General features: G+C 40.3%; 3 protein-coding genes and 1 long non-coding RNA gene across 5 annotated transcripts; 2 read left to right on the forward strand and 2 right to left on the reverse strand.

The window, feature by feature from the left end:
• Window positions 1-25,146: 25,146 nt before the first annotated feature.
• On the reverse strand, window positions 25,147-305,759 carry LOC133653889 (metabotropic glutamate receptor 7-like). Of its 2 annotated transcripts, XM_062053704.1 has the most exons (10): window positions 304,463-305,749; window positions 161,010-161,226; window positions 140,432-140,576; window positions 139,769-139,923; window positions 127,166-127,303; window positions 113,042-113,242; window positions 84,228-84,367; window positions 59,260-60,195; window positions 38,331-38,583; window positions 25,147-26,182 (listed from the first exon to the last, which is right to left on the reverse strand). In XM_062053704.1, exons 1-10 carry the CDS (start codon window positions 304,964-304,966, stop codon window positions 26,133-26,135), a joined length of 2,739 nt encoding a protein of 912 aa, XP_061909688.1. In that variant the 5' UTR covers window positions 304,967-305,749; the 3' UTR covers window positions 25,147-26,132. The 2 variants fall into 2 exon arrangements, with proteins under 2 accessions (XP_061909688.1, XP_061909689.1); XM_062053705.1 differs by lacking the exons at window positions 25,147-26,182; window positions 38,331-38,583; window positions 59,260-60,195 and adding an exon at window positions 78,322-78,441 and having other exon boundaries at window positions 304,463-305,759.
• An 87,397-nt stretch (window positions 305,760-393,156) lies between these two features.
• Window positions 393,157-394,029, reverse strand: LOC133653072 (uncharacterized; the record flags this gene model as incomplete). The annotated part of the gene is made up of 1 exon (XM_062052080.1): window positions 393,157-394,029. A coding segment is annotated over one exon (873 nt), but the record flags the coding sequence as incomplete, so codon positions are not given.
• Window positions 394,030-494,970: 100,941 nt separating this feature from the next.
• Window positions 494,971-502,562, forward strand: LOC133653890 (amphoterin-induced protein 3-like). Its single transcript, XM_062053706.1, has 2 exons — window positions 494,971-495,398; window positions 495,649-502,562. Exon 2 carries the CDS (start codon window positions 495,695-495,697, stop codon window positions 497,060-497,062), a length of 1,368 nt encoding a protein of 455 aa, XP_061909690.1. The 5' UTR covers window positions 494,971-495,398; window positions 495,649-495,694; the 3' UTR covers window positions 497,063-502,562.
• A 30,893-nt stretch (window positions 502,563-533,455) lies between these two features.
• LOC133653074 (uncharacterized) lies at window positions 533,456-536,217 on the forward strand. The gene is made up of 3 exons (XR_009826651.1): window positions 533,456-533,824; window positions 534,079-534,155; window positions 536,064-536,217. It is a non-coding gene; the product is annotated as an uncharacterized LOC133653074 (long non-coding RNA).
• Window positions 536,218-541,083: the final 4,866 nt, after the last annotated feature.

Consider the following 541,083-nt stretch of genomic DNA (forward strand, 5'->3'; position numbering starts at 1 on the left):
ATTATGTGGGCTCTATTGATAACCTCACTAACAACTTTAATGACGCCCTGCGCGACACCATTGATATTGTAGCACCGCTAAAGCTAAAAAGGGCCCCTAAAAGGCGTACCCCATGGTTTACAGAAGAAACTAAAGCCCAGAAATTATCATGTAGAAAGCTGGAACGCAAATGGCGTGCGACTAAACTTGAGGTTTTCCATCAAGCATGGTGTGATAGTTTAATAACTTATAAACGCATGCTTACCTCAGCTAAAGCTAAATATTACTCAAATCTCATCCACCTCAACAAAAATGATCCTAAATTTCTGTTTAGTACAGTAGCATCGCTAACCCAACAAGGGACTTCTCCCAGTAGCTCCACCCACTCAGCAGATGACTTTATGAATTTCTTTAATAAGAAAATTGAAGTCATTAGAAAAGAGATTAAAGACAATGCATCTCAGCTACGACTGGGTTCTATTAACACAGATACGACTGTATATACGACGGATACCGCCCTTCAAAATAGTTGCTCTCTCTTTGATGAAATAACATTGGAGGAATTGTCAAAATGTGTAAATGGGACAAAACAAACAACATGTTTACTTGACCCAATTCCTGGGAAACTTATCAAGGAGCTTTTTGTATTACTAGGTCCATCAGTGTTAAATATTATAAACTTATCACTTTCCTCTGGCACTGTTCCCCTAGCATTCAAAAAAGCGGTTATTCATCCTCTACTCAAAAGACCTAACCTCGATCCTGATCTCCTGGTAAACTACCGGCCGGTGTCCCACCTTCCGTTTATCTCGAAAATCCTCGAAAAAATTGTAGCACAGCAGCTAAATGAACACTTAGCGTCTAATAATCTCTGTGAACCTTTTCAGTCCGGTTTCAGGGCAAATCACTCTACGGAGACAGCCCTCGCAAAAATTACTAATGATCTATTGCTAACGATGGATTCTGATGCTTCATCTATGTTGCTGCTTCTTGATCTTAGCGCCGCTTTCGATACTGTTGATCATAATATTTTATTAGAGCGTATCAAAACGCGTATTGGGATGACAGACTTAGCCTTGTCTTGGTTTAACTCTTATCTTACTGACAGGATGCAGTGTGTCTCCCATAACAATGTTACCTCGGACTATGTTAAGGTAACGTGCGGAGTTCCCCAGGGTTCGGTTCTTGGCCCTGCACTCTTTAGTATTTACATGCTGCCGCTAGGTGACATCATACGCAAATACGGTGTTAGCTTTCACTGTTATGCTGATGACACCCAACTCTACATGCCCCTAAAGCTGACCAACACGCCGGATTGTAGTCAGCTGGAGGCGTGTCTTAATGAAATTAAACAATGGATGTCCACTAACTTTTTGCAACTCAACGCTAAGAAAACGGAAATGCTGATTATCGGTCCTGCTCAACACCGACATCTATTTAATAATACCACCTTAACATTTGACAACCAAACAATTAAACAAGGTGACTCTGTAAAGAATCTGGGTATTATCTTCGACCCAACTCTCTCGTTTGAGTCGCACATTAAGAGTGTTACTAAAACGGCCTTCTTTCATCTCCGTAATATCGCTAAAATTCGTCCCATTTTGTCCACAAGCGATGCTGAGATCATTATCCATGCGTTCGTTACATCTCGTCTCGATTACTGTAACATTTTATTTTCGGGCCTCCCTATGTCTAGCATTAAAAGATTACATTTGGTACAAAATGCGGCTGCTAGACTTTTGACAAAAACAAGAAAGTTTGATCATATTACGCCTATACTGGCTCACTTACACTGGCTTCCTGTGCACCTAAGATGCGACTTTAAGGTTTTACTACTTACGTATAAAATACTACACGGTCAAGCTCCTGCCTATCTTGACGATTGTATTGTACCATATGTCCCGGCAAGAAATTTGCGTTCAAAGAACTCCGGCTTATTAGTGATTCCCAGAGCCCAAAAAAAGTCTGCGGGCTATAGAGCGTTTTCTATTCGGGCTCCAATACTATGGAATGCCCTCCCGGTAAAAGTTAGAGATGCTACCTCAGTAGAAGCATTTAAGTCTCATCTTAAAACTCATTTGTATACTCTAGCCTTTAAATAGACTCCCTTTTTAGACCAGTTGATCTGCCGTTTCTTTTCTTTTCTTTTCTACTCTGCTCCCAACCCGGGGTGGACCGCTAGCCTGTCCATCAGATGGGGACATCTCTACGCTGCTGACCCGTCTCCACTCGGGATGGTTCCTGCTGGCCCCACAATGGACTGGACTTTCGCTGATGTGTTGGACTTTCACAATATTATGTCAGACCCACTCGATATCCATTGCTTTCGGTCTCCCCTAGACGGGGGGGTTACCCACATATGCGGTCCTCTCCAAGGTTTCTCATAGTCATTCACATTGACGTCCCACTGGGGTGAGTTTTCCTTGCCCGTATGTGGGCTCTGTACTGAGGATGTCGTTGTGGCTTGTGCAGCCCTTTGAGACACTTGTGATTTAGGGCTATATAAATAAACATTGATTGATTGATTGATTTTGAAAAACTGGCTGGTACATATTCCGTGCTCTGCAAGGTACAGCAAGTTCAAAACCAACTAATAATGAAAAGGATTTTGGATGACATCAATCTGCATAAGATGACCATATTGAATAAAGTACATAGGGTGTACATCGGGTTAAAGTTCAGATTGGTACAGTAGGTATTTTTTCCGTACTGAGCTGATCTTCTGGAGTTAAGATCAGATCAGCATAGCAGATAGCTTTGTAAAATATTAATAACGTCACATCATAGCAGTTTTACAGCTGGTATGTGACCAGTGAACAAAGAAGGAAGGTAAATAAACTCATACTGTTCGGTCGTTAGCCATGTAATCTTTTTTAACAGTGCATTTTTTTCTTGCCATTATGTAGCATCTCCAACAATAGTTAAACGAACCAAACCATGAGAACTGTGCTGCAAAGAAACAAATGACAATTATTATTAATTAGTAAAAGATGCAACAAAGAAAATCCACATTGGCAATGTCTTGCTGATGTGCAACAGCGCTCGCTCGAGTGCTCTTGTTCCGCTTCAGTTGCACTCTTCTCTTGCAGGTCTGTCTATCATAAAGTGACAGTAAGGAAACAAGCAGGGAACAATTAGTTGCGCTTCCGACTGCACTTAATTAATGATATGACCCAAGAGAAAAAGGACACAATAATACTGTAGAAACTGCCAAAATGAATTCTATTCCCATGGCAGCATCACGGTAACCAAGTGATGACTTCACGAGGGCAACACACTGTGGTTACACACTGTGGTCTACGACTAAGTTCCCATTTTCTCAGGATGGGGAATTGAAAGTGAGAGCGGAAGATACAGTGGGGGAAGGAAAGTGTCTTCATCCAGTCTGAGACATATCAGACCTCAGCTGGTCACTGATGGAAAGCAGATAAGGTTTCACTCTGGCTGCAGATGGGTAATTGGACAGTTATGGAGAGATAGGAGACCACGGGGCCCAGGAGCCATGAAACAGAGCTAATCAAGACTCGGCATCAGTAAATTGTCAGTGAAGGAGCACATCAGGAGTTCTGACAAGATAAGGGAAGTCTTGCTCAAAGGCGGAGCTTAAATAAAGTCACCCAAAAACTTGAATTGAGGAAAGACCTGAACCAGTGTAGTGTCACATGACCCTCATAGCAGAGGTTTTACATCAGGGGTGTCCAAACTTTTTCCACTGAGGGCCGCACATGGAAAAATTAAAGCATGTGGGGGCCATTTTGATATTTTTCATTTTCAAACCATAACAAAATATATGTTTTTTTTATTTATTTTACCTTTAGGGGTCCCGGGGACCAAAAAGGGTCTCAGTCATTAAAATGTTAAAAATGAGTCAGATTATTATTTTTTTTAAATTATTTAACGCTTGCAGTAAATCTCTATAGCAACTTCGAGTTGATATAAAGTAATGCAAATTAAAAAAAATGTTTTATGGCTTTTCTGTCAAAAACAACTTAGTTAAAACTGAAATATGCAGTATTTAGTAATTAGAGCCCTAAAATATCAAATATATCCCAAATATATTTGGGATCCAAAAGGTGCCCCACTCATAAGCGACACATTTTTATTAGGTTTTTCTTTTACTTTCAACACTTAAGTTACGAGATCAACTTCAGATATATTTTATGCTGGAACAATTATTTTGTTTGTTTTATGCACTTTTGTCAAAGAAAACGTTGATGTTTTTATATGGCTACTACACAATATATGCAATATTAACCACATAAAACATTTTAAAGTGAAATATTTGAAGTATTTGGAGCCCTGAAAATAATTCATTATAACATGGATTTTTTGTCATTATTATTATTTTTTGAGCAATGGCAAAAAAAGAAAAATATAGAAAGACAAAAGAAAAAAAAACAGCCTGCATGGCAGCTTTTGTGTCAACATTGCAACTTTTTCTCGTAAGATTTCACCTCATTCCACTTTTTTTTATGTTCTTTTTTATTTTTACAATAGTATTTCCAGAATGTGTGGCGGACCGGTAAACAATTAGCTGCGGGCCGCAAATGGCCCTCCGGCCGCACATTGGACACCCCTGTTTTACATCATAGCAGTTTATAAAGAAAGTAGAAGTGTTTAGATTTAGACAATGTTGTCAGAATGACTCGTAGCAACTGAAAATAATGTATTATGAATGTCAGTAGCCAGTAGCTGACGATGTAATCGGGCAGAGAAACACTGTGCATCATCTGCTTGCACTCTCAGGTCTTGTACTTAGAAAAGTGCTAGGAGAGCACAGATCTCTAAGTGATCCTTAAAAAAAATCCTAAATCCAGAAGGTGAGCCCTAAAATCCAATCGCTTGTTCCTTAGCCCATTTCTGACATTTCCTGAAAGTTGAATCAAAATCTGCTGATGACTTTGTTTCAAACAAACTTGCAGTATGTCAATGTTGCAGTTCATAGTGTAATACTGCAAACTGTGTCTGTCCTATTTGCTGTTTTATAATGATTGTTGTGAAAATGTCTGTTCAAACTATAAAATGGTTTAGGGTTTTGTCATGGATAGACTAAAGTTAAATTGGGGTTAAGGGTTAGAGTATTGTTAGGGTTTGGATTATGCTTTTGGTTCAAGTTTTGTTTTGGGTATGACGTCCGAGGGCAGGGTTGGATTTAGGGTTTGGGTTTTGGTTTGGAATGGGGTTGAGTCATGGTTAAGGGTTGGGGTTTTGGGTTAGGTTTGGGAATACAAATTGGATTTTGTTGATTTATGTTGTTGAGGTCTGGTTAAAGCAGGGGCTGCACCTGGCATTAACATTCTGTAGGCTTCTAATAAAAAATCAGGAACTTTAGGTCTCTTGAACCTGTAGTTCTTGGAACTGTAGGTTCCTGTAAACACGTGTGGTTCAAGTGTAGTTCATACAAATCAGGCTGATGACGTATGTATGAGTGGTACAGTATACTTTTTATACTGATACCCTGTAAATAAAGAGACAGTAATAGGTCAGATTGTTTTACTAAAGAGTAAGTAAATGCAAAACAAAGTAATAAGATACAAAACAATATGATTTAAAAACAAAGTGTCCTGAATTATATATAAAAGTCAGGCTGTTGTCCACAGTGTCGAACAGTCAGAAAGTCATCCCCTTAGTAAATGATGAGTTCATGAGGGTCAGGTGAGTCCTTCTGATCCATTTCAGCAGTAAATAAGAACCATACTTGCCAACCCTCCCGAATTTTCCGGGAGACTCCCGAATTTCAGTGCCTCTCCCGAAAATCTCCCGGGACCACCATTCTCCCGAATTTCTCCCGATTTCCAGCCGGACTTAAGGCACGCCCCCTCCAGGTCCATGCGGACCTAAGTGAGGACAGCCTGTCATCAGGTCAACAAGAAAGTAACCACAGAACACTATACCGTATAGTGTTCTGTGGTTACTTTTTGGTCGGCCAACGGTTTACGTTGTATTGCGCACCCTGACGGCAAGTGTGGGAGCCTTTTTAAAAAAATTTTTTATATAAACCTTTATTTATATATTTCAACATTTACAAAACAGTTGAAAATAATAATCAAAGTAAATACAAAAACAGTACAAGACAGTACAAAAACAGTACAAAGCATGGCCAGGGGGTTGTAAATTCAAAGTGACTTAAATAGAATACAAAAAAAAAAATATATATATATATATATATATATATATATATATATATATATATATATATATATATATATATATATATATATATATATATATATAATAAACAAAGTGCAAAGCCATAGGCTCAATCACTTTCAGTAAATAACTTAAATTTGGAACACAGCATCATCGTTTTCACAGCTTTTTGGTTGTTAGAGGTAGAAAGTGTTTTAATGTAGGGTTCTAAATATTTTTTAAAGGCAAGAAAAACTGGTCGGGTATTGAGAAACTTACATTTATGAATATAAAACTTAGCCAAATGTATAATGAGGTTGCAAAGGTAAAATTCCTTTTCAAATTTTTTTTCATACAGTGTAAATCCAAATAGCACATCTTTAATGCAAGTGTGGGAGTCTGTTCTGAAGGATGAAGTGAAGAGACGTAGCTTCGTCACCTCGCCTGGTTATTGACTCCAACCCAGAATATTACACTGCCCATACCTATGCTCCTTCAAAAGCTGTGCTAATGGCTGCAAAGCATTGCACTTTCAAATACAACAATGAGTAGAAAGGAGTGTTATGTGAGTATATGTGTAAATAAATGAACACTGAAATTCAAGTATTTATTTTATTTATATGTATATATATATCATAAACACTGAAAGGTATTTTTTTTATTTATATATATCAGTGACGTGCGGTGAGGTTCATGGCTGGTGAGGCACTGACTTCATCACAGTCAGATTTACAAACATATGAACCCTAAAGAGTATCTTATTCACTATTTGATTGGCAGCAGTTAACGGGTTATGTTTAAAAGCTCATACCAGCATTCTTCCCTGCTTGGCACTCAGCATCAAGGGTTGGAATTGCGGGTTAAATCACCAAAAATTATTCCCGGGCGCGGCGCCACTGCTGCCCACTGCTCCCCTCACCTCCCAGGGGGTGATCAAGGGGATGGGTCAAATGCAGAGGACAAATTTCATTACACTTAGTGTGTGTGACAATCATTGGTACTTTAACTTAACTTTAACTTTACACATACAAACTGTAGCACACAAAAAAGCACATTTAATAAAAAAAACGTTATTATGGTCTTACCTTTACTTATAAATGAAGTCCATGCGCCGCTGTTGTGCTGGATTGGTGCGCCCCCGCCATGGGGTGCGCCCCCTGACGCGAGTGTTGTATCAATTGGAGCCCACACTTGAAGTTTCCACGTGCAGGATTGCATCTATTTAGAGAAGTTGTTTGGTGGGAGGCCGGGGGGTGCAGGAACAGTGGTGTTCGTGTTGGAGGAGTTGTGAATGAATGAAATATGAAATCCGTGCTGCAGTCTGCAGGTGTACCTAATGTTGTGGCCCATCAGTCATTCGCGAGCGGCTCCTCCAGCGCGAACATTGTTGATTTTGCACTTTTTGGCTTCTTGTTGAATGACTTTTTTGGTTGGATTCGGTCTTGCACGTGGAGGGTTTGGGTGTGGGCTTTGGTTGATGTGGCACTCCCGTCGGGGGGTGCATTCTACGGCGGGGGTGCATTAACTGGCAAAAGGAGGCAGGATTACTGCGAGCCTCAGCCAGTGCGTCTTCGCAGCAGTTTTATGATTGCTCAGCACAAGAAATACGTTACACACATACAGTTGTTGACTAAATACACTGTACATTATATACCTCAGCTAACTAAACTATGGAAATGTATAATATAGTTCATATAGCAATACGGTCTCACTGCACAGCAGGCCAGCAGTTAGCCGAGTCCGCAATCCATGTTGAGGCACAATGCAGTGACGTGCCTCAACTGGCTCCTGATCACCGCACCGTCTCTTCTCAATATTTGAACGGCAAATGTGAAAATTCAGCGATTTTGAATAAAAATAATCTAAAACTGGTGAAGTTAAATGGAAAGCCTGGTAGCATTAGTATTCAGGTCACTAGGGTTGAGGCTAGGGATAATGTTTGATAATAAATGATCGAGTTTGAGCCGATTATCGAATCCTCTTATCAAACCGATTGCTTATCGATTCTCTTATCGAGTCCAGATAGGTTGTTGTATATGGAAAAAAAACACACAATATTTGGTTTAACATATCACTTCACATTCTCTACTGCTCGCTACTATAGTATTACCATATCTGAGTTATTGTGCAGAAATGTGGGGAAATAACTACAAATGTGCGCTACATTCGTTAACCGTGTTACAAAAAAAATTAATTAGACTGATACATAATGTTGGATATAGAGAACATACAAACACTTTATTTATTGAGTCAAAAATATTAAAGTTCGGTGATTTGGTAAAATTGCAAACAGCTAAAATGATGTGGAATTAAATGATGGAATGGATTAAGTAATGAAGTTAAACATTGTACTGATAAAATCCAGTTTAAGAGGCGTGGCGAAGTTGATAGAGTGGCTGTGCCAGCAATCGGAGGGTTGCTGGTTACTGGGGTTCAATTCCCACCTTCTACCTTCCTAGTCACATCCGTTGTGTCCTTGGGCAAGACACTTCACCCTTTGCCTCTGATGGCTGCTGGTTAGCGCCTTGCATGGCAGCTCCCGCCATCAGTGTGTGAATGTGTGTGTGAATGGGTAAATGTGGAAATAGTGTCAAAGCGCTTTGAGTACCTTGAAGGTAGAAAAGCGCTATACAAGTACAACCCATTTATCATTTATTATAAATGAATAGTGCTTACAAAGTACAAAGAAGAAGAATTATGAGAAATACTTTCAACCTTATTGAAAATAAGATATTCTTCATCTCAGTATATTAATAATGACTGAATTAATTAATTACATATTACAAAACTGTTGTATATACTAATTCACAGATATTTTATTATAAAAAGGTCAGTAAATGATGTATATATTTGTAAACGCTCTGAAGTGGGAAAGGGGTAGGATTAAATACGCTTTACTTCTTCCTACTCCTGTAAAGTGAAATGGTATGAAACTGTGATGTGTTATACTGTAAGTGTGTTCATGTTCCAAATAAACTAAAGAAATAAAGAAAGCACTAGTTTATTAGACAGACCTGCAAACTCTGTCGTGGTGTAGGCTACAAGATAACGTTAACGTTATCAGACACATACAAAAAGGCTAACGTTAACGTTACCGTTAGCCACTGACTATGCTGAGGTAACATTAGTCTAGCTAACATTACTGCAGTCCTGGTTGACATAAGAGGTAAAGTTACTACTAAGTGAGCAGATATGGAAATTAACGTTAGTTACTCACCGGCGTCACCGCCACTGTCGCTGGGCTGGGGCAGCTGGCAGAAGAAGAGTGGCGATCTTCGTCGTCTCTGTCGCTGCTTCAACACGTGTCGAAGACACGACACGCTTGTTGTACTCCCCCCCTTACACGAGAGCGAAGCCTGGCAATAATTGCATATTGCCGCTTCCTCGTTTTTTTTGGTGAAATGAAGCCATGCCTTGGAGCGCTTTTTCCGGTCCATTTTTTTTCTGCTTTCCCCATCTGCGCCTAATGACTGAGCTACGTGATGTCATTTCTTGTGATGTCCCACGGGGCATTACTTGTCGGGACGGGATTCGTTCTCAGGGATTCGAAAAAAAGAACCAACTCTTTTTCTTTACTATAGTGGTTTCGATAACGGGTACCGGTTCCCAAAAAAGGGATTCGAGTCCGAGGACTCGGTTCTTTTCTTATCGAACATCCGGGAAAATCGGTTTCGAGCATCATCCCTAGTTGAGGCTAATAACTTCACAAGTGGCGTGTCACTGACTACTTTTAAAGCATGGAACGAAGTAAATCGTTAATATTTGATTTCATTTACCTTTGTTCCACTCGTTTCATGCCATCTCTATTTCACATTTCACGGTGAGCAGCTGGAGTCACCACTCAGAAGTCCGGCTGAATATTTGATATTCCTTTGTAAATATGTTTAACAGAGTCCGCCCACTTCTCGTAGTTTGTAAAAATTAATAAACAAGATTAAACTGCATACAAGTTTAAAGACGAGGGCTGAGTAAAAACACAGCAAGATAGTTCCAATAGCCAGCGTTTTTCAGCACCCACGTCACACAAAAGTTCCTGCAAGTTGAAAGTTCCTTTCGTTCTTTCACTCCGTTGTCAAGTATGTTGTAATACAAATACATAATAAATAAGAAATAAAGTTGTTCTCGCATACTGTAATGGCGGCTGAAACTTTGAATACAAAATTTAAGAAACACACCAGATATATTCAACCAATCAGTGTTCAACAGCAGAGCCCGCCCATCTTAAGTTCCTAAAGAACTTTGCAAAGTACCAACTTGCTACCATCTAAATAGTTTTTGGTTGAAACACAGGGGGGTATTTCATTTACCAGGTAAATGGAAAGTCCCTGCCAAAGTTCCTTGCGGTGGAAAAAGGCCTTATGTGGCTGTCTAGGGCACAATCACCATGGATGCTGTGCTCTGCAGGTGTTTGCTTGTTCTACTTTGATGGACTGAATTGCCTCATCATGGATTAAATCATACTTTGTTTCTACTAAACTTTTATTCAGCGGTAAGTCAATGTGTCCATTCAAAAGCACATAGAGAAAATTGCAAATTTTGCATGGCTTCGAATGCTGTCATCGGGACAGATTTACGGCCGTACTTCTAAAACGACCGTACTATTTAAATTTATATTGTAATCATGGTCGCAACTACTATTGGGAACACCGAGGTCATGTCTTCTGTATTTTCAAGTGACAAAATGAAGAGGATATGACTGACAGAAAATATACTTTGTGTAAGACATCGTGTGCGCTGTACATCACCATGCGATAACATCCTCTCACAATATACGATCTTTGGCCATGTACAGCCCGCTACAACTATAGACAACGTAAGGCAGTTAAGTCCATATTTACTTTAAACATTATCCGATCAGAAATGTGCTGTCAACATAACATTAACATTTAAGTATACTGACGTCACCAATGTTGGGTTCACCTGAAAGAAATTAAAGTCACAAACTGTCAGTGTAATACCTTAACACAAAACATGTGGTGTGCTGAGGGCTTCGATGTCCGTGGGGACCCCAGTTTTGCGCGAAGAAGAGCATGTCAAATGTAAATTATTGAATAACGAGGTGTTTCATATGAAATTGATACCCCAAACGTATTCTTGGCCACGTCATGGTCTGTCACGAATTAGAATATGAAGACAGATTTCCCCTTTTACCTTCCGTTGTTTATCTGCGCATGTCACAAAGACTTGAACTTCAAAGAACAAGATCTTGGATTCGATCTCATGTTGGATATTAAATGTTACAAAGTTTTTAAACTTATGTTAAAATTGTTTTAATACGCTAAACTTCAGCATGGTAATTAAAAAAAGTGGATTATTCAGTGTTTCAGTCAAGGTAGTAACAGTATGTATATCGTGCTGAGATATACATAATTTCAGCCTTTCAAGGCTCTTCTTGGACCACCAATTTTTGACCTCGGTATTCGTCAAATCCTGGTGACGGCACTGATTGTAACCAAACGTTTTACCCTAATACATAATGTCGGAAGGAATTTAGTTTTTTCATAGTTTTTGTCCTTATATTGTGTTTTGTTTACTTTTACGTCAAAGCGGCATAAGAATTTTCTCTCCCTTCAACTTATTTTTTTACCTTTTCATATCAACTTTAAACAAATGAACACATGACAGTTTAACATATTGGATTGAAATGAATTGCAGTTAGTCTTATAGTCTCTTTGTTTATTGTTTGTGCGTGATTGTTCACAGTAAATGTTTACAAAAATGGCATTAACAATACATTATTACTTAATATGTCCTTAATAAACATACTTGACCTGCATTTTTGTTGGTTGTGTCTGTTATGCACACACTCTCATAGCCAGAGCTACATCTGGTCGCCAAGAGTAATATAGTAAACTTTTGTTTATTGCTGTTGATTGGTTCCGGGCCTGGCCATGGTAAATATATTTCCATGAAGTCGGAATTGTTCATTACAAATGGAATTTGTTTTTTAAAACGATGGGACCACAAGCAAAATCTTGTTTAGGGCCACCGGGCTAAGGTTAGGGTTATGGCAACGGTTGGGTTAGGTATAAACTAACTCTAATGTTGGAGTTAGTTTATATTGGGGGCGGCGTGGCACAGTTGGGAGAGTGGCCGTGCCAGAAACATGAGGGTTCCTGGTTCAATCCCCACCTTCTACCAACCTCGTCACGTCCGTTGTGTCCTTGAGCCATCACCCTTGCTCCTGATGGGTCGTGGTTGGGATCTTGCATGGCAGTTTCCACCATCAGTGTGTGAATGTGTGTGTGAATGGGTGAATGTGGAAATAGTGTCAACGTGCTTTGAGTACCTTGAAGGTAGAAAAGCGCTATACATGTATAACTCATTCACCATTTACATATTAGTGTTAGGTTGGGGGTAAGGGTTGGATTTAGCATCAGGTTAAAGTTGAAACTAACGCTAACATTATGCATGATTGTGTTAAAAAAGGACCCAAACTGACCACATCATTCCAAACTGAGTCATGCAGCATGCAGACTTACATCATATTTGAGAACTTTAAAATAGTCTAGACAGCTCTTAGTCTACTCTGTGTACAAAATCTACTTCAAATTTTCCATAAGTAATCATCTTCCACTGACAGTCCTGAAAGTTGAGTTAAGTCCAGCTGCTGATGGAATGAGTTTTACTTTAAGTCCACCGTGATTGGTTTTCCATCTTTGTTGCCCTGCTCACACCCACGCGATTTCCCTGGGAAGCACATTCCTACAGAACACGAGCAGGTGGGCTGTAAAGTAAAACATGGTTTGGAGCTGGAATACAAGATCCATGTCAGTATATTGTCATATGAAAACATTCCTGAAGCAGTGCCCTGCATTTCAGAAAAGGTGTTTCTGTTATATTTTAAGCACATCCCAAATATTATAAGACAGTGTGCTTAGCTCCCGATCAAAGCTGCACTCAGCCCCTACTGACTAGCTGCAAAGACACTGACACAGGCAATTAATTTAGTGTGGGAGACACTAGCCCTAATTGGTCATACAGTTAGTGGGATTTTTCTTGGCTGTGTGAAAACCAAAATGACAGAAAAGTAAAGACCATCTGGTCCCACGGGAGCGAAAAGAAAACACTTTTAAAATAGAAACAGAAACAACAAGATAGGAATCTCACTTGCTGACAAAATAGAATAAAATTAATTAAATGCAAGTCTTTGATCACTCTTGTCAGTGACCTCACTGCATAAATCAGTGAAATGATACAAACATAAGCATTAAATACAATAGCTAGGCTGCATAGGCTTGTCTGTTGCATACTTTAGACCCGTGTTTCTTAAGCATAGCTTCTTAACCCATTGTTTAGTGTATGGAGAGCGTATGGCCAAGTCGATTTCAAAGTTGGCAGCCTAGATGGTACACATACAGCCCCGCGAAGGGCTTTTGACCAATCATTCAGGAGATCCTCTGGCCTTACTGTCTCCTATTGGTCAAAAGGCCCTCACGTGACTAAAGGGTGCCATTTTGCTTTGAAACCCAGTTGGCCATTCTCTCTCTACACATGGCTATAAAGAGCCACCAAAAAAGTGGTCCGTATGGCCCGCAGCTGTGCTCAGTTGTAATACACTTCTCCACCACTTGTGGCAGTCGTGACAATATCAAACAAAGAGAAGAAGTCTGGAGCTGATGTCATAGAAAAGTTTCTTGAGCCCAACAATGATGACTAAAGTGATGCAGCTGTATTTTCATTTGCACTTTAATGTTATTAACGGTTTTGTTAAGAAATATATTCATTATCAATATTGATTATTTACTTTAGCATACATTTATTTTTTGCAAGTTATTGATGAGTCCCTTCTTAGCAGTGTATTTGGTTAGTCCTTATTTTCTTATTCAGCCTGACCAAAGTCCAATGTTTATGTGTTAAATAAACACTAATCTTTGTGATTAACACATGGTTTCCTATCAGCAAGGTTGTGAACTCTAAGCAGGTTAGATGTAATTATTAATTATGATTAAAATCAATCCCGGGCCCCTCTGTAGTGGAAAAGTTGAGCCCCAAGGTCAAAAAGGTTAAAGGCCTACTGAAATGATTTTTTAAAATTTAAACGGGGATAGCAGATCCATTCTATGTGTCATACTTGATCATTTTGCGATATTGCCATATTTTTGCTGAAAGGATTTAGTGTAGAACAACGCCGATAAAGTTCGCAACTTTTGGTCTCTGATAAAAAAAACCTTGCCCCTACCGGAAGTACCGTGATGACGTTGTCAGTTGTTCACTCCCTCATATTTTCCTATTGTTTTCAACGCAGCTAGAGCTATTCGAACCATTACCCCATTAATTTGAGCGAGGATGAAAGATTTGTGGACGAGGAACGTTAGAGTGACGGACTAGAATGCAGTGAAATACATATTTTTTTTCGCTCTGACCGTAACTTAGGTACAAGCTGGCTCATTGGATTCCACACTCTCTCCTTTTTCTATTGTGGGTCACGGATTTGTATTTTAAACCACCTCGGATACTATATCCTCTTGAAAATGAGAGTCGAGAACCCGAAATGGACATTCACAGTGACTTGTATCTCCACGACAATACATCGACGAAGCTCATTAGCATTAGCTACGAGCTAACGTGATAGCTACGAGCTAACGTGATAGCATCTGTCTCAAATGCAGATAGAAACAAAATAAATTAAACCCTGACTGGAAGGATAGACAGAAGATCAACAATAGTATTAAACCATGTACATGTAACTACACGGTTAATAGATCTCAGCCTGGCAAAGCTTAACAATGCTGTTGCTAACGACGCTAAGGCTAACTTAGCAACTTAGCAACCGGACCTCACAGAGCCATGATAAAAACATTAGCGCTCCACCTACGCCAGCCAGCCCTCATCTGCCCAGCTCATCAACACCCGTGCTCACCTGCGTTCCAGCGATTGACGGCGCGACGAAGGACTTCACCCGATCATCCGTGCGGTGGCCGGTTAGCATCGGCTAGCGCGTCTGCTATCCAAGTGAGTAATCCTTGTTGTGTTGCTACAGCCGCCGCTATACACCGATCCCACCTCCAACGTTCTTCTTTGCAGCCTCCATTGTTCATTAATCAAATTGCAAAAGATTCACCAATACAGATGTCCAGAATACTGTGGAATTATGAAATGAAAACAGAGCTTTTTTGTATTGTATTCAATGGGGTACCAATACTTCCGGTTCAATGATTGACGTCACGCGCATACTAATCCTCCGAAGGCTTTTTCAATCAGAAGTGTGGCGGGAATTTTAAAATTGCACTTTATAAGTTAACCCGGCCGTATTGGCATGTGTTGCAATGTTAAGATTTCATCATTGATATATAAACTATCAGACTGTGTGGTTGGTAGTAGTCGGTTTCAGTAGGCCTTTAAGAACCACTGTGTTAGACAGTAGTTCATTTTACCATGCACTTATAGGAGTTACAACAGTTACATTGTATTTTCTTAAATAAGGGTTTTTATTCCCTCAATTGCAGAGAGTTGCAGCTGTTTAGTGGAGGCAGAGGTCAATTTTACAAAACCCAAAACCAGTGAAGTTGGCACGTTGTGTAAATGGTAAATAAAAACAGAATAAAATGATTTGCAAATCCTTTTCAACTTATATTCAATTTAAAATACTGCAAAGACAAGATATTTAATGTTTGAACTGAGAAACTTATTTTGTTTTGGTAAATAATCGTTAACTTAGAATTTAATGGCAGCAACACAATGCACCATTGTGTTACATGGCCTTTCCTTTTAACAACACTCAGTAAATGTTTGGAAACTGAGGAGACCGACTTTTGAAGCTTTTCAGGTGGCATTCTTTCCCATTCTTGCTTGATGTACAGATGAAGATGTTCAACAGTCCGGGGTCTCCGTTGTCGTATTTTAGGCTTCATAATGCGCCACACATTTTCAATGGGAGGCAGGTCTGGACTCCAGGCAGGCCAGTCTAGTACCCGCACTCTTTTACTACTAAGCCACACTGTTTCAACACGTGCAGAATGTGGCTTGACATTGTCTTGCTGAAATAAGCAGGGGCAGCTGTGAAAAAGACGTTGCTTGGATGGCAACATATGTTGCTCCAAAACCTGTATGTACCTTTCAACATTAATGGTGCTTTCACAGATGTGTAAGTTACTCATGCCTTGGGCACTTTTACACCCCCATACCATCACAGATGCTGGCTTTTGAACTTTGCGCCTATAACAATCCGGATGGTTATTTTCCTCTTTGGTCCGGAGGACACGACATCCACAGTTTCCAAAAACAATTTGAAATGTGGACTCGTCAGAACACGGAACCCTTTTCCACTTTGCATCAGTCCATCTTTGGTGAGCTCGGGCCCAGCAAAGCCAGCGGAGTTTCTGGGTGTTGTTAATACAGTGAATGGCTTTGGTTTCGCATAGTAGAGTTTTAACTTGCACTTAAAGATGTAGCGACAAACTGTAGTCACTGTCAGTGGTTTTCTGAAGTTTTCCTGAGCCCATGTGGTGATACCTTTACACACTGATGTCGGTTTTTGATGCAGTACCGCCTGAGGGATTGAAAGTCACGGACAATCACTGCTTACGTACAGTGATTTCTCCACATTCTCTGAACCTTTTCAAATCCCTAAATTCCTTGCAATAGCTCGTTGAGAAATGTTGTTCTTAAACTGTTGGACAATTTGCTCACACATTTATTCACAAAGTGGTGACCCTCGCCCCATCCTTGTTTGTGAATGACTGAGCATTTCATGGAAGCTGCTTTTATACCCAATCATGGCACCCACCTGTTCCCAATTAGCCTGTGGGATGTTCCAAATAAGTGTTTGATGAGCATTCCTCAACTTTCTCAGTCTTTTTTGCCACTAGTGCCAGTTTTTTTTAAACATGTTGCAGGCATCAAATTGCAAATGAGCTAATATTTGCAAAAAATAACAAAGTTTACTAGTTTGAACGTTAAGTATCTTGTCTTTGCAGTGTATTCAATTGAATATACTGTAGGTTGAAAAGGATTTGCATATCTTTGTATTCTGTTTTTTTTTACGATTTACACAACGTGGAAACTTCACTGGTTTTGGATTTTGTATACAAATTCCTATTAGGATAACACAATACAAGCTGATGTTGCTTACAGTATATACAAGTATTACATTTGCATTTATAATTATTTGACCCAAATTGTAAACTACAGTTATTTTGCAAAAAACTTTAATTAGTACTGTCAAACGATTACAATTGTTTAAATCAGATTATTCACAAGGTTGCGGTTCAGGTGTCTGAACAATTACAATTACATTTGTCCAAGGTCAATAATTTTCATCAGCAGACACTGTAAAGACTAGTTTCTTTTAAAAAGATCTTAAAACTAGTGCTGTCAAACAATTAATTTTGCATCCGATTAATCACAATTTTGAACTTGAATTAATCATGATTTATTCGCTTGCATGTTTCAAATTAAATTCATGGGCGAAAAACCCATCTGCTGGCATCATATCATCTTTTGCATTTTGAGAGTTTTATTCATTTATGCTTCCTGAGCTGACTTTCAACATGATGTAGCCCCAGAGCCCCTTTCTGGACACTTTAAAATACATATTAGTAATCGGCTCACTAGGAGCACGATGGTTGAGAACTGTACATCACATCAAAGTACATTTGGACAATCTTTACAGAAATACAAATCAATCTCAGATATGAATCTGTTCACATCAAAAGTTAAGTGTTGGCTAAAGCGAAAACAAAATTGTACACATTAACTTGGTCCTGGTTGTACTTGTTTAAAAAAAAAAAAATTTCATCTCTTACCTTGTATTTTGTGTTTTATTTCACTCTGTGATTATTTAATACAATGTTTGATTGTATGGTGTATTAAGAGTATGTTATATTTTGTATAAGCTCAGCGAGGGACAAGAGTTGGAAATTAGCATTAGCTATACATTCTCTGTCTAGGATGTCAGTTGCATGAATTGTTTTGAAACTGTTGAACTGTATCGTCCCTATTCAAATAAAATTATGTTGCATTCTATTCTAATTAACTTAAAGATACCCCGCTATTTGGACACAAATACTATTTTCTGTCAAAATGCCAGCCATAAACATTTGTTTAAATGTTTTATTTGAATGCACATCATTTATTTGCCCAAAATTTGCTAACAGTTTTATCTAAAGTCCGGTCAAGGTGTATTTTTAAGTGAAATTTGCGGGCAAACACACCTAGTCTCTTCATTCACCATTGCACTGATGTATGCAATGATCTGATCATTGACCTTGTAACAAACCTGCACCCCCTTTCAGGTTTTGATTGATTGATTGAAACTTTTATTAGTAGATTGTACAGTACAGTACATATTCCGTACAATTAACCACTAAATGGTAACACCCGAATAAGTTTTTCAACTTGGTAAAGTCAGGGTCCACGTTAATCAATTCATGGTAACCATCTACAGTTACGGTAGAGTAGCATGTACAGTCAAAGTACATTTTGTGATGAATCTGTGTTTATGCAGTACATCACACATGATGCATGCAATATTTTTTTGTGATTAATCACAAGCTAATTAGTCATTTTTGGAAGCCCTACTTAAAACTAATACAAATATTATATGAATATGATTTAAGTAGTACAAATATGAATACTGTTTTAAGAAAAGCAACAATGATACATGTTACTTTTCACCCTGACTGAGATGTGAACCCGGATACCCCCCTGCAAATGCCAGTATCCTTAAAAATTAAAAAAAAAAAAAAAGAAAAACAAGGAGAAAACTGATACAAACACACTAGAAATGTAATTGAAACACAAATCTAATTACAGTATGTTACTATTCACCCTGACTGAGATTCAAACCCTGGTGCGCTTGTTAAGTAAACTTAATTAACCATTCAGCTATTTAACTTCTCCTCCTCCATTCATGAGCAGTTTGCCAGAAAACAGTATCATCGTAATATTCATGGTAATGTTTGACAGGCTTTGGTTGCCTATTGAGGACCACTGGTTTGGGGCTAGAAATCAGGGGTTCTAGTTAAAGTAGGGTTTTGAAATTAGGATTGTGGATTGAATTTAAACAAATCTATCTGCAATTAGGCTTCCAAAGAGTTTTGTTTCTGCAGCATGTAACTAAATAAATAAATGATAAATGGGTTATACTTGTATAGCGCTTTTCTACCTTCAAGGTACTCAAAGCGCTTTGACAGTATTTCCACATTCACCCATTCACACACACATTCACACACTGATGGAGGGAGCTGCCATGCAAGGCGCTACCAGCACCCATCAGGAGCAAGGGTGAAGTGTCTTGCCCAAGGACACAACGGACGTGACTAGGATGGTAGAAGGTGGCGATTGAACCCCAGTAACCAGCAACCCTCCGATTGTTGGCACGGCCACTCTACCAACTTCGCCACGCCGTCCCTACAACTACTGGTTTATTTACCCATTGGCGCTTGTGTTATGGTAACACCACTTGGACAAAACTTGGATATTGAGTCATTCAACGATTCGGTGCATTTGCAAACAGCTAAAATGATGTACAAAGCAAACTATAACCTGCTACCCAAGAATGTACAACAATTCTTAGAGGAAAATCTAATTTAAAACATGTGTATGCTCGTACAGCACTTAAAACCTTTAGCATATCCGTTTGTGGAATGCAATTATGGAATGGATTAACCAAAGAAGTCAAACAAAGCACCAATATGATTCACTTTAAGAGACTGTTCAAACTACAAGTGTTCACAAAGTACACAAAACAATAATTATGATGAACATCTTGAACACTTTTTTTGTTTTAGATAAAGATTATTTATGTATTTAATATTTGTTTACTTACTATGGTATATTCATTATTTATTCTTTATTTATTTGCTGTTCTGTTACAGAGAACAAGGAAATGGGATACAATTGCTATGGTATGAAAAAGGGTAGGATTAAATAAACTCTGCTTCTTCCTACTCCACAGGCTGTAATGAAACAACTGGAAATATGTGATGCATTACATTGTATCGTATGCATGTTAGAAATAAACTGAACTGAACTGAACTGAACTGACTAATGCTCTACAGGTAGGTTGATTGTTTTGAAATATGTAATTGGATGAATGATGGATGATGATGGATTATTCAGCATTAATGCTTTATTTTGGCAGCCCTAGTTTTAATAGATGACACATTTCCCAAAATAGTGACTGTTATAATATTCGCTCGGTTTGGCTATTTCTATAATTTTTTCATTTTGTTGGCTTAGTACAACTGCAAGAGTATACAAAGTGCAAATACAGCAGCACATCAACCTACGAGTACATTGTGTTTCACAGCCAAGCTCGAAACTTGTAACGCTCGTATCTTAAATCTGCACCTCCTATTAAAATGAATTGAAATCAACTTAATCCTTGCTTGGCCCTCCAAGAACAATTGTAACATTTAATATGACTTTTAAAAAGAAAAACAAACTTTTACACATGAAATATTGTAATACAGTAAGAATACAAACTACTCAGAAGTGTGCGAAGGTGGCTCCGTCCCGTCTTCCAGAAACCAAGCACTGGAACAAAAACATCATGAGAAACAAAGGTATCGAAATATGGGGCCATGAAACGTGACTTTTTGCCAGGTGGCCGCTTCCCTCTGGGAGCATCTTATTTGGAGCCTCGCAAAAACGAGGCACTGATGGTCAGACATGGGGCGTGGTCTTGGTCTCAAGATATCGAAATATGGGCGCCATGATGAGGAGTACTATAAAAACTCTGATTGAACCATCAGATTTATCAGATAGACTGGTGAGTTTTGTTGTAGGGCTGTTGTATGGCTGCATGTGTGCGCGGGCCGTGCTGGGACATTGGGCATTTGGACATTCGGGAGCTCGGATTTGCCTGTCGAGGTGAGGGTGTGTTTTTCTGTCTCATTCCAAGGTCTCACCTGTGGGCCTGACGTCAATAGCTCATTTGAGTTGTGTACATTGAACACAGGAAGTGAACACATTATTTGGTGATTGTTGCCATTTGTAAAAGTAGTAGGATTAAATCAACTCTGCTTCTTCCGACACGTCTTCGGACATGTTGAATTGTGTAACTGTGAACATTTGACATAATCCTGTGTAACCTTGTACAGTACAGCATGTTCAAAATGAACTCAAACACACTCAAAACTCAAATTGAGCAGGAAATATTTCTAATAAAAAATATATTACTGATATATATTTGTATATTGATTCATTTTGGGTGATACTTGAAGCCATCATGGGCTACCATAACTTCCTGTGCACACAGACACGCCCATTTTGAATACGTGGGGCCCCCTACGTCACATCCTGTACACACGAGCGCGACAGTTTCGAAGAGCTTCAAAGGCTAGCGGCCCTTCTGACGTGTTTATTTCCACAATTGTCGTACCTTGCAGCTATGTCAGCCTGTCTTAGAGATCACTTTATGTGATCAGAAACGCTTTAAATGTGTCCAAACTCTCACAGTTATGCTGTATAGCTTTAGGTTGCTAAACAACCGCTTTGAGCTAGTTAACCTCCGAGTTAAGGCACCTTCAGTTCGAGGATTTTATCAGTGAAGGGGGCTTTCTTCCACATGAATTCTCTTTTTGTGATGAGACCGAAAAAGATGCAACAGCGGACTTTTTATAACACAAACGAGAAGGTACTACCGAGACACGAGCCGATGAAGGAACACCTTAAACTGCTAATTTGGGCTAACGCTAGCGGTGACTCCGTGAAGCCACTGCTCGTTTATCACTCCGAAACTCCAAGAGTGTTCAATATTGCCGCAAGCATTCCCGGCCACCAGGTAAAATTATTTTTCTTTTATGGTTTGAAGTGCCCCAACGAGACTTTTGTGTGTGTGTGTGTGTGTGATAGTTGAAACTCAACCTTGCTATTGTTTGGATAAAACATAGATTTTCGAGCCATTACCACCAGTTATATATATATATATATATATATATATATATATATATATATATATATATATATATATCGTTGCACAGACATACAGAATGGCAAAAAAGATGTTCGGGTCGACTGACTCTTATTTATTATTTAGGGACTTTAATTTGATCTCAGGGCAGGCACTATTTTGTTATGATCCGTTGCCCGGATCATGTTTTGTTCTGTTAGTTTGACTACCTCAGTCCTGTTTTCAGTACCCCCTGGGTTTGTGTTTTAGTTGCCATGACTGCAGATTAGGTTCACCTGCCTCTGATTAGTGTTCCAGACGCTCACCTGCTCCTGGGCACTAATCAGAGAGCTACTTATTCCCGTTTCTCGCCACAATCTTCTTTGTTTGCACTAGGCAACACGACGACATTTTGTATTTTCTTGCATGTAACCCGTTACGTTAAGTATTTTCTACGGTCTTTGATTTCTGTTCCTGTGGTAAGCTTCGTCATTGCTCCCACGCTATCGGCACACTTTTCGGGCTTTTTGCATGATTTCATGGACAAAAAATCATTGTCTCACCTGCACGTCGCCTGCGGAGTTCCCACTGCATCTTGGGAGAACGATCCGCGCAGTAAAATGCGACCCCGTCGTTATATATTTGAGGTTATATGGTAATTACCAGTGGTGTGCCGTCAGGGCCAGCAAGGCCTTCTCTGCTGGCCTAACACAACCAGAAATCGTGATCATAATTAAAGATAAAACATTATTTTAATTTACTTTCCCTAAATATCTAAAAATGTTCATATTCTCTTCATGTCATATCATACTTGCCAACCCTCCCGGATTTTCCGGGAGACTCCCGGAATTCAGCGCCTCTCCCGAAAACCTCCCGGAAGAAATTTTCTCCCGAAAATCTCCCAGAATTCAGCCGGAGCTGGAGGGGGCGTGGCCTCCAGCTCCATGCGGACCTGAGTGGGGACAGCGGCGACAGTCTGTTTTCACGTCCGCTTTCCCACGATATAAACAGCGTGCCTGCCCAATCACGTTATAACTGTAGAATGATTGAGGGCGAGTTCTTGGTTTCTTATGTGGGTTTATTGTTAGGCAGTTTTATTAACGTCCTCCCAACGCGGTAACAATACACAACAGCAGTCACGTTTTCGTCTACAGTAAAGCAGTTTGTCTGCCGTAAACAGCAATGTTGTGACACTCTTAAACAGGACAATACTGCCATCTACTGGATAGCCTCCGGGACACTGAAATTCAAGTTTTTCTTTTATTTATATGTATAATGAAATAAATAAATATATATATATATATATATATATATATATATATATATATATATATATATATATATATATATAGCTAGAATTCACTGAACGTCAAGTATTTCATACATATATATATATATATATATATATATATATATATATATATATATATATATATATATATATATATATATATATATATATATATATATATATATATATATAGCTAGAATTCACTGAAAGTCAAGTATTTCATACATATATATATATATATATATATATATATATATATATATATATATATATATATATATATATATATATATATATATATATATATGAAATACTCGAGTTGGTGAATTCTAGCTGTAAATATACTCCTCCCCTCTTAACCACGCCCCCCGCCCCTTACCACTCCCCACCCCCCACCTCCCGGAATCGGAGGTGTCAAGGTTGGCAAGTATGTGTCATATTATGCTCATTCCAGCGCTGTTGTTTTTAGTTTTAGTTTGTATCCAATCAGAATTCAGCTAGTTTATGTTGCCATGCTGTACCAAATCTGCCAGACGCCTTTAGAATCAACAATGCGGGCGTCCATGCACTGTAAGTGAACGGGGACATACAGTTGACAGACAGTTGCGATAGCCAATCAGATCACGAGTTGTCAGTAAGGTATTCTAGATGGCCTCACGTTGAACATGACATTTACGCGTCCTGTGATTGGATACCCATCGGCGCCGTTAGCGAATTAATTTGAAACACATAGAGTTGAGAGACAGTTGCGATAGCCAATCAGATCACATGTTGTTGACAGTAGCTGTTCTGTTACAACTAGAAGTTGTAAACTCTTTTTGTTAAAGTGTGTCATGCTTGTTATTTAATTAACTTTGTTACATGTGTATTTGTCGCCATCATGTGGTCAGGGCAGTTAATAAATATTTGAGAAGTGTGTACTTTGAATCAAACTTTATTGACCGGAAGTTGCATAAGCCAAGCAGAGAAATGTACGGTATATGCTTTTATTACTGATGCGTTTTAATTGATTTTTAAATGCACCAGAAAATAACTCGTTTTGTATACTGTTGATGTGATTCCATGCCCGTAATGGCGTAAATGTGTTCCTGTATAGTATTTCTCCAGCAATGATCATGTGGACCCCAGGAAGACTAGTGGGTTGTTGTGGCAACCAGCTAATGGGGATCCTTAATAAAAATCCAAAAAATCAAATCAAATGTGGTGACATCAATTATGGTATTTTGAGAGGTAATCATTGAAGTCGGAGATCACAGAAGGCCTAGGTGGGAAACGCACAGCCCGCCACTGGTAATTGCAATATACAATATAAAGCAGAGGCCCTAATGAATACTTGACAAGTTAGCCTTTTATCATTTTGTGTTTTCTAAGAAAATAATCAAACGGGTCGTGAAAGTGTGACCAAAACTACAAATTCACAGATTTTGTAAAACGTTAGCAGAGTGCTGTAATTCACATCATAGGGAGATGTTTATCTATCGATATCTTACATATCAAAATCAATACAGAAAGCAGGCAGGGCGATGGAGTGAAAGGAGCTTAGCGGGCGCAAAGGCTCAGACTTCAGCAGGGACAAACTGATCCGACACGGCTGCTGGAACTTGGAAGGCGTATCAGCTGTGGTGGATGAAGATGGGCTGAGACAGAAAAGAGCAGAAGGGTGAGTAAAGGAGTGTGACTGTAGACTTCTCTTGCTAGGTCTCATCTTCACTGCATGACTGACAGCACTGCTCTGGTTAGAGGAGTAGGGGTGGGTGGGGGGGGGGGGGGTGGTAGAGACAATGACATCTGCATCTGTTAACGTTGCAGTGATTAACAACACTTATTATGTTCATGCATCAGTTTAGACGTCTCATGAAACCCACTCACACGTGCACTGAAAGAACTGTGATATGCTGTGTGCTTTCATTGTATAAAAGATAACAAACGCATTTATTACATGTTCATAATTTGACAGACATCACAACAAACTTGCACGTTCGCTCTGATATTCATAGTTTCTCACAAGGTTGCTAGGTACCAGAACGGAGGGTTACGAAAAACAAACATGCTTGCACATACAGGAGGGAGGGAGTCAATGCATCACCAAATTAAAGCCATATTCTGTCCTTTGAACGAGTTCAGGTAAAGAAAACAAGGCGTCGAAGTGCCAAAGCTCATTATCATTATTATCATTTATTTTTTTTAATTGTTTTTGCTTACATCAAATAGAACAGACATACATTGGCACATGCAAAGTCAACACTTTGTGGTGCTTTTCTTAACCATCCAACTCCCACTGAACACTGACTGTTATCTATTTTTGTACTCCAAACATGAAAATACTCTCAAATATTTACAAAAAAAATATATGTACGTACAACGCCCATCACTCAAATATACTTGCCATATGGGACTGACTTTTTTCCTTTAAGTTGATTTGTGGCAAAGAAAACTATTGTGTGTGGCAGAGCTCGCTGTTCAAGGTAATTCGATGTACTTGGAGCAATAGAGGCACAGAAGAAAAATCACTTAGAAACAGTACAGGAGAGAAATCAGATAATGAGAACCCCAAGAGAATATGGCTTTAATGACATTTTAAAAGAAAGTATCTTGAAAGTAGATCCACTGTCCTTGGTGACCCTTTTAGTGGGCGGCTTGTTCTCCGCCAGGGTCGGCCGGGTCAATAACTTCAACACTTTGCTTCAACAGGAGGCCTCAGCAGCCCACAGCACGGCTAGTCTCTTTCAAGTCTGGATGGGGGTGGGATGCGGTCCACCATCCCGTTATGAGTGCACTGGTGCTGCAGGTGGTGCTGGGATGCCTGCGCTCGCCTCCCGTTTCTGTGGAGCTTCTCTAGCATTCTTTTCAATCACAAATGACAGACAAGCAGTGTTTCTCCCCTCCGGCACATCAGATCCTGAGGTTGTTGTAGCTCACGTATGTCTTCTTGGTTGCTTGACCTGAACAAGAAGGAAACAACAACTTTGAGCAATGCAAAAGTAATTTGCCGGCCAATATGTACCTTCATGTCGTAGTGCATTCTTGTCACCAGCTGTGATCAATCACATTTAGCCATGCTCATAATTTCCATGTAAATGCTATACCTTTCTATTTTCACTAACAATCAAAACAAACAACACACAAAAGGGCACCGAACAAAGGCTAGGGCAAGCAATGTGTTCCCAGTGAGGATTGCCATGGAAACGTGGCTGAGCGCATTCATGTGGGACCTCACCTCGCCGTTCAAGGTGCCTGCCCTCTTGCCGACTCATCACAACTTCCACCAGGTGGGGCGGGATTTGAAATTTTTAAGGTTCAAAAGGATGGTGGTGGATTTATTTTGGGGTGGCGCTTCACTGGCACACATGTCAGGCAGTCAGTCAGCAAGGACACGTGAGTCACATCTGTCATTCTCTCCGCACAACGAAAAAAGGTTACCGTATGCTGCCTTAATTAAACACATTGCAATAGATTCTCATTCTACGGCTTTAATGTTGCCATGGTAACCAACTCTCCAAGGCTATGCAATTAAAGTCCTTTCTAGCATTTTGTGTTCTAGGGCTGCGAGTATGATGAATAAAACATCACTGAGTGTACAACAGAGTTTTGCTATTAACTAAAAACAGCAGGAAGGCCAGGCAGCCATTCCCAGCAAGTGTAGGTCAATTTGTGCTTATTATAATCTGTAGCAGCGACAGCATGACTTGCATTATACCGTTTCGATATTTTATACAGATATATTTCTATTTTAGTTGTTGAAATACATACATCCTGTAAAGCATCGGATATGTATTCATTACATAAAAAGTTATTTTGCAATGTTTGTTTTGGCTTCAGGGCTCTGCAATTACTATGTGTGTTAAATATGTTTATTCAAATACTCCAATGCAGAGATATTCAACTAAACTGTTTTGGGGGCCACATTTCCAGAAAACTAATGACCTCGTGTACGCTGAAAAAAACCTGCCATAAGCCCTTTTTCACTGCAAAGTTGAGATGTATCAAAACTGTCGATGTGGAAATGTGCGAAGCCTCACGCAGACTCCAAAGCTGCCGTACGTACATTTCTACAGGTTGTGGGTACTTGAGCGACGCACAGAGGTGAAAAAATAGTGCCGACTTTTACACCTCAGACTGATTGATGTGCCCATCAGAGACTTGAACAATTACCCCCTCGGCTACATTTGACTTTAACAATGTATAAAAGATCGAGACAAGGACACAAAATTCACATTTTTGCCAATGCATTTAATGATCCATATTCATATTTGTGAGGACATCTATCAGTTTATACAGGCGATCATTTTGCCATCTATTGCTGGTACAATGCGTTTCTCTTACTCCAGCGGGCAGCAGAAGATGGAACCGCTGGGGCATGTGAAAGATGGGGCTGACTCGGTCACGTACTGTACGGCTGCTACAGTTCTCTCCTGTATTGTACTAATACATTGAGGGCCTGATTTACTAAAGGTCGGTTTGTACTTAAACATGTGCAAACCTGGTAGCACATGCAAAGCTGATCTAAAATGTGTGAACAGTGGATTGCATCTGTTAAGTGAGCAAAATAAAAAGTGCAATCTATTCTGCAACTTTGTCTTCATTATTATGCAAAAATATGCTGATCATCAAAACGCCCACAATACTGGGAGGAGAAAATGCAATAATAAATATTTAGCATTGCGCAATGTGATTCATTAACTCTCATCACCGTTTTGCGAGCACTATTTTTATTATTATTTTTATTTTATTTAGCACGTGTCAGAAGGACGTGCAAACTGACAGTTCCACACACGGCTGCAGACACATGTAGGACAGACGAGAATGCTCGTCCTACGTGTGTGTCAACATTTTGGGCGGTCAGAAATTAAATTATTAAGACATATTGTCCATTCAGCAACAACGTTTTATTATTTTATAGCTGCTAGGAGACTTAAAGGGCTAATTAAGACAAATTGTTGTTGTCCTTTGGTATTTCTTTCATGACGTTTGTTTTTTCAGATAGAATGCATGTACTGAACCAAAATATAAATGCAACATTATTGTTTTTGCTTCCATTTTCCATGAATTGAACTCAAAAATGTAAAATTTTGACTAAACAAAAAATACCTATTCTTCTTCTTTGCCAAGATAATCCATCCCACCTCACAGATGTGGCATATCAAGATGCTGATTGAACAGCATGATTGTTGCGCAGGTGTGCCTTAGGCTGCCCACAACAAAAGGCCACTCTGAAATGTGCAGTTGATTTTAGCTTTTTAAAGGGTACTTCAACACTAAACAGTACAGTACTGTTTATTATCATATATGTAACTCTTTTATGGGTATAGAAGTTACTTCAAAACGTTAACAGTGCAGTATATGTACTTCATTATCATATATGTAACTCTCTTATAGGTATTAAGGGAACTTTAAAACATAAACAGTACAGTACTTTAAGTACATTATTATCATATATATAACTATTTTATGGGTATAGAAGTTACTTCAAAACGTTAACAGAGCAGTATATGTACTTCATTGCCATATATGCAACTCTCTTGAATGAATATATCCAAACACTTGAATAATATTTACTATGTGCATGAATAAATATCACTTATTTTTGTATGTAGCTTCTATACAAAAAATGTTTTAGCACATTAACATCGGATCCTTTACAATCTCATTATTACCATAGGAATGTCTATCATTTTTTGGACAAGTTGAAGGCTTAAATAATTTCAAACCCATATCCTTACGATAACCACAACTATAAGTGTTTGTCCTACATGCAGTTAGTAATTAGTTGTGGACAGAAGAAGCCCGGCGCGGCGGCGGGAATCGATTTTTGACTACGGAATCAGTTTTTGGCGCAACAGTGATAGCAAGAAATAATAGATTTGACTTACAGTTGTGTCTAATCGATACCTGGCATGGCATAATAGCAGTAAATATGAAATGTGTCCTGTACACTATCACCCTGCAAATATTACATGTTAAAGCCACACATATTGGTTTTGGCAGTGACTTCCTTATTCCGCAAAGAAAAGCATCTGATTGGCTCTCGCTTATACCTAATTCCCACCCCTCTTTCAATGAACGCCATTTAAGAGCTGCGATTTGATATATTCCAAATGTGTTCCACCCATCGACAAGACAAAATTAAATATGATTGGATTTTGTTTCTGTCAACTTCTTTGTCTCGTATTTATACTTTTACTAACATGTCAGTTACTTGTTTTATCATCTTAGTCAATGTGCCTTTGTTTTGATTACTGACCATCTTATTTTACCTGCTCTGATTTCAAAATTAAATAAATAAAAAAAAATGAACAGCTTCCAGCCCAGGCCAGCTCATAGAGTAAGCCGTGCCCGCCCATGACTGCCCGGGTCTGGGCAGTCTGCACCTCTTTTCACGCAACACACCCACCAAAAGTACACACTATTTTATAGATTGCACACACTGTTTCACACGTTGTATTCTAAGTTCTTAGTAAATCAGGCTATTTGTGTTAATTATATTTATTTAAATACTCTAAGTCAGAGATAATCAAACAAATTGTTTTAGGGCACACATTTCCAGAAAACTAAGGGCCAAAGTGCTGGATTTCTCCCTTCACTATTATTCTTATTTGATATATTCCGGAGAACCAGCATCCACTACAGTATACGTTTGATTTTGGTCGAATTATATAGTTATTTTGTCAGAGTTACAGCAACATTCTGCTGTTTTAAAGGACATTCTGCAAAAAAAGAATGTTCAACAATCATCTCTATGACAGCACTCAACTGTTTTAACAATCTGCTTGCAACAATGTGAGTCTCACAGGTTTTTTTTAACTAAACTCATGAGCCACCAGTTGAAAAGCCCAAATGATGAAAAAGAGAGGACCTAAAGTAGAACCTTGAGGAACATCACTAGTATAACTAAAGAGGCTGAACAAATGACTACTGACTGCATCTGAAGTAAACAAGATACAACAATAAGACCCTACTTACATAAATCCCATTACGCACAAAATGTTGTAACTCCAAAAAAGAGGACTTAAAGGAGTGCCTTGAGGAATACATCAGTTATGTAAATCACAAGTTTGGACCCCAGTGTTATATGTTCGCTATTGAGGTTAAAATGTCGATGCAAAGATCCACCAATGTCTTTGCAGTGGTCCAAATTCCTTTACAGAGCAGGAGCACTCTAGTCTTTTAAGGAATTTGCTGCAAAAATGTTTGCCTGATTTGGCCGACAGACCAAAGGTTTTACGATGTCAGTGTCAGTTCCAAACAGCCCTTTTAGTTTTTGCTTGACTCACACAAAAACATCTGAGAGAAATCGTAAAAAATAACACACTTGAGATACCGTCGTCTTCTTTAATATCAGTAACAAGTGGACACAACACTGTGAGTTACCCCAACTTTACCACTGGAGAATAAAGATTGGAATAAATACGTTGCGTTCATATGCATTGTGATTGCAGTGTAAGTAGAGGACAGTGAGTGATGAGCGTTGATGAATGAAAGAAAATCCCACTTTTTCTGTGAGGCTATTAAACCACATCAATAGCAGTGCAAAGCTGCAGAACTGCTCATCTTCATAATCCTATAAATCACTCCGAGTCGTCTCCTCCAGGGCTGTCAGGCGCTGAAAGCGAGGTATTTGGCGCTCTGATGGTTACGGGCATTGACGGACAGTCTCCGGGGATGGTGGCGCCACAATTCAGGTTTCGGGCAGTCATGCACATAAATTCGCCATTAATGAATGTCACTTCCACTGCTGCAAAAAAAAAGGTCAAGAGGGACGAAAGGGTGCGCAGGCAGTGGAGAGATGAGGCGAGAAGACATTCATGGAGGTGAAAGGCCCACAGAGCAGATGACACGATGCACTTTTGGGATGGCATCCTGGAGACCGGATGACTCGCTTGGGAACTTGTGATGCGCCGCAGTGACAGTTGTAGGGGATGGTTTGGACCACCCCCTATGGAGAATATATCTGCTCCATCAGCCGTGTGTACATACTGTATAAGCTTATTCCACTCCTGACAGATGAGTGTGACAACTGTTGGTGCTCTTTGGAGAGATTCCCAGGAAAATCAGTCATTCCGTAGACATCATTCAAAGATGGCTTTTGAGGAGCTGCTGCACCTGTGGGCGCCGTGATCCCTCCGTGTGATTAGACACGATGCGGGAGAGGAGGCGTTCAGAGTCTTGTGATGTGAGATTTGCATGAGCTGTCAGTCATCTTTCTCTTCATACTAACAAGAAAGATAATCAGCTAGTGATAGATGTACAGTTAACTACGATGACAAAATTCTATATGCACAGAGAAAAGCCAAAATTCACCAAGGTCAAAGATCTTTATTTTTTTTACATTAGACCAGGGATCCCCAACCTTTTTTTGCACCAGGGGACAATTTAATGTAGGCATGATTATCATAGACTGGCCTTTCACGTGTGGCATATAAATACAGCAAAAATAAGTGCATGAAAAGTAATGCTGAATTAGTGAGAGCCCAAGCTTTTACCCTTTTGCAAAAAAGCTCTCCAAATACTTGTATTATTTTTTGGCTAACATATCTTATGTATTAAACGTCATTGTCAAGGAAATTAGCATAGCTATACTTGCCATTAGTTCCAATTAATTTCTATTGATTTCTATTTATATTCTAAAGTTATGTAGTCATATTTTGCGCAATATTTCATACATATATACATTTATGTATGCTGTTGTTGGTGCAAATTCCCATGCGTAAACACATCTGTTAATGTAACTACTTGTGCAATAAAGCTACGTGCAATAATATCAGCACTTTAACTTACTCAGCCAAGTGAGACGTGTATTTTCTTCCTTCAGTGCACTAATTATATGCAACAATTTAGCACACTTGCTCTTTAGCACTTCTCCAACTACTATGGTCCGAGAGCCAGCTCCAGCTCGTGGTGCCCAGGACGAGACTTAAAACCAGGGGAGACAGGGCCTTCTCTGTGGTCGGCCCTAAACTCTGGAACACTCTGCCCCTCCATGTTCAAACTGCTCCCACAGTGGAGTGTTTTAAGTCTCGTCTAAAGACCCACTTTTATTCTTTGGCTTTTAACACTACGTGAGTTGTGTGGTCTTCTGTCCTCTGTTGTCCTGTGTGGTTAGGGTTAGGGTTATAAATTTTGATGTCTATTTTACTGTTTTAATTGGTTTCACCCTTTAAAATCGTTTTTAATCATATTTATTTTTTATATTGTCTCTGTATTGGTTTTCTATTCATTTATTCTTTGTTTTTATTCAGTCATTGGTGTAGCATAATATTGTTTTTAATATAGTTTTTAATATTGTTTTTAATATTGTTTTTAATATTGTTTTTAACATGGCTGTGCAGCACTTTGGAAACATTCTTGTTGTGTAAATGTGCTATATAAATAAAGTGGATTGGATTGGATTGGATGGTGTCTTTATTCCTGATCTGTCCTTTTATGTGGGTCTCCATTTTATGTTATTCTTATTATTATATCTGAGTCGGTGTATTTTATTGTACTGTTTATGTATGATGTTGGTGCTTTCTAATTTAACTGTTTATGGACCTTGTACACACTATCAACCGGCCGGGGACCGCAGATTGAAATAAGCCTTTGGCTACAATCTGGCAAATTTACATGTTTATGTTCATTAAAGGCCTACTGAAACCCACCACTACCGACCACGCAGTCTGATAGTTTATATATCAATGATGAAATCTTAACATTGCAACACATGCCAATACGGCCGGGTTAACTTATGAAGTGACATTTTAAATTTGCCGCTAAACTTCCGGTTCGAAACGCCTCTGAGGATGACGTATGCGCGTGACGTAGCCCGGGGAACACGGGTATGCCTTCCACATTGAAGCCAATACGAAAAAGCTCTGTTTTCATTTCATAATTCCACAGTATTCTGGACATCTGTGTTCGTGAATCTGTTGCAATTATGTTCATTGCATTATGGAGAAAGAAGCTGAGCAAGCAAAGAAGAAAGTTGTCGGTGCGAAACGGACGTATTTTTCGAACGAAGTCAGCAACAACAGTACACAGCCGGCGCGTCTTTGTTTACATTCCCGAAAGATGCAGTCAAGATGGAAGAACTCGGATAACAGAGACTCTAACCAGGAGGACTTTTGACTTCGATACACAGACGCCTGTAGAAAACTGGGACAACACAGACTCTTACCAGGATTACTTTGATTTGGATGACAAAGACGCAGACGTGCTACCGTGAGTATGCAGCTTTGGCTTCTAAACATTTGATCGCTTGACCGTATGTGCGCAACTTTTTTTTTGCGTATGTACGTAACTTTTTTTTAAATATATAAGCTTTATGAACCTTGGGTTAGGTGAACGGTCTTTTGGGCTGAGTGATTGTGTGTGTTGATCAGGTGTTTGAATTGTATTGGCGTGTTCTATGGAGCTAGGAGCTAGCATAGGAGCTAGGAGTTAGCATAACAAAGATGTAGGTGTTTTTATGCAGGATTAATTTGTGTCATATTAAATATAAGCCTGGTTGTGTTGTGGCTAATAGAGTAAATATATGTCTTGTGTTTATTTACTGTTTTAGTCATTCCCAGCTGAATACCAGGTACCGTGAGTATGCAGCCTTGGCTGCTAAACATTTGATAGCTTGACCGTATGTGCGCGTCACGTACGAAACTTTTAAAAAATATATAAGCTTTATGAACATTGGGTTAGGTGAACTGTCTTTTGGGCTGAGTGATTGTGTGTGTTGATCAGGTGTTTGAATTGTATTGGCGTGTTCTATGGAGCTAGGAGCTAGCAGAGGAGCTAGGAGCTAGCATAACAAACACGTAGGTGTTTTTATGCAGGATTAATTTGTGGCATATTAAATATAAGCCTGGTTGTGTTGTGGCTAATAGAGTATATATATGTCTTGTGTTTATATACTGTTGTAGTCATTCCCAGCTGAATATCAGGTACCGTGAGTATGCAGCCTTGGCTGCTAAACATTTGATAGCTTGACCGTATGTGCGCGTCACGTACGTAACTTTTTAAAAATATATAAGCTTTATGAACCTTGGGTTAGGTGAACGGTCTTTTGGGCTGAGTGATTGTGTGTGTTGATCAGGTGTTTGAATTGTATTGGCGTGTTCTATGGAGCTAGGAGCTAGCAGAGGAGCTAGGAGCTAGCATAACAAACACATAGGTGTTTTTATGCAGGATTAATTTGTGGCATATTAAATATAAGCCTGGTTGTGTTGTGGCTAATAGAGTATATATATGTCTTGTGTTTATTTACTGTTGTAGTCATTCCCAGCTGAATATCAGGTACCGTGAGTATGCAGCCTTGGCTGCTAAACATTTGATAGCTTGACCGTATGTGCGCGTCACGTACGTAACTTTTTAAAAATATATAAGCTTTATTAACCTTGGGTTAGGTGAACGGTCTTTTGGGCTGAGTGATTGTGTGTGTTGATCAGGTGTTTGAATTGTATTGGCGCGTTCTATGGAGCTAGGAGCTAGCAGAGGAGCTAGGAGCTAGCATAACAAACACGTAGGTGTTTTTATGCAGGATTAATTTCTGGCATATTAAATATAAGCCTGGTTGTGTTGTGGCTAATAGAGTATATATATGTCTTGTGTGTATATACTGTTGTAGTCATTCCCAGCTGAATATCAGGTCACCCCCGGCTCTCACAGCATCTTCCCTATCTGAATAGCTTCAACTCCCCACTAGTCCTTCACTTGCACTTTACTCATCCACAAATCTTTCATCCTCGCTCAAATTAATGGGGAAATTGTCGCTTTCTCGGTCCGAATCTCTCTCACTTCATGCGGCCATCATTGTAAACAATAGGGAACTTTGCGTATATGTTCAATTGACTACGTCACGCTACTTCCGGTAGGGGCAAGCCTTTTTTTATCAGATACCAAAAGTTGCGATCTTTATCGTCGTTGTTCTATACTAAATCCTTTCAGCAAAAATATGGCAATATCGCGAAATGATCAAGTATGACACATAGAATAGATCTGCTATCCCCGTTTAAATAAAAAAAATTCATTTCAGTAGGCCTTTAATGTGTATTGTCCCATGTAACAAAGATATTACAAATATAACAAATGGTGACTTCCTATCAGGATTTTTACTATACATCTATGAACACATTTGTTGGTGTGTCTAGTGGGAAAGGTAAAAGTTAAGTTAGAGAAAATGCGGTTGTATATAAATTATTTAATGTTTCTGTTTGGCCCTGTAGCAAATGTGTCACAGACTGGTGGATGGGGACTACTGCATTAGACCAACTTGCTCATCTTAGGAAAGTAATGCAATAAGCACTAAAATCAAAGATACCTTAAATTACTTTAAAATAAACTAAATAATCTGGCAAAAAGAAAAACAAATCTGACTTGCCGAATTGATTTTGCTAATTTCATAATAATACATCTCTGATTTTAAAAAATCCCAAATTCCTACATACATTTGCTACATTACTTAATCAAGCAAATTATTTTCAGCAGAATTTGTGACACATAATCATTAACCGTCAGGAGACAAAAGCTGTCTTTTTTTTCTCCTTTTCAGTACATTTTTGCTGTATTTTTTTATATAAATGTCCAATTCGTTCACAGGTGTACGGCCCACTGGCATTTATTTGAAAATACCACAGAGCCAGAAAAAACATCTACTGTAAGGCCTTCCTTTTTCAAAAGTTGAATCCAAAATATTTTACGCCCTTCAAAAACTCAAGGACTTGTATTTCCTGTTTGGATTTGAAGATAATTAAAATTGAATATCCCTGAGGTTTAATGCACCAAAACTCAATGAAAAAAAATAAAAATCCAATTTGTCAGTCATACAGTAGCCACTATTTAAATGGCATACTAGTCACTGACAGCAATTCGCCTTGGCGGATTACAAAATAACAAGTTTGTCAATAAACATTAATACAGCACCATCTGGTCCGACCCTGCCTTTCTACTGGACACTTTACCATAACCCCTACACGAGTTGTAAATTACAACAAATATAGAGGTGTTTCCTGTTTGCCACATTATAATGGTTTTCACTTTCATTTCAGAGGCCAGAGGGCTTTTATGCATTGTCCAAAAAGGTCTTGGCAAGATGCAATAATGAATATTGTGTTGGCTCAGCTAGAAGCTACTTGCCTCTGTTTACGGGGAGTGGGTGGTTTTAAAATAGTGCTGCAGGTAAAACAGCACAACCACAAAGTTATAATGAGACGAAGAAACAAACGACGACACTGAAGAACAAGGGTAAGCAAACGTCCGGGTTTAGGGCTAGTGGTGTTGAACAGATGACTGCAAAGTGGAGAGTGTGGAGTATGTGTGGTTCAGTGCCCAGCGGTAAGAACTAATGAGTTTTTTCATTTCCAGCTATTAATCATCAAAGTTTGCAACAATGTGGAGATGATGAATCCACCAATCAGTGAGCTACTAGCAGTGGTGTATGTCACTAATATAGCTCAACTTGGAACCACATCAGACTACTAGCAAAGTACTTGATTTGATTTTGCCAATGGAAAAAAAGTAAATTGGTTTGAACAGCAATTAACTGTTAATAGTCATCAACCCCAAATCAGCCAACAAACAGTTACCACAGCTTTCTGCAGTGCCATGCACTACCCTCTGGTACAGTATGCACCTTGTTGGTCAGGGGTTCATCCTACAGTAAGATTAATACCTAAAACACAAGTCCAAGTACTGACAGAAGTGCCGCAGGAAAAAAGAACAAGAGGGTTAAATTCAGGGCAGTCTCCCCACGTAAACCCCATTGAGCTGGTCTGTTGAATATCTGATTTGCGTTGTAGTTGTGTGTTGGTCTATCTCTAAGGCAGGGATATTCAACTATATAGTTTTGGGGGCCATATTTCCAGAAATGTAAGGACAGAGGTTGGACTTCTTATTAATATTCTTATGTTGTATAGTCCAAGGAACCAGCATCCTCTACAGTAGACATTTAATTTCAGTCTATTTATTTTGTCAGAGTTACAGGAGCGCTCTACTGTTTTTAAGGATCTTCTGCAAAAAAATGGTCAATGATCATCTCCATGATAGCACTCTAATGTTTTTAAGAATTTGCTGAAAAAAAGTGAGTCCCTCACAAGTTTTTTTGAACTGAACTCACGGGCCACCAGTTGAATAGCCAACATGAGGAAAAAGAGAGAACCTAAAATGGAACATTGACTAACACTACTAGTAAAACTAAAGTATACCTGTACATTCTGAAGTAAACAAGCTACAGTAACACCTTAGTTACATGAAACACATTACAAAAACAATTATGATTGCCAAAGAGAAGAGGACTTAAGGGGTGCTTTGTGTAATGCCTCAATTGTGTAAATAACAAGTTTGGACCCCAATGTTCTATGTTTGCTAGCAAAGTTAAACTGTAAATGCAAGCATCTGCCAATGTGTTCACAGTGGTCCAAGTTTCTCTGTATAACAGGAGAACTTTAGTGATTTTAGGAATTTATTGCAACAATGTTTGTCTCCCAGGTTTTCAACTGAACCCAGGGTCTGATATGGTTTCAGTCTCAGGTCGGATTTGGGGCCACCAGTTGAATAGCCCTGGTCTAAGGTGTTGTGATCAGCTGTGCATGTCCAGATACTTTTGTCACATTATTGGATTTGGACCCCACAGACTATTACCCTAAATAATCATACAGACTGCTGAGTCAGATGAGTGGTGGTGTGAGTAACACTGTTCTAAAGACATTATTTCCTCCACTTCATTAATAGAACTCTCCTTCTTCAAATCTTTCTGTCCCACTTCCTCATCCAGCACACTTAGGTTACAGGCCTTGCAGATAACCACCGACCTCTTCTATAAAGCATTAAAAATACTTTTTACCGCGGCACACAACCAATTAAATTGACCAAATGGGATTTTCTAGTGCAGGAAAGGAACTCTAAGATAGATACGAGAAGTAGCAGAAAGACACACCACTCAACCCTCCTGGGAAAACCATTAAAAAACCTCAATAGCACAGATATAAATGTAGATCCTAAAGAAGTCCAACAGTACAGGCTTTGACAACTAAAGGAGAATACAGATAAACTTATCAGTTTTTAGCTTATGTATGAATGTTTCTATATACATTTGTGAAAAGTTAACATGATATTATAAGGAGTACTCACTCATGGGGTCAGTGGCAGGGTTCTCACACAGCTCAGTCTTGGCTTCTCCATTGGGTCTTTCACTGGGCTTCTGGGACAGACGTGATGACATCGTAGCGGCTGTGACCACCGCCTTGAAGCTACGTTTCCTCTTCTGTACGTTGAGCTCAGGGTGGAAAATAATGATGTACACCTTGGGCATATAGAGCATGCCCAGTGCTACTGAGGCACTCAGGTTCATGGAGATGGTAAGGGTAGTTGTCTGAATGTAGAGCTGAAAGAAAGGACATAGAGGGAAACAATATTTTAACTAACAAAAAGTGGTAGGAAATGGACCTTAATAGGTCTTTTCAACTTTGGTTAGGCAGCACAATGACGCAAATAGAGGCTAAACATTGCTGGTCATCATTTTAGAAACTGTTAACACCAGAAACTGAAGTAAATTGGCTGTTGTCTCCCGGTCATTCCAAAGCAGAGAAAATGTCCAGAGTAGAGGTAGCGGATACTACAAATGTTGGTATTCATACCAAGTAAATAAAGGTATGGTATCTGATACTTTTTACTTGAAGAGTTTGCAAGATCATTGAATTATTTTGTGATTTTTTAATTTCAATTGTTGATCATGATTTTAATCGGATTACACACCACAGAGATGTTGGGAAAACAAAACCAATATTTGTATAAACAAACTTTTTTTAACAGTTTGATACATGCAGATTAATTCAGATTATCTATAATAACTGTTTTTCTGATAGAAAAATGTATCGCGATTCACCCTTCTGCAGCGCAGAATGATACAAAAATTCCTGAAATGTCTGTAGCAACACATTTGTACCGTATCTTAAATGACCAAAGTAATATTACAAAATGAGGAGCAGGTCCACATTGGTGTTGTTAAATGTTTGTCTCAAAAAACAAACTTTATTATGATGAACAAGATGTTAAAGGTGTTTAATGAACAAAATAAGTGCATATACAATATATTCCTTTCTTTAATGACAGTTTTTGCTCATGCAACATGGAACACAATTATAGAAATTAAAAATGAATGATATTTAATAGCGAATAATCAAACTAATCCACATCAACCCTGTGATAAATCTGACGGAAATTGTTAATTGATTGACAGCACTATTGTTAATATAAGACCATTTTACAACATAAACAGAATTATATATTTTTTCCTTATTCTCTTTAGTTACATATAATTGTGTGAGCAAAATGAAGTCAACAGTAAAATTAAATAAACATAAATTGACAGTTTGACCCCAAAGCTCTCCTGTGTCCAAGGACTATATGCTGTCAAAGTTACGCGACAATAACGCGTTAACTATAAATTTAAATATCGGCACCCATTTTTTTTAAGGCCGATTAACGTGAACTATTCCTTTTTGACACTTGGGCCATGCCGTAGCGGGGAGAACTTGGCTGCAGTTCACAAGCGATGAGCCACAAGCGAACAGAAATGGACAAAGGAAAGTCAACCTTATGGAAATATTGCATTCAAAGCCATGGCAAGTCGTTCTCCCGACAAGAAAGGACTATTTTTTGCCATAAGAAAAGGCGACATCCCTGCAGCAAATACCTGCTGCACGCGTCGAAAGAGGTGGGTGGTGCTTCACTTCCGTGTTTAAATTATGGTTAAGGTGCAGTGATAACATAACATTTAGATTGTTACTGCGACTGATTTGGTAAGTAAGATGACATAAAAGCTCAACAGAAATAAAAGACGGTCGGCAGGACGTGAAAGTAGACTTTTTTTTATTGCTGTCAATCCGACATCAAAACATGTCAAGACACTTTCGCAAACCAATCACACGCTTTTACGGCTTCAAAATAACATTTAGGGTTTCATATTAGCCGCCACAAATAAAGTAATATAATGTATTGTAGCGTCCAGGAAAAAACAACGTTTGACTTTCTTTTTAGCTTTTCTTGCCAATTATATGCTAACAACAGGCCCGATAGTATTTCCTCCGCACACACGTCTACCTCCGCGCTTCACTCCTAGACACACAACACTTCTTCATTCTTCGCCAACACGGTGTGCTCACAGACCATGGAAAAATGGCCATCATAGCACATTAGTAGTTGTTGTAGTTACAGTATGAATGGTTATATATAGTTTATTATATGCGCACTATTGACTAATGATGCACCAAAAATTGGGCCGGAAAAAGACGTACTTTAATTACTGGAAGTGTGCTCCCGAAACCAATGTTGTGATGACGCAAGCTATACGCACGGGGTTGTCTGTAGTGGAGGCAGCGTGTCCGCACTGTGGAAGTACTTTAATATATTCGAGACATACCCGCGGACAGCGACCTTCACAATTTAAGATGACACTGGTGGCTTTTAATGAGAGAAAGGCTCCCAGCAACACAAAGCAAGTGTGACGTCAGGTTCGCTTTTCGTCACGGACATGGCGCGACACAAATATCCAAACAGAGTCTCCAAACACGAGTACAGTCTTCAATAACACCAGAAATAAATGCTAGATTTGTTGCCCGTCCTTTTTATTAAAGAAAAAGTGACTTAAAGGATTAGAGAAATCTCTACAAGAAAATAGAATAATTCTCAAGCAACAATTTAAAAATGGAACAAAATGATGTAAGAAAAAATGTATATGTTAATACTATACTTCAGGGGTCACCAACGCGGTGCCCGCGGGCACCAGGTAGCCCGTAAGGACCAGATGAGTAGCCCGCTGGCCTGTTCTAAAAATAGCTGAAATAGCAGCACTTACCAGTGAGCTGCCTCTATTTTTTAAATTGTATTTATTTACTAGCAAGATGGTCTCGCTTTGCCCGACATTTTTAATTCTAAGAGAGACAAAACTCAAATAGAATTTGAAAATCCAAGAAAATATTTTAAAGACTTGGTCTTCACTTGTTTAAATAAATTCATAATTTTTTTTACTTTGCTTCTTATAACTTTCAGAAAGACAATTTTAGAGAAAAAATACAACCTTAAAAATGATTTTAGGATTTTTAAACACATATACCTTTTTACCTTTTAAATTCCTTCCTCTTCTTTACTGACAATTTAAATCAATGTTCAAGTAAAACATTGTTTTAATTGTAAAGAATAATAAATAAATTTAAATTTGATTCTTCATTTTAGCTTCTGTTTTTTCAACAAAAAATATTTGTGAAATATTTCTTCAAACTTAAGATTAAAATTCAAAAAAAGTATTCTGGCAAATCTAGAAAATCTGTAGAATCAAATTGAAATCTTATTTCAAAGTCTTTTGAATTTCTTTTAAAATTTTTGTTCTGGAAAATCTAGAAGAAATAATGATTTGTCTTTGTTAGAAATATAGCTTGGTCCAATTTGTTATACCGGTATATTCTAACAAAGTGCAGATTGGATTTTAACCTATTTAAAACATGTCATCAAAATTCTAAAATTAATCTTAATCAGGAAAAATGACTAATGATGTTCCATAAATTATTTTTTTTATTTTTTCAAAAAGATTCGAATTAGCTAGTTTTTCTCTTCTTTTTTTCGGTTGAATTTTGAATTTTAAAGAGTCGAAATTGAAGATAAACTATGTTTCAAAATTTAATTGTATTTTTTTTTCGTGTTTTCTCCTCTTTTAAACCGTTCAATTAAGTGTAAATATCATTAATTATTAATAATAACATAGAGTTAAAGGTAAATTGAGCAAATTGGCTATTTCTGGCAATTTATTTACAGTAAGTGTGTATCAAACTGGTAGCCCTTCGCATTAATCAGTACCCAAGAAGTAGCTCTTGGTTTCAAAAAGGTTGGTGACTCCTGCTATACTTAATAATAACAGATTTGTTTTTAATGTATATTCACATGTTTTTGCTTTTTTTTTAAATAGTTGCATCATAGCAAATCATGCGATGATGTCATATTGACCAGGCTCCCACCACCACAGGTATTTTGGCAATTTAGGGGAAACCCTGACATTAACAAAAAAAAAATCTTAGTGTGTTCTAATTTATGTTGATACTATAATTATCATGTCAAAAAAGCATTGATTCATAAATATGTTTGTTCTTGCAGGGAGTGGCGCAGAACTGTACTAACACAAACTGAAAAGTGTTTCTATCAATTCAACCCACTGAAGTAGCTAAGAATGGCAGCCAAAATAGGATTCAGTGCAGGTCTGCACCATACACAATCATGTTAGATAAATACCTCTCTCACAATTTCAATATAAATTGAGTATTTTATCTTCAAAAGGACATAATGGTGTACAGCTCTTGTGCTGGATCTCATTGGATCAGCGGCGTCCAAACCAAGGCCCGTGAGCCAAATGCGACCCGCCGGGATCTTCAATTTGCCCCGCGAGAAAACGGCACAGTGCAATTTCAATAAGCAACCTGGTTGTGCAGGGGGTTTTCATATTAAAATGTAAACACCTAGTCTGCCAGGTGCCAATTTGTTGTAATCTTGTGGACAACGTTGGAAACTCAGGTCAGTGACCATGATATGTACTTTCTTAAACTCCCGAGCACCAATTACTTATATGACTCAATCCAAACAACCTTTCTTAGTCATGGTGCAGAAAAAAATTCTACCAGCACAAAAAAAATTCTACTATGCAGATATTATAAAAAAAAATGTCTAATCAACATAAAATTCGAAATTACACCCATTTAAATCCATAAAATAAAATCCGTAAATGTGTTTCTGTATAGTATTTCTCCAGCAATGGTAATGTGGAGACATCAATGATGGTATTGTGAGAGAAGTCGGACATCACTGAAGGCCTAGGTGGGAAACGACCGGCCCGCCACTGATATACTGCACATACATACATACATACATGCATATATATATATATATATATATATATATATATATATATATATATATATATATATATATATATATATATATATATATATATATATATATATATATATATGTATATAATATATATATATATATATATATATATATATATATATATATATATATATATATATATATATATATATATATATATATATATATATATATATATATATATATATATATAAGACATGCACCTGGGGATAGGTTGATTGGCAACACTAAAATTGGCCCTAGTGTGTGAATGTGAGTGTGAATGTTGTCTGTCTATCTGTGTTGGCCTTGCGATGAGGTGGCGACTTGTCCAGGGTGTTCCCCACCTTCCGCCCGATTGTAGCTGAGATAGGCTCCAGCACCCCCCGCGACCCCGAAGGGAATAAGCGGTAGAAAATGGATGGATGGATGGATATATATATATATATATATATATATATATATATATATATATATATATATATATATATATATATATATATATATATCGGCCAATTTTTTTTTGCCCAATGCGGCCCCCAGTCAAAAAGCTTGGACACCCCTGCATTAGATTGTGACGGTGCACCTAATATTGCGGCCTGAGTTTCACCACCAAAACCAAGCTGCAAGTTATTATTGGGAAATTAGCAATACATCATAGAAGAACACCATCCAATCCAAACAGCAGGTGAAAAACCGAGACAATAGCTGTTCAAGGACGTAAATGTCAACCGCTGAAGTGTCACATGACTTCATCTAAATGTCCTTCTGCAGCCTCGTTCACCCCACCAGAACGCCCCACTCCCACTCCTGAGGAGATTGATAGACTTGGGCCGAGTCCTTCCACCTCACGTTTCTTGGTGTCAAGTCGGTTTTTTGTTGTTGTTTTTTTTTGCCTTTCGAGCAGCCGCCACAACGATGTGAACCAGCTGAGCTACAGCGGTCTGAATGTGAATGAGATTTCAATGAATGGCAATGGTCCCTGCAGTTTTGACAGCGTCTTCATTTGTCTTCCTGCAGCGGCACACTCAGCCGCCTGTGAAAGGCTTTCAGCGCGATTCGTGTTAAAATCATTCACAGGATAGCCATTCATGTGTGCAGCACAGCAACATTCTTCCACGACATGTCACTTACATAACAACTTTCACATTCTCTACTCGCAATTGGGATCTTACGTAACCTGCATCACACGTTACTTTAACTGTTTTTTTTATTCCCTAGAGGGATGGTTCGCTTCATCTGAAGATCACCTAAGATAGGGTACATGATCGTTTCAGGAGCACATCCCTAATCTACTGCGCTTAAATGCATCAGATGTCATCTGTACTGATGCTCAGTCTGCCACTGGTAGGCGGATGGCACCGTAAACACATTAGCTCCCACAGTGGATCTGCAGGGCGGCGAGACGGAATCACAGAGTAAAGGAAATGAAGAAATGTCACTATTTGCATACACTTTTGGTAAACAGCATGACTAATAGTAATTTCTTTGAGAGAACACATGCCTATTTGCATAGTCACCGTGCGTTTGTCTTCCGATTCCCACCAATAATTCAGATACAAGCTCATCATCCCGCCCGCCTTTTTTCTCTTCAACCCTTCCTGCTTCTAGGCGGGGGGCAGCATCCAGCCTGCACACCATGCATTAATAACAGCGTGAGTATCTCAATGATCTCTGCGCATGCTGTTCTCCAGAGCTGTGCAAATGTGTCATTTTTATGTGGCTGATATGTGGCTTTCTGATGAGATATTAGGGCAACCAATCAAACCAGAGCAAGCGCATGGCGTCGGATAATCACTAGAGATTCCCCACCTTGTGTTTCTATGTTTGGTTTTAGCCGGTATCCATAGCAACACTCCAGAGTTTAGTGCGCAGCTCAACACAAATGGAAGAAGCTTTTAATGAGATTTTGATACCTTGGATGCTGCAACAATCACCCTTTTACGGCTGATTTATTGACCGTGCAGCGGTTTTGTTGGCGAGCATTCGGTGTTCGCTAACAGTCATCACATCCAAGTAAAACACTGAAGTGTAGCAATGCAGGCTGCCATTCCCTCAAATAAAGCAGCAAATTTCTCAGTGTATTTAATCACCACCATTGTGCCTTCGTTTGAGCTTGACCCAATTTCATCGCCCTCTCACCCACCCCTCAAATGTCACAAAACATCTATAATTAATTCCTGTTGCTTTAACATAAATAAATACATGAAGTCATTTTCACAGCTGCTTGGCAACTCTCTATTTTTAGCCGCTATAATGATTTATTAACACCCTCATCAGGAATCAAGCGCTCGCTTTTGAACGTTACATCTCATTGACAAGCCTGAACGGCAACATCCAGCCACAAAAAACGACAACGTCTCCCTTTTAGACTGAAGGCTGTTGAGGGTAATTCACATAATTATAGCCACAAGGGACACACTTTGTGTAAATGCAATTTAGTTTGCTATGGCTGAGTAGCACGGAGGCACACGGTGATGAGGACTTGATTCAGTGAGTGACAATCAGGATGGTCTCTGCCCAGCCACACAAGGCCTTCAATAATGGATCTGGGGGATTTCGTTTTCCCCTCAACTACCTGCATCTCTTTGTTGTTTGGCGATGGCCTACTTTCTAGCCTAGCTCATGTCATGAATAACTCTCTCTTGCTATGTGCTAGGAAGCCTGATTCCAGATTGGAGGCACTCCTTTGACTTTACTTCATGAGATCTTGTCAATGAAGGTCTGAATTGCTAAAAGAAAGAGACCCATAGTAGAGCACTTTAAGATGGAGTACAGGAAACAGTGCTTCATCAACTTCTAAAATAATTCATACAAAAGGGAGTCTGCTTTAAACGATACCACTTGAGTAAATTATATACAAAAAAACCTGAAAAGGGTTTAGAGTGCAGTGAATACACCTGCAAAAACACAGAAAATGCGTTCATGTTCAGTTGAAGCTAATAAATGACATTGGAAACCATTGTTAGAAGTAGCGGAGATAGACAGCGCATGCTTCTGAAGGAGGAGCGATGTTTAAGAAACACACGGCATGTTGACACTGTGCTTAATAAAAGATAGTGCTTTGGTGGAAACCGCGTCTTTTGTAAGTATTTGATGTGGTGAGATTGAAAAACGAAGTTCCTTAGAGAGACTCAGGGCCTGATCTACTAAAGGTTTGCGTGTACTAAAACATGTGCAAACTTGATGGCACACGCAAAGCTGATCTTCTAAACGTGTGGAAAGTGGATTGCGTCTTTCGAATGAGCAGAATAAGGAGCGCAATCCATTTTGCGTCTCTGTCTTCATGAAAATGTAAAGTTAAAAGTTAAAGTTAAAGTTGCAACGATAGTCACACACAGACTAGGAGTGGTGAAATTATCCTCTGCATTTGACCCATCCCCTTGTTCCAGCCCCTTGGAGGTGAGGGGAGCAGTGAGCAGCAGCGGTGACCACACTCTGGAATCATTTTGGTGATTTAACCCCCAATTCCAACCCTTGATGCGGAGTGCCAAGCAGGGAGGCAATGGGTCCCATTTTTTCTAGTCTTTGGTATGACTCGGCCGGGGTTTTTGAACTCACGACCTTCCAGTCTCAGGTCGGACACTCTAACCACAAGGCCTTGGCAGGTGTAGACTATATGCTGATCATCAAGACACCCACAAAACTGTGAGAAGAAGATGCAAATATATTATACAGAACGCACAATGTGATTTGTTAACACTCATCACCGTTTTGCAAGAACTATTTTTAGCACCTCTGAAAAATATGTGCAAACTGCCAGTTGCGCACACGTCTGTGAGAAAAAATAAGGATCGCGCTGCAAATACAGACGATGGACAGAGACTTATGTGTGTGTGTCAACATATTTGGACTGTCAGAAATCAAAAACATTATATATATTACCGGTAGACATATAGTCTATTCAGCAATTTCAGCATTTATAGCTGCATGCTGCGTGTCTTATAGGGCTGATTAAAACTAATTCAATTTATAATTTTTAGTGTCCTATAGTGTTTTTTTTCATGGCGTTAGTTTTTTCCACATAGAATGTATATCATTAACGTATCTCCCATATGAAAAAAAATATCTTTGAACTATGCATTTATTTGGGGTCTTGAGCTTAGTAAGTGCAGCTCCTCTCCAATTCGCATTTGAAGTGCACAAAAAATGGTGGTTTTCATTGTAGATGCATTGCAGGACTGCTTCTAAAAAGCCTATAATATAGGCTGACCATATTCTGAAATCCCAAAAAGAGGACACATATATGCGTGCCAAGGCGGACAGCACGCCAAGGCCGGGGCTAGGTGAAAATTTGCCAATGATACTTGAACTTGCTTTATAAATAATATATTTATTTAAATAAAGCATTTTTCTCCTCTGTTGACAATATAACAAAATAAGTCACACTTATATTCTGTAACATTCACAGTTTTAGAAAAAGTACAGAGGTAGCAATATTCAAAATAACCTCTTGTATATAATATAAACATAAATAATGCCTCAAAACAGGTTAATTATATTTAAACAAAAAACAGGTAACAGCCCATTCTTTAAAATGTCTCTTCTCAGTCTAGTGGACCATTCTAATGTAAAAAATATAAATAATGCCTCAAAACATTTGAAACAAAAACAGATGTTTTCAGAGAATACACCATAGGTGAAGAGTATTTCACAAATCAGTTAAAACAACAAAAACAGAGGTAGCATTTCTGAGCCAATTATTTTAGGCTTCTGTAAAACAAATTAAAAAAATAATGCAGAGTCAACATTTAAAACAAAAAGAAGGAGAAGTAGTGTATTGCGTTTCTTCTTATTTAGTCGTCTTGGCCTTATCTCCTTGGTTTTCCTCTTCATCTCCCGGGTCTTCATCCCCGTCTCCCTGGCCTTCCTTGTTTGCCCATGCATATTTAGCTGAAGAGCTTATTTTCCCCAGCAGTTTCCGGTTGCTCATCAAATAAGCATGGAAGTCCGTGCAGGATGTTTCTTTGAAGTTGTATTGTACAAATAGAAGCCCTTTCAATGACTCAACAGACAACCTGCTCTTTTCCTTGGTCCACTGGCTCTGCATCAGTGAGAAAACCCTCTCAACATTTGCATTGTGAGAAGGACGGGCAAAGACAAACTGTGCAATCTTCAGCAGCTCTGAGTAACATGCAATGCTTTTGGCCTTCTCAAAATATTTGCACCACTTCTGGTGCACTTGCAGGCCATTGAACTCTCCATCACTGTTGCTACTCTCAGTGAATTTCTTGAGATTGGTGACCTGATCAAAACACTTGGCATCATCAATTGGCACCCACTTTTCTCCGAGGTACTTGATGCAGGCTTCCACATCATTCCAACTAGGTGTCTGACTCAGATCCATCCACATGAATGGGGTGAATTCTTCCATGGGTGTCATCCACTTCTGGAGATACTGCAGGCATGCACTGTAGAGACCCTGCACATCAGCATAGAACTGTTCACAATCTTTTCCATGCCCATCTGTGCGCTTCTGTCCCAGGAGTCCCTTAACTTTCAGGGACATGAAGTTGTTTCTCTGCCGTTCCTCAAGTGTTGTGTGGACTCTCTGCAAGATGTTACGCACTTCAACAATGGAATTATTTTCCTTTTCCATTTCTTTAATGGGTGAGTGGAACACACACATGAGTGAATGCATGTGCCAGAGGTAAATTTCACTGAATTCATTTTCAAAAAACCTCTTGATCATTACAGGTGTTTTTTCCTGTGACATAAAATACCGGTATCCCTTTAATGCTGGAAACATCTGCAGCAGCCTCTCGATTCCAGGGAATAATGACAGCCATCGTGTCTTGCTGTGGGAAAGGAGCTTTCTGTATTCAACATCTACAAAGTCACAGTACTCCTTCAAACTCTCAGTGCGCGCAGTGTAAATGTGGAAGTACTGGTAGATTTTGAACATGATATTCTCAATTTCAATATCAAGTGTGTCTGCACCATGATGGACACAATTGTTCATTATGTGTGCTGGGCAACCCACACCGATCAGCGTCTTATTCTGGAGCAGCTTCTTCAAATTTGCATACACATTCTTCTCCCCTTCATCACGTCTGATTCCTCCGAAGTTTGTGTTGCAGTTGTCACCAGTAAATGCTATACATTTTTTCTCAGTGTTTCAATCAACAAGTTTGCAATGGTGTCCGCTGTCTCATTAGGTGTGTCTTTGACCTCAAGCAATGTTGATTGTACACCACCTTTCTTCCAGTCAAAATACTGGATTATGATTGGGAATATTTTCACTGCACCATGGTTACTCCCATCTGTAGCGATGCCACAGTACTTTATTTCTTTGAGCGCCTCTAGCGCAATGTCGATGCTGTGGGGCGCTATAACACTGTTGACAATCGCCTCTGTTTTGGTGCGTGCACTTGAAAACTTTTTTGCCGTGTCTGAGTCTGGGAATGCTTTTTTCAGCAAAGCACTGGTGCAATCCATCGACCTGTAATTGCTATGGTGTTTGACTGTGTGGAATGCTAAACCACCCTCTGCTGCGTTTACACCGTCTTCTCCTTTTCCAGGTCGCACAAAGTACTCTGTCAATTTAGTAGACGAGCTCTCTTCCTGCACAGCTGTTTTGTGCTTTTTAGTGTCAATATGGGCTTGTAGATCTTTAGCCCCTTTATTTGCCAAAGATGCGTACGTTCCTGCTTTGCACACGGTGCATTCTGCTTCCCATGTGTCACGGCCAGTACGAAAACATGAATACTTTTTTCGCAAATCCTCCGTGAAATTGCATTTACGTTTCGGCATGTTTGTCTGTCTCTTGTCTGCCGGGAGGTTATCGGGAGAGGCGCTGAATACCGGGAGTCTTCCGCTAAAAACGGGAAGGTTGGCAAGTATGGTCTCTGAATTCACTCACTCTCTCGCTCTGTGTCTCTGCCCCTCCCTCACAAATTTTTCTGCGTGCGCACACCTTCAGTTTGTTTTGTTTAAGTTACCCTGTTGTAGTTGGACTAAGGGAGGTGACGGCTCAGACACCAGAGGGAAGTATATACAAAGATTTATTATGTAGGCAGCTCCTTCCTTACAGGCAAGTGTGCCGATTGCCGGTAAATGATTGCAGCTGGTGGCAGCTGCAGGGCGGAGACGCGCGTCCCTGGATGTGCGCCGCGGCCGTTGGCGTGTCCCGAGGTGCGTTCGTCAGGACGAACAGATGAGGTTCCCTGGCCGTGACAAACCCTGGACGTACAATGAAAAGACACGCAACCCTAATTCAAAATGCCGGACATTTGAGGCATTTAAAAAACCCCGCCCGGACACCCCGGACACGCCCTCAAAAGAACAAAAGAAGACATGTCCGGGGAAAAGAGGACGTATGGTCAGCCTACTATAATAAAAAGGTACGGTCTGCTGCTTGTTTAAACACATAAGACAACACAGGTCAGCATGATAGGATGAATGTGCAATAAACGATCGAGTGTCTCCATGGTGAAAGCTGCGTAGTGCAAGCAAAAACTGCACCAGTAATGAGTAAATGATAAATGATAAATGGGTTATACTTGTATAGCGCTTTTCTACCTTCAAGGTACTCAAAGCGCTTTGACAGTATTTCCACATTCACCCATTCACACACACATTAACACACTGATGGCGGGAGCTGCCATGCAAGGCGCTAACCAGCAGCCATCAGGAGCAAGGGTGAAGTGTCTTGCCCAAGGACACAACGGACGTGACTAGGAAGGTAGAAGGTGGGGATTGAACCCCAGTAACACGTAACACGTGCAATGTTAGTAGACCGCATCCAACGCATTCCACTAACAGTACATGCTATTTTAAAAGTTTCACACGCTGTTTAGCAGGTGGTATTTGGATCTTAGTAAATCAGGCCCTCTCAGCTTAACCTCTTACTGCATGCTAACCACTTCAAATAAAGGTTACAGTACGTTCTCCGATTTTATCCAACAAGGACTAATTTCAGATTAGAGCTCAGCAACAATATCAAACGTAAAATATTAGATTTGCTTCCCACAACTGAGTGACATTAAATAAACACTGAAAGTAGCACTTTTCCAGCGTGCACGCATCAGATGTCAACTCAATCAATGTGACTGGACTGTGCTGATATCTTCAAGCTCAATTCTGCCTTCATTTGTGTATAATTACTAATAACATGTGACATCACTGTCAGCGACTTGAGGGTGAAACCTGCTTTTAAGCCAGATGAGTGTCTTGTCAGTGATTAGAGTTCTGTTCTCTCACTTGCATCTTGGAGTTTTGCAGTTCATAAAAGTGCTTCACGATTACCCGCACAGATTTCACTTTGCTATAATTAAAGCTGAGCTTTCAGCTTGAAAACATGATTCCCATCTTCCCAAAACAACAGAGCTTAGTCAATAACAGATCATTTGAAAACCTTTGTACTCATGTTTGACCAATGTTGTTAGATGAGAAATGACACATTGTCTTTGCCTAAAAGTATATTATATTGAGGAAAATTATCATAGATTCCTAATTTGGTGTTGCTCAGATCCATCTGCTACAGTAAAACATGACTACGTACTGGGTCTGATCTACTAAGATTCAAAGAAGTGATAAACAGCAATTGCAAACTATACAATTGCGCGTACTATTTGTGGCCGTGTTGCAGGTGATCTACTAAGACTGCCTGTACGATTGATAACAAGTGCAAAGGTGGTGCAGATCGCCATTTTTAAATTAGGGTTCAGTGTGTACTGTGCCAGTTGTCACCATGGAGACACTCATTTCCCTCCACATTCATGTTATCATGCTCTCCAACCTGAGCTGTTTCATAATGTTGTCGAACATGCAGCACACAACTCTAATCTGTATCACACTTTCTGAAATATAGAATCACAATTTAGACAACAAAATCTATTTTTAGCACGCCAAAAGTGTTTCCTGGGACACCGCACGAACGATGTTTATGCAACAACACCGGCAATAACTGCGATGGTCTACTGGAATGATCTAGATGCAAACAATGCATGTTACAAGAAGTTGTTCAAATATAGGAGATATATTACAAAAGCATTTAAAAAATAAACACTTTTTGTTTCGGTGTTCGTTAGTCTCCAAAGCAGCCATTAAGTCATTTCCCGCTCAAAGATGGACGTGTTGCAAGGATGATCTGTTTGATCATTTTATTTCTGACAGATATGTTGATTGTTGACACGATCACAGTAGAGTCTCTTTCTCGATGGTCTATCATATTTCTGATCGCGGGAAGACCATTTGTGTGTAACTGTGCCAGTTTGCACACACATTCTAGTCGTGCTAAATATAGACGCAAACCGTCAGCCACAGAACAGTTATAGGCTTGATAAATCACAATGTGAGTGTAATTTGAAGATGAGATGCAAATAGCATCTCTTCCTCCTACTATTGTGGGTGTTCTAATTAGCATATATTCTGCATATACATAAAGACATACACGCTTAATGGATTGCACTCTCTATGTTGCTCATTTCAGTGACACAATCTTGTGCGTAGGATCTCAAAAGATCAGCTTTGCATGAGCTATCAAGTTTGCATGTGATTTAAAACACACCAACCTTCAGTAGATCAGGCCCTATATGGTCAGAAAAAGTAAATCAGATACAATGCAGGATGTGTCCGGTTTGTGTTTGTTAATAGCCATGTATTGAAGGGGTCAAAATATTATGCATTTCGGGATTTTTTTAAATTATTGATCCTACACGGTACACAAAGCAAACAATACTTTTATTATTATCGTGCGTTTGGCAACCTGAAGTCTGACTGACGCACTTATTTTAAAGAACAATTGTGTTCTTTGTGTGTGTTCTTACAAAGAAGAATATTCTTCGGCCAATTTTAGAGCCACATAAAGAGGCTAAAATAGTTGTATAACAGTTTAGAAAAGGCAAAGTCAGATTGATAAAGAGTTGTTTAACTTTCCTTACAGGTCACTGATAATGTTGGACTTCACATGGTTGACTTTCACACAACCAGTGGGGATCAATTCCCACTCAGTGACTGTAGGTGTGGATGCGAGTGTGATTTGTTTTCTGTCTGCATGTGTCAATCCTGTGATTGACTGGTGACTCTCGTCAGCTGGTGTAGACTCTGGCTTTCCTATAAGCTTAACCAGGATGGACAGTTGATCTACCTACTTCTCCACTGTATCTGAAGAGTGAAAACATAGAGATATCAATATGATACAGGCAGTCATTGCAAACTACAACCACAAAAAGCTTATTATGTATTCTATAAACCCCTTAAGTATCGCTAATGAAATGTCCTGTGAGAGTATATCTTTCCACTACAGAAGAAACCAAGGGTAAATGGAGCTTGAAACTAAATATATTTTAATTTCAAGTCATTTATTACTTTTGAAACCATAACCAGGTTATCCAGTGTACCAAAGCTTTCAGTAAAAAACAGCATTTTACTTTAATCACATTATATATCCTCATCTAAAAGCCAAATAAAAAGTAGTGTCATCCATCCTTGTGAGCCTTGTTATCTTAGAGGGAGTTGTACCGTACATGTATTATTGCAATAAAAACTCTTCAGCCGGCATAAATCACTGGACAATTAATGGGATTATTACTTGGAAGGTTGTCACGCAAAGTGTCACAGAAAATTATTTGCTTTCTCCAGTGGCTGAAAACGGAATGGACGAGTAAAAAAAAAAAGTACTGTAAGTACAGTTAGTAATTCCTAATGATAGTGTGTACCTTTGTCTTTTCCAAAGTTACATGAAGCATATTACAAGTGCCTAAGAGCTTTTCAGACATGTTTCCAAGAATGTTTAGTTCTTGGCACTCTCGCTCTCCTTTTCTTTCGTGACTCGCGACTCCAGTGGGGGTTTCACTCTGAGGACTTTGTGCCTGGGGGTGGAAACGTATCATCGCATTGCAGAGAAATGTGGCCGTGTTCTGTAGACATCGATGGCGAGAATTGTCAGATTCAAAACCCAGCCTCCTATATCTGTCTGCACGTCAGTCTCCATACTGTGATTTAGCAAAAGTTAGTGACATTCAGGCCTTTTTTTTTCTTTCTAGAAGTCATGAGTCAGCTGATTTGAGGATGCTGGTGATTCTCAGCATCATTACCTGACTGTGCTGAGTAGCTGCAGGTGCACAAGAGAGGAAAGGGGATGCTCTCTGATCCTTTGTTGCTATATTCATATGACATCCCTCGACATGAGTTTAAATGAGCCAAACAAAAGAGGTGAGAGAGGAGGGATGGGGTCGCAGGTGTGGAAAACAAGGACATGCGACTGTAACAGAAACACTAGCCTGTATACAGTATATACTAGGGTTGTACGGTATACCGGTATTAGCATAGCACCGCGATACTAATTAATCATTTTTGGTACTATACCGTCTCTGAAACGTATTGGTGACACACCCCCCACCCACCCGCGCCCGCGTCAAAGTCACGTAATGACGTTGCTGGTTTACGAGCAGAACAGCATGTTCAGCAGCACACAATCAAGGAGTACTTACAAGCAGACACAGTATGTAGACAGAAAAGGGAGAACGGACCCATTTTGGCTTAAAAACTAACAATAAAGAAACTAAAGCCCAGAAATGATCATGTAGAAAGCTGGAACGCAAATGGCGTGCGACTAAACTTGAGGTTTTCCATCAAGCATGGTGTGATAGTTTAATAACTTATAAACGCATGCTTACCTCAGCTAAAGCTAAATATTACTCAAATCTCATCCACCTCAACAAAAATGATCCTAAATTTCTGTTTAGTACAGTAACATCGCTAACCCAACAAGGGACTCCTCCCAGTAGCTCCACCCACTCAGCAGATGACTTTATGAATTTCTTTAATAAGAAAATTGAAGTCATTAGAAAAGAGATTAAAGACAATGCATCTCAGCTACAACTGGGCTCTATTAACACAAATACGACTGCATATACGACGGACACTGCCCTCCAAAATAGTTTCTCTCTCTTTGATGAAATAACATTGGAGGAATTGTCAAAATGTGTAAATGGGACAAAACAAACAACATGTTTACTTGACCCAATTCCTGGGAAACTTATCAAGGAGCTTTTTGTATTATTAGGTCCATCAGTGTTAAATATTATAAACTTATCACTTTCCTCTGGCACTGTTCCCCTAGCATTCAAAAAAGCGGTTATTCATCCTCTACTCAAAAGACCTAACCTCGATCCTGACCTCATGGTAAACTACCGGCCGGTGTCCCACCTTCCGTTTATCTCGAAAATCCTCGAAAAAATTGTAGCACAGCAGCTAAATGAACACTTAGCGTCTAACAATCTCTGTGAACCTTTTCAATCCGGTTTCAGGGCAAATCACTCTACGGAGACAGCCCTCGCAAAAATGAATAATGATCTATTGCTAACGATGGATTCTGATGCGTCATCTATGTTGCTGCTTCTTGATCTTAGCGCCGCTTTCGATACTGTTGATCATAATATTTGATTAGAGCGTATCAAAACGCGTATTGGGATGACAGACTTAGCCTTGTCTTGGTTTAACTCTTATCTTACTGACAGGATGCAGTGTGTCTCCCATAACAATGTGACCTCGGACTATGTTAAGGTAACGTGCGGAGTTCCCCAGGGTTCGGTTCTTGGCCCTGCACTCTTTAGTATTTACATGCTGCCGCTAGGTGACATCATACGCAAATACGGTGTTAGCTTTCACTGTTATGCTGATGACACCCAACTCTACATGCCCCTAAAGCTGACCAACACGCCGGATTGTAGTCAGCTGGAGGCGTGTCTTAATGAAATTAAACAATGGATGTCCGCTAACTTTTTGCAACTCAACGCTAAGAAAACGGAAATGCTGATTATCGGTCCTGCTCAACACCGACATCTATTTAATAATACCACCTTAACATTTGACAACCAAACAATTAAACAAGGCGACTCTGTAAAGAATCTGGGTATTATCTTCGACCCAACTCTCTCGTTTGAGTCACACATTAAGAGTGTTACTAAAACGGCCTTCTTTCATCTCCGTAATATCGCTAAAATTCGTTCCATTTTGTCCACAAGCGATGCTGAGATCATTATCCATGCGTTCGTTACATCTCGTCTCGATTACTGTAACGTTTTGTTTTCGGGCCTCCCTATGTCTAGCATTAAAAGTTTACAGATGGTACAAAATGCGGCTGCTAGACTTTTGACAAAAACAAGAAAGTTTGATCATATTACACCTATACTGGCTCACTTGCACTGGCTTCCTGTGCACCTAAGATGCGACTTTAAGGTTTTACTACTTACGTATAAAATACTACACGGTCAAGCTCCTGCCTATCTTGACGATTGTATTGTACCATATGTCCCGGCAAGAAATCTGCGTTCAAAGAACTCCGGCTTATTAGTGATTCCCAGAGCCCAAAAAAAGTCTGCGGGCTATAGAGCGTTTTCTATTCGGGCTCCAATACTATGGAATGCCCTCCCGGTAAAAGTTAGAGATGCTACCTCAGTAGAAGCATTTAAGTCTCATCTTAAAACTCATTTGTATACTCTAGCCTTTAAATAGACTCCCTTTTTAGACCAGTTGATCTGCCGTTTCTTTTCTTTTCTTTTCTACTCTGCTCCGGGGTGGACCGCTAGCCTGTTCATCGGATGGGGACATCTCTACGCTGCTGACCCGTCTCTGCTCGGGATGGTTCCTGCTGGCCCCACCATGCATGGACTGGACTTTCGCTGATGTGTTGGACTTTCACAATATTATGTCAGACCCACTCGACATCCATTGCTTTCGGTCTCCCCTAGAGGGGGTGGGGGGGGGGGGGGGTTACCCACATATGCGGTCCTCTCCAAGGTTTCTCATATTCATTCACATTGACGTCCCACTGGGGTGAGTTTTCCTTGCCCGTATGTGGGCTCTGTACCGAGGATGTCGTTGTGGCTTGTACAGCCCTTTGAGACACTTGTGATTTAGGGCTATATAAATAAACATTGATTGATTGATTGAAGTTATAACACTGAAATGCCCTCAGGAAGAGGTGCTTTAAGACATGGCTAGCTAGCTAGCGGCTAACGTCCATCCGCCATCGGCAGTGTTTTAGCTACTTTTAAATCACTAATTCTCGCCTCCATGGCGACAAATAAATTACTTTTCCGACAAGGATCATCCCTGCAGGACGAGGAATAACTAAACATGTTTCACTACACACCGTAGCTCACCGGCATCACAATGTAAACAAACGCCATTGGTGGATCTACACCTGACATCCACTGTAATGATATCAAATACAGGCAAGTATCTAGTCAATACTACTATGATTACGTCAATATTTTTTGGCATCACAACATCTAATTTCATTTTTTCAAAATGTATATTATGTTTAGAAACTCAGGAAATATGTCCCTGGACACATGCGGACTTTGAATATGACCAATGTATGATCCTGTAACTACTTGGTATCGGATTGAAACCCAAATTTGTGGTATCATCCAAAACTAATGTAAAGTATCAAACAACAGAAGAATAAGTGATTATTACATTTTAACAGAAGTGTAGACAGCACATGTTAAAAGAGAAAGTAAGCAGATATTAACAGTAAATGAACAAGTAAATTAATAATTCATTTTCTACCACATAATAAATGACACAATATTTTACTGCATATGTCAGCAGACTAATTAAGAGCCTTTGTTTGTTTACTTACTAATAAATTCAAGTTGTCTAGTATGTTCACTATTTTATTTAAGGACTTACAGTAACTGCAATAAGAAACATATGTTTAATGTACCCTAAGATTTTTTGTTAAAATAAAGCTAAAAATGCAATTTTTTCGTGGTCCCCTTTATTTAGAAAAGTACCAAAAACTACCGAAAAGTATCGAAATAATTTTAGTAAAATATTGGTATCGTTACAACACTAATTTATATACTGTAGATATACATCATACCATCTTGTCTTTGTCTCAACTGGCCATATTATTTTCAAGATACACGTTTTGCACACTCGTTTTTTTTTCTCATCCGGTTCATCCAAGACAAGAGAGTCCCGTTTTAAACAAGCAAACATTTGTTCATGTTGAAAACGTTGGCATGGCTTGAAAATGAATAAGGAAGCGCATCCCCTTAACTACACTGGCATCGATGCGAAGGCTGCTTTCAGGACATGCAAAGGCACTTCTCACTTTCTGCAGCTGGGGAGCAAGCAGACATGCAGCCACAGAGGCCATTAAACTAGGCCGCTGTGGTGCGAAGTGACAGGCAAAGGAGGAGTTAACTGCATAAGAGGAAAGGAAAACACATTAGTGCTTCGCTGCTCTCTGTGAGTAACATAATGAACTCCTAATCGCTGCTGAGGGTGTAATTCGTCTATGAAATCAGCACCAAATTGAGGTGGGGAAAATCGGTTTCTGATCCATCTGAAGCAGTTGCTTAGCAGGACTAATATCGAGTGTTGTCCTTCTCAAAAGGTTTGGAATAAGTAACGCTTGCCTGTCAGCATTGATATTCTGTCGGGAGGAAACTTTCCCTCCACTCTGTTTTTGTGCACACGCCTCGGCGAGCCGCACGCGCAGCTCATGAGTGGGCTCGATGAATGCATCTGTATTCTGGCGGCTGCTGGCCAGATAAGCAGTAACTCACCCAGAAGGTCAAAATGTCAAATTCTCAATCAACTCCAGGAGCGCTCAATGTCAAATGCTTTCGTTGGGTAGAGAACAGCTGTCAAGAGATGGAATGTGTCGAATCAAACTTCTATTTACCCGTCCTGTTCCTTGGTGCCTTCCTCCTACACTCGTTCCTCTTCCTCCTCCACCTGCTTGTCTCCTTTCCCAGAATGCTACATAATGGTGTAAACGAAGCCCTAAGCGTGAAAGCTGAAATAATGGGATCTGGAGCAGCCAACTCCCCTATTCACGACACTCCACGGGCATTTCAGGATTCGGGCCCCCTAACATCAACCCCTTCTCTGCCTTTGGTGTGCTTTCTGTCTGTGTTGGGACAAGTGTGGACCCCCATGCAAAATGGCGTGATGAGAAATGAAACGCAAATGAGCCTGTAAGTTATACAGTTGTGAAATGATTGCACAAGCTCTCTGCATGCACTGTTTATCATATTGTGTCTCACAAATATGCATGTGTGCATGTGTTTGGACAAGATAAACGCAGGGCTGAAGGGCTGACTGTAAATTAATGAGTTGAAGGAAACAGAGAAACAAAGCAAAGGGGCCTTGACACAGACAAGGAGAGTCATTGACTAACCTTCTCAGCAGACTGGGCCGTGCCAAAGAAAATAGGGATGAAGGCCAGCCAGACGATACAGGTGGTGTACATGGTGAAGCCGATGGGTTTGGCTTCGTTGAAGTCTTCTGGTACGTCTCTGGTCTTGATGGCGTAGATGGTGCAGGTCACCATCAGCAGGATGCTGTAGCCCAGTGAGCAGATGATCTGGAGGTCTGTAATGTCACACTTCAGTACGCCACGGGCCAGCATGGGGTTGATGGTTTTCTGCTCATCATAGTCTATAATGGTGTTGGGAGGGTCCACGGCAAACCACACGAGCACACCCAGCAGCTGGACGCAGATCAAACTGGAAGTGATGGCGATTTGAGAGGTTGGGCTGATGAAGCGGGGGGCTGTGACCGTCTGCTTTCCTTGCTCGAAAATCCGATAAATGCGGTTGGTCTTGGTGAGCAGCGCTGCGTAGCTGATGCACATACCCAGACCCAGGAAGATCCTCCTGAAGGCGCATACGCCTACGTCAGGCTTGGCGATCATGAGAAAGGTTGTGATGTAACACAGAAAGATGCCGGTCAGCAGCACGTAGCTCAGCTCTCGGCCCGATGCGCGCACAATGGGTGTGTCATTGTAGCGCACAAATGTAGCCATGACGAAAATGGTGGCAATGATTCCGAGCATGGCCAGGAAGACGGGGATGACTGCCCAGGGGGAGTGCCACTCCAGCTTGATGATAGGGATGGGCTGGCAGGCAGTTCTGTTCGGGTCGGGCCTCATGTTATATGCACACAGTCTGCAGGAGGTTTCGTCATACTGGTACTGGTAGCCATCACAGAGCTCACAGTGCCAGCAGCATGGCATCCCCTTGACCCTCTTCTTCCTCTCTCCGGTCTTACAAGGCAGACTGCACACAGAGATGGGCACCTCCTGCTCGCCATCGGGCCACTGAAGCTCCTCCAGCTGCAAGAGTAAAGACAAACCAGATGAGACTGTTGGACATGACCAAGGTATTACAACATTCACTTTATAGACGTGACAAATACCCACAAGCACAGGGAAATCAAAAGCCTATGCGGTTTTAGATGAGATTCAAATCCAAATCGTGTAGCTGTGCAGAAGTGCTGATTCATCACGACTTACATTGTTTATAATAAGGAGCACAATATTACAGTAGCATCTGCTTATTATATGCTATCACCAAATGACTCCGTTCTCTTTAAGACACCAATGCACCTGAAGTTGCCTTTGTTTGTTAAATTGAAAATAATGGAAAATACCATGAACCTGTTCTAATAATGGAGCAAGTGAGGTGTGAAATATGAGCAAGCAAAGAAGTTAAGGTTGGGACAATGTCCACTTTAGTTGTTGCAGAACTATTTGTATGTAGTAAAGTGTAAACTGATCTTGTTAGTGTACAAACATGGTGCAGAGATATCTTATATTCTAATCCTGAAGGCTCAAAGAGCGTTAAATATTTAATATCCAAGCCTTAAACATACACATCAGCCTTCAAAAATCCATACAAAAAGGGTAATTTCATCTGTTCAGGGAGATTGAAAAAAAAAAGATGATGTTAACATTGATTTGATGATGCTTTCAGAGGCTTTGCTGATTTACCATGAACGTTTACTTATTTTCTAATACTTTATACTTCCTGTAATGTTTCTATTGCTGCAAAAGCACTACAAGATTAATAGTGGCAAAGTTATAGAATGTGGACACACATTTCAATGTTAGTTCATCTCCACTAAATATGGACTATATACTAAATATAGGTATCTAAAAAGTCATATTTTCTTTTTTCCCAGTATGTCCACATCCATGAATGACTTGGCAATAAATGTCAAGAATTCAAAGCCACTGACTCTGTCATAAACTCTGTGACACTGTTTTAGTTACTCTCTAGGCTCCTTGGCATTATACATCCTTGAGGGCCGGCTTTCCTGACAGGCGAACCAGGTGGCCGCCAGGGGCACCATCCTTTGGAGGGGGCACCAAATTGAAGAATGTAAAACAACAAATAAATTTTTTTTATTAAAACAATTTTAATAATAATACAAATACGTAAATACAAATTGTATGTATAATGCACACTCTGTACACTTAATTGGAACGCTTTCTTTAAAAAATAACAATCTAACGTATGACCTATGATGTGCTGCTACTAGCGCCATGAACCTGACTGATAATGCTGCTACTGCTGGTGGAGGGTGACGTCACGTTGGATCATGATCGAAGAAGGGTAGTGGAGCAATTTTATCTGATTGATACTATTTTACAACAAAAAGGGGGGCATCAAAGTTATCCGGTGCAGCCTATAAAGCAAAGGAAGGAGGAGGAAATACAGGGTTGAAGGCCTACTGAAACCCACTACTACCGACCACGCAGTCTGATAGTTTATATATCAATGATGAAATCTTAACATTATAACACATGCCAATACGGCCGGGTTAACTTATAAAGTGACATTTTAAATTTGCCGCTAAACTTCCGGTTCGAAACGCCTCTGAGGATGACGTATGCGCGTGACGTAGGGTATGCCTTCCACATTGAAGCCAATACGAAAAAGCTCTGTTTTCATTTCATAATTCCACAGTATTCTGGACATCTGTGTTCGTGAATCTGTTGCAATCATGTTCATTGCATTATGGAGAAGGAAGCTGAGCAAGCAAAGAAGAAAGTTGTCGGTGCGGAATGGACGTATTTTTCGAACGTAGTCAGCAACAACAGTACACAGCCGGCGCTTCTTTGTTTACATTCCCGAAAGATGCAGTCAAGATGGAAGAACTCGGATAACAGAGACTCTAACCAGGAGGACTTTTGACTTCGATACACAGACGCCTGTAGAGAACTGGGACAACACAGACTCTTACCAGGATTACTTTGATTTGGATGACAAAGACGCAGACGTGCTACTGTGAGTATGCAGCTTTGGCTTCTAAACATTTGATCGCTTGACCGTATGTGCGCAACTTTTTTTTGCGTATGTACGTAACTTTTTTAAAATATATAAGCTTTATGAACCTTGGGTTAGGTGAACGGTCTTTTGGGCTGAGTGATTGTGTGTGTTGATCAGGTGTTTGAATTGTATTGGCGTGTTCTATGGAGCTACGAGCTAGCATAGGAGCTAGGAGCTAGCATAACAAACACGCAGGTGTTTTTATGCAGGATTAATTTGTGGCATATTAAATATAAGCCTGGTTGTGTTGTGGCTAATAGAGTATATATATGTCTTGTGTTTATTTACTGTTGTAGTCATTCCCAGCTGAATATCAGGTACCGTGAGTATGCAGCCTTGGCTGCTAAACATTTGATAGCTTGACCGTATGTGCGCGTCACGTACGTAACTTTTTAAAAATATATAAGCTTTATGAACCTTGGGATAGGTGAACGGTCTTTTGGGCTGAGTGATTGTGTGTGTTGATCAGGTGTTTGAATTGTATTGGCGTGTTCTATGGAGCTAGGAGCTAGCAGAGGAGCTAGGAGCTAGCATAACAAACACGCAGGTGTTTTTATGCAGGATTAATTTGTGGCATATTAAATATAAGCCTGGTTGTGTTGTGGCTAATAGAGTATATATATGTCTTGTGTTTATTTACTGTTGTAGTCATTCCCAGCTGAATATCAGGTCACCCCCGGCTCTCACAGCATCTTCCCTATCTGAATAGCTTCAACTCCCCACTAGTCCTTCACTTGCACTTTACTCATCCACAAATCTTTCATCCTCGCTCAAATTAATGGGGAAATTGTCGCTTTCTCGGTCCGAATCTCTCTCACTTCATGCGGCCATCATTGTAAACAATAGGGAACTTTGCGTATATGTTCAACTGACTACGTCACGCTACTTCCGGTAGGGGCAAGACTTTTTTTTTATCAGATACCAAAAGTTGCAATCTTTATCGTCGTTGTTCTATACTAAATCCTTTCAGCAAAAATATGGCAATATCGCGAAATGATCAAGTATGACACATAGAATAGATCTGCTATCCCCGTTTAAATAAAAAACATTCATTTCAGTAGGCCTTTAAAGCAGAGGTTTGTATGTACACTCAGCAAATTAATATTTAGCGTTAGCATCATGACTTTTATTATAGGGGCTAAGAGCAACAGGCTGTTGTTGCTGTTCTTCCTATTCAGAGGCCAGCGAGAATAGTTTGCGTACGGTATAAACTAAATTGGGTGAAATTCTTAAGTAAACATAAAGTAAATAAACAACATTTGTAAAGCAGAAAATCGAGAAATGCACGGAGGGTAAAACAGTCGATAACCCAAACTTAAACTGAATATAATGTAAGCTCGGCTATTGGCTCATTTGGCTGCAACGTAAGCTATTATTTAAATGAAATCATGGATGCTATGTGCTATGATATAGATGCAATCAGAACTTATTGACAGCCACGACAGGCACATAGAGAGGCTGCTACAGAGGAGGTGTTGTTACTGTATTCACCTGAGCCTTGCCGTGAAGAAACATGTAAGGTTTTCAGTTTTGGAATTTGATTAAAGGGCAATTTCTTCCTGTTATAAATGTTTTAGTTATCAATAAATACAAAACCCAAAACCAGTAAAGATGGCATGTTGTGTATATTACACTGCAAGATACTTAACGTTCAAACTGATAAACTTTGTTATTTTTTGCAAATATTAAGTCATTTGGAAATTGATGCCTGCAACATGTTTCAAAAAAGCTGGCACAAGTGGCAAAATAGACTGAGAAAGTTGAGGAATGCTCATCAAACACTTATTTAGAACATCCCACGGGTGAACGGGCTAATTGGGAACAGGTAGGTGCCATGATTGGGTATAAAAGCAGCTTCCAGTCATTCACAAACAAGGATGGGGCGAGAGTCACCACTTTGTGAACAAATGCGTGAGCAAATTGTCCAATAGTTTAGGAACAACATTTCTCAATTAGCTATTGCAAGGAATTTAGGCATTTCACCATCTACGGTCCGTAATGTCATCAAAAGGTTCAGAGAATCTGGAGAAATCACTGTACGGAAGCGGCAATGCCCGTGACCTTCGATCCCTCAGGCGGTACTGCATCAGTGTGTAAAGGATATCAGAAAACCACTGTCAGTAACTACAGTTTGTCGCTACATCTGTAAGTGCAAGTTAAAACTCTACTATGCAAAGTGAAAGCCATTTATCAACAACACCTAGAAACGCAGCCGGCTTCGCTGGGCCTGAGCTCATCTAAGATGGACTGATGCAAAGTGGAAAAGTGTTCTGTAGTCTGACGAGTCCACATTTCAAATTGTTTTTGGAAACTTTGGACATCGTGTCCACCGGACCAAGAGGAAAAGAACCATCTGGACTGTTATAGGCGCACAGTTCAAAAGCCAGCATCTGTGATGGTATGGGGGTGTATTAGTGCCCAAGACCTGGGTAACTTACACATCTGTGAAGACACCATTAATGCTGAAAGGTACATACAGGTTTTGGAGCAACATATGTTGCCATCCAAGCAACATCTTTTTCATGGACGCCCCTGCTTATTTCAGCAAGACAATGCCAAGCCACATTCTGCATGTGTTACAACATCGTGGCTTCGTAGACTGGCCTGCCTGTAGTCTAGACCTGTCTCCCTTCGAAAGTGTGTGGTGCATTATGAAGCATCAAATACGACAACGGAGACCCCGGACTGTTGAACAACTTAAGCTGTACAACGTAGTGGTAAAAATGCTCCTGTGCCAACATTTTTGCAATGTGTTGCTGCCATTAAATTCTAAGTTAATGATTATTTAAAAAAAAAAAAAAGTTTCTCAGTTCGAACATTAAATATCTTGTCTTTGCAGTGTATTCAATTGAGTGTAAGTTGAAAAGGATTTGCAAATCATTGTATTCTGTTTTTATTTACGATTTACACAACGTGCCAACTTCACTGGTTTTGGTTTTGTACAATATGAAAGTATTTTAGAGTTACAATGCATGAAGCAATGCCATTTGTGCCATTTTGTGTTTTATACTACAGCATCTATTCAGACAGCAAGCAGCCGCCCTTTGCTGCTGAGAGACAGACTCAACATGTAGATCCAGGTGTTATTATTTGTAACATACTATATGACCACTTTTTTCAAGTAAAACGTATACAACATACAGTCATGGTCAAAAGTGTACATACACTTGTAAAGAACATAATGTCATGGCTGTCTTGAGTTTCCAATAATTTCTACAACTCTTATTTTTTTGTGATAGAGTGATTAGAGCACATACTTGTTTGTCACAAAAAACATTCATGACAAAATAAGAGTTGTAGAAATTATTGGAAACTCAAGACAGCCATGACATTATGTTCTTTACAAGTGTATGTAAACTTTTGATCGCGACTGTATATGGTCAACAATAATACATCTAAATCAATATCAGACTAATTTTTGACACAGTCATTTTTAAATGATCTCAAGCCCATCCATCCATCCATCCATTTTCTTCCGCTTATCCGAGGTCGGGTCACACGGGCAGCAGCCTAAGCAGAGAAGCCCAGACTTCCCTCTCTCCAGCCACTTCGTCCAGCTCCTCCCGGGGGATCCCGAGGTGTTCCCAGGCCAGCCGGGAGACATAGTCTTCCCAACGTGTCCTGGGTCTTCCCCGTAGCCTCCTACCGGTCGGACGTGCCCGAAACACCTCCCTAGGGAGGCGTTCGGGTGACATTCTGACCAGATGCCCGAACCACCTCATCTGGCTCCTCTTGATGTGGAGGAGCAGCGGCTTTACTTTGAGCTCCTCCCGGATGGCAGAGCTTCTCACCCTATCTCTAAGGGAAAGACCCGCCACCCGGCAGAGGAAACTCATTTCAGCCGCTTGTACCCGTGATCTTGTCCTTTCGGTCATAACCCAAAGCTCATGACCATAGGTGAGGATGGGAACGTAGATCGACCGGTAAATTGAGAGCTTTGCCTTTCGGCTCAGCTCCATCTTCACTCTAATGGATCGATACAGCGTCCGAATTACTGAAGACGCCGCACCGATCCGCCTGTCGATCTCACGATCCACTCTTCCCTCACTCGTGAACAAGACTCCAAGGTACTTGAACTCCTCCACTTGGGGCAAGATCTCCTCCCCAACCCAGGGACGGCACTCCACCCTTTTCCGGGCGAGAACCATGGACTTGGACTTAAAGGTGCTGATTCCCATCCCAGTCACTTCACACTCGGCTGCAAACTGATCCAGTGAGAGCTGAAGATCCTGGCCAGATGAAGCCATCCGGACCACATCATCTGCAAAAAGCAGAGACCTAATCCTGCAGCCACCAAACCAGATCCCCTCAACACCCTGACTGCACCTAGAAATTCTGTCCATAAAAGTTATGAACAGAATCAGTGACAAAGGGCAGCCTTGGCGGAGTCCAACCCTCACTGGAAACGGGTTGTACTTACAAGCTCTGACACTGATCATACAGGGAGCCGGCCGCCACGAGCAGACAGTCCGATACCCCATACTCTCTGAGCACTCCCCACAGGTCGAATGCCTTCTCCAAGTCCACAAAGCGCATGTAGACTGGTTGGACAAACTCCCATGCACCCTCAAGGACCCTGCCGAGAGTATATAGTTGGTCCAGAGTTCCACGACCAGGACGAAAACCACACTGTTCCTCCTGAATCCGAGGTTCGACTATCCGGCCTAGCCTCCTCTCCAGTACACCTGAATAGACCTTACCGGGAAGGCTGAGGAGTGTGATCCCACGATAGTTGGAACACACCCTCCGGTTCCCCTTCTTAAAGAGAGGAACCACCACCCTGGTCTGCCAATCCAGAGGTACCGCCCCCGATGTCCACGCAATGTTGCAGAGTCTTGTCCACCAAGACAGCCCCACAGTGTCCAGAGCCTTAAGGAACTCCAGGAGGATCTCATCCACCCCCGGGGCCTTGCCACGGAGGAGCTTTTTAACTACCTCGGCAACCTCGGCCCCAGAAATAGGAGAGCCCATTACAGATTCCCCAGGGACTGCTTCCTCATAGGAAGACGTGTTAGTGGGATTGAGGAGGTCTTCAAAGTATTCCCTCCACCGATCCACAACATCTGCAGTCGAGGTCAGCAGAACACCATCCCCACCATACACGGTGTTGACAGTGCACTGTTTCCCCTCCGTGAGGCGGCGGATGGTGGTCCAGAATCGCTTCGAAGCCGTCTGGAAGTCGTTTTCCATGACTTCCCCGAACTCCTCCCATGTCCGAGTTTTTGCCTCTGCGACCACTGAAGCCGCACACCACTTGGCCTGTCAGTAACTGTCCGCTGCTTCCTGAGTCCCATGAGCCAGAAGGACTCGATAGGACTCTTTCTTCAGCTTGACGGCATCCCTCACCGCTGGTGGACACCAGCGGGTTCTAGGATTACCGCCACGACAGGCACCAACCACCTTGCGATCATAGCTCCAATCGGCCGCCTCAACAATAGAGGTACGGAACATGGTCCACTCGGACTCAATGTCCAGCGCCTCCCTTGTGACATATTCAAAGTTCTTCCGTTTGTGGGAATTGAAACTATTTCTGACAAGAGACTCTGGCAGACGTTCCCAGAAGAGCCTCACAATGCGTTTGGGCCTGCCAGGTCTATCCGGCATTCTCCCCCACCATCGCAGCTAACTCACCACCAGGTGGTGATCGGTAGAAAGCTCCGCCCCTCTCTTTACCCGAGTGTCCAAAACATGAGGCCGCAAATCTGATGACCCAACTACAAAGTCGATCATGGAACTGCGGCCTAGGGTGTCCTGGTGCCAAGTGCACATATGGACACCCTTATGTTTGAACATGGTGTTTGTTATGGACAATCTCTGACGAGCACAAAAGTCCAATAACAAAACACCACTCGGGTTCAGTTCCGGGCGGCCATTCTTCCCAATCACGCCTCTCCAGGTTTCACTGTCGTTGCCAATATGAGCGTTGAAGTCCCCCAGTAGAACAAGGGAATTACCCGGGAGAGTACTCTCCAGTACTCCCTCGAGTAAATCCAAAAAGGGTGGGTACTCTGAGCAGCTGTTTTGTGCGTAAGCACAAACAACAGTCAGGACCCGTCCCCCCACTCGAAGGCGGAGGGAAGCTACCCTCTCGTCCACTGGGTTGAACTCCAACGTGCAGGCTTGCCACCCTAGCCCGTCGCCTTTAACTGCGTGCAACGCCAGAGTGAAAGAGAGTCCAGCTCCTCTTGAGAGAACTGGTTCCAGAGCTCTTGCTGTGAGTCAAAGTGAGTCCGACTAGATCTAACCGGAACTTCTCCACCTGGCGCACTAGCTCAGGCTCCTTCCCCCCACCGAGGTGACGTTCCACGTCCCAAGAGCTAGCTTATGTAGCCGAGGATCGGACTGCCAAGTGCCCTGCCTTCGGCTGCCGCCCAGCTCACATCGCACCCGACCCCTATGGCCCCTGCTATGGGTGATCTTAAGCCACTCAGGCCTATTCATCTGAAAATAGTTGTCTTACTTTGGCTGCATTAAAATGAGTGCTTAAATGTATTTTATTACTAAAAACATGATTCTGCAAGAGAAAATAATTGATATTAATAATGGATATTAGCTTGCCTGCTCACACTAAAGTAGCTTTCAGTGCTGTTATATGGCCTTTTAAGCAATAGAAAAGTATAGTTACCACAACTACATTACTGGAATAAGAAGTAAAAAGTTATACTGTACATATAATATGGACTGTACCCAATCATTATATTATACTCATATATTCTATATACTTTGGCTACATGCTTTGATTTATAATTACAGTATATTATATATACGCATTATATTAACAGGGAATAGTGAACACTCAAAACAGAGTCAAAATTGAAAATGTTGGTCTTGTAATTTAACTAAAATTATCATTATTAATTCATCCATCCATCCATCGTCCTCCATTTATCCGAAGTCGGGTCGCAGGGGCAGCAGCCTAAACAGAGATGCCCAGACTTCCCTCTCCCCATCTACTTCATCCAGCTCTTCTCTGGGGATATCGAGGCGTTTCCAGGCCAGCTGGGAGATATAGTCTCTTCACTGTGTCTTAGGTCTTTCCCGTGGCCTCTTACCGGTCGGACACACCTTAAACACCTCCCCAGGGAGGCGTTCGGGGGGCATTCTGAGCAGATGCCCAAACATATGGCTCCTCTCGATGTGGAGGAGCATTGGCTTTACTCTGAGCTCCTCCCTAATGACAGAGCTTCTCACCCTATCTCTGAGGGAGAGTTCCGCAACCCGACGGAGTAAACTCGTTTCGGCCACTTATACCCGTGATCTTGTCCTTTCTGTCATAACCCAAAACTCATGACCATAGGTGAGGATAGGGATGTAGATCGATTAATACACTTACATATATATTTCAAAGTTGTTCTGTGTGTTTAGATTTCTTGCAGGATAATGAAGTAGTAGCAGCTGACTCAATGTTACTAACCAACAACCTGAAGACACATCCTCAGCTTCAACAGATGCCTTTGAATCTATTAAAGCTGCCCCCATTGATCCTGCTGACTGGCCACACTATTTGATTGATACACACTAAGAACTGAATTGCTTAGCCGAGGACCTTAACATAAGCACATATAAGCACACACATTTTACATGCAAACTTACAATGGGGTATGGGGGATCGGGGTGTTACAGTGCAGTAGGTAGATCTGTGGTCAGCACACCGCACTGGGAGGGAGGTGGGGCGTGAAGCGGCGAAGGCTTTGGATGGGGTTAGGGTGCGTGTTTGTGTAATAACATAATGTTTATGAAGTTTATTTTCGACCGTATCTGCAAAAAAAATATCGGTACTGACTTCAAGATATATATTTAAACAGTGTACATTTAAAAAAAAAAAAATCTGATACTTTTGGAGAGTGTGAGGCATGGTTTCATTTGCAATCTGGGAACACATTTATTTTAAATCACGCACAATGTATATCAAAGCATATCTAATACATGTAATCTAGACCAGTGTTTTTCAACCTTTTTTGAGCCAAGGCACATTTTTTTCATTAAAAAAATACGCAGGCAAACCACCAGCAGAAAAGGTTAAAAAACGAAACTCCACCAGGTTGTAATGCCTTGTTTTGAGTTTGTTGTTGTTTCCTGTGTGTAGGGCTTTAGTTCCTGTCTTGCGCTGTTATTTTGGTGACCCTTCCTGTTTTGTTTGTGTTCTCCTATAGCAGCTTCACACCTTCCATTGCCACCCCAGCCCGCACCTGCTTTGTTTTCGCAATCAAGACTATTTAAGTTGTGCGTACGCTATCCTTCTTTGTGGGGACATTGTTGATTGTCATGTCATGTACGGATGTACTTTGTGGACGCCGTATCTGCTCCACACGCTGTAAGTTTTTGCTGTCGTCCAGCATTCTGTTTTTGTTTACTTTGTAGCCAGTTCAGTTTTACTTTTGTTTTGCATAGCAATCCCTATGCTTCAGTGCCTTTTCCTAGCGTGACTTGCCTTTTTGTTCATTTTTGGTTTAAGCGTTACATACCTTTTTACCTGCACGCTGTCTCCCGCTGTGCTCTGCATATTGGGATCACGACAAACCATCCTCGACGCGTTCCCACTTCTACAAAGCAATGAACTACCTGCTGCCACCTACTGATATGGAGTATTACAAGGTTACCCTGCCAAGCTCTACACAGCACATGCACTAGACTAGACAACGGCACATTATTATATTTATTGATTTGCAAAAAATATTTTTTGGACCAATTAGGTGAAGTTGCATAATTTCCCACGGCACACCAGACAATATCTCACGGCACACTAGTGTGCCGCGGCACATTGGTTGAAAAACACTGATCTAGACCACAAGGAAGTGTTTTAAATGTAGATTAAAATCCTCGTAAACTATCAAGGTTCAGCAGCTTACATTGATTTGAGAATACTTTGGTTTTATATATATGGTTATTTGGAGCTCTGAGACATATTGTAAGTGTGGCAACGACATGCAGATGCCATTTAAATATTAAATCTTAATTCCATTGGAAAAACATAACAGGATATAGCTTTAGCTAAAACCATCTAACAATTCAAAAAAATGTGTTGACAAGTGAGAAGTTGTTAAGGCACTGCAACTTTTTTGCAAACCCCTTTAGCACAACCAGCTAGACACTAGTACCACACACACACGCACACACACACACACACACACACACACACACACACACACACACACACACACACACACACACACACACACACACACACAAACATATATACGTATGTACAGTGCGATTGTGTGCTCCTGCATGACAAATGTGGGCTGTTGTGGTGTGTGGCTAGATTATCATCTGCCATTTATCTGAGGGCGCCAATGTACCATTTGTTATTTGGACAATGAAGGGTGCTCTCTGGAAAACCTCCTGATTACACACTGTGTGGAAACCGTAATGAGCCCAACAGCTCTGTTGCTATGGATACCAGAAGCAAGAATGTTGACACCTTGGACTCTCTTGTCTGTTCTACTTCTCATTTGTGTTGCGATGATTGTTAATTTAGCAGTTGATGTGAGTGTCCATCAGATGGAAAAGCGTCATATAGCAACCAAGTGTGCTGGTTTGCACAATAACCTTTCAATAGGATGCTTCTTCAGCATTACTAGTCAGAGTCATCGCCTCAATATTGCACGGGAAGTAATTGCACTGCAATATTTGATTTGGAATCCCTGCAAAACAAGCCTAAATATCCATCACCAGAAGTTGTTCCACCTGTGCTGTCAAATGCATTGAGTTAAGTTTAATTCTTGTGACCCAGACAGAAATTATGCAAATGTTATCTCATCTGTATGTAAATGCCGTGTTGTTTGTAATCTCAGTTACGTGGCGATACAACGACATTTCAGCTCAGCGTTCCTCCCTTCATGTAGGAAATTTTATACCGTGTTTGCCTTGAGAACAACATCGGGAAAAAAATATATTTTATCAGGTTCTTTATGGTCCGCATGAATCACCAAAGTCAATTCTTGTATTGTGTCAGTGAACACCGGCTAACATTTTGCACGGCAGCTATCTCTGCACCACTGCACTCATATCAGACTGGAGGTCTTTTGGGGTAAATGAAAGATATTTTAAAGTTCCCATAAAATAAAATGTTCTCTATAGTTATCTTTTGGATACAAGGCAAATAATTACTTCACATAAAATCTCATATCAAGATCGGTTCATACTTTTTATTATCTTGTTCATTTATATCTCCAGTTCCATCTCATGCAACGCTATCATAGATTTGGAGTGTCATCATGCTCAATAAAACCTGCAGCAGAGCCATTGAGTAACATGGCAAGTGCATATTTAGGTGCCAGTTCTCCACATGAGAGACATGCTTGGCAACCCTCAGCTGCCAAACTCTGAACTGATAAAGACTGACACCTGGCTTAAAAGCATCTTCCTCCTACTCTCCGCCTCCCTCCTTCAACCTATACACCAGCAGCACTTATTATTACTGCCATGAAAAAAATATTTCTAAAGTGGTGTTAGTCTCCTTCTTGTCGATCTTGTCAGCCCACCTTAGCATCCATTTAGATTAGATTCAACTTCAGTGTCATTGTGCAGAGTGTAGGTAGTCAACCAATAAAAAATATACATATTTTTGGTGAATAGATATTTCTAGACAGAAAAGGCCAGCACTTTCTGTTTGCTTTATGAAAAGCAGCTCAAGCAGACTAACATGCAGGAGTAATCTAGGTAGAGGCAGTAAGACCTTGCAATGTGAATATGTAGCCATGTTGGCCTTGACTAGGGATGCTCCATTCTGATAGTCAGCACTGCAGTGATATTTAATTCCTGTAAATAGTTTTGGGGCCATATTTCCAGAAAGCTTAGGACCGCGGGGACAAAGGTGTCCCTTTACTTTTGTCTCATTTTGTATATTCCACGGGTTCTCAATTTCTCTTCCCCAAGTACCACCTCAGAAAACACTTGGCTCTCCAAGTATCACCATAATGACCAACATTAAAATACAGTAGTGTAGTAGGCCTACACATTCATTAAAACAAGGCAGATGTTTTATTTAACAGGTATATTTAATATTTTTGGCCACACAGTTTGAACAGTATCACTGTGTTCCTATTAGGGTTGTATGGTACGCCGGTACTAGTAAAGTACAGCGGAACTAATGAATAAAACAACGGTACTATACTACCTTTGAAAAATACCGGTTCCCTTTCCCATTGCTGGTTTTACGAGAAGAGGAGCATGTTCGGCAGCGCACAATCACGGGGTACGACAGAAAAGAGAGAATGGATGCATTTTGGCTTAAAAACTAACGATAAAGAAGAAGCTATAACACTGAAATGCCGCTCTACATGAGGTGCTTTAAAACTTGGCTATCTAGCTAGCGGGTAAGGTCCATCGGCAGTCTGCAGTGTTTTAGCTACTTCTAGATCACTAATCCTCGCTTCCATGGCGACAAATGAAGTAAGTTTCTTATAAGTATCATCCCTGCAGGACGAGGAATAGCTAAACATGTTTCACTACACACCGTAGGAGGATGCTGTAGCTCACTGGCGTCACCGCTAACAATAGCTTGCACTCCTCAATGTAAACAAATGCCATGGGTGGATCTACTGTAATGATACCAAGTACACGAGCGTATCTAGTCGATACTACTATGATTACAGCGATATTTCAATATTTTTCATTTAAAAACAATGTATATTATGTTTATGAACTCAGGAAATACGTACCTGGACACATGAGGACTTTGAATATGACCAATGTATGATCCTGTAACTACTTGGTATCGGATCGATACCCAAATTTGTGGTATCATCCAAAACTAATGTAAAGCATCTAAACAACCGAACATTAAGTGTTTATTACATTTTAACACAAGTGTAAATAGAACATGGTAAAAAAGAAACTAAGCTGATATTAAAGGTAAATGAAGAAGTAGATTAATAATGAATTATGTACCGCTTGTCTTTCATAATTTTGACAAAATAATAGAATGGGAAATGACACAATATGTAACTGCACACGTCAGCACCCAAATTAGGAGCCTTTGTGTCACAGACTCGCATGGCTGCGGTAGTTGTGACCCCAAGATGCAGGAGACAGGAGGACGACGTACAGGTAAGAGTCGTTTAATGTCCACAAAAAGGCACGAGGTGCAGCAGGGAAGTGCACAAAAGCAATAAACAGCATATAAGGAGAGCCAGACAGTATGTGGCATTTAACACAAAATAATCCACGAGCCCTGACGAAAGGGCGAGGTCGGCATTTACAAAAGCCAACTGATTGACAATCACTACCAGGTGTGGCCAGGTGAGGGGAAAGAGCGCTCAGGGAAACATGCAGAGAAAGGAACCGAAAATAAGATCACTACACAGGAAATAAACACAAACTAAGGAAGACGTGATGTAACACATCGTCACACTTTGTTTGCTTACTTAATCCTAAAAGATTAAGTATGGTCACTATTTTATTTAAGGCCAAAATTGTTCTTCGATTGCAATAAGAAACATATGTTTAATGTACCGTAAAACATTTTTTAAAAATAAAGCCAATAATGCCATTTTCGTGGTCCTCTTTATTTAGAAAAGTATCAAAGTATCGAAATACATTTTGGTACCGGTACCAAAATATTGGTATCGAGACAAGTGCATCGGGTTTGTCCAATGCGGCTCCCAAACTCTGGAACGATCTCCCTCTCCATGTGAGACATGGCTATTTTTAAGACCCTTCTTAAAACCCATTTTTATTCACTGGCTTTTAACCCAGCATGAGACTTTAAACTGTTTTTAACTTTTTTTTAACTGTTTTTAACTTTTTAACTGCTTTTTATCTAACAAATTGTCTTTAGGGTAATTTGTATTTGTTTTTTCAATGTGTATTTTACTTCTGTTTTAAATGTTATTTTTTAGTCTGTCCTTTGCCTGTATTTCTTTGTGGTGTACAGCCCTTTGTTCTTCAACTGTGGTTGTTTTTAAAGGGCTTTATAAATAAAGTTGGTATGATATGGTATGGTAATGTAACTGTTATGTCCATATCCAAAAAATAAATACCAAACCCCAGTTTGTATATCGAACAATTTAAAAACGGTACTTTAATCGAGTGATTCTTTGGCGTACCACTAGATGAAGCCCGCATAGCACTAGTGGCAGAGTGGTGTATGAAGAGAGTGTGGCCACATAAACAACAGGCGCAATGACTGCGACTGAGAAAGTGCGCGGCTATGCAATTTCTGTTGTTTTGATGTTAGTTTTTCTGACGAATAAACCAAAATAATACATCTATATATAGTTGTAAACAAACTCCAGCTCCTAAACTTACAAGAAAACATGCTTCATTTAGTGAAAATATAACTTTGTGGCCGTATTTGACGCACTCTGCTGCTACATTCCTGAAGTGTTTTGTGACCAGCAGGCACTCTAACACGCCTGCACGGTGCAATAAACATAAAAAAATACACAGAGCGACCATAAAACATACTAGCCTCATTTTTCGAAAATCCTAATTAGCTTTGGACCAATAATCATGGATATATGATGACTTTTGTCTGAACTTTGTCAACTGTGGTGTCTGCCTTCAATGTATTTGCCATCACTATATGCATCACTCGTTATGTATTATTATAACTGAGCTTTCTTTTTTGTAACATAGTAAGTGAATAAGTGTACTTTTGCAGTTATTTCTCCATATTTCTGCACAATAACTCAGATATTTGTAACACTGGCAAGCAGTAGAGAATATGGAGAAATGTTTGTCCAGAGAATATTTTGCTTTAGTCATTATTGACGTATTTATTGCCACTTTATGCTGTATATTTTTCATGAGTTTTCCAGTTCACTTTCTCATCTATTATCACACCCAAATTTTGGTGACTTTTATTCTTTCAATGTCTGTCCATTTGTATTTGTGTTTGACTTTCTCTTCTGCTGTTACCGAATTGCAATATTATACTTTTACTGAGATTCAAACTATATTCTGTTTTTGTGGAACCATCTCTTAAATGCAATCATTTATTCTGTTAATTTTTTGTGTTGGCCTGTGTGTGTTCCTCTTGAACAAAACGCCAATGTTGTGTAATCAGTGGCTCTCCAGTGTTGATGGTGAACCTTCTTTCCCATACTTAACTTATTTCTCGGTTGTAGGGAAAGCAATGTAAAAAAAAAAAACTTTCCACAATTCTTGCAGGTGGAGCAGCCCCATTCTGCACAAAAGGGCATTTTTACACATTGATAAACTAACCAGGAAGCACCGCAAACAAATAGCATCAGCTCAAAGTTAGTAGCAATTCTTTAGTCACGTGAGTGCCTTTTGACCAATCATTGAGGAGATCGCTTGAAACCGAGTTGGCCATACTCTCTTTATACACGTACCACAGTTTGAGAATCACTGGTATATTCAGTAGAACCAGCAGTAGACCTCTGATGTTGGTCTATTTATTTTACAGTCACAACATGGTGAGGAGTTACTTCAGACTTACAGGAGAGCTCTGCTGTTTTTAAGGACCTTCCGCAATAAAGCGAGTCAAAGATCATTTATGACAGCACTCTTGTGCTTTTAAGAATCCTCTGCAAAAATTACAGCCTCTCACAAATTTGTTTTAACTGAACACCCGCGCTACCAGTTAAATAGCCCAAATGGTGAAAAAGAGAGGACCTAAAATGGAACCTACAGAATTACTATTAGTATGACTTAAGATGGGCAGCACAGTGATAGAGGGGTTAGTGCATCTGCCTCACAATACGAAGGTCCTGAGTAGTCTTTCTGTTTGCATGTCCTCCCCGTGACTGCATGGGTTCCCTCTGGGTACTCTGGCTTCCTCCCACCTCCAAAGACATGTACCCGGGGGTAGGTTGATTGGCCACACTAAATTGGCCATAGTGTGTGAATGTGAGTGTGAATGTTGTCTGTCTATCTGTGTTGGCTCTGCGATGAGGTGGTGACTTGTCCAGGGTGTACCCCGCCTTCCGCCCGATTGTAGCTGAGATAGGCTCCTGCGCCCCCCGCGACCCCAAAGGGAATAAGCGGTAGAAAATGGATGGATGGATGACTTAAGATGTGAAACAAATAACTACTGACTGCATCTGAAGTCAACAACTACAACAGTTCTTCTCAAATAGTAAGGCGGGCCCACTCTTGGGGGGAAGGGTGCTGTGGGATGCCGGGGGCCGCGTGTGACATGCTTTATCAGTATCATGCAGTATCGTGCTTCAAACCCTGCTTCGAAAACCTGTGCACGACAAAACGTGCTCAATGTAGCCAGTAATCCGGACTTTCTCATTTTGATAAAAAAAAAAAAAAATCAGCATATGTTGCTGTATTTTTTATTTTTTTGTAGGTTAAAGTGTTAAATGTATTGTCCTCCCGAGTTAATGTTGGTGATCGTTTTTAATGTATTATTATTAGGGCTGTCAAGTGATACATTTTTTAATCAGATTAATCACACTCTAAACCTGTGATTAGTCATGAATAATCACAGGTTATTTTTTGCTTGCATAAATACAATTTGCTGAAGAAAATACCCCAATATTTGGATACAGATGCAATTTAGTAGTCAGAATGTCATTCAGGAAAGTTTTTTCTTATGTTTTACTGAACAGCAAGTCATTGATTTGCTCAAAACCTGGTGACAGAAAGTATAGTAAGAATTGGGAGCACATTTTGAAAGTCTTTGCAATAATCTTGCAAACAAGGTCCAGTTACTAATCGATAATGTAGTAAACACACTCATAAACAACTTAACATAGTGCACCATATACTGTTCTTTAATTCAAACATTAGTCAAAACAAACAAGCTTGTTTACCTTTTTCAGATGACAATGCTGATGTATTTTTTGGTACAATGTGACCCCAGCTTGTTATGGTTACTTACAGATGTCCAACGCTCTCCAGAAAGCAACATATATTCACATTCAGTCTGTAGTTGCAACTTGACTGTCTTGTTTCTGCAGTACAGTTGGTTCATCCTTACTGTAATTGTGCCTCTTCAAGGTATCATTCGACAGATCAGCTGTGGTGATATGAATCACATCTTCTTGCAGGACTTGGTCTTCACAGATGTAGATGTCTTACATGGGGTGGCTGTCCGTTGAGCAAGGCCTATGTTTAACTTAACTGGGCTACTTTTGTTGACAACATTGAATCAGTAAACTTTGCCAATGTAGCATTCTCCTCTGCTTCTTGTAGATGTAGCTAGCATTCATGCTAGCACGTATCTATTGGCACAACAGCACGAGCTGACCGGCAGCAGCCGTATCTGCTTGCTGAGGACGGTGACTGCTGCTTGCTTTCACCTCAGAGGCTCCAAAACACAAACAAGTCTGCAAGAGACAAAAAAGTCTCCAATATCACCGGGAAAAGTCGCTAAATTTGTCACAAGTAGCCGCTTACAGAAGAAGTCGCCAAGAGGATTGGCAACACTGTTGGCGTCATCCTTGAGTATGTGTTTCGCTTTAAGATGGTATTTTAAACTTGATGTGCGTCAATGATAATAACGTATGTCGTTGCAATACCAACAAGTTACCTCAGTTTTATCCAAAGTTCTGTTTTGAAGCAAAATTGGCCACCTCTCATCGTCATCACAGACTGTGTAACAAATGTGTGTCTTCCGGGTTAGACCTTAATGCGGATGTGATTAATCTTCATTCATATTTTTAAATAATGTAAATAATGTAAATAATTCAATGTATATACTCTGATGTTTATCTTGTGTGATGACTGTATTATGATGTTAGTATATATTTGATAGTATATATCTGTATCATCAATCAACCCCGACTTAAACAAGTTGAAAAACGTATTCGGGTGTTACCATTTACTGGTCAATTGTACGGAATATGTACTTCACTGTGCAATCTTCTAATAAAGTTTCAATCAAAAAAGCACACTAACTTATTCTTATTAATCACATGCCTTAACATGTTAACGTTGACAGCCCTAAATATTATGTATTGACTTTATTACATTTTATTTTTCAGTATCAAATGGTTCAAGTCGGTGAACAAATTATAAAAGAATTTACAAAATGTAAGCATTTCTGGCACTTTTAATATTTTCTATTAAAGACTAAAAAACTACATTAATACAGTTATTCTTTATTGTAAGTTGATCTATTTTTCTTTTTTCATTAATGTTAATAAGGATACAATGTTATGCAGAGGTGTACCTACAACAATTTTATACACACATTATACTATCTATACTTGCAGGGGGAGTGGGAGCGTGTAACAGAAAATAATTGAGAAGCACTGAGCTATAGCAACACCATAGTTCCATAAATCACATTACATAAACATGGCTTCCAAAAGAGGAGATGAATTAAAAGGGTGCCTTGAGGAATGCCAAGTTTGAATGTTTGCTAGCAATGTTAAAGGTCAATGCAAGGATGTTTTTACAATGGTCCAAGTTCCTCAATACGACATGAGCACTCGCTACATGTCATGTTCGTGTTTGAAGGATGAGGCTGTTGATAGCAAGTGACTTAACTTTTAATGCTCCATGTTCTCAACAACATACATGTGTCTTTTATGCAGTCTTGTTCTACCACTTTATGTGGTACGGTAAGCAGCATACTAACCAGTACTGACCCCTAGCGGTCATACCTGTAATAACATCTGATCACAACACTACAAACACTCACTAGTGTTTTCAGGAATTTGCAACACAATGTTTGTCTCACAAGTTTAGAACTGAACTCGGGGGCCGGTATGGTGTAGCCCTACCATATCGGATAGTGGATCAGATATTGGGGGTTTAAAATAAAAACCTCTCCGATCCAATCCAAAGACCCAAACACAGTTTGACTTTGCCTGACATGCCATAAAAGGAGACACAGCAGCTGCAACACACTGTAGCAATTAGACACATTACAAAGGCGAGAGTCAATGGCTGTTTTCATCTTTGCAGTGTGGAGTTACTTTACTTGCAAGGAAGAGAGAAGCTGCTCAAAGCAATTTGTGCCACACAAGTGTCTCAAGTGACGGAAGCAGAGTTGAACCACCACAAATTTGATCAAACATTTGCAAAATAATTACGAAAAGTATGCAGACTTTTTACAGTCAACTAGTGCTTGAGTTAGGGCTGGGCGATATACTCGATATATCGCGGGTTTGTCTCTGTGCGATATAGAAAATGACTATATTGTGATATTCGAGTGTATGTTCTCACACAGTTGCTTTTAGCTGCGGGCATTACACTGCATGCGTTTCCCACTCTTTCTTGTCTCTCCTTCTCACAGAGACATAAACAAGCGCACCTTCTTACATACGTCACATACTGTCACGCGTGCAACGTCACACGCCCTCCCCGAGCAGAGAGGTAGCTACATGGGTAACATTAGTTGTGATGCCAACGGTGCGTTGCGAGTGGTAATATGAGAGAGAGAAGGTGCAAATCTGGTAACAAATGGAGGAAGAATTAATTCCCAAGAAAAACAGCACGGGGTCCATCATCTGGCGGTGGTTTGGCTTCAAGCGGGAATATGTTGAACAATTATGCGGCAAAAGCGTTGCTACAAAAAGTAGCAGCACTGCTCATTTGTAGCATTATTTGAAAAGTCACCCGCTAGAGAATGAAGAGTGCTTTATACTGCATGTCAACATCTCCATTCGGTGCCACACCAACAAAATGCCGAAGCAACAATTTGCAGATCAACACCGTATGAAAAAAAAATCAACAACAGAAGGAGATAACGTCCGCAGGAACCTACCACATAGCGAAGGACATACACTATTTGATTTCCTATTATGCAGCTCATTTTTATTTGACAGTTATTGAAATATCTTGTGTGACATCATGCACAAAAGTGCACGTTATTTATTTTTAACTATTGTAGTGGCGTTCTGTACAAAAAGTTGCTTTTTAATTTAGTGTTGTTTTAAAATGTCATCTTAGTGACATCATGCACAAAAGTGCACTAATAGCTTGTTTTAAAATGTCTCAGACAATCTTGCACTTTCTGTTTTGGAAATGACATGAATGTTTGTGCCACTGCTTAATAAGTGTTTAATAAATACAGATTTGCTAAATTGACTTAGTTGTGATTTCCCTCTCTGCATGAAAGTTTAAAATGAGCATATATTAATGCAGTATGAACAAGAATGTTTTAATGTAGACACATAGAATCATCATACTGCTGTGATTATATGCATCAAGTGTTCATCCAAGGCTAAGGCAAAATATCGTGATATATATATCGTATATCGTGACATGGCCCAAAAATATTGAGATATTACGGTAACAAAAGGCCATATCGCCCAGCCCTAGCTTGTGTATTCAAAGGGCAAACAACCCAGATTGCCGTCCTAAACTAGTGTTGAGATCAAGGGGCTGTTCAGCATAACCTCGATAATAACCCATTATCGAAAGTTGGAGAGAGCATGTACTGGGTCATTGTACATTTTCAAGCACAGTTGGAAAATGGCATGCAGGCACATACATGTATATTTCGTGAATCCATTTTTTATGCCAATTTTACCTGCAGGTAGTTTTATGTGGACTTAGGCTTGCAGGTAAACACATACAAGAGCAGGAGGACTTAAGGGATCTAAATCAAGTTCAAGTTATGAGAAATCTTTGTTTTAACCTACCCAAATAAGGTACAATCACTTTCATCAAACATATATAAACGTAGTTATATTAAAGCTGAACCTATTTTTATTATAACAATCTACAAGGTTAATATTGACCACTTCTCTTTCTTCCCCTCCCTTTGTCTGCTTTCTTTTGTATTTGAAGTTATCATCACATATATGTAGTGTTGCATTTGAAACAACTGTATCGTTAATAATAGAGGTAATTATTATTATTAATTATTATCAATCGTGCTATTTCTATTGGTATTTTTATTTCTCCATTTGTAGTGCAATATTGTTCATAGTCATTTTTCTGTTATTTATATTTACTTCACTAACTGCTTTTTTGCTATAATTTTTCATATAATGTTTGTAAATCTTGTGTTTGCTGATGTTGTTCTGTTGTTGTTGTCTCTCTGTCTTATCACCCTCTTGTCCCCGCAATTTCTGTATTCTTTTTTTATCTTCTTTCTAGAGCGGCCGTGTCAGCAACTTCAGGGTTGCAGGTTCGATCCCCGCTTCCGCCATCCTAGTCACTGCCGTTGTGTCCTTGGGCAAGACACTTTACCCACCTGCTCTCAGTGCCACCCACACTGGTTTAAAAATGTAACTTAGATATTGGGTTTCACTATGTAAAAGCGCTTTGAGTCACTTGAGAAAAGCGCTATATAAATATAATTCACTTCACTTCACACTTCACTATCCCCTGGATGCGCCAAATATTAAATAAATGTATTTAATAAAGTCAAATACAAACAAGGCAACAAGAGAAGTATCCCACACTTCTCTTGTGTAAAGTAAATCTGTACAGAAGATATGGGCATCTACATCAACAATATGATTTGCCTGAGTGGCTGGACAGGACAAAATAAAAAAATAAAATATAATTATATTGTACTTTCTAAAGAAAATGCTGTGACAGTTGAAAACCGCAAGATGAACGCTGGCAGAAAATCACACACGTTAATACATTACCTTCACACCATTAATAAACACATATTCACGCACATGTACAGTATACATACTGCAATACTAATACATTTTATTGGTGTAGTTGTGTTCTCTCAACTCAAGTGGTGTCAGGCCGCCGTGGTAAAAAGCAAATATGAAAATAGAATTAAAAGTGGTAAATCATGTCATAGGAGTAGCAGTGCTTTTCAACCACTGTGCCGTGGCACACAAGTGCGATGTGAGAGATAGTAAGGTGTAATGTTGGGATTTTGCATTTCTTTTAAGTGATAAAAAAAATCACACAGATTACGTCTGTTGACTGTTTCTGCCTCTGAGCGCAGTTCAATAATCTGCCACTAGGTGACAGCAGGTCGCTAATAACTTTTTATTAGTCACACAATATAATAAGTGACTGCAGAATCATAGAGGTATAGCAGTGACAAATATAGATCTGAAAAAAAAGAACAATTCTGCACTGGGCCGCTAAAAGGGTGTTTATTTCAATCTTTTTATGAGGAAATGGCAGCACAACATAACGTCTTGTTTCATACATAGTTTTGCTGGATATCGCAACTATGTCCACGCAGACATGTATATTTTAAAAATACGTAATTTTCTATTTTCGTGCACCTTCTACGTTTTGTACACCAAATCGGAAAACAGAAAAACTATATATATACATATGCGTGTTTGTGTTTTGGGTCTGGTAACAAATATTTAAAAAGCGAGTCATTTAGTTTTTTTCTTTAGTTTTGGTTTTATTTTGAAAAATGAACGATCACATTTTTGTATGTTAAGTTGCACTCATGATAAACAATGCAACTCCTGCAATGTCATTGAGGTATAGTCTCTCATTTTACACTGAAACTATATTTTCATTTATAATTCATTTTAAGATTCAGATTTAAACTTTTGAACAAAGTTTCACATTATTTAATTTTACACTAATATAACAAAAAAGGTGAGAATAGAAGAATGTTGGTATTGGTGTCGGACATCAGACCATCCCTGTATACTGATAAAGAGGTTATGTGATTGGTTGTGTTTGTGTGTGCGTGTGTGTGTGTGTGCGTGTGTGTGTGTGTGTGTGTGTGTGTGTGTGTGTGTGTGTGTTTTAGCAGAATTTATATGACGTTTACAGCTTTACACAAAACTAAGTAGAGGGGAGGGATACAAGCGAGCAAAAACCAATTAAAACAAAATAATTCGGCCTTTGCATAGGTTTGCACCCTAATGAGTTCTTTTAGGATAATTTTATGATGAGAGGAAAACACAGCCGTGTGTGTGTTTCAGTGTGTGTGTGTGTGTGTGTGTGCATGAGACCTCTTATCTGCTACTAGGAGAAGAGTAATGTCCTTTTTGTTTTTGTAAGAGTAATCAGGTAATTCTCGCCCCAAAAGACATCAATTACATTGAAAGTAAAATCTGTTTGCAACAGCATCACTCCCTCTGTATTTTAGATGCAGAGAACAGCCTCTCATTTCACAAAAGCAGTCTTTTCTTTGAGAAAAAAAGCCATAAATATTCATCTCTGCAACTACATAGATGTGTTTCACATTTGCATTATCAGTAAAAAGTCGTACCCTGAGCTGGAGGGTCTCCACCCATTGTCCTACCCCCTTATACTCGGGCATGGAGGAGTTGGTCATCTGGAACTGGAACAGGTCATAGCGTCCTGGAGCATCACCGTTCTTATTAAAGACCACCGGGGTGGCAGCACTGCCTGTACAGAGAGAGAAGAGGCGGCCATTGGTGTGACAAGGTGCTACATCGCTTCCAAAAAGAGAGAAAAATATGAACTTTTAACCCGGCGCCTCTTGGCGCCCAACATGGACATAGAATGTCTGAGTTTTTTCTGGTTAAAACCTCCCAACGCCACTGTGACCTACATGATGTGTGACCGTAATCAGAAGCGAGAACGCCAGCTCCCTGCTGACCGCCGTTGCTGCTCCTCACCTGCTTCCTATTCATCATCAGACCTCCACGGGAGCCGCGGGGAAAATAGAATTGTACCTTCAATACATGGTTACATTACACCGGTTGGCTCTCAGCTGCTCTAATAGTGAACACTGACCACTGTTAAAAAGATGAGCGCACACTTGGGGTTAAAGGTGATGCATGGCATTCACACAGCGCGCCACAATAGGAGATGGAAGCAGGCTAAAGAGGTCAGCCAAGGCGTCATCTGGCCTCCATCTGCTCACTGTGCGTTAACAGCCTGTTCTCAAGCAGAATCCTGAAGATTGTACTAATTAGCATCACGAGGACAACCCATATTTGCTTTTTTTGTTGTTTCTCATTTAATTCTTGTTTGAGCGGCAGCCTTTATACACCTGCAAAGGACATTCTCTCTGCAGAAGTGAATGTGGAATGGATGAAAAAGGTTGCACTTCATTTGATGCATACGGTCTAAATTGTTGACGAGGTCATTTTTAGCATCCCAGAGTGAGGAGAGATAATAAAAAAGAGCAGCGTGTCTGCAGGTTCAGTCACCTTGGCAGTGTTCAGTGGGCCATAAGCACAAATGGAGATAGTATTTTAGAAATAGGACACAGGGAGTCTGATGACACCTGGCAAGGGAATTAAGGACTTTAATAGCTCTGGCTATAAAAAAAAATAAAAAAAAGTAAAGCGAAATGACCAAAAGCATATGTCCCAAACACTTTTGGGAGCATGTTGTCTTTTTATCTAGAACAGAGCTTGTGGCTCTGAGGCCACCGCACCCTTTCCTTCGTTTTAAGCCAGAGGGGAATTTCATCTCCCTCCAGTTTCCTTTCCAAGGACATTTGTCACTGAACATTCTACAAAAGTTTCTGCCAGAAAGACTCTTGTAAAACACAACAGGACAAGAAAAGTCTGTTTCTGGTGAAAGAACCCTGGTAGTGTCCATAAATTGCTTGGTAATACACCTGATTTCCCTTTTTTAATGTTTTTAAAGCATTGCTGAGTGTAATGAATGTCACTTCATAACATTTATTTTCCATTTGCCCGTAGGCAGACCTGCAAAACCAGCTGTTATAAAAAGTGGCTTTCACATATGGTATTCAATATTTTAAAGTTAAAGTTAAAGTACCCATGATTGTCACACACACACTAGGTGTGGCCAATTTATTCTCTGCATTTGACCCATCACCCTTGATCACCCCCTGGGAGGTTAGGGGAGCAGTGAGCAGCAGCGGTGGCCGCGCCCGGGAATCATTTTTGGTGATTTAACCTCCAATTCCAACCCTTGATGCTGAGTGTCAAGCAGGGAGGTAATGGGTCCCATTTTTATAGTCTTTGGTATTACTCGGCCGGGGTTTTAACTCATGACCTATTGATCTCAGGGTGGACACTGTAACCACTAGGCCACTGAGATTTAACATACAGTGATGAGAATAAATTAACATTCTATACTTTGTTAATATATATAGTTTAACAACAAGAGACAATATAAACAAAAAATCCTGGAAAACATATTGTCGTAATTTCCAAACTATAAGCCGCCACTTTTTACCCACACTTTGGCCTGTGCGCTTTATACTGTAAAATTCTAAATTATTTTCCAGGTTCACAAGCTTCATATGCTGCCAATAAATTTAGTCTCGTCACCTCAGACCAGTGAAATTGCCAATGAATTTGTTCATATTAGACCAAACACACCCTCATCCTGGGGACGACGCAACAAAACGCACACAGCGGAGCCCCAAAGTCGAAGATGACCGGCGTGGCCATGGAAAAAAGAAACAGCTGCTGCATGGAACGAAACTCCACCACAACTAACAGCACCCGCAAGGACGTAAGGATGACTTCAGCGGTTTTAGTGCACAGGAGGAGGAGTACGATGACCTGTGTAAATATTTAATGTTCCAATGCGTATACCTGCTGCTTATCGACTTGTGCAGCCAATATATGTACAATACAAAATTTGTCCATAAAATAGGTGGGTGTAGCTTTTATTTAGGTGCGCTCTATAGCCTGGAAATTACAGTAAATAAAGGTGAAAAATGAAAGGGGCTGTTTGCAAACTGCTCAAAGTTAAAAAATGTTCAACCAAAAAATATAACAAGTACACCACCGGTTAGCTTTTGTTACCATTAGTGGATTAAAATAAATTTTTTAAAATAATTTTCACAATTAATAATTCTATTAAAAAAAAAAAAAAAATTTCTGGTCTTCCAGCTGTCACTCACCACTGTGTCGTCCACACATACACGCCCGTGCACACATATTCTAAAAACAGTCCCAGAGAAGCAACTAACAATTTGCAGTCATGTTGTTGTTACGATACATTCAATGATAGCTAACATTAGCAGCTAAACTTTGTTAAATCGCTATTTGTTTTTGTGCTTTTTTTTTTTAGCTTTTGTACAGCATTTTTCCATTTTTGCTCACTTAAAATGAGTCAAGCAATGTATGGTTTGAAGCATCCAGGAAGTATCCACAGCCACTTCCCTCCTCCCCCTCTACCCTTTTCTTTAACTGCACAATAAGAAGATTAACCAACCAGGTAAAGTAGATGTGTTTTTTTATTCCCAATCATTGTAGCAACCTGGGTGTTAAAAAACTGCAAGTGCACCACAAACTGTGAGTGCACCGCAGGGCTAGTGACAGTGTATGTGTGCGTGTAGGCAGGGTGGCTGCAAATTAATACAGTTCAACTTTGGCTTGTTGTTTTTTTATTTTATTATGAAATAGAAAGGTAATCCATCACCCCCCTGATATGTTTGTTTGGTATACAGTAGTGTATAGCATTTTATATTATATTCAAATAAAAAAAGTGTATAGCATTTTATATTATGTTCAAAGTGTACAAACTTTTACTAAAATATGGACTTGTTGAGGCTGCAACCCATTATTCATATTTACATTGTTTCTTATGGATAACTTTGCTTCAACATATGAACTTTTGTATTTACAAACCCTGTTCAAGAACCAATTATGAGGATGGGAATAGATAAAGTTGTTTCGATTCTTTTCGATTCTGCTTAACGATTCGGTTCCTTAACGGTTCTCTTATCGGTTCTTATTTGGGGAAAAAAAAGAGAAACAAGGGTGGATTAGCATCAATTGTGTTTAGTTTAGAGGTAACATGACCTTACAAAGCCTACAGTGAGGTCTCAAGAGGCGCATACATAACATAGAAGAAAAACTCACTTTTTTGTAAAAAAAAAAAAAAAGAAATTATTGTAATATTCATGTGCAAATTACACAAGAATGTAACATTTGGTAACATGTGATATTAACTTATCATGGCTAACTGAGTAGGCCTAGTGGTTAGAGTGTCCGCCCTGAGGAGGTAGGTAGTGAGTTCAAACCCCGGCCGAGTCATACCAAAGACTATAAAAATGGGACACTTTACCTCCCTGCTTGGCACCCAGCATCAAGGGTTGGAATTGGGGGTTAAATAACCAAAAATGGTTCCCGGGCGCGGCCACCGCTGCTGCTCACTACTCCCTTCACCTCCCAGGGGGTGTACAAGGGGATGGGTCAAATGCAGAGGACAAATTTCACCACACCTGGTGTGTGTGTGACAATCACTTTAACTTAACTTAAAGTTTATGAACAGTTAGAATTGAAAATCTCTGAAAATGTAAGGTTTCAAAAACTGTTAGCCATGATGATCAACATAATAACAAATAAAGGCTTGACATAAATCACTTTGCATGTAACGAGTTAATGCCACAGATTTGTTTCACATTTGAAGTCAATTGGTGACATGAATGTACTTTTACACCATATTCTAATTTTATGAGTTTCACCTGTATAATATAATCAGGTTTTCTACAAGTATCAGCAAATATAATTTAATGCTTTTTAATGCCATTTTTAATGCCACTTAAATGAAATTGAATGCCAATGTTCGACCACATATGGTTATTCTATATAGCCAAAAGCTTACAATTGTCTGTATATACAAAGTCGTTAGCATTTGAGCATAATAATGGGACAGATTAAAACAAATAATTTTTTTTTTTTTACTTGGTATTACCCGCGGGTCGGATTTTGGATGCTGGCGTGCCTTATCTGCCTAGGAGACCCAGTAACAAGCGGTAGAGAATGGATTGTAGGATGGGCGAAAAAGGACAGATTAAAAAAAATTATAATCAAAAAATAAATAAATACAATTTTTATTTACTTTTTAGCCAGGACTACTCGCGGGCCGGATTTTGGATGCTGGCATGCCGTATCTGCCTAGGAGACTCAGTAAAAAGCGGTGGAAAATGGATTGATGGATGGGTGAAAAAGAACAGATTAAAATAATAATAATTTATTAAAAAAAAAAAAAAAAACTTTTTTTTTTTTTTTTTTTACTTGGTACTACCCGCGGGCCGGATTTTGGACGCTGGCAGACCATATTTGGCCCGCGGGCCGTAGTTTGGGGACCCCTACTCTAACCACTAGGCCACTGAGTAGGAAATAAAGGAGGTATGAAACAATTTCAGCAATTAAAAACGCGACTTTCATTTATAATTATTGCATGCTGTGTGTTCAAATGTTTCAGTGTATTGCTCGTATGTCTTCTTGATGAACTAGCAGCCTTATAATTATTACAAGTAACGCTGATGCAGTCTTTTCTTGTAAATTGTAATTAACTGTAGAGCGTTTGTTGCGGCCGTGCTCCGCCATTTTGAGATCTGACATCACTACGCGACGTCATCCCCACCCGGAAGGATCGATAAGAGAACCGTTTGATAAAATGGCATGCGATTCCTAATAATTGATCCACTGGGAACCAGTTCTGAACAACAAACGGTTTTCGATTCCCATCCTTAACCAATCTGTAAATTGAGGTTTTATTCCTTGAATTCCTTCTAAGTCTATAACAAGATCTGACAGCTCAGTTACAGCTCTTTTTATTACCAAATATGTGCTATATGTGTTTTATGTTGCACGATTGCACCAAGAAAAATTCCTAGTTTGTGAACCCCTTCTCAAACAATGGCAATAAAAACTATTCTGATTCTGATTCTGAATCTTCTGATTTATTTATATTACCGTATTTTATCGGACCATAGGGCACACCGCCGATGAGCGGGTCTATTGAGGTATTCATACAGAAAATGCACCAGATTATAAGGTGCATTAAAGGAGGCATGTTATGATGTGTTTTATCTACATTTAAAACACTTCCTTTTGGTCTACATAACATGTAATGGAGGTTTTTAGTCAAAACGTTGGATGGATAATGTTTTACAGACTATCTTCAAGTTGCTTTCTGACCGTCTCTTCAGTATGTGCCATTTTGTAGGCGGTCTTATTTGCGTGGCTCCATTTCAACAGCGTCTTCTTCTCGTCATCTTTGTTGTACCGGTAGTTTTTAGCGCTTCCATAGTGAGTCTCCTGACAGATGTAAGTCAGATTTATACACTACTTTGTATGAATGGACGGCGTGGCGAAGTTGGTAGAGTGGCCGTGCCAGCAATCGGAGGGTTGCTGGTTACTGGGGTTCAATCCCCACCTTCTACCATCCTAGTCACGTCCGTTGTGTCCTTGGGCAAGACACTTCACCCTTGCTCCTGATGGCTGCTGGTTAGCGCCTTGCATGGCAGCTCCCGCCATCAGTGTGTGAATGTGTGTGTGAATGGGTGAATGTGGAAATACTGTCAAAGCGCTTTGAGTACCTTGAAGGTAGAAAAGCGCTATACAAGTATAACCCATTTATCATTTATTATCATTTAATGCCCCACAACAAGAAAATGGAGAAAAATAAGCTTTTTGCTAAAACGTCGGACGCGCGCAAATTTTTGGGACTTATGCAGATCCCAAATACACATCAGCGGGTACCAATAGGTGGGAAAAGTTGGTTTTGCATAATATCGCAAAACAAAACGGCAGATATTATGTCTCCTAAAAGGTGCAATTTTGGTGTCCTTGTACACACATCATCGTAAAACCCGTATGTTGAAGTACATATAACTACGGTAGCCATAATGCACCTACAATCCATCAAGCAGTGCACTTCGGAGCTTACCAAAGTCATACTAAAGCATTTTGACAGATTTTTGAGCGCCGTGTGTAATGTTCTATATTCTCAATGGAACATCAAAGTTTGGGCTTACTTGCTAGAGTCAGCCTGCAGTCCACACTTATCTCTTTTGTGTGGCTGCCATCTGCTGGTCACACTTATCATTACACTGTGTACCAAATAGAATTGCTTCGAGGTCGGTAAGCACAACCAGAATGAATGCGTACATTAGGCGCACTGTCGAGTTTTGAGATTTTAGTGCGCCTTATAGTGCGAAAAAAATATGCTAATAATATATCGTCATCGTTTGATTACATTATATTGTCCTTTGTCATTAATTTCTTCACCGCTTTGACAAAAAGTCCAACTGTGAGGTGAGTGGTAACTATTTCATTAATCGATTGTGGTTTCCTGTCTTATAACACAATGTGTTGTCTGCGAATGCATGCAGGAAATCACTCCAAGTGAATTCCATTAGAAAACAAAATGTCATAAGAAGAAATCCAATGTGTGTCAGTCACCTCCATGTCTCTTCTGCCCCCACCAAAATAGACTTGTTAAAACAGCATGTAAGATGTTGACTAATGTGGGCAAAATCTGTGACAGAAGCTACATTGGTACTGAGCGCCCCAGCAGAACAATTGAGCACGCACAAATGCACAAACACAGTCAGTCAGAAATATGACACGCGCCATCAGGACCTTGGCGCGCTTCCGCTTTACAGCAAATAATTAAGTGGCATTTCTGCGCATGCAGATAAAGAAGGTATTAAAAAAAATGTGCCCAATATTTTCAAGGGAACAAAATGCTCTTTCTCAACTCCAAAGCAAGAGCACGGTCTAAGATGAAAGATTTATGCATTTGCATGTGGCTCTGAACTAAGACTTAACAAAAGTGCACAGCTGCTCTGCTGCGTGGAGCAGTGTGGGTGGACCGGGGATCCACTGCTGTGTTTTTCTCGCATCATTATTCTCGCTTTTTTTCTCCCTGCCTCTCACTCCTCAGCTCTGTCACTCGGGCGCAGTGGGGAGATAAACAAAGGAGGTTTGCACTCCTTCACTCTCAAATATACATTAGCAGCGGCACGTACATATGATAATGTTATCGGTTACAGGCTAAATGCACTAAGCCGCAACAGAACCACCTTCAGTCACTGAAGAAAATAACAATACAACAGAAAAGACGACGAGGCGCACCGGAATGGTACATGTTTTTAAAAAGGGGCCTTCCTTCTTTAGCACCCTGAGGTGAAAAATTCTTGCCAAGCACAAATCCATAAAAAAATGCCCAGATGGTTCCTGAGATTGGACAACCAATTCTGAATCAATTAAATGTGTCTTCACTTGGATAATGGCTCCCTGCAATGTTAGCATCACTGAGGCCATTCAGTGCACACAGACAGTCCTGCTCCTAAAATCCTAGGACATCTATGCCTGCTGGAAATGCTGCTGCCATAGCGACCATGTTGGAGGCTTTTTAGCCTTTATCTCATTGACAGAAGTTTGTTTTCACACTTTTTGAGAGGAATTTGCCCTGTTGAGTCCGATCACTGTGCTGCTACGGTGGACTAATATACACACATGACAAGTCAACATTCTCTGATTTTGAATATTAATATCGACCAATCAAAGTTTATTTATATAGCCCTAAATCACGAGTGTCTCAAAGGGCTGCACAAGCCACAACGACATCCTCGGCTCAGATCCCACATCAGGGCAAGGAAAAACTCAACCCAATGGGCTACAATGAGAAACCTTGGAGGCGACCGCATATGTGGGACACCCCGGGGGACCGGTGCAATGGACATCGAGTGGATCTAGTTAATAGTGTGAGAATCCAGTCTATAGTACTAATATGGAAAACAAGTATATTTGGAATAAAACATATGCAACATATGTTTTTGTTTACTGCAAATACACGTCTACAGTAGACCCTCTGAAGTTATAGGTTATGCAATCCAAGAGCAATTAAACATTTCTGGAAAAAACTTCTTTAAAGTTGCATAAAACTGCAGAATTCAAAGCATCATCATCGGTGAACATACCTACTGCAAAAATGTTTATTGTTTGAACTATTTTAAACTATGGAATTAGAGAACATGAGGCAAGGGCATCTGCAAAATAACCACACATTACAATCAATATATATATATTGATGATTTACATAAAATAAGTAATAATACAATATTTTTTAAAGATATTTTAATATATATATATAATTTAAAAAAAATATATTGTATAACACTTAGTGTATTTTAATTGTTACTTTTATAATTGACTGCACAGTTGATAAAGGTTTTATGATGGCAACTGTAACACACTTTTAAAAAAAATATTATCTCGGGAAAATTCTGAAGAAATCAGACCAGCACCTGGACCGTGTTGTGTTCAGAACTTCCATGTAAACAAACGTTACTGTATAAACATATTTGGAATCATTTTATTCGCCTGACACAGGAGTTGGTTTGTTTCACCAACAACACCAAATATATGTGCAGATGGGAAAGAGCTGATATAAATGATTTGGTCAAGGGCATGCACTAAATCCAGTTCTTGAAAAGAGATTGGATGAAGGTTCATACATATATATAATCGAGGTGTAACTGTACATATATTCGTATTTAATTTTTTTTAGTACGGCTGGTAAACATTCCATTAATACAACGGACAGGAAGTGTGCTTCCCGTCAAGCGTCTACATGGTAAACAAATAAAGTGCAGCCCAACCCCTGGCTAACAGCAATTAAAGCTAGCGAACCATTGACCCTCTTCTGTCAAAGTCTTCTGTTCGGGAACACTTAGCCTTCTGGTGAAATACTCAAACGGACTAACAAACGGATACAATGAAATCAGAACAAGAACAGCGTTACAAATCCAAACTATTAATGCGGCACATAGAATATAATTGTTCACACTGTTAAACTGTTGCTGTTGCACTTTGTCTGCATTGTTGCGCTTTCATAAAATTATAGTTGTAAAGCGCAGTTCATTTTTTTGGATTGTCCCTCAGCATAATCTAAACTAAATAAATGTATTATTGATGAGCTATATTGTTATACATTACACTAATCAGTTTCGTCACACAAAAATTAAAGCTCATATACAGTCGCAAATAAAAAAATATGGTATCTTTAATGTATATGTTTGCTATATCTATATCTTTTTCGAGAATTATATTTTTGGGAGAATTAGCTGCCAGCAGTTTGTATTTTTGTAAACCATCAATCCACCGCTTGTCCCTCTCGGGGTAGAGGGGGTGCTGGAGCCTATCCCAGCTGCACCCGGTCGGAAGGCAAGTCCTTTATTTGAAAAAATCATAAAAGCTAAACAGTTTTATGTTATGACATGTAGTTCCATTACTGCACTTGACTTCACTACAAGCAAGATGGCGCCAGTGTGTATTGGCCGCAGTCTGCCTGCTCTGCTCGAACTATTGTTTATTGTTGCTTTGCTTTGTATTTCGTGCCAAAATATCAATGGCTTAATAGTGTATGACCGTCAGGCACTCGTCGATCTAAATCAACCGTATGAGATGTATCAGAATCAACACTTTGGGGATCAGGCGTCTAAAATGCCTTCCCACCTAGCCTCGGTACCTTCCTACCTGCTACACTCACCTGTCTTGCGTAGGAAGCGCGCCAAAAAGCCGGGGAGACACGGAGGTCTTCTGGCGTAAATCAAGGCGTGCTGGAGGTCTCATTCTGGGACTGTTCCTGTCCTCTCTTCAACCTGGACACCCGGACACACATGGATTGCGGTGGATCCAGCCCGTGACCCCTGTGCGTCCGGCCACCTGCCTCCGTCGTCTACCGCTGCATGGATGTCTTCCCCGACATCGCGGTGTGGACCACGGATGCCTGCGGCCACTGTGCCGCGACACTCCTCTAACTTGCGAGGAAACAACTCTACACTTGTGCCTGCAAAATGCTAGGTCGATAGCTAACAAAATACATCTCCTGAATGACCTAATCGAGTCCAGCAAGTTGGATTTGATGTGCCTCACGGAAACTTGGCAGTGGGGAACGAGTTATTTTTTCTTAAGGAGCTGTGTCCTCCGGACTGTCATGTGTTTGGGACGCCTCGGCGGCTCCAGACTGATGGACACGAACCCGTACAACTCATTGGAGCTTCAGACGTGCAAGGTTGGAAACGAACACTCTTTTTACTGTGTTTTAATCTACCGACCGCCTGGTCCTGCTCGTTTATTTTTAGACGAATTTACGGATTTTATGTCATCTATTGTTAAGCTGGAGAATGTATTAATTATTGGGGATTTCAATATCCATGTTGATAACTCCTTTTGTCCCTTGGTAGCCGAACTGGTATCTCTTATGGACTCATTCCACTTTTTACAGCATGTGTGGGGTCCTACTCACACAAAAGTCATACTTTAGATTTGGTCTTTTCTTTTGGAGTAAAAAGTTACCAATTAAGTTTTGAAGACCTTCAAATAAGTGACCACCATTGCATTGTTTTTAATCCGCTTTTCTCACTGACTCAGTCTCCTTCCAAAGTGAGGAAACAGACACACATTCTAAATGACTCTGCAATCAGTAGGTTTTCTGTTCTTTTTGACCCAACAACTTTTGCGAGCTGTGATGATGTTGATACATTTATGACTAACTTCAATCATTATTGTCTGACTGTTTTGAACACAGTAGCACCAGCTAAAAAAACTCTAGGCTCTTATAAAAAACTTTGTACCATGGATGAATGAAGCCGATTCCAGCTTTAGGAAAAGCTGTCGAAAAGGGCAATGTTTGTGGAAAGCCACATAATTAGAGGTTCATAGACACCATTTTAAAGAAATGATAATGGAGCTAAATTAAATGCTCGGCTTTCTTTTCAAATCTTGTTTTGCATAATAAGAAAAACCCGGAAATCTTATTTGACACTATTGAAAATCTTGTTGCACCTCCATCTCCTCAGGTGCCTGTGTACACACAGGATGATTTTTGAACTTTTTTGTGAACAAAGTGCAGGACATAAGGGCCAATATTAGTCCTCCCTTGGATGGTTTGTGCAATACACCAGCCCCTGTGTGCTCATCATGGTCTTCCTTTACTCCTGCCAGCCTACAGGATGTTCAGGTTTGAGTGGGCAAAATGAAACCCACATCGAGCCCTGCGGACACTGTTTCTACTTCACTGTTGTTAAATGTTTTTGATGTTGTTGGTCCTTGGGTGGTAAATTTGATAAACCTTTCACTTCAGTCTGGCTCGATCCCCAGCTTTTTTAAAAATGCCGTGGTGAATCCCATTCCTAAAAAAACTAATCTTGATCAGGTGGAGCCTATAAATTACCGGCCCATATCAAAACTTTCCTCCATGTCAAAAATCATTGAAAAAGTGGCAGATAAGCAGCTAACCTAATTTTTGGAACAGCATGATTTTTATGATAAATACCAATCTGACTTTAGGTAATTTCACTCCACCGAAACTGTTCTTTTGAAAGTTTCCAGTGACGTGATGATGGCCGCTGACTCTGGTCGCTACACAGTTTTGGCTTTACTCGATTTGACATCTGCTTTTGATACTGTGGATGGCAGTATACTGATAGATCGCCTCAAATCTGAGATGGAGTTTTATGGTGCTGTTCTTCAGTGGTTTACTTCTTATATACATGGAATAACTTGTAATGATGTAATGTCTAATGTGCCCAACCTGGCATGTGGTGTGGCCCAGGGTTCTGTTCTGGGGTCTGTTTTATTTTTGTTGATGCCGCTTGGGAGTTTGATCAGTAGTGTCAACATTTTTTATCATTTCTATACAGATGATATTTAACTGTTATGCTACTTCAATGAATCAGAGTCTCACTTTTTATCCGAGTTTTTGGAATGCGCATCCTGTATCAAAAACTGTTTGTCTTTAAATTTCCTCCAGATAAATTCTAACAAAACGGAAACTCTGATAATTGTTCCTGATAAAAAGATCCCCCAATTAAGAACTCACTTGGTGATCTGGGTGCATCTGTTCAAAGCAACCTCAGAAACCTTGGGGTTGTGTTTGATCAGTCCACGTCTTTGGAGGGTCCTTGCCGAAAACTGACCAAAAACTGTTTTTATAATCTCAAAAATATTTCTAAAGTGAGAAATTTTCTGCAAAATTGGATCTGGAAATGATCATTCACACGTTCATTTCATCTCGTATTGACTATTGCAATACTCCCTTCACTCTTTTCAACAAGTCAACGCTAAAGAGACTTCAGACGGTACAAAATGCAGCTGCCAGACATCTGACCGGTGCACCCAGAACAACCCATATCACCCACATTTTATGCAGTCTTCAATGGCTTCCAGTCAAATTCCGCAGTGAGTTTAAGATTTTAATAATAATAATAATAATAATGGATTAGATTTATATCGCGCTTTTTCTATTGTTAGATACTCAAAGCGCTCACAGAGAAGTGGGAACCCATCATTCATTCACACCTGGTGGTGGTAAGCTACATTTGTAGCCACAGCTGCCCTGGGGTAGACTGACGGAAGCGAGGCTGCCAGTTTGCGCCTACGGCCCCTCCGACCACCACCTACCATTCATTCATCATTCATTTCACCGGTGTGAGCGGCACCGGGGGAAAAGGGTGAAGTGTCCTGCCCAAGGACACAACGGCAGCGATTTTTTGGATGGTAAGAGGCGGGGAGCGAACCTGCAACCCTCAGGTTTCTGGCACGGTTGCTCTACCCACTACGCCACGCCGTCCTGATTTTAGTCCTGACTTTCCATGTGTTGCATGGTGGGCACTCTCAGTACATCATTGACTTGTTATGCTCCTATTCTTCAGGGTGCAGCCTTCGGTCTTCAGGCCAGAGTCTTCTAAAGATCCCAAAAACTCATTTTAAAACCAGTGAAGACCTGGCATTCCAGGCTATAGCTCCTAGACCATGGAACAATTTACACCAGTCCCTCCGTAATCTTGACTGTGTTGACACTTTTAAGAAACATTTGAAAACTTCACTTTTTAGTAAAGCTTTTAGTTAATGCATCTAATTTTTAATCCACTTTGTATCTTTTTTATGATGTTGCCCATGTTGTTTTAATTGAATTGTTGTTTTACTTTACCTATGTTTTGTATATCACTTTGTGATTTTATCTGTGAAAAGCGCTTTATAAATAAAATGTACTTACTTACTTACTGTACCGAATACAAACCACACCACCAAACAGGGGATATATAAACCCAACCCTGAGGATGCAGTACCGTTACAGCCCTAAAAAATACCTCAAGTTGAGGGTTTTTCCCAGCATTCTTTGAATGTGAGATTAAAAAAAGAGATTATTTCGATGAATTAATTACAGATCATAATTAATTAATCGTTATAGGTTTTACAGTATGGCCAAATGAAACAGTAACTCTACTCTCATAGTTTTAGCTTGAAAACGTTTCCTTAACGGCAGCCAAGAAAACAATGACTCTTTCCATCTTTTCCATCACTGTGAAGTTCCGATAAAACTGCTAATCTTTCTAGGGAAGGTATTTGTTTATAAGTATAGCTTATGTTACATTTAAACCACACCCTGAGCTACCGCCTTTATCTCCTTAAATACTGCTAATTCCTATTTCTACATTATGATTGAAAGATTATCAGTCCACTATAAGATGCTTCTCACTCATGTTCCTCACCGATACAGCTAAACAGGTGCTATAGTTCTACATAAAATGGAAGCGTGGCAATGCATTCTCCACTAATGTTATTTGACTGTCTATGACATTTTAATAATCAGGTAAAGCACCAATAATTTAGTCCATCCAGTCTTGTTTGTAATACATACTGAGAACATTTTGCCATATACTTATCCCAACTTACATATATCATAGGGAAGATATATTTTAATGCAAGGCACAGTTGAGCTACTTTGTGCTCCCCAGAAAGTAGGGCAGTTTTGGGAAAATAATTCACGTGTTCCTTTTTCAAAAGAGCTAAGTCTGATATAGAAGATTTTCTAAGGACACTGTGTTCTTTAGAAGGGCCTCTAATGATCACTTGCTGACATGCCAGCACATCTGTAAAGTTTGAAGTGTCTCTTGTTTCAAACCAAATTGGCCCTCTTCTTCCGCTCACTGTTGCCCTGCAGTGCAGATGTCATGAATAGCCACTGACATTAATTGTTAAGTGCATCACTTTCTGTACAGGCCTAAATAATACAGAGGTTTAAAGCAAGCAACCGTACCGCATTAAATAATACCAGATATTATACAGGGACACAGCTATTCAGATATCTTTATAAAATGCAATAGATGGAATGTTTTCAATCAATTTGCCTGATACCTATCCTTCTACTATTATGTTTTACTAATTTTTGCTGACTAATACAAGTTAATGGTGTGATGAAACTGATATACTCTAGATCAGGGGTCCCCAAACTACCGCCTGCGGGCCAACGTCCAAAATCAGGCCCGCGGGAAGTCCCAAGTATAACATTTCTTATTTATTTTTTTCTGTCTTTTCTTATCCACTTTGCACCACTTGCTACTCACGGTGTCTCCTAGCCGCTCAGGCAAATCATATTATCTAAAAATGCATTTTCTCATCGATAACGTGACATCATCGCGCTCGCGGAAAGTGTGCTATATATATCTAATATATATATATGTATATATCTATATATATACTGTATATATATATATATATATATATATATATATATATATCTATATATATACTGTATATATATATATATATATATATATATAAATATATATATATATATATATATATATATAATATATATATATATATATAATATATATATATATATATATATATATATATATATATACCTATATATATATATATATATATATATATATATATATATATATATATATATATATATATATATATATATATATATATATATATATATATATATATATATATAGGTATATATATATATATATATATATATATATATATATATATATATATATATATTATATATATATATATATATATATATATTTATATATATATATCTAATATATATATATGTATATATCTATATATATACTGTATATATATATATATATATATATATATATATATATATATATATATATATCTATATATATACTGTATATATATATATATATATATATATATATATAAATATATATATATATATATATATATATAATATATATATATATATATATATATATATATATATATATATATATATATATATACCTATATATATATATATATATATATATATATATATATATATATATATATATATATATATATATATATATATATATATATATATATAGGTATATATATATATATATATATAACAATTTTTGATATGTATTCATTTCAATTGAACAAGAGAGCACAACCTACCAAGTCAAATTCCTTGTGTGTTAGGCATACTTGGCCAATAAAGCAGATTCTGATTCTGAACCATTGGCAATAAGTGTAATTAATTATTTTACAGCTTTATTTAGCCCTTCTCTAACACATTTAGTAGTCTTATCGGACTTACAATGCACCCACTCTCTCTGTTTTACCGCTCCAGTTTCAGCTAGCTAGCTGCTAGGCTAGTAAAGCTAAGATGGATAGCAAGAACTTGACTCGGTGAAAGAAAAAACGTGAGTATGGCTTCCTGTTCTTCGTGCACCTTTGTCATGGATACGTTGTCCCTACACGAGGGCCGTGTCAGCCAGTTTCAGCAGAGTAACTTTTTTACTTTAGACGCCACGGACACGCTTGCTAGCGTTAGCTGTAGCGAGCTGACTAGCCCAGCTTGTATTAGCCCTAAACGGCTTACAAGCAACAGTGAACCGGTTAAGACGCATAACAGATTTAGCCCTTTAGCTAGTCCTACAACCCAGTCTACCAGACACCACACCTTAGTAATAGGGGACTCCAACACCCAGAACATACAATTTAGTAAACCAGCAAAAATTAAGTGTATTCCCGGGGGCCCGAGCATCTGACATTGAACCTAACCTTAGGGAACTGACTCGCAACAGGTCAAGCAAACATGTTTGACAGGCTAATTGCACCACTTGCTACTCGGACATACAGTAGTTGTACAGGTTGGCTCCATTGACACTAGGATGAGGCAGTCAGAGATTACAGTTCAATTCAGATTATTTATTTGAGCTCAAAAATAAAATCCTTACATACATATTCATACTCAGCATAAGCAACAACAATATTGCGTGTACATAGTTATTAGCGGAAGCACTGTGCGCTCAAAAGGAGTAAGCAGAAGAAAAACTATTTATAATCGCCTACCCCTTTTTTATATAGTCAAATTTCATTACAGCTGTTGATTAATTGCATTGAGAATGAATACCGCATGTTTTTGAAGAAATCAATATTAATTTCACACTAACTGTGATTGTGTAGTGTACATCCATGTGCATGCTCCTACACCTCCAGTGCGTGTGCACGTGCATGGATCCTGCCGATACGAGTGTGTGTACAGAACAGCATAACATACAAAATGTTGTCAAAGGGAAGTTGATACATTACAGAGGTACCTGCGTCAGAGTGATACTTAATCACCAAAAATGATTCCCGGGCGCGGCACCGCTGCTGCCCACTGCTCCCCTCACCTCCCAGGGGGTGAACAAGGGGATGGGTCAAATGCAGAGGACAAATTTCACCACACCTAGTGTGTGTGTGACAATCATTGGTACTTTAACTTTAACTTTAAATAAGTCATCGTCATCATTGTCATTATTAAAATAGCAGTATTTTATTAAGGATAGCAGTTTTTCCAGTACAATCATGTTATTTGTGATCCCTGTTTGTTGGCATATTTTCTAAGTACACTTATTTTATACAATCTTTAAAGTTAGGAATTGCAGTAATAGTTTTTAGACCCTCTTCAAGTTCATTCCACAGGTCAACACGTGTCTCTAATAGTGAACATATTGGGGATATTAATTTGAAGCAAATCATTTTTTACCTCATATTTTATTTGTAGGGTTTTGAATCTTATTAGGTTTTAAAATGTCAGTATTTTAGATTTGAGAAAAAAAGTGTTTGTGTGTTCCAAATACCCTGTATTATGAATAACTCTCATAGCTTTTTTTCATGATAGAAATGTCATTAAGATTAGTTTTATAAATATCCATCCATCCACTTTTTCCGCTTATCTGAGGTTGGGTTGCGGGCGCAGCAGCCTAAGCAGAGAAGCCCATACTTCCCTTTCATCAGCCACTTTGTCCAGCTCCTCCCTGGGGATCCCTGGGCGTTCCCAGGTCAGCCGGGAGACATAGTCTTCCCAACGTGTCTTGGGTCTTCCCCGTGGCCTCCTACCGGTCAGACGTGCCCTAAACACCTCCCTAGGGAGGCTTTCGGGTGGCATCCTGACCAGATGCCCGAACAACCTCATCTGGTTCCTCTCGATGTGGAGGAGCAGCGTCTTTACTTTGAGCTCCTCCTGGATGACAGAGCTTCTCACCCTATCTCTGAGGGAGAGCCCCGCCACCTGACGAAGGAAACTCATTTCGGCCGCTTGTACCCGTGATCTTGTCCTTTCAGTCATAAACCAAAGCTCATGACCATAGGTGAGGATGGGAATGTAGATTGACCGGTAAATTGAGAGCTTTGCCTTCCAGTTCAGCTCCTTCTTTACCACAACGGATCAATACGTTGCACCGATCCGCCTGTCGATCTCACAATCCACTCTTCCCTCACTCGTAAACAAGACTCCGAGGTACTTGAGCTCCTCCACTTGGGGCAAGATCTCTTCCCTAACCGGATGGCACTCCACCCTTTCACGGGTGAGAACCATGGACTCGGACTTGGACTTGTTTTTTGTAGTTTTATAAGTATTACCCCAGATTTCTACACAGTAGCTCATGTATGGCAAGACAAGAGTACAATAAACGGTGAAAAGTGCTTTTTCTGAGCAGGTGCTTTAAATTTCTCATGACTGATATTGATTTAGCCATCTTGTTTTAAACACGTCAGTTGGGGCTTCCAGCACAGTTTATGATTGATGTGTACAACAATTTTATCATTTGTTGTCACAATCCTTTTTTTTCTGATAACCATGAACTTTGTTTTTTTTTTTTCAAATTGAGTGACAATTTATTGTTTTAAAACCATTCTTTCATTTTTCCAATTTTAATAGTACTTGTTCATTAACTGTTGGAGGTTTTTCCCCAAGGACAGAATTGTTGTGTCATCTGCAACGGGTACTAACTTGAGCCTTTTGGAGAGGAACATAACTAGGACTTGTAATCTCGCCAGAAAGATTCCTTGGAAGAGCCCTAGACATGTACCTAAATATGACTGCCGACGTTTCAGGCCTTGAAATGCTGCTTCTACAGTGTGTTTCAGTTTTCAATTACTTTGTCTCAAGAGCCTTGTATTGAACTTTTATTTTTTATTTACTCTGGGTACTTTTGTACTCTTACTTTTGTTTTTTGTTTTTGTTTTGAGTGACAGCAGGGGTAGGGGATGAAGAGGGTTTGAATTTGTTGTTAATGTGAATGTGAAATCAATAAAAAGAACTATGAAAGAAAGAAAGATTCCTTGGCTAGTTTTTGTAGAGAACAGGGACTAACGTTTATTGATAATTGGCCCTTTTTCTGGGGCAAACCGAGCTTGCTGAGGAGAGACGGCCTTTACCCTAACCGGGAAGACGCCATCACTCAAAAAAATAGATCACTGTTTGAGTCACACTTGACTAACTATACTAGGAGTCCGTTCCCCTTTAACTGACTCCTCACCCTGCCTAACAGGCACTGTACTGATGACGTTATGCTATTCTTTAGTAAGAAAATTGTTCTCATTAGAAAGGAGATGAAAGATAACAACTGGGTTCTGTTAACGCAGGTACGAATGTATGTACGACAGATTAAGCTCTCCACAATAATCTCTCTCTTTTTTGGAAAAGTAACATTCGAGGAACTCCTGCAACTCGTAAATGGGACAAAACACACAAAATGTTTACTTGACCCACTTCCTGGGACACCTGTAATATGAGGACCCATCCATCCATCCATTTTCTACCGCTTGTCCCTTTCGGGGTCGCGGGGGGTGCTGGAGCCTGTCTCAGCTGCATTCACCATCAGTGCAAAATATTTTTAACTTATCACTTTCCCCTGGCACTGTTCCCCTAACATTCAAAAAAGCGGTTATTCATCCTCTGTTCAAAAGACCTAACCTCCATTCTGACCTCATAGTAAACTACCGGCCGGTGGTCCCCTTTATCTAAAAAATCCTCCAAAAAATTGCTGCACAGCAACTAAATGAATACTTAGCATCCAAAAATCTCTGTAAACCTTTTCAGTCCGGTTTCAGGGTAAATCACTGAAAAAACTCTTGCAAAAGTGATTAATGATCTATTGCTAACTATGGATGCTGATACGTCATCAATGTTGCTACTACTTGGTTTCTGTGCTGCTTTTGATACCGTCGATCATAACATTCAAATGGCCATGGATCAGTTTCCACGGAGGACGCGCTAGCTGTTCCAAGTCGGGACACAGGGTGGACCAATGCTCTGTGCATCTGTTGGTGACGTCTCTGCGCTGCTGAATTGTCTACATACAAGAGGATCCCCCTGCTGGCCTTCCTATGGACTAGATTCTTGCATTATTAACCATATCCACTCGGTTAATAACATATGCGGTTCTTTCCAAGCTTTCTCATTATCCCATTGGGTTGAGTTTTTTCTGGAAAGCCTATCTCACAATGAAAACAAACTTATTCAATTTTCTCTATTGGCCCAAATCAATTAAATCCTTTATTTTATTATACAGTTTTGGCATGCATTTGTCAGCTGTCGACATAGTATCTTGTACAATGGCTGCAATGTATTTAAACCCTTACTTTCCACAACACTATACTGTCTCAAGTCTTTAAAAATTAAACTGACCATTGAAGACTTTATTACCCCGGCTTGAGCTGAATCTACTTGAAAGAGGCCTTGAATACCTGTGTCTTTGAGCTAGCTGTACTAGTGTTCTCATCGCTGGTTTCTTCATGTCTTCTCAGCAGGTGGGTGTTGAGATTCGTTGTGCTTCTGCTGTGGTGCTGTTTTGCAGTCAACCATTATTCTTAAACAATCCAAATCTCTTCCAAACTTTTGACTTAATCATGTCACAGGCACACATTTTGTTTTTCTTTCTGGTTTGATTACATTACTGTGACAATTCTCGCAAGAGTTTTACGGGAAGCAAGAGAGGGAAATGTTCATCAATCAATCAATCAAAGTTTATTTATATAGCCCTAAATCACGAGTGTCTCAAAGGGCTGCACAAGCCACAACGACATCCTCGGCTCAGAACCCACATCAGGGCAAGAAAAAACTCAACCCAATGGGATGACAATGAGAAACCTTGGAGGGGACCGCAGTTTACAATGAAGCACATAGACATAACCCCTCGATCTCTGAAATGATTTGCCACAAAAATACAAGAAACAAATGTTGTCAGGCAAAAGTTAACTAGGCTAATGCTTTAACACAAACCCCTAAAATAATTCAGGTATGCTGTGAATTTAAATGTACTATGTGAACAATCTTTAATTTAGACAGAATACTACTGTCAATTTTAGAGTATTTGTATGATTGTGACATTACAGTATTTGCAAATTGATTGTACAATTTTTCATTATTTTCTCAGTAACGTCATGGGGTTTCTACGTATTGTAACCATTGTAATTTAGGTTAGCTACTGTTTCATGGTTTGCAGGAACCCACTGCACTTACTACCAGTGTTGGGACTAACGCGTTACAAAGTAACACGTTACTGTAACGCCGTTAGTTTCGGCGGTAACTAGTAATCTAACGCGTTATTTTTTATATTCAGTAACTCAGTTACCGTTACTACATGATGCGTTACTGCGTTATTTTACGTAATTTTTTATGTAGTATCGGCAGAAACTGAAGATCTGAGTGTGTTTTGTGGCAGCGCTGCGGTGGAAAAAAAAAAGGCGTACGTGCTTTGTGTGGGTGGGGGGGGGGGGGGGACGGGGACTCCCATACCGTAGTTGAGGAGCGCAGGGGAGACGTTCCTTCGGGGCTAACAACCTTCACTTTACCCGGAAGTGGTCTTTACAGCTGAGGGTGAATGACGAGGCCGGCGGTTTGTTGCAACTTTGTGACTTTATTGGACGTAGCCATCCAGCAAGCTAGAGAGAGCACCTGCACGCACTCACTGTCCCGCTCGCTCACTTCTCTCGCCCACTCACTCACTGACGTCCTTCACCCACACGCTGTCATATCTTAAAGGGCCACACACACACACACACACGCACACACATAAACGCTACTATCATAACAACTAACAAGACATCAAGGCGAAGCCAAGAGTCGATTTTGTTAACAAGGAGAAATTCTCAATACTTTTCTTCTGTCGAGCACAAAGAAAATAACATTTTAGTTAAATGTAAGTTGTGTCTTGGATCAAATATCCTATCTACTTCAAGTTCAAGTTAAAGTGCCATTATGTTGCAGCTATTTAAAATAGTTTTGTCAATTTGTTCTGGCCAGAAACAAATTGGCCTTTGAAACATATCTTTGTCTTTGTGTGTTGTATGTAGAGCACATTGCTTAGCAGAGTTCAGTGATGCAAATGCATGTCAAGTTGATCAACACATTGTATTATTCTCCAGTGCAATAACAGTACTGAAATGAAGGCTAAAGGGCATAAATGGGGGAGCTTTTAAAAAAGAAAAGAAAAAAAGAAGTAACTAAATAGTTACTTTTCAAAGTAACACATTACTTTTTGGTGTAAGTAACTGAGTTAGTAACTGAGTTACTTTTGAAATGAAGTAACTAGTAACTATAACTCATTACTGGTTTTCAGTAACTAACCCAACACTGCTTACTACTGTGATAAACTATTTTAGATTTGACTGTGTTTCACTGTTGCTATTTTACAACTGCTTGCCGTAGTTTTTAAAGTAATGTTTTACAGTGGTACACATGGAGAGAGTGAGAGAAAGAGAGAGAGCGCTGAGCAGACAAAGTTTCCAGTAGTAGCAGATAGATTAAGCGGATTCATAATTTTGCAATTGGTCGGTTAATTCTTGAAACGATCAGGGGACTTGTGTACTGATGCACTCCCATTTTAATTAAAACTAATTTCCGCCTCATATTGGTTATTCGTTACACCCCTACTACCTGGAGATACATGCCGTATACATTTGTATAGTACTCAAACAGACATCACATTTTATATTTATTTGTTATTTATTTATTTGATATGGACATAACAGTTGCATTGGAAAAAAAACATACATAGTGTTATAGTCCACAGGAAGCAGTTAGGATACAGAATAGGTGTTAAAATGTTACAAATATACAATGAATCCAACGCACAATACATGAATCATGTGTACAACTTTGCTCTGATTTCTGCCACAGTTTAAGATGTCTAGTGAAGATGTTGAATCATATAGAAACCAACTAAAGTGTTGAATGGCATTAAACCTCTGCAATAATGTGGCTCTGTCCGTTTTGAGTTGTACTTTGTTTTTTTGGGTTTTTTTTTCCACTCCTTGTGAGTGCTTTGTGTTGTTAAAATTGTAATAAAGCTTCTCCAGTCTGTCTCTGCTTTGAGGTCGTACTTCCAGCTAAACCAATTGTAACAACATTGTATTATAATTTTAATTTTAAAAAACGTGTTCAGTTTCTCTTTTTAAATTACAACATGCATCCACTCTTTCCCGTTTGTGTTAAAAATGTAGACTATATTATCATGCAAAGGGAGTTTGTTTCTTCTCTGCAAAGTCAATTTTCAGTGTTTACGAACTGGAGACTTCAGTGTCTACATATAATTTGGGAAAGTTATGTTACGGACCACGGTTGGCTGCTCCATTTGTTATTGTATGACAATATTTTTTACAGGTAGACTCCTTTTAAACAGAAGATGAGTACATGGTGGATGAATGTTGTCATAATCCAACTACTTAAACATCATTATGTAAGCTAAAGCCTTTTGTAGGAGCATTAAGGACCACACTCTTTAAGAGGAGGGGAATGTAACGTGATTAGCAATTAATGAGTCGTTAACAATTTTAAGCTGCTCAGTGTCTTTCTTAGAAGTAATCAGGAACGAGTCAAGAGGAAAGTGGTCAGAAAGTTGCTTCATGAATAATCATGATGCGATTACTGAGCATGGATTCATTAATTCTGTCTATTCCAGGGTTTTTAGACGAAAAGACTGAAGTAATATAACCTGAATTCCATTCAGCTGTAGATGTGTAGTTAATAATAAAGTGTTTAATACTAACAAACACATCCGTCTTAACATCCTATTATAAAATAAGCATTGTTTGGACTGGTGTTTTGTTAACAAAGTGGTGGCCCACCAACCACAAAACAGACCACAAAACAGCCAAACTACAGTACTATCTCTTACTGTCTAAGCAGCAATAACAAGAGAGATCATTAAAAAGCATCATTTATTCAGTAGGGCTGTGAATCTTTGGGTGTCCCACGATTCGATTCAATATCGATTCTTGGGGTCACGATTCGATTCAAAATCGATTTTTTTCGATTCAACGCGATTTTCGATTCAAAAACTATATTTTTCCGATTCAAAACAATTCTCTATTCATTCAATACATAGGATTTCAGCAGGATCTACCCCAGTCTGCTGACATGCAAGCAGAGTAGTAGATTTTTGTAAAAAGCTTTTATAATTGTAAAGGACAATGTTTTATCAACTGATTGCAATAATGTAAATTTGTTTTAACTATTAAATGAACCAAAAATATGACTTATTTTATATTTGTGAAAATATTGGACACAGTGTGTTGTCAAGCTTATGAGATGCGATGCAAGTGTAAGCCACTGTGACACTATTGTTCATTTATTTTTATTTTTATAAATGTCTAATGATAATGTCAATGAGGGATTTTTAATCACTGCTATGTTGAAATTGTAACTAATATTGATACTGTTGTTGATAATATTCATTTTTGTTTCACTACTTTTGGTTTGTTCTGTGTCGTGTTTGTGTCTCCTCTCAATTGCTCTGTTTATTGCAGTTCTGAGTGTTGCTGGGTCGGGTTTGCTTTTGGAATTGGATTGCATTGTTATGGTATTGCTGTGTATTGTTTTGTTGGATTGATTAATTAAAAAAATAGAAATACAAAATAAAAATATAAAACAATAAATAAAATAATAAAAAATAAAAATGTTAAAAATGAGAATCGATTCTGAATCGCACGACGTGACAATCGTGATTCGAATTCGAATCGATTTTTTCCCACACCCCTATGCTTAATTGTTTCTAAAAAAGTCACGCCTCCAAACTCTTGCATTATTGAAATGCACCTTTTATGGTCTCAAGAACGTAAAAACTGCATGTACAGAATTAACTAAGTACAATAATAGCGAAGGCTGTACAATATAATTTTTTTCAAGCAGATACTGATACAATTCTGCTTCCCAAGACCGATACCAATGACTAGTGTCTTTAGCGGTGATGGGGGGCTGGCTGTCCAGCGTCATCATTTCCATGAGGAAGTTGCATATCACTTTTTGGCACTAGGATCGTCTCTGGCTGGCCTTTTTGCACTTTTCGGACGCAGCAGCAGAGGGAACAGCCAACAAAACGTTCTTTGCCTTTGAGCAGCTTCTTTAGCAGCAGGTGTTTTCATCGGCTTTCGAGGAAAGGTTGTGGTGATCCTTCCAGCAATTTGGGTGGCTGATCAGGTTTGAGTTGTTAAAGCCTGTTGATTTTTCCTTTTTTTGCAGATTGTTTACAGAGCATTGAGTGCAGGTGACACACATAATGTATTTCTATGACGGAGTCCCGCACAGTTGCCGCCATGTTTGTTTACACTGTGAGCTGTAGGCTCCAGTGAGCTCAGGGGGAGTTTACAACCATGTTCAGGACCTCCTACGAGGTACACACAAAGTCCGATATAACGAAGTCGTTGGGGTTCATAAAATACAGATCACGTTATTTCTGAGATCGCGTAATTTAGAAATCCTTGTCTACCCTTTTCTTTTCGAAATAATACAATAAAATGATCCCCAAATCAGACCTGACATGAATGGTGGATTGGGCTCCCACATCACAGAATGGAGCAGGCCCTATCCACAGTTGGACATCACTGGGTTGATAATTTGTTAATTTATTTATCATTATTTATTTAGTAACTTACAGTTTCTTCCGACAAAGAAAAAACAATGTTTACACAGCTGCTGGTTTAGCTGTACTTTGTCGTCGTCAATGTTCAGTGCAATCTTTCTATTTTGTGTGCTTCTAAATATTTTGTAGCCTTCTTTAGCCCTTCTCCAACACATTTTATAGTCTTAGCGAATCTACAAAGCACTTTTTCTCTGTTTCACCGCTTCACTTTCAGCTAAATAGCTGCTAAGCTACCGGAGATAAGCCAGCCCCGGTCCAAAGCCCCCCCCCTCCGAAGACAGCAAAAACGCGACTCGGTGAAGGAAAAAGCAAAAAAGTAGGGCTTCTCACGGAGAGAATGTCCCTGTGAGAGGGACGTGTCCGCCAGTTAGAGCAGGGTAACTTCATAACTGTAGATGTCATTGGACACGCTTGCTAGCATTAGCCGTATTGAGATAACTAGCCCAGTTTGTAGCAGCCCTAAAAGACCTACAAGCTACGGTGAGCCGGCTAAGATGCATAACAGATTTTGCTTGTTAGCGAATACTACTCCAAGTCTCCCAGCCACCACACCAACTTGCCAAAATTCGTAGTCCACGACCGCGTTTTATAAAATAAGGCATTATATTGGGCCGCACTATATCGAACTTTGAGTGTAGTAGCACTTGATTTGTTCATCCCAACCCACCTAGAGCACCGTATGGGTAATCTCTCATTGGAGCGTTTTTTCAATTGAATTACTGTATCTGCTTTTGAAGTTATTTAATTTTGTCAGATTTATCAGTGTAACGTCATGATTCTGAATATTCACTCGTTTGGTGCACCTCTAATAGTGACCCCCTTTCTTCCATTGATAATAATATCCAGGCTGCTGGGGAGTTGTTCTAACATACTGTATAATAACCATGAAGACATACAAATTGAAAGGCAGTGTTTGGTGTATAAATGAATCTTTTACTCTGAAAACCAAGACCAAACTACAGAAACAGATTGTGATCTTTTGATTGATTGATTTAAACTTGTATTAGTAGATTGCACAGTTCGGTACATATTCCGTACAATTGACCACTAAATGGTAACACCCGAATAAGTTTTTCAACTTGTTTAAGTCGGGGTCCACATAAATCAATTCATGGTAGTGTTGTATTTCATTAAATATTTCTGTCATTATAACAAATGCAACGGTGGCTATTTTTAATCTACATAGACTTTCTCACTTTAACCGTTGAGTCACTTTTGACCAAAAAACTGATTTTATTTGACAAATCAGTTAAATGTAAAAGTTTGACGACTGAAATTTGACCACATAGTTTTGAACACGTTCATCTTTAAAAAGGTTTTATAACACTTTTTGCAAAGATATTCCAAATAGGAGATATCTATTTACAATACATTTACCCCCTTTGCCCATTTTGGTCACCCATTAACTACCATTGAAACACATATTTTTCTATACACTGAAAACCTGACCTTTCACCACACATAGTAAATTAATCTAAGCATTCAGAATACAGGGAAACATAGATTTAGGAGTAATTACACTTCTCTACCACGAGTTAATATATATTTTTTTTATAAGTACCAATGATTGTCACACACACACACTAGGTGTGGCAAAATTATTCTCTGCATTTGACCCACCACCCTTGATCACCCCCTGGGAGGTGAGGAGAGCAGTGAGCAGCAGCGGTGGCCGAGCCCGGGAATAATTTTCTGTGTTTTAACCCCCAATTCCAACCCTTAATGCTGAGTGCCAAGCAGGGAGGTAATGGGTTCCATTTTTATAGTCTTTATTCATTCATATGCATTGTATTTTGTGAGTTGTACATTCAAATAGAAAAATCTGACAAAAAAGGATTTAAATGCAATAAACAATGATCGTGGTGGGTTGTTATTGCTACAGAGGTGTGAAAATGTGGTTTTGAAGACATTGTGTGTCCATTGTCAGTGTGTATATGTGCAATGGCACAACTAAACCACTAGATCACAACATACTATGTGGTTATGTAACATCAACGTTTTTTACGTTAAAACAAATGCTCAGTTTTAGCAACAATAGGTGTTGATGCCTGCCATCCATCCATTTTCTAACACCTGCCCTGCAGTGAGGGCTGGACTACTTGGGCGTAAGGCAGGGTAAATCTAATGGTAAATGTTGCTTTGAAATACCTGGCATGATACCAAAGTGCTTTACATTAGACATCATACATTGATTCACACATAAATTGATGCCGGAAGCTGCCATGCAAGGCACTATGCACGACCCATCAGGAGCAAGGGTGACAACAGCCGTGACTACAAATGCTGAAATCGAACCAGGGGTTGCTGGCACAGCCGCTCTCCCTTCTGCGCCACGCCACCGCAGACAAGTCGCCACCTCATCACAGGGCCAACAGACAGACAAGAAATCGCACTCACCTCCACACACTAGGGCCAATTTAGTGTTGCCATGCAGCTGAGATAGGCTACAGCACCCTCCGCGACCCTGAACGGGACAGGCGGTAGAAAATGGATGGATGGATGTATCCCCATGTGCATGTCTTTGGAGGTGGGAAGAAGCCGGACTACCCTGAGAGAACCCCAGCAGTCCTATGTAGAACATGCAAGCTCCACACAGAAAGACCTCGAGCCCGGAATTAGAATCTGGGACCTTCTTGCAGTGAGGCACGAGCACTAAACATTGCGCCACCATTCAACCCCGTTTTGAAACCTAATATGTAATATTCGACTTTGAAACACATTTTTGCAAAATATGACATATTTTCCGTTTTTTTCATGAAAATGTTTAAATTTTTTTTCTTTACAAAAAAGAAAAAAATTTAAAAGACATGAAAAAGTAATAACTTAGTATTTATGGATAGGTCTGAAGCTGCTGAAAGAGTTCCATTCATTTTCTACCGCTTGTCCCTTTCGGGGTCGCGGGGTTGAAGTGTTTAAAATTAAAAACAATATCATATATTACCATTTTCAAATAATAGGGCAACAATATCAGTGTTCTTATGAATTATTGACCTATTAAAGGCTGTAATTACCTCATCGAAAGTATTCCACTTTGCAACTCGTTTTTTGGAAATTATACATATTTTGTGTTTTTTCCCCATCATAAAAAATGTTGGATTTTACAAAATGAGCATAGAATATAAACAACTTACAAATATATAAAAACATGTATGGATAGGTCTGGATCTGTTGAAGAATGTAAAGCATTGGAAGTAAAAAAAAAAAATGTATGACTTACTTTTAACACTTTTTTGAGAACGTCTGTTTTTGTAAAAGGCTTACCGTAGTTTTGAAGTAAGTCGATTCAAGGATTAAAAACATTTTATAGTGATATTCAAACAAACTCTCCAAGAAATAACGCACTTCCGCTTTGTAACTTGACTCACCGTTGAAGCTGGAATTCCGGATGTACTTGAGCAAATTTTTTCCCTCAGCAGACTCCATTTGTGGACAAACGCCAGGATGGTCGGGACACAGGTCCCTCTGCATGTTGTGCAGCGCGTGGGCCATGGCGTACACCGCATCAATCACAAACTGCACTTTTCCTTCCTGCTCATACTTGGAGTCGATCCCGATGCGCTCTTGGCCTGAGGGAAGAGGAGGAAGACGACTAAGAGCCAAATGCACCACAAGCCATTAGACGTTACATCAGCACTCACTATCATCTCCACTTCCAATTCCTTCCTCCATTTATCATTTGCTGGCAGTTAGTTAAAGTCGGATTTTGAGGGAATTACACCTGAAGGGACAATGTGGTAAACAAAATAAACAAGAGGACATGTTTAATTCCCAAAAGCCAAAATTGCAAAATATCAGGCTTTGCTGTCTGTGACAAAGCCAACAGATTGCATTAATATGCTGATGTACAAAGTAACGGTCGGCTAAAAATGAGCCTCATTGGCCTCATCCACAAGGTGATAAAATCACCATGAACTTTAGAGACACACTCCTCTGCACTGGCTTCGTGTTCTTTTATATCCTCCTCACAGTGCACTGCCCTTTCACTATGGGTTGCTGTAAAGGTTTTGCCTCCTGCCGCTCATACACGCCACGAATACATAATGTACAACCCGCTTTTGAATTCTGGTTGTTTTTCACTCAGAATGATGGAAACTGCGGGCGAATCCAATGATAGAATGGAAATGACATCAACACAAAGATTACTAGTGCCACTAGCCATCAGTTGTAATATTCAACTGTCTGTGACAAACAAAGAAAGGCAGCACTGAGAAAATAAGAACAACTACACAATTTAGTCTCATGTCTAGCAGTGGCGAAGCGGGAAATGCTAAGGGGACATATTTAACATAAGATTGTGGCAGATTACCTAAGTGGAGGGAGGTCAAAAACAATCAATATTGACATTTCAGTCCATTTTTCACAGCTTAACATATATTACAGCCCAACCTTTGCATCAAAACATATGCATAAGGTAACCTGTGTGTACAATATTTCAATGGAAAAGCCTTTTGTCAGTGTCATAAAAATAAAATAAATTGAAATGTGAAGAAGGAAAAGATTCAAAAAGCAGTAGCATGGCCTTCACAGTCATAAAAGGCATTCTGAGTGGAGATTGAGGGAAGAATGAAAGTCATTTACAACAATTTCACGGAGTGTTTGTGGGGTGCACATCATGGACGATCATCTTTTTATCTTTGACGTACGATAAAATATACAAAGCAGCTGAAAAGAAAGGAAACCAAGTCCTTGGGCAAACAGTCATTTGTGTCACGCTGCCGTTACCATCAACGTGCATGCAGGCAAGATTAATACAGCATCCCACATCACCAGCATCACCCACGTAGAAAATGAATGCGGCGTGATGCCTGTCAAACTGTGGGCACCTGGTGTTTGAGAAATACGAGCACCCATCACTGTTAGCAACAACACCATCATTATAGCAACCACAAACATGGTAATGCAACAAAAATGGGGTCATAAAAGCATTAATTTTGTTGTCACTTTCACTGTAATTACAAACCTACTGTAAGTAAAACGGACTCTCTTTGCAGTTCTGAGCTGACTCGGTCATTAAGGGACGCAGGGAATAGGATGTTTGCGACTTAGAACTTCAAGACGGATGTTAAGGAAGTAGGTCCGCAGGCGTTAACCAAAATATTAATGAAATAGAGGCACGGATATACCCTGGGAAATTCAACAGGAATATCTTAAATGAGGCAAAGGAACAAACAGCCTGCTGCCTCACAGTCGACTGGCCTGTATACAGAACATAGTTTGCAGGCGGTGTAATGTTCTCATTATTGCAGCCATATGAAGTCATGTTACTTCATTACTAACAAGCAGCTTCAAAGTTAAGTATAAGGTAGGCTGGCTTTTAATAAAGAGAATATAATCTCTCATTGTCATTGTGGACTCTAGCTGTACTACTTCAGTTGTTTCATGACCAAATTGCATTGCCTTGTTGAGCATTGTAGTCAGTGTTTAGCATGTTTACTCATCGGCATATTTTCTTTAGCTTTGCTGGTTATCGAATGCCTTTTACTAAAAATTTAGAATCCGAAATACTTTGATAATCTCAGAATATTTTAATTTAACACAGTGGATTTGAAGAAAATGATTCTTCACAACTATAGTTGCAGCCTATAAAATGTTTACTGCAACCCTTACTATTACTTTTTTGCTGTAGACTTAGGGTCCAAAATTCAAAGCACTCTTTAGATCGCACGCCAAACAGGATAAACATTTGTTTACCCCCTTTTCACGGGCATGCAGGTATCCTATAACACATACAGGCAATTAGACCAAAAAAATATATCACTATGCTGATGGACATGTGCCAATCATCTGTGGTTGTTTTTTATGGCTTGGACAAAATGTGCATGACAGCCCAGTGAATGTGTTTTTATGTGGGCAGACATTTTTTTTACATTCCACATGTGTAGATGGACATTTTGTTAACACCGGTGTAGGGGCAATGTGCATTTTAGAAAATGCGTGTTCAGTTGTTTCTGCTTGAAGAGTTCTAGTATTTTCCGACAGTCTGAGAGTTCATAAATGTGTTCTGACTGGTGATCGGACGAGTGCAAGGAAGAACAGGAACAGGGAGGGTAGAGGCAAGCCGCTGTGTGTGCTCGTTTTTAGAAAGACAGCTATAGATGTTGATTTGGCGTGGTCTTTAGTTTTAAGAAAGTAATTGTTGAACACCTCCTTGTCATCTTTTCAAAAGCTGGGCAAATGCTACAATATTTTATACACAAAAAAAACCCATCAGATCTGGGAATTCGTAACTTCATTCGGGATGTTGACGGACAAGAGTAATTTCCGGGAGTTTTCGGCATAATTCACAGCATGGTTTGGTGTACTTACAATCATCACTTTTGACTGTAATGTATCTTTAATGTGTTATTTTGTACAAACAGTGTTTAATAGTTAAAGTGGTGTCGCTTTTAGTCTTGTAGAGTTAAATTATTGCTACTCTTGGTGGTCTGATCTGGCAGCCTTAGAAATAATGTTTAGTGCAGGGGTGTTCAAACTTTTTGACTGGCCGGCCACATTGGGCTTAAAAAAATTGAGCTGCGGGCGAAAGTCGACTGCATGCAAACAAATATATATATATATATATATATATATATATATATATATATATATATATATATATATATATATATATATATATATATACATTTCGTTAACAGATAACTCGAAATTAATTGCACTGTCGTAGATAGGTATAATTTAGAGCTGCAGCTATCGAATACTTTAGTAATCGAGTATTCTATGGAATATCCAGATCGATTAATCGAGTAATCGAATAAATCATTCATTTTTTGTATTTATGTATTTTTGTCCTGTCCAGCTTCCCAGGCAAATCATATTGTTGATGTAGGTGCCCATATCGGCTGTACAAATTTACTTTACAAAAGAGAAGTGTGGGATACTTCTCTTGTTGCCTTATTTGTATTTTGACTTTATTAAATAGATGTATATCATTATTTGGTGCAGCCGGGCCGGAGCAATATTTTTGCTTAAATAAGGTTTAATTATACATGTTAAGATGTGCCCTCAATTATTGCGTTTGGCCTAATTGTCTTTTATTTCCTAAACGCCTGTTTTCATTATTGAAGGCTGACACGCACAGCTGAAATGCGTCCGTGGTTGATTGTGCCAATTTGTGTGTGCTAATAAAAACAGATGGCTCACAGCCATATGTGCTGTGTGGTGTGACCGCATAAACAAAGTTTTGTCTCTCGTGCGTTTTTGATGATTATTATACGCTGCCGTTTAAATGGTGGTTTTTCCACGCAAATCCACTGAGCTGTTTTCAACCTGCCAACAATACATAAACAATATAAAAAGACAAACCAGTTAGTAATGACAACAACAGTTTTAAATTTTAAGAATGCAATACAGTTCATTGCATTCTTTGTGTATATATATATATATATATATATATATATATATATATATATATATATATATATATATATATATATATATATATATATATATATATATATATATATATATATATATATATATTTAATTACTTCAAAATTAATGTTATTTGAGAAAGTTAAAATAAAACAATAAAAACAGTTTTTATTATAACAAACATACAAGTGGATTAGGTAGTGCCTTTAAGGCCATGTCCACACGAACATGGAGAGTTTCAAAAACACATATTTGGGGTTAAAACGATCTCCAGCCACACAAGTGTAGTTTCAAAACTGTCTATGTCTACACACAAACATACACCTGCTGTCATGCACATGTGGTCCAATCAGAAGCCTGAAAAAAGCAGTTATAGCTGACTTGGTGCAGCATTACAACTCTTATTATGTTTATTTTGATATACTTTAGATGTACAATAACACGTACATTATATTTAAAACCAGCCTGCACGTACACATAATCCTGGGAACATTATTAAAGACCGAATGCACGCCTTTGCTGCTGAAACCCAATACTCATAGAATTATAACGTGTTCAGCAACATGGTGATATATTACACGTGCAGTGAAGTGTACATTATTTGTAAAATCAGCACGCACTAACGAGCCATCCATCCGTCCATTTTGTACTGCTTGTCCCTTTCGGGGTTGCAGAGGGTGCTGGAGCCTATCTCAGCTGCATTCAGGCGGAAGGCGGGGTACACCCTGGACAAGTCGCCACCTCATCACAGGGCTAACACAGATTGACAGACAACATTCACACTCACTTTCACACACTAGGGCCGATTTAGTGTTGCCAATCAACCTATGCATGTTTTTGGAACCAATGAAACCATTTTGCATGTTCAAGTGTCTGTATAAAGCACACAGACGTCCGTGTACCGCTGCAGAACTCTTGTGGAATTATAAAGCATTTAATCATGGATATAGTGATATGGTACATGTGTAATGAAGTGTATGTTGTCTTTAACATCAGTACACACTACAAGGAAGACACTACATCATGTTTTTTTTAGTTGCTTGGTCGTTTTTTACGCGCGAGCACAGTTGCGCCCGGCTCATGGGAGCAAGACATGTAAGTTAACTTCAAGATTTGTCGTTAAACAAGGACTAAAAACAAAAGATAATGTTGCATCTTTCTTATGACACTCAGAGCAAAAAGTCTTGCTTGTCAAAGTTGTCCTATCAGGTGGAGGTTCCACAGCGATCGTATCTAAAACAGCTGACTGTCATTTGCGCCGGCGGGAGTGTCGTAAAGCCCTTTTTGATGTGTCTTTTTTATTAATGTTGAGTGAAAAGAGCAGCATGTTTATGTTCAAACATACAGTAAGTCCTCTTCTAGTGTGTTAAAGGGTAGCAAGGCAGTGTTGTTGAGTTTGGAAATGACAGCGTACAACCGTGACGTCATCATAAGTCTCCGTTTGTGCCGTGTACACGCATACGCTAAGCAGAGAGTTTTGGATCTCTACACTTTGGCCTGCGTTTGTAATAGTCTGAGTTTTTAAAGACAAAAGTATGCATCTGCGTGTGGACAAGAGGCCGAAACGTGAGCCTTGACTACTTAAAAAACCTTCACAAGCACATGCCAATGCCCATTCCTCAAGGAGCACCGCGGAGCACACCTCGGGACACGGCCACGGCGGCTCCTCTCCTGCCCGTGTTACGCAGCCGGCAGCTGCATTCAATATGCAATCAGCACACCTGTCGGTGATGATCTGGCTGGGCTTCTTAAGCCAATGCAGACGTGCGTTACTGGCCAGAACATAACCATCTGTTCCCGTACAGTAAGCCTGATACCTGCTTAATGCAATCCTGCTCTCTCTCTGTTTTCCCCTCTGTGTTTCATTGTCGTGTCGTGTCGATCCTGCAGCAGATCCCCGTTCCCGTTTTCGTGCTGTGCGTCTCGTCTCACCCCGCGTTTCCTTTGCTTCCCGGACTGCCTGTTGGATCTCGACCACCCGCTTGCACACGGACCTTCTTCGCCCCGCGTTGCCCCCGACTTTCTGCTCGCCTCACGGACCTCCGAGCTCCCTTGTCTTCCTGATCTTCTGCCTCTCATTCATCACTTCTGGTAAACACTCAGCAATGAATTCCTACACGTAGTCTTACACCATACGCACTCTTGAATTTAGTCACACTCAATTTCCTCAATTGGTTATTATATATATATATATATATATATATATATATATATATATATATATATATATATATATATATATATATATATATATATATATATATATATACATATATATATATATATATAATACATCATAGTGCAACTACTCCCTCTTGTGGAACTGTGCCGTCACTACTCCTCCTGCATACACAACAGTACGTTCTGGCCAAATTATTTATAAAGACCTGACAGCACAGTTTTTTCCTTAGACCCCACTCCCAGTGTCTTTAGCCGTGACTGTTCCTCGTTCGACAGGACGCGTCTGGCATCCGCTTTTGGAGGAAGGGGGAAGGGGCGCAGTACTGGTGGCTGTGTTGATGTGGTAGCACAGCTGCGCCCAGCCAGGCTATCCCCTGCTAGACCTTCACCACCTGTTCTCCGGCAGGCCAAACCACAACCACCCGCAAGCCCGTCTTTCGGTTTGCCTGGCCGCACCCACCAACCACACTACCAGCACCAGCACCCAGGCTGGTCCCCGAGTCAGCACCAGCTTCCAGGCTGTCCCCCGAGTCAGCACCAGCTCCCAGGCTGGTCCCCGAGTCAGCACCAGCTTCCAGGCTGTCCCCCGAGCCAGCACCAGCTCCCAGGCTGGTCCCAGAGTCAGCACCAGCACCCAGGCTGTCCCCCGAGCTAGCACCAGCTCCCAGGCTGGCCCCCGCATCAGCACCTGTACCACGGCTAGCAGGACCATGGCCAGCAGCGCCGGCTAGCAGCACCACGGCTAGCAGCACCACGGCCAGCAGCGCCAACTTCAGCACCACGGCCGGCCCCCGCGTCAGCATCACGTCTAGCAGCACCACGGCCAGCAGCGCCGGCTTCAGCACCACGGCCAGCAGCGCCGGCTTCAGCTCCACGGCCAGCGCCCGCTTCTGCACCTCAGCCAGCTCCTCAGCCTGTGTCTTCCACGTATCCGGCTCTGACGACATCGTCTTCCACGTCTCCGGCTCGGACGACATCGTCCTCCAAGTCTCCGGCTCCGAGGGTATCGTCCTCCACGTCTCCGGCTCCGACGGCATTGTCCTCCACGTCTCCAGCATCGTTGCCCCTGTGACCTCCGGCTGGCCGGCCGCACTTTGCGGCCATCAGGCGCCCGCACACATCGCCCTCTGTGGCCAGGCATGGACACTTTCTGCGCCAACAGCAGCGATGCCCTGGACATGGACAGGTATCTAGTAGGCTGCTGTGGTTCTGGTGCCACTCACGTCCGCCTTCCCAACGGCCAAGAAGGTGGCCATTCCTTGGTCTCCCACCTCACCGGCCGCAGCGGCATTCTACTTGCCGCCGCCACCAGACTCGTCCCCGGGGACACTTGGGCTGGCGACCTACCCCCAGTTCACCCCTCCACCTTCCCTTGTCTCTTGATCTTTTTGTTCTGCTCTCAGCCCTAGGACATCTGGAATCTGTCCGTAAGGAGGGGGGTACTGTCACGGCCCGGGCGCATGCCATCGCCCATTCGTCAAGGAGCCCCGCGGAGCGCACCTCGGGACGCGCCCACGGCCGCTCCTCTCCTGCACACGTCACGTAGCCGGCAGCTGCATTCAATATGCAATCAACGCACCTGTCGGTGATGATCTGGCTGGGCTTCTTAAGCCAATGCAGACCTGCGTTCCTGGCCAGAACGTAACCATCCGTTCCCGTACAGTAAGCCTGATACCTGCTTGATGCAATCCTGCTCTCTCTCTGTTTTCCCCTCCATGTTTCATTGTCGTGTCGCGTCGTTCCTGCAGCAGATCCCCGTTCCTGTTTTCGTGCTGTGCATCTCGCGTTTCCTTTGCTTCCCTGAGTTCTTGTTGGATCTCGACCACCCGCTTGGACACGGACCTTCTTCACCCCGCGTTGCCCCCGACTTCCTGCTCGCCTCACGGACCTCCGAAATCCCTTGTCCTCTTGATCTTCCGCCTCTCACTCAATTAATTCCTACACATAGTCTTACACCATACACACTCTTGAATTTAGTCACACTCCATTTCCTTAGTTTAAGTATAATTGGTTGTTATTATATATATATAGTATATATATATATATATATATATGTGTTATAAATTTAAAAAAAAAATAAATATATATATATATATATATATATATATATATATATATATATATATATATATATATATATATATATATAACATAGCTCCATCCAATTTATACCGCTTATCCCTAGCAATTATTTATGAGTACATATTATATTATAATAGCATAATAGATATATAATGAATCATTATTATAATTGGATATTAACAGTATGTGAAAGTTCAACCCCTACCTTGTTTACTTCTGTGACGACCTCCTAAAGGTTTTTTAATCAATCAGAAATATAAATCAGCTAAAATGCGCCTAACATGGATAACTGTGGGGAAAGTGTTTGCATTTTTCCCATCATCCCTTGTAATGGATATAATTTGGTGTAATTTTTTATTTTTTTTTATTTATGTTGATTGGACCTTTTTATTTATTTCCACACAGTTCAATGGGCAAGCTGTGTTATGTGTGACCATGTTTGTTGAATGTTTGTGCTGGTTGATTTTTTGTTCCTACACCATGACTCAGGAAGGTTGTGTAGAATGGGTCAAAAATGTAAATTGTGGGCTTTTTATCCTTGCATGTACAATCAATGGTTGAACGACTTACATTGGCCACCAGCTAGTGACAAATGGCAGCTTTAACGCCACTGGCTTTTTGTATGTGATATGAATACACCGCTCCCGGTCAAATTGCTTTTTGAACTCTAGATGTCTCGCGGACTGTAGTTGGTTGAGTGCAATGTATCTGATTTATACCACAGTGGCCTGCAATGTCAATTGTTAAAGAAGAACTGCACTTTTATGGAATTTAGCCTGTTGCTCACAATCCTTATAAGAGACAAGTACACATATGTTTTTTTTTTTTTGCATTCTAACACGTAAATAAACGGAAATAAAAGTCTGCTTACAATGGAGTAAATGGGAGGTCCTTTATTCCGCCCATGAAGCCCTCTAAACCAGTGGTTTCCAAACTTTTTTAACAAAGTACCACCTCAGTGAATGTAAAACTGCATCAATATACATAAATTAAAGATGCATCAATGACATATTTTTAATTGAATTAAAGCTCCTGAATCATAATCATAATCAAATCAGGATGTGCCCAAAGATAGTTCTACGCCTACGTCCTAGGTGTCGCTGCTTCTTGCGCCACTGGCGCCCATTGACTCGGCGGCGTTCCGTGGTCGCCCGCCTCACCTGCGGCAGCAGCGTTCCATTCACCGCCGCCACCTGACTCATCCCCGGTGGAATCGGGGACACGTGCCCTGGCGACCCACCACCAAGTCCTCTCTCCGCCCTCCTTTGAATGATCTCTTAGTTTTTTGGGTTTTAGTTTTTTTCAAGAGACATCTGGAATCTGTCCTTTAAGGGGGGAGTACTGTTATGATCCGCTGCCCGGATCATAGTCTGTTTACATTTTCTAGTCACTTTTTGTTTTCAGCACCTCTTGGTTTTGTTTGTTTCAGTTGCCATGACGGCAGATAGCACACACTTACCTCTGGCTAGTGTTCGGGACGCTCACCTGTTGTCCGGGCCCTAATCAGAGGGCTATTTAGTCTATGCCCTGGCCTCACTCGGTCTGGCTTCCTAATTTGCTTTATTGCAACAGACGACGACTATTTTGTATTCCTGCTAGCTTCCACGCTAGGCTCTTTGCTTGCTAGCTCCCTTGCTAGCCCCTTTGTTTTTGCCTTCCGTGCTATGAGCACGTTTTTGTTTGTTCCCGTATGATTTACTTCTTAAATAAATAATTTCCTACCTGCACGCTGTGTCCGAAGCCCGTCTGCATTCATGGGAGAACAACCCTGCATCACGATGCGACCCGGTCGTCACATCAACTATTTAACAGAATTCTTCGTCATTCTTCCTCTCAGCTACAAATGAGCAGGAAGTGACACACATTGTGCGGAACTGTAAAAGTAAGTGCTCCACTGACTGCCATGATATCAACATGATATTGGTTCAAAAGGTTATACTGAATATTGTAAAACCCTTAACTTATATATGTAACATATCATTCCAGACTGGCCGCTTTCCAAGTCAAATGAAAATCGCTAAGGTAACTCCGCTCTTCAAAAGTGATAGCAAACACGCTTTCACCAATTACCGACTAATCTCTCTTTTGCCTCAGTTCTCAAAAATCTTAGAGAAACTATTTAACTCTCGACTTGAATCTTTTTTTGAGAAGCATCATATAATCAATGACGGTCAGTATGGCTTTAGGTCCAAATGAACAACCTTAATGGCGATAACTTAAGCTATTGAAGAAATTACTAATGCACTGGAGCACAAAAGATATGCAGTTGGTATCTTTATTGATCTAAAGAAAGCCTTTGATACCATTAACCATTCAATTCTACTAGATAAAATGGAAAGATATGGAATTAGGGGGCTGGCTGGTGACTGGTTAAAAAGTTATTTAACAGTGAGGGTACAGTTTGTAAAAATGGGTCAATTTTTATCTGATACTCTTGGCATTGCTTGTGGTGTCCCCCAAGGGTCCGTGTTGGGGCCAAAACTGTTTAATGTGTATATTAATGATATGTTTAATACATCCAAAGTACGGAAATGTATACTATTTGCAGACGACACAAATATATTCTACAGTAGTGATGACTATAATGAGCTCATAAATACAGTACACACAGAACTAAACATAGTAAATGGATGGATGGACACTCATAAATTATCTTTGAATATGAATACAATTAAGATAGTGATGTTTGGAAATCGCAACATAATGTCTGAACAGAAAATAAGTATTGATGGTACCCAAATTGAAATCGTAAATGAAAATAATTTTTTGGGAGTAATAATTGATAGTAAACTATCATGGAAACCTCATGTCAGACACATTAAAACAACAATCTCCAAAAGCCTCTCAATTACAAACAAAGCAAAACTATACCTCAATGAAAATGCACTCCGTACTCTATACTGCACCTTGGTACTGCCATACCTTACATACTGTGTTGAAGTATAGGGGAATACTTACCACAACACAATTCATCCTCTGATCATATTACACAAAAGAGCAGTGCGGATCATTCACAACGTTGGTTATTTAGAACATACTCATAATCTGTTTATGCAATCAAAGTTGCTCAAATTTGATGACCTTGTTAAATATAATACATTAATAATCTTATATAAAGCATTTAACAAATTATTGCCGCCTAATCTACAACGTTTTTTTTATAAGACGAGTGCAGGCTCATAACTTCTGAGGCTTTGGATATTTCTCATTGCCGAGAGCTCAAACCACTCATAGATGTTTCTGTGTGTCTGACTTACAACACAAGCAATGCCAAACTATTAATCAATTTAAGCTAGTATACAGACATGGGGTCTGGTTTAAATATAGAGATGAGGGTCTTTAATTTGACCTGCTGTTGTACTCAATGTTTCCTTACCATTATTGCTATGTTGTCTATTACCATTATTGCTATGTTGTCTATTACCATTGTTGGTACATTCATTCTTCGTACATTGTTGATACAAATTATTGTTACAGTGTAATAATTATTGTTACCTGTGGTAATGCCACTATGATACAACATTTGTATTAAAATCCTTGAACAAAGTAAGAGTGAAACTCATGTGAATAATCACTCAATGGAGAACTGGGGGTGGGATTAAATAAATGATCTTCTTCCCACTCCCTTTCAGGCTAAACTGGACAATCATGCATTACATACTATACATTACCTTTTGCACTATATTAATTTATATTATTATGTGTTGTCAACTTTGTACTTTTTTTTATTATTATTATTATTTTTGTATGTCATTGCCTGAAATAAATAAATAAATGAAATGAAAATGAATATATAACACCAGGTAATCAGGTGATTCTTTGGCAAAATTCAAGATGGCGGCCACCAACCACTTGTGGTACACGTACAACAGTTTGAGAATCCCTGCTTTGAATAACGATTCAAAAAACGGCAACAATACTCCATTTACATTTTGTGACCTAAATATTAACCAAGTATTAGTGATATTGTTATTAGAAGCGCTAAAACAGAAAAAACTATGTTTAGGGGCGCCGTGATCAAATAGAGCCAACTAGCTTGTGCTGCTATATTGACATCATCAGCTGGTGAGCTGCTTTCTCGCCTCTGAGCTTGTGAACGTTTATTCTAGATCATAAATAATCCCTCTCACCTTGATAGTCGAAAGAGGAGGACATAATCGACAAGTTCGTCAACTTTGGCATCCAATTTAGACCCGAAAATGGCGAGAGACACGAAAAGAAGCTTGGTTTCACCCCTTGTTTTGTCTTCGCGAGGATTAAGAGTCATTCTTCATCAATATGGAAATATATCAACCTCTAATAAGTCGGCATCCCAGTGACAGCAGAAATTGTACATTAAGTGATGTTTTACTATGTTTGTTGGCTCTCATGGAATCTGTAGTGAGTAGTAATCAGTGATGTTGAAGGAAAAAGCGAACGTTGTGTGAAATTAATGCACCGCTGTATGCTTAAAATGATCAAAATGCATACATATTACATGTTATTATGAATATGTGTGTTACTAACATTATATATATACTTAGAGTGTATATACAAATCCTTAATGGAGGTCTTTAGATGTTTTTGTTAAGGGCTTTATAGGCAAAATAGAGGACTCCTGTTGGCACCATTGTAAGCAGACTTTTGATTGCATTGATTTAATAGTTAGAATGCACAAAACAGAGATACTTGTCTTACATAAAGATTGTGAATGATAGGCAAAATTCCAAAAAAGTGCAGTTCCCCTTTAACCAAAGGTAAAATGTTAAAAGCTTAACACGGGTGTTGCCGAGGCTTAATAGCTCTCCATATTTGTAGAAGCCCGCCATGCTGACCGACAAAACATTGACTATCATATGATCCTGCAATCATATACAGTACATATTATCATTTGTTTGACACCAGTGCTGTAGATTGCGCAAAAGTAACAATGTTCTTTGTGTTTTATATTTCAGTGACTGGGAATTCATTTTGTAGATTTATCATAGCATTAACATTGCTAAAACAACTCTATCACAAAACTGTAGGTTTCTATGCACAGTCACGCGTACATCAAATGAAAAATGAATATGTATGTCAGGCAACATAAAAGAGGACCTGATGTGATGTTCACTCGCCTGTCTTTTGTAACGTCACATGACTAGAGAAGACACACTGAAGAATGACACCTTAAACAAATCAACTCCGGAAATCCAACGGAAACATTGATATAAATCCGACAGACATTAATTATTCAAGGCACCAAATGACGGTAATGTAGATAAACAGCCTGGTGCTGTCACAGGGGAATGGAAAGAAAATAGGTTTAAGAGTTGTAGAATATTAGTCACTGCGGCACACAGCGTAACTATAGCACCACGAGGACATGTGATGCATTATTATTATTTCAAGTAATAACTCGGCGTCAACCCACTGGGAACAAACACTTGCTATTGGACATTTTGTTGCAATGAGAAAGACTGAACAGAATATCAATGGTTTATCTGCAGCTATGTACTAATGCTAAGTAAAACAATACATAATAATAACACAGAAAGTCAATTATTTTGTGTCTTTTTTAGATGATGTTTCGGATATAGGTCCCTATTATACCGTTTGCGCTTAAGGGTTTTTCTTTGTGCTTAAAGTTACTATGCACATTTCTCCTATTCGTACTCTCCCATCCAGCTTCTGGACACACCCTGCACAAAGAGGCACAACTGTTTTAAGTTTAGAATTACTAACGAGGCGGACTTTGCCATGACGCCTTTTTTATGTGTCAAAATCATGGGACATGGAGTTTTCTTAACACTTCGCACAATTGCGCAGATTTTTTCACTTTAGCACATTGGAGAATATGGCTCATAGTGCTGTAGTAAAAAAAAAAAAAAAGGTACCTGTGCATTTACGAGTGGTGTCTTCTTTCTTGGATGTACTGAGAAGCCTGCAGTTAAAATTCTCCTCCCAGAATTCAGCAAACCAAACATTCCTTCGATTGTTCTCTAGCGTGAGTGCGGTGAAGTATTCATCAAACCCTGAGAAGAGAGAATAGAAGAGCAAGCCTCAGTTCCGGGCCAATTATGATCCATTTGGAACCTGCAGGAAATAAAGTGCAGCCCTGCGGTGATGGTGATGGTGTGGTTCTGGCCACCGTTTTTTTAAAGCTAACCAGCAAGTGCCACCTCATCAAACTTTGACCACGGTCTTTTCCTTTCAAGCGCCATGAAACTCTAACCACTTTCTTCTTCTTGGAAATTGCACTAATTAAAAAAAAACAGGCTGCATAATAAATAGGGCAGGAAGTGTTAATGGTGCCACAGCCTGTTGCCTGCGGCTGTAAAGTCCTGTTGGTTCTGAGCCCCTTCCTTCACTACATAAAAGCCGGCTGAGATGGATCGAAAGCATGGCGTATTAAAGTAAGGCCAATTTTAAACAGGGCTTTCTGTGGAGCATTTGCATGAAGGGAAACTTGCTGCGACAAAAGAAAAAGAAAGTTTCAAGTTTGTTGCTTTTATTTTTTAGCATAATGTGGGTCAGAATACTGTGCTGACAGAATCGACAATTGAAGCTTTTTTTTCCACTTGCATCAAAGAACATATTTTTCTCTTTTTAAATGTTCGTATTTTAAATTCTCTCTGTCTGCGTCCACTCATTATTTGTTGTGTATTATCTGAGTCGTGGGTGGAAACGACTAATCAGACCAGCATGACTCAGCTGCATTTCTTCTCAAAACACCACCAATGGTGCCTAGTAGATTCCTAATAATCTTTTGGCACCCCACAGTGTACATCTGTCCGGGCCAGATTTCTCCTAATTAAAAAAAAGTTTGAGGGAAAAGTCTCTAAGTTGCATTTACAGTGGCTGTTAGGGATGTAATACAATATATTGCCAAAGGTATTTGGCCACCCATCCAAATGATCAGAATTATGGTGTAGGGTTGTTTTTCAGGAGCTGAAATGTAACCTTCTTCTGATTATAAATCCTCTGCGCTATCAAGGCAGAAAGGAAAACAAATGTCAACACAATCATGGAAAACACTTAAAAAATCAATGTAAACTAAATTCTAAAATCACTATAAACACGTATCCGAACTTTAAGGTGCAAAAATAAGGAATATTTACAAAATACTTAATAAAGTGTGAAATTGTATACATAGAGAAACCTTTTTTGCAAGTTTACTGCCAGGAAGTTACATGGTCTGTGTAACATTTAAGTTAGTCTGTTATTCTTATTTAAATATATAAATGAATTTATGTTATGCAGTAATTATTATTTAAATATTATTGGACACATTATTATTTTAAAGTAGCATATTTGTTCTCCTTCATTTTTTTATTCATACAGTCCTGCACTTTAGTTCCTATCTGTTGTTTCTGTACATCCGAATAGGGAAAGGATGAAGGTTGAAAAGAAAAGATGAGTGGGGCGAAGGACTATGGTCCGTTTGAAAAACTCCCAAAACTGCCATCCTGTCAAGGTGACTTTTCCTGTTCAACCCACAATTTCTTTGTTCTCTGCAGGACTCATTTATAGTTATCTTCTCAATCAACAGAATCAACAGCGAGACAGCAAGATGGCGCAACCAAACGTGATAGTTGATACTTTAACAAAATTGGCTGTTTAGCGTGTCCCTCCCATTGCTCACTAATCACTTCCTGTTTTGCTTGGTTGCCAGACCGCGAGTACCTTTGTTCATGCAACCCACCATGCTTCAATCTTTCCTCTTTCTTCTGACATTACAAAACATATACAATATAATATATATCTAACACATTTTTTATTGATAGAGTATCTATTGCAATACAATTTTATTGGCCCAGCCCTAATCAAAACACCCACAATACTGGGAGGCGAAAATGCACATTTAATTATTTTGCACACACAGTGTGATTTATCAAGACTAAAACTGTTTTGGGGGAGCTGTTTTTCGTCTTTATTTAGCAAATGTGCATGCAAACTGGCAGTCGCCTAGAAATAGCCGTGAGAGAGGAGGCGATCACACTGCAGCTTTGTCCTATGTATGCTTGTCAACATATATGGACAGTCAAAAATTCAAATTATATACAATATAAAATTATATAATATAATTATCATTATAATACAAAATTAGACATCTAATGTCTATTCAGCAATATTATTTTACAATTGGATAGCTGCTGGATGACTTAAGGTGTGATTAAAACTAATTCAATTGATGGATTTTATTTAATGGTGTTCCTTTTTTCATATGTATAGATTGATTGATTTTTTGCAATGCACATTTACTTGCGTATGGAACATTCTAGCACACTGTCACAGTTAAAGCCTGATTCTCCCACGGCACACCTTCAGCACCATAAACAAGTGGGTTCGTTTGTAGATCGTAGGACTGCTTCTAAAATGCCCAGAAAGTGGTACATATTATACATGTCTGCTGCATGTTTCAAAACATAGCAAATCGCCATAGGTATACAGTAGGAGCATGATGACATGAAGTTAATGTGCAGTAAATTAATGTCTCCATGGTGAAAGTCACATAGTACATGCAAAATCCTCATTTTAAATAGGGCGGTCTGCACCAGTTATCAGATGTACGCGCAATCTTGATATATAATCTTGCAACACGCCCACTAATAGTATACACAATTTTGTAGTTTGCACACACTGTTTAGGGTGTGGTATTTTGATCTTAGTAGATCAGGCCCAATATATTATATTGCTTGACAACACAGAAATTAACACTGATGAACAACCATCCATCAAATACGTTACTGACCGATGCACAAATAAATCCAACATTATCTTTCATGATTTAATGCCAAATTTGTGAACACAACCAAATGTAAAGACATGTTGTGCCTCCATACTTTTGTATGTTTACCGTATTCCTTGTGAGTGTAGCAGGATGTGTGGTTGACTAGATAGCTTTAAAAGTCCACTTCCGGGGATGTTGAATCTTTGAATTCTTGTGGAAAGTATTCCTTCTTAAAGATGAACTGCACTTTTTTGGGAATTGTGCCTATTGTTCACAATCCTTATGAAAGACATGAAGACGGATGTATATATTTTTTTTAATGCATTCTAAATAATAAATAAATGCTATCAAACTTCCGCTTACAATGGATATTTTGGTAGCCTATAAAGCTCTTAAAACACATCCAAACACCTCCATTAAGGTTTCACATACTACATTACATATATACCTACACCATGTAACAGGTACATTTATTATAACTTTTCATATTTACGTATTTTGCTCATTTTAACCATATGCGATGCATTAATTTAAAAATTGCATCACACACTTTTTTTCCCAACTACATCACTGATTATTACTCACTGCAGACTTCATGAGAGCCAAAAACCATAGTAATACACCACTTACTGTACAAGGTCTGCTGTCATTAGAATGCAGACTGCAAGGATATTCATACATTCCTATTTAGATGAAGAATGACTCATTATCCTCGCGAAGAAAAGGGTAGTGGAAAGCCTTTTTGTGTCGTTCTCGCCATTTCTAGGTCTAAATTGGCTGTCCAAGTGTACCAATTTGTCGGAATACCTCCTCATCCTTCTACTATCCAGGTGGGAGGCATGAGTTATGAGCTAAAATAAAAATTGACGAGCAAGGAAACAAGGAAGCAGCTGATCATTCGATCATGTCAACATTGGCACACAAGCTCGTGATCACGGCGCCGCTATAAATAGTTTGTCTGCGTTAGCGCTCAAAAAACAATATTACTAAAACGTGGTTGATATTCAAGTCACGCAATGTAAATGGAGTATCGTTGGGGGTTGGATTGTTCACCCACTAATAGGGAACATGAGCTGGGTTTAGACAGTCATGAGACAGGTTAGTTTTACCCTACTGATGATGTGTTGTTGCAAAAGTAATCCATGATAACTTCAAGTTATCATGCTCCTATACCTGTAAAGTTTTGCTATGTGTTTTATGGGTGCAATATACATAGAGGACTTCCTATTGGCTCTGTTGTAAGCAGACTTTTGTTGACGACTATTTACCAGTTAGAATGTATTAAAAACAATGCATCCGTTGTCATGTCTTTCATAAAGATTGTGAATGATATGCAACATTCAGAAAATAGTGCACTTTTTTTTCCTTTTTTTGTGGGGGGGTGTTAAAGATGATAAAAAACACATGGAAGATGCGGCAAATGGGAATCACCAGTGCTTACCCCAAAAAAACGGAAAACCTGTTTCTGGCCAGCTTGACCAAACAGGCAAATGTCCATCGAATGAGTCACACTTGATATTGATCCTGATACATGCAGTATGACATGCGTGTATACAACATACAATGCCTGGCAAGCTGTGTACAAACAAAACATGAAATGTGGGCTAATACTTTATGATACTGTAATATGATTGTTCATGTTTTTCAGTCAGTACAGATTGGTGTCTTATCGCAATGTGTTTGTTGTGCATTTCAAACTCAAACGCGTTTCGTGCTGACGTAGAAGCTATCTTATCTCTAGCCGTGGTTAACTTTTACGGGTAATACCGTAGCACGCCGATGTGTTACTATGTTACAATAATAGTTACTCAGTGTTCACTCTTACAAGAACATTGTCGCTACAATGTGGTTATTATACAGGTTACGAAACCTAAATGAAGTATTGTTGATGGTTTTTGAATGCATTTTTAAAGTGATTAGTGGTATAATTGATTGCTCTCATTAGCTGCATTGGTAGCCACTAAGAACGAGACAATTTTTACATGTTAGAATGCAAAAAAACAACAACAAAAAAACTTTTTGTTTTCTTGTGTCTCATAAGGGTTGTAAACGATAGGCAAAGTTCCAGAAAAAGTGCAGTTCCCTTTTAAGAGAGTACAGATATATCCCTTGACATTGTTTTTCGATCACATCTGGCTTGTATACTCAGCTCTAAACCTTAACAATTCTCTGACATCTGTAGAGATTAATGTGTGCTTTTTAATAGTGTGGCCCCAAGCAAAATGTTGCATGGTTACAATGCAGCAATTTATGTAATCAGAAAATGTTAAGTCAATAGACAACATTGAAATATTTTCTTCCTTTTTGCTTCATTTTGATATTGTAGACCTAGTAACAGATGTTGGTCCACTGGTCGTGGTCTAAAAAGTAAATTGTTGAAACCTCAAGCTAAATATGCCAGGCAAACAAGATGCTGTGATGACTTCATGTATCTGATTAATCCCACAGAGAAGCAACAGTGGGCAATGTGACCTTGATCTCCCTCCTCCCAGCCAAATACATGTGTGCATCAAGGTCATTGATGCTCTCCGAGGAATGTGGAACGTCATCGAAAGAAATTGCCAGCTGAGGCAGAAATAGATGAGACAGGCTAGGAAATGAGGGCGCGCCCAGAAGGTAAATCAACATATTGTATTTTATCAAAAATTGTATCTTAAAATGCATGAAACATCTTGCATTCAATTCTAGCAAGGTAGAGTAATCATATGCTAATGTTTAAGTCAGTGGCCCATGAGAGAGATGGCAAAGAAGATATGGATGTGAAGTTGCGCACTTAAAGCAGCAATAGTCACATGTTCATGTCTTGAGAGAAGAAATGGCTTCTCATATTCACTTGAAAACATCAGCAATTGTTACATAATCTTCAGTTGCGTTCAGTGTGCTTTTAGATCCTGCATGCGACATACCGTAATTTCCGGACTATAAGCAGCACCTGACTATAAGCCGCACCAGCTAAATTTAGGGGAAAATACAGATTGCTCCATATATAAGCCGCACCCGACTATAAGCCGCAGGCGTTTTGATGTGTAATTACCGTAGTATATAGGGGTTCCTGCTACCACGGAGGGGATTGTCGGGACAGAGATGACTGTTTGGGAACGCAAAGCGTCCCATTTATTAAGAATAAATCTTTCAATCATTCAATCAAACTTTCACATGTTTGAAATGGCGAACAGCATTCGTGCAGAGTACAAATAATACAACGGTATTACCGGTAGTCAGTCTTTAATCATTGTGTCATCGTCTTCCTCCTGCTGGACCTACTCTATATTTCATGCTGCTGCTGTCATATATACTGTATATACTGTAATATTGTACATGGTCATTGGTTTATATTGTATATATGTTATAGACATAATATAATATATCTGTATATAAATTATTCTGTACACATAGTATGTATATATTCGTATCTATGTTAGATTTTTTTTATAGCTTTTTTAAATCTATTTATACCTGCATTGTCCTTTCCATCCTTACACTTTCCATCATTGTAACTGAGCTACTGTGTTGAACAATTTCCCTTGTGGATCATTAAAGTTTGTCTAAGTCTAAGTCTAAGTACTAAAACCACCGAAATCCTCTTTGTCGATGTCGGAGAAGAACAGGTCCAAAATGCCGTCGTCAGCCACTCTCTCCTTTGTTCTCACTCTCAAAACCTCCCTCTTCGTCAGTGGAATCAACGGCTCCGGCCATCTGCTTTTATTACCTCTGAAGGATTTTTTTGTCTTTTTGCATTGAATCAGTTCTTCATGCTGCTGCAGGGGCGCCGCTAGGGATTTTGGGCCCCATGAAAATAATATTTACAGGGCCCCCAACACAGCGGCAACATTTGTTTATGCTATTTTACATACAATTATGCATTTTAATGGTATTTTTGACTACCATTACCATATTTTTGAAAGAAGAACAGCATCACAGTTGACATATACAGTAGGGGAAGAACTGAGCACTCTGAATACAATGGAATTCATTTTCAGAGGGGAGATCAACTATTATTGAATAAGAACAGCTTGATAAATGTTTGACTGGATTGATTATTTAACTAATATAGCAGTAAAATGTAAAAATCCAGAGTTTTCTTGAGCTAACATGGTGAGAAAAGTGAGCTAGCTTATTACTACCACAGACAGGGACAAAGTTAATATGCATAACTTTCCACCACAACTAACAAACCCACCTTTTTTTTGGAAATATTGGGTGACATATTGTCGACCCTTCAACTCCTTCTCCTCTCTTCTTTTCTTTTCCTTTCTTTTTTGGCTGCCTGATTTTTGAGGCATACTGCTGTCTCCTCCGCTTTGCCCGCTGTGGTGCTGTCTGTGACAAATCGGGTGCTCTACCTGCAGCTGATCTAGTCGGACTGAACCATTTTACGTAAATAGAGGGGGGGAGGTGTTGATGCTTCCAAAACAAATACAAGTATTGTTACCAGGACATGGAAAATAAAACATGTGTGATTATATGTTAGTTAATAACTTAGTGTCATTATTTTTTCTGTATTATAATTTCATCATCATTAGGGGCCTCTCTGGGCCCCCCTCCATCATGGGCCCCTAGAATCCGTCTCCTTTACCCCCCCCCCCCCTTTTTTTTTTTTCGGCGCCCCTGTGCGTCTCCAACGTCTCACCATTGATTCATTGATGTCAAGGGTACGTGCAGCAGCTCTATTTCCTTCTTTGACAGCCAGATCGATTGCCTTTAACTTAAAAGCAGCATCATATGCACTTCTCCGTTTGTTTTCCATATTGAGGGTGTTTGCATGAACACTTCCTTCGCGCAAAGTGTCGCTGACGCTCTCCTACGCTTTGTTTTGCTCTCGTTACCTGGCGCCAGATGTCTGCCTCGGTCTCGCGCATCCTCTGTAGTGCGCGCCCCTGGTTACCGTAAGCCGTAAAAAAAGCCGTAAAAAAGCAGCACCGTCGTAAAAGCCGCAGGGACCAAAACGAGGGGAAAAAGTAGCGGCTTATAGTCCGGAAATTACGGTAATTAGCTACTTAAACCCCATAATGTGTGTCCAGTACCAATCACATGTACGTTGTAGTTACATTATTGCTTTGTAAAGTGTTTAACAGCCGGTGAAATCATTCAACAAGTAAAGTATTACATTTAATTTAAAGTATCAGTGCCAAAAAGGCAAGATCTTTAACAATACATTTCATGTTGCAACATGAAAAGTGTGTGCAAACAGGCCACAGCATTATGTACACTTGTGGCATCTAATGAGTCTAAGTGTTGTAATTTAAAAAAATAAAAAATGTCTTTACAAATTACCGGTAAGTATTTATATTCTGTCATATATCTGAATGAGGTAACAACAATATTTAAAACATCTATAAGTATGACTTTGTGCTGTGGCCTTACTACTAACTATAGCTAAAACAATAATCAGAATCAGAATCAGCTTTATTGTCATTACGCAGGGTAACGAGATTGAGGCCATTCCATACAGTGCGATAAAACAAGTGTACACTCTATACAGAGGGTGAAATGAATATGTACATGAATATCTACATGAAACAGGGTGGTTGGTGGAATGGGTTATTGCACTGAAGAGAAGGCAGTTATGAGGGTCAATGGGGAAGTCTGTTCAGGGTGGTTATGGCCCTGGGGCAGAAGCTGTTTTTTAGCCTGTTCGTCCTGGTTTTAATGCACCTGTAGCGCTTCCCAGAGGGCAGCAGGTGGAACAGGTCAGAGCCAGGGTGGGTGCTGTCCTTGATGATGGCTCTGGCTCTGTTGAGGCAGCGGGAGGTGTAGATGTCCATCAGAGAGGGGAGAGGGCGGCCGATGATCTTTTGAGCCGTCTTGACCACTCTTTGCAGCCTCTCCCTGTCTGCTGCAGTGCAGCTGCCATACCATACTGTAATACAGTAGGTCAGCAGCCTCTCGATGGACGAGCGGTAGAAGGTCAGCAGCAGGTCAGGCTTCAGGTTGTACTTCCCGAGGACTCTCAGGAAGTGTAGCCGCTGCTGAGCCTTCTTGATGATTGCTGTGGTGTTGACTGTCTAGGAAAAGTCGTTGGAGATGTGGACTCCAAGGTACCTGAAGGAGTGGACCCCCTCCACACGCTCGCCGTTGATGTAGAGGGGGGCAGGGTCGGTGCTGTTCCTCCTGAAGTCGACGGTGATCTCTCTGGTCTTGCTGGTGTTGAGAGCGAGGTTGTTCTCCGAAGACCAGGCCGTCAGCTTCAGGACCTCCTCCCTGTAGGCAGCCTCGTCACCCCTGGAGATGAGCCCGACCACTGTGGTATCGTCAGCAAACTTGACGATAAGGTTGTCACTGTGGGCTGGACTGCAGTCATTGGTGTAGAGGCAGTAGAGGAGGGGGCTCAGCACACAGCCCTGTGGGGAGCCGATGCTCAGCGTGCGGGTGGATGAGAGGTGGGGGCCAAGTCTCACATTCTGGGGTCGGTCCGTTAGAAGGTCCCTTATCCAGGCGTTCGTGAGAGGGGGGAGGCCAAGAGTGTCCAGTTTATTGCAGATTCTGTCAGGGATTATTGTATTGAAGGCAGAACTATAATCCACAGAGAGCATCCGGACGTAGCTCTGCTGCTGCTCCAGGTGGTTCAGAGCAGAGTGGAGAGCAACAGCGATGGCGTCCTCTGTGGATCTGTTCGCCCGGTATGCGAACTGGTGGGGGTCAAAGTCAGGAGGGATATGGTCCTTTTTGTGCTGGAGAACCAGTCTCTCGAAGCACTTCATGATTACCGGAGTGAGGGCCACTGGTCGGTAATCATTCAGGCTGGTGATGGGAGACTTCTTCGGCACCGGGATTATTGTAGATGACTTCAGGCAGGATGGGATGACTGCCTGAGCCAGGGAGAGGTTGAAGTTCCTGGTGAGGGGGGGAGCGAGCTGGTGGGCGCACGCCCTGAGCACCTTTCCAGGTACTCCGTCTGGTCCGGCAGCCTTCCTGAGCACTCGTCTGACACTGTGCTCCTGTACAGTGAGTGGAGTGGTGCCGGAGCCCGGTGGGGGCGGGGGCAGGGCTGGAGCAGATGAGTGTCGCTGGGGGGTATCGAAACGGGCAAAGAAACAGTTAAGCTCCTCTGCCAGTGTCACACTCTGATCCGCAGTTGTCACATTGCAGCCTCTGTAGTTTGTGATGTCATGAATTCCCCGCCACACCTCCCGTGAGTTATTGCTGGACAGATGGGACTCTATGCACCTCCTGTGGTCCACCTTTGCTTTTTTAATCCCTCTCTTCAGGTCGGCTCTAGCAGCACTGTACAGTGCCCTGTCCCCTGACCTGAAGGCTGCGTCGCGGGCCCTGAGGAGTGTGCGGACCTGGCTGGTCATCCAGGGTTTCTTGTTGGGGTAAACCCGGATGGTTTTTTCCACAGTCACATTCCCGATGCAGAACTGTATGTAGTCCAGCACTGTTCCTGTGGCTGTCTCCAGCTCCTGTTGTTGGAAGAGGTCCCAATTTGTGTGTTGGAAGCAGTCCTGAAGTTTGGGGAGTGCATCATCAGGCCAGGTCATAACAGTCTTTGTGATGGGCCTGGCTTGGCGTCTGATGGGGGTGTAGGTAGGAGAGAGCAGGAGGGAAAGATGGTCTGACTGTCCAAGCTGGGGGAGGGGTGTAGCTCTGTACGCGTGCTTCACGTTGGTATACACGTGGTCAAGGGTGTTCTTGCCCCTTGTAGAACACTTCACGTGCTGGTAGAACTTAGGGAGTACAGTCTTTAGATTGGCCTTATTAAAATCCCCTGCTATGATGTGAACACCATCGGGGTGGGCCCGCTGCTGTTCGTTGACGGTGTTCAGCAGAAGAGAGAGCGCTGTGTTTACTTCGGCGTCCGGTGGAATATACACAGCCGTGATGATAACAACAGACAGCTCTCTCGGGAGAAAAAAAGGCCGACATCTAACAGACATGTACTCCACGTCCGGGCAACAGTGCTGTTCAATGATTGTCCCGTTGTTGCACCAGTTCTCATGCACGTAAATACAGAGCCCCCCTCCTCTGCTCTTACCGGAGTCCTTAGTTCTGTCCCGGCGGAGCAGAGTGCAGCCGGCTAGCTGCATGCTAGCATCGGGTATTTCCGGGTGAAGCCAGGTTTCGGTGATAATCATAGCACAACAGTCCCGAACATAGCGGTTTCCAGCGAGTTGTAACTGTGATCAACAGTCTAGTATTGATCACAGTTTGCAGTGTGGTAAAAATGTTGTGAACTGTTACAAAAAAATGCAGGGTTAGCGCATATTTTTCATAAAAAGTGAAAGTAAAATTAACATAAATGTTTTCATCATTAAATACAGTGCAGTAATTTGCATTTAAAACTCTAGGATGTGTGTGAGTGTTTAATATTTGTCAAAAGATGACAAGCAGACACAAGGATGTAGATTCTGAGGATGGTGCAAACTAGGGCTGGGCGATATATCGATATATGCGATATATCGCGGGTTTGTCTGTGATATAGAAAATGACTATATCGTGATATTCGAGTATACGTTCTCACGCAGTGGCTTTTAGCTGCGGACATTACACTACAGGCTCTTCCCACTCTTTCTTTTCTGTCCTTCTCACAGACAGCGAGCGCACCATCTTACGTCACATACTGTCACGTCCTACGTCACATACGTATACGCCCTCGCGCAGCAGAGAGGTAGCAGCATGACTAAAGTTAGCTGTGGTGCGAGTGGCAATACGAGAGAAAGAAGGTGCGAATTTGGTAAGAAATGAAGGAAGAATTAATTCCCAAGAAAAACAGCACGGGGTCCATCGTCTGGCGGTGGTTTGGCTTCAAGTGGGAATATGTCGAACAGACAACCGTAATTTGTCAAGTGTGGGTAAAAAGCATTGCTACAAAAAGTAGCATTACTGCTAATATGTAGTATCATTTGAAAAGTCACCTGCTAGAGAATGAAGAGTGCTTACTCCGCATGTCAACAGCTCCGTTCGGTGCCACACCATCAAAATGCAGAGGCAAACACTTCCACATCAACACCGTATGAAAAAAATAGTCAACAACAAAAGAGATAAAGTCTGCAGGAACCTACCACATAGCGAAGGACATACACTATTTGATTTCCTATTAAGCAGCTAATTTTTATTTGACACTTATTGAAATATCTTGTGTGACATTATGCACAAAAGTGCACTTTATTTGTTTTAAACTATTGTTGTGGTGTTCTGTACAAAAAGTGCACTTTAATTTAGTGTTGTTTTGATTTGTCATCTTAGAGACATCATGCACAAAAGTGCACTAATAGCTTGTTTTAAAATGACTGACAATTTTGCACTTTCTGTTTTGGAAATGACATGAATGTTTGTGCCACTGCTTACTAAGTGTTTAATAAATACAGTGTTGGTCAATTGACTTAGTTGTGATTTCCCTCTCTGCATGAAAGTTTAAAATGAGCATATATTAATGCACTATGAACAAAAATGTTTTAATGTAGACACATAGAATCATCATACTGCTGTGATTATATGCATCAAGTGTTCATTCAAGGCTAAGGCAAAATATCGAGATATATATTGTGTATCGCGATATGGCCTAAAAATATTGAGATATTAAAAAAAGGCCATATCGCCCAGCACTAGTGCAAACCTTACACAATTATTTGAGTCAGAATATCAACAAGTTTATCATTCTAAACTTGATGTGAGTATTTCAAATCTGTTCTAATCCTTCCACATGGATACAATTAGCTATTGTTATTCATTATATGTAATTAAATAGAAATAGAAACAGCAAAAGGCCTCGTCTCAACAAAACACAGCGACAATATTGATGCACTGTGACGGCCTTTGTGTGTACCTTTGATAGAGGAGCGCTTGGGCAGTATGGTGATCGCTCCCACTGCTACATCCTCGAGCTGGTGGATGGGGCTGCTTTTGGTCCCCCAGCTGTCAGATCCAATCCAGAGGAAATGGCCCCCATGATTGGCCCTTTTAGTGGCATTCAGAACTCCCCTGCAGAATTGGGAGAAAGCACAATGCAATCTAAACTTTTATACCAAATGATGCTACTGTCTTGTCTAGACTTTTAGTTGATGTCATTGTATAGATTACTAAAAAGGGAGAACAAACTTTACAACAGTAGATATAATGATAACTGCTCGAATAATTTGTCAATACCTGACAATGTTTTGAATGTCAAATTTGACTTTTGTTCTCCACTATGATATCACAGAGAGCAGATATTCGATTCTGTGTTTCTTTGCGCAGATATTTCCCAAGGGGAGGTGTAATTGACACAATACCTGTGTCATTTACTTGCGATCTGTATTCCCTGCGTACGTCGTCTTATGTTTGTGGTGTCGAAGGCATGTGTGTGGAACAGACTTGCTGCATGCATGGTAAATCTTTGCCTGTGGCTTGTCTACAGGAGCTGCCACTCAGAGATTAAAGAGTGTAACATAGCAACACATCAGCATGCCTGAATGGCATGGAAGACGCCACCATGTGCAAGGCTGCTCACCGTATGTCTTCTTCATTGGCAAAGATGATGACTGCCCTGGAGTGTTGGGTTTCCAGTAGTTGTTGAATGGCTTTGTCGTAATCCTCCAGCTTGGGGTTGTGAGGAATTTTCAAAGACTGGGCGATGCAGATTCCACCCCGATATCCTATAGAATAGAATAAAAACAAACAACAACAGAAAGGTTCTGAATATGTGTTTTTAGTATTAAAACCTCTTAAGGCCCAAGCTGTCATGTCTGTGTGATCATGTTTTGTGTTAGTCATGTCCTGTTTGGTTTTGGTCACTTAGTTCCTGTTTTTTCACTCCCTTGTTTTGTTTCCATGGTTACCCATTAGTTTCACCTGTTCCACGTTTGGACTCACACACCTGTTACCAATCATGTCACTGTTATCTAAGCCTGTCTTTTTCTGTTGGTCGGCCTGGCGACATTACTTCTGTTCACTCTGCTCATGCCATTGTCATGCTGCCATAGTTTCATGCTGTTCGTTCTAGGAACAGTAAGTGTTATTTGTTCATGTCCATAGTTTTGCCTTTGTGCTAGTTTTTGTTTCATTAGCCAAGTTTGTACTTCCGCCTTGTGCGTGCTTTTTGTTTGTACCTTTTTATAGTTATTATTAAATAATGTCCTTACCTTCACGCCATGTCCAGTCCAACTTTACTTGCATCTCGGGAAAACAAACATTCCAAAGTCCACGTCTTGACACAAGCTGTTTGTTTACATATTTTTTGTATTTCTCTTTGCTATTTGGGCTTATTGGACCCTAATTAGAATACAAACTAAGAATCATCTTTTTATATGATGTACTTAGTCCATAAGTAACAAACGTGTACTTCATGTTTAGTGACATGCTAATTCTTATTTTTACACTTTTTTTTTTCCAAATTCCATTGTATGTTATACTCTTCTGACACCACCAGATGGCAGTATAAGTGTCCACATAAGCACATACAACCCCAATTCAGTAGTGTACACAATTTTGGAAATAAGAGCTAAAAGGTGATGTCCACGCATGTGGCCAACTAAGCCTTTATAGGTTTTTAATGATAATCTTACAGCACACACTGACTTACTACAATCGAGTGAACTCTAATGCCAACTAGCAGCCTACTGTTTATCTGTATACTATGCAATATCATTTTTCATTGCTGGGCAAAATCTAATCTGTGCAACATCGTACCAATGTGCAATAACCCAACTACTTTTTTTTTAGACTTGTATATAGCGCTCTCCTTCTTGCACTGTTTTTAAAGTCATTTTATATTACTATACTTTTTTATTTTTATATTTATGTAGCTGTAAATAATCTAGAGCAAGTCTATTTAACTGGCGGACCCGGTGCCAAATCTGGCAAGGGAATGACATCATACCAGCTCAAGAGTTCTCCACAGACAAACATTTTTTCAGCATTTTCCTAAAACACTGGACTGCTCCTGTTCTATTGAGAACATTAGGACCACTGTGAACACATTGGCAGGCCCTTGACTTTAACCTAGACAATTTAACCTTGCTAGCAAACATGGGGTCCAAACGTGTGATATACATAAGTGAGGCACCACTTTAAGTCATCTCCGTTTTGGCAGTTACCCATACACATGTTTTCGTAATGTGATTTATGTAACTAAGTAGTTGCTATAGCTGTTTTACTTCATGGAGGCAGTAGTCATGTGTTTAACTTAGTTGTACTACTAGTCTTCAAGGTTCCATTATAGGTCCTCTCTTTTTCATGATTTGGGCTTTTCAACTGGAAGTGCGTAAGTTCAAAAATCTTGTGAGACTCACATTTTTACAGCAGAGTCTTAATGTTGAAGACAGGAGCTGCTTCAACGTCATTGTACATGTGTATAATTGCAATAAAATGCTCTCTATTCTTATTGAAACTTTCAGGGAGGTTTTCATGTAACATTAATATTGTTGGAAATCACCTTGATGTACAACTCCAATCCATCATACTGAAAGACGTTGCAACTAGTTTGCCCCTCACATGTAATGCAGCTAAATAAAACACATCAGTGCAATGCAGTGCAGTTTAAAACCACAGTAAGCTACACCAAAAAACACTAATAAACATATTGATAAAAACATTATTATTAATATCTAGTGCAGGTCTACCTAATCAATCGCTAGTAAGTTCTTTTTTTACATCTTGGCAATGACCGACAAACCAGAGCAACATGCCATAAATCACATACCGCACCTGACTGAACACCAGAATCTATTTCTTAGCGTGAGAGAGTGATAAACAAAATCCGTGACAACAAATTCAATAATCTTCAACGGGTACATAAAGTTATTGATTTTATGTTATGGATTTGTCATTGCCCTTATTTAAAGACTTTATCTGACATTGAACTCTCATCTAATCAGTGTTTACATACAGTAATCACAAAGAGAATATCATTACTGACAATTAATCATTTTTAGACAGGTCACCATTAGAGATGTACGATAATCTCGGCCTGCCGATATTATCGGCCAATAAATGCTTTAAAGTGTAATATCGGAAATTATCGGTATTGTTTTTTTTATTATCGGTATCGTTTTTTTGTTTTTTGTTTTTTTTAATTAAATCAACATAAAAAACACAAGATAAACTTACAATTAGTGCACCAACCCCAAAAAAACCTCCCTCCCCCATTTACACTCTTTCACACAAAAGGGTTGTTTCTTTCTGTTATTAATATTCTGGTTCCTACATTATATATTAATATATATCAATACAGTCTGCAAGAGATACAGTCCGTAAGCACACATGATTGTGCGTGCTGCTGGTCCACTAATAGTACTAACCTTTAACAGTTAATTTTAATCATTTTCATTAAAGGCCTTCTGAAATTAATTTTTTTTATTCAAACGGGGATAGCAGATCCATTCTATGTGTCATACTTGATCAATTTGCGATAGTGCCATATTTTTGCTGAAAGGATTTAGTAGAGAACATCGACGATAAAGTTTGCAACTTTTGGTCGCTGATAAAAAAAAGCCTTGCCTGTACCGGAAGTAGCGTGACGTCAAAGGTTGAAAGGCTCCTCACATTTCCCCATTGTTTTCAATGCAGCGAGAGTGATCCAAACAGAGAAAGCCACGATTACCCCATTAATTTGAGCGAGGATGAAAGATTTGTGGATGAGGAACGTGAGAGTGAAGGACTAGAGTGCAGTGCAGGACGTATCTTTTTTCGCTCTTACCGTAACTTAGGTACAAGGGCTCATTGGATTCCACACTCTCTCCTTTTTCTATTGTGGATCACAGATTTGTGTTTTAAACCACTTCGGATACTATATCCTCTTGAAAATGAGAGTCGAGAACGCGAAATGGACATTCACAGTGACTTTTATCTCCATGACAATACATCGGCGAAACACTTTAGCTACGGAGCTAACGTGATAGCATCGGGCTTAACTGCAGATAGAAACAAAAGAAATAAACCCCTGACTGGAAGGATAGACAGAAAAACAACAATACTAATAAACCATGGACATGTAACTACACGGTCAATGCTTTCCAGCCTGGCAAAGGTTAACAATGCTGTTGCTAACGACGCCATTGAAGCTAACTTAGCAACGGGACCTCACAGAGCTATGCTAAAAACATTAGCTATCCACCTACGCCAGCCAGCCCTCATCTGCTCATCAACACCCGTGCTCACCTGCGTTCCAGCGATCGACGGTGCGACGAAGGACTTCACCCGATCACCGATGCGGTCGGCGGCCCGGAGACGGAGGAAGTCAAGGTGAGGTCCGCGGCTAGCGCGTCTGCTATCCATCTCAAAGTCCTCCTGGTTGTGTTGCTGTAGTCAGCCGCTAATACACCGATCCCACCTACAACTTTCTTCTTTGCAGTCTTCATTGTTCATTAAACATATTGCAAAAGATTCACCAACACAGATGTCCAGAATACTGTGGAATTTTGAGATGAAAAGAGAGCTTTTTGTATTGGATTCAATGGCGTCCGAATACTTCCGTTTCAACGATTGACGTCACGCGCATACGTCATCATACATAGACGTTTTCAACTGGAAGTTTAGCGGGGAATTTAAAATTGCACTTTATAAGTTAACCCGGCCGTATTGGCATGTGTTGCAATGTTAAGATTTCATCATTGATATATAAACTATCAGACTGCGTGGTCGGTAGTAGTGGGTTTCAGTAGGCTTTTAATTACTACTTTCTATGTAACTATTTTTATTTTGTTTTACTTTCTTTTTTATTCAAGAAAATGTTTTTAATTTATTGATCTTATTTTATAATTTGTTTTAAAAAGTACCTTATCTTCATTATGCCTGGTTGTCCAAATTAGGCATAATAATGTGTTAATTCCACAACTGTATATATCGGTATCGGTTGATATCGGTATCAGTAATTAAGAGTTGGACAATATCGGAATATCGTACATCGGCAAAAAGCCATTATCGGACATCCCTAGTCACCATTAATGAGTTTACACAAGATCAAAGGTCCTGACTGCGTATGTGCTTAGCTAAATAGCAGCCACACTTTTCAAACTGCATGAATCCAATTTACTTCTGATTGTGGGATAAAGGAGATATATCATATATTAAAACAGTAGAACCGGTTGAATAAACAAATAACGCTATCACCTGTGGGATTGTAACAGCAAGCCTCCTCTTGGTCAGCAGCTTGCATCCTGAATCAACAGCAAAGCTTTACCCAAACCAATTACATTTTTCTCCCACTCAAGATTTTTAATAGCCTATCCAACGACGTCTCAGTTTGCATATCTCTGAGTAGACAGATAAATGGAAGTAAACTCCTAATTGCCAGTCTCCTCTGGCTCATTACTTTGATGCAAACAGTTTTTTGGCTGGCAGAGAATGCATCTCCAAATTTGGTTTGGATGGTGGCATTTTTTGTCAAGCTAAAGAAGGACAATTGCTGAACTCTTTGCCAACTCTCTTTCTCTAAGAATCAGCAGGCATGTGAAAAACGATTCTCAAAGTGCCTGTAGACCTGTGGGATGACTTCTGTTATCCCCCCCCCCCAAGTGGACTAAACCTCAACATAAGGTGCCCACCAATGGGTTTGGCTTCTGCTAAAAGGTTTGTGGTATCTGTTAAACGGAAACAAGCTCTGTGCCATTTGTGCAGTCAAGTCAGGGTTGTAGGTCTCCTAGCGATGACGCTAAAGCTCAGCTTCTGCAAAGAGATTACAGCCTGAAAGCTTATATTATGACACCCAACGCACTTAACATCTGATACTAGCACATTAGCAGCACCTTTTTTGCAGGGGCCAATCAGTCTGCAGGTAGTTATCTCACCCATCCATTCCACAGGCTAAAAAAAAGATAATATTCTAAGAGTTTGGGCCTCATGAAAAAGCATAATGACAAACACCCTAAAGGCATGTGATGAAGAGTAATGGTGCTATAACAGCCTTGAACCACAATATATTAGGGTCTCATGTTAGTCAATAATGCAGAGAGAGCATGAGAGAAAGACCACAGGAAGGGCTGATGAAGATTAGAAGCATTGGGAGACGATTTCGTCTTCAGAGCTGGCTGTTGCTGACCAGCTGTAGCAAGATGGTGTCTGAATTATTGAATGGCTTTGGAACACCTCATCTGTCAGTCAGTCAGTCAAGTAGTCAGAAAGGCAGGCCTGATGAAAATTTGAGTGCCGTATCTGTACTTGCAGAATACCGGGGTGTGTGTCGGACCGCCTCCGCCTGTCACCGCAAAAAGAAAAGAGAAGGAGAATCTTGGGCCCAGACCGAAGGGTGGAGAGGAGAGCTGTCTGTCTTAGTTGGGGAGCGTGATGTGAAAAATGTCAACCTTACTAGCCTTACTCGTTCTTCCGCACTTTTTTTCAATGTGACAGTATTTTCACTCAGAGGGGTAAAAGAAAAATATCACAGGCAAAATGTGTGACAAATGAGACCCAGTGGGTTTTTCACATTGCCATTGCAAAGCGGGCATGGCACGCGCTATCTCACTGTCTAGCACAGTTTGTTGGGGTTCTAGCAGCAGTAACGCGTTACACTTGAGCCACTGCTATTCATTGACTGGTTGACACGGACTAGGGATAACGATGAGCAACTATGCAATAATCAGTTGTATTTACAGTTTGTACAGAAGCTGGTTAATGGGCACTGTCTGGCTACATAAATATTTGTGTTATTCTTAGAACTTAATGTAAGAAGGGTCATGCAGGCAATAAACTGAAGAGCTTGTGAAAAAAATGTGCTGTCAAACAATAATTTATTGTAAACAAATTAATCACACTTTGGAATGTTTTAAATCCTAAACCATGTGTTTGCATTATTTAAATTAACCTAAAAAAGACCCCTATATTTGAACACAAATGCAATTTTATAGTCAAATGTCACACAATAAAGTTTTAGTTGATTGCACGTTATTGTGTGTGATTAATCACATGCCTTAATGCGTGAACTTTGACAGTCCTAGTACCAATACTGTGAAACCTCTAAATTCCAACAGTTTTTTTAACCACTGCATGGTTCTCATTAGAACCACAGGTAAACAGGATTCCACCTCACCTGACTATGGGTGAAAGGTGGGGTACACCCTGGACTGGTCACCAGTCATTCATAGGACATATTGACAAACTAACAACCATACACACTCACATTCACACACTGTAAAAAAAATTAAATACAAAAAAAACAACATAATAATATCTGCAAAATTTACAGTAAAATACCTGCAGCTGCGGTTGCCCTGAATTCACCTTAACCCAAATTAGGGCAAATTTTAGCATTGCCACTCAGCCCTATCCCCAGGTGCATGTCTTTGGAGGTCGGGGGAACCAAAGTACCCAGAGAGAACCCACGCAGTCACAGGGAGAACATGCAAACTCCACACAGAAATAAACCCAACCTGAGAATCAAACCCAGGACCTTCTCACTGTGAGGCACGAGCACTAACCATTGCTCCACTTTATCTAGCGTCTGCCTGTGTTTCCGAGATATGGGAGCAGTACATGAGGATTTTAACTTGAAAGTATTTGTACAACTTTTCACTGGACAACTCATAACATGACCTTCCGCAACATGTTCCTTCAAGTGAGCTATTAAAAATGAGCCTTAAATGCTCCGTATCTTTTCAATAGCTGCTTGCAGCCAGTTCTAACACACTTAAACACACAGCGTGGTTTATTTAGACATAACCCCTCAATCTCTAAAACGACTTGCCACAAAAATACAGGAAACGGTGTTGTTAGCCACAAGTTAACTAGGCTAATGCTTTAACTCAAACCCCTAAAACAATGAAAGGTATACTGTGAATTTAAATGTAAAATATGAAAATCTTTAGTTTAGACAGAATAATACCATACATTTTAGAGTATTTGCATGCTTGTGATATTAGAGTATTTGCAAATACATTGTACAATTTGTCTTTATTTTCACAGTAAAGTCCCATGTTTTCTAGGTATTATAACCATAGTCATTTAGGTTATCTACTGTTTTTTTGGTTTGCAGGAATCCACTGCATTTATTTACTATTTTGAATTTTAAGGTGTTTTACCGTTGCTATTTAACAACTGCTTGTCACTGTCATTTTTTACAGTGCACCTATGGACACTTTAGAGTTGAATTTGCCTAACACATATATTTTTTTGGAGTACCTGGGGAAAACCCCGACAAGCAATTGACTTACCTGCTTGGACATTAAACAAATCCGAATATAATTGAAATTGGGAAAATATGCCCTTTAAGTCTCAAAACTCAGTATTAGCCAGAAGTGGATGTGGAAGATATCACACAACAGCTCAGTTCAGAAATTAGTTTTAATCATGTGTTTGTTTATTTGAATCATTATTTTCTTCTTATAACACATATTCTAAAATAAGTCCCATCCTCAAAAAGTGTTGTTAAGAGAAGCAGAATGTGAGAAACATTTTTTTTACACTAGTTATTAAGTTTAATGTGTGAGGTGCATCTCTGGTGCACTTTGCGACAAAATGCATTGTACCGTCATTATCATATGTAAAGTGAATATGTGGGTGATTAATTGCTTTAATGTATTAATAGTAATATGGCTTAACATACTTTTACAGATGTGTGACAGGTAACAGGATTAATGTTAGTAACAAACGACAGTTGAAGTCGTAAAACTTTAAAGATGGCTCTACAGTGTGTTATTAATATTTCCGGTATTCCTTATAAAATAATTAGTTTTAAAATCAGATGCTGGCCAACACATTGTGTTTGACTTTACAGGTTCCACTTAAGATGTATTACAAGCAATGTGATTTGATGATGTTTGTGTTTTTTGTCTACACATAACTTCAGCACACAGGACTTTATTGAATTGGTTGTTAAGTCACATTGTCTCACTGCTATGATATCACAATACATATGTAGTTGATCAATTGCAAAGCACCGTGTTGAGCTGAAATTAAGAGGGCTATTTTAACTGCACCTAATCACGTACGGGTGACCATCAAACAGCCTGGTGTCAACACTGTGTGTATTGAGGTGGCATTCCCCCTGCTCCCTTTGTGATTAATACACAGAAGCCAGTTTAATGATCATGATGGCTAAACGCTTGGACGTTCCTTCTTAATCTGTCAACGGGGCCATAGGTCATGCAGTGCATTAAACCGGTTCAATTATTCACCCTCACCCTCCTTTCCTCTTAGATACACTATATTGCCAAAAGTATTTGGCCACCTGCCTTTACTCACTTATGAACTTGAAGTGCCATCCCATGGAATCGTCCAAAATGTCTTGGTACCCTGGAGCATTCAACGTTCCTTTCACTGTAACTAAGGGGCCAAGCCCAAATCCTGAAAAACAAACCCCACGCCATAATTCCTCCTCCACCAAATGTCACACTCGGCACAATGCAGTCCGAAATGTAGTGTTCTCCTGGCAACCTCCAAATCCAGACTGGTCCATCAGATTGCCAGATGGAAAAGTGTGATTCATCAGTCAAGAGAAGGCATCTCCATCTAGAGTCCAGTGGCGACGTGCTTTACACCACTGCATCCGACGCTTGGCATTGGACTTGGTGATGCATGGCTTAGATACAGCTGCTCGGCCATGGAAACCCATTCCATTAAGCTCTCTGCGTACTGTATGTGGGTTAATTGGAAGGTCACATGAAGTTAGGAGCTCTGTAGCAACTGACTGTGCAGAAAGTCTTTGCACTATGGGCTTCAGCATCCGCTGACCCCTCTCTGTCAGTTTACATGGCCTACCACTTGGTGGCTGACTTGCTGTTGTTCCCAAACTCTTCACTTTTCTTATAATAAAGTTGACTTTGGAATATTTAGGAGCAAGGAAATTTCACCACTGGATTTGTTGCACAGGTGGCATCCTATGACAGCTCCACGCTGGAAATCAGTGAGAGCGGCCCATTCTTTCACAATTGTTTGTAGAAACAGTCCTCATGCCTGAGTGCTTGATTTTATACACCGGGCCAAGTGATTAGGACACCTGATTCTTATCATTTGGATGGGTGGCCGAATACTTTTGGCAATATAGTGTATGAAAATGCACTCTGTGCCAATGAATCAAGTTTCACCATTTTGCTTTCTCAAAATTGAAGGCTCTCAATGGATTTGACCTCCCACTTGTCTACTCAACACCATGCAAAGCCAAACCTCAGCGGGAGACTAAATGCTGAAAATTCCATTTATCACCTTGACAGTGAAAGAAGGCTATTTTTTTTCTCCTTCAGTCTTTGATCCTGAATAAATGGGAGCACATCAAAATGAGGTGACGTGCGGATGGCATCCGTGTTTTTCGCATCCTTCTATTTCCTGCATGCTGTTACTCTGCCAGTCTGAGGCTTGGCAATGGCATTAGGGCACGCAGAAAATATCATGCTCTATTTTACACCATTTTCAGAAGCATCAGGCTTCCTCCCCACATCGCTATGGCTGCTAACTAACACTACTCTCCAAGGGAATATTGGCAACTTGCTACAATCAATTCCACTGCGCTATTTTGTGGGAGGTTTTCTTCAAATGTCCAGACAGGCAGTGAAACAGACAAACAAGATTTATCTCTGTCAGATTCACCTGGAGCCAAACATAAGGTCCGCAGTGGAACAGTGTCTCAACCAGGCAGAGGATAGAAAGAAGAGAATAGAAAAAAACAAACAAGAGATCGATACAAGCTGACCATCACTCTACACTTGGCTCGAGGAATAGGGTAGCCATATTGCATTAGTCCACGAGATGGTTCTCCTTGAAGTGGTGAAGTGAGAATCCTACTCATGCCTTTGGCATTCAAATAGGGCAGCCACAAACAACGTCTCAAGGTCTTGTACATCACGCTGCAAAGATGCTGCAACAATAACAAAGTCTTCTATACAGTCTTGTGTGAATAGTCTAATTATAGCTCACTTGCCATTCTGGGTTCGAGTTGCTCAAAATACAACAAATCACAACTATTACACAAATAATATGCATTAAAAGTTGCAACATGGCTGTAATAGCAAAAAAAGAAGTGGATGTTTTTATGCACTCTCACTAGTAAATAAATGTGCCCAAAAATCCGCTTGCTATGGAGCATACAGGAGTCGCTCTAGTCTGCCTATAAAGCACTTAAAAATACACCCAAACACTACCATCAGGCTGTAAGTATACAGTATATGTGATGTAATAACAGGCACATAATAATGTGTAATATTTACATATGTTGCTCATTATAATCATATTGTTCCACATTAATTTCATAAATGCATCACAACAGTCACTTTTCCCTTCCACAACATCACTGATTACTCCTCACTGCAGACTTCATGAGAGTGAACAAATGTAATTTAACACCAATTACTGTACAATGTCTGCTCTCACTGGGTTGCCGACTGTCAGGATGTTGATATATTCCCGTTTAGATGAAGAATGACTGAGAAAAGAGGGGTTGACAGAGTGTTTTTTGGGGTCTTTTTTTTGCCATTTCCGGGTCTAAGTTGGCTGTCAAAGTGTACCAACAGCTCATCTTAGTAAATCGATCTTACACTAAATCAAATTGCATTGAATTGTTCTGTTCTGTGAATTAATTGTTTTTGAATCGCACCGTAACCCATGTATTGTAATTTTAGCCACCTGAATTAGAACTGCCTGCATTAATCATATTTACTTCAGAGACTATAAACCTTTATAGCCAGTAGGGCTGGGCGGTATACCGGTATTGTATGTAATACCGGTATAATTGAGAAAGCGGTATATATTTGATGTGCCTTCGTTACGGCTGTTTGCTCTTCTCTGCGACTGAGAGGCGAAACACAGGACATACCCTTTGGCTCAACCCCGCCCCTTGCGTGTTTACGTAGGCTTCTCTGACACACAACGACACATCAAAACAAACTTTTTGAAAGAATACGTCACCCCTGTGTCGACTTCTTGACTGCAGAGTGATGCAATGTTTTGGTCAGCGACTGCATTTGGTTATTGGTGAGTGACTACAACTTTATTTAAACATGCACCAATTTTCCTGAGAACCTATTTTTCTCCTTGTAGCAACTTTATCCCTAATCTCATCTGTTTATGTTGTTTACTTATGTTAGTGACTGAGCACAGCAGCTAGCAATGTCAAATGTTTAACTATTCTTCAGCTTGAATGTGCCTCTAACCAAAGCCTGTGCGGACTAAGCTACAGTAGTATAGCGGCTGGCGGGCGGAAAAGTAGTTTTAAACTTAACAGCCAGTGGCTTTCACCGCAGTTAGCATGTAGAAGCTCCATCTATCCACGTGCACAAGCGTGCGGCTATAAACCTTACGTTAATGTACAAAATGAACGAAAACTGCTTTGACATAGTAAAGGCTAACTAATTACTTTTAAGAATAAACAACACATTTCGTTACTGCTTACAACAAAAATAATCTGAGTACTGTCAACACTAGTTATCTAGCCATAAAACACTTGGGCAATCTTAAGCACTTTGCACCTTTTTTTAAGATATCGATTTATACCAAATGCCGTCATTCGGACTAAAAATACAGCTGTATCAGTTTTGGTTTGATTGGTCTGGTCTGAGCCCTAATTACCACTTCAAAACTTTGCGTTCAATATCTAAGTTTGTCATTATTTAAAATGATTGGCCTTTGTCTTGACCATGTTAGGAGTCTTTGATCAATGCAAGATGCAAATAACCCAAAACAAATTGATACTATATTGTTATTAATTTATATACTGTAAGCAGTGTTGGAAATACATGGAGTAAAATAGGACCATTCACATTAAAAGGTCAAAATCACAAATAGCGCAACAGCACATACACCATTATTTTTTATAGGACAGCAACAAAATCAATATTTACTACTCTATTATTACAGTACCCTGACACATCAAGATATGAAACATCGCAATAATTTTTCCCACTGTTACCTCTGATATAGTATAACTGGTAAATATTAACATTCAAATGTTTACTTCTTTTTTAAAGGCTTGACTGAACTTTGGTGCAAAACTGTGTGAATGAATCCTGAGATACACTCTTGCATAATTAATGTGTTTATTAAAGATATGATGCCTGGGGATCTTTGAAGGGTTTCCTTAAAGCGAATAATTCCCATTTGTATTTCAATACAAAATATGCTAAAATGATTGCTGCTTAGCTGCAAAAGGATGAGTCAACAAGCGCACTGTTATTCAATTCTCCCGGCATTGCTGGTAAAGACTCACCATAATAACAGTCTGTTTACTGCTCCGTGTAAATGTATTTAAAAAAAATCCATATGAAGTGTGTTTGAGAAATCAAACTGGAGGAAGCTGTGTTTATCAGCATCCAGGGTGAAGTAAAACTTTGAAAATAAGCCTTAAATCAGGAGAACTTCTCAGACCACACTTTAACTGTGTGCAGCTGCAAGTCAATGTATATTACACAGCCGCAAAGAGCTTCTTCAAGTTTTAATGAGTGATCACACTGGATGTGAATGCACGCAGCTAAAATATTTATGCATGCTGTACTGAAGAGCAGTGCCTGCAGGGTTTCATTGCTTCTTTTTTCCATTTTTGAGGTTTGTGCACATTAGTGTGCTGCAGGAGACAGTGATCCCTCCCTGTAGGTTTACCAAATGGATTGGGATGCACAGAGGTGCACGTGAGGAGCAACAGACTACGTGCTCTTGTTGGTTTGCATGTAAAGCAAGACTTTCATTGATGGACAATCATAGATCATTCAGGATATACATATCCAGTTTCTTTTTGAACAATAATACACTATCTTATTGCTAATGTTTGATTCAATGTGCAATAAGCTAACCTAAAGTTCAGGAAAACTATCAAGAACAATGGTGCTTTATTTGTAGGGGTGACTAAGCTGCTAAATACTGCAAATATGCTGCCAAAGCTGAAGGACGCGTCTTAGCCTTATCTCCTCCATCTATCCATCCAATTTATGCTACACTACTACCCCTAATTTTGTGCAGGAAAGAGTTCAGTAGATCCCCACCACTCGCGGAAGTTACGATATGAGTCCACCCGCAAATAGTAAATAAACGTAAGAAATTGAGACGCCCAAAATATCTTATGACAATGAATGTGATAATGGTACGAGTCGGTGTCCCTCTGTTCTTTTGTGCTGTATACTGTAGATGAGTGCTTACAAAGCTGCTATTAGCAAATAAAAGAGTGTTGCCTTCAAGCAATTGTGAGTTTGCCACTGACCATTTTCTGTGCGACTCCAGCTCACTACAGTGAGCCATATTATTATGTGGTTAAGTACAGTGGAACATTTATTTACGAGCGCCTCTGTTTGCGACCTTTACGGTATACCAACCATTACATCTGTGTGTGTGAACCATGTCTCGGCGTACGAACGCTTTATTCATTCATTCATTTTGCATGCCGCTTGAAGCCATCGTGGGATGCAATTTTGAAGAGGCGGTGCCCCCTACGTCACATCCTGTTTACATTCTGTACACATGTATACAGTACATATATAAATATATTATATATATATATATATATATATATATATATATATATATATATATATATATATATATATATATATATATATATATATATATATATATAGACTTAGACTTAGACTTAGACAAACTTTAATGATCCACAAGGGAAATTGTTCAACACAGTAGCTCAGTTACAATGATGGAAAGGACAATGCAGGTATAAATAGACTAATATAGCTATAAAAAATCTAACATATATACGAATACATACATAATATGTGTACAGAGTAATTTATATACAGATATATTATATTATGTCTATAACATATATACAATATAAACCAATGACCATGTACAATATTACAGTATATACAGTCTATATGACAGCAGCAGCATAAAATGGAGAGTAGGTCCAGCAGGAAATAGAAAATAGACATTATAAACAAAGAGAAGTAGCTAACATGTCAGGTGTCAGGTAATAGGCAGATGTCATCTATTGCTGTATGGCGAGTGATTATACAGCTGGTATATATATATATATGTATATATATATATATATATATATATATATATATATATATATATATATATATATATATATATGTAGGGGTGACTAAGCTGCTAAATACTGCATATATACAGTATATATATATATATATATTTCCCTGCGAAACAGACTGTGTATATATATATATATATATATATATATATATATATATATATATATATATATATATATATATATATATATATATATATATAATAGGGTTGTACTGTATACCGGTACTAGTACAGTATCGCAGTACTAATGGTTTACGAGTCGAGGAGCGTATTCGGCAGCGCACAATCACAAAGTACTTACAAGCAGACACGGTGTGTAGACAGAAAAGGGTGGACTGCACCCCTCGGGTCGGGAGTGAAGTTCTGCCTCAAGTGGAGAAGTTCAAGTATCTCAGGGGTCTTTTTCACGAGCGAGGGAAGAGTGGAATGCGAGATTGACATACGGATTGGTGCAGCGCTGTACTGGTCTGTTGTGGTGAAGAAGGAGCTGAGCCAGAAGGCGGAGCTCTCGATTTACCGTTCAGTCTACGTTCCTACCCTCACCTATGGTCACTAGCTTTGGGTAATGACCGAAAGGACAAGGTCGCAAATTCAAGCGGCATAAATTAATTTCCTGCTCCTTCACATCGAGAGGAGCCAGCTGAGATGGCTCGAGCATCTACTACAGATGCCTCCTGGACGCCTCCCTGGTGAGGTGTTGCGGGCATGTCCAGCCGGGAGGAGACCTTAGGGCAGACCTAGGACACGTTGGAGGGACTATGTTTCATAGCTGGCCTGGGAACGCCTCAGTATCCCCCCTGTAGAACTAGAGGAGGTGGCTCAGGACAGGGAAGTCTGGGCATCTCTGCTTAGACTGCTGCCCCCGCGTCCCGTACTCGGATAAGCGGCGGAAAATGGTTGGATGGATGGATCTAAATATACAATATACTGTATATGTATAAATGTACAATATAATGTCTTCAAAGTTTTTTTTTACTAAAATATGGACATTTTTGAGGTTACAACAAATTATTCATGTCTACATTGATTCTTATGGGGAACTATGCTTCACTATGCAAACTTTTCGGTTTGCGAACCAGGTTAAAGAATGTATTAAGTTTGTAAATCGAGGTTGTACTGTGTAATGAGGATTTTTTTTTTATGCCTGATTATCACATAATTAGTAATCTAAAAAAATGTAATATTTTTGAAGAAAAAAAGCTCAAATGGACATATTGTATTAAAAAAAAACTCAGTTTTAATCAAAATCTGCAACTTTGCGGCTTTGCAAATGCTCAAACATGCATGATGCTTGCTTTTCTGACAATCTATTAAAGGTGGCAGAACATATGAATACTGTCATACTGTACATAACTTGAAGTACAATTATATTGATGCATTAATATCAGATATCAATACTGTGTCAGTCCGACATCCAATGTACAGTGGTATTTAAACTTACAATGTGTTGAGATACAAATTATGTCACACAACCAAGAAGTTGAGGTTCTACTGGATGTCAGGGTGCACTCTAAAAGGGGAACTGCACTTTAAATGTAGCCTGTTATTCACAATCATTACGAGAGACAAGCACATACGTCTATTAAAAAAACACTTACAATATGCGGCGAATGGGAGTTCCCTATGTTGCCTTCATCCATTCACCTATTTTCTACCGCTTGTCTCTTTTAGGGTTGCAGCACCTGCAATCGGGCGGGAGGCAGGGTACACCTTGGAAAGCCCTTTAAAATAACTTTAAAACCCTGTATTAATGTTTTATGTACACGCTTTAAAGGCCTACTGAAATGATTTTTATTTATTTAAACGGGAATAGCAGATCCATTCTATGTGTCATACTTGATCATTTCGCGATATTGCCATATTTTTGCTGAAAGTATTTAGTAGAGAAAATCGACGATAAAGTTTGCAACTTTTGCTCGCTGATAAAAAAAGCCTTGCCTGTACCGGAAGTAGCGTGACGTCACAGGAGCTAGGATTCCTCACAATTCCCCGTTGTTTACAATGGAGCGAGAGAGATTCGGACCGAGAAAGTGATGATTACCCCATTAATTTGAGCGAGGATGAAAGATTCGTAGATGAGGAACGTTACAGTGAATGACTTGAGAGGCAGCGATGGACGTATCTTTTTTCGCTCTGACCGTAACTTAGGTACAAGCTGGCTCATTGGATTCCACACTCTCCTTTTTCTATTGTAGATCACAGATTTGTATTTTAAACCACCTCGGATACTATATCCTCTTGAAAATGAGGGTCGAGAACGCGAAATGGACATTCAGTGCCTTTTATCTCCACGACAATACATCGGCGAAATGCTTTAGCTACGAGCTAACGTGATAGCATCTTGCTTTAACTGCATATAGAAACAAAAGAAATAAACCCCTGACTGGAAGTATAGATAGAAAATCAACAATACTATTAATCCGTGTACATGTAAATACACGGTTAATGCTTTCCAGGCTGGCGAAGGTTAACAATGCTGTGCTAACGACGCCATTGAAGCTAACTTAGCAACCGGACTGCACAGAGCTATGCTAAAAACATTAGCTCTCCACCTACGCCAGCCAGCCCTCATTTGCTCATCAACACCCGTGCTCACCTGCGTTCCAGCGATCGGCAGAAGGACGACGGACTTCACCCGATGCGTTTGGCGGCCCGGAGACGTAGGAAGTCAAGGTGAAGTCGGCGGCTAGTGCGGCTAGCGCGGCTAGCGCTCCAACAAAGTCCTCCTGGTTGTGTTGCTGTAGTCCGCTGCTAAGACACTGATCCCACCTACAACTGTCTTCTTTGCAGCCTTCATTGTTCATTAAAAAAATTGCAAAAGATGTCCAGAATACTGTGGAATTATGAAATGAAAACAGAGCTTTTTGTATAGGATTCTACGGGGTACCATAACTTCCGTTACTCGGACTTCGTCACGCGCATACGTCATCATACCGCGATGTTTCAGCCGGATATTTCCCGGGAATTTTAAAATGTCACTTTATAAGTTAACCCGGCCGTATTGGCATGTGTTGCAATGTTAAGATTTCATCATTGATATATAAACTATCAGACTGCGTGGTCGGTAGTAGTGGCTTTCAGTAGGCCTTTAAATATATATAACATGTAGTCACAGACATTTCCATAACAATATTAAATACGTAGAATATTTCCCATATTTTGATCATTTTAAGCGTTACCAGAACTTATTTTCCTGGGCACATTTACTTCAGTGACCATAGCAATATACTTCTTACTTTCGGCAACAAACGCGTGTGTTTTCCCATCATGGCAGACTTCGTAAGAGACAACAAAGATGACTATTTTTGGCTTTTTGTATCTGGCAAGGAGGATACTGCTCAAAGAAACTTCATCACAACGAAAGACAAACTGTTTGTGCTAACAAACCCCGCTTGCCCAAAATCAACTGTAAACGTCACCGGCCAACTTGACCAAATTGAGTAAGTCACTATAATATTGATCGTGATACATGCAGCACACCATGCTATTGTTATTACAACTACATACACCGTCGAGCTAGCTGTTTACAAACAAAACATGAATTGTGGTCTAATACTTTACAGTTACTGTAATATGATTGTTCATGTTTTTCAGTCAGTACAGATTGGTGTCCTATCTCATTATGTTGTGCATTACAAACACAACAGCTGGTCTGCTGTTTATGGCTAATGCCGTAGTTTGCCGTTGCAAGGCGATGTGTTACTATTTACTATGGGGCGGTATAGCTCGGTTGGTAGAGCGGCCGTGCCAGCAACTTGAGGGTTGCAGGTTCGATCCCCGCTTCCGCCATCCTAGTCACTGCCGTTGTGTCCTTGGGCAAGACACTTTACCCACCTGCTCCCAGTGCCACCCACACTGGTTTGAATGTAACTTAGATATTGGGTTTCAATATGTAAAGCGCTTTGAGTCACTTGAGAAAAAGCGCTATATAAATGTAATTCACTTTACTAATTCACTTCACTTATTAGGGATGTTCGATAATGGCTTTTTGCCGATATCCGATATTCCGATATTGTCCAACTCTTTATTTACCGATACCGATATCAACCGATACCGATATCAACCGATACGATATATACAGTCGTGGAATTAACACATTATTATGCCTAATTTGGACAACCAGGTATGGTGAAGATAAGGTCCTTTTTTTTAAAATGTATAAAATAAAATAAGATAAATAAATTAAAAACATTTTCTTGAATAAAAAAGAAAATAAAACAATATAAAAACAGTTACATAGAAACTAGTAATGAATGAAAATTAGTAAAATTAACTGTTAAAGGTTAGTACTATTAGTGGACCAGCAGCACGCACAATCATGTGTGCTTACGGACTGTATCCCTTGCAGACTGTATTGATATATAATGTAGGAATCAGAATATTAATAACAGAAAGAAACAACCCTTTTGTGTGATTGAGTGTGAATGAGTGTGAATAAGTGTAAATGGGGGAGAGAGTTTTTTTTGGGTTGGTGCACTAATTGTAAGTGTATCTTGTGTTTTTTATGTTGATATAATAAAAAATAAATAAAAATAAAATAAATAAAAACTGATACCGATAATAAAAAAAACGATACCAATATTTTCCGATATTACATTTTAAAGCATTTATCGGCCGAAAATATCGGCAGGCCGATATTATGGACATCTCTAGTTACTATGTTAGATAAACAGTTCCTCTATGTACCCTCTTTCAATAACAATGCTGCATACAAAGATTTTTTTTTCCTTTGTGCTATGTATAAACCAGACACGCGACCCGCGAGACGTTATTTTGTGGCCTGCACCTTAATATGAAAATGTAATGTTAGTGCGGCCCGCGAGTTTTATATGAATGGCACTTGACAGCGTCATAATTGCCAACCCTCCCGATTTTTCCGGGAGACTCCCGAAATTCAGGGCAACTATTCTATCGGATGTCTGCTGGTTTTCACCCAAACAACAATAATAAGGGCGTGCCATGATGGCACTGTCTTTAGCACCCTCTACAACCTGTATTAACAGCGTGCCAGCCCAGTTACATGTTGTATGAGGCTTATGCAGACACACGTAAGTGACTGCAAGGCATACTTGGTCAACAGCCATACAGGTTACACTGTTGGTGGCCGTATAAAACAACTTTAACACTCTTACAAATATGCGCCACACTGTGAACCCATACCAAAAAAGAATGACAAACACATTTCGGGAGAACATCCGCAACGTAACACAACATAAACACAACAGAACAAATACCCAGAATCCCATGCATCCCTAACTCTTCTGGCACCGAAATTCGGAAGTCTCCCGGAAAAATCGGGGGGGTCGGCAAGTGTGCAGCTGAGCCGCATCAGAGTGATCAAAGAGCCGCATGCGGCTCCGGAGCCGCGGGTTGCCGACCCCTGTCGTAGGTAGACATTTGGAACACAATAGGTTTATTCTCTGGGTTATTGTGAATTACTTGACATTATCTTGGAATTATATAGTTAATTTTACCCACAGGACTAATTCTGGGTCTATGTTTAGAAACCGATCAGGGCTTTTGGCTGTATGTACCTGTATGGTCTCTCGAATAAATAAGACCCTTGCCAAAAGGGGTATGGATTCATTTCTAAAAGGATGAAATATCTAAAGGGCTGCTGCCTCATACAAGCAACCAAAGTGGTTTGTTCTGGCTGAGTACCAAGATGACTGAGGATCATTACCATTCTCAGTGCTGAGCACTCTCAGTAGCTGGGATACACAAAAGGAAAAAGGATGAGGATGAGTGAAACAGAAAGGAGACACTGTAACACAAAACCCATGCCAAATTCTCTTTTCTGGGTTGTCCAGAGAAAATAAATCAGACACATTCACACGATTCCTAGTGTGCTTTTGCAAATGTAAAATGCTAAAATGGTTACATAAAAAACCAAAAACAAAAAAAAAAACCTGCAATGCTCATTATTGTGATATGTTCTCTACAAGGTTCTTCTGTGTCTGTCTACATCTCCAGTAACACTCTGCTGCTCACTGGGGAGCTGAGGCAGAAGTTGCCAAACATCAATAATTCATTTTTCCAAAACAAGGAACATTAAGAGGAATTGGAAATGAAAAACAGATTTTCTGCCGGGTGGAAAAGGCCAAGTTTGTTTTAAATAACACAAATGTGTTTGAGGAAAGAAAAAACAACAACAACTTGGCTTCACTAACCTGCTTCTTTGGAGAGCTGTGTGAAGGCCTCCACTCCTTTCTCTCCATAGCTGCCTTCTGAAGCGATGGTGGAGACGTAACTCCATCCCAGCGCTCGAATTATATCCACCATGGCCTGGGCCTGAAAGGAGTCTGGAGGAACCACTCTTGAGAAGAAGTCATAGCGCCGGTCGTCACTCAACTCCGGAGCTGTCGACGCATAGCTGATCTGAGGGATCTAGAAAAGGAGAAGAAAGGGAATGTTTACGTACTCTGGAAAGGGTCATCTTGGGTTCCTGGCTGAAGATAATCAACCATGACAATTTGATAAAGGTGGGCTTATGCATTCAGCTACAGTATTTCTTGGCAGACACTTCCTGGAGTCCCCCTTGGTTGCCTGGCAACTGCACTCAGGGTGGAAAAAGTGGGTGGAGCTATTTTAGGAGAAATCCTCTATCGTCATGGTCCAGGTGTCATTCCTGCAGTGCTTCAAACATGCTCCATAATATATAACATACAATGACATGATATACAATATGATGTGATGTGATGTGATATGCTGCGGTCAAGCAATGTAAAAGAGACCGATTCATTAATTAAGATCTGTATTTAATTAATCTTAAAAAAAAAAATACTGAAAACAGCCCTCAAATTGAAGTATTTTAATTTAAATGCATGATATTATTATAAAGATGGGTATATAAAGTATACTAAGCCATGATTTTTTAACAGTAACAGATGCAGGCTATTTTTAATTATTAAGTGTTGAACTTGTTGCTTTTTCTTCAGATAATATAACATAAATAAAAGCCATAAATCATAGCGCTACCAACTCGTAGGCATGCGGAGACGGCAACTTTAGAGATAAAAACAAAATGTTAAAAAACATAATGCATACTAAATATGACTGTTATTAATTAATCACAAATAAGTTTAACTAACGCAATATTTTCACACTATAGATTGCGCATGGTTGCGACAATATAACGCACATGAGAGTGTGTGGGTGTCGTGATCTGTGTGTTGGCAAATAGTGAATATTTTTATCTTAATTGTTATAACTGCACACATGTTAAAATTGCAATTTCAACGGTAAATATGTACAATTATTAGAAAAAAGAATGACGGTAATGGCAAGCAGAATTTTTTTTTAATCATTGTTTTTCTTATAATACACTTTTTGTTTTTGTTTTTGATAAGGACAATGTTTTATGAGCACACGTTACATACTACAATATTTTAGCCAGTGCTAATTCTCAATGTCACTCCCTCGTTGGGCATGTGCACTAGGGATGATGTTTATTAAGAAATTATCGAGTTCGAGCCTATTATCGAATCCTATTATCGAATCCTCTTATCGAACCGATTCCTTATCGATTCTCTTATCGACTCCAGATAGGTTGTTGTATATGGAAAAAAAAACACATACTATTTGGTTTAACAAAAGCTCACTTTTATTATATAACAAAACAATTTAATCTAATAAATAAATAAATATTGACTGTTACCCCCCTAAAAAAATAAAATAAATAAATATTGACTGTTGTTACCCAAAGTATATTAAGTGGGATTTTTCAGAAAAACAAATACATACAGTAACACAAAAACAAGCTGTCTCTGTGATCACTATAGGTGTATAAATAATAATAAAGTGTTAAATAAAATCAGTCCCTTGGGCACAAAACTGAAAATAATACAGCTCTCCAAAAAGTGCAATTCTGCTGCTATTTGACATAACTGTTTGTTATGATGCTTTGGCATTTTTGCACTTTATTTCTTTATTGAAAGAAAATTCTATGAAAAGAAAAGTTCTTTGCAAATGTGGTTACAATGCTAAAAAATGAAAAGTTAAAGCTAAAAAAAGAAATACACTTTATTGAGTTAACATTATTTCTTTATAGGGGGAAATATGTTATGAGCTAGGGAATATAACAACTACACTACCCAGCATGCAACGGGAGTGACGAGCATGCGCGGTAGCCCCAAAAAGTGTTGCTGCATATCGTCACCCGGCAGCTAAGAATGAGGTTATGAGCACGCTGTGAAAGTAAACGTCAAGAACTCAGCCAACACGCCTCGTCTGCAATATTTATAATTAGACAGACAACACATATACAGTGTGATTTTGTTTTGTTTACAAGGTAAGAAAAACAAAAGTTAAAAAAGGGAGATGTCATATATATGTATGTGCTGCGGTTGCTTTTAGAACGTTGCGACAACTGCCGTAAACTAGGTGCGTTGCTAGCCTGGTTGCTATGTTTCCAGTTGGTCGTAAAAGTGTTCGTCATGTGTTTGTACCCTGCTCAAATCTCTCAATAAAGTTATTCATTGGATTATACCTTTTGTTTTTAACTTTATTACACCTTGGAGCGCTTTTTCCCGTCTATTTTTTTCCTGCTTTCGCTATCTGCGCCTAATGACTGAGCTACGTGACGTCATTTCTTGTGATGTCACACGGAGCATTTCTGGTCGGGACGGGATTCGTTCCGAGGGATTCGAATAAAGAACCAACTCTTTTTCTTTACTATAGTGGTCTCGATAACGGGTACCGGTTCTCAAAAAAGGATTCGAGTCCGAGGACTCGGTTCTTTTCTTATCGAACAACCGGGAAAATCGGTTTCGAGTATCATCCCTAATGTGCACACAATACAGCAATACAGTTAAAAACAGTCACAAACAATAACAGGGCAGACAACACAATACATAATACATTATATTAGATCAGGGATGGTCACATGTCTGACATGTCATTAAGAAGTCTCTAAGGCCATGTCCACACGAACACGAAGAGTTCAAAAACACATATTTGGGCTTAAAACGATCTCCATCCACACAAGTGTAGTTTCAAAACTGTCTATGTCTACACACAAACATACACCTGCTGACATGCACATGTTGTCCAATCAGAAGCCTGAACAAAGCAGCAATAGCTGACTTGGTGGCATTACACCTCCTATTATGTTTATTTTGAAATACTTTAGACCAGGGGTCACCAACGCGGTGCCCGCGGGCACCAGGTAGCCCGTAAGGACCAGATGAGTAGCCCGCCGGCCTGTTCTAAAAATAGCTGAAATAGCAGCACTAACCAGTGAGCTGCCTCTATTTTTTAAATTGTATTTATTTACTAGCAAGCTGGTCTCGCTTTGCCCGACATTTTTAATTCTAAGAGAGACAAAACTCAAATAGAATTTGAAAATCCAAGAAAATATTTTAAAGACTTGGTCTTCACTTGTTTAAATAAATTCACTAATTTTTTTACTTTGCTCCTTATAACTTTCAGAAAGACAATTTTAGAGAAAAAATACAACCTTAAAAATGATTTCAGGATTTTTAAACACATATACCTTTTTACCTTTTAAATTCCTTCGTCTTCTTTCCTGACAATTTAAATCAATGTTCAAGTAAAAAAATATATTTATATTGTAAAGAATAATAAATACATTTTAATTTAATTCTTCATTTTAGCTTCTGTTTTTTAGACGAAGAATATTTGTGAAATATTTCTTCAAACTTATTATGATTAAAATTAAAAAAAATTATTCTGGCAAATCTAAAAAATCTGTAGAATCAAATTTAAATCTTATTTCAAAGTCTTTTGATTTTCTTTTAAAATTTTTGTTCTGGAAAATCTAGAAGAAATAATGATTTGTCTTTGTTAGAAATATAGCTTTGTTTCTTATATATTGTTTGTTATATATTCTAACAAAGTGTAGATTGGATTTTAACCTATTTAAAACATTTCATCAAAATTCAAAAATTAATCTTAATCAGGAAAAATTACTAATGATGTTCCATAAATTCTTTTTTTTAAGTTTTTCTCTTCTTTTTTTCGGTTGAATTTTGAATTTTAAAGAGTCGAAATTGAAGATAAACTATGTTTCAAAATTTAATTGTCATTTTTTTCGTGTTTTCTCCTTTTTTAAACCGTTCAATTAAGTGTAAATATCATTAATTATTAATAATAACAGAGTTAAAGGTAAATTGAGCAAATTGGCTATTTCTGGCAATTTATTTAAGTGTGTATCAAAATGGTAGCCCTTCGCATTAATCAGTACCCAAGAAGGAGCTGTTGGTTTCAAAAAGGTTGGTGACCCCTGCTTTAGACGGACAATGACATGTACGTTATACTTAAAACTAGCCTGCATGTAAACAGAACCCTGGGAACATTATGTATCTTTTTTTTCCAGTGTTTAAAGCGTGCATGCACACCTGTACTGCTGAAACTCAACACTCATAGAATCATAACATGTTCAGCAACATGGTGATGTATTACATGTGCAGTGAAGTGTACATTATTTCTCAAATCAGAACACACTAACGAGCCAAGGAAACCCTTTTGCATGTTTAAGTGCCTATGTAAAACGAACGTACGTTTGTGTGCCACTGCAAAACTATCGTGAAATTATAAAGCATTTAATCATGGATATAGTGCCATGGTACATGTGTAATGAAGTGAATATTGTATATAACATTAGTACACACCACAAGGAGGACGCTACATCATGTTTTTTTTATTTGCTTGGTCGCTTTTTCTGCGTGTGCACGGTCAAAACGAAAGCAAGACACGTAAGTTAAATAAGGCCTGAAAACATAAAATAATGTTGCACCTTTTTTATGACACAGAGCAAAAAGTCTTGCTTGTCAAAGTTGTCCCATCAGGTGGAGGTCCGACAGCAATCGTATCCAAAACAGCTGACTGTCATTAACGCTGGCGGGAGTGTCGCGAAGCCCATTTTGATGTGTTTTTTTATTAATGTTGAGTGAAAATAGCAGTATGTTTACATTCAAACATACAGTTATTCCTCTTATAATGTGTTTACAGCCAGCAAGGCAAAGTTGTTGAGCTTATAAATGACAGCACACAACCGTGACGTCATCACAAGTCTCCGTTTGTGTCGTGTACATGCATACGCTAAGCAGAGAGTTTTGGAACTCTACACCTTGGCCAGCGTTTGCAAAAGTCTGCCTTTTAAAGACAAAAGTATGCGTTAGTGTGTGGACAAGTGGCCTAAACGCAGAGATAAGTATGCGTTTATTAAGTATCTGTGTTCGTGTGGACATGGCCTCAGTTTGTGTTTGAGAAGAACCCTGTTTGTTTCTCCCTTCAGCTCCACAGATAATCAGTTCCATTCTTTGGTGCCTCGTACCGTGAAGGCGGACTGACCAAAAGTTGTTCTGCGTGTCGGGACTCGACAGTTTCCACTCTGAGCTCCTCTGGTCACTGAGCCCACTGACCTGAGAGGAACTATACAGTCACAGAGAATCTTAGGGGCCCGCTGATGCAGGTATTTGTGCATATGTTCAAATGTAAGATTTGTATGTAGTTTTCAAGAATTAACACTTTCAAGTTGCTCAAACTTACACAATGATGGAACCAAAAAGGCTTCTTAACTAAAATTTTAGTGGCTCTGTTATAAATCATTTGAAGAGGTTTGGCAGCGGTAACTGTGGCCTGTGACCAAGAGCTACAACAGTAACTTAAGTGTGAAAAGATCATTGCATGCACAAAACTATGAGCAGCGTGGAATGGCAGGCAGTCCCTGATCAGTCTAAATGTGTAAAGCTTTGCTTTAGCAACTCCGGAAACCTTTTTTATGTGACTATCAAAATTAAGGTGTGATTCCAGAACAACCCCCAGATATCTAATCTCTGAGACCGTGAGTGCAATGCTGACATCGCCAAGAAAACACACGACTTGAGGAAGCAGGGGAAAATTCAAATTTTGCAGTTGAATTCAGAAAATTAATCTGCAAAATCTACATCAAGCTGAAAGGAGGTCCCAGTAGAAAGGAACGGGACAAATATTATAGTTCACAGCGCTTGGACAACAATGACAACGATAATGGAATCTGATGTAAAAAAATCTATATTCAACAACAACACTACCATGTTCCAAGGGACAACTGACTAAGAAGACCTTGATTTAGAAGCACATTCATCTACACTCACGGACATTCATAAGGAAACACAAAAGATTGCTGAACAGGAAAATATAAAACTGAAAACCACTGCATCCTTGATCATAAATGTCTAGAATTGGAAAATGATATAGGTCCAGACCCATTTTTTTTCTCACACATCAGGAATAATGGTTTTTACTAGACAGAAGTACAATGGCAACAATAAATCCGACAAACTGTAAATGATTCATTTCAACAGCAGATGCTTGTATGAAAACTACAACATGAAGCATGAATTTTTTAGAACAACTTAACAAACCCTTTAAAGTTTCATCTCAGATGTATTTAAATGTGTGCGGACTGCATTAAGGTAACCTTTACTGAACTCAGTAACAAAGTAATTTTCTTATGTGGTGACTTCAACATTGACCTCCTGAACCCCAATAAGCAAAAAATGATGACGTCAGCGATACAATGGACTGCATGAGTTTGTATCCTAAAATCACAAGACCAGGCAGAATCAGAGGACACTGTGCCCCGCTCGTAAGTAATATGTTTACTAACAATTTTGATAATAATACTACGAGTGGTCTGCTAGTAACCAACATCCGTGATTATCAGCCAGTTTTCACACTCTATGAAGAAAACATCAGAAAGAAGAACATGGACGACGAAAAAACTTTGAAAACACAGGGGACACAGGGAAAAGTATGAATACTTTTAAGAATTATCTGAGAGAGCAAAGATGGGACAATGTGTACAGTGAAAATGATGTCGATGACACATGGAAATGTTTTCAATACTTTCAATGACAAAGTGACTGAAAAATGTTTGTAACAAGAAAAATACATTATAAAGAACAGGATGTTTAAACTTTTGGGGGCCGCATTGGGCTAAAAAAATTTGGTCAAGGGCCGAAAGCAGACTGAAAGTATATATATATATATATATATATATATATATATATATATATATATATATATATATATATATATATATATATATATATGTATATATATATATATATATAATGGATACAAAATTACTATAATTGGATATTAAGAGTATGTGAAAGTTTGACTCCTAGTTTACTTCCATGACAACCTCCTTAAAGTTTTGTAATCAACCAAAAATATCAAGCAGCTAAAATATGCCAAACATAAATAAATGTAGAGAGAGTGTTTGGCATTTTTCTCATCATCCATAGTTAAGGATTTAAATGGGTGTAATTAAACATTTTGCATGGTGCGTGGAATATGTGTTATAATATCCACAAAGCTCAGTGAGTAGGTTGTGTTATCATGTGTGTTGACTTTTTGTGTTGGTTGCATTTTTTTAGCGCCATGAATAGGGAAGGTTGGCTGAATCGGGTCATATAAGTTAATGCTGTGCTGTGTTCAGTTCAACAGACAATTCATGGTTATTGACCTGAATTACTTACGTTATCTGCAAAATGGTGGCAAAGTTACAGCAATACGATTGTCAGATATTAAAAATTATTTGGAAAAACTCCTCTTGGACCAGATTCTTCATTTAACTTATGTCGTCTTGCGGGCCAAATTGAAGACGCAGGTAGTTTGGACACCCTTGATATAGAACATTTCTAACACAAGGATCTTAAGAGACAGAAAATAAGTACAAACCATACACGAACAAGCAAACCAGCATTTTACGAACATGTAGGAGGGAATATTACAGTCAAGTTATTTAACGGGAACAAAAACAACATAAGAGCAACATAGGGCATCTTAAATAGCATAATTAAAAATGGTGCTAAGAAGGATTAGTCTAAATACTTCTCGGACAGAAACGTTAAAATCGACAATAAAAAAAAATAGTTGAAAACTCTAACAACTACTTTGTAAATATTAGACCAAATATAGAGGAAATGATTCCATATACTGTACATACCAGGTAACTTAAGGACTTGAATGATACTATAGGCAGAAATCCAAACTCAATCTTCCTCACAGATATGACAGAAAAGGAAATAATCAAAATTGTGAATAAATGTAAATCAAAGACTGATTGTAACAAAACTAATATGGAAACATTACAAAAGTTTATTGAAGATATTTCATGACATTTAACATATGTCAGCAAACCATCGTTTTAAACAGGTAAATTCCCAAACAAAATGAAAATAGCAAAAGTTGTACTAGGGTTGTACGGTATAGCGGTACTAATAAAGTACCATGGTACTAATTAATTAAAAACGGTACTATAGTTACTGCCTTTGAAAAATACTAAGTGTTACCATACTGTGTTTGAGTTATTATGTAGAAATACAGGCACATAACTACAAAAGTACAATTCATTTACTAATCATGCTTCAAAAGAAGTTAGTTACAGTGTTATTTTTTAGAGCTGTTTTTAATTTAGTTTTAGTTGTATTCTTTTGATGAAAATGTATTTTAGTTTTAGTCTAATTTTAGTCATATAAATCAATTTAGTTTTAGTCCAGTTTAGTCAACAAATGACACAACATTTTGTCAGCTAAAATTACAGTAAATTCAGTCGGTTAAAATACTAAGTATAAAAAGTAAGGCCTCATTAAGGTGTATTTGAAAGCACCTCCATTTAGACAACATGCAGAGCATTTTTTAACACAAACTATTTTGTTTCTACGTCTCTGTCAAAGCAGGTATGTATGTGTGTTGAAACAGTTCAACTTAAAACATTTGTATGCATGTACAACACTTAAGACCTTTTGTAGGGATGGGCACCGAGTCCGGTATTTTTTTGGCACCGACCGAATCCTGCCAGCTAGTCACGCAAAATCCAATGGTGACTGTTTTCGGTACCTGAGTTGCACGTCACGTTGAGTTGCAGACATAGCTAGGAATGTAGCAACAAACGGTTTTAATGACAACCGCAGTAAAAATCCAGACGGTTGTTAATATTAGTGTTTTAAGTTAAAATGAGCGCAAAACCAAGATTGAAAATTCCACATTGACAAACTCATGGACTGACTGGCACAAGCTCACTGGCTTAAATGCTATCTTAAATGCTAACATGAAAACAATATTGCCTTTCCCTATTAAGAAACCACATACCTCAATCCAAACTTATATAAACACAATGCTGTTTGAACAACTAAGATATTCATTTGTGCACACTGAACCTATAAGCTGTGCTGTCATGGCACATAATCATCAATCGGAGAACTATGAGATAGTGATGTGCTGATCGATACCAAAATATCGATACCGCTGATACCAGAGCTTTATGCTCTGATAATTCTCAAATCAAAATATCGATCCTTTTTATACTTTAGTTGTTTGAGGTAATCAATAACAGGTGTATGTATATTTTTATAGTAGACTATTTGGAGACACTACATACTGAGTTGAATATAAATAAGAAAATGGCAACATTTTCTTTGCCTTCTGATTTGATATTGTTTGAAGACGAATCTTCAAGAGTAGCAACACTTGAAATATGACACTTTCTAAATTTTACCATACACATAATGTATATTTTCACAAAGTATGGGTATCGTCGATACAAGCCTTAATTTTACTTGGTATATCTACGTGGTTTTACGGTGCGTTCAATGACCGCTGAAAACAGTAAGACAACCAAAGAATAAAACACCCACCAGAAATAATCAACAATAATATATTTCATTTGCTACACACCTTTCATTTAAATAAAGCTTAACGTGCTACCGTACAAACCAATACTTAAAACAATAAACATTTAGCTAATAAAATCAATGAAATACCTAGACTAAAACACTATCTGTGAAGCATAAGAGACACAAAACATGCAAAATAGTGTTTTTTTAATAGTGTGTCTATTTATTTTAGTTATTAAAAAACAACTTAAGGCTTTCAGTGTGTGTATAAATACTTTTGAGTTCATTTAACAAAATGGCGATTATAATAATTGTGCTCATTTTCGTCAAAATAATTGTGATATAAAATGTTCAATCAATACATGATAACAGTATCATCAAGCCCCAGTGCCCTTTAAAAAATGCTTTTTTGAATGCCAACAAATAAATTGAAAGGCAACAATAAAACAATATATAACAACTGGACAGAAGTTATCATAATCAGCTCATTTTTAAATGTTCAAATAATCACTTGGATGAAGGATGAAGACATATTTCGACAAGTTGGTACACTTTGACAGTCAATTTATATCTGGGAATGGCAAGAACCCCACACGAAAAGACGCTTGGTTCCAACCCCCTTGTCTTTGCGAGGATTCTTCATCTAAAATGAGAATACAACATGATTCTATCAGTCGGATTCCTAATGACTGCAGACATTGTACAGTAAGTGATGTTTTATTATGTTTGTCTGCTCTTATGGAGTCTGCAGTGAGCATTAATCAGTGACGTTAATCAGTGATTACTTTGGATTGCATTTATTTATGATTTAAAATGCATTTAAAAAATACATTTGTTGTCATGTCTTTCATAATGATTGTGAAAGAGAGGCAACATTTCGCCCAAAAGTGCACTTCCCCTTTAAGAGCGCTTTATAGGTGAGTCCCAGTTGTTACGGTTAGATCGCATGTTTTTGCGTGGGTCGTTTTCACAGGATGCAGACGGAAACTTCGGAGGCAATATGCAGGTAGGACAATGATTTAATGTCCAATAAATCAGACTGGATACAAAAATAAACAAAACAAGCCGGCCTATAGCATGGAAAGCTAACTGAGTAGCTAACAAGAAAGCTTAGCATGAAAACCAGAAAACAAATGGCAAAGCTTAGCTCAGGAATCAAGCATACTTAGCTGTAACGTGTTGCATGGAAGCAAGCAAGGTGTCACGTGGGGGTTTACGCTTGCTGCGCGGTTGTTCTCCCAATGCACACTGACGGCTCCGGACCAAGACGTGCAGGTAGGAATGATTTATTGATCATAAATCATCCAAAAACCCAAGACAAGAAAAACGGATGCGTGCCGAACGCACGCGGAAGCTAAGGCTAAAACTTAGCGCAGGAAACAAAGAATCTAAACTTAGCATGGACTTGAAACCAGTAGTACTCACAAAACGTTACGCTGACAGGTTGCATGAAGCAAAACAATGAAGCCACACCGAGTGACCGGAAAAGACAGGCTTAAATAGAAGTCTCTGATTAGCAACAAGTGCGTGTCCGGAAAACCAGCGGCACGTGAAAATAATGAGTAACCATGGTGACAAAACAAACAAGGAAGTGCACAAAAACAACCAAGGAAGTCCAAAACTAACAGAATATAACTAAACAAAACATGATCCGGACCACGGATCATGACACACGGAAACCAGAGAGTGGTGAACAGCGGGAATAAGTAGCTCTCTGATTAGTGCCCAGGAGCAGGTGAGCATCCCAAACACTAATCAGAGGCAGGTGAAAACAATCTGCAGTCATGGCAACTAAAACACAAACCCAAGGGTGCTCAAAACAGGAAGTGAGGGAATCGAAAACTACACAAACATGATCCGGGCAGCGGATCATGACACCATTACCACCATTGTTAACTGACTTTTCCTGGCATGTATTTACGAGTTAGAATGCATAAAAAAAGAAAAATATGTGTGCTTGTCTCAAATAAGTACTGTGAATAATTAGGAACATTCCTAAATAAGTACAGTTCCCCTTTACGTGTTGCAATACTTATGTTTATTAGAAATAAGTTCTCATTCTGAGAGAATAAAGATGGATTAAACATAAAGCAGAAGTTAGTTGCAGCTTATGTTTGTTAGTGTTGTAAGCACATGTATATAATTTGAACATAAATTCATTGTGTGCTTTGATGCTCCGGTTGACATACTGGTTGGCAAATCCACTAATCAATTAATGTTTTGCTATATTAATAATTGATTACTTGAGCATGTGTAATGTATTCCTGATGTAAATATAGTGAGAGTTACCACGGCACGCGTGGTTGTTTTGTCAGCACCTCCTTTCATCACTGAAGCATTATCGAAGGGACTTGTCTTTCCTGCTTGTTAGAAAGAGAAGCTACACCGTCTCATATGCACTCACTAAATGCAGCATGTCTCTCGAGATTGGTCTTCAACAAGAGAGCGGATCTCGTTGAAAAGTGAAGGGACTCAAAGTAATGGCTGTACTGATAGACTCAGCTGGAATCTCATGCATTGAAATGTGCTCAACAAATCTGTATCTTACACAGGAATAACAACACCACAATGTAAAGACATGACTTATAATTCACAAGGCTATTTTCTTCCAGTGAGAGAAAGCCAACTGCTGTACAGAACGCGGAGATAAATCTTTATTTTTCCTCATGGAAGCTGAATCGCTTTGATCCAATACAAGGAAGTTGCACAGAACATCAAGTATGATGTCACACATGAGGAGACGCAGTACATCTTGGGAATTAAAAAAAAACATTAACCCCAAAAGTGTGTTTTTCTTTTTGCCTGTACAGTTTTGATGGCAACCCTGGAACAGATACATTTCTATTTAGTTTGTTAGTCTAATTTAGAAACATTTCAGTAAGATGTACAGTATTCCTAACAAACAATCCAATAGTATTGCCAAGGCCAATAATTGACTTTCCTCCTCCCCTCACCTTTTTCAAGCACTTTGTGAAAAAGTAGCTGTCCTCGTTAACAACAGCATTTTAATCACCCTCATTTATCATGATCAACCAACTGATGATACTGTCAACTCAGCAGTCTACATGTAAATAGCCCAAATGATCTCCTTCTGCAAAGGGTTGACTCAATCAAACTGTCAGAAATATGCAACATAGTTGTTTTTTTTCTAAACGGTCCAGCAACCTCTTAATTGTGGGTTTAGTTATTTTTCTGCCTCATAACCCCTATTTGGAGTAACCTGTTGTGCCGTTTTCCACTGATAATGCTTCCCCAATGTCTTATGTTTTAAAGAGTATCTTTTCTCATCTTCCTGCAAGCACTGTGAATCATCACTGAACCAGAACACAGCCAATGCGTAGGAGGAAGGATTGATGTCGACTTTTTCCCGCAGAGACGACAGCTGGCCAAATTTCTGATTAGAATCAATCAGGAGTTCACGTTTGATTAGGATCAAGAACACCTCCAGACCAAGTTGTCAAAGAATGGTGCACTCAAGAAGTTTAACTTTCTCTTTCACAGACTCAACTCTTTAAATGGGGACCCTTTAAAAGGGATCCATTTAAAACACTTTCCTTGTGGGCGAGATAATATGTATTGGATATGCTTTGGTGTAAATTTTGCTCTACAGTCATTGATAAGCGGTTTTTTTCAGTCTGTCTGCTAGTGTTGTCCCGATACCAATATTTTGGTACCGGTACCAACATTGTTTCGATACTTTTTGGGACTTTTTGATACTTTTCTAAATAAAGAGACCACAAAAAATTGCATTATTGCCTTTATTTTAATACATTTTTTTAGAGTACATTAAAGATATGTTTCTTATTGCAAGTTTGTCCTTAAATAAAATAGTGAACATACAAGACACCTTGGCTTTTAGTAGTAAGTAAGCCAACAAAGGCTCCTAATTAGTCTGCTGACGTTGTGTCATTAATCATTCTATTATTTTGTCAAAATTATTAAGGACAAGTGGTAGAAAATGTATTATTAATCTACTTTTTTATTTACTGTTAATATCTGCTTACTTTCACCGTTATTTTTTTCCAGATACGGTTGAAAATAAACTTTATGAACATTTAGATTCACCGGTCACAACATTAGGTACACCTGCACACACTCCAATGGATACAGAGCTTAATTAAAAACTGCTTTTTTGCAGCATGTATGTTACTCCATTCCACACGTCAATGTTATTATGCGCGTGCCATGATTAGAAGGAAACTAATACTTTATCCTACCTTTTCTGGTGTTTTCTCAAACTCAGCCGGACTGGCTCGTACAAGCACGTGCATGCTAAAATTCTCCACTGATACCATTTCTAATTCAAAGTAGCGTATAGTTCTAACTTATCTCTGTCAGTAGACTTGATATGGAACCACTAAAAGCTACAACATTATTGACGGGGTGGAGACACAGACGAAAGGGGCCTGGCCTGGAGGAGAATTTCGGCACATACTGTTCATAAAACCACAAAACGCCGTTTTCTGAAAACGGGATTGAAGATGGTGTGTAAAGAATAATCTATGCAAAGTTCTGAACCCTCGATACATGTTATGTAGACCACAAGGAAGTGTTTAGATGTAGAAAAACGTAATAATGTGACCCCTTTAATAATCAAATAAATATGTCTATCTCGCTGTGACATCACAACGTAGACAGACTGCATAACACAGTGAGCAGAGGCATCCAAAACTGCATGTAAGCTCACACCCAAACTCATGATTTGATGTATAAATAAAAAAGACACACATTATCGTAGGCCCCCTTTAAACACAGAATTTAAGCATGTAGACTAATTTCTCTTTTATTTTGAAGTACAGATTTTAAAAAAATCTAATCATTGGCATAGCAGCATGCAAGCTGTTTTATAAAGTAGAGGCTTATGTTTTAAATGATCAGAAGACCAGAGGAAAAGCTTGGCCCTTTGTTTGTTACAGCTGTAAGACTTAAAGGTGCTGTTTGCAACACGCTCACAGTTACAATTTTCAAACCAAACAATATAGCAAGAGCACCATTGGCTAGCTTATGTTACCATTTGTGGTTCGACAGAACACTGTCACTTAAAGTTCGATATAACACTGTCCAATATAACACAACGTTCTGTGTAACACAATCATGCCATGGACCCCTAATATTCACCGTTACTTTCCCACCAGAGACAGTTGTTTTTCACCAAATTATTGCATGGTTTACGCTACGCGACAGATACACGTCTTCATTGCTACACTAAGACTTTCTTGTTGTTCGCCATTAACGAACCTTTGCGTTCCAGTTAGCCTCACACTAAGCTAATGCCCTGTATGTCTTTGTGCCTCGCACTGGAATTAAACAAACATTCTTTACCTGCAAGCTGCTTTCTGTCGTACTTTGCATCCTGGGAGACACCACCTTCGCAGACATGCGACCAGATCGTAAAACTTACACAGTAAAATTTTATGAAAGTCCCCAAAAAGAAGGAATTAAAAAAATTAAAGATAAATGAATACATACAATAAAATATTGACCCAAAACTACTAGTTGAGGGTCCCTGACCCATTTTGTGATGTGGGCACCAAGCAGGTTTAGGCAGCCGAGCTACAGCACATAACTTTTTCCAGAAAAAAAGGATAAAACATAAGGATTTCCATAACGCAGTCCCAGGAATAATCTGATCAATATTGTATGGACCCCAAAGACGACGTTATATCAAACTTTGATTGTTTGTTTTAAAAACTGTCTATATTTTTCACAATTACATATGTAATAAACAATGCTACCAGCCTGAATAAAATAATTGTTGTTTACTCACCCTGATCCGTCAATACAAGAGCAGTCCAAGAGAAACAACAAACAATTTGCTAACAATCACTAGATAACAACACCTAAAGTTAATGAGCGTATTTTATACTTACGTAGTTTCATCAATATGTGCGAAAAGCCGTAAGAGGGCGGTATAAAACGCCGAAAATACATTGGAAATTTTGTGCCTTTTAGGAATTTGTGTAAATATTACAAACAGCCCTTTTACTGAATGAGCAGGTATCGGACACCTCGGTCTCCTTGGACGTATCCTCGCTCATCCATGCAGACTGGCCGAGAGTTGGTGGGCAGCCTATGGTGGAATCGGCTCTCTTAGTTGCTTTGTTGGGTCTGCTCTTGTCTCTGGCCATGCTCTCCCTAGCCCAGCAGATGATGGTGTGGAACATTGCAGAGGCCACCACAGTGTGTATGTTTATTGTTTTGTTGTTGTTATTGTTTTACTTTTGTGGCTGTGTGTAGAAATGGCTGGTTGCATCAGCTCTGCTCGTTTAATGTCTTTAATGTCCTTTGTGTTCATTGATGTTTCCCTCTTACACACGTGTGCTATGGTTATGAGGTTTTTTTTCTCCTTGGCCTCAGTCTAGACCCCCTCTCCAGGGGCCCAGGCTTAGACTGCATTTTTTTTCCTCACCCCCCTCGTTTACCTGTTTCTCACCTTTTTTGTAAGGGCCGCCGGAAGTTGGCAGACCCGTCAGCGATCCTGTTCTGTCTCCCTGTAATGTTTGTCTGCTCTTGAATGGGATTGTGCTGAAAATCTTAATTTCCCCTCGGGGATTATTAAAGTATTTCTGATTCTGATTGACGGCTTTAAACATAACATCAACAAAAAAGGAATCAACCTTGGACAAATATACGATTAACTGTCGACGCCAAGTTTTCATATTTCTAGGAGGCAATATTGAATTCTGCTGGATATTTTGTCACATGCTGGCACTTTCTGACAATATTTCAATCAAGGCTGCCAAGTAAAAGCGTCCATCCATCTCTCTTACGTCTACTTCTAGTGATGGCTAAATACGGCGGTGGACGAACAAACAGTGATTTATTAGAAGGTCATGGTACACCTGGGATCAACATGCTCACCTCCCAGTGGACGGGTGGATGCACACACATCAATTTATCTTGAACAAAGTGCGGTAACTCATCATGCAGTCTAATGAAAGTACTGTATGAAAACCATCCATTTGTGTTAGGGTGATCAAAAGCAGCCGTACACCAGAGAAACATGGGAATGAGAACACAGCAGCCGGCTGATGGGATCACTTCAACTTGCAGAGTGTGAGTTATAGCTTTGACCCGCAACCCAAAGCGGGTCAAGCGCACAAAGCTGACAAATTGAGAAGCAGACAAATCTCAAGCTAAAGATTACTCAATGTCTTTGAAGTTACCCCGTCGCAAAACATTTTTTAAAATAAAAATCACATGCAGAAACACCTTCTATAGAGACTCCTTCCTCCCCCACCAAGGACTGTTTTCAATGCTGGACTCTAGAAAGAGGTTCTGCAGCCTCCGTAGCAGAACCTTGGTTCTGTAACAGCTTCTTCCCTCAGGCCATAAGACTCTTGAACGTGTAGGAGTGTAGGCAGAGAAACGACGGAGATTTATTCCTCTTTGGAGAGCCAAGTAACACTCCGTTTATTTTCAGAGAGAACAACACAACAACCAAACTGTCGCACAGGTAATTACGTCAGCACCACAGAGGTGTGTCTCAACACTTCAAAGTAAAAGCACCTATGCACCTATGCAAGTAAACATGGGCTAGAACGCAGTGAATTATAACCGTAATAATTAATAAGTGTCCTGTGTGTGTATATCCACCACACACGTCCCCCCAGAATTCACAAGAACTGGCCCAGTGAAACGACCAGGGACCCGAATGACCCGCCCAAAGCGATTCCGAAGCTCCTGGGCAGGTGGAGGGGGGTGAAACGGGAGGGTGACAGCCGGCTGCTGACGGCGAGCAGACGTCGGTTGGCAGTGTGGGGGTCGACCGCGACGTGGTGCCTGAGCCACCTCAACTGAACGGCCCAAATCCAGGTGGGCTGGCTTCAGCCGGTCCACTGAGACGCGATCCAGTCTGCCCCCAATGTCAATGACAAATGTCTTATCCCCAGCCTCCACAACCCGATAAGGACCGTCGTATGGTGGTTGCAAGGGCCCCCTATGGGCATCGTGGCGGATGAACACGTACCCCGCTGCTCGCAGGTCAGGGGGAATGTGCACCTGGGGCAAGCAGTGGTGCGAGGTCGGGACTGGTAGGAAGGTACGGGCAGTGTCCATGAGGCTACGCCGCTGGTCAGAAGCAGACCAGGGGACTGTAGTGCGGGGTATAAATTCACCTGGGACTCTGAGGGTCTGGCCATAAACTAACTCCGCTGAGGAAGACAGGAGGTCCTCTTTAGGCGCAGTTCTAATCCCCAGCATCACCCACGGGAGCTTGTCGACCCAGCCGTCGTCTGTGAGAGAAGCCTTAAGGGCGGCCTTCATGTCCCTGTGAAAACGTTCACACATGCCGTTTGCTTGAGGGTGGTATGCTGTAGTGCGGTGGAGTGAGACACCCAACTGACAGGCAACAGTATTCCAGAGCTCGGAAGTAAACTGGGGGCCACGATCAGACGAAAGGTCAGATGGGGCACCATACCGGGCGACCCAGGTACCAATGAAGGCCCGGGCCACATCAGCTGATGTCGTTGCCGACAGTGGGACAACCTCCGGCCAACGGGTGGTCCGGTCCACCATAGTCAGAAGGTGAGTAAATCCCCTGGAGGGAGGAAGGGGTCCTACCAGGTCAACGTTGACGTGGTCAAAACGTCTTTCGGGAACTGCAAACTGCTCCAACGGGGCCTTAACATGGCGATGGATCTTAGCGCGTTGGCATGCCACACAGGTCCTGACCCAGTCGCGAATGTCCTTCTTGAGGCCATGCCAGACAAACTTTGCTGCCACGAGACGCTGTGACGGCTTGCTGCCTGGGTGCGAGAGGCCATGTATGGCGTCGAAAACTTGCCGTCTCCAGACCTGCGGCACCACAGGACGGGGCAGGTCCAGAGATACGTCGCAGAGCAGCGTTGTGCCGGCATCGCCGAACGGGACGTCCGCCAACTGGAGGCCAGTGACCGCTGTTCTGTACGCCTGAATGTCGGGGTCCGAAACTTGGTCCACAGCCATTCGGGCATAGTCTATTCCAAGGTGGACAGCACCAATGACCACACGGGAGAGGCAGTCAGCCACGGGATTGTCTTTTCCTGACACATGTTTAATGTCCGTGGTAAATTCAGAAATAAAAGCTAGGTGGCGCTGTTGCCTGGCAGACCATGGTTCCGACACCTTGGCCATGGCGAAGGTCAAAGGCTTGTGATCCACAAAGGCAGTGAACGGACGGGCTTCCAGCAGGAAACGGAAATGACGGATGGCTAAATACAGGGCGAGGAGTTCACGGTCAAAAGTGCTATATTTCTGCTCACTGGACCTAAGTTGGCGGCTGAAAAAAGCGAGAGGTTGCCAAACACTATTGACCAACTGCTGGAGAACAGCACCAACAGCATAGTCTGAGGCGTCCGTGGTCAGAGCAACAGGGGCGTCAGGCACCGGGTGAGCCAGCATAGTTGCGTCCGCGAGTGCATCCTTTGTAGCAGAGAAAGCTGCCAACATGTCCGTGGACCAAGAAAGGGCATGCTTAGAAGTTTTTTTACCCTTGAGAGCGCTGTATAGGGGGCGCATAAGGTCGGCAGCCCGAGGCACAAAACGGTGGTAAAAATTGACCATGCCGCAGAACTCTTGTAGAGCCTTGACAGTGTGAGGCTGCGGAAGCCCCAACACCGCCTCCACCTTTGACGGCAGAGGAATCGCCCCTGCTGTAGTGATGTGGTGGCCCAGGAAATCCATGGAAGACAGTCCAAACTGGCATTTCGCTGGGTTGATGATCAAGCCGTGCTGCTGGAGACGACTGAAGAGAAGACGCAGGTGTGATAGGTGCTCTGCCTCAGACGTGCTGGCCACTAGGATATCGTCCAGGTAGACAAAAACGAATGGCAAGTCACGCAGCACCGTGTCCATCAATCGCTGAAAGGTCTGGGCAGCATTTTTTAGTCCGAATGGCATCCGTAGAAACTCAAAAAGCCCGAATGGGGTAATCACCGCTGTTTTGGGAATGTCCTGAGGCTGAACTGGTACCTGGTGATAGCCCCGGACGAGGTCCACTTTAGAAAAAATAGTCGCACCCGCCAGGTGGGCAGAAAAGTCATGGATGTGTGGAATAGGGTACCGGTCCGGCGTAGTGACAGCATTAAGGCGTCGGTAGTCGCCGCACGGGCGCCAACCACCATTGGGCTTTGGCACCAGGTGAAGGGGGGAGGCCCAGGGACTGTTCGACCGGCGGACGATGCCAAGGCGTTCCATGGCGTCGAACTCAGCTCTTGCGATACTGAGCTTGTGTGGGTCAAGGCGCCGGGCTTTGGCGTGCACAGGCGGGCCATTGGTGGAGATGTAGTGCGACACACCATGTTTGGCGGAGGCGGAGGAGAAGGTAGGTGCGGTGATGTCTGAGAACTCCTTGAGGAGGTGAGAAAAGTCATCAGCGGGCGAGAGGGCACTGGACAGCTTCGTCGGGGCAGTGTCACTGTGTTCACAGGGAAATGAGCCGAATGTTTCAGCGTGGACGAGGCGGCGGTTCCTCACATCCACTAGAAGCTTGTTGGCAAACAAGAAATCAGCACCCAACAGGGGAGTGGACACCTTTGCTGACACAAAATCCCAGGTAAAACGCTGACCAGCAAAACTCACTGTCACAGTGCGTGTGCCAAAGGTGTGGATTGTGCTGCCATTTGCGGCCAGAAGGGGGGGGCCACACGGCCCTGCGCGAATGTCTGTGGCTGATGCTGGCAGCGCACTCATATGGGCACCTGTGTCACAAAGAAAGCGACGACCGGAGAGGGAGTCAGTAATAAACAGCAAGCCGCTGGTACGGCCGTCACCCACGGCTGCTAATAGGTGGCGGCCGGTGCGTTTCCCGACGCACTGAATGTACAGGGGGGAAGGCATTTCTTGGCTTTGTTGCCAAACTTGGCGTGGTAGAAACACAATCCTCCTGACTGCTTTGCACGTCGGGGCACAGTAGTGGTGGCAGAGATGGAGTATGGCTGGTGCATATGGTCATCACTGGTGGCAGTAGACGTGGAAGGGGGCGTGGCTGCAAAACATTTCTTCCCAGCTGAGAAAAATTTGTCCGCCTCCCTGGCCAACTGGCGAAAATCCGTAATAGATGAATTCGCAAGTGCCAAACGCACCTGTTCTGGAAGCTGCTGCAGGAATAGTTCTTTGAAAAGAAAACACGGCTGATGGTCTCCCAGCAGAGCCAGCATGTGATCCATCAGCTCAGAAGGCTTACTGTCGCCGAGACCGGGAAGTGAGAGGAGTTGGCGCGCACGTTCGGATTCAGAAAGTCCAAAAGTCTCCAGTAGATGCGCCTTCAGAGCGGCGTATTTGTTGCGTGCAGGAGGACGTTCTAGCAGACTCACCACTCTCCCCGCAGTCGAGCTTGTAAGGGACGCCACCACATGATAAAACTTTGTTTCGTCCGCCGTAATGTCTTTGATGGCGAATTGAGCCTCCGCCTGTGCGAACCACGCAATTGCGTTCCCTTCCCAAAAGTCGGGCAACTTTAGTGTAGCAGACATGTTCAGTAAACTCTGGAAACGTCCAAGAGTAAAAAGGGGTCACCAATGTAGGAGTGTAGGCAGAGAAACGACGGAGATTTATTCCTCTTTGGAGAGCCAAGTAACACTCCGTTTATTTTCAGAGAGAACAACACAACAACCAAACTGTCGCACAGGTAATTACGTCAGCACCACAGAGGTGTGTCTCAACACTTCAAAGTAAAAGCACCTATGCACCTATGCAAGTAAACATGGGCTAGAACGCAGTGAATTATAACCGTAATAATTAATAAGTGTCCTGTGTGTGTATATCCACCACAAACGCATCATAATAAGCCCCTCAATTCCCCTCAATAATGGATGAACTTGCTGGAATATAAAGACAATATAACATACATCCATAAACTTGAATGCATATGCAAAAGTGCAATATATTTATCTGTACAGTAATGTATTTATTTATATCTGCACCTTATTGCTTTTTTATCCTGCACTACCATGAGCTAATGCAACAAAATGTTGTTCTTATCTGTACTGTAAAGTTCAAATTTGAATGACAATAAAAAGGAAGTCTAAGTGTAAGTCTAAGTCTTTGTTGTGTTTTAGCTATTGATGGATTGATTCAAAGAGTGGTGCAATCGAGTGTTTTGCATTTAAAAGACTCAATTTTTCTACATAAATAAGACCTACTTTGTAGTAATGTTACATGTTACGAGGTCTGTTGCATCCATGCTGGCTGAGAGGGAAGTGCGTCAACAACTATCTCTCCTGAGCTTTTTATTTGCTGCAGGGAACCACGTCAGATGCTGATGTCCTTTCAATTTGTTCTAGGAATGCACCCCGTTGATATAATTTCTCCTCCTCTCACTCCCCATCCCCTGGGAATCCCACCCCAACCCACACCTCCAGCACAAACATTTATGTTATCAGTGCATGCTTTCAAATTACCGCTTTGACCTCAGGGTAATAAAAGTGGCAAACGTTGATTGTGGAAGAGCTGATATATGAGAATGAAAACTCTTGAGTAACACAATGAAAATAGATTACAATCCAACACACCTTTGTACAATTCTCTGACAGCTAATGTGCTATGGTTACTATTACTCATCAGTTTCTGTCAAATGGGGTTTAAATTGAATTTTTGTGAGTTGGGTTTTCCCATTACAATCATTATCTCTCCGGATTATTAGCAAAAAAGCTAATCACTTGTTAAAATAAATTGCCTGCAATTTGAAAATGTTTAATTGAAAGTATAGGGAGGTGAGAGTGTCTCAAATTCTGTTTGAATGGTATTTCAACAATATACAACTTTTGAGGGGCTTAACATTTGTTTTTCTTATATTTTCTATCAAGGATGATTTTTTATTTTTTGTTTGCTAGTTTCTTATTTTTTGTTTAATGTCAAAAAATAGATTCCTATTCAGTTGTGCTAACAATTCACATTTGATATGATGATGTACTACCACTGTAGAATAAATCATAAATTATTTAGGGTAAACATAATAATTCTTAGTAGAGTCAGAAGCTGAAATCTCAACTATATTCAGTTGAAATAGTTTGTGAGATATCATATTTAACATATTAATATGCTCTCATTTCTATTAAATCTGAGCACAGTATGTGCTAATTTGCTGTACATATGTGAAAAAAAATACTGCATTTAGAAAATACAGGACCTCAATAATTATACTGTGTTAGTACTTTCTACTTCACGAAGCTGTTTTTTTTTAATGTAAATACTGGTAACAGATTCATATATTTTCTATATGCTGATGTAATTATGTTGTTTTTTTTGTTGTCCCTCTTTGTCTTGTCTCCACTATACTGTCTTCTTTTTTCTTCTTTCTATCTACTCCTGCTCTGGTTCAGTTGTGCCACACACTAAATATATCCAAACATTTAATAACATTGAACACAAACAATGCAACAAGAGAGGTATCCCAGACTTCTCTTTTGTAAAGTAAATCTATAATTAGTGGCCGGACAGAACAGGATTTAAAAAATAAAAAAATAAAAAATATACCTCCTTCAAGCTATTAAACGGCTAGATGGTAGCCGTTCATTCATTGATTTCACAGGTGACAAATGTTTAAGCCTTGGGAGAGATCTGCACACTTAAATGGCACTTGTTCTTAATAATGAAAGTGAAAAAAGCAGCACTGACTCAATATTAACTGCTCCAAAAAGACAATAGAGAAAAGAGTAGAGAAAAGAGTTGCCTTATCTAGTGAGCTTGCAATGTTTCTCTTACGTTCCTGTAATTGTGCAGGTCGTCACAAGTAAAAAATTGGGATTTTTTTTTTTTTTTTTTTAAATATTGCATGTTAACACATCCCCTTTCAGGTGATATATGTGCTGCCATTTCTTTGCAATCACATTCCACGAAACGTTGACAACGATATTTGTTTTACATGCACACACGCAAAAACACACACGTACAAACACACACAAACGTACAAACACACACACAGTGCACTAATCGCCTGATGTACAAAGATCTAAATAACAAGTGCTTTTAAAAGTGCGTCCTAGGAAGCGAAAATAAGAAAATGCATATTGCAAGAATTTGTTTTGTCGTATAGGAGATATTTCATATCTTATTAAAACAATTTTTTTTTTTTAATCAACACTTTAAGTCGTCTAACAGCTATAAAATTATCAAATGTTGCAGAATAGACAATATGTTAATTCAGCAATGACAGTCCAAATATGTTGACACACAAACGGAGGACGGAGGATTCTCTCTCCATCAGCTGCTTTGCAGTGCATTCGCCTTCTTTCTCAGAGCCAGTTTGCACATAATTGCTAGAAGTGCTAAATGTAGAAACAAAACAGCAGCCACAGAAAATGTTTAGCCTTGATACATCACATTAAGAGGCCCAAATAATTATATTTGCATCTCCTCCTCCCAGTGTTGTGGGCGTTCTCATAATTAGCATATATTCTGCAAATACATGGAGAGACACGCTAAATGGATTGCACAGGCTATTTTACTCATTTAAGAGACACAACAATCTGCACACAAGCTTTGTAGATCAGCTTTGCGTGCGCAGTCAATTCTGCACATATTGTAATCTGGCTCTGAGTGCAGAGCAGCAGTCTGGCCTAGGAGTTCAACACTGTCAGTCAATATCCCTTCCCACAGTTTGGTGACTATATGTCTTTTGGTAGAATTGTTATTATATGTACATTTTATCTTGTTAAAATCTCACTTGTTTAAAGGGGAACTGCACTTTTTTGGAATGTTGCCCATCATTCACAATCCTTATGTGAGACAAGTACATATGTTTTTCTTTTTTTAAATGCATTCTAACTGATAAATAGACACTAGTAAGATTCCGCTAACAATGGAGGTAATAGGATTTGTTCTAACCCGCCTATAAAGTGTTATAAAAAACCTCCATCAATGTTTTATATACGCACAGTAAGTATATATCTAATGTAGTAACATGTAATATTTACGTATGTTTATCATTTTAAGCTTACGGCGGTTTATTAATTTCACAGACGCATCAAAACGCTCGATATTTCCTTTAACAATCACTACTAATCATGACAGACTTCATGAGAGACAACAACGACTACGTACTTTGGGACAAATGATGATCCACAACTTTACATTTTTGAGCTTGAATTTATGGAGGGTGAGCTACAAGTTTTAGAAGCCGTGTGCTAAACAGATACAGCTTTAGTGAGACAGTAAGCATCGTGCAGTAGCATTGCTAAGTGCAAAACAACAAATACAGACTATGAACATTATAAAACAATCACTTACTCTACGATCTCTCCTCTCACACTCCGGTTCAGTGGTCTAGTGGTTAGAGTGTCCGCCCTGAGATCGGTAGGTTGTGAGTTCAAACCCCGACCGAGTCATACCAAAGACTATAAAAAATGGGACTCATTACCTCCCTGCTTGGCACTCAGCATCAAGGGTTGGAATTGGGGGTTAAATCACCAAAAATGATTCCCGGGCGTGGCACCGCTGCTGCCCACTGCTCCCCTCACCTCCCAGGGGGTGATCAAGGGGATGGGTCAAATGCAGAGGACAAATTTCACCACACCTAGTGTGTGCGTGACAATCATTGGTACTTTAACTTGAACTTAACTTTAACTCACTAGGATGCAGACTAATGAGATGTTCATATCTTCCTGTTTGGATGAAGAATTAATCACATTCCTACCGCAGATTTTTTAAAAAAAGTGTCTTTCTTACCATCACTGGATTTAAGTTGAATGTTAAAGTTGACCAACTTCTCAGTTTATGGCCACAATCTTCTAATAAGTGAGAGGCATGAGTATAATATAGAATTAGTTATTACCAACTCAGAGTTGATGCAGCAGCAGCAGCTCAGTATGTCTGTGTTAGCGCTTTTAATAACAACGTCGCTAATACTTGGTAATAGTCAGGTCACGACATCTAAATGGAGTATTGTTGGCAGTTTTTGGATGTTTATGGGCACAATAGAGTACTTCCATTGGCTGCATTGCCGTTTTTTAAGAGTTTGAATATATAAAATAAGTGTTCTTGTTTTACATAGGGATTTTGAATGATAGGCAAAAATCCCCCCCCAAAAAATGTGCAGTTGCCCTTTAATGTTTGTACAAGTTTAAAACGATTGTGATGCCAAATGTTTTCATTGGCCTGTCAATGGAATCTTCCATTGTATATTAGCACTAAACCAGCGGTATAGAGCCAACGTTAATTCTGTATGGTTGCATTGCTTTTTTTCCGTTTATAACAAAGCTGTATTGTGAATTTAACACAATTCCTAAATGTACAGTATGTGCACTTCATGTGTATAACAATGTACTTTCCGCTGTGTGCTTAATTTTACAGTAACTTTATAACAAGTTGGACGTTTTTTTTTCATCTCTAATTTTAAGGACAGTTTACTATGGTTTGCATCTCTACCTTAAACGGTGATCCGATATGAATCTTGATACATGGGTTACAATACGATTCACTAACAATACTTTTTAAAACATTACGATTTGATGCGGATGGAAGCTTTGCATGCTGAATAAAAAATTAAATGTATCATTTATCATATCAGAACAATGCCATGTGTTTATCTTTTAAATAAACACATACAAAACCGGTGGTTCCTGTATTAATTATTAGCAAATAGAAATGTAAACTTCAAGACATTGCAAATCCGTAAACTTAAAAAAAAGAAAAATAAGTTATGTGAGTTAAAAAAAAATGCAAATTATGATTAGAACTATAAATCAATTTACTTCAGTTGATTATTAGTTTAGTTGTATTTGTTCTACATCATTATATGTATCAATGTATCAAATTTGATCAGAAGACTGAAGGGTTGTGATATTCATAAACGAACCAAATCTATTGACTGGCTCATTACCACGAACAATAGGTCTGTTTTTATTTGCAGCGTGACAGTGATGAAACATTTACATCTCAACCAAAGCAGAAACAGTGGCAGCTTTGCACAGTGTGAGTGTGGGTCTCTTTTTTGCTCTAATGAGAATGGAATGGACTTTATTGTCATAGCACCGAAAAATACAGCTAAATGTGTTTTCAGTACAAGCTGTCTAAGAGCAGACATTCAGTAGTCAGGGGACCGCCTGTGAGGAAAGGCTCACAGCAGCATCGCTTGTACGTTGATGACATTAAAGTGATGCGCACTTGCAGGTCTCCAAACATCCCAAAAAATGGCTAGATTTGTCGTTAGTCGCTTTTGAGAAAGGAAGTCACAAAGAGGAGTTGGAAAGATTCTAGATAAAGCGACAAAGTCGCCAAGTTGACAACACTGTGCTGAGATTTGTGTGAAAAATAAAGACGCAGAGACCGCCTTAGGTTGCTTCTGATTGGTTTACACTGCGTGTGCCTCGTGGTTGGCAAGATTTAGGCACAAGACTTTATGGATTGGTCTGTTCTTTCGGAAAGTCAATCAGAATTACTTTCTGCCATGTTGCGCTGTCGTTGTCCATCGCAAACGACAACGGTACTCTCGTGTTATGTCATCACAGAAGTCTCGCAAGATTAGGGCTGCCATATTTTGTAACAGATCTACAATCAACCGATTCATGACTTTTTAACCGCACATCGACCAATCCATATTACATATAGATCAATCAAGAGGCTCGCCAAAGGATGTGTTTATATCTCTAAATTTAAAATTGTTTATCGGTTGGTACACAATTACTTTTTACACCACTACTGTTTACCTATCTGTCAAAATAAAGTTCAACATTCAAGGATGAGACAATACAATTTGTAAATAAACCCAGGTTTTTTTAAAGTGCAGTCTGTGTTAGATTGCGGTAGTGTTGTCCCGATACCAATATGTTGGTACGGGTACTGGTTCCTAATTAGTCTGCTGACATATGCAGTAACATGTTGTGTCATTTATCATTGTATTATTTTGTTAACATCATTAAGGACAAGTGGTAGAAAATTAATTATTAATGTACTTGTTCATTTACTGTTAATATCTGCTTACTTTTTTCTGTCTATACTTTTATTAAAATGTAATAATCACTTATTCTTCTGTTGTTTGGTACTTTACATTAGTTTTGGATGATACCACACATTTGGGTATCACACCGATATTAAGTCGTTACAGGATCATACATTGGTCATATTCAAAGTCATCATGTGTCCAGGAACATATTTCCTGAATTTATAAACATAATATGAATTAAAAAAAAACGAAAGTAGATGTTGTGATGCCAAAAAATATTGACATAATCATAGTAGTATCGACTAGATACGTGCCTGTACTTGATATCATTACAGTGGACGTCAGGTATAGATCCACCAGGTGTTTGTTTACATTTTGATGCCGGTGAGCTACGGTGTGTAGTGAAACATGTTTAGTTATTCCTCGTCCTGCAGGGATGATCCTTGTAAGTGCTTACTTTATTTGTCGCCATGGAGACCAGGATTAATGATTTAGAAGTAGCTAGAACACTGCCGATGGCGGATTGACGTAAGCCGCTAGCTAGCTAGCCAGCCATGTCTTAAAGCACCTCTTCCTGAGGGCGTTTTAAGTGTTATGACTTCACCTTTATCGTTAGTTTTTAAGCCCAAATGTGTCCGTTCTCCCTTTTCTATCGACACACTGTGTCTGCTTGTAAGTACTCCATGATTGTGTGCTACCGAACACACTCCTCTGCTCGTAAACCAGCAATGAACTGACGTGACGACGACGCGGCGGTGGGGAGGTGCGGGACCGGTACGTTTCAGAGGCGGTATTGTACCGTAAATGATTCATTAGTATCACGGTACTATACTAATACCGGTACACCGTACAACCCTACATTGCAGTAATTAAATAAGCAGAAAAATTTGAAAAAAATAGCAAAACAATCTTATGTAACAAGAAAAAGATATGTTGATACGGATAACTATTTTGGGAAAGACGTATGAGCTAATAAATGCATTGAGGGAATGTGTTTGGATCAAAGCAATTGTTTACAGTACATGACTGGCAACAAGGGTCATACCAAAATGTGTTTTCAGTACAAGCTGTCTAAGAGCAGACATTCAGTAGTCAGGGGACCGCCTGTGAGGAAAGGCTCACAGCAGTATCGCTTGTACCTTTAAGACATTAAAGTGATGTGCGCTTGCAGGTCTCCAAACATCCCAAAAAATTGCTAGATTTGTCATTAGTCGCTTTTGAGAAAGGAAGTCACAAAGAAGAGTTGGAAAGATTCTAGATCAAGCGACAAAGTCGCCAAGTTGACAACACTGTGCTGAGATTTGTGTGAAAAATAAAGACGCAGAGACCGCCTTAGGTTGCTTCTGATTGGTTTACACTGCGTGTGCCTCTTGGTTGGCAAGATTTAGGCACAAGACTTTATGGATTGGTCTGTTCTTTCGGAAAGTCAATCAGAATTACTTTCTGCCATGTTGCGCTGTCGTTGTCCATCGCAAACGACAACGGTACTCTCGTGTTATGTCATCACAGAAGTCTCGCAAGATTAGGGCTGCCATATTTTGTAACAGATCTACAATCAACCGATTCATGACTTTTTAACCGCACATCGACCAATCCATATTACATATAGATCAATCAAGAGGCTCGCCAACGGATGTGTTTATATCTCTAAATTTAAAATTGTTTATCGGTTGGTACACAATTACTTTTTACACCACTACTGTTTACCTATCTGTCAAAATAAAGTTCATTTAGGCACAAGACATTATGGATTGGTCTGTTCTTTCGGAAAGTCAATCAGAATTACTTTCTGCCATGTTGCGCTGTCGTTGTCCATCGCAAACGACAACGGTACACTCCGTGATTGTGTGCTACCGAACACGCTCCTCTGCTCGTAAACCAGCAATGAAATGACGTGACGACGACGTGGCGGTGGGGAGGTGCGGGACCGGTACGTTTCAGAGGCGGTGTAGTACCGAAAATGATTCATTAGTATCACGGTACTATACTAATACCGGTACACTGTACAACCCTACATTGCAGTAATTAAATAAGCAGAAACATTTGAAAAAAATAGCAAAACAATCTTATGTAACAAGAAAAAGATATGTTGATACGGATAACTATTTTGGGAAAGACGTATGAGCTAATAAATGCATTGAGGCAATGTGTTTGGATCAAAGCAATTGTTTACAGTACATGACTGGCAACAAGGTGAAAGGCTAAAAATGCTGCCTGCAGAGAGACCACATGCACCATGCACCACTTCACTTTCTATGACCCAATGACGGGCAACCGATTAGACGCCAAGACGGAGAGATGAACAATTCCTTCTTTCAGCATCCCAATTACCAGATACTAATGTCTGGCACCTGTCATCAGCTAAATAGATCAAAGTTTGCATTGCTGAGGGTAATCGCCTGCCTTGCTTTTCGATGTATCTGCCCTGACAGGATCGATGGAAGGAAAACACAAAGGTCTCTTATAGGGGACAGTGTTTTATTGATTGACCAGCACAACATGCTGCAGCTGCTCTGACTAGAAATATTTTAGTAAAGTGGGAAAAGGAAAAAAGAAAGTATCAAGGTTGTTGGTAAGATTTGGCAATATGCTGGATGACATTAAATGGAATTTTCTACTTGGCTCTTTGCAGACAGATGACTAAGCGAGGTTGTGTAAAGGTTACATATCGCATTGAGTATGAATGCTGAGTGAAGTTAATTATTCCTTGGCCTTTCTGTCGCATTTTCACATACAGCCACCAGAAAGCACTAGGGGCCACTCTAAAAGAAGGTGAGACACAATTAATGCTTGAGTTTTAACGTCTCTGCTCTACTATTGTGGTGGTGATGCGTGTACAGAACCAATAGTCATACTTTAAGATGCAGCGAGCTGCTCCTCCTATCCCTCAAATGCTTCATGGAAAAACAAAAAACAATGTTATTTGAAGAGAAACAGGCAGCATATGGGACAACATGAGTTCTTGTTGAAGGGGCTGGCGGGCGGAGAGAGAGCGGCAACCATCTATGGTCGCCATCTGAGAGCCGGAAAGTGTGCAGATATGACAAGACAGGCTGTCTCCATAGAAAAGAAAGCACTCTGACAGAGCAAACAACAGCACAGACACCAAAAACAAGGCATATCGTTAAATGGGTGCTCTTCCCCACTAAAGCCAACACTGAGAAGACAACACCATGTCAAAAATTAGGCACAGAAAACCAGACTCTGGTTCAGCATGGGTCTGCTGTAAAACAGAGCTCCAAAGGAACCGTTGGGGGCGTAACCGAGATGTTTCCCATGATCGCTTCTAGCTGGAGCTGATCCACAATGCACCAAGCAGAGGAGGAATCTTTTTGCGTCTATTTGCTGCATGATTAGCCTCTAAGTGCAACTTTTCATCGCCTCTCGGTTTTCTTCTTTATAGCAATCTCCACAGCAGTGGTGGGAATGACAGTAGGTTCTGACAGAACCCCATGCTGTCTGTGCACAGATTGTCGTCATGACACCAACACAATGACACATACACACTGTAAGTAGGATTTTAATGATGATGCCAAGGAGCCATATTGCGAAGGCATTTATTAACGTTCACATCTCATCCATAATGAATTGCATCTTTGTGTCAGAAGATTTATTTGTAGTGGAGTTGTAAAGCAGTACAAGTCAATAGACGATAAAAATGCAGCGCTGGATGATAAATAAGCCTTTGAGGACAATGAGCAGTTAGCACATTTTACATCTTTACTGCTAAATCAAAGCAATGTCGATGAGGGAGTTTGTATAGAGTCAGCAGTTATTCGTCAGACAGACAGAGGTAATGACTGTGTCCACACTTGCAACCTTAGGCTGGGATTTGGTAATCTCTTTTCACCAGAAGACGGCACTGCCAACACATTGGAGAAGCCGGGTGAGGGGGGGGGGGGGGGGGGGTGTTGTAAGCTGACAGCTTTCCCTCCCCCTCTCCACGTCTCACCCCCTTTCATTTCTACCCATCTGTGTCTCTCACTCAAACTTACCTTTTGCTGCATTTTATCACGTAACCTATGCCTTTTAGCTTCACTCTCGCCTGATTCTCTGCCCCTCAAGGGTCCTTCTAACAGCAAAACCTTGAACAGATTTGAGAAAAAAAAATGTCTCTGTTGTTTGCTGTAAATGCTGACATTTTATACGGTCTACAAGTGCTAGTTTTGGGGGAAAACATGTTATTGTTACTGTATAACTACTTATCATTGCGTACTAAAAGCTTGATTCACTCAAACACACACACGTGGGACGAAAGATTCTCTGTTTAGCTGTCTTTGCAGCTCGATCTCGTTCTTCCTCACAGCCGTGTGTAACTGTCAGTTTGCACATACTTTTTAGACGTGCTAACAGCGGCTGCAGAACAGTTTCAGTCTTGATAAATCAATCAAGCTAAATAATTACCATATTTTTCGGACTATGGAGCACCCTTTTATACAAGCCGCACCCACTTCATATTAGAAGAAAAACATATGTTTCCAAATATTAGTCGCACCGGACTTTGAGCCACAGATATACAGAATACAATGTGCAATTATTTATATACACAGAAATATTTTGTAAATGTTTATTTACATACCGTATTGTTTCCAAATGGTGTCTGTAACACGGCAGTAAAACGACTGATCAAACAAAACAGAAGCAACCGTCATGGATCCATTAGCTGCGAAAAGTAGCTCTCCAATCAGCTAAACAGACTCAATAAGTCCATCGTGACGTTTTGGTGAATTTATGAAACTGAAACAATACCAAAAGAATGCCATTGTAAGTTAACAATACTAACACAGACACTCGTAAATGTGTTAACATACACTACATTGCCAAAAGTATGTGGCCACCTGCCTTGACTCACATATGAAGTTGAAGTGCCATCCCATTCCTAACCCATAGGGTTTAATATGATGTCGGTCCACCTTTTGCAGCTATTACAGCTTCAACTCTTCTGGGAAGGCTGTCCACGAGGTTGTAGAGTGTGTTTATAGAAATTTTCGACCATTCTTCCAAAAGCGCATTGGTGAGGTCACACACTGCAGTTGGTCGAGAAGGCCTGGCTCTCAGTCTCTGTTCTAATTCATCCCAAAGGTGTTCTATTGGGTTCAGGTCAGGACTCTGTGCAGGCCAGTCAAGTTCATCCACACCGGATTCTGTCATGTTGGAAGAGGAAGAGGTCCGCTCCAAACTGTTCTCACAAGGTTGGGAGCATGGAATTGTCCAAAATGTTTTGTTATCCTTGAGCATTCAAAGTTCCTTTCACTGGAACTAAGGGGCCAATCCCAACTTCTGAAAAACAACCCCGCACCATAATTCCTCCTCCACCAAATTTCACACTCGGCACAATGCAGTCCGAAATGTACCGTTCTCCTGGCAACCTCCAAACCCAGACTGGTCCATAAGATTACCAGATGGAAAAGCATGATTCATCACTCCAGAAAAGGCGTCTCCACTGCTCTAGAGTACAGTGGCGACGTGCTTTACACCACTGCATCTTACGTTTTGCATTGGACTTTGTGAAGTATGGCTTAGATGCAGCTGCTCGACCATAGAAACCCATTCCATGAAGCTCTCTGCGTACTGTATGTGGGCTAATTGGAAGGTCACATAAAGTTTGGAGCTCTGTAGCAACTGACTGTGCAGAAAGTCTCTGTCAGTTTACGTGGCCTACCACTTCGTGGCTGAGTTGCTGTTGTTCCCAAACTCATCCATTTTCTTATAATAAAGCCGACAGTTGACTTTGGAGCGAGGAAATTTCACGACTGGATTTGTTACACAGGTGGCATCCTATGACTGTTCCACGCTGGAAATCACTGAGAGCGGCCCATTCTTTCACAAATGTTTAGAAACTGTAGAAACAGTCTGCATGCCTAAGTGCTTGATTGTATACACCTGTGGCCAGGCCAAGTGATTAGGACACCTGATTCTCATTATTTGGATGGGTGGCCAAATACTTTTGGCAATATCGTGTATTAGCTAATGCTAACGACACAAGCTTCATCACGTTACCAAAGCAAGTACAAATATGTATGAAAACACTCCTACAGACATTACAAATGGGAGAGTTTAGCAAGTAAAAAAATGTTTTAGTTATACTGTAAAACTTACAAACGTTGCTTGTAGTGATGAATGACGAATCCATACAAGAAGAAACGCGTTTGACGGCTAGCAGAGGGAATGGCACTAGTACTTCCGGTTAAAAGCTCATTATAAACAGAAGGGCACGGCAGCACCTGCAATTAGCAAACTTGTCTAAAAAATGGCGGTATAGCACAAAAAAATAACACACCTTTTTTAGTGTTTTGCTTGTTGTTTTTTTAAACTATTTAAAATTAGGCTCACAGCAAATAATAATCCATAAATTAGCCACACCGTTTTATAAACCGCAGGGTTCAAAGCGTAGGTAAAAAGTATCGGCTTATAGTTTACAATTTACGGTATATTTGCATCTTCTTCTCCCAGTATTGTGGGCATTCTGATAATCAGCATATGTTCTGCATATTCACAAAGACAGACAAGCTAAATGGAATGCTCTCTTTATTTTGCTCATATAAGAGACACAATCCTCTTTGCACCAGTTTAGTTGATCAGCTTTGCGTGCACTATCAAGTTTGCATGTGTTTTAATAAATGCAAAACTTTAGTAGATGAGGCCCTAAGTGTTCACCGTACTTTAGGAACAAAATGAGGAACCACACCGTAGTTGTTTGTGCTGGTCAAAATAATGACTTTGTTTTTGCTTCGCCAGGAAAGTGCACATTTACTGCACCACTACTGTGACTGGCAGACACATTACTTTAACCGGATATTTACTGCGGATCATAAAACCTAATCAGTGTCTGTTTACATACCACTGTGCTTGAATTCGCTAAGACACCTGCATGTAGGGTTCTCCCAATACCAATATTTCGGTCTGTATTTAGATACTTTTCGATACTTTAAAAAATAAAGGGCACCAGAAAAAATTGCATTTTTGACTTTACTCAAACAGAAAACTTTATGATACATTAAACATGTTGTTATTACAATCAAAGAACAATGTTGGCATAAAACATTTCCCCCATCCAGGGCCCCCCTGGGTGGGGCAATGCCCAAGGGGGGCGCATGTGACCTCTGTGAACATACTTTTTTGCTGTACTTGTTTAGCTATTGTATCCTCTTACGGTCTGAAGCATATGGACCTATTCCTTGTCTAGCAGGGATGATACTTGTAAGAAACTTAGTTTATTTGTCGCCATGGTGGCGAGGATTAGTGATTTTGATCCAAAAACTGTTGAGGGACGTTAACCACTAGCTAGCTATGTTTTAGAGCACTGCTCTTTATATATTCTTAATCGTTAGTTTCAAGCCAGATTGTCCTTTTTCTGTCCAAATGCTGCCTCTGCTTGTTAGTGTTCTGTGTGTGTGATATGCGCCTCGGCTCGTATTACCACCAATGTCAGTACAAAAGTACTGGGTTTTTTTTTCAAGGCAGTATAGCAGTGGTCCCCAACCTTTTTGTTATTGCGGACCGGTCAACGCTTGACAATTTTAAAGGACAAGAACCAGCAATTCCACACTTCTTTCTTTATGAATGTTATTTTTCAACAGCTGAAATAAAGTTGCCAGTTTAAACCGTCAGATAAGCCTCCTGCATGTTTGTGTGCCAGAGACTCACAAGCTCTCCTCCTCTCTTCTCCCCTCTCCCTCACCTCCCTCTGATGGCGACCACTGCCCTAACGCTCTCTGATTTTGGTTGCTATGGTAACGTTTACATGCCTTCAAAATAAGATGCAGATACAACATTGAAAACTAAAATATAGTGCATGAGAATTTTCTGTCTGCTCTGCTCCGTTGTTTTGTTTTGGTGGCTGTCACAGCAAAAAAATCCTGCTTCCCACAGATAGGATGTCGGAACAGGGTTTTCAGTGCTGTGGTGGCGATCTCGGGGTATTCTGCCATGACCTTAATCCAGAACACCGGCAGAGTAACATAACATATCCTTATGCACATCCTCCTGATAAATATATCGCACATAGACAAGTAGTATTGCCTTGTTGTCAACATCTGTAGATTCGTAAACTTGGAGTGCGTACAACGGTGATTTATCAATCCTCTCTAACAATTGTGTCTCAATGTCTTTGGCTATTTCCTCAATGCACTGAGTCACGGTGCTAGCCGACAGAGGCACCAGTGATATATTTTTTGGGGCAGTATAGCTCGGTTGGTAGAGCGGCCGTGCCAGCAACTTGAGGGTTCCAGGTTTGAGCCCCGCTTCAGTCATCCTAGTCACTGCCGTTTTGTCTTTGGGCAAGACACTTTACCGACCTGCTCCCAGTGCCACCCACACTGGTTTAAATGCAACTTAGATATTGGGTTTCACTATGTAAAGCGCTTTGAGTCACTAGAGAAAAGCGCTATGTAAATATAATTCACTTCACTTCACTTCACTTTTTAACAGCAACCTCCCCTAGAAGTTCACGGCAAATGTCTTTAGTTTCAGGAAGGCTCAATTCTTCACCAATAGTGAATGGCTTTTTAGCCTTAGCAATACGATTAGCCATTAAGTACGATGCTCTCAGTGCATTCTCATTTACTGATGTGGTGGCCCTCAGTAATTTCTTCTGTCCTTCGTGTTCATGTTTTTTTCTTTCAAAATACTCCGGGGGCTTGTCTTTTAATACAGGGTGCTTGGTCTCTAAGTGGCAAAGCAGTTTTGAAGGCTTCATTGCCTCATTAGAGAGCCGGTCGCCGCATATTATGCAGAGCGTGCTTGGTGCGTGGGAATCACCTTTTGCGATAAATCCATATTTCAAGTAGTATTGTCTGTTAAAAACTTTCGTTTTGTTGTAAGTTGTAGGCTGTTCTTCTCTCTCTTCCCTGTGCCTTTTCCCCTTCACAAAGAAACTTTCAAAAGATGTCTGTTTTTTACTAATTTTGCTAGCTGGGTTAAATTTTGGCGCTCAAGTGACCAAGATATAACCGAGAGAATACGGTCATATTTCAAAATAAAAGATAGTTCGGGCTCAGATAATAAATACAACGGAAATAACTAAGTATTTCTTGTGCAGCCCGGTACCAATTGATCCACGGACCAGTACCGGGCTACGGGTTGGGGACCACTGCACTATAGGACTTGTATTAACACATTAGTACTGCGGTACTTCATTAATACCGGTATACCGTACAACCCTACCTGCATTTGTAAATTCCTAAACCAAAGTAAGCAACTATGCAATGCTACAGAAACGGAAATACACAATAGAAAACACGGAAATAACCAAACACTCCATTTATCATTACCCACAGTTTTGTTTGTCCCACAATGAGAAACAATAAGACTGAGGTAATTTGAAGCATGTCGTGTAAATCCAGTCTTAAATACACAGATGAAGACTATTCAACCTGACATTTAAATTACAGCTCATTTTTTTAGGTACATTTTAAAAGAGGTTGTATTGAAAACTTTACTGTGAAACTTAGAATAAACAAAGAAATCATGTTCCTGAATTGTTACCATGTAAAATACTCTCATGTCAGCCTAACTGGAGAGGGACACGTCTAATTTTCCTCCCGCCCTCCCTCGGCTCCCCCGCCATCCGTTTACATGCAGACACACCCGCACAGATGATCAGCATGCACTTCCTGCCCAGCGTGATCTTCGGACTGCCAGTTTCCCCCTAAGTCGAGACAATCTGCCCTCAGTGGTTTGGTTTCACTGCAGCCAACTTTCTGCAGTCTATGTCATTGGTCTTTTTTCCACCCTATTTTCTCTTATAGTCTCATTTCATCAATCTCTCATGACATCTCATCTGCGGACTGATTGCATTTGTGTGGAATCGAGTTTATGCTCTCATACCGCTTCCCATGCAGCCATTATTAGTAACTACAGCATGAGGGTTATGTTAGTTGCTTATTTACATAAGTAGCAGATGTGAATGGGCAATGCTATGTATTTAGAGTCAGTCCCCCCCTGTTGCCATTCGTGTTCACTTCAGGAATGTCAATTCTCACAGTCTCTAGCTACTAAATGTTCTGCTATAATCACGCAGTTGCTTTGTGTGTCTGTCTATGAAAGCGGTGCACAATTAACTTGGCATAAAAGACTAGATGTATGCACATGGCTGCACCTCCATTAAGTTTTTATTTACTTGTTGTAAGAAGATATGTAATGCAGTAACAGGCACATTAATAATAACATGTAACATTTACGTATTTTGCTCATTTTAAGCATACAACGGCAGAGAATAATTTCGCCACACCTGGTGTGTGTGTAACAAGAATTGGTACTTTAACTTTAACTTAACGTTATTTGTGAAAATGCATGACAACGTTTGCGTTTCCTTTCGACAACATCACTGATTATTACTTACTGCAGACTCACAAGAGCCAACAAACTTAACAAAATATAACTTGCTGTACAATGTCTGCTGTCACTGGGATGCCGACTGTTAGGATATTGAATGTTAGATGGTGGAATAAACTCCAAGCCCCCGTTTAAAAACAAAGTTAAAATGCAGTAAAAAAAAAATACATCTGTCATCTTGTCTCTCATAATGTTTGTGAATGATAAGCAAAATTCCCAAAAAAATGCAGTTCCACTTTAAGAGTTCCCCTAAATTGCTGCTATTTTACAGGAAGCTAGGTTCCATTCAAATAGGGTTAGGACAGTAGCAAAGCACAGCAATATGTGATTGCCAGGCCAAAATGATATTTACTAACTAAAACAGAATCCAGGCGCTATTGTTTTCACTGTGGTAAATAACAACCTTGGCAACATGTTGTTACTGTGATGGGAAGCACCACAGAGGAAGTGATGATTACCTCGGCTGGTATTGGTGCAAGGGCTTTATCACAAAGTCTGGGTCACATTCACAAAAGATGCTCTGACAAAAGCTCACAGGCAAGTAGCGGGGAAAGAAATGACCCTCGAAGGCTTAAACTGGCAATGTTGTTTTCAGTTTACTGAAGGTTTTTGTGGATCAATGTGAGCTTTTATTTCCAAAGTAATGCTGTGGGACACCTGGGCTCATGTGTCAAATCTAAGGTCTGTGAGTTGGATCAAGCCTGCCACATCAATTTCTTTATTTATTGTTTTATTTTATTGTATTTATTTATGTATTTATTTGAATTAGGACAGTACATATAACAGCTTCAACACAAAAGCACAAAAGCTAAATTGCATCCATTGTCCTAAGGCGGGTAGAAAAACAAACACACAGACACTATGAACACAATAGACAATAACACCACAAGTACAAATGATCTGAGTTTTAAAAGGGAGAGTCCAAGGAGAGGTTCATCTATGGGAGCATGACGAATATCGCTCACAAGAACCTGTAACCTGGATGCATTTTGTGTGTACCTGACAAAAAACCTAAATCGAAGAAAGAGATAATCCAAATCTAAATATTTAATCACTTTACCTTCTTCACAGCGAGGCCAGGTAGCTATCTGCATGCCGCAAATTTAGCACTTACAGTACTTTATTTGCAGTGTCTGTGGTATTTTTCTCGTAAAATATGTCATAAAACAGTCGAACAATTTAGAATATTCTATGAAGTTATCATACATCACACAAGATACCCATAAATCTCCCGAGACCTGAGTATTTTGGAACTTGAGCTCAGTAAGCAGCCAAATGATTAACTTTGGACGATTGTTTTTTTTTTTCCTTTTTGTGATACTTTTCCCAAAATACAATCACAAAGTACATACAGTAGTGCACCGTAGTAACCAAAATCTAAACAGTTATTTGGGTAGGTAAGGTTAGGTAAAACATGTACTTACACCTTAGTATTTTGATTGGGACATTAGGAGCAAGGTCTTAATTGCCCCACTTGGAGTAGTTTAAGCCTCTCTTTATCTTGTTCACGAGTGAGGGAAAGTGGGAGCGTAAAATCAGATTGGCACAGAGTCTCTGTCGTGGTTAAAATGTTGCGTATAATACACAATCCTCATGGGAGACAAAAACACTTGTATTTTTACACTACACTAAGCCGGATAACCCCTTAAACGAATAATTATTTAGCATAAGCCCCGTTTCAGCCACACTAAACCAGCGTTCAAGGTCCCCCTCCTCGGACAAATTTTTACACGGGTAAGTGTGCCGTGTGTTTCTTGAATCTCCGGCTCTTAGCTTTGTATGGACTCATTGATCTTTTACAAACTGAGTTCGTAGAGGAAGTGACGCCAGAAAGACCACGCCCCACACCGGAAGTGACGTCAGAAAGAACGCGCCACAGCCAGCTTCATAATACAGAGGTTTCATAACTTGGAGCTAACCACTGGAAATATGGAGGCGAGTCATTCAAACAAGCATTTCTCCTTCTTCTACATGTACAGACGCTTGTGGAAATCACACATGACTACCTTAAGAGAAAGCGGTTGCAGCTATTTCGGATACAACACATCTCAGAACTTTCGAATGTCGAGGTCAGCTGTGATTCTACTTACCGAAAAACTTTGTCCATTTGTCGAAGGAGAGTCAACGAGAATGCGGGCTACCGTAGATGTGATAAAAAAGGTAGCGTGTGCTTTGTATTACCTGGCCGTCGAGTGAAGACTACGGAAAACGACAAATGCTTTTGGACTGGCAAAGCAGACTGTATCAGTTGTCGCAGACTCAACATCTAGGTCCAGAGTATATAAAGTCACCAAAAAGGAATGGACAATGAAGGTGAAGGCAAAAGAGTGAGGAGTGTCCTGACCAGATATCTAGATCCCTAGACTGATTGTTGCCAAATGTTCTTTGTCACAATGTGTACTTTAGTGTCTAATAAATATTTGATTAATTTATGATGGCTCAGGTGTGATTCACTACAATAGGGCCCCACAGCACACGGGATTCCAGTTAATTGAAATACCACAACGCTGGATATTGTTCAGATAAGTTAAATTTAAGAACTTGCACACAAAGCAACACTGGAGGTGACTACGACGTGCGCATTTTCCGTGCATGTGTATTAGGTCACGTTGCGCTGGCTGACGGAGGGGGCGAGGGGGTCTTAAACAACCATGTGTGTGTGTGGACAAGGATAAGGTTAGGTGGGATTTACCCTGGGTAACCTTAGCCGGCTTAGTGTAAACAGGGCCTTAAATGCATTCTAGCTCGTAAATAAACATACATAAAAGTCTGCTTTCAATGGAGCCAATAGGAGCCATGATGCCATTGCGTCTATTGCGACCATAAAATCCAATAAATAAATTATATAATAATTTTGTGATCTAAATATTAAATATCTATTACCAGTATTGGTATTATAAGCGTTAATGTTAAGGACCTACATTTAGCGGTGCACTGCTCAGAGAGAGTTAGATTCCTTATGCTGCTGTATTGACATCATCAGCTAGTGCAGTGGTTCTCAAACTTTTTTTGTCATCCCCCACTTTGGACAAGGGGGAGTTTTCAAGCCCCACCTGCCCCCATCGCCCCAACAGAACGCTAATGCCAAGCTTAACATTTTCAAATTTATCGAACATCAAGTAACTTCAAGTTTTATACATTCAAACTCAATAACATAAAATAAAATAAAGTTCAATAAGAAATAAAATAACTGTGCAGCTGTGGTATAACTTGCATCAAGTTCAATATCAAATAAAATAACTTGCATCAATTCAATAATAAATAAAACAAAAGTGTTATAACTTGCATCAAGTTCAATAATAAATCAAAAAAAGTGTCATAACTTGCATCAAGTTCAATAATAAATCAAATAAAAGTGTTATAACTTGCATCAAGTTCAATAATAAATCAAATAACTTGCATCAAGTTCAATAATAAATAAAACAAAAGTGTTATAACTTGCATCAAGTGCAATAATAAATAAAACAAAAGTGTTATAACTTGCATCAAGTTCAATAATAAATCAAAAAAGTGTTATAACTTGCATCAAGTTCAATAATAAATCAAATAAAAGTGTTATAACTTGCATCAAGTTCAATAATAAATAAAACAAAAGTGTTATAACTTGCATCAAGTTCAATAATAAATCAAAAAAAGTGTTATAACTTGCATCAAGTTCAATAATAAATCAAATAAAAGTGTTATAACTTGCATCAAGTTCAATAATAAATCAAATAACTTGCATCAAGTTCAATAATAAATGAAAATAAAAGTGCCACTTTGCAATCTTTGCCAAAAAAAGGAGGAGAGGGCAAGTGAACATGAGTTTTACAGTACTCCAGCATTAGTGGCTGCAATGAGCCTGTTTTGCACTGCACAGCTTTTCAAATCGGGGTTGCAGGCTTGACACTGCCACTGTTAAAACCTCATTGAATTCGGGGCTGAGCTGCCTTGACGCGAGTGTTTCCCGGTGAATGACACATTGTGTCCAATGCGCATTTGGCGCAACCCTCTTTATTAGAGCCTGCAGCCCGTTTCTTGACTTTACCATGCGCGCCATCAGAGCAAAAGCCCACACAGTTTTCCCATTTAAGGTCGTGTTCTTTGAGGAAACTGTCCATTATCTTAAACAGCTCATCAGCAGTGGCTCTATTTTTTATGTATTTGCAAAACAGCAAATCATCGCACAGTGACTCGCCATTCACAAAGCTTCCGCTTAGCCCCGCCCCCATTAGTTACTGTTGCTGTCTGTGAAACTTTCGCTCCTACCTAGAAATGTAAAGCATACAGGAAAAATAAGTAATTTACATTTATCTATATAGCGGATTTCACAGACAGAATCACAAAGTGATTTCCAGTGTGTATAGAAAATGAAAGCATAGTAAAAAAAAAATCAAAGAATATAATAATAAAAAAATAAAAAAAATAAAAGTGAAATTTCCTCCCGTTCCTCGCGCCCCACTTGTCATGTCTCTATTCCCCACCAGTGGGGCGCGCCCCACACTTTGAGAAACACTGCTTTCTTGCATCGGAGCTTGTGAAAGTTAATTCTATATTGTAAATCATGTCTCTCACCTTGATAGTAAAATGATGTGGACATAAACTAAGAACTTGGTAAACTTTGACAGCCAACTTTGACCCGGAAATGGCTCCATGCCCCTTTTTTCTTTGCGAGGATTATGAGTCATTCTTCATCTAAATGGGAATATATCAAGTGAGAGCAGACATTGTACAGTAAGTGATGTTTTATTATGTTTGTTGTAGAGCTGGGTGATATATTGATATACTCGATATATCGTGGGTTTGTCTCTGTGCGATATAGAAAATGACTATATCGTGATATTCGAGTATACGCTCTCACACAGTTGCTTTTAGCTGTGGGCATTACACTACAGGCTCTCCCCACTCTTTCTTGTCTCTCCTTCTCACAGAGACTTAATACAAGCGCACCTTCTTACATACGTCACATACAACGTCATACGCCCTCGCGGAGCAGAGAGGTAGCGGCATGGTAACATTAGCTGTGATGCTAACGGAGCGGTGCGTGTGATAATACGAGAGAAAGAAGGTGCAAATCTGGTAACAAATGAAGAAATAATTAATTCCCAAGAAAAACAGCACAGGGTCCATCGTCTGGCGGTGGTTTGGCTTCAAGCGGTAATATGTCGAACATACAACCGTAATATGTCAAGTATGTGGCAAAAGCGCACAAAAAGTAGCAGCTCTACGAATGTAGCATCATTTAAAAAGTCACCTGCTAGAGAATGAAGAGTGCTTGAAACTCTGTACGTCAACATCTCCGGCCGGTGCCACACCAACAAAATGCCGAAGCAACCATTTCCAGATCAACCCTGTATGAAAAAAATAGTCAACAACAGAAGGAGATAACGTCCGCAGTAACCTACCACATAGTGATTGATTGATAGATTGATTGATTGATTGATTGAGACTTTTATTAGTAGATTGCACAGTACAGTACATATTCTGTACAATTGACCACTAAATGGTGACACCGAATACGTTTTTCAACTTGTTTAAGTCGGGGTCCACGTTAATCAATTCATTATAAGTAAGTCGGGGTCCACGTGAAGGACATACACTATTTGATTTCCCATTATGCAGCTCATTTTTATTCCACAGTTATTGAAATATCTTGTGTGACATCATGCACAAAAGTGCACTTTATTTGTTTTAAACTATTGTAGTGGCATTCTGTTAAAAAAAGTGCACTTTAATTTAGTGTTGTTTTGATATGTCATTTTAGTGACATCATGCACAAAAGTGCACTAATAGCTTGTTTTAAAATGTCTCTGACAACCTTGCCCTTTCTGCTTTGGAAATGACATGAATGTTTGTGTCAGAATGTTTAATAAATACAGTTTTGGTAAATTGACTTAGTTGTGATTTCCCTCTGCATGAAAGTTTAAAATGAGCATATATTAATGAAGTATGAAGAACAACGTTGTAATGTAGACACATAGAATCATCATACTGCTGTGATTATATGCATCAAGTGTTCATTCAAGGCTAAGGCAAAATATCGAAATATATATCGTGTATCGTGACATGGCCTAAAAATTTCGACATATTAATAAAAGGCCATATCGCCCAGCCTTAGTTTGTTGGCTCTCATGAAGTCTGTAGTGAGTAATAATCAGTGATGTTGTTGAAAAAAAAAGAAAACGTGATGCATTTGAGAAATTAATGTGCCGCTGTTTGCTTAAAATGATCAAAATACGTGAATATTACAAGTTATTATGAATGTACCTGTTACTACATTACATTTATAATTACATCCTGTATATAAAATGTTGATGGAGGTGTTTGGATGTGTTTTTAAGCTGTTTATGGGCAAAATAGAGTGACTCCCATAGTCTGCATTGCAAGCAGACTTTCACTTTCATTTATTTACTATTTAGAATGCATAAAAAAGAAGAACATGTGTGCTTCTCTTCCATAAGCACCGGGAATGATAGACACGAAAACAGTGCAGTTCCCCTTTAAGAGAGAGTTGAGGCAAAGCTCTCGATACACCTACAGTACGTTACCTATAGTCATGAGCTTTGGGTAATAACTGAAAGAGCAAAATCGTGGATACAAGTGGTTGAAATTAGCTTCTAGACATACCCAAATACATGGTGGGGAGATTATGTCTTACAGCTGACATCAGAACGCCTCACATTTCCTAAAGTGGAACTGGAAGAGTTGACTGGAGACCGGGAAGCCTGGGCTGTCTACTTAGACCGATGCCTCAGATAAGCGGCAGAAAATGAATGAGATAGAGGAATTAAGATAAGAAAAGTGCTTGGATTTCAGTTTTTGCAGGGTGAAGGCGAGATAGAGAGAAAGGCTGGGCTTATTAGGGATGACTATCGTTTACAGTTGAACCCACACAGGTACCTAATCGATACTTTTGAAATGATATCGGTGCTTCAAAGGTGTCCAAACGGGTACCTAAAAATGTGTAGAATACATATTTTCTATAAAACGATGCTTTTTAATTTTTACAGAATTTTGTGTAATTTAAGTTAAATAGGTTGATTGACAACACTAAATTGGTCCTAGTGTGTGGATGTGAGTGTGAATGTTGTCTGTCTATCTGTGTTGGCCCTGCGATAAGGTGGCGACTTGTCCAGGGTGTACCCCGCCTTCCGCCCAAATGCATCTGAGATAGGCTCCAGCACCCCCCGCGGCCCCAAAAGGGACAAGCAGTAGAAAATGGATGGATGGATGGAAGTTAAATAGAATAGTTATATGAATAAATCAATAACATAAATTAAATATGACTTGTAAATAAATCCAATAGTATAAAATAAAATCCAAAATAAATTGTCATAATAAACCTAAAAAAAATATGACTTGCTTGTGTTGTCATGTCGATGTATATAATTCCGGGGCTGGTGAATGTACCTCGCTCGCCGTGACTGTGATTGGTGCATAACAATGAAGTGTTGTGTTGCTGTTGTGGCTAGCTCTACAGCCAAAAGTCTGTGTGGTGTTGAATGAGGTCGGCAATAAAGTTTACAAAGCGTGCCAGGCCCTGTGTGCCTCTTGTTACTTACAAGACGCGACTTGCACAATATCACCTTTGAGCATCTGTAGCAGATGTCTGAGTGTGCATTATATATAGCACGGAAATGAGGGACCGGTCTAATTACTATTGTGCATGTCAGCCATTATGGGACCAAGTTTTGGTACACATCCCTACTGATGTATGGTTTTATTTATGGGAGGTTTCTCTGTCCTGTTTTTGTTGCATAACCACTGGCTTGGTAGGACTCTCAGCCGGTATCGAACAGCTTTTTGTGAAAAAAGGTTTGCGATTGATTTTTAGCCGCTATGACTCATGTTTGTGCTGTTTGACAAGAAGGAGCACTGAGTCAATGTGTACTCCAGGCTGCTGCTTGAAATTCGACAATTTTGATGACAATTTGATAATCACAGAACAGATTGTGGTTTAACTTTGAGGTATCTCTGTAATTGAATACATACAGATATTGAAGAGAGAAAATAGGGTAACACCCGCATCTACACATTGTTCAAGAATACGTATAGTATGTCGACAACAGTACAAGCGAATAGACTGCAGGGGTCACACAACTTCAGATTTTTTAAAACATCGACTAACATGAGCCAAGTCAACGTCAACTAATCGCTGATGAAGTAATTGTTTCCCCGTCACAAAATCAGCTTTAACATTAACTTAACATACACCAAGACCCTAAATTATACCAAATAAATGCACTCCCGTAGTCTACCGGATGTTGGAGCAAAGAATAAGCATTTTTGCACAGATAAGGCTAAAGCGGCACAGAAGGTACAACACAAACAAGCTACAGCTGGTTGATTTTCATAATGAAACACTCCATGTTTAACAAAAGGTTACTTAGCTATGTTAACAGCACAAAAATCAGGAAAAAATTACCAATCCAAAAATATCCGCCACTCTGCTCCTTCTTCAGTTTGATTTGCTGCCTGTTTCTTGTTGAATTGATCCCACATACAGTAATAATTTTCTTGCACAAATGCATCATTGTACATTTTAACGTGTCGGTCTCTCACTCTTGCTGTCTGGCAGAGCAAAGCTGTGCTGCAAGATGACGGTGGAATCTCGGAATGGCTACTTCATCCCACATCAGTGCAAAATAAAATACTGTGTACGGCCAAAATAATGCAATCAGCGACTCTTCGATATCAGGTTCAGACGTCATTGTGGCTTTTAAAATCCACTAGTCGACAATCTGTGCAACCCAGAGAATGTAATCTATTTGAGTCGTACCCAATCGCAACATGGTCTTTACTTTCTGCTAAACTCGGTTGTCAAAAGTATTGGTACTCAATAAAGTATCAATATTCGAACGTTGTATCAAGAAATATGCCACTTCCTCTGAATGGGAGAAGACGCACAAAAACATACAGAAAATGGTTATGCTCTTGCAACCGGGGTTTTTAATAATTGTGAAGATTTTTGACCAATGATTGTGATCACAGCCACATAAACGTTAGTTGGCATCTTCAAACTGCTTTTGGTTTATTTCAGCAGAGATTTGCTGAAATAAGGCGAGTTGGAAGAGCCGATAGCCTTAAGCGGACGGCCCCCACCACAATTCGAAGTGGTTGTCCAGCAACCAGAAGCTACAGGGAGATTGCACAGCGAGAGCTTGACGCTGTTTTAAAGTGCTTCCAATGAAACCGAGTGATATAAGTTGACAGGCTGACACCTCCAGTTGATCTCTGAATGGCACAAGGTACGAAATTGATGAGATAAATAAGTTAAAAGTGCCTCTAGTCGCCAAAGAAGAACCTGCTATCAGGGAGCTGCTACGATGTCAAACTCCAAAAGAAAAACTCAAATTCTGAAACCTTTTGTGTCATCTGGATCAAATGAGTCTCTGGATAAAGGACACAATGGGAAGCAACACTTGATGCTACAAAAAATAGCTGATGACCTGGAAAGAGTAAGAAGAGAACTTAAATAGGGAAAATCAACATCAGAAAACAAAGAATATCTGAGAAGTTTGCAGGAAAATATAGAAAGTATTCAAACTTAGAGTTAAAAGCAAGAAGGGAATTTCAGGAAATGCGTTAAGAGATAAAAATTATCCAAGTGGAAATTATTGCAGTGAAACGAGACAACATCATGCTGAGAAATACCATAGATTAAATTAATCAGGACAAACAAATAAATGATATCATCGTGACAGGGCACCGAATTAAACTATCCTACGTAAAAGCTGTGGATAAACCTGATGAAATGGATGTTGCCTCAGCTGAACAGCAAGTGGTCAACTTTCTGCAATCAAAGGAAATTGAAGTCGACATTAATACCATCGAAACATGCATAGCACTGAATGGAAGAAACAACACCACCACTCCGGTCATCCAGAAAATGTAAAATGGCACTCCTGAAACAGGGAAATAAGCTGAAGGGTATAAATGTGTACATGAATGAACACTTCATCAAACGTAATGCTGAAATTGCCAAGAAAGCATGTGACTTGAGAAAGTAGAGAAAAATTCAGGGAACTTGGAGCGCCAACTCTAAAATCGTTATCAAGCTAAATGGCGGTCCAGAATCAAGAGTACTTGTTGTGAAAGGCATAAAAGACCTGGACAGATACTAAAGTTGACACTACTTCCACAACGACGATGATATTGGAGTCCGACGGAAAACAAGCACCTAAATCCAACATCAACCTCACTAAATTCCAATGGGCCACTAAACAAGAAGATGTGGATTTAGGAGCGCATCCACCTGCACTTATAGAGATTATTGAAACAACATTAAAAATTGTTGAGCAAGAAAATATGGAACCTAAAAACTAACAATAAAGACCATAAAAACCAGGATTTGAAGAATGATATAGATACAGATACAATGCTGTTCTCTCACATCGGTAATAATTGTTTTTATTACACAGATTAACAATATATTAGCAACATTAAATCTGACAACAAATTGTCAATGAATCATTTCAACAGCAGAGGCTTGTACGCAAATTACAACAACATGAAGCACTTTTTAGAACAATTACAACAAACCGTTTAAGGTGATCGCTGTCACAGAAACATGTATTGATGATAAAAAATGAATCGATTTTGATTAGGAAGGATATGAACTAAATTACACCAACAGAACCAACAAAAACGGAGGAGGAGTAGTGGTGCATGTGGTGAAGAACCTGAACTACAAAGTGGTAAAAAACAAGTAATTTGCTATTGATAATATCTTAGAATGTATAACCATTGAAATACTGTATGTCATGAAAAAAGCAATGGCATATTAGTCAATTGTGTGTATAGATCACCTAAATCAAGTATTGAAACATTTAAAAACGGGACAAAGACACAATTGATTGGCATTGGTCAACAAGTAATTTTCTTATGTGGGTGACTTTAATATTGATGTATTGAACCCCAATAAGTAAAAGTCCATTGATGACTTTATTGATACAATCTACAGCATCAGTTTATATCCTAGAATCACAAAGCCAAGCAGAATCACAGGACACTGTGCCATGCGTATTGATATTTTTTACCAACGATTTTGATAATAATATTACAAGTGTTCTACTTGTGACAGACATCACTGATCATGTGCCAGTATTCACTATCTATGATGGAAACTACAAGAAGAGGAACATGGACGACAAAAAGAAATCACGAAGACTATGCACAGAGAAGAATATGATTGCTTTCAAAAATGAGCTAGAAAAGCAAAATTGGTACAATGTATACAGTAAAAATTATGTTGCTTAAGGATATGGTACATTTTTAAACACGATCATAATACTTTATGGCAATCATTGTCCATGGAAACAACTCAGTAGAAAGCAGAAAAAGAACAGTCTACCAAAAGGATTAAAAAATGCTTGCAATAACAAGAAGATAAAATATAGAACATTTTTAACACTAAGAACTACAGAGGCAGACAATAATTACAGAAAGTACAAAAAGAAGCTAACTAGCATATTAGGAGCATGTAAAAACAATATAACAGTCAATTAATAGACAGGGGAAAAAAATGAGAGCAACATGGGGCATCCACAATAGCATTATTAAAAATAATTCAGTACTTCTCATGTAACTAATGACAACATGAATGAAGTAGTTGAAAGCTTCAATAATTACTTTGTAATTATTGAACCAAATTTGGAAGAAAGGATTCCAGACCCTATGTGTGATTAAGAAGACACACAACAGATAAAAACATGTGCTAGTCTCTCACAATAATTGTGACTGATAGGCAAAATAAAAATTTTTTAAAAAGTGCAGCTTCTCTTTAAGGATTAATATCCTGGCATTTAAGATGAATTTTGGCAAATTAGTAAATATTTTGTTTCAAAATCAGTACTGATTTTATCGTGGCCAGTGGCCTGCATCAATGTAGGCATTTTTATTATTAGCAATCACTGTAGCTGCAGCTAACGGTTAAAGCAGGGGTAGGGAACCTATGGCTCTCGAGCCAGATGTGGCTCTTTTGATGACTGCATCTGGCTCTCAGATAAATCTTAGCTGACATCGCTTAACACGATAAGTAATGAATAATTCCGCTGGTAATCACAGTGTTAAAAATAACATTCAAAATATAAAACATACTCATGCTTTTTAATCCATCCATCCGTTTTCTACCGCACATGTTCAAAAAGTCGCATTAATGGTACGACGTATTTTATTTATTATTGGTTAGCTTCAGAATAACAATATTATTAAAAAGGAAAATAAACTTAATATACTCTAAAAATGTTGGTCTTACTTAAAAATGCACACAGTTAGTTGTATTCAGTGTCTATTCTATTCTAATTGTTGTCAGTTACTTTATTTAATACTTTGTACACTACCTCAGACAACCTGAAAGTTGTTATCATAGTTGCAGTTTCTTTTGGACTGTTTGTTTGTTTATTTTGAACTTTTTATTGTTGTTCAACATGTGGTTCCGTTAGTTGGTATATGTTGCAAAAGAGTTGCATTTTTTCTTGTAGATGTACATATTTCTATTAAATTGGCAGTCTTTCTTTTATCCCTGTGGTATCGAATATTGTTACGTTTTGTGTCGTGATTGTGTTGGCCGTGAACCCAGGATGCAGAGACCGCAGTCAAAGTGCACGTAAAATCTATATAATAACAAAAAATAGTGCTGTAGGCAAGTGCAAAAAAAAGGCAAACACTCACAGGAAGCATAGGGAAAGGTCGGTACTCGGCACAATGATCCAGCATCCAACTAGCGACAAGCAAAGTGATGGCAAATGGAGGCGAATAGGAAGTGGAAATCAAAATAAGAGCGCTGAACAGGAAACAAAAAAATAAAATAAAATGTCATGATAGATGATGACAATAAATGGTATCTCATATTGAATATTTTCCTGAATATCGGTTTTGAGTTGAACGCTTTAGTATTGTGACAACCCTAAATTCTACCAAGATAAGCACTCAGATTACAATGTTTGTTGTTTGCAGGTGCCTTTTCTTTTACGAAGAATCACATAAGAAAAATACACTTTTAAAGTTGCCTACACTATAGCTTGCCTTCGTGTTACGTGACAGTTTGTCTTTCATAATCATTTATCTAACAAAACCTTCCACTGTCTCCATCTTTCTGCCCACTTGTCTTTTCCCCTGTCAGTTCCCTCACATTCCGTCTCTCCCGCTCATTCCACAATGCTCCCCTGGGCAGCTTGGAGGCTCTGTGTTGGGCTGAGCGCCTGCATGGCTGACCTGCCAGTGTGTATTTTAGGACGACCAACATATTTCTCCATGAAGCAAGGTATGACTCACAAATCAGATATTTGACCAGGAGAGCCACGGTGTAGCGTAGAGCTGACGCGTGGGAGGAAAGCGTGGATAGCTCACAAAGGGAGCATGACCGATCTCCATCCTTCCATCTGGTAAACAGACTGCGATTTCAACTGCACTGGTATTTCAAAGAAATCATTGTTTTTCTCAGCACCAAATAGCTCCCACAGCATCTTTGGAGGAGAAGGAGTGTCTGGCAGTGTGAAGGTGCAGTGGATTTAACACAAATGCGAGTGACTTCATGTTTTTTGCATTCAAGGTGGGCCTGATAGCCAAGCTTTTATTTTGTCACTCAAGAGAGTGATTATGTAGCAACGCAGCATCTCTCCCGCTGATTTCTAAAGCCTCTTTTCCCACACAAAGCGAGTCCCTGCAGAGAACGATGCAGCTCGGTAAAAGAACCTTGAACATCCTGTCTGTGCTACAGTATGTGCGCTCTATCCAGGTATGACAAAAGCTCAACACATGGTAGGAAAAAACATTGCCGGTGTGTTTATGACTAAGTGTTACCAAAAATTTTCTTTTAGATCAGCGAGAATCTCACATTACAAATGGCTGCATTGATTTTTCCTTTCTGTTAAATGCACTATACTTCTCACCAGCGTTGACTTTACTTTTGTTCCCTGTGAAATATGTCATATCAAATATATACAAAATATAATATACATATATTAATGTGTGTATATATATATATGACATATAATATACATATATTAATGTGTGTATACACACACACACACATATATATATATATATATATATATATATATATATATATATATATATATATATATATATATATATATATATATATATATATATATATATATATATATATATATATATATATATATATATATATATATATATATATATATATATATATATATATAATATATATACAAAACAAGTTGAAATAACTGAAAACAAGTTTTATATTCTAGTTTCTTCAAAATAGCCACCCATAATCACGTTTCTTCAAACATATATTAACGTTGTTGCCCTAGGGTAAACTGGGTATAACACATGGCACACTGACAAAGCTTAACCTATTGTTACTATAACAATCTACAAGGTAAATGTAGGTTGCTTCTCTTTCTTCCCCTCCATTTTTCTGCATTCTTTCGTATCTCAAGTTATCATTACGTATATGTATTGTTGCATTTGAACAATTGTATTGCTGATAATAAAGGTAAAGTATTTGTATTGTTTATTATCAATAACACTATTTCTATTGGTATTCATATTGCTCCATTTTTAGTGTAATAATGCTCATTGTCATTTCTGTATTATTTTTTATTTTCGCTAACTGCTTATTTGCTATTACTTTTACCATCATATTTGTACATGTTGTATTTGCTGATGTTGCTCTGTTGTTGTTGTTGTTGTTGTTGTGTTTGCTGTTGTTGTTTTTGTCTCTCTGTCTAATCCCCCTCTTGTCCCCACAATTCCCCCCTCTGTCTTCCTTTTTTTATCTTTCTATCCCCTCCTGCTCCGGCCCGGCTGCACCAAATGATAATATAAATACATTTAATAAAGTCAAAATACAAAAAAAATAAATAGCCACCCTTTGCTCTAATGACTGCTTTGCAAACTCTTGGCATTCTCTTGATGAGCTTCAAGCTCTCCTGTGAAGTGAAAACCATTTTAGGTGACTACCTTTTGAAGCTCATCGAGAGAATGTCAAGAGTGTGCGAAAAAGTAATCAGACAAAGGGTGGCTATTTTGAAGAAACTATAATATAATACGTATTTTCAGTTATTTCACCTTTTTTTTTAAAGTACATAACTCCACATGTGTTCATTCATAGTTTTAATGCCTTCAGTGACAATCTACAATGTAAATAGTCATGAAAATAAAGAAAACGCATTGAATGAGAAGGTGTGTCCAAACTGTTGGCCTGTACTAATATATACAGTATATATATAGATATATATGTATATATTTATATATGTATATATATTTATGAAAATGATTCATGCCGAGGTGTTGGAGAAAAAAGCAATAATTTTTCAGAACAACCTTTAAATACAGATGTGTATGATGTCACTAGAATTGTGTGTGTGCAATGTCTTTACTGTTCTCCTTTGCCACACATTGCACTGTCTAGTTATAATCTGACTATGACATATTATTCACCAAAGTGCAAGCACCAATGCATGTCCCCCCACCCCCACCTACACCTGGAGCATAGAGGGTCTGACACATTCATTATCGGACGTGCCACTGCAACACTCTGATCTGCATCCCAATGATTCCCTCTCGTCTATCGCCTATCTTTCTCTGTGCGGGTCTCCTCTCACACTTGTCAGAGCCTCATGGCTGGGACCATTTCTCCCCTAATGGTGCAGAGAATGCGGGCGCACCTCCTCAATCCTATCTTACCTCTCAGTCTGCTCCTCACAATGAATTGTCATGTAATTAGAGACTGATCACAGCAATGGGAAGTATTGCAGATAACCTGTTTCTGTAGCTATTGTTTCTTGGTGCCTCAGAGAATAGAAATTAACATTTTGAAGGTATCTCCCTAAACTTAGAGTTGCTTTTAGGGTGTTTATAATACTACAATTTTCAATTACCGATAATCACAAAAATATTCGATACTCAATACCGTTTTTGATACCATGGGGACTAAAAAACACCTCAAAATGTAATAGAAATATTTGTGTTAACAAAACAATTAAAAAATAACCCCTATTACAACATGGAACAATCAACAGAGTCTCATGTTATGATAATAACAATATAGAAAAATTTTCAATAATCTAAAGAAAAACTGAAATTATAGTAACCAGATTCAGGTTATTTCAGGTAGTAATAGTATTACAGAATTTAGAAAAATATTTCAAAGTTGTTGGTGCAGTGTTGCAGGTTGACTTTTCTCTGCTCTATTTGAGGGCTTTAAGAAAGTAACACTTTTTAATCACCAACATTAATGTAAATTTAGTATAATGACACGTAATAGATGCAAAGGGTAGATTTATTGTTTCATGTGATGCCGGCCTTTAATCGCTAACTGCGGAATAATAAAAACAGAATAAAATGGACCACCGGCCACGATAAAACTGTAGTTGGTTTGACACAAAATATTTACTAACCTGTTGTATTCATCATAAAAGCTTGGGTGTCCATCCTTAAAATGCTTCGCCAAATTTGACATACGACATGACTTCTTGACGGTAGCATTGTTTGCGCAAAGGTTATTGACATTCTTTGACTTTCCTTGTTTTTTTGCCTCAAAGGCAGAGTACAGCGGTACTCCAACTTTCAGGTATTTTGAGATATGAGCTGTCTCTTGACTTTTTGTTACACTTTAAGTTGCAAGCATACATTTGAGTTATGAGCCTACCTGTCGTTAGTGGGTCGTTCAGATGTGGGTGGTGCTTCAATTCCAAGTTCATATTACGGTTAAGGTGCAGTGATAACATAACATTTAGATTGTTACTGTGACTGATTTAGTAAGTAAGATGACATAAAAGCTCAACATAAATGAAAGACATTCTGCTGTATGTTGAAAGGAGACTTTTTTTATTGCACACAGTTGATCCGACATCAAAACATGTCAAGACACGTTCTCAAACCAATTACACACTTTTCCGGCTTCAAAATAAAAGCACTACGCTATTCACCCGGTTAAACTACATTTAGGGTTTCTCCTTTATGTACAGGCTTCATATTAGCCACCACACCTGACAAAATGAAGTAATATAATGTATTGTAGCATCCAGAAGTAAACAAAGTCTGACTTGATTTTTAGCTTTTATGGTAAATTTGATGCTAACAACGAGCCCAATTCCAACAAGTATTTTCTCCGTGCACACACGTCTGCCTCCATGCTCCCCTTCTAGACACACAACACTTCTTCATTTTCTGCCGACACGGTGTGTTCACAGACCATGGGAAAAATGACCACCATAACAAACTAACATACACATTAACACCAGTCATACACACTGGGTTTTCTGGAAATACTTTAATATATTGAAGATATACCCGTGGACAGCAATCTTCACAATTTAAGATGACTCTGGCGGGTTATAATGAGAGAAAGGCTCCCAGTAACGCGAAGCAAATGTGATGTCAGACTCTCTGCAGCTTGCTTTTAATAGACCCCCCTTTTAGACCAGTTGATCTGCCGTTTCTTTTCTGCTCTGCCCCCCTCTCCCTCGTGGAGGGGGGTCACAGGTTCGGTGGCCATGGATGGAGTGCCGGCTGTCCAAAGTCGGGACCCGGCGTGGACCGCTCGCCTGTGCATCGGTTGGGGACGTCTCTGCACTGCTGACCTGTCTCCGCTCGGGATGGTCTCCTGCTGGCCCCACTATGGACTGGACTCTCACTGTTATGTTAGATACACTATGGACTGGACTCTCACAATATTATGCTGGATCCACTCGACGTCCATTGCACCGGTCGCCCTGGGGGGTCCCCACATCTGCGGTCCTCTCCAAGGTTTCTCATTGTCCCATTGGGTTGAGTTTTTCCTTGCCCTGATGTGAGATCTGAACCGAGGATGTTGTTGTGGCTTGTGCAGCCCTTTGAGAGACTTGTGATTTAGGGCTATATAAATAAACATTGATTGATTGATTGATTGCTTTTCGTCACGGACATGGCCGGACAAAATTTAAACAGAGTCTCTAAACATGAGTATGGTCGCCAATAACACCAACAATAGATGCTAGATTTGTTGAAAATATTTTTTTATTACAGAAAAATTCACTAAAAGGATTGGAGCAATCTCTGAAAAAAAAAAAGAAAAAGAAAATATGGCTGGCTGAAATATTGTGTAAATTGTTTTTTAACATGTTCTGGCCGAGTTCTCAATTACAGAATGATTAGCAGCCTCAATATTACATTCGATTAATTAATACAGGTTAAAACATTGTCATGCAGCAATATAAGGGCACCCCCCCTGAAAAGGGTACACTTATTAATGATGAAAAATTATACCTATCTGCGATCATCGCGATTAGTTTTGAGTTAACTATGAACAATGTGATTAATCATGATTAAATAATCGTTTGACCGCCCTAATATATATATGTATAAATATATATATGAAAAGTATTTATGCCGAGGTGTTGGAGAAAAAAAGCAATAATTTTTCGGAAAGACCTTTGAATATAATATATATGTATGTATATATATATATATATATATAAATATATATATATATATATATATATATATATATATATATATATATATATATATATATATATATATATATATATATATATATACATATATATATATATATATATATATATATATATATATAGTGGGTGTAGTAAATGTCAAATGATTGCCGTAACATTCGCTTCCTTTTTAGCATGAGCTTGTAGCTGCATATCCACAAAACTTTTTTTTTTCCACCATGGGACCGTGGAAAGTCAGTGTGATATACAATGCTGAGAAGAAGTGGAGTATATTTATCAATAACGTGAACAAATATTAAATATCATGGCTGATTGGGTGGTTCGAATCATCACCATACTAAAGAAGGAGGAACCATCTTCTGTGCCAGCAATAACGGCGGACATTTATCCATGAAAAATGGAGATGCTGCGACAGAGAAGAAGCTTAGGGGATATCCAATATATATCCAATAATATAAGTCCATTCTTCCAAGAACAAACGACCAGTGTTCTGAGGCTTTCACAAGCATATTTAAATGTGTTGGCCACTGTAACATTACAGACAGTTTGAACAGTAACACTTTGTTAGAATAATTAATTAAGTGATTATCTGCCATACCACTAGATGGAGCCCGCGTACAGTAACAACAGAAAAAGCAGGACATTTTAGTTTTTCTTTTAAGAAATTAATGTTACATTTTAAAATTGTGCTGTTTTGGAGAGGGCAAGCACATATTAAATGTATTTCAATTGATTTCAGTAGCTGCTTTGAGATACCAGTGTTTTGAGTTACAAGTTCGGTTGTGGAACCAATGAAGCCGAGTTGAGGTAGCACTGTGCTTTTCACTTTTTCACTTTTAACTAAAACTACTTTCTTCTGGCTGTCCTTCGGCCATGCTCGTGAGGGGGAGATGTGCTTGCTGCTGCTACTGTTTGATTTTGAGTTTGAGTTTGAGTTTATTTCGAACATGCAAGCATACAACATGATACATCACAATTTCCAGTTTCTCTTTTCAACATGTTCGAAAAGGAGTAGGAAGAAGCAGAGCTTATTTAATCCTACCCCTTTTCTTTTACATAACAGTTGCTAAACTTTTTTGTTCACTTCCTGTTCTCAATTTATTCACAATGTACTCCATAAGTAATCACAATACAAATAAATAGATAAATAATAATTGGTGAAGTAAGTTACATTTCATATGATGAGATAAGTAAGATTATTTTGAGAGTGAAAGAATGGATGAATTAAATAAATTCAGAATGTTTATCATGGTTCTTCTTCTTTGTACTTTGTAAACACTTTAAGTTTGAAGAGTTTCTTGAAGTGGATCATATTAGTACATTGTTTGATTGCTTTGCTTAATCCATTCCATAATTTAATTCCACATACTGATATACTGAAGGTCTTAAAGGCCTACTGAAATTATTTTTTTTAATTTAAACGGGGATAGCAGATCTATTCTATGTGTCATACTTGATCATTTCGCGATATTGCCATATTTTTGCTGAAAGGATTTAGTATAGAACAACGATGATAAAGATTGCAACTTTTGGTATCTGATAAAAAAAAGGCTTGCCCCTACCGGAAGTAGCGTGACGTAGTCAGTTGAACATATACGCAACGTTCCCTATTGTTTACAATGATGGCCGCATGAAGTGAGAGAGATTCAGACCGAGAAAGCGACAATTTCCCCATTAATTTGAGCGAGGATGAAAGATTTGTGGATGAGTAAAGTGCAAGTGAAGGACTAGTGGGGAGTGGAAGCTATTCAGATAGGGAAGATGCTGTGAGAGCCGGGGGTGACCTGATATTCAGCTGGGAATGACTACAACAGTAAATAAACACAAGACATATATATACTCTATTAGCCACAACACAACCAGGCTTATATTTAATATGCCACAAATTAATCCTGCATAAAAACACCTGCGTGTTTGTTATGCTAGCTCCTAGCTCCTATGCTAGCTCCTAGCTCCAGAGAACACGCCAATACAATTCAAACACCTGATCAACACACACAATCACTCAGCCCAAAAGACCGTTCACCTAACCCAAGGTTCATAAAGCTCATATATTTTTAAAAAGTTACGTACGTGACGCGCACGTACGGTCAAGCTATCAAATGTTTAGCAGCCAAGGCTGCATACTCACGGTACCTGGTATTCAGCTGGGGATGACTAAAACAGTAAATAAACACAAGACATATATTTACTCTATTAGCCACAACACAACCAGGCTTATATTTAATATGACACAAATTAATCCTGCATAAAAACACCTACGTCTTTGTTATGCTAACTCCTAGCTCATATGCTAGCTCCTAGCTCCATAGAACACGCCAATACAATTCAAACACCTGATCAACACACACAATCACTCAGCCCAAAAGACCGTTCACCTAACCCAAGGTTCATAAAGCTTATATATTTTAAAAAAGTTACGTACATACGCAAAAAAAAGTTGCGCACATACGGTCAAGCGATCAAATGTTTAGAAGCCAAAGCTGCATACTCACGGTAGCACGTCTGCGTCTTTGTCATCCAAATCAAAGTAATCCTGGTAAGAGTCTGTGTTGTCCCAGTTCTCTACAGGCGTCTGTGTATCGAAGTCAAAAGTCCTCCTGGTTAGAGTCTCTGTTATCCGAGTTCTTCCATCTTGACTGCATCTTTCGGGAATGTAAACAAAGAAGCGCCGGCTGTGTACTGTTGTTACTGACTACGTTCGAAAAATACGTCCATTTCGCACCGACAACTTTCTTCTTTGCTTGCTCAGCTTCTTTCTCCATAATGCAATGAACATGATTGCAACAGATTCACGAACACAGATGTCCAGAATACTGTGGAATTATGAAATGAAAACAGAGCTTTTTCGTATTGGCTTCAATGTGGAAGGCATACCCGTGTTCCCCGGTCTACGTCACGCGCATACGTCATCCTCAGAGGCGTTTCGAACCGGAAGTTTAGCGGCAAATTTAAAATGTCACTTTATAAGTTAACCCGGCCGTATTGGCATGTGTTATAATGTTAAGATTTCATCATTGATATATAAACTATCAGACTGCGTGGTCGGTAGTAGTGGGTTTCAGTAGGCCTTTAAGTGTTGTACGTGCATACAAATGTTTTAAATTACGTTTTTCTCTAAGATTATATTTCTCCTCTTTTTTTGAGAAGAATTGTTGTATATTCTTGGGTAGCAGGTTATAGTTTGCTTTGTGCATAATTTTAGCTGTTTGCAAATTCACTATGTCGTGGAATTTCAGTATTTTTGATTCAATAAATAAAGGGTTTGTATGCTCTCTATATCCAACATTATGTATTATTCTAACGGATCTTTTTTGTAACACCGTTAATGAATGAAGTGTACTTTTGTAATTATTTCCCCATATTTCTACACAGTAGCTCAGATATGGTAACACTAGTGAGCAGTAGAGAATATGAAGGGATTTTTGGTCTAGAACATGTTTTGCTTTATTCATTATTGACGTGTTTCTTGCTACTTTATGTTGTATATTTTTTATGTGAGATTTCCACTTAAATGTATCATCAATCATTATACCTAGAAATTTGGTTTCATTTACTCTTTCAATTTCTATTCCGTCTATTTGTATTTGTGTTTGACTTTCTCTTCTACTGTTACCAAGTAGCATTATTTTAGTTTTACTAAGATTCAACGATAGTCTGTTTTTGTCAAACCATCTTTTTAATTTGTTAATTTCTTCTGTTATTATTTGTATTAACTTCTGAGTGTTCTCTCCTGAACAAAACGCTGTTGTATCATCCGCAAATAATACTAACTTCAAATCTTTTGTAACTTTACAAATGTCATTTATATAGAGCTTGAATAATTTAGGTCCTAGTATTGATCCCTGAGGTACACCACAGGATATATTTAGCGTTGTAGACGTGTGTTCGCCTAGCTTCACGTATTGTTTCCTGTTCGTTAGATAACTTCTTATCCAGTTTAAGACTAACCCTCTGATGCCATATCGTTCTAGTTTTATGATTAAAATATTGTGATTAATAGTGTCAAATGCTTTAGTTAGATCCATGAACACTGCTGCTGCACATTTTTTACTATCTACTGCATTGGTAATTTCTTCTGTAATTTCAATTAAAGCCATTGAAGTTGAAACATTAGCTCTGTATCCATATTGGTTCTCTTCGAGTATTCTATTTTTATTTATGAAACTCTCTAATCTGTTATTGAACAGTTTTTCAATGATTTTAGAAAATTGTGGAAGTAAAGAACCAGGTCTATAATTTGTAAATTGATGTTTGTCTCCAGTCTTATAAATTGGTGCAACTTTAGCTATTTTCATTTTGTTTGGAAAAGTACCTGTTTGAAATGATAGATTACTAATATACATTAATGGTCCTGAGATCTCTTCTATAACCTTTTTTATCGTTTCCATATCAATTCCGTTACAATCAGTTGAAGTATTAGATTTACATTTTTTCACGATTGTAACTATTTCCTCCTGTGTCACATTACTGAGGAACATGGAGTTGGGATTTCGCTCTATGGTATCATTATAGTCCTCGATTGAAACTGGGTCTGGAATAATTTCTTCCAATGTTGGTCCAATATTTACAAAATAATTATTGAAGCTTTCAACTACTTCCTTTATGTTGTCATTTTTTTATTTCCGTCTAAGAAGTATTGGGGGTAGTCCCTCTTTGTGCCATTTTTAATAATGCTATTAAGGATGCCCCATGTTGCTCTCATGTTATTTTTGTTCCTATCCAATAATTCACTGTAATATTATTTTCTACATGATCGTATTATGTCTGTTAACTTGTATTTATACTTTTTGTACTTAATTTCTGCCTTTGTAGTTTTTTGTGCTATAAATTTCCTATATAGTGTATTCTTCTTCTTCTTACAAGCATTTTTTAATCCTTTTGTCATCCATGGTTGATTATTCTTTCTCTGCTTGTTACTGAGTTGTATCCATGGACAATGTTTGTCATAAAGTATTATGAACTTGTTTAAGAAATGTTCATATGCTTCATCAACCTCTTTTTCATTGTACACATTGTCCCAATCTTGCTTTTGTAGCTCAATTTTGAAGGCAATCATCCTCTTCTCTGTGCACAGTCTTCGAAATGTCCTTTTGTCTTCCATGTACTTCTTGTAGTGTCCATCATATATTGTAAAAACTGGCAGATGATCACTAATGTCGGTTATAAGTAGACCACTTGTAGTGTTATTATCAAAATCATTGGTAAAAATATGATCAATAAGCGTGGCACGGTGTGCTGTGATTCTGCTTGGCTTTGTGATTTTAGGATATAGACTGATGCTGTACATTGTATCAATGAAGTCATCAATAGACTTTTGCTTGTTGGGGTTCAATAAGTCAATATTAAAGTCACCACATAAGAACATTATTCTTTGACCATTGTCCATGTAAGTTGCTTTGATCCATTCTTCAAATTGTTCTATACTTGACTTAGGTGATCTATATATACAACTAATGAAAATGTTTTTGCTTTTTACCTGACATATTTCAATGGTTATACATTCTAAGATATTATCTATAGCAAATGACATGTTTTTTACCACTTTGTAGTTAAGGTTCTTCATCACGTACACAGCTACCCCTCCTCCATTTTTGTTGGTTCTGTTAATGTAGTTTAGTTCATATCCTTCCAGATCAAAATATATTCCTTTTTTATCATCAATCCATGTTTCTGTGACAGCAATCACTTTGAAGGGTTCGTTGATGTGTTCCAAAAAGTTCTTAATGTTGTTGTAATTTGCATACAAGCTTCTACTATTAAAATGAATAATTGACAATTTGTTATCACATTCAATGTTGGAGGCATCAAAGCGATATTTCTACAAATATAACTATCATATTCGGATACGTTATAGTATTAATGCTTTTTTGAGTAGCGATACTTTTGACAACCCTAGCTGCTATTACATTGTCATGAACACCTGCATTCAAAGCATGTCCAAATTATATGAATGATATCGAGAAGAGGCAGTTATAGTTAAAAGCAATCCATGCTTTTGAATCTCAATTGCATTTGAAGAGCAAAACAAATGTGGTGCCTTGTGATTTGGTTTTACTAGAATTATTTTCATAAGACGTGTGGAGAAAAACATGTGGAATATGAGGAACAACTGCCGCATGAAAAAATGACATTATATCAGATACATTCCATTAAAAGCCAAGTGTTTTAGTCAGAAATGGACGACAACTCAATGAATAAGGGGAAGCTCAAATGCATAGAGCACATTACCATAAAGCAAAACCAATTACCGTCACTGCAGCAGGTTTCGTTAATACAAATCATCCTGTGTTCAGGCTTTATACAAATATAGCCTGCTTCAGTGGGATTGACCCCCTGCTCCTCACACAGACCCGCCATAATCTAAAACAGTGTAATAGTGGAAAGTTTTGGTGATTGCACACAGCCTCGGAGGTGTCCATGGATTTCTGATGACAAAATCACTCACCTTCCTCTCTTCTGTCTACACAGAGGCCAAGCAGAGCAGCCAGGGGATTTCAGACTGTGGGTGACTCATGAGGATATAAAAGTTATGCTGGGAAACAGGCCGGAATCGCTAAAGGAAATTTATTGTCAATTATTTGTAGCTAATGAGTTGTTGCTAAAATTAATGATGTGCAGTGCCATAAACCTAAGGTTCCACATCCGCGAGTAACACAAGTCGGTCTTAAATAAATATCGGCCTCTGTAGAATGTAGATCATTTGATCAGACACTTCATTAAAAACACCTGCAATCAATGTAATATGTTTAGTATCGTGAGGTAGTGCATCATATTGAGACTTGTTTCTATATTTCCGCAACATGAGCGGCAAAATACCCTTGTGAGTATGATGCACAGCAGTTTAACACCATTGAGCATGACAAGTATAATAAGAAACATGTCCAATCAATACCTATCTGACGGTGTCAATCAAATCTAAAAACGGATCCCTATAAATTCAGTTACAATTTCAAATTCAAGTTGTATCCTACCTTTCACTTAAAATCAGCCCTACCATGAGAAAAGACCACATGAGTCAATTCCATTTTTGGAAAATAATATTCAGTTGCTATCAGACGGATCCGGTTTGGTCAATAACTGACACACAAATCTATTGTCACTAAATACATTTTGCCCATTGCATGTCTTGCTGTGTGAGATGTGTTAAAACTCATGGCATGTTTTGTTTGTAGGCAATGTTAAATCTATTCAAAACATATTAATGAATACTGTGAATATGCAGAGTGCTTTGCTGTTGAAGAGTGGGAGGACTTTTGGAACAGGACTGAATGTGATGTTGTTTGATGTTGGTTGTAATTGCTCGTCAGGAATTAAAGCTCTCATAATATCTGATTGTAAGCATGCAAGGGACCCTCGCTGGATAAAAACACATCCACCTTTAATTACAGATATTACGGGCACTCTACGATTTGCTTGTTGTCAATCTCACATTTAAAAAAAATTACTTTATTTACATATGATATAATCTAGTTACCAATGTATTAATAGGTGTCATCTAGTAATCCAATTACAAAATCAATAAGAGGAAATATGTCTTGTTCAAGGTTTGTCTGCAACAAAAAAATGTGTTTTTATTTTATATCGTTTGTTTATGGACAGTGTGCACTATACATTATGCACAAAGAATCAATGGGTGCATTGCATTTAGCTATAAGCTACAGTGGAACCACCCCCCGCGACCCCAAAAGGGACAAGTAGAAAATGGATGGACAGATACAGTGGAACCTTGATTTAAAAAACACCTCTATTTGCATCTTTTGCGAATTTACGATCGTTTACATCGAGACAATATGCCTGTGTACACAAACTATGTCTCGGCATACAAACGCTTCATTCATTCATTCAATCATTTTGCATGCTGCTTGAAGCCATTGGAGCTGCCATTTTAATGACATCACTTCCGGTACACGCGGGCAGGGCCATTTTGTAAAATATTGACGGCGAGCAACAATTCGGACGTGTTTATTTCTACAATTGTCATACCTGTGTCAGCCTGTCTAAGACATCACTTTGTGTGATAAAAAAAACTCTTTAAATGTGTACAAACTCTCAGTCTTGCTGTCCAGATTCGGGTTTCTAGTCAACAACTTTGAGCATATAGCTAGTTTAGCTAGTTAGCTTCCGGCAGGCGGCCCCTTCAATTTGAGGATTTTATCTGGGAAGGGGGGCTTTGTATTGCAGCAAGTCTTTAATTGTGATAAGACCAAAAAAGTTGCTCCAGCACACCTTTATTACTGCGGAGGAGAATGGGGACACACACGCCGATGAAGGATCGCTTCACACTGCTGGTTTGTGCTAACACTAGCATTGACTAAGTGACGCCACTGCTCTTTTATTACTCCGAAACTCTCAGAGTGTTCAACAATGCCCCAAATATGCAAACACAAGGTAAAATGAGTTTCCTTTATTTAGTTTTTTTCATTTTGGAGCAGACCAATGACACTTGTGTATGTGTGTGTGTGCCTGTGTGTGTGTGTGTGTGCGTGCGTGTGTGTGTGTGTGTGTGTGTGTGTGCATGTGTGTGTGCGTGTGTGTGTGTGTGTGTGTGCGTGTGTGTGTGTGTGTGTGTGTGTGTGTGTGTGTGTGTGCTTGCTGTACTGTTGTTGTGTTCTTTGGATAAAAAACAGATTGTTGAGCCATTACCCCTTTGTTATATTGGTTTGATATATATATATATATATATATATATATATATATATATATATATATATATATATATATATATATATATATATATATATATATATATATATATATATATATATAATTTAGAGATGTAACGGTACGCAAAAATTTGAGTTCGGTACGTACCTCGGTTTAGAGGTCACGGTTCGATTCAATTTCGGTACAGTAAGAAAACAACAAAATATAAATTTTTGGGTTATTTATTTACCAAATTTGTAAACAATGGCTTTATCCTTTTAACATTGGGAACACTATAATAATTCTGCCCACATTAATCAACATTAAACTGCTTTAAGTTGTTGCTCAGATTAAATAAAATGACAAAACTTTTCTTCTACATATAAAAAGTGCAACATTAAACAGTTTCAAGTCAACTCATCATGCTTAATTTATTACAGCATTTGGGAAGCCTGTAGTTGATTTTTATTATGTAAATGTTATATTTTTATCAACATGTGATAGCAGGGACCCTGCCATTCAAAACTAGGCTGCTACATTACTAATGATTAATGTAACTATAGCTGAAAAAATAGTACAATAGCAATAGGAGAGACTATTCATCCTTGAACACCATGGAGTTCATGTAGGCTTTATGATGCAGTTACATTATTATATCAACTATCAGAGACAGAAACTCTTCATTTAACACAATGTCCTTTTTTGCTGCTTCAACACAGCTCAATCAACACAGAAAAAGGTAAAGTGAAATAACAGACAGACAAGGCTTTGCTGTTCGTAACACACACACACACACACACACACACACACACACACACACCGCAAAATGAGTTAACGTTACGCTAAAAGCTAATTAGCCTTCACCTCAAGCCAGGACTGCGAGCGAGCTGAGCTGCAGTTTAAGTTTCTAGAACGTCAACGGGCTCATAGTGATGTTACTAGTAGTTGACTGGGAGGTGTTTATTATCATTTGGGGAGAGTCTGCTGCCTTATGCTCACCTGCTAAACACCTATCTGCTCGACGCTGAAGCATTGACTCCATGTGCTCTGAATACGCACTGCTGATTGGCTATTACCGCTCTGAATACGCACTGCTGATTGGCTATTACCGCTCTGTATGTAACCAATCCGATGGTTGTGTGGGTGGGACAATGCTGGGTGCTGAGACAGAGGCAGAAGAAGCAAAGCAGCTTGTTAAGACTTTAGCTTAGAAACTTGTTCGGTACACCCCCGTACTGAACCGAAACCCCCGTACATAAACGGTTCAATACAAATACACGTACTGTTACACCCCTAATATATATATATATATATATATATATATATATATATATATATATATATATATATATATATATATATATATATATATATATATATATATATATATATATACACACACACACACACACACTGTCATGATCCTTGGTCCGGATCATGTTTTTGTATTTTCTGTTAGTTTTGAACTCCTTCAGTTCCTGTTTGTGACACCTCTGAGTTTGGTTCGGTTACCATGGCTGCTTATTGTTTTCACCTGCCTCTGGTGTTTGGAACGTTCACCTGTTTCTCATCAGAGGTATTATTTAAGCCTGCCTTTGCCGGTCAGTCGGCCTGGCGTCATTGTTCGCTTCATGCCTGGTCCACATAAGATTTGTTTGGTTCATGCCACAGTCAACATAAGTTTTCCTTGTCCATAGTTTATGCTAAGTATTAGTTTAGCTCCAAGTGTGATCAGCGCGTTGTGCCTTCGCCTTGTTTTCCGTTTTTTGTACCTCTTTGAGTTTGGATAATTAAATCATGTTTTTACCTGCACGCCTTGTCCGGAGTAGTCTGTCTGCCTTCCTGGGAGAACGACCCCGCAGTAAGCTGCGCAAACCACGTCGTGACACACACGTAGTGTCCTCATATATATATATATATATATATATATATATATATATATATATATATATATATATATATATAAAATATATATATATATATATATATATATATATATATATATATATATATATATATATATATATATATATATATATATATATATATATATATATATATATATATATATATATATACATAGTGTCCTCAAAGTGTGTAGGTTTTTTTACTAAATAGGCTGGAACCATCTATTCATGTTTACATTGATTCTTCTGGGGAACTCTGCTTCACTATACCAACCTTTTGGTCTGCGAATTATGTACAAGAACCAATTTTTTACCTTGACTTTATTTTGATCACAACCAAAAGTACTCTCCGTCTCTGCAATTTTAAAAAAAGTATTTAAACATATATATATAATAATGGTGTGTATCCAAAAAGGAGCAGGAAGATGCAAAAGATTATAGTATCCTGCCCTATTACTCAGATATAATAGTGTGTATCTTTATTAACAACAGATTACAGATGACCTCATTTAACAAAATTCATTTAGTATATATTATAGTATGCATTAAGTTTGTAAATAGAGGTTCCACTGTAATTTTCATTTTAAAATAATAATAATAATGGATTAGATTTTATATCGTGCTTTTCTATTATTAGATACTCAAAGCGCTCACAGAGAAGTGGTAACTAGAGATGTCCGATAATATCGGGCTGCCGATATTATCGGCCGATAAATGCTTTAAAATGTAATATCGAAAATTATCGGTATCGGTTTCTTAATTATCGGTATCGGTTTCTTAAAGTACAATGTATGACGTTTTAAACGGACGTAGGGAGAAGTACAGAGTGCCAGTAAACCTTAAAGGCATTTCCTTTGCGTGCGTGCCGTCCGAGTCACATCATATCTACCGGCTGTTCTCATCACGAATTAATGCAATGCATACTTGGTCAACAGCCATACAGGTCACACTGAGGTTGGCCGTATAAACAAGTTTAACAGTGATACAAATATGCGCCACACTGTGAACCCACACCAAACAAGAAACAAACACATTTCGGGAGAACATCTGCACCGTAACACAACATAAACACAACAGAACAAATACCCAGAAACCTTTGCAGCACTAACTCTCCTGGGACATTACAATATACAGCCCCCGCTTCCCCCTGCCCTCCCCCACCTAGGGAGAAGTAAAGAGCAGTCGCGTCTCCCAGTCAGCAGACCCTCCCCTCTCTCCTCTCCCACACACAACACAGGAGTTGACGACTGCAGCATGAGAGGTTTACTGGCGACTCTTGATGACCTCATCAAACCGCCGCGAGCGGAGCATGTGTTACCGGTGCTGTAGCCGTGGCTAACAAGCGAGCTTGTTGACTGACTCACGACACCATGTCTATGGTTTGGGATCATTTTAAAGTGTGTCCGACTGATAAAAAACTGGCAATTTGCAATGACTGTAAAAAGTTGGTTATGCAAGGAGGAACCAAGACGATTTCGTTTAATACAAGCAATTTGATCTTCCACCTCTTCAAAAATCACAAGGAGATACACGATGAATACAAGCGGAAGATGGATGCAAAAACACAGAAAAAAGGTAGCACACAGTTGTCGCTTAGTCTGGACTGAGTGAAGCTGTTTTATTTATGTTTTGCGCCTTTTTTCCCCCATGCACTTTAAAGGATGGCTGTGTTATCTACTAGTCTTGACTGAAGCAGTTTTTTATTTTTGTGTCTTTCTTGTTTTTATTTGCACATTTTTGTTACTCATACGAATACGTTAAGAACAGGGCAGATTGAGCCCAGTTTATAGTATACTCTGGACTGAAGCTGTGTGCCTTCATTGTTTTTGTAGCTGTTGTTTTCAGGCATGTTTAAAAAAAAATGCACTTTGTCAAAGTCAAAGTATAGTATTTTCCATAGTTGTAGTGGGTATCAGGATTATCTCAGGGAGAGCATGTCCCACATTCCAAGCTGCTGTTTTGAGGCATGTTAAAAAAAATAATGCACTTTGTGACTTCAATAATAAATATGGCAGTGCCATGTTGGCACTTTTTTCCATAACTTGAGTTGTAAGTTGTTCTCTTATTTTGGAAAACCTTGTTACATTGTTTAATGCATCCAGCGGGGCATCACAACAAAATTAGGCATAATGTGTTAATTCCACAACTGTATATATCGGTATCGGTTGATATCGGTATCGGTAATTAAGAGATTGGACAATATCGGAATATCGGATATCGGTAAAAGGCCATTATCGGACATCCCTAGTGGTAACCCATCATTCATTCACACCTGGTGGTGGTAAGCTACATTTGTAGCCACAGCTGCCCTGGGGTAGACTGACAGAAGCGAGGTGCCAGTTTGCGCCTACGGCCCCTCCGACCACCACCTATCATTCATTCATCATTCATTCACCGGTGTGCAAGGGTGAAGTGTCCTGCCTTGCGTTTTGGATGTCAAGAGGCGGGGAACGAACCTGCAACCCTCAGGATTCTGGCATGGCCGCTCTACCCACTATGCCATACTATTTGTAGTAAACACTGGTAATGACTGATAAATGTTTGCAGGAGCAGACAAAAACATTGTTGAGTCCACTATAAATCGTATATTAAGTGATGAATTGTCTGATAATAGACTGTATAATTCATCCTAGGGCTGGGCGATATATCAATATACTCGATATATCGCGGGTTTTTCTCTGTGCGATACAGAAAATGACTATATCGTGATATTTGAGTATACGTTCTCAAGCAGTTGCTTTAAGCTGCAGGCATTACACTACAGGCGTTTCTCACTATTTCTTGTCTCTGCTTCTCACAGAGACTTAAACAAGCGCACCTTCTTACATATGTCACATATGTATACGTCCTCGCTGAGCAGAGATTGTAGCTCTATACGCTCTATACGCCTATATGGTAGCTCTATACGCCCTCGCTGAGCAGAGAGGTAGCAGCATGGCTAAAGTTAGCTGTGGTGCGAGTGGTAATACGAGAGAAAGAAGGTGCGAATCTGGTAACAAATGAAGGAAGAATTAATTACTAAGAAAAACAGCAGAGGGTCCATCGTCTGGCGGTGGTTTGGCTTCAAGTGGGAATATGTCGAACAGACTACAGTAATTTGTCAAGTGTGGGGCGAAAGCGTTGCTACAAAAAGTACCTGCACTGCTAATTTGTAGCATCATTTGAAAAGTCACACGCTAAAGAATGAAGAGTGTTTGAAGCTCTGCATGTCAACATCTCCGTTCGGTGCCACACCAACAAAATGCCCGAGCAACCATTTCCACATCAACACCGTATGAAAACAATAGTCCACGACATAAGGAGATAACGTCCGCTGGAACCTACCACATAGTGAAGGACGTACACAATTTGATTTCCTATTATGCAGCTCATTTTTATTTGACAGTTATTGAAATATCTTGTGTGACATCATGCACAGAAGTGCACTTTATTTGTTTTAAACTATTGTAGTGGCGTTCTGTACAAAAAGTGCACTTTAATTTAATGTTGTTTTGATTTGTCATCTTAGTGACATCATGCACAAAAGTGCACTAATAGCTTGTTTTAAAATGTCTCTGACAATCTTGCACGTTCTGTTTTGAAATGACATGAATGTCTGTGCACCCTGCGATGAGGTGGCGACTTGTCCAGGGTGTACCCCGCCTTCCGCCCAATTGTAGCTGAGATAGGCTCCAGCGCCCCCCGCGACCCCGAAGGGAATACGCGGTAGAAAATGTATGGATGTATGGATGTATGGATGAATGTTTGTGCCACTGCTTAATAACTGTTTAATAAATACAGTTTTGGTAAATTGACTTAGTTGTGATTTCTCTCTCTGCATGAAAGTTTAAAATGAGCATATATTAATGAAGTATGAATAAGAATGTTTTAATGTAGACACATAGAATCATCATACTGCTGTGATTATATTCATTAAGTGTTCATTCAAGGCTAAGGCAAAATATCGAGATATCACGATATGGCCTAAAAATATCGAGATATTAAAAAAAGGCCATATTGCCCAGCCGTAATTCATCCTTCAATTTTCTATATGTATCCTCTTCGGGGTCATGGAGAGAAAGGGTCCATCCTAGCTGACTAAGGGAGAAGAGGCGTACACCCCGGACGAGTTGCCAATCATTCACTGGCCTAACACATAAAGACAGGCAACCATTCATACCTACGGGTAATTTACAATCATCAGTGGATCTACCATACTGTACACACGGATACTGTGAGGCCACTGTGCTGCAGAGAAGAAAAAAAACATTAATAGAATTGCATGATGCCTAAAAAGCTTGGATCCATGTTTTAAAATCTTGCAAGGCAGCTAGACAGAAAAGAATACATGCTGCCAGGCTTGAAGCTGATACTATTGTGGTCAGTCATAAAACAATCAGTATAATTTGAAGAGGTAGTGGCGGCAGATACAGACGAAGTTTGAATATGTGAAAAGCATACAGGAGCTGCAAGCTTGTGCACAAAGATGGACCCTAAAAATATGATCAAATATGGTGGTGCCATAGGTGTAGTTTTATCAAAATGTACCATTTAATAAGCAGTAATAGGAATAACTCCCATGACTTTTTTCAGTGACGAATAATCTACGTACGCTACACTACGTTAAAGAAACGTTTGATGTAATGTGACACGCTACTTTTAAGGTGGCTTTGTTGATCAGAATCCCAGCAGGAAGTAGCTTTTGACTAGTGCAAGCAACACACACACACACACACACACACACACACACACACACACACACACACACACACACACACACACACACACATCCATCCATCAATTGTCTACCGCTTGTCCCTCTTGGGGTTGTGGGGGGTGCTGGAGCCTATCTCAGCTGCATTATCACAAAAGGAATTTTGCACATTCCTAGTTCATAAAATCATCTATTGGGCATTGTTCCATTGTGACTCAATGGGGGGGAAAAAAATAACATTTTAATTCTATCTTTATTTGAATTCAAATTTGCACCATGATTAAATGCGTTCTTCCTTGGCAGATGCCTGACTTTGTACTAACAAATGGCTGTGTTGCTTAATCCTGCTTGCAAACAAGCAAAATGGTTTAATGTAAAAATCCTTTTACTAGAGAGTAAGTCACAACTTGGCTTTAGTGGCACACAGACTCTTTGCCATGCTAGCAAATATGTAATACTTTACTCTTTGTTGATTTTATTGATCACTAATGAATGATCATTTGTATAACGGTTTCTTTTCTATAGAGATTCATGTGATATGTCAGATATTTTAGGAGGCTTTCTACAATGGCAGCATTCATTAGAGCTGCAGAAATTCCTCTGCAGCTCTAAAGTCTAGTCACAAATTACTAAAGTGATGTGTAATAAATCACAGTGAGCATTGAGTCTCTGCACAGATGTGAGAAGTGGTATAGGGTTGTATAAGCCCACCGCAGACTTTTCCACACTCATCTTTTAGATAAATTGCTCAGTCAAACACATTTGTATGGACCGTAATAGTGAAAAAAGAGGCACTTAGATTATGCTGCTACAATTACTTGAAGTATTAAGACAAGGTAATATGTTATTGTGTTCTCTAGATTAATGACACCTACAGCCAGGCGTTGTAAAGTAGAAAACCTTTAGAGTAAAGCTTATTAGAGGCTCGGTAGACTCTCACACCCTGCATCTCACTTTGATGAGAATGATCCTACGTCCCTTCATGACCCCGACACCTGTGGGCTCTCCGCTCTGCTGTCATGCATCATTGAGGCATCTGACCTGTTGGTTTCCTCGGCAACACATTGGCTCCTCTGCAGAGGCAGAACAAAAGAATATTGTCTGCTGGCTTTATAGGAGCGCCATACTGAACAAACCGAGCTAGACAAGGTATATGAAGCTGCTCTGTGTAAACGCATTCTCATTCTCCCTGAGATCATGATTCATCAGAGCAAGTGTCTCGACTAATGGGCCGAGGAGATTTATGTGCAATGTGTTTTCCCAGCACACTCATCTTGCATCTTTTCCTTTCGCACACGTTTCAGTGGCTGCACACAGACAAGTATTTCAGAGCTATCGTCAAAGACGTGCAACAGATGCCAAAGTAGACAATTAACCTCAGATGACGTTAACCAGCGGAGAGAGGAATTGGCCGGGCACAATTCAGCTGTCACATAGAACTCCAGGCATTTACTCTCTGCACTTCCCTTCACGTTTGCATATGCAGGAGATATTTCTCTCAAATGTTACATTAATGTGGATTTTAACTAGCCATGGATTTATGAGTAGAAATAATAATTAGATGTACATTCAATGGATCTTAATCTCAAACAAAAGTCATGCTGGTGCTGAAAAGCCGTATTATAACTGATAAGACTACAGTAATAAAGCCTTAAAATCAAATTTACAGCTGGTAATAGCACCGGTGCCGACGTACATGGTAGTAACCAGACCGACAAAAAAACTATCAGTGCCTCATTTTAGTGCTAAATGGTTGCAGTGACACATGCAGCGATCAGAAAGAGACACAGAGTCTGGCGCTCTTTTTAAATCGTATTGTTGCACTTTTTAAAAATTTTGCCTATCGTTCACAATCATTATAATATTTTATTTTTTAATGCATTCTAAATATTAAATAAAGGTAAATAAAAGTCAGCTTACAGCAGAGCCGAAGGGAGCTCCACTGTTTCGCCCTAAAAGTCCAATCAAAAAGCGCCATTTATATTTTGTGAGTTGAATATTAACCAATCATTAGCGATATTGTTATTATAAGCGCTAACGCAGACAAACTATTAATAGCGGCGCCATGATCACTTTCGTGTCTCTTGATATTCACATCGTCGAGTGGTCTGCTGCTTGCTCACTTCCTTGCTCCCTGTAAGTTTATTCTAGATCATAAATTATGGCTCTCACCTAGACAGAATAATTCTGAGTAGGTATTCTGACAAGTTGGTACACTTTGATAGCCATTTAGGACCCGGAACTGGCGAGGACGACACAAAAAGACGCTTGGTGCCCCAGACCCCTTTTCTTTGTGAGGATTATGAATCATTCTTCACCTAAATGTGAATATATGAACATCCTAGCAGTCAGCATCCTATTGACAGCAGGAGTTGTACAGTAAGTGATGTTTTATTATGTTTGTTGGCTCTCATAAAGTCTGCAGTGAGTCATAATCAGTGATAAAAAAAATGGGCGGTGTATGCTTAAAATGATCAAAATACGTAAATATTAAATGTTATTATACGTGTGCCCGTTACTACATTACATATATAGTTACTGTACATCATGTATATAAAACTCTAACGGAGGTATTTGGAGGTTTTCTTAAGGGCTTTTTAAGCTGAACTGCACGGCTCCCATAAGCTCCATTGTAAGCGGACCTTTGATCGCATTATACATGATACAGTAGTTGCTAAAAAAAGCACACTTCTGTACAACCACTACATTTGACCACCATATTTAGAATGCAAAAACAAATTACAAAATGACATCCACTGCCATATCTTTCATAATGACTGTGAACGATAGGCAAATTTCCAATACAAAGTGCAGTTCCCCTTTAACACGCCAACAAAAGTCATTAGATCCTCAATCGCACAAACATTTCGCCGCAGCCAATGCTCGCCATGCACAACAACATAAAATTTCCTCATTCTACATCAATCCCAGTTCAGGTCAGTGAGTCGTAATTATAGACTTCAAGAATAGAACACAAGTGTGACTGAGGGTCTTTAAAGAAACGATGATGACGTTGAGGAGACTCTATGTGAAGAAAGGACAGTAGGCAGAAACTCGACAGATACTTTTTATCTGAACACAGCCTCATCTCTTTTCCAAACACAGCAGTCATGGAGAGCCTAAAACTAACACTGCACTTCTGGACTTCACAATAAAAGAGCTGAATGCTAAATCCTGTCTGACAAAATTAGAGTCTCAGTAAAATAGCTTACATAAGTATATTTTTGTACACTCGTGTTCTGTGATTATTTTGGTTTTACTGTAATAATTATGGCAACATACTTTGTTTTGTAATCCATCCATCCATCCAACCATTTTCTACCGCTTGTCCCGTTCGGGGTGCTGGAGTTTTGTAATCCATTGTGTTGAATTTATTAATTCATGTAATTTACATTATTGAAGTATCTAAGTTACGAATTAGTTAAACTTGCATGTCACAAAATCTTTAAAAATAAAAATGCATTATTTTGTAACATTTTTTTTGTTCAGGTTTGGGCACTGTTTAAGCACCCGCACCATTTCAAAAGTGCCAACTTTGTCAGGACCCTTCACATCAGGTCTGACTTTGTTTGGTATTTCTTGTTATTTCTGTATTACCGGTAAGTTCCTTTGCAGCGCTCTTGTTTTCTATTCCAGTGGTCCCCAACCACCGGGCCACGGCCCGGTACCGGTTGGGGACCGATTGGTACTGGGCCGCGCAAGAAATTTAAAAAAAAATAAAAAAATAAAAAATAAAAAATATATATATATTTTTTTTATTTTTTTATTAAATCAACATAAAAAACACAATATATACATATTGTGTATGTGTATGCCAATATAGATCAATACAGTCTGCAGGGATACAGTCCGTAAGCACACATGATTGTATTTCTTTATGAAAAAAAATAAATAAATAAAATAAAATACCCCCCCCCCCCCCCCCCCCCCCCCCCCCCCCCCCCCGGTCCGTGGGACACATTTTCAAGCATTGACCGGTCCCCAGCTACAAAAAGGTTGGGGACCACTGTTCTATTCCATTCCTCCCATTTGCTTCCACCCCACCTCTGGCCTGAGTACTGCCTCCCTCACCTGTCTCTGATTGGCAATCTGTGCACACCTGTTTTGGGTTGGTTTCTGTCTTTCAGACATGGCTGGATTATTGCTTTGCTTGCGTTGCTTGACACGTCATAGCGATCCCTATGCTTTTTGTGCACTTCCCCGCTGCACTATAGTTGGGTATTTTTGAATATTAAATACATGTTTAACTATACTCCGTCTACTCTCTCCGCATCTTTGGTCACAACTACTGCTACCTTGCTGCAACATAACAGATTTGGTACTAGTATCAGTTTAAGTGTAAACAATGCCCATTCCTACTTATTTGTCTCTTGGCTAATGCTTTGCTTTAAAGGGGTCAGATGATGTTTTTTCTATATTTAAAACACTACCTTGTGGTCTACATAACATGGCGTGGTGGGTAGAACGGCCATGCTAACAAATTTCAGGATTTATGCAGATGTCAAATATACAAAAACAGGTACCAATAGGTAAGAAAAGACAGTATTGCATAATAGTTCCCCTTTAAGTATTATTTTAGTTACAAGCCAACTTCAGATACATTCCTAATGCTAGTTGGCGTAGCAAATGCCACAGTAAACTCACCAAGATCTGCCCAACATTCGGCATCTCACTTGCTGTCATTAGCAGACAGCGAGAGACAAAACTTAGTTTTACCGATCATGGCTTTGAAGAAAGTGATTGTGAAGGACAGTGCCAAGAAGAAGAAGCAAATTATATGCATTGAATCAAAGAAATAAACACTCTGTGGGTGTTGCCAATTTGGCAAAACAGTACATGCTTAACACTTAACAATCTATGCCACATTCAAGCAGGAGGGGTCAATAAAGGCTTACTAAACCATTCAATCAATACATTTTTATTTGTGGGCACTCGAGTAGCTGCACTCCTGAAAAAATAAAACAAAAATAGCAAAAAATAAAACACACAATACATTTTGCCTATAGTCCACGATCGGGCGAAATCGAACAAATCTGATTTGACTATGAAAATCCTTAGTTGAAGACAGCCCTACAATATGTGATACCCAGAAATTAATTTTTCTATTACAAAGATTGTTATATGTTTAAATGTTGGTGGTTTAAGTATATTTGTTATATTTTGAGTTAAAGGGAAACTGCACTTTTTTGGAATTGTGCTTATCATTCACAATCCCGAGCCAACACAAGAACACACGTGTTTTTCTCTTTTTTGTCCAGTCTAAATTGGAAAATACTGATAGTACTAGACGGCTAACAATGTAGCTAACAGGATTTATCTATTCCGCCTATAAAGCCCTCTAAAAACAAATTCAAAAACCGCCAACCATACTGCATTTACATGTCGTGAGATGTTATATTAGCGACGGTGTTGTTATAAGCGTTAATACAGAGGAACTATTTTTAGTAACACAGTGCCATGATCACGGACATAACTTAGCTACTGCAGCTATTGACATACTTAGCTGCTGCATATGATATATGTATTCCTATATCCTAACTACCCTATACTACTGAGTCTTGTGCCTGAAAGATATAAGAATCCCCTCAGTGGACATCCCAGTGAGAGCAGACATTGTTCAGTAAGAGATTGGTTTATTATGTGTTTTTGTCTGGTTTTCCTGCTTAGTAAAAATGCTACATGATGGCTTAATGTTTCACAAGAGCATGATCTGCTTAGCACCCATCTTCTAAAACTTGTAGCTCATCCTCTGTATGTCCAGGCTCAAAAAGATAAAGGTTCTTGATTGTAGTAGCTGGTGTTGTTGTTCCAAATAAAGTGCAGTTCCCCTTTAAAAAACATGTATATCAAGGCACCACTGTACTATGAACCTTTATCTTATAGCTCTTCACATTTAATTTTTTTTTTCTATTGTCAACATGTCTAAGTACATTATTAGTATGTTCCTTTTTACTTCACATTGCAGCACAAACCTCTGTGCAGCCTGTTTCTTCAAACAAAAAGGTGTAATGTGTTTCCAACTGTGCACAATAACTAGAAAATCGCTGCTGCAATGCAATGGGAGGCTTACTCGCTCGGAAACACACACACGGCCAATGGGTTTTGACACTTAAGAGGACATGGCATTGACTCATGTAAACTCCCCAAGGGTTTACTCAAACCTTAGCTGCAACCACATTTGTGCTTCACTTCAATTCTACCTAATCCTAAATGCACTAAAGCTGCAGCTGCATTCTACTGGTTAGTTTGATAAAGTTGGATGTTTTGTCTCTGAACATCTGATTTAAAGGCCTGCTGAAACCCACTACTACCGACCACGCAGTCTGATAGTTTATATATCAATGATGAAATCTTAACATTGCAACGCATGCCAATACGGCCGGGTTAACTTATAAAGTGCAATTTTAAATTTCCCGCTAAACTTCCGGTTGAAAACGCCTTTGGATGATGACGTATGCGCGTGACGTAGCCAGTGAAACAGAAGTATCGGTACTCCATTGAATCCAATACAAAATAGCTCTGTTTTCATCTCATAATTCCACAGTATTCTGGACATCTGTGTTGGTGAATCTTTTGCAATTTGTTTAATGCACAATGGAGACTGCAAAGAAGAAAGTTGTAGGTGGGATCGGTGTATTAGCGGCACACTACAGTAACACAACTAGGAAGACAGAGATGGATAGCAGACACGTTAGCCGGCGAACTCACCTTAACTTCCTCCGTCTCGCCGACCGCATCTGTGATCGGGTGAAGTCCTTCGTCACACCGTCGATCGCTGGAACGCAGGTGAGCACGGGTGTTGATGAGCAGATGAGGGCTGGCTGGCGTAGGTGGATAGCTAATGTTTTTAGCATAGCTCTGTGATGTCCGGTTGCTAAGTTAGCTTCAATGGCGTCGTTAGCAACAGCATTGTTAACCTTCGCCAGGCTGGAAAGCATTAACCGTGTATTTACATGTCCCTGGTTTAATAGTATTGTTGATCTTCTGTCTATCCTTCCAGTCAGGGATTTATTTATTTTGTTTCTATATGCAGTTAAGCACGATGCTATCACGTTAGCTCCGTAGCTAAAGTGTTTCGTCTATGTATTGTCGTGGAGATAAAAGTCACTGTGAATGTCCATTTCGCGTTCTCGACTCTCATTTTCAAGAGGAAAAAGTATCCGAGGTGGTTTAAAATACAAATCCGTGATCCACAATAGAAAAAGGAGAGAGTGTGGAATCCAATGAGCCAGCTTGTACCTAAGTTACGGTCAGAGCGAAAAAAGATACGTCTTGCACTGCATTCTAGTCCGTCACTCTAACGTTCCTCATCCACAAATCTTTCATCCTCACTCAAATTAATGGGGTAATCGTCACTTTCTCGGTCCGAATCGCTCTAGCTGTATTGAAAACAATAGGAAAATATGAGGAGGCGAACAACTGACTACGTCACGCTACTTCCGGTAGGGGCAAGGCTTTTTTTTATCAGAGACCAAAAGTTGCAATCTTTATCGTAGTTGTTCTATACTAAATCCTTTTCAGCAAAAATATGGCAATATCGCGAAATGATCAAGTATGACACATAGAATGGATCTGCTATCCCCGTTTAAATAAATAAAAAAAAATTTCAGTAGGCCTTTAAGTTGAAAGATTTATGTGTTCAACTTTAACCTTAAAGGGGAACTGAATTTTTTGGGTGAATTTTGCCTATAATTCACAATCCTAAAATCCCGCATTCAATGGAGTGAATGAAAGCCATGCGTCATTGCATCTATTCCGCACATAAAACCCAATTAATACCAATCCAAAAAGCGCCAAAAATACTCATTTTACATCTCGTGACCTGAATATTAACCAAGCGGGAGCGATTTGGTTATTATAAGCGTTAATGTTAAAGACTTATTTCTAGCAGCGCATTGCTCAGAGATAGGACACTTCCTTATGCATGAGCCGGTGAGCTGCTTTCTCACCTCGGAGCTTGTGAAAGTTAATTCTAGATTATAAATTATGCCTCTCACTTGTATAGTAGAAGGATTTGGCAATAAACCCAGAAATCGGTACACTTTGACAGCAACTTAGACCTGGAAATAGTGAATAAGACCCGAAAAGACGCCCCCTTTTTTCTTCGCAAAGATTATAAGTAATTTTTCGTCTAAACAGGAATATATCAGCGTCTTAACAGTCGGCATTCCACTGACAGCAGACATTGCACAGTAAGTGATGTTTTATCATGTATTTGGCTCTCATGAAGTCTGCAGAGAGCTGTAATCAGTTTTGTTGATTTTGTTTTGTTGAAGGATAAAGCGAACGCTGTGATGCTTTTCTGAAATTATTGTGCCGCCGTATGCTTAAAATGAGCAAATACGTAACTATTAAATGTCATTATGAATGTGCCTGTTACTAGACTAGTATATACTTACAGTGTGTATATTAAAAATATTGATGGAGGTGTTTGGATGTTTTTTTAGGTGCTTTATAGGCAGAAGACAGCGCATAGGCTCCATTGTGAGCAAACTTTTGCTTGTATTTGTTTACGAGTTAGAATGCATAAAAATAGAAAAACATGTGTGCTGGTCTTACATAAGGATTGTAAATGATAGGAAACATTTTAAACAAGTGCAGCTCCCCTTAAAAATCTAATCCAGCAGGCACCATATTACAAACCTGAAATTTGACAGACTAGTCTTGTGAGTTCCTAAAGTCTTCATAACTTCAAGATGAGAAGATTTAAAGTTAAAAGGGCCTTAATTGGGATAACCTTGCACAGCTAAGGATAACAACTCATTTAAGGTGTGAAGTCAGAACATAGACAGAGAACTGGATTTCATGACACACATTGTACATTTTCTAAAATGATGAGTAGATTTTTTTTTAACAATATTACATTTGATTGGCCTTCAACATTCAGTCTACTGGTGCATGACAGCTCTATACAAGTTATGTTGATAAATGATCAGCTTATTGATCGTCTTGGCCTCAATCAGGGCAACATGAGAGTGCTCTGACACTGATAAAGCAGTTAAAAAGCACTATATTTTGTCATGAAGAGTCCCCGTCCTGTAGTCAATTGTAGTTCAAGCAATACTATCTGAACGGAAAGAGCTTTCCTCATTTGAAAGATGTCAATTGTGGCTAGGTATTCCCCTAAATCAATGGAACTGTCAAATGCAGGCGCTTCAAAGGGCTCTTGAAATCCTACGGGATTTGCATCTGAAAACAGTAATCCTGTCAACTGTTTTTTTTGTTTGTATGTGTGCACTTGCTGCTGCAAGCTCAAAAGAATAGAGACAAGCATGCACACTCAGATAGTGCCTCATCACCACAACAGCACACAGCCAGCCACAAGAGAGGCCAAATGAAATTAAAGCTAATGAAACGTCACAATTGTTCATGAATGTTTACATTTAAAATCAACTCATACTTTAGAAATAATTGCCTAAACTCCATTCTAATTTATCCTTCAATAAAGGCCCATGCTGTTCTGGCAGATAAGATGGCTTCATTTTACAATCCATTAATGGAAAGCATTCTGATGATCCCTCAGGCCATTCTGCAATCGCTAAACTAAAGGACCAGGCCAAAGGACAGTTACTTTGACATTACAGATTATTTTGAGTATTGATGATGATATATTTTTAAAGATGATATATTTTTATTTCAAATATGCAAAAAACAAGAGCAAGCCTGATCCAATACAGTGCTATAGCCGTAACAGCCATTATAACAAAATGACAACAATGGAGAATAAAAACGAAAAAAATAAACAAAATGAGCAATGTACTCTCTTTTTTTTTTTTTTACATACCGTATTTTCCGCACTATAAGGCGCACCTTAAAACCTCCAATTTTGTCAAAAGCTGACAGTGCGCCTTTTAATCCGGTGCGCCTTATATATGGACCAACATTGAGCCTCCAACAGGTAAAAGTTTCAATCAATCAATCAATCAATTGCAACTACGGTAAGCAGCCGCCGACTTCATTTTACCCCGTAGAAGAAGAAGCGCATGGTGCATGCTGGGATATATGACTGCGCAAGGCGTGCCGTTTCATTTCCATTTGTTTGTTTATGTAAAGACCCCAAAATTACTCCTATTAAGAGACACGCTTATGACGCAGAGTTTAAACTTAAGACGAACAGTCACGCAGTAGAACACGGGAATAGAGCAACAGCGACACTGACTCGATTACTGACGACTTCGACGAGATGGAGCCGGGCATGTTGGATGCCGTATTCGCCCAACTGTTTAATTCGGACACTGAAGAAGAAGAATTTGAGGGATTTGTGGATGAGGAATAACTTCATAAAGTGAGCTTTACATGTTTATTTTGTGTGTTGTGTTGTGTGACATTAACGTTTGAGCAACGTTGAGTTGTTGATATATTGTTATTGCTCTGCACTATTTCGAGTGTTACTATATTGTGGTTGCGCTAACGTTTGATTTACCGTAACAGTATCACTGTTTTTTATGTGTTTATTGAATCAGGGAAAAGTTCCCCTCCACTATGTGATATAAATGTTGCACTACATGTTATACGTTGCTGTTGTTAAAAGATAAACAAAACACCACGTCACTGACTTTACCTCGGGGAAAATTTAAAAACAGCTGTTTATTCATTTTGGGAGTGAACAGAGTTGTCAGAAGGCTGGTTTGTCATCTATTAATAAAGTTTGACTGACCTATCTAACTGTTTTGTTGACATTCCCTTTTGCGCAGCTCCATCTAATGGATGCATAATGTAACCCCAGCCTCTACTGTAGTGTCTATTCTATGAGCCTTATAATGCGGTGCGCCTTATATATGAACAACATTTTAAAATATGCCATTCATTGAAGGTGTGCCTTATAATCCGGTGCGCCTTATAGTGCGGAAAATACAGTATTTGAAAAGGAGTGAGAAGAAGTTTACACTTATTTAATCCCACCCCTTTTCTTTAAATCATAAATTACTCTGGGCTAGAACTACCTGTTCACTCTATGTTCAAACTTAATGAACTTGTATATACATAAATTATAAATATATACATACATATGCACACTACACACATACATAGCCACATCATTACTACTAGTGATCTTGTGTACTGTCATGCTTGCCAACCCTCCCGAATTTTCCGGGAGACTCCCGAATTTCAGTGCCTCTCCCGAAAATCTCCCGGGATAACCATTCTCCCGAATTGCTCCCGATTTCCAGCCGGACAACAGGCACGCCCCTTCCAGGTCCGTCCGGACCTGAGTGAGGACAGCCTGTCGTCACGTCCGCTTGGCCAACCAAAAAGTAACCCCAGAACACTAGTGTTCTGGGGTTACTTTTTGGTTGGCCAACGCTTTACGTTGTATTGCGCACCCTGACGGCAAGTGTGGGAGTCGGTTCTGAAGTATGAAGTAAAGAGACGTAACTTCATCACCTCGCCTGGTTATTGACTCCAACCCAGAATATTACACTGCCCATACCTATGCTCCTTCAAAGGCTGTGCTACTGGCTGAAAAGCATTGCACTTTCAAGTACAACAATGAGTAGAGAGGAGTGTCATGTCTGTGTGTATATGTGTAAATAAAGGAACACTGAAATTCAAGTATTTATTTTATTTATATGTATATATATATAATAAAATACATATATACTGGTTCCCTTTTTTTTTTAATTAACGGGCATGACGGCGCGCCGTTGTCACATCGTTACATTGCTGGTTTTACAACCAGAGGAGCATGTTTGGCAACGCACACGCACGGAGTACTTACAAGCAGAAACAGTTAGAAATGAAGAATGGATGCATTTTGGCTTGAACATTTAAGAAAACGGTGAAGCTATAACCCTGAAAAGCCACTCAGCAAGAGGTGCTTTAGAACATGGCTGGCTATCTAGCAGCTAACGTCCATCCGCAGTGTTTTAGCTACTTCTAAAACACTCATTCTTGTCTCCATTGCGACAAATAAAGTGAGTGTCTTACAAGTATTATCTCTGTAGGACAAGGAATACCTAAACATGCTTTACTACACACTGTAGGAAGATAAAATAGCTCACCGCTAACAGGGAGCTAGCTCTTCTGAATGTACACAAAAAGGTGGGTCTACACAGATACCAAGTAGAAGAGAATATCTAGTTGATATTACTATGATTTGATCAAGATTTTTTATCATCACAAAATCTTTTTTTGTCCTTTTTTATTTATTTTTATCATGTTTAGAAACTCAGAAAATTTGTCCTGGACACAGGAGAATTTTAATTGCGACCAATATAAAACCATGCAACTACATGGTATTGGATCGATACCCACATTTGCGGTATCATCCAAAACTTGTGTAAAGCATCTTAACAACAGAAGAAAAGGAGTTTATTATGTTTTAACAGAGGTGTAGATAGAACATATTAAAACAAGTAACCAGATATTAACAGTAAATTAACAAGTAGATTAATAATCAATTTGTCTAGTGCTTGCTCCTCATAAATTTGACAAAATAATAGAATGAGAAATGACACAATGTTACTGCATACGTCAGCAGCCAAATTACTTACAACTAAAAGAGAAGTTGTCTAGTATGTTCATTATCATTTTTAATGCCAACATTGTTCTTTGATTGCAATAAGAAACGTAATGTACCGTAAGATTTTTTTCTTAAAATAAAGCCAATAATGCAATTTTCTGTGGTCCCCTTTATTTTAAAAGTGTTAAAATACAGTTTGGTACCGGTACCTGTAACTATAACCCTAGTGTGCCATATTGTAAGCATAGAAATACAAATAAATACAAAATAATATTACATAAAGTAACAAAATTAAATATTGAAAGTACAAAACCCAATACGGTTTCATATATGTAAACCTAGGTAAAAAGACACAAAAACAACATTTGGCCTTTAATTAGTGGAATTATCTTCACCTGTATACCAAAATACAGCCCGAAACAACTTCAGATTATTTTTTTTAGCAAGTTTTGGGTAAATGAATTAAATGCATTTAAGTGAAACATTTAAAACCATTCCTGGATGACATTCTGTACAAATGTTAGGGTCTTTTCTTAAGCAAATTTTAATGAATCATGATTAATCCAAATTCCAAAATGTGATAATACTGATTAATAAATGACTTGATTTGGGCTTGGCGTTGGGTAAGCAGCAGCAACAAGTGTCATGTTAGCATGTCTTGATGTGAGGTGCGATTCGAGTTGCTTTAGGCAGACGTGCATGAACGCGTTTTTCCTGGACATAGCGTGCATGTTACATAAGCATTGGGGCTGTGAATCTTTGGGTGTCCCATTCGATTCAATATCGATTCTTGGGGTCACCATTCGATTCAAAATCGATTTTTTTTCAATTCAACACGATTCTCGATTCAAAAACGATTTTTTCCCGATTCAAAAGGATTCTCTATTCATTCAATACATAGGATTTCAGCAAGATCTACCCCAGTCTGCTGACATGCAAGCAGAGTAGTAGATTTTTGTAAAAAGCTTTTATAATTGTAAAGGACAATGTTTTATCAACTGATTGCAATAATGTAAATTTGTTTTAACTATTAAATGAACCAAAAATATGACTTATTTTATCTTTGTGAAAATTTTGGACACAGTGTGTGGTCAAGCTTATGAGATGCGATGCAAGTGTAAGCCACTGTGACACTATTGTTCTTTTATTTTTATTTTTATAAATGTCTAAGGATAATGTCAATGAGGGATTTTTAATCACTGCTATGTTGAAATTGTAACTAATATTGATACTGTTGTTGATAATATTCATTTTTGTTTCACTACTTTTGGTTTGTTCTGTGTCGTGTTTGTGTCTCCTCTCAATTGCTCTGTTCATTGCCGTTCTGAGTGTTGCTGGGTCGGGTTTGGTTTTGGAATTGGATTTCATTGTTATGGTATTGCTGTGTATTGTTTTGTTGGATTGATTAATTTAAAAAAAATATATATATATATATATATATATATATATATATATATATATATATATATATATATATATATATATATATATATATATATATATATATATATATACTGTATATATATTTTTAAATAAATAACTAAAAAATTCAAAAATCGATTTTTTTAAACTGAAAATCGATTCTGAATCGCACAACGTGACAATCGCGATTCAAATTCGAATTGATTTTTTCCCACACTCCTAATAAGCATGCATTCCTTTAATTTCAATGAGCAAAAATTAGTGCTGATACTTGTAGTTTCAGATTGTTACCTTTAAATTCCAATGGCTGCGGCTCGTCGCAATTATCGTAGTGTTGTTGTGTATCATTCAGATTAATGATTTAACCACCCAGCCAATCATCATCATGATGTGTAGCCGAATCCTGAAACCTTGTGCTTTATTCAACTAAACTGTAGTAAGTAGCCACTTCACATTCTCAGTAACGGCAATGGGGTGGCAACAGTAATTAATTAATAATCACAAAAAAATATTGAATCGATTATTATATCGATTATTTTTTTGATTAATTGATTAATCTGTAATGTTTTTTTTTTTTTTTTAACAAATTGTTCTTGAGTGTAGTGGTGCAATAACCTTTTATAATTAAATCCCCAAACATACGCCAACAATATTTAACTTTCAATATAACTTTTTTTTATTTTTTTATTTTTTTATTTTTTATAATGTCCTGCCCAGCTTCTCGGGCAAATCATATAGCAGATGTAGATGCCCATATCGGCTGTTCAGATTTACTTTACAAAAGAGAAGTGTAGGATACTTCTCTTGTTGCCTTACTTGTATTTTGACTTTATTAAATGTATTTATATTATCATTTGGTGCAGCCGGGCCGGAGCAGGAGGGGATAGAAAGAGAGAAAAAGGAAGACAGAGGGGGGAATTGTGGGGACAAGAGGGGGATTAGACAGAGAGACAAAAACAACAACAGCAAACACAACAACAACAACAACAACAACAACAGAGCAACATCAGCAAATACGACATGTACAAATATGATGGTAAAAGTAATAGCAAATAAGCAGTTAGCGAAAATAAAAAAATAATACAGAAATGACAATGAGCATTATTACACTAAAAATGGAGCAATATGAATACCAATAGAAATAGTGCTATTGATAATAAACAATACCAATACTTTACCTTTATTATCAACAATACAATTGTTCAAATGCAACAATACATATACGTAATGATAACTTGAGATATGAAAGAATGCAGAAAAATGGAGGGGAAGAAAGAGAAGCAACCTACATTAACCTTGTAGATTGTTATAGTAACAATAGGTTAAGCTTTGTCAGTGTGCCATGTGTTATACCCAGTTTACCCTAGGGCAACAACGTTAATATATGTTTGATGAAACGTGATTATGTGCATGAGTGTATGTGTGCATATGTACCTGTATATGTACAGTATGTGTATATGTGTGCTTGTACAGTGAATGTATATATACAGTATGTGTATATGTGTGTACAGCGAATGTATATGTACAGTATGTGTATACAGTATGTGTGTTTGAACAGTGAATGTATATGTACAGTATGTGTATATGTGTGTTTGTACAGTGAATGTATATGTGTAGTATGTGTATGTGTGTGTCTGCACAGTGAGTGTATATGTACAGTATGTGCATATGTATGTTTTTACAGTGAATGTATATGTACAGTATGTGTATACAATATGTTTGTATAATGAATGTGCGTGTGGATGTACGAACTTTGAGTGTGTAAATATGTACTGTATTTATTTGTATATGTATGTGGGAGCGTAGGTACCTATGTATGTCTGTATGTATGTGTGTGAGTATATGTGAATTTGCATGTACAATACATTTGACTCCCAGTGTGTGCGGGAGCCAGAGTACGGCCCCAGCCTCCCCGAGAGCCCATCCCACAAACAGTAGGTGTGGTGCCCAGGGAACCAGGGGCCACCGCCCCCACGCAGCCAAGCCGGACAGCGACAGGAACCCCAGAGCCTGGCCCACCGCGCCGCCCACAAGGGCCAGCAGCAGGCCGCAGACAGACGCACCCGGCAGAGGACAAGGCACGAGAAAAGCAGGGGGCCGCCAGACCCCAAGCCAGCGAGAGACCACACCCCACACGGACAGAAAGGCGGGACGCCCCGCCCGAGAGGCCCGTAGACCCCCCGCAACCGGACGGGAAGACCGCCCCCGCCCCACCGGCAACCGGGCCCCCACGAGCCCCCACCCACCCCCGGAGAGCGCGGCGAGGCCAGTCCACGGCCACCCCACCCAAGCCGGCCGCCACAGGACCACCCAGCACGGGGCCACGGGAACCACCCACCCCACCCGCAGGGACCCCAACGATGGAGATGGAACAAACAGCAACCGCCCCGCCGATTCCCCCCCCTGAGGTAGGGGAAATAAATAAATAAATAAAATAAATAAATACATAATAATAATAATAATAATATTAATAAAATATATTAAAAATAAGAATAAATAAATAATTAAATCTATTTATAAAAATAAAAATAATTAAAAGAAGATCACAGACATGCTGACACACAAGGTCACTACCCCAACAACTGGCCGACTCGCAGCACCTCGGAATACCCTGCAGCACCAAGCTACCACAGTAGACGCAGGGAACAGACCCAGCAGGCCCCAACCAAGACGGGCACCCGGAAGGGATGGACGGTGGGACCCAGGAGCTCCAGACACGCATTCCGGATGCAGTAGCCTGAGGCGCCGACCCCCACCCGACAGGCAGGCCCAGAACGTACCCCCAGAAATATACGTACATATATATATACATACACATAAACATACACATGTACACATACACACACATACACATGCATACACATACACATATTTATACATACATACATACATACATACATACATACACACACACACATACACATACATATACATATACACAGTTTGTCAGCCCCGACAACCACCACGCACGCGCGCTGCCACCAGTCACAACATCAGCCACCCCCCTGCACCAGACCCAGCAGCCACGGGCGCCCACACCACAAAAAAACGGCAGCAGAAACAGCAGCCACAACACCCCCAGACAGCCAGCACCACCCAATCAAATCAAAGCGATCAAAAAAAAAACGCGACCGGCAACCACACGCCAACAGGATCACAGAGACCAGCCAGCGCCAGCCCGCCAGCAAGCCCAAACGCCAACACGCAAACAAGAGACACCAACACCGAGCCCTCCAAATCCTAAGTGTCTAATATGCAGCTAAGATTGAGGGATGGACGAGCAGGGGACAAGACAGGAGGACTGGAGCCCCATAGGAGGCATCCTCAACCCCCCGCCATGCCTCCCCGCAGGACCATCCCCCAAAGTCCTATATTTGTGTGACTGTGTGTGCTATAAATAGGAGGAGTAGAGGGCCCGGACACCCCCCCCCCCAGTCCATGCGGCCGACAACCAGGAACTACGGCCAGGAAGCCCCCCCCCCGCGGCCCGTGACCCACACCAGACCACTTTAGCGTGACGCCACGCGAGCCCACCCCCCGCCAAACAAAGCCAGCCCCCGCCCGCCCAAACCCAACCCCGCAGAGCCCATACCAGCAACCAAACGCAGAAAAACTGCACAGCCCCATGCCCAATGCAAACACCGCATCCCGGCCATCCACACAGCAACGTACCCATACGAGTTCCGGCCAGGGGATGGAAGAAGTCAATGCACCCCGTCCGCACGCCATCCCCCAAACCAGCCGGAAAGCCAACGCCAGCCAGCCCCCACAACCCCACAAGCGCACAGATACCAGCCACAGTCCCCCAACCACTCCAACCCAACACAGCGACGCCAACCGCCGGCAGTAACACAGCAACCATCACCACCACCGCCCGTCCGCAGTACAAACACCCGCGGCCGCCGAAACCGAAACAAAAAAAAAGCGACCTACCCCGTAAACCACAACAACGCACACCCCCAGCTACCACAGAGGCCACCAACCCACCTACCCCAACTCATCCACATACAGGCCAATCGATCCACCGGACATCCACACCCATACACACACCTACACATACATACACACATACACATATACATACATATATGTATATACACATACATACACATACACACATGCATGCATATACATATACACATACACACACACACACACACACACACACATATATACACCTACATACATATACATATGCACACATATACACACACATACATATACCAAAACAAAACAAAAACAAAACAAAAAAATAAAATTAAAATAAAAATAATAATAATAATAATAATAATAATAATAATAATAATAATAATAATAATAATAATAATAATAATAATAATAAATAAAATGAAATAAACCCTTTAAATAAAATAAAATAAAAATAAACATGAGACCTGGTTGCCAACAGTGTCCAGCGCCACCAAACCCCGCAGCCTTTCCCGCACGTCCAGGCCCCCCCGCCCACCACCCACCAGGCACCCCATCCGGCAAAAAGCCAATATAACTTTAAATGCATGTTGTTTGGTTTGAAAGTACAAAAGAAAGTCAGAACCATCACATGTATTAACTGTAAATAGTACTATGTATTTAAGGTGAGAGCTATTGACTATATGATCAAAAAAAGGAACCATGTGAAATAAACTAGTAGTGGGACTAACACCAATTCATTTTACTGACCAAAATCATCGTGATTTTGCTTTATCATTTTTAAACACAATAATAATAAGCAGTAAAAACATTTGGAAGCATTGTAACAATATTAAGTAAATATTTAAACTATTTCATTATTCTCTTCCATCCATCCATTTTCTACCGCTTGTCCCTTTCGGGGTCGCGGGGGGTGCTGGAGCCTATCTCTGCTGCATTCGGGCTGTAGGCGGGCTACACCCTGGACAAGTCGCCACCTCATCGAAGGGCCAACACAGATAGACAGACAACATTCACACACTAGGGCCAATTTAGTGTTGCCAATCAACCTATCCCCAGGTGCATGTCTTTGGAGGTGGGAGGAAGCCGGAGTACCCGGAGGGAACCCATGCAGTCACAGGGAGAACATGCAAACTCCACAGAGAAAGATCCTGAGCCCAGGATCGAACCCAGGACCTTCGTATTGTGAGGCACACGCACTAACCCCTGTACCACCGTGCTGACCTTCATTATTCTTGTTTAACCAATTTAAAGTCAAAGTCCTCCTGTGTCCAGGGACTTATTCACTGTTTTTTTTTAAACATTAACAAAAACAACAAAAACTGATTTTGTGACAATGCAAAATCGATCTAATCACTGGTATCGCTCATATACTGTACTACCCTTGGTATCAATAGCACCGACTTATGGATCGTTCCACCCTTCTTCGTGATCGCTGGCAGTCTGACACAGCACCTGAGCAAACACACATGCACATCTTGCTGCAATATTATCCTCTCTCTAGACTGTTGTTAATCTACCTGTTAATTTATTGGTAATATCTGCTAACTTTCTGCTGTTACGCAGTTCAATGCATGTCTGTTGAAGTGAACTAAGCACTTATTCTCATGTTTTTTTGTTTTTATCTAGTTTAGCATTATCATGTTTACTTGTCGTCTGCTGTTCTCCTGCGTGATGTGCGGCATTTTCAACCTATTTCCCTAGTTCCACCGTGATATTAAAAGTTGTAAGAAATACAGTTTATTTGCCAAAAATGTGGTGACATTAACTTAGAGTGGCCGCTCTGCATCGAGTATGGACATACACAACCAGTAGTGCTGTCCCGATACCAATATGTTGGTACCGGTACCAAAATTATGTTGATACTTTTCGGTACTTTTCTAAATAAAGGGGACCACAAAAAATTGCATTATTGGCTTTATTTTAACAAAAAATCTTAGGGTACATGAAACATATGTTTCTTTTTGCAAGTCTGTCCTTAAATAAAATAGTGAGCATACTAGACAACTTGTCTTTTAGTAGTAAGTAAACAAACAAAGGCTCTTAATTAGTCTGCTGACATATGCAGTAACATATTGTGTCATTTATCATTCTATTATTTTGTCAACATTATTAAGGACAAGTGGTAGAAAATGAATTATTAATCTACTTGTTCATTTACTGTTAATATCTGCTTACTTTCTCTGTTAACATGTTCTATCTACACTTCTGTTAAAATGTATTAATCACTTGTTATTCTGTTGTTTGATACTTTACATTAGTTTTGGATGATACCACAAATGTGGGTATCAATCCGATACCAAGTAGTTACAGAATCATACATTGGTCATATTCAAAGTCCTCATGTGTCCAGGGACATATTTCCTGAGTTTATAAACATAATATATATATTTTTTTAAACGAAAGATGTTGTGATGCCAAAAAATATCGATATAATCATAGTAGTATTCAATCAATCAATCAATCAATGTTTATTTATATAGCCCTAAATCACAAGTGTCTCAAAGGGCTGTACAAGCCACAACGACATCCTCGGTACAGAGCCCACATACGGGCAAGGAAAAACTCACCCCAGTGGGACGTCGGTGAATGACTATGAGAAACCTTGGAGAGGACCGCATATGTGGGTAACCCCCCCCCTCTAGGGGAGACCGAAAGCAACGGATGTCGAGTGGGTCTGACATAACATTGTGAAAGTCCAGTCCACAGTGGATCCAACACATCAGCGGGAGTCCAGTCCACAGCGGGGCCAACAGGAAACCATCCCGAGCGGAGACGGGTCAGCAGCGCAGAGATGTCCCCAACCGATGTACAGGCTAGTGGTCCACCCGGGGTCCCGGCTCTGGACAGCCAGCACTTCATCCATGGCCACCGGACCTATGCAACTCCCCCTCGCAAGGGACAGGGGAGAAGAGGAGAGAAGAAAAGAAACGGCAGATCAACTGGTCTAAAAAAGGGGGGGTCTATTTAAAGGCTAGATTATACAAATGAGTTTTAAGATGGGACTTAAATGCTTCTACTGAGGTAGCATCTCTAACTGTTACCGGGAGGGCATTCCAGAGTACTGGAGCCCGAATAGAAAACGCTCTATAGCCCGCAGACTTTTTTTTGGCTCTGGGAATCACTAATAAGCCGGAGTTCTTTGAACGCAGATTTCTTGTCGGGACATATGGTACAATACAATCGGCGAGATAGGCTGGAGCTAAACCGTGTAATATTTTATACGTAAGTAGTAAAACCTTAAAGTCGCATCTTAAGTGCACAGGAAGCCAGTGCAAGTGAGCCAGTATAGGCGTAATATGATCAAACTTTCTTGTTTTTGTCAAAAGCCTTGCAGCCGCATTTTGTACCAACTGTAATCTTTTAATGCTAGACATAGGGAGGCCCGAAAATAATACGTTACAGTAATCGAGACGAGACGTAACGAACGCATGAATAATGATCTCAGCGTCGCTAGTGGACAAGATGGAACGAATTTTAGCGATATTACGGAGATGAAAGAAGGCCGTTTTAGTAACACTCTTAATGTGTGACTCAAACGAGAGAGTTGGGTCGAAGATAATACCCAGATTCTTTACCGAGTCTCCTTGTTTAATTGTTTGGTTGTCAAATGTTAAGGTGGTATTATTAAATAGATGTTGGTGTCTAGCAGGACCGATAATCAGCATTTCCGTTTTCTTAGCGTTGAGTTGCAAAAAGTTAGCGGACATCCATTGTTTAATTTCTATTGAGTAGATACCCTACTGTACTTGGTATCATTACAGTGGATGTCAGGTGTAGATCCACCAATGGTGTTTGTTTACATTTTGATGCCGGTGAGCTACGGTGTGTCGTGAAGCATGTTTAGCTATTCCTCGTCCTGCAGGGATGATACTTGTGAGAAACTTACTTAGTGATTTAGAAATAGCTAAAACACTGCAGACTGGGGCTGGACTTCAGCCGCTAGCTAGCTAGCCATGTCTTGGCTAGGTACGTGGATGACCGGTACCTTTCAGAGGCGGAATAGTACTGAATATGATTCCTTAGTGTCGCATGATTCCTTAGTGTCGTATATTGTAGCTGCTAGCAGTCTTAGTAGCCTCGCCTGTCAACAAACGGACCAAACTGCTAGGATTGGCCACAAGTGATACATTTTTGTGATCAGCATTGAATTGGCATCTGGAGATCATAAAACTCTCCACAGAAATTGGCCAATAATGATAGGTGGCCGACAGATTGTAACACAGTGGCATCTTTTACTTTGTGCACGGCCATCTTTTCTCGACGCATCGACTTAACGTACATGATGTCAACGTATTTATATCATCAATGACATCGACGAATCGCTAGATTACACGTTACTGAAAAAAATACCACCATTTGTAACGCCGTTATACTCTAATGCCGTTATTACCAACACTGAATGTAATTATATACATCATCTAAATATATGTAATAGTAAAATCACTACACTAATTTTAGAACAGTTTAAAACAGTAATTTAAGTCTGCATTTGAATTGTAATACCAAATTTAATGGACAAGTTTAGCAGACACAATACACATGTACAAATACAGTACAACCTGTAATAAGGCTAGATTTTCCGAGAAAATACCAGTACGCTGTCAAACGGACTCGTGCGTACATGCACACACACGTACATACGCAAAATTCACACAAAACGCCTTTTCTCACCACGCAGCAGGGTTCAGGTCCCTGAAATTAATTAGCTGAAGCTTACAACTATTCAGTGCTCTTAAAAATGTTTAAGAAAAAAAGACAGAACTTAATCGTGACATTACTACAATTATTTGTACATTAATTAAGGATGTACGTGCCATGTGGTCACTCTTTCTTCTTGCCCTCCCCGCGTTGTGCATGTCTCTTTATCTCTGCTGCCTTCTCAGTTGAGTGTTTTCTGCCAATTACTTCTTGTTGTACTTTTACCAGTAAGTCTGGCTTTTTGTTTGCACGTTGTTTTCTTTGCTATTTTATTAGCTTCCCGGTAGCTTTTTGTCACCAGTAACGTTCCGTTGTACTTTTTACCACTCCTTGTAGTGCATGTTGTGTTATTTATTGAAATAATTGTTCATTGTTCATCTACACTGTCTCTGCTTTGGGGTTCGACTTCTGGCTTACCGCCAGCCACAACAGAATCTTCTGGCCCTGTAAAGACTGAACCAATCCAAAAGGCTCTTTATACCCATGCTCAACTTCTGGGCAGGCAGGAAAAAACGAATGGACTCCTCCAGCACCGGTTTAAAAGAGGTAGCTGAGCAACAAGAGCTGATTGAGACTCAGCTCCAAAGCTTCCTTTCCTCAATACAAGATGGCGCCTTGTCCTCCACACCTGCTGCACTCGTGGCTGGGACTCCACTCAATCTCATCCCTCCTCTGACTCATGATGTCAGCAATCCAGCTCTCTGCTCGCTGTTCTCAAGAACTGAGCGCTTCTACGGGGATTCAGGTGCAGTCCTTCTTAACTCAATGTGAATTACATCTTAAACTCCAAGCTAGGGCATTTTGCTCTGAACGAGCCCATGTAGCATTTGTGATATTGCATCTTACTGGAAAGGCAGCAGCTTGGGCCTCAGCTTAGTGGAATCACCATTCCGCCATCTCATACTCTTATACTACGTTTTCGAAGGCCACGGAAAATATATTTCAGCCAACCCCCCCTGGTCGGGAAGCTGCACACTCTTTGCTCAAGTTACGCCAAGAGGGTCTTCGGTTTTCAGACTATGCAGCATTATTGGATGCCTTCTTTTTGGGACTTGATAAACACATTAAGAGTCACATGATCACCTAACGATTTGGATGAATCAATAGCACTTGCCGTTCGCATAGAAAAACGACTCTGTGATTTGGAGGAGGATAGGAGCACGCCACCTGGATATGTTATCTCTAGCGCCAGTATGAGTTCTACATCGATCTCTCCACCATCTAAGACACAGGAGATTCCTATGCAACTTAGGGGACGTTGTGAGTACTCCATCCATCCAGAGGCAATAAAGTGGTTTTAACTGTTGTGGACAGATTCTCCAAGATGGCCTCTTTCATCGCGCTGCCAAATTTTCCAACATCTCTCAAGTCAGACACGTGTTTCGTATTCATGGCATACCCTTGGACTTGATATGTGACAGCGCCCCAGAGTTTGTCTCCCGAGTCTGGAGGGCATTTTTCATGGGCTTTCCATCTCCCCTGGATTGAGTACGCCAACAACACCCTTGTCAGCTCGGCTACAGGTATTTCTCCATTCTAGGTTGCATATGATTTCCAACCCCCTTTGTTCCTTGTTCCTTGTGTTTGACCTATCGATCCACCTACACCTGCGGCGGTCGCATCAGATTTGGCAAGATAACTGTGCAGCTTTGTCCCGGACTGCTGAACGTAACAGCCAGTTTGCAGACCGCCATAGGATTCCTGCCCTGCACTATCGCTCCGGTCAGGAAGTATGGCTGTCATCACAGAACTTATGCCTTGCTGGTGTTTCCAGGAAGTTGCCGCCGAGATTCGTAGGTCCCTAAAAGATCAACTCGGTGGCCGTGAAGCTTTAGCTACCACATTCGCTCCCCATCAAACCTAGGTTCCATGTCTCCGGTCTCAAGCCAGTTGCTACCAGCCATTTGAGCCCCCCGGTCATGCCTCCTTCTCTTCCGCGTCTGATCAATGGTCAGGAGGTTTACTGTGAAGGCCATTTTGGACTCCAGAAAAAGGGGTAGGGGTGTGCAATAGCTGCTCGACTGGGAGGGATATAGACCAGAGGAGTGCTCCTCGATCTCCCGCTCCTGGATATACAACCCCTCTCTTATTTGAGATTTCCACACCCGTCATCCGAACAACCCAGGTGGGCCGCCAGGGAGCGTCTTATGGGTGGAGGGGGGTACTATCATGTGGATAAGGAAATAATAAATGTAGACTTTTTAACCCACAGCACCTGCAGTGAGTGAACTCGTCCAAAGTGTCATAGCACAAACAATAACACACCTTTTCAGTCTCTGTGCCAGTGTTACTACTATGGAGGTTAGTTGAATACAAACCATCATGGCTGTTAACGAAGAAAAATCTATAGAGCAGCTGTACCTTTGTATTAGTCGAAGCATTCAAAGCTTGAGGAAAAAAAGTAGCGGCCTATAGTCTGGAAAATACGGTAATTAAAACAAGCTATAGCTAACAACACATAACTTTAACTGTTAACTTGTACTAACTGTTATTGACAACACTATATAATAATAATAATAATAATAATAATAGTAATAATAATAATAATAAAATAATAATAATAATATTCCATGATAACTTTTAAAAACATTTTAAACACTTTCTTGTGTTCTACATAACATGTGATGGTGGTGCTTTGGTCCAAATTTGCAAAGATTATTTTTAAAGATTAAAGATTAAAGTACCAATGATTGTCACACACACACTAGATGTGGTGAAATTTGTCCTCTGCATTTGACCCATCCCCTTGGGGAGCAGTGGGCAGCAGCGGCGCCGCGCCCGGGAATCATTTTGGTGATTTAACCCCCAACTCCAACCCTTGTTGCTGAGTGCCAAGCAGGGAGTTTTACATACCAGCTTCAAGTCTCTTTCAGAATGCACCATTTTGTAAACGGTCTTGAATTACTTGCCGAAGTCTTCCTCCTGGCCAAGTCCCCTTCAACTGTGTCATTTCTCAATTAGCCATGTTTTTGCGCTTCCATTTCGTGCCTACTGATAGATATAAGTTAGAACAGGGGTTGCCAAACTTTTTGACTCTGCATTGGTTTAAAGGAATTTGGCCGGAGGCCGGGCCGTCAAGCTTCGGCCTGACTCCCCCTAGCCAGCTGTGGCGATGTCACTCTCGCCGTTTGACTCCTTCCTGCTGGATTAGGGGTCATTTGGCCGGTGTGCAGACCAAGGATCGAGGTCACAGATTGGCGACCCACCAACAAAGTCCTCCCGACACCCTCCCTTGTTTCAGACTTGCTTTCTTGTCTTCTTTCCTTGTCATGTCTTTTGTTTGGGGGGGACATCTTGTCAAATCCTGTGACTGTTTTGGATTTACAGCATATTTGCTTTTTCTGTGTGTGTTTTTTTAGTCCTGTCCTGTTATTTTGTATATTCACTTTCTCGTTCCATGCACAGGTGTCCACAACTGCTGCTTGATTGGCAACCACAACACACGGGCACCCGGTTGCCAATCAGTGTTCTATTTGGTCTGTTGCTGTCTTACAGACAGCGTCAGTTCATTTTCATTTGCACTTCCTTGTTATGCTTTTGCCTTACTGCCAAATGCTTGTTTCTTTGCTGCGCAAAAGAAGTTCTGTGTTTTGTGTCCAGATTAGTTGCATTTGCCTTCTTTTGTTTTTTCCATTATTGGTTGTGTGTTGTCCCACTCCCTCGTGAATGCTTTTTCTTTTGTCCATATTAAAAAATACTATTTTTACTACCATCTGCCTGTCATCTGCTGCATCGTGGGGTTCCGTCGCCAAAGCAACCTTCACGCTCTTGACAGTATATTTTTTTTGTAAAATTATAATAATTAGTAATATATATTAATGTGTAAGTGTATTGCGTATAAGGTAATGTGAATTAAATGTGTAGTGTAAGTATTTTATACATTCAAACTGCACAAATACTGTGGGTGGAGGCAGGGTCAAAGAGGAGAGGGTTATATTTATATGCTTTGCCTTTTTCTCATAACATTAATACAAACATATAAACACAACACTTTTGTTTTTGCTCTCATTTTTCAGTTGAACTCAAAGATCTAAAACTTTTACAATATACATAAAATACCTAATCCTCTTGAATATTGTTCACAAATCTGTCAAAATCTATGTTAGTGAGCATTTCTTCATTGCCAAGATAATCCATCCCACCTGGCATGTGTGGCATTACAAGATGCTGGTTAAACATCATGGTTATTGCACATATATATATGTATGTATATATACATGGCCTGCAGGCCATAGATGGACACCCCTTGATTAATACTTGCATACCAGTACTTTGACAGTAGCCAAAGACATTTCACTGCAGACAGCTGAGAAAATTCAATATAATATGATCTTACTTCACATGCAACTTTAACTGGCGTGCGGTAAGACTATTCTATTTCTTGCTGCCCTTCGCTGACATGCCCATCTACATTTAGAGGCCTCACGAGGGCTTTCCGTTTAAACAGAGCTGAGCTGCAGTAGCAGAGATAAAGTCATGTGAGCAGAGATCATCCTGGCACGACTAAGTTGGGTAATGTCTTGTGGTTTCAGTGCATTTGTTTTGTTAAATACGTGCCACTGGGGCTATATTGGACAGTGAGACCACAATTTGATAAATATTTATTATATAATCATAATTGCATGTCTGCAAACCAAGATGTGATCAGAACCAACACTATTTTATTGGCTTGAAAGGATTTTACATTGCACGTAAAAAAAAAAAAAAAGATCCCTGCTTGTAACACATCATTAGTGAATCAAGCATATAAATGTGAAATGATCAAGCTTGACAGCTCACCCGAGTTACTTGGTCTATTTGGTGCCTTGCTCAAGGGCACCTCAGCATATACAGTATATTTACTAATTGAGGAAATCATCAAATATGGGAACTTCTGCTTACAAGCAAAATTTTTAACCACTCTGCTGCAGCTGCCTCGTGCAAAAAGTCAATTTCTTACAGTGCTTTGAGTCCAATTTGTTTATTCGTGTATGTGTAACCATGTTACAGAAAAGCAGGTGGATTATGTGCAGCTGCCTACATATATGGTGATAGCTGAGAAACGTATCAAAATGTAAATATATAAAAAAGTGTTTGAAATTGTGCAAGGATTTAAGTCATTAAGATGCATCCTTGTTTTAAGTAAAATACTGGTGGTACAAGGTGGTACACGGTGTATATGTTATTAACAACCCAAACAACATATCTACTAAACAGATGCAGAATTGTAGCTCCAACCATCCATCCATGTTCTACCGCTTGTCCTGTTCGGGGTGGCAGGGGGTGCTGGAGCCTATCTCAGCTGCATTCGGACGGTAGGCGGGCTACACCCTGGACAAGTCCCCACCTCATGGCAGGGCCAACACAGATAGAAAGACAACATTCACACTCACATTCACACACTAGGGCCAATTTAGTGTTGCTAATCAACCTATCCCCAGGAGCATGTCTTTGGAGGTGGGAGGAAGCCGGAGTACCCGGAGGGAACCCACGCAGTCACTGGGAGAACATGCAAACTCCACACAGAAAGATCCCGAGCCCAGGATCGAACCCAGGACCTTTTGTCATGTTCTGTGGTCTGGATTATGTTTTGTTATTTTTTGTTATTTTTTGGACTCTTTTAGTTCCTGTTTGCGCTTCCTTGTTTGTTTTGTCACCATGGCGACTCATTAGTTTCACCTGCCTCATTTGTTCAGGACACGCACCTGCTTTAATCAGGAGATGACTATTTAAACCTGTTTTTGCCAGTTAGTCGTGCTGGCGACATTGCTCTGCTCATGCCATAGTTCATGCTGATTATTTCATGCTCTGTACATGTTAATTTCTTGCTCTGTTGATGTGCTTTTCATGCTCTGTTCATACCATAGTTCATGCTGCTCGTTTTCATGCCACAGTAAGTTTGTTTTATGTCCATAGTTTACTCTAAGTGTTAGTTTTTGTTTCCTTCGCTAAGTTGTGCCTTTTTGTTTGTACCCCTTTTATAGTCATAATCAAAAATGTTCCTACCTTCTACCGTTGTCCGGAAAAGTCAGTTTGCGTCCTGGGAGAACAATCTTTGCAGTAAGCTGCGAAAACCACGTCATGACACCTTTGTATTGTGAGGCACATACACTAACCCCTGCTCAATGTAGATATTTATTTCTCAGTCATGTCAACAGTTGGTGGCCACTTGTTAGACCGAATTTACTATAATTTGTGTACCAAAGCCTAATGGAAAAAAAATGGCTTATGTAATCAACACTCAGTAGGCAGCATCATTAGCCTGGACAAAGAGCAGCCAGTAATAGAACACAAGTGAAAAAGTGTGTCCCTACATTAGATCCCCACACCAACTGCGAATAACATATATACATAAGTACAGTATAGAGACCGACATAAAAATGTCTGTTTTTACTCAAATAATAGTCTGGATTATGATGTTGCATCAAGGCACCATTTTACCCAGCTCGCCCTTCTGCCTCCAAATCCTCCTGCTAGCTGCGGTGTTGTGATGGTCCACCGACTCCAAGCAGAGCAAGCAGTTATCGTGTTTAAAATATGTTTTGTTGTCGAGATTACAATTCTGTTACCATATTTTTCGAACTATAAGGCACACTTAAAATCCTTTAAATTTATCAAAGAATAGACAGTGCGCCATATAACCTAATTTGTTTTAATTCTGGTTTCGCTTACCGACCTCAGCATTTTTATTTGGTTCATGGCGCAATGATAAGTGTGACCAGTTGATGGCAGTCACACATAAGAGATACGTGTGGACTGCAAGTTGACGCCTGGTAAACAAATGACACTAGCAAGTACCCATAAGCAAGCAATACCAAAATGTTGATGTTTCATTAGGAATATAGAACATTAGACATGGTGCGCAAAAATCTGTCCGAATGTTGTTGTACGTTTGGTACCTGCTGATGTGTACTTGTGTCCCAAAAATGTGTGCGTGTCCGCCATTATAGTCCGCGCCGACAATAAGCTCATTCTTTTCTTATCTTTCTCTATAGAATTTGCACCTGGCTCGCTGACAACAAGCTATCCATACACTTGGGTAAAACGGAATCCATCCTATTTGGGTCCCACATCAACCTTATGTAAGTCAATGACTTCACTATAAAAGTGGGTGACATTGTTATCACCAGGAAAGATGAGGTCACCTACCTAGGTTCCATTCTAGAGGCTAATCTTTCCTGTGATACAATGGCAACCAAGGTAATCAAAAAGGTCAACCAACGAACGAGATTTCTCTACAGAATCTCCTCTCTGGTCAACAAAAGCACCATGAAGATTCTAGCGGGAACTCTCGTTCAACCCTTTTTCGATTGCGCATGCACCTCCTGGTACCCTAGCACCTCCAAAACCCTCAAGTCTAGACTCCAAACATCCCAGAACAAGCTAGTCAGATTACTTCTAGACCTCCACCCCAGATCACACCTCACTCCTAACCACTTCTCCAAAGTGGGCTGGCTCAAGGTGGAGGACAGAGTAAAACAACTTGCACTGAGCCTAGTCTATAAAATTCGCTACACCTCCCTGATACCGAAGTACATGTCAAACTACTTCCTTAACGTAAATGACAGCCATAACCACAACACCAGGGGGAGCTCCACTAACCACGTTAAACCCAGATTCCGAACTAACAAAGGTCTTACTTAACTCATTCTCTTTCTATGCCACATCAAATATGGAATGCACTCCCAACAGGTGTAAAAGAAAGGGCATCTCTATCCTCCTTCAAAACCGCACTAAAAGAACACCTCCAGGCAACTACAACCCTAAACTAACACCCTCCCTTCCACATAATACCTCTTCGGATTGTAAATATTCAAATGTAGACACTTTTTCTTATACTTTCTGATCTCTCTCTCTCTCTATGTCCACTACTTGCTGTACATATCCTACCAAGTCAGTCCTACCTATTTGATAGTATATATCTGTATCATGAATCAATTTAAGTGGACCCCGACTTAAACAAGTTGAAAAACTTATTCGGGTGTTACCATTTAGTGGTCAATTGTACGGAATATGTACTTCACTGTGCAATCTACTAATGAAAGTTTCAATCAATCAATCAATCTGTCTGTAGACTCGCTATGGAAATGCTAAAAACTACCGGGACAAAAATGATGACGGGGGTAAGACGCTGTTGAAGTGGAGCCATGTAAATAAGACCGCCCACAAAACGGTGCATCCTGAAGAGACGGTCAGAAAGCGACAAATAGATGGTGTGTAAAACATAATCAATGCAACATTTTGACCAAAGAACCACCATTGCATGTTATGTAGACCACAACGAAGTGTTTTAATTGTAGAAAAAAAATCATAATATGACCCTTTAACGCACCTTATAATCTGGTGGGCCTTTGTATGAAAATAGACCTGAATAGACCCACTCATCGGCAGTGTGCCATATAATCCAGTGCGCCAAATGGACCAAAAAATATGGAACATATTATAGCTGTGTGCTGCTTGTTCACGTTGTAAAACAACACAGGTGGGAGCATGGTAACATGAATGCCGAGGGAAATGAGTGGTTTCATGGGCAGGTAATGCCGGTAGCACATGCAAAAACCTCATTTAAATAGGGCGGCCTACGTCACTTGTGCACTTGTTATCAATTGTACACACAGTTTTAGTAGCTCACACGGCACACTCCCACTAAAAGTACACACAATTGTATAGTTGGCACATGCTGTTTATCAAGTGGTATTTGAATCTTAGTAAATCAGGACCTTTGGGTTTTACAAGAAAAACTGGCACCTTTTATAAAATTAACACAATTTTCTAAATGTTCCACACTGCTGTTTAATAAAGTATCTTTAGAACTAATTTGAAATGCCAACATGGAATTAGCATCAACTTGGCAGATTTGTAATGTGATGCATTTTGATCAGGATGCAAATCATGGAATTGAATCACCAATTGATGAAGAGGTTTCTTAAGTGTATCGGATAGTTGCTTGTGAATCAAGGTGAATATCGAATCGGGTAGAGGGATGTCCATCCTTAATAAAATTAATAATCCCCTAAAAATGTACTCACCATTAATAAATGATGAATTAAGATTATCGATAGAATAGATTGGAATCAAAGTCCCAGGTAGCCTTCGGCCTGGTTGTCAGCATAGCGTAACAATCGTGTTTCCGTTTCCATCTCCCCCTAAAGCAGCCAGTTGTGTAATGCAGCACACTGTTCCACAGACCACGGCGTCATCCAGTTTACCTGTCGAAAAAGGTGTTTTTCCAAGACACGGTAACATAATCCACACAGCAGTTCCAGAAAGGACTTTTGATAATGCAGTACAATCATTTGAGTTCACTCTGCTGCAAGTTTTAAGACCTGACTGTATTAGTAGCCACATACACTCGGCACTACCATTGTGCACCGACGTCACACTGTTATATTATTATTATGCAGTAGATATTATGTTTTATTATTACATATTCATAAATTGTTACCGACTTGGGGTGAATGAGGTGTTTTCTGCAAAAAAACATTCATTTTTGGAGGTATTTTCCCCAAAGTATTAAAATGTGTAATGTAGTAAATGCAAGTTATTTCATGACTGTTCTGTATAACCTTGTCAGGCTTTTCCCTGACAGTTTGGTTAAGTTTGAGTTTTTCCTCTGTGTTTATTTCCTGTCAGCAATCTTATTTTGGTTCAGTTTCCTGTTTGTCTCTCTGAGTGCTGTATCCCCTCAGCTGTGGCTGATTGGCACCTGGCCACACCTGGTGTCAATCAGCCAGCTGCTATTTAGACCTGCTTTGCACTCCAGTCAGTGCTGGAGTATTGTCGATGTGATTGTCGATGTCATCACTACCTGTGTCATTGTAATGATTGTCGATGTGATTGTCGATGTCATCACTACCTGTGTCATTGTAATGATTGTCGATGTGATTGTCGATGTCATCACTACCTGTGTCATTGTAATGATTGTCGATGTCAGTGTAGCTAAATGCTGTAGCGGTAAGCTGTATTCTGTAGCTGTTTGAAGCGTGCTGTCTTTTTGTTCCTCGTCTCCTGTATGCTGGTTCCTGTTCCCTGTTTCTAGTGTGGCTGTTCCTGGTTCCTGGTTTGTGTATTTTCTTTATTTCATGGACATTAAATAATGTTTTCCTGTACCAAACCTGCCTTCTCTGTATCTTGGGGTTCGTCACCAACACAATGTGACAAACATATTATATTAGAATGGAGAAAAACAGTGAGATCTACCCTTAATGCAGTGTTGCCACTGCTTTAGCTTATGTCCAAATAAATGCACAGTCCATATTTTCGAAACTGTAAACTGCTACTTTTTTCCCACGCTTTGAACCCTGCGGCTAATTTAAGGATTTTTTTTTTGCTAACGGCCATAACATTTTGTATTCAAAAGTTTTCATGTAACACTGACAGAGACACTGAAAATGTGTGCTATTGTTTGTGCCATGGTGCCATCTTTTGGACAAGTTTGCTCACTGCAGGCGCTGCCGTTTGAAAATGTATTTCCTGATTAGTTCCTTGAACCGTAAGTATAACTGTCCATTGCGTGTCTGCTCAAAAGGATTCTTCATACATCACTGCAAGCAACGTTTGCAAGTTATACAAAATAACTAAAACAATTCATACCTACTAAACCGTACCATGTGTGATGTATGTACGAGTGTTTTCATGCAAATGTGTACGTGCTATCGTAATGTAATCAAGCCAGCGTTGTTGGCATTAGCAAATATGCTAACTAGGGTTGTTCAGTATACCGGTACTAATGAAGTACTGCGATTTTAATTAATTGAAATCGGTACGATACCGCCTTTGAAAAGTACCGGTACCGTTCTTTCATCTAAGTGCCGCTGTGTGGCGGTGACTACTGAGCCGAGGCGCTTGATGTTGAGTGTGTCAAAATGCACACACAAAGTGCATACAAGCAATAACATCTTGGAGAGGAGGAATGAAAAAATCGACAAATCTACTGGTTAATAAAGAGTATGTGTGAAACGCACTATGGAGGTATTTGAGCTTCAAAACTTTAAACACAGAAGCGCCGCGCTTCAAGTATTGCTTGAAAGCACGCCTCGCCAAATGTGGCGATTAGTATTACAACTTTTGCTTCAAACTTAGGTAAAGTTCAGATATGCACAAGGAGTTTAAAAGTGACAGGAAATGACGTGGTTGTTACACCTGTACTGCTGTTCGGCTCCAATGCAGACAGAAGTAGAGTAGCACAGGGCAGACATTCCCTTCAGGGTCGATGTTTTCGTCGGGTTAACACACTTCACTTTATCCCTCAATGGGTCTGCTAGGCTCCACTTTCAGGTCAGAATGACGAGGCCGCTGATGTGTTTCTGGTTGCTTTATTGTTAGTTTTGCAGGACACAACCAGACCTGTTCATCACTCGACTGCACAGTGCAGCGCTACCGCTCTCTCTCTTTGCTCGCACGCTCACTCACTGATGTCACTCAGCCAACACTTGCCATTCTCTTAAACACACATACGCTACTCTCATGAGTTAACCAGCTACTCTGTTGTGCCCATGTAGATACATAACATGTTGTGCACATGTAGATACATAACATGTAGATACGTAAACGCGCACACAGCTGCTTGGATTGCTGCCAAATATTAGCGGAGTTAAAACTGCCCAATTAGCAGTCAAGTAATACAAGTGAAATTACTATATTTGGTAACAAATTGCTACAATTTGTGTTTTATCTTTAACAAAAGTGTGTTTTACCTGTTACATGGCTTATCTGTGTACATGTATCCATAGTTTTGTTTTTATTACTTACTAATAATTGTATTTTTCCTAAAGCACAGACCCTGTGGCAACCATAAATCATGAAACATGTAATATAATGTAAATAAAGCTTTTTATTATATTCTTACCTAATCCTTGATTATGTCAGACTATATATAAAAAGGAAAATTGTAAATTGTTCTTTGGGTGCCACAAGAAAAGCCCAAAAAATCCTTGTTTGAATAGAAGTATACTAAAAGAGGACCAGAGGGGGAAAGAGGAGCTGTTATTTGTGTCTTCTAAAATTGTTATTTGAGTGCAATAGGAAACATATGTTTATTGTATTGCAAGATTTTCTGTTAAAATAAAGCCAATATTAAAATTTTTTGTAGTTCCCTTTATTTAGAAAAGTATCAAAGTATCGAATTGTATCGATATACATTTTGGTACCGGTACCAAATTATTAGTATCGGGACAACCCTAATGCTAAAAATTATTCAGGTGTCTGTGTTAGTGTTATTACCTTACAATGGCATTATTTGTGTATTGTTTCAGTTTCGTAATTAAACCAAAACGTCACCGTAGAATTAATTAATCTGTTTAGCTGATTGAAGATCTAGCTTCGACAGCTAGTGGGTCCATGACGATGACTTATTTTTTCTGTTTAATTAACCTTGTCACTGCTGTTTTACAGGCATCGTTTGGAAATAATTAAGGTATGTAAATGAACATTTACAAAATCTTTCGTACCGGTACATAGTCCGGTGCGGCTAATATATGTAAAAATATTTATTTGTTTTAAAATGTGATGGGTGCGGCTTAAACACCGGTGCACTCTATAGAACAAAGAACATGGTAATATGTGATTATTGACCTTAACTTGTGTGGTTGTACAACTCCATACTCTGTAGTGAACAATACAGATATCGAACTCCCTAAACAGATATACTATATTGCCAAAAGTATTTGGCCACCCATCCAAATGATCAGAACCAGGTGTCCTAATCACTTGGCCCAGCCACAGGTGTATTAAATCAAGCACTTAGGCATGGAGACTGTTTCTGCAAACATTTGTGAAAGAATGAGCCGCTCTCAGGAGCTCGGTGATTTCCAGCGTGGAACTGTCATAGGATGCCACCTGTGCAACAAATCCAGTCGTGAAATTTTCTTTGCTCCTAAATATTGCAAAGTCAACTGTCGGCTTTATTATAAGAAAATGGAAGAGTTTGGGAACAACAGCAACTCAGCCACTTAACCTGACAGAGAGGTGTCAGCGGATGCTGCAGCGCATAGTGCAAAGAGGTTGCTGACTTTCTGCACAGTCAGTTGCTACAGAGCTCCAAACGTCATGTGACCTTCCAATTAGCCCTTTCCTCTTCCAACATGACTGTGCACCAATGCACAAAGCAAGGTCCATAAAGACATGGATGACAGAGTCTGGTGTGGATGAACTTGACTGGCCTGCACAGAGTCCTGACCTGAACCCGATAGAACACATTTGGGATGAATTAGAGCGGAGACTGAGAGCCAGGCCTTCTCGACCAACATCAGTGTGTTACCTCACCAATGCGCTTTTGGAAGAATGGTCGAAACTTCCTATAAACACACTCTGCAACCTTGTGGACAGCCTTCCCAGAAGAGTTGAAGCTGTAATAGCTGCAAAAGGTGGACCGACATCATATGGAACCCTATGGGTTAGGAATGGGATGGCACTTCAAGTTCATATGTGAGTCAAGGCAGGTGGCCAAATACCTTTGGTAATATGGTGTATGAATGTGTTTGCATGCTAACGTTGTTTTTTTTTTCTAAAGAATGCAGTGTCTAAATGGAGCCTCAAAGAGCTGCTGGTATAGCAGTCTTACCCCTGCCCTCTCTAAATGCATCTTCTTTTCAATTGCAAGGGAATTCTCCCTGACAGGTAGATCCATGGGATTAGTCTTAAGTGCAGTATAATTTCCATGGTGCCATGTGATTTCAAGAGCTGACCCGGGAAGAGGAGTGAGCAAGAGATAAAACAGAGAACAAAGCCAAGAACAGAACCCAGATCTAAGAGGAGCCCGAATGCATGCCTATTTTTGAAGCGGTAGACCCTTGCAGGCGGCACTAAAAGCACACGTTTAACAAGTTAATTTAGTCCATTTAGCGGGATTTGAGGAACTATTACTCTAGTAAAATGGTATTCTATTGTGTAAAAAAACGATTATATTAAAGTGATTCATTTGAAGTAAAAAATATTTACTGGTACATTTTCAGCTTTATTTCGTCAAACAACAGAATTGTTTTGCTTGTTTGTGCTATGTGGTTAGTGATGCACACATCCCAGATTAGTGTGACTATAATGAGCACTATGACAATGCCTTTCAACCAACACTGTATCATTTCAGGCTGAAGCAATGGGGATCGTTTTTAAGTGAAAGCGCTATGAGCAGCCAACAGAGACCTCTACACTCATCCCTATAAGAGGATCGGACGTAATGGGGTTTCCTCTCCCTGCATCCTTCTGCTCGGCAGATCAACTGCTGAAAACTTCCGAGAAAATCTGAGAGTGCACTCCGCTTCACATTTTACAGTCATTGCGACAATGTGTTTTATTAGGGACACCGGTTGTGACCTCAGTGGGAGCCAAGCTAAGCTTTTAAGTAGCAGCCCTCGCCCTTCCCTCAAGTGCAACGGGAGAAAAATGGGAGTAATAACACAGCCTGGGAAGTAATGCAACTGCGCTTGTCGAGCAAAACCTCCAAAATCCATGTGTGAAAAAGGGATGGCACCTCATTAAAGGCTGGAAGGGTAGCATACAGTGCCTTAGGGAAACTGTTTGAACACACAAGGGTATGGGTTGTGTTTTTTTTGACAGACATGTAATCACACAGTAAGCTATTGTGTTGCTCAATAATGAAGCGCACAATCCCATCAAGCCCGTAGAAATAGGCAATACCTATATTTGAGGCATGTTTAGTTTTCTCCCAATTGTGGGATGCTGACCTCCTGACTCCATGTCAGAATCATTGACACTGGGATACTTTATTTGATTAATATTGCATCAGCTGGTCACACAGCAACACGTGAGTGTGTGTGTGCGTAAAATATCCTCCCACCGCTGAAACTGAACAGAACATCGCTGTTTATTTTCCCTGAAGGCTCACAGGCATTTTCTTCTTGTGGTTTAATTACTGCCTTTGCAGGTCTGAATCCAATTTTCCTCCAACTATTTAAAACATTCTCAAGTATGGTTGTGAAAAGGTTTGGTGGCCATAACCTCATTCCGTAAACATCCCCAGTTCAGTGCAAAAATAATGACTTCGCTGAAATGTAACACCCGTGTTTTCGCCGGCCAACTCTTGATGTGAAATCTATGCACAGTAGTGCTCAAAAAGATGTGCTGCCTTCGCCCCTCAGCATAGCCTCAGAGCACTTCTTGCCTTTCTGTCCTACCTGATATTTCAAGGCACATGCATTCACTTGCATCTCAGGTCGGTCCGATGCACCAGTCAGAATGCACTGTGCACCATTTCAGGTGGAGTCAAACACATTCTCTTCTTGACATGGATTGATCTTGCCTTGTTCCCTTCAGTTCAATCTAATTGAACTACGACCTCCAAACCGGTAAGACTCAAGTCCAGGCAATTTGACAGAGCAGGTGGGATTGACCTACCCTTAAGTAAGTATTGATTGTTTGCATCCTTGTTTGAATAGATGTATGCTAAAAGAGGACCAGAGAGGGAAAGAGGAGCTGTTATTTGTGTCTGAGAAAGAATGTATAGACAAGGTGAGGTAAAGACGACGATAAAGGGCTCAGTAAATGGGGTTTAATTCTCAGTTTATGGAATGCTACAGTGAGCCTTTTGGCCACGTTACAAACAGCAGCAGCAGTATTTTTTTTTTTTTTTTGTAGAGCTGCCCACACTACACATTTGTCCCATCTCCTTTTTGCCACAACCTGTGAATGAGTTTCACCCTGTCAGCTGTGGTCTGACCAATAAGTCAGCATCTGATTAAATGGCAAGAATGAAAGCAGGTTTCTTCCAAAGACCATGAATGAGTGGCGCTACGGAGCCACGCAAGACCTAACAAACATTAACACATTGCTTGGAAACTTACAGTATGCAACCATTTTCAGTTTAAGTTTAATTATTTCGTGTTTATTTTTTTGTAATTTAATACAGTTTAATTGTGCTATAAAGCTTTACAAGCAGGCCGCCTTTGTGTAGTTAGTGCTGAACCCCCAAGCACGAACAGTGTCAGCCTTGGTTTTGGAGGCTGACAGGGGACCTTTGGAGCATCTGTCTCCACAGTCATCTCTCCAGCAAATTAAGAGCACAAATACAGCATTGCCAAAACTATTTAATTAAAATGTTTTATCTGTTGGAATTCAATGTCGTTTGTTAGCAAAAAAAAAGACACCATTTTACTAGTTATAATCTATATATACTACTCAAAATGTCATGATATTTGTGGAAAAGGACCTTAATGTGGGCATTTTTCAGTGTACATCTAGTAGAGATTGACTGATTATCGTCCGGGTCGATTATCGCCGCTGATATATGGTATTTTGACGTATATCTGTATCAGCCTTTTAAAAAAATGTTCCAACGGTATTGCCTTTTTTTAACAACTGCAAAATAACTACATTAGCGGATACAATATATACAAATATGATACCAGTATTTCAGTTTGGTTTCAGTTTATTTCTAACATGCATACGATACAATGTAATGCATCAGATATTTCCAGTTGTTCCATAACAGCACGTCCGAAAAAGAGTAGGAAGAAGCCGAGTTTATTTAATCCTACCCCTTTTCATACCATAGCAATTGTATGCCATTTCCCTGTTCTCTGTAACAGAACAGTGAATAAATAATAAATAAATAATATACAATAGTAAGTGAACAAATATTAAATTAGTGTTGTAACTATACCAATATTTTGGTACCGGTACCGGTACTAAAATTATTTAGATACTTTTCGGTACTTGTCTAAATAAAGGGGACCGGTACTTTCTGTAACATCCAGGAAGAAATAATGTCAGCCAGCTTGAAAAATGTCTCAACTATAAGCTAAGTGAAAGAGCCCAGAACTGTTTTTATTCAAATGTTTGCAATAGTTCCTCATGAGAAACAATTACAATGTAGTAGGCCCATACACTGCTGTAAAATTGTTTAAAATTGAGTGGATGGCAAGTTATTGTGATGTAGAGAACTTTTGTTCGAGTTCAGGTCACGAACTATATATAGATTTTTTTCCATCTAATATCTACTGCTTGTTCCTCTCGGTGTTACAGGGGGGCCGGAGCCTATCCCAGTTGCACTTGGGTGGAAGGAATGGCCACACCCTGAGAAAATCAAACCCGAGACCTTCTTGCTGTGAGGCACAAGCGTTAATTACTGCTCTACTGTGCTGCTATTTTTTTGGGGGGGGTTTTATAGAAAAACTGCATATTTTTACTAATTTTCCTAGGAAATGTTCTATACTTTCAAATGCGAGTGTTGATGCTCATCTGACCCGCAGCATTAGTCACACGTAATGAAGGTGTTCGTGTGCTAAATTAACCACAACATTAGTGCCGCAAAAAACAATACTATGTCGCGACTTGATTCAACGTTACATTTTTAGTTGTGTAGACAATAATAAATTTTTCTCTACATGACCCTGGTTTCCACTTACGGGGACATTATACTGCCAATTAGTGGTGGAAGAAAAGTATACCACATCACATGTTAGATTCAAGATGGCTGAAAACACATCCAAAAGTTCAGATGGCAACTTTCAACTTTTTTTTGTTTTTATACTCACTGGGTTCCAAACAGCCCAGATAGCCAAGATAAATAAAAAATGCATGATAGAATAGAGTTCGGATCTTAGAAGGCTACATAACTTTTACTGCAAATTAGTATCTCCATATATAGATTTTTGGGCTTTTTAACAACTAATAATCAGTATCGACCGTGAAAAAAACATATCACAACATCCCGTTACATACACGTATATGCAATACAGAACACAGTAGGAGTGGGAAAAACTGTAAGGGGGAGCACGAAAGAAGAAGGAATCATTTCACGCATTAGATTTGGACACACCGGACTGAATAAGACATTGCATCTTATAAACAAACACCCAACAGAATTATGTGACAGCTGCAATGAGGTGGAGTCAGTAGAACATGCAATCATTCATTGTGGAAAATACAGTAGAGAAAGGAGAAAAGTAACATAGGAAGTTAGAAGACCTGGACATAAGGAGGTTACTCTCAAAGGTGTACTCAGCAACAACCAGAATATTTTTGTGAAGTTTCTAGAAGACATAGGTTTATGAAACATAATTTAGTGTGGGAAGATACTATAGACTCTGCAGCATTGCGTGGACATCAGGGCCGTTGCCTCTGTATTGGCAGACTGGGGTGGTGGTTTCTCAATTTTAAAAAGTGGAACCGGGAGATGTGTTCTAAATATCGTGGGATCACACTCCTCAGCCTTCCCGGTAATGTATATTCGGGTGTACTGGAGAGAAGGCTACACCGGATAGTCAAACCTCAGGTTCAGGAAGCGCAGTGTGGTTTTCGTCCTTGTCATAGAACTGTGGACCAGCTCTATACTCTCGACAGGATCCTTGCGGGTGCATAGGAGTTTCCCCAAACAGTCTACATGTGTTTTGAGGACTCAGAGAAAGCATTTGACCGTGTCCCCTGTGGAGAGTGCTCAAAGAGTATGGGGTATCGGTACCGCCTTATGTGGCGGTCCGCTACCTGTATGATCAGTGTCAGAGATTGGTCCAAATTGCCAGCGATAGCTCAGACCCATTTCCAGTGATGGTTGGACTCCGCCAGGGCTGCCCTTTGGCAACGATTCTGTTTAAAACTTTTATGTATAGACATTCTAGGCGCAGTCAGAGTTTTGAGGGGATCCGGTTTGGTGGCTTAAAGATTAGGTATGTGGTCCTACTGGCTTCATCTGGCCATGTTCTTCAGGTCTTACTGGATCGCTTCGCAGCTGAGTGGGAAGTGACTGGGATGAAAATCAGCACTTTAAAGTCAGAGTACAAGGTTCTCGCCCGAAAAAGGGTGGAGTGTCATCTCCGGGTTGGGGATGAGATCCTGCCCCAGGTGGAGGAGTTCAAGTATATTGGGGTGTTTTTCACAAGTGAGGGAAGAATGGATCGTGAGATCGACAGGCGGATTGGTACGGCATCTGAAGTGATGTGGACCCTGCATCGGTCCGTCATGGTGAAAAAGGACCTGAGCCGGAAGGCAAAGCTCTCAATTTACCAGTTGATCTATGTTCCTATCCTTACCTATGGTCATGAGCTTTGGCTTATGACCGAAAGGAAAAGATCACGTGTACAAGCGACTGAAATTAGTTTCCTCCGTCGGGTGGCGGGGCTCTCGCTTAAAGATAGGGTGAGAAACGTTGTCATTTGGGAGGAGCTCAGAGTAAAGCTGCTGCTGCTCCTCCACATCCAGATGTGGTGGTTCAGGCATCTGGTCAAAATGCCCCAGGACAGTGGCCCCCAACCTTTTTGTAGCTGTCATAAAAAAATACAATCATGTGTGCTTACAGACTGTATCCCTGCAGACTGTATTGATTTATATTGATATATAATGTAGGAACCAGAAATATTAATAACAGAAAGAAACAACCCTTTTGTGTGAATGAGTGTGGATGAGTGTAAATGGGGGAGGGAGGTTTTTTGGGTTGGTGCACTAATTGTAAGTGTATCTTGTGTTTTTTATGTTGATTTAATAAAAAATAAAAAAAATGTTTTCTTGTGCGGCCCGGTACCAATCGATCCACGGACCGGTACCGGGCCGCGGACCGGTACCGGTCCTGTTTCCCCAGGACACCTCTCTGGGGAGGTATTTAGGGTGTGTCCGACTGGTAGGAGACCACGGAAATGACCCAGGACACGGTGGACAGACTATGTCTCCCAGATGGCCTGGGAACGCCTCGGGATCCCCTGGGAAGAGCTGGACGAAGTAGCTGGGGAGAGGGAAGCCTGAGCTTCTCTTCTAAGGCTGTTGCCCCCACAACCCGACTTCGGATAAGTGAAAGAAGATGGATGGAGACGTGGAAGGTACAGTAAATATTTAAGTATGTGAGGGAGGTAGAAGCGAGGGAACTCTGGTTCACACTCCAATATAGTAGATACGTGGCGGTAATGCTCCCTTCTTCAGAAGAAGAAGAAGACTACGGGGGCTGCCATTTTGATGACAACACTTCCTGTAAAAAAAAACCTCTAAAACGCCATTTTGAAGGGGTGGGCCCCATACGTCACATCCTGTTTACGTTTTGCTCGGAGTACTAGCCTAGCAGTGCCGCCAACGGGACATGGATTGGCTCACACGTATGGAAAAAACAAGTCCACAATTGCAACAATTATCAAAAAGAATGTTGTAATGGTTGCTGACTTTGCTGAAGGAGGTAAATATATTCGCAAGAACGGAGAGAATGTGCAAGACAATGTAGATAAGCTATTCCTAGTGTAGCTAAATGAGAAGCAGCTAGATGGCGATAGCATTCCCGAGGCTATCATTCGAGAGATGGCTTGCCATTTATATGGCGACTTGATGTCCAAAAGTGAGCATGCTGGAACCAGCACGGAAGAACAATTTAGGGCGAGACGTGGGTGTTTGGAAAAGTTTAAAAAGAGGAGCCGTCTTTCTTTTTCGGGTGCAGCATTGTGAGAGTGCTCGGACAACGCTGACGCTTCAACTTGGATTTTACTTGTGAAGTGGGATTTCTACCATCCATACATCCATCCATTTTCTACTGCTTGTCCCTTTTGGGGTCGCGGGGGTGATGGAGCCCATTTCAGCTGCATTCGGGCGGAAGGCGGGGTACACCCTGGACAAATCGCCACTACCAATCTCTTTAATTGTGATACAACCTGACTTTTTTGGAATATATGCCAGAGGGGACTTTTATGACAGTGAAGGAGAATGGAATGTAGTAGTGGGACACAAGCCGATGGAGGAGCACCTCACACTGCTAGTTTGTGCTAACACTAGTGGCTATGCTTGTTTACCTCTCCCAGACTGTTCAACAAATGTCACAAATATTCAAAGTCACAAGGTAAAAGGATTTTCCTCTTTAGTTTTTTATTGTACCAACATGATTGGTAACATTTTGAAGTGCACCAAAGGGCATACTTGCCAACCTTGAGACCTCCGATTCCGGGAGGTGGGGGGCGGGGCGGGGGGGTGGTTGGGGGGAGTGGGCGTGGTTAAGAGGGGAGGAGTATATTTACAGCTAGAATTCACCAACTCGAGTATTTCATATATATTTCATATATATATATATTTCATATATATATATATATATATATATATATATATATATATATATATATATATATATATATATATATATATATATATATGAAATACTTGACTTTCAGTGAATTCTAGCTATATATATATATATATATATATATATATATATATATATATATATATATATATATATATATATATATATATATATATATATATATATATATATATATATATATATATATATATATATGAAATACTTGACTTTCAGTGAATTCTAGCTATATATATATATATATATATATATATATATATATATATATATATATATATATATATATATATATATATATATATATATATATATATATATATTTTATTATACATATAAATAAAATAAATACTTGAAATTCAGTTGTCCGGAGGCTATCCAGTAGATGGCAGTATTGTCCTGTTTAAGAGTGTCACAACATTGCTGTTTGCGGCAGACGAACTGCTTTACGGTAGACGAAAACGTGACTGCTGTTGTTGTGTGTTGTTACCGCGCTGGGAGGACGTTAATGAAACTGCCTAACAATAAACCCACATAAGAAACCAAGAACTCGCCCTCGATCATTCTACAGTTATAACGTGATTGGGCAGGCACGCTGTTTATATCGTGGGAAAGCGGACATGAAAACAGGCTGTCGCCGCTGTCCTCACTCAGGTCCGCATGGAGCTGGAGGGGGCGTGGCCTCCAGCTCCGGCTGAATTCCGGGAGATTTTCGGGAGAAAATTTCTTCCGGGAGGTTTTCGGGAGAGGCGCTGAAATCCGGGAGTCTCCCGGAAAATCCGGGAGGGTTGGTAAGTATGCCAAAGGGACTTGTGTGTGTTTGTGTGGATGATTTGACAGTTAAGCTGGCTGTTGTTGTGATGTTTTAATAAAAAAAAGAGATTGTCGAGCCATTACTCATTTTTTATGTTATTTTGAAACATATACACAATATATACACATTATAGTGTCTACAAAGTGTGCATTCTATATTATAAAATAAGGACTTTTGTCAAGGCTAGAACCAATTATTCATGTTTACATTGTTTCTTATGGGGAAATCTGTTTCACTAGACGAACATTTCGGTCGGCTAACCATGTTCAAGAACCAATTAAGTTTGTGGATCGAGGTTCCACTGTTTTAGCTGCACTCAGTAATTAACAGGCTTCCTTTTAGCACTTGGCCATTTCTGGTTTGCATCACAGTACAGTACAAAATCTTTAGAATAACAGCAATAATGATGAAACTTTCCAAAAATAAAATAAAAGGAATCAATTCCATCCATCCATGTCTACCGCTTGTCCCTTTCTGGGTCGCGGGGGGTGCTGGAGCCTACCTCAGCTGTATTCGGGCGGAAGGCGGGGTAGACCCTGAACAAGTCGCCACCTGATCGCAGGGCCAACACAGATAGACAGACAACATTCACACTCACATTCACACACTATGGCCAATTTAGTGTTGCCAATCAACCTATCCCCAGGAATCAATTGTTCATTTGAAATTGCCAACAAACAAACAGCAACAAGATAATGGGCATTATCCTGGCAGAAGGTCACATTGTTTCAAGCTACCATCCCTTCCAACATCAACCTTTACAGCTTAGCTTTCTAAATGAGCAGTTGAGGTATCATCTCTTGAGGACGTCTTAAATAGCTAGTTAGCCATAATGTCAGGGGCCTTACATAGCATGGAAGCATACCTGAAAATGGCATATTTGACCTGTTACATGGTTCTCCAGTCATTACTCTTCCAAAACATTATTTGTGTACGGCGTGTATGACCTGCTGTAAACAGTCATTTACTCACTTTGTCCTGATTTGGTTTTCAGTTGTGAAAAAAGTGTGAACTAAATATTTAAAAAAAAACTCTGTGTATGATGCAGTGCAGTTCTACATTACTGCAAACAACAAACCTAATAATAAACATTTGAGATGGGCATTAAAATCAATTGGTTTGTTGGAGTCTGTCAATTGATTGCGGATTATTGCAATTGAGGCAGCATGAACTGCAATTGTTGGCTACAACAAGCCTGTCTTTTTTATTTAGTTTCAACCAGAAGAAACAACATTACATTATTGAAATTATTTAATAGGCAATGATGACACATTTTCCTTTAAAAAGGATAATCAAATGTCACGCAAACCCTGAAAGGAAATGTTTAAACTCAAAAATAAATGATCTGCAATTGGATGCATTTCTACACTTTATTTTACCTTTAGATTTGTTCTCATCAACTCTTTTGGCTGACTTTTTGACACTTACATGTTTCATGCAATGTACCTTAGAAATGTTAGGTTTTTTTTGGTAGATAAAGACAAATAAAATGACAAAATCCTCAACCCTCAACACATTTACACAAATTAACATCAACAGTATAGCTATATAAAATGTATACATATATATAAATAAATATACAAAGTTAAGGAGATGACATAATCAGCTAAGATGCATACTGAAAGGTGGACAAATATTTCATATATATTGTATATATATACATCCATCCATCCATTTTCTACCGCTTGTCCCGTTTGGGGTGCTGGAGCCTATCTCAGCTGCATTCGGGCGGAAGGTGTATATATATATATATATATATATATATATATATATATATATATATATATATATATATATATATATATATATATATATATATATATATACATATATACATGTATATATATGCATTTATATATATATATATATATATATATATATATATATATATATATATATATATATATATATATATATATATATATATATATATATATATATATATATATATATGTGTATATATGTATGAACCAGCTCCTTGACAGCCTAACACAATTTAGCAGGACACATATACAGACAAACAATTACAACACCATTTAGATTCTCTAATGAGGCTAACATGCATATTTTTGAATAGCTAGATCATGCAAACTCCAAACAAAGATGTCCAAACGGAGGTGTGAAGACGCAAAGGGCGTAAAATTAAAGGTTCCTGTCGATAGTGATGTCAAAATTAGGGTAGGTTTCCCAGCCTTCAAATAGAAAAGCATAAATTAACTTAGAATACCTTTCTACTTAAGTTTTTTAAACACCTTTCTTTTGCCGAGTACAATCTCCGTTTCAGGGCTGATCAGGTGCGCAACCAGCGGAAGCGCTTATGCTGACAGGAGATTCAGATGCACTTTTTCCAAACAAAACATACAGCAACATGTACGGGAGATGTTGCTCAAACTAATGATGGCCAATAGTGCTTAAATAATAGACTATATAGAGCATATCAATTCATAGAATATATTGCTTAAATGTGTTTTCATGTAAAAAACCCTTATAGTGAAGGTGTGGTGTCTTTCTTTTGCCGTGGCGGTGCGTCACGATCAACTATTTGTAGGGAAAATCCTGAACCACAAAAAAAATGTTGCTACCCCACACCTATGCATTATTTTGTGCAACACAACATAGGCATTGAAACAGGAGCTCAGAACAATACACATGTAAATAATACATCAATTGCTCAATATTTTTCCACAATAAAAATACAGTTATGTCAAGCTCTCTGAATGATTAACATTTTTCATTTTTTCTTCATCCATCCATCCCTTCGAGTTAGCTTTTATGATGACGCCGGCTGGAAAGTTCTCTTTTGGCAAGGTCTTCCTTTTGAATATCACCATGGGTGGAAGTTTCTGGCCGTTAGCATGGCAAGCTAACGGATATTCACCGTACGTGCTCCCGTTATATCCACAATGCGGTTCACAGGAATATCAAAAGTCAGTGGAACCTTGTACGCGTGTCTCTTGGTAGGAGACATTTTGTGGTCTTTACAGAAACACACAAATGAAATGAAACGTAATATCCGCGCGCTTCTTCTTCTACGGGGGCGGGTGCTCACCTTGGCGGTTGCTTACAGTAGAAGAAGAAGCACTTCCTCTTCTATGGGGGCGGTTGCTTATCGTAGAAGAAGAAGCGCTTCCTCTTCTACGGGGAAAAAAGATGGCGGCTGTTTACCGTAGTTGCGAGACCTAAACTTTATGAAAATAAATATTAATATTAATCCATATATAAGGCGCACCGGGTTATTAGCCGCACTGTCAGCTTTTGAGAAAAAATTTGTTTTTTAGGTGCGGCTTATGGTGCGGAAAATACGGTAATAGGAATATATGGGAACGCAGGTTTTCCTATTGTTCTGGCCATTTGGTACGTGTAATCACATTCACACAATCACACACACATACACCATGATGCTTGACAGATAAATGTTTTTGTGCAAAAATGATATGAATGTAAGTCACTTAACAGTCTGATGCATAGAGATTTAAACTTCATGTTTGGTTCCCACATGACTTGAAGGGCTGTGTTGACTAGATGTAGTGTAGAGAAAAGTGTCAAATTAGTTGAGAGAGTGCGCTTCAACTCCCATCATTATCCATATTTTACAACTTGTGTGCCACTCTGAGAATAAATGGTAATTAGCAAGCGATGGAGAGAAAGAAACACGAGTCAAAACCACTGGTGTGTATCGTGAAAGATCCATGAGGTGCTGCGTTGTGTTTCCATTATTTCAGCCTTAGAGACAGAGCTCTTTTTTGTGTGAATGTGTGTGATGGTATTTGTATTAATCATGTTGTGGGGAACCCACGCTGCGTATCACTGATTAGGATTAGCTTTGGGTTCAAGTTAGGATTGAAGTAAAGATTGATGTGCATGGAATTAGACTAGACCTGTTTAGTGTGTGTGTTCTCTTAGGGAATACAGTCACTATATTGACAACTGAGCCATACTTGACACAGAAGGGTAGACAACAGCTATACCTCTCACTAATTAGGCTACAACATGCACAAAATAACATAAATATTATTAAAAAAACAAGAACATTAAACCTTTGATTTAGAACGCAGCACACAGACTGATTTCATATTATTTTACACATTCTCTTTGGTGTATGTCTTTACCACTGTCCTCTGAATAGATCGGAGTATGGGGTTTCAGTCTCCTTCATCAATCACAGTGATGATTCTGTGAAAAAGGAGAGATAAAAAGCCAACTGCAGCCTGTCAGGGCCATGTGAGCAGAGGACGCCAATGCCTCATTTAGACAGCGGGTCTGAAGGAGCTGTTTTCCCAGACAGGAGGACAAGAAAGAGTTCACCTGCGTTAAATACAAAGTTTTCCTTCTGTAGCAAGAGAAGGAGATGCAGGAGGACAGCAAGCATCACTCTGATGTTGTGTAGATGGATACAAGTGAGAGTGAGACTGACAAATGGACAAAGTTACATAGTTCTCTCAACTAGAGTCTATTCTGCTACAAAAACATCTCAGAGCATCAGCAATTTTTGTATCTGCAAGATGCAAAACTTTTGAAAACAATATTTGTTTACTTTTCTTGTGGTTTTGTTGTCCTTGATTCCAACACAGCGTGGACGTCAGTGAAATAAACAAATTTTAGCAGCAAATCGGCCTCACCATAGCAACAGTATTGATCAACCCGCCTGGGTACTCAAAAAATCCATCTTTCATGTCTCAGCGTAAACAGTTCAGAAGCTACTTGTGTCTTGAATAGACAGCCATGATATTTAGGGCAGGCAATATAATCTACAATCACTATTTTGCATCTCTTATGATTCATTTATCACAGGGGCGAGTCACCGAATGACCTCATCATATTCATTGAAACTACAGCTGCAAGTAGGCTAAGAGGACTGCTGGGGAGTCATCATTGTCTACACATTGGAATTCTAAACGGAGTAGATTTACATTTAAAGTTCATTCAAAGTTCATTAGCATTGACTGTATACAGTTAATCCCAAACTTATTCATACCCTGGACACATTTGTTGGATAGAAATGGCATACCAATGAAGCACAATACTTTAGAAACTGTAACATATCAATGAAAATGTTTAAATGTTGTTTTGTCTTTGAGTGTACTACTGGCTGTCACCATGGAGACAATCGTTGACTGCACATCCATGGCATCATGTGCCAACCAGTGACCTTTTGATAAATTAAAGAAGATGCAGCACACAAGTATAAGATGCATACCATTTAAAAAGTACCAATGATTGCCACACACACACTAGGTGTGGCAAAATTATTCTCTGCATTTGACCCATCACCCTTGAGCAGCGATGGCCGCCTCCGGGAATCATTTTTGGTGATTTAACCCCCAATTCCAACCCTTGATGCTGAGTGCCAAGCAGGGAGGTAATAGGTCTCATTTTTATAGTATTTGGTATGACTCGGCCGGGGTTTGAACTCACAACCTACCGATCTCAGGGCAGACACATTTCTGGGATAATATGAGCACTCTCCAATGTGATCTAAGCCAGGGGTCTTTAACCTTTATGACCTCGGGGCCCACTCAAAAATGTACACTGAATTTGTAATCTTACTCTTAATTTTATTCGTATTCAATAATTACATCCAACCTACTTACAGTGTACAACCTTGTCAAATAAGATGTAGCCACATGTTGATCATACAAAGTATTTATTCAACATATAAACTTTAGGTTCAAGTGTTGAGTTGAGTTGAGTTGAGTTTGAGTTTATTTCGAACATGCAGCATACAACATGATACATCACAATTTCCAGTTTCTCTTTTCAACATGTTCGAAAAGGAGTAGGAAGAAGCAGAGCTTATTTAATCCTACCCCTTTTCTTTACAAAACAGTTGCAATACTTTTTGTTCACTTCCTGTTCACAATTTATTCACAAGAAAACTCCATAAGTAATCACAATAAAAATAAATAAATGAATAATAGTAAGAATTTAATAATAATAAGTGATGAAGTAAGTCATATTTCATATGATGAGATAAGTAAGATTACTTTAAGAATGAATGAATGGATGGATGAAATAAATTGAGAATGTTTGATATGGTTCTTCTTCTTTGTACTTTGTAAACACTTTAAGTTTGAATAGTTTCTTGAAGTGGATCATATTAGTACATTGTTTGATTGCTTTGCTTAATCCATTCCATAATTTAATTCCACATACTGATATACTGAAGGTCTTAAGTGTTGTACGTGCATACAAATGTTTTAAATTACGTTTTTCTCTAAGATTATATTTCTCCTCTTTTTTTGAGAAGAATTGTTGTATATTCTTGGGTAGCAGGTTATAGTTTGCTTTGTGCATAATTTTAGCTGTTTGCAAATTCACTATATTGTGGAATTTCAGTATTTTTGATTCAATAAATAAAGGGTTTGTATGTTCTCTATATCCAACATTATGTATTATTCTAACGGATCTTTTTTGTAACACCGTTAATGAATGAAGTGTACTTTTGTAATTATTTCCCCATATTTCTACACAGTAGCTCAGATATGGTAACACTAGTGAGCAGTAGAGAATATGAAGGGATTTTTGGTCTAGAACATGTTTTGCTTTATTCATTATTGACGTGTTTCTTGCTACTTTATGTTGTATATTTTTTACGTGAGATTTCCACTTCAATTTATCATCAATCATTATACCTAGAAATTTGGTTTCATTTACTCTTTCAATTTCTATTCCGTCTATTTGTATTTGTGTTTGACTTTCTCTTCTACTGTTACCAAATAGCATTATTTTAGTTTTACTGAGATTCAACGATAGTCTGTTTTTGTCAAACCATCTTTTTAATTTGTTAATTTCTTCTGTTATTATTTGTATTATCTCCTGTGTGTTCTCTCCTGAACAAAACGCTGTTGTATCATCCGCAAATAATACTAACTTTAAATCTTTTGTAACTTTACAAATGTCATTTATACAGAGATTGAATAATTTAGGTCCTAGTATTGATCCCTGAGGTACACCACAGGATATATTTAGCGTTGTAGACGTGTGTTTGCCTAGCTTCACGTATTGTTTCCTGTTCGTTAGATAACTTCTTATCCAGTTTAAGACTAACCCTCTGATGTCATATCGTTCTAGTTTTTTTGATTAAAATATTGTGATTAATTGTGTCAAATGCTTTAGTTAGATCCATAAAAACCGCTGCCGCACATTTTTTACTATCTATTGCATTGGTAATTTCTTCTGTAATTTCAATTAAAGCCATTGATGTTGAAACATTAGCTCTGTATCCATATTGGTTCTCCTCGAGTATTCTATTTTTATTTATGAAACTTTCTAATCTGTTATTGAACAGTTTTTCAATGATTTTAGAAAATTGTGGAAGTAGAGAAACAGGTCTATAATTTGTAAATTGATGTTTGTCTCCAGTCTTATAAATTGGTGCAACTTTAGCTATTTTCATTTTGTTTGGAAATGTACCTGTTTGAAATGATAGGTTACTAATATACATTAATGGTCCTGAGATCTCTTCAATAACCTTTTTTATCGTTTCCATATCAATTCCATTACATTCCATTGTACATTTTTTCACGATTGTAACTATTTCCTCCTGTGTCACATTTCTTCCAATTTTGGTCCAATATTTACAAAATAATTATTGAAGCTTTCAACTACTTCCTTTATGTTGTCATTTTTTTTATTTCCGTCTAAGAAGTATTGAGGGTAGTCCCTCTTAGTTCCATTTTTAATAATGCTATTGAGGATGCCCCATGTTGCTCTCATATTATTTTTGTTCCTGTCCAATAATTGACTGTAATATTCTTTTCTACATGATCGTATTATGTCTGTTAACTTGTATGTATACTTTTTGTACTTAATTTCTGCCTCTGTAGTTTTTTGTGCTATAAATTTCCTATATAGTGTATTCTTCTTCTTACAAGCATTTTTTTATCCTTTTGTCATCCATGGTTGATTATTCTTTCTCTGCTTGTTACTGAGTTGTATCCATGGACAATGTTTGTCATAAAGTATTATGAACTGGTTTAAGAAATGTCCATATGCTTCATCAACCTCTTTTTCATTGTACACATTGTCCCAATCTTGCTTTTGTAGCTCAATTTCGAAGGCAGTCATCCTCTTCTCTGTGCATAGTCTTCGAAATGTCCTTTTGTCTTCCATGTTCTTCTTGTAGTTTCCATCATATATTGTAAAAACTGGCAGATGATCACTAACGTCGGTTATAAGTAGACCACTTGTAGTGTTATTATCAAAATCATTGGTAAAAATATGATCAATAAGCGTGGCACAGTGTGCTGTGATTCTGCTTGGCTTTGTGATTTTAGGATATAAACTGATGCTGTACATTGTATCAATGAAGTCATCAATAGACTTTTCCTTGTTGGGGTTCAAAAGGTCAATATTAAAGTCACCACATAAGAACATTATTCTTTGACCATTGTCCATGTAAGTTGCCTTAATCCATTCTTCAAATGTTTCTATACTTGACTTAGGTGATCTATATATACAACTGATGAAAATGTTTTTGCTTTTTTCCTGACATATTTCAATGGTTATACATTCTAAGATATTATCTATAGCAAATGACATGTTTTTTACCACTTTGTAGTTCAGGTTCTTCATCACGTACACAGCTACTCCTCCTCCATTTTTGTTGGTTCTGTTGATGTAGTTTAGTTCATATCCCTCCAGATCAAAATCTATTCCTTTTTTATCATCAATCCATGTTTCTGTGACAGCAATCACTTTGATGGGTTCGTTGATGTGTTCCAAAAAGTTCTTAAAGGCTTACTGAAAGCCACTACTACCGACCACGCAGTCTGATAGTTTATATATCAATGATGAAATCTTAACATTGCAACACATGCCAATACGGCCGGGTTAACTTATAAAGTGACATTTTAAAATTCCCGGGAAATATCCGGCTGAAAGAGAGTGTGGAATCCAATGAGCCAGCTTGTACCTAAGTTACAGTCAGAGCGAAAAAAGATACGTCCATCGCTGCCTCTCAAGTCATTCACTGTAACGTTCCTCATCTACGAATCTTTCATCCTCGCTCAAATTAATGGGGTAATCATCACTTTCTCGGTCCGAATCTCTCTCGCTCCATTGTAAACAATGGGGAATTGTGAGGAATCCTAGCTCCTGTGACGTCACGCTACTTCCGGTACAGGCAAGGCTTTTTTTTATCAGCGAGCAAAAGTTGCGAACTTTATCGTCGATTTTCTCTACTAAATCCTTTCAGCAAAAATATGGCAATATCGCGAAATGATCAAGTATGACACATAGAATGGATCTGCTATTCCCGTTTAAATAAAAAAAAATCATTTCAGTAGGCCTTTAATGTTGTTGTAATTTGCATACAAGCGTTTACTATTAAAATGAATAATTGACAATTTGTTATCACATTCAATGTTGCTATTATATTGATTATCTGTATAATAAAAGCAACTATTACTGATGTGGGAGAACAAACTTGTATCTGGATCTATATCATTTTCCAAATCCTGGTTTTTGTGATCTTTGTTGCAGAAATTTTTTAGTTCCATATTTTCTTGTTCAACAATCTTTGATGTTGTTTCAATAATCTCTATAAGTGTAGGTTGATGCAATCCTGAATCTAGGTCCTCTTTAGTCGTCCCTTGGAACATAGTAGTGTCGATGCTGAATTTGGGTGTTTGTTTTCTGTCAGAGTCCATTATCATCGTTGTTGTGGTAGCTGTGTAAACTTTAAAAATTGTCCAGGTCCTTGATGTCATGGACAACAATTACTCTTGCTTCTGGACTTCCATTCAGCTTAATGTAGATTTTACAGTTAGCACTCCAAGTTCCCTGTATTTTTCCCTGCTTTCTCAAGTCGCGTGCTTTCTTGGCGATTCCAGCATTACGTTTTGTGAGATGCTCATTCATGTACATATTTGTTCCCTTCAGCTTCTTTCCCTGTCTCAGCAATGCCATTTTAGATTTTCTGTTTACGAGTTTCACGAGCACGACTGGAGTGGCGTTGTTGTTTCTTCCGTTCAGTGGGATGCATGTTTGGATGGTATTAATGTCAATTTCAATTTCTTTTGATTGCAGAAAGTTGACCACTTGCTGTTCTGCTGAGACCATATCCATTTCATCTGGTTCACCTTCATTATTCACAGCTTTCGCATAGGATCTTGGTTTAATTCGGTGCCCTGTCACGATGATATCATTCATCCGTTTATCCTGATCCATTTCATCTATGATGTTCCTCAGCCTGTTGTTGTATTCTTGAAGGGTCTTCATTTGTTTGCTCATTTCAGTGGCTTCTTTATTTCTAGAGTTGTTCTCTTTTTTAATTTCTTTCATTTCTTCTTTCATTTCTTTCATATCCTCTTTCCATCCATCCATCATTTCTTCCCATTTTTCTATAATTTCTTCTTTAAATTCCTGGAATTGTTTTTGTAGTATCCCTTCTTGATTCCCATCATGTCCTGTGCCCAGCTTCAAATCAGTCTTTCCAGTCAATCCTTTAACTTTCGGCATCGCGGCAGTCGCTGACGTCAGTGCCTCTTATGTCTTAAGGGCAGTTACTTCTTTAGCGACTTGCGGCACTTTTAACTTGTTTTTTCAACACTTTCGTACCTTGCGCCGTTCAAAGATCAATTTGAGGTGTCAGCCTGTCAACTTATATCACTCTGCGACGTCGGGATCACTTTAAAACAGCTGTAAACTCGCCGTAGCTTTTGGTTGCTAGGCAACCGCTTTGAACTGCGGGAGGCGCCTTTGGTTTGAGGCTAACAGCTCTTCCAACTCGCCTTGTTTCAGCGTATCAGTGCCTCTCAACTGACCAAAATCAGATCGAAGATGCCAGGTGACTCTCCTGTGGCTGTCATCGCAAATCAGTGGTCAATATCTTCAGATTTAACAAAAACTCCGGTAGCAGGAGCGGAGCCTGTTTTCTTCGCGTCCTTTCTCATTGACAGGAAGTGAAGCTGGTTAGAAAAGTTGGTTAGAAAAATAAGTACTAACCAAATATTCGGCATAGGAAGGGACTCATAAATAACTGACGAAAAATCAATTATGAACGTATAATTTTATAAATTATGTTGTGCTAAAATAAATTAACTAAATTAACAATAAATATGTTTCTGAACTATACTGTCAATAAAATAAAGTGCAAATGAAAATTCAGCTTCACCACTGTATGCCCATAATAAATTCCTCTGTTTGTTTGAGATTGTAATTACTGCCACAAGTGGGGGAAAGGTGTATTACAACTGAGTACCGTTGTCGCCCATACAGACCACAGCTAAGAAACAGGGGGCACTTGCGGCCCAACAATGGGCCCTACGGTTAAGAAACACGGATCTAAACAAAGGAACTGACTTTTTAGCATGTGGAAGGTGTGCTCTGGGAGACGTGACTATCAGTTTTTGGCACTACACCGGCACTAACTGGGATGTTGCGCTGAAATGATCCAGATGTAAGAAAATGCAGAGTTGGATAATGTTTGGGGAAATTTCACACATATTAAAAAAAAATGCCAGCAAACACAAATATGAAACAATTGATTTGAATTGGAGTCTGCTGGTTCCAAATCAGTCTCTTAATAAATGATAAATGATAAATGTGTTATACTTGTATAGCGCTTTTCTACCTTCAAGGTACTCAAAGCACTTTGACACTATTTCCACATTCACCCATTCACACACGCATTCACACACTGATGGCGGGAGCTGCCATGCAAGGCGCTAACCAGCAGCCATCAAGAGCAAGGGTGAAGTGTCTTGCCCAAGGACACAACGGACATGACTAGGATGGTAGAAGGTGGGGATTGAACCCCAGTAACCAGCAACCCTCCGATTGCTAAGTTACGGTCAGAGCGAAAAAAGATACGTCCATCACTGCCTCTCAAGTCCTTCACTGTAACGTTCCTCATCTACGAATCTTTCATCCTCGCTCAAATTAATGGGGTAATCGTCACTTTCTCGGTCCGAATCTCTCTCGCTCCATTGTAAACAATGGGGAATTTTGAGGAATACTAGCTCCTGTGACGTCACGCTACTTCCGGTACAGGCAAAGCTTTTTTTATCAGCGAGCAAAAGTTGCGAACTTTATCGTCGATTTTCTCTACTAAATCCTTTCAGCAAAAATATGGCAATATCGCGAAATGATCAAGTATGACACATAGAATGGATCTGCTATTCCCGTTTAAATTTTAAAAAATCATTTCAGTAGGCCTTTAAATATACTTGTTAAATAAAACCTATGCTTGTTTAAATGAATACATAGGCCTACTATGCTACTGTGTTTTAATGTCGATCATTATGGTGGTACTTGGAGAACCAAGTGTTTTCTGAGGTGATACTTGATGAAAAACGTTTAAGAACCACTGCACCATGAATGTAAAATAGTAACGGTAAATTGTTCTTTGAACGCAATAAGAAAAGCCCAGTGTGTTAATGCCTTTTAATTTTAATTCCAATCTTCTAAAATTGTTCTTTGAGTGCAATAATAAACATATGTTTAATGTATTTTAAGATTTTCTGTTCAAATGAAGCCAATAATGACATTTTTGAGGTCCCCTTTATATTGAAAAAATGTAAAATAATTGACATAAATTTTGTTACCGGTACCAAAATATTGGTACTGGGGCAACCCTACTTTGCGATTACGGTATTTTTTGGACTATAAGTCGCTCCGGGGTATAAGTCGCACCGGCCGAAAATGCATAATAAAGAAGGAAAAAAACATATATAAGTCGCACTGGAGTATAAGTCACATTTTTGGGGGAAATGTATTTGATAAAACCCAACACCAAGAATAGACATTTGAAAGGCAATTTAAAATAAATAAAGAATAGTGAACAACAGGCTGAATAAGTGTACGTTATATGACGCATAAATAACCAACTGAGAACGTGCCTGGTATGTTAAAGGCCTACTGAAATGATTTTTTTTTATTTAAACGGGGATAGCAGATCTATTCTATGTGTCATACTTGATAATTTCGCGATATTGCCATATTTTTGCTGAAAGGATTTAGTAGAGAACAACGACGATAAAGATCGCAACTTTTGGTATCTGACAAAAAAAAGCCTTGCCCCTACCGGAAGAAGCGTGACATAGTCAGTTGAACATTTCCGCAAAGTTCCCTATTGTTTACAGTGATGGCGGCCAGAAGTGAGAGCGATTCGGACCGAGAAAGCGACAATTTCCCCATTAATTTGAGCGACGATGAAAGATTCGTAGATGAGGAACGTTACAGTGAAGGACTTGAGAGGCAGTGATGGACGTATCTTTTTTCGCTCTGACCGTAACTCATTGATGTATAAACTATCAGACTGCGTGGTCGGTAGTAGTGGGTTTCAGTAGGCCTTTAACGTAACATATTATGGTAAGAGTCATTCAAATAACTATAACATATAGAACATGCTATACGTTTACGAAACAATCTGTCACTCCTAATCGCTAAATCCGATGAAATCTTATACGTCTAGTCTCTTACGTAAATGAGCTAAATAATATTATTTGATATTTTACGGTAGTGTGCTAATAATTTCACACATAAGTCCCTCCTGAGTATAAGTCACACCCCCGGCCAAACTATGAAAAAAAACTGTGACTTATAATCTGAAAAATACGGTAAATGTAGTTTTTGGGAAAAATACTTCTTTATATTGCCCTTTGACAGAAGCCGGGCTCCTTGCTTCATCTCCAGGTGCAGGTCTCGCTGCGCCCCATGTCCGAGTAATTACATTGCCACGAAACACAAAATTTAAGCAGGCACTTCTTACTTCTTCATATTAGGCTGGTGGTTTGTATAGTGACCTATGCTGGTTAATACAACAAATAAGAGAGCAACAAAAAAATGGTGTTACTGTCACTTTTAACATTAACCACATACGCATAATTGAAAACAAGAGCAGAAGCGACTACACAATAAGCTGACTAAACTGACGGTTTAACAAAGTGACAACTCAACGCACTTTTTATTACAAGTAGGGATGTCACGGTATGAAAATTATTGTGACCATTGTTATCATTATTATCGCTGTATTTTTAAATGTGCTCCAAATTTCCAAAAACTACTTATAGTGAAATCTTTTAACCAAGTTTTATTTAAAAAAACACAAACAACACATTCAAAATGTATGTATGTAACTCAAGCAGGAAATTGAATGTGCATATGAAAGCTAAACAAGCATTATAAACAAAGTAATATGGCAGAAACTAAATAAAAATGTAAATAAAAATGCATGTGAAAATTGCGCAAGATGGCAACTTATGGACATAAGACGTAACTGCATTTTTTGTCCATGTTGATAAAAAATGTGTTCATGTATAAGATCTCAACGCCGTCAGAGGGGACACAAACTACGTGACGCGCGAGTGTATTCCAGCATTTAGTCTTTTGTCAGTGTCTTGAGTTGATTCCAGCTAAATGATAGCACATAATTTAAAAAAATGGCTACAGTCGAGTGTAAACACCATTGATCAGAGGTGGGTAGAGTAGCCAGAAATTGTACTCAAGTAAGAGTACTGTTACTTTAGAGATTTATTACTCAAGTAAAAGTAAGGAGTAGTCACCCAAATATTTACTTGAGTAAAAGTAAAAAGTATGTTGTGAAAAAACTACTCAAGTACTGAGTAACTGATGAGTAACCTGTTCGTTTAATGATACCATACCATACCATACCAACTTTATGACGGCAACAAATAATGCACAAAAACATAAAAATAGCAATGAGCAAATTCAGAGCCAGGAATATCTCTTAAACAACTAAAACAATAATATATTTTAAATAATAATACATTAAAATAAAAAAAATTAAGGCAAATTGAGCCACAATAATTTAACAACACCATAGGCTCAATAGGCAGAGATTACAAAGGAAAATAACAAGTTAGCTTTTACGCAAACCATAAACTGATAGGTGTGGGCTGCACCTGGGAACACACTGTGCACTTCTGATTGGTGTGTGTATGCATGCGTGGGTGTGTGTGTGCGAGAATGTGTGTGTGTGTGTGTGTGTGTGTGTGTGTGTGTGTGTGTGTGTGTGTGTGTGTGTGTTGTGTGTGTGTGTCTCTGTCTGTCTGTCTATGAGGCTGCAGTGCGTTGATAAATGTCCCCACACGATGTACATTTGACAGTGATTCATTGCAGGGAAGCTAACATCAGCCTACGGTGACAGCCAAAATATCTACTAACGTTACTTACCGCGATGCACTTCCTCAAATTTGACGTTGAGTTCATGTAAGCTGAAATGTCCACTTGTTTGGGGAGACACATATGACAACGCATTACATAACTGTTTTTTGGTTGTCTGAAGCGTGAACATCGATTTTATGTGAGTCCAGAGGTGTTTGCGTTCGTTGTTGTCTCTGCCATTGTTGTCGTTGTTTGCCGCTGAAACTTTATGTGCAGTTAATCATGTGACCGCCTGGCTCTGTTTGATTGGTGAAACGGAGTCAAACGTCACCAGTGACTGCATTTGATTGGTGAAACGCAGGCATGCGATAGATCCTACTTTGAATGTCTGTCTGACAAACCAAAACAAACAAAGTGTGCATTAACAGATCGATAAAAATCAGTAGTGAGTAGCAAGCTGAATGTAGATAAATGGAGCGGAGTAAAAGTAGTGTTTCTTCTCTATAAATATACTCAAGTAAAAGTAAAAGTATGTTGCATTAAAACTACTCTTAGAAGTACAATTTTCCCAAACGTTACTCAAGTAGATGTAAAGGAGTAAATGTAGTGCGTTACTACCCACCTCTGCCATTGATTAATAATAATTAAATAAATAACCGATAACATTTTTTAGAAGTGTGTTTCCTTCTCAGGGCATTCAATCGATTGCAACTGGACTGCTTGGTTTGTCTTAGAAGACGTTTCCCCGCTCATCCGAGTATGCTTTATCAGTTTGTGTTCATATACTTAGATTGGTCAGATCTAGTCCAGCGGCTGGTGCCAAAACCCCAAATATGCATACTCCAAAACCAGGTGGGTGTGCCTGGGCAAGGATGGTTTCGCCCTATCGTACTGAGAAAAACAACAGTTTTAATGCAAACGAGCAATCCTAACTGTCAAAGTCAATGACAGTCGTTGAAGTGTAAATCCCCCTTGTTGGCATTGATGTATTGTGTGGCAGAGCGATCACTGCGGATCGACTACTACAAGTCCAAAATAGTCGGAATCCCCCACAGAAGCATTCCATTCAGTTGTCACCTTCTGTGACCAGAATGTTTCCAACTCCTGTTATTTGTATGAGGCTAAATTGCAGAGTCTTTTAGGAATGGTTGAAAGGACAGTGTTGTATGTGGGAGATAGGTGCTGTCACAGACCACCTCCTCTGTTCAGCAATGGTTTTTCAACCTTGACATGGATGGCTTCCCTCACTCCTCCCAGTCCAGAATATGTACACTTTTGTTCTCAAAGGAGTACTGTTTCTCCCTGAGGTGCAGGTGAGTCTTGGCCTGAAGAGTTTGCGTCGGCTTAGTGGTTGTTTTGTTTCCCCAATATAAATGGTAAATGGGTAAATGGGTTATACTTGTATAGCGCTTTTCTACCTTCAAGGTACTCAAAGTGCTTTGACAGTATTTCCACATTCACCCATTCACACACACATTCACACACTGATGGCGGGAGCTGCCATGCAAGGTGCTAACCAGCACCCATCAGGAGCAAGAGTGAAGTGTCTTGCCCAAGGACACAACGGATGTGACTAGGATGGTAGAAGGTGGGGATTGAACCCCAGTAACCAGCAACCCTCCGATTGCTGGCACGGCCATTGTACCAACTTCGCCACACCGTCCCATATATAAATCAGTGCATTCATCATTACACTGGATAGCATACACCAAATTGTTTTTGTGGGTGTGGGGTGTCCAGTCTTTAGGATGCACCAGTCTCTATCTCTATCTCAGGGTGTTGCCTGGTTTGAAATGTACTGGGATGTTGTGTTGGTTAAAAATTCTTCTGACTTTCTCAAATAGACCTGATACATATGGAATGACGTGAAATCACCTTTTTCCTCCTCATCCAGTCTCTTCTTGTTATTTCTGGAACTGGATGCACTTTTCACAAACGACCAGCTGAGGTAACCACAGGTTTTGAAGGATTCCCTCAAATGCCTATGCTCTTTCTCTGTGGGCTGGTAGGAACATTATCACCTCTGTGTTGTAAGGTTGTGATAACGCTCAGTTTGTGTTCCAGTGGGTGCCGTGAGTCCAAAAAGTTGGTATACATCGGTATGTGTGGGTTTTCGGTAAACCCCAACATGGAGGCCCCTGTTTTCTCCAATGTGGACATCATAGTCCAAAAAAGGCAACTTACTGTGTTTGACATCCTCACCTCTGAAGTTGATGTTTTTGTCCACTGAGTATATGTGCTCAGTGAAGGCTTGCAGTTGTTGGTTTCTGTTTTTCACCCATGTATCATCCACATATGTGTACCAATGACTCGTTACTGTTCCCTTAAAAGAGCTCAAAGCTCTCTTTTCCATGTCCTCCATGTAAAGTTTACTACCGTTGGGGATACAGCCTGTATCCCCAACGGTAGTAAACTTTAAGGTTGGGTATCGTTTGAATTCGAACGATTCCGATTCCGATTCTTTGTTTCGATTCCGATTCCTGACGATTCTCGATTCCGATTCTTCTTGTACCATGCCGGGATCAATGTGTTTGACAGGTAGTCCCTGGAAGGTGGTATGTATTTTGGGTTGAGAGTTTTCACCATATCCCTGCAAACATAAACAAACATGTAATGTTGCTGTTACTGTTAAGCCCAGTATCAATTAGCTTAGCTCTAACGTTATTGCTTAACTAACCTAAATGTTGGAGATTCCACCTCTGAAAAGGGATGCAGTCTTTTGACTATGTGTGCAGTGACCTTTCTGTGGCACTCTTCCGTCTGTGGCACCGACATCTTCCCCATTGCCGCTACGGTGAACGGAGTTCGCTGAGCACATCGCGGAGCCTGGCTAGCAGGTTGTAAATTGTCTGTGAAAAAATATGCGGGCTAATTTGTTAGCTGCCTCGACGTTGCCGCAAAACACATTATTTATTGCATATATATTGTTTTACTTACCGGATTCGGACTGCAATGCAGTCACCGAGGTGCCAGGCTGGGCGTCGAAGCCAGAGGAAGAGGCACAGGAGGACGGTCGGCGCAGCGCGTCGAAGACGGGACACGCATTTAATTGTACTCGGAGGTGCTTCATCATGTTCGACGTGCACCCTCCTAAGCACGAAACAGTCCTGTTGCACGTGTTACATTTCGCTGATATTTCATTTTTTTTAGTAAAAAAAAAGCCACACTTCGACCGCCGACGCCCGCTATCCATGCTTGACTGACTCGCTCGGCTACATAGGCTGGGCTATGCTAACACTTCCGGCGGTGGGCGCTTCTTCGTTGGTGTTTAGCGGCTTCTTCTTCCGGTCGGCGGACTTATTCTTTTTTTCCGGTCGGCGGACTGGGTATCGAAACTAGGAATCGAAATTTAAACTTTTGAACGATTCCGGGAGAATCGGAAAGTTAGTCCCGGTTCCGATCGATACTCGATACTCGATACCAAACCCTAGATACAGGTGACCTAATGGCACAACCATGTTTTTGTCGGTGAAACGTTCCCATGAAAAGCACATTACAAAAGGTTGTCTAGTACTTTGATTCCTGATCAACTATACTTCTCAATATTAATCTGACTGAATTGTTTTGTGTTTTTTTTAAATAGAAGAAAAATGCAGGTGTTGACATGGACAAATCCACTGAGAGAAGAAGTAGAAATGGATTAAAACCACCTTCTCCTCTTTCAAGTTGCATGCATGTTAATGTTTCATAGCTGGGCTAAAAAAAAATATTTTGAGACAATGAGTGCTGCAAAGACACATCAAAGTATAACTGGAGGGTTTTGCCAACTTGTAAGTATTAACAATGTTGTTTTTTTGTTGTATGAGAACCAAAGCCCGGATGACAGTCGCCTAATTGTCCAGCCAATAGAGCCACAAAACCCCAAAGGATGAATGACTGCTGCTGACTCCCAAATGCATGTGTATGCCTGAGAAAAAAGAGGGCGTTGGGCTAAAAGCATGTTAAGCACTATGATGGTCAGTTTCAGTTAAACAGCTATTTGTAGTCAAGCCCATCACCATATTTCTAATTGAACAGAAAGAGCTAAAGAGTGCAACAACCACAAATAACAAGCAACTCTCTTGGTCCTCCCAGTAGAACATTTGTGCACTGGTTTGTGGATTTGCAAAAGCATCCATGTGATTCTTCCAGTGATTAGATATTTTGTTATATGGAGATGTGTTTTAAATAATTAATCTGTTGTGCAGGAGCCCCGCTGCGGTTCTCATTCCACTGCAGCAGTGCACTCTCAGCCAACAGGCATAAGAGATATGCTCACAAAAGCAAATGCTAACTCTTTTTTGAAATCACTGGTGCAAATCTTTTAATTTACTTGTATACTGTATTCCATACTCAGCTTGGGTGCCAAATGTTTACAGCAATGCTTGTTGCCTGCCATTTACAAGTTGATAAAAGTGAGGTGCTGTAGATAACTCATAAATCAAAGCAAGTGGTTTCAAAATATTTCATTCAAAAATCTACGGCCTTTCAGTGAAAGCAGCTCTTATAATCATTGGGGATGGCGTGGCGCGGTTGGTAGAGTGGCCGTGCCAGCAACCTTAAGGTTCCTGGTTCAATCCCCACCTTCTACCAACCTAGTCACGTCCGTTGTGACACTTCACCCTTGCTCCTGATGGGTCGTGGTAAGTGCCTTGCATGGCAGCTCCCGCCATCAGTGTGTGAATGTGTGTGTGAATGGGTGAATGTGGAAATAGTGTCAAAGCGCTTTGAGTACCTTGAAGGTAGAAAAGCGCTATACAAGTATAACCCATTTATCATTTACATGTGCAATTACATAGTAGCATTGCAACAACAAGGAAACATGACATACCACTCTAATATCTATTTTAGAATTTTACAAATTGTCCTACTGAAAGTGAAGTGAAGTGTATGAAGAGACAATGTGACGAGCTGCTGCTAGCTATCCCCGCAGCAGTTCCATTGTCATCTCCCAACAAAGGGAACTTTCTGTGCACAACTAGTCATAACTCATGTTTGATTGTAGGAGGAATGGATTAAACGTGACTGAACTCAAATATTCACTGGTGCTAAATGTCGAAAAGATTGCCTCCAACTACCAACAACTCACTCTGCAGACAAATATGGCCACATTTTAGTGCAGTCATAAAAATGCAACATAAAAGCAACCAATTGTCCCTTCTGCAAGGCAATGACTCTACATTTTACCTTTTTACCGCATTTCCAAATTGAAGGTGAAATAAACTCTATTACTTCCAACCAGCATCACTTTATGTCAATAGCTATGTGCACATGGATATATTTGATCGGATTGAAAGCCTAATCTGAATAAAAATGCTTCATGTAAACATGCCATTCGGAATATTCTGACCCGATCACTACTTTCGGATCACTACTTTCGGATCAAAATTGAATTCAGATCAAGACGGGTGGTTTATGCTGAAAGTCATTTAGATTGTAGCGCATGAAAACACATCTTCCGAAATTGGGGATAGAATTATCCTTACTGCGCATGTCTTTGATGTCAGCTATACTTTGGTGGTGGAGCCAGGACTAAATTGAATAGTCTCGGAATGAAGCGATTGTCTTGCTGCTGTCTCCCTTATTCAACATGTACAGAAGTAGCGGTATGTATTGTTAAGTTTGTTGCTTTAAAATGAGACTAGCAAAAATAAAAGTATGGTATGAAGTGTCATGTGTCGATATAACGATGAAGGAAGGGCTCCAGTTATCGTCTTAAAGAGCTGTTTTATTCACCACATTAAAGCTACTCCAAATGCTACCTGCTAGCCTGAAACACATTCACACAATGTTGAAACATAAAGACGCGCCGCAACCCGTACATAAGCACAACATAAAAAGCGCAGAACAGCTCCATTTCATAAAGAGAGGTAAAACAAAAGTAGTGAACAGAAGGAAAAAATTATACATAAACACTGCGAGAACGTCGGACAAGCAGAAATGCACAAAGTCATGTTTGTTAACAGTGGAAGACTAGTGCTTCTTCAGCACCTGGAGTGAGCAAACTCATCCAAAAGATGGCGCCATGACACAAATAATAACACACCTTTCCATTTATGTAAGGTTCTGGGCATGCTTTTTGATGCATGAAAATGCACGTCATGATCAGATCATGTTTTTTCAGTGTCCATGTACACAGTAACATTCTAATCTGAATGATGATCAGATTAAATAAATGAAGGCTAATTATGTCTTTAGCAATATTGGGCTAATTCCGGGCTTTCACATAGAGCTGCACAATTTTAGTCACAAATTAAATGTATATTTAATTCCCAGAAAAAAAATACAAATTTATATTTAATTTTTTTGGTAAAAACTTACATACAACAACAGAATAAGTATTTTAAATACCGTATTTTTCGGACTATAAGTCGCTCTGGAGTATAAGTCGCACCTGCCGAAAATGCATAATAAAGAAGGAAAATTACATATATAAGTCGCATTGGAGTATAAGTTGCATTTTTTGGCAAAATGTATTTGATAAAACCCAACGCCAAGAATAGACATATGAAAGGCAATTTAAAATAAATAAAGAATACTGAACAACAGGCTGAATAAGTGTACGTTATATGACGCATAAATAACCAACTGAGAATGTGCCTGGTATGTTAGCGTAACATATTATGGTAAGAGTCATTCAAATAACTATAACATATAGAACATGGTATACGTTTACCAAACAATCTGTCACTCCTAATCGCTAAATCCCATGAAATCTTATACGTCTAGTCTCTTACGTGAATGAGCTAAATAATATTATTTGATATTTTATGGTAATGTGTTAATAATTTCACACATAAGTCGCTCCTGAGTATAAGTCGCACCCCCGGCCAAACTATGAAAAAAACTGCAACTTATAGTCCGAAAAATACGGTACATACATTTTGGAAAATAGCAAACTAATGTTTCTATTGGGTGCAATAGAATAACAGTAACGTAAAGTGATAACCTTTACAATATCCTTGATCAAACAAAAATGATTCCCTCACTTTAAAACTTAATCTAAAAATAAACTAGATAATTATAAACAAAGATACAGTATCTTATTAAAGAATAAAGTGACAGCTACACCATATTTGACTTTACAAATAAAAGGTATTTGTACCATCTTGGACAAAGAGAAACAAAGTGCTTTTACCACATCTTCAGGGTATTGAAATGTTTGCAACAGGATTGTTTGGTTTGTCTTGTAAGATGTTTCGCCTCTCATCCAAGTAGGCTCCGTGGACTTTGCAGCAAAGATCACATCCTAAAGACCAGTCACCCCACACCCACAAAAACAAACAATCTGATGTATGCTATCCAGTGTAATAATGAATGCACTCACTCATATATTGGGGAAACAAAACAACTACTAAGCTGACGTTTGGCATAGCATAGATGGGCAAACTCTTCAGGCCAAGACTCAGCTGTCTACCTGCACATCAGGGAGAAACAGCACTCCTTTGAGAACAAAAATGTACATATTCTGGACAGGGACGACGGATTGTACGAAAGAGGAGTGAGAGAAGCCATCTAAGTCAAGGTTGAAAAACCATCCCCGAACAGAGGAGGTGGTCTGCGACACCACCTATCTCCCACATACAACACTGTGCTTGCAACGACTCCTAAAAGACTCTGTAATTTAGCCTCCAACAAATTTGTTTACAACTGAATGGAATGCTAACGTGGTTAAACAGTAACACTGTGTGTGAATATAGGAAAATAAAGCACTCTACTTCAATAAAGTGATTCTTTGGCATACCGCTAGATAGACCCCACGTACCACAAGTTACCACAGTTTGAGAACCACTGATCTAAAATAAAGTATACAATTAAAAAATGGATTAGCACACTTAATGTGTAGTTATTTTCCATAATAATGCAATACTTTGTGCTGGTTATTTTAATGACTTACTATGTTTTACCCAGATTCAACTTATATTGATGTGACAACCAAAAACTCTTGTGATGCTGTAATTGGATTCAGCCCCCCCAAATGACCTATTCACTTCTTAGTCAGCAAAACTGATGCAAAGCTGTGTAATAATTACAACAGATGAGGGTTATTTACTTCATTTGAGTACATGATGATAATAGCTAATTGTTGAAAAATAGGGCAGCACAGTTAATCAATTTTAAATCATGATCAGATATATTACTTTTGGCGATGTTAAAAAAATTATTTTCAAATCGATTTTACTCTCTATCATGTCTCCCGCCTCCAATCTATTGTAGGCTCCTGTTTCTTGCAAAAGACTTATGACGCTCCCAGTTGAAAAAGTGCAAGTGCAAGTCAGTTGTGTAAAATTGGTACAGCTTCACAGTTTTGAATGAAAAGCAAACCACGACCACCTCAAAGTCTGTCTGAAGGCTGTTTCTACTAAACAAAGCAGCACGACAGACATATTACAATACTTTGAGAATAACTACATGCCATGTAAAGTGTTGCATTACAGACTGCGCAAAAAAAACCCACTGCCAACTGCTATGAAGCAGATAACCTTAGTGGGAGAGGATTTCAGATGTGGTAATAAGTTATGGATGTTCTCATTCATCCAGGTCATTGTTATCTCAGGGCATTCAATTGATCGCAACTGGACTGCTTGGTTTGTCTTGGAAGACGTTTCGCTTCTCATCCAAGTAGACTTCATCAGTTCATGCTCATAGACTTAGATTGGTCAGCGCTAGTCTTACACTTAGATTGGTCTGATCTAGTCTAGTGGCTTGTGCCAAAACCCCAAAATCTATAATCCAACACCAAGAGGGTGTGCCTTGGCAAGGATGGTTTCTCCCTATCCTGGTGAGAAAAACAACTGTTGAGATGCAAGCAATCCTACTGTCAAAGACAGTCGTTGAAGTGTGATTTCACCTCGTTAGTATTGAGGTATTGTGTGGCAGAACAATCGCTGTGGATCAACCACTATCAGCTCAACATAGGCATAATTAAACTGTGTGTAACGTTACAGTGGCCAAAATATTAAATATGCTTGTTAAGTAAAACCTCTGCCTTGTTTTTAAAGAATACTTGGGCCTACTACGCTACTGTATTTCAATGTTGGTCATTATGGTGGTGCTTGGAGTGACAAGTTTTTTCCGAGGTGGTACTTAGTGAAAAAAGTTTGAGATGTTATAGATCATTGAAAACTGACACTTATTTTAGGGCTCTGAGCACCCCCGTATAATAGTAGCTTACAACGACACAGTTGATCAAGTCAGCAATGAAAATGTTTACGTTTAAAACAATACTAGTCCTTTTTATTGTAGAACAGGGCTTTTCAACTAGCGGCCCGAGAATGACACCACAATGGTCCCTGACTTTAATTTTTTTTTTTTATATTCAATTCAAACATTTGTGCAGCAAATTCCTAAAACTACTCGAGCACTCCCATTGTGTATAGAGGGAGTGTAAACACAATGGCAGATCCTTGCATTGACATTTTAACCTCGTAAAGGCCAGCGTCCATGCAGTGGACACTTGTATTATGCATAACAGGGCTATTTTTTTAATTTATTTGTAACTCCAAAAACAAAAGTCCACTACAAAGAACACTGGTTTTCAAAACAAGAATAATAGTGAAGGTAATAGTCCAGCACCTGAGCCTTAGCTTTCTGGAAGCATGGCCCATAGAACAATTAAGTTGGATACACCTGGTGTAGGTGGTATTATTCAAATTCTTTGGGCAGAATTTAAAGGCAAAGTATTGTTTCAATATATCACTGTGAAACCGCAGCACATCTTCACTATGCACAGCTTTTCAACATCCCCACAAATTATTTTAATATCTGCCCTCAAATGTATTATTGTGCTCTCCCTACACACTCTTAACTCGTGTGTTTAATATAGTTCAGGTTAGCTTAACAGGTTACCATGTTTCTTTATTTTCCTTAACCTTTCTCCCCTGAAGTCCTCTGGCACACCCAGGGGGAGGTAATACCTGAAAACCACAGACCTAATGCATTGGTAGTCGGTTGTGTATGTGTGTGTCACAACATTGATTAATGGCATCTTATTGTATGTTTGTGACAAATATACGGTAATTATTAATTAATTTTCAGTTTGTAAACCAGAATATACAAACTGATTTTTCCATCAAACTTTGGGGTGGGTCTTGTCAAAACAATAAGAAACCACTGAATTTTAGGGGAAGTTTCAGGAAATAATTTGCATTCTAACATAGAACTTTCTATTATCCTTTTTCCCATTGTGCAAAAAGTATATTCTTTATGACAAAATCTTGGCACCTACAGCAGGTGATTATGTTGGAAAGGTGTATATTTTGGAGGGGATCCAAACTACGCTTGTCCGGCCTTGGTCGAGGTCAGTGTTCTGCTGAGTGTCACAATTATTTTCCAAGAAACTATGCAGCACAGTATATGTTGCTTTTTTAATGCACATACATAATGAGAGTGGCCACCCCTTGAATGTCTCTCGAGAGCCGGTGTTCTGAGAAAATGTGCAACCAGTTAAAATTTGTGACCCAACGCTACTGAGCATGTGCATGCATGCGAATCAACGCTGAAAGTTTTCTTGAACAGAGTAACCATAGCAATTTAAAAAAATATAAAACGTTGCTCGATTGTGGTTATTTTTAGCATTATTTTACATATCAAGAAACAAACCAAAACAAAATATGGTAACAACCTTGATTAACCTTAAATGCACGAATCAATTTAAGTGGACCCCGACTTAAACAAGTTGAAAAACGTATTCGGGTGTTACCATTTAGTGGTCAATTGTACGGAATATGTACTTCACTGTGCAATCTACTAATAAAAGTTTCAGTCAATCAATCAGTGGTTGTTTGTCTACAGTCACTGTCAAACTTTGGTTTGTGTACTACGCTGGCTCCATCTTGTGGTACGCCAAAGAATCACTTAATTTAATATTTAAACAGTGTTACTGTTCAAACTGTGTGTGATGTTACAGCTGCCAAAACTATTAAATACAACCTCTGCCTTGTTTTTAATGAATATTTAGGCCTACTACGATACTGTATTTTAAAGTTGGTCATTACGGTGGTACTTGGAGCGCTTAAGTGTTTTCCGAGGTGGGACTTGGTGAAAAAAGTTTGAGAACCACATGGTCTACACTGTATGGTGACATTATTTAGTGTCAACAATAAGTATTTTTGACAAGCTCATATACAAATAATAATAAAAATCCACTTGTTCCAGGACCAGACCTTTTCTGAAAACGTAATCCCCTAGGGGGGGGGGGGGGGGGGTCACCCACATCTGCGGTCATCTCCAAAGTTTCTCACAGTCATTCTCATTGACATCCCACTGGGTTGTGAGTTTTTCCTTGCCCTTATGTGGGATCTGAACCGAGGATGTCGGTGTGGCTTGTGCAGCCCTTTGAGACACTTGTGATTTAGGGCTATATAAATAAACATTGATTGAGTCATTGATTGACAATCGAAATCCGCCCATTACTTATCACGCTAACTATCAGATTACGCAACTGGTTGCATTTTTTTTTTTATGAAGCAGCAAATTTTTTTCTGAACACCGGCTATGCCCAAAAAAAGTGTGTCTACATGAGTATGTGTGTGTGTGTGTGTATATATGTGTGTGTGTGTGTGTGTATGTTCTTGTATTTCTACTCTTCTTGAGACATCAACAAGGAAAAGTACCTTCCATATGTGGACCGGTGAACAAGTTAGGACCAAAATCATGGTTCCAATACGGAAAACCATTGCATCTAATACAGAATGTCTCATTTGCACTCCTGGTGGTGAAATCTATCAAAGTTAGGGTGGTCCCAAAAAGGAGGGATTTTTCAAATTGACTCGATTGATTGATTGAGAAGTTTATTGACATCTTAAAGAATTGAATCCATGTAATGCTGTAAAAAGGCAAATGGATGGCACAAAAAGCCAAAAGGTTTGTTTCCATTGTGGTCCATTATATATTCATCACTGTGTGTTGGAGCCAAAAGGTTTGTTTCCTATTGTGGTCCATTATATATTCATCACAGTGTGTTGGTTTTAAAAGTGCTTCCCCTTTGGTCAACATATGAAATAACAAGTGTGTGTAAGAAATGTAAATGCGCCCCCTTTGGCTAAAATTAATTAAAACATTTTTTTTAAAGACGTATTTAGAGACATACTGTAATAACTTGAAGTAAATAATGAAGATTAAAAACCATCCATCCATCCATCTTATTCAGCTTATCCGAGGTCGGGTCGCGGGGGCAGCAGCCTAAGCAGAGAAGCCAAGACTTCCCTCTCCCCAGCCACTTCGTTAAGCTCCTCCCGGAAGGATCCCGAGGCGTTCCCAGGCCAGCCGGGGGACATAGTCTTTCCAACATGTCCTGGGTCTTCCCCGTGACCTCCTACCGGTCGGACGTGCCCGAAACACCTCCCTAGGGAGGCGTTCGGGTGGCATCCTGACCAGATGCCCGAACCACCTCATCTGGCTCCTCTCAACAATTACAAAAAAATAATTTAAATGTACTAAAAGCTTGCCTTTTTATATTTGCATAGTATGTATATATTATTAATGTTTTAAATACAAATCTTTATATATCTAGAAAGGGTGGTCCTAAAGAGGTAGGCATTTTTCGGTGGTCTCAAGAAGGTAACACATACAAGAATACGTGTGTGTGTTAGGGGGACACCATGCAGAGAGCCTATACTAGCTGTTCTTTCAGTACCAAGGTGGACAAGCAACATTACACTCCATAATACAAAGCGTTTAAATTGCCAAATTTGCACAATACACTTTCGTTTTGCAACAATCTGATGATCCCAAACAGAAAAGTAGTGCACACTTGCCTGGAAGAGGCGCAGGATATTGGCAACCATGATCGATACCGAACCCGCCGAGGCTCCGATGACGCCCACCACTTTTTCAGGCTTGACGAAAACCGGCGGCTCCCCGTTGGTGCACCTCACATCCGAGGTGTCCTTGGTGATGAGGGCCTGGACAAAAGTTAGAGACTGCTCCAGCGCGTAGGTATCCCTTGAACAAGTGTCCAGCACCCGGGCGCCAAGGGTGATGTTGGGCAAGAGTTGCTCGTCCTGGTTGATCTGGTCCAAGGCGTACATCATGGCTTCCAGCCGCTGGATGCCGTTCTCTTTCTTCAGGTCCCCACACGGCGCACCGTCCACCCCCCTGGCGTGAACGGGGAAAAGTCCGCCGAGGGTCAACTGGCCCTCGGTCCGGACCGAATGCGGCGCGTAGGTCTCCTGAGCCCGCGTCAGGTCCAGCAGAGTCCGCGTGAGGAAAAATACTCTCCAGAGAGAGCCCAGCTTGGCGATAAGAACGGGACGAGCCATGTTTAACTTTAAAATATCGAGTGGAAGACAGAAGCGGAGGGGGGGGGGGGGGGGGGTTCTTAACGCGTAGCCATTCTCGCTCGTCACCGGGGAGGAGATTCAACAAGCTGGGCTATGCAAGAGCCGAGACGCGGTCCGTGAAGGAGGCTCGCTGCGCCCATCGCCTCGCTGCCAGCTTGTTGAATGGCGAAGCCTCGCACGGCAGTTCATAAAAAAAAAGGCTTCTGCTGTGCCCGATTGGGCTAAAATCCACAACAATAAAACAAAGTCTACACACGCAATAGATAGCGGATCAATTCTTTAGCTGAGCTCCAGCAGAAGTGGGTGACATTCTTGTTGTGGACCAACTCCACGGGGGGTGCATCTTATCCTTCCCACAGCCTGCAGACATAGAGGAGGGGGAAACAAGAACGCAACGACGAGTAAGTCATTTCTGGGCGGCGGGAAAAGAAGAGAAAAAAAATGTAGCTAATTACAGATTTCCTCTCTCTCTCTGCAACCGGTCGTGAATGAGTCACGGCGAGGGATGCACAGTTTGTATCCCCCTTTTTTCACGGAGGAGGACGTCACTCGGCTGCCTGGAAGTAATACAGGACCGTCACCTCCCGGTTTTAGGAAGTGAGCAAACAAGAGCGTCGGCTGAATAATTGCTCTTCAATTTACATACTATCTCGCTCTACTTCTCCTCGCATTGATTGCCATCAAACACACGCAGGCACAAAAAGTGTGAGAAGACGTGACCGCGACATGCGGCTCAGTGTGTCTGCGTGGCTGAGGGCTGCAGGGATGAAGGGATGACAATGAGGGGGATGCCTGCCCTGGAATAGTTTTGTATTCATTATGGTGCACCTTTAAAACGGTGTGTGTGTGTGGGGGGGGGGGGTGTTTGGAGAAGGTCCAGACTGGTTGCCCAGGCAACGCATTTTTCACAAGACAAGTCTGATTCATTTTTCACACACGCACACACACACACAAGTATATACACGTAGGGAATTAACCACGCCACAGAAGCAAGAAACCCTTACATCCCCTGAACAAAACACCCCATCTTCACCAAATACCGCACAGATGGCGCTTTTTACAAACCAACTGATTTCCCACCAATTTGCACGGGCAAAACATTAGTCAGGGAGTTTCTTGGCAGCGGTGTCCAAATCTAAAAAGCAAGATTGGTATTCAGAGTAGCACATGAATATTGTTCTTTATAGTTTCTGGGGGAAAAAGGTTGCATTGGATAAGCGGTAGAAAATGGATGGATGGATGTATCTGTAGGCTTTTGCCTGCATTCCAGAACCATGAACAATTCAAGTCGGTGGAAAATATGATATAATAATTGGGGCTGTCAAAAATAACAAGTTAACTCACGATTAATCACAAAAATAATGACATTCATCATGTTTTAGTGCAGATTTATCACATAATGTATTTTGACTGTACATGCTCTTTACCTAAACTGCACATGCGGTTACCTGAAAACCGCAATAAAAGTACACCTCCAGGTAGCTACAACCCTAAACTAACACCCTCCCCGGATTGTTAATAATCAAATGTAAACAATCAAATGCAGATATTTTTTCTTATGCCTTCTGATCTCTCTCTCTCTTTATCGCTCTGTCTCTCTCTCTCTCTCTCTCTCTATGTCAGGCCTGGGCAATTATTTTGACTCGGGGGCCACATTTAGAGAAAAAAATGTGTCTGGGGGCCGGTATATCTATTTTTAGGAACACTAATACAAAACCTCACAATAATGTCTGATTGAATGCTAAAAACGTTATGACAGACCGCCTTAAAAAAAGTAATGGAATTTTACAATTTTCTATGAACGATAAAACACTGAATATAATATATGAATGTCACACCCCCTTTCGATCGACATATTTTACAATCAAGTGAAACGCAACAAAAATGCTACAAACGGTGAAATATGAATGCGAAGGGTACAAAATAAACCCACCTACAATCTGATATATCTGATATTTGCTGAATTCCCCCCAGGGATCAATAAAGTACTTTCTATTCTATTCTATATATCACTTAGATTTAGAACTTTGTTGTGAAAATCTCCTTTCGCGTCTGTGGAAACGCTTCCCGCCCACACTGCTTGGTACCTCGTCTGAGCTGCTGTGACGTAGATGACCATAGTAACTAATTAGATGACCATAGTAACTAGGTATATCATCCATAAGCACAGATTCCAACCATCGTAATACTTTGTATAGTTGAAGACTTACGGTGATTAGAAAACATCACTGCACATCATAATGGCAGCTACAGTTTCCATCTTAAAGATCTAAAAAAATTTGGGAATGTCCGGCGGGCCAGATTGAAAAGCTCAACGGGCCGCATGTGGCCCCTGGGCCTTAATTTGCCCAGGTCTGCTCTATGTCCACTACTTGCTGTACATATCCTACCAAGTGAGACCTACACTGTTCCAATATCCATTTCTCTGTTCTCAATTGTTGATGACTGAAGATAACAACCAAACCTAACCCCCCCCCCCCCCCCCCACACACACACACACACACACACACACACCCCGGATTGTAAATAATGTAAATAATTCAATGTGATTATCTTGTGTGATGACTGTATTATGATGATAGTATATATCTGATAGTATATATCTGTATCATGAATCAATTTAAGTGGACCCCGACTTAAACAAGTTGAAAAACTTATTTGGGTTTTACCATTTAGTGGTCAATTGTACAGAATATGTACTTCACTGTGCAGCCTACTAATAAATGTCTCAATCAATCAATGAAAGACATCGTGGGTGTGGTATACTGTACGGTCAGTGATCAGGTCAATGCGTACTTCAGTGCACAGATGAATACAATATAAAATAATAGAATGCATTTTATTGTCACTATATACAGGTACAATGAGATTAAAAGCAACTCCAGTATCTGTGCGACAGTCTATAAATATGCTAAATAGTGCAAAAGGAGGTAAGGTGCACAGTCCAGTCCTGAGAACGAATGTTCTGAATGTGTTGTTTAATGTGTTGTTCCCGAGAGCGGCCATGACTGCTGCTGCCCACTGCTCCCCTCACCTCCCAGGGGGTGAACAAGGGGATGGGTCAAATGCAGAGGACCAATTTCACCACACCTAGTGTGTGTGTGACAATCCTTGGTACTTTAACATAAACTTTAAATACTATACTATATATATATATATATATATATATATATATATATATATATATATATATATATATATATATATATATATATATATATATATATATACAGAAGCATTCACACTGTGGGTGGAAAGTAACATTTGCACACTGAGAGGTGCTAAACTATAAAATCAGTGCCTATGAGAGTTCACCGTGGTTATGGCTTTAGGGAAAAAACTGTTCTTGAGTCTGTTTGAGTGAGGAGACTCGAGCTATGTCTCAATTCGGGGGATGCATCCTTCAAGGACCCAGCCCATGCGGTCGACAAAGTGTGGGTCCTGGTGGGAGTCCTTCAGCAGCGGCTGGAACGATATAAATTGGGACGTGTAGCCTACGGAACTCTCCATCCATCCATCCATTTTCCTACCGCTTGTCTCAGCTGCATTCGGGCGGAAGGCGGGGTACACCTTGGACAAGTCGCCACCTCATCGCAGGGCCAACACAGATAGACAGGCAACACTTACACTCACATTCACACACTAGGGCCAATTTAGTGTTACCATATTGTACATGGTAATTGTTATATATTGTATATATTATATAAAACAATTATATATCAGTATATATCATGTAATGTATATATAATATGTAAATATTACATATATGTTATATTTTATATTGCTACTACGGTACATTTTTTGTGTACTTTATACCTGCATTATCCTTTCCATCCTTTGTAACTGAACTACTGTGTGGCTCATTAAAGTTTGTCTAAGTCTAAGTCCAAGCCTACGTAACCCGCCCTTACATTTATGTCATGTATCTGTAGCGCAAGGTCCAATAGTGACAAACTTAAGAGAAGAATGTTGCATCGTTTTTTGTGTTCTCTTGGTCCTTTACCTAATTTTAGAGGAAGTGGCTAAGATCTACCGGCACCGCCTGTAGCTGTGGCTGAGAGGGTTTGCATGCTTTAAATATGTGTCATAAATAAATAAATAAGTTCATGATGCAGATCTCTAAAATAATATTACAAAATATGTGATTGTAAAATCTCCTGAGGAAAATGTACATGTACTGTGTTATTTGTGTTGCAAAGCAGAACGAGTGTTGTGATGTTGCGACCCTACGGACTGTAAACAAGGAATAACACGCAAGAGAGGAGGGGTCTTGAACATGTTGTCTTCAGCTCCTCGAAAGATTTAAGTGTGTTCTTTGATTTTTGCAAAACTTCAAGCAAGTGTTTATTAGAACCTCTTTTCATTACAAGCAGCCAACGAGGTATTGCATTTTTGTAATTTAATTTATTTCCGAGTGTTTATTGATGCAAAATCAAAGTCTGATGTACTTTATTGTACTGTATTTTCTAAAGTTCTCAAGGCGCATTGTCGTGTATCGAAAGGAGCTACACCGCCGCTGTCTGATTTTCCTGTGGTTAGAGCCGACCGATCATGGGAGATGGTTGTCATAAAGATGTGTCACATGTTAACAAGCATTCTAAAGCTGTTATTCCTAATTATTGGTTAATGATGGATTTATTTGTATGCTTGTTGTAGTGGGACATGTACCTATAAAACTCGCAGACAATCCAGAAGGTGTCCCAGAAAGAGTCCCCACTGTCTATTCATACTGCAACACAACATAATCTTATTGAGCAGTTACTTTATTATCATGTACACAATTAGTGTACTTTTCTAATCGTGTCAAATCTCTTACTCTATAGCCAGCCATAGTAAATATTGGGATAGCATAATATTATTATTATCATGTAATTATTTACAATGAAGGCAGAGGAAATGAACCACAGCAACTACAATTTCAGCACATTAGTTCATTAATTTATATAGGTTATGAAAATACTTTATTTTTAAATGATCATCCAAACTGGTATACGTGTTTTGTGTCATTTCTTTTTGCTCTGTTGATGTCTGAGTCGTCCTTGATTATTCTGCACAGCAAAAAAAAAAGTTGAACACAAATTCACAATAATCATTAATGGAAGTAAACATTTTCAAATAACATGCACATGTACACAAAAAACAACAACTAATATCGGTAAATTGATGCACACATTTACAGTACTTCATTATTCCGGCCACACATTAATAGAACAAAATTAAGTCAACTTCTTGCGGTCTAAAAACGTTAATAAAATATGTAAGGCTTTACTTCCAAACTTTGATAAAAACTAAGGGCATTAAGCCGTCTGCAATGGCCAGATATATGGCTCTCCCTTGGGGTAAAGAGAGGGGCAGAGCACAGAGGTCGCTCAACATTACGATAGTCGAGGTCTCATATTTTAACACAAATGTACATTACTACTGTCATCCCAGCTTGACATGTCTGCTTTTAGCTGTTTTATGACTAAATAAAGCTATACTTACATTTTAAAGTTGCTCTTTCCTCTCCGCATAGCGCCGCCATGTTGAAAATCATTTTCAAAGTTGAGCGTGCAAAAGATCTCGGGATATGAAAAGACGTGTAGTGCAGTGGTCCCCAACCACCGGGCCGCAGCTAGGTACCGGTCCGCGGCCCGGTACCGGTCCGTGGATCGATTGGTACCGGGCAGCACAAGAAAAAATAAAAAATAAAATTACAAATATATATATATATATATATATATATTTAAAAATGTTTTATTTTTTTTTGTATTTTCTTATTAAATCAACATAAAAAACACAAGATACACTTACAATTAGTGCACCAACCCAAAAAAAACTCCCTCCCCCATTTACACTCATTCACACTCATTCGCACAAAAGGGTTGTTTCTTTCTGTTATTAATATTTCTGGTTTCTACATTATATATCAATATAGATCAATACAGTCTGCAGGGATACAGTCCGTAAGCACGCATGATTGTATTTTTTTATGACAAAAAAACCCAAAAAAACATACCCCCCCCCCCCGGTCCGTGGGACACATTTTCAAGCGTTGATCGGTCCGCAGTTACAAAAAAGTTGGGGACCACTGGTGTAGTGTACATGGATACAACCTTTCTGCTAATGGAAGAATACAGGATACATGGAACTTTTTTGAATTGGGACAGCTTTTGTGCACACCAATGATGTCAGCACCCCACAAATGCACACTGCAAAGGATGCAGCCGCCGAATGGAAACACAGCTTCTGACTGGTGCTCGCGGGCAACTTCACTGCACATTATGTACTTGGTATACAAGAAACAAAAACTAGGACCACATGAACGTGCACAGAAAAAACAAAGAGTGCTGCAAGTATTTGTCATGAAGCACAAACAAACACAAGTAACGATCCAGCAGGAAGAGGGAGGTGAAGCTGGCATGTACGTTTTTAAAATCATGATAGGGGGCAGGTGTGAGTAATCAGCACTCCCATTTGACATCAATAATAACATTATTATAGATGTTGGTCTTTTCTGACTTTAAAAAGTTGTTACAATGTTGGATAATTGTGTTGAATAATGGCAAAGCCTCAAATCATAAGGTTCATGCATTTTAGCGTGAGTTTACACACTTTTAAAAACATTTACCCACAGGGTTTTCCAGTCTGGCTACGTCCTGAAGTCACAGCGAGGTGGACGTACTTATTTGGACATGAAGTATACGTTATAGGCCAGAGGTGAGGCGTTCCACCCCTTCTGCTTCAAATTCTGCAGAAACACAAGAAAAGTTAAGATAAAGTACAATTTTACTAACATTTTGGCATGTGCATAATAACACAGACTTGGAGTGACATAAATGCTGATGAGAGTATCTTTTTTTTATGCTGCTCTGTATCCATCGGAGAGTGTGTAGGTGTACCTAATGTTGTGACCTTCATACTGTTAATGAGGTTAATTTTCAACTGTTTCTGGGAAAAAAAACTTACAACTTCAAGGTGTATACTTAACAGTGTATTTTTTCGAAAGATAAATTATTATATTTATGGAGAGGGTGAGACGTGGTTTCATTTTAAATTTGGGAACACCTCCACAAACGAACATCTTGCAGAAAATAGGCTATAAAAATGACTGTGGAGCAAAATTTACACCAAACCATATCCAATACATTTTAGCTATACTAAAAAAAATGTTTTAAATGTAGATTAAAATCATCATAGTTCCATTTAAAAGTATAATGATGATTGTAGAACGTATAGATGGTGATCACAGAGACAGATTATTGGATGCAAACAGTTATTAGAGTTACGTCAGGGCGGTGACGTCACTCAAAATAAGCCAATTAAATGATTTTTTTTACCTACAAAGAAGTGAATGGGAAGCAGATGAGATGACCATGGCTTGCTTGAAAACTAAGAAGAGTTGAGATCGAAAAGCGAACATTTAAAAGTGAATCGGTGGAATATTATATATATATATATATCGATATATAATATATTAATGTTTATTCTCCCAGGATCTGGTTCTAAACTGCTGCTTTGAAACTGTAGCGCTGCCCAAAACGTGGAGCGCCATTATGAGACCAAACATGCACAGATCATTTGAGAAGTATCCACAGAAGTCTGAAGTAAGAACATGATAACCAATGCAGCTTAAAGCCCAGTATGAAAGATGTACAGGAGTCCTGACACTTTCACTTACAGCACAGCAATGTGCAAAACAGGATCATATTGATTTTGAGGAAAAACAAAAAGTCGTTCAGTGACAGGAGAATTGTGACAAATGCTTGAATGCTGCTGCTGGGACCTTACTTGAAGGTCTACAAAAAGAGGAATTGTGTGCCAAAATTCAAGCAAATCCCAATGTCAGCTACTACAATAACAAAACATTCAGAAACTTTAACAGGAGATATGCTAGACAAGAACAAGAAAGATTGATCATATTACGCCTATACTGGCTCACCTGCACTGGCTTCCTGTGCACTTAAGATGTGACTTTAAGGTTTTACTACTTACGTATAAAATACTAAGCGGTCTAGCTCAATCCTATCTTGCTGATTGTATTGCACCATATGTCCCGGCAACAAATCTGCATTCAAAGAACTCCGGCTTATTAGTGATTCCCAGAGCCCAAAAAAAGTCTGCAGGCTCTAGAGTGTTTTCTATTCAGACTCTAATACTCTGGAATGCCCTCCCTGCAACAGTTAGAGATGCTACCTCAGTAGAAGCATTTAAGTCCCTTCTTAAAACTAATTTGTATACGCTAACCTTTAGATAGACCCCCCTTTTAGACCAGTTGATCTGCCGTCTCTTTTCTGCTCTGCCCCTCTCTCCTGCGTGGAGAGGTTATTAGGTGACCACAGATGTAGCACTAGCTGTTAAAAGTCGGGACCCGAGGTGGTCCACTCATCTGTGCATCAGTTGGGGACGTCTCTGCGCTGCTGACTTGTCTCCACTCGAAATGATCCCCTGCTGGCCCCACTATGGACTGGACTCTCACACTATTAACTACATCCACTTGACGTCCATTGCACCGGTCGCATCTGCGGTCCCCTCCAAGGTTTGTCATTGTATCCCATTGGGTTGAGTTTTTTCGTGCCCTGATGTGGAATCTGAGCCAAGATTGTCTTTGTGGCTTGTGCAGCCCTTTGAAACACTGATATAAATACACTTTAATTGATTGATTGATTGATATATTGATGCGGATTGATACAGCTAATCAGAGTGCTGTATGTGTATCCTTAGCCATAGAGGAGTCGACAGCTAAACCAGACAGTAGCTGTGTTTCCATTATCCCTAAAAAATTTGCAAAACTTTAACATCGCAATAAGAAACTCGTAATGAAAACACCCATATTTCGAAAAATATCTCAAATATCGCTAGAACATTTTTACGTTCTCTGGAGGTGGATTTTCAGATGTTTCGATGTTGAACGTGTCTGTGTTTACTAACAACGGAGCCGCAGTCGAATGTCTTAAAATGGAGATATTCTCACTTCTTTTCTTTTGTCGAGCACAAAAAAAAGAACATTTTAGTTAAATGTAAGTTGTGTCTTGGATGAAACAACAATTCAAATCTGCCTGGTTAGGCTTTGTGTATGTCACGTGTGCCTTCCTTAGGTGAAGCCTTATGCATGTTATGTTGCAGCTATCTAAAATAGTTTTGTCAATTTGTTCTGGCCTGAAATAAATTGGCCCTTTGAAATACATATTTGTCTTTGTGTGTTGTATGTGGACCACATTGCTTAGCAGAGTTCAGTGATGCAAATGCATGTCAAGTTGATCAACAGATTGTATTATTCTAGAGTGCAATAACAGTACTGAAATGAAGGCTAAAAGGGCATTAATGGGAGCTTTTAAAAAAAAAAAGAAGAAAAAAAAAAGTAACTAAATAGTTACTTTTCACAGTAACGCATTACTTTTTGGTGTAAGTAACTGAGTTAGTAACTGAGTTACTTTTGAATTAAAGTATCTAGTAACTGTAACTAGTTACTGGTTTTCAGTAATTAACCCAACACTGGTCTCTACGAGCCTGCGTGTTGGCCTCTATTACCAGGAAGGGACCAGCGCGACGGCCGGTGTCGCCTCGCTCCCCTTGGTGGACCGATTGGAAGCGTGACCACAAGCAGACAGGAAATAGTCGCGTATGCCCTAAATGAGAAAACAAATAATCGGTAACGCCACGTTTGGTTTTTATGATGTATTCATTCAGTGCACGCAGGACAGGGTGCACTGCATTAAATCTGGTTAGTTTGCTTACACACTAAGCAGACAGGGACGTCTATATTTGCAATCTGGATTGCAGCACTATTGGGAGTGAGGAAAGGGCGGAGGCGGTTGATGTTGCCGAAGTGGAAATAGGCGGATCGAATATCATTTTTCTGCACTAAATCATCAGGAAATGTGCACATTCAAATATTTTTACTGAAGAAAATGTTTAAAAAAACAATTGTAATCATACCAAAATTAAATTTAAAACACTGTTTAATGACCAAATAATAAAATCCATTTTAATAATTATTTGGGTTTTTGAAAGCAGAACTAAGTAACTTTTCAACCGATATAAAATATTTTCATAACTTTTGGAATGATACATCGACTTACAACTAGTTGAATGTCCTCCTGAGGGTGTCTGTATCGCTTTTACTGGCCCTTATCAACTTTGTGGAAAAACTACAAATGTGTTTACTTGCTTTACGGCATACGTCACTCCCCCTTTCCACATTCGTTAAAAAGACGGAAGACGATGCGAGCGCCAGCGGGCTGCCAGAAAACTAAAAAAACAAGAACACCTATGTTTTGCAATCATGGCTGAAGCTGCAAAACAACCAAAGAAATGAAAATTTGTGTCTCTGAAGACAAACAAGAAAAAGAGAGGTTACCCAGATAAAAGGACAGTCAAGGATTAACATTGGCCCGGGTTTCACTTGCTGGCGTGAGCTCAAAGATGACGAGGGATTTGTGGTTGATGCTGCCTTGGCTCTGTTCCTGCTATATAAGTGACTTTCGATGGTCAAATCAAAATGATAATGCTAATGTTAGCTATCGGTAGTAAGAAATAGCCACCAACTTGATAGTTTGCAGTTCCACACTACTTCGAAAAAACTCTCCCGCCTGTCTTTCTTTGCTTCGGACCTGCATCCGCCCCGATACATTCTTGGTAGTATAGCATCATGTTTGTAGCACAGTTCAAGATAATTTATTTATAGTGTCTGCTATTTAACATCAGCATAGCCATTAGAGATGTAATAGTTGTAATCTGCGCCATTATTACAGCGGACAATATGTCACCTTGACGCTATATGGGCTAGTCATCATGGGGAATGTGGTCTTCTTCTGGCAAAACACTATCGCTTTGGTCCACTGGCACTGCCAAAATCAACCAAAACTGAAAGTTCCTAATTGGGGTTTTAATTGTTCATCACAACTAGTGAAGCTCTGCCTCACCTACCTACCATGACCGCACATCCCTGGTAAAACAATACGCACAGCTTTTTGTCTTTGGGATTTATTTTTGTGTTATTTATTTGCACACACAGAAAAAAATCTATTCATATATAATGTAAAGCAAAACACATGTGCGGGAAAGGTTAAGAAGACCCAGAGGTCTTGTAAAGCCACCTCTCTCTCCCAAACTATCTCAATTATCCCAGCAGCAAGAATAAACAAGGAATATAATGTAATACATATCATATACAACAATCAGAATCATCTTAATTCACTCCACAACAACATAGCCTTCAGGAATAAAATGTAGTTGTGGATTGAAGAGCTGGTGGTAGTTTATTCAAAAGAGAGGGTCCTCTGTATTTAAGAGTACATTGTAGACGGTCTACATAATGGTAGATACTGGAAAAGTCACCACAGTGTCATGTTGAGTATGTATATGAGAAGAATGTGTAAAAAAATATGTAAAATGATTGATAAATAGGTAGATAAATGTACATACTTATTCATAAAACATAAATATACAATATATGTACACATTAACTATTGTCATTATTTTTTTTATAAAAAGAGGAACAGATGAAGGCAATCTATTAGAAAAATGCATTATTCTCAAAAAATTATTTTTAATTAAAAGTATTTTGTAAAGGTATGATTAGGGATGATGTTCGTTAAGAAATTATCGAGTTAGAGCCCATTATCCAATTCTCTTATCGAACCGATTCTTTATCGAATCTCTTATCGAATCCAGAGTCAAACCACAGACTATAAAAATGGGACCCATTACCTCCCTGCTTGGCACTCAGCATCAAGGGTTGGAATTGGCGGTTAAATCACCAACAAGGATTCCCGTGCGCGGCCACCGCTGCTGCCCACTGCTCCCCTCACCTCCCAGGGGGTGAACAAGGAGATGGGTCCAATGCAGAGGACAAATTTCACCACACGTAGTGTGTGTGTGACTATCATTGATACTTTAACTTTAACTTAATAGGTTGTTGTGTGTGCACTGAGTTCCAAAAGATAGATGTTATATGACTGGGCCGGCACGCTGTTTATATGGATGAAAAGCGGACGTGACTGAGGACAGCATGCGGCCGTTATAGGGTGAAGGTTTCAGGTGAGAGAGGACGCTAAAGGCACGCCCCCAGTGAGCATATAGTGCTGCTATGTGCGTTGTAAATACAAAAATTGCAGACAAACACATAAGCAACATAGACGCTCACTTTCGAAATCCGGTGAAGCAATATGTGGAGAAGAAGGGGACCAGCACGGTAGCGAATCGATACTCACAACGGGGCAAGAGAAGTCGGCTTTTACTGTTGTGCTAGCTTGCTATGCTAATGGACAACGAGACTGACTTTGAAAATGAGGAGAGGGAATCTGGCGTGTTTGATGGATAACTTGCCCAGCTGTTCATTTCGGACACAGAAGATGAGGACTTTAATGTATTTGTGGATGAGGATTGATCAAAAAACAATGTGAGTACATTGATAAATACTTCAATAAAGTACAACCCAACTCAGCTGCCTTTTTAAAACAGCGTCCATGCATGCTAGCGTATGTTTTAAGATAGCGTATGTTTAACCATGCCTGCGCCCAAAAATACGCTGCGCCTTATTTATGCGTTAAATACAGAAATAACACCCGTAACTGATACGGCGTCTTTTAATACGGTGCGCCCTATGGTCGCGAAAATACGGTATAGTGGCTTCGATAACGGGAACCGGTTCTCAAAAAGTGATTCGAATCCATGGAATCGGTTCTTTTCTTATCGAACAATCGGGAGAACCGGTTTCAAACATCATCCCTAGGTATGATTGACAAGTAGCACCCCAAATAATATTGTAATACAGTATGTGTGGATATACTCAACTATCGTATATTGTCATCATACAAGAACAATCAAGAAAATAACAAACTTTATTTAAAAAAGCCATTGATTTCATCATCTTGTGAGTTGATTGTTTTTTCTAAGAAAATTTTTCACCAACAATAATTCCTAAAAATTTGGTTTGATGGACCAGGCTAATTTGCATGCCATCAATGTATAACTTCACGTTTTCTTCATTATAGCTTTTGTTTTACGTACTAAAAATGATAAAGTAAGTTCTTTGGATATTAAACAAAACAATATATTAATTTTAAACCATTCAGAAATAGTAGACAGTTATTCAGTTGCTTCGCTTGTTAAACATTCAAAATGCAATAATAAAAACAGGTATCATCTGCAAACATAAAAGGCAGTACATTCTTACATTTTTAAAAATCATTGATATAGATTATAAATAGAAGAGTTCCCTTAATGAGGAACTCCAGAAATTAATTTAGCTGTATTTGATTTTTAGAGAAGCATATTGTTCTCTTTCTTGAAAATAGTGGTGTAGACATTTTAAAACAACATTTCCAATTACATAGTTATTCATTTGTGTTAAAATAATTGTAAAATTGGCTGTATCAAATGCCTTAGAGGCGTAGACAAATCTAAAAACTGTAGCAGCGTCACTCGTGGTTCTCTCAAACCTGTACTGATGAATTTACAAAATACAATTATAAGGCAAATGTTTTACAATTCTCGTATGAACGCATTTTCCTAGCACTTTAGAAAAGACAAGTAACACAGAAATAGGCCGATAGTTATTGTATAAACTAACATACCCAGATTCAAACAAGGGTGTTACTTTGGCTACTTTTAAACTGCTCGCTAGAACACAGAAGGAGAGAACATGTACATGTAAGGGTTCAATAATGGAGGGAGCAAGTTATTTAGACTGGCACTTATGTCATCGTGGCATGGAGAATAATTGTTCATTTTCAGTATTATTTGAAATACTTCATTTAAAAGGAAACTGCACTTTGTTTTTTAATTTTGCCCATTATATAAAATACTTATGAGAGACAAGAAGACACGATTTTTTAAAAAAACTTTCTAACATGTAAGAATCGTCTTGTTCTAGGTGGGTAACAATGCAGCTAATGGTAGTAATCATTTGTAACTCTAAATCACTTTAAAAATGCATTCAAAAACCGCCAACAATACTTCATTTACGTTCCGTAACCTTTAAAAAAAACAAACTGTAGCGACATGTTTATTGTAGGTGCAAACACTGAGGAACTCTTTTTGTAGCGTACTAGCACATCGGCGTGCTACAGTATTAGCAGTAAAAGCTAACTACGGCAAGAGATAAGCCAGCTTCTACGACGACACGAAACGCGTTTGAGTTTGTAATGCCCAACACTGCGTTAAGACAATGTGGTATCGTAGATAATCTTTTATGAACCTACTTATGTATGTACACTTTTGTGCTTGCTCCCTTGAGAGATAATTACACTTGTATTAGATAGGCCAATAGAGGGCACAACCGTTGTTAGGTGGGCTCCTGTCTACGTCACCCGACATTAGAAGAAGAGTGTACTAACCGTTCTATGTGTGTGCTACAAGACGTTGAGTAAACAACAACTAAGAACAATTCCTGTGCAGTGCATTCCTTTTGGAGATATAACAGACAACAATCATGTTACAGTATCTGTAAAGTGTTAGCTCACATTTCATGTTTTGTTTGTACACAGCTAGCCAGACAATGTATGTACTGTAGTTGTACGGTGATGTGCTGCATGTATTATGAACAATAATATAGTGACTTACTCTATGGACAGTTGTCCGTTTGGTCAAGCTGGCCCGGGACGTTTCCAGTTGATTTGGGTACTCCAATAATTCGACATAGCTTGGCACAAATTTTCTAGATTTTTAGGGTGACTAAATCGCACCGACCTCACTCTCTGGTCTTCCGTCTGCTTCAACGTTTCACTCTCTTCTTCATGCTCACTTCTATATGCAGCAGTTCATCCTCCTTTCGTATATTCAGCTTAAAAAAAGATAAGGTTGTGAATCCTCATTTGTGTAAAAATAGTCGTCTTTGTTGTCTGTTACCAAGTCTGCCATGATTACAACACACTCGCATGTGTTTGTTTGCAGAAATAGGAACACACAGTAGATGTTGGAAGTCGGATGTGCGCTGCTATGGAAACGGAAATAAATGCACTAGGGAAGGAAGTCCCGCTATTGATTAAAATGACCAAAATACGGTACATATTGAACATTTTACATAATGTTATAAGTGTGTCTGTTACTACATTATATATAGACTTGCAGTGTGTATATAAAACGTTGATGGAGGGTTTTGAAATTGTTTTCGAGGGCTTTGAAGGCTAGTGGCTCCCATTAGCCGCATCTTAAAAGTGTTTTTTATCATCTTTAAAGCCAAATGGCCAATATATACACCTAAAAATGAGAGTATTCCCTTCAAACTTGCTGCAATTCGGAATTTCAAAAAAATATTAATTCTACCTCAGTTTTAATCAAATGAGCTCTAAGATTCTTATTTATACAAATATAAAATCCACCAGCCTTCTAATGTTTCTTACATAAATGTACAGCATGTTATCGAGATAATGGGTAGAATCATGCAATATTATCTTCAAGCCATGTTTCAGACAAAGTAAGCACAGAATATCGCTTTTCTTGAGTGGATAATAAATACATGTAAAAGATCAACATTTTTGGGTAAACTACTTATATTTAGAGGAAATGTGGAAAAAGTATTGACAAAGTAAGCACAGCATATCTGTTTTCTTGAGTGGATAATAAATACATGTAAATGATCAATATTTTTGGGTAAACTACTTATATTTAGAGGAAATGCGGAAAAAAAGTATAGAGACACAAACGTTGATTAAAGTACTAAAATCAGATTAATTGTAATAATTACAAGTATATTACATTTTAAATTGAGACATTATATTTGGATAAGTAGATTCATACAACATATCTTTATTATCTTGATCATATGGACTACAATCTAAATTGTCAGTTACACAGTTGGCTTTAAGAGAGATGATAAAAAAAATATTTCAACGTTAAAATTCAGACTCTTTAAGATGAACATCTGTAGATAAAAATATAACTATTTTCAGCACTTACTTGTAAAGTGGGGGTGTACAATAAGCAGTGACGGGCAGTAACAAGCTACATGTAGCTATGCTACGTTGCTTAACTCCTTTTTTTAGTAGCTAGGCGGTAGCTTAGCTACTTTTTTATTGAGTAGCTCATCCTGTAGCTTAGCTACTTTTAGACCCATGTAGTTAGGTAGCTTACATCAAAGCTACAAGCTGAAAAGAGAGAAAATGGACTGCGAATCTTGGCCCAAAAAATATGGAGAAAATACAATGACCTGTTTGAATGAGAACATCCATACATAAGGAGAAAATCCATGATTTGTTGGTGTTTGTATGATGAGTCACAGTTGGTTAAGGTTAGGGCGAAATATTACAGACTGACCAATCAGCTGCAAGATGAGGCGGGTCATCAGAACTAGTAAGCAAATTCATAACAGTCACGCACTCATGTCACATTACAACGAGGGAGTCGGAGACAGAGGGATGCTTCAAGCTGACGACAAAAAGAAACATACTTGAAAATGGCAGAGGGATTCGCTCTTGCAAATTAGACTTTTCCTTTAGTGATGAAGATGGTGTGCAGGAAACCCACAATAATGTGTGTCCTTGGCCATATTTAGACAAATGTATGCATTTAGAGAAAACCATTTAGTTGTTTACCCTGTACACCAAAATCTTTATCTAAGATGTGGTGGGTAGAGCAGCCATGCCAGAAACTTGAGGGTTGCAGATTTGCTCCCCGCCTCTTGCCATCCAAAATACTGCCATTGTGTCCTTGGGCAAGACACTTCACCCTTGCCCCCAGTGCTGCTCACACTGGTGAATGAAAGATGGGTGGTGGTCAGAGGGGCCGTAGGCGCAAACTGGCAGCCACGCTTCTGTCAGTCTACCCCAAGGCAGCTGTGGCTACAGATGTAGCTTACCACCACTACGTGTGAATGAATTATGGGTTCTCACTTTTCTGTGAAGTGCTTTAAGTGGCTATGAAAGCGCTATATAAATAAAATCCATTGTAATATTAAGACGTCCAACACAAATTTAGAAACACACATTAAGGTGAGTTGAGTTCATGAAAAGTTTTACTGCACATAACCATTACCAACTGTTCCCAAACAACACAAGTTATTGTTTTTGTCTTTTGTCAAGATATAGATAGATGCCATTTTTTACTGTAGGTCAGACCTGGGCATTCTGCGGCCCGCGGGCCGCATCCGGCCCTTTGTACGTCCCTGTCCGGCCCGCGTGAGGCCAATCATAAATTACAAAATACATTTTAAAAAAGTATCTATCTCGAGTGTGCAATACAACGGTGCTGCTTTTGTTTTGAAAAGCGTTATTTGTATGACTTCCGTGTGGACGTATGCTCGTGCGCGCAGCGGCAATCACAAATTACAAAATCAATTTAAAAAAACATCTATGTCGTGCGTGCAATACAACTGTGCTGCTTTTATTTTGAAAAGTGTCATTTATTGGGGTGTATGTCCTGTTAGTGAAGGCGCACAGCGACAAGTGATGCCCGGTTATCCTCGAGACGCTAAAAAAAGAAAAGGTGATGACGAATGGCGTGTTTTCAACAAGACATGGACTGCCAAGTAAAGGTAAAGCCGTGTGCTTAATTTGTAGTACACATGTTGCTGTGTTTGAAGAATATAGTGTAACGACCTGCTGAAGTTGATGTTGTCTTGAGTTGCGTAAATGAGGAGTGAGGATATGTGCGTGTTGAAGGAACGAGATAAGTTGAGCTGTGTTAGTATAGCTTGCTCAATAAAAGTTTAAAAAGAGCGTCAGACTTGGTGTGCACTTCTTCTGGACGCTACAATTGGTGTCAGAAGTAAAACTTTGCGCATACTGCGCTGCTTAATTGTGTGCGCAGCCTGCTACGTCATCGAGAGGTACGCGCCACGTGAGGAGCTCGCCGCAGAGAGAGAGAGAGAGACAGAGAGAGGGGCAGTGCCATGGGGGAATTCCGCCCTCAATGAAGACTCCCAGGTTTGATGGCAAGGCGAAGTGGGAGGCATTTCATCCCACTTCTGACATCAATTGTAGCGTCCAGAAGAAGTGCACACCAAGTCTGACGCTCTTTTTAAACTTTTATTGAGCAACCTATACTAACACAGCTCAACTTATCTCATTCTTTCCACACGCACAGCTATCCTCACTCCTCATTTCCGCAACAGCAACGCTTCCTCCTTCTTCGCCAATCACCTTGCAGGCGTGTTACGTTCACAACAAAGAGGATGCAGGATAAAGTGACAGAAATTAAAATTTTTGCATGGTATTACACATCAGGAAGCGTTGTGTAAGAAAGTGTTAAAAATAAAACCATCAAAAGCCATCTGCTTTTGAATAAAGATAAGTTAGGTTAAATGAAAATATTATTATTTTTTATCTTACGGTATAACAAAAATAATTTAAGCAACATTTAATTGAAATATTGTCGGTGTGGCCCTCCAGCAGTGCTCGGGTTGCTCATGCGGCCCCCGGTAAAAATGAATTGCCCACCCCTGCTGTAGGTGGTGTGTGGGGATCACCTAGAGGTAGTTGTAGGGTGCCCTCAGCTAAGTGACAGATAGTTACAGTAATAGTATTAGACCATTATTGGGTCCATTTGTACCCTCTCAGTTACATTAACATTAATATTATACATGAGGGCCCATAGATATAAATGCCGTTAAATATAGCTTTGATGTAGCAAGGTACTTTTGCCGTGTAGCTTGTAGTGTAGTTCACTACAATTCTCTGAGGATAGCTTCCCCTGTAGCTTAGTTACATTTAATCGAGAGTAACTTGTAGCTTAGCTTACTAAATTTTCCAAGTACCTTGCCCATCACTGACAATAAGTGGACCATATTTCAGAAAGGCAATAGTACCCTTCTTTTTCTCTTCTTTGAGCTGAATAAGTAGTTATTTGCCCTTCATGCCGACTTTTTAGATAAGTCGTCATCTATTAAGATGTTTGTGCCTCAAAGGGACTTGGTTGTCTTCAAAATCTCCTGTTTGTCTTGACAGCAAAGCATTTCAATACCAATCAACCTGTGTCGTCCAAATTGATCATGTTTCTAGTCAGATGTGCTCTGTCAAATTCAGTAAGTTTTGGGTCTATTCTTTAAATGATTTACAAACTATTTTTTTCATTTTGACCCCATTACATTCCCCACTTCAGATGTTTAATCAGTAATTCTATCAATCAGTATTTTTTTTTTTCTTGAGTTGTTGTCCATATTGTCCAGTTTTGCTGTCAAGTTGTTTATAGAGGCTTGAAAGTTAACACGGTTCCCATAAATAGCTTGAAGTTTTTCACCTTGGTTGACAGTAGTGGTTTTTGAAAACTGGAGGCTTGATTTTAGCTCCTAAACATCTTTGGACAGGAGTAGAACATCTTTAACCATAGTGTCCATGCGAGAAAACATGGAGTCAACAAACACTTGGAGACATGATCTGAGGCTTTTAGCTTGCTGTTCAAGTAGTTACTTAAAATATATATATTGTTGTTCCAGCAACTTATTGACCATAGGAAAGGTAACATAGTCATTGTAACCTTTTCTTGGCATTTTGATGTTTGTTGCCCAGGTGAGGCTCAGGGACTGAAACAATCAAGAACTTAGTAAACTATGTTGATACAAATATTTTTATTACTGATAAATCGTAGCATAAAAAGTATAAAATCAAGAAAAAGAGACTTGTGTAACACTTGCCGATATTCATGCATTTGGAGAAAAGTGAATGGAGAGGGAATATGAAAATGTTTTGTTGAAAATAATGTTTAATTTGCAAAGTAGCACTAATGTACGATGCACTTTTTATTACTGATAAAACGTTTTTTTTCCAGTTGCAATGTAGGTGCCGAGCTCATTTTGTTAACTCAAAATTAATTATCTAAATGATAGGGAGATGTGCAGAAATTCATTTAATTTGATATCCATATGGGTAGTTTGTTTGATGTCTTTATAGGGGAACTGCAATTTTTTTTTGGAATGTTGCCTATTGTTCACAACCATTATGAAAGACAAGAAAACTGAAGTACGTTTTAATGCATTTCAGCTCGTAAATAAACGTAAATAAAAGTCTGCTTACAATAGTGCCAATGGAAGGTCGCCTATTCATGTGACGATCGGTCACTTCCTTTCTGTTTGTCTCCTTGGTTTTTGTATTACTTCCGGTCAGTGCTCTTATTTTGTTAAATTTCCTGTTCCGCGGAGCACTGTTTTCCCTTCACCTGCCGTTGATTGGCAGCCGGTCCACACCTGCTGCCAATCAGCATATGTCTATTTATGTTTTCTCTCGAGCACTCTTCAGTGCTCGATGATAGACTTCTATGTTTGGAACAATTCTGCAAGACTGCTTTATTTTCTGTTTATGTTAATTAAAATCATCTTACCTGCACATCCACCTCCTGGTTCTTGCATCTTGGGGACACACAAACTGCAGCCATGCGAGTTCCTAACAGTCGCCAGGCCAAATGTCCTCGCAGCCAGCGAGGGAGAGTCAGGTGGCGGCGACGCGTTGAACGCCGCTGCCACTGGCGAGGTGGGCGACCGCGGAACGGCCACATTAGTGGCCGACAAGGAGGCGGAAGCGCGTGGTACCTGAGCACCAACAGCTGCAAAGGTCCACACGCAGGTTCTGCAGATCGCAGCAGACAGCGCGGAGGAAGTCCATAACACCGCCGCGTCTTTGGCGGATGAGGAGGAGGTCGCACAGCCGGCGGCGACGATGACGACAGCGCCATGGGAGGAGTCTTCGATGGCGGCACCGTGCAGTGTCCCGCCGGTGACGCGGAAGATGTCTGCGCCGTGGGAAGGCGCGCCTGGGAAGATGAAGGTGGCGGCGATGATGTCTCCGTGGGAGGAGACGATGGCGGGGATGACAGCGGCGTGTGCTTGGCTGCACTGCTGCTGGTAGTAGCCCCCCCTCCAGTAGGCGGATGCCAGACGCCGTCCACCACAGGGAGAAGGAGTTCCGGGTTGTTGATGTCCCCCGGTGCGAAAACCAGGGACGGGCGGTAGGGGGCCAGGAGGAGGGAAAAAGACACGTCCCTAGCCGAGTCCCAGCAGGAGGCCAGGAGGGACATCATGGAAGGCTCCACTGGAGCCTTCGCCGGACTGGCAGGACGAGCGGGTGCTGGAAGGGATAGCAGCCGTGGTGCAGCTGCTGGAAGCTGCCTTGGAGCAGGAACGGGTGCTGGGCGCTCAGCCGGTGTTGGTCGTTGTGGCGCCGCGACCGGCGTAAGACGCGGGGCTGCGACCGGCGTGCGACGCGGTGTGGGAACCGGAGGTCGACGCGCCGGCACAGGCGATTGCCGTGGAGCCGGGACAGGACACACAGCAGGCGACGGGGAAGATGGCGGCGGTGGCCGCGCCGGTCGGAGAGCCGGAGCCGGCGGCCTAGCCGGGAGGAGGGAAGGCGGCGGTGGCCGCGCCGGTCGGAGAGCCGAAGCCGGCGGCCTAGCCGGGAGGAAGGAAGGCGGCGGTGGCCGCGCCGGTCGGAGAGCCGGAACCGGCGGTCGAGGCGGAGGGAGAAGGTCCGAGCCTGCTGTGGGCTGGGACCGCACAAACCTGGCTTTCAAGTCCTCTATGAATTGTGCGGTCCAGAACGTCGGCTGTGCGTCGCCGACAGGGGTTCTCGCGAGGACACAGCATTCTGGCTCGATGATACTGTTAGGAACTCGCATGGCTGCAGTTTGTGTGTCCCCAAGATGCAAGAACCAGGAGGTGGATGTGCAGGTAAGATGATTTTAATTAACATAAACAGAAAATAAAGCAGTCTTGCAGAATTGTTCCAAACATAGAAGTCTATCATCGAGCACTGAAGAGTGCTCGAGAGAAAACATAAATAGACATATGCTGATTGGCAGCAGGTGTGGACCGGCTGCCAATCAACGGCAGGTGAAGGGAAAACAGTGCTCCGCGGAACAGGAAATTTAACAAAATAAGAGCACTGACCGGAAGTAATACAAAAACCAAGGAGACAAACAGAAAGGAAGTGACCGATCGTCACAATTCAGCCCATAAAACCCAATAAACCATCCATCCATCCATCTTCTTCCGCTTATCCGAGGTCGGGTCGCGGGGGCAGCAGCCTAAGCAGGGAAGCCCAGACTTTCCTCTCCCCAGCCACTTCCTCCAGCTCCTCCCGGGGGATCCCGAGGAGTTCCCAGGCCAATCGGGAGACATAGTCTTCCCAAAGTGTCCTGGGTCTTCCCCGTGGCCTCCTACCGGTTGGACGTGCTCTAAACACCTCCCTAGGGAGGGGTTCGGGTGGCATCCTGACCAGACGCCCGAACCACCCCATCTGGGTTCTCTCTATGTGGAGGAGCAGCGGCTTTACTTTGAGCTCCCCCCAGATGGCAGAGCTTCTCACCCTATCTCTAAGGGAGAGCCCCGCCACCCGGCGGAGGAAACTCATTTCGGCCGCTTGTAGCCATGATCTTGTCCTTTCGGTCATAACCCAAAGCTCATGACCATAGGCGAGGATGGGAACATAGATCGACCGGTAAATTGAGAGCTTTGCCTCCCGGCTCAGCTCCTTCTTCACCACAACGGATCGATACAGCGTCCGCATTACTGAAGAGGCCGCACAGATCCGCCTGTCGATCTCACGATCCACTCTTCCCTCACTCGTGAACAAGACTCCTAGGTACTTGAACTCCTCCACTTGGGGCAGGGTCTCCTTCCCAACCTAGAGATGGCATTCCACCCTTTTCCGGGCGAGAACCATGGACTCTGACTTGGAGGTGCTGATTCTCATCCCAGTCGCTTCACACTCGGCTGCGTACCAATCCAGTGAGAGCTGAAGATCCTGGCCAGATAAAGCCATCAGGACCACATCATCTGCAAAAAGCAGAGACCTAATCCTGCAGCCACCAAACCAGATCCCTTCAACGCCTTGACTGCGCCTAGATATTCTGTCCATAAAAGTAATGAACAGAATCGGTGACAAAGGGCAGCCTTGGCGGAGTCCAACCCTCACTGGAAACGTGTCCGACTTACTGCCGGCAATGAGGACCAAGCTCTGACACTGATCATACAGGGAGCGGACCGCCACAATCAGACAGTCCGATACCCCATACTCTCTGAGCACTCCCCACAGGACTTCCCGAGGGACACGGTCGAATGCCCTCTCCAAGTCCACAAAGCACATGTAGACTGTTTGGGCAAACTCCCATGCACCCTCAAGGACCCTGCCGAGAGTATAGAGCTGGTCCACATTTCCACGACCAGGACGAAAACCACACTGTTCCTCCTGAATCCGAGGTTCGACTATCCGGCGTAGCCTCCTCTCCAGTACACCCGAATATACCTTACCGGGAAGGATGAGGAGTGTGATCCCACGATAGTTGGAACACACCCTCCGGTTCCCCTTCTTAAAGAGAGGAACCACCACCCCGGTCTGCCAATCCAGAGGTACTGCCCCCGATGTCCACGCGATGCTGCAGAGTCTTGTCAACCAAGACAGCCCCACAGCATCCAGAGCCTTAAGGAACTCCGGCCGGATCTCATCCACCCCCGGGGCCTTGCCACCGGGGAGCTTTTTAACTACCTCAGCAACCTCAGCCCCATAAATAGGAGAGCCCACCACAAATTCCCCAGGCACTGCTTCCTCATAGGAAGACGTGTTGGTGGGATTGAAGAGGTCTTCGAAGTATTCCCTCCACCGATCCACAACATCCACAGTCGAGCTCAGCAGGACACGATCCTCACCATACACGGTTTTGACAGTGCACTGCTTCCCCTTCCTGAGGTGGCGGATGGTGGTCCAGAATCGCTTCGAAGCCGTCCGGAAGTCGTTTTCCATGGCCTCCCCGAACTCTTCCCATGTCCGAGTTTTTGCCTCCGCGACCGCTGAAGCCGCACACCGCTTGGCCTGTCGGTACCCGTCCGCTGCCTCAGAAGTCCTATGAGCCAAAAGAAGGTAGGACTCTTTCTTCAGCTTGACGGCATCCCTCACCGCCGGTGTCCACCAACGGGTTCTAGGATTACCGCCACGACAGGCACCAACTACAGTACCTTGCGGCCACAGCTCCAATCAGCCGCCTCGACAATAGAGGTGCGGAACATGGTCCACTCGGACTCAATGTCCAGCACCTCCCTTGTGACATGTTCAAAGTTCTTCCGGAGGTGGGAATTGAAACTCTCTCTGACAGGAGACTCTGCCAGACGTTCCCAGCAGACCCTCACAATGCGCTTGGGCCTGCCAGGTCTGTCCGGCATCCTCCCCCACCATCACAGCCAACTCACCACCAGGTGGTGATCGGTAGAAAGTTCCGCCCCTCTCTTCACCTGAGTGTCCAAAACATGAGGTCGCAAATCCGATGACACAACTACAAAGTCGATCATGGAACTGCGGCCTAGGGTATCCTGGTGCCAAGTGCACATATGGACACCCTTATGTTTGAACATGGTGTTTGTTATGGACAATCTGTGAAGAGCACAAAAGTCCAATAACAAAACAACACTCGGGTTCAGATCCGGGCGGCCATTCTTCCCAATCACGCCTCTCCATGTTTCACTGTCGCTGCCAACATGAGCATTGAAGTCCCCCAGCAAGGACAAGGGGGGCCCCGGTGACCCGCGTCCGGGCGAGGGAAATTTGAGTCCTTGTTGATGCATTCCCATAGAAGTCTTCGAGCTGCTCTTTGTCTGATCCCTCACCTAGGACCTGTTTGTCTTGGGAGACCCTACCAGGGAGCATGAAAGCCCCCGGACAACATAGCTCCCACCCAATAAACAACCATCCAAAAACGGCCAACAATACTCCTTTTACATTTCGCGACTTGAATATTAACCAAGTTTTACTGATATTGTCACTATAAGCGCTAACGCAGACAAGCTATTTATAGCAGCGCCGCGATCACAAGATTCTGCTGCTATGTTGACATCTCGGCTGGTGAGCTTCTTTTTCGCGTCGAAGCTTGTGGAAGGTTATTGCAGATCATAAATATTGGCTCTCACCTTGATAGTAGAAGGATGAGGACGTAATCCGACAAGTAGGTACACTTTGACATCCACTTGGTTCAACCCCCCTTTTCTTTGCGAGGATTATGAGTCATTCTTCATCTAAACGGGAATGTAACACGATTCTGTCAGTCGGCATCATAATGACAGCAGACATTGTACATTAAGTGATGTTTTATTATGTTTGTTGGCTCTCATGAAGTCTGCAGTGAGCAGTAATCAGTGATGTTGTTGACAAAAAAGCGAATGTCCTGATGCGTCTTTTAAATTAATACACCGCTTATGCTAAAAATGAGCAAAATACGAAAATATTACATTTTCTTATAAACGTGCCTGTTACTACATTACATATATATATACTTACAGCATGTATATAAAACCTTAATGGAGGTGTTCAGATGTTTTAAGGGCTGTATAGGCAAAATAGAGCGACTCCCATAGCCTCCATTGTACAAAACCCAAAACCAGTGAAGTTGGCATGTTGTGTAAATCGTAAATAAAAACAGAATACAATGATTTGCAAATCATTTTCAACTTATATTCAATGGAATACACTGCAAATACAAGATATTTAATGTTTAAACTGAGAAACTTATTTTTTTTTTTGCAAATAATCATTAACTTAGAATTTAATGGCAGCAACACATTGCAAAAAAGTTGGCACAGCAGCATTTTTACCACTGTGTTGCATGGCCTTTCCTTTGAACAATACTCAGTAAACTTTTGGGAACTGAGGAGACCTATTTTTTAAACTTTTCAGGTGGAATTCTGTCCCATTCTTGCTTGATGTACAGCTTAAGTTGTTCAACAGTCTCCGTTGTCCACTTTGCATCAGTCCATCTTAGATGAACTCGGGCCCAGCGAAGCCGGCGGCGTTTCTGAGTGTTGTTGATAAATGGCTTTCACTTTGCATAGTAGAGTTTTAACTTGCACTTACAGATGTAGCGACAAACTGTAGTTACTGACAGTGGTTTTCTTAAGTGTTCTTGAGCCCATGTGGTGATATCCTTTACACACTGATGTCGGTTTTTGATGCAATACCGCCTGAGAGATCGAAGGTCACAGGCATTCAACGTTGGTTTTCAGCGATTTCTCCACATTTGCTGAACCTTTTGATGATATTACGGACCGTAGATGGTGAAATCCTTAAATTCCTTGCAATAGCTCGTTGAGCAAGGTTGTTCTTAAACTGTTTGACAATTTGCTCACACATTTGTTCATAAAGTGGTGACCCTCGCCCCATCCTTGTTTGTAAATCACTGAGCATTTCATGGAAGCTGCTTTTATACCCAATCATGGCACCCACCTGTTCCCAATTAGCCTGTTCACCTGTGGGATTTTCCAAATAAGTGTATGATGAGCGTTCCTCAACTTTCTCAGTCTTTTTTTACATTTGTACCAGCTTTTTTGAAACATGTTGCAGGCATGAAATTCCAAATGAGCTAATATTCGCAAAAAATAACAAAGTTTAACAGTTCGGACGTTAAATATTTTTGTCTTTGCATTGTATTCAATTGAATAAGGGTTGAAAAGGATTTGCAAATCATTGTATTCTGTTTGTTACGTACAGCAGGGGAAGGAGACAACACCACAAGGAGGATCAAGTCAACAGGTTTATTTAAACCTTTGATGAGTGTGTGGGAGGTGTATGCTACTCTAAGTGTGTGGTGCCAGACGATGTGTAGAACTAATAATGTAAATGTTACCAGGGTTGTTGCAAGTGCGAGGATCGGGGGTGGTAGTCCAGAATCCAGAGGGAAGTCGAGGTACACAACTCGACCACAAGGAAACAAGAAGGACACTGTGGAGAACACAAAGGACATGAGACACAGGACAGAGAGGTAGCAAGGAGAGCAAGTACACGGGAGGGGACGCCAGAGACGGGATGCTCACTGCAAAGCTTTAGACTACGTTGCGGCGTAGGCTCCTTGGTTCTGCTGGTCTTCATACTGCTTGTTGTAATTAGTCCCAGGTCCGCTCATTGAAGATTGCCTGCAGGGCGTGTCCTGGCGTGCTGGCAGACCAGACTGCAGAAGAAAAGCCGGATCGAGTACGCGCTGTGACACTGTTTTTATTTACCATTTACACAACTTGCCAACTTCACTGGTTTCGGGTTTTGTAAGTGGACTTTTGATCGCATTTATTTAATAATTATAATGCTTAAAAATCCTACATAAAGATTACATAGGCACATTTCCAAAAAAGTGCAGTTCCCCTCTAAAGCAATACGAGGTTCGAACTTTCGCTGTAAGAAAACGTTCATAAACGGACACTACTCAATTTTAATTGAAGACACCTGCTTTAAAGGAAACCCCCTCTCTTTTAAATTTGCACAGAACATGTATCTTTCAAAAAAAGTGATTACATGTTTCACGTTTCAGTTCATTACTGTAGAAATGAAGCTTGGATATCATTTAGAGCAGTCAGTGTACATCTTGAATGGCAGTATTGGTTTACTGTCTTCTGATTGTCACTGGAATCCTCTTGTACTTGATGGCAGCTCGGTGCTTATTACCTTGCACTCCTCCAACTTCCATTTGAAGATGTCCCAAAGGTGCTCAGTTGGGTTCAGGTCTGGAGCAGACACACTTGGCCACTCTATCGCCTCCATCCTCCTCAGCATGGCATCTTCGAGGTGTGTTTCAAGTCATCATCATGCTGAAAAACGACGATACAATCCAGTACCCCATGAGAAAGATACCATGCTCTGCTTCACAATGTCACAGTACAGGTTTGAAATGCACTTTTCCCTCAATGAACCACAGCTCCCCTGTGCTGGACACTACCACTACCATGCTTGACTGTTGACAAGACACAAGTGGTCACTGTGCTGCCACCTATTTAGACTACAATAGCTGTTTGCTGAGTCATTTTCCAAGGACAGTAAATATATGCTGCTTCACAAGCTAGACACAGACTATTCTAAAGTATATTCAAGGATGTAACGATTCAATTAATTGTTATTGTCATTCATGTAAATATCTACATTAGAAAAAAACAAATATATTTACTGAGGTGCCATTAACCAGCCAAGTAAGGGAAATATTGATAGTGTTTTAAAAATGAAATTGCTGAATTAACGTTTTAAGTAACACACAATATGTTGTATGCAGGTTGCGTGGAGTCCTTTAAGACAGTGGTCCCCAACCACCGGTCCGGGGACCGGTACCAGTCCGTGACTCATTTGGTACCGGGCCGCACAGAAACATTAATTAATTTATAAACTAACGTATTTTCTCCGACTTAACTTTTGCCTGTCCCTAAACTCACCAATAAGCTTGTTAATATGTATATTACAACTCCTTTGTTATAGTACATGAACAATGCACATTAATGGGCATATAAAATGTTCATATGCCAGGCTTTTGCCAAAGGCTAATTTTTCATGCTCATTTTTTTGCTGGTTTTATCTGCCACACGTACAAAGCCGGTTCGTGAAAATAATGCATACATTAAACCGGTCCCTGGTGGAAAAAAAGGTTGAGGAACCCTGCTTAAGATGCAGGTGGCTCTTTTCCTGCAACTGCTCTTGTATATGTGGTGGTGGGAAGGGTGCTCCAAGCAATCTTCTGTGCAGCCTTCAAATACACCCTGAAGAGCTTTCCTTTCAACAGCAGAGCTGTCAGTATATCACACAGTCACTACATTTCTCTGCACTGAATTAGTCTGATTTCTCTAATAGTTTTGTATTTTAACACCTATGTGTGAAGTCCAAGTGTCTATGCACTATCTCTAATGCGACTATTGGTCCTACACACTCTGCCTCCTGTACACTAGAGGGCACTTATTTCATTTTAGCGGGGTTGAATTAATTCCTTTTCCGGTTTACCTATGACAGGGGTCGGCAACCTTTACCACTCAAAGAGCCATTTTTGAAAGTTTCACAAATTAAAGAAAACAATGGGAGCCACAAAAAAAAATTGAAAATTTAAAATGAAAAACACCGCATACAAAGCTTAAATTGCTTTGCGCTATGTTAACCAGGGGTCTCTGACACACGCACCGGCACGCATCTTAATAAGGAAATTTAATGTTAGAGCGGCCCGCGACTTTTAATTGAATGGCGCTTGATAGCGTCTTTCTTGCCAACCCTCTCAATTTTCCGGGAGACTCTCAAATTTCAGGACGTGCTGGCACTGCTTTTAGCGCCCTCTACAGCCTGCCCAAACAGCGTACCTGCTTGGCCACATGTTGAATGTAGCTTTAGCTTGATGACGTAAGTGCCAGCAAGGCATACTTGTTCAACAGCCACACAGCTTACACTGACGGTAGTCGTACAAAAACAACTTTAACACTGTTACGTTAAAAATATGCACCACACTTTGAACCCACACCAAAAAAGAATGACAAACACATTTCTGGAGAACATCTGCACTGTAACACAACATAAATACAACACAACAAATACCCAGAATCCCATGCAGCACTAACTCTTCCGCTCAACCGACGCACGGAGAGGGGGGGGGGTTGATGTGTGGGGGAGTTTGGTGGTAGCGGGGGTGTATAATGTAGACCGGAAGAGTTAGGGCTGCATGGGATTCTGGGTATTTGTTGTGTTGTGTTACGGTGCGGATGTTCTCCAGAAATGTTTTTGTCATTCTTTTTTGGTGTGGGTTCACAGTGTGGCGCATATTTGTAACGTAACAGTGTTAAAGTTAACTTTTTAACTTTAACTTATACGGCCACTGTCAGTGTAAGCTGTGTGGCTGTTGAACAAGTATGCCTTGCTGTCGCCTACGTGTGCAAGTAAAAGCAACATATAACATGTGGCCGGGCTGGCACGCTGTTTGTAAATGCTACAGATGACAATTAATGCAGTGCAATTAGGGCACGCCCTTGATTAAGTAATTAGAGTGAAAATAGGATAATATTTACCCTGGGAGATTTCTAGGAGAGGCAGTCTGCTGGGAAAATCGGGGGAGGGGGGGTGGGGGGGTGGGGGGGGGGGGTGGTTGGAAAACCGGGAGGGTCGGCAAGTATGCAGCTGAGCCGCATCAGAGTGGTCAAAGAGCCGCATGCGGCTCCGGAGCCGCGGGTTGCCGACCCCTGACCTATGACAACACACTAGCCATCTGCGGATCCTTACAACTTGTTTGAAGTAATGTCCGCTGTACAATTTGCACCGATTACAAATATTACATCTCAATGGCTATGTTGATGTTAAATAGCAGACAGCATCAATAAATGATTTTAGATTGCGCTACGAACATAACGCTACTACCAAGAATGTATCGGGGCGGATGTAGGTCTGATGCAAAGAAAGACTGGCGTAATAGTTTTTTTCTGAGGAATTTGTGGACGAAGAATCATGGATTTTTTTTTTTTTTAAAGTTTATTCATAAGGGTCTGTGGATCGATAGAGGGAGTTTTAAATCTTAAGGAAAAGACCGTTCGTGCCCCGGCTGATTACCAGAGGAAAGTTGCTATCGTTCTGGACTATCTTACCAGTTGGTTGGATTACAGAGTTATTGATAATCAGTTTGGAGTGCACAAATGCAGCGGGAAGAGGTTTGTGTGCTTGTTATTTGCCTTTAATATACCTGCTTCATTATCTTTCAGTATAACAACAAATAAGTATCCTTTTCATGACAATTGTGGCTACATTATTATTGAATGGTATTTACATTCAGGTTGTATCCTGTGCATTGAGACTGGCGCATGCACGGTATAAAGGGTCCCTTCCAGTGGCACACACCCCTTCGAGAGATCTGGTTTCCAATCGCATAATTCAGGTGTGTTAGTCCGATTTTTCAAAAACCAAACACAATCGGATTAAGTTGTTTCCATGTGTTGTAGAATGCTTATTTAGAGCCGAACTAATCTGATTTATTTAGTGCATGGACGCGTACTGTCTGATGCAGGAGTGTGGGACGATCTCCACCACGCATCTGTACAAAGACAGTACTGACCAAGGTCTGCCTTCCTTAGTCAGCTAGCCACTTTACATACTAAATGCACTTATGAGGCAGCATAGAATGATGATGGGGATGATGACGATTTGTGTAGCTATTTTATGTTTTTTTATGTATTTATTATATTGTTTTGTATAAATGTCTCTCACTGTGAGCCATCTTTACCTGCGGGTACAAATAAAACAATCTAATTTAATCTAATCTATTGTATGACCGTCCGTGGGCCTTTCTAACCAGACAGGAGATATGTTCCAGGTGGGGCCCTCGCTGAGGTGGACGCCAAAGACCGGAGATGACTTCAACAGCAGCTCCTCCGAATCAGAGTACGGAGAGGAATCTGTTCCTCCTGAACAACCCTCTCTTTTGTGTCCGTTACATTGATGCAGAGGTTGTTCTCCCTACACCATCCCACCTCCTCTCTGTGCAAGGGCTCATCATTGTGGGTGATGCATTCTACAACGGCTTTATTGTCCGCAAACTTAACAATACAGCAGTTTGGGGTTTTGGTAGATCAGTCATATTTTAGCAGGGTGAACAGGAAGGGACTTATCACACTGCCCTGTGGGTTGCCAGTGGACTTTAACAGCCTGTGATCTGTTATTTAGGAAGTCCAACACCCAGTTGCGGAGAAAGGTGCTCAATCTAAATGTGTGTAGTTTTCACATCAAGGTTATTGTGTAGATGGTGTTGAATGCGGATGCATAGTCTATAACGTGAAGGTATACAGGAGTTCTTACTCTCCAGGTGACGAAGACTGAGAGGATCATCCGTTAAGCGGTTCTGCCCATATGCATACTGCAAGAAGAGCTCCTACTGTGATGTCAATGGAGTCTTTGGTGTGGGCCATTATCAGCCTCTGAAGAACTATCCCGGTTTCATTTCCTCAGTTTGTCCCTTGAGAAGATTTATTAAATGGTTGCTGGGGTTCTCACTTTTGTGAGATGCCGTATTAGAAACAAGTCAAACCTGTAGTGAAACGGTTTTATAGTCTTGCAAAGAAGGCTTGTGAACACCTGACAGCTACTATATAGTTGGACAAGGCATTTTGAACTGACTTCAGAGTCACGGTGAGAGGGTTGAGATGCTTGGCTTGTTCAAGACACTTAAAACATGTTGCTAACTTGTCAATTTAGATGAGGAAAAAAAGCAGAAGTGCAGATTTATCACATAAAGACAAAATGCAGCAGCCTTATTGATATACATATGATATTTGTTAATTTTGCTAAGTTATTGTAGACTTACTCAGGACATGATGATCCCCTGCTGGTCTCCCAATTGACTGGACTGTCACATGAAGTCGGGACCCGGGGTGACCACTCCTTATGCATCAGTCGGTGACGTCGTCTCGACGTGTCTACATGCAAGAGGATCCCCTGCTGGCCCCACTATGGACTGGACTCTCACATTTATTAACTGTATCCACTCGGCATCCGTTGCACCGGTCACCCAGGGGGGGATCCCCACATCTGCGGTCCCTTCCAAGGTTTTTTGTTGTTCCTATTGGGTGAGTTTTTTCTTTCCCTGATGTGGATCTGAGCCGAGGATGTCGTTGTGACTTGTGCAGCCATTTGTGATTAAGGGACTATGTAAGTCAACTTTGATTGATTGATTGATTTATTGACCTAGTTGTGTAGTTCTTTCCTTTTCTACAGTAAGTTCCATCACCATCACATTTCTCATATTTCCCTTCCTTTTGCCATCACTCGTGCCCTTCCCTGGTGCATTTGAAATAAGTATCACTAAAAATGAAAAAAAAAAGAAAGAACCAAAGAACTGCAAAACACGCAGCTTTGCATTAATGTACAAACGTGTCCATGTTATCCATTCAAACATACTGCTTTGAGGACAAAAACATGGCCATCCCCAGACCCCATCCTTCTACATTTATGATAAAATGTAATTTGATGCCATGAAATATTTTTTATGCAGGATTTCAAATGAAAATAAGAAATAATGACATTTTAGTGTATTATAGGACTTGGTGTGCACAACCTTAGAGAGTGACTATGCATCATTCATGCCACAATCTACAAGGCTGCAGCACATTCACAGCACTCAGAAAACACTAAACGGATTATGGGATAAGTCAGTTGCTTGGTCTATGACCAAAACACAGTTTAAGCGTTTTTTTTTTTATAACGATGACATTGGACACTATTTTGAAAACGCGTCTCACCATTCATGTCTATTCATTAAATGATTAGAAAAGGCAATGTAGCACTAATTGAAACACGCATGTCCTATTGACATTACCAGTGTGGATGGACACATTTTTTAATTAATAAATTGACTAGAGATTAATTCAAGCTTAATCCTGTCATGCAGTGTATTTATCTCTATTAGCTCTATGAATATTTGCAACAAGCAAATCATACATGCATGCTAACCAAGTATTCTACTGTAAATCTGGGTGCATATTGTGCTCAATTGGCCAGGAATCCATGACATGCACACAGAGAAAGTGTGGGAAGAAGAGTCCTGCAAGGCGAGGGAGGCAGATGGCTCCCTCTAATGTGAGAACACTGAGACAGGCAGGCGAGGGAAAAGCAGCAAGCTTCTCCACAAGTGACAGCCAGAGAAACTGGTGTCACAATGCAGAGCACAATTTCCACTGCTCGGACTCGGCGCTCTAAGAGCTGACTCCCACTTCCACTGTCAGCTGAAAGGTTACTTTTGAAAATGGGTCCTAACCATGATTTAATTCACTGACTAACCTCAGGAAAAGGGGCCTATCCCCAGAGGAGGTTCTGTGATTTAATAATACCTGGGATTTATATAGCGCTTTTCTAAGTACCCAAAGTCGCTTTACATGTTAAAAACCCATCATTCATTCACACCTGGTGGTGGTAAGCTACTTTCGTAGCCACAGCTGCCCTGGGGTAGACTGACGGATTTAGATCGAGATTACGGTTCAGGTTGAATCTTCTCTCGCTTTCCTCACTTTTACGCAGACATACTATCACGTGTGCACCAAACAGGCTTCATTTAATGAATTACCAAGGAAACAGAAGTGTGTTGAGATAGAATGTATTCTATACATTCAAAAAAGTTAAGAAAAAACAGAACAGCAGGTATTTCCATATGCCACAGGTGTACTTCAATTCAATGCCTCCATGGCAGGATGAACAATGGTTTCCTATGAGAGGCCAGGGCTTTTGTTTCAAGCGTTCAATAACATGTCTGCTCAATACAGCCTTCTTAAAGTCTATTGCAGATCTGGCACAATGTGCCCCTTTAAAGAACATCAGGTGGAAGGAACAATAAAAAAGTCAACATTCAGGACAAGAGGCAATAGGCTTTCCTTTTAGGCTGACGCTGGCCACAATAGGGTCTGTCTGTCAAATTAATTAACCTGGAAACTTTTTAATTCCCAGTCTCAAATAAAAGGGCCGACCAATCCCAGGAACGAAATAACTCCACAGCACAAGGTAATTGCATGTCGAGTTGATTTGTTTGAAAGCATACACACCACCAGCCTGCTTGGAGTCATGTATATTCTGCATGGAGTGGGGTGAGGAGTTAATGTTGGATCAATGCAGGGGCAGTGTTAGATTAGCAACATGAAGGTCAGCGAGTTGTAGGACCCCCGCGTCTCATTTTGCACCATCTGCTCTGGAACAATAAAATAAATTAGGCTATGTTTTTATTCAATGCTGTCAGCAGGTTTGTCGACTGCGTGTGTGTATGTGGTGGGGGAGAAAAAGGTAGAAAACAAAAGATGAATATCCCTGACCAGTGGAATACTTACATCGTGTGTTGCTCATTCCAAAGACAAAGCAGATCCACTGCCGCTTGGACGCTCCATGCTCTCAGTTATGACAGTAATCCATCTGTCATACCTGCGCCGCATTAATTATGTCCCCATAACATTGCTGCTGTGAGCTCAATAGCCATTGACACACTACAATGTGAAAGACAGAATATTAATGTAGAAGTGACCAGTGGAATACAAAAATGTTCCAGAGGTTTTATCTTGCTAGTTACACAACAACAAGGGGAGGTGCTTTAACAGCGATGTGGCCTTTAAGACACAGGAAAACCAAACTGTTATTTTTTTCTACACATGTGACATCATCCTGTTTGGGAGCCTGCTAGGTAATGATCAGCTCTATTATGTGTGGCAGATTTGGACAAAAGGGTGCTGACTTCCGACCCATACAGTTGTTGAATCTTGCAGAGGGCCTATTAGCGGGTGACTGGGCCTTCGTTTCGATGGCCAAACTCACGCTCCACTGGCCTTGCATGATAAATGGAGACAGCTGTGTTAGTTAGCCAGCAAGGCTTTGCAGCCACCAATTTGATAATGATCACAAATGCTTCCCACCTTGTGCTGGTTAATTTACTGGCTGTTTGAGCAGTGTCTTCACACTACATTGTGATGGTCGGTGTCCTATCTTTAGCCTGTGTGCACGACTCATAGCAATGACACTTTACGTGTGCTTGTGTGTGTGCTTTGAGATGATTGGACATAATCTAAAAAACACCTAGAAGAAAAGCAAATGAACATATTACTTTACCCTGCAACACAGTTGTTATGCCTGAGCAAACTCCAAAAACAACTGCCAGTCATGAAGAATAACACTCCACAGCAGTGGCGTGCAGTCACTAGAGGCAGGGGAGGCGGGGCCTCACCTGCCATCATGGAAAGAAAAAAAATGTAAAAAGAAAAAAAAATTAATTAAATTGTTATATGTATCCAGTGATTATACTAAAGATATTTTCCATTTAACTTCACCAGTTTTAGATTATTTGTATTTTTATTTTCACATTTGCTGTTCAAATACTGAGAAGAGACGGTGCGGTGATCAGCAGACAGTTGAGGCACGTCACTGATTTGTGCCTCAACATGGAATGTGCACAATGACTCGGCTAACTGCTGAGCTGCTGTGCAGTGAGACTGTATTGCTATATGAATTATATTATACATTTCCATAGTTTAGTTAGCTGAGGTATATAATGTACAGTGTATTTTGTCAACAACTGTATGTGTGTAACATATTTTTTCAGCTGAGCATTCATAAAACAGCTGCCAAAGACGTCCTGTCTGAGGCTCGCAGTAATCCGGCCTCCTGGTGGTAGAGGGCGGTAGTGATCCCAGAGATCATTCCTTGCCGCAGAAGAAAAAAAAAAAAAAGTTAGCAATAATAAGTGCAGCGTTTTTTTATTTCCTCTCGCCTGAACTTTTATTAAAAACATGGAGGATTACATATGTAAAATAAAACAGTTTTCTAAACTGGACTTTCAATCGAAGCAGGAGGTAATAATTAGAGGTAGACCAACGCTGGAGCTAATAGGTTTGCTTTTGACTTCGGGACAGAAGACTCGTTCTTTTCAAACGGCGTGGTACACACGCAAAGGCTGGATGTCCAGCAAGAAAGGTAAGACCATAATCATGTTTTTTTTATTAAATGTGCTTTTTTGTGTGCTAGTTTGTATGTGTAAAGAATGCTGGTATGAGCTTTTAAACATAACCCGTTAACTGCTGCCAATCACATGGTGAATAAGATACTATTTAGGGTTCATATGTTTGTAAATCTGACTGTGATGATGCAGTTCCTCACCAGACATTAACCTCACCGCACGCCACTGCTCCACAGTCATGGCAGTAGAAAAAGTGAAATGGACAATTTTATAGGTCAAAGTACAGTATTTTGTAAGTTAAACATACCGTAAGTGAAAAAGGACTAAACTTACCTTACTGTACAAAGGACGGAATTTGGATATCAGATGTGCCCACCCACTTCTGATATCCACATTTCCAAATTTTGTCTCTTATTTTGTGTACAGGAATTAAGGGGGCGTGGTTGATTAGATGCATGTTTGGGAGTAATGTGAATGGGAAACCAATTTACAACTTACCTTTTGTATGAAATAAAAAAAATAACAGAAATAAATAAACAACTTGAATGTGGTATTTCAAGATTGCGTTGTATATACTGGGAAGCCATTGAACTACCAGGAATGGCAAACACTAAAACTGCAATTTTCTTCTTCCCTTAGTGCAAGTCAAAGTCAACACCATGAATACCATAGAGTGGAGATTTTTTATTTGTCTTACTTGTTGGTGATTCATATTGCTGTGTGGAGGCCTACTCCACACGCAGGTTTTTTTCTTGCCGTGTAAAAGGACATGCTTCAGCCTAAGTGTCCGTTTTCCACCTGGTGCTGGTGATTGACTTGTCTCCATTCAATAAAGTAACATTATTTTTGGACGTTAAAATATGCAGGCGACTGCTTTTTGAAAAAGTGCAGGGAACACTTTTTTTTAACCATTTCTGTTCAGCTACTATACATGCAGTTGGATGGACTGTATTTTATTTTTTTTGCTCGAGCGTATTTTGCTGTACAACAGGTGAGTCTGATCTACGAACTTAATTGGTTCCTCAGCATGGTTCGTGAACCGAAAAGTTTGTATACTGAAGCAGAGTTCCCCATAAGTATTATTGTAAACATGAATAATTGGTTCTAGCCTTGACAAACTACCCTATTTTAGTAAAAAACTGCACACTTTGAAGACAGTATAATATATATATATATATATATATATATATATATATATATATATATATATATATATATATATATATATATATATATATATATATATATATATATATATATATATATACACACACATATTGTATTTGGCCACCTGCCTTGACTCACATATAAACTTGAAGTGCCATCCCATTCCTAACCCATAGGGGTCAATATGATGTCGGTCCACCTTTTGCAGCTATTACAACTTAGCTTAACTTATTACAACTCTTCTGGGAAGGCTGTCCAAAAGGTTGCGGAGTGTGTTTTTAGGAATTTTCGACCATTCTTCCAAAAGCGCATTGGTGAGGTCACACACTGATGTCGGTCGAGAAGGCCTGGCTCTCAGTATCCGTTCTAATTCATTAACGTTGATTGATTGATGAATTGATTAACGTGGACCCCGACTTAAACAAGTTGAAAAACTTATTCGGGTGTTACCATTTAGTGGTCAATTGTACGGAATATGTACTGTACTGTGCAATCTACTAATAAAAGTTTCAATCAATCAATCATTCAATCAATTAATCAATCAATCAATCAATCAATCAATCATGTGTTCTATCGGGTTCAGGTCAGGACTCTGTGCAGGCCAGTCAAGTTCATCCACACCAGACTCTGTCATCCATGTCTTTATGGACCTTGCTTTGTGCAATCGTGCACAGTCATGTTGGAAGAGGAAGAGGTTCGCTCCAAACTGTTCCTACAAGGTTGGGAGCATGGAATTGTCCAAAATGTTTTGGTATCCTGGAGCATTCAAAGTTCTATTCAGTGGAACTAAGGGGACAAACCCAACTCCTGAAAAACAACCCCGCACCATAATTCCTCCTCTACCAAATGTCACACTCGGCACAATGCAGTCCAAAATGTACCGTTCTCCTGGCAACCTCCAAACCCAGATTCGTCCATCAGATTGCCAGATGGAAAACTGTGATTAATCATTAGAGAGAACGCGTCTCCACTGCTCTAGAGTCCAGTGGCAATGTGCTTTACACCACTGCATCCGACGTTTTGCATTGGACTTGGTGATGTATGGCTTAGATGCAGCTGTTCGGCCATCGAAACCCCATTCCATGAAGCTCTCTGCGTACTGTACGAGAGCTAATTGGAAGGTCACATGAAGTTTGGAGCTCTGTAGCAACTGACCGTGCAGAAAGTCTGCGACCTCTTTGCACTATGCGCTTCAGCATCCGCTGACCCCTCTCTGTCATTTTACGTGGCTCTGTCTGTCAGTTGCTGTTGTTCCCAAACTCTTCCATTTTCTTATAATAAGCCGACAGCTGACTTTGGAATATTTAGGAGCGAGGAAATTTCACGATTGGATTTGTTGCACAGGTGGCATCCTATGAAATTAAATCACTCAGCTCCTGAGAGCGGCCCATTCTTTCACAGATGTTTGTAGAAATAGTCTCCATGCCTAAGTGCTTGACTTTATACACCTGTGGCCGGGCCAAGTGATTAGGACACCTGATTCTGTTCATTTGGATGGGTGACCAATTACCTTTGGCAATATAGTGTGTATATATATGTATATATATATATATATATATATATATATATATATATATATATATATATATATATATATATATATATGTGTATTGTGGAGTCTCGCTCAAGCACCGCCTGACAGGTAGGCACCTCACAGGGGAGGACCAGGCCATGGAGGCAGAGTGGAACATGGAAGACAGCCTGGCCACATCATCGAGGTGCGGTACGTACCGCTGTGCCTACTCAATCAACCTGAAGTGCCACCAGCTCTGAGGTCGGGTGTGGCCCAGCTACAAACCCCGTTTCCATATGAGTTGGGAAATTGTGTTAGATGTAAATATGAACGGAATACAATGATTTGCAAATCATTTTCAACCCATATTCAGTTGAAAATGCTACAAAGACAACTTATTTGATGTTCAAACTGATAAACTTTTTTTTTTTGCAAATAATCATTAACTTTAGAATTTGATGCCAGCAACACGTGACAAAGAAGTTGGGAAAGGTGGCAATAAATACTGATAAAGTTGAGGAATGCTCATCAAACACTTATTTGGAACATCCCACAGGTGAACAGGCAAATTGGCAACAGGGGGGTGCCATGATTGGGTATAAAAGTAGATTCCATGAAATGCTCAGTCATTCACAAACAAGGATGGGGCGAGGGTCACCACTTTGTCAACAAATGCGTGAGCAAATTGTTGAACAGTTTAAGAAAAAACCTTTCTCAACCAGCTATTGCAAAGAATTTAGGGATTTCACCATCTACGGTCCATAATATCATCAAAGGGTTCAGAGAATCTGGAGAAATCACTGCACGTATGCAGCTAAGCCCGTGTCCTTCGATCCCTCAGGCTGTACTGCATCAAAAAGCGACATCAGTGTGTAAAGGATATCACCACATGGGCTCAGGAACACTTCAGAAAACCACTGTCAGTAACTACAGTTGGTCGCTACATCTGTAAGTGCAAGTTAAAACTCTCATATGCAAGGCGAAAACCGTTGATCAACAACACCCAGAAACGCCGTTGGCTACGCTGGGCCTGAGGTACATACAGGTTTTGGAGCAACATATGTTGCCATCCAAGCAACGTTACCATGGACGCCCCTGCTTATTTCAGCAAGACAATGCCAAGCCACGTGTTACATCAATGTGGCTTCATAGTAAAAGAGTGCGGGTACTAGACTGGCCTGCCTGTATTCCAGACCTGTCTCCCATTGAAAATGTGTGGCGCATTATGAAGCCTAAAATACCACAACGGAGACCCCCGGACTGTTGAACAACTTAAGCTGTACATCAAGCAAGAATGGGAAAGAATTCCACCTGAGGAGCTTAAAAAATGTGTCTCAAACGTTTAATGAGTGTTGTTAAAAGGAAAGGTCATGTAACACAGTGGTGAACATGCCCTTTCCCAACTACTTTGGCACATGTTGCAGCCATGAAATTCTTAGTTAATTATTATTTACAAAAAAAAAAAAAGTTTATGAGTTTGAACATCAAATACTTGTCTTTGTAGTGCTTTTAATTGGATATGGGTTGAAAAGGATTTTCAAATCATTGTATTCTGTTTATATTTACATCTAACACAATTTCCCAACTCATATGGAAACAGGGTTTGTACAATTTTTTCTTCACTCTGCCTCATTCAGGTCTGGCTCTCCTCTGTGTCAAGGCAGGTGCATCAGGCGGCAAGTCTCTAGGACATGAAAGGGAGTGTGAATTGGGAAAGATTGAGAACCACAGATGGGAGAGATTTATGTTTATTAATTGAGACTATAAGTTTGATGCTTCCACATCCTGCACTTCCTAAAAAGACTTGTTCAATAAATGCCTCGTTTCGGCTTTCTGCAAACTGTATCCCATGTCTTGGGGTGAATCAAGTGCCACAATATATACATTATATATATATATATATATATATATATATATATATATATATATATATATATATATATATATATATATATATATATATATATATATATATATATATATATATATAATATACAAATAATAATATACAAATTATATATATATATATATATATATATATATATATATATATATATATATATATATATATATATATATATATATATATATATATATATATATATATATATATATATATATATATATATATACTGGGAAGTCAAGTGATTCATTTTTTAAATCAGATTAATCACACTTTAATTTTGTGATTAATCACAATTAATCACAGGTTATTATTTGCTTACATAAATGTATTTGTATTTGACTTATTTAAATATATCTATATTTTAATGTTATGCGCCGCCTTCCCGGAGCAGGAAGGGATAGAAAGAAGAAGAAAAAAAGACAGAGGGTGAAATTGCAGGGACAAGAGGGGGATAAGACAGAGAGACAACAACAACAACAACAAAACAGCATTAGCAAATACAATATGTACACATATCAGAAAAATAGTAGCAAAGAAGCAGTTAGTGAAATGTTCAGAATGTCATACGGGAATGTTTTCTAAGTATTTTACTGAACTGCAAGTCATTTATTTGCTCAAAACCTTGTGACAGTAAGTATAGTATAGTATAGTATAGTAAGAATTAATAGTAAGAATTAAACATTTTTTGTTAACCGGGGTATGTCCAGCTTATCTTAAAACAGAATACATTTAGTGTGCAGCTTTATGATAGAGCAGGTCTTCAACTTTTATCACTATGAGAACTACTATGACAAAAAGAGAGGTGAAATATTTGTTTCACTAATATGACTAGCAAAATCTAAATTGTGCATTATTTATGAAGGAGATCTTCTCTCAGTGAGGTTATTGTCTTAATGATATATGTGTAATTTGTCATTCAATAAAAACATTGCACACACTCATAGCTCATTAAAGTGGGATAAATGATAATCCACTAATAGTTTTAAGCCGCATACCTGTCTTCTCCTACCGAAGGGTGCAAACTGGATGTGTAATATCCTCATTGAATGACGACGTGGTCTGGACCTCAGAGCAATTGCACTTGGTGACGGACCAAACAGGCTAACATAAATATTGCGCTTATTGCAACCATAAACAGTAGAACACTTGCATTTTAACTAGAGCTGTCAAAGTTAACGCGATAATAACGCGTTAACTATAAGTTCCTTTAACGACGATCGTTTTTTTAATGCACGAATAACGTTTTTGACCCCCGGCCAGTTCCGTAGTTTGGGGATATGTGTAAAGGCATCCAGTTACTGTTGAGCCACAGGCTCGAAAATAGCTTGCAGATCTGAACGGGAGACCTTATGGAAATCTCAGATCCAAAGCCATGGCAAGTCGTTCTAAGGACAAGACAAGACAATTTTACCTTTAATCGGCGTGAGACGACATCATTGGAATGAACGCTTAACGCACATTGGAGTGAGAAGAAGTTTCACGTCTGTGTTGGGATTACAGATAAGAGCATTTCTAACATAAAATGTAGATTGTTACTCGAACTGCTTTAATAAAAAGATGCAATACAAATTCAGCAGAAACAAAGACGTTAGAGAGGAAGTCTAAAGTCACTTTTATCTGAGATTTTCGTCAAAGCATGTGAAGTATTTTCTCTTACCAATCGCACACGTCTGGTTGGCGGCTTCACAATAATAATGCTACGCTTCACATCCGTTCTAACCAACAAAGCAATGAAAAATCGTCTTACTGTACAATCATGCTATTCTGTTACTCTGTGTTATTCTGTGATACTTCTACCTAAATAAATGTTTTTTGTCTGCAGCCCACATCGGGTAATTACAGTTCACTACACAATTTTACCATCGCTTTGGCATAATATTTTATAACCTGTTCTGATGGATAGTCCGCAATTGCAGAATGTTAAAAAGGTTGAATATTACATTTTATTAATAAGTAGGTAGAGAACGTTAAAACATTGTCATGCAGATATATGAATTCCATTAACTTGTACTACTGTGCAGAGGTTGGGGGCCATAATTACTTAAGCACACTATATCCACTCATCACACTGCAGAAGAAAGCAATAAACGTCCTTCATAAGGCAGGATCTAGGGATCTCATAAATAAATGTTTCTTACATTCAAAACTATTGAAATTTAAGGATCTTGTGGAACTACAAACAGTACAAATTACATGTAAAGCAAAAACAATTCACTGCCTGGGAATGTGCAAACGTGTTTCACTGAAAGGGAAGGGAGTTATAATTTAAGGGGTAATTTCAATCTTAAATTTCAGAATGTACGCACAACACGAAGAAGCTTTTGTGTTACAATATGTGGGGTTAAACTATGGATTGTTTGAATCTGAAATTAAATGATTGTCCAACCTTAACTTTGTTGAAACAAAAACGATACAAATACATGATTTTCAATATGTACAAGAACGAGGGTTGCAGGGCAACAATCACAATGCGTTTACATTATTACTATTATTGTAATTATTTGGGTAGTTATGTATTGGTTTGTGTTACCATCAATTAGTACTTGTATTCATGTGACTATATACAGTAGGTGTATATTGTACATATGTACTGTATTTTTGTGCTAAAGAAAAGTGAGTAAAATATTATTGATAATATATTGTACAAACGTTTGTAATACGACTGATACATTTATCATTGTACATATGTTACGGTACAGCGGGCGGGGGGGGGGGGGGGCGGCACAGATGCAAGGACGTAGTTTAGCTTTATTTATTATTATACAATATTATGAAGTGCGAAAACTAATCCAAAATGTGTATGCGTGCGACTATGTGTAGGGATTATATGTTTACCGGGAGTGTTGAGCGAGGTGCGGAAGTCCAAGAGGGGTAAGGCGGGCTCGAAGGTCCAGAGACAGGCAAGAGGTCAGGGGCAAGAGTCCGCGTCCGGGTGGGAGGTCGAGATCCAAAAAGGCAGCCAGGGGAACCAGAGGGAATACGGGGAGACGAGACACACTGCTTGTGATGAGGAAACGGAGGAATGCTGCTGGAAGGCGACAAAGAACACAATACAAATGAACACGGAGGGGGAGAAACACAGAGAGAGAGAGATTGCGCATAGAGCTAGAGATGTCGGCTTACTGTACGGGAACAGGTCGCTATGTTCTGGCCCGGAACGCAGGTTTGCTCTGGCTTAAGAAGCCCAGGGAGCGCACAGATGAATGCGCATTGGAGTGCGCCCGGGCCGTGACAATATAATAATAATGGACACATTTAAAGCGTTTCTGATCAGACAAAGTGATCTCTAAGACAGGGTCACACAGCTCTGACTGGCGCAAGGTACGACAATTGTGGATATAAAGTTGTCATAAGTACTGCTTGCCGTCGAGACTCTTCGAAATGGCAGCATCGGTGAGTACACGATGTAAAATGGCTGTGCCCACGACGACAGGAAGTGAAGTCATCAAAAAACCAGCCCCCATAAGGCGTCCAGCGGCACACAAAATTAATGAATTAATGAATAAATAAATTAAATATTTGTTCTCCGAGACATGGTCCGCACACAAAGGCATATCTGGCGCGATGTAAACGTTCGTAAACTAAAAGAACGCAAATAGAGGCGTTTGTGAGTCAAGGTTCCACTGTTTATATACTCCTACACTAGTATGTGCTCTTCAAGTTGTATTGCAGTTTAATTTTAGGCTACCAAACATGACATGGTTTAAAAAGGGACAGACAAATAGGAAAGAAAGAAAACGCATTGATGGGCAGTAATAGTGCAGCTGGTAACCAGAACGATCGTGCATTTTGGGATAAAAGCATGACATTTGGTACACTTATAGCCAAAGGCATTCTCAAAAGATTTGGATGTGGAGCCATCATGAATTTTCAAAATGGCGCCCATTGCAGGCATCTTTCAAAATGGCTGTCAGTAACAACTGTTCGCTTATGAATGATGGATATAATATGATGTTTCAGACTTATTTACCATACATAGTACTTGGTAAATGTATTTTAGATAATCTAAATGTGTCATTAAATATTCAAGATGGCTGACATCTTCAAGATTGCAGCCATCACTTTTATGACTGTCTGATACGGGTGATCTCGGTGTCAATTCAGTATTATTTTTTATTTCCTTTTCTTTGTGCAGAATTCAAATTTGGAACTTTACAATTGGCCAGAAGCTTCCTTCTAACTCAGAAATGGTTAAATATCTGACCAGAAAGTTTGAAACTGTGTCCAGGCTTGATCTGGTGTGGGACCACTACTTGTCTGACTCTCTCAAAGCTGCTACGAGAGCAAAGCGTGACACTGGAATTCAGAGACGTGTGGTAGGTGATGCAGCCATTCCCAGGAACTGGCAAAACTTTCTTAGAGTTGACAGCAATAAGACTGAGTTGTTTGCCTTTCTCTCAGAGGCTCTGCTCAGATGGTTTGTGCAGGAGGATAAACAGCTTGTCATCACAAGTGACATGGAAGTCCTTAGCAAACCACCTCTCCCAGATAGGACATCGATTGCTCCTTGCACGCATGAGGAAGTGGATAGTCGCATGTTATTGCACGTAGCCCATGCAGCAAGAAACGGCCACCACAAAATTATGATTCAAACAGTTGATACTGATGTTGTGGTGCTGGCTGTGGCAGTGGCTCAGACTCTACCAGAGGATGAGCTTTGGTTGGCTTTCGGTACTGGTAAGAATTTTCGATATTTGGCAGCCCGTGAAATTGCAGCAGGGCTCGGGCCCGAGAAAGCATGTGCACTACCAGTGTTCCATGCATTGACGGGTTGTGACACTGTGTCAAGCTTTGTTGGCCATGGGAAAAAGACTGCATGGGCTGTATGGTCTGTGCTTCCAGAACTTACACATGCTCTGTTGAAAGTGTCTTCAGCCCCAGATGACATACCACAGGAGGTAATGGCGACAATTGAGAGGTTTGTTATCTTAGTCTATGACCGAACCAGCACATGTACAGAAATCAATACGGCGAGGAGGAAGTTATTTGCAAAGAGGCACAATGTGCAAACAATCCCCCCTACCAAGGCTGCCCTAGAAGAGTATGTTAAGAGAGCTGTATACCAAGGAGGGCACGTGTGGGGTACAGTCCTGGTGTCAACACCAGAACTACTTTCACCGTGCGAATGGGGCTGGTCAAAGTCACCTGAGGGGGACTATGAACCCTTCTGGACATGCCTACCAGATGCAGGCCAGTCAAGTTATGAACTTGTCTCATGCAAATGCAAGAAGGGTTGTGTTGGGCAGTGTAAGTGCAAAAAATCCCACTTACAGTGCACAGACCTTTGTGTCTGTGAAGGCGAGTGTGACTAGTCTTCCCTGTGATAGACCCTAGGTTTCCTTTGCTTAACATGAGTATTTTGAGATAGAAAGAAGATTCTTAGAAATTCCAAAGTTCCCAATTCAAATTCTGCATCAAGATAAATGTATAATTAAACATAGAGATCATCCATATCCAACCAGTTGGCGGCCATTTTGAATTTTCAATGAAAATGTTCCACTATCCAAAAGACATTTACCAAGTAGTATGACTGGTAAATAAGTCTGAAATATCATATTAAATCCATCATTTATAAGAAAACAGTTGCTGCTGGTGGACATTTTGAAAAATGGCTGCCATGGGCGCCATGTTGAAAATTCATGATGGCTCCACATCCAAATCTTTTGAGAATGCCTTTGGCTATAAGTGTACCAAAGTTCATGCTTTTATCACAAAATGCACAATTCCTTTATATTCTATATATATTTATATACTATAACAAGCTACATGTAGCGAAGCTATGCATCTTAACTACATTTCCCAGTAGATTGGCGGTAGCTTCGCTACTTTTTGAACGAGTAGCAATACCTTAAGCCTCGCTACTTTTAGACCCATGTAGCGAGGTAGTTTACATGAAAGCTACAAGCTACAAAAAGAAAAAAACAGACTGCGGTTCAAGGCCCAAAAAAATATGCAGAAAATACAATGACCTGGAAGAATGAGAACATCCATACATATAGAGAAAATCCATGATGATTGGTTGGTGTTTGAATGATGAGTCACAATTGGCTAACGTCAGGGTGAAACATTACAGACTGGCCAATCAGAGGCAAGATAAGGTGGATCATCGAAACCAGGAAGCAAAATCATTACAGACTCATGTCACATGACGACAAGGGAGTCAGAAACAGAGACACACTTCTAACTAACCACTCAAAAAATATATATGTATTTACTTGAAAATGGCAGAGGGATTCTCTCCTGCAGATTAGATTTTTTCTTTAGTGATGAAGGTGACGTCCATGAAACTCACAATAATGCATGTCCTTAGACATATTTAGACAAATGTATGAAAACAATGCACAGAACATTAGTTTTTAGTTGTTTACCCTGTAAACCAACATTATAACTGCTCTCTTCATCTAACACGTCCAACACAAATTTAGAAGCACACATTAAGGTGAGTTGAGTTTATGAAAAGTTCTTTGCACATAAATAACCATTACCAACTGTTCCCAAACAACAAACAAGTCATAGTTCTTTTTTTTTCTTCATGATATAGATACATGCTGTTTTTTTATTTACTGTAGGTATAATATTAAAGGGGTGGGCCAAAGAAAAGGCAAACTAAAACTGACAGGATGCAGTGCGTCTCCCATAACAACTACGATTCTCCAGGGATAGCGTCCCCTGTAGCTTAGCTACATTTAAGCAAGAGTAATTTGTAGCTTAGCTTACTACATTTTCCAAGTAGCTTGCCCATCACTGGAAAACAGTGAAAGAGAATGGCAATGATCACGTTCACTAGAATTAGGTGGGGGCAGGGAGATAGAAGGAGGTGAAATGCAGCAAAAGATGTTGAGAGCGTCCATTTCATTGCCTACTTTTCATAATGCTGAATGGGCCAAATACTGTAAACGTTGGGTGCAGGAGTAGCAGAGAATTTTTAAAATTGTATTAGACAATCTATTTGTGTGGAGCTGATTCGGTGAAAAATGAATCCGATGCAGAAATAGCTGGTATCTGGTCATGGAACTGAGTTAGAGAACTATGGGATGGATAAGGAGAGAAGAGGGCAAAACAAACAGACAAAGCAGCAGCTGTGACAATACAACAGTAGTAGTCATGGTAATAATATGCCTGGCCAAGCAGTCAACAAGATCCAAGACCAGTTAGCCAGAGACACGCACAGAACTCTGGTGGACACCCAGCCCCTGAGAGGTCCAGTCACCCCAAACCACCCTTAGCAAAGCAGAACGGACACCGCCACCGCAAACCACCACCTTTTATGGGAGATGACAAATGCCGCTGTGCACTGCATCCCTCATCGGGCGGAACCCAGGCCGTAAATCGAGCCAGGACCGCCTGTGATCCTAGGCCACGATAGGTCATGTGACGGGAGTCACGGGGACTCGGAAGTAAGTTGCTAATCTAGTGATATTAGCTCAAGTGTGTTGGTGACTGTGAGACAACTGAAAATAAGAGTCATGTAAAATTCAGCTCAGCTTCTTGTTATAATGAATTAGATATATTTCTTAATTCCTGATTGGGGGGCACAACTTGTGTTTTGGGCTGCATAATGCGTCCTTGTCTATGGCTACATCCAGCCCTCGGTGGGACCCCAAGGAAATGCAGGCCCCCCAATCCCATCCAGCCTCCCCTGCGCAAAGGGGCACCGGAGATGCCCCGACCCCAACATCTATGCTCAGCACAGTACAGAAATGTCGGCCAGAGGTGGTCTGACCTGACTGGCTGTACCTGCGTTTACCTCATAAGACCACACTGATCAGTGTGTCTTTTGGTGTGTGCGTGTATGTGTGTGTTTGGACTAAAAAGGTGTCTAGCGAAGAAGTGGAACAAAATGCTACCAGAGCTGAAGTCAGCATCTAATGTGAACACATTTAAATCAATGCTAAAGACACTCTTCTTCACTACTGTGTATGATTGACAGGGACATTTTGGGTCATGTTGATGTAATGTGTCTATTAATGACTTTAAATTATTTTGAGACAATTTTTCTGTCTGTTACATAATGTAATGCACATTGAGCTGCCTTGGGTATGAAATGATCTATACAAATAAATGTGCCTTGCCTTGCCTTACAGTGCAATTAAATAAAGGGGGTACTAGCATGGTATCCCAGCCGGTTGGAGGTGGAAGGGTCACATGCCCAGCTCTCCCCTGCCCTCATTTTAATAAGATTATGGTGCGTTTAAAATTGGGGAGGGGGAGCAGTGTGTTGGATGACAGAGGCGAAGTGGCGCAGATTGTCCCATGGTGCCCCCTCCCCTCAACGTCCTTATGTTGTGTAAGAGGTAGTGTGGCGAGTAAAAGAGTGAGAGAGAAGAGCTCCAGCGAGGCCGCTGTTGTGTGTACAGAAGGAGGGCCGGCACAGACAGGAAGGATGGCGTATAAGTTCTATTTATTTATATATATGGAATATATATATAAATAACAAATAATAATATTAAATAAACAAGGGAAATGGAGTGTGACGAATCTAAAGTGTGTGTGTGTGAGACTATGTGTGATGATTAGCTGTTGAGTGTTACCGGTAGTGTTGAGCGAGAGGATCAAGAGAGACAAGGCAGAGCTTGGAGGTCCGTGAGCAGGCAGGAAGTCGGGGGCTATAGCGAGGCATAGAAGGTCCGTGTCCAAACGAGAGGTCGAGATCCAAGAGGGAGTCAGGGAAGCAGAGGGAACAAGGGAAGACGAGACGCACAGCTTGTCACGCTGTAACGTAGGTACAAAAATTACACAGAATCAAGAATTATGATGAACATCTTGAACCCTTTTTTTGCCTTTTTTTATTGAGACAAAGATTATTTATGTATTTAATATTTGTATGCTTACTGTGGTATATTATTTATTTATTATTTATTTGTTCACTGTTCTGTTACAGAGAACAAGGACATTGGATAAAATTGCTATGGTATGAAAAGGGGTAGGATTAAATAAGCTCAGCTTCTTCCTACTTCTTTCTGGACATGCTGTAATGAAACAACTGGAAATATGTGATGCATTACATTGTATCGTATGCATGTTCAAAATAAACTGAAACTGAACTGAACTGAACTGAACTGAGGTCTGCTGTTGGAGCGACAAGGAGGACATATACGGCATGTAAGAAAACACAGAGAGAGTAGGATTGCATATAGCGTGGAGCATTTCGGCCTATGGTACAGGACAGGTAACTACGTTCTGGTCCGGAACGCAGGTCTGCACTAGCTTAAGAAGCCCACAGAGCTCATCAGTGACAGGTGTGCAGATTGCAGATTGATTGCAGCTGCCTGCTGCAGCCAGAGTGGCGTGCGCAGGTGCACTTTTGGAGGCGCAATCAGCAGAGCGCACAAATGAGTGTGCATTGCATTGGCATGCGCCCGGGCCGTGACAGCTGCCTGCCCAACCACACACTCAACCCCGTCAGTAGGGTGGCAGGAAGAGGGCCAGGAGCCTTCACGTCACTAGGACAGAGGGGTTGAAGGCAGGGACCCTGAACCTCTGCTCCAGCCACAGAAGGGGTGACAACAAAGACAGGAAGCCAAACCCCCCAAAAGGCCCCACCAATAGGAGTAGGCTACACACCACCACCCACGATCCCCCCTCTACCTAGCAATAGACCGAGCTGGGCGACAATAAAGTTAACCATAAGTTCTAATTAACAATACAAATACAAATGATACTCATTATTTTTCAGAAGGTATTACAATATGATTATGACAAGTGATGCTCTACCTCACACTACCACAAGTCCCTGTTTGTTGTTGACACACTAGTACTGTTCTCGCTGGCAACTTCTTCGACATCGTGTTTTGCTATTGGATTGTATTTTAAACATGTTGTGCTTAGATGATAAAATTATTAATTGCTTGAATAGATGAAAATTAGCTTGGTTTTAATTAAAGTGCCATCCGGGTGTATTTTGAAGCGGTATGTGCCACCGAGGACACCAGTCCAAATCTCCTCTAATGTGTACAACATCCCAAATAATTGAAAGAAAAAGTTTAGGTTACACAATTTTCAAGCTGCTTCCTGGTAAAAACCTGCAAAAAATTAAACGTTTACCAACTCAGATTAGTTTTTTGCAAACTCAGAGAGGCTCGTGTGCAGAATGAGTTTGTAACAGGAGAGTACAAAACTCTGAAAAAAGATTGCAGCCAATCAAATAAACCTCCTCTAAAGTGGTCTAGTGTGGACCAAGCCGGACAAAACTACTCCATTTACTGATTCAGCGCTGTGCTGAAACATTGGCTATTTTTCAGAATGTGCTGATTAGACAGCTAGAGAAGCATTAGGAGCAACTCCCTGGTAAGCTGTTGGAATTACAGGGACAGACATTCTAAAAGTTGGTTTCCTTTAACAAGCCATTGATGCCAAGATATTGTGCATAGTGCTAGACTTCATGCAGCGTTGACTATTTGTTTACTCCATACTGCAATGCACCAGGCCTCACTGAAACTTTTATATTTTAAAGAGGCTGCTTTCAACATTTACACATTTATACAGCGCTGACTATCCAATGTATATTAAGCTTTATATCCCACTCTCTTACAGCTTCTAGGACAGACTTGGACAATTATTTTGACTCGGGGGCCACATTGGTGGGCAAAAATGTGTCTGGGTGCCGGTGTGTGTGTTTGTGTGTATAAATAAATATATAAATTATATATATATATATATATATACACATTTATTTGATAACAGTAGTAGGATATGTATGTGTAATAATGAATGGCTGATGATTGTGTAACAATATACATCGGTGTTATTATTCAATTACTGATTTTTTTTATTTCAGATTAATGACATTAACTTTGTCAGTTTTTCTGTGTCTACTGTATTTAGATGTAAAATGTGTCATGTAATCTGCTGTATACTGTATGTGCTTGGTCCCCTTTTAAGAACACTTTAAACATGTGGAAGTTGTTGTGCATTGATGTAAAAAAATCATACAATGCCACAAAAAGGGTTAAAAGCTGATCACACACATACAAAAACTCACATATCTGACAGAATGCTAAAACGTTAAGACAGACCGCCTCAAAGAAACTGAATGCAATTCTACAGTATTTTTACTGAATAAAACACCCAGAATGTACATGAAAATAAAGCATGTTAATATCGGCTAAGAGCTGGAGTAGCAGTGGCATGCAGTCACTAGAGGCAGGGGAGGCACGGCCTCACCTGCCATCATGGAAAGAAAAGAAAAAGTAAAAAGAAAAAAATAATAATTAAATTGTTATATGTATCCAGTGATTATACTAAAGTTATTTTCCATTTAACTTCACCAGTTTTAGATTATTTTCATTTTTATTTTCACATTTGCCGTTCAAATACTGAGAAGAGACGGTGCGGTGATCAGCAGCCAGTTGAGGCACGTCACTGCGTTGTGCCTCAACATGGATTGTGCGCAATGACTCGGTTAACTGCTGGCCTGCTGTGCAGTGAGACCGTATTGCTATATGAACTATATTATACATTTCCATAGTTTAGTTAGCTGAGGTACATAATGTCCAGTGTATTTTTTCAACAACTGTATGTGTGTAACGTATTTCTTGTGCTGAGAGATCATAAATCTGCTGCGAAGACACACTGTGTGAGGCTCGTCTCATAACCCCGCCTCCTGGTGCCAAGCACCCCCGCCGCAGAATGCACTGCCCGACGGGAGCGCCGCGGCCACACCAACCAAAGCCCACACCCAAACCCTCCACGTGCAAGACCGAATCCACCCAAAAAAAGTCACTTAACAAGAAGCCAAAAAGTGCAAAAACAACAATGCTCGCGGTGGAGGAGCCGCGAACGACCGCAGGGACACAACATTAGGTACACCTGCAGACTGCAGCACGGATTTCATATTTCATTCATTCACAACTCTTCCAACACGAACACCACAGTTCCCGCACTTATAAGTAAAGGTAAGACCATAATAACGTTTTTTTTATTAAATGTGCTTTTTTGTGTGCTACAGTTTGTAAGTGTAAAGTTAAAGTTAAGTTAAAGTACCAATGATTGTCACACACACACTAGGTGTGGTGAAATTTGTCCTCTGCATTTGACCCATCCCCTTGTTCACCCCCTGGGAGGTGAGGGGAGCAGTGGGCAGCAGCGGCGCCGCGCCCGGGAATAATTTTGGGTGATTTAACCCCCAATTCCAACCGTTGATGCTGAGTGCCAAGCAGGGAAGAATGCTGGTATGAGCTTTTGAACATAACCCGTTAACTGCTGCCAATCAAATGGTGAATAAGATACTCTTTAGGGTTCATATGTTTGTAAATCTGACTGTGATGATGCAGTGCCTCACCAGACATTGACCTCACCGCACGCCACTGTGGAGTAGGACCCCAAAGCAGAGAAGAAACACTCTGTAAAAATAAGAATGTTGGGCAACATATAACACAACTATACCAGGACAGAGCCACTCGAAAGGTAAATGTGAGGAGAGCAACAAAGGAAAATTATGTTCATCGGGAAACGCCAACCAAGTGGAAGAAGTCCTTGGAGGTGAGTACATGTTCTACAATCAACTGACACTGAGACAGGTGCCAGTGGCAAATTGGCCACGGGTGTGTGTGGGTGGCCTTGTATGGAGATTAATTTGCACATTTACTACAAAAGCTTTTTTTTGACACTGAATTTATGTAACTGAATTTTTTGCTTTTGAATTTTGTGAACTGAATTTTGTTTACATCTAATTAGACTGACATTTTCATTGAAACAAATCAGTGTTATAAAATTCAGTGTATAAAAATTCAGAGTAAATTAATTGTTTTGTATTCAAATTCAGTGTAAAAAAATTATGTGCTGAAAATTTCAGTGTGAAAAAAATTGTGTTGCTTCAAAAAGCAAGACTCACTTCCAGTAAAATAAGGCTAAAGCAATCGATCCTGTCTCAGAACCGGCCAATGAGGTATCAAGTCTGAAGTCATGTGACACGGGTCTTGCAAAACAGCATAACAAAAGCAGTTAACTGGGCTACTTTGGCAAAATACACCATAATAAACACTTCACTGCGGCCTGCTGGATGTTTTCAAACTATAGAAATGATTCCAATGTTCAGAACCTGCACTTTTGAGTGGCATACAGAGCCCTGCTTCACGCAGAAGAGGTATACGAACAGAGTGGGGCAGAGTGGGCGGGGCTTGTTTACAGAGCTGCTAGTGCCAGACGGAAGCAGAGTGCTATAGCAAAGTTCTGCAGAACTGTGATATATTATATCAAATATGTGGCTTTTTTTTACCCTTTGCATTTATGTTTCGCCATGTTTGTTGCATCTTTGTTGCTCTTGCTCGATTATAAAAGATGCCGATCAAGGAGGTGGTCTGCAGTGGAGGAGCAACATTCATAAATTCTCAATATTCAATATTTCATTGTTCATAGTTAGTTTTGTCAATCCCACATTATGTATTTCACTGCACATTGTGGGTGTCTTTTCAATAAAAAACTAAAAAGAACATCTCAAAAACGGAATGAACTTTTGTTATATTACTGAAATATACGACAGTCAGAATGTACATACAAATATGGAGTGTTGGATTTACAATATGAACTATGAATAACAAAACATTGAATATTGAGAATATATTAAAGTTGGTCATCTACTTCCCAGACTTGACAACTAAGATGCAACAAACACGACGAAAATAATAGGCAAAAAGATAAAAAAAACATCCACTTATTCGATATAATATCACTCTTCTGCAGAACAGTGTTATTACATCGAGAACTCAGGCTTTTCGCTGCCCCACCCACACTGCCCCGTACTTCGTCTGCATGAAGCAGCGCTTCCTATGGGTACCGTAGAGTTTGGTTAATCTATTAATAACCAAACTTTGTCTTGTGAACAACGAGCATACGCTCAAGCATTTATTCCGCCCTCTATGAATGCATCCAAACGTCTATATATACAGCATGTGTCTTCTTCGTTACGTTCACCTGAACATTATTATCCAGCACCATCTGCTGGTCACATTATGTATCACAGTCAGTTTAACTGCATATCATGACACGTAGTAACTCCTATGACACTCATAAGTGCAGATTTTAACAATTGGAATAATTTCTATAGTTTTAAAACATCCAGCGGGCATTGACGTTTGTTATGTTGTATTTTGCCCAGGTAGCCCAGTTAACGTTTTTGTTATGCTGTTTTGCAAGACCCGTGTCACATGACTTCAAACTTGACACCTCATTGGCTGGTTGTGAGACAGGATCTATTGCTTTATTTTTACATTGAATTTCAAAACACTGAATTTTTATACGCTGAATTTTAAAACACTGATTGTTTTTCAATGAAATTGTCAGCATAAGTGAATGTAAAAAAATTAAGTTCACAAAATTCAAACCCCAAAAATTCAGTTACATACATTTAGTGTCAAAAAAACTGCTTTCATAGTAAAGACACAAACATAACCTCCATAACTCTGCCCAGGAACTACAAAACCAAGTACTGCAAAGAAGGGCAGAAAGGAGGCAGAGCAGCCAAACAGAACAGTACTCCCCGCCACTCTTGTGTTTGTTCTCAAAGTTTGCATCAATGAAGCAATCGACAACCCCAGAGTGAATCAAAGCCACCATTTTGATGCTGTACCCACCACCCCCGACAGTGTCCCAGCAAGCTAAAGTCTCTTTTCAGGTGCAGAAGCGTGGGGGTACTCACACGAGGAATCGTAGCTAGCTGCTTGCTAGCCACGGTAGGAGGAGGAGTAGCAGGAAGAGCAAAGGGTGTTGAAGGAGCATTTGGAGACGTGATGGTCTGGATTCCCACATTAACGACAGAGGCGAAGTTTCTTCCATTGGGATCGAGCCAAGGGGGAGAGTTGTCCTCTGAGCTGCATCGGTACTTATGTAGCCTACCTCGATTGGAGAGTGGCGGTATGGGCAGGAACGATGACTGGGTCGACTACGTCTGACGGCTGACGACTGATGTCAGTATTGCCCCCACTGGCGAAGACTTTTGGTATCGTCCATCTTCTTCTGCGTCTTCTCTATCACATTTGCGCAGTCAGTCGTCTAGGCGAATACCCAGGTCAATGAGTTTGACAAGCGCGCCAGTTTCGACACGGGCAGCAAGTTCATTCTTAATGCGGAAGTTAAGCCCCTCGCAAAAAAATTCTACATCATGCTTTACCACCAAATCCCCTCTCTGCCGCTAGGATGCGGAAGTCGATAAAGTATGCTGCCAGAGCTTTCCCTTTTTTAAAGTGTAGCAGCTTCCTAGCTCTCAAGGGGATAATGAAAAATGTTCTTCATTTCAACCATGAAAAAAGAGCAGTGGGGTGCGTACAGCGAGTACATTTTTACTGGTCGCCATCGCCTTTGTCGGACAACAAGCTCATAATAAAAGTTGTTTTGGCTTGGTCAGAAGAATAGGAACTGTGCTGCTGGTAAAATACCAGCAAGCACTGATGAAGGAATTGCTCGTATAAGCTTGACTCACCGTAAAAGCGGGGGTGGTGAGGAATATTGGGTTCCGAGGTGAGACACCATATTGGCCAACAGAGCCTGAATGGCGGCTGCCATATCGTCTGTCCAAAGCCCTTGAGTGCCGAGCGAAAGTGTTCCACTTCTGCGGTGTCCATATTGACCAGTTGATTTGTTACGATCGGCTAAGCCACAGTAAGATCCCAAAACAGAGAAGATACAGTCAGCAAAAAAAATAATGTTTAATAACAAAAAGCACACTCAAGGAGTGGAAAGAAATAATGAAAAGGAGTGGGGGAAAATATTACACAACTGTATCGGGACTGAGCCACTAGAGAAGTAAGTGTGAGGAGAACCACGAAAGAAAGTCATGTTCACCGGAAAACACCAAGCGAGGTGGGTGAAACATCTACAATCAATTGGCACTGAGACGACTGGCAGGCAGCATTAAGTAGGAAGGGAATTTAACTTTTTTTGGAATTTTGCCTATCGCTCACAATCATTATGAAAGACATGACAACAGATGGATTTTTTTTTAATGCATTCAAAATATTAAATAAATTGAGTAAATTTCTGCTTACAGCGAAGCCAATGGGAGCTCCACTATTTTGCCCATAAAATCAGATAATAACCATTCAAAAAGCACCAACAAAACTCCATTTACATTTCGTGATTTAAATATTAACTAAGTATTAGTAAACATTTTATTATAAGCGCTAAGACTGATAAACTATTTATAGCGGCAAAGGGATCACTTTCTGTGTGTGGACGTTTACGTCATTGAGTGGTCTGCTGTTTCCTCGCTTCCCTTGTCCTTTGAAGTCTATTGTAGATAATGAATCATGCATCTCACCTGGACAGAAGGTGGCTGGTGATATAATCGGACAAGTTGGCACACTGACCATTTTAAATTCTCTCATATCATTACATAATCAAGCACTGAAAACCCTTGATAAAAAGCCCTAGCGATACCACCATTGTAACATACTTGAAAAATACAGTATGCTTAGCTTTGAAAACTTGATCAGGTACTCCAATATCAACTAACAAGCAAAGTGTTAAGGTCTGTATCCAGGGGCAACTGTTATGTTCCAAAAAGACTTGATCAGGTACTCCAATATCAACTAGCAAGCAGAGTGTTAAGGTCTGTATCCAAGGGTGACTGTTATGTTCCAAAAAGAAAGTCTGCCTTCTCTCAATCAGTCTTTTCCTACAAAGCCACCAAATAATGGAATGGGCTCCCAGACAATCTAAAGAACAACTCAAATTTTCATAGTTTCTCATAGGCAGTCAAAGACTGGCTTATAGACCACCAGTCCTGCTCACATTTAAAATACCAGGTGGGTATTTGGCCATCAGATGTTACCTCTAGCGGGTGCAGTCTGATGGCCACCAGAGTACCAGTCTAATCTTGTAATATCGTCATCTTGTTTACATATGCAGTACCAATGGGGTATATAGCTATGGGATGATACCCTTGTGGTTACCATCTGATGGCTACTGCACTGTATGCTGTGTTATGTGGATTTTGATAAAAACTGTTGTACTTTATATACTTCAAATGATGCTGCTAAAATACTGTAACTTGACGGCCCACTCTGATTTGTAACACACACTTTCTCTATGTGGTGCACTTGTATTATTAATTGCTTTTCATTGTGTAATTTCAATGTTATGTATTTTTAATCCTGTGTAATTTTAATTGTTGATGTTAAATTACCTTAAAAACTACTTTGCAAGGTTTGAGGCACTTAACACCACTCCAGGGAGAAAATCCATCCCTCGCCCTGGTGAGCAGCCGCTCAACCTAGACATAGCGGATGACCGGAAAACCCTGAGGAGAGTGAACCCCCGAAAAGCACAGGGACCTGATGACATTCTGGGCAAGGTGCTTAAGGGATGTGCAGACCAGCTCGCTGGGGTTCTCACAGACATCTTCAACATCTCGCTGACCCAGGCTGTGGTACCAGCATGTTTTAAGACGGCCACAATCATTCCAGTGCCTACAAAACCCAAAATCTCCTCCCTCAATGATTACCACCTTGTTGCACTCACCCCCATCATAATGAAGTGCTTCAAGAGGCTGGTAAAGGAATATATTGTCTCCAGACTACCCCCCACATTCGGCCCATACCAGTTTGCTTATCGCCCTAACCGCTCCACAGTGGACGCCATCTCCTCTGCACTCCACCTGAGCTTAGAACATCTGGAAGGAAAGGACACACACGTGCGGACTTCAACTCGGCATTCAGCACCATCATCCCACAGCACTTGGTGAGCAAAGTGGCTCCCCTTGGATTCAGTACCCCCCTATGCAACTGGCTGCTTGACTTCCTCACAGACAGACCCCAGTCTGTGAGAGTGGGCAACAACACCTCCAGTGCCATCTCCCTGAGCACCGGCTCCCCCCAGGGCTGCGTCCTGAGTCCGCTGCTGTTCATTTTGATGACCCATGACTGCTGCGCCAGGTCCACTACTAACCACATTGTGAAGTATGCCGACGACACGACAGTAGTGGGCCTCATCCGTGACAACAACGACATGGACTACAGGGAAGAGGTGAAACATCTGGTTGACTGGTGCAGAACCAAAGACCTGGTCCTGAATGTCGACAAGACCAAGGAGATCATCGTTGACTTCAGGAAGCACCAGTCCAGCCACGCTCCACTCTTCATCAACGGCACAGCGGTGGAGATGGTAAGCAGCACCAAGTTCCTGGGGGTGCAGATAACTGACAATATAACCTGGTCCCTACACACCGGAGCTCTTGTAAAAAGAGCTCAGCAGCGCATGCACTTTTTGCGTCGGATGAAAAGAGCACAGCTCCCTCCCCCTATTCTCACCACATTCTACAGAGGCACTATATAGAGTCTGCTGACCAACAGCATCTCTGTCTGGACTGGAGCCTGCAATGCCTCAGACTGGAAGTCTCTCCAAAGAGTGGTGAGGACGGCGGAAAAGATCATCAGGACTCCTCTTCCTCCTATCCAGGAGATCGCAAAAAGACGCTGCCTGACCAGGGCTCATAAAATCTGCAAAGACTCCTCCCACCCCCACCAAGGACTGTTTTCACTGCTGGACTCTAGAAAGAGGCTTCGCAGCCTCCGAAGCAGAACCTCCAGGTTCTGTAACAGCTTCTTCCCTCAGGCCGTAAGACTCTTGAACGCATCATAATTATCCCCTCAACTCCCCCCAAAATAGATTAACTCGCTGGAAAAAAAAAGCCAATATAACATACATCCATAAACATGGTTGCATATGAAAAAGTGCAATATATTTATCTGTACAGTAACCTATTTATTCATTTACAGTATATATGCACCTTATTGCTTTTTTATTCTGCACTACCATGAGCTAATGAAACAAAATGTTGTTCTTATCTGTACTGTAAAGTTCAAATTTGAATGACAGTAAAAAGGAAGTCTAAGTCTAGTCTAAGTCTAAATGTGCCATAAAAGGAATACATATGGAGCTAGCATGGTGCTTAATATGGTGCAGCCATCTTTTTAATGTAACCGCACATTGTCCTTCAAATAAACCAATACAAGCAAAAAAACTTAGGACCTGAAACTGGCGAGAACGACAGGAAAAGTGCTTGTTCCCCCAAACCACACAGTTTCTTTGCAAGGATTATGAAAAATGTTTCATCTTCATGGGAATATATATGAACATCCTAGCAGTCAGCATCCTAAAGACAGCGGACGTTGCACAGTAAGTGATGTTTTATTATGTTTGTTGGCTCTCATAAAGTCTGCAGTGAGTAATAATCAGTGACGAAGATAAAAAACAACAACGTTGTAATACGTTTTTGAAATTAATGCGTCGCATATGCTTAAAATGATCAAAATACTACATTGTATATATACTTATATCATGTACAGTATATACAACTCTAGTGGATGTGTTTTTAGGGCAGCTACCCTTTAAGTAAGACAGTAGCAAATTAGCTACAGGTGTGTGGGTGATTCTGCCCCGGAACCCCAAAACCAGGTGCTGCACAGAAGGGCAGAAAGGAGGCAGCAGAGCAGCCAAACACATAACAGATATGGGATATAAAATATTAACTATAAACGTTAAAACACTGAATAGTAGACCATATGAGCGTCGCTCCTGTTTACTTACTAGAGCACCTCCTCGATCGACGAATCTTTTACAATTAAGCAAAATGCAACAAAGATGCAAGAAACACAAATGCAGAGGATAAAAAACTCCTACAAAACCCGTTTCCATATGAGTTGGGAAATTGTGTTAGATGTAAATATCAAATCAAATCAAATCAAATCAACTTTATTTATAAAGCACATTTAAAATGTACCACAGGGGCAGCCAAAGTGCTATACAATGGGCAGGTTAAAAGATAATACGAGAACCGAGCAAACACAACACAACACAAACAGAACACAATAAAAAATAAATAAATAAAATATAAAAACATAAAAACAGATGAATATCACTCAGTGTTAAAAGCCATGGAATAAAAGTATGTTTTTAAGAGAGATTTAAAAACAGGAAGAGAGGAGGCTTGTCTAACACTCAGAGGTAGGTCGTTCCAGAGCTTGGGAGCAGCAGCAGCGAAAGCTCTGTCACCTCTAAGATTCAGCCTTGTGTCCGGGACCGTCAGTAGCAGCTGATCGGCTGATCTTAGGGATCGGGTGGGGCAGTAAGGCTTAAGGGGGTCGGAGAGATATGTTGGCGCGAGGTTGTTTAGACATTTAAAAACAAATAAAATGAATTTAAAATTGATTCTGTAACGCACAGGGAGCCAGTGAAGGGACGCTAATATAGGGGTGATGTGCGGTGTGATCTGCGGGTCTGTGTTAGCAGACGAGCAGCAGAGTTCTGCACGAGCTGCAGGCGGGCGAGGGAGGCCTGGCTAATGCCTACATACAGGGCATTGCAGTAGTCTAAATGAGTCGAGATAAAGGCGTGGATTACTTTCTCGAGATCATGTCCTGATAGAAGCGGTTTCACTTTCGCTATTTGCCGTAATTGATAAAAGCTTTTTTGTACGACGCTGCTGATTTGTTTTTCGAATTTAAAATCTGAGTCGAACTTTACCCCCAGGTTTGTGACACAGTCGCTGAGATACGGGGTCAGAGTGCCGAGGTCAACGTTGGGGTAGGTGGAGCGACTTGGACCGAACAACATAACTTCTCGTTTTGTCTTCATTTAGGCTCAGGAAGTTAGCTGAAAGCCAGGCTTTGATGTCGTGCAGGCAGTCAATAAGACGTTGAACCGTGTTATATTGTGCCATGGGAAAATAAATCTGGCAATCATCGGCATAAAAATGAAATGCAATATCGTACTTCCTAAAAATAGAACCAAGGGGGAGAAGGTAAAGCGCAAATAAGATTGGGGCAAGGATTGAGCCCTGGGGAACCCCATGTGGTAAAGGAGCTGCGGAAGACATAAAACTGTCTATTTTTACACAAAAACTCCTGTCGGTTAGGTACGACCGGAACCAGTTGAGGGCGGCGCCCTTAATGCCCACACAGTTCTCAAGATGAGTGATTAAGGTGGTGTGGTCGACGGTGTCGAATGCAGCAGACAGATCTAAAAGCACCAGGACAACATATTTACCAGAATCAGTTGACAGGAGGATGTCGTTAAAAACTTTTAGAAGCGCTGACTCTGTGCTGTGGAGGGCTTTAAAACCGGACTGGAACAACTCAGGGATACCATTATCCTCTAAGAAGGGCAACAATTGACTGTAGACAACCTTCTCTAATATTTTGGAAATGTATGGAAGATTAGAGATAGGTCTAAGGTTAGAGAGGAGAGAGGGGTCGAGGCTTGGTTTTTTAAGTAGAGGTCGTACCACTGCATGTTTAAACTCTACTGGAACTGAAATATAAACAGAATACAATGATTTGCAAATCATTTTCAACCCACTGTGGACGTCGTGTCCTCCGGAACAAAGAGGAAAAGAACCATCCGGATTGTTATAGGCGCAAAGTTGAAAATCCAGCATCTGTGATGGTATGGGGGTGTATCAGTGCCCAAGACATGGGTAACTTACACATCTGTGAAGGCGCCATTAATGCTGAAAGGTACATACAGGTTTTGGTGCAACATACTGTATGTTGCCATCCAAGCAACTCATAGTAACGTCCAAGCAACGTTACCATGGACGCCCCTGCTTATTTCAGCAAGACAATGCCAAGCCACGTGTTACATCAACGTGGCTTCATAGTAAAAGAGTGCGGGTACTAGACTGGCCTGCCTGTAGTCCAGACCTGTCTCCCATTGAAAATGTGTGGCACATTATGAAGCCTAAAATACCACAACAGAGACCCCCGGACTGTTGAACAACTTAAGCTGTACATCAAGCAAGAATGGGAAAGAATTCCACCTGAGAAGCTTAAAAAATGTGTCTCCTCAGTTTCCAAACGTTTACTGAGTGTTGTTAAAAGGAAAGGCCATGTAACACAGTGGTGAACATGCCCTTTCCCAACTACTTTGGCATGTGTTGCAGCCATGAAATTCTAAGTTAATTATTATTCACAAAAAAAAAAATTTTTTATGAGTTTGAACATCAAATATCTTGTCTTTGTTGTGCATTCAATTGAATATGGGTTGAAAAGGATTTGCAAATCATTGTATTCCGTTTATATTTACATCAAACATAATTTCCCAACTCATATGGAAACGGGGTTTGTACATATCTGGTATAATATATTTTTTTCTGCAGAACAAAACTTTTTTGTAGAAATCTGTCTGTCCCTCACGTCTGCGTCTGGTGCTAGCTGCTCTGTATACAAACCCCGCCCACTCTGCTTCATGCCTTGTCTGCCTGGAGCTGCTGTGATGTAGTCCCTACGATTACCGTAATGACCCCTATATCACTCAAAAGCGCCGATTACAACCATTGGAATACTTTCTATAGTTCAGGATTTACGGTAATCTGAAAAAGGCATTTCACATTATATTGGCAGCTATCGTTTCGATGTCAAAAGTTTAAAAATTAATTTGGAAAAATCCGGCCGGTCAAATTGAATAGTTTTATGAGCCATTTAAGGCCTGCGGGACGTATTTAGCCCAGGTCTGTTCGAGGACAAAATGATGTAACTACGTACAAACGTAACACATGTACAAGCGTTAACTTTGGGTGTTGATAGGGATTTGTATAGTTAGCGTTAGCTATCATTGAACGTATAGCCTATCAACATGACTGCAAATTTGATGTTGTTTCACTTGGACTGCTCTTGTATCAATCAATCAATCAATCAAAGTTTATTTATATAGCCCTATACAGTGTTGGGACTAACGCGTTACAAAGTACCGCGTTACTGTAACGCGTTACTGTAACGCCGTTAGTTTCGGCGATAACTAGTAATCTAACGCTTTGTTTTTTACATTCAGTAACTCAGTTTCCGTTACTACATGATGCGTTACTGCGTTATTTTACGTTATTTTTGATGGAGTATCGGCTAGAAACAGGATCTGCGTGTGTGTTATTGCAGCGCTGCTGTGACGTGCTTCTGATTCTTCCTCTGCCCTTTGTGTGTGTGTCTGGGTGTGGGTGGGAAGGGGAGGGAGGGGAGGGGGGTGCGCAATACAACGTAAACCGTTGGCCAACCAAAAAGTAACCACAGAACACTATACGACTATACGGTATAGTGTTCTGTGGTTACTTTTTGGTTGGCCAAGCGGACGTGACGACAGGCTGTCCTCACTCAGGTCTGCACGGACCTGGAGGGGGCATGCCTTAAGTCCGGCTGGAAATCGGGAGAAATTCAGAGAATGGTTGTCCCGGAGAGAGGCACTGAAATTCGGGAGGGTTGGCAAGTATGAGCTATTCTCACTTCTTTTCTTTTGTCGAGCACAAAGAAAAGAACATTTCAGTTAAATGTAAGTTGTGTCTTGGATCAAAGATCCCGTCTACTGCCCAAAACAACAATTCAAATCTGCCTGGTTAGGCTTTGTGTATGTCACGTGTGCCTTCCTTAGGTGAAGCCAGGTTTACAGCTATGTTGTTGTTTGATTGAAACTTTTATGAGTAGATTGCACAGTACAGTACATATTCCGTACAATTGACCACTAAATGGTAACACTGTGGCAAATGCAAGAAACACAGCGTTGTTTCTTTGAGGTCTTTATTGTAAGACTGCCAACATAAGAATACACAATAAAACACAATATGCACTTTTATAGTGTGCCCAAGAAGGTACATAAAACCACACCCATTCTGCTGAGTGTGAGCATGGTCCTAGTGCCCGCCACACAGCCCCCCCGAACACCCAGACAGCAAATTATGGGGAAAAAGAAAACTTGTCAGGGGGCCTCACTCGCCTGCCGTAACGGCTACAATGTCCATCCCGCGAAGCGGGTGTGCCTTGTGGAGCAGAACTCTGAGATGGCCGACAAGTGACGCTGCTGACGGGCTGACCAAAGCTCTGTGACCTTTGACATGGCAAACGTCAGGGGTTTTTGGTCAACAAAAGCCGTGAAGGACCGACCTTCCAACAGAAAACGAAAATGGCGTGTTGCAAGATACAGTGCCAACAACCCTCGGTCAAATACACTGTACTTCCGCTCGTTATCTCGCAGTTTACGACTGAAGAACGCAAGGGGCTGCCATACATTCGCCACCCGCTGCTCAACCACAGCGCCCACGGCGACATCAGACGCGTCCGTTGTCAAAGCCACGGGCGCCGCGGAAACAGGGTGGGCGAGGAGAGCAGCCTCTGCGAGCGCGGATTTCGCCCTATGAAAAGCTTGGACTCGCTGAGGAGACCATTCGAGGGAATCGCTTGCCTTTTTGTTCCCTAGGGCACCATAAAGAGGCTGCAGGAGGTGGGCAGCGCGAGGAAGGAACCGATTATAAAAATTAATCATGCCCAAAAATTCCTGCAGAGCTTTGACAGTGGAGGGGCGAGGAAAATCTGCCACCACTTGCACTTTTGAAGGCAAAGGGATCGCACCCAGCGACGAAATACGGTGACCTAAAAAATCAATCTCTGACAGCCCAAACTGACATTTAGAAGGATTGACGATCAGGCCGTGCTCGTCAAGACGTGTGAACACCTTTGTTAGGTGTGACTGGTGCTCCTCGGCTGAAGGACTCGCCACCAAAATGTCGTCCAGATAAACAAACACAAAATTGAGGCCGCACAAAACTGAGTCCATTAATCTCTGAAAGGTTTGTGCTGCCCCCTTCAGGCCAAAAGGCATACGCAGGAACTCAAAAAGCCCAAACGGGGTTATTACTGCGGTCTTGGGCACGTCCTCGGCACGCACCGGCACCTGGTGATAACCACGAACTAAGTCTACCTTCGAGAAAATGGCGGCGCCAGCCAGGCGCGCCGAAAAGTCCTGGATGTGCGGAATAGGGTAGCGATCGTGCGTTGTGATGTTGTTAAGGCGGCGAAAATCCCCACAAGGCCGCCAGGAACCGTCTGATTTGGGCACCATGTGCAAGGGCGAGGCCCACGGGCTATTAGAACGCCTAACGATGCCTAAACGCTCCATAGTAGCAAACTCCTCTTTAGCAATGGTCGATTTATTATTATTATTATTATTAGCCTTTATTTAACCAGGTAAAATCCCATTGAGATCAAAGATCTCTTTTCCAAGGGAGACCTGGCCAAGAGGGCAGCAGCAAGGTTACATTAAAAAAAGTAAACAAATACATAAAACATCACATTTACGACATTAAAACTTGCTCACATAACACATGTGCATACAGACAAGGTAGACTGCAGTCCTTTCACAGAAGCTTTAAACTCATTCAACGTAACAAGGGTTTGAAGTTTAATATTCGATTGTAGGTTATTCCAAGCCTTCGCTGCTGAAAACCTAAATGCTTTCTTGCCCAGTTCAGTTCTTACTTTGGGGACGACAAATTGCAGAACATTCATTGAACGAAGATTGTGACTTCCTTGTTTCTTTGTTAAAAGACAAGACAGATAAGATGGAGTGATACCCAGAATGGTTTTGTAGATGAAAACATACCAATGATTGAGGCGTCGAGCACATAAAGATGTCCAGTTAACCATTGAGTATAATACGCAATGGTGAGTAAGGGGAGCGCAGTTGGTGATAAATCTCAGTGCCCCGTGGTACACACTATCCAGCTTGTGGAGACAACCAGCAGTAGCATTCATGTACAACACATCTCCATAGTCAATAACAGGTAAGAAGGTTGTTTCCACCAATTTCTGTTTCACAGTAAAAGAAAAGCAAGACTTGTTTCTATAATAAAATCCCAGTAAAAGTTTCAGTTTTTTTACAACATACTTAATGTGCTCCTTAAAACTCAAGTGGTCATCAATTAAAAATCCTAAATATTTAAAAGCACATACTAACATAATTTGTTGCCCATTTCTTGTTAAAATGTTCTCACACAGTGCTGATCTTACAGTTTTTGATGTGGTAAAGAACATACACTTTGTTTTCTCTGCATTTAAAACCAGTTGAAGATAGCAAAGTTGTTCTTGTACTCTGTCAAATGCATGTTGTAGATATTTAAAGGCCTCAGCAGGAGTGGGTGCTGTACAGTATATGACAGTATCATCAGCATAGAAATGAAAAGTTGAGTTCGGAATATTCTGTCCAAGATTATTTATGTAAATAGTGAATAATAATGGGCCCAACACAGAACCTTGAGGGACACCCTTTTTCACTTGCAGTACGTCCGAGGAGGAACCTTCTATCTGAACAGCCTGAGTTCTACTTGTGAGGTAATTTGCAAACCATCCAACTGCTTGCTGAGAAAAACCAATAGCTGAAAGACGTTTGATTACAATGACATGATCAACAGTATCAAATGCCTTTGAAAAGTCAATAAAGAGGGACAGACAGCACTGCTTCTTGTCAAGAGCTTCAGTTACATCATTTATAAACTTCATAGCAGCAGTAACAGTACTGTGATTTCTGCGAAAACCTGACTGAAATGGTGACAGGATAAAGTTGGTGTCCAAAAAGTCTTTTATCTGTTCACTGATAAGGGATTCAAGCACTTTTGCCAGAACAGAGAGTTTAAAGATCGGTCTGTAATTATTTAGATTACTAGGATCACCTCCTTTTAATAGGGGGATTACAAGGGCAGATTTCCAATCCAAAGGGATTTCATTTGAAATTAGAGTAAGGTTAAAAATGTGAGTCAGTGGTTCAGCTATAATTTCAGCTGCCAACTTTAAAAAGATCGGCTCCAACTTATCTGAGCCAGCTGGCTTTCTAGGTTTAAGTTGCTTTAGAGCCCTCATGACCTCTGTTGTGGTAAAGGGCGTAAAGTTAAAAACCTGGGTATTTTCAACGGTTCTTTCCGGAGTTAGCGGAACTTCAGTAGAGTTGTCAGAATTGTAGAGAAAACCAGAGGAAATAAAATGATTATTAAAATGACTATCCATTTCTCTTCTGTCACTTACTCTGACACCATCAACAAGTATACTAGGTGGGAGATTGACTGAATTACAGCAGCCGGACAAAGATTTAGCCGCGTCAAGACGGCGCGCGCGCGCAAAAACTGGCGGGCCCACCGTGGGAATGAAATGTTCGACACCGTGCTTAGTGTCCGCGGTGGAAAAAGCGGGAGTGATTAATGACGGAAAATCCGCCAGCAAACGCTGAAAAACTTCACCAGATACCAAATAATTAGCGTGTGTTAACGGTCCAAGTCCCCCCGCCTTACATGTAAAAGTTGAAAAAGACACAGCATCAATCAATCGGCGGTTAGCAACATCAACAAGCAGTCCATTAGCACACAGAAAATCCGCGCCAATAATGGGAACCGTGATGGCGCCGATGATAAAGTCCCACTGGAATTTGCGTCCATGAAAGCACACAGTCACCAACCTGGAGCCGAAAGTGTCAATCGACGAGCCGTTGGCGGCATTCAGCAGCGGCCCGCAGCCACCTGTCGCCCTGTCCGTGTCCGTGGCAGGTAACAGGCTGACTTGCGAACTGCAGTCCACCAGGAAACGTCTCCTTGACGACGAGTCAGCGATGAAGAGCAGCTCGCTTGCTTCGCCGGCGCCCACAGCTGCTACTGAACGCTGGCGTTGGAGTTTCCCGGGGCCGTGAAGGAGCATGGAGGGACACACCGTCGAGCTTTGGCGCCAAAACGTTGATGGAAGAAGCACTGGCTCGCTTCGCGCCTTTTCCGGGTAGCGACTCCCGCCACTACCGCTGGGTCCGCGTTCTCCATCGTCTGCAGGGGGGGCGCTTCTACTCTCTGCACGGCAAACCGTCTGGAAGCCAGAAGCACCCGGTCAGCTTCTTCAGCCAAGCCCCGGTAGTCACCGGAGGCCAGAGAAGCGGAGTTAGCCAACACCGCACGGGCCGCAGGTGGTAGCTGCCACAAGAAAAGATGCGGGAAAATGAACCCGCCCTCCTCGGAGCCCAGCAGCGACAGCACACTGTCCATTAGATCCAAGGCGGTGCTATCGCCCAAACCGGGCAGGGAAAGAAGTCTATCTGCCCTCTCAGCGTCAGTTAGAGTAAATCTCCGAAGCAGAAGATTCTTGAGTGCAGCGTACTTGCCGCGCTGTGGAGGCGTTCACAACAGCTGCATGGCGCGGCGAGTGGTCGCCTGGTCGAGGGCTGTTACGACCAAGTAATACCGGCGATTTTTCGCAGGTGGAAAAGTGCCTCGATGTGCTGGAACCATGATGCCGGGTCGCTCTGCCAGAACTCCGGAAGCTTTGTCCCCGCGGGGGATGCAGGTTGCTGGAGTTGGGGCGACATGGCCGATGAAGACACAGCTTCCTCTTCTGCGTGAAACATTGTCTGGGTCACCAATGTGGCAAATGCAAGAAACACAGCGTTGTTTCTTTGAGGTCTTTATTGTAAGACTGCCAACATAAGAATACACAATAAAACACATTATGCACTTTTATTGTGTGCCCAAGAAGGTACATAAAACCACACCCATTCTGCTGAGTGTGAGCATGGTCCTAGTGCCCGCCACAACACCCTAATAAGTTTTTCAACTTGTTTAAGTCGGGGTCCACTTAAATTGATTCATGATACAGATATATACTATCAAATATATACTAACATCATAATACAGTCATCACACAAGATAATCATCAGAGTATATACATTGAATTATTTACATTATTTACAATCCGGGGTGTGGGATATGGAAGGGGGGGGGGTTAGTTTTGGTTGGTATCAATACTTCAGTCATCAACATTCAGCATCAACAATTGCATGATCAGAGAAATGGACATTGGAACAGTGTAGGACTGACTTGGTAAGATATGTACAGCAAGTAGTGGACACTTGCTTCAAGATGGCGGTGCATTGCTATGCAGCAGATTGAAGACGCTCTTGGGAGTGTAGAGCGATTTGGCAAAAAACACCCGTCATTTCTGTCAATTTCATGGCTGGCTCAAAGCGTGAACACTCTGTGATCACATACAACCGACAGACAATTCTGGATGTGGATGGATTGGGTCGTTATAGACTGAAAGATGCATGTACGGTGGACCTCCTCGCTAGCATGGGAATACTTCGCGGGCTACATCGAGCGGCCTTTGTAGCAGTGGAGTCAAGTGCTAGCGGTGACCGCCAATGGAGACGACGTAAGCGGTGTGAGCGGAAGCAGAAGCGGGGATGCCGAGCGGGGCTAACAACAAAGACAAAAAGCTAACCAAAGAAGCGTGGAGTGTCCGGGTAAGAAGCCATTTAAACTACAACTAGCCGGCGCCAGGCTGGATAGTCCCTGCACACATAGCAATTCTCTTAGAATAAAACACAACTCACATAATGTTTTTTCTTTTGTGACCGTGTCAGAGGCAGACATGCAATCTACTGAGGTGGCTAACTATGAGGCCTTCAGTTTATCGCAACATCTAGCAAACAATCGGAGAATTCCCGTCGTATCAATTCCTAGATATGGTCGAAACTATTTAAAGTGCACTACGCATAATAAACGCAACATTATTAATATTGCTACTTCGGATAATTTCAACAAACAATCCTCAAAACAGCCCACTACCTATAATATGGGCTTTTTAAACATAAGATCATTATCTTCCAAAACGTTATTAGTTAATGAGGTCATTAGAGACAACAAACTTGACGTCGTTGGTCTCGCCGAGACCTGGCTCAAACCAGACGATTTTTTTGCGCTAAATGAGGCATCTCCGCCTAACTATACCAATGTACATGTTGCCCGTCCTCGTAAAAGGGGAGGGGCTGTCGCAATAATATACAATGAAAACTATGATTTTACACCTAACCTAAATAATAAATATAACTCGTTTGAGGTGCTCACTTTGAGGTTTGTCACACCGCTGCCTCTCCACCTGGCTGTTATCTACCGCCCCCCCCTGGGCCCTATTCGGACTTCATCAGTGAATTCTCAGAGTGTTTTGCTGATCTAGTGACGCACGCCGACAATATAATCATAATGGGGGACTTTAATATCTATATGAATACCCCATCGGACCCTCCATGCGTGGCGCTCCAGACTATAATTGATAGCTGTGGTCTTACACAAATAATAAATGAACCCACGCATCGCAACGGTAATACGATAGATCTAGTGCTTGTCAGGGGTGTCACCACCTCTAAAGTTACGATACTCCCGTACACTAAAGTAATGTCCGATCATTACCTTATAAAATTCGAAGTTCTGACTCATTGTCAACAAACTAATAATAATAATAATAACTACTATAGCAGCCGCAACATTAATGCTGCCACAACGACGACTCTTACTGACCTACTGCCTTCGGTAATGGCACCATTCCCAAATTATGTGGGCTCTATTGATAACCTCACTAACAGCTTTAACGACGCCCTGCGCGACACCATTGATAGTGTAGCACCGCTAAAGCTAAAAAGGGCCCCTAAAAGGCGTACCCCATGGTTTACAGAAGAAACTAAAGCCCAGAAATTATCATGTAGAACGCTGGAACGCAAATGGCGTGCGACTAAACTTGAGGTTTTCCATCAAGCATGGTGTGATAGTTTAATAACTTATAAACGCATGCTTACCTCAGCTAAAGCTAAATATTACTCAAATCTCATCCACCTCAACAAAAATGATCCTAAATTTTTGTTTAGTACAGTAGCATCGCTAACCCAACAAGGGACTCCTCCCAGTAGCTCCACCCACTCAGCAGATGACTTTATGAATTTCTTTAATAAGAAAATTGAAGTCATTAGAAAATAGATTAAAGACAATGCATCTCAGCTACAACTGGGTTCTATTAACACAGATACGACTATATACGACGGACACTGCCCTCCAAAATAGTTTCTCTCTCTTTGATGAAATAACATTGGAGGAATTGTCAAAATGTGTAAATGGGACAAAACAAACAACATGTTTACTTGACCCAATTCCTGGGAAACTTATCAAGGAGCTTTTTGTATTATTAGGTCCATCAGTGTTAAATATTATAAACGTATCACTTTCCTCTGGCACTGTTCCCCTAGCATTCAAAAAAACGGTTATTCATCCTCTACTCAAAAGACCTAACCTCGATCCTGACCTCATGGTAAACTACCGGCCGGTGTCCCACCTTCCGTTTATCTCGAAAATCCTCGAAAAAATTGTCGCACAGCAGCTAAATGAACACTTAGCGTCTAACAATCTCTGTGAACCTTTTCAATCCGGTTTCAGGGCAAATCACTCTACGGAGACAGCCCTCGCAAAAATGACTAATGATCTATTGCTAACGATGGATTCTGATGCTTCATCTATGTTGCTGCTTCTTGATCTTAGCGCCGCTTTCGATACTGTTGATCATAATATTTTATTAGAGCGTATCAAAACGCGTATTGGGATGTCAGACTTAGCCTTGTCTTGGTTTCACTCTTATCTTACTGACAGGTTGCAGTGTGTCTCCCATAACAATGTGACCTCGGACTATGTTAAGGTAACGTGCGGAGTTCCCCAGGGTTCGGTTCTTGGCCCTGCACTCTTTAGTATTTACATGCTGCCGCTAGGTGACATCATACGCAAATACGGTGTTAGCTTTCACTGTTATGCTGATGACACTCAACTCTACATGCCCCTAAAGCTGACCAACACGCCGGATTGAGGTCAGCTGGAGGCGTGTCTTAATGAAATTAAACAATGGATGTCCGCTAACTTTTTGCAACTCAACGCTAAGACAACGGAAATGTTGATTATCGGTCCTGCTCAACACTGACATCTATTTAATAATACCACCTTAACATTTGACAACCAAACAATTAAACAAGGCGACTCGGTAAAGAATCTGGGTATTATCTTCGACCCAACTCTCTCGTTTGAGTCACACATTAAGAGTGTTACTAAAACGGCCTTCTTTCATCTCCGTAATATCGCTAAAATTCGTTCCATTTTGTCCACAAGCGATGCTGAGATCATTATCCATGCGTTCGTTACATCTCGTCTCAATTACTGTAACGTTTTATTTCCGGGCCTCCCTATGTCTAGCATTAAAAGATTACAGATGGTACAAAATGCGGCTGCTAGACTTTTGACAAAAACAAGAAAGTTTGATCATATTACGCCTATACTGGCTCACTTGCACTGGCTTCCTGTGCACCTAAGATGTGACTTTAAGGTTTTACTACTTACGTATAAAATACTACACGGTCAAGCTCCTGCCCACATATGCGGTCCTCTCCAAGGTTTCTCATAGTCATTCACATTGACGTCCCACTGGGGTGAGTTTTCCTTGCCCGTATGTGGGCTCTGTACCGAGGATGTCGTTGTGGCTTGTACAGCCCTTTGAGACACTTGTGATTTAGGGCTATATAAATAAACATTGATTGATTGATTGATTGACACAGAGAGAGAGATCAGAAAGTATAAGAAAAAGTGTCTACATTTGATTGTTTACATTTGATTATTTACAATCCGAAGAGGTATTATGTGGAAGGGAGGGTGTTAGTTTAGGGTTGTAGTTGCCTGGAGGTGTTCTTTTAGTGCGGTTTTGAAGGAGGATAGAGATTACCTTTCTTTTACACCTGTTGGGAGTGCATTCCATATTGATGTGGCATAGAAAGAGAATGAGTTAAGACCTTTGTTAGTTCGGAATCTGGGTTTAACGTGGTTAGTGTTAGTGTTAGTGTTATTATGCTGTTTGTTACTTATGTATGTTATGTTGCAGCTATTTAAAATAGTTTTGTCAATTTGTTCAAATAAATTGAAATAAATTGGCCCTTTGAAACATATCTTTGTCTTTGTGTGTTGTATGTAGACCACATTGCTTAGCAGAGTTCAGTGATGCAAATGCATGTCAAGTTGATCTACAGATTGTATTATTCTCCAGTGCAATAACAGTATTGAAATTAAGGCTAAAAGGGCAATAATGAGAGCTTTAAAAAAAAAGGTATAAGAAGTAACTAAATAGTTACTTTTCACAGTAACACATTACTTTTTGGTGTAAGTAACTGAGTTAGTAATTGAGTTACTTTTGAAATAAAGTAACTAGTAACTGTAACTAGTTACTGGTTTTCAGTAACTAACCCAACACTGGCCCTATATCACAAGTGTCTCAAATGTACAAATGTGAATAAAATATTTGTTTTAAACTTGTAAAATGTTCTTTACTAAGTTGTTGTTGCTTACATATGTACCGGTAGCTGCTTATGGAGGGGTAGACCTTTTTAATGTATATAAGTGCCCCTGCAGTCTTTACCAAAGTTGTAATAGGTTACTTTAAGGTGTGCACACGCACACACACACACACACACACACACACACACACACACACACACACACACACACACACACACACACTGCCAAATGCAAATATTTGCAACAAGGCTTTACTCAGTCATTTGCTTTGCTGCAGCTCAATTCATCATGCGAACAAATCTATCAGACCAATTATGAAGAAATTAACAAATCCCCACACATAGCGACCATATAAGACAGAACAATAAATCACTTCATCATGAATAGAAGCCATTTCCAGTGACCGCTCCTACACTACAGAACCTCCTTGGACTTGGAGCCGTATGAAATTATAAAAAGACCCAAGTGAAATCGTGCCCCATTTTGACCAAGCCTGAGGACTGTGCAGTGTGACAGTAATCCCATGGGTTTATCTGTCCAGGGAACGCAATGCTCCGTGGTGCCCCACTATCTCTCCTGCCTTTCTGTCTCCCTTTGGACTCCTAATGGCCGAGTAATCCCACAGGAGCCCTGTGGGAACCACGGGTCACTGAAGTCGCCTATTCCCCTGGGCAGTTTCAACGTAGGCACATTGGGCGCCTTTTGGAGCCTGCCCAGCTGATCTTTTGAATGCAGAGAAGATGAGGAAAAGTGTATATTCACCTATTTACTGGGCTTCAGTTTTCACGGTTTATCGTAAATACACTGAGAAGATGATGGTCATCAGGGTCAGGCCAATGATCCTATCCCCAAGTGACATCTCGTGCTGAGGGACTGAGGCTGGGAATAACATGGAAGGGGCTGCGTTTACACAGTTGGGAAGAGGCAATGACTGTATTGCAGCAGTTAATGGGGGCCTGACAGGGCTCAGTGAAAGTGAGTGTTGTCAACACAGAGCACAGCACAATGCACAGTAGAATGAGACGTCTTACGCTCAGGGAATAAAAGCCCAGCTCATTTGTTGCATGGTTTCAAACACTTTCACATATTTCAAATACAGAGGTGGTAATGGTCATTGTATATTCTTCCCACACTTTTCAGCTCACTTTAACTCCCCCACGTCATGAAGCCATTTTACCCTCATTTTGGAATTCCTCGCGTCTCGTTTTAAAAACTGAAGATAAAATCTAAAAATCAAATGCCATGGGAGAAAGACTTCAGGACAGAAGGGTGTTTACATCCTTTTCAGAGTTCCCTAAAACGTCTGTGGATTAAATAAACAGGAAACAAAATGGAGCTGGAAATGGGAGCAATCCCAGTCAGGAACTGCACCATAAAAAAATTCTTATTGCTTCCACCTGATTTGGCTTCTTCTCAGTTGGGAAGAAATCATCCCCTTCAGCAATTTCATCAATATTGTAAACAATGATCCAGGTTTTGTGTAATTGCTTTAAAATAATTTTGGACCTATTCCTAAGACTTTCTTTTGATTTTAAGCCTCCAAACAGGGAATATAAAATGCAGAAAATAGTCCTTTGTCAAGCAACACTTAAATTGTCTCCCATTTGACGATTGAGATCCAAATACCACGTGCAAACCAAACAATTGCATGTACTATTAGTAGGTGTGTTGTGTGTGATCGACGAAAACAGTGTGTACAATTGATAACAAGTGCAAAATTGGCACAGACCGCCTTATTCAAATAAGATTATTAAGAGATTTAGAGTCAATCATTTACGGCACATTCATGTTGTCATGTGATGTATTTCAATGAAACATGCAGAATAATATAATATGCACAATTTTTTCTAGGGATTGTAGAATTTGTCCTGCAGTGCATCAACAATGAAACACACATTCTTAGCGCGCTTGAAGTGCCTTAAAGGGGAACTGCACTTTTTTGGGAATTTTTCCTATCGTTCACAATCATTATGACAATGTTTTTTTTTTTCTTTTTTTCATTTTAAATATTAAATAAATGCGATCAAAAGTTAGCTTACAATGGAGCCTATGGGAGCTGCGCAATTCCGCCTGTAGAGCCCTTGGAAAAACATCCAAACACCTCCATTGAGGTTTTATATATGTGATGTAAGTACTGTATATATGTAATGTAGTAACAGGCACATTTATAATAACATTTAATATCTACGTATTTGAATCATTTTAAGCATATGCTGCATACTAATTTCAAAAACGCATCACAGCGTTTGCTTTTTTTTCTCTTTATCACTGATTATTACTCACTGGATCAGATTATATCCTCAGCCATCTACTTTTCAGGTGAGATGCATGATTTATGATCTAGAACAGTGGTCCCCAACCTTTTTGTAGCTGCGGACCGGTCAACGCTTGAAAATGTGTCCCACGGACATGAATGGTCATGTATTGGACAATATGGGCGGAATAGAGGAGCTCCCATTGGTTCCGCCGTAAGCAGACCTTTATTTATTAATTAATATTTAAAATGCATTAAAAACAATATCCATCCGTTGTCATGTCTTTCATGATGATAGTGAACGATAGGCAAAATTCCAAAAGAAGTGCAGTTCCACTTTAATTTATCCAGCAGCTAAAACAGGAGCAGGAGCCCATCTATGTAGACTTACGTTACACGTGACTGTGATTGGATACTCAGTTGTCACTCCCAAGTGAGTATCCAATCACAAGTTGTGATTTGCTAAAGCAGCAAGTGGCACCAGAGCCATACCCCGGCTAGCAGAGAAATCACCAATCACCCACATTGATTAGGTGGCAGATACATCTTTGCAAGACCATTTTCAAGAAGGACATTTAAAGAGAAAGTAAATCGTGTGAGACAAAGTCGGCCGACCCCGGAAGCTTGCTAAGCTGTCTCTGCGGTGAAATGGTTTGCCCGCCACTTCCACTCGAATCAACCATTTACGAGCAGTACCACTGATTTATACGGCGTCGGAAGGGTGCTACAAATTGGGGGTTCAAATATTTTATTTCATATTTTATCACGTTTAATTTGTTTTTTACAACTATTTTAATTTTGACAGTACCACATAAGATATGTTTTAATTGCTGATGTGGATAAATAGATTTTTAAATGCGCCGGAAAATAGCCCGTTTTGTACACTCTTGAGGTGATTCAATGACAAGTAGTGTGCACGTCTGTTTGTGTTTTGTATTTCTCTAGCCGTGGTCATGTGGTGACCTAAATTATGGTATTTTTTTAGAGGTGGTTATTGAAGTTGGACTAAGTAGGACATCACTGAAGGCCTAGGTGGGAAACGCATTTCCCACCGCTGGTTTTAATATAGGCAAACCTTCAGTAGATCAGTCCCTAAGTCTTTTTTTGTTGTCTATGTGAATGTAGTCTTCAGCTGTATATGCGTACCTGTCGCTTTTCCTTGAAATATTACTCCTGAACTAAGATATTGGCCTAACCTTAATTGAACTTAATTTGCGAAGGAGCTGATGATTGGCAAATGTGCAACAACCACTAATGAGTCTTTTATGCACTGACCACAGAAAGTGACTTAGAAACCTCAAAACCTGACAACAGAAGTTGGTCACAACATAAGCTGCTTATTTGAGCATTGTTATGAAGTCAATGCTTCTATTAGACAATGGCTAACGTTAAGCACTCTCTCTCTAACACGACCACGACGGCATTGCCAGCAAGTGCTAAAATGTCATCCCTTTCAGACTGCTTTCTAAAGCATTTACCCAACGGTATAGAGTATTACAGATTACCTAATGCTTTTCATTTATTTACTGGATGAAAAACAGTTTAAAATGTAATAATTTTGAGCATTAAAACATGACTGTGCTGTGACAATGTCAGCAGAACAGGATTGTCAATATAATGTCAAATAATAAGAGAGCTTGCAGCTGTTATGCCCATCTGGCTGTGCTTTTGGAAAATATACAGTATATAGTGTTGGCTTCACCTTAAAGTGTAACTTAATTTGCATGAAAGTCTATGATTAGACTGTAGGTTCCTAACCCCGTAGAAAATTAATCAATGCACGCTGATGCACCGACAAAAATGAATGAATTTAGCGCCAATGGCAAAAAAATGATAATAACTGGAGTTTATAAGCAGAAGAACAGATAAAATGAGCCAAACTATTTTTTTGTATGCTGGAGCTGCTGGATGGTGCAACCGAGTGTCAAACATAAGACCATCATGACAGCCTCTCAAAGTCATAAATTAATGACTAAGAAAACATTCTATTTAATGTGAGGGTAACTTTTTGGAGCCGGTCTTGTTATGAACAAAGAAGATTAAACACCAAGTAAGCTAAGGCAGGTAAATTGTATTTCATATCTTTAACATGTTTTATGCTGTGTTATCACATTTTAAACAGTGGGCGTTGTCCTACAGTATGTACGGTCATCATTGGGGCTGAGCTGTAAGTTACCAAGACAAGTGTGCAGTTATGCTTTTGGACTTGCTCATTTAAAAAATCCCCCAAAAGACTTCAAAAATATTTTAACACACATATCCAAATAGGCCTCACATTGATAGACTTTATACATGTTGAGTATGAACATGAAAACTGTAAAATATTGTGTCTTCTTTGTAAATTACCCATAAGGATTGTTTTGCTATAATAATTACCTGATCATACAAATTGTGTTTATTCTATTAAAATGGATTGCTCTAATGAACAAACAGAAGTAATTAATTTCTGTTGTGTTTCCCCATTTCAAGAAGAATACTGACAGGGCTGACACAGCACAACTGGACAAACAAAAAGCTGACTGATAAAGACAAAGGTCGACATGGCATGCGCAGCTTGCATTCTTTCATGGAAATGAAACATGAACGCTTGCTCGGAAAAATGGCTCCACATCTTGCCATATTAATTCTGGGCTTCTTGTGGAGAGACCACATCACCAACAACATAGTTCTTGAGAAAGCAGGTGTCTTCTTCTCCTCAAACAGAAATGTCTGCAATAGCTGGGACATGTTGCTCACATAGACAACGGTTGCATCCATTAAAAAAAAAAAAAAAAAAAAAAAGTTTTTCCAAGATGGCACCGCTGTTGTGGCTGCTGTTGGCAGGAGCTCTTTGCTCTTGTGTCATCCTTTTGTGTTCCCGATGTTTCCCTCTTGTTTTCATGTTTTTTTTTTGCCTTTTGGTTCGGGACCCTTTGGGACTGTGTGACAAGGGGTGGCACTTTTGTGACTTCTGCAGTGCTTTTTGTGAACTTCTGGATCTGCCTTCCAGGAGCCTTTTGGCCATGGAGACCAGCTGCTGGGTCTCTGCCACACCAGAGTCCGTTTGGAGAGACTGAAGGAGATGTGGATGAAGAGACAGGGCTGCGGAGCAGGCGCTGAGCGCCGGGACGGACAAGTTCACAGTGTCTACACCTTGGTCTCCTTGGACATATCCTCACTCATCCATGCAGACTGCACACTGGCCGAGAGTTGGTGGGCAACTCTCTTGGTTGCTTTGCTGCTCCTGTCTTTGGCCATGCTCCTCCCACCCTAGCAGACGATGGCATTGAACACCGCAGAGACCACCACAGTGTATATGTTTTTTTTTGTTTGTTTTACTTTTGTGGCTGTGTGTAGAAGTGGCCGGTATGCATCAGCTCTGCTCTTTTAATGTCTTTAATGTCCTTAGTGTTCTGTGATGATTCCCTCTTACACACATGTTTATGTGTGCTATGGCTATGAGTTTATTTTCCTTGGCCTCAGTCTGGACCCCCTCTCAAGGGGCCAAGACTTAGACTGAATTTTTATTTTCACCCACCCTAGACCTCCCCCCCTCCCAAGCGTTTACCTGTTTATCACCTTTTTTGTAAGGGGGCTGGAAGTTGGCAGACCCGTCAGCGATCCTGTTCTGTCTCCCTGTAATGTTTGTCTGCTTTTGAATGGGATTGTACTGAAAATCTTAATTTCCCCTCAGAGATTATTAAAGTATTTCCGATTCTGATTCTAGCCTTTAAATAGACTCCCTTTTTAGACCAGTTGATCTGCCGTTTCTTTTCTTTTCTTTTCTACTCTGCTCCCAACCCGGGGTGGACCGCTAGCCTGTCCATCGGATGGGGACATCTCTACGCTGCTGACCCGTCTCCGCTCGGGATGGTTCCTGCTGGCCCCACCATGGACTGGACTTTCGCTGATGTGTTGGACTTTCACAAAATTATGTCAGACCCACTCGACATCCATTGCTTTCGGTCTCCCCTAGAGGGGGGGGGGGGGTTACCCACATATGCGGTCCTCTCCAAGGTTTCTCATAGTCATTCACATTGACGTCCCACTGGGGTGAGTTTTCCTTGCCCGTATGTGGGCTCTGTACCGAGGATGTCATTGTGGCTTGTACAGCCCTTTGAGACATTTGTGATTTAGGGCTATATAAATAAACATTGATTGATTGATTGATTGATTCTGATCCTGAAGGATCACTTGTTTGGTGAACTGATGTCTGGGAAGAGGCTAATCGGTAGAACACAGCTGCGCTTTAAAGTGACCAGAAAACAGGATCTAAAGGCGCCTAATATTGACATCAATACCCGGCAGGCAGTGACCGTAAACAGATCTGCACGGAATCCTAAAGTGCGGATAGGTCTCCCGCACTTTGAGCGTTTACTGATGTGGCAGGGAGAGGAGACGCGACAAACTAGAAAGACAGAACTATGAGCAGACCGACAAGCCTCAGCATATAACTGCACATGGTGCAGTTGGTACTGCCATTCCTGTGTAGGATTTTACAGCCACAATAGATGCTCTACCCAAGTGGACATTCAGGGTATAACTTCATGATCTCTTGGGACCGACAGATGCCTACTAGTATTCTATTCGATATGATCTAGTAATATATAAGAAAGATTGAACAGGGAATAATGGACTTCACTACTATGCAGGAATCAGCCAAGTGTTTGTCGTCTAAACGGGCTACCAAAACATAAAAGCTGCCTAAAGTCCGGACACATAGGAAACTATGCCTATTTTTCTGAAATTTAATTTTCCAACAACATTTTATTCAATTGTTGTATTAACAAATGATGTCTTAAATATAACTTTCAAAAGTATAATGCAAAGTTTGATTAATTTGAACTTAATGCCACACCGCCACATTTCCTTAGTACCCTGACTGTAAAGACACCCTGTATTACACAACAAGAATCATCAGGCTAAAGTTATGTACGTTTCTACACTTGTGAACGTGAAGAGGTTTAGTTTGCAGCCTCAGGCTCAAACACGCAAATATTGCTAGCGCTGGTCGTTGTACATGGACAGAAACTCCATCGGTCTTCAGTCTTCAAAAGGCGCTTTTCTTTTGATAGACGATGTGTCAGGAAATATTTGAAGAATATCAGCTGATAAATGTAGAGCCTAGACAAGAAATATTTATGAATGCTGTTAAGCAACACAGATAAATGGATATATGTTGTTTTAGAGTAAAAAAACAAAACAGGTAATGCTGTTTTGAACTGCCTTATTTAACATCACAGTAAGTCAAATTAGTATTCAGGTGGTCTGGTCTTAACATTTCCAAAGCAATGCACAAAATATATGCACGGTGAACTAGGAATTATTTATCCCACATTCCATCACCAAGGCAAATAGACTTAATCTTCCTGATTACCGTATGGAGCTGCAAATGCAACATTACTAATGGCAATCACTCCAACACATGCAAAGAGAGGGCGCTCAATCAAAGTTGAGAGAAATAAATAATTGGAGCTGCCTTTAAATGAAGGCGCTGTACTTACAATCTTGTTTGATGAATCTTGACGGACCATTCAGTGTTCTTTCTCTTAGAAAGGTCTGAAGCAGAATCTCTCTTGATGTTTAGTTGAGCGCTGTCAGCAGAAGCAGAGGCTATCATCATCTAACATAATGAATCATGCAATTCTTGACAGTCAGTTTGATTAGGGAAATGTGTAAATGTTCATGCATATTTCACCATCCACAATCACCTAAGTAATAGTATTGATTAACACCCTGCAGATCTTTTCACATAATGTCAAAACTGATGTTGATATTCAATTTTAATTTCAAGCAACGTTTCTTAATCAAAATGGAGCCAAGAGCTCAGGGCGGCACAAATAGATTTCTTTCCTCCAGTTGTAAAGATCAATATTTTTCCTGCATTGTCTTGAGATCTGTGAATGCAAAAGCCAACACTCCGAACATAATCACATCAGAATGACTGTTGCATGAAAAATGATATGCTTGCCACTTTTCTTCACACGACTCCTATACAATAACTGGCATCCCATCACAGTGCGGTTATAAATCACAGCACCACTCCCAAGCAAAGACAAGAATGAAAGGCATGCTTTTCTTTTAAGTGGGGGCTTACATTTGAACATCAGGCACTCCAGTCCATAAATCGCAACATCAATTATTAACCCAAATCTGTTTTAATGTGCCAAAAGAACCCCCAACGGGCCAGCTAATGCAACTAGCAGGAAACGAGAAGAACAGATAACATGAGCAGGACCCTTTTTACGTTGGAGCTGGTGGAAAGTGCAGGAAAGCATCAAAGATAACACCATGCTGACAGCCACTCAGGGTCATCAGGAGCCATATTAGTGCCTGAATAATACAGGATTTCATTAATTTAAGAGAGGAAATACATAACTTAATTGAGTCTTTACAATATAATTAGGAGCTTGAGAGACATAGCAGGAGCAGCAAAGCACTAGGATCCCATGTTCATTTTCTCGATGCTTTGCAAAAAAATGTGTTCAAGTTCACAAGGTGATACAGGTGCTTTGAAAGTGCAACCTGCAAAGCATTACAAAACAACAAAGCAAACTCAGCATACCTGCAAGGATATGAGTACACTGTGATCATAGACCGAGACCAAGCAAATAGAAAGTCATTCCCTTCAGTGTCAGTCATCTCAGCAGATGTGTTTCAGTGTTTTATCAACTTGTTCTGTAAATATGTACTTTCTCAGAGCTGGAGGAATAGGAATACTACATCCCTGTTTGTCTGTTGGAGAGGGAAATCCACATACTGTTAATGCCATCTTTTACCAATCCTGACATACACAAAGATGCAGATACAAATGACAAAAAAAAACATGCAAACACACTAATGAAAGAATTTGTGTCCCAGGGCTTCAGAAAAAAAAAAAAAAACTTAAATTATTGTCTTGCATTGCCTCTGTTCACTGCACATTATGCAAACCTACTAATTGCTTTACATTGTCATACACCAAAGCCGTGCGCACAACAAAATACAACGCTGAAGCATGGAAATGTACTTTAGTCCTGTCAATGTTCTTAGTAGCCTCTGACTTCATTACTATGATCAGTGATCCTGAATGAGCACATATTTGTCGGTCTTCTCACAATGTAGACGAGTAGAACATTGAAACTGTCTCATTAGTAACTTAACTCGATGGCAGGTTGGGAGGGGGCTAATGCAAAGCCATAAACAATGGCAATGATCAATATCTGCAGTCATTTCTTACATGACTTACGTGTCATTGAACATAATAGAGGCTACCTCGAGGCATCCAAACAAAACTGCAACATTTTTGTCAGAACACAGACAACAGAGGCCATCTAAAACCATTAACATTCCTGGTAAGTGACCAGATAGTGAATAACAAAGAAGAAAACATGTTTCGACATAGCTAATGGCTGTTAGCAGCGTTGGTTATAACAGCATTAAACTATAACAGGGTTACTAATGGGGTTATTTTTGTGTGTAACGAGTAATCTAATTAAATACTGTTCCCATCATTTGCTAAGAATGTGAAGTGGCTCGTTACTACAGTTTGGTGGAATGAAGCGCAAAGTGTCAGGTTTCAGCAACAAATTAGATGCCTGGAGGGAGAAGGAGTGCGGATGATAACGCTGTTGTAAATGCGCTGATGATGATAGGGTGGGTAGGCGGGGAATGTACTGCTCACGCTCTTTCACTGCACAGGCTGACACACAACAAGACCGCGACGAGCCGCATCCAGGGAAATTCAAAGGTAGCGTTATCAAGCTAAAAGTACCCGCACAACTTTTTGCTCATTGAAATTAAAGGCACAAATGTTTATTTAACATGCACGCTATGTCCTGGAAAAAAGTGTGTAACCACGTTTGCCTCGAGGAACTCGAATCGCACTTCACATCAACACATGAAAATATGACATTTGTTGCTGCTGCAAACCCAACCCCAAATGCAGCTAATGTTTTAATCACATTCATCACATTTTGGAATTTGGATTAATCATGATTAATGCAGGTGATTACTCGCTTGCATAATTAAAATTAGCTTAAGAAAATACCCCAATATTTGTACACAAATGCAGTTCTATTGTGAAAATGTCATCCATGAATGTTTTAACACGTGTTACTTGAATGCATGTCATTTATATGCACCACACCTGCTAACAGTTTTATCTGAAGTTGTTAAAGGTTGTATTTTGGTACACAGATGCAGGGAATTGCATTACTTAAAGGCCTTTGTGCTTTTTTACACAAGTTTACATTTTTGGTACCTTATTGGGTTTTGTACTTTCAAAATTTAATGTTGTTACTTTACGGAATATTTATATATATTTTTTTAACATTTTATTTCTATGCATATCTTATGGCCCACATCAATCTATTGGGTTCAGATGAATGCAAATGTTCTAAAATACGTTATATGGTGTTTAAACTCTTTAAAGGTGCCATATGTAATAATTTCATGTCAAGTCATCATTAAATGGCCCTGATATGTCAAAAGGCATTGATAAATCATGTTTTTGGAAGACTTGCTCTTCCGGGTTCTTCAGACCACCAATTACGGACGTGACCGCCTCGTTCATCTTTCTGAACAATGATTTATTTTTCAATAAATGTTTTTTGTGTTCGTTTTCAGTCATTTCTGTCCGTCTCGCCCTCACTCTCGTTCGTGCTCGGGTTTTCTCTCCACCATCAACAACTCCTCTCCTTCCCGGCTGCTGCTCTTTAACAGAGCGACCAGCGATTAGATAAACCAGCCCAGGTGTGCCATCTACACACCTGTCGCTAATCTCGAAACCGGTCCTCGCACACCCCGCTTCGCTGCAGGTCCGCAGGCCACGCCCCCCCCCCCCCCCCCCCCACATACCTCCCCCGCCAGACGCAGGCCGGGACGCCGTCCGGCCACGCCTACTCCCCCTCCCCCCCTGAGGGAGCGGGAAAGGAAGTCTGCCACGGCCATCTGTGCATCCGGTGTGTGAATCACTTTGAAGTTGTAGGGTTGTAAAGCTAGATACCAACGGGTGATCCGCGCGTTGGCATCTTTCATGCGGTGGAGCCAACGGAGGGGTTTGTGGTCCGAGCAGAGGCTGAATGAGTGCCCCCAGGATGTAATATCGGAGGGCCCCAACCGCCCACCTGAAGGCGAGGCACTCCCTCTCCACTGTGCTATACCTGGCCTCTCTTTCGGATAGCTTTTGGCTGATATAAAGGATGGGTCGGTAGACTCCCTCCACCTGCTGGGCCAAAACAGCTCCCAGTCCTCTGCCCGACACGTCAGCCTGCAGACAAAACGGGAGAGAAAAATCAGGCATGTGCAGGACCGGCTCCTTGCAGAGGGCATTTTTAACCCTCTCAAACGCTTGCTGGCACTGCTCCGTCCACTGGACCAGATCTGGAGCAACCCTTCAGGTGAGGTCAGTTAGTAGGCTTGTCAGGTCCGCAAACCGGGGGATAAACCTCCTGTAGTAACCTGCCAGACCCAAAAACTGCCTCACCTCTTTTTTCGTCTTGTGGATTGGGCAGGCCGCAATTGCCGCTGTATTATCTACCTGCGGGCATACCTGCCCTCCTCCCAAGTGGTACCCCAAATACTGTACTTCCTTCCGGCCAACTGCACACTTCGCCGGGTTGGCGGTGAGCCCTGCCTGCCTCAGGGACTAGAGCACTGCCCCCACCCGCCGCATGTGCTCTTCCCAGCCGCTACTCTGGATGACGACGTCATCCAGGTAGGCAGCCGCGTATGCAGCGTAAGCCTCAGCACCCGGTCCATGAGGCGCTGGAACGTGGCGGGCGCACCGAACAAGCCAAATGTAAGTGTCACAAATTGGTACAAACCTTCCGGAGTGGAAAAGGACATTTTTTCCCTGGACTCTGGTGACAAAGGAATCTGCCAGTAGCCCTTGGTTGAATCTAGTGTCATAAAAAAAAACGAGCAGTGCCCAGCCGATCCAGGAGCTCATCGACCCGTGGCATTGGGTAAGCGTCAAAACATGATATTTCGTTCACCTTACGGTAATCCACAAAGAACCGCACAGACCCATCCTTCTTCCCTACCAGAACGATGGGGCTGCACCACGCTTCGTGGGATTCTTCTATTACCCCCAACTCCAGCATGGAATTTAATTTCTCCCGAACCACTTTGCGTTTGTGTTCGGGGAGCCTATAGGGCCGAGACCGCACCGTAACACCCGGGCTGGTGTCAATATGATGTTGGATGAAGTTCGTGCGTCCGGGCCACGGGAGATCACATCAGAGAAGCGCTGCTGCAGCTTGGCAACATCCGCTCTCTGCGCTAACGTGAGCTGATCGTCACAGAGGAGGGGGGAGGGCAGAACAGAGCGTGGGACCTCTGGCCCGAACTCCTCCTCCTCCTCAACCACCGTCACCATGGAAACAGGCTCCGCCCCCTTCCATGCTTTCAGGAGATTTATATGATCAATTTGGGTGGCTCCGCCCCGGTCCGAGCGCCGGACCTCGTAGTCCACATCACCCACTTGCCGTGTGACCTCAAAGGGTCCTTGCCACCGGGCGAGTAATTTCGAGCTGGATGTTGCGAGTAACACAAGCACTTTTTGTCCTGGTGAAAATTTCCTTAGCTGAGTCCCCCTGTTATACACGCGCTGATGACGTTCCTGGGTACGGAGCAAATTCTCGCGTGACAAGTGCCCCACCGTGTGGAGTTTTGCTCGTATGTCTATGACGTATTAAATTTAATTTTTGCTGGAGCTTGGACCCTCCTTTCATCTTTCCTTAATTACGTCCAAAACCTGCGCGGCTTCCTGCCGTATAATAACTCAAAAGGCGCAAAGCCTGTGGAGGCCTGAGGTACCTCCCGCATTACAAACAGTAGGGGATCCAGCCATTTATCCCAATTTGGTTTGTCCTTGTGCGTAAACTTACGGATCATGGTTTTCAGCGTCTTATTTAGCCGCTCCACCAGCCCATCTATTTGTGGGGTGTATACGCTGGTGCGGATCGCTTTAATTCCCAATAATCCGTATAGTTCCTTTATCGTGCGTGACATAAAGGATGTGCCCTGGCAGAATCTCTTTCGTGATTCCAACTCGGGAGATGACCTGAAACAGGGCATTGCAGAGATGGAGCGCAGCGGCACTGCTTCGGGATAGCGCGTTGCGTAATCCACCAGAACTAGCACAAAGCGATATCCCTGTGTGCTCGGGTGGAATGGTCCGATAAGGTCCATAGCCATTGTTTCGAAGGGGACCTCCATGAGCGGCAATTGGCGCAATGGCGCCTTGGGGGTGGCCGCCGGGTTCACCAGCTGGCAGTCCGGGCAGGCAGCACAACAGCGGCGCACGTCTGCCCGGATGCCCGGCCAATAGAATCGGACCATGACCCGATTGAGTGTTTTATCATACCCCATGTGGCCAGCCATGGGATTGTAGTGCACCACCTGGAAAACCATTTCCCGGCGGCGTTTCGGCACCAACGACTGGGTGATTTCCTCTCCTGTTTGAGTGTCATGGCTCACTCAGTATAATCTATCTCTAATAATTGAGAAATGAGGAAATACCTGCGCTGTTCCCGGGCGCACCAGCTGACCGTCGATGTAAGCCACCTGGTCCCAGGGACTGCTTGAGGGGAAAATCCTCCGTAGGGTGATAGTGGGGGGCCGGGGGTGCTTTCTTGCGAAGACCCCGCCGGTTCCCTCTCGGCAGTGTCGGATGGACCCACATCGCCACTGAGAAATGCGTGGATATTCCCCTTTCCTACGGTCCGTGAACGCACCCCCATGCATTGTGTCATTAGACTGTTAAACCCCGGCCAATTTGTGCCCAAAATTACGGTGTGCGAAAGGTGCGTACTTACAGCTACCTTGACCCTATGCTTTTGTCCCTCATACCAAATTTCCACTGGCACCATAGGGTACTCGTGCACATCCCCATGAACACACCTAATTTTTAGCCGTGTTGCCTGCTTCAAAGCGCCGGATCGAACCAGGTTCTGGTGGATCATCAATCAATCAATCAATCAATGTTTATTTATATAGCCCTAAATCACAAGTGTCTCAAAGGGCTGTACAAGCCACAACGACATCCTCGGTACAGAGCCCACATACGGGCAAGGAAAACTCACCCCAGTGGGACGTCAATGTGAATGACTATGAGAAACCTTGGAGAGGACCGCATATGTGGGTAGCCACCCCTTCTAGGGGAGACCGAAAGCAATGGATGTCGAGTGGGTCTGACATAATATTGTGAAAGTCCAACACATCAGCGAGAGTCCAGTCCATAGTGGGGCAAGCAGGAACCATCCCGAGTGGAGACGGGTCAGCAGCGTAGAGATGTCCCCATCTGATGAACAGGCTAGCGGTCCACCCCGGGTTTGGAGCAGAGTAGAAAATAAAAGAAACGGCAGATCAACTGGTCTAAACAGGGAGTCTATTTAAAGGCTGGAGTATACAAATGAGTTTTAAGATGAGACTTAAATGCTTCTACTGAGGTAGCATCTCTAACTTTTACCGGGAGGGCATTCCATAGTATTGGAGCCCGAATAGAAAACGCTCTATAGCCCGCAGACTTTTTTTGGACTCTGGGAATCACTAATAAGCCGGAGTTCTTTGAACGCAGATTTCTTGCCGGGACATATGGTACAATACAATCGGCAAGATAGGCAGGAGCTTGACCGTGTAGTATTTTATACGTAAGTAATAAAACCTTAAAGTCGCATCTTAGGTGCACAGGAAGCCAGTGCAAGTGAGCCAGTATAGGCGTAATATGATCAAACTTTCTTGTTTTTGTCAAAAGTCTAGCAGCCGCATTTTGTACCATCTGTAATCTTTTAATGCTAGACATAGGGAGGCCCGAAAATAAAACGTTACAGTAATCGAGACGAGATGTAACGAACGCACGGATAATGATCTCAGCATCGCTTGTGGACAAAATGGGACGGATTTTAGCGATATTACGGAGATGAAAGAAGGCCGTTTTAGTAACACTTTTAATGTGTGACTCAAACGAGAGAGTTGGGTCGAAGATAATACCCAGATTCTTTACAGAGTCACCTTGTTTAATTGTTTGGTTGTCAAATGTTAAGGTGGTATTTTTAAATAGATGTCGGTGTTGAGCAGGACCGATAATCAGCATTTCCGTTTTCTTAGCGTTGAGATGCAAAAAGTTAGCGGACATCCATTGTTTAATTTCATTAAGACACGCCTCCAGCTGACTACAATCCGGCGTGTTGGTCAGCTTTAGGGGCATGTAGAGTTGGGTGTCATCAGCATAACAGTGAAAGCTAATACCGTATTTGCGTATGATGTCACCTAGCGGCAGCATGTAAATACTAAAGAGTGCAGGGCCAAGAACCGAACCCTGGGGAACTCCGCACGTTACCTTAACATAGTCCGAGGTCACATTGTTATGGGAGACACACTGCATCCTGTCAGTAAGATAAGAGTTAAACCAATACAAGGCTAAGTCTGTCATCCCAATACGCGTTTTGATACGCTCTAATAAAATATTATGATCAACAGTATCGAAAGCGGCGCTAAGATCAAGAAGCAGCAACATAGATGAAGCATCAGAATCCATCGTTAGCAATAGATCATATATAATAGATCATATATCAATAGATCATGGTGTGCTCGCAGCACGAATCCACCATCACCTGGTATGTACTCCCTTGTATCCTGACCGTGATACAGTATGTCTCACCTGGGCCGGGGGAGGGCACTAAAGGGCCGGCCACTCGAGTCACGCACCCCACCACCCCCTGCGGAAGTCCCTGACGCGCGTGATCGGGCCGACCACGCCTCCAGCACGCCTGCCCAGGCGTTTGAGGGGCCGTCTGCGCGGGAGACGTTCTGAAGGCAACAGCCGGGACCTGCGGAGGGAGAGTCACACGTGTCATGTTTGGGAATTTGCAATACCCTCCTCCTTTTGTTGCCTGCTTTGTCTGCGCGCCGTGGGTGCCGGTTGCACGCTTTGTTCACGCGTTGTGGGTGCCGGTTGCACGCTTTGTCCGTGCGCTGTGGGTGCCGGTTGCGCGCTTTGTCCGCGTGCTGTGGGTGCCGGTTGCGCCTCGCGGTGAACGGCCAGGTGGTCCTCGGCGAGGGTCACCGCTGTTGCGAGGTCCTTGGGCCGGTGGTACCGGATCTAGTTTGCCGTCCGCGTCGGGATCGCCTCCAGAAACTACTCCTGAATGATCTGGTCCAAGAGTCGGCCATCTCCCTCTCCCGGCTGCAGCCAGCGCGTCACCGCCTCTTGGAGCCACTGGCCAAAGGCGAACAGGCGGTCCTCCTTCCCCAGGCGCATCGACCGGAACTGGCGATGGTACTCTTCGGTGCACACCGTCTGGTCCAGCACCGCCCTCCTCAGGTCCGGGAAGTGAACACGGGAGGCCGCCGGCAAGCTGAGCGCCGCTCGTTGCGCCTCCCTTGCTAGGAGTGCAAAAGCCGCACCCCCACTCCTCTTCTGGCCACGCACGTGCTTTTGCCGTGGCCGCAAAAATGTCCATAAAGGCATGGGGTCTTCCTTCTCCCCCATGCGCTGCACGGTGACGGCCGCTGATGTTGGCCATGCCGCTCCCACCCGTTCCACAAATGCCTTCAGGATTTGGCTCTGCTGGTGGCTGTATGCTACCACCTCGGCGAGCACGCCCGCGATAGCCGTCAGGGTGTCGTCCTCCCCCGCCTCCGGTGGTCCAGCCCCACATTGGGCGCCAAATTGTGGAAGACTTGCTCTTCCGGGTTCTTCAGACCACCAATTACGGATATGACCACCTCGTTCATCTTTCTGAACAATGATTTATTTTGCAATAAATGTTTTTTGTGTTCGTTTTCAGTCATTTCTATCCTTCTCGCCCTCACTAACGTTCGTGCTTGGGTTTTCTCTCCACCATCAACAACCCCTCTCCTTCCCGGCTGCTGCTCTTTGACAGAGCGACCGGTGATTAGATAAACCAGCCCAGGTGTGCCATCTACGCACCTGTCCCTAATCTCGAAACCGGTCCTGGCACACCCCGCTTTGCTGCAGGGCCGCAGGCCACACAGCCCTTCCCCCCCACAATGTTCATTTCGACGCCCCGCCCTACACCATTTGACCAATTAGAAAGTCTGTGAGTGTGTCACATCCAGGTTGGCAGTTACGCACCGCCATCTTCGTCTAGCTGATGCCACTGGTAAAGTTATTAAACATTTCAGACCTTAGTAAATCTAAAAGGCGTCATTAGGATTCTCAACTTATTCATGACAAAGCCAGGAACAATACAAGGATTTGTATTGGGGATGCTTTTCAAAAATGGAGACGATTGAAGGTGAAGAAGATTTTTTCATCTGACGCCAAACTTGCTAATTTCCTCCTTGATAAGTAAGTCAGGCATTTACGTTTTCTTATTACTTGTAATAAATGGAAATGGACATTTCGTATGTGACTATACTGTCCAATACAGTCTATGACCTTGTCTAACAAAGCTAATATGTTTGTGCAACGAATGCTTAGTGTAATGGTGCTCCGCTCCTAGTGTAATGCTTAGCATGCTAGCCTGGTCAATGACACATCGACATACAGGCTAACAGGGGAAATATATGCCCGTTAGCCTGTATGTTGATGTGTAATCGAACTGACAGGGCATCATATGTTTTCGACAAATAAAACCTATGCGGATGTGGGTAGTGTCAGTGCCTATTTCGTTCTCAATATGCAGATATGTTGAGGAAATGGGTTTAGCACGACTAATTGTGGTTTCTGGTACTGTATGTACATCAGGCACACATTGGGTGGTATTTGCTTGGCACAATATAATGCAATACATGTAATGATTTTCTACTTTGTGTATTGACATGGTAGTAGGCTATATGATTTATGCGTAACGTGGTTTTTGCGTAACGTGGGTTGGCTTATAGAATCGCACTCTGCACTGAAAGATGGTGATGTGCGTACATGGAAGAGAATGCGGTGTGTCAGGTTGGATGCAACATGGAGTTATGCTGATCGAAATGTGGCGGTAATTTTACTGTTGGCCTTGGCTTGCCATCAAAGTAGGCCTATGCGATATATAATATATTATATATCATTATATATAATTATTTCTATGGCGGTCGGTGCGGTCAAACTAGACATTTTAGCAGGGTAATGCCAACAATCTGTCCCGACTCCTGACGAAAATATAGCTGCGTAACTTTACAAATACATTTGGCTAATCAACATCAGCAAAATGTGGAATGATTACTTAGTAAACCATCTTGCAAGAAGCATAAACAAGAAAAACCTACAGCGTAGGACTCGATTGCCATTTGAAGTTCCTTGGAGTAGGATTCAAATTTGGCCGTGTATCTGGCAACCTCAGTCATGGAGAGTGGGAGGGTACTACAAAATGTTGACCCTGATTGCAGTACCATTTCTGGCCACATTACTACATCTGGCTCCTTTAAAGGCCTACTGAAACCCACTACTACCAACCACGCAGTCTGATAGTTTATATATCAATGATGAAATCTTAACATTGCAACACATGCCAATACGGCCGGGTTAACTTATAAAGTGCAATTTTAAAATTCCCGCCACACTTCCGGTTGAAAAACTCCTCTGCATATGATTTATGCGCGTGACGTCACAAAAGCAACGGACGTGGTTGGACCCCATCGGACCCGATAGAAAAGCTTCTTGTTTTCTTCGACAAAATTCCACAGTATTCTGGACATCTGTGTTGGTGAATCTTTTGCAATTTGTTTAATGAACAATGGAGACTGCAAAGAAGAACGTTGTAGGTGGGATCGATTGGTGTCTTAGCGGCTAAATACAATACTGTAATATCTGTGATATTTGCATTAGTGTACTGTGTCTTTAAGGGTTTGGGGAACGCGCATGCGCGAGTGAGTTGGCGGAGAACTTGAGTGTTTGTGAGCGTGAGTTTTGGCTAACAGCAGCTCGTGTATGTGTGTGCGTTACTTTTTGAACTACAACCAGTTACCGCTTGTTAATAAAGCGATTGAGCAATTTGTTTAATGGACAATGGAGACTGCAAATAAGAAAGTTGTAGGTGCGATCGGTGGAGCGGCGGACTACAGCAACACCAACACCAGGAGGTTGTGTTGTGTTTTGAGCAGGATAACAGACGCACTACGGTGAGTCTAGCTTTGGATTCCAAACATTTGATCGCTTGCCTGTATGTGCGTGTCGATATGTGCATGTGACGTACGTAACTTTGGGGAAATATATGTTTCTTGCCGAGTCTGATGGCGGCCGGGGTGTCGTCAAAAGCGTACAACGCCCGCCGCCGCATCTAAGTTAGCTACGCAGCTAGGTTAGCTTCTGTTTTTTTAGCTTTGCCAAGCGGAATATTATTAATCGTGTATTTACATGTTCATGGTTTAATAGTATTATTGATCTTCTGTCTATCCATCCAGTCAGGGTTTTTTTAAATTTAGTTTCTATCTGCATTTGAGACTGCTATGATATCGCGTTGGCTACGCAGCTAGGTTAGCTTCTGTTTTTTTAGCTTCGCCAAGCGGAATATTATTAATCATGTATTTACATGTTCATGGTTTAATAGTATTATTGATCTTCTGTCTATCCATCCAGTCAGGGTTTTTTTTAATTTAGTTTCTATCTGCATTTGAGACTGCTATGCTATCGCGTTGGCTACGCAGCTAGGGTAGCTTCTGTTTTTTTTTTTAGCTTCGCCAAGCAGAATATTATTAATCGTGTATTTACATGTTCATGGTTTAATACTATTATTGATCTTCTGTCTATCCATCCAGTCAGGGTTTTTTTTATTTAGTTTCTATCTGCATTTGAGACTGCTATGCTATCGCGCTGGCTATGCAGCTAGGTTAGCTTATGTTTTTTTAGCTTCGCCAAGCGGAATATTATTAATCGTGTATTTACATGTTCATGGTTTAATAGTATTATTGATCTTCTGTCTATCCATCCAGTCAGGTTTTTTTTTATTTAGTTTCCAGCTGCATTTGAGACTGCTGCTATCACGTTGGCTACGTAGCTAGGTTAGCTTCTATTTTTTTTTAGCTTCACAAAGCTGAATTATTAAACGTGTATTTACATGTTCAGTCACTGTGAATGTCCATTTCGCGTTCTCGACTCTCATTTTCAAGAGGATATAGTATCTGAGATGGTTTAAAATACAAATCTGTGATACACAATAGAAAAAGGAGAGAGTGTGGAATCCAATGAGCCAGCTTGTACCTAAGTTACGGTCAGAGCGAAAAAAGATACGTCCATCACTGCCTCTCAAGTCCTTCACTGTAACGTTCCTCATCTACGAATCTTTCATCCTCGCTCAAATTAATGGGGTAATCGTCACTTTCTCGGTCCGAATCTCTCTCGCTCCATTGTAAACAACGGGGAATTGTGAGCAGCACTACCGCTTGTGACGTCACGCTACTTCCGGTACAGGCAAGGCTTTTTTTATCAGCGAGCAAAAGTTGCGAACTTTATCGTCGATTTTCTCTACTAAATCCTTTCAGCAAAAATATGGCAATATCGTGAAATGATCAAGTATGACACATAGAATGGATCTGCTATTCCCGTTTAAATAAAAAAAATTCATTTCAGCAGGCCTTTAATTAGTTAATATAAACACATTTGATGTTGAAGATGTTATCAAACGTAATAGCGTATAAAATAAAAAAAAAAAAAAATAACATTACAGTTACTGAGTAACTAATTACTCTTACAATGAGGTAACTGAGTTAGTACAGTTGCTTACTGTTATTAGTACAATTGCTTACTGTTGGCCCGTGACAGCATCAGATAACCACCAGTCGACTTACACACCAGTCTAATGAATTGTGAAAATGAAAGTAAAGATGTTGGACAGAGAACCTATATCATTAAACCGGAAGACATATTGACCAGACAACGCACTCTATTGGCTATAAACTAACCAACATAGATTGACCCCAAAGCACAGTCAGCCTTCGAACTAGAGACATTTGTGTTATGGTATGCAGAGGGAGGTGACGGCAACTGACAGCAGAGGCTAGTAATGTTCAAAGATGTATCCGTTCAATTTTAGGACTAGATGGAACAATCCCATGATACAAAATAATCTGAGTAGAGTGGTAACAGTAGGCTACCTCCTTCGGAGCTGCTTCAAAGTGGTTATGGTGTTGGACCTAGTTGGGTGAGATTGCAAAATGGGGGACAGAGGAGATGGGGGGATGGTTGACAGCTTCATTGGGGTCATCAGGTGGGCACCCTCCTTCACCGGTGTTTCAATAATAGGCCCACGACACCTCCAGAGGGCTCATCGGCAACACCTGGCGTCCCAGGTGAGCCCCCCTCTGCTTTTAACCATTATATGATGCAGGTCTTACTAGAGCTCCAGATGGTGTCTCTCCTCTTCACCCACAGCCACCGACTGGCTGTTTCTGCTGCTCCTGAGAGGGCTTTGATGGTGTTTCGCAGGGTTTGGCCTCGAACTCCAATGTCCTTAAGCAGCCTGATGGTTGTCCGGCCCACAAAACCTCTGCAGCCAACTTCCACTGGGCAGATCTTGGCTTTCCATCCATTCTGCTCAGCATCAGCTGCCAGTTCGGTGTACATAAGGCTTTTGCATTCAAATGCCTCCTCCACAGCAGCCTCCCAGGGAACCGTGAGTTCTATTATGTACACGATATGCAGTGAGGAGGACCAGAGCTCAAGATCTGGTCTGAGGTTTGATCTGGCTATCTCTGAAGGAAAGCAGAGCTTTTGATTGAGATCCACCGCCATTTTCCAGTCGCGAGCCCTTCCGAGCTGGCCTATGTCTTGTATATGGCCTTTGGTTGACTCTGCACCTTCTCGGATGAACTCTCTTGTGGATGTATATATATAGACTATATATATACATAATAATAAACAATACTAATAAACTATAGAATGGTGTGTGTGACAAAATCCAAAAGGGAATGGGTGACAGACTATGTATAGTATTTAACTGGAGGGTTTTACCGTAAATGTTGGAGGTGCATGTTTAGAGGAGCAGTGCTGTCCGACAAGGGCAAGGCAGGCAGGGTTGTCCAGGGGCGGAAGCGGGGTCGAGGGCAGGAGCGAGTCGTCGTAGTCCGGGGGCAAGCGGGGAGTCGAGAATCGGGAAGCGCGAAGGAGGCAGGGAAGAGTCCAGAGGGAGAACCAGGGAAAAGTGAGACGCACAGCTCACTTTCAAGACGACAGAGGGTACTGTGGGGAGGACACGAGAAAATGCACACTGAAAACACAAAGGGAAAACAGACAGAGAGCAAGGTTGCATCAAGCATTAGATGATCGCTTACTGTACGCCAACAGAAGACTATATTCTGGCGCCGGCATGCCAGGTTGTGCAGGCTTATAAAGGCAGCTCCTTCATTACAGGCAGGTGCGCTGATTGCCAGTAAATGATTGCAGCTGGCGGCTGCTGCAGGGCAGAAACGCAAGCGGCGCGTCCCTGGATGTGCGCGGCCGTGGGCGTGTCCCGAGGTGCGACAAGCAGAGCGCAAGGATGAGGGCACATTCCAATGCGCCCTGGCCGTGACAATTTGGCTAACAAAACATAAGCCAAAATTAAACAGAAATTGAACTTACAAAGTGTTAGCTCTATGCGTGTGTGTGTATATATAGTGTGTATATATATACCCTTTTACAAATGTATCAGTGGTGAGGCTAACGGTAAATACAACAGAATTTAGTGCACTTAGATGACAATCAACCACACCAAAAAGGTTACACAAAAATATTAGTAGTGTCTGGAATAATGTTTATGACAGCATGTGTTTGGCCCCTGGAATCTCCAACTATTTCTAAAGGAAAAAAATGTATTGTTCATCAAACTTTGTTCAAAACGTTAAGGTTCCTACAGGTGTCCATTTTTCACACATGGAAGTTCATGACCTTTGCAACACGTGTGACAATCATTCCAATCAAATTTAGACAAAACAGACATTTTAGTAGTTGCTGATGCTGTGTTGCCATGGTTACATTAATAGAAGGAACAGAACATGAAGAGGTGTCTCACGTTCCACAATCTTGTGTTTTGTTTTGGGTACGTGATGTGCAAATGAAATATCCAACTTGGTTGCAAATATCATGATTGTCCAAATCCCACAGCCACATCTTGAACGTGGGATATGATTCACCTGTATTTCCAAAAAACTATTTTATTTTTGTATTCAGAACGTTTTTTCTGTGCATGCTCATGTGCCGCTTTCCTCAAACACATGTAAATGACCAGGATTATAGTTGTAAATTACCAGCAGGTGCAAGTGCTACTTATGTCTGTGATCGCTCTGTGATAAACAGCCAGTCCGTGCAAGACATTTGTCAGCTTTTAAACAAGACTTAATGGCGAGTGATCATGAATCTGAATGAGCAAAAAGACAATAAATTAATTCAAGGCATTTAATTTGCATTTTACTCATCACTAATGTAGAAATGGAGGAGTGCCAGGCTCACTGTTGCCATTAATTATCAACAATCAATGGCAATCAAGGATTAGAAGTCTTACAAATCATAAACACATTTGAACAAAGTGCATTCCAGGAAAAAAAATATAAAGCATGAATTATAAATACATTGGAATTCAAACTTTTTAACTCATTAATTATATTAGCTTGTTATTGACAATATTAATCAAAACCAGAAAAATAATTCTAAATTCCCACTTTTTACAGAAGTGAACGAATATTGAGAACCCTGGAGGAACATTACTATTTCACAGCATTTACATGTTATACCTGATGTGTGGCTTTACAAGATTGACTAGAGCTACTTCAGTCTTCTCCTGTTTTGGTAACATTCCTGCATTTTGAAATGTAAAATAATATTGAATATTGATGAATAGTTTTCACTGATTGGATTTTTGTAAATTATTTACTTTACAGGTTTGCATTTGAGTGAGAGCAACTGGTTCTTAATCCCTACGTTTCCATGCACTAAATTAGTCTGATTTCTCAAATAGTTCGGATTTTTGTAATTTCACACTTACGTGTAAAGTCTAAGTGTCCATGCACTTTCTCTAATGCAACTATTGGTCATACGCCATGTGCCTCCCGTACACTGGGGGGCACTTATTTAATTATATCGTGGATAACTGAATTATTTTTCCCGTTGACCTATGACATCACACTTGGATTTGCGGACGCTTACAACTTGTTTTAAGTAATGTCAGCTGTAATATTGGCACACATTACAAACATTATGTCTCTAATGGCTATGCTGATGTCAAATAGCAGACAGCATCAAGAAATTATCTCGGATTGCGCTACGAACATGACGCTACTACCAAAAATGTGGAAGACATTTTCGGACGAAAATCATGGAAGCGAAACTTTTGAATGTCTCTAAGTTCATTCATAAGGCTCTTTCGATTGATGGAAGGAGTTTTAAATCCGAAGAAAAAGACGTTTGTTCGTGCTCCGACTGATTTCCAGAGGAAGGTTGCTATTGTACTGGACTATCTTACCAGTTGTGTGGAAAGTTAATCAGTTTGGAGTGCACAAATGCAGCGTGAAGAAGTTTGTGTACGCTATATTCTTCACCTTTAATATACCAGCTTCATTATCTTTCAACTCATTCGTATTTTGTTCGGGGGTCCGAATTAAGCCGGCATTTTACATTTCCTTATCTACCTCCTGAAATAAATCTCTGCTTTTATTTTTTACTATCAATGCACTTCAAAATGTTCTGTTCTTTTCATTTGTGAAGCAAATAAAGTAAACTCTTAATGACAAATGTTGCTATGTTTTTATTGAATGGTTTCTGCTTCCAGGTTATATATATCCCGTGTGTTGAGACTAGCGCATACGCGTTACAAAGGGTCCTCTCCGGCCACACACACACCCTCGAAAGATCTGTTTTCCAATTGCATAATCCAGGTGTGTTAGTCCGATTTTTCAAAAACCGAACAGGATCAGATTAAGGTGTTTCCATTGGTTGTAGGTGTCTTATTTAGAGCCCAACTATTTGAGAAATCGGACTAATTTAGTGCACTAAATTGTGGGACATAGGGTCCGCTGTGGCACAAACACCCTATGCAGTTGTTTAGGGGCACAGCCACTAGGGGATATGTAACACTAATTACACCCTCTTGTAAAAATGCAAAATTCCTCTTGGTAGCAGAAACATAGCATGGAACATTTCACTGTTCACTCGACACAAATTTCATAACATCATCAAAGTTAACATTAATGTATTGACACACAGCGCTGCCATGTGGGAACCAGGATGAGGTAAAAGATGAAAGGTAAAAATATAATACATCTGTTTTTGGCAGCATTGGACAAAATGATGCTTAATTGTCACTTTTTGCAACACATAGCACATACATATGGTGCATTCAAGGACCCTAGAATAAAGTTAAAAACAGAGGGGTCACTAGTTTTTAAAGACAGAGGAGACTTAACCCCCAGTAGATACACTACTAATAATCATAATTAAAATAATGATGTATTGTTATAATTATTATTATTCACTAATGATAATCCTACATGAACAAGCTAATCTCTACCTTTCATTATGAAGTTAAGATAAATTTAATGAATGTGGTCAGATTTCATAGAATAATGACAGATTGTATGATTATTTGAAATTGACATTGTGGCTACTTTTTTTTAATTTGTTGGCACTTATTGGTAGAAAACAAATAAACATACATATATATATATATATATATATATATATATATCTATATATATATATATATATATATATCTATATATATATATATATATATATATATATATATATATATATATATATATATATATATATATATATATATATAGATATATATATATATATATATATATATATATTTATATATATATATATATATATATATATATATATATATATATATATAATTTTTATTTAATTTTTAATAAAACAACACCAAATAATCGAAAGTGGGATGTTGGGCGGGGCTTAAGGATATTTTACAGAACGATTGATTAAACACGTTCTTAAAAAACCCCAAAGACAAACATGTAAATATATATTTTTTTTTTTATCATGGAGTGTGTCAATGTGCTTTTACATTCTCTTTGGCTGTCCATCGATTACGATGATGACGTTGCTCCAGTAATGGGTTATTGAGGGGGGTTTCGTATATGCCATTGCATGTAGCTGTGCAGGCCAATGCGCGACCCGCATGGTTTGCCACATGTGGGGCAGATGTAGTCCACGCTTGAGAGGGGGGCCCCTGCAGCGCGCTGAAGTAGCTGTAAACGTTGTTGTTTTCTCCTCTCAGTGGTCTGCTCCTGGAGATGAGCAATGCCGGTGTGACTGCAGTTGCACCAGGTGTGGCGATCAGCAGCCAAGACTTCCAGTGCGGAAGGCTGGATAGCACAGCGCTTCAGGAGGGTTTTTATGTGGTCCTTGTAGCGTTTCCGCTGACCCCCAGGAGACCTACAGCCTTCCTGGAGTTGGCCGTAGAGGATCTGTCGGGGGAGCCTCTGGGCGGGCATGCGGATTACATGCCCCACCCAGCGCAGATGTCTTTGCGCAAGGAACACTTGGATGCTGGGTGTTTGGGTCCGGTCATAAATATCCACATGTGGGACTCTGTCCTCCCAGGTCAGACCCAGGATCCGTTGCAGGCAGCGGATGTGGTATCTCTCCAGGATTCTGACGTGCCTTTGGTAAGGGGTCCAGGCTTCCGAGCCGTATAGCAGTGTGGACAGACAAACTGCTTTGTAAACAGCTGCTTTGGTGGAAACTATCAGGTTTCTGTTCAGGAAGACCCTGGTTTTGAGCCTACCGAAGGCAGCAGACGCTAAACCAACACGGACCTGGATGTCATTATCGATGTTACAGGTGGGGGACAGGACACTTCCGAGGTAGGTGAAATGTGGAACGATAGTGAGCTGCTGACCATCAATGTTGAAGACAGGCACTTCTGACTGGTGGGTAGAGTGTTGCGCAATGATCTGTGTTTTTGAAATGTTGACCTTGAGTCCTAGGGCACTGTATGTGGATGAGACCACGTTAAGTGCACGTTGTCGAGATTCTGGTGTGTGGGCAAGGAGAGCACAATCGTCAGCATACTGAAGTTCTAGGATCTGTTGTTTTGTAATTTTAGTGAAGGCCTGGAGGCGCCGGATGTTGAAGAGACTGCCGTCCAGCCGGAACTGTATGTGGATGCCATCTGTGGTTCCCAGAGCTTTGTGTGTGAGGAGGGTGACTGCTGAGAGAAAGAGGTTGAATATGACAGGGGCTAGGACACATCCCTGCCTGACCCCGACTTTCACATTAAAAGAGGGGGATTGCTGGCCTCCAATGCGGACACAGGCTCACATTCTATCGTGTAGTTGTCTCAGGATGTTGAGGAACTTTGGCGGAATCCCCAGCCTTCCCAGTAAGTCCCAGAGGAGATTCCGGTTTACAGTGTCAAATGCCTTGGACAGGTCGATGAAGGCGATGTACAGATCCTGGTGGTGTTCCCGGCACTTTTCTTGTACCTGCCTGGCTACAAAGATCATGTCAGTAGTACTGCGATCTCTTCTGAATCCACACTGTGATTCAGGCAGGATGTTCTCAGAGATGTGAGTAACTAAACGAGAGAGCATGACCCGGGCAAGAACTTTCCCAGCAACCGAGAGCAGGGAAATTCCTCTGCTGTTTCCACAGTCGGCTTTTTCACCTTTCCTCTTAAAGATGGTTATTATAACAGCATCTTTCCATTCCTGGGGGATGGCTTCAGAGGACCAGATGGAATCAATCAATTGGTGAAGCCGGCGGGTGAGGAGATAGCCACCAAACTTCAGCACCTCAGCTGGGATACCGTCAGGGCCTGAGCTTTTGTTGTTTTTTAGGCCCTTGATGGCTTTTAGGACCTCAGCAAAGGTAGGCGGGGAGTCCAGGTGGTCGACAGGGGGAGTGGTTGGGAAATTGGTAAAAATGTCCTGGTCAGAGGGATTTTCGGAGTTAAGGAGAGTGTTGAAATGTTCAGCCCATCTATTTAGGATCTGGGGTGTGTCCTTATAGAGGGTGACTCCGTCTGACGATCTGACTGGGGTTATGTTTTTTCTCTGTGGACCATATATGGATTTGACGGCATCATAAAATCCATGGGAATTGTTCGTGTCAGCATAAAGTTGGATCTCGCTGGCTTTCTTGATCCACCAGTCATTTTCCATGGCTCTGAGGGTACGCTGGACTTCGGCTCTTATGGAGGAGAGTCGAGTCTTTAGTGTGATGGATTGTGGGTTGGCCAGGTAAGCAGCATGGGCTTTGTGTTTTGCCTGGAGAAGTTTATGGATATCCGGTGCACTGTTGTCAAACCAGTCCTGATGTTTACGCCTGGTGTACCCAAGGGACTCCTCTGCTGCCTGACGGATGGCAGTTCTTAGGGAGTTCCAGCAGATGTTGATGTCAGGGTCCAGGTGGGTATCAGGGATTGCAGAAAAATGTTCTGCAAGCTGTGCTCTGAGCTGGTCTACAGAGTGCTTGGATTTGAGTGCTTCACAGTTGAGTCTCTTGTTTCGTGATGTTTTCTTCAGTTGGGGGCGGACTTCCATCTGAAATTTGGCTCTGATCATTCGATGGTCAGTCCAGCAGTCCGCTCCATGCATCGCTCTGGAGATTATGACCTCCTTCCTGTCTCTACGACGGGTGATAATATAGTCGAGGAGGTGCCAATGTTTGGAGCGAGGATGTTGCCAGGAGGTCTTGAATTTATCCTTGAGCTGGAACAGGGTGTTGGTGATGATCAACTGATGTTCAGAGCAGAGTGTAAGGAGGCGAAGCCCATTATCATTAAGCCTACCAACCCCGTGCTGACCAAGTGTTCCGGTCCAGAGCCCACTGTCAGAGCCCACCCTCGCGTTAAAATCCCAGAGGAGTATGAGCTTGTCGGTGGGAGGCGTTTCCTCAATGCCGGAGTTTAGTGAGGCATAGAATGTGTCCTTGCTCTCAAGGTCTGCATCCAGGGTTGGGGCGTAGGTGCTGATAAGGGTGACATGGCGATTTTTGGTGAGTGGTACATGCCACGTCATGAGCCTTTCGCTTATACCCACTGGAGATTCTGGGATATTGTGAAGAAGGCTTGTCCTGGCGGAAAAACCCACTCCATGTAGACGACAGGAGCCTTCTGGATGACCCTTCCAGAAGAAAGTGTAGCCTTCTCCCGCCTCCGTAATTGAGTCTTCCCCATGTAAGCGGGTTTCGCTCAGGGCGGCTATGTCAATGCCGTATCGGTTTAGTTCATGCGCAACGAGTGCTGTTCTTCGCTGCGGGCGGCAGGAGAGATCACGCATATCCAAAAGTGTGCGGACATTCCATGACGCTATTGTGAAGGGAATTTTGTTTGTCTTGTACGATTGTTTTCGACCGCATGAAGGGATGGCCCGGCAGCTGCGGTAGGCTGCCCGGGCGATGAGGAACAGACCATTTTTAGGCCACCTTTTCTAGGCCCTTCACATTTCAGGGTGAGCAGAGCGGTGCTGCTCAGTCACGTGCGAAGCTGCCGGGGAGGCATGCTGTTCCATCCCATGCCACAGCGACCTTCACTCGCACGCCGCCTACGTGCAGGGTTGGGCTAGGTACTGCCAGTCACATCCTTGACCTGTACCAGCCACCCTTCCCCATCGCCGCAGAACTTGAGGGCGGGGAGTTTGGGGGTAGTGCTGAGGAGGCGCAAAACACCTGCGCAGTGAATTGATTTAAGTGGTGGTAGAAGTGCGCAATCTCTACCCGCACTGTTTTGTCTTGGCCCCATGTGGTGTCCTCCAGTGGCATGAAAAGCTCATGACGACCTTCTGCCGCATGGTGTTGCAGAGGACTGCCAGAGCACCGGTCTGTTGGTGACTGCCTAATGCGGGTCCTCGCCACAGATTTTTCGTTAGGGGTTTTCTCCCGTAGCCTATAACCAAGTGGTTAGCCAGTAGGCACTGGTCAATGAGGCAGAGACTTTTGAGGCGGTCTCTGCAAGCTATTTTAACCCATAGCTGGGACCCTGACAGGTACTACCACCCCGGGTCAGAGTGGACCTGGGAGTAATGATGACTGAGGTGTAACTCCACCTTCCCCAAAACTACAGAACTCCCGAACTGAAGCCTCATCACCGGATGCAGTTTTGAGTCATACCCAGGACTTAAATTATTAATTATTATGATTATTACATTATCACGTTGGGAAGAGCATGATTGATTAATAGTAGTGTATACATGCAAGAGGGAACTGGTTTACAGTCATCTCGATATGTTAATTCCATTTAAAAAAAATCTAAAACCTGATCAAAGTCCATACAAAGTCTTGGAGACTTTACAAGGTTAATACTGCATGCAAAAACATGTGTTTTAAAAAGCTAGTCTCAATCCAAGTAAGTCAATAATTTGTTTTTTAGTGCATGTAAATATACAGAGTGTCTATGTGTGGTGCTGATGTTAGGTCACAGGTGGGGTGGGAACCTTTAAGGGGTCTAAGGACAAAAGGTGACCACAAACAAAATTGGGTTTAGGGCTACAAAAAGCCTGATGGGATACATACAAACCTGCTGATACACAGCACAAACTCTTCAAGAAATAAAACATTTTGAATTCACCAAGATCCATTCAAACATTTCCACGACTGAAGCAGAATAATAACCCTATAATCCCAATTCTTTAAAAAGCGAAAGTAAGCAAGCGCTCCTGCATGCAATTTTCCCTTTGTTTATTGAAAACCTGCCAAGTGGCAAAAAAAACAGCTGCTATCTCAGTAGTCTCAAGGGCCCAGTTAAGTTTAGAAAGATAATCTCCTGCAATATGCTGGGGATTAAGACGTTAAAAATCCTTCCATGGGAAGGCAATAAAGCTGTGTAGCCACTGACTGTGCGAAGCATCAAGTGCATTTTAGGAACGCTAATCTGTGTACCAATCAGCAAAAACAAAACACAGTTGTTTAATGAAATTTCTATGCAATTTGCCACTACCCCTTTACTGAAAGCCATAAATGATGATTGTGGTGCTCAGTAGATAATCCTTGACTCTATTAGTATCATCTCCTTAGGCTCTTTTGCAGCACCTTCTCAAATTGCCCGCAAGAAAGCAATGCCACCATCATGCAGGAGAAGCACAGTGGAAGGCTTAATCAATGCCATTTGCATATGCAGCACAAAACTAATCCTCATCAGAGGGCGGTTCTTCACCTGAAGCCCTTTTCTTGTCCTTTCCAAGCAATCCCGCATTTACTAAATGATCCCTTGACAATATTCACCTTACCATATAGAGAACAAAAACACACCATCTATGTCTATGTAGAGGGAAGAAATTATTCTGGGTGTTTGGACTGAGCATGAAAGTGAGAATGCGGTAAGAAAGACACGGGCAAGCTGAATGTTTGAGCGTACAGCCTGGAAGGCAACCAAAAAGTATGTTAGAGGCGCAAAACAAAATGCTGATTTGCACGGATCAGGTTCTAAGTCCACAGGACCTCAGTTGGCTTAATCATTTTCATACGCTCACTTGGGGGGGAAACAGTTGGGTTCCCTTATTTATTTCTGTTTACTTAGCATTCATTGCAACATGCCGCCCAGCGCAAACAAAAACAAACCACTGTAGCTGACGTTAATCTGGTGATGCAGAGTGAAAACGAACTGGGTTTCAAACAACCCCATATTGTGGGGACCATATTTCGATTCTCACAACTCATTTCAGTAAAAGATGAGCAAATTTCCATATAAAAAAAAAAACGGTGACATTTTCCCGATGCTGCATAGGTGGGAAAGGCTGATAAGATGACAGCCGGGATTGGAAAGACCAGAAACCACACTGTGAAATGAAGATGACAGAAATCAGCAAGGAAGAAATTTCTTCTCCCCACTCCTTTTCAAACATCTCTTGCGAAAACATCCACAAACAAGATGAGGTTTAAACAGGAGTGACCCGCCTGCATTAGACTGCTGTTCCTCTTCATGCAGCTTTCTTTATGGTAATTTCTACCCCTGGGTGCTGTTTGGCAGCCTTTCTTGGCTGGGGTTCATAAGAATCTCACCCTGTTTATAGACTCAAATGGATTAAAGACTCATTAGAAGCAGTGTCATGTGGCAATGGAGCCCTGTCGCTTACGCCACATTTTTACTGTGCCATCCACATGCCGAGGTGTTTTGTGCATGTTCAACTGTGTGTGTGTGTGTGTGTGTGCCATGCAAATATATTGCATGGCTAATCCTGTTTAACACACTGTCTCATTTCTAAAGTTGGAGCAAAGTGATTGGTCATTGAGTTTACCAAGTGACTGCAACTTCACCAAGGCAAGAAATTCCCCTGAAAAGGATGGTGACAATGGATTTGCTAGCATCTTCCGTCTCTGCTATATCGTACATTCCCCGCATGGCTGCACAGTACCTGGCAAAGGTTTGTTGTTGTGATGTAATGTGACAAGAAATTCTGAAGGTCTTGGCTCAGCGACGCCAAATATGAGACAGTTCAACGTCAGCAGCCATTATGAATCTACCTGCGGAAGATGATGGGAAAAGAAAGTAGTGTTATTCTGCTCGGAAATGACAGCATTGACCAGAGCCTGGCTAAGTCAGATTGATGATCCATTTTTCCCGCCTCGGGGCCACAGTAATGTAAGGGTCTGGGATCCACCAGGGCTCGGAGACAGATGGGACCTTGTCTGCTATGACCTTGCTGAGCTAATATTTCTCACAGACCTTGTCTGTTGCTTCATCATTAAAGGTGCCGTGGTTATTAACGTTGAAGGAATACTTCAAAGACAGTTCAAGCAGATAAGACACAAGCAAGGCAAAGACAAATTACAGCAATGAGTAATTCCTTTTAACACTAATAAACTATTAGTCATAATTTTGATAAAAAATGGTATGATTGAAAAATTACTGGAACAATACAATTAGTACAGTCAAGAACAGAAACATCTGTCACAGTGGCATATATCGGCTGATGAAGTGACCAAAGGATGCAGAGACAGAAAGCGGGCGTGAGGGTAAAGGAAAGTAATTATTTACTTAAAGGGCAAAAAGAGGCAGAAAAAAAGGCTTGTGCAAGGCACGTAGCGGCAGCAGAGTTACACGTGCACACCGACAAAAGGCAATAATTCAGGTGAACCTAAATAGACTTGATTAATCAGTAGCAAATAGGGGCGCTGGCAGGAAACAAAGCAAACAACGTAGGTGCAGCAAAGCAAGGAGTACAACAGGAAATAGAACTAAAATGTATTTATTTATTTATGTATTTATTTGACAGGGACAGTACAATTTAAACATTGCTACCCACAGGTAACCGATGTCAAAGTACATAAGACTTCTCGCCACAGGCTAATTTGCAACCCTTGTCCCTGGTTAGGCTTTTTTTTTTAAAGTTGAGAAAAGTGTAAAACACATATAAAAGGATTTAGACAAGTACAAAAATAAAAATACATTGGCAGAGGGGTTAGTGCGTCTGCCTCACAATACGAAGGTCCTGAGTAGTCGTGAGTTCAATCCCGGCCTCGGGATCTTTCTGTGTGGAGTTTGCATGTTCTCCCCGTGACTGCGTGGGTTCCCTCCGGGTACTCCGGCTTCCTCCCACCTCCAAAGACATGCACCTGGGGATAGGTTGATTGGCAACACTAAATTGGCCCTAGTGTGTGAATGTGAGTGTGAATATTGTTTGTCTATCTGTGTTGGCCCTGTGATGAGGTGGCGACTTGTCCAGGGTGTACCCCGCCTCCCGCACGATTGTAGCTGAGATAGGCTCCAGCGCCCCCCGCGACCCCGAAGGGAATAAGCGGTAGAAAATGGATGGATTTGATGGATGAAAATAATTGGCCCGATTTGTCCATACTACATCCGGTTCTAGAGCTCACACTTCTGATTTTCCTTAAGCCACTTTTTCAGTTTTGTGGAGAAAAGTTTAATGTCCGACTATGACTGTAACTCCAGTGGCAAAGAGTTCCACAAATGTGAGGCCTTCACTGAGAACGCAGACTGACCCAGAGTCACTTTTCACTCTACAGCTCCCAGATGTTTCTTGACACATTACATCAGGGGCTAATCCATTAAGACACTTAAAAATAGCTTTTAAAAATGAGAAATTTATAAAATTATCGAAACTCGTCATGTTATATTTTTGAGTAATAAGGCAGTGATGATGCTTCATTGGTTTTTGATCAAATGTCTTTAGTGTTTGTTTATATAACGACAACAGAGGCTTCACTACACGTTTCGTGGTTTGTCCCCAGACATATGGGATACAATCATTGTATGCATGTAAACTTGTGCAGCTTAAATAAGAGCACCAGGACAGGAAATGATAGCAAATTAAATTTTCAATTTTAATTTCTTTAGAACATGTTAAAACTTTGCAAGCACACATTTTGCTCATGTGATCAACCGTCCTAAAGGAGTGGGAATAAGCAGCGATTGCCTGGTTCCACCCCTGAACTATAATCAGCATGGAAAAAAATAAAAAGAAAGAAAGAAAAAAGAAAGAACCAACTGAAGCCCACACAAGCAAGCACTTGGTAATGGAGGCAAGGAAAAAGTCCCTAATGGGAAGGAAGCTCAGACAAACAAAGTCCAAACTGTCATTTGGGATCATGACAACATCAGAAAAATATGGCATCATATTTTTGGTACACTGGAAGTTACAGAGTCAAATAACAGTTGAACAATTTGGATTTCAACCCAAATGTTCTTGCAAAATATGCTTCTAAAGTCAAACAAAAGTCTTAAGTTATTATTGAACAGCAAGATCTAGAACTTTAATCATGGCATCACATTGACCACAAGCAGCTGGATTTAGAGAAAAACATGACTGGAAACATTATTTTTTATGCTTTTACTACTCAGAGGAACAATAAATCAGCAACATAATTTGAAATGTATTAATACTCAATCTCAACACCAGAAGTCATCAATTGAATTCATTGATCATTATGAATAAGGTATTGCTTCATCTGTGTATTTATGCATTACACTGTTTTTGTCAGTTTTACTGTATTTTTCATTAATGCATTTATTTGTATATATTAATTGTTACTTCATTTTTCGCTCTGCTTATTTTTATTCTTGATTTATCTGGTCTTATCAGTATCTTCTTACATTTTTTTTTTCTTTTTCTTTTTCTTTTCCTTTCCAACTGCATGAACCAGAGGTCGGATCAGACCTTTTTTCTTCTAAGATGCTACTTTGACAAAACACAGAGAGCTAATAATTGTGTAACATTCATTTTCTTAGCTTATTTCCAACCAAACAAAGGGAATATGCTTGTTTTGCCACAACATTAATACAATGTTGGTATCCACAACTCACATTTGTATTACAGAATGTGTCCATTTGCATCTTATATTTCAGTATGCTCTTATTTCTCGTGCAAGATTGTTTAGTTCCTATCACTATTCAAGCTACTTTGACTGAGAGAATGGAGTTAGAGTTTTATTTATATGACTGACAACATTGACATTGTACTTTATTTAGGAAGCAGCTCACAGTGCTATTTTGCGGTAATTTGTCATTAAAAATGTCTGAATTGAACAGTCACAAGATACTGAGAGTTTAAGCAAAAATACTTTGAGCCTTTGGCGAGTTACTCAAAATCACTGGTTGGAGACCCCTGGCATAAACTATTTTGTAATATAACCTTTTCTGTATTTTTTCCAAAATATTGACACCTGAAGGCAGGAAGTGAACTAATGTGTGACACAAACATTGTGAAACTAATGACAACAAGTAAAAAAATTGAAATATTCTAAGTGTCAACATGTTATGTGAACTGTGAACAAATGATCAGTGATTACTCAGAACGAGCATGGAAAAATCGCAATAATAATTAAGCTTGAGTTCTTCCTATTCCTTTTCGGACATGTTAAAGTGTGATCATGTAATGTAGGCGCCACATCTAAAATGTTTTCTTTGTGGTTTTTACATAGGGGTCCACGAGTGGCAGTAAAGCTGTGTCTATATAAGCACAGGTGTAGAGGCATTGGTCTGGGGATCATGTGCTTTTTACTGCTGACTGGCTTGCTCGTCAACCCCCCCCCCCCCCCCACACTTAAGCCTCTTCTTCTTTTTTTACAGCAGAAATAGATTATTTGTTTATTCAATTGCCCGAGTCATATTTTAGTTTTCAGCCCTTGTTCTTAATAAACAGGAACCTCACACAACCGTGCATCATCGTCTGGACAATTGTTTATAAGAGTGTGTCAAAAACGTCTACCACACCTCATGCCCCAGTGACTACAGGAGGACAGGATAATTGCTACATATGATATTTCCACCATGTTAATTTGTTTAGCATGTCTGGAAAAAAATATTATAAACTATGACCAACATACCAAACATCCATCCACCTGGACAGGTGAACATTTACCATTACAATCTTAAAACATTGTGGTCAGTGTAATTATAACTGCTGTGAAAGAGAAAATGTATATTGGAAGGAGGTCAAGTTGAATGGAGGACTTAATAAAACACTGCAATATGAGATTACCTTTTTTTTCTTTTCAAAATCAAATACTGCCGACACAGTAGTCTAAAACTCCTAACAAAGCAGACTTGTCAAGGTGCTTTAGAATTTTCAACCATTTTGGCGTACACATTATCTGACATGATTCCTGCAACAAGAGGAGTAAATGGTTTCACTTTCAGGTGTGAAAGTAAGAGTTCTGTACAAATTCACCGCAATACACTATCACAAAGCATTTCCAATAAAACATTCAAAGGGTGATTGAAGTGTAGGCTTTCATCTTTATCTAAAAGGTTTCACACAATTTTAGCATTCTCTCTTAAATGCAGAGTAAGTACATTGTTAGGAGCACAGTAGTAGGTCAAAATTGACTGTCAATAAACACATTCATGAATGAAAACCCCTGGTAAGTGACAGTTAAGTGGGTTGAAAACAGAGCATGTTTCTTGGTGTTTATTGATGATGAGGTATTTATTTTATTTTTTTTTTTTGTCATAAAAAAATACAATCATGTGTGCTTACGGACTGTATCCCTGCAGACTGTATTGTTCTATATTGATGTATAATGTAGGAACCAGAAATATTAATAACAGAAAGAAACAACCCTTTTGTGCGAATGAGTGTGAATGAGTGTAAATGGGGGAGGGAGGTTTTTTGGGTTGGTGCACTAATTGTAAGTGTCTTTTGTTTTTTATGTTGATTTAATTTTTTTTAAAAAACAATTTTTATTTTTTTTATTTCTTGTGCGGCCCGGTACCAATCGATCCACGGACCGGTACCGGGCCCGGCCCGGTGGTTGGGGACCACTGCATTAGAGCATATTTGTTTCCTTTTTACCCATAAACAAGTAACATATACAATATATTGAGAATTTATTTACAACCAATTGTCTGAATACTACTAAAACCCTGAAAATGTATGTTATATGCTAAAATGGTAAACAGTAAATTCAGCGGTACCTTTGTGTTTATACACCCAGGTTTAAGTATGTTTTGGTTTTTCACCCATAATATATCTCGTTTTTTATACACTGTCTCAGTTTTGGTATAATTAAACACATATTGGTGACTCAGTCTCTACTTTTTATAATTGAGTGCGGCTGATAAATAAGCCATCATGGAACCAAAAAAAGTAGCGATTAACCACACATTGATAAAAGAAAGAGAGAAACATAATTGCATTCAAGAAATATCTAATAGCAAAATACCAATGTACTGTATTTTTCTCACTTAAAATCCTATAATTTTCTCAAAAACCGACAGTGCGTCTTGTAACGCGGTGCGCCTAATGTACAGAATAATTCTGGTTGTATTTACAGACTTCGAAGCTATTTCATTTGATACATGGTGTAATAATAAGTGTGACCAGTAGATGGCAGTCACACTTAGGAAATTCGTGTCGACTGCAAGTTGACGGCAGCAAGCAACACCAAAACTTCAAATGTTCCATTGAGAATATAGAACATTAGACACTGCGCTCAAATATCTGTCAAAATGTTTTTTAGTACAACTTTGGTAAGATATGACATCGCACCGCTTGATCGATTGTCGGAGCATTACGGCTACCCTACTAAGATGTACTGCTTCAACATACACTATTATGGTGTGTGTGTATAAGGACAAAAAAATGGCACCTATTAGCAGACATATTATCTGGATTTTTGTTTTGCAATATTATGCATAATCAACTTTTCTTACCTTCTGGTACCTGTTGATGTGTATTTGGAATTTGCATAAGTCCTGACAATTTGCGCACGACTGCCATTATAGTTTGTGCCGACTCCGTAGTCGATAAACTTCTTCATTTCTTCTATCTTCTTGTTATGGGGCATTCATCCTTTTCTAATATAAAAATACGGTATGTCCGTGTGGATCTCCCTTCCTTTCTCCCTTGCTGCTCTTTTCCGTCCTCGTCATAAAGTCTTGAATAAAGTTAAAAGTTATGTTAAATGTTCATTTATTCATGTTATTCATCTTTTATATGCATTTTGCATTGGTGCTGTAAAACTATAATTATTTTCTATGAAAAGTGTTTTATGTTCATATTTTTGAGTGTCTGCAACAGAACATTTTTTTGCTACGGGAATATTTGTTTCGGTTCCCTTTCGATTTGTTATTTGACAACATCTATCTTTTTTTTACGTCCTGTTTAAGGCATTGACACAAAGTTACTTGACTCCAGTGATGAACTGGTAGGTTCAAGGCAGGTGAAGCACTTTGTATCTTTTTTAGCAAATTATATATGCTCTGATCCATGTTAAAACAGGCTTGTCATTAAGATAAGAAAAAACAAGAGATTAATTCACTTTCATTAAAACAATATCAAATATTTCTTAGTCACATGTATTTTACTTTTATGAAATTAAAAAGTTAGTTTCTTCCCATGTGTTTCCATTTGTTTGCTGTGCATTTTTTGTTTTCAAGACATATTGCTTTAAGATCGTTCCATTGTTGTTTTTACTTTGTTGAGATTTTAGACACAATTGACTGTAAACAATAAACATTTTTCCAACATTGTGTGTTGATTTCTTTTTTTGAAGAAGTTTAATAATCCTCTCCTTTGTTTCAATTGACATCTCTCGTGTAAAAGCCATGCATGATTCATGTCAATCCACCTGCTGCAATAGCTTTTCAAGGTGTGAGCATTGTTTTTTAACTGCAGACTAATGAACAGATTTAATCTAATGCAGGTGTTAACTTTGGAAAATAAAATTTCCAGAGTGGTTCCATATTTTTTTCCTCAGAATTGAGTGATTTCATAATAAATTAATTACGTTTGATCTAAAAATGAAACTCTTACTGATTACCACAATTTATATTTTTGATTTATTTGAGTGATTCAAAGCCAGAAAGTGTCACGTCTGGGTCGCATGGTGTCGCGCGGATCGTTCTCCCAAGATGCAGACCAAACTCCGGAGTAAGGAAATTATTTATTTTCCATAAATCATGCGGGATACAAACAAAACAAGCGTGTCTATAGCACGGGAAGCTAACAGAATAACTAACAAGGAAAGCTAAGCATATGAACAAGAAAACAAAAGGCAAAGCTTAGATCAGGAATCAAGAATACTCAACGTGACCTGTTGCACAAAGCAAATAAGGAAGCCAGACTGAGTGTGGCAAACAACGGGAATAAGTAGCTCTCTGATTAGTGCCCAGGAGCAGGTGAGCGTCCCGAACACTAATCAGAGGCAGGTGAAAACAATCTGCAGTCATGGCAACTAAAACACAAACCCAGGATTGCTCAAAAACAAGAACTGAGGGAGTCCAACACTAAACAAAACATGATCTGAGCAACGGATCATGACAGAAAGTTGCCATTTGAAATGAGTATAGTTTTGTGTCATGTCTGTTATCTGTTTTGTTTTTGTCAAAATAAACAACTGAATGAACATCCGCCATGACAGGAAATTCCATAATTTTGGTTAACAAGTTCAATTTGTAGATGTTTTTGTGCTTTTATATAAGATTCTCCATCTTGGTAGTCACATTTATTATTTCTGAAGAGCATTAAAATGTATTTGGTTTTTAAGTTTGTGTAAATACATTTTAAACAACATTGCCTGGCTTCTTCTGTAAAAAAAAACGATGGTATGCTAATATACAGAGGTGCGGACAAGAGTCACATGACTTGGACTCGAGTCAGACTCGAGTCATGAATGAATTTGATGACTTTAGACTCGACTTGACAAAATGTAAAGAGACTTGGACTTTAACATCAATGACTTTACTTGTGACTTCACTTGGACTTGAGCCTTTTGACTTGACAAGACTTGCTACTTTCCCCAAAACCCAACGATTAAAAAGTTATTCAGGAGCGCTCCGTATCTTCCATTGTGTACGTGTGTCTGTCTGTTAGCGTGTGTGCTGCCTGTCAGTACAATAGCCAATCAAATTAGATCCACGTTGTTTTCGTCCCACAGCGTTCATCCAATCAAGTTGCAGAACAACCAATGAAGAAGCGCTCTCAAACAACGCGCCAGGGAGGAAAAATGACGACAAAGATAGTTTCGTTTGGGTATTAAAACTACGACTTGGTCAACAAAAAACGAATTGCAACAACTTCCAACTTCATTCGACATTTGAAGTTGCACAAAGAACGGTAAGTTTTGAATGTAAGCTAACGTTTATTGGCTAAGTAACGTGACTTTTATTTGCTGTGGAGTTAAATCAGTGAGGCTGTAAACTCACTGCTAACGTTATAACCATAGACATCTTTTAAGGGTACGCAGCATCGAGTGCTACTGCCTACTGGCGCTGACGAGACGCGGGGCCGCCATCTTGGAGTGGTGATCCGTTCCACTCAGTGCGATTCATTTGGCAAGAGCAATGAACTGTCAGCGCATTTAATTCATTTTACCTTACTGAATACCACTGATTTTCACGCGCTTTTTGTCATACGTGTAGCTATGATAAAGGACACATGTTTTATTATTCATAGTTTGCTTAACAGTAATAGAATATTCTTATATGCTATAAGTGACCAGACGTCCGAGATCAAAACTGGGAATATAATCCCAGAGAAGGGGGAAAAAAACAGTCAGCTATTTTTAAATTCAAGAAACAATATGATTAGGTTATATATACATGCGTATATCCTACATAAACAATGTATGCATACATTAGATATCTATATATCTTAGGGACCTTTAGACTGTATTTCTGTTGCTGCAGCAGCAGAGAGTTTATTCTGTCTTGACACTTTGTATTGATATTTTGTATTACATTCTTCCCTTAAATGATAATGTTTACAGTGATTTTTTTATATGTGTTTTTTATGTATGTCGCTTTGGATAAAAGTGTCTGCCATATACTTAAACATAAACATACAGTATATAAACACCTGAAAGTCTTTATATCAGCTAAAACCACCAATCTGTTTCACTGGATTCAGAATAAAACCAAATTATGTCTTACCCAACAATGTTAGTATTTGAATATTGTTACTTGAAGATTTATTCCTGGTTACAATTATACTGTTAAGAAAGTATTGTCTTATATTTTGCCTAAAATGAGAATGCATCATAACCAGTGGCGACTGGTGAATTTTGTTTTAGGTGGGGCAGAAAGTTTGTAAACCAAACCCCTGTTGGAGGGTCATCATCCCCCAGAAGATTTCTTTGTGATTTTCACATACAAATATTGACAATCTTTGCTCCTTCTCAACTCTGTGCCAATATTATTTTCACAAAATACAACCAATAGTACATTAATGTTAAATCTTACTTGTGAAAAGTAATCCCCCGATTCCTATTTTCAACAGTCCGCTCATTTGAGCAGGAAAACGCTGAACACCAGCCCGGCAGTCACTATCTATATTAGGCAGCCTAAACTGCCTAATATAGATGGCAGTTTAGGCTGCTCGCCGGCTCCTCATCACCACTTCCATATGGCGGCCAAATTGCTCGCATCACAGCAGCCAATGCTGCGTCTACTTATAAGATGTCTATGGTTATAACGTCATTGCAAACACGGCAATCTGTTGCGTCCACTGCAGTTCGCTACCTACTTTTTGTCAAGTGATTTTTTTTAAGCTGGGTCTCATGAGGTACCTACACATAACGTTACGTTAATCAATGTATCACACACAGTAACGTAACGTTAGACGGTGGTCAGCAGCACCGCATATTTTAACCACCTACAAAAAGACAAACAGTCAAATAAAGGTCAGTTAAAATGCATACTATATTAAGAATATGTGTACATATTGCATAGGGCCCTGACATCTAAGAAGTACAACTCTGTTCATTGTTATGTTTATGTATTTGTTATGTTTTTCATGTGTACGCACACATAAACACACATACAGTATGAGATGAGATCAATGAGATAAGGTAAGAACAGGACAGAAACTGCTGTGGAACTAGTTACAATGCAATATGCCATGGAAATACAATGTTAACACTTTTGTGCAAATAAGTACAGTTGCACTTTTTTTTTCAAATGTGTTTTATTCTGTAAAGGAATGAGTTAAATGTTTAAAATGACTGGTTAATAATGCTATTATGAAGTGCAATGTCAGCACTATTTTTTTCCCTGCTATTTCAAATGCACTTGTTTTAATAAATAAATACAGCATTTCAAAAGCATACACAATCTGTGTAAATATATTAGTCTGTGGTTAAAAGGACTTGAAAGGACTCAAAACTCAAAATGCAGGACTTGGGACTTGACTTGAGACTTTCTAGTCTTGACTTTGGACTTGACTCGAGACTTGCCTGTCTTGACTTGGGACTTGACTCGAGACTTGAGGGCAAATACTTGAGACTTACTTGTGACTTGCAAAACAATGACTTGGTCCCACCTCTGCTAATATCCAACGGTTGCTCGCTCACGTACGCCAACCCAATTCATACTGACTCAGTGTGTGAGGTCTCAGAGTACTACAGCGTCTCTTAGTACTTAGCGTCTCTTATGGTTCTGTATTCATAGTCCGATTAGCAGACATAAATACTTGCTTATGCATTATGAGAAAACAATACTCTGCACTGCCTCATCTGGTTTTTATGATGTATTTAAGATTAAAGAGATTAAAGTACCAATGATTGTCACACACACACTAGATGTGGTGAAATTTGTCCTCTGCATTTGACCCATCCCCTTGGGGAGCAGTGGGCAGCAGCGGCGCCGCACCCGGGAATCATTTTGGTGATTTAACCCCCAACTCCAACCCTTGATGCTGAGTGCCAAGCAGGGAGGTAATGGGTCCCATTTTTATAGTCTTTGGTATGACTCGGCTGGGATTTGAACTCCAACCTACCGATCTCAGGGCGGACACTCTATTCAGTGCACTTAGGACAGAGCGCACTAAAATCGGTAGTTTGCTTATTAAGTCTATTGCAGCAACCCCTTATCAGCTTCCTGCACTCTGTATGATCAGAATATGTGCAAATTTGAAATTTGTAACTGAAGAAAATGCAAAAAAAAGCTATTATAATCATACCGAAAATACATATATACAGTATAGCAGTTTAATGAAAGATTCATTCAAATATATTTGCCTCAGCTCATGATACATGCAAGATCTTGTGATATTTTTATGTATTTGCTATACAAACACCTTGCCAGAAGCCTGAGCATTTAGATTGTATGTTGAATGTTTTTTTCACTTGTATTGGTGTTTATTTTACACACTGACAGAATATTTGCAATTGTGCTGTGCTTTCAACATGTTTTGTTATTGTACAATTAAAATAAAAGCTTTCATTTTGTAGTTAAGTAGACGTCTTATTTATTTTAGCTTTAGTTTACAGGCAATTAACAACAAGCTTGTGATGTTTGGCATCCAATCCATCATTAAACTTATTGAGCATGATTGAGATGGCAGTTTATTCTATTACGTTGCCTTTATTGACGAGTCATCCTTTTCCTCCATTGTGAGGTTTTATGACCAAGAATAAATCTACTGACACTTGGAATTGATAACGATGCCGAAGTGAGACCAGGAAATATGGCCGACGAAGCAATCCAGTGGGTCACTGTTACTCATCCCCAGTAGCTAAAAAAGCGATAAGGATATAATCAAAACAGTGAGGCGAAGGCCAACTACAGCGAGACTGTGATGACAGATGGGCTCCCACTTTCCTTCTTTGGGAGCTCTTCTCTATTATTTCATACATACCAACTCTTCTCCAGAGACTGAACGAAATAAGAACTTCCCACAAGCCCAACGTCATGTAAGGGAATTCATCTGTTGCCATGTGGTTCCATTTTAAAATAATTTTTGTTCTTTAAACAGCTATGTAACTGTTGCTACTAATACTTATTATAATTTGTTTTATTTATCTAAAAACAGAATAATAAGTTAAGTTCATAAAAGGGAATTCAAATCAAAATGCATAAAAGTTCATTAGAAGGATATATTTAAGTTACTATGGTTAAAAATGTAATTGCATGCCTTTTTGTTAAGTTTGTGAGCATACTTTTATTTTGAAGTGTCTCGTTTGGTCTGTCGTCTGATGTAAGGAAGCTACTTCCTGGTATAAGTAAACATTGTTGATGCCATGTGAAGGCAGAAAGAGAGAGACTGGCTGTCACAAAGACTAAAAAGTGTCACAAGGACTCTAAGCGTTTGGGCTATAAGAGCCTGAAGATCACAATTTCCTCCTAAAAGAAGCATGCAGGCCAACAAGGTATTTGTTTGTCATTTCTGCTTGTATTTACTTCGGTAAAATGTTTGATCCACATGCTGTGCATGTTGTTATTTTTACGTTTATAACATGCTTTATTTTATTTCAGTTTTCATGGTGAATTTGAGGGGAAAGGAAGCCTTCAAATAAATCAGTTCAAGAAAGCCATTGTGTCTGTGCTATTTGGAGGGAGTTACAAGCTATGTATTTTTGATAAACACAGTAAAGCCCCCCAATGTACCACAGTGTAGATAACGTTCAGTGGGTGGTAACAGTTGGGTGATCATTCAAAACAGAAGAAATCCAAGCCCCGAGCCCCCGGCGGCTCCCCAGGCAGACTCAGTTCAGTCCCTGTTGTTTGCTGAGTTTATGATTTGTTCTGGAATGTAAGCAATAAGTAAAGCCTCCCTGTGGCCTTGTAGTCAGATTGGATTGCAAAAACATGTTGCACCTGATGTAACTCGAGTGGGAAGCAGCAACATTGTCTGTGTTCACTATCCAGTAGCTGTATCGAAAATGTGTTTATGACGTTTAGTGAATAATATAATAATAATAATGCATTAGATTTTATATCGTGCTTTTCTATTATTAGATACTCAAAGCGCTCTCACAGAAGTGGGAACCCATCATTCATTCACACCTGGTCGTGGTAAGCTACATTCGGGGGTCGGTATAGCTCGGGTGGTATAGCGGCCGTGCCAGCAACTTGAGGGATCCAGGTTCGATCCCCACTTCTGCCATCCTAGTCACTGCCGTTGTGTCCTTGGGCAAGACACTTTACCCACCTGCTCCCAGTGCCACCCACACTGGTTTAAAAATGTAACTTAGATATTGGGTTTCACAATGTAAAGCGCTTTGAGTCACTGGAGAAAAGCGCTATATAAATATAATTCACTTCACTTCACTAGCCACAGCTGCCCTGGGGTAGACTGATGGAAGCAAGGCTGCCAGTTTGCACCTACGGCCCCTCCGACCACCACCTATCATTCATTCATCATTCATTCACCAGTGTGAGCAGCACCGGGGGCAAGGGTGAAGTGTCCTGCCAAAGGACACAACGGCAGCGATTTGTATGTCAAGAGGCGGGGAGCGAACTTGCAACCCTCAGGTTTCTGGCACGGCCGCACTACCCACTACGCCATACCGGCCCTAATATAGTGGCATTAATGAGTTGAAATGCTTGATTATTTTATCATTTTAGATTAAATTGAAAGCTCTACAAGAGGGGTCTCAAACTCAATCTTACTGGTGGCTTCTGATGGCAGAGTCGGGATAAGGCTGGGACTCAAGAAGTATTCACTTTCACTTCAGAATCACGTTTGTACTGTTTGACCATTGTGACCGTCAGCTATGGTAGACCTTAAAGGGGATTTATGATGATTTCAGTCTACATTTAACACACTTCCTTGAGGCCTAGATAATATGTGTTGGATATGCTTTGATGTACATTTTACACCACATTTACATTTTTAACTCGTTTTTGTCTGCGAGATGTTCCTTTGTGGAGGCATTCCCAGATTGCAAATGATACCCCGCCCCAACCCCAACACTCTCCGATCGATTCTGAGCTGCATAAAAAGTTGCTTTTTGGAGCATTTATGTCACTGCATGTCGCACGTCAGTGTTGCTATGCGCTTGCCAAGATTAGATACAAATAACACCAGCCTCTACCTTGTTGTATTTTCCGATAGCCTGAAGCATAGGGGGGGGGCGCTGAGAGCTTAACTTCAAAGGGTCATGCCATGATTTTATATCTACATTTAAAACACTTCTACATAACATTTAATGGCGGTTCTTTGGTGTAAAATGTTAAAAGATTTAGTTTTACAGAGCCATTTTCAAGCCATTTGTTTTTCTTCTTTTCAAAACAGTTTGTTTTGAGAGGCGGAGTTGTTAGATGCAAATTAACCTCTTTTCACCACGCCCCCTCACGCTCAATGAGTATACGCCTCGCAAATGTTTTGTAGTTCTTTATTTTTCTTGCTTTTATTGTGCACTATGGACATCGGTGACCGCCACAATTGATCTGTTTTAAGTGACTTTTACCACAACACATACTTACATGAACTATACACACTGGCTAAAGTTATATTTCTACCGAGTGTAACATTATAGATCTGGGTATACACGTATTTTCTATTCTGTATCATGGAAATAACTCCATTGCACGGCTACTTCGAGTTGTAAACATTTTGTGGTCTAAATTACAGATGCACACGCAAAAACTCAAATTGGGGGACGCGCGCAAGGCAGTTTGGGTAGATTTATACCATATACTGTATGGATAATCCACTGACGATGTTCCCAATTTGTGACTTCAACAATTGTGCACATTCTAAACAGACGCAAGTAGAAAGGAAGGCATAATTGTATTATAAATATCTCCGCAATGCCTCCACGCTTTGATTTTAAATTTTCGGGACAACAGCGGGTACCAAGAGGTAAGAAAAAATGGTCTTCCATGATAGGGTCCCTTCAATATCTAAATAAGTAGGTCCACCTCGCTGTAACATCACTACGAAATATCACTACGTAGTCAGACTCCAAAACCCCACGAACAGTGGCATCTAAAACTGTTTGCAAGCTCACACCAAAATGCATGAAGTTCCATTGTCTTTCATGCCTGTTTTGGTTTTGTGTTGTATTCTTCCTGTGTTTAGAGTTTGTTTCCGTGTTCACCGTTCCTTTCAGTCTTGTTTTCTACTTCCTGTGGGAGAGTTGATTCCTCACACCTGTCCCCTATTGTAATTAGGAGGGTTTATTAGCCAGCTCTGCATGCCAGATGAGGCTGGATAAATTATGTTTAGTGTGCATGTGTACCTTACTGCTGGTACGGATTGTGTTTTTATAATTGAATTATTTTACCTGAAAACCCATTTCTGTCTTTGCATCCTGGGGTCATGCCTTCAGCGAACAAGCCCTACCATTATGATTTGATGCTTCGGCATTGTTTAACACGAGTATCCAACATTGCAACAACACTTATAAGTTAGAATTTATAAAATTGTGTCTATGTTTAGAATTATATATATATATAGCTGTAAAATATATGCTGTATATTATGTGTGCTTGGGTCGCCAATACAAAAGATCACACATAAATGTCTGATAGAATGCTAAAAACGTTATGTTACACCACCTAAAAAAGGGAATGGAACTTTACTTTTTTTTTTACTGAATGAGACACCCAGAATGTATATGAAAATAAAGAATGTGGGATTTTCAATTTCTAACTATGAACGTTAAAACACTGAATATGAACGTCGCTCCTTTTTTTACTTTGATCTTTTTAAATCACGCAAAAACGCAACAAAAATGCAACAAAAATGCAACAAAAATGCAACAAACAGTTCCGTGTCTTTCACTGACACCCGCATATCAGACTGGCCGCTCTGTAAACATACCCCGCCAACTCTGCTTTGTGCCTCGTCTGCCTGAAAGGGCTGTGGCGTAGATTACCGTAATAACTCGTATATCACTCAAACTATTGAACCATTTTTATCATTCAAGACTTATGGTGTTTTGAAAACAGCACTGCATATCACAACGGCAGCTACAGTTTCAATGTTAAAGGTCTAAAAAACATTTTTGGGGAAACATCTGGCGGACCGGGTTGAAAATGTTAACGACCTGTATGCGGACGGCAGGCCGTTATTTGCCGTTATTTCTAGATCATAAATAATGCCTCTCACCTCAATAGTAGAAGAATGTGGTGGTAATCCGACAAGTTGGTCAACTTTGGCATGATATTTACACCCGGAAATGGCGAAGAAGACACGAAAATACGTACTGTATGTTTACAACCCCCTTTTTCTTGACCTGGATTATGAGACAATCTTCATCTAAACAGGAATATATCAACATCTTATCAGTCAGCATCCAAGTGACAGCAGACACTGTACAGTAAGTGATGTTTTATTATGTTTGTTGGCTCTCATAAAGTCTGCATTGAGCAGTAATCAGTGATGAGTAAAAAGTGGATGTTGTGATGCGTTTGTGAAATGAATGCACTGCCTAATGCTTAAAATTAGCAAAATCAGCAAATATTGCATGTTTTTATGAATGTGCATGTTACTACATTACATATACTTGTGTACTTACAACATGTATATAAAACCTTGATGGGGGTGTTTGAATGTTTTTTTTTAAGTGCTTTATAAGCGGAGTAGTGTGCATTCTAAGCCAAGTTTTGCTCACATTTATAAACAAGCTACAATGCATAAAAAAAAGAAAAATATATGTGTCTGTGCCTTACATAAGTATTGTGTATGACAGGTAAAATTTCTGAAAATGTGCAGTTCCCCTTTAAGAATTAGGAAACCTTCAAAAATATGAACGTAATTTTTTTATATTTTAACATTGTTGAGTTCCCCAAGAGATGGTCAGAGACACTTCAGCTCGCCAAAAAGAAGTTGCTCTTTGTGTTGCCCAATGTGTGTTTGTTGTGCTGTAATTTTTGTTTGCATCGTTATTGTAGTGTTCTTTCTAGTGAATATAAAAAATTGCCTTAATAAATATAATTAGGTGTGTGGGCCGCAACAACACTAAACTATGAAGTTAAGTTGAGGGCCACACAGTCTGGGTGTTTGGCAATTTGTGACCCCTTTTCTACAACAATTCAATCAACAGAATGCCTTTATCAATATGCCTTGAACAATAATGTAACCACAAATGCAATCAGTGATGCTTTGTGCCACTTTGCCATTACAGCTAAACACAAATATATTAAGACACATCACATTATATTACCACTGAAGCTGTGGTCACAGAGTTTAACTGTCCGTAGCACTTTGGACAGCAAACACATCTCTCCTGTTGCTGAACTTTCAAGATGGAAAATCCTGAATCACAAATTGTTGCCATGATGATAAATTAAGTTTTAAGAGTGATATAAAAATGCATCAATTTTCTGCAGCGTGTAGTTTTCTACTGGTAAGACTCTGTGAACCGTGAAAATGTTTGAAACTGACTATGGAAAAATTAAACACTGTATAAGGATATTCTGAGTTCATGTACAAACCCCGTTTCCATATGAGTTGGGAAATTGTGTTAGATGTACTGTAAATATAAACGAAATACAATGATTTGCAAATCATTTTCAACCCATATTCAGTTGAATATGCTACAAAGACAACATATTTGATGTTCAAACTGATAAACTTTTTTTTTTTTTGCCGATAATCATTAACTTTAGAATTTGATGCCAGCAACACGTGACAAAGAAGTGGGGAAAGGTGGCAATAAATACTGATAAAGTTGAGGAATGCTCATCAAACACTTATTTGGAACATCCCACAGGTGAACAGGCAAATTGGCAACAAGTGGGTGCCATGATTGGGTATAAAAGTAGATTCCATGAAATGCTCAGTCATTCACAAACAAGGATGGGGCGAGGGTCACCACTTTGTCAACAAATGCGTGAGCAAATTGTTGAACAGTTTAAGAAAAACCTTTCTCAACCAGCTATTGCAAGAAATTTAGGGATTTCACCATCTACGGTCCGTAATATCATCAAAGGGTTCAGAGAATCTGGAGAAATCACTGCACGTAAGCAGCTAAGCCTGTGACCTTCGATCCCTCAGGCTGTACTGCATCAACAAGTGACATCAGTGTGTAAAGGATATCACCACATGGGCTCAGGAACACTTCAGAAACCCACTGTCAGTAATTACAGTTGGTCGCTACATCTGTAAGTGCAAGTTAAAACTCTCCTATGAAAGGCCAAAACCGTTTATCAACAACACCCAGAAACGCCGTCGGCTTCGCTGGGCCTGAGCTCATCTAAGATGGACTGATACAAAGTGGAAAAGTGTTCTGTGGTCTGACGAGTCCACATTTCAAATTGTTTTTGGAAACTGTGGACGTCGTGTACTCCGGACCAAAGAGGAAAAGAACCATCCGGATTGTTATAGGCGCAAAGTTGAAAAGCCAGCATCTGTGATGGTATGGGGTGTATTAGTGCTCAAGACATGGGTAACGTACACATCTGTGAAGGCACCATTAATGCTGAAAGGTACATACAGGTTTTGGAGCAACATATGTTGCCATCCAAGCAACGTTACCATGGACGCCCCTGCTTATTTCAGCAAGACAATGCCAAGCCACGTGTTACATCAACGTGGCTTCATAGTAAAAGAGTGCGGGTACTAGACTGGCCTGCCTGTAGTCCAGACCTGTCTCCCATTGAAAATGTGTGAAGCCTAAAATACCACAACAGAGACCCCCGGACTGTTGAACAACTTAAGCTGTACATCAAGCAAGAATGGGAAAGAATTCCACTTGAGAAACTTAAAAAATGTGTCTCCTCAGTTCCCAAAAGTTTACTGAGTGTTGTTAAAAGGAAAGGCCATGTAACACAGTGGTGAACATGCCCTTTCCCAACTACTTTGGCACGTGTTGCAGCCATGAAATTCTAAGTTAATGATTTTTTTTTCCAAAAAAAAAAATAAAGTTTATGAGTTTGAACATCAAATATCTTGTCTTTGTCGTGCATTCAATTGAATATGGGTTGAAAAGGATTTGCAAATCTTTGTATTCCGTTTATATTTACATCTAACACAATTTCCCAACTCATATGGAAACAGGGTTTGTAAGACTCTGCAATGTATCTTATAAAAACCACAACATGCCTCAGATATGTTCCAGGCTTCCCACTTACATGATAGTGTCATGACCTACAGTAGTAAACCCACATGGAATATTAAAATGTAATCTAATGTGTTCTTCTGGAACCTTTACAGGCTCGACTGAAGGAGCGTGCAAGCCAGTTATTGAGATGGATTCTTAGTAGTTCCTTTAAAAATGTCTGCCAAATACATCACTTCCTCAGAGCTTGCTTGAGGCATTGAAGACACATCTGCAATTTCATTATAGCACATTTGCAATAATAAACGGAGCTAACTTATTTTTTTTAAATTGAGATTCATTATGAACAGAATTTTTGAACCATGCATTGAATTGCACTCGTTAAATTGACTTTCCTGAGCGTGTCAACTCAAATTGCTCAGCAGGACTGAGGAAAGGTCAACCTAATCATTATATCATTTAGCAGAAGAACAATTATGAGATGGTTTAATACAAACATTTTTCTCATTAATTAATACATTTCTCAGTGATATCATCTGTTCTGTGGTGGTAATTTCTTGTAACATGATTTGTTAATCACTTTTTTTTTAAAAAGGCTAAATATAAAAAGTAAAACTGACAAATCCATGTATAATATATTCATATGCCTTATTAGCCTCTCTGCAAATGTAGTCAAAACAGAGTCCAATTCCATTCTCACTCAATGTTGTGTTGAAAGCATGGGTAGACTTGGGAATTGCTCCAAAGGACTGACTCTCAATCTTGCAAGCTTCAGCCCTGAATAGCACCATGATTAAAGTCAGTCTATTTTATTGATTGAAAAGGAGGGAGAGACAACCCTGCACCTTTCTGCTCTTCACACTCTACTTCTCCATCTGTAAAAGCGGGGAAAAACCTCCCTTGACCATGTCCAGGCAATTTGGGCGGATCGGGCCTCTCCTGTTGCACTTGGCCACTCAAGCCATGCTCGGTTACCTCCTCTCATCAGTTGGGAAAGTGTTTGTACATGTTGCGCCAGAGAAGGCAGCCGCAAGTTAAATTGAGTTACCTCGTTCAGAGATGGTTTCATTTTCCTCAGCTTGCCCTGGAGATTCTTGATGGAACTGCTAACTGCTCGTCACTCTTCTTGTCCCCTTGTGTCCACCTGTGCGGAGAGCGGAGACATGACGACAGCCGCTAGGAACAGACTGCCCGAGGTTATTTATACCAACTCATCAGTGGAGTGTGATCAGATCCATCTTGGTTAACATTTTCTTTCATATACTGTATATGTTTACTAATAGATTCATTTGGCATACAAAAACCCTGCGGTGGCCAACAGGAGGCAAATTTGTAGCAACATCCAAACACTCCAAACAGATATGATTCATAACCAAAGACACATAAGCATCAGAAAACACATACTGTACAACATAAGGAGAATTGTTATGGGTCACACTTCTGCTGCCTCTCATCCTGCTGTGCGCTCTGCTGAGCGCGCCGCGAGCTATGCCCACGGGCATGGCCTCCGTGCACCGCGAGCCATGCCCACGGGCATGGCCTCCGTGCGGCTGCAAGAAATCAGCAATCAACACACCTGTCCGTGATGAGCAACCAGCCTTCATTAGCCAGCGTGTCTTGAGATCCAGTGCCAGAACGTAGCTTCTCGTACCCCGTACAGTAAGCCAACACGTCTCCTGCCTTCTCGCATGTGCTATCTCTCTGCCTGTGCTCCCTTCCCGTCGTGTTCATTGTCTCTCGTGTTTTGTCATCCTCCAGCTTCCTGTCGCCCTTCCTCGTTGTCAAGCTGTGTGTCTCGTCTTCCTGGACCCCCTCTGGATTTTCCCTTGCCTCTCTGGACTTCGACCTTACGCCTGCCCACTGGCCACGACGCCTCGCTCCTGTCCTTGACCATCCGCCTGTCTTACGACTTCTGAGCCTGCTTTGCCCTCTTTGGACTTCCGCCTCGATCCCAACACGCACCTTCAACACCCGCTGGTAACCACTCTCAGATAATTCACACACACAGTCACACTCCGTGTATTTGGATTACACACACACATCAAATACATAACTTGTCAATAAACACGCTGACAGCTCACAATCTCACTGCTGTCTTCTTTTCCCGCTGCACCGTCACAAGAATGCTGCAAATATAAGAAAACTCTTGCATGCCCCCAAAAGAAGATGAGCAGTGGCGATTGCTGGAAGACTGCAAGGAAAGCTCAACTTCCCAAAAAATGTAAAAAAAAAAGTGGTCAAATAGATATTTTTGTGTTTACATTCCATTGACTTTTGTTCAGAATCCGCTACTTTGGCAACAGATGACATAACTTTATTTTCATTAATTGTGGTAGCGTCACAGTGCATTAAACAGTCTTGAAGCTGAGAGTCCATTGACTTCAATGGAGGAGCATGGATCGGGTTGTTCCACTGTGGCGAAACAAGACAGTCAGTGGATAAATGCTCGACTTTGATCTGCCCATCCAACGCTCGGTGTCTCTGGAAGTGTATGGACAGTGGGCTTTGCCTCGGCTGGCTTGGACTCTGAGCTTCTGCATGATGATTTGAGGATTGGTCTGAGGCTGAATCTCTTTTTGATTGACAGCGAATAGAACAAATCAACAATCTTGCAACATAAACCACCGCCAGAGCATTGTTCAAGTTTAATTGTGTTGTTCGGAGTTGACAGGGAGAATTTCACAACCCTCTGAGTGACATTTTCTTTGTAAAATCTAGGATCTTTATAAATTGTATCTGTTATTGGAGACTGTATTCGTGTTTACAAAATAGCTGAACATGAGTTTCCCCCACTTGAAAGACTAGCAGCTGCCACTGATGAAGAGAGATGCAGCAACTTCTAGGCTCTATGCATGCTACCAGAAAGTCAGCCGGGCTACAAGCTATGCTAGCCAGGGCCACCTTGGGCTAAATTGGGGCCGTAAGCAGAATATTTGTAAGCGTCCACGCGCCCAAATACAAAAAAAAATGTCTGTACTTTTTAAAAAATTTGAACATTTTAGTTTTTTTTACTTTTTCAATCAAACTTTAATTTATAAATCTTCCTAAATCAACTGCAACCAGGATTCACACAAAGTACCTCTGACAAAACAAGCACGAGTGTTGTATGTGGCAGGAGTCAGTGTGACTGTGTGTGGAAAGGTGCCATGAAGTGGGAAGTGGTTAGGAATACATTTTCAGTAAGAAAAAAAATCATATGAAGTGCCCTGTCATTCATTAATTGACAATGTATATACAATATACACACAGGGCCCAGAAAAACATTGGAGTATTGTTATATTGTTTTCTCCCAATGTATGTATCCAATGTTAGCCTGAACATTGCCAATGTTCCATTCTGTACAAAATTCCGTTTACACTAATCACTTACAATTTTACTGTGTTGCATTACTCAACAAGAGGCTCCTTCATGGCCAAGTGACCTGCTGCAGAGAACAGGGAAAGAACCTGCTGCTGTGTGTTTGTGCTAATTGTACCTCCTTGCCACTTTTGTCACAGAAAATAACCATACAGATTCTGATTGTGGAGATCTTCAAACCTGAAATTCGTTAGTATTTATTCATTATTTGTGCACACACACACACACACACACACACACACACACACACACACACACACACACACACACACACACACACACACACACACACACACACAGGTTGACAGGCTGTTTCCTGTGATCACGACACGATGGATTACGGGCGTCCCATCCCAGTGAGCTTGGAGGCGGGGCTTTGGAGCTCAGATGAGGATCCGGTGCTGGACCCTGACTCGCCCAAAACGTTGAAGACCGGGGTGACCCAGTCTTGTCCACAACTACCTGTGATGATCCTCCGATCCAGCAGAGGGCAGTACCCACACAGCAGAAGACTGCTATACGGATCCGCCTTCAAGTCGCCCAACCCGCGTTACTGTCACATTCGTTTTGGCTCCGCCTAGAGGATACAGCTCCGCCTCTGAAAATTGTATGGTCAGATAGCTGATCCTGAGCGGACTTGTGTCTGATTCGCATATGCGGACGCGACAAACTAAACCGGCGTGCGGCGCCTAGAGTTATAGGCTCCGCCTACGCGCGCTGAGCCGACCAATGTTTGCACCCGCAGATGTGGACGCGCCTACTAGCGTGTACGCGCATGAGCCAAGATCTCTGGACTTTCTTTGCTGGAACACGAACGTAAGTATAGATTTATTGATTTATTGCTACATTTGCAGTAAAGATCGGCCTTTGTGTTTCCATCATCATTTATGTATGATTGTAATGACGTTGTTTGATATTAGGACTAAACCTAAACCTAAACTTTATATTCTGTAAAAAAAATACTTTTATTTCCAGCGCCGCCTCCCAGAATGCTTTGCATGGGGACGTGCGTCTGACGTCACGTATCCAGAAAATTCGAAATGGCTGCACGCGGGAGGTGAGGCCCGAGCGAAGAAAAGTGGAAACGAGTGTTATTCGTCAAAAAACCCACACGACGGTCATTTTTTCGCCGTGCTATTGTAAAATTGTCTTTTATCTGTGTTTTGTGTTCCGGGGGACCCTGACTCCAGAATGTGAAAGTTTCCCGCGTGAAGCCGGTGAGTAAAAAGTTCAATACAGTTAACTTAGGCTATCTTTTGTTAGAGGCTGTGAATGTGTGTAGGTTACATGCTACGATATTCCACATATTTCCAACTGCTTAAAAACGAAAGCGTATTACTTTATTGTCAGTGTTGTTTAGGCCCAGGTCGCTACGTTACTTAGTTAGTCAACAACGTAACGTTAACGGAGTGGAAACAGCCGTTCTTTGCTATTAATATGAGTGTGTATTATTTCTTTCTTTGTTCTTTAGTGGAGCTCGAGATCCTGTTTACTGTGGACTAGCTGTGTGTGACGCCCTGTTGTTTTTGTTTCCATTACACAAAAAAGGTATGTCTATGTGTTTTTTGGCATAGTTAATTGTAGAAAAAAATATAAAATGAGGTGATGTGAGTGGGAAAAATTGCTGCACATATTAAGGATCCTTTTTCTTGATCTATATTTTTGTTATTTGCTGATGTATATATTTTATATGCTGTTTTTTATTTAATTAATTTATTAGAGACTATTTTATGCTTTATTTACCTTTTATTATTATTTTATTTACTATTATTATTATTATTTCCACATGTAAGCATAAATAATTGATCATATTAGTACATTGTTTGATTGCTTTGCTTAATGCATTCCATAATTTAATTCCACATACTGATATACTGAAGGTCTTAAGTGTTGTACGTGCGTACAAATGTTTTAAATTACATTTCTCTCTAAGATTATTTTTCTCCTCTTTTTTTGAGAAGAATTGTTGTATATTCTTGGGTAGCAGGTTATAGTTTGCTTTGTTTATAATTTTAGCTGTTTGCAAATTCACTATGTCGTGGAATTTCAGTATCTTTGATTCAATAAATAAAAGATTTGTGTGTTGTCTATATCCAACATTATATATTATTCTAACTGATCTTTTTTGTAACACCGTTAATGAATGAAGTGTACTTTTGTAATTATTTCCCCATATTTCTACACAATAACTCAGATATGTAACCCTAGTGAACAGTAGAGAATATGAAGTGATTTTTTGTCTAGAACATGTTTTGCTTTATTCATTATTGACGTGTTTCTTGCTACTTTATGTTGTACATTTTTTACTTGAGATTTCCAGTTCAATTTATCATCAATCATTATACCTAGAAATTTGGTTTCATTTACTCTTTCAATTTCTATTCCATCTATTTGTATTTGTGTTTGACTTTCTCTTCTACTGTTACCAAATAGCATTATTTTAGTTTTACTGAGATTCAAAGATAGTCTGTTTTTGTCAAACCATCTTTTTAATTTGTTAATTTCTTCTGTTATTATTTGTATTATCTTCTGTGTGTTCTCTCCTGAACAAAACGCTGTTGTATCATCCGCAAATAATACTAACTATAAATATTTTGTAAGTTTACAAATGTCATTTATCTAGACATTGAATAATTTAGGTCCTATATTGATCCCTGAGGTACACAACAGGATATATTTAGCGTTGTAGACGAAACCACCACATTAATATTAAAGATATGGTTAACATTCTTAGTGCTAAAGATATTCCCCTCTCCTTGTATCCCTTCTCCCAGCTCCACCGTCTCGCCGAGTGCCAGCAAGAGTCATGAGTACTTGTCAACTCGACTCCTCAACTGGTGATAACTTTCTAGGTAAAAACTGATCTCCAAAATAATATCTCAGCATCTAGTAACCATGGTTAACAGATCACAACCATTTAATACCAATGTATCTCCCTTAGCACCTCACCATGGGGAAGGATGTATTCATATGCCTTCACCAGCACCTGCATTAAACATGCAGAGAGTTACACAAGGTAGGGACTGATCTCTGTATACACTACACCCATAATTTCAAACCCTACTTTACGATTGAGCTGAAGTTCTGACTATTATGACCTGTACTTTTACCTTTCTTATAGTTCTTACCACCTTGGGGCACCATTCAGGTAAAATCTCAGCTCATCTTACTTGCTTATTTGTATACACTAACACCTGTGCACGCTTTTGTCCACGTTGTTCCTTTGACAATGAATAAATACCCATTTTCTTTCTTTCTACATTAAGGGTGCCTTTTCATCTGATTAAATTTATAATGAACAGGGACATTGCGGTTGTCCCAAGTGGATGGTATGATGATAGGATGGTTTTCTGGCCCAGCTATAAAAACACCGACAGAATTGAAAGGGCCGCTTTAAATGAGGAGCAGCATGAGCCAAACTGGCCAAGATTTGACGTTTCTGTTGTCCGAACTTGTGGTATGCAAATTCATAATCTTCTTGTTTAAAAATAACGTCATAGTTGCTTCTCTTTATGCTTGGAATAACCTATTGTGTCTATGTTCTGACCAGGTCTCTTGTAAGAGAGACACCTGATTTATCATCATCAATAATAATAATATTCTGTTCAGCTCTACAGCTAATTTGAAACTCATGTTCATTTTAACATATTCAATTTTAGACAACTACAAAGATGCATTAAAAATAATGCAACAATATGGAAAGGGCTGCGACACCTCAGACCTGCAATCTGAGGCAGAGAACGAGGAGCTGCCAGAAAAAAGGAACAGGAAGCCAGTGTAAGTGTGTTCCGTCTTGTTTTTGTCATGTTTCTACAGTAATAGGAAGGTTATTTCCGGTAGCATTCAAAAATAGACCAGAGATGCTTGTACTATATGTATATTTGGCAATTTTGGTATTGCAATAATCCTAATGATATGGTTACCCAACAGCCATCGTCTCGGGGACTCAGATGATAGCGAAGAAGACCCGGGAAATAGTGACCTCACATCTCTGGGGTTGGCAAGCCAATTGCACAGGCAGAGTAAGGAATAATCTCTCAACATCGAAAACAACAAAACCACCACATAAAGATATGGTTAACATTCTTAGTGCTAAAGATATTCCCCTCTCCTTGTATCCCTTCTCCCAGCTCCACCGTCTCGCCGAGTGCCAGCAAGAGTCATGAGTACTTGTCAACTCGACTCCTTAACTGGAGATAACTTTCTAGGTAAAGACTGATCTCTGAAATATCTCAGCATCCAGTAATCATGGTTAACAGATCACAACCATTTAATACCAATGTATCTCCCTTAGCACCTCACCATGGGGAATGAAGCATTCATATGCCTTCACCAGCACCTGCATTAAACATGCAGAGAGTTACACAAGGTAGGGACTGATCTCTGAAATATTAGTGTATAGATAGGCCCCTTGGGTATTACCAGTCATGGTTAACTGATGGCTCTCTCACAATGCCCACCTCACTAGGAACGGCAGTCCCTCCTCGACTCCCTCCACCCCCCTCACCAGCAGCCCTCAACATGTGGCAGACATCGGAGCCTGGATCCAGCCTGGCCTACAGGCCAATATGGCGAGGGGGAAGAATGGCTGACAACATTTCCTGCTCTGGTGAGCAATAACTGACAAATACCGGATGGTCATTCTGTGCCACAAATTTTGGAAAAAAATCAAATTCACAGGCAATCACATATTTTCTTCAAACTTTGTCAATAACTTTTTTCATTAACTAAGGTCAATAGCTAATGTCAGGATTATGAGTAATGAGGATAAACACTGAAACATGTTAATTTTATACTGCTGTTTGTCAACAGCGCCTGAGGTAATCCAGATCCTTAGCCTGCTGGAAACTATTAAGCACAACCAAGACCAGCTGATTGCGAAGGTAAACTTCTTAAGCCTTGAATAGGTCAATAATTCATAATGACATTGATTTTGATTCATTATTATTTTTTAAAGAAAGAAACAGCCTACATGGCAGCTTTGTGTGATTAGAGTAAACATTGCTAAAAAATTTTGTTACATTTCACCTGTTTTCTCTTTAAATACCACTTTTAATGTTTTTTATTTATTTTGTTCGTATTTTTTAAAAATGTGCCCTGGGGCCGTTAAAAAAAGACCTGCAGGCCGCAAATTGCCCCCGGGCCGCACTTTGGACACCCCTGGCCTACACGAATACAAACATAGAATGATAGTACAAATATAATAAGAAAACAATGTCAACCTCCCAAAGTTGGGTTATGGATATTTATTCATGCCCCCCACCCCCAACCCCCCGCCGCCGTCATCCAACAGAGCCAAACAAGTACTCTGATCAAGGAACCAAATAACGATATTGTTTGAACATTTTGGATGTCTTGCACACCTATACCCTGATCACAATTTCATAGTTTACGCACCTTATTTTAACCACCTCCAGTAACTTTAAGTCATGTTTTTTTTTCAAATGTAATCTCCTTAATACCTATCACATATTTTGTATTGTGTAAGCATACTTGGCTTTGGATGCTACATACCGTAAACATAAACGTATCTGTCTTGTAATCTTGTTTGATTACAGGTGCTGTGAGTAAAAATGTGTTGACACGCCATCAGGTGGTTCAACTTGGCGGGGGATCGGGCAACGAGGAGACGAGTCCCGCTTCCACCTCCTCAGGAGGAATAGAGATGTATATGTATAAATAAACAACCTTTTATTGGACTTCTTGTTATTCACCAGTTATTCATTTTCTGATATGTTAGCTTAGCTGTGCATGGAGCAGCTTCTCCTTGAAGTTGTAGCCTAATAGATTAAATACGTATATTTACTTTTTAAATATCTATTATATATATTTGCTTTATAGAGTGAATTGACCATTTTCTGTTTCTGCCTATTGACAATATTGTTAGTTTAAAAATACAAGGCACTGCATATGTAAGCCTATATTGCTGTAGTAGGGCTTAGTGAATTTTTTAGTTTCCTATTTTATCCTACAGCAAGAACAGAAGGGATTTTGAAAATAAGATAAAGGGGTCCAAAACGGCCAGATGAGCCAGGGTTTTTATGAGTCCGTTGCTGGTCCGCGGCGGGAGGTTAGGCTTTGATCTTGGGTGCGGAGCCGTGGCGGATACGTTCCTGAGAGCAAGTGGACGCCCATGCGGGTCCGTTTCGCGGTTCCGTTCCGGAAAGCGCGATACCTCCGCGGGGGATCCGCCGCGGAGTGTTTTTGCTGTGTGGGTACATTCTCTTGGTCCCAGCTAAACTGAGCGTGCTAATATTTGTAACCCCCGCGGTTCGGTCCCTGCCTTTTCCGTTTCGCACGGGACTCAAACCTGGCTCGTCTGCATTAGAGGCGAGCGGGCAAACTACAGCGCTAAAAGCCCGGGTTGTCCACTTTGATAGCTCTTGAGGTTGTCTGAGAGTGAGGTTGTTATGTTCGGTGGGGAAGGAGACGAAACAGCAACAAGAATAAGCTCAACAGTTTATTTTGAGCTTGATGATTTGGTGGAGTGTGTATGCTACTGTGTATGTTTGCAGGACTATGTGAAGCGTTACAATGAATATTTACCAGTGGTTGTTGTAAGTGCGTGTTGAGTGAGAAGGTGACCAGTTCAGTAGGGCGAGGCAGGTAGGAGAGTCCGTGAAACAAGCGGGGGTCCGTGGGGCTGAGAGGGGCGTCCAGAGGTCCAAGTCCAAAATGGGGGTCGAGGATCGAGGGACGCAAATCAGAATCCAGAGGGGTCCAGAGAAGTGAGGGGCACTGCTCACTTCCAAGGCGACGGAGGGAATACTGGGGAACACAAGAGACAAATGAGCACAAGGGTCGAAGGTCACAAGGAGCGAGCAAACAAAGGTGAGGAGCCAGAGACGAAAGCTTACTGCAAGCAGAGACTACGTTCCAGCGTTGGTTCTCTGGACACGCTGGCTTTTATGGGGAGTGATGTCATCAGCAGCAGGTGTGTCGATAGATGATTGCGCACAGCTGTGCTGGTGTGTGGCAGCAGAAGCAGAGTGTGTATGGGCGTGTCCTGCGGCACGTGCAGACGAAGGAGCAGCTGATTGTGCACGCCCCATGACAGTGCCCCCCTCCTTATGCGAGGCTCCTGACGAGCTACGGGGAGCCTCAGGGTGAGCCCGGTAGAAATCCTCCAACAGAGAGGGGTCCGCAAGATAGGACCCATGATCGGTCCTCTGGTCCATAGCCCTCCCAGTCTACTAGGTCCACTAGTCCCCTACCTTGCCGACGAACCCTGAGGATCTCCTTGACTGACCATACTGGGTCACCACTCTCGAGGATCCTAGGAGTGGGAGGGGTAGGGGAAGGGGGTGAAAAAGAGCTCTCTGCTACAGGTTTGATCTGTGACACATGGAACACAGGATGCCTCTTAAGAGAAGGCGGGAGAGACAGTCTAATGGAGGCAGGATTGATAATGGCCTCCACAGAAAAAGGCCCGACATATCGAGGTGCCAATTTCCGGGAGGGTACCTGGAGATGGAGGTCCTTGGCGCGTAACATCACCTGTTGTCCAGGTTGGTATGATGGTGCCGGGATGCGGCGCCTGTTAGCACTATGGCGCATCCTTTCGGAGGCTTTCAAGAGTGCATCCCGGGCGGTCCTCCAAATTTTATGGCAGCGTTTGATGTGGGCTCGAGTGGACGGAACTGCTGCTTCGACCTCCTGTTGGGAAAACATAGGAGGCTGATATCCTAGGGAACACTCAAAGGGAGATATGCCGGTGGCCGAGCTCTTCATGGAGTTATAAGCGTACTCGACCCATGGCAAGTACTTGCTCCAGGAGGCAGGCTGGCGAGCGGCAACACAACGCAACATGGTCTCCACGCATTGGTTGGCCCTCTCCGCTTGACCGTTGCTCTGGGGATGATACCCAGAGGTGAGACTGACCATAGCCCCAATCCCCTTGCAAAACGATTGCCACACCCGGGAAGTGAACTGGGGACCACGATCTGAAACAATATCCACCGGGATACCGTGTTGTTTTACAATGTGCAGAGCAAGAAGGTCAGCAGTCTCTGAGGAGGAGGGAAGCTTGGGGAGGGGAACAAAATGTGCAGCCTTCGAGAATCGATCGACAATGGTAAGGATAGTAGTGTTACCTCGGGACACTGGGAATCCTGTCACGAAGTCCAATGAGATGTGGGACCAGGGACGGCCGGGGACAGGTAGTGGGCACAGGAGGCCCGCTGGAGGTCTGTGGGAAGCCTTATTGCGGGAGCATGTTGTACAAGCGGCGATAAACTCACGGGTGTCTGAAGACATAGACGGCCACCAAAACCGTCGTCGGATGAAGGATAGCGAGCGTTGAAACCCCGGATGGCAGGAGAAGATGCTGGAATGCCCCCAATCCAGCACCTTAGATCGGAACTCACGGGGAACAAACAGCTTGTTGGGCGGGCCGCCACCTGGTGCCGGATTAGACCGCAGGGCGGTCTTTATCTGTTCTTCCGCCTCCCAAGTGACCATGCCCACTATCCGGGCAGGAGGAAGGATGGGTTCTGCCGTAGGCGAACAAGTTGGCTCCTCCGAGAACTGCCGGGAGAGGGCGTCGGCCTTTGTGTTCCTGGAGCCTGGCCTAAACGAGAGCGTATAATCAAAACGGCTAAAAAAAATTGGCCCAGCGAGCCTGACGGTCGTTAAGCCTCCTGGCGGAACGAATGTGGAGCAGGTTGCGATGGTCCGTCAAGACCTGAAACTGGTGTTTCGCTCCCTCCAACCAGTTTCTCCACTCTGCCAAGGCCTCATGAACAGCTAGTAGTTCTCGGTTACCGGCATCGTAATTCCGTTCAGCTGGAGAGAGGCGCCTAGAAAAGAATGCACAAGGGTGTACAAGATTGTCCTTACGGGAGCGTTGGGAGAGCACTGCTCCAATCCCAGAATCCGACGCGTCCACCTCCACGATGAAGGAGTTGTCCGTGTCAGGATGGACGAGGACCGGGGCAGAGACAAAAACTCCTCTTCAATCTTCTAAAAGCCTCACTGGCCTCCCTGGTCCACAGAAAAGGAATACTGGTAGAAGTGTGTGTGGAGAGGTGCAGCTACCTTGCTGAAATCCCTGATGAAACGTCAATAAAATCCGGCAAATCCCAGGAACCATCTTAGTTCCGTACGGGTGGTGGGTTGGGGCCACTCCAGTACCGCCTCAATCTTCTTAGGGTCCGCTCTTATGTGGCCCTTCTCAACAACAAAACCCAAGAATCCCACTGAAGGTGCGTGAAACTCACACTTCTCTGCTTTGACGAACAACCTGTTCTCCAGCAGGCGTTGGAGGATCAGGCGGACATGTCGTTGGTGCTCCTGCAGGTTCTGGGAAAAAATCAAAATGTCATCAAGGTACACGACAACGAAATGGTCCAACATGTCCCGTAAAACGTCATTGACGAGGGCCTGGAAAACAGCTGGTGCATTAGTAAGGCCGAATGGCATCACCCTGTACTCGAAGTGTCCGAGATGGGTGTTGAAGGCTGTCTTCCATTCATCACCCTCTTTGATTCGCACCAGGTGATAGGCATTTCGGAGATCAAGCTTGGTGAAAATAGTGGCAGGAGCAAGGGGCTCAAAAGAGGAGCTCAGCAGAGGTGGGGGATATTTATTCTTGATGGTAATGCAGTTTAATTGTCTGTAGTCAATGCAAGGCCTCAAGGAACCGTCTTTCTTTCCCACGAAGAAGAAGTCTGCTGCCACCGGGGACTTGGAGGGGGTGATGATGCCTGAGGCAAGGGATTCAGTGATGTAGTCCTTCATGGCCTTCTTCTCTGGTAAAGACAGATTGTAAAGTCTGCTGGAGGGAAGGACAGCGTTGGGAATCAGGTCAATAGCGCAGTCATAAGGTCTATGCGGGGGAAGAGACAGCGCACGTACCTTGTCAAATACCGCTGAAAGGTCATGATAAGCAGCGGGAACACAGGAGAGATCAGTGGGAGGTGAGGTGGGCTTGGCCCTGCAGGCTGGGGGAACTGCCGACCTTAGGCAGTTAGCGTGACAGGCAGTGCTCCATGCAAGGACCTTGCCCGTGGACCAAGATATGTGAGGGTCGTGCTGTCGAAGCCAAGATCGCCCGAGGACAAGCGGGGCGACAGGAGCGTCGAGCACCCAGAGCCTGATGGTCTCTGTGTGATTTCCCGAGAGGGTCAGAGACAGGGGTTCGGTGCGGTGCTTGATGGGCCCGAGGGGATGTCCATCCAGAGCTTGTGCCGGCAGGAAAGTCTCCAGTGGAATGAGGGTTATTCCTCCTTGGCGAGCAAACTTGTGATCCATGAAACTTTCGTCTGCTCCTGAATCCAGGTAGGCCCCCACGGTCAGAGTCCTAGAGCTCCATGACAGGGATGCAGGAAAGAGAATGCCTGGGTCTCTCTTGATTTGGGGAATAGTTGTGTGGCTCACCAGGAACCCCCTTGGTGGCGAGCCTGGTCTTTTGGCCTCGTCGGGCAGCTCCGGATGGGGTGACCAGCCAGTCCGCAGTAGAGGCAGAGATGCTGCCTGAATCTCCTTTCCCTCTCTGCTGCCGCTAGGCGTGACCTGCCCAACTGCATGGGTTCCACAGTTGCTGCTGGCATGTACGGAGGTGTAGGCTGAAACACGGCGGCGTGGTCGACAGGTCGAAACTTGGGTCTCGGAGATGAGCTAGCTGGAAAACTAGCAGAAGCCTGCGCTCTCTCTGCTGCTCGTTCAATGAGTCTTTGGTCAAATAAGAGAGCCAGGTCGATGAGGGCTCGACACGAGGTAGGTCGGTCTCTCAGCAAACCGTCCTTGATCTCGTCACTCAGTCCTCTCCTGAATGCACTCTGGAGCGCCTTGTCTCCCCACTCGCTGTCGGCCGCCAGAGTGCGGAACTCAAGAGTGTAGGCCGCAACCGAGCGGGAACCCTGTCGGATGGAGTGCAGTCGTGAAGCAGCATCCCCCCGTCCACGGGGTGATCGAACACAGCCTGGAACTCCGCTCGAAAAGCAGCATAGTTGGTGCTCAGCCCCAAAGTCTTGTCTACTGCTGCGGTGGCCCACTTGAGAGCCTGTCCAGAGAGTAATGAAAACACAAATGCAATCTTCGCTCCATCAGATGCATAGCGAGATGGTTGGTGCTTAAAAATGAGTTCACACTGAACCAGAAAACCCCGACAAAGTTCAAAATCCCCCTCAAAGGGACTGGGGCTGGAGATCTTGGGTTGCCGGGGGTTGGAGGGGCTCCAGGAGGTGGCGGCTGCCGGAGCACTGTAATTCGGCACAGGTGGAGGAGCAGGGCTTGGACTAAGGCTTTCCAGTCTAGCCAGCAGGCTAGCGAAGGCGACATCAAGCTTGTTCTCTAGGCTCGAAAATCGAGCGTGGTGTGCCTGAATCTCAGCGTGCATGGCCGTGAGGTTAGGAGCCGTGGGGGGTCGAGGAAGGGACGCGGACTTGGGTCTGCTTGTGCCGTCCGGTTCCGACATGGCTGGAACGTACTGTTATGTTCGGCGGGGAAGGAGACGACACAGCAACAAGAATAAGCTCAACAGTTTATTTTGAGCTTGATGATTTGGTGGAGTGTGTATGCTACTGTGTATGTTTGCAGGACAATGTGAAGCATTACAATGAATATTTACCAGTGGTTGTTGTAAGTGCTGTTGAGTGAGAAGGTGACCAGTTCAGTAGGGCGAGGCAGGTAGGAGAGTCCGTGAAACAAGCGGGGGTCCGTGGGGCTGAGAGGGGCGTCCAGAGGTCCAAGTCCAAAATGGGGGTCGAGGATCGAGGGAGGAAAATCAGAATCCAGAGGGGTCCAGAGAAGTGAGGGGCACTGCTCACTTCCAAGGCGACGGAGGGAATACTGGGGAACACAAGAGACAAATGAGCACAAGGGTCGAAGGTCACAAGGAGCGAGAAAACAAAGGTGAGGAGCCAGAGACGAAAGCTTACTGCAAGCGGAGGCTACGTTCCAGCGTTGGTTCTCTGGACATGCTGGCTTTTATGGGGAGTGATGTCATCAGCAGCAGGTGTGTCGATAGATGATTGCGCACAGCTGTGCTGGTGTGTGGCAGCAGAAGCAGAGTGTGTATGGGCGTGTCCTGCGGCACGTGCAGACGAAGGAGCAGCTGATTGTGCACGCCCCATGACAGAGGTTTACTAAAGTGCGCGTGGCCTGACCACACTGGCTGGCTTCCGTTACATATGTTAGCATGAACAGAGTAGCATTTAGCTAGATAGCATAGCAGCTAACAGAAAACCATGTCCTTTATGCAGCTTCCATTCTGGAACGGATGTGCGCAAGAAGACGTCTACGTTACCGACCTCATGGACGCTAAGTGAGTCTCTCTCTCACACACACACACACACACACACACACACACACACACACACACACACACACACACACACACACACACACACACACACACACACACACACACACACACACACACACACGCGCGCACACACACACGCATTCCTATATTTGTTACCTTCTTGAAACCTCTGAAAAATAGATAGTACTTTATTGATTCCTTCAGGAGAGTGAAAAATGCCTACTTCTTTAGGACCACCCTTTCTAGATATATACAAATTTGGTATTTTCAAAATTAATAATATATACATACTATGTAAATATAAAAAAAGGTAAGCTTTTAGTTATTTTTCTTTTAAATGTGTTGTTTGTAATTGGTTTTTAATCTTTCTTATTTACTTCAAGTTATTACATTATGTCCCTTTATACTTTTTTTTTTAATTATCATTAATTTTGGCCAAAGGGAGCACATTTAATTTTTTTAAACACACTCGTTATTTCATATGTTGACCAGAGGGGGAGCACTTTTAAAACCGACACACAGTCAATTTGAAAAATCCCTCCTTTTTGGGACCACCCTAATTTTAATAGTTTTTCCCACCAGGAGTGCAAATGAGACATTTTCTATTAGATGCAATGGTTTTCCGTATTGGGACCATGATTTCGGTCCTACCTTGTTTAGCGGTCCTCATATGGAAGATACTTTTCCTTGTTGATGTCTCAAGAAGGGTATAAATACAAGAACACACACACACACACACACACACACACAGACAGGCGTATGTGAAAGGTTAAGAAAACAGTATTTGAGTGTAAACATTTATAAAAAATCTATTTAAATAAAATGCCTTTTGAACAAAAATATTGTACTGGCCTTCAATTTTGGATCTGTACAAGAATATACACTTCGAAGACAATGTGTGACTGTGCTCCTCGCTGAAAATGTGTTCTCTGGTTCTCCATTGTTGATTGATCAGCATTGGAGACAAAAACGGATCTGACTCCAAGTACTTCCATGATGGCTACATGTAAAAATTCACAATATTAAAATCTGTCCTTACTCCCTAAAGGGTAAAGACTTTCCTCTTGTTGTGGTCGGCGCTGCAATGGAAGAAGTGCTGATACTGCACCACAAGTACTTTTCAGAAGATGCTCAGATGAGCACTGAGGCCTCTCTTGCGGGAGACACCTGTATCCTCATAACTAACATGAATCCCTCAACATGAATCTCACTCTTTTATTGCTAGAAATGTTGCTCTATACTTGTAACATGACTCTCGCCAGATCCTTGTACAAACACCGTTTCCATATGAGTTGGGAAATTGTGTTAGATGTAAATATAAACGGAATACAATGATTTGCAAATCATTTTCAACCCATATTCAGTTGAATATGCTACAAAGACAACATATTTGATGTTCAAACTGATCAACTTTTTTTTTTGTGCAAATAATCATTAACTTTACAATTTGATGCCAGCAACAGGTGACAAAGAAGTTGAGAAAGGTGGCAATAAATACTGTTAAAGTTGCTCATCAAACACTTATTTGGAACATCCCACAGGTCAACAGGCAAATTGGGAACAGGTGGGTGCCATGATTAGGTATAAAAGTAGATTCCATGAAATGCTCAGTCATTCACAAACAAGGATGGGGCGAGGGTCACTACTTTGACAAGAAATGCGTGAGCAAATTGTTGAACAGTTTAAGAAAAACCTTTCTCAACCAGCTATTGCAAGGAATTTAGGGATTTCACCATCTACGGTCCGTAATATCATCAAAGGGTTCAGAGAATCTGGAGAAATCACTGCACGTAAACAGCTAAGCCCGTGACCTTCGATCCTTCAGGCTGTACTGCATCAACAAGCGACATCATTGTGTAAAGGATATCACCACATGGGCTCAGGAACACTTCAGAAACCCACTGTCAGTAACTATAGTTGGTCGCTACATCTGTAAGTGCAAGTTAAAACTCTCCTATGCGAGGCGAAAACCGTTTATCAACAACACCCAGAAACGCTGTCGGCTTCGCTGGGCCTGAGCTCATCTAAGATGGACTGATAAAAAGTGGAAAAGTGTTCTGTGGTCTGACGAGTCCACGTTTCAAATTGTTTTTGGAAACTGTGGACGTCGTGTCCTCTGGACCAAAGAGGAAAAGAACCATCCAGATTGTTATAGGCACAAAGTTGAAAAGCCAGCATCTGTGATGGTATGGGGGTGTATTAGTTCCCAAGACATGGGTAACTTACACATCTGTGAAGGTGCCATTAAAACTGAAAGGTACATACAGGTTTTGGAGCAACATATGTTGCCATCCAAGCAACGTTACCATGGACGCCCCTGCTTATTTCAGCAAGACAATGCCAAGCCACGTGTTACATCAATGTGGCTTCATAGTAAAAGAGTGCTGGTACTAGACTCGCCTGCCTGTAGTCCAGACCTGTCTCCCATTGAAAATGTGTGGCGCATTATGAAGCCTAAAATACCACAACGGAGACCCCCGGACTGTTGAACAACTTAAGCTGTACATCAAGCAAGAATGGGAAATAATTCCACCTGAGAAGCTTAAAAAATGTGTCTCCTCGGTTCCCAAACATTTACTGAGTATTGTTAAAAGGAAAGGCCATGTAACACTGTGGGGTACATGCCCTTTCCCAACTACTTTGGCACGTGGTGCAGCCATGAAATTCTAAGTTAATTATTATTTGCAAAAAAAAAAAAAAAGTTTATGAGTTTGAACATCAAATATCTTGTCTTTGTAGTGCATTCAATTGAATATGGGTTGAAAAGGATTTGCAAATCATTGTTTTCACAATTTCCCAACTCATATGGAAACGGGGTTTGTAGTTCGCTGAGCTCCACACAAGGATCTGGGACTTCTCAATAGTAGATGTATTTCAGAAGGCGGGGCCTTGTAAAAAAATCATTGTATGTGATTGGATAAACCACTTGTCCGTTATCTTGAATGACGTGCTACTTCAACCACTCACATCCAAATCAACCCGTGACGCTGATGAGAGCGACGCTGGGAAATCCAAAACCGAACAGCCGACATATTGGATAACTACACGAAAAGTTCTCCGTTCATCTTTTAAATAATTAATATATGATAGATTTGACAAAACAGTTGCAATAGCAGAATCAATGTCAGCACATGACGCAGTGAGGGTTGCGTGCCGCCATCGTTGTTTGAATCAAACAGTCGCTTCGGCGCTACGTCACATCTATGAAATCCCGCCCGGCGATTCTGATTGGTTCATTAATTTTTGCTATCTTGAAGGAGTTTGCAAGGCACTCATCCCAGATCCTTGTGTGGAGCTCAGCGAACTACAAGGATCTGGCGAGAGTCAGGTTACTATACTTGAGCTTCCTGGCATAAAAGTAAAAAATACAAAAATTAGTTAGTTAGTATGTTAGTTACTGTTCCTCCACATCTTCAGGAGCAAGGTTAGGTGGCTTGGGCATCTAGTCAGAATGTCCTCAGAATGCCTCAGGACATGCCTGACCAGTAGGAGGAAGAGCCAGGACACCATGGAGAGACTATGGGCCTGATCTACTTGGGGCATTCTACCGAATTAATTCAAAGTGTTGTCCCATCACCAAAAAAAGGGGTTTAACAAAACAATTACGTATTCAGATATGGATTTTTAGTGAGTATATTATGATCTGTTTAAACCCAGCGCATTCATTGAGATAGTGATAAGATAAATAAATACAAAATCATCATTTAAAGCAGTGGTCCCCAAACACCAGGCCGAGGCCCGGTACTGGTCCGTGGACCGATTGGTACCAGGCCGAACAAGAAATAAAAAAATATATATATATTTTATTTTTTTCATTTTTATTTTTTTTATTAAATCAACACAATATATATATATATATATATATATATATATATATATATATATATATATATATATATATATATATATATATATATATATATACACATATATATATATATATATATATATATATATATATATATATATATATATATATATATATATATATATATATGTGTATATATATACACATATATATATATATATATATATATATATATATATATATATATATATATATATATATATATATATATATTATATATCAATATAGATTAATCGAGTCTGCAGGGATACAGTCCGTAAGCACACGTGATTTTATTTCTTTATGACAAGAAATATATATAATTTGGTCCGTGGGACAAATTTTCAAGCGTTGACTGGTCCGCAGCTACAAAAAGGTTGGGGACCACTGATTTATAGGGTACTTTCTAATGCGAAGTAGCTGTCCCCAATCATGACCCGTAAATTTCACCATGTGAAAATACCGCTTAAAACATTTTTTTGATTTGTTCCAATGGTGTAAGTTAAAATATATTTTAGATTAAGTTTAAACAGAAGTTAAAAGGCAGATGTATTTTGGGTTTAATTTCCAAATGAAAAAACTGTGTTAAAAAAAAGCATATCCCTAGTTTTTATGGCACAATCAAAACACAAGAGTTTTAGAGGCGTGGCTGATTCTAGATTTAGGCCACACCCCTACATGTTTGATCAGGAAGTGGAATTGTATTTCTGCCCCTATGGCTGCATGGTAAGAAACTTAATCCCATAGTATTTTCAAGAAATGTGTTCCAAAGTCTCAAAGCCAGTGTGTATCTGTAAAAATGTAATTAGATTGTCATTACCAAAAACACATTTTCTTCAATTATGTAAACTTTTTCAACTTCAATGCAACATGACATGTTTTTATGAGTGTACAACTCTTCAAATATGTGTTTGCTAGCCATTTGCATGCAAGCTGTTATGATCCGCTGCCCGGATCATAGTTTTACGTTCAAGTCACTTGTGTTTTCAGCACCTTGTTTGGTTTCTGTTGCCATGACGGCAGATTGTGATCACCTGCCTCTGGTTAGCGTTTGGGACGCGCACCTGTTGCTCAAGCGCTAATCAGAGGGCTATTTAGTCTTCGCCCGGGCAGCACTCTGCCTGGCTTCCTAGTTTGTTCTCATGCAACAAGTTACGACCACTTTGCTTCCTGCTAGCTCTCATGCTAGATTATTTTGCTTGCTAGCTCCCATGCTAGTCGTTTTTGTTTTCTTCTGTCTGATTTAAGTCTTAAATAAATAATTTTTCCTACCTGCAAGCTGTGTCCGAGCCCGTCTGCATCCTTGGGAGAACACCTCGCACCACCATGCGACCAGGTCGTCACAGTAGGAAGCCAGCAAGAAGAAGTTCTCCCGCAACGAGCACGTCGGAGGAGATGGACGAAGGTGCGTGGATGGTGTTGCGAGCAATGGAGGCGGAGACTCTCCGCTATTCCCCTTCGGAGCGCCAGGACCTGATATGGGGTCCTAACGGAAGGTTGGTCCCAATCCACTCCGTTTGGCCCGAGGACATCGCCACACCTCCGCACCACCGGACGCGTCAGCGAAGACGGAAGCCACCAAAGAGGTCTTCACTTCGCTGCCAAGACGCGCCACTCCCACAGACTCCTCCACCGGTACACAGTAAGCAACATTCAGCCCAAGATTCCCCTCCTCAGATGTTTGGCAACCCAATTGACCATTTCGCCAAACATTTCACCAATTGGGCTGTCAGTCAGCTGGAGACCCACACGGATGACGTCATCCCGCCCACTGTGGATGACGTCAGAGACGAAGATTTTTTTTTTAATTCTTCTGCTCCTTTTTATCAGCCACCTCCTAAGGACTTGAATTCTGCAATAAAACATTATCAGGACATTTTTTTAAGGACTAAATCTAGTCAGTCCCAGTCTCAAGTGGGGGGTGACAAGAGACATTTTGGACAATTTAGAGGAGAGGATTCTACCCTCCCCCTGACCACCCTCCACCCACCCTTGAAGACGGTTCCAATCCGCAAGGAACGCGTCTGGGATCCGCTTTTTGAGGGGGGGGCTAGTACTGGGAGCTGTGCGAGTGGGGTGGCACAACGGCGTGCTAAGCCGCAACCTCCTGCTCGGCCACCGCCACCTGTCCTTCGGCGGGCTAAGCCACAACCTCCTGCCCGGCCGCCACCACCGGTTTTTCGGCCTGCTAAGCCGCAACCGCCAGCTAGGCCACCTGCACCTAAGCTAGCGCCAAGGCTAAGGCTAGCACCAGCTCCACCACCAGTACCTGCACCTCGACTGGTTCTCACACCAGTACCTGCACCTCGGCTGGTTCCCACACCAGTACCTGCACCTCGGCTGGTTCTCGCACCAGTACCTGCACCACGACTGGTTCTCGCACCAGTACCTGCACCACGACTGGTTCTCGCACCAGTACCTGCACCACGACTGGTTCTCGCACCAGTACCTGCACCACGACTGGTTCTCGCACCAGTACCTGCACCACGACTGGTTCTCGCACCAGTACCTGCACCACGACTGGTTCTCGCACCAGTACCTGCACCACGACTGGTTCTCGCACCAGTACCTGCACCACGACTGGTTCTCGCACCAGCACCTGTACCACGGCTGGTTCTCGCACCAGCACCGGCTGCCACGACAGCGACTCCGGCTGCCACGACAGCGACTCCGGCTGCCACGACAGCGACTCCGGCTGCCACGACAGCGACTCCGGCTGCCACGACAGCGACTCCGGCTGCCACGACAGCGACTCCGGCTGCCACGACAGCGACTCCTGCTGCCACGACAGCGACTCCTGCTGCCACGACAGCGACTCCTGCTGCCACGACAGCGACTCCTGCTGCCACGACAGCGACTCCTGCTGCCACGACAGCGACTCCGGCTGCCACGACAGCGACTCCGGCTGCCACGACAGCGACTCCGGCTGCCACGACAGCGACTCCTGCTGCCACGACAGCGACTCCTGCTGCCACGACAGCGACTCCTGCTGCCACGACAGCGACTCCGGCTGCCACGACAGCGACTCCGGCTGCCACGACAGCGACTCCCACCGCTTCCATGGCGACATCTCAGCGACCTCGAGTGGTCCGGCGGCGCAAGCGGAAAGCAGGTCCCCGCATGCAGCCCTCGAGGACTCAGAGGCTGCTGAGATTCTGGCGCCACTCACGCCCACCTTCTCGGCGGCCACGAATGTGGCCTTACCGTGGTCGCCCGCCTCGCCCGCCTCGCCCGCCTCGCCCGCCTCGCCAGCGGCGTTCCATTCGCCGCCGCCACCTGACCCTTCCCCGGTGGATTCGGGGACACGTGGCCTGGCGATCCACCACCAAGTCACCCCCCCGCCCGCCCTTGACTCGTGAACTTTTTGCTTGTTTTTTTTTTTTCGGGTTCCAGTTGTTTTTTTGTTTTCAAGGGACATCTGGAATCTGTCCTTTTAGGGGGGGGTACTGTTATGATCCGCTGCCCGGATCATAGTTTTACGTTCAAGTCACTTGTGTTTTCAGCACCTTGTTTGGTTTCTGTTGCCATGACGGCAGATTGTGATCACCTGCCTCTGGTTAGCGTTTGGGACGCGCACCTGTTGCTCAAGCGCTAATCAGAGGGCTATTTAGTCTTCGCCCGGGCAGCACTCTGCCTGGCTTCCTAGTTTGTTCTCATGCAACAAGTTACGACCACTTTGCTTCCTGCTAGCTCTCATGCTAGATTATTTTGCTTGCTAGCTCCCATGCTAGTCGTTTTTGTTTTCTTCTGTCTGATTTAAGTCTTAAATAAATCATTTTTCCTACCTGCAAGCTGTGTCCGAGCCCGTCTGCATCCTTGGGAGAACACCTCGCACCACCATGCGACCAGGTCGTCACACAAGCATTATTTAAATATGGACAAAATTAGCTAGCATTAGCTAACATATGATGACGTTTCCGTGGTGACAAAGTGAAATTGAAAGTAGTTTAATCCTATGACATTTTGAAACAATTGTGTTCACAAAGTCTGAAATTAAAGGCCTACTGAAATGAAATGTTTTTATTTAAACGGGGATAGCAGATCCATTCTATGTGTCATACTTGATCATTTCGCGATATTGCCATATTTTTGCTGAAAGGATTTAGTAGAGAACATCGACGATAAAGTTCGCAACTTTTGGTCACTGATAAAAAAAGCCTTGCCTGTTCCGGAAGTAGCGTGACGTCGCAGGTTAAAGGGCTCCTCACATTTCCCCATTGTTTACACCAGCAGCGAGAGCGATTCGGACCGAGAAAGCGACGATTACCCCATTAATTTGAGCGAGGATGAAAGATTTGTGGATGAAGAACGTGAGAGTGAAGGACTAGAGTGCAGTGCAGGACGTATTTTTTTTCGCTCTGACCGTAACTTAGGTACAAGGGCTCATTGGATTCCACACTTTCTCATTTTTCTATTGTGGATCACGGATTTGTATTTTAAATCACCTCGGATACTATATCCTTTTGAAAATAAGAGTCGAGAACGCGAAATGAACATTCACAGTGACTTTTATCTCCACGACAAAACATCGGCGAAGCACTTTAGCTACGGAGCTAAAGTGATAGCATCGGGCTTTACTGCAGATAGAAACAAAAGAAATAAACCCCTGACTGGAAGAATAGATAGAAAATCAACAATACTATTAAACCCTGGACCTGTAACTGCACGGTTAATGCTTTCCAGCCTGGCGAAGCTTAACAATGCTGTTGCTAACGACGCCATTGAAGCTAACTTAGCTACGGGACATCACAGAGCTATGCTAAAAACATTAGCTATCCACCTACACCAGCCAGCCCTCATCTGCTCATCAACACCCGTGCTCACCTGCGTTCCAGCGATCGACGGAGCGACAAAGGACTTCACCCGATCATCGATGCGGTCGGCGGCTAGCGTCGGATAGCGCGTCTGCTATCCAAGTCAAAGTCCTCCTGGTTGTGTTGCTGTAGCCAGCCGCTAATACACCGATCCCACCTACAGCTTTCTTCTTTGCAGTCTTCATTGTTCATTAAACAAATTGCAAAAGATTCACCAACACAGATGTCCAGAATACTGTGGAATTTTGAGATGAAAACAGAGCTTTTTGTATTGGATACAATGGTGTCCGAATACTTCAGTTTCAACCATTGACGTCACACGCATACGTCATCATATATAGACGTTTTCAACCGGAAGTTTTGCGGGAAATTTAAAATTGCACTTTATAAGTTAACCCGGCCGTATTGGCGTGTGTTGCAATGTTAAGATTGCATCATTGATATATAAACTATCAGACTGCGTGGTCGGTAGTAGTGGGTTTCAGTAGGCCTTTAAGTGATTGTCTTCAAGAATCATCATTTCAAGCATTTATTTAAAGAAAATACTGTAAGCAGGTTTTTTAATGCACTGCTAGTTTCTATATGTAATTGTAGAGTTCAGGGAGGAATAATCAAGACACCAACATGCCAAATCCAAATACAAAAGTGAAAAAGAAAGGTTGAGCGAATACAGACAAAGAGGGTGACCCAGTTAAACACCAAGAATATTTGAAGAATGACGAGAAAAAAATAAGAAAAGAAAGGAAGAAGGAGAGTCGAAAAGTATCAGCGATTTATTGGCCAGGGAGCAAAAAAAGGCTAACCCCAGACCTGCAGGTCAAAGGCTAAATTTACACTGCAGGCCACAGTGATTTTTTCGAAATTGGTTTATTTGTAGTTGACTGTATGGATTATAAGTAAAATGTGATCTTTATCAGGCCCCTATGTCACATGCATGCGCGATTCAATAAAGTGAAAACATAGGAAGGATTTTGTAAAAGAACAAGGAAGTCACTACTACAGGAGAAAACATGGCCAGTGTGTTAGTGGGTTTGTGCTGCAGCTGTTGTGTGGTGGAATTAGTCAGATGATGGAAAACAACTGCAGGAGGAGGAAGAAGATAATTGCAAAAAGGAAAGTGAAAGTGCTGCACACACAAATGAGGTAGCTCGACCAAAGATGACGTAAAACAGGTCGCATTGCCGATTAAACTGCAGTCACATTTGAAAAGATCAGATTCCAAACGGATCTATGTGACCCAATATGATAGAAAAATATTAGATCTGAAGCACTTTGGAGCGTTTAGACTGGCAATAAATATTGGACGTCTGTGTCATTTGAGGACAACACCAATCTGGTTTGGTAAACGGATCTAAACTAATGCACAATAGTTCTCAGAAGCCTGACAGTAATTGCAATGATATTTTTCTACTCTGAATACTGAATACTGAACCATTTATCCATCCGCTAGTCTTTTTCGGGGTTGTGGGGGGTGCAGGAGTCTATCCCAGCTGCACTCGGGCAGAAGGCGGGGTACACCCTGGGCAAGTTGCCACCTCATCACAGGGCCATCACAGATTGACAGACAACCTTCACACACTAGGGCCAATTTAATGTTGCCAATCAACCTATCCCTAAGTCAGGGGTCACCAACGCGGTGCCCGCGGGCACCAGGTAGCCCGTAAGGACCAGATGAGTAGCCCGCCGGACTGTTCTAAAAATAGTTCAAATAGCAGCACTTACCAGTGAGCTGCCTCATTTTTTAAATTGTATTTATTTACTAGCAAGCTGGTCTCGCTTTGCTCGACATTTTTAATTCTAAGAGAGACAAAACTCAAATAGAATTTGAAAATCCAAGAAAATATTTTAAAGACTTGGTCTTCACCAGGGGTCACCAACGCGGTGCCCGCGGGCACCAGGTAGCCCGTAAGGACCAGATGAGTAGCCCGCCGGCCTGTTCTAAAAATAGCTCAAATAGCAGCACTTACCAGTGAGCTGCCTCTATTTTTTAAATTGTATTTATTTACTAGCAAGCTGGTCTCGCTTTGCTCGACATTTTTAATTCTAAGAGAGACAAAACTCAAATAGAATTTGAAAATCCAAGAAAATATTTTAAAGACTTGGTCTTCACCAGGGGTCACCAACGCGGTGCCCGCGGGCACCAGGTAGCCCGTAAGGGCCAGATGAGTAGCCCGCTGGCCTGTTCTAAAAATAGCTCAAATAGCAGCACTTACCAGTGAGCTGCCTCTATTTTTTAAATTGTATTTATTTACTAGCAAGCTGGTCTCGCTTTGCTCGACATTTTTAATTCTAAGAGAGACAAAACTCAAATAGAATTTGAAAATCCAAGAAAATATTTTAAAGACTTGGTCTTCACCAGGGGTCACCAACGCGGTGCCCGCGGGCACCAGGTAGCCCGTAAGGACCAGATGAGTAGCCCGCTGGCCTGTTCTAAAAATAGCTCAAATAGCAGCACTTACCAGTGAGCTGCCTCTATTTTTTAAATTGTATTTATTTACTAGCAAGCTGGTCTCGCTTTGCTCGACATTTTTAATTCTAAGAGAGACAAAACTCAAATAGAATTTGAAAATCCAAGAAAATATTTTAAAGACTTGGTCTTCACCAGGGGTCACCAACGCGGTGCCCGCGGGCACCAGGTAGCCCGTAAGGGCCAGATGAGTAGCCCGCCGGCCTGTTCTAAAAATAGCTCAAATAGCAGCACTTACCAGTGAGCTGCCTCTATTTTTTAAATTGTATTTATTTACTAGCAAGCTGGTCTCGCTTTGCTCGACATTTTTTATTCTAAGAGAGACAAAACTCAAATAGAATTTGAAAATCCAAGAAAATACTTTAAAGACTTGGTCTTCACTAACTGACAAAGAAACAGATAACAGATTTGGTGTCCAGTTCAAAGTGTGACATGATTTATTGAAAAATTTGAGAGTTGACTTTTGTATTCTACATGAGTTATTATGGTGCAAAGTAATTCATGATTTGTTCAAAAATGTTAGTGGCTCGCTAGTTAAAATGGGATATTGTGATTTCACAGGACTGTCTTAGAAGTGATAATTTGAAAATGTTCAATTTGAAAAATGTGCACTTAGAGAATATATAAAAATAAAATGTTGCATATTGATATTGATCTGTTTCTATATATATTTATTGTGAGAAATCATTAAGATGATCAGTGTTTCCACAAAGATAAATATCATTAATTATTAATAATAACATAGAGTTAAAAGTAAATTGAAAAAATTGGCTATTTCTGGCAATTTATTTAAATTAGAGATGTCTGATAATATCGGTCTGCCGATATTATCGGCCGATAAATGCGTTAAAATGTAATATCGGAAATTATCGGTATCGTTTTTTTTATTATCAGTATCGGTTGTTTTTTTTTGTTTTTTTTTTTAATTATTAAATCCACATAAAAAACACAAGATACACTTACAATTAGTGCACCAACCCAAAAAACCTCCCTCCCCCATTCACACTCATTCACACAAAAGGGTTGTTTCTTTCTGTTATTAATATTCTGCTTCCTACATTATATATCAATATATATCAATACAGTCTGCAAAGGATACAGTCCGTAAGCACACATGATTGTGCGTGCTGCTGGTCCACTAATAATACTAACCTTTAACAGTTAATTTTACAAATTTTCAATTACTAGTTTCTATGTAACTGTTTTTATATTGTTTTACTTTCTTTTTTATTCAAGAAAATGTTTTTAATTTATTTATCTTATTTTATTTGATTCATTTTTTTTTTTTAAATTACCTTATCTTCACCATACCTGGTTGTCCAAATTAGGCATAATAATGTGTTAATTCCACGACTGTATATATCGGTTGATATCGGTATCGGTTGATATCGGTATCGGTAATTAAAGAGTTGGACAATATCGGCATATCGGATATCGGCAAAAAGCCATTATCGGACATCCCTAATTTAAATGTGTATCAAACTGGTAGCCCTTTGCATTAATCAGTACCCAAGAAGTAGCTCTTGGTTTCAAAAAGGTTGGTGACCCCTGCCCTAGGTGAATGTCTTTGGAGGTGGGAGGAAGACGGAGCCTGAAATCAATCTGATTGGTATTGTGTATTTTAGAAAGAAAGAATATTATACATCGATTTTGAAGAATTTTATAAAATGAAGTAAAAAAGTTTGTGGATTTTATTGTGAAAAACCTAAATAATTAATTAGAAAAATAATATTTACACGAGAGAAATAAGCATAATACTAATAGGTTAACATAATATTTGTATTTATGATTGAATGTGTTTTGGTAGTGACAAATTTGGGGAGAAGAAAAACATTTCCAAATATTCTGAAAATATACAATAAAGTTGATTGTTTTTTTCCTAGAAATGTGTACTTCCGATAATTTACAATATATATAAGTAATAAGTTTTAGGAATAAAACTCGGTAGAACAGCCTATGAAAGATTTGCATTAAATTATGTGCATATTTGATCAGGCACTTAATGGCCATAAAGGGCCATATATGTAATGATTTAATGTGATATCATCATTAAATGGCCCTGATATGTCAAAAGACATTTATGAATCATGTTCTTTTCAAATACCTTTATAACTGATAACGGTAGTTCAGCCGGGGTATGCTAATTTCCAAATTCGATTTACAGCCCCGAAATATTGTTATTGTTTTCATTTTGGTGCCCCGCCCTCCACTGTTTGAACAATTAAAAAGTCTGTGAGTGTGTCACATCCAGGTTGCCAGTTACGCACCGCCACCTTCGTCAAGCTACTGCCACTGGTAAAGTTACTAAACATGTCAGACCTTAGTCAATCTAAAAGGCGTTGTTACGATTCTCAACTTATTCATGACAAAGGCAGGAACAAAACGAGGATTTGTACCGGGTATGCCTTTAAAAGATGGAGATGATTGAAGGCGGAGAAGATTTTTTCATCTGACGCCAAACTTGCTAATTTGCTCCTTGATAGGTAAGTCAGGCATTTACGTTTTCTTAGTACTTGTAATAAATGAAAATGGACATTTCGTATGTAAACTATATTGTCCAATACAGTCTTATGATCTTGTCTAACAAAGCTAGTATGTTCGTGCAACGAATGCTTAGGAGCGAAGCACCATCACACGAGTGTAGCTTAGCATGCTAGCCTGGTCAATGACACATTGACATACAGGCTAACGGGGAAAATGTATGCCCGTTAGCCTGTATGTCGATTATATGTATTCCAACTGACAGGGCAACATACATTTTCGACAAATAAAACTTGTGTGGATATGGGTAGTGTCAGTGCCTATTTCGTTCTCAATATGCTGACACACCCAGGAAATGTGTTCCAACACTAGCACGGCTAATTGCAGTTTTTGGTACTGTATGTACATCAGGCACATATGGGCTGGTATTTGCTTGGCACAATATAATGCATTACATGTAATGATGTTCTACTTTGTGTATTGACATGGTAGTAGGCTATATGATTTATGCGTAACATGGTTTTTGCATAACATGGGTTGCCTCACAGAATTGCTCTCTGTACTGAAAGATGGTGATGTGCGTACATGGAAGAGAATGCGGTGTGTCAGGTTGGATGCAACATGGAGTTATACTGATCGAAATGTGGCGGTAATTTTACTGTTGGCCTTGGCTTGCCATCAAAGTAGGCCTATGCGATATATAATATATTATATATTATTATATATATAATTATTTCTATGGCGGTTCGTGCGGTCAAACTATACATTTTAACAGGGTAATGCCAACAATCTGTCCCGACTCCCGACGAAAATATTGCTGCGTAACTTTACAAATACATTTGGCTAATGGACATTAGTAAAATGCGGCATAATTACTTAGTAAACTATCTTGCAAGAAGCATAAACAAGAGAAACCTACAGCGTAGGACTCGTCGATTGCCATTTGAAGTTCCTTGGAGTAGGATTCGGATTCGGCTGTGTATCTGGCAACATCAGTCATGGAGAGTGGGAGGGGACTACAGAATTTTGACCTTGATTCCAGTAACATTTCTGGCCACATTACTACATATGGCACCTTTAGAGCTGATGTACTAAAGTTTTGCGCATGGAATTGCGTCTCTAAAATGATCACGAAAAAAGGAGCGCAATCCATTTAGCGTGTCTGTCTTAATGAATATGCAGAATATATGATGATTATTAGACCGCCCTCAATACTGGTAGAAAAGATGCAAATATAATTATTGAGCACACATAGTGTAGTTTATCAAGATTGAAACTGTTCTGCGACTGCTGTTTTGCGTCCATATTTAGTACGTCTAAAAAGGACGCCTGAAGTGGCAGTTGCACAGGAATTGCTGTGAGAAAGGAGTCGAGTGCATTGGTTCCGTGTGCATGTCAACATATACGGGCTGTCAAAAAAAAAAAGCTGCTGGTTGACTTAAAAAGCTAGTTAAAACAATTGTCTGTTGGTGGGTTTATTTTCAAAGGGCGTTCGTTTTTTTATTTAGGAAATGTATTATTGTAATATATCTCCTCTATGAAAAAACGTCTTTCAACATGGATTTTCTTGCGTTTGAATCATTCCAGATGCATCAATGTGCTGCGATGTTGTGTTGGTCCAACGCCTCCCCACACAGCGTGCCATCTTCGTGCTAAAAATAGTGTCCGTTGTTTAGATGATACTGTAAAGGGTGATTCAAAAAGAATACACCAAAATTATTACTCGATATTTCAAAAATGAAAAACATTACAAAACCTAGCATGAACACATGTGTTGTACATAACTTAGAGTATTTATTTCATGCTTTACAAGTGCTCAATATTGCCACCACCGGCAGCACGGACATCAAGACAACATGAGAATTCCTCCCAAACGCGCCCCAGAATGTCGCGATCCACCGTGTTGATTGCTGCTGTTATTCGATCTTTTATGTCGATATTTGCTGGCAACGGTGGAACATAAACTCTGTCTTTAACATACCCCACAGAGAAAAGTCACACACAGTTAGGTCTGGGAATCTGTCTACTACCGGGGTGCTCACACTTTTTCTGCAGGCGAGCTACTTTTCAATTGATCAAGTCGCGGGGATCTACCTCATTCATATATATAATTTATATTTACTTATTTATGAAATATATGTTTTTGTTAACAAGTTAAAGGTGTTTAATGATAATGCAAGCATGTTTAACACATATAGTTAATATTGTTAATAAATTAAAGGTGTTTAATGATAATACAAGAATGTTTAATACATATAGTTAATATTGTTAACAAGTAAAAGGTGTTTAAAGATAATGCAAGCATGTTTAACACATATAGTTAATATTGTTAACAAGTTAAAGGTGTTTAAAGATAATACAAGCATGTTTAACAGACATAGTTAATATTGTTAACAAGTTAAAGGTGTTTAAAGATAATGCAAGCATGTTTAACACATATAGATTCCTTTCTTTCATGAAGATAAGAATATAAGTTGGTGTATTACCTGATTCTGATGACTTGCATTGATTGGAATCAGACAGTGGTGCTGATAACGTCCACATTTTCAAATGGAGGAGAAAAAAACTCCTCCTTTCTGTCCAATACCACATGAAAGTGGTTGGTTTTTGGCATCTTATTTGTCCAGCTTCCGTACTCCTTTGTATACACTTTACAAGAAATACATTGGCGGCAAACTTGTTAGTGCAGGCAGGATGAAGCAGCGCTTTTATTGTGCAACTGTGCAGTCGGTCTTTGGAGCTTTGACGACAGGTACGACGCCAGAGTCTGTTGAAATAAAAAGAGTTTCTCGCCTTCCTGTCGTAATTTTTTCTTAATAATGAGCTGGCAGCAGCCAGCGTCATCTCAAAAGACCCTCGGGTGCCGTGAATGTCAATCAAGTAACGAAAGTGACGTCATATTGAAGATTTATGATCGCTCATTTTTAGGACTATTTTTTTAATGCCTGGCTGGGGATCGACTGACACACCCTCCGTGATCGACCGGTAGATCGTGATCGACGTAATGAGCACCCCTGGTCTATTAGATGCTTTAGAACTGAATAAATGTGTGACGATTTTGGCGTATTCTATTTGAATCACCCTTTTATATAGATATTAGGGTTGTACAATCTGTTTGTGATGGCCGATTCAATACAAATCTACATATATGGGTTACTGTACGAATAAAAAAATTAAATATTTTAAAAACAGGACGATTCGATAAGTTTTGATAAAATGTATGAAAGATTCGACAACATTCAATAGGGTATATGAACGATTCGATTCTATGGTTGACATTTGTTGATGGACACATTATTTTTACACCACAAAAAAACAAAAGCATTCCTTCCGTGCATAAGCTCTTCCTTCTGTTAGAGGATCAATAGTTAGTACTGTGGCACCAAAAACTAGATCTGTCCAAGCTAAGTCTATGAGCATGAATAAATAACAACAACTCAGATGAGGCCAACGTCTTAGACAACTGATCAGTTATGCCCTAAGAATAACAATAACCTGATGAATGAGAACACCCATTGGCACATTCATCTCCAAATATAAAAAAACACACTCAATAAAAGAAACATGCTTACAGTATTTTCAAATGTGTAAAACACAACAAATATCCCCAAAGACGCTGTAAGGCTAAGCTAAAGTAAAAAAAACTAATGGAATCACATGTTAGGTATAATTATTTCTAGACATGGACCAAAAAAGACTTGCTGAATGAACATATTTTGGTGTGATGAGATGATATAAAAATGATCATATAAGATGTACGAACAAAAAAGAACGGAAGTCTTGGCCTTCTGTCCAATAAATAAAAAAATAAATATCCAGTGTACTTCAGAGCTGCTCTGCATATATTACAGATGAAGTCAATTCGTCAAAGGTTTCCAGACTTAATTTCACCCTGTTGACAAGATGGATGATGACATGCTGATTCTGGAGGTACAAAATCAAATAACCTTATTACAGTCATATCCTGGACAGCTATCTGGGCTCTGAGATCGGTAGGTTGGAGTTCAAATCCCAGCCGAGTCATACCAAGGACGTTAAATCACCAAAATGATTCCCGGGCGCGGCGCCGCTGCTGCCCACTGCTCCCCAAGGGGATGGGACAAATGCAGAGGACAAATTTCACCACATCTAGTGTGTGTGTGACAATCATTGGTACTTTAATCTTTAATCTTAATCTTTTGTCAAGCAGACCTGACATGGGGGCGGGAGGAGCAGGGAACTGGTTAGCGGGAGTTTAGGAAAATTATGAAATAAGAGATGTTGTCAGGGGCGGAGCTATAGGGGGTTGTCCCCTGGCCTGGGGGCCCGTATGGGCACCGTCACAGAGCGGGAAACCTACATGGCGGAGCCGGGCCCTTTCTTCGGCTTTGGGCTGGGTAGGGCAGGGCCAGACAGAGCCCGTAAGAGCTCAGAATGGTATGGTGTAAAATACTGAATAAAATAGTGTGCCATTATATGTGGCTGTATTTTCACTTTCACGTTCCACTTTGCAACTGGCAAATAATTTAAAAGTGGTTCGCTGACAACGATATTGTCATTATTTACCCAGAAGACACTTGGAGTCCAAGGCCATTTTGGGTAAAATTGTCATAAACCGTCCACTATGTGACTCATTAGTCAGTTGTAAACAGAGAGACGATGGTGAGACGGACTGTGAGCATATACTCGAAGTTAACATGAGTGGAATTGCGCACGGAAAAAGAAAAAAGAGAACAAGGAAAAGCCAAATTAAAAAATCTGGACACATATTTTGTTCGTCCTCATGCAGAGGAACCTGACATGGTTGTTGTCAGCGATTCAGGCCAGCTAAATGCGCAAATACTGCCAGCATCAGGTAGCCAAATTTCCAGGTAACAATTCAATTGGAACAATTACTGTAATACACTAAAAAAGGGTTTCCGCGGGGCATTAAAAAGCATTTAATGTCATGTCCTGAGGCATTCAAAAATGTGACACAATTGGCGGACTGGGCCGATAGTAAATCAATCAATCAAATGGTGAATGAAAATTAACTTAAAAACGTTGGCATCGATAAGTTGCTACGTCTTTCTGTGTGTTTCTTTTCGTTGGCTGCGGCTTTCAAATTGGATACAACAGGTCTTGTAAAGTCCGAAAGCGAGAAAAGCGCTGCATCAATACGGAAAATGTCTTCTGGGGGCCCAAAATGTGCCATTCTTTGGTGACTGTAGGCATGTAGTCCCTAACTGTGACACCATGTCATGTTAATGAGGAAGCTGGGCTTGTTTCATACACGACTTACTCAGCCGTCGCCCCTTCAACACACATGAACAATAAACTTGGCTAACATTAGCAGGTCTGGTGACGCACCTCACGTGACCTACGGTGACCAAGGGTGGTCAAACAAGACTACTCTCACAAGACCACAACTCTGATATCCCCAAAGCAAATTATTAACAGCTGCCTGACACTTTATACATAACTTGCTATCTACTGTACCCATTTTAAACAACTTAGAGGGTGTAAAGTATCAACTGTTAAGGATGATAAATTGACTCAGTTTATTTTTAATGCCTCTATGGATCAAATATCTTTCTTGGATGTGTCTTTTTCTAAATTGCTTAAATCAGTATGATGTAATTTTTTTATTCCATAAAACCTTTAAACTATTGTTTTAATTGTATCCTAATTAAAAATGTTATCCTCCAGTTGGTGGCTATTATAAGGCATATTTTCAGAGGATATTCATTTTTACCGCATGTTTAAAAGAGATAACATTTCAAAAATGACTTCTGGGTATATTATCTTGATCAACTATTTCTTATTTAGAGGGCTTTGTGAGCGGAATAAAGGCGCTTCCATTGACTCTATTGTTAGAATTAGGATAGAATTTGCTAACGTTAATTTACGACGTACAATACATAAAAAAAGAAAAGCATGTGTTCTTGTCTTATATAAAGATTGTGAATGATAGGCAAAATAAAAATAAAAACGTTCAGAATCCCCTTTAACAATTTTTTTACATTCTCTGAACAAGCTCAGGCTGTGGCAAAAGTGAGAAAATAAATACATGTAAGGAAAATGGGAAACTGGTTAAAGCTTGTCGATAGTAAACCCGGCATGGCTCTGACTTGTTCCGCCACTGGATGTTGTTAATGCAAAATTAAGGTTGTCATTCTGCCTGGCAAAATGGTCGTCTTTTCCACGAGTCAAGTCATGTCAGTGCCATGTCACAGACGCCGGCCGGTGAGTATTGGCGTATGGCGAAGCTTGGAAACATTTCTCGGTATTGCCATTCAGCAGCTGTAAGGTATCTCCTGGAAATTTGTGGTAATCATTTCACAGGCAGCCATGGCTCTCGCGATGTTTTAAAGACAAGAAACGTCAACGGACTTCCAGTTTCACACGATACCTGGTCTGTTTCTACTCTCGATTAATCGAAAGATTCACAGCTGATTCTTATCAATTGAGGTAACTGCTACCGACGCAACCAAATCGCTTACTAATCTAACCGGATATCCAGTCGCATTGGTTTATCTTTCACAACCATAATATATATAGATTTATATTGCAGACAAGGTGCTACATATTATAGAGGAGTGCTGATTGTTCAATATTGCAAACCCCACAGGTAGGAGCATGATAACATAAATGTGGAGGGAAATGAAAGTTTCCATGGTCACAAATTGCTTGTAGTACATGCAAAAACCTTTTATCAATGCACCAGTTATCAACACACAGTCTTCGTAGATCACATGCAACATGCACATCCACAAATAGTACACTCAGTTTGCACACGCTGTTTAGCCTGGTTTTTGGATCTTATTAGATCAGGCCCGATATGTCTCTGCACTGGTCTGGGAACGCCTTGAGATTACCCAGGAGGAGCTGGAAAAAGTAACCAGGGACAGAAAAGACAGGGCTTCTCTATTTAGGCTGCTGCCCACGCGACTCAACCTCAGATAAGTGTAAGAATTTACTTTTCTTTAATATGCTCTCTTCTCCTCAATAATCTTTCTTGCAAGACATGTATTAACATGTTTTATAAAGTGCTGAAATGTACTGAATACAAGAACACATTTTCGTTTACCTGCACTTGTGTTGGACAATGCATTAGGAGGTGTACTAGAGCTAGATGATACAAATCATGTTTCTGCCACACAGACAACAAATGTCTGCAGGACTTTTATCACAGCAGCTCCACAGAATGGACTGCAGTACATCTATGATAGGAAACAGGCAATATATTGAAGGAGCAAGGTCAAGTCCAAGTGAGTGAACGGTTTGGATTTCTAAATACCTTTTTGACATTTCATTAACTTATAGAGTTTACTAGTGCATCCTTAGAATCTCAATGAATTACAATATTTTTGAAAACAAATTTATTTCAGCAATTCAACTGAAAAAGGGAAATTCATATTCTCTGAATGTTGATATATTTCAAGAATATAGTTAATTATAATTTTGATTATTGTTTAAACAAAAAATAATATCTCATACCGTATATGTCATATAGTGTAACACTAACATAAGCTACATATATATGTTCCTCTGTTGTACAAATAATCTTCCGAGAGTGAAATATTGTTTACCATTTTACTCTGTCAGTGTCCTTCTGGGCTACTTGTTCATGTTTTTAAGGAGATTTCCTCAGATTAGAGCTATCGTAGCTGGTAGCATGAATGCTTACTTAAGTTGTGTTTCCATCATACTTCCGTAGTGTTTTGTCAAATTGCTGCATTTCTTGTCATGCATATATCCATATTGGTTCTCAGTGAGTATTCTATGTTTGTTTATGAAACTATCCAATCTGTTATTGAACAGTTTTTCCAATGGTTTTAACTATTTCCTCTTGTGTCACCTTCATGAGGAACATTGAGTTGTGATTTCTATCTATTGTGTCATTGAAGGCCTCAGTTGAAACTGTGTCTGGAATCTTTTCCTCCCATTTTGGTCCAATATTTACGAAGTAGTTATTGAAGTTTTCAACTACTTACTTCATGATGTGATTATTTACGTTTCCTTCTGAGAAGTATTGGGGTTAATCCCTCTTAGTGCCATTTTTAATAATGCTATTGAAGATTCCCCATGTTGCTCACATATTGTTTTTGTTCAATAAATTAAATTGTGTGCTCCTCCTCAACGCTCTCGCATGTTTAATTCTTCATCTCCTGCTCTGTTCTCCTCAATTTTTTCGACTCTTTGTGAGGATAATTCTGCAGCCTCTGTATGTTTGAATACTGAAGAGTTGGTTTATGGGTTCAACTCTATTTGTTTACAAACACTGGACACGATCGCTCCTTTCAAGTGCCGCCGCTCTAAAGCCACACCTCAGCCCTTGTTGAATGACGTCACTCGGGCTGCCAGGCGCAAGTGTAGAATGGCAGAGAGAAAATGGAAAAAAGACAGGCTGCATGTGTCCTTTGCCATTTTTAAAGAAAGCCTGTTTTCCTTTCAGATGACTGTAAAGGCAGAGATGAATATATATCTATCTCAGATTATATCTTCTAACTATAACAACCCCAGAGTTCTGTTTAAAACTATTAACACTGTCATTGATGCTCCCAAATCTGTTGGTTTTGATGCTTCTTTTGAATTATGTGAAAATTGTCTCAATTTTTTCACTGACAAAATTGTGTCAACTAGAGCCAGTTTATCTCAGCCTTCATATGACCCTTCTGTTCCACTGAATTTCTCTTCTGTTTTCCATCAGTTTGAGCCGGTGTCCTTTTCTGTTTTAAATGACACAGTTAGTCATATGAAGCCCTCTGGTTCTCCTGCAGACTCCCTCCCACCTTGCCTGTTTAAGGAGGTACTTGCTACTATTGGATCAAGTGTCCTTAACATTATCAATAGTAGCCTCTCTTCTGGAATAGTTCCAGTAGAGTTTAAACATGCAGTGGTATGAACTCTACTTAAAAAACCAAGCCTCGACCCCTCTATCCTCTCTAACCTTAGACGTATCTCTAATCTTCCATACATTTCTAAAATATTAGAGAAGGTTGTCTACAGTCAATTGTTGCCCTTCTTAGAGGATAATGGTATCACTGAGTTGTTGCAGTCCGGTTTTAAAGCCCTCCACAGCACAGAGTCAGCGCTTTTAAAAGTTTTTAACGATATCCTCCTGTCAACTGATTCTGGTAAATATGTTGTCCTGGTGCTTTTAGATCTGTCTGCTGCTTTCGACACCGTCGACCACGCCACCTTAATCACTCGTCTTGAGAACTGTGTGGGCATTAAGGGCGCCGCCCTCAACTGGTTCCGGTCGTACCTAACTGACAGGAGTTTTTGTGTAAAAATAGACAGTTTTATGTCTTCCACAGCTCCTTTACCACATGGGGTTCCCCAGGGCTCAATCCTTGCCCCAATCTTATTTGCGCTTTACCTTCTCCCCCTTGGTTCTACTTTTAGGAAGTACGATATTGCATTTCATTTTTATGCCGATGATTGCCAGATTTATTTTCCCATGGCACAATATAACACGGTTCAACGTCTTATTGACTGCCTGCACGACATCAAAGCCTGGCTTTCAGCTAACTTCCTGAGCCTAAATGAAGACAAAACAGAAGTTATGTTGTTCGGTCCAAGTCGCTCCCCCTCCCTCAACGTTGACCTCGGCACTCTGACCCCGTATCTCAGCGACTGTGTCACAAACCTGGGGGTAAAGTTCGACTCAGATTTTAAATTCGAAAAACAAATCAGCAGCGTCGTACAAAAAAGCTTTTATCAATTACGCCAAATAGCGAAAGTGAAACCGCTTCTATCAGGACATGATCTCGAGAAATTAATCCACGCCTTTATCTCGACTCGTTTAGACTACTGCAATGCCCTGTATGTAGGCATTAGCCAGGCCTCCCTCGCCCGCCTGCAGCTCGTGCAGAACTCTGCTGCTCGTCTGCTAACACAGACCCACAGACGTGAGCACATCACCCCTATATTAGCGTCCCTTCACTGGCTCCCTGTGCGTTACAGAATCAATTTTAAACTCCTTTTATTTGTTTTTAAATGTCTAAACAACCTCGCGCCAACATATCTCTCCGACCTCCTTCAGCCTTACTGCCCCACCCGATCCCTAAGATCAGCCGATCAGCTGCTACTGACGGTCCCGGACACAAGGCTGAAGCTTAGAGGTGACAGAGCTTTCGCCGCTGCTGCTTCCAAGCTCTGGAACGACCTACTTCTTAGTGTTAGACAAGCCTCCTCTCTTCCTGTTTTTAAATCTCTCTTAAAAACATACTTTTATTCCATGGCTTTTAACACTGAGTGATACCCATCCTGCAATGGCGCCCCATAATACACCTGCTGTGAACCTGTTTTTATGTTTTTATGTTTTTATATTTTATTTATTTATTTTTTATCGTGTTCTGTTTGTGTTGTGTTGTGTTTGCTCGATTCTCGTATTATTTTTAACCTGCCCATTGTACAGCACTTTGGCTACCCCTGTGGTAAATTTTAAATGTGCTTTATAAATAAAGTTGATTTGATTTGATTTGATTTGATTTGATGTCTAATAATTGACTGTAATATTATTTTCTACATGTTCGTAGTATGTTAGTTAGCTTGTTTTTATACTTCTTGTACTTTTTTTCTGCCTTTGAGGTCTTTGTGTTATAAATGTTCTGTATAATGTATTCTTAGTAAGAGCATATTTTAATCCTTTTGTCATCCATGGTTTATTGTTCTTTCTCTTCTTTCTACTGAGTTGTTTCCATGGACAATGTTTGTCATAAAGTATTATGAACGGGTTTAAAAACATTACTATATGCTTCATCAAAATCACTTGTTAAAGACCTAAAAAACAGGTCTTAATAAATGACTTCCTTGCTGTGAGAAGTTACAGGATGTTGTGGTGTACAATCTCTTGTGTTAATAAAAATGGTAATAAAAAATGCATCTTTTCACATCTTTATTTACACCAAAAACATGTAGTATCGATGAGAGTACCGATGAATACCGTATCAATAAGGAATATCGATAATGGTATCGATAAAATCTTAACACTATTGATCATAGTACTTATAGTATAGCCAGTCCCTCTAGAATTGTGTGATCCACAATTCACTCAAATTCAACCAATTCCTTGGTAATCTCAGGCGTTATTTTTTATATGCAGTAACTCAGTTACCGTTACTGCATGATGCGTTACTGCGTTATTTTACGTTATTTTTATGTAGTATCGGCTAGAAACAGAAGATCTGAGTGTGTTTTATTGCAGCGCTCAGGTGGAAAAGAAGAGGCGTGCTTTCTGTGGGTGGGGGAAAGCACGCCTCCCCACAGGGGGGACGTTCCTCCAGAGCCGTACTTCGGGGCTAACAACCTTCACTTTACCCGGAAGTGGGTCTTTACAGCTAAAGGTGAATGACGAGCCCGGCGGTTTGTTGCAACTTTGTGACTTTATTGAACGCAGCCATCCACCAAGCTAGAACACCTGCACGCACTCACTGTCGCCGCTCCCTCACCTCTCTCGCCCACTCACTCACTGACGTCACTCACCTCTCATGCTGTCATATCTTAAAGGGCCACACACACACACACACACACACACACACACACGCTACTCTCATAACAACTAACAAGACATTATGGCGAAGCCAGAAGTCGAGTTTTTTAACATGGAGACATTCTCAATACTTTTCTTTTGTCGAGCACAAAGAAAATAACATTTTAGTTAAATGTAAGTTGTGTCTTGGATCAAAGATCCTATCTACTTAAAGTTAAAGTGCTATTATGTTGCAGCTATTTAAAATAGTTTTGTCAATTTTTTCTGGCCTGAAATAAATTGGCCCTTTGAAACATATCTTTGTCTTTGTGTGTTGTATGTAGACCACATTGCTTTCTGAGTTCAGTGATGCAAATGCATGTCAAGTTGATCAACAGATTGTATTATTCTCCAGTGCAATAACAGTACTGAAATGAAGACTAAAAGGGCATTAATGGGAGCCTTAAAAAAAAGGGGGGAAAAAGAAGTAACTAAATAGTTACTTTTCACAGTAACGCATTACTTTTTGGTGTAAGTAACTGAGTTAGTAACTGAGTTACTTTTGAAATAAAGTAACTAGTAACTGTAACTAGTTACTGGTTTTCAGTAATTAACCCAACACTGTATATATATATATATATATATATATATATATATATATATATATATATATATATATATATATATATATATATATATATATATATATATATATATATATATGTATATATATATATATATATATATATATATATATATATATATATATATATATATATATATATATATATATATATATATATTCAAATGCATGTATTTATGGTAGGGAAGATTAGGAACATATTTTCATTTGCAAAGCTGACCTAGTATGACTTTACATGACAAAGATGTTGAAGTGTGATGATGATAATTTCTCATGGTCTCTCTACTACTCTCATGGTTTACTAGCAAAAATTACCGCTGTATATCGTTCTCAGCAAATTACAAATGCTCTTAAATGTGTTGGAATATGTTCCAATGAATGCTGCTCAAGATATACAAATAATTTTTAAGAGTAAAACACGGAGAATGTCTGCAAATTGTAGACGACAGAGCAGACGGCGGAAAATTAGAAAGCCTTTGGTAGTGTTTAAATGATTACCATTATTCTTTCTAATTATTTCAAAAAGTGCAGTCATTTGACAATGAGCTCCTAGTATTTGCTTTTACTGGCTTCTATTGTCTACTTTTATGTCTATGTGGAATAAAATCAGTAAAACATCAATAGAGTAATTGTTTTCCAATTTGTGTTCAAATCCTGTACTTTTTGAGTTTAAGGTTACAGGGATACTTAAAACATTGATAACAAATTAATGAAATCACAACTTTATTTAATGTTATTGTAAAAACTGAAAACTGAGCCTCAAATTTTTTAAAGGAACTGTGTAGTCATACAGACACAAAAAACTATCCAACATTTACCATCACATTTACTTTTACTAAAGACTCTTGAGCTGCAATGGAGAGCCCCACAAACACCACCTCCAAACTTTGTTACGACTTATTTCTTGAATTCATAATTGTCTTTCTCAACGTATTTATCAAAGTGATGAAACTCCTGTTATAGCCAAGAATACATGAACAATGGCTGTGTGCTTACACAACATTATTTGTATCAACTGATGCAATCACATGCATGGGCGACTGACTGACTTTGATTGGACTATTACTATATGCTACAGCTACAACTATATTTAGCTTTATGCTGGGTTATTTTTACAGCTGTACTCTCCAACATGTGCTTGATAGGACTAAAACCAAGACAGTGTATGAAAACCGAGGCATATTTTTAGAGGAAATGATCCTATAAAACCGAAATATACAAAAACTGCAAAGTAAAAAAAAACGAGGTACCACTGTACAACATGACATGCTGTGAATTCATTAGGAGAGAGTGCTAAAAGGCAACAAGTTCTCAGATGCTGCTGTGCAAGTTTACAGGCCCAAGACAATTTTGGGGTCTGTTTTCATCTTTCCCCTTTAGGTTTAAACTTTAAGCAGACTTTAGTGATTTTAGGGTCCGTTCAAACTTGTACAGTAGTCTGGTACTAGAATGAGAACTATCTTCTGCAGGTGTCAAACGATTGCGTTAATTGCGATGAATGAAATAGTCATACTTAGCGTGTTATATTTTTTTAATCACGGTATTCAAATCTTCAAACTCTAACTCTACCATTTCTGTATGTGAGTTGCCTCAATCTTGTCTTGTTCTGTCATTAAATAAGATTTAAAACATGAGATGATGACGCCCATTGACAGTCAGAAAAGTCAATTGAAGCAAACATGTTCTCCGTTCTGTGAGCAATGTTTTACAAAGTTTAACTTTTAATTGTGACAGATATTAACGTTTATTATTTAAATGTGTTCACATATGCTAGCACTGTTATTGATGGGTCTGTTTTGTTTATTTTATACTATCTGAAGCAGAGAAAAAGCAACAGGGTCAGCATTCGATACTAATAAAAGTTTTCTTACTTTTTTTTTGATGTGTTTTAACTTCAACATTTAATATTGACCTGTTGTTTTATTTTAGTAAATTGCTTGGACTGCATCTGTTTAAGTCTGTTAAAAACAACACGTGACTTTATAAAGCCATTTTCTGTCATTTTAATAATGCAATGTAATTATATGACAATATGTCAAGTTGATGTCTTTTATCATTTTTAAAAAAATTAGATTAAAAAAAGATTGATTAGAATAATTACAGATCATAATTAATCAATCTCTCATTTTTTTAATCGCTTAACAGCACCGATATCTACTTGGTTTACAACGGGAAGTATTTAGGGTTTCATATGCTTGTAAGACTTTTTTCTATGGGGGAAATTTTACCAACTGAGCGGCAACAACAATGGTTTAAATTATGTAAAGATGTCAAAAACGTTCTCGAAGTCCTTTCCTTTTATTTTGACCAGAGCAGGTCTGTTTATCAACTATATTCATACTTAACTAACTTTTTAAGTGATTTTTTCTCAGCTTTCTGTTGGGCTTGCTTGGTTTTAAATGCATTTGGTGACATAATTGATTGCTTTGGTTGGGTGGGCGGCGTGCTTCACTGTGGTCAACTGGGTTACGAAAACCACTTAAAATATTGATAAAACATGTTCGTAACATCTTAAGTTGATACAATGTTAGTACTGTTAAAAAAATAAATCAGGGGCTGTATTCCTAAAGATTCTTAGTGCAAAGAGTTGCTATACTAATGGCCAAATTCTAAGAAATGTCTTAAAATCCTGATGTTTTTTCAAAATTCCCCTAAAAGTGAAGAGTAGATCCTTGTAAAGATAGAAGCTATTCCTAAAGAATCGTAGCTCTTAAGAGAGCTCCTTAGGTGAGATCTGTTAAGAGCAGGAAGGAGGACTTATTAGCAGTTTAGGAGTTCCCTAAGCAGAGGACACAATGGCGGGCAAAAGAGGCAGGAAAGATATTTTGCAAACACTGGATGACAGTGAATTAATGAAACACTACAGATTGGATCATGCAGGAATCATGTTTGGGGTTGATCTCATTAGAGATGCACTTACTTCTCAACGGCACAATGAAATAACACCTGAAATGAAAGCTAACCAACACTGCTTCTTATAGGCCGGTCAGCAATTACAGACTATGATGAAAGCTAAGCCAGTTTACCCTTGTAATTACCAAATTGAGTTGAAATGTTGAAAGCATAAAAATTACCAGGGTGGTAATTAAAGTGGAAATGCACTTTTTTTGGAATTTTACTTGTCATTCACAATCATTATGAGAGACAAGAACACATGTCTTTTTTTTTTGGTGGATTTTAAAGATAATGAGGTGGCGACATATATATATATATATATATATATATATATATATATATATATATATATATATATATATATATATATATATATATATATATATATATATATATTTTTTTTTTTTTTTTTTTTTTTTGTCCTGTCCAGCTTCTCAGGCAAATCCTAATTGTGGGGACAAGAGGGGGATTAGACAGAGAGAAAAAAACAACAGCAAACACAACAACAACAACAACAACAGAGCAACATCAGCAAATACGACATGTACAAATATGATGGTAAAAGTAATAGCAAATAAGCAGTTAGCGAAAATAAAAAATAATACAGAAATGACAATGAGCATTATTACACTAAAAATGGAGCAATACGAATACCAATAGAAATAGCGCTATTGATAATGAACAATACCAATACTTTACCTTTATTATCAACAATACAGTTGTTCAAATGCAACAATATATATATATACGTAATGATAACTTGAGATACAAAAGAATGCAGAAAAATGGAGGGGAAGAAATATATATATATATATATATATATATATATATATATATATATATATATATATATATATATATATATATATATATATATATATATATATATATATATATATATATATATATATATGATGTAGTGACAGACACGTTCATAACAATATGTAATATGTACAATATATATCGTATTTTGGTCATTTTAACCATTAACTAACAAACCTTGGCGCATTTATTTCCATTTCCATAGCAGCGCACCTCTTCTGGCAACAAATATTTTGTCATGAGAAGATAATTGGTGCGTTGTGGGAGACACCGGAGGTTGTCGTGATTTTAGGGATGTAGATTAACGAGGTTGGAACGTGAGGAAAAAGGGGTATTTATTAATAAAGACCGAGATAACGAGCAACACTTAAGTGAATAACAAATAAACTATGGTGCATAAAAAGAGAAAACAAAAGATACGATAAACAGGAGGGGCGGTATAGCTCGGTTGGTAGAGCGGCCGTGCCAGCAACTTGAGGGTTGCAGGTTCGATCCCCGCTTCTGTCATCCTAGTCACTGCCGTTGTGTCCTTGGGCAAGACACTTTACCCACCTGCTCCCAGTGCCACCCACACTGGTTTAAATGTAACTTAGATATTGGGTTCCCTATGTAAAGCCCTTTGAGTCACTAGAGAAAAAGCGCTATATAAATATAATTCACTTCACTTCACTTCACAACAGAGTGGCTACCTTAGCCGGGAGGAAGACTATACATGTCAGGAAGGCAAAAGGGCTTACAGAAACTGGAATCGAGGAGAAGAATCCCGAGCATGAATCCGAAGTTCTGTGTCCATGTGGAGTACTGTGCCAGTCTCAAAAAGCAAACAACCAATGTCCCGACAAAGAATGGTGGCTCACACTCAACTTAAATAGTCTTAATCACAAACAGAAAACAGGTGAGGGGGAAAATGCTTACAGGCATGTGTAAAGCAGGTATGAAAAAACACCAACACAACAGGAAGTGCCACCAAAATAGGAGCGCTAGACATGAACAAGCACTAAACACAGAAGAACACTAACAAAACCCAACATAAAGGCACGGCCTGGTGTAACCAGCCGTGACATATTTGTTCCTACTTCCGGAAACAAAGGCGTGTGTGTCTTCTAATCATGGCAAATTCAGTAACAAACAAGGAAGACAACTATTTTTGGACAAATGAGGATTCACAACCTTTTTTTTTTTAATCTGAATATGTGGATGATGAACTATTGTTTCTCGGAGCCAGCACTAAGGAACAGTGAGACGTTGGAGCAGACAAAAGCCGAGAGAGTGAGGTGAAATTGACTCGAAGCTGCAAAATGTGGAATTTGAAGCAGTGCTATTTCGACATAAATGGAGTGCTAAATAAACCGGAAAAAATGTCCCCAGCCAGCTGGATCAAACAGACAACAGTCCATTGAGTGAGTCACAATTTATATTGATCATGATACATGCAGCACGTCATGTGTGTATCCTGACAGACAGCATATGCTGTCTGGCTAGCTGTGTGCAAACAAAACATGAAATGTTGGCTAATACTTTACAGATACTGTAATATGATTGTTCATGTTTTTTAGTCAGTACAGATTGGTGTCCTATCGCTTTTTTACATTACAAACTCAAACACATTTTGTGCTGACGTAGAAGCGAGCTTATCCCTTGCTGTAGTTAACTTTTACGGCTAATACCGTAGCATGCCGATGTGTTACTACGCTGTTTGCTGTTACAATAACAATGTCGCTACAGTTTGGTTTCTATATAGGTTACCAAACATAAATGAAGTATTGTTGATGGTTTTTGAATGAATTTTTAAAGGGATTTAGAGGTAGAATGGATTGATCCCATTAGCTGCATTGCTAGCCACAAGAACAAGCCGATTTTTACATGTTAGAAGGCAAAACAACCCTTTGTTTTCTTGTCTCTTTTAATGATTGTGAACGATAGACAAAAGTCCAAAATAGTGCAGTTCCCATTTAATATGACGATGTGAACACTGTGTAAGTGGACCAAAATTGTTAAAAGTGATTTTGGCTTTTAGTACAAAGGACCATTGTTGTCAAGTTGACAGAACATGTTGGTAGAGTGGCCATCTTATAGAAAGGCAGGTTGTGAACGAAGGGTAACTGGTTCGATCCCAGCCTGGTCAACGCCATGTCGAAGTTCCCCCCTGTATTGATAGCTCTTGGTTAGTGCATTCCCAGCAGGTACAAGACATTGATACAACATTGATTATACATACATGTCCTTTAAAATTGATGTTGAAACAACATTGCAAAATACTGTAGTTATACTTGTAAAGTGAGATGACGCTGAGGTCCAAAATTGGATCCACATCGTTTGTTGGGAAATTACCAAATTTCAATAGGCAAAATAACGTCACAACCCAACATTGATTAAACGTTGTCAAAAAGCATGTTTTGTCAACGTTATGTTTGAGTTGCTCAATAAGCAAGTAAGTTCATCTTACATCAGACTGAATGTCAACTCATGGTTTGAAGTGTAATATACTTGACACTAGACATGTCCAATAATATCGGCAGGCCGATATTATCGGCCGATAAATGCTTTAAAATGTAATATCGGAAATTATCGGTATCAGTTTCAAAAAGTAAAATTAATTACTTTTTAAAACGCCGCTGTACGGAGCGGTAAATATCCAGTAAAACACGGACGTAGGGAGAAGTAGTCAGCAGCTCCTCCCCTCTCCCACACACAACACAAGAGTTGAGGACTGCAGCATGAGAGGTTTACTGGCGACGCTTGATGACCTCATCAAACCGCCGCGAGCGCAGCATAACAACAACAAGATGTTAAGCAACGGAAGTATTCGTACCCAATGTGTCACCATACAAACTGCTCTGTTTTCATCGAACAATTCCACAGTATTCTGGACATCTGTGTTGGTGAATCTTTTGCAATTTGTTTAATGGACAATGGAGATTGCAAAGAAGAAAGTTGTAGGTGGGATCGGTGTATTAGCGGCTGGCTGTAGCAACACAACAAGGAGTACTTACTTGGATAGCAGACGCGCTAACCGATGCTAGCCGCCAACGCATCTGTGATCGGGTGAAGTCCTTCGTCGCGCCGTCAATCGCTGGAACGCAGGTGAGCACGGGTGTTGATGAGCAGATGAGGGCTGGCTGGTGTAGGTGGAGCGCTAATGTTTTTATCATAGCTCTGTGAGGTCCGGTTGCTAAGTTAGCTTCAGCATCATTAGCAACAGCATTGTTAAGCTTTGCCAGGCTGAGAATTATTAACCGGTGTAGTTACATGTCCATGGTTTAATAGTATTGTTGATCTTCTGTCTATCCTTCCAGTCAGGGATTTATTTATTTTGTTTCCATCTGCATTGGAGCCAGATGCTATCACGTTAGCTCAGTAGCTAAAGAGCTTCGCTGATGTATTGTCGTGGAGATAAAAGTCACTGTGAATGTCCATTTCACATTCTCGACTCTCATTTTCAAGAGGATATAGTATCCGAGGTGGTTTAAAATACAAATCCGTGATCCACAATAGAAAAAGGAGAGTGTGTGGAATCCAATGAGACCTTGTACCTAAGTTACGGTCAGAGCGAAAAAAGATACACCCTGCACTGCCTCTCTAGTTCTTCACTCTAACGTTCCTCATCCACAAATCTTTCATCCTTGCTCAAATTAATGGGGTAATCGTTGCTTTCTCGGTCCGAATCTCTCTTGCTCCATTGTAAACAACGGGGAATTGTGAGGAATCCTACCTCCTGTGACGTCACGCTACTTCCGGTATAGGCAAGGCTTTTTTTTATCAGCGACCAAAAGTTGCGAACTTTATCGTCGTTGTTCTCTACTAAATCCTTTCAGCAAAAATATGGCAATATCGCGAAATGATCAAGTATGACACAGAATGGATCTGTTATTCCCGTTTAAATAAAAAAAATTCATTTCAGTAGGCCTTTAAAGACTCCGCCGAGAAAAAAAAAAAAATACAACAAAAACCACCTAAGTATTATTTACAATTACAGTCTTCATAAGATTAGATTCTATGATTAAGTTTATCGATTTGAGGGTCCATCCTTTGCCCATTGCCACTAAAAGTATATTTTTCATTGAGCTTTTAGGATCAACCAGTAGCAGCTTTTGAAATGATGACTCATATCTAGCAAGAGTCAACCACACCTCCTCACTAAAATAGAATCACTCCTAAGCCAAGATTCCTTGCTAATAATGTTTAGGTTAAGTTAGGAGCTCTCTGAGATGATTCTCAGAATCGTAAGGCATAAGGACCCAGGTATTTTAAGCCGCAACAATCATAAAAAGTGGAACTGGGACGGGTCAATCGGAATGGAATATTTCAATTTGAATAGATCCCTATTGTAAGTCGATGTAGTTACGTATAATCATTGATTATAGCATAATGAAGCTCATTTAAATTAATATCAAACAATTTGACTTTTAATATAATTTCTGCTTTTAAAAAATATGTATATATAAAAATAATGCTGTCAACTCAAGTCGGGAACTCTGTCTCCTGTGTTTTTCCCGAATTCTTGACAAGCTGATAAAAAAATAAAAACAACTTTTGAAATATGCATAATGCACAAAGTCACGTTGACATTATCAGGTATTTCAGATGATTTATGAACATGATATTGCCCAATAATAAGATAATGAATAATTTTATGGTTGGGATTTATCTAAAATCACTATATCGTGTCCATTCATCTTTATTGATTTTGACATAATGGAATTTATAAGATATGTCAATCTACTGTGGGTGGTATAGAGGGGGAATTGGCTCGTGTCCCATCTGTCTCTGTAGATAACTGCAGACGATGAGGGACGAGTTAAGAGGTGGTGTAAAGAAGTGATTTGGGCAGATTGGAGGTGAGATGGAAAAGAGTAGGAGGCTGTTTTTGATGATGTGAATAGAGGTGTGAGCGCATGGAGATATAAGAGCTGAGAAGAAAGATGAGGAAAATGGGGGTAAAAAAAAGGAATGGCAAGGACATGAAAGGATATCAGACAAAAAAGCAGACAGTCCGCCACCCCACAGTCACATCACACAATTTACTATGTTCTGGCTCATAATGTTTTATAGCACAATCACTGATAGCACAGTAGTCAGTAGTGATCTAATTTCACAACTCATATCCTTCAGTAATGTGAACACAAAGGGAGAGGCAGAACCATTAGCAACGTCCAGTGCTCATCTGCTGCTACTCATGCATAATTGGCTTCCATGGTAGGAAGCAAAAAAGAGTAAACAGCAAGCCATCATATTAACTCCACAAAGTCCTAATTGAAATCGGTTAACAATCAGAGCGGATGATAAAGGATGATAAGGAGACATGGGGCTACCACAAACCCTCAATGATGACATGGGTTTGAATTCTAATCAAGTCTCCGCCGATTTCTGCCATTATACCTCCTTCGACGTTTTTTTTCTTTTTTCTCTCAGCATTATAGTCAAATATGTCAATACTGTCCATCAAATTAAATAGGAAAGGGGACAAAGAAAAGGTAAAGAAGAAACATATCTAGTTTACACAAAATCTGATTAGGATTCCTGAAGAAGAAGAAAAACGCAATATACTGCAACAGTCATCCAATAAACTTGCTTTCGCATGGACTTTATGCTCACTTTTATTTGAAAAGTGGTGTTGATTTATTTGATCTATTGTTAAATGATTATTGATCCTCTCCAGGGATGTCCGATAATATCGGACTGCCGATTTATCGGCCGATAAATGCTTTAAAATGTAATATCAGAAATTATCGGTATCGGTTTCAAAATTATCGGTATCGGTTTCAAAGAGTAAAATGTATTACTTTTAAAAACGCCGCTGTGTACACGGACGGAGGGTGTAGTACAGGGCGCCAATAATCCTTAAAGGCACTGCATTTGCGTGCCGGTCCAGTCACATAATATAAAAGGCTTTTGACACACACAAGTGAATGCAAGCACTCTTGATCAACAGCCATATAGGTCACACTGAGGGTGACCGTATAAACAACTTTACCATTGTTACAAATATGCGCCACACTGTGAACCCACACCAAACAAGAATGACAAACACATTTTGGGAGAACATCTGCACCGTAACACAACATAAACACAACAGAAAAAATACCCAGAACCCCTTGCAGGGGACTAACTCTTCCGGGACGCTACATTGTACACCCACCACCCCCCGCCCCCCGACCACCCCAGTACCTCACCGCACCCTGCATCCGTGTCGACAGCAAACGTCTGTTTAGTGCTGCCGCCCATATCATCGACAAGAACAGAAATCGCATACATTGTGACAATGCTGAGATGCTTGTTTTCATTCAAAAAAATCTACCTCTCACATGTGATGACAAGGAGAAAAAAAATTAGCCCACTCTTTGAGCTTCATTTGTTGCACAAATAGACTAATAGTCTGGACCGAATGAAACTGTTTTATTTATGTTTTGTGCCTTTTTTCCCCATGCACTTTAAAGGATGGCTGTGTTTTCTACAAACTTTGTACTAGTCTCGACTGAAGCAGTTTTATTAATATTCATGCACTTTAAAGGATGGCTGTGTTATCTACTTGTCTAGACCAGTGGTCCCCAACCACCGGGCCGCGGCCCGGTACCGGTCCGTGGATCGATTGGTACCGGGCCGCACAAGAAATACAATTTAAAATATATATATATATATATATATATATATGTATATATATATATATATATATATATATATATATATATATATATGTATATATATATATATATATATATATATTTTTTTAATTTGTATTATTTTATTTTTTTTATTAAATCAACATAAAAAACACAAGATACACTTACAATTAGTGCACCGACCCAAAAAAACCTCCCTCCCCCATTTACACTAATTCACACAAAAGGGTTGTTTCTTTCTCTTTTTAATATTTCTGGTTCGTACATTATACATCAATATAGATCAATACAGTCTGTAGGGATACAGTCCGTAAGCACACATGATTGTATTTTTTTATGACAAAAAAAAATACAAATAAAATAAAAATAAAAATATATAGCTCTTGTCTCAAAGTAGGTGTACTGTCACGACCTGTCACGTCACGCCGTGACTTATTTTGAGTTTTTTGCTGTTTTCCTGTGTGTAGTGTTTTAGTTCTTGTCTTGCGCTCCTATTTTGGTGGCTTTTTCACTTTTTTTGGTATTTTCCTGTCGCAGTTTCATGTCTTCCTTTGAGCAATATATCCCGCATCTACTTTGTTTTAGCAATCAAGAATATTTCAGATATTTTTATCCTTCTTTGTGGGGACATTGTTGATTGTCATGTCATTTTCGGATGTACATTGTGGACGCTGTCTTTGCTCCACAGTAAGTCTTTGCTGTCGTCCAGCATTCTGTTTTTGTTTACTTTGCAGCAAGTTCAGTTTTAGTTTCGTTCTGCATAGCCTTCCCTAGGCTTCAATGCCTTTTCTTAGGGGCACTCACCTTTTGTTTATTTTTGGTTTAAGCATTAGACACCTTTTTACCTGCACACTGCCTCCGCTGTTTCCGACATCTACAAAGCAATTAGCTATCGGCTGCCACCTACTGATATGGAAGAGTATTACATGGAGACTCTGCTGAGCTCTAGACAGCACCGACACTCAACAACAACACATAATTTGCAGACTATAATTACTGGTTTGCAAAAAATATTTTTAACCCAAATAGGTGAAATTAGATCATCTCCCACGGCACACCAGACTGTATCTGACGGCAAACTAGTGTGCCACGGCACAGTGGTTGAAAAACACTGATCTAAAGTGTACAAGCTTTAGTATAGATAGAGGCCCGATGATATGTAATGAGATTGATAGCTCTATAAAATAATCACATTCTTTAAACATTTTTAAAAAGCATTTTAAGCTAAATTTATTTTGACGTTATGCGTAGTACATTTAGCACACCCCTTATGGTTAAAGAAATCACATTAGTCGCATAATTTTGGTCTTGACCTCTGCATGTATGATGAGATTATCGCAGATCTTCAAGAGTCAACCTTTCAATCAAATTTGAATAATAGGATATTGAGACTGATTTGGTGGATTTAAAGATTCCTTTTTTATTATAAATGAAATTGTAAATGGGTATTTTTTGGGTAGATTTTGAAATGTATTGTATTGTATTTTGTATATTATATGATGATGTATATTTTAACTGTGGGTCCCTGTCCATAAGCTGTGTGCTTCTAGGGATGACCTTTTTGCAGAACGGACTCTGTCTGTAAATAAATAAATAACCCCCCCCCCCCCCCCCCCCCAAAAAAAAAACCATCATTGATTGAATAGACTAGGCTAAGATTATAGTTCAGTTTTCACTTGTAAATACTACCAGTTTTTAATAAGCATCATGTCTGCTTTCTGTTTTCATGTTATACTTACAAAAGGGGTAGCATAGTGAAAACACCAACCACTAGATGGCGCGCTTTCCTCTTTCCACTTGACCAGTGTTCAGCAGGAAGAATGAGTGGGAAACACTACTATGTGTATGACTTTGTGATTATGCAACACATAAAACCTCAATCTCAGACCTGGAGAAATATTCTCTGCAGCCCAACATAATACACAAACAATCTCTCTCAAGCTGAACCTTCTTTTCAACAGAGAGCTCATCAAGTCAGCACATTTACCCAGGGAGAGAAAAAGCAGAACTAAAACTCAATCTTCCGAATCTTTATCCAGACACTGACTCATTCATATTTGAGAGCCTGGCCGCCAGCCGTGCTATTGAAACACATTATAGATTGTGAATAGGCTGCTCGTGTTCAAGTTCAAGGGTTCAGAAGTGGCAGATAAAAACCAGAGATGTGTTTGGCGGCACGTTTGCAGCCGGGATTTGTAGTGCATGAATATGTTTTGTGAAATATTCATTTGATAATCCAATTAGAACTTTTCATTGTGTATTTCTGCATTTCAATTGCATTTCGAATCAACAAATGATATTTAAACTAACCTATTTTGCTAACTTAATTTTAAATGTGCAGCATTAAGAACTTATGATAGTCAGATACATTCACCCAGCTCGACAAAATATCCTTGCAACTGAGACATCATACTGACTCTGTGAGCTTCACTGCATCTCAAGGGCAAGATAAGAGCATACCGTACTTTTCTCTCAGCTGTTGTATGTTCCTTTTCTTTTTTCCCTCTTTTGCTTTCCCTCATCTGCAGCAGATGGTGAAGACTAAATCGCTTTCTGCTGGGTGGGGGTTTCGTATGAGGGGTCGTTAAGGACATTACTCAGAAATACCTACTACTGAAACACTACTGAAATGCTCTCACATAAACAACTGAAATGTTTTTCTCCCACACACACTACTGAAACACTCTCATACACACTACTGAAACACTGTTATACACACTACTGAAATGCTCTCACATAAACAACTGAAATGTTTTTCTCTCACACACTACTGAAACACTCTTATACACACTACTGAAACACTCTTATACACACTATTGAAATACTCTCACAGAAACAACTGAAATCTTTTTTCTCACACACGCACTACTGAAACACTCTTATACACACTACTGAAATGCTCTCACATAAACAACTGAAATCTTTTTCTCACACACACACTACTGAAACACTCTTATACACACTACTGAAATACTCTTACATATACTACTGAAATATTCTTACATATACTACTGAAATAATCTCACATAAACAACTAAAATGTTTTTCTCTCACGCACCCTACTGAAACACTCTCATAAACACCCCTGAATTTGTTTTCTCTCACGCACACACACACACACCTGGAATTATTTTTCACTAATATGTATAAACGGATTTCACCTGTGCGTGTGTGAGCTTTTCACTCGTGTGTGTGAGAGAAAACAATTTCATTAGTATGTGTGCAAGAATTTCAGTTGGTGTGTATGAGAGCATTTCACTAGTGTATGTAAGCAATGTTGCATTCCGGTTACGGTCACCAATAATGTCCGCCCCTTTTCAGCCAAGTTTTTTTAATTTATTTTTAAGCCAAAATGTCTGTGAACAAAATGTCTGCCTAACTGTAGACAAGTAGCTTAACCAAGGCAGGAGCTCTACTTCATTATCTGACGGCTTCAGCAGAGAATATAAGAACACTTTCAATGCAACAACAATCGGGCTGCAGCCGTTGGTTGCACCTGCAGGACGCGACAACTGAGCGGCTACACCGCCGTGCATTTCTCCTCCCGACAGCCAAGCAGCCTGGAGCACTCGTTCCGTTGCGAGTGTGCGCCACAGCATTATCAAGCGCTACGTTTCAGCTCATGGACATCGGGGCAAGAGGAGGAATAGGTAATTAGACAATATTTATTTCTAAATTATTGTTTAATCCCACAAAATGTAAGGCAACATGGCATTGTAGTGAGCTAAGCAGTTAGCCTTGTGTGCCTCCACTACAAACAAGTTACCAACTAGTTTTTCCGCAAGTCCTAAGAGTCTCACATCTATTGCAAACTTGGCGTTTGTCTCGGAGGAAGCGGAAAAAGTACACAGTCAAATCAGCTAGTAATGTTTGCAGCGTTGTTGCTGTGGTAACATGTGAAAATGTGAGTCACGTCATAGTACGTCAGTAGCTTATCATATACTAATAATAATGGATTAGATTTATTTAGCGCTTTTCTATCGACTAGATAAGTGGTCCCCAAACTACGGCCCATAACCGTAACTAGCTCGTCAGCGTCCAAAATCCGGCCCGCAGGAATTTTTTTTTAAATTATGATTTTAAATCTGTCTTTTCTAATCCATTTGTTGGTGTCTCCTAGCCGCTCAAGCAAATCATATTGTCTAAAAATGCATTTTCCCATATGACTTATATTGTCTTAGCCGTTCTCATGTGATCTGATTGTTACATTCTTATTTCAGAGTCACCACACAGCTGCATGACCATTTCAACAAGGACGGAATAAAAAACCTCTGGATTGTGTTCTTCGACTAATTCCTAAGCATGCCATGATATAGCGATGGACACCATTCATCCATCCAGGGGCGCCGCAAGGGATTTTGGGCCCCATCAAAATAATCTTTACAGGGCCCCCTGTATTATAATTTCATCATCATTAGGGGCCTCTCTGGGCCCACCTCCATCATGGGCCCCTAGAATCCGTCTCCTTTACCCCCCCTTTTCGGCGCCCCTGCATCCATCCATATTCTTCTGCTTATCTGAGGTCGTGTCGCGGGGGCAGCCTAAGCAGAGAAGCCCAGACTTTCCTCTCCCCAGCCACTTTGTCCACGATGGACACACAGTGAGAAATGTGTTCAGTGGCTATACTGGATCTGGGCCGCCCTGGGTGGCCATTCAAGGGTGTTGGAGGTACCAAATTTGGAGTTACTTCAGTGGCTCTCTTTCTGGCCTCATGTTCATGCAGCACATTGCGAAAACATCTATGCAATGATCCTAGAAGGTTCCCGACATCCGCATCATCACACACACCAAGAAATGCACATACAGTTTCAGTTTGCTCATTAAAGGCCTACTGAAATGAAATTGTTTTATTTAAACAGGGATAGCAGATCCATTCTATGTGTCATACTTGATCATTTCGCGATATTGCCATATTTTTGCTGAAAGGATTTAGTAGAGAACAACGACGATAAAGTTCGCAACTTTTGGTCGCTGATAAAAAAAAGCCTTGCCCCTACCGGAAGTAGCGTGACGTCACAAGCTGGAGTCCTGCTCACATTTCTCTATTGTTTACACCAGCAGCGAGAGAGATTCGGACCGAGAAAGCGACGATTACCCCATTAATTTGAGCGAGGATGCAATATTTGTGGATGAGGAAAGTGAGACTGAAGGGCTAGAGTGCAGTGCAGGGCGTATATTTTTTCGCTCTGACCGTAACTTAGGTACAAGGGTTCATTGGATTCCACACTTTCTCCTTTTTCTATTGTGGATCACGAATTTGTATTTTAAACCACCTCGGATACTATATCCTCTTGAAAATGAGAGTCGAGAACGCGAAATGGACATTCACAGTGACTTTTATCTCCACGACAATACATCGGCGAAACACTTTAGCTAAGGAGCTAACGTGATAGCATCGGGCTCAAATGCAGATATAAACAACAGAAATAAACCCCTGACTGGAAGGATAGACAGAAAATCAACAATACTATTAAACCCTGGACATGTAAATACTCGGTTAATGCTTTCCAGCCTGGCGAAGATTAACAATGTTGTTGCTAACAACGCCATTGAAGCTAACTTAGCAACCGGACCTCACAGAGCTATGATAAAAACATTAGCGCTCCACCTACGCCAGCCAGCCCTCATCTGCTCATCAACACCCGTGCTCACCTGCGTTCCAGCGATCGACGGAAGGACGAAGGACTTCACCCGATCATCCGTGCGGTCGGCGGCTAGCATCGGCTAGCGCGTCTGCTATCGAAGTAAGTCCTCCTGGTTGTGTTGCTACAGCCAGCCGCTAATACACCGATCCCACCTACAACTTTCTTCTTTGCTGTCTTCATTGTTCATTAAACAAATTGCAAAAGATTCACCAACACAGATGTCCAGAATACTGTGGAATTTTGAGATGAAAACAGAGCTTTTTTGTATTGGATTCAAAGGTGTACCAATACTTCCGTTTAACTAATGACGTCACTCGCATACGTCATCATACAAAGACGTTTTCAAACGGAAGTTTAGCGGGAAATTTAAAATTGCACATTATAAGTTAACCCGGCCGTATTGGCATGTGTTGCAATGTTAAGATTTCATCAATGATATATAAACTATCAGACTGCGTGGTCAGTAGTAGTGGGTTTCAGTAGGCCTTTAAGCTCTCGATAAAGCCTCTCCTGAGTCCTCTTTTTGCAGCCTCTCAATGCAGTGCAGAACACTAGTAAAAACAACAGAAAACATCCTCTTCATTGCCTCTCACTTCAGAAAATAAAGCTTGAATTTGAAAAATGAAGAATATCATATGAACATATGTTGTGGATGAAGCAAGAAGTGCTTGTCACCATATTCCATCGTTACCGGAATACACGATCAGTCCATGCATGCACGAAGACAACGTCACTTCCGTCAAATTGTTTTACACAATTATAGGGATGATTATAGGGATGATGTTTGATAAGAAACTATCGAGTTCGAGTCTATTATCGAGTCGAACCGATTCCCTATCGATTCTCTTATCGAGTCCAGATAGGTTGTTGTATATGGAAAAAAACACGCAATATTTGGTTTAACAAAAGCTCACTTTTATTATATAAGAAAACAATTTAATCTAAAAAATAAATAAATATTGACTGTTACCCCCCTAAAAAAATAAAATAAAAAAAATAAATATTGACTTTTGTTACCCAAAGTATATTAAGTGGGATTTTTCAGAAAAACAAATATATACAGTAACACAAAAACAACCTGTCTCTGTGATCACTATAGGTGTATAAATAATAATATAGTGTTAAATAAAATCAGTCCCTTGGGCACAAAACTGGAAATAATACAGATCTCCAAAAAGTGCACTTCTGCTGCTATTTGACATAACGGTTTGTTATGATGCTTGACATTTTTGCACTTTATTTCTTTATTGAAAGAAAATTCTATGAATAGAAAAGTTGTTTGCAAATGTGGTTACAATGCTAAAAAATAAAAAGTTAAAGCTAAAAAAAGAAATACATTTTATTGAGTTTATTGAGCTAGGTAATATAACAACTACACTACCCATCATGCAACGGGAGTGACGAGCATGCGCGGTAGCCCCGAAAAGTGTTGTTGCATGTCGTCACCAGTGAAAGTAAACGTCAAGAACTCAGCCAACACGCCTCGTCTGCATTATTTATAATTAGACGGACAACACATATACAGTGTGACTTTGTTTTGTTTACAAGAAAAGAAAAACAAAAGTTAAAAAAGGGAGATGTCATATATGTATGTGCTGCGGTTGCTTTAAGAACGTTGCGACAGCTGCCGTAAAGGAGGTGCGTTGCTAGCCTGGTTGCTATGTTTCCGGTTGGTCGTAAAAGTGTTGGTCATGTGTTTGTAGTCTGCTCAAATCTCTCAGTAAAGTTATTCATTGGATTATACCTTTTGTTTTGAACTTTATTACACCTTGGAGCGCTTTTTCCCGTCCATTTTTTTCCTGCTTTCGCTATCTGCGCCGAATTACTGAGCTACGTGACGTCATTTCTTGTGATGTCACACGGAGCATTTCTGGTCGGGATGGGATTCGTTCCGAAGGATTAGAATAAAGAACCAACTCTTTTTCTTTACTATAGTGGTCTCGATAACGGGTACCGGTTCTCAAAAAGGGATTTGAGTCCGAGGACTCGGTTCTTTTCTTATCGAACAACCGGGAAAACCGGTTTCGAGTATCATCCCTACACAATTATGATTGTGCCCATTATATCAGTTATCATGGTTTTCGCTTTTGTAATCATTATTTGAATAACAATAACATTGCAAAGATTACATACCGAGCTAGCCAACCTGTCCGAGCCGTCGAAACGGTTTGTCTGACAATTGTAATCGAATCAACCAACTATGAGTGGTACCCCTGGCTTACGGCTTCCCACGGGCGATGCAAATTGTGAGTTCAAAAATGGTATTTCTTTATTTTTTCAAGTTTAATATGTTTTTACAATTATTTTAATGTTGACGGTACCACGTAGAGATGTTTTAATTCCTGATGCGAGTTTAATTTTTTAAATGTGCCTGAAAATACAGAGTTTTGTACACTATTTTGGTGATTCAATGCGTAGTAGTGCGCAAGTGTGATTATGTATAGTATTTATCCAACTGAATACATGTGGTGACATAAATTATGTTATTACCAGAAAGTCAGACTAAGTAGAACGACGCTGACGGTGAGAAATTCATGGCCCGCCACTGATAACTTGTGTGCTATTGTGTGCTTAGCTGTTGTGTAGCTGCTAACTCCTGTAGCTATAGCCCACCATGTTTACATTTTGTAAATGACTTGATTATAGTAGAATACTAGAAAAGGCCAACCTTGTGTGCTTATTGGCTGTCAAGCTTTGCATAAGTAAACACACTGCAGGAATGCTTGTATCAGAGATTTTAAATGCAAGCCGATGTCACCCTATACTTGTTTATTTGGTGATATTGGACCAATGTTTTACAACTTGTCACGTTGGGTCATGTTTTGTTTTGTATTTTGTTATAGTTTTTCTAGATTTGAGGTCTGTTTCTGTTTCAGCACTCTTTCCTTTTGTTTACTTTCTAGTTTCTTGAGTGCTAATTAATCTCACCTGCCTCTGATTAGCGACCCCAAGGCTCACCTGCTTCTGATTGCCAATCAGAGAGCTTTACAAGCTCCCATTGTTCGCCACTGGTGACAGTAATGTTTGGTGCCAGCCTATTGCTAAGATTAGCCTTTTTTCTTGTTTGCTGACACTACTACCTTCGTTTTTGCATTCATACTCTGCAAAGTACCTTGAGATCTGTGTAAGCTTCCCTTCGACACGCTGCTTTTGCATTTTTGCTGTGAGTCCAAGGATTAAATAAGTATGCTTACCTGCACACCGCTTCTGCTGATTCATGTCTGTCCTGTCGCATCCAAGCACGACTACTGCGAGGAGCCGACCAAATAGTTACACAATGTCAGATATCAATATTGGATCGGGATACCAGTGAATGTAATTGTGTTTTTTTATGTTACTCACAGAAGAGGGTCTCAAAACAACATTGTGTGACAGGAATATTACTGGAGGTGTCAAAATTTACATCCATCCATTTTTCTATACCGCTTGTCCTAATTAACCTTTAGATGCAAACCTGCGGTCAAAAATTACCCCATGAGTTGGTATTCTTTAAAATGAAAAGTTGTAATATATTCATATTCCAGGTATTCCTCATAAAACATGGTTGTGACATGAGCCCATTTGCATCTTATTTTTTTCATACATTTTATGAAATTGCAGTTTTTGTATGACTACCCTACTCTTCCGCAAGTGAAGTCAAAAATGACCCCAAGCAGTTCCTATGGAATTGTCTATTAACCTTTACTCTTACTGTTCCACTTACGCATCTGATGTCATCTCTCACATCTGATGCAAGTGGCCATCAAACTGGTTTGAGAGTCAGGTGACTACGTGTGTTTGGTGGCCATGTTGGCAGGAGAAGCAGCAAATAAAAAACGTGTGTACCATGTTAGCTTCCAATTTTCAAAGTTTACTACACATTTACTTCACACAAATATTGAAAGATACAACCTAAAACTTAGAGTTTAAGCATAACCAAACTGTCCAATGCACCTGCCATGGGTTTTACATGTATAGAGTCAGCTGTAAGAATGTTAAACGTTCCAGATTTTACAGTATTTGGAGTTACCTCATTAGTTTTATGTCATCCTGCAGTCTTTAGTGGATCAGATATTTCCCCTTTTTTGGTGTTGAGACTGCTGACATCAGATGTGTAAATGGGACAGTATTGACAGTCAAAGTGGCATCAGATGCTAGAGATGACATCAGATGTGTAAGTGGGACAGTAGAGTTGCTAAGATTTAAAGTTTCATAGAAGATTCCATATAAACTGCTTGGGGTCATTTTTGGCTCTACTTGTAGAAGCGTGGGATAGTGATACATAAACTGTATTTAAAAGAATAAATAATAAAAAATGTAAATGGCCTAATGTCCCAAGCATATTTTATGAGGAATATTAAAATATTACAACTCCTATTTTTAATGAGTTTAAAGAATAGCCACCAAGTTTGCAGCAAAATGTATTTATTCTAATTAGGGTCATTTTTGACCTCTTTCGTGGAAGAGTGTAGGTATTGGTAGGTTGTGCATCCAAGGGTTAACGCTGGAGGTAAGCTGGTGCTGTTTTTTGTTGTTTGATTTCTTGAAATAATACGTATGGGGGAAATTTATATTTTAAAGTTTGCCTTAAAATGTTTTTGTGATGTGGGAGACATACGGAGAACCTAATAAGAAACACAAAAGCACATAGAGAACAAGCAAAGTCCAAACAGAGATGTTCCAACGGCAATTCAAATCCACCCTCTCCTGATCACATATCACATCTTTACTCTGTAGCCTCAAACTGAACACTACTCCGCAAACATTATCATTTTTTTACACAAAATTGTAAAGTTGAATGATCCTGCTTTTCTCAAACCTTTGGAACCCTAATTATTGTTGCTGCCAATACTGTACTTGTCAATACGTGGACTTTGGGGTGTTGTGTTTTCCGGGAATGCAAAGGAAAGTTGGCGCGGGCAAGGCGTGAATGTAAGTACATATTTTATTTTAAACACTAACAGACTACAAAAAAGGAAGCAAACAAAAGGCGCGCACAATGGCGGAGAACAAACTTGGTTAATGAAACAAAACTTGAACAAAGGCAGAGACTATGAACATGAAAACAAAAACACTTACTGTGGCGTGAAACAGCATGAAAACTATGGCATGGAACCATGGCTTGGAATGAAAGGTAGCAGAGGTAGAAAGGATAATGTCACCAGGACGATCAAGAGAAACAGACAGGCTTAAATAGCAGTGACATGATCAGTGAAAACAGGTGTGTGACTCAAAATGTGAAACAGGTGAAACTAATGGTTGCTATGGTGACAAAACAAGGGAGTGAAAAGCAGGAACTAAGTGTACAAAACCCAAAAGGAACATAACTTAAACAAATCATGATCAACAGACATGACAGTACTACTTCCTGTTAGTATTTTATTTTTCCAAAATGACTGCTTTGAAAAGGGTAATTAAAAAAGGCATCACACTGGGTCGTCAGCCGAGTCGTTAAAGAGGAACTGCACTTTTTTTGGAATGTTTTGCATTTAATGTTTACGTATTTTGATAATTTTAAGCATGCGCGGCGCATTAATTTCAAAAACGGCTCACAACGTTTGCTTTTTTTTTCTTCATCACTGATTTCTGCTAATGGCAGACTCCATAAGAGCCAATAAACACAATAAAACATCACTTACTGTACAAAGTCTTCTGTCATTAGGATGCCGACTGCTAGGATGTTCATGTATTCCCGTTAGATGAAAAGTGTTTTATAATCCTCGCGGAGAAACGGGTTGCGGGTGCGGAGGGACCAAGTGTCTTTTTGTGTCGCTGTCGCCAGTTCTGGATCCTAAATGGCTGTCAAAATGTTCCAACTTGTTGGATTACAGTCTTAGCCATCTAGTTTCCAGGTGAGATGCATGATTTATGATCTACAATAAACTTCCAAGGAGCAGGGAAGCGAGGAAGCAGCAGACCACTCGATGATGTAAACATAGGCACACACACGGTAGTGATCACGTTGCCGCTATAAATAGTTTGTCTGGGTTAGCGCTTATAATAAAAATATCACTACCACTTGGTTGATATTTAAGTCACGAAATGTAAATGGCGTTTTGCTGCCACTTTTTGAATTGTTATTTTTTGGATTTTATGGGCGGAATAGAGTACCTCCCACTGGCTCCACTATAAGCGGACCTTTATTTACATGTATTTAATATTTAGAATGCATTACATAACTGCAAACGATAGGCAAAATTCCCAAAAAAGTCCTGTCAAGGCCTTATGCCATGTGGTGTAAATAGATGTTTCAGCATGCAGCCCTCAGTGGAAAAAAAATGGATGCCCCTTCTTTATGCTAACAATTACTGTATACATGGAGGTAATCAGCACAAAAACACAATCCTACATAAATATGTATGCCTTCAGTGTTATATTTAATTACTTTTTCTGATTATTGTTTAATTGAAATAAATGCTGAAAACAGTGACCGGTGACTGCATTGGAAATTGATGAATACCTTACAATGCAGAAGTCAACACTGAAAATATTGAGGCACAGACAGCAAAACAAGAATCAGATGGAAAGAGGTAAACATTTCCCAGCACACTAAACAAACACAGCTATATAGCTGCATATGCGTTTTCTGCAAAATAACAAACAATGAAATTGTTCAGCTTATGTAGATGAGCACATACATCTGATGTGATTATATTCCTTGAGAGGATTTTGTTAAACACATTCAGTGAACAGGAGTGTTATATAATACATTGAAGCAATCAATGACGCATGAATATTTGAAAAGCTGTACGGTTATCGATACTGTGGGACAAAGTTCAATTTGCAGGCGAATAGAAATCATACTTAGATGCCATTTTAGGGATGAAATAAAAAATGTTCCTCCAAGAGAGTGTGCTAGGAATAATTTTCAAAAATATTTCCAATGTACACGTGGGTGTTAACATTCCTTACATGTTACAGCCAAGCTGGTGACTTGCCTGAGGACAAGATTGTGTGAAAAGCCACAATGCCAAACATGATAGTGTGTTTATTTCAACACAAATACATCCACATGTGCTTTCGTAGCCTTAATCCGGTTCTTGAAACAAGGAGCAACACTGATCACACTGTATCACTCAACATTCCCCATCAACATCCACATCAGCTCTCATCTGCCCACCGTTTGGCCAGTGAGCGCCATTCAGCAAGCCTGAATACCGCGGTAAACAGGCTCAATGAGTGAGCAGGAGTCAGTCAAAGCTCCCAGCACTAGCACGCATGGGAGGGTTGGTGGAAGAATGGAGGGTACAGCGTTGACGAGGTGGATGCTAGAAGGCATAGATAATTCACTCTGACAGAAATCAGAGCTGTCAGGACCACCATGACCAAGCAGCATGGGCAGAAAATATCTCGTCAAACACACGGTGGAGGCGAGGGAGAGAGAGTGATGTCCAAGGGGGCTCAGAAAGAAAGGAAAATATACACCCTATAAGACATTTACAGTGTGTGTCTGGCAGGTAACTGCTTGACAAGAAAGGACAGTAAAGAGGCGCAGAGAAAAGCAATCAATGTAAACAAAGCACTGACAAATGATGGGGGTGGTAAACTGATCTACACCACCCTAACAATTCATCAAAGACACAACCAAAAAAGTAGAGCGAGCTTAGGTTTCATTCCTCAAGGATTACTGATGAAAAGTTAACATGTAACAGTCAAGATTAATTCTTAACTGTTTCACGCTATCAGTGAGTAAGCAAAATACTGAAAATTTTATGAAGCTGAATATTAATAGCGTGGGAAGAAAGCTGATATTTTTGAAGCAAGGTTAGGGCGCGCCACAGCAGCATCATTACTCAATGACGAGGGAAGGAGACACAAGGCTGGTCTCTAAATGAGACTGGGTGGTGGAGGAGGGGATTGTGGGAGATTAAGAGAGCGCTGGTGTGTTTGTTGTACACCGCAAAGCACTGCAGGATGTTTGGTGAGCAGCATTCTTGTTTGGGACCAGGAGAGAGCCAGTAGGAGGACCTTAAACTTGGCTGAGGACACCGGCGACAGCAATGAAATTGTTCCTTGACTGCCTCGGGATTGAGGCACTGAGAAGCAGATAAAAAATTTGTTGGCATTCACTGAAGCGATACGACTTCATAAAAGAAAAAAAGCTGTAGTAAATTGGAATTTAATGTCAATAGGTAGTTTATTTTGGGTCCATGGTTCTTGGGGTCTTTCCTCCCCCCCTCCCCAATTTTGTAAAGGATCAAGCAAGGACAAACTGCTCACTTTTCAGAAGGGGGCATGACCTTTTTCCCATTTTGATAGGTTTCCCTCCATCAAGAGAATCAGTTTTTTTTGCAGGAAGCGACAGCGGATGATGATCAACTTTGAGTCATCTGGAACCAACAAAGAAGATTTCTCCTCCTTTAAGGTAAATCGGTTTAAAACATTTGTATTACACTAAGAAGGAAATTACCCTGCTGCCAAAACAACAAAATGCATCAGCAAAATGTGACTAATTGCTACACTTGTCTTGAACTATTCATAGATGGTTTTGCCATTTTGAATCAAATATACATGTCTCCTGTCACAGTATCCAAATGTTGTTTTTATTTTAGATTAAAAGCTTGAATGTGCTTTATGAAAATTATATGCATACTATGATTCTAATCCCTCTACAGATAGCTGGAAAAAATTGAAACCTAATACGTGCTGACTTCTACAAAAATGATCTGCATGGCAAATCCCATTCCTATCCTGGTGCTTCTCTGTCTCCTCCACTCTACAGAGGAGACATGCCCGTCCATGTGTCTCTGCACATCTGACACAGTGAGCTGCAGCTCCAGTGGTCTCACTAAGCTCCCCAAGTTGCTGCCCACGTTCTCCATCACACTAGATCTCAACCACAATCATTTCTCCTGGCTGCGTGCTGGCAGCTTCAGCAGGATGTCCAGGCTGGAAACACTCCGAATGGCCCACAACCAGCTGACTGGCTTAATTTATGGGGTTTTTGAAAATGCCTCAAGCATAAGATATCTTGACTTGTCTTCCAACAAGCTCAAAGTGGTGGAGCAGCACTACTTCCATGGACTGTGGAGGCTGGAGGAGCTTATTCTTTTTAACAATAAAATCACACAGGTGGAACCTGGCACATTAAGCAGTTTGAGCAGTTTGAAAAAAGCTTACTTCAGCCTCAACCAGCTCACAAACTTCCCATTCTTCTCCATCCAAGACCACAGCCAACCTTTTCTGACCATGCTGGACCTCTCATCCAACCATATAACACGTCTGCCATGGGAGGATGTAAAAGCATTGCCGGGTTTAGTGCAGCGTGGGCTCTTTCTCCATAACAACTCTTTTATTTGTGACTGCTCCATGTACAGTGTGTTCTGGCACTGGGATCTTAGAGGGTTTGACACGCTGAGAGATTTCATGGAAGAGCACACTTGCAGCATCTATGGAGACCCCCGAGCCTCTATCCAGTTTCTGCGACACACTCGTTTTTTCAACAACTGCAGCGTGGAAAAAGCTGTCTCGCAACCCATGACTGTGCTCCTCTCCAAGGTGTTTGTTTCAGAGGGACAAAGGGTGAAACTGGATTGCCAAACATCCCTGAGCAGCACCAATCTCTCATTTACTTGGCTCTCTCCCAAACAGGGCGTCATCACCCAGTACAACATCAATGACACTGCAATGAGAATGTTTGCTAATGGTACCTTGGAGATTCACACAGCCAAGGTCAATGACTCAGGCCTGTATGTGTGTACAGCAATGGATATTATGCAGGCACTGAATGCAACGAGAGAAATAAATGTGACGGTGCTCTTCCCTGTAGCAGAGCCATTCAACACAGGTTACACAACACTGCTTGGCTGTGTGGTGACCATGGTCCTCATCCTCATATACCTCTACTCAACACCATGTCGATGTAGCTGCTGTAAACAGCCCAAGCCTCCAGTCATTTCTGCCGCAGCATATGATCCTGGCAACTTAACTTCAGTTTTCTCTCCCTGTACAGGAGACCAGCAGAAAATCCACAAAAATAAGCATGTGGCATTTCTGCAGCCAATGTTGAGTGAGCAAGGACTTGAATAGAAATCTCAAAATTGATGGGGAAAATAAAAAACTAAATGCCCTTGCTTTCCCAGGAATTAGAGTTAATCGGTTTACATAAGTGTTTGGATTCACTTGTTGGACATCATCTTCCTTTGCTAGACATATTCTGCTCCAAATATACTTTCCTTCTCTAAAGTGGTCCAATGAGAGTTTCACAATGTACTCTACACATTATTCCCTCCTAAAGTCACATGGTGGACCATTAAGACTGGACATCAATAATGGGAAGTTTTAACAACATTAAAAGTAATGTTTTCATGATTGGAATGGTGTTATAAAGTGTATTGGTTGGCAATCAGCCTGTATGCACAATGTCATACTGTCAATGTTTTTTTTTGTATATTCTGGTATAGCCGAGGATGTCGTTGTGGCTTGTGCAGCTCTTTGAGACACTCGTGATTTAGGGCTATATAAGTAAACTTTGATTGATTGATTGATTGATTGATTGCTAGAGATAAGTACTGTACAATCACATCACAAGCAGAATGACAAAGCAATATTTATATTACCGTATATCATTATTATGAGTAGTTTCTGTCTTGAACAAAAACGTATGTTTCTCAGCGTTGCCAGACATGGTGCAAATAGCGAATGTGTATAATAACATCACCCTCTAAAAGGTTTATGATTAATAATTTCAAATATCACATAATGGAAGTTAATTTTACCCTTTACATATATGACTATTAGCAAACAAACCGGATACATTCGGCACTGCAAGTGAGTTTGTCAATTTTCTCATGTACCCCTATACAGATTATTGGAGCACTCTTACCTAAAAAAAAAATGTTTTCCAACAGTGCTCTGATTGTATCTAAAGGGGAACTGCACGTTTTTGGAATTGTGCCAATTATTCACAATTCTTATGTAAGACAATAACACATATGTTTTTATATATTTATTTTATGCATTCTAATTCGTAAATAAACACAAGCAAAAGTCAGCTAACAATGGAGCCTAAGGGATTTGCTCCATTCCACCTATAAAGCACTCTAAAAACATTCAAAAACATTTTACATAAACGCTGTATATGTAATGTAGTAACAGGCTCCATGTGTTTTGTGGGCTTGGAGAAAGTATTCGACCGTGTCCCTCGGGAAGTCCTGTGGAGGGTGCTCAAAGAGTATGGCGGTCCACTCCCTGCATGATCAGTGTCAGAGCTTGGTCCGCATTGCTGGCAGTAAGTCGGACCCATTTCTAGTCAGGGTTGGACTTCGCCCTGGCTGCCCTTTGTCACCAATTCTGTTTACAGCTTTTATGGACAGAATTTCTAGGCACAGTCAGGGCGTTAAGGGGATCCAGTTTGGTGACTGTAGGTTTTAGGTCTCTGCTTTTTGCAGATGTATGGTACTGCTGGCTTTATCTGGCCAGGATCTTCAGCTCTAACTGGATCGGTTCGCAGCAGAGTGTGAAACGACTGGGAAGAAAATCAGCACTTCTAAGTCCGAGTCCATGGTTCTCGCCCGGAACAGGATACAAACTAGGAACATAATTAAACAATCACTTACTGTACTATGTCTACCGGATTTTGACTATTGCAAGAGGTACAAGCGATACAAAATGGATGGATGGAAGTTTATATCTTCCTGTTTGGATGAAGAATTAATCATAATCCCCACACAGATAAAACAAAACAAAAAAAGATGGGCGCAAACGAGCGTCTGTGTATCTTTCTCGCGATCTCAGGGTCGTAGTTAGTTGTCAAAGTTGACCAACTTCTCGGTTTATGGCCTCAACCCTTTTACAATACAAGTGAAACATATGATCTATAATGCAGCACAAACTTTCAATCGTTTACCAACTCAGAGGGGATGCAGCAGCTCACCGGTTTAGTATGTCAATAGCTGCATAAGATAGTTGCCTACCTGTAATCGCGGTGCCACTGAAAGTAGTTCTTCTGCATTAGTGCTTATAATAACACTATTGCTTATACTTGGTTAATAAGCAGGTCAGGACACATAAATGGAGTATTGTTGGCGGTTTTTGGGTGTTTTTTAGAGGGCTTTATGGGCGCAATCCGTTAGCTTCATTGTTAGCCATTGTTAGAATGCATAAAAATAAGAAATACACTTGTTCTTGTGTTACATAGAGATTGTGAATGATAGGGAACATTCCCAAAAAATACAGTTCTCATTTAAAGGTAAATCTACATTACAAGATATGCTATACTGTACAGGGTTAATGATAATGTTTTATTGTATTTTTTTGGTATAGCAGATGGTCCTGAGTAACGCCAAATTGGATATGTACAATAGTTTTCGTAAGATACAATACACTTAAGCTTGTGGCACAACAATTTGTAATTTCCCATATGGCAACACTGATGTCGCTGTAATTGACCTGACAAACAATACATGTCCCACCTGTTGGATAAATGTGGCTACAGATAAAAACAAGATCCATGTTTGCTCATGCTTATACGACAAGTCACCAAACCAAACAAAAAAGCAATTGGAAAGCAAAGACAACAACACACTGTGAAACATACATAACGTGTAGAGAATTGAATAATATTTTAAGGAACTCTCACACAAAGCTTGTTGACATTTTTTGTAGAAATTGCTCTTTATATGCAGGTACATATGAGGGGATGAAAGACGCTATGAAGCCATTTGCAAGCACTGCATTGACAGAACACAAATGTGCTCCATAAGAAAATAAAGTCAAAGTCATGAAAGACCAAATGGAGCTGGTGTGAAATCACAGTCAAAACAAACCAATCACTTATTTTAGTCCAAGCATCTATAATGTTTATTATCCTACGGTTTAACCTGAAAGCAAGCAGTGCGTCCAGAATCAATGAGATTAGACGTTTTCTAATCCTTGATGTAATGTCAAAGAGAATTCATTCAGCGAGGCTCATGAAAGAGAAGCATGGCGGTACAGGAGCGGCTTTATTTTTTCAAAACCTTGGTCAATATTGGCCTTCTTTAATGTCCATACCATTTTACAGCCTACAAGAAAGTTCACTGATTAAAACAAGTAGTGATTTTAAAATCAATCAACAATCCCTTGTGATGAGTTTGTCTGATAAAATCTAAACAATATGGCTCTACTCAAATCCAATCTGTTTGTTTCTGCTATAGGACAATGGAGCCATATTGATATGCATGTATGCAATAGTACAATTGTTTTGCATTCATAATAAACAAGCGTCATGTGTTATCAGCAATTATCTGATGCAGGTAAAAATTGGAGGCAATAACTATGTGAGTGATAAAAACAAGTTATTTACATAAACAGTTCATGCAGCATATTACCAGGGAGATGCTCAATTTACAGTTAGAATTACAAAAGATAAACAACTCTTATTTCATCTCAATCTGTCCATGAGTTGCCTGCCAGCCACAGTTAAGGTTCAGTGATTTAGGGCCTGAGAAAAGTCAGTGTTGTATACAATTATATTTGATACGCACCAGCGAGTAACAGTGTTTTATTTACAGCTGCTACAACACATTGCACACACATTCAAGCATGTGCACAATATTAAGCAAGCAATTGTCAAGTCCAGTCATTTTTTGCTCAGTGAGTGTTTGATCTGTATTTTGTGCTAATGCCAATGGAATGTGGGGGATTGACATTTATTACTTATCAAATATTTGACACATTTGGGTTGGAAGAGTCAATTTGAAAGGGACTAAGAAGTATTACAGTCACATTGAAAATAAACTAAATTGGCATTAGCATCAAGTGTCAGAATGAAGTAAAAATATTTTGGAAAAAAGCGGTGATGTTACATTTAAAAATTATCATGGAATTAAAGTTGTACTTTTAAAACGCGTAATTCTCACACAAAGTTTTTTTCTTAAATGGATCATTATATATGATTTTTTTTTTCTGCAATTCAGTCACTTCCTTGTGGTCTACATAACATGTGATGGTGGTTCTTTGGTGAAGATTTTCACATAGATTCCGTTTTACAGGTCATCTTAAAGTTGCTAGTCAGTCATGTTGTAGTTTTTAGCATTTCCATATCGAGTCTACTGACCGATATAAGTTAGAGCTATACGCTAGTGGTGTGCGATACCACTGATTTATTACTGGGGTGAGTTTTTCCTTGCCCGTATGTGGGCTCTGTACCGAGGATGTCGTTATGGCTTGTGCAGCCCTTTGAGACACTTGTGATTTAGGGCTATATAAATAAACATTGATTGATTGATTGATTGATTTTCTTTCCGATTCAATACTGAGTATATTTGAGGCTGCTATCAGCAATACCGATCCAACACTGATACTTTGTGCTATTATACCTGATGTGTCTGGTAACATTTAAAAAGTAGTGTGTTTCAAGTGTAAATACTCTTAGGGAATCATCTTTAACCGATAAAAAATCACAGGGAGAGACAAATAATGGCATTACCCTGCATTGAATGTTATTTATATTCAACTCTGTATGTAGTGTCTCCAAATTGCCTACCATAAAAATATACATACACTTGCCGTTTTATAATACTGAGTGACTCATTTTATTTGCCGGTCATTTTTTTTCAAATAAACAAATGACAGACTGAATGACTGAGCACGTACTCCGTACTTACCTAGGGGGAAGAAAAAGTAGTACCACTTGCGTTTAGTTTCTTTACACTGTGTTCCTGTCAATGATGTACATTATCTCAAATAACTAAAGTATCAAAATTAGCGATATTTTGATTTGAGAATCCATATTAAAGCATACAAATCTGGTATCAGTGTTATTGATATTTCAGTATCAATCCACACATCACTACCATGCGCTACTTTGTATTAGAAATGGCAACAGCGGAGGGTGCCTGTGCACGTACGAGCCAGAACACAAGTTAGAAACAACAAAACAACAAGAGGATAGAAAAAATGAGGAACGCTTGGACTACAACTGAATAAAAATAGCGGACTTGGGCAAAGCTCTTCGGGTAGACATATACCATATACTGTATGTAGATATCCGCTGAAGTAACGAAGGAAAATAATGTCACTAAAGTCTCAAATTCCAAATGGCTTGTTTGGAGCAAGTCTGAGAGAAGGCAAGATTGTTTTATAAATATCTCCGCCTTGCCTCAAAGGTTTGATTAAAAAATGTTGAGACTTATGGGGATCCCAAATACACAAAAACAGGTAGCAACAGGTAAGGAAAGTTGGTTTTGCATAATAGAACCTCTTCAAATGTTAAAATATTACTGTAACTTAGTTGTACAATTCAAACTTTATTCATGTAATATTTAAACATTATTCTCTTATTTCACACTCTATTCTGATTATTTAAGATTTTTTCTTTTTGTATTTACTGTATTTTATTCAGTTTTTGAACTTCTTTATTACACATACAGGCTTGACAGCATTAAAAACCATTCTTCACAAGATTGATCAACATGTGACATTAACAAACAGTTTGGTGAATCCTAATGGCAGATAGCCTATTTCATTTGTATGAAGGTTTTCAATGTGTTCTTATTTTTAGTCCACTGTCTGTTCTCTCGCTGCCATTTTGAAAAGCATTTAGCAATGTCCCTTGTTAAATAAAGTGGTTTCAATTCAAGTGATTTCAAAATTATTTCTAAGTGATTTCTTAAATTGTTTAAAAAATGAAGACTCATCATGAATTGTTATCCCCATAGTTTGGTAGGCTATGTTTCATATTATATGCAGCATTGTGGACACATTATGTAATGTGTTTGACAGTGTTCCACAAACCATTGCATGATGAGTTGGGGTAAGTTTGTAGTAGGATAACATGCGAATCAAAACCAGGTGCTATGTTTCATTGTCCTTAAATCCCTCTAATCTGCCTCCGCTCTGTAACACAGCACACACAGCTGGCTTGGGATTTATTGTTCCTGATTAACAGATGCATTTGAACCCAAAGGATGTCATGTAAGCAATGTTATCTGTTAGACAAAGTGTAAATGGACGGGTGATCAACCTCTGTGGAGGCAGCATGAGGCAGCACACAACATTTAATTTTAACCTTGTGACAGCTACTTTGCTGACGCTCACATTATAACAAAAAAGGGGAATAGAAAGAGATTAGAATACCACAGTTGAGTCAAGTTGTAGATAACTTTGCAGAGTGCACAAAAAGCTTCTTACTGGATTTAATATAGTGGCACTCTAAAATAACTGTCATTATGTAAATACTTTTCATCACACTCTCCTTATGAGTTCTCATAGGAAGACAATAGCATGTGGTATTGTACATTTCTCAATTTTTTGTTTTAAAAATGTATTTTCATACTGGGTAATGTAACGGAAAGGTTTGTTATGTGCAAGCAACATGTAACGTTTTGTTGACGGTATTGTAATGTTGTGCTTTAGAAAATAAAAGACACAGTTAGAGCTGCTGATACGTACTGTAGTGTCTAACGATAACCGATAATGGCCTTTGCAAATGATAATTTCCTGTATTCAGGTGGACAAATAGCTGAGCAAATGTCGACACGTTTCTTTAAAAAACAAAATGTTTCCTTTAACAAAAGAAACCACATCTATGTCCACGCCCCTTCTTTATGTGCTGATGGGAATCACCTTGCTTAAATCACTCTTACTCTTACTCACTTACTGTTAGGGCTGCAACAATTAATCAATTAAATCGATTCGTTTGATTAGAAAAAAGCTTACATTGTGTATTCTGTTTTTTGCACAGAGCATGAGCGTTGGTGTGTGGGTGCCGTGATCTGTGTGGCAAAGATGTTTTATTTTTATCTATGCACACATGTTAAAAGGGAAATTTCAAAGTTGATGATGTGCATTCACTCGAAAAAAGAATGACGGTTATGGCAAGCAGAAAAATCTTTGTTTATTTTGAGGAGTTTCCTTATTTAGGCTATATAGTGTTTTATCCTATTACTCGAACAAACTGATCAATAAATTATTCAATTACTAAAATATTAATTGCATACCAAGTTCATGTATACCTGTTTTCTCTCTTACAAGATACAAAACAAAAGACAAGTTACCTTGAATACTTAAATAGAAATGTTCACAGCAGTTGGTATTTTTCCAAGGATGCTTTTGTGACATTTTTCGGAAAATCCGCACATCAGAATGTAAACAAAATATTTCTAATGTGCAGACAACGTTTGTTAATGTGCAGACAATGAAATAACCTTTCCAGCTTTTCCATTGTTCTTTTACTCTGTGTTTTTAAACAAACTGCTTTCAATGCCAGTTGATTCTCCTTGCAACATTTTATTGTCTTTCCAAAAACTCTGTTGATTCTTATCCTATGCGAACAGAATTAGCTCTAACGTCAAGGTCAGAAGTGGGAATGTCAAACCAAGTTTTATTCTTATCTAATTTTGATTTCACAGATAAACAGCAATAATCCTTAAAATATTACGATACCAGTTTTGTGGTTTGTTCTTATGTATGGGGACGGCGTGGCGAAGTTGGTAGAGTGGCCGTGCCAGAAATCGGAGGGTTGCTTGTTACTGGGGTTCAATCCCCACCTTCTACCATCCGAAGTCACGTCCGTTGTGTCCTTGGGCAAGACACTTCACCCTTGCTCCTGATGGCTGCTGGTTAGCGCCTTGCATGGCAGCTCCCACCATCAGTGTGTGAATGTGTGTGTGAATGGGTGAATGTGGAAATACTGTCAAAGCGCTTTGAGTACCTTGAAGGTAGAAAAGCGCTATACTAGGGGCGGTATAGCTCGGTTGGTAGAGTGGCCGTGCCATCAACCTGAGGGTTGCAGGTTCGATCCCCGCTTCCGCCATCCTAGTCACTGCCGTTGTGTCCTTGGGCAAGACACTTTACCCACCTGCTCCCAGTGCCACCCACACTGGTTTAAATGTAACTTAGATATTGGGTTTTCACTATGTAAAGCGCTTTGAGTCACTAGAGAAAAGCGCTATATAAATATAATTCACTTCACTTCACTTCACTATACAAGTATAACCCATTTATCATTTATATAGGATTACTATTTGTTGCCTGGTATCCAGAGGAAATTCTACCAACTGGATTAAACTTTACTTACTTTTATTTATAATGATGCTTTATTGTAGCATTGCTTGTTGCGACTATATATATATGTCTTCATTTGCATTTGGAGTTTTTGATCCCAAAATAATCTGGATTAATCTATCCTAAAATTTGCAGGTTTCAAACCCTGCAAATGATGCTGAACAGCTAAAACTTTTGCTGTTTGCTTGTTTTCAAAGAGAATGAAAATACATGTCTCCATAATTCTATTTAAAAGTGAAATGTTTTTTTTTTTACTCCTAACAAGTTACATTTCTCCGGCAAAAGGAGGATTGACTTGACTGTCAACTGGTGCAATTACTGGACTGTCACAACTGTCATCAGGCAGGAGTAGAAGCATCCAGCTGTGGCATAGTTCTGCACATTTTCCAGGCACGAGACAGCTACGTACACAATAAATACACCAAACGCACTAATGCTTTCATTTCATTCTAATTTACTTGGGTTATGAGGCCACCAGAGGCGGAGAATGTCTGTTCCTCACTCCACCAACCAGTTAACACGAAGGACTTTAAAAAGACCAATAGTACGGTGGCCTGAAAGTGCAAACACTTTAACAATTCATGAAAAAAATTACAATTACAGAAAACAAAAAAATCAGAGGATAAAATATTTTACAATCTGAGAAAAAAATTAAACACTTGGCAATTTCAGAAAACCCAAAAACAAAAGATGAAACAACCTACAATTTCAGCGACCGGAAAGGGAATGTCCTAAATCATTGGTTGACAGCTCAATTAGCCAATCATTTTGTCCACAGCTGCTGAATCTTTACTTCCTCATTCGGGCTCTGCGGACATGAACAAAGTGTTTGGCTGATTTTGATTTCAATCTGGGATTTTGAGACCTTCCTTTTACGGTTTAAGAAATGTTCAAATGTTTTGCACTTCCAGATCACAGTACAATGCTGACAAAATCGAACTACCACTGAAATGACATACCATGCTGAGACAGGATGATGGTTTGTAATTATACACAAATTAAAGGCTGCGTGGTCAAATTAGAGTCACCAATGTGGTACTTTGAAGAAACACACCATTGCTGTTTCCAAACATTTCTTTATTACAAGACTTTACTATAAGACTGGAGCAATACAGGGAAACACTGTCATTGCGCCCAAACTTTATCTCAAACTACGCCCTTAACTTTTGTCCTCTGAGAGAGGTATGATCCTAGTGTGGGCCACAAAGTGCATTTTTTCAATATTTTAGGATTGACCACTATCTACAAATTTATAGTCAGATTAAGTGTTGTGGTTTGACTAAGGGGAGATGACGGCAACAGACACCAGGGGAAGTAATGTTCAATAATTTATTATGTATATAATAATAATAAACAATACTAACTAATAAACTACACTGAGGAAATGGAGAGTGTCAAAACCCAAGAGTGTGTGTGTGTGTGTGAGGCTATGTGTGTAGTTAGCTGAGGTGTGTGTTACCAAATGTTGTAGAGAGCGAAAGAACACGGAAGTCCGTGGGGCAGGCAGATGATCCAGGGCGAGAGAGAGGTGTCGAGAGGCCAGGGCGCATTGGAATGCGCCCTGGCCGTGACATTAAGTAGACAGTTGTGACAAAGTAGTGGTGCTTAGAGGCCTACTGAAACCCACTACTACCGACCACGCAGTCTGATAGTTTATATATCAATGATGAAATCTTAACATTGCAACACATGCCAATACGGCCGGGTTAGATTAGTAAAGTGCAATTTTAAATTTCCCGCGAAATATCCTGCTGAAAACGTCTCGATATGATGACGTTTGCGCATGACGTCACGGATTGTAGCGGACATTTTGGGACACCATTGTGGCCAGCTATTAAGTCGTCTGTTTTCAACGCAAAATTCCACAGTATTCTGGACATCTGTGTTGGTGAATCTTTTGCAATTTTTTTAATGAACAAAGAAGATAGCAAAGAAGAAAGCTGTAGGTGGGAAGCGGTGTATTAGCGGCCGGCTGCAGCAACACAAACACGTAGCCGGTGTTTCATTGTTTACATTCCCGAACGATGACAGTCAAGCTTTACCATTGGCCTGTGGAGAACTGGGACAACAGAGACTCTTACCAGGAGGACTTTGAGTTGGATACGAATGCTTGTGGAGATGGGACAACAGAGACTCTTACCAGGAGTACTTTGAGTTGGATACGCGGTACCGTGAGTACGCAGCTGCAGCTTCCAAACATTTGATCGCTTGCCCGTACGTGCGTGCCGCTATGTGCATGTCACGTACGTAACTTTGGGGAAATATATGTGCTGTATGAACTTTGCGGAGGTGAACAGTACTTTGGGCTGTGGGATTGAGTGTGTTGTGCGGGTGTTTGATTTGTATTGGTGGGTTATATGGACGGGAGGGGGGAGGTGTTTGTTATGCGGGATTAATTTGTGGCATATTAAATATAAGCCTGCTTGTGTTGTGGCTAATAGAGTATATATATGTCTTGTGTTTATTTACTGTTTTAGTCATTCCCAGCTGAATATCAGGTTCCACCCGCCTCTCACAGCATCTTCCCTATCTGAATCGCTTCCACTGCCCTCTAGTCCTTCACTCTCACTTTCCTCATCCACAAATCTTTCATCCTCGCTCAAATTAATGGGGTAATCGTCGCTTTCTCGGTCCGAATCGCTCTCGCTGCTTGTGGCCATGATTGTAAACAATGTGCAGATGTGAGGAGCTCCACAACCTGTGACGTCACGCTACTTCCAGTACAGGCAAGGCTTTTTTTATCAGCGACCAAAAGTTGTGAACATTATCGTCGATGTTCTCTACTAAATCCTTTCAGCAAAAATATGGCAATATCGCGAAATGATCAAGTATGACACATAGAATGAATCTGCTATCCTCGTTTAAATAAGAAAATCTCATTTCAGTAGGCCTTTAACATAGTTTTATCAAAAGATCTCAAGGAAATCTTGTGACATTCTTGTTCAGAAGATTTAGGATGATATGGCCTTTCTACATCTTGTAGAACAAGAGTACATTTTAAAAAAAACAGATATGTTTGAAAACTTGGAAATGTAGGATCGGATTGCTTTAAGAATAAGAAAATCAAAAAACAAATTAAAAAGATCTATAGCAGAGATCATTAGCTGGCAGACCGCGGTCCGACCTAAACCCCATCCTATACGAACCTAGACCCATAGTAAATAACCTATTTCAGTATTTTAAGTTCTGTTTTGACCAGTGTAGCTTTTATAGACTTTACGGAACTGGTTGACCAGATCAGGAAATCCTCTGACCAACTTGCCTAAGTTAAGCCCTACCACACGATATTACTCAACCAATCAAATCGAATGCGAAACATGGTAACTGTAAATGGAGAAACAGACGAAAGCAAAGCTAGTGACACGGAAGAACAAGTTATATACTGGGAAAGAACAGCGAAACAAGTGAGACATACTGAAAAAAGGCACAGTGCACAAAGGCTGCTATCTCTGATTTAATGAAACTAAACATTAATTTACAAAATAGAGAAGACTTGTAAGCACAGACAATTTGATGCACATCTCGAAAGTCTCCTTTTCCAGAAGAATAATGTTGACTCAGTATTGGTGACATCTGGTGTGCATATATACAGGTATAATTTGGCACAAAAAACAGAAATATTCACAAGTCAAAACAACAATAGGCAAAGCAAACTTCATTAACAACTAACAAACAACTTACCAACACCCACATGCTAATTAACTTGTGCAACAGAAGTATGATTCTTGAGTCATTTTTTATTACATGACATTTTAGATTTAGCCCGTTAATGAGGACACAGAAATGCACAAGCACTGTTAGAGCCAGTTCAGTGTCTGGTTTTGACTATTTTATATTCTGATTTTATACAAGGCTCATTAGTTTCCAACAAGCAGTTTGGCTAAAGGGTCACAATATAAATCATGACCAGAGTTGTGTCAACAGTGGAACCTGACAAAATGTGCAGAGAAACCATACACTTTCCTAATAAGAGAGAAAGCCTGTTTGAGCATGAAACTTTAATTGGGATGAAATAAAATGAAAAGATATGGATAAGAATTTAATATGTTCAAAGAACGAATTAATGCATTAGAACAGGAGAATGCATTGTTGCGCCAACAGTTACATGCCATGCAACAAAATAACACCCATTGGTGTTGTGGAGAGACACCAACCCAATGATGTTACCAATCTGCGGAATATCACTGTTGTGGAAAACATCAAAGAGGAAATGGAACAGTTTACATGACAGAATGGCATCGTCATTGCAGGGCTACGCATCAATCCTCGATCCTATGCAAGGGCAGTTGACAACAGAAGAGAACCAGATAACATGGATGCTGCTTCAATGGAGCAACAAGTGGTCAACTTTCTGCAATCAAAGGGAATAGATTTCGATATTAACATCATTGATGCATGCATTCCACTGAACTAGGGTCCCGTATTACCCGTGACATCACGTATTTTAGGCAAAAGACCTGCTTCCCATACGTGCGTGTGTGTGGCCGCTGCTGGATGCAGAAATAGGTGAGTGACTAAGCTTTTTATTGTATTTTTAATTTGTATTATATATATATATGTATATATATATATATATATATATATATATATATATATATATACATATATATATATATATATATATATATATATATATATATATATATATATATATATATATATACATATATATATATAGTGACTTGTCCAGGGTGTACACCGCCTTCCGCCCGAATGAAGCTGAGATAGGCTCCAGCAACCCCCCGCGACCCCAAAAAGGGACAAGCGATAGAAAATGGATGTGTATATTTATATATATATATATATATATATATATATATATATATATATATATATATATATATATATATGTACATAGGGCGACTTGTCCAGGGTGTACCCCGCCTTCCGCTCGATTGTAGCTGAAATAGGCTCCAGCGCCCCCCGCAACCCCGAAGGGAATAAGCGGTAGAAAATGGATGGATGGATATATATACGTATATATATATATATGTTTTATTTTATTTATTTTTTTTTAATTAATCTATTTTTGTTCACCACAGGCTGTGCTTCTAACATACTCCTAATATGTTTTTCCTATTGTTCTTCTTTTCTTTATTATCAATCAGAACTGTCACCATGACGTCCCCCGGCCCTAACACCCCATGAAGGACATTTACAGGCAAAGACTTTCATCTTATATGGACATTCACATGGACATTGCTAACATCCATATTATCAACCTTTCTGTTTGGCCCTTGTGCGCCAGCTGTTTAATGGCAAATGTTTTTGAAGAAACTGCAATTTTTCTGTTTTGCACATTTTACATTGATCAGGATTTATTTTATTTAAGTATGACGTTTCGAGCAAGCAGTCTTTTTCACACTGCTGTGGCGGTGTGTGTGAACCTTTCTTTCCTTCTTTCTTGTTCTTGTAAATGTTCCTTTTTTGACCCTGTACCCATCCCAATTGGGTTTTTTGATTTTTTTTTCCCTCTGTTTTGCACATTTTGAAAAAATAAATGTATGGTTGAAGAATACAATTTTCTTGTGATTATGGTATGAATAGAGCTTACAGTAAGTGCAACAGTGGTCTAGTGGAGGTGTTAAGTTCATTTAACAATATGGGAGCAACATGGGGCATCCTAAATAGCATTATTAAAAATTGTGCTAAAAAGGATCTACACTATCCTACATACTTCTTAGATGGAAATGTAAAAAATTACAATATGAACGAAGTAGTTGAAAGCTTCAATAAGTACTTTGTGAACATTGGACCAAATCTGGAGGAAAAGATTCCAGATCCTGAGTCAGTTGAGGTCTTGAATGACACCATAGATAGAAACCCCAACTCTATGTTCCTAGAAGGAGTGACAAAAGAGGAAATAATCAATATTGTGAAAAAAGGTCAATCCAAGACCTCAACTGATTGCAACGAAATTGATATGAAAACGATAAAAAAGGTTATTGAAGAGATTTCCGAATCTTTAACATATATCAGCAACCTATCATTTCAAACAGGCAAATTCCCAGATAATATGAAAACAGCAAAAATCGTACCGATTTATAAGACCGGAGACAAACACCAATTTACAAACTACAGACCTGTTTCTCTACTTCCACATTTTTTTTAAATCATTGAAAAACTGTTCAATAACAGATTAGAGAAATTCATATAAAAAAAAAAACACTCACAGACAACCAATACGGATACAGAGCCAACATCTCAACATCAATGGCATTAATCAAAAATAAAGGAAGAGATCACCAATGCAATAGATAGTAAAAAATGTGCTGCTGCAGTGTTTATGGATTTAACAAAAGTGTCTGACACAATTAATCATAGCATCTTAATAAACAAATTAGAACAGTATGGCATTAGAGGGTTGGTCTTGAACTTGGTAAGAAACTACTTAACCAACAGGAAGCAATATGTGAAGATAGGAGAACACTCTTCCACAGAGCTAAAAATATCTTGTTGCGTACCTCAGGGATCAATACTCGGACGGAAATTGTTCAATCTCTACATAAATGACATTTGTAAAGTTACAAAGGACTTAAAGTTAGTATTATTTGCAGATGATACGACAGCATTTTGTTCAGGAGAGAACACACAGACGATAACACAAATAATAACAGAAGAAATTAGCAGATTAAAAAAAAGATGGTTTGACAAAAACAGACTATCTTTGAATCTCAGTAAGACTAAAATAATGCTATTTGGTAACAGTAGAAAATAAAGTCAAACACAAATACAGATAGACGGAGTAAATATTGAAAGGGTAGAAGAAAACACACTTTTTGGTGTAATAATAGATGATAAAATGAATTGGAAATCTCATGTAAAAAAATATAGAACATAAAGTAGCAATAAACACATCAATAATGAATAAAGCATAACCTGTTCTAGACCAAAAACCACTTCATATTCTCTACTGCTCGCTAGTGCTCGCTAAGTTATTGTGTAAAAATATGGGGAAACAACTACAAATGTGCGCTTCATTCACTAACGGTGTTACAAAAAAGATCAATTAAAATATTACATAATGTTGGATATAGAGAACATACAAACCCTTTATTTATTAAATCACAATTATTGAAATTCAATGATTTGGTGCATTTGCAAACAGCTAAAATTATGTACTAAGCAAACTATAACCTGCTACCCAAGAATGTACAACAATTCTTCTCAACAAAAGAGGAGAAATATAACCTTAGAGGAAAATGTAATTTAAAACATGTGTATGCTCGTACAACACTTAAAACCTTTAGTACATCAGTATGTGGAATTAAATTGTGGAATGGATTAACCAAAGAAATCAAACAAAGCACCAATATGATTCAGTTTAAGAGACTGTTCAAGCTACAATTGTTCACAAAGTACACAGAACAAGAATTATGATGAACATCTTGAACCCTTTTTTTCCCCTTTTTTTATTGAGACAAATATTATTTATGTATTTAATATTTGTATGCTTACTTTGGTATATTATTTATTTATTTTTTATTGTTCACTGTTCTGTTACAGAGAACAAGGAAATTGGATAAAATTGCTAAGGTATGAAAGGGGTAGGATTAAATAAGGTCTGCTTCTTCCTACTCCTTTTCGGACGTGCTGTAATGAAACCACTGGAATTGTGTGATGCACTACAGTGTATTGTATGCATGTTCGAAATAAACTGAAACTGAACTGAACTGTCATTGAGTTGTAGACCTACATATTCAGGGAACATATAGCAAACTTGAATTTAACTCTTTCATAATGTGTTGATGCTTGGTAGAAAAACACTTTGACTGGGATAATACGGTCACGTGAGCATACATATTTAAAAATTAATTCGACCTGATCAAGACAAAGCTAATAACTGAACTGGGATTCAAGGTAAGCAGTACAATCAACTTATTCTGTATTCTACTTAAAGACAGACAAACATTATTCAGTAAGTAGTTTGTGTTTTCCTCACTTTGTGACAGGGCATTTATTAACTGACCTGCAGAGAGTATGGACCGTTTGTATAAAGGAGTCGTCTAATTAGTATATACCGTATTGATCCAAATCTGAGGCAGTATTTGTCCGCAGAAAGCAGGAGTTATGATAACGTAATGTTGGTCAATGAAACAGAACCATCAAATTGTCAAGCAGCTAAGAAATATGATTCATTAAATATGATAAACAATCATCTCAGGTTTCTGCCTTGTGTTTGATCATTTAATGTGCAAATTCAGCGATTATTACTGAGGAAATTTTAAAAAAACAATCAATTATACTCAGGGCCGTAACCAGGAACTACCGAGGTCAAAATTCTGCAACTTCTGCCTGACCTGTGTGTTATTTGGGAACTGTTAATAATAGTTATTATGTGCAGTAAAACTTTGAACTCAACTCACCTTAATGTGTGTTCTTAAATGTTTGTTCCACATCTTCCATGTCGAGAGCAGTTTTGATTTGGGCTTACCAGATAAACGACTAAAAATGTATGTTTTGGGCATTGTTTGATTCAAACGCATACATTTGTCCAAATGTGGACAAGTAGACGCATTGTGGGTTTCCTGGACGTTGTCTACATCGCTAAAAGAAAAATCTAAGGAAGAGAATCCCTCTCCCTTTTTTTTTATTTTCCGCTTGGAAATTCCCTCTTCTGTTCTCCGACTCCCTCGTCATCATTTGGAATGTGCGTGTCTGCTGTAATTTCGCTTTCTGGTTCGATGACCCGCCCTATTTTGCCTGTCCATAATGGTTAGCCCTAATCTTAACCAACCGTAACTCATCATAGTAAACAAATCAATCATCATGGATTTTCCCTGTATATTTGTGTCCCCTCGCCGTGGAGTTGCACTAGTCCATTTCTCTTTATTTTCTTTTTCTCTTCTCTCTCGCTCTTTTTTTGTAGTTTGTAGCTTTGTAGCTAAGCTATATGGGTCTAAAAATAGCAAAGCTACGGAAATCGCTACTCATTTAAAAAGTAGCAAAGCTACTGCCAAGCTACTGGGAAATGTAGGTAAGCTACATAGCTTCGCTACATATAACAAGCTACTGCCCAACACTGTCAGCATCTTGCTTTGCCACACCCATCACAGGAGGTAGATGGATTATCTTGACAAAAGAGATGCACTCATGACACAGATTTAGACGGATTTGTCATATTTGAGAGAAATAGACCTTTTGTGTCACGGCGCATGCGCAATCCCTTATGCCCTCTGCAGCAAGCGCAGCGGGCAACTCCGTTAGGAGCGTACCGGGACACGCCCCTGCTCACTCTGCCCGCATCGCGGCCACGCGCCTGCACGGCGGCAGGCAATCATCAATCAGAGCACTTGGGTCTGATAAAGGCAGACGACATAATGGCCAGCGGACCCGAAGATCCTGTGCCAGAACGTAGTTCACTCTTTGTAGTAAGCATCCCGTCTCTGGCTTCCCTTCTCGTACCTGCTCTCTCTGTGCTTTCCCTCTGCCTGTGTCTTTGTCGCCACCTCCCCACATATTATGTGTATAAATTTAAATCATTTGAACTTGAACATACATTTTATTATGTTGTGAGTTTCTTTCCACGGGAGCACACTTTACTAGAAGTTTAATTTTACCTTTGAAAACCTCATTTAAAAAACATATACACATATCCTGTTGTTTGTATGTTAGAGATAAGAATGTTCCAATCATGGTTTTATGCTGCCGAATTCAGTACCGATCATGCATGAGTGAGATTGGCCGATCCCATGTGTTACTTGACATTTTTCCATATATTTAGGGTAAGTACTATTGACTGTGTAACAATATCAACACAACATCTGAAGTAGTCCCTTATTGTATCTTATTACATGCAATTGTTTGAGCAAAAAAAGCCAATAGTACACAATAACTAAATAATAGCAACAACTACTTTTACTTATTTTACCCTCAAAGTCCTCCTGTGTGCAGGGAAATATTCACTGAATTTGTAAATATTAACACAAACAAAGAAAGGAAAATAAAATTAGCGATCTGGTCACTCTTGTATCGATCTGATCACTCTTGTATCGATCATTTAATGATACCCAATTAACACTGATCATTCTTCCTCTTGCAGTTTGTTTGTGCCTGAGAGCGATATGCTACACAACAACAGAGCAGCACAACAGTTGTTGTTATTTTATCCATTCGAGACTCGTATTAATCTGCTTGTTAATTTCTTGCTAGTATCTGCTTACTTTCTACTGCAACAATCTTCCATCTACAGTTCTTAAACTTTACGAAACATTTATTTCTTATGTTGTTTCCCGCTGGCTTAGCTATTAGATTGCCTGCTTCTGCTTGCTCTTTGTCTGTGTGTAACATGTTTAGCACTGTCGTACAGTCTCACTCTCACTGGCACTCATCGAAGGCGGATGCTCCATTTCCCTCTCTATCTCTCCTGCTTGCTTCTTTGTCTTATCTTGTCTTGACTTCCTTGTTGCCTCGTTTTGCACTGCTCTCTAAAATCTAAACAATGGAATCAAGCAACTGGCCTCTCAACGAAATTGACAAGATCTTGGGTTTGGGGGAACCTGCCTGTCTTGATGGAACAATTGTTGCTGGACACACAACGGACTCTTGAGAGAAGAAGAGTGCCTGGCAACCCTTTCAGTTGAGGACGTTGAAGATATTGACCTACTGTATTTGGAACCATGATAACAGGACATCTGCTGATTAGAGTAAGTGTTGCTCTGGTGTATCGAACAAATTGGAAGATGCTGGCAGCCGTTCAAAGTACCCTAAAGCTGCCATAACTGATTGGAGGATGCGAGCAGAACTGTGGGCACTCAGATTTTTGTGATTTTAGACAATGTTGCAATATTTGGCTTCTTGGAGACGCCAGCTGCTCTGATGGTGAAGTATGATGAATTTGAGGACCAGAAATGGACAGTTAAAAGTGTATTTTCGCTCGCTCAAACACAAACATTCTAATCTGGATAGTTTTCCCTGGCTGCAAGCGACGTGACAAGGTCGCTACTTCAAAACTCTCCCAGAGGACAGTGTAGTGAAGACGCAACAAACTCCTTCCCTGCCTCTCATGGACACACACCTGTTGTTTTTAACTTTTGTTGGACTGACTGGCTGTGCTATCGCGTTTGTGAGCACCAAGGTCGCGGAACAAATAGAAACTGCAGGCTTACACACATATGGCCATCCACAAAAAATACACGCCACACACACACATACCCCACCCGCCATCCCACGCCTTTGACACTTCACCCCATGTGGTATGACAGAAAGTGGAGCAGCGCCTCCAATGGCTGTCAGTTTTGGGACGGATGCTCGCCACCTTACCCCTCGTTGCAAGTCTCGAGTTGTATGTTGTAATCTCTATATGTGCTTTACTATGGAGTTTTTTTCTCACTCCAGACTGGGCCCCCCTCTATAGGAGGGCAGTCTGGTATCATTTTTTTTTTTACTCATCCTCACCCAGAGTCTACCTTTATCCCACCTTTTACGGGGCGCTGTAAGTGGCAACCCATCACCATTCCTGTTCTGTTCCCTTAACGATGTTTGTTTGTCTAATCTTGATCGGGTTTGTGGTGAAAATTAAATTTCATTGTACCCTTGCAATGATAATAAAGAGCATATCATACCACCATTTCAGTGATAATACAACTTAAGAACTGACGTTTTTTTACCAAAATGAAAGATTATTGACTTAGAGGAGCAGCTTCACATGGTGTATGGAGACACAGTTAGGGCCGGATTAACTAAAGGTTTGCGTGTACTAAAACACAAGCAAAATTGATAGCTCACACAAAGCTATTCTACTAAACGTGTACAGAGTGGATTGCATCTGCTAAGTGAGCAAAATAAGGTGTGGTATCTATTTTGCTGTCTTCATTACCATGCAAAATGTATGCTGACCATCAAAACGCCCACAATACTGGGTTGAGAATATGTGAATATAATTCATTAACACGCGCAATGTGATTTATCAACACTCATCCCCATTTTACAAGCACTATTTTGCGCTTTATGTAGGAGGTCCCCACATATGCGGTCCCCTCCAAGGTTTCTCATTGTGCCCATTGGGTTGAGTTTTTTCTTGCCCTGAGGTGAGCCGAGGATGTCGTTGTGGCTTGTCCAGCCCTTTGAGACATTTGTGATTAAGGGCTGTATAAGTAAACTTTGATTGATTAAACTTTGATTGATTGAACTGACAGTTAAACACATGGCTGCGGGATCGGTGCTCGTGCTGCACAGACAATGGACAGACGAGAATCCTCTGTCCTATGTGTGTGTCAACATTTTGGACGGTCAGAAATAAAAGATATTAGACATATAGTCTATTCAGCAACATCATTTTATAATTTTATAGCTGCTGGAAGTCCTAAAAGGTTGATTAAAACAAATTCAATTGAGGCGTTTTGGTGTCCTTTAGTATTTTTTCGATTACATTTGTTTTTTTTTTACAATATATATTATTTAAATATTTTTTTTTAAATTAAATTATGCGTTTTTTGCATCTGAGCGGAATAAGTGCAGCCTCTCACAAACTAGTACACCTTCAATTAAAAAACAAAAGGAAAAAAAGTGTTTTCAATGTAGATGCACTGTAGGACAGCTTCTAAAAGGCCCATCAAAAGTGGTACGTTTGTGAGGCAAAGTGGTATATGTCTCTTGCATGTTTGAAAACATAGCAAAACGCCACAGGTAACATGAATGTGCATTAAGTGTCTCAGTGGCGATGCCCCGTATAGTACACGCAAAATCCTCATTTAAATAGGGCGGTCTGCACCACCTCACAATTGCACAGACAGTCTTAGTAAATCCCACGCAACACGCCCACTAATAGTGCACACTATTTTATAGATTGCACACGCTGTTTAGCGCATGGTATTTGGATCTTAGTAAATCAGTCTCTTTCTTAGTTGCTTAGCCACCTCTGTGGCAGCGAACTCTTGTGTTTGGCAGACTGAGCATCGGAAATAGGAATCAACATCTAAACATTTGGACGATTCCTGGAGAATCGTCGATGCTCGATGCCCAACCCAAATGAAAAATAGGAGAAAAGTGTTTATACTTTTGTTCAGTGTATTTATATATCCCGATAACAATATATATCACGATATAGTATTTTTTTCTCAAAATGATGTACTGTAAATATGAAATGAATGTCAATTTCTTTTTAGCCTAATGTTGTTTGGTCGGGGTCTGACTTTTTTAAGGATTTCTTCTTATGTCTATTCATTTTCTCATTCATCCAGGTCATTGTCATTGTTATTGTGACATAAGCCATACTTGCCAACCTTGAGACCTCCGATACCGGGAGGTGGGGGGCGGGGGGCGTGGTTGGGGGCGTGATTGGGGGCGTGGTTAAGAGGGGAATATATTTAAGCTAGAATTCACCAACTAAAGTATTTCACATATATATATATATATATATATATATATATATATATATATATATATATATATATATATATATATATATATATATATATATATATATATATATATATATATGTATATATACACTACCGTTCAAAAGTTTGGGGTCACCCAAACAATTTTGTGAAATAGCCTTCATTTCTAAGAACAAGAATAGACTGTCAAGTTTCAGATGAAAGTTCTCTTTTTCTGGCCAATTTGAGCATTTAATTGACCCCACAAATGTGATGCTCCAGAAACTCAATCTGCTCAAAGGAAGGTCAGTTTTGTAGCTTCTGTAACGAGCTAAACTGTTTTCAGATGTGTGAACATGATTGCACAATGGTTTTCTAATCATCAATTAGCCTTCTGAGCCAATGAGCAAATACATTGTACCATTAGAACACTGGAGTGATAGTTGCTGGAAATGGGCCTCTATGCACCTATGTAGATATTTCACCAAAAACCAGACATTTGCAGCTAGAATAGTCATTTACCACATTAGCAATGTATAGAGTGTATTTCTTTAAAGTTAAGACTAGTTTAAAGTTATCTTCATTGAAAAGTACAGTGATTTTCCTTAAAAAATAAGGACATTTCAATGTGACCCCAAACTTTTGAACGGTAGTGTATATATATATATATATATATATGTATATGTATGAAATACTTGACTTTCAGTGAATTCTAGTTATATATATATATATATATATATATATATATATATATATATATATATATATATATATATATATATATATATATATATATATATATATATATATATATATATATATATATATATATATATATATATATATATATATATATATATATATATATATATATATATATATATATTTTATATATATATATATTTATATATATATATATATTTATATATATATTTATTTATTTATTTTATTATACATATAAATTAAATAAATACTTGAATTTCAGTGTTATGGAGGCTATCCAGTAGATGGCAGTATTGTCCTGTTTAAGAGTGTCACAACATTGTTGTTTACGGCAGACGAACTGCTTTACGGTAGACTAAACGTGACTGCTGTTGTTGTGTGTTGTTACCGCGCTGGGAGGACGTTAATGAAACTGCCTAACAATAAACCCACATAAGAAACCAAGAACTCGCCCTCGATCATTCTACAGTTATAACATGATTGGGCAGGCACGCTGTTGATATTGTGGGAAAGTGGACGTGAAAACAGACTGTCGCCGCTGTCCCCACTCAGATGCGCATTGAGCTGGAGGGGGCGTGGCCTCCAGCTCCGGCTGAATACCGGGAGTTTGTCGGGAGAAAATTTCTGCCGGGAGGTTATCGGGAGAGGCGCTGAATACCGGGAGTCTCCTGCTAAAAACGGGAGGGTTGGCAAGTATGTCATAAGCTGTCTACTTGCACCTCAGGTAGAAACAGCACTCCTTTGAGAACAAAATGTACATATTCTGTACAGGGAGGATGGATGGTACGAAAGTGGAGTGAGGGAAGCCATCTACGTCAATGTTGAAAAACCATCCCTGCGACCCAACCTGTCTCCCACATACAACACCGTCCTTTCAACCATTCCTAAAAGACTCTGCAATTTAGCCTCCAGCAAAAAACAGGAGTTAGAAACATTCTGTTCACAGAAGGTGACCAGTATACCATTTGTGCCATTTGTTTACAACTGAATGGTATGCTTACACGGGGAATACTGACTGGACTGGACTGGTAGTAGTCGATCCACAGCGATCGTTCTGCCACACAATATCTCAATGCTAACGAAGGGAAATTACATTTCAACAACAGTCGTTGGCTTTGACAGTAGGATTGCTCGTTTGCATCAAAACAGTTGTTTTTCTCACTACGATAGGGCGAAACCAGCCTTGCCCAAGCATACCTTCCAGGTTTTTTGGAGTATAAACATTTCCGGTTTTGGCACCAGCCGCTACACTAGATATGACCAATCTAAGTCTATGAGCATAAACTGATGAAGCCTACTCGGATGAGAGGCTAAACATCTTCCAAAACATCTTCCATCTTACAGTTACAATTTCTTCTTATAGACACAAATTCCTCTTTGGGTTTTGTTGGGTTAGCTTCCGGTGTGCTTTGAGTCTCTGCTACATTGTTGACATCCACACGCTTGCTCTCTCGCTTCTTTCAAGTGAAATTAAAACGCTCCCACAAAATAGCAGTGTTGCTGCTGTTGCTGCAGTTACATTGACTTAGACTTTATTTATCTCACAATTGGGAAATTATGTGGTTGCAAAGACATGCACCTGGGGATAGGCTGATTGGGAACAATAAATTGACCCTGGTGTGTGAATGTGAGTGTGAATGTTTTCTGTCTATCTGTGTTGGCCCTGCAATGAGGTGGCGACTGGTCCAGGGTGTAATTGCATCCGGCCCCAGTGCAGCTCGGATAAGCTCCAGCCCCTCCGCCGCCTGTGACCCCGAAAGTGACATGCGGTAGGAAATGGATGGATGGATGGACAGCGCAGTGTTACGGCTCAGACTCCTGCCACCGCCTCTCATCCGTCTGTGCGCTCCAGTGAGAGCACCGCGGGCCACGCCCACGGGCGTTCCCTTTCCGCTGCGGGCGCGCCTCCGCACGGCTGCAGGAGATCTACAATCAGCGCACCTGCCCGTGATGAGCGATCTGCTTTCAAAAGCCTGCTCAACCTGCTATCCGGGGCGAGAACGTAATCTTCTGTTGATGTCCTGTAAGCGATCGTTAGCTCTTTGCAACCTCGCTCTTTGCTCTCTGTGTTTTCTTCCCCGTGTTTGATTTGTCCCCTGTCTTCTCCCTTGTGCCCGCAGTGTTTTCCTTCCGTGGTCTTGGTTTCGAGTTGTGCGTCTCGATTCCTTGGACTCCCCCTGGATCTCGACTGCCTCCTTTGATCCTCAACCCCCGCTTTGGACACGGCCCACTTGACGCCTAGCTCAGCCCCATGGACCTCCCGCTTGTCTCACGGACCTTCTTCTTCCCCTTTAGACTTCTCTGATTTCTCTCTCAACACTTCACGGTAACACTCAACAGCTAATCATTCATACATATAGTCTCATACCATACACCCCTTTTGGATTAGTCACACTCCATTCTCGTGTTTAGTTTAGATTCATAGTCTTGTTTGTTATTATATATATGTATTATATATATATATATATATATATATATATATATATATATATATATATATATATATATATATATATATATATATATATATATATATATATACTGTATATGTATATATATATATATATATATATATATATATATATATATATATATATATATATATATATATATATATATATATATATATACTGTATATATGAAGTATACATAATAATCTGTATATATGGGGGCATTTTAACAGAAAGGGTTTATTAAAACACTTGAGAATTCAAAAAATGAATTTTTACTTACTTTATTTTGTGATTTGTTTAAACCTGAGCATTAATTGAGCTAGTGATAACATAAATAAATACAAAAACCATCTTTTAATCTTTCAATGGAGGAGTAGCTGTCCCCAATAATTATGTAAGCTTTTTTAGCATTTATGCAACATATTATGTACAACTCTTCAAAAATGTGTTTGCTAGCTATACGCTGGCTAGCATTAAATAGTAATGGTCATTAGCTAGAATTGTCACACCCGAAACATATGATAATGTTCGGTGGTGACATGATCATTTTGGTAGTGACACAACTCAATGGAAAGTAGTTTAATCCTACCTGTCTTGTTCCGTATTGTGGAAATAAGTTGAGCCAACACACGACATGCTGCTAACTGTACTTTTATTCACGACCCTTGGGAATAACACATCGCATTTCAGGCAACGCTAAAACAGGAAGTCCCTCGTTCCTTGGGCCAATCATATTCGTGTATACTTCAGGTACCGCTCGGAGATTGTATTACCCACACTATAATTTTTGAAATAATTTGTTCACATAGTCTTAAAATAAGTGAGTATTTTCAAGAATCATTGTTTCAATAATCTATTTAAAGCAAATAAGCATGTTTTAATGTACTGCTAGTTTAATTGTAGAGATACAGATAGAAAGAATCAAGACACCAACATGCCAAAACCAAATTTAAAAAAGTGAAAAAGAAAGGTTGAGAGAATATAGACAAAGAGGGTGACACAGTTGACGTCAAAAATATTTGAAGAAGGAATAAGAAAGAAATGACAAAAAAAAGAAGAAGGAAAGTTTAAAATCATCAATGGTTTATCGGCAAGAAACAAAAAGAAGGCTAACCTGAGACCTTGTTTACACTGCAGGCCAAAGTGCACCAAATCATATTTTTTTCAGATCTGATTTTTTTACAGCTGACTGTTTAAATTATAAGTAACATGCAATCTTTATCAGACACCAGTATTAACGCGCACAGGCCCCAATGTGGCCTCGATGTCATATACATGCACAGTTTGATCAAGTGAAAACAAAGGAAGTTGACCTGTGGCTTTTATGTAGAGAAATTAGTCAGGTAATGGAAAACAACTGAAGGAGAAGGAAGACAAGAATTTCAAAAAGGAAAGTGAAAGTGTTGCACACACAAATGACGTAGGTCGACCAAAGTCGACGTAAAAGTCGCTAACAGGTCGCATTGCCCTTCTACACTAAACCGGCTAAGATTATCCATGGTAAATCCCACCTAACTTTATCCTTGTCCACACAATAATAATAATAATAATAGATTTTATTTGTAAAAAGCAATGGATGGATGGATGGCACTTTACATTGAGTAAACAACCTTAAAGTGCTACAGTGTATCAAAAAAAATACAAATAAAAAGATAATAAAAATGAAAACTAGAACAACCTAATAGCTAGAACTAGTATGCAAATACATTTTTAAAAAAAAAGCTTTTTTAAAAAGAAGAGTTTTTAAAAAAGCATCCACAGTCTGTGGTGCCCTCAGGTGGTCAGGGAGATCGTTCCACAGACTGGGAGCGGCGCAGCAGCAAGCCCGGTCTCTCATTGTTCGTATCTTTTTCCTCGGACGTTGGAGGAGGTTAGCCTGTCCGGAACGGGAGGTCGAGTTGAGGATTTGGGGGGTGAGTAGTTCTTTGAAATAAAATAAAATAAATAAATATTGACTGTTGTTACCCAAAGTATATTAAGTGGGATTTTTCAGAAAAACAAATATATACAGTAACACAAAAACAACCTGTCTCTGTGATCACTATAGGTGTATAAATAATAATATAGTGTTAAATAAAATCAGTCCCTTGGGCACAAAACTGAAAATAATACAGCTCTCCAAAAAGTGCACTTCTGCTGCTATTTGACATAACTGTTTGTTATGATGCTTTGACATTTTTGTACTTTATTTCTTTATTGAAAGAAAATTCTATGAAGAGAAAAGTTGTTTGCAAATGTGGTTACAATGCTAAAAAATGAAAAGTTAAAGCTAAAAAAAGGAATACACTTTATTGAGTTAACATTATTTCTTTATAGGGGGAAAGGTGTTATGAGCTAGGGAATATAACAACTACACTACCCAGCATGCAATGCGAGTGACGAGCATGCGCGGTAGCCCCAAAAAGTGTTGTTGCTCGTCACCTGGCAGCTAAGAATGAGGTTATGTTATGAGCACGCTGTGAAAGTAAACGTCAAGAACTCAGCAAACACGCCTTGTCTGCATTATTTATAATGAGACAGACAACACATATACAGTGTGATTTTGTTTACAAGGAAAGAAAAACAAAAGTTAAAAAAGGGAGTTGTCATACATGTATGTGCTGCGGTTGCTTTAAGAACGTAGCGACAGCTGCCGTAAATGAGGTGCGTTGCTAGCCTAGTTGCTATGTTTCCGGTTGGTCATAAAAGTGTTCGTCATGTGTTTGTACCCTGCTCAAATCTCTCAGTAAAGTTATTCATTGGATTATACCTTTTGTTTTGAACTTTATTACACCTTGGAGCGCTTTTTCCCGTCCATTTTTTTCCTGCTTTCGCTATCTGCGCCTAATGACTGAGCTACGTGACGTCATTTCTTGTGATGTCACACGGAGCATTTCTGGTCGGGACGGGATTCGTTCCGAGGGATTCGAATAAAGAACCAACTCTTTTTCTTTACTATAGTGGTCTCGAAAACGGGTACCGGTTCTCAAAAAGGGATTTGAGTCAGAGGACTCGGTTCTTTTCTTATCGAACAACCGGGAAAACAGGTTTCGAGTATCATCCCTACTGGCGGGTTAATAGGGAGACTTTGTATTCAATCCTGAGTGGAACAGGAAGCCAGTGAAGGGATTTGGTGTGATATGGTCATATTTCCGCACTCTCATCAGGATCCTAGCAGCACTATTCTGTATGTATTGCAGCTTCTGGATGTTCTTGCTGGGGATCCAGACAAGAAGTGTGTTGCAGTAGTCTAGTCTAGCACACACACAATGGTCGTTTAAGACCCCCTCCTCCCCACCGTCCGCCGGCGCAACGCGACCTAATATGCATTCGCAGAAAATGCGCACATCATAGTCACCTTTAGTGTTGCTTTGTGTGCAAGTTCTTAAATTAGATTTAACTTTTCTGAACAATATCCAGTTTTGTGGTATTTCAATTAACTGGAATCCAGTGTGCTGTGGGGCCCTATTGTAGTGAATCACACCTGAGCCATCATAAATTAATCAAATCTTTAATGGACATGTGAAAGTAAACAACTTCTCCAAAGTGGGCTGGCTCAGGGTGGAGGACAGAGTAAAACTTGCACTGAGCCTAGTCTATAAAATCCGCTACACCTCCCTGATACCGAAGTACATGTCAAACTACTTCCTTAACGTAAATGACCGCCATAACCACAACACCAGGGGGAGCTCCACTAACCACGTTAAACCCAGATTCCGAACTAACAAAGGTCTTAACTCATTCTCTTTCTATGCCACATCAATATAAAACATACTTGCCAACCCTCCCGTTTTTAGCGGGAGAATCCCGGTATTCAGCGCCTCTCCGACAACCTCCCGGCAGAGATTTTCTCCCGACAAACTCCCGGTATTCAGCCGGAGCTGGAGGCCACGCCCCCTCCAGCTCAATGCGGACCTGAGACTGAGTGGGGACAGCCTGTTCTCACGTCCGCTTTCCCACAATAGAGGCTTTGCCTGCCCAATGAACGGAGAAGTTAAACAGGACAATACTGCCATCTAATGGATAGCCAACAGAAGACTGAAATTCAAGTATTTTTTTATTTTTTTTCTATGTAAATAAAATATATATATATATATATATATATATATATATATATATATATATATATATATATATATAGCTAGAATTCACTGAAAGTCACGTATTTCATACATATATATATATATATATATATATATATATATATATATATATATATATATATATATATATATATATATATATATATATATATATATATATATATATGAAATATATATGAAATACTCGAGTTGGTGAATTCTACCTGTAAATAACCACGCCCCCGACAATAACTGATACAGTCTGCTTTGCCAGTCCAAATACATTTGATGTTTTCCGTAGTCTTCCCTCGTCGGCCAGGTAATACAAAGCACACGCTACCTTTTTTTTAATCACATCCATGGGAGCTCGCATTCTCGTTGTCTCTCCTTCGACAAATGGACGAGGTTTTTCGAGAAGTAGAATCACAGCTGAAATTGGAAAGTTCTCTTGCCGTTCGAGAAGTGTTGTATCCGAAATAGCTGCAATCGCTTTCTCTTTTGATTGATTGATTGATTGAGACTTGTATTAGTAGATTGCACGGTACAGTACATATTCCGTACAATTGACCACTAAATGGTAACACCCGAATAAGTTTTTCAACTTGTTTAAGTCGGGGTCCACTTAAGGTATTCATGTGTGATTTCTACAAGCGCCTGTACATGTAGAGAAAGTAGAAACACGGGCATGTCTGGATGACTCGCCTCCATCTTTCTAGTGTTTACCTCCGAGTGGGAACAGGTTGTAATGATGGCTGTGGCGCATTCTTTTCTGACATCACTTCCTGTGTGGGTCGTGGTCTTTCTGGCGTCACTTCCTCTGCAAACTCAGTTTGTAAACAATCGATGAGTCCATACAAAGCTAAGAGCCGGAGATTCAAGAAATACACGGCGCACTTACTCGTGTAAAAAAATATCAAAAGAGAGTAACCTTAAACACTGGTTTAGTGTGGCTGAAACGGGGCTTAGGCTAAATAATGATTTGTTTAAGGATTTTTTTTTATTTAAACGGGGATAGCAGATCCATTCTGTGTCATACTTGATCATTTCGCGATATTGCCATATTTTTGCTGAAAGGATTTAGTAGACTGTGATGAGGTGGCGACTTGTCCAGGGTGTACCCTGCCTTCCGTCCGATTGTAGCTGAGATATGCTCCAGCGACCCCAAAAGGGACAAGCGGTAAAAAATGGAATGGAAGGATTTAGTAGAGAACATAGACGATAAAGTTTGCAACTTTTGGTCGCTGATTAAAAAAAGCCTTCCCTGTACCGGAAGTAGCGTGATGTCACAGGTTGAAAGGCTCTTCACATTTCCCCATTGTTTACACCAGCAGCGAGAGCGATTCGGACCGAGAAAGCGACGATTACCCCATTGATTTGAGCGAGGATGAAAGATTCACGGATGAGGAACGTGAGAGTGAAGGACTAGAGTGTAGTGCAGGATGTATCTCTTTTCGCTCTGACCGTAACTTAGGTACAAGGGTTCATTGGATTCCACACTTTCTCCTTTTTCTATTGTGGATCACGGATTCATATTTTAAACCACCTCGGATACTACATCCTCTTGAAAATGAGAGTCGAGAACGCGAAATGGACATCCAAAGTGACTTTTATCTCAACGACAATACATCGGCGAAGCTATTTAGCTACGGAGCTAACGTGATAGCACATCGGGCTTAAATGCAGATAGAAACAAAATAAATAAACCCCTGTGTTGTGTATCAACCTTTGATGACTACGTGGCATGTGTATGCTACTCAAAGTGAGTGAGTGTTGACTATGTGTAAAATTAATAATGTAAATGTTACCAAGGGTTGTTGTCTGTAAATGTTGGTTGTATCTTTCGTCGTTATCCAAGGGGGCAAGGCGAAGAGGCAGTTCGTGGACAGGCAAGTGGTCGTGGGCAAGAGCAGGGCAGCGTGGTCTAGGTCCGAGCAGGGAGGTCGTGGATCGAGGAGGGCAGTTAGGAATCCGGATGGGTGTCGAGTGAACTGGAGAAACACGTGGAGGTACCACCGGTCCAGAACTGGCCCTGGGGCACATGTTGTCCAGCTTGGAATAAAGTCTGGTAAAAGCTCTCTCAAGATGATCCTCAAGGGCAGTAAACCGAACCTGGTGTTCGCTGAGGACAAAGCTAAGGATAGCTAGGTCGGAAGATTTGGCTATCTGGGCCTGGGGCTTGCTGCTGTTGCCTGGTTCCGACATGTTGTTGGCCAGAACGTACTGTTGTGTATCAGAGAAGGAAAGGAGGCGACAACCAGGGCAGGACTGCGGTTTACAAGGTTTATTTGAAACCTTTGATGAATATGTGGCGTGTGTATGCTACTCAAAGTGAGTGAGTGTTGACTATGTGTAAAATTAATAATGTAAATGTTACCAAGGGTTGTTGTCTGTAAATGTTGGTTGTATCTTTCGTCGTTATCCAAGGGGGCAAGGCGAAGAGGCAGTTCGTGGACAGGCAAGTGGTCGTGGGCAAGAGCAGGGCAGCGTGGTCTAGGTCCGAGCAGGGAGGTCGTGGATCGAGGAGGTCAGTTAGGAATCCGGATGGGTGTCGAGTGACAAGGCACGATCACGGAGGTCAGGAGAGTCACTGTGGAAATACAAAAGGGCATGAACCAGGGGGAAACACGGAGCGATAGAGCAAAACAAGGACGAGGAAATCACTGGGAAAGGAATGCCAGACGTGATGCTTACTAGAAGGTTAGCGACGTTCTGGCAAAGGTTCCTTGGGTCCGCTGGTCTTTATGCCGCTCCCCCTCGTCAAGTCCAGGTGCGCAGATGAGTGAATGTTTGCAGGCTTGTTGCTGTGTGGGCGTGTTGTGCTCAGCGCGAGCAGAGGTGTGTCTGAGTGTGCTACCAGCAGAGGGGTTAACAGAGGTGCCTGCAGCTCCAGCTGCCGAGGAAACGTGGGTTCGTCTCCGCGTCATGACACCCTGACTGGAAGGATAGACAGAAAATCAACAATACTATTAAACCATGGACATGTAAATACACGGTTAATGATTTCCAGGCTGGCAAAGTTTAACAATGCTGTTGCTAGCGACGCCATTGTAGCTAACTTAGCATCGGGACCTCTACAGAGCTATGCTAAAAACATTAGCTATCCACCTACGCCAGCCAGCCCTCATCTGCTCATCTGCACCCGTGCTCACCTGCGTTCCAGCGATCGACGGAGCGACGATCATAGATGCGGTCGGCGGCCTGGAGACGGAGGAAGTCAAGGTGAGGTCGGCGGCTAGCGCGTCTGCTATCCATCTCTCAGTCCTCCTGGTTGTGTTGCTGTAGTCCGCCGCTAATACACCGATCCCACCTACAACTTTCTTCTTTGCAGTCTTCATTGTTCATTAAACAAATTGCAAAAGATTCACCAACACAGATGTCCAGAATACTGTGGAATTTTGAGATGAAAACAGAGCTTTTTGTATTGGATTTAATGGTGTACCAATACTTCCGGTTCAACGATTGACGTCACGCACATACCTCATCATACATAGACGTTTTCAACCGGAATTTTAGCGGGAAATTTAAAATTGCACTTTATAAGTTAACCCGGCCGTATTGGCATGTGTTGCAATGTTAAGATTTCATCATTGATATATAAACTATCAGTCGGTAGTAGTGGGTTTCAGTAGGCCTTTAATGTACACAGGGCCTAAGGCGATCATTCAGCGGTTTGTGTCCCGGTAGAGCCTTCTCCTTTGCTGTAATAAAAGGTCATTCGTGGCATCTTTTTCGGTCTCGTCACAATTAAGGACTTGCTGCAAAACAAATCCCCCGTCGCTGATGAAAAATTTAAAGCCCGAAGCGAACTAGCTAAATTGCTATCTCAAAGCGATTGTCTAGGCAACCCAAAGCTATTCAGAAAGATTGTGAGTGTTTGGAAACACTTCTGATCACACAATGTGATCTCTAAGTCAGGCTCACACAAGGTACGACCTTTGCGGGAATAGACAGGTCAGAAGTGCTGCTCGAGGTCGAAGCTCTTCAAAATGTCTGCACCCGTGTGAACAAGATGTGAACAGGATGTAAATAGAATGTAACGTAGGCGGACCTGCCTCTTCAAAATGGCTGTGCCTAAATGATTGATTGATTGAAACTTGTATTAGTAGATTGCACAGTACAGTGCATATTCTGTACAATTGACCACTAAATGGTAAAACCCAAATAAGTTTTTCTACTTGTTTAAGTCGGGGTCCACGTTAATCAATTCATTGCCTGCATGTACAGGAAGTGATGTCATCAAAATGGCAGCCCCTGATGGCTTGAAGCAGCATGCAAAATACACAAATAAATGAATGAAGCATTTGTATGCTGAGACATGGTTGGCACACATAGGCATATTTGGTGCGATGTAAACATTCGGAAACTGAAAAGGACGCAAACGGAGGCACTCTGGAATAGAGGTTCCACTGTGTCAGAGGCAAAATGAATAGACTTTAAACTCATGCATTAAAGACCTACTGAAATGAGATTTTCTTATTCAAACGGTGATAGCAGATCCATTGTATGTGTCATACTTGATCATTTCGCGATATTGCAATATTTTTGCTGAAAGGATTTAGTAGAGAACATCGACGATAAAGTTTGCAATTTTGGGTCGCTGATAAAAAAAGCCTTGCCTGTACCTGAAGTAGCGTGACATCACAGGTTGAAGAGCTCCTCACATCTGCACATTGTTTACACCAGCAGCGAGAGCGATTCGGACAGAGAAAGCGACGATTACCCCATTAATTTGAGCGAAGATGGAAGACTTGTGAATGAGGAAAGTGAGAGTGAAGGATTAGAGTGCAGTGCAGGACGCCAGGGTGTATCTTTTTTCGCTCTGACCGTAACTTAGGTACAAGGGCTTATTGGATTCCACACTTTCTCCTTTTTCTATTGTGGATCACAGATTTGTATTTTAAACCACCTCGGATACTATATCCCCTTGAAAATGAGAGTCGAGAACACGAAATGGACATTCACAGTGACGTATATCTCCACTACAATACATCGGCGAAACACTTTAGCTACGGAGCTAACGTGATAGCATCGTGCTTAACTGCGGATAGAAACAGAAGAAACATGCCCCTGACTGGAAGGATAGCCTGAAGATCAACAATACTATTATTACTTCTACTATCAGGAGACACCAAACCAAACCCTGGACCTGTAACCACACGGTTAATGCTGTCCAGCTTAGCGAAGCCTAGCAATGCTGTTGCTAACGACGCCATTGAAGCTAACTTAGCTACGGGACCTCGACAGAGCTATGCTAAAAACATTAGCTCTCCACCTACGCCAGCCCTCATCTGCTCATCAACACCCGTGCTCACCTGCGTTCCAGCGATCGACGGCGCGACAAAGGACTTCAGATCATCGGTGTGGTCGGCGGCTAGCATCGGATAGCGCGTCTGCTATCCAACTCAAAGTCCTCCTGGTTGTGTTGCTGGAGCCAGCCGGTAATACACCGATCCCACCTACAGCTTTCTTCTTTGCTGTCTCCATTGTTCATTAAACAAATTGCAAGAGATTCACCAACACAAATGTCCAGAATACTGTGGAATTTTGCGATGAAAACAGACGACTTCAGCTGGCCACCGTGCTATTCCAAAATGTCTGCTTCAACCCGTGACGTCACGCGCAAACGTCATCATACCGAGACGTTTTCAGCCGGATATTTCCCGGGAAATTTAAAATTGCACTTTATAAGTTAACCCGGCCGTATTGGCATGTGTTGCAATGTTAAGATTTCATCATTGATATATAAACTATTAGACTGCGTGGTCGGTTTCAGTAGGTCTTTAAGAGTGTGAATAAAATAACAGAAAATGCATGCCACACAATAAGCTTCGGAATATCTGTTTTTCGGTTAATTATACACATGAATAAACTTTACTGTAAATCTGTCGATTTTAGCTATAAAGCTAACTTTCGAATGTAAGTGCTGGGCAAGTTATAAAATGCCAGCAATAATCAGGGGAAGTATCTTCCGTATTATCAAAACAAATGCATTGAAAAAGTAATTGGTTATACCGCCATGCAAATACACACATGGACATCAGTACAAACCAGGGTGTACCAAAATGTGCCCATGTGTTCTGACCATGGCTTGGTGAATAATGTTATTGGGGATATCTATTTTGTGTATTATTTTGTTTAAATGGACCCCAGCCTTACCAACAAGGCACAGGGTCTATGACACTAGAGACCACTATTTGAGGACTTGTTTTTTAAGTTGGAATGCCAGAAAGAACCATTAGCGAGAACATGCGAAATCAATGAGCCAAGACAGATTAAAAGCTAGAACAGTGCTGCAGGGGGACACCGCCCCCAATCAGAGTAAAAATAATATACACAGGCTGCGCGTTAAGAGCACATTTGCAAACTACCAGGATGAACAAAAACAGCGTTTAACATCTGTTGTGAGGAAACGTCTGCCGTGGCCATCCTGTGACAGCCCACAAAGTGTTCCCCATGCGTCGACACTTATTTGCTTCATTTCTTTCTAATTTGTCACCCAACTCTTTTTAGACCAAGCAGCTAAGAAGTGCCTTGATTAAATGTTTACTTGCCCACAGTGAAATCATCAATGGGCTGTGATTCCTCTCAGCTTTGGAGATCAGTTTACCTTGCCTGCTTGAATGAACCTTGTTCACTAAACAAAAAGGCACTTTAGAAGAATATGCCACGAAAACGACTTTTTGGTGAATATATGCTTTAAAAGGTGACAAAGGAAGGACATTGTGTTGTTGATGTTGTGGCTTGTGCAGCCTTCTGAGACACTTGTGATTAAGGGCTACTGTATATAAATAAACTTTGATTGACTTTGATTGATTGACATTGTTGTATATTTGATGGTCGTGTAATGGGTGATGAGCCAAGGAGACGCCAAGAGAAATCGTCGAACAAAAAGCGTTATTTGTTTCAGCGAGCCTCGGACTAGAACTGCAGCTCTCGGAGAAGAAGTGTGCCGATTCTCTTCATTCTGCTGTCCTGACGGAACACTTGTGTTTAAATACCATTTCTAGTAGACTACCTCTCCTTGTGGGTCTAATCTTGATGCCGGACGGTCTGGCCTGTCTATCTTTCCTTGTCATTATTCCTAATGATTAGTTTAAATCAGGTAACCTTCTAACCCTATCCTCTGTCCCTATCTGTGGACCTTTTACCAGGTGTTGCTAATGTCTTTACTCTTCCTCCCGACACCTACATTTTCATGGGATTCCCAATCTACTGTGGACACTCTCTACAGTGCCGGTGATGGACATTTGCACTTTGACCTTAATAGGAGAATACTATTAAAAGATGATGTGGCCAAATACAAACACATGCTACTTCCAATCCTATAAGATAACCCACACAGCAGAAGACTGCTATACGGATCCGCCTTCAAGTCGCCCAACCCGCGTTACTGTCACATTCGTTTTGGCTCCGCCTAGAGGATACAGCTCCGCCTCTGAAAATTGTACGGTCAGACAGCTGATCCTGAGCAGACCCGTGTCTGATTCGCATACGCGGACGCGACAAACTAAACCGGCGCGCGCCGCCTAGAGTTATAGGCTGCGCCTACGCGCGCTGAGCCGACCAATGTCTGCACCCGTAGACGTGGACGCGCCTACTAGCGTGTACGCGCATGAGCCAAGATCATCATTTCTGGACTTTCTTTGCTGGAACACGAACTTAAGTATAGATTTATTGATTTATTGCTACATTCGCAGTAAAGATCGGCCTTTGTGTTTCCATCATCATTTATGTATGATTGTAATGACGTTGTTTGATATTAGGACTAGCAGTAAAACTTTATATTCTGTAAAAAAAGGCTATTTTATTTCGAGCGCCGCCTCCCAGAATGCTTTGCATGGGGACGTGCGTCTGACGTCACATATCCAGAAAATTCGAAATGGCTGCACGCGGGAGGTGAGGCCCGAGCGAAGAAAAGTGGAAAAGAGTGTTATTCGTCAAAAAACCCACACAACGACGGTCATTTTTTCGCCGTGCTATTGTAAAATTGTCTTTTATCTGTGTTTTGTGTTCCGGGGGACCCCGACTCCAGAATTATTATTTTTTATTTTTTTATTTTTTTATTAATCAATCAACAAAACAATACACAACAATACCACAACAATGCAATCCAATTCCAAAACCAAACCCGTCCCACCAATGTTAGAATAACAACAAACAGAGCAATTGAGAGCAATTGAGGACACACAAACATGACACGGAACAATACAAATGACTCCAGAATTTGAAAGTTAGCGCGTGAAGCCGGTGAGTAAAAAGTTCAATACAGTTAACTTAGGCCATCTTTTGTTAGACGCTGTGAATGTGTGTAGGTTACATGCTACGATATTCCACATATTTCCAACTGGTTGAAACGAAAGCGTATTACTTTATTGTCAGTGTTGTTTAGGCCCAGGTCGCTAACGTTACTTCGTTAGTCAACAACGTAACGTTAACGGAGTGGAAACAGCCGTTCTTTGCTATTAATATGAGTGTGTATTATTTCTTTCTTTGTTCTTTAGTGGAGCTCGAGATCCTGTTTACTGTGGACTAGCTGTGTGTGACGCCCTGTTGTTTTTGTTTCCATTAAAAAAAAAAGGTATGTCTATGTGTTTTTTGGCATAGTTAATTGTAGAAAAAAATATAAAATGAGGTGATGTGAGTGGGAGAAATTGCTGCACATATTAAGGATCCTTTTTCTTGATCTATATTTTTGTTATTTGCTGATGTATATATTTTATATACTGTTTTTTATTTAATTAATTTATTAGAGACTATTTTATGCTTTATTTACCTTTTTTTATTATTATTATTTTATTTACTATTATTATTATTATTTCCACATGTAAGCATAAATAATTGATCATATTAGTACATTGTTTGATTGCTTTGCTTAATCCATTCCATAATTTAAGTGTTGTACATGCGTACAAATGTTTTAAAATACATTTCTCTCTAAGATTATTTTTCTCCTCTTTTTTTGAGAAGAATTGTTGTATATTCTTGGGTAGCAGGTTATAGTTTGCTTTGTTTATAATTTTAGCTGTTTGCAAATTCACTATGTCGTGGAATTTCAGTATCTTTGATTCAATAAATAAAGGATTTGTGTGTTCTCTATATCCAACATTATATATTATTCTGACTGATCTTTTTTGTAACACCGTTAATGAATGAAGTGTACTTTTGTAATTATTTCCCCATATTTCTACACAATAACTCAGATATGTAACACTAGTGAACAGTAGACAATATGAAGTGATTTTTGGTCTAGAACATGTTTTGCTTTATTCATTATTGACGTGTTTCTTGCTACTTTATGTTGTATATTTTTTACTTGAGATTTCCAGTTCAATTTATCATCAATCATTATACCTAGAAATTTGGTTTCATTTACTCTTTCAATTTCTATTCCGTCTATTTGTATTTCTGTTTGACTTTCTCTTCTACTGTTACCAAATAGCATTATTTTAGTTTTACTGAGATTCAAAGATAGTCTGTTTTTGTCAAACCATCTTTTTAATTTGTTAATTTCTTCTGTTATTATTTGTATTATCATCTGTGTGTTCTCTCCTGAACAAAACGCTGTTGTATCATCCGCAAATAATACTAACTTTAAATATTTTGTAACTTTACAAATGTCATTTATATAGACATTGAATAATTTAGGTCCTAGTATTGATCCCTGAGGTACACCACAGGATATATTTAGCGTTGTAGACGTGTGTTCGCCTAGCTTCACGTATTGTTTCCTGTTCGTTAGATAACTTCTTATCCAGTTTAAGACTAACCCTCTGATGCCATATCGTTCTAGTTTTTTGATTAAAATATTGTGATTAATTGTGTCAAATGCTTTAGTTGGATCCATAAAAACTGCTGCTGCACATTTTTACTATCTATTGCATTGGTAATTTCTTCTGTAATTTCAATTAAAGCCATTGAAGTTGAAACATTAGCTCTGTATCCATATTGATTCTCTTCGAGTATTCTATTTTTATTTATGAAACTCTCTAATCTGTTATTGAACAGTTTTTCAATGATTTTAGAAAATTGTGGAAGTAAAGAAACAGGTCTATAATTTGTAAATTGATGTTTGTCTCCAGTCTTATAAATTGGTGCAACTTTAGCTATTTTCATTTTGTTTGGAAATTTACCTGTTTGAATTGATAAGTTACTAATATACATCAATGGTCCTGAGATCTCTTCAATAACCTTTGTTATCGTTTCCATATCATTTCCGTTACAATCAGTTGAAGTCCAACAGAGCCAAACAAGTACTCTGATCAAGGAACCAAATAACGATATTGTTTGAACATTTTGGATGTCTTGCATACCTATACCCTGATCACAAATTCATAGTTTACGCACCTTATTTTAACCACCTCCAGTAACTTTAAGTCATGTTTTTTTTTTCAAATGTAATCTCCTTAATACCTACTTGGCATACTTGGCTTTGGATGCTACATACCATAAACAAACGTATCTGTCTTGTAATCTTGTTTGATTACAGGTGCTGTGAGAAAAAAATGTGTTGACAAGGTCAGCCACGGACGCTGAGGTCACCAAACACGCCATCAGGTGGTTCAACTTGGCGGGGGATCGGGCAACGAGGAGACGAGTCCCGCTTCCACCTCCTCAGGAGGAATAGAGATGTATATGTATAAATAAACAACCTTTTATTGAACTTCTTGTCATTCACCAGTTATTCATTTTCTGATATGTTAGCTGTGCATGGCATGGAGCAGCATTTCGTTGAAGTTGTAGCCTAATAGATTAAATATGTATATTTACTTTTTATATATATATTTATACATTATATATTTACTTTATAGAGTGAATTGACCATTTTCTGTTTCTGCCTATTGACAATATTGTTAGTTTAAAAATACAAGGCAATGCATATGTAAGTGTAACCTATTTTTATGGGCATGCCTCTTAATGATGTTAAGTTCCTGTTATAGGCTGTTTTGCAGTGTATGCTTGGAGCTCTTGTTTTGAAGGCGCCTAGAGCGGAAGTGATGTCATGTGTGGTGAAGCGGAGGTTTGTGAGAAGAAGAAAAATAAAGTGGTCCTCGTGTGAACTGGAGCCTCCGTGTTTGTTATTTTGTAGTTTGATACAGTCTAGGCGATATTTATAAACCCTCGGTTACATTGGTGGCAGCGGTGGGATTTTCGGTCCCGCAAAAGAAAGACGTTTATTAATGCAAAGTTCTGAGAGTCAGTTAGCTTCATAGTTAGCCGCAGTTAGCAACGGCGGAGTGTCGTCTTGGCAGGAAGCAAGAAGACTTATTTCATATTGCTGCTGCAATGTGGAATAAAAGCGAGGACCCGCTGGACTATAGCTACAGAGAGCAACGTGGAGACAGATCGTTCGCCAGCAATGTGAAAATTGAGCTCCCGCAGCCATTTTCCGGTGAGGAAAAACAAAGTTTCCCCTGCTGGGCCAGGCAATATGAAGTAGCAGTGAAGGCGCTTGTTGGAGGCACGGGCAGTAGCTTTGATTATGAACTGGTGAGGATTTTACCCACGCGGCTGACAAAGGCTGCTTTTCGTCTCTGGGATAGCTTGCCAGCTGCTGTTCAGGTGGACTACGATCAGGTGAAAGAGAAACTGCAGGAGGCTTTCGGACAAAAACGTTTCCTAGACTGTTTCAGAGCAAATATCTCTGCCCGCCTACGTGCTCCCGGAGAGAGTCTGGAAGTATACGCAGCAGACATAAGCAAGCTAGTTCAGGAAGCATTCCCAGGCTACGGTGATATAGCCCAGAAAGAGGAGAAATTTCGCAGATTTTTGGCTGGACTCGACCCAGCTCTGAGAGCTAAATGTCATGAGCAGGGAGCGACTGATTTGGAGGAGGCCCTGATCATCGCTGGCCGGTGTGAGATGGCCAGAGAGGCCCTAAAGATGGACTATGTCAGCACACAGGTACGCCCACCTCCCACTGAAAGCGGTACAGCGGCCATGGTGCACTCCATATCTGGTGATGGCGGTGGGTTGTATAGGACTATGGACAGACTTACGGCAGATATGAGGGAAATGAGGATGGAAATGAAACGAATGGCAGAGGAAAACACCCGACTGCGATCCAGCCACTGGAAAGATGAACGGCGAGCACCTCATCCAGTACGTGGAAGTCAGTGTCAATGTACTTGTGGGGAGCTAGGCTGTCCGTCTCGACCATGGGGTCAACAGAGAGGGCGTTCACCTGACTGTGGCTATGAACAGAGAGGGCGTTCACCTGACCGTGGCTGGCGCGAGCGGCGCACAGAAGGAGGGCCGAGGGAGAAACAGGACTATTGGGGTCCCTACAACAACCGAGCCAACTCCCCAAGTTGGCGGGGTCCAAGACCTGCTAGAAGCCCCTCTAATGAGGAAACACAGAGACGGCGAGGTGTGCATTTTCTCTCCCCCAGGAGGGAAGAAGCAACAAACCAGTCGGGAAAAGAGATGTAGCTGATGTTGCAGCCCAAACGTCAGCTACAGAACCTATGGACCCTATGGAGGGAGGGATGTTTATCCCCTCCATGAGCAATGCAATGACACCGGACAAGACAGAACAGCGAACCTCATATGTGAGGGGAAGCATTGAAGGGACTGAAATTAACATATTGATCGATTCAGGAGCAACCGAGTCGTTCATCAGTGACAACTTCCGCAGGTCTGTTCCAGCCCTGCACAAGCGACCCTTAACGGCGGATTTTATTGCTGCACGGGCAGTGAATGGACAGTTGCTCGACACACTGGGCACTATAACAGTGACTATGCGTCTGGAGAAGACCTCCCGACAGCAGGTTTTCCATGTTATTAGGGGGTCCACACAAACAGCGCTACTGGGCTTGGACTTTCTTGTCGCAAATCATGCCCTTCTGGATTATGCCCGTGGCAAACTACACCTATGGGACACTGCACTTCCACTCCTGAGTGGAAAAGACCTGATTCCGGAGTGTTGTAATGTTTCCATCGCCACTGTTGTGACACTGCCCCCCCTCAGTGAGATGCTGGTGCGTGTGAGTGTGTCCCCACCTGGGCCCGTTGATCAACTTCCTGACTTTGTGGGTTACTTATCACCCAACCTGAAAGGCAAAAGTGAGTGTGTCATAGCTCACACAGTGACATCTGTAAAGGACGGGGTTACCACAGCCCGTGTGTTGAACCCTACAGATCAGGACATTATACTGAGAGAAGGCGTGCACCTGGGGGAGTTTTTCTCCGTGGATGAGGCGGAGATCGTGACACTTCCTCAGCGTCCAACCGAGACTGTCTCTACCATTTCATCCAGTGAGGTGCCTGTTGTGTCACTGGAGGAGTCTTCTGCTTGTCAGCAACAGAAAGCACAACTGGCTGCACTGCTGGCCGAGCATCAGGGGATTTTCAACCCGTCAAAAGGGGGGACTGGCAGATGCACCCTTATCCAACATCACATCAAGACCGGTGATCATCCTCCTTTGCGGCAGCGCGCCTACCGGACTTCACCAGAAAAGAGAGAGGAAATAGACAGGCAGGTGACTGCCCTGCTGGCGGACGGGGTGATTGAGGAAAGCTGCAGCCCATGGGCCTCGCCTGTGGTCCTTGTCAAGAAGAAGAATGGTGAGTGGAGATTCTGCATTGACTATCGTCGTCTGAACAGTGTAACCGTGAAAGATTCTCATCCGCTCCCCAGGGTGGATGAGACCCTGGATGCACTGGCGGGCTCCCTTTGGTTCAGCACATTGGATTTCACTAACGGATATTGGCAGGTCGAGGTCGCTGAGGGAGACAGGGAGAAAACTGCCTTCACCACGGGCCGGGGCCTCTACCAGTGGCGGTCTATGCCGATGGGCCTTACTAACTCACCTGCAACATTTCAGCGCATGATGGAGCTGGTGCTCAGAGGGCTCCCATGGCAAGTGTGTATGGTGTACCTTGACGACGTGTTAATATATAGCCCCACCTTTGAGGCCCATCTCACCAGTTTGCGTGAAGTTTTCTCCAGGATCCATGCAGCTGGCCTCAGGCTGAATCATAAGAAATGTCATCTGGCTCGAGATCATGTAGTGTTCCTGGGACATGTTGTTTCTCGCCACGGCTTACAGCCCGACCCTCGAAACACAGACAAAGTCAGAACCTGGCCCACACCACAGAACCCAACCGAAGTGAGAGCCTTTGTGGGCCTTTGCTCTTACTACAGACGCTTTGTTAAAAACTTTGCCCAATGTGCAGCCCCTCTGCACCGCCTCACCTGCAAGGACACACCTTTTAAATGGACAAGTGAGTGTGACACAGCCTTTGAGTACCTGAAGGGGGTGCTTTCATCTGCTCCAGTTGTCACCATGCCTGATTTTAACATCCCTTTTAAAGTGTACACAGATGCCTCTTTGGAAGCAGTGGGGGCGGTGTTGGCTCAGGACCAGGACGGACTGGAGCGTGTGGTGTCATACGCTAGCCAAGCACTTAGTTCCCCAGAAAAACGCTGGTCTACATTTGACAGAGAGCTGTGGGCCGTAGTGTGGGCTACACGGCAATTCAGACATTACATAGGGTCAGCTGCCTTTACCATCATAACTGATCACAAGCCTCTGCTGGGCCTGCGTGGCATGTCCATTGACAAGGATCCCACGGGACGCCGAGCAAGATGGATACTGGAACTGGACCCTTATAACTGGAGTATGCAGCACAAGGACGGCAAACGGCATACTAACGCTGATGCACTTTCACGGCGTCCTCAAGACCCTGAGCCTAGTGTGGTAAACACAGGTGAGACAACCACACAAGTGAATGTTATAAGCTCAGATATAGAGCCCAGCGTTCCCCAACCAGTCACTCAACTGCTACAAACAACCACGGGAAACCCACCGACCTCTGACCTCCATACAGGGGAGCGGCGTGTGGAAAAGAACAGTGGGGTGCAGGACTTGTCATTCAAATATGTACTGTCACATGACGGAACGGAAATGAGGGGGCTACAACGGGCCGACCCAGATATTAATCGGGTGTTGGACTGGATGGAGAGAAGTGGCTCTCGGCCATCTAAGGGGCAGATGAGAGGTAGCTCTAGGTGGCTTCGAAAATTATGGACTGAATATCCCCGCCTCGCTGTTGTTAATGGACTACTTTGCAGGACGGTGAACTCTCCCCTCACCGGAGATGCTCTGTGTCAGGTTGTTATGCCCTCCTCACTTATCGCTGATGTGTTGCAGCATCTACATGGGGGCTCTACATCGGCACATTTTTCCGTGGAAAGAGTGTGGGAACGTGCAAGGGAAACTTGCTACTGGCCGTTCATGTTCAAAGATATTCAGCGGTGGTGTGAACAGTGCATCCCCTGTCAAACCCGCAAGGCCCCGGTGCCTAAGCATCGGGCACCGATGGGGGGCGTCCATGTAACTCGGCCACTCCAGAGAGTGGCAACGGACATTCTGGAACTGCCAGTGACTTCTAAAGGAAATAGATATGTGTTAGTAGTGGAAGACTACTTTACCAAATTTGTGAATTTGTATGCTCTCTCTAACCAAACAGCACAGTCGGTAGCACAGTGTTTGTTCGATGACTAT

This window comes from Entelurus aequoreus, linkage group LG07 (assembly GCF_033978785.1).
Source record: "Entelurus aequoreus isolate RoL-2023_Sb linkage group LG07, RoL_Eaeq_v1.1, whole genome shotgun sequence".
In the NCBI taxonomy this organism is placed as follows: domain Eukaryota; kingdom Metazoa; phylum Chordata; class Actinopteri; order Syngnathiformes; family Syngnathidae; genus Entelurus; species Entelurus aequoreus.

Coding starts and splice junctions, on each gene's coding strand:
- LOC133653889 (XM_062053704.1), bottom strand. CDS start 304,966: ATGGCTCGTCCCGTTCTTATCGCCAAGCTGGGCTCTCTCTGGAGAGTA. Junction 38,584..59,259: donor CGGCCCAGTCTGCTGAGAAG/GTTAGTCAATGA, acceptor CCTTTCTTTCAG/CTCTACATTCAGACAACTAC. Junction 26,183..38,330: donor CCCTGCCACTGACCCCATGA/GTGAGTACTCCT, acceptor CTTCTTGTTCAG/GTCAAGCAACCAAGAAGACA.
- LOC133653890 (XM_062053706.1), top strand. CDS start 495,695: ATGATCTGCATGGCAAATCCCATTCCTATCCTGGTGCTTCTCTGTCTC.